The sequence below is a fragment of the Bos taurus genome, chromosome 14 (genome assembly GCF_002263795.3).
Source record: "Bos taurus isolate L1 Dominette 01449 registration number 42190680 breed Hereford chromosome 14, ARS-UCD2.0, whole genome shotgun sequence".
NCBI classification, from domain to species: Eukaryota; Metazoa; Chordata; class Mammalia; order Artiodactyla; family Bovidae; genus Bos; species Bos taurus.
Window position 1 is genome coordinate 26717602 of NC_037341.1, and position 559803 is coordinate 27277404.

At 41.6% G+C, this 559803-nt stretch overlaps 2 protein-coding genes and 1 non-coding gene across 27 annotated transcripts; 1 reads left to right on the forward strand and 2 right to left on the reverse strand.

Annotated features, from left to right (window-relative positions):
• Window positions 1-34079: 34079 nt before the first annotated feature.
• Window positions 34080-34186, reverse strand: LOC112449637 (U6 spliceosomal RNA). Its single transcript, XR_003038235.1, has one exon. It is a non-coding gene; the product is annotated as a U6 spliceosomal RNA (small nuclear RNA).
• An 87274-nt stretch (window positions 34187-121460) lies between these two features.
• CLVS1 (clavesin 1) lies at window positions 121461-297067 on the forward strand. Of its 2 annotated transcripts, XM_025001621.2 has the most exons (6): window positions 121461-121705; window positions 137266-137893; window positions 187990-188164; window positions 259761-259871; window positions 264234-264469; window positions 294902-297067. In XM_025001621.2, exons 2-6 carry the CDS (start codon window positions 137439-137441, stop codon window positions 294987-294989), a joined length of 1065 nt encoding a protein of 354 aa, XP_024857389.1. In that variant the 5' UTR covers window positions 121461-121705; window positions 137266-137438; the 3' UTR covers window positions 294990-297067. The 2 variants fall into 2 exon arrangements, with proteins under 2 accessions (XP_024857389.1, NP_001192938.1); NM_001206009.1 differs by lacking the exon at window positions 121461-121705 and having other exon boundaries at window positions 294902-294989.
• Window positions 296000-485838, reverse strand: ASPH (aspartate beta-hydroxylase). Of its 24 annotated transcripts, XR_003038026.2 has the most exons (28): window positions 464628-464975; window positions 453530-453679; window positions 452744-452788; window positions 451241-451309; window positions 422847-422939; window positions 421201-421272; window positions 416572-416661; window positions 416348-416470; window positions 413481-413513; window positions 412180-412236; window positions 411636-411689; window positions 411152-411184; window positions 407708-407746; window positions 407142-407177; window positions 405830-405874; window positions 391757-391798; window positions 361072-361157; window positions 350066-350152; window positions 344873-345023; window positions 341138-341274; window positions 338202-338300; window positions 334189-334278; window positions 329205-329342; window positions 314523-314658; window positions 308380-308471; window positions 307875-308008; window positions 298503-298896; window positions 296000-297136 (listed from the first exon to the last, which is right to left on the reverse strand). XR_003038026.2 is itself a non-coding variant. In XM_025001419.2 (27 exons), the coding sequence occupies exons 1-27, from the start codon at window positions 485643-485645 to the stop codon at window positions 298746-298748; spliced, it is 2394 nt and encodes a 797-aa protein (XP_024857187.1). In that variant the 5' UTR covers window positions 485646-485838; the 3' UTR covers window positions 296000-298745.
• Between the last annotated feature and the right edge of the window lie 73965 nt (window positions 485839-559803).

Below are 559803 nucleotides of genomic sequence, written 5' to 3' on the forward strand. Positions count from 1 at the left end.
TTTCAGGAAGGGGTGAACTTTAGGCAAGGGCTGGCTTAAAAGAATGCAAATGTTAGGATTCTATTCCCTCCTGGATGGGTGGGGATTTATAAGTGGAGAATAGATCCTATTATATCATCCCTCCACTGGACCCCTCCTCTAGAAGCATAACAAAACACCACTACAAAGTCTTTTCCCTTTTGGTATTCAGGGGCGCAATACAGTAGATAACCAACATAGATCATCAAACCTGGGGTATTTTTTTTTTTTTTTTGGGTGTTTCATGTATTCAGAAAGCGATTAACAATCTACTGGACACTGGGATTTCAGCAGGCATGAAAATAAGCAAATTTAAGCCCACTGCTCTTTCTTTGAAGAACAAATCAACCTTGCGAAATTTCTGCTTTTCTAAAAACTTCTTAATATGGGTAATGAAAACTTGAGCTACAGGCAGCAGAAGGAAGAAACTTGGTCCATGTAAGCCAGTAGTCAGACTGGATTCATCATTTGGTCAACTTCAAAGCTCTTGAGCTGAATGGGAGGTAAAACAGTGGTTTCAACAGATTAAAATTAATGCGCTTGAAAGATATAAAGATGGTGTGGTTGTCCCTTGTCGTGGTCGGCAATGACGGATATATAGATGGTGTGGATGTCCCTTGTTGTGGTCGGCAGTGACGGAAAATCCAAGATAAAGCCATGCAGTCCTGGATGCCAGTGATTTTGATGGAGCAGAAAAAGACTCACCCAGGGTACAAGAGAGATCTATTGTTATGTCTTAATGTTATTGGCTGTAAGGATCTTTAAGAATCCTGAAACACATTTGAGTCATCATTTGGAAACTTGGCTTATTCTATGCAGTACAGTTTTTTTTTTGGTCAAATCAAATGCATACGAGTCTTTTTTTTTTTTTTTTTTTGGAAGAAAACCTAAGATTGGATCAGAGTTTGAAAGTTTATTTTAAGAGATATTTTTAAAATACAAATTTTCTTAAGATAGATTTCATCAATATTTATAGGAAGAAGAAAAAGAACAAAAGGAATTAGAAAACTTGAATCAATGAGATGTACATTCAGAGTTTTTGTGCATAGTTTAGACACACACACACACAGAGTTTTGCATAAAGCTTCTGTCATTGAAATCTAATAGCTTCTTGACTGATTTCTCTGACCCCAGGTTCTTCCTCACTTGGTGCATTTCTCATACCTACCAGAGAGAACTTCTTAGAACAGAGAATGTGTCTGATGCCTGCCTGACCTCAAACTCCAGTGAGTGGAATAGACACAGCTCCCCACTCCCAAGACCCGGGCACCTATCTGCAGGCATGTGAGTGGAGGATAGGTACAGGGTGGCAGGGCATGGCCTGGGACACCGGAGCCCAGTTCTCACACCAAGCACCATCCATGCTCTGAATAAGGCCTCACAGATGCTTGGAGATTGTAATTTGTAAAATAAGTAAGTTAATTTCAAGGTATGTGTTACTGTATTTTTTACATGTGTTTTCTTAGTCATAGGTTATTAAAAATATAGCCATTTTCATGCAGGAGATCCCTGAATTGTGTGTGTGTGTGTGTGTGTGTGTGTGTGCTTTAAAAAGGGAACTTCGTACTCAGAAAGGCTTTCTAGGTGGCGCTAGTGGTAAAGAACCTACCAGTCGATGCAGATGTAAGAGACTTGGGTTTGATCCCTGGGTTGGGAAGATCCCCTGGAGGAGGAAATTGCAACCTTCTCCAGTATAAAATTCCATGGATGGAGTCTGGCGGGCTACATACAATTCACAGGATCACAAAGAGTCAGACATGACTGAAGCAATTTAGCACGCATACTCCAAATACGTAGGAGTCAGCAGCTAAAGGACAAAGTAAGAATGTGTTGCCACCGATACACGTGACACGTCTCACCAACTTGAACCACAGACTTGAGGAGCCTCTTTCTACTTCTCAGCCCCACCTTGATATTCTCTGTTTACCCCCAGGACTGTTCCGGAGGCTGGTTATAATTCCCCCAGCGGAGTTTTTGGTCACTGCACGTGACATGCTGAATCTTAGATCCCCCACCAGGAATCGAACACACATCCCCTGCAGTGGACACTCGGAGTCTTAACCCACTGGGCCACCAGGGAAGTCCTCTCACTGCGGGGTTTTTGCCTTCCTTTGCTGCTCCATTCCAGCACTTACTTATCCCTGGATGCTGGGGTGTTTTTCATATCCTACCACCATTTTGCCTATCTACCGCTGCCCATCCACTCTGTCACACCTGCCTTGATGAATCCCTCCTTCACCCCTTCCCCAGCAGAGCAGGGCTCTTTTGTAGGCTCTTGGTTAAGGTTTGTTTAATTGAACGAAATTAAATCCGAAGTCACTGTGCAGATTCAAACATGGCAGGAATGCTGTCAATGGAACTCTCCAAAAACAAACAAAAAGCAAAATGGGGCACAGACACATACCCGCTATAGACAGGTGGCCAGCTGTCAGTTTAACAGCCAGATAGAAGATCTTCCCAAGGGTTGAAGAGATGGCACACAGGAAAGCAAGCTTGACATTCAAAAAGGATTTAGAGTGAAGGCTAAAGAGGTTTTGGGAGCCAAACAGCAAAACAATCCTGGAAACAGGTTCTGAGAGCCAGGCTTGGCACGGGGGAGGCACATAGTGATGGTGAGGATTAGAGATTTGGAAAAGGAGTGCCCAGGCTGCTCCAGACCCCGAGATCAAGGCGCTCCTGGCTTCTCTCAGCGCACGGTGGAGGGTGCAGGGGCGCCACAGACCCGGGCAAGTTGACAAGCAGCCCAGGTGCAGGCTGCCAGCCCGGGTAGGCTGCACTGAGGCATTTGGCAATATGGAGACCCCTGATTTTGCTCCCTTCACACAGAGGAGACACGGCTATAGAAATCTTCCTGGGTAAACTCCCAGGTCCTATGAAGTTTATAGGTAAGAATCAGCCTGACTCAGCTTTAAGGGACTTACCAGTGAAGTAGAGAAGAAAAATCCAGGCTCCTTATCTCAGGATGCCTAGAGGCAAGCAGAGGGCCAGATACTCAGTGTTGATGGAATGAATGAATGCGTGAGAAAATGAGTACAGTGGCCTGGTTTCATGTGATGGCACGCCTGGCGGGGGCCCGAGGCAGTGACGGTCCTGAATCGTTGAGAAAGCCATCTCAGGGGGTGCATGGAAACTGGCTGAATACTACTCCCTCTCTCCTCCCATATGATTGTCCGAAGGAATTTTAGACACTTTGATCAGCTAATCCCTGTTAGCCAGACTGAGGAAGCAGAACAGATACAAGCTAGGAGACAATCTGAAACCATAAGGGTTGGTCTGCAGGCCTCCAGGTGGCTCAGTGGTAAAGAATCCGCCGGCCAATGCAGGAGACATGCGTTCGACCCCTGGGTTGGGAAGATCCCCTGGAGGTGGAAATGGCAACCCACTCCAGTTTTCTTGCCTGGAAAATTCCATGGACACAGAAGCCTCATGGGCTACAGTTCTCTGGGTTGCAAAGAGTCCACCACAAGTGAGTGCACGCACACACACATGTGCACACACACACATGTGCACGTGTGCACACACACACATACACACCCCCAAGGGTTGGTCTTCACATCGAAGAGAGTGAGAAATTGTCTAAAAATCAGGCAGAATTCAGGACAAAAGCCCTCCTCTGCGCTGCGGAACCCAATGTACTGAGATTCTGGGTCTGTGCTGACTAACCTGGATCCGCGGAGAGTCCCCTGTGAAGACAAGCATGAGCACTGCAGCACCTTCTGCATCTCCAGTGGCACAGTGTGGCATCAGTTAGCACAAACACGTGTTTGCGGGATTGAACTGAAATGTCATAGGAGCTGCTTTGGAAATGGTTCCTCCACTCTTTGAAGTTTCCAGAACTCAAGTGACTGCTTTTTCCTTCAAGTCGGGGTGGAATTGTGAACCAATGTATCTTTATGATCCCTGGTTGATTGTAAGTTGAAAAGTGATTCATTCAATAAATGTTTACTGAGTGCTTGCTCCACACTTGGGATTCATTAGGGGACAAAGAAGACAGGAATTTCTGTTCTTTTGGGTCTTCCATTCCGGGTAATGACAGTCTACACTATTAGCTGCAAATGTACACTAATGGCTACATTTCTCCTTTGTATCAAAAAGAGTGACTCTTGCTTGGTACTTCTGTGTGCCATTCATTTCATTGTTGACTACTTAGTGAACCTTTAATTCTGGCATTCAAAGCTCTAACTGGCTCCATGGATCTTTGCTTCAGTCTATTCCAATTTGTCACTCTTTCTGTCTCTGTCTCTGTGTATGTGTGTGTGTGTGTGTGTGCACGTGTATCTTTCTCTGTATATACTCACACTCAGATGATACATGTATCTCTAACAACATTTGGAAGAAACGATGAAAGGGACATCTATTATTATACTTAACGTGTGTGAACCTAGCTAAGATCATTAGAACGTCCAAGAAATTTTCTGAGACCCAGCCAAACTAAATACGAGTCCTAATCTAGGGGGTGTATTTTCTTCTGACTTTGTTGTTCCTTTCTACTTACAACCCTCTTGGGTGGCTGTGTCCTATCTCTCTGTTGTTACAAAGCTCAGCTCAGAGTCTGGGGCTCGCTATTTAGAAGGCTCTTCTTTCTTCAAGGGGTCAGGCAGCTCTGCTGAGTCAGGGGCCCGTGGGCTTTCCTGTTCAGCCCTGTATTCCAGCTTGCTCATTTCTCTTGGTTCTGAGCCACGTTGCCTGGAGCAGGAAAACAGCCTTTCCTGCAAGATCAGGGAGAATTTTCCTCAGCAAGATGCCTGATCGGAGGGAAAAGGGTGAGCAGGCATTCTCTCATCTCTTTGGGGACTTTAAGCAGTTTTCTCTTTGGGGATTTCTCACCTGCCCTGGCAAAGCCCTGGCCGGTCCTGGTGTGATGGGGGAGAGTGACCAGAGGGGTCCCACTGAGTCAATGGTGATGCTGTTTGTCCTCAGGCTAGTGGGGGGGTTGTACTGGGTCCACTTTCTGCTTCCAGTGAGTTTTGCAATTTTCCTCATTCGTAATTTAAAGAAAATACTATTACCTTTAACATCTAAAGGCTTCCCAGGTAGCACAGTGGTAAAGAATCCGTCTGCAAATACAAGAGACACAAAAGACACGGATTTGATCCCTGAGTTGGGAAGATCCCCTGGAGAAGGGCATGCCAACCCACTGCAGTGTTCTTGCCTGGAGAATCCCGTGGACAGAGGAACCTGGTGGGCTACCGTCCATAGTGTTGCAAAGAGTCGAACACGACTGGGCACACACACAGCTAAGTTTAAAGGAAGTAATTTCCATAAAAGAGCCTGGTTCCTGTAGGCTACTGGGGAGGGGGGGGTGTGTGTGTTGTAGTGACCCCACCTGCTGCTGCTGCTGCTGCTAAGTCTCTTCAGTCATGTTCGACTCTGTGCGACCCCATAGACAGCAGGCTACCAGGCTCCCTTGTCCCTGGGATTTTCCAGGCAAGAGTACTGGAGTGGGGTGCCATTGCCTTCTCCAGTGACCCCACCTAGGGTTGCCAAATTAAGCAACTACAAGCAGGAAGCCCAGTCTGGGTGGAATTTCAGATGGTAGCTGAAGGACCCTAGTTGCCCCTGAACACAGCCTCCTTACCTGGGAAATTAAGGTTCCTCTGCTCTGTTCCCTCTCTCCCAAACAGAGGCAGTCTGCAGCTCTGACTGACTGGCGGGGCGGGGGGTGAGGGGGTGCGGTGCACAAGAGACAGCCCCGCTTTCTCAGGGAGGGACCCTCAGTGCAGGCCCTGCAGGAGTGTTGCTCCAACGGGCCAGGCAGCAGCCAGGCTCCAGGGGGAGACCCGTCCTGAAAATCTGCTCCCTCCAACATCCCTCCCTCCCCTTCAGAGGCCGGTTTCTCAATGTCACAAGAATCCCTGTCTTAGATGGGAGACACATCTAAGACAGCAATCCATGAATATGATCTTATTTTCTCCTTCCCGTAATTAAAAAAAATTGTGAAGATTTGTAAAAATAAGCAGGATTCTTTTCCTGAAGAAAATGCAATGATGTTTAAGAGAACATTGTCAGATATGAATATTCAGCTTTTGCTGTGTGAAAAACTAGAAAATTTGTGAACATAAAGATCATAATATTTGTTAGATTATTAAAATTCTCTATGTAATGACGGCTCATCACAGAAGCCAGATGCTCCTCTCCTTCCAAAAGGCATTGTCACTTTCCCCAAGAGAAAATGACTCAGCATTTTTTTTTGTTGTCTTGGAATTTACTTTTGGTAAAGATAGATGTGTCAGGTATGTGTTAGCCTATGAATTTAGCATGAAAAGATTGGGAGTGGGAAAGAAATACAGGTAGGGTCCATTTGTGGCTTTATCTTTCACATTTTAACTTTAATTCAATTAATTTTTAGTTATCAAATTCTAGCTGTATTTGTTGATTATTTCTATGTTGATTTGAATGCTGCTATTATAATCTATTTGTTTATATATGGTTCCATTTCTGGTCTTCTACTTTCTTCTGCAAACCTTTCTGCCTTGTTCTTTGCTGTTATTAGACTTTTTACTTTTTAATTACTGTGGCTTTAGAACATGTTGTAGCATATGGAAAAATGAGTCTTTCTTCTTTTCTGTTGTCTTTTTAAAAACTATTGGCTGTTCAATATTCATTCTACCAAAGAAGTCTATAAATGATTCTTATAAGCTTCAGACAGTTCCACAGAGTAGCAAGAAGAGACAAGAAGGCTTTCTTCATGATTAGTGCAAAGAAATAGAGGAAAACAACAGAAGGGGAAAGACTAGAGATCTCTTCAAGAGAGTTGGAGATATCAAAAGAATATTTCATCCAAAGATGGACATAATAAAGAAGAGAAATGGTAAAGACCTAATAGAAGCAGAAGAGACGAAGAACAGATGGAAAGAATACACAGAACTGTATAAAAAAAGACCTTAATGAGCTGGATAATCATGATGGTATGGTCTCTACCCAGAGCTAGCATTTGGAACTCTTATCCAAAGAGAAAGCTAAACCATCCCAAACTCTACATTTCAAAAACTGCCAAGTAAGGAAAAATAAAGAGAAAACAACTGAAACACTAAAGGGCTCTAGTGTCTAAAAGAAGCTTCAACGACTGCATTTATCTTATGCTAACTTTTCTATAAGAGGCCAGTTAGTAAGTATTTTGGGCTTTAGGGGCCTGCAGCCACTACTCAACTCTGTCCTTGGGTTTTGTTTTTATTTGAACTTTTTATTTTGTAGTGGGGTACAGGATTAACAATGTAGTGACAGTTTCAGGTGAACAGCAAGGGGATTCAGCCATACATACACATGTGTCCATTCTTCCCCGGAGTAATTGTGTGTTGAAAGCAGTCATAGGTAACAAATAAATGAATGACCATGACGTGCTCCAGTAAAACTTTATTTATGGATAATAAAATTTGGATTTCATAGAATTTTCACATGTCATGAAATTTTCTTCTTATGTTTCTTTTCAATTGTTTGAAAATAACAAAGCATTTTTAGGTTGCAAGCCCTAGATAGCAGGTGGCAGACCCTGCCTTTACCCACAGGAAAGACTCACTTGCCTTATGAACCAGGGTACAGTCCTTTGATAGGGCCAACACCACCCAGAGAAACAAAATTAAATAGCAGGAAGAGCTTGATGTGCATTCAGTGAAGTATCATCCGTAGCAAATTGCCCAGAAAACTCTCTGAATTTTGAATCAACTGGGCCTTCTTCACACTCTGAGGGAATGTCTTTCACAGAAATGATATTTAAAAACAAACAAAAAAAAAGAGACCAAATTCTTAAATAAAACCACTCTGGCACTTAATGGATCAAAAGAAAAAAAAATGCAATGACCAAGTTATTTTTTTGCCCTGATAAACTTAGTATTTATCCTCAAGCTACAGCACAACAAATTTCTTCCACTTTGAGCAAGATGTTGAAACTAACACCTAATACATTATTCTGAGGTTTTAAAAAAATGGTTTCACATGAGGCATGTATTCACCAGAGTTCTAGACCGGCCAAAATAATTTTGGCTATAGGAAATATCTTGCACATTTTAAAAGACAGTGAATGAAATTATCTCTATTCCAGCCTTCTCAAAGCTCTACATTCATCTTTTGTTTCTCGCTTTCTAAGTGACATTCTCAAGTCACTCTATTGAAAAGCAACAAATAAAAATAAAACCAGAAAGTTGCCAGTGCTTTCATGTGAGTGTAAAAAATAGCCTCAGAAGGTACCAAAAATCTCTGTGCTCTTCAAAATTCCTTGCAGTTTTCTGGCTTGTCATTTTTAGCCATTGACGTTACTTGCAAGCTGGACTCTGTAACAACTGAAATGATTGTAAGATGTTTTCTGCAGACATTTTTGGAAGCAGCCTTTTGTAGAGAAGACATTAAAACACAGGGTTTCAAGGCACAGGCTTTGGCAGGATGGAGCCCTAGGCTCACAATGCATCTGATGCTTAACCGTGTGTGACTTGGGACAAATTACTCTGAACCGTTAGGAAAACGGGGCTGATAATAGTGATCTTTCACCATTATTGTGAAGCAAAATGAGATATTGTGCACAAAGCATTTAGTACAACGGTTGGCACATGGTAAGGGTTAGAAAAATGGCAGCTTGTGTTATTACAACTATGGGATTTACTGTGTGGTTGTGTGTGTGTGTGTGTGTGTGTGTGTTGGAATATATTTCAGGAAGAATCACTGACACGTGTGTCTTGTGGCCCTTACAGACTGATCAGACACGTTCTAGGAAATAAAACCATCGAATAGATTTTGAAAGGACGTCTCAGTCCATCGGGCCTTTGCAGAAGAATCAAACCTTGAGTGACTAGATCCTGTGAAATCACAGAGATGCTGAGCATTTCAAGTACATTTCTCAGCTGACTGTCGAAGCACAACTTCCTCAACAACAGCAGGGCCGCTCAGAACGGAAACATGCCCACCCACACGCAGGCGTTAGAGCAGTTGGATGTATGTTCTAAGGTTTACACTTGCTTAAAGCAGCACAAAACAGAAACTCTTGAAAGAGCCTAGAGGGGAAAAAAAAAAAGGATGCATGAATACGTGCAATCTGTCCATATGGAAGTGCTGCTTTCCCAAAGAAAAGCATGCCAGGGAAATAAAGACGCTGAGACACAATACAGCAAGTCTTCTACGTATGAACTTCTAAGTTGAGAGCTTTCAAAGATGTGAACAGGCGTGCCCGCCCCTGTATGTCAGCTGTTGTACCACTCTACTTTTCAAGGTACGCATGCTGCCATATCAGTCATGTCCGACTCTGTGCAACCCTATAGCCTGTGAGGTTCCTCTGTCCACGGGGTTCTCCATGCAAGAGTACTGCAGTGGGTTGCCATGACCTCCTCCAGGGGATCACTGTACTGTACTGTATTGTAAGATTAAAAATGTTTTTTTTTTGATTGTTTTTTGTGTGGTTATTATTTGTGTGAAAAGTATTGTAAACCTATCACAGTACAGTATCATATAGACACCTGTGTTAGTTGGATACCTAGGCTAACTTTGTTGGACTTAGGAACAATATTGGACTATGAATGCATTCTGGGAATAGAACTTATTTGTATACAGGGGACTTACTGTAGTAAGACTTGGCATGGTGGAAGGTAAGAATCAGAATGAATCGAGGCATTATAGTCTCATAAAAAAAAAAAAACACTAAATTTGATAAAAATCTCTTCTGAGTTTAAGTATAAAACTTCCTGAACTATCTAAAGCCACTGTCTTCAACAATACCTGTGTCTGTTTCAGTCTGTTGCTAGTAGGCCTAACTTAGAGAAAGAACTCAGGTAAAATGAGCTGATCTGTTTCCTCTAAAGTTCTTTCTGTTTTCAGTTCAGTTCAGTCACTTAGTCGCATCCGATTCTTTGCAACCCCATGGACTGCAGCACACCAGGCTTCCCTGTCTACTCTCCCAGAGCTTGCTCAAACTCATGTCCATCACCATCTGGTGATGCCATCCAACCATTTCATCTTCTGTTGTCCCCCTTTCCTCCTGCCTTTAATCTTTCCCAGCACCTGGGTCTGTTCCAATGAGTCAGTTCTTCGCATCAGGTGGCCAAAGTATTGGAGCTTCACAGCAAAGTAAAGTGTTAGTCACTCAGTCATGTCCCACTCTTTGCGACCCCATGGACTATAGCTTGCCTACAGTCCATGGGATTCTCCAGGCGAGAATACTGGAGTTGCCATTTCCTCCTCCAGGGGATCTTCCTGACTCAGGGATTGAACCCATTGAACCTGCATTGCAGGCAGATTCTTTACTGTCTGAGCCACCACGAAAGTCTACAGCAAAGTAAGGAGAAGACTAATGCTGCTAAAGATATGGGTAGGGTCTTGTTGAGAGCTTTCTCACTACAAACCTCTTGGACCATGCAGTGGATGACACCATCACCACCTCGTCATTGCACGGGAGCAGGGAAAGAACCACACACAAGATGCTTGCCACTGATGCAAAATCCAGAGTTTTCCCAGGTTCTCAGGCCATGAATATGATTGTTAAGGAGTTGTCAAACACATTTTTCTGGCAACCTAGTGGCTGGCCTTTGCAAACTTTGGCTTTTGGCTCTCTTTACTTCTTACAGAATCCTATTGATCCATTTCCTCCAACATGCAAAAGCCAATGGCCTATATTAAGAAAACCCAACAAACAATAAGCCAAGAAGTGAAAGGAGACATAAAAGTGTGAGGCTGGTCTCTTGAAGATTCAGAAGGCAGTGAAAGGGATAAAGACTGAAACACACTTCCCAAGACCAAAGATGCTTTGGACCAGCTTCAGTTCCTGGATCCTTTGCTGAAAAAGGATGCTTGACTCTGTAGTGGCTTTAAGCATGGAAAATGTCACTTTCTGGGACTTCCTTGGTAGTCCAGCGGCTAAGACTCTGCATTTCAATGCAGGGGGCTCAGTTTCCACCCCTGGTCAGGGAACTATAATAGATTCCACGTGTGGCGACTAAGATGCGGTGCAGCCAAAGAAATAAATAAATATTTTTAAAAACAGTCACTTTCTGTGTTCAACACTAGTGTTTCTGGTTTCCTTGGTTTTTGCTTGCTTTTCATAAACTGCTCAAAAGAGATACCCAGTGCTTTAAAGAGTTTCATAGTTTGTAACCACCCTTTCCTGAAAACATTAAAATCTTTGAAAATAAATTCAACTAGTACCTTTAGAATTACTAGGAGAAGGAGGTTTAGTTGCTCAGTTGTGTCCAACTTTTGCAACTCCATGGACTGTAGCCTGCCAGGCTCCTCTGTCTATAGGATTCTCCAGGCAAGAATACTAGAGGGGGTTGCCATTTCCTTCTCCAGGGGATCTTCCTGACCCAGGAATTGAACCCAGGTCTCCTGCATTGTAGGCAGATTGTTTACCAGCTGAGCTACAAGGAAAGCCCCTTAGAAGCTGCCTTCTTTCCTGATGCAGAGTAAAAATCATGAATTTTTTATGGCCAAAATGAAAAGTTACAACAAATGCCCCTTTGTGCTATTAACCTAAAAAGTATATGTAGTAAATAGATTACAAACTGTTCCCCCAAATTTCCATTTTTCACCAGGAATGTTTTAGAGAAAAAAACTAATATTAAATATTTTTAAATATTAACTTTTAAATATTAAACATTTCTAATGGTTTCAAAATCACTGGAAATATTTATTCTTTTCTTCATTAGTAGTTTAACAATAAACTTGGTTTTCCAAAATTGGGGAAGAGCAGGCTGTGCTGATTTGGGTCATTTGCTTGGAGTTTTATAAATTTCAGGCCCGCCAGTGTCCATGGACTAAACCCCATGAAGGCAGGACCTCAGCTGGGGGTGAGTGACCACAGCTGGTCCCCCGCAGACTTCGAGAGGCCCTTGATTTACATTTAAGTGGGCCTTGTTTACATTGCAGCTCTGGATTCACTCTGAAACAGACTAATCATCAACCTAGACAAAAAGAGAGCTAGCACAGGCATACCAGAGGAAGAGGTGACTGCTTCTCCTTTCTTTAGCTCCAAGCACATACAAAATAAGAAAAGAAACCCTAAAAAACCCCAAAAAACAAACAAACAAAAAAATGGACTTTGAGTCTCAAAGAGGGGTTTAAAAATGTTTTGTTTCTGCACAACCAAGGCTCAGAGACAAAACATGTCTTACTTTCAAAACACAAATTTCTCCTTGCTAAAAAAAAAAAAGAAATGGATGAGAATCAGTTGTTCAAAAAGTCAATTTAGTAAAATAACCATGTGTTTTGGAGGATCGCTGTTCATCGGTGGTTATCCTTTTCAGGTTCAAATCTTTGCACAGGAGCAGCCGTCCAAAATTCACCAGCACTGAGTGCGTTTTAAAACAATGTGAATGAGAGCAGCAAACGAAAACACCCAAATGACAAGATTTAGGAGGTCTTAAAACAAAACAAAACAGGCAAAGCACTTAATAGGAGATTCCACGGCTAGTAACTGATCCCTGGAAAGAGATGAATTGCTCCCAAAGTCATTGTTTGATGGGACCAGAGTGAGTCATTTTATTTTAAAGCTGGTGTGTGCGTGTCTGGACAAGGCCTTCCTTTCTTATAAAGGTGGTATGCTCTTGTATGTTTGATCCAAATTCGTTATTTGTAACAGCCCCTTTATCTCACTCCCTTTCTAGTCAAGCTTGTCTGTTTTTCTAGGACTTGAAACCGCAGCGTGTCACTGTGGTTCCTTGCAGACCCTTTCACGAAAACCCCAGCCTGGCACTCGCTGGCCTGCGATCGTGAGGCAGGCGCTTAGGGTGGCTGAGCCTCAAATTCTTCACGTTAGAATTCCTCCAGTCATTCCTTGAAAATGTAGAGAGTGGCCACTAGAAGCTGGGCGTGAGGACAATAAGACACAGCCTTGCTAGTATTAACCCTCGTGAGTTACGCTGCGGTGGAGAGCCACACATGTCCATGTCGTGTGTGCCCTAAGCTTTTTGGAAGTGTCTCCTACACCAGGAGAGAGTTGGAGGTGGATGACAGGTTCTCCCTGGGGACAAGAGGAGCAGAAGACGTCAGAGAACAGAGGAGAGGGACTGTTTGGAAAGTCCTTGGCTAATAGTAACAGCAAAGGATCACGTAGCACTTGCTGCGTGCTGGTCCTGGGCTGGGTGTTGGAGGTAGTTTTCATCTCTCTCCACACACCTCTGCAGCGGTTACTATTATTATCTGTAAAGAGGAAATGACGGACCACAGAGATTAGCAACCTGCCCAAGGTCATGCACGCAGAAGGACAAAGTGAAGATTCTCCCCAGCAATGAACCGGAGACTTCGCTTTTGCTAACCCTGGAGCTCTTTCCTACTCCACATGGGTGTGCCTCTGATCCCCCCGCCCCCCATGCTGGCAGCTATGCCCACGGGTTCGACAGTGCCCAGGGAAGGGGTAAGGGCTGGGTGGCAGACAGTTTACACCACAGCACAGCCAGCCTATACAAGTCAGGTTTTACCCATAAGGAGTTACTCAAAACTAAAACTAAAAAAAAAAAAAAAAAAGACGTATATTCAGTTCCTCATTTCGGTTTGTCTCTTCCAGATCATATTTCTTTTCTCACTTAGTTCAAACTGACTGAAAAAGACATGAGTGATTTTTTTTTTTTTTCCCCTTTAAAACACATGATTAAAAGAACACTGGGTCATCTGACCGAGGCACAAGGACTTATTCTTGGGAGAGTTAAAAACAGGCAACAAACTTTCAGCTGTTGTTTAAATTCTGTCCAAAGGGATTTTTGAATCTAAAGGGTTCATTTTTTTTAATTTTTTTCAGGGTCAGGACAATGTCCTACTTAGTACACAGGAAGGTTTTCTATGAGAGAATTTAAAACAGAGATATGCAAATACACTGGGGAGATTAATAGGAAGACACACCTCTGAGACACAGGCAGTGAAATACTATGACAGATAATATATTTTAGTTTGATTTTTCAAAGTTATATAAATGTTCTTAATTAATATTAAAACAACAATTAATGAGAAATAGCCTTGCTGGTTTGATAAATGGAGCAGAGTTTTTTTCAAGGACATTTTTTTTCCCCTGGTCTGATTCCAAAGTTAATATAGTTTATGGTGAATGGTTTGGAAATGAATGATAAGTGTACAAAGACACAGAGATCACTAAGTTCTGGAAGCTTCCTCAGAGCCCCACCGTGAACTTTGTGGAGGTCTGCCCTGCCAGGCTAGTGTCGTGTCTGTGTCATGACCAGCTCTGTGTCATGGTCTCGCGTCTCTCTTTCCCTTTATTTCAGGGGTCCCCAACCGCCAGGATCGGATGCCTGATGCTCTGAGGTGGAGCTGATGCAATAATAATAGAAATAAAGTGCACAAGAAATGTAGCTTGAATCATCCCTAAACCATCACCCCCACCCCTGACCCAGGGAAAAGTTGTCTTCCACAAAACCTGTCCCTGGTGCCCAAAAGGCTGGGTTTATACACACACACGTTTAAATACACACGGAAGATCTAGGACGCAACAAGAGTGGGAAAAAAATTAGTTATTTTGAAAGCTCATTAACCAGCTGCTCTGGGGTGTTGATTAATTTTATTCTATTTTTTTTTAAGAACATTTTTGGGATCAGTATAACCAAATATGGGGCTTCCTAGGTGGCTCAGTGGTAAAGAATCCACTTGCCAATGCAGGAGACGCAGAAGACATGGGTTCGACTCCTGGGTTGGAATGATCCCCTGAAGAAGGAAGTGGCAACCCACTCCAGTATTCATGCCTGGAAAATCCCAAGGACAGGGAAACCTGGTGGACTACAGTCCATGGGGCTGCAAAAGAGTTGGACATGACTCAGCGACTAAACAACAGCAACACAACCAAACATCTGATTGTTTTGAATTCGTGCTGAATATGATCACCCAGGTCCAAAGCTATTTCCTAGAAGTGATACTTGCATAGATACATGCAGTCCTGAAAGAATTACTGTGACTTAACTTCTTCTTGGATGTCATTTAGTCATTGAGGGGTAAGCCTGAGTTACTCCACAGGCGTGTGGGTTCAATGGAACTCTCTATGATCCTTTACATGCTTTTCCCCCTTTACTCACAGACCTTATTGTTTGAATATCTGCAGCTATTATTCTATACACAAATTTTACTTTCTTATGAAACTCTACATTCCATATTGCTAGATCACTTCACTTTCCATTTTATGCCACATTTCCATCAAGAAGTATTTCAGGGAATTCCTGCATAGTCCTGTATAGTCGGAACTAGCCACAGAGTTGGGTCTGTTTGATTGTCTTTACCATCTATGCCTTTTTTCTGGAATCTTTTCCTCCCTATGTAGGGCTCCTTTCTCCATATTCTTTTTCTCTAACAATTGCTGTATCTTCTTAACTATCGCAGGCTCCTGCAATACAAAGCTCTGATTTGGTGAGTTATGTAACACGGTATGAAATCCAGGATGTAGAGGAGAAAGAGGCAGAGGGTCCGTGCCAGGGCACCAAGCCACCAAGCGTGGTCTCCATCTGTGCTCTTCCGTCTATACCCTGGAGCTTCTCAACCTGTCCCAGTGTTTCCATCAGTCTTGACTTTCAACAGCTTCACTGATACATGAATAGAATTTGCTTTTTTTTTCTTTGCTGTCTGTACCTTCCTTCTCACTCTCCAGCCCAAACCCCTGCAGAGCATGTTGCTGAATGTTACCTGCCATATTAACCCGCTTAGGAAAACTGTTTTCTTACCATCAAGGGTTGACCTGGTCCAAATTTGCTGGAGGAATAGATAATAAGCTCAGCATCCTACAGTTTCTTTGATGATTTATTTAAAAAAAAATAAGCAAAAGGGATTCTGATGTTTTCACGTTGGCTAAACCTGTGGTTACTGCTTCTTCAACTCTGATTCCTTTTATTTTATTTTACTTTTTTTTTTTGTTTGGAAAATTATGCATCCTTGAAAGGACCCATTAAGGTTTCCTTTCAGATCTTTTTTTTTAAATATAAATTTATTTTAACTGGAGGCTAATTACTTTACAATATTATATTGGTTTTGCCATACATTGACATGAATCCACCACTGGTGTACAGGCGTTCTCCATCCTGAACCCCCCTCCCACCTCCCTCCCCATACTATCCCTCTGGGTCATCCCAGTGCACCAGCCCCGAGCACCCTGTATCGTGCATCGAACCTGGACTGGTGATTCATTTCACATATGATAATATACATGTTTCAATGCCATTCTCCCAAATCATCCTACCCTCGCCCTCTCCCACAGAGTCCAAAAGACTGTTCTATACATCTGTGTCTCTTTTGCTGTCTCGCATACAGGGTTATCGTTACCATCTTTCTAAATTCCATATATATGCGTTTGTATACTGTATTGGTGTTTTTCTTTCTGGCTTACTTCACTCTGTATACTAGGCTCTAGTTTCATCCACCTCATTAGAACTGATTCAAATGTATGCTTTTTAATTGTAAGCAAGTTGGAGTCTCTACTTATGAATGATCCTCCGAGAGTCAAGCATGATAGAGAAGCCCTATATTACTTAAGGGCACACAAAACATTAACTGTTCAGAGAAACAATTGGTCAAATGTAAGAGGAAAAAGGTGGTTTGTTACGTTGCAGTTAACAAATACCTTCTGGAGCATTTTTTTAAATTAAAAAATTCTATTCATTTATTTTGGCTGCCCTGGGTCTTTGTTGCACACAGGCTATCTCTTGGATCTCTTGGTTGCTACAAGTAGGGGCTGCTGTCTACTTGGGGTACACAGGCTTCTCATTGCAGTGGCTTCTCTTGTGGAGTAAGACTCCAATGCACAGGCTCAGTAGTTGTGGCAAACAGACTTAGTTGTTCTTCAGCATATGGAATCTTCCAGAACCAGGGATCAAACCCCTTGTCATCCTCCGCTTTGTCAACTAGATTCTTTACCACTGAGCCACCAGGGAAGTCGGCTGGACTATTCTTCATGAGAGCAGTAGAAATGAATATTGAAAATCTTGCATTTCCTTCCACATCACTGGTCTATTGCTGTGTAATAAGCCAGTCCCAAACTTAATGGTGTCTATTAACAATAATCATTTTATAATTAATCACTGTTTCTGAGGGTCAGGAAGACTTCTCAGGGTTGACATGCCATAGTGTCTACTGAATGGTTTTGTTAGCCAGTAACTGGAGCTGGAGCAGTGTGGGGCTGGAAGATGGGGCTTTGCAGGCATGTATGCACACCCTCCCTTTCTCTCTCTGTCCTTGTTGTCTCAGGGCCTCTCATGTGGTCTTCCCATGCAGGCTAACTTGGGCTTCCTCACAGAATGGCAGCCTCTCGGTGGTAGGACCTCTCTTCCTATGCAGAGACTACGCAGAGACTTGGAGCTTCACTTTGACTGTTTCATCTATTGTTGTTTAGTTGCTAAGTCGTGTCTGACTCTTGGGACCCCATGGGCTATAGCCCGCAAGGCTCCTCTGTCCACCGGATGTCCTAGGCAAGAATACTGGAGCGGGTTGTCATTCCCTTCTCCAGGGGATTTTCCCAACCCAGGGATGAATCCACGTCTCCTGCATTACAGGTGGTTTCTTTACCACTGAGCCACCTGGGGGGTCCTGACTGTTCCAGAGAACCAGGTAAAAACCACCCTGCTTTTTTGACACAATCTCAGAAGTCTTGTAGCACCATTTCTGCTGAATTCAGTGGGTCAGCTAGTCACTGAGGTTGGGCCAAGTTCAAAGGCAAGGTATACACACTGCTACCTCTCCATGGAAGGACTTAACAATTTGCAGACATATTTTCAAAGCACCACACCTCTCTAACACAATGTTAACATATCCTTTGGTTTGAATCTAAATACATGCTTTTTCCTTTTTAAATGATCCTTACTGAGCAGTTGATTTAAAGAGTTAAAAAGCACATATGTATTGCAAAGTTCCACTGTAGAACAGTATATTCCATAAAATATCAGGAACAACGTGGGGCCTTTGTGTGCATCAGATCGCCCCAATTCATGACGAGCATTCTGTGGACAGTGAATAAAGACTACCAGAGTGAATGGATGAATAGATAATGAATTAGTTCACATATCTGTCATCAATCAAAAAAGCTCTTAAGCCAAATAGATTAGAAGCCAACAGAATGAATAATAATTTAGCATCTTGGGCGAGGAAATAAGTTTCTAAAATATAATTAATATAGCACTGGTTCTGCTTTGTTTTGTCTGCACCTGTAATTTTGTTAAAAGACAGTTACGTATATTCACAGGACTGTCTGATGGGCTGAAGGAAGGCAAAGAAGAGAACAGTTTCTGAAAAACTGTTTTTCATATTTTATTTTATTTAAAATTGGCCTGCATCAGGTCTTAGTTGCAGCATGTGGGATCTAGTTCCCCCACCAGGGATTGAACCCAGGCCCGCTGCATTAGGAACATGGAGTCTTAGCCACTGGGCCACCAGGGAAGTCCCTGAAGAGCTTCAAGAGGCTCTAGGTCAAGTGTTTGAAATGTCCAGACCACAGGCTCCCCCACACTCATCACTGCTGTTGGAGGAATCATTGGAATTCCCTCAGAATTCTGGAAGGTGGTTACCATGGGGCTCCTTGGTGGTCACCCTTGGCCTCTTCCTTTGTCTGCAAATTGCTGCCAGGGCAGGGGTCTAAAGCATATCCAAAATTCCAGATGAATCAAATCATAATAATTGCACTATTCATCAGGTTAGAAGGAGTTTTGGCTCAGGGCCCATTTCAAGCCTGAATGTCCTAAGCAAACCCTTTTTACTTCCAGATTATCAGGTGAGCATTCCCAGGGATCATTCTACACAAGGGTCTGTGCTTGAATCCTGGGCCGGAGACCCCACAATAACCACCCTCAACCCCACATTCCCTCTCTGATGGGCCAGTGTTGTTCCCTGGGGAGGTCACTTCCGTCTGTGACCCTGGGCTGAGATATCGTCATAATCGTGCATACACCATTACACACCAGAGCTTTTTGACCTGAGCATGTTTGTATTTTAAGACATTGCCTCTGGTAGCAGAAGGGAGAGTGATGCCAGACAGGGAGGAGACGAGTGACAGCAACCCCCGCGAGGAGGTGGCTGCAATAATCCAGGTGTCAAGTGGGTCACGCATGGCTTAGGGCACTGGTTCATAATGCAGCTGAGACACAGCGATCAGAGATGAGTCTACAGACGCAGGGGTGATGCATGATCCTCCTGCTGCCCTTTACCCAGGGCTGAAAGGCAGCTTTTGTGGGGTGGGCCTCACTCAGGACAGGCTTCCCTTATGGAAAACCCTGAGCCGCATTGCTCTTTTCATGAAAATCTGTGAGATTCTGAATTGGAAGAGTAATAACTGCCAACATCTGAGTCCTGCAAGAACCAGCATCCTTCAGCTGCACTGTGAAGGCCTTGTGTCAGCTTAGTGGTTAGCGTTTTTATGCATATAAAGCATCTACCAGGGGCCAGAAGCTGTGCTTAGGACCTCCGCAGTGGTCCTGTGGTTAAGAATCCACCTGCCCCTGGTTTGGGAAGATTCCACATGCTGCAGAGCAGTTAAGCCCGTGCACCACAACCGCTGAAGCCCGCATGCCTAGAGCCGGGGCTCTGCAACAGGAGAAGCCACTACAATGAGAAACCCATGCACCGTGACACAAAGTGGCCCCTGCTCTCTGCAACTAGAGAAAGCCTGCATGCAGGAACGAGGACCTAGCACGGCCCAAAATAAATAAATTTAAGAAAAGAAGAAGATGTGCTTGGTCCCAGGGGCACCAAGAGAGGTCACCCTCAAGGACGTCGCTGCCTACAGGGAAGGCAGACAGGAAAGCAAACAATTTTGATGGAGTGAAATACATGCCAAGAGAGACAGATGTAGAAAGATGCAGAGGTGGAATAAAGGAGGACTCATCAGCTCTGCCCAGGAGGCGGCAGCAAGGAAGTCTCCCCCGTAGATGTGAGAGCTGAGTAGGGACTTACAGACTGAGTCTAGATCAGCCACGTGGGCCCAGGACAGGACACAGGGGCGCAGGTTTCAGGAAGAACCTGGTGCGTGCAAAGGTGTGACTGCACAGAACTGCATGATTTTTGACGTTGCAAGTAGTTTCTGGTGACAGGTAATGAGGACGAGGTGGGATCAGCACGTGGACAGGCAGGCAGGGGCCAGATCTTGGGGACCTTTCCTGCAATCTCAGGAGACTGGATGTCACCCCACCATGAAACGACTTCTTGTAGGGCTTTGGGTCCAGGAGTCATGGAGTGACCCTACCAAAGAGTTTGGAGGTTACTCTGCTGAAATATGTTGGAAGGATTGGAAGGGGCAAGATTGGAGTTTGCTAGGTCAGTTTTAGGGAACCTTTGCAACGGGGAGTCCTAGGGATGAAGGATAGTCCTATTGGCTAGGCGGATAGTTCAAGGGCACAGCTGTGGTGTACTCAAGTGGTGGACAACACAGGGTCTCACAGCCGGTTGCAGAAAATGAGGGAGAGAAGGGGAGAATCATGCTCTGGAGGTCTGAATTGGGTGACCAGGTGCATTGTGGTGCTAACAAGCAGGGAAAGCTGTCTAGAAGTTGTCTATTTCTGGTTGAGGTGGGTGAGTGTTGGGGGATGGGGAGAAAAAAGGGTCGAGATAACGAGTTCCGCGGAGCTTGTACGCATTCTCAGTGGCTTAGTCGAGTCCGATTCTTTGAGACCCCATGGACTGTAGCCCACCAGGCTCCTCTGTCCATGGGATTCTCCAGGCAAGAATGTTGGAGTGGGTTGTAATTTCCTTTTCCAGAGGATCTTCATGACCAAGGGATCCAACCCACCTCTCCTACACTGGCAGGCAGATTCTTTACCACTGAATCACCTGGGAAGCTCTCAGTGGATCCTGCTGCTACTGCTGCTAAGTTGCTTCAGTCGTGTCCGACTCTGTGCGACCCCATGGACTGCAGCCTACCAGGCTTCTCCATCCATGGGATTCTCCAGGCAAGAACACTGGAGTGGGTTGCCATTTCCTTCTCCACTGCATGAAAGTGGAAAGTGAAAGTGAAGTCGCTCAGTCGTGTCTGACTCTTAGCGACCCCATGGACTGCAGCCTACCAGGCTCCTCCATCCATGGGGTTTTCCGGGCAACAGTACTGGAGTGGGGTGCCATTGCCTTCTCCCAGTGGATCCTAGCTTGTGCTAAAAATGCGCTTAGCAACAGGAAAGTAACTCTAGTAGACATGCCTTGGTGACCACTGTGAGTTAAGGATGAAGCCACTGGGGATGCTCAAGGAGCACTCCAAGCCTGTGCTCCCTCTCCTGGGCTCTTCCCCTCACTCTGGCTACAACTGATCTGGGGCTGCAGTGCTCCAAGAATGAGCCCCAGACCAATAGCATCAGTATCACTGGGGAATCACTGTTATTGTTCAGTCACTAAGTTGTGTCTGACTCTGCAACCCCATGGACTGCAGCATGCCAGGCTTCCCTGTCCCTCATTATCTCCCAGAATTTGCTCAAACTCATGTCTGTTGAGTCGGTGATACCATCCAACCATCTCATCCCCTACCGCCCTCTTCTCCTTTTGCCTTCAATATTTCCCAGCATCAGGGTTTTTTCCAAAGGGTCGGCTGTTTGCCTCAGGTGGCCAAAGTATTGGAGCTTCAGCTTCAGCATCAGTCCTTAAAATGAATATTCAGGGTTGATTTCCTTTAGGACTGACAGGTTTGATTTCCTTGTTGTCCAAAGGACTCTCAAGAGACTTCTCTAGCACCACGTTCAAAAGCATCAATTCTTTGGCACTCAGCCTTCTTTATGGTCCAACTCTCGCATCTGTACATGACTATTGGAAAACCCATAGCTTTGACTATAAGGACCTTTGTCAGCAAAGTGATGTATCTTCTTTTTAATACACTGTCTAGGTTTGTTATAGCTTTTCTTCCAAGAAGCAAGCATCTTCTAGTTTCATGATTGCAGTTTTGGAGCCCAAGAAAATAAAATCTGCCACTGCTTCCACTTTAGGAAGTGGAATTTGGTTTGGTTTCCAATTTAGGAAACCAAAATTCTTGAATTTCCCCAGGCCCACTGAATCAGAAACTGTAGGAATTGTGAGGCGCTGTATTTTCATAACTCTCCCGGTGATGGCGATGGACACCAAAGAGCTGTTCTCAGGCTGCTGTTTCTGACTGTTGCCCAGAGGGTCATATGAACCTCACATGGAACTCAGTGGCTCTTGATGGTGAGGAGGACTTGCACTTGGAGGCCCCCAGTGACATGGCACACTCAGGTTCTTAGCTCTCACCTGGTTCATGGCAACACCATTTCATGATCTAAGTTCAGACACAAGTCTGGGTTTTCCTGAACACCAATCTGTAAGTTCAGATTTCTTCCCTGAAGATTGTAATAGTCGATTAGATCTCTTTAGTTACTGCCATTTAATTCTACTGATGCCTAATGAAGCATGAGTGAGGGACGGAAAGTGATGGATGAGGCAGCATTCCACATCTCCTCGTGAACGGGTATATGAAAGTGGATGTCATCTCTGTAAGATGGGAAATGAGACTCTTCAATTATCGATCCTCGTCGTACCTAGGACATGTGCAGGCTGGCAGCTAGGAAGGGGTCTGAATCACAGGAGACCCTTAGTATTCAATGGAGAAATGGAGAGATGGAGAAATCCAGCAGACTTCCACGATGCAGAGGATGATGGTCTTTAGAGGGGCTAGCCCACGTTACTCAGAGGCGGGAGGTTAGTTCCTGCTTGTGCTAAGTGATTTTTTACAGAGAGTTTGTATGGGGTCTGGCTGCTCGCCGCTCAAAAGCCAATAAACAGGCCAGTTGGTGGAAGGGAAACTTGGCTTTATTTCAGATGCTGGCAACTAGGAGGGGGCGAGCTTTATAGACAGAGTCGGGGTGCTACATGCAGGAACAGCATAGTCATCTCTAACAGTCATTTTCAAACTGTCATCAGTGGTCTGGCCAGTTTCATCTTGGTTGTTTTAGGTTCAGTTAATCTTCAGTTCCTGGGTCCATTTGTTTCCATTTCTTTGCAACCAATTATTAAAATTGTGGCAGTTCATGTCCTGAGTATAGTCTGGTCATCAGGCCATCTGGTCAACTTCTCCACCTGGTGCTTTTGTATCTACAAGACAGCTCACAGGCTATGGCTCAGAATATTATCCATAACCCTTGAGAAAGAACTAAAGGTCCTTGACTATGCTTAATGACTACATTATTATTATTTGGTTTCCTTTGACTGTTTTCCCTTTCTTTTTTGCATTTCTTACTTCTCTGATTCAACTTATTCTTTGACTAAAGGTGTCCACAGACAAAAGGCAGGCAGAGGACACGGTTGGGGGTGAGGGGCCAAGGACAGAGGCTCCTGCTCCATCTCACTTCTGCCTTTCTTCTCAGAGCAGAGCAAACGTTAATGTAATGGGAAAATATGGGCTTAGAAGTCAGGGAGCCTGGGTTTGAATCTTAGGGCTGTCCCTTAGCTGTGTGTGACCTCAGGTCTACAACCAAATCCATTTGAGCCTGAATTTCCTGTTGAAAAAATGAGGACCACAACCTTCCATGGTTGGTGTGAGGTTCAGAAGGAGTTTGAGGAGTATTTGGCACACACACGGGACTCAGCCCATTTTTCTCTCCTCTAAGTTCCCCTGCGAAGCTCCCACACTCTCTCCTTTCCTTGTGTGCCTGGTGTCTGAATAGCTCTCTCCTGGGTCTCAAAGTCTTGTGCTCCCACCAGACCGATTTCTGCCAAGTTCAAGTCTTCAGAACCTCTCTCTCCTCTCCTGCTCCAAAAATCACTTCCCTTTGCCAAGGCAGCTTGACATTGCCATCATCATCAAAGCAAAGGAGTTGAAGGTCCAGGTGAACTTGTCTGGACAAAGCCTTGTGGATGGTGATGCTCGGTCCTTTCTAGCCCTCACGGGAGCAGATTAAGTCACGAGACTGAGTTGGAAGTACAAGGAGATGACTGGGGCAGGTAGGTGCCTCTGGGACTCCTCTGGTGCATGCATTCTTTCCTGCCTTGACTCATTCACTCATGCAGTGAACATGTGTGATTCTGAAACTGTGCTAGGTAGGGGATAGAAAGATGACTCAGACAGTCCTGGAATTCAAGAAGCTCAGAAACAGAGACTAAGGAAACTAACAGACACTCAGGAAACTCTTGAAGGAGATGAGGCCTTCAGGAAGGCTTGAGTCTTGGATAAACAAACAGATGAAGAGTCTGGGAGAGGGCCTATCAGATGAAGGGATTAGTGTTACCACTGGCAGATATCAGACCCATGGTGTGCATAGGGAGCCCAGGGGATCCATGGCTGGTCTATAAAGCTTCAGAAAATGTTTGAAGAGGAAGTGGAGAGTCAGGCAGATGCCCATGGATTTTTATCTGAGGTGTAGGAGATACCCTCAGAGAAGGCAATGGCAACCCACTCCAGTACTCTTGCCTGGCAAATCCCATGGACAGAGGAGCCTGGTAGGCTGCAGCCCATGGGGTCACTAGGAGTCCGACACAACTAAGTGACTTCACTTTCACTTTTCACTTTCATGCACTGGAGAAGGAAATAGCAACCCACTCCAGTATTCTTGCCTGGAGAATCCCAGGAACGGGGGAGGCTGGTGGGCTGCCGTCTATGGGATTGCACAGAGTCGGACATGACTGAAGCGACTTAGCAGCAGCAGCAGCAGGAGATACCCTAAAAGCATTTACTGGGCAGGGTGTGGATGGTCAGATGTAACTACATTTCTAGCTAAAATTACCCCTGTACCAAGCATTGTATGAAGAGCTTTACATTAATTGCATCATGTGATGTAGTTTTCCTTGGGTGGAGTGAAGGATGGACTTGGGAAGGAGGGCTGGTGTGGAAAGACTGGTCAGAAGCCCAATAGATGGGTTGTGGAAGGGGAAAGGGACAAGTTGGGGTGACTGCTGGGACAGTAGTGCCTGAATCCCAGTCTGAGGTGGGGCATGGCTAGGCAGGTGGGGCTTGGTCCCTCTGGGAGTGCTCTGTGTGGGGATGGTGGTCCCCAACTGGAGTGAATATGTGGTTTATCCCTGGACCCCAAATCTGAATGTTTCACTCTTTCCTAGTAGGGACCTCCCTCCACCCCCACAACACTCGCATGCCTTTGTTCCACAAGCAGATCTCTTTCAGGGAGGAAAGTCCTGGCCACAATGGCTTTCTTCATCTGTGCAATGACAGGTAGCAGGGGCCGCGCTGCAAAGAGAGCAGCTGAGCGTCCATAGGGTGAGATAGGATGCCCTCGAAGGCGGTGAATTTCTGCTCTGCCCCTTTTACACAACCATATGCTCCTTGGCACCGTGTCCCCTCCTGCACAGGTGGTGGTGTTCAGTCGCCCAGTCCTGTCCCACTCTTTGCAACCCCACGGACTGCAGCACGCCAGGCTTCACCATCTCCCTGAGCTTGCTCAAACTCATGTCCCTCGAGTCAGTGATGCTACCCAACCATTTCTTCCTCTGTCGCCTCCTTCTTCTGCCTTCAATCTTCCCCAGCATCAGGGTCTTTTCCAATGAGTCGGCTCTACACATCAGGCGGCCAAAGTACTGGAGCTTCAGCTTCAGCTTCAGCATCAGTCCTTCCGGTGAATATTCAGGATTGATCTTCTTTAGGATGGGCTGGTTTGATCTCCAATGAGGGGTCATCTGTGATCTCCGCGTCCGGTTAACAGAGGTGAACACTCTGGGTTAATCGCGGGGCGACCGCGCCTCTCCGCTCGGGGCGTTGCCAGCGCCGCCACAGCCCAGCAGAGGGCAGCATTGAGACATCGACGACGGAGCGGGAGGCCCTGGGGCCCAGCCTGGATGCAGAGCTTCGGTACCCGTGCACTCTGTGGGCGCCGACCTTTCAAGCATTTCTCGGGGGAGCCCTTCCTGCCGTGTGGTGGTTGCCCCGAAAAGGAGCAGGTGATAGGAATGAAATATTTAACAATTTCTGTTGTGCAGAATGCAAATGAGTTGTCATTTAGCATTTTATCAGTTGATGACACCTTCTTCCCGCTTAAAGATGGTGCAGGAGCCGGTGAACGCGGGGGCCTGGTGTCCCCACCGTCCCCCTCCCTCCCCAGCACCGAGAACCTTCTGTGGGGATGCCGCCAGCAGCGGGAGCAGGCACGGGAGAGATGAAGGCTGAAGCCAGTAGGGACAAAGGGCTGCCGACCTGGGACCTGGGCAGGAGGGAGGGAAGGCAGGAGGAGGCATTGAGGATGCTAAGGATGCAGGCACGTTTTCAGCGAGGCTGTGATCTACAAGGCGGCAGAGCATCACAGCCTGATGAGGGAAGCTGAGACAGCAGACTGAGAGGAGGCAGGCGCCTTGCTCTTCCCGTTGGCGACAGGTGTCTCCTTCCATATTGATTCTGTTGATGAGCAGGGAGAAATGTTAAGCATTTTCTTTGTCCTTCATCATCTCCATTGACCTGCCATTCCTCACCTCGCATCCCCGTTGCACTGCAGCAGACTCCTGGGCACACCCTGGAGGCTGCAAGTGAACTTGAATCCTTCCCTGTTTGGTCAGAAGGGCGAGACTGTCTGCATTTTCTGTATTTCCATTCTGCAGATGCTGAGTCAGTGTTCCAGACCCTGAGCTAGTCCTCAGCACAGCTCTTGCAGACAGCGTGCTGAGATGTCTCCACCATGGTCCACAGGCTGTCCAAATTAAGTCAGGAAGAGAAAAATAAATATTGTATATTAATGCATATATGTGGAATCTAGGGAAAAAATGGTACAGATGAATCTATTTGCAAAGCAGAAACAGAGACACAGAAATAAAAAACAAATGTCTGGACACCCCCAGGGGAAAGGGAGGGATGGGATGAATTGAGACATGGAGGTTGGCATCTAACACTACTGTGTGTAGAATAGATAACTGATGAGAACCCACTGTAGAGCACAGGGAACTCTACTCAGTGCTCTGTGGTGACCTAAATGGGAAGGAAACCCAAAAGGGAGAGGATATATGTATAGGTGGCTTTCCCGATGGGTCAGCGGTAAAGAATCCACAGCCAATGGAGGAGACATGGTTTCGATTCCCCACTTGGGAGGATCCCCTGGAGGAGGAAATGGCAACCTACTCCAGTATTCTTGCCTGAAAAATCCCATGAACAGAGGAACCTAGTGGGCGACAGTCCAAAGGGTTGCAAAGAGCCAGACACAACTGAGCATCTATATAGCTGACTCACTTTGCTGTACTGCAGAGACTAACACAACATTGAAAAGCACCTAGAGGCTAATAAAATTTTTTAAAAGTTAAATCAACTTAAAAGGGCACATTTATAGAGACAAAGAGGAGAAGAGTAAGGGCAGTTGAACCAGTTAGAAACACAGAGAAGTCCTCTCTCCTATCCTGATTAAATTATCATTAAATAATAATGATTTCATTCGGTAAACTTTCCTTGCTGCCACAAAAAAATTGGAATCTTTGCTGTTCCTCGCATCTTTGTATTTCTTTATAGATAGTATTGATTCTTTCCTTCAGATGATTACTCTCAAATCCTGTGTTTTACCCACATTCCTGGCTTTGGCATAAATGAAAGCTCTCTAGTTTGATAATCATGAAGACCATAAAAACTCTACTGCTGAGTCATCTGGCTGTGGAGTGAAGTGTTTCTTCTACTCTTGTAGAAGTGATTGATATATTTGGCTGGTTGAATCAAATGCCTACCTGGAACAGGTAAGGGAAATGTTTGTAACTGGCCAAAGAAAACCCAAAGCATGGCTTGGAATATGCATGTCATTTTTTTTCTCTTTGAGTTAAATATCTTGAAGTCATTTGAAAGTGTGTTTAGTGATGAGTCATGAGAATAGTGCGATGTCCAGGAAGTCAGGCTCCTCTGTCCGTGTTCCTAAGAGAATGGGGGTGGCAGAAAGAGCGGAGATTTGGGATCAGAAGAAAATGGGTTAGGAACCTACCTCTGCCTTTTGCTAATTATTTCACTTTCTTGAGCTCCTCTGAGCTCCTGTTTTCTCAGATGTAAGTTGGGGTAATAATAACAGTTGTTTCATCGTGTATGCACAACTAGGCATATGAAACACCCGCAGCGTGGCAGATCCTTTGTGACGTCAGCCCTCCCCTTCCTCCTTCATTTCTTCTTTTCCCTCTCCTTCTTTTTTTCAGGTTACCTCATTCAAAAGAGCATAGATAAACATGGAGACAAGAGCAGCTTCACTCTATGACCTCAGTTGTATATCAACTCACTTAAGAACCACAGCATTCAGAAAATAGCATATATAGTATATATTTTTATATTTCTGTATTTATATGTTGAATATTGACACACTAAACCAGTATTTTGACCAGTATGTATATCATTAACATGACTGTGGAGCCTTTATAAAGCACTGGGTTAAAAGCATACTTTACGTATTGTTTTGGGAACATACCTAATTAGTTAGGTGCAACCCACATTTGAATTCTTTTCCTGTTGACCAGATTGATCAACAGGTCAGCAGAAACCCTTGCAAAAGGGTGACTGAAACAGGACTTTCTTCTTCTTCTTTTTTTTTTTTTTAATTTTATTTTATTTTTAAACTTTACATAATTGTATTAGTTTTGCCAAATATCAAAATGAATCCACCACAGGTATACATGTGTTCCCCATCCTGACCCCTCCTCCCTCCTCCCTCCCCATACCCTCCCTCTGGGTCGTCCCAGTGCACTAGCCCCAAGCATCCAGTATCGTGCATCGAACCTGGACTGGCAACTCGTTTCTTACATGATATTTTACATGTTACAATGTCATTCTCCCAAATCTTCCCACCCTCTCCCTCTCCCACAGAGTCCATAAGACTGTTCTATACATCAGTGTCTCTTTTGCTGTCTCGTACACAGGGTTATTGTTACCATCTTTCTAAATTCCATATATATGCGTTAGAATACTGTATTTATGTTTTTCCTTCTGGCTTACTTCACTCTGTATAATAGGCTCCAGTTTCATCCACCTCATTAGAACTGATTCAAATGTATTCTTTTTAATGGCTGAGTAATACTCCATTGTGTATATGTACCACAGCTTTCTTATCCATTCATCTGCTGATGGACATCTAGGTTGCTTCCATGTCTTGGCTATTATAAACAGTGCTGTGATGAACATTGGGGTACACGTGTCTCTTTCCCTTCTGGTTTCCTCAGTGTGTATGCCCAGCAGTGGGATTGCTGGGTCATAAGGCAGTTCTATTTCCAGTTTTTTAAGGAATCTCCACACTGTTCTCCATAGTGGCTGTACTAGTTTGCATTCCCACCAACAGTGTAAGAGGGTTCCCTTTTCTCCACACCCTCTCCAGCATTTATTATTTGTAGACTTTTGGATCGCAGCCATTCTGACTGGTGTGAAATGGTACCTCATAGTGGTTTTGATTTGCATTTCTCTGATAATGAGTGATGTTGAGCATCTTTTCATGTGTTTGTTAGCCATCTGTATGTCTTTTTTGGAGAAATGTCTATTTAGTTCTTTGGCCCATTTTTTGATTGGGTCGTTTATTTTTCTGGAGTTGAGCTGTAGGAGTTGCTTGTATATTTTTGAGATTAGTTGTTTGTCGGTTGCTTCATTTGCTATTATTTTCTCCCATTCTGAAGGCTGTCTTTTCACCTTGCTAATAGTTTCCTTTGATGTGCAGAAGCTTTTAAGGTTAATTAGGTCCCATTTGTTTATTTTTGCTTTTATTTCCAATATTCTGGGAGGTGGGTCATAGAGGATCCTGCTGTGATGTATGTCGGAGAGTGTTTTGCCTATGTTCTCCTCTAGGAGTTTTATAGTTTCTGGTCTTACGTTTAGATCTTTAATCCATTTTGAGTTTATTTTTGTGTATGGTGTTAGAAAGTGGTCCAGTTTCATTCTTTTACAAGTGGCTGACCAGATTTCCCAGCACCACTTGTTAAAGAGATTGTCTTTAATCCATTGTATATTCTTGCCTCCTTTGTCGAAGATAAGGTGTCCATATGTGCGTGGATTTATCTCTGGGCTTTCTATTTTATTCCATTGATCAATATTTCTGTCTTTGTGCCAGTACCATACTGTCTTGATAACTGTGGCTTTGTAGTAGAGCCTGAAGTCAGGTAGGTTGATTCCTCCAGTTCCATTCTTCTTTCTCAAGATCGCTTTGGCTATTCGAGGTTTTTTGTATTTCCATACAAATTGTGAAATTATTTGTTCTAGCTCTGTGAAGAATACTGTTGGTAGCTTGATAGGGATTGCGTTGAATCTATAAATTGCTTTGGGTAGTATACTCATTTTCACTATATTGATTCTTCCAATCCATGAACATGGTATATTTCTCCATCTATTAGTGTCCTCTTTGATTTCTTTCACCAGTGTTTTATAGTTTTCTATATATAGGTCTTTAGTTTCTTTAGGTAGATATATTCCTAAGTATTTTATTCTTTCTGTTGCAATGGTGAATGGAATTGTTTCCTTAATTTCTCTTTCTGTTTTCTCATTATTAGTGTATAGGAATGCAAGGGATTTCTGTGTGTTGATTTTATATCCTGCAACTTTACTGTAGTCATTGATTATTTCTAGTAATTTTCTGGTGGACTCTTTAGGGTTTTCTATGTAGAGGATCATGTCATCTGCAAATAGTGAGAGTTTTACTTCTTCTTTTCCAATTTGGATTCCTTTTATTTCTTTTTCTGCTCTGATTGCTGTGGCCAAAACTTCCAAAACTATGTTGAATAGTAATGGTGAAAGTGGGCACCCTTGTCTTGTTCCTGACTTTAGAGGAAATGCTTTCAATTTTTCACCATTGAGGATAATGTTTGCAGTGGGTTTGTCATATATAGCTTTTATTATGTTGAGGTATGTTCCTTCTATTCCTGCTTTCTGGAGAGTTTTTATCATAAATGGGTGTTGAATTTTGTCAAAGGCTTTCTCTGCATCTATTGAGATAATCATATGGTTTTTATTTTTCAATTTGTTAATGTGGTGTATTACATTGATTGATTTGCGGATATTGAAGAATCCTTGCATCCCTGGGATAAAGCCCACTTGATCATGGTGTATGATCTTTTTAATGTGTTGTTGGATTCTGATTGCTAGAATTTTGTTAAGGATTTTTGCATCTATGTTCATCAGTGATATTGGCCTGTAGTTTTCTTTTTTTGTGGGATCTTTGTCAGGTTTTGGTATTAGGGTGATGGTGGCCTCATAGAATGAGTTTGGAAGTTTACCTTCCTCTGCAATTTTCTGGAAGAGTTTGAGCAGGATAGGTGTTAGCTCTTCTCTAAATTTTTGGTAGAATTCAGCTGTGAAGCCGTCTGGACCGGGGCTTTTGTTTGCTGGAAGATTTTTGATTACAGTTTCAATTTCCATGCTTGTGATGGGTCTGTTAAGATTTTCTATTTCTTCCTGGTCCAGTTTTGGAAAGTTGTACTTTTCTAAGAATTTGTCCATTTCTTCCACGTTGTCCATTTTATTGGCATATAAGTGTTGATAGTAGTCTCTTATGATCCTTTGTATTTCTGTGTTGTCTGTTGTGATCTCTCCATTTTCGTTTCTAATTTTGTTGATTTGATTTTTCTCCCTTTGTTTCTTGATGAGTCTGGCTAATGGTTTGTCAATTTTATTTATCCTTTCAAAGAACCAGCTTTTGGTTTTGTTGATTTTTGCTATGGTCTCTTTTGTTTCTTTTGCATTTATTTCTGCTCTAATTTTTAAGATTTCTTTCCTTCTACTAACCCTGGGGTTCTTCATTTCTTCCTTTTCTAGTTGCTTTAGGTGTAGAGTTAGGTTATTTATTTGACTTTTTTCTTGTTTCTTGAGGTGTGCCTGTATTGCTATGAACTTTCCCCTTAGGACTGCTTTTACCGTGTCCCACAGGTTTTGGGTTGTTGTGTTTTCATTTTCATTCGTTTCTATGCAAATTTTGATTTCTTTTTTGATTTCTTCTGTGATTTGTTGGTTATTCAGCAGCGTGTTGTTCAGCCTCCATATGTTGGAATTTTTAATAGTTTTTCTCCTGTAATTGAGATCTAATCTTACTGCATTGTGGTCAGAAAAAATGCTTGGAATGATTTCTATCTTTTTGAATTTACCAAGGCTAGCTTTATGGCCCAGGATGTGATCTATCCTGGAGAAGGTTCCATGTGCGCTTGAGAAAAAGGTGAAATTCATTGTTTTGGGATGAAATGACCTATAGATATCAATTAGGTCTAACTGGTCTATTGTATCGTTTAAAGTTTGTGTTTCCTTGTTAATTTTCTGTTTAGTTGATCTATCCATAGGTGTGAGTGGGGTATTAAAGTCTCCCACTATTATTGTGTTATTGTTAATTTCTCCTTTCATACTTGTTAGCATTTGTCTTACGTACTGTGGTGCTCCCGTGTTGGGTGCATATATATTTATAATTGTTATATCTTCTTCTTGGATTGATCCTTTGATCATTATGTAGTGACCTTCTTTGTCTCTTTTCACAGCCTTTGTTTTAAAGTCTATTTTATCTGATATGAGTATTGCTACTCCTGCTTTCTTTTGGTCCCTATTTGCATGGAAAATCTTTTTCCAGCCCTTCACTTTCAGTCTGTATGTGTCTCCTGTTTTGAGGTGGGTCTCTTGTAGACAACATATGTAGGGGTCTTGTTTTTGTATCCATTCAGCCAGTCTTTGTCTTTTGGTTGGGGCATTCAACCCATTTACGTTTAAGGTAATTACTGATAAGTATGTTCCCGTTGCCATTTACTTTATTGTTTTGGGTTCGAGTTTATACACCGTTTTTGTGTTTCCTGTCTAGAGAATATCCTTTAGTATTTGTTGGAGAGCTGGTTTGGTGGTGCAGAATTCTCTCAGCTTTTGCTTGTCTGAAAAGCTTTTGATTTCTCCTTCATACTTGAATGAGATCCTTGCTGGGTACAATAATCTGGGCTGTAGGTTATTTTCTTTCATCATTTTAAGTATGTCTTGCCATTCCCTCCTGGCTTGAAGAGTTTCTATTGAAAGATCAGCTGTTATCCTTATGGGAATTCCCTTGTGTGTTATTTGTTGTTTTTCCCTTGCTGCTTTTAATATTTGTTCTTTGTGTTTGATCTTTGTTAATTTGATTAATATGTGTCTTGGGGTGTTTCTCCTTGGGTTTATCCTGTTTGGTACTCTCTGGGTTTCTTGGACTTGGGTGATTATTTCCTTCCCCATTTTAGGGAAGTTTTCCACTATTATCTCCTCAAGTATTTTCTCATGGTCTTTCTTTTTGTCTTCTTCTTCTGGAACCCCTATGATTCGAATGTTGTAGCGTTTAATATTGTCCTGGAGGTCTCTGAGATTGTCCTCATTTCTTTTAATTCGTTTTTCTTTTATCCTCTCTGATTCATTTATTTCTACCATTCTATCTTCTAATTCACTAATCCTGTCTTCTGCCTCTGTTATTCTACTATTTGTTGCCTCCAGAGTGTTTTTAATTTCACTTATTGCATTATTCATTATATATTGACTCTTTTTTATTTCTTCTAGGTCCTTGTTAAACCTTTCTTGCATCTTCTCAATCCTTGTCTCCAGGCTATTTATCTGTGATTCCATTTTAGTTTCAAGATTTTGGATCAATTTCACTATCATTATTCGGAATTCTTTATCAGGTAGATTCCCTATCTCTTCCTCTTTTGTTTGGTTTGGTGGGCATTTATCCTGTTCCTTTATCTGCTGAGTATTCCTCTGTCTCTTCATCTTGTTTAAATTGCTGAGTTTGGGGTGTCCTTTCTGTATTCTGGCAGTTTGTGGAGTTCTCTTTATTGTGGTGTTTCCTCGCTGTGTGTGGGTTTGTACAGGTGGCTTGTCAAGGTTTCCTGGTTAGGGAAGCTTGTGTCGGTGTTCTGGTGGGTGGAGCTGTATTTCTTCTCTCTGGAGTGCAATGAAATGTCCAGTAATGAGTTATGAGATGTCTATAGTTTTGGGGTGACTTTGGGCAGCCTGTATCTTGAAGCTCAGGGCTGTGTTCCTTTGTTGCTGGAGAATTTGCTTGGTATGTCTTGCCCTGGAACTTATTGGCCCTTGTGTGGTGCTTGGTTTCAGTGTCGGTATGGAGGCATTTGATGAGCTCCTGTGAATGAATGTTCCTGGAGTCAGGAGTTCCCTGGAGTCAGGGTTTGGACTTAAGTCTCCTGCTTCCGATTATCGGTCTTATTTTTACAGTAGTTTCAAAACTTCTCCTTCTATACAGCACCATTGATAAAACATCTACATTAAAGATGATAAGTTTCTCTACAGTGAGGGTCACTCAGAGAGGTTCAAAAAAAATATGGAACGCTTCACGAATTTGCGTGTCATCCTTGCGCAGGGGCCATGCTAATCTTCTCTGTATCGTTCCAATTTTAGTATATGTGCTGCCGAAGTGAGCACAGGACTTTCTTCTTTTGAGAATGCCTCCTTTACGACTGAAGCGACTTAGCAGCAGCAGCAGCCTTTACAAGATGGACAGTCTCTTGGTCAAGGTTATGAGAGAGAAACAGAGGGGTGTTGTCTATCCATGAGGAATTCCTTGGCCCCAGGGAGGGTGAGAGGCACATGTTTCCCACACAAACCCCAAGGCTGCCTTGAGGAGGGAGTGAGTCACAAGTGAGGGCAGGGAATACTGACACCTTGCTGGATGCCTCATTCAGTGAAAACAGAGTTGCAGAAAGGTTTTTTCCTCTTGTTTTCAGTGACAGTTCTATTTCTAGGAAGTTAAAAGAAGCAACAATGGTTATTGCTACTGTGGAATTATTCCAGATCAAAGAGGGAGTGCTTTGTGATTATAAAAACCTTGGGTGTGAAAGAGAATGTCATTTGAGGCTTAAAGAAATTCCTCAGCATAGTGGTTAGATAAAGCACATCTAAATTTAGAAATTTAATTTTCAAAATATCTTAAAAAGATCTGTGTAAAATCTCACTAAAATTTTTTTTAATTAAAGTAGCATTGGCTTATAACATGATATAAGTTTCACGTGTACAACATTATGTATCTGTTTCTGTGTACCCCAGAGCTTATCACCAAAAATTTCATTTCCATCCATCACCGTATCGCCCCCTTTACCCATCTCGCCCACCCCCGCCCCTCCCCTTTGGTCACCACTATTCTGCTCTTTGGGTCTGTGTGTGTGTGTGTTTGTTTGGTTTGGTTTGTCCACTTTTTTTTTATATTCCACATGTGAGTGACATTGTATTTGTCTTTCATTTATTTCTTATACAGGTTTCCTTTCTATCACTTACTGCTTTACCCTTGGGGAACTTCTCTACACCCTCAAATAAAAGGTATGGGCAACAAAAAGGATATACAAAAAGCAATAAATGGAGAAGTGCTCAATTCCTCTTTTCTACCTATTTTATTTTTTTTTTAAGGGATGAGAATTGTACTGCAAATGGCAGACTGATGACCATAAAAGGGACTCAACATTAAATCAGTGATCGTAAAAGTAAGGCTGTTATGGTTTATAACTTTCTAAACCTCTGGTCCCAAATGGATTGTGTCTTAGGCCACTGAGAAAAAACTTCCATTTTCAACTGCAGCAGTACTGTCAGCAACCTCTGGGGGATCCTGGAACATGATCCAGGGATTAAAGTTGGAATTTTTAAGGGGAAAATAAAAATATATGTTCCCTAAACGGGTGAGCCTATGTATAGAATAGGAAAAATTCTAGAACACATATTTAGAACAGAGTTTCAAAAGGGGAGCTTTTATTCAAATTCATGAGTCAGCACCCGTTTAATGCCACAAAGACCTTCTTTCTTTGTTCACTGGGTCTTTTTTGTATTAAATAGCCAGATGAATTTATTTATTTATTATAACCATGGCTTCACTTTTGCACAGATTTGTGCTGAGTTTTTTAAAATTTTTATTTATTCACTTATTTATTTTTTGAGCTGTACTGGGTCTTTGTTGCTACACAGGTTTTTCTCTAGCTGTGGTGAGCAGAGCGACACTTCTACAGAAGGTGTGTGGGCTCCTCATCGTGACAGCTTGTCTTGTTGCAGAGGATGGGCTCTAGGGTGAGTGGGCCTCAGTTGTTGTGGCTTGTGGGCTTAGTTGCTCAGCGGCACGTGGATCCTCCTGGACCAGGGATGGAACCCCTGTCTCCTGCATTGGCCGGTGGATTCTTCACCATTGAGCCACGAGGGAAGCCTGTTCATCGAGTCTTGAATGAATGTGTACATGTATGTGGATTTCAGCAAGTGTCTTGCATATTTCTCTTTTACGTGGACTGGCTCACTATATTTTAAATGGATTGATAACTGCCTGTCCATAGTCCTTTTCTGTCTCCTCTTGGGAGATATTTTTATCACGAGTCAGATCTGATTATTGGTGTCATGCTCATCAAATCTAAGAGTGAAATGTAGAAGGCCAGTTAAATCCTAAGGACAATTTCTGCACTAAGAAAGAAAGAAAGAAAGAGAATTTTAAGCAGGTGGCAAGATGGCTTTAACAGAAAAGAGGTGAAATCTACCTAGGTTTTCCACTTGCCTACCCCACTCAAAATGACAAAGTTACAGGACACTAGTGATCACACTTAGCAACAGCACACGTGACACACTTACTAAATACACTTAGTTGGCTGAGCGCTTCCTGGGAGAACTAATGAGATACAGGTTTTCAAGACTGATAGTGACTTTGGCACTCCCGTGTCTGGAAGCACAGAAATCTAGTTAGCAGAAGGGTGGAATCCAGAACTAGAGAGTGAGTACACGAACCTGTATCGGTCAGACTGAATTTAGACCTGCTCCAGTATTCTTGCCTGGGAAATCTCATGGAAAGAGGAGCCTGGCGGGCTACAGTCCATGGGGTCTCAAAGAGTCGGACAAGACTTAGTAACAACAACAACAATCCAGTTTTGAACACTATATTTTAAGATGAACACTATATTTTAAGATACACTGATGAAAAGATGTGTATATTTGAAATGATAGAGGAATAGAGATGTTTAACCAAGAGGATAGAAGCCAGCTGTGTCTACATGCCCACACAGGCCTACACAGGCACGCGTGAGCATCATGGTATCCGGCTTTGAATATGAGCGGAAGCTGAGGAAAGAGGGCTGGAAACATGCTGTGTGGTTACAGGAACATTCCTGTTGCAGCTTGAATACCACCTTCTCAGGGGCTCACAGGAGACTTTTGTAAGCCCCGTAGAAAGCAGCCCTTCCCCCGGCCCCCGCTAGCTCCTTTCTCTCTTGTTCAGTGCTTGGTTGCAGGGCCCAAGCCAATACACAGCACAGAGTAGGTTCCTAATCACTAATAGCCAGAAGAAAGCAAGCAAGGCAGAAAACATGAATGAATTCCAACAGGCAAAAGCAGAAGCAGTGCGTAGAGTTCGGCAGAGACTAATTCTAACTTAATGGGACATGGGATGATCTAGCAGTTGGCGGTGTCTGGGGTTGGAGCCAGTGTTTTCTGGGACGGCTCCCTGTGCCTCAATGTATTCAAAGAGAACCCTGCAGGCCAGGACTAGAGTGAGAAATGGATTCAATGACTTCTACAATTTATTCTGACCTTGAGATTAAGCAAAAAATACTTTTTCTATTTAAAATTTCTCTTCCTCTTTAGGAACCCAGCATTCTGTGACGCTGACCAGACTTATCAGCTTAAACCACGTGGATTTAAACCTCTGGCTGCCACAGGAGAAGCAAAGAGGTGAGACTGTGGCCGCGCTCAGAATCTGTGACCGTCACACTGCTCAAAATCCCCACCCCTAGGAGCCCGAGGAAAGTCACTCTTAACTTTTGTTTCAGTTGAGGAAGGTGAATAATGATACCTTCTTTACAGACATGTTGTGGTCTAATTAAATATTTCAAAAGTATTCCTGTGATCCCCAGATAAAAGACACTGAGTAAAGCCTAAACAACCTTCTTGTTCTCTCTGCAGACACTTCCCTGTGACCATCCTCACTGCAGCACCTGACCGTGTGTGTGTGTGTGTGTGTCCTTGGAACAGATGAGGGGAAGGCCAGAAGAGCTTTATCATTGTGATGGGATCCCCTGAAAGACTTGGCTTAGCTGCCACGCTCCAGTTTCACTCTTATTTATTTCTGGTCCAGCAAGACCTGAGTGGTATACAGGGTCAAGGTCATGGTGCTTCCTGCTGTTCCTTTCCACACTTTTCTAAGCTTGGTCTTCTGAGGCCAGATGCTGGGGAAACCTGCCTTTTCCTATTCTGTGATTCTCAAACTTCTCTGGGTTACTGGGAAGCCCAGTTAGGATTCTATTCCAGCCCCCAGGAAGAATCAGCCAGGGAGCCTGCCCTCCCTCCCATTACAGACCCCTGTTGAGGGGCTTCTTCTAATGCTGCAGTGATGAGGTCCTAGGTGGCTGGGCCAGGACCCCTGGCTGGAGGGGACATGTGCTGTGCTGGGTTATGCAGTTTCTGCCCTCTGGGATGTCATGATCACCCTTTCTTGCCCTGAGGTCCCACCAGAATCCCCAACCACTGTGATCTGCCTGTCCCCTCAGTCCTACAGAGATGTGGCTCTCCCAGGGCCAGCTGGGGCCAGACCCTGGAGCTGCCGTGTAGACGCCGAGAGTGATGCTTCCTCTTTTTATGGAGATCGATACTTTAGGAGCTTCCCAGGTGGTGCTAGTGGTAAAGAATTCGCCTGCCACTGCAGGACACATAGGAGAAGTAGATTCGATCCCTGGGTTAGAAAGACCTCTGGGTTAGGGCATGGCAATCCATTTCAGTATTCTTGCCTGGAGAATCCCATGGACAGAGGAGGTTGGCATGGGGTCACACAAGAGTCGGTTACTGAGGTTACTTAGCACAGCACACTGGGAGGGTGAAATTCTGGGGCAGCTGAAAGTCATCTTTCCCGGCCATGAGTGACAAGCCTCCTGCAGCTGGAGAAAGGGCTGACCCACCAAGGACAGCAGAATGTGAAGTGGAGCCAGAGAGAGAGCTGGATGATGTTACAGAGCCCTGGATACACCAGGAAGTAACTTCTGGGTGGTGGGAATCCATGCAATTCCAGACCATGTTTGAGCAAATCAGATTTCTGTTTCTTGCAATGAATAAAGTCCAGACTACTGCACTGGCTTCCAGGGTTAGAGGATCACAGACTGTTGTACTTATGTGCACGTAACGGGAAGTCAATGTCAAGGTGGAGAGAAGCAACTGCTGGTGTTCTGACTTGTTAGTGCTGCAATCCAGGTGAATGGGGAGGGCCAGTTCTCAAGTCTGGTGCTGGTCAGAGGATGCTGGAATAAACCAGAACAGGGAAAGAGGCCAGAATGATGAAACTAATATTTCTTGAACATTTACTGGCTTTGAACCCTAGCCTATATTCTTTACTATATTATCTTGTTAATCCTCAGGACAATCTTATGAAGTAGATGTGTATGTGTGAATGTGTGTTCACTCAGTTGTATGTGATTCTTTGCCACCCCTATGGACTGTAGCCTGCCAGGCCCCTCTATCCATGGGATTCTCCAGGCAAGAATACTGGAGTGAGTTGCCGTTTCCTTCTTCAGGGGATCTTCCCGACTCAGGGATCAAACCTGTGTCTCCAGCATTGACAGGTGGATTCTTTACCACTGAGCCACCAGGGAAGCCCTATGTAGATACGCTCCCCATTTTACTGATGAGAAAAGTGAGGTTTAGTGGAGTTGTGACTCTCTTAAGTATCCGCAGCTATGGAGGCAGAACTTTTACTGCAGTGGAGATCAGCCTGATTTTGAAGTTGTTGCCCTTTCAAGGACTCAGAGGGCTTCTTAAAGTGAGAGATTTCGACCTCAAGGAGAGCTGTGGTTCCTATGGAAAGTGTGAAGGGTGGGTGGCGGGGAGCAGCATAAGGGGGTCCTGTCACATGACCTGTCACAGGGCCGGGCATGTAGCAAGTGGTTCACAAGTATCTCCTGGAAGGAGGAGCTCCCAATTCTGGTGCTTTTCCCCTCAGGAAGGGGATCCACTTGACTCTTTCCTTGTACGTTTTCAGATCTGAAATCCTTAAAGTCCCGATTTATTCAGGTTGGAGGGATGAGGGCAGGTGCTTGCAGAGGAGGGGGAGGTTTCAGATGCCCACCTTCTGCCCCTCACTCTGCCTTGCGGGCCCATATGGTGGGGGGAGGAAAATACTGCCCCCTAAGCTGAAATTCCAGTACTTTGGCCACCTCATACGAAGAGTTGAGTCATTGGAAAAGACTCTGATGCTGGGAGGGATTAGGCGCAGGAGGAGAAGGGGACAACAGAGGATGAGATGGCTGGATGGCATCACTGACTCGATGGACATGAGTCTGAGTGAACTCCGGGAGTTGGTGATGGACAGAGAGGCCTGGCGTGCTGCGATTCATGGGGTCACAAAGGTTCGAACACAATTGAGCGACTGAACTGAACTGAACACTGTCTTTTGTTTTTTTTTTTTTCCTATTTTTTCTTCTTGGTTAGTACAGGGCTGAGATTCTCTGTAGATCTCTGGAAAAGGTGACTACTAAAGCAAAGAGTAACTAGTGCTACCCACCAGAGTGTTTTCCAAATCAGCAAAAGTGTAATCAGTACTCGGACCACCCCGAGGAAGCACTTGAAATGGGCAGATTTGCCTTTTAGAAATGCCATTTCAAATGCTCACATATGGATTTTTGAGGCCTAATCAAGGGGATGTAATTAAAATCCAAAATCGCAGTGTTGGCGGAAAGCAGTCGCAAGGCCGAGCCAAGTGGCTGCTTCCGAAGCTGTTGGAAACGTTTACATGTGGATGAAAGGCGGGTGCTCCCAGCTGGCAGCTGCAGGAGGGGGTTGCTCCAGCGGCAGAAGGTGAGGAGACCATTGGAAGTGCTGTTGTGGTTTGCTTTCGGCAGCTGTCAAGGCAGACAGAAAAATAGAGTCCTCCAGTAGTGAGAATAAAGAAACAGGAGAGTCGGCTGGTGCCTCTGATGGGGAGCCTGGGGGAGGGGGAGGAGCGGCAGGGACCCGAACTGGTCCCTGATTCAGGCTCCGAGTCTCCCCAGGAGGAAGGTGGTGGTCTCGGGGTTGAGGGAAGGGGCTAGGGCTGCCAGTGGGACCGCTGCCTCATGTCTGCATGCAGCTGTCCTGCATCACTGGGGGTCAGTGCTTGTCCTGGGTTTCCAGTTGTCTCCAGGATTCTGAGGGAAAGGATGAATTTCTGCTACCTGGTGGGCTTCTGAACCTAGAGTCCTGATGGAATTTCCAGGTAAAACTGCACAGATGGAGTTAGATGGAGTTCAAACGTACAGAAACAAAATACACACAAAAAGCAACTAGTCCTTTCAAGATGCTTTATAAGCCATTTTAAGCTAGATCCCAAGATTTTTAAGAATGACTATCTGGGGAACTGGAAAAAGCAATCTACAAATCAGAAATGAATATTTTCCTTCTCCACAAAGAAAAGAAAGCCAAAAGGGAAACCTCAAAGAGCAATAACAAGAGTCTCAGTACCATCCCTGCCTTTATTGCTTCTTTTTCAGTGTCTGGTCTTTCTTCCCCTTGAGTGTTTACCATTATTCACAATATTAACAAGGAACCTGAGATCTTTTTTTTTTTCCCCTGGTGGAGCATGTTACTTTATTTTTTAGGTAAGCAGAAATTGATTTCTGTTTACTCTGAATGAAGCTGAAAAGAAAGAGGCTGTATTCAATAGCACCATCAAATTCAATGCAAGAAGTATCTTTTTTCTGCCAAGCATTCCAACTCAAAAATCAGAAACAACTGTGTCATCATTCCAGCCTTAAAAACTAAAGCTGCCTAAGTGTATGAGGTGCTATATCCTTTGACAGGAGAGAGGGGATTGTTTTAACACATGGTTTGATCTTGCAAAAAAAAAAAAAAAAAAACCCAAACAAATAAACCCAAAGTAATACCGAGGAATCTAGGCTATATCATGGTTAGGAACAGGGCAAGAAGCCTGCAGATAGCCCTCTGTTCAAATTCAGGATTAGTTAGCTCTGTGTCCATGAGCATCTGGTTGAATCTATCTGGGTCTCTGCTTCTTTAATCTAGAAGATAATAAAGATGAAACCTCTCTCATACTGCGGTTGTGAACATTCAAAGGGATGCTGACCGTGAGGGTCTTAGCACAGAGTTAAGGCCCAGCAAATTCCCTCTCTGTGGTTTTCCAAGCACTCAATATATTCATAAGGCCCCTACATGATGATTTTGACAATGATAACTGCAAGGAAGATTTTCCACCAAGACTTCAAAGAGACCTATCTGCCACGGATTAAAAAAAAAAAAAATACTATTCTTAAAATGTCAGCTTCCCTATGATAAAAATCACTTTAGAATTTATGAAGGAGAAATAGGAAATTGAAAATCGGTCAGGCTACTTACTCCTTAATTCTGATTTAGAGCAGCCATAAAACTCAAAATATACCTGCTCAGTGCCCTAGCACTGAAAAGGCATCTATGCAGTCCTCTAGAAATGAGAATAAAGGCCTGTGTTCTGGATCAAGTGGCCTCAGGGTTTCAGGAAGAGCCCGGGACTATTTTTCTTTCAGTGGGGATGGACGACAACAGACTAGGACTATGTACTTCGAAAATGCCAGCAGCTTTTAAAACTTACTCACTTTAACTTCCTTTCTCTTACCAGAGAGCTTGAGAAACTAAAGTGAGAATTAGACCTGGTGAGAAACTAAAGTGAGAAACGCCCCCTGGTTTATGCCGCTCAGCTCCCAAGCTTGAATGCTCTTGGGCTTCTTTCGCTGTTGATTTCTTTCTTTCTTTTTTCCTTGCTCTGCCATGCAGCATGTGGGATCTTAGGTCCCCTATCAGGGATCGAACCTGTACCCCTTGCAATGGAAGCTCGGAGTTGCAACTGCTGGACCACCAAGGAGGTCCCTGGTTTCTTCTGCTTGAGGGCAGGTCAGTTGCTGCTTCTCTGGACACACAGCAGCCCCAGTGCAGTCCTCGTATGTATGAGAATTGATTTCTCTTTCCTTTCCTCCTGGTGGGAAGAGGCTCTTTTTCATGTAAACATATCAAATTCATGTTAAGTCCCCACATCAGCATTCAAAATTTTAGCCTGGGCACCAAAGTCATTTAATGGAGGAAAAAGAAATCTATTCAGCTGGCAGTGCTGGGATAATAGTATCTCTGTTTGGAAAAATAAAGAATCGTGTTCTATCTCACAACACACACACACACACACACACAAATCAGCTGAAGATGGATCACAGACCTAAGCAAGAAAGCAAAAATGATAAAACTTCTGGCATAAAACATAGAGATATCTTTACAACCATGAGGGGGGTATATATATCCTAGAGAGGGCATAAAAACCACAGACCATAAAAGAATAAACATTAATAAATTAGACTATCAAAATTAAAAACTCCTGTGTATTAAAGAAAACACCATCAAGAAAATTGATAGGGCATTTGCAGACTGGGAAAAATAATTCACAACACATACATATGACAAATGACTTGTATCTAGTATATCAAGAACTCCAGCAACTCAATAATAAAAGAGACAACCAAATAAAAAATGGACAAAAGACTTAAGCACTAAACAAAAGATAATAATGAAACGGCAGCGAGCACATGAAAAAGCACACAGCGTCCTTTAGGAAATGCAAATGAAAATTAAAATGAGCTACTGCTGCACACCCACTATAACAGAAAAAATGATCAATAATGTGGGGTGATTGGAACTCTCATACATTGCTAGCAGGAACGTAAAGTGGCACATCCTGTGTGGTAGTGTTTTTAAAATTAAACTTATACCTACCCTATGACTTAAGTATTTATCTAAGAGCAATGGAAACAACATGAGCAAGCATGTTTAGAGTAGCTTTCTGTATAATACCCCGCAACTGGAAGCATCCTGCATGCTCCTCAACAGAGGGGATCAGCAGACTGTGTGATACGTCTCTACAGTGAAATATTACTCAGCAATGCAAAAGGAACAAACTAATAATATATGCAGCAAGATAGGTGCATCTCAAAAACACTTTGCTAGTGAAAGAAGCCAGATCTCTCCATAAGCCAAAACCTGCCTTGCATGTTCCTACTTATATAACATTCTGGGTAAAGCAAACTGTTGTGGTGACAGAAATCTGATCAGTGATTACTCTTGGGGAGCAAGAATTGACTGGGGAGGGGAAGGCAGGTTTTTTTGGGGTATTATTATTGTTCTGTGGAGAAGGCAATGGCACCCCACTCCAGTACTCTTGCCTGGAAAATCCCATGGGCGGAGGAGCCTGGAAAGCTGCAGTCCATGGGGTCGCTAAGAGTCGGACACGACTGAGCGACTTCACTTTCACCTTTCACTTTCATGCATTGGAGAAGGAAATGGTAACCCTCTCCAGTGTTCTTGCCTGGAGAATCCCACGGATGGCAGAGCCTGGCGGGCTGCCATCTGTGGGGTTGCACAGAGTTGGACACGACTGAAGCGGCTTAGCAGCAGTAGCATTATTGTTTTGTGTTTTGATGCATGTTCATTAAGACCGAGTGACAATAAACTCAAAATCTGGCCATTTCACTGTGCATGGATTAACCCTCAGTTTAAAAACAGAAGTTATCAGGGCAAGGTGGTCCAAAGGCCCAAACATTCAGTAAGAAGATACATAAGCACGAGGGACGTACTGTACGACGTGATGGCTGTCAGTTAACTCTGCTGGGTGATAACATAGGAAAGTCGATAAAAGACTAGATCCTATGAGTTCTCATCACAATGAAGAAAGACTTTTTTTTCTTATTTTTCTTTTTCTTTTCATTGTATCTCTATGAGATGATAGAGGCAAACTAAATTTCTTGTGCTAAACGTTTTGCAATATATGTAAGTCAAACCGTTACACTGTATGCCTTAAATCTATACATGATGTCTGTCAACTTTATTTCAATAGAACTAAAAAAATTAAAGCCACAGCCAATGGATCATGGGTTGCAAAAGAGAGCTTTCTTTGTCTGGCAAGTGCTCCCTGCAGAGGACCGAACAGCATGTAATGAGGGGCTGGATGACTTGAGCTACAGGACAGAGTCCCCTTCACTAGATTAACCTAAAGGGGCAGCAGCAATGTGAGTTGAGATCAGAGGGTGGGCAAGGATAGGAAAGAAAGAAGATCAAGAGAAAGGCCTCATTTGCCTGTCTGAAATGGGTTCTGAAATGCTGGAAGATGAGGGTGGGAATTATAGAGAAGTATGTTGCTGTAGCATCTGGCTTTGACTGAAAAAGGCAAAGTTTTAGTTGCTCAGTCATGTCCGACTCTTTGCGACCCCATGGACTGTGTAGCCCGCCAGGGTCCTCTGTCCATGGGATTCTCCAGGCAAGAATGCTGGAGTGGGTTGCCATTGCCTTCTCCAGGGGATCTTCCTGACACAGGGATCTAACCTAGGTTTCCTGCTTTGCAGGCAGATTCTTTACCATTTGAGCTGCCTGGGAAGCCCATACAGGAGCTATTATTATTATTGTTTTAATAGCTTTATTGAGGTTTAATTTAACATTCAATAAACCACACACATATAAGTGTACAGTTTGTAAATGTTGACTTATGTATACACCTGTGAAGTCATTCCCACAATCAAGGTAATGAGAACACCATTCCCCCCAAAGGAGCTCTTATCATTCACCCCATTTTACAGATGAGACAATTGATTTCATTTGTATAAGGTTGCACAGCAGCTGGGTGGGGAGACAGAAGCCTTGTCTGCAGGATTTCAGAACCAGGACTCTTCCCACAACACTAGCACATGTCTCTCTTCCCTTCTCCCCAGCCCTCTGTTTCTCTCTCTTTCTGTCTCTGTCTTTCTGTCTGTCTGTCTCTCTCAGGTATTACTGATCACCCACTATTTGTTAATAGCTCTATATTTAGAGGCTCAACAGTGTCATGCTAAACCAACAGCAGTGGTAAGCAGCAATGACAATGACAACTAACACCGATGACAAGTCATTCCAACAAGCTCTTTAAATATGGTGCCATATTTCAGGCAATGTGACTCTTAAGCTCTCGGCTTTGCAATCAGGTTGACCTGGCTTTGGACTCCAGCCTCCACATTACTGAGCTGTCCTGGATGATTTTAGCAACCTTGTTGAGCCCCAGCCTACCAAAGGCAAAAGGAGAATCGTGATGCCCGTCTCAGAGGTGGTGTGAAAATCTCATGGCAGAATTGCATAGCACAGAGCTTAATAACAGCAAATTCTCCCCAGAGGTCACTGTGATGATGAAAAGCATCCTAACAAGTTGGTAAAAAGGCACATATCCTCAAATTTTAAGCAATGATTTTTCTCTTTTAAGACTACAATTGTTTTTAATGCATATATATGGAATCTAGAAAACTGGTACAAATGGGCCCGTTTGGAGGGCAGGAATAGATATGCAGACACAGAGAAGACTTGTGGACACAGTGGGGGAAAGAGAGGCTGGATGCATAGAGACAATAGCACTGACATATATGCACTGCCATGTAAAATAGATGGCTAGTGGGAAGCTGCTGCATAGCACAGGGAACTCAGCTCGGTGCTCTGTGATGTCCTAGAGGGGTGGGATGACGGGAGTGGTAGGAGGGAGGCTGAAGAGGAAGGGGGCGTACGCATACTTATGGCTGATTCACACTGGTGTACAGCAGAAGACAAGACAGCTTTGTAAAGCAATTATCCTCCAATTAAAAAAAAAAAAAACTACAGTTTATACACAGGGAGATAGATTACATAAAAGAGCACATGTCAATTTTCCAAAATTCACTGAGTACTTCATGGAACACCAGAAATACAATGTTGTCAAAAAAGGCTAGAAAAAATCAGAAATGGTCAACATCTGCTTAATTTCCTTCTTTATAAGTTTACTTTTACTAAAAGCCTCTTGAGCAAAAGATATGACTATCTTAGACAATAGTTTAAAAAAAATGAAAAAAGACATCTCCATCTAACTACCTGGCTGTCAGGCCAAGAGTGAGTTTCACAAGCTCCTATTAGCCCCCATTTCACTGGGTTTAAATGCCAGGGCTCCATTTCAGCACATAAAAACAATCATCGTTGAACACATCAGTAAGGAATTTGAAAAACATTTTCTGGGTCTTGTGGTCAATACAAAAATCAAGTTAATCAATTATTATTGAAATAAATAGTGAGTTTGAATGTTGAAGAGATCAGCAGGTCAAGACAGGAGAGAAATTAATCAGTATAAAATGTGGTGGAGGAGGGCCAATTTAAATGGATTTTTTTAATATTAGCAAATGAGAATAATCTAAGCCAGGGCCATTCATCTCTTTTTTGATGTTACTGAAACCTCATCTCGGAAATCTCAGTCTTCTAGATGTGCTTCAGGCAGAGGTCAGGGTGCAAGTTGCTTGCTTCTGAAAATTGGTCCTTTGCCTTCTGTTCAGTACGGAGATGGGATGGCTCACAGAGCTAAGCTTCATTCACCCCTTGCTCCTCATGTGGCTCGTTGACACTCAAGCCCAGGGTAACATGAGACTGAAATAAGTCAGCAGGCACTTGTTCATTATTCTTTTTAAAATAAGCATGTTAGGGGAGCAGGCAGCATACTAGAGTCTGAATGTACAAAGGAATAAAGCCACAGTCCTTATCCATCAAGATCTATGATTTTAATTTTAGCTGGAATAACTAAGTTTACCCACTCTAAAAAATAAATAATAGTGTATGGCCAAAAATAAGCACCATAAGAATGGAATGCCTTCCCAGGTGGCGCAGATGGTAAAGAATCCCCCTGGCAGTGCAGGAGATGCAGGAGACGCAGGTTTGATCCCTGGGTCAGAAAGATTCCCTGGAGGAAGAAATGGCAATCCACTCCAGTATTTCTTGCCTGGAAAATTCCATAGACAGAGGAGCCTGGCAGGCCACAGTCCATGGGGTCGCAAAGAGCCGGACACAACTGAACACACATATATTGCACTGGATAAATGGAATGGATATGAAACCTTCTGTAAGGAAGAAAGCACTCTGAGCTCGAGCCGGGTTATGACGGGGTGGGAGTCGAGAAAAGCTGTATGCAAGAGGTAGATTTCAAGCTGGACCGAGGGTCGTATTTCAACAGGAAAAATGGGATCCAAATAGTAAGAGGATGGAAAGCCCCCTTCACATTCAAAGTCACGCTGATCCATCGTTTTCTCTGCCCAGTCAACCTGTACCACAACGCCTCCCAACCCACAGCTGTCTCAGAATAGGATTAACACATTTCATCCATCACTCTAACATATCAGTCTGGTCTTAGGTTTCATCAGTCGTTGTGTCTTTTGTCTATATTAGCTGTATCTTGCAGGTGTCAGAAAGGGCATATAAAGAGGTGGGTGTTAAGAATGACTCTGGTTTTTGGCTCATGCATTTGGAGGTCTGGTGTTGCTCTTCAGTGAAGGAGGGAACATTGGAAGAAGACATTACTTGGGTGGAAGATCCTGAGTTCAGTGCTGAGTAAACTGAGTTTGAATTGGCTTTGAGACAGTGGGTAGAGTTAACTGGAGTTATCTTTAGGTGTTTTATTACAGAGGACAGCTATTATCTCTTTTTCATATTTCTCTCTATTGGCAAGAGCAGCAATTTTTACAAAATACATAATGAGCAGGCATTGCTTTAAAAGTGGAAAAAGCCATAAGATAATAAAACATGAAAAATTAAAGAGTTTTAAAAATTAGTAATATTCATTGTGAGATTATATTTTACCTTGATCTAATTAGTTTATAGAAATGTAAACAGCAAAGCACCACATTCTGAGACTTCATTACAGAAGATGTCTTCAACTCCTGCAACAAAAGTCTGCAAAAAGTGTAATGGTTCCAAAAGGGAGGAGAATACATGACTTTGAAATATGCTGCTTTGACATGTGGACTATTATGAGCTGAAGGCAAGCAAGACCCAGCAGATTGAAGAAAAACTCACTTTCTCTATCTAAAAGAATTTAGATAGGGGGCCTGGATCCAAGAGAGAGCTATTATCAGAAAGAACCTCTATCTGAATGACCTATCTGTATAGCAGGGCAAGCATCTCATTATTGCAACAAACATCTGCTCTTCTTATTGAATTACCCTCCTCCCCCTTGAAGTCCTGACCTCATCCCATTTCTTAGCCCAGGATGGCAGATAGGCCTCAACTTCCTGACTTGCCCTTGGGTCTCATTTTCTTAGGGGATGCCTGTACTTACATAATTAAATTTGTTTTTCTCCTGTTAACCTATCCCATGTTAATTTGATTATTAGACCAGCCAAAGAACCAAGAAGGATAAAAGTATTTCCTCTCCATCAGCTCAAACACAGTAAAAATTTGTTCCCTGCTCATATAAAGTACAGAACAGTGCTCCAAATTAGTGGGCATTTCCTCCATGGGTGATTCAGGGGCCCTGGCACCTTTCATCTTGTGCTTCCACCACCTTCAGTGTGTGTCTTCTAAGGAGTCCATGCTTGTCTACATCAGCTGACAGAAGAATAAAGAGCATGGAGAATTCTCCATGAGATATTTATCTGCAGCAGGCCTGAAAGAGACACGGACCACTTCTGTTCAGACGCCTCAGCTCTAGTCCTGTCTGACAAATATTAAAAACAAGATCTAAAACTATGGAATGGCTTTCAAGAACTTAATTCCATCTCAGAACAAAGTTCAGAAATGTTTAGTGGAAAACAAAAATTTCTAGCATGAAGCAAGACAAAATTCACAATGTCTAGCATCCAGTGAAAACAAAATTCCCAGGCATACACAAAAACAGGAAAATACAAGCTGTAATAAGGTCAAGTCATTAAAAAATGATCTAAACGTTAGAATGTTAGATGTTAGAATTAGCCTAAAACAGCTTTAACTATATTCTATATGTTGAAATTTATTTAGAGAGACATGAAAACCAAAAAAAGACCCAAACTCGATGTCTAGGATCAAACTGTAATGTGTGAAGTGAAAAATACACTGTATGATGAGCTGGGAGGACTGTAGCTGAGTGATTCATTCCATAACCAGGCTTCTTGCTGGGATTCAAAATGATTTCCTGACCATTATAATTACTGTGTAACATGGATTTTCAGGGTTGCTTGACAATAGTTGAAACCATGACTGTCAATTCTTCAGTGGTTTGGTTAGGTAAATACTGAGAATGTGGGTTCTGGAATCAGAAGCCCTGGATTGGGCTACTAGATTCAGTAACTGAGTGGCAGTGTAATCTTAGACTATTTACATTGTCTTTCCAGGGCTCAAGTTCTTTATTAGTAGAATGGGAATATTAATGTAAACATATAGCTTTGAGAAAGGCTGTGATGATTTAGTGGCTGATATGGAAGCTAATTGGGCTTTCCCAGGTGCTGCTATTGGTACAAGAACACGGCTTGCCAATGCAGGAGACATAAGAGATGTGGGTTTGATCCCTGGGTGGGGAAGATCCACTGGAGAAGGAAATGGCAACCCACTCCAGTATTCATGCCTGGAGAATCCCATGGACAGAGAAGCCTGGCGGGCTACACAGTGCATGGTGTTGCAAAGGGTCAGACATGACTGAAGCAACTTAGCACACACAGAAGCTAATATGGAAGCCCTTGGCAAGGTTTGGAAGCTGTACAGATGGTAGTTGTTAGTATGACAGCCGTGATTCCAAGTCTTATCTTCTCCCTGGTTGTCACCTGAAATATGATGGCCATGACCTGTTCCCGTGTGGGGTCAGCCCTACGGCTAGGGACTGTGTGAGTGAAGCTGTTGTGCAGAGCTGATGGAATGGGGGAAGAGTCGCTGTGCCTTTCGCTGAAATCTCCCTAATGGGCATATATGCCTCTCTGACATCTCACGCCAACACTGCACGGCCTGGGAGGAAAAGGGTCACAGAGAAGTGCAGGGCCAGGCTACCTCATCACCGTAAATGTGCTTGGACTTGGACAAGAGAACCAAGTAGGGGTGAATGGTAGGCGGGCAAGTCTGCAGCTGACATTGACCTTCTGTAAGACTAAAACATTCAGCTGCATGAATTGATATCCCATCTCTGTAGATCTGCAGGACACATAATGAAATGAAAATGAGATGCAAACACAAACTCCCCTAAGATGCAGTGTCTGTTCCTTCTCGGCATAGTTGAAGAGCTGTAAACACTGAGAGGAAGGCAATGAGGACCAGCATCTGAGGCTGCGCTGGGGGGACAGGCAGAGCTGGAGGGATCGGGAAGGGAAGGAGACAGATCGCCTTCATGAAGTTGGTCAGTCCAAGCAGTGTTAGTCAGATGTGCCGCCCTTGGGGCTTTGCTGGGTGGGGAGTATTCACCAGAGCACTGGAGGACGGGAACAACAACCGTGGAAAGAGAGAAAGACAGGCAGGGGGAAGGGAGGAAGAGAGGGAGGGAGGAAGAGGGAAAGGAGGAAGGGAGGGAGGAGAAGGAGGGAGTCACTGAAGGCGGTTACAACAGATGCCTTCAAAGAAGGTGAAGTGAAGTGAAGTGCAAGTTGCTCAGTCGTGTCCGACTCTTTGCTACCCCATGGATGATACAGTCCATGGAATTTTCCAGGCCAGAATACTGGAGTGGGGAGCCTTTTCCTTCTCCAGGGAATCTTCCCAACTCAGGGATCGAACCCAGGTCTCCCGCATTGCAGGTGGATTCTTTACCAGCTGAGCCACAAGGGAAGCCCAAGAATACTGGAGTGGGTAGCCTATCCCTTCTCCAGGGCATCTTCCTGACCCAGGAACTGAACCAGGGTCTCCTGTATTGCAGGCAGATTCCTTACCAACTGAGTTATCAGGGAAGCCCAAAAGAAGTGTGTGATGCTGGCAATTGGACTTTACAAAATGTAAAATCCCAAACATGTTTCAACTAGCTCTGTAGTTTCAGAAGGGATTTAACTGAGGTGTGAGGAAGGAGTTTGGACAGAAAGGGCTGTTGAGCTGAGAAAAATTGTAGCATCTTCTCTGAGATCTTTAAAGATAGAGTTCGCTAGAATGCTGAGAATGGATGTGTCAAGTTGAGCGTCATGGTGGGTTTATTCAGATCCCGCCATTCTGGGCTACACAGCTGAACCACTTTCCTATGTAATGGGCAGTTTGAAATGAAAGGCCTAGAGTATAAAACTGAGAATAACTGCATTGTGATGTTTCCTAACATTCCCCAAGGCATTAAAATTGTTTTCCCATGGAAATCTGACTGATAACCAGTTTCATTCATTCATTCATTAAAGAGTTTAACTCTGAGGTGACATTTGAAATGGGTCATAAAAGATAGAAATTAATTATACAGGCAGACAAAAGAGAGCAAAGTGACCATTTATATAAACAATTCATATAATGCCATCTTCATTCCAGCTCAGAGTAACAGAAGATCTGTTCTCAGAAATTTCATTTAAAAACATTACTAATTTTTAAGTATCTTTTTTCTATTTATTTATTTGGCTTCATGCCTCATGGTATCTTAGTTCCCTGACCAGGGATTAAACCCACACCCCCTGTATCCCTAAGTGGAAGCTCAGAGTCTTGATCACTGGACCACCAGCGAAGTCCCAGAAACCTCATTTTCTCACTGCTTTGTTTATTACATAGCCCCTACTTGAGACTACCTTTCTTCCCTCCAACATTTGCCATCACCCAACGTATGCTCGACTTCCCTTGTGAAAAAGCCTTCACATTGAATCATGTCATGTAATAATAGAAGAAGAAAGGCAACTCTTTTGTGCTAGGAATGGTAATGCATCAATATATGGTACCCAACTTATTCAATCTTCACAGCAAACTTATTTAGCCACTGAAGCTCAGACAGGTTTGATATTTTTACCAAAGAGCCAGGATTTTGAATCTGGCTCCTGCCTCTTCCTTTACACTTTTCTGGATATGTTCTATTTTCACTAACATCAGCCTAGGCTGGTTGGACCAACCATCTTATGGAAAACAGCTAAAATTAGTGCATGTAATATATATATTCTGTGCGTGTGTGTGTGTGCATGTACTCAATCGTGTCCAACTCTTTGCACTGTAGCCCACCAGGCTCCTCTGTCCATGGGATTTCCCAGGCAGGAGTACTGGAGTGGAGTGCCATTTTCTTCTCCAGAGGATCTTCCTGACCCAGGGAATGAATCTGAGTCTCCTGCATTGCAGGCAGATTCTTTACCCACTGAGCCATTGGGGAAGCTCTATAATTTTGGTGTTCTCTTTCAATATTGGTCTATTTTCTTAGCAATTCAATACTTTTTTGAAGAGAGATATATTTTTATGTAATATATATTATAATTGTAGTATATAGTTATATATATACTATATAGTTAATATAATAGTTATATATAATATATTACTATATAGGATAATATATAATACCATTATATAGTATAATATATAATATGCTTTTATATGTAGTATATATATTATGTATTAATAAAAATATATCTTTTAAAACATATTGGATTGCTAAGAAAATACAACAACATTGCAAGAGAACACCAAATAAAAGGAAAACAGCATAATCATGAGGGAAGTCATTTTGTCCTGAGATAATTTGCTGAGAGGGACAAATCTTGACTTGTGTTTTGATGGCTTTATGAGGCATGGGGACAGAGAGTTAAATCAAATCTGTGTAACTATGAAGTCTAATAGGAGACCCTTCCCAAACAGCTGGGACTTCACAGGACTGTACTCTTAGTGTAATGGTGAATCAGAAATGGACCACTCCTTTGAAGACATCGTAACCCGAGTGTGTATATTGTATACGATGTGTTGAGGTCTCTCCTGAACATCTGGAAAGGTACTCGTTGTATATCGTACTGGGGAGAATTGAGAAAGGCTGTAAGGATTGAGCAAAGTGACAACAATCTGAGTGCTTGGATCAGCTTGTGGATCAGAGAGCCTGTCTGTCTGGGATCTCCTGCCAGTTCTAGGCTTTGTCACCTGACTATAGCATGCTTGGGCTTCATCATTTCAGAGGCTTAGCTAATAAATGCTAAACTCTGGAACTAGGGCTGAGATGAGCTCTTGGTGAGAAACATTGACTGGGAGTGCAGCAGTCTGGTGCTCACAGATAAACTGGAGTGTGATGCTTCACAGGCAAAATAATACTTGCTACAAGCATTCACCAGGTTGCAGAGCTAAAAATGCTAGTTTTGCCAATTTCAAAATTCTATAATTGGAATAACAGTCATCATATTTTCCCTGAGCATTATCTTTACAGGTCAGGAGTCATGGAGCATATTAGATTCTTTTTTCAATTGATCATGAATTTTTCATTAAATATAAACATTCCTTTTTAGTCAATGAAGATAATATGATTGTGTAACCAGAGATCAAATTGCCAACATCCGCTGGATCATGGAAAAAGCAAGAGAGTTCCAGAAAAACATCTACCTCTGCTTTATTGACTATGCCAAAGCCTTTGACTGTGTGGATCACAATAAACTGTGGAAAATTCTGAAAGAGATGGGAATACCAGACCACCTGATCTGCCTCTTGAGAAATTTGTATGCAGGTCAGGAAGCAACAGTTAGAACTGGACATGGAACAACAGACTGGTTCCAAATAGGAAAAGGAGTACGTCAAGGCTGTATATTGTCACCCTGTTTGTTTAACTTATATGCAAAGTACATCATGAGAAATGCTGGACTGGAAGAAGCACAAGCTGGAATCAAGATTGCTGGGAGAAATATCAATAACCTCAGATATGCAGATGACACCACCCTTATGGCAGAAAGTGAAGAGGAACTCAAAAGCCTCTTGATGAAAGTGAAAGTGGAGAGTGAAAAAGTTGGCTTAAAGCTCAACATTCAGAAAACGAAGATCATGGCATCCGGTCCCATCACTTCATGGGAAATAGATGGGGAAACAGTGGAAACAGTGTCAGACTTTATTTTTCTGGGCTCCAAAATCACTGCCGATGGTGACTGCAGCCATGAAATTAAAAGACCCTTACTCCTTGGAAGGAAAGTTATGACCAACCTAGATAGCATATTCAAAAGCAGAGACATTACTTTGCCAACAAAGGTTCATCTAGTCAAGGCTATGGTTTTTCCTATGGTCATGTATGGATGTGAGAGTTGGACTGTGAGGAAGGCTGAGCACTGAAGAATTGATGCTTTTGAACTGTGGTGTTGGAGAAGACTCTTGAGAGTCCCTTGGACTGCAATGAGATCCAACCAGTCCATTCTAAATGAGATCAGCCGTGGGATTTCTTTGGAAGGAATGATACTAAAGCTGAAACTCCAGTACTTTGGCCACCTCATGCGAAGAGTTTACTCATTAGAAAAGACTCTGATGCTCGGAGGGATTGGGGGCAAGAGGAGAAGGGGACAACAGAGGATGAGATGGCTGGATGGCATCACTGACTCGATGCACATGAGTCTGAGTGAACTCCGGGAGTTGGTGATGGACAGGGAGGCCTGGCGTGCTGTGATTCATGGGGTTGCAAAGAGTCGGACACGACTGAGCGACTGATCTGATCTGATCTGATACATTTCAAATCCTAAAAGATGATGCTGTGAAAGTGCTGCACTCAATATGCCAGCAAATTTGGAAAACCCAGCAGTGGCCACAGAACTGGAAAAGGTCAGTTTTCATTCCAATCCCAAAGAAAGGCAATGCCAAAGAATGCTCAAACTACCACACAATTGCACTCATCTCACACGCTAGTAAAACAATGCTCAAAATTCTCCAAGCCAGGCTTCAACAGTACATGAACCGTGAACTTTCAGATGTTCAAGCTGGTTTTAGAAAAGGCAGAGGAACCAGAGATCAAATTGCCAACATCCGTTGGATTATCAAAAAAGCAAGAGAGTTCCAGAAAAACATCTATTTCTGCTTTATTGACTATGCCAAAGCCTTTGACTGTGTGGATGATAACAAACTTTGGAAAATTCTGAAAGAGATGGGAATGCCAGACCACCTGACCTGCCTCTTGAGAAACCTGTATGCAAATCAGGAAGCAACAGTTAGAACTGGACATGAAACAACAGACTTGTTCCAAATTGGGAAAGGAGTACGTCAAGGCTGTATATTGTCACCCTGCTTATTTAACTTATATGCAGATTACATCATAAGAAATGCTGGGCTGGATGAAGCACAAGTTGGAAGGAAGATTACTGGGAGAAATACCAATAACCTCAGATATGCAGATGACACCACCCTTATGGCAGAAAGTGAAGAGGAACTCAAAAGCCTCTTGATGAAAGTAAAAAAGTTGGCTTAAAGCTCAACATTCAGAAAATTAAGACCATGGCATCTGGTTCCATCACTTCATGGCAAATAGATGGGGGAAACAGTGGCAGACTATTTTTTTGGGCTCCAAAATCACTGCAGATGGTGAATGCAGCCATAAAATTAAAAGAGACTTACTTCTTGGAAGGAAAGTTATGACCAACCTAGACAGCATATTAAAAAGCAAAAACATTACTTTACCAACAAATGTTCGTCTAGTCAAAGCTATGGTTTTTCCGGTAGTCATATATGGATGTGAGAGTTGGACTATAAAGAAAGCTAAGCGCAGAAGAATTGATGTTTTTGAACTGTTGTGTTGGAGAATACTCTTGAGAGTCCTTTGGACTGCAAGGAGATACAAATAGTCCATCCTAAAGGAAATCAGTCCTGAATATTCTTTGGAAGGACTGGTGCTGAAGCTGAAACTCCAATACTTTGGCCACCTGATGCAAAGAACTGACTCATTTGAAAAGACCCTGATGCTGGGAAAGATAGAAGGTGGGAGGAAAGGGGGATGACAGAGGATGAGATGGCTGGAGAGCATCACTGACTCCATGGACAAGAGTTTGAGTAAACTTCGGGAATTGATGATGGACAGGGAGGTCTGGCGTGCTGAAGTCCATGAGGTTGCAGTTGGAGACGACTGAGCGACTGAACTGAACTGAACTGAACTGATACATTCCAGATGAACTCATGCAAAGATTGGAGAAGGAAATGGCAACCCACTCCAGTTTCTTGCCTGGAGAATACCAGGGATGGGGGAGCCTGGTGGGCTGCCATCTATGGGGTCGCACAGAGTCGGACATGACTGAAGCAACTTAGCAGCAGCAGCAGCAGCAGCATGCAAAGATATGAATTCTAATTTTCTTCATCTCCCCTTAGATGGCAGTTTGCATGTATAAAAATGAACTCATATATAGATAGATACATTATATATGTAATATTGCTAGTGGTAAAGAATCTGCCTGCAATGCAGGAGACAAATGTTCGATCCCTGGGAAGATTCTCTGGATAAGGAAATTGCAACCCACTCCAGTATTCTTGTCTGGAGAATCCCATGGCCAGAGGAGCCTGGCAGATTACAGTCCATGGGATCACATGACTGAGCACACACGCGCAACACAGCTGTAATATGACATTGTGTTTTTCTCAATTTTTTTCCTATAGTTTGAGTTAAAGATTCTGATGTGATTTTTGAGTGTCTTAGGTTTTCCTCTCCCTTAACTCTGATGTAAATTACTGTGTCTTGAATAGCTCTTCGCATGGTGAACAATACATTTGGTTCAGTGGTTTTCTTGCTGCGCCTCATTGATCTCATGCTCGAGTTCCGTGCTCCTCTGGAGACTCATGCTGGTGGCTCCAGCACCTGTGCTGTGGGAAGTCTGTAACTCAGTCTAGTTTTTATGCAGAAGGTGGAGTCTGCCCAGAGACACCAGACATGGAGCTGCCTTGAATTCCAAGTGCATGAGGGGAGCTGGCAGCCTCACACAAGAGAAGCAAACAATGGCTTGGGACACACATGTGGGCTAGGGGAAGCAAAAATTTTCTTTAAGCAACTGTTTTTAGGGAGAGATTGGAATAAAATCCAAGTACAGTATAGCACAGAGTGTTTGTGCCTGAGCTTCCAGGCTGAATTGTCTTTTATTTTCCTCTTCCTTTCTGTTTCATTAAAAAAGTGTTCATTATAGAAAAAAAGAGAAAACTTAAACAACAGAAAAAAAATGACCACTGTATAAAATTTTAACTTGATGGTCTTTTAGAAATGTACTTAATGCAAACACAAACAAAGGAATGTATAAAAATAATGTACTGTTTTGAACCTGCTTTCTGGACTCCCTCTCAAATAATATAACTGCTTCTCTGGTTGCTCAGATGGTAAAGAATCTGCCTGCAATGAAGGAGATCTGGGTTCAATCTCTGGGTTGGGAAGATCCCCTGGAAGAGGGCATGGCAACCCATTCCATTATTCTTGCCTGGAGAATCTCCATGGACAAAGGAGTCTGCAGCCCACCAGGCTCCACTCTCCATGACATTTTTCAAGCAAGATACTGGAGCAGGTTGTCATTTCCTTCTCCAGGGAATCTTCCCAGCATAGGCAGGGATCGAACCTGAGTCTCTTGTATGGCAGGCTGATTCTTTACCACTAGCACCACCTGGGAAGCCCTTAACTCTAAGGTGTTCTAGTATATTCAAGAGTTCCTTGCTGCCTGTTTAGAGGTGCCTCAACTTTGGCCACCTGACATGAGGAGCCAACTCTTTGGAAAAGACCCTGAAGCTGGAAAAGACTGAGGGCAAGAGGAGAAAGGGGCAACAGAGGATGAGATGGTTGGATGGCATCAATGACTCAATGGATATGGGTGTGAGCAAACTCAGAGAGTTAGTGAAGGACAGGGAAGCCTGGCGTGCTGCAGTTCATGGGATCACAAAGAATTGGACATGACTTAGTGACTGAATAACAACAAAGACGCAGAATCTTGAACCCCAAGTGCAGTCGCATCCTGTCCTTGTGTTTCTTGCAGATATTAAGGGAGCTCTAACACACAACCCACAGTTGTACTCTTGGAAGCTGATTCCTCTTTTCCTCAAGTTATTTTGGTTTATTTTCTTTGCACCCAGTGCTACTTAAGGCATCTTCCATGCCAGACACCTCCAGGTCTCTTCCATTCCCAGAACAATGCTCCCTACCTCTTTGCACCTTCTTATGTGGAGCAACTTGTTTTCTCAGTTCAGTCCAGCCTGCCCCTCATGCTCTGTCCCAGCAGTCTGGTCCCCTTGTCAATTTTCTGCTCTCCAGAGTCTGCATTAGCAAAGGTAAGGGACCTTCCTTGCTGAGAAAGTCTGCTGAAGGAGGGAGGAGCTGAGCCAGCAAGATCAACCTTTTCTTTAGTGAGTGGGGATGACAGATCATAAAGGAGAAAATGTGAGTGTTTGGGAGTTAATAAAATTATCACTGCAGCATTAATGTGGAAGTTTTCCAAGACAAATAATAAATGCACACTCATATAGTCACTTTAAAAATAATTTTATTTCTTTATTTAGGCTGTGCTTGGGGCTTCGTTGCTGTGCGGGCTCTTCTCTACTGCAGGGACTGGGGGTTACTCTCTAGTTGCAGTGCCTGGGCTTCTCATTTCGATGGCTTCTCTTGTTGCAGAGTGCGGGCTCTAGGGTGTGAAGGTTTCAGTAGCTGCGGTGTGTGGGCTCAGGAGTTGCAGTTCCTGGGCTCTAGAGCACAGGCTCAATAGTTACAGCGCACATGCTTAGCTGCTCCGAGACATGTGGGATCCACCAGGAATCAAACTCCTGTCTCCTGCATTGGCAGGCGGACTCTCCACCACTCTCCACCAGGGAAGCCCTCAGATTGTCATTTTAAATGGCGAGATGGTGCAACACTCCATGTATAGATGTTATCCATATATGTATTCTATTTCCTATTTTTGAATATTTAATTTGTTTCACCATTTTTCATTAATGGGAAAAGCTTTACTATAAACATCCCTGCACATATGTCTTTGATTACTTTTAAAATTATTTATTTAGAACAAGTTCCATGAAATAATACTGCTGAGTCCAAAGGTATACAATTAATGAAAATGTTGCCTTAATGCCCTTTAGGAAGGGTTTGATGATTGGTCTTTCATTAATAATGTATAAGATATTACTGACCCTGTAACTGTGTCTATACTAGTTACTGTCATTCTTTTTAAGTTTGTCAATTCAGTGGGCAAACTTATTGTTTCATTTATTTAATCATTAGTGAGGTTGATTTTTTTTTATCATTATTGACCACTGTAGGTCTGATTTTGGGAATTATATATTTATCTTTTATTGGGGCAGAATTGTAATTTAGTATTTGGCAGTGCACAATAAGGTTTTGGAATCTGGAAATGTTTTTGAGAAAGTATTAGCCACAACCAATCATGGTGAAATGTACTAGATTGCAATTTTTCCTTGACTTCGTTTTCAATTATTTGCCTCTGTACCTCACAAAGAAAAAAAAAATACACCAGCAGAATGAAATTTTGATAAATTAAATTTTGATTTTGATAAATCAAACCTCCTCCTTTGGGTTTGTAATGAGGCCATATTTTCTCAAAATATTGGCCCCAAAGATAAGGGGGCCTATTGTCATTAGGGAATGAGGTAGCTCGCCTGCAGAATGGGGGGCTCAGGAGCCCCAAACAGATCAGCCCCAAATAGTAGCTCCAGGACAACCTATTCCAGTATTCTTGCCTGGAGAATCCCATGGACAGAGGAGTCTGGTGGGCTCCAGTCCATGGGGTCACAGGGTCAGACAGGACTGAAGCGACTGGGCAGGCTCCCACCAGGACCTGTGCAGTGGCAAGTAAGGAAAGTTAGTGTGAGGAGGGTAGATATACTTCCCACAGCCCCAGAGGACCAGCAGTGTCGGGACTCAAATTCAGATCTGACTATAAATCCAGTGCCCTCACCATAAAAAACAAAGGCAAAAACAAAAGAAAAGAAAATCTAAAAAGCAAAGAGGAAGAGTGTGGGAATGACTATCTCTCTTGTAGGATGGCTATGCTTGATAGAGGTGGCAGGAAGTGCTTAAATCTTTCTTTCTAGCAAAAAATAAAAGGCTGGGAAATCCCCCGGCCCTACAGTGGTTAGGATTCTGCACTCCCACTGCAGGGACCCAGGTTCAATCCATGGTCAAGGAACTAAGGTCCCACAGGCCAGGTGGCGCTGCCAAAAAAGCAAACAAACCCCCAAGAAACCAGCAAAACCCCCAAACCAACCCTCCCACCCCCAAAGCAAAAGCATACAATATAAAAGGCTGACTTGGTCATAATGAGAAAAGTTATGTTTATGGCATTGCTGTGGTGGGACAAAGAGATTGTTTTTAAGGGTTCGGTGCTTTGGCTGCTACATTTAGTGCCCTATATTTCTTTCTCTAACAATCCAGATTCTTGTCATCCTGGAAGGCTGCTGCCACCTCTTTCTCCAAGAAGCCTCCCAGGCAGGCAAGAGCAGAGAAAACTGCTTCAGCCTTCAGAGCCTGTCCCACCCAACACAGCATTGATCACCTTGCATCTTCTCTTTCTTTCTTAGCATCTGTGGATATTATTCTTATTTACCTATTATAATAAGGTGTTAGCTTCACTAGATTAAAAGTTTAATCTCAGTACAAAACCATTCACATAATAGAGTTTATCATTTATGCAAATTGGTTGATCTAAGGGTTAAATGGGGCTTCCCCGGTGGCTCAATGATAAACAATCTGCCTGCAATATAGGAGTTGTGGGTTCGATCCCTGGGTCAGGGAGATTCCTTGGAGAAGGAGATGGCAACCCATTTCAGTATTCTTGCATGGGAAATTTTATGAACAGAGGAGCCTGGCAGGAAACAGACCATGGGGTCACAAAAGAGTCGGACAGGGTTTAGCCACCAAACAACAAGGATGCCTTAAGACAGCTTTACAGAAGCTTCAACTAATATTTATTAAGCAACTGCTACTATCTAGGTATTTCTACATAAGCTGTCTTATTTAATTCTTAAAATCATCTTGCCGGGTAGGAGATAGAGGTTTCTTTCTTTCTTTCCCCCCCCCTTTTTTTTGAGGAGAAAACTGAAGCCAAGAAGAGTTAAATAATTTCTCAGGATTCCTCTGTGAGTTGGGTTTGTATTTGAATTCCTGCTTCCCAGCTTCAAAGCTCATGCTTTTTACACAGACACACTCCTTCCAGGTTTGATCAACACAACCTGGGTGTGGGTGGAAGAGCTTCTCACAGAGAACTATCATCGCTGACAAGCTTATTGAGGGGCCCTGAGAAAAGAAAGGCATCATTATTTTGACAGGTCTTGCTAACCAAAACCCATGGTGCCTATGTTCTTGGGCAAGGACTGATTTTAAAAAGCAAACTATGAAAGTATAGAGATGTTGCCTTTCCACCGAAGCCAAAATTGATGGGTTTTCAGGAAGAAAACTAATGGATTTTTGATTATCTTTTGCTGGCAAAACATCCACGTGGAATTTTCAGGGGCTATCAGCACAAAAAATGTAGTTCTTAATGCATCGAGGACTTCTTAGCCTGTCTACAGAAGTGGATCGTTTCTACAGGAAAATATTAAATGTGGGAAGAATATAATGAGGCTCCCTAAACATTCTGTGGATGACATTAGGTGCATTATCGCTTCATTAAAAAAGGAAAGGATTAATTTTATATAACAAAACAAATGGGAAGTCCCGTGTATCACTTTGTTTAGCTGCTTGTCTATTAAAGCAATGTCCACTGTGCGTGGGACTCCAGCTTCGTTAAACTTCCTTGAGGCCAAGTTATTTCATGATTGGATGACCTACAGGACTTATTCTATTTTTTTTTTTTTTTGAATTCTTCACCATTAAAACACCCAAAACCAAACCAAACAAAAGCAAAAAGGGAGTGGCTTATGGATGTCAAGTTTGTAAGCTAAAATTTAAAGATGTATCTCTTTCAGAATCCGCCAAGCCAGAGGAAATCCATAAAGAATAACTAGTGAGGAAAGAAATTTTGGAGATGGGTAGACTTATTTGGCCGAAAAAAACTAGGAAATCTGCCACGTTTCATGAATTCGTACATCACAAGGAAACTGCTTAAGTTTAATGAGGATACTAGGGTTGCAAGAGTTGGACATGACTTAGCAACTAAACCACCAGTGAGGATACTGCTTTTTATGTTTTTAAATTTTTATTTTGATCAGAGAATAATTACAATATTGTTATGGTTTCTACCATTTATCAACATGAATCAGCCATAGGTATATGTACATCCTCCCCTCTCCTAAACTTCCGTCCCATCCCACACCTGTAGGTTGTCAAAGAGTGCCAGCTTTGGGTTCCCTGCCTCATAAAGCAAAATCCCACCAGCTAGAGGATAGTGCTTTAAAAATTTTTCAACCTTTAGAAATTGTGATTAAATATACATAACATAAAATTTGCCATTTTGAACTCTTTTTAAGTGTTCAGTTCTGTGGCATTAAGTACGTACACATTATTGTGCAACTGTCATCGCTACCCAAATTCATCATTCCCAACTGGAACTCTCTACTCATTAAGCCATAATTCTGCATTCTCCTCTCTCCCAGCCCCTGGTTATCAAAACGTTCATTTTTTAAAATAATTTTTACTGGAGTAGAGTTTATTTACAATTCTGTGCTAGCTTCTGCTGTACAGCAAAGTGAATCAGTCCCACAAACACATATATCCACTCTTTCTAAGATTCTATTCCCATGTAGGTCATCACAGAGTAATGAGTAGAGTTTCTTGCGTTATACAGTCAGTCTCAATTTCTCAATTAATCTCTCCTCCTTTTCCCCCTTGCTAACTATTTGTTTCTTACAACTATGACTCTTCTGTTTTGTGGGGGGAAAAAAAAAAGTGAAAGTGAGTCTTTACAACCCCATGGACTGGAGTGGGCAGCCTTTCCCTTCTCCAGGGGATCTTCCCAACCCAGGGATCAAACCTAGGTCTCCCGCATTGCAGGCAGATTCTTTACCAGCTGAGCCACAAGGGAAGCCCCCTTTGCTCTGTAAATAGGCCTACTTGTACCTTTCTTTAGATTCATATATAAATGATATCATATGATGGTTTTTTCTCTGACTGACTTCACTCAGTGTGACAATCTTTAGGTCCATCTATGTTGCTGCACATAACATAATTTCATTCCTTTTTATGGCTGAGTAATATTCCATTGTACATAATCATAACCTTTATTCTACTTTCTGCCTCTATGAATTTGGTTATTCTAGCTACCTCTCAGTTTTTTAATTGAAGTGTAGTTGACTTACAATGTTGTGTTAGTTTCAGGTGTACAGCAAAGTGCTTTGGTTATATGTATATATCTCATATATTACTTGTTGAGCAACTTGTAAGAGTTCTGAGACCCATGCTGTCTTAGGCTCAATCCCAAGAACCGCTGGCAGCGCAGGTGGAGGAGTCCAGCTTTGCTCTCCTGAATAATCTAGGGAGGTGGTGTGATGCAGAGCTGGCCTCCCCAAGCTGTGTGCACATCACAATTGCCAGGAGAGAGAATTAAAACATATCATGGGGCTGCCAGGGCTCTGGGACCAGGCTCCAAATATCCCTCAGGGATTCTCATGTACACTCAGCTTTGAAAGCTACTGACGGCAAATTTAGCCTTGGAATACGGAATGAAGCAGGGCAAAGACTAATAGAGTTTTGCCAAGAAAATGCACTGGTCATAACAGACACCCTCTTCCAACAACACAAGAGAAGACTCTATACATGGACATCACCAGATGGTCAACACTGAAATCAGATTGATTATATTCTTTGCAGCCAAAGATGGAGAAGCTCTATACAGTCAACAAAAACAAGACCAGGAGCTGACTGTGGCTCAGACCATGAACTCCTTATTGCCAAATTCAGACTTAAATTGAAGAAAGTAGGGAAAACCACTAGACCATTCAGGTATGACCTAAATCAAATCCCTTATGATTATACAGTAGAAGTGAGAAATAGATTTAAGGGCCTAGATCTGATAGATAGAATGCCTGATGAACTATGGACTGAGGTTCGTGATATTGTACAGGAGAGAGGGATCAAGACCATCCCAATGGAAAAGAAATGCAAAAAAGCAAAATGGCTGTCTGGGAAGGCCTTACAAATAGCTGTGAAAAGAAGAGAAGCGAAAAGCAAAGGAGAAAAGGAAAGATATATACATCTGAATGCAGAGTTCCAAAGAATAGCAAGAAGAGATAAGAAAGCCTTCCTCAGTGATCAATGCAAAGAAATAGAGGAAAACAACAGAATGGGAAAGACTAGGGATCTCTTCAAGAAAATCAGAGATACCAAAGGAACATTTCATGCAAAGATGAGCTCGATAAAGGACAGAAATGGTATGGACCTAACAGAAGCAGAAGATATTAAGAAGAGATGGCAAGAATACACAGAAGAACTATACAAAAAAGATGTTCATGACCCAGGTAACCACGATGGTGTGATCACTGACCTAGAGCCAGACATCCTGGAATGTGAAGTCAAGTGGGTCTTAGAAATCATCACTACGAACAAAGCTAGTGGAGGTGATGGAATTCCAGTTGAGCTATTCCAAATCCTGAAAGATGATGCTGTAAAAGTGCTGCACTCAATATGCCAGCAAATTTGGAAAACTCAGCAGTGGCCCCAGGACTGGAAAAGGTCAGTTTTCATTCCAATCCCAAAGAAAGGCAATGCCAAAGAATGCTCTAACTACCACGCACTTGCACTCGTCTCACACGCTAGTAAAGTAATGCTCAAAATTCTCCAAGCCAGGCTTCAGCAATATGTGAACCGTGAACTTCCTGATGTTCAAGCTGGTTTTAGAAAAGGTAGAGGAACCAGAGATCAAATTGCCAACATCTGCTGGATCATCGAAAAAGCAAGAGAGTTCCAGAAAAGCATCTATTTCTGCTTTATTGACTATGCCAAAGCCTTTGACTGTGTGGATCACAATAAACTGTGGAAAATTCTGAAAGAGATGGGAATACCAGACCATCTGATCTGCCTCTTGAGAAATTTGTATGCAGGTCAGGAAGCAACAGTTAGAACTGGACATGGAACAACACACTGGTTCTAAATAGGAAAAGGAGTTCGTCAAGGCTGTGTATTGTCACCCTGTTTATTTAACTTATATGCAAAGTACATCATGAGAAATGCTGGACTGGAAGAAACACAAGCTGGAATCAAGATTGCTGGGAGAAATATCAATAACCTCAGGTATGCAGACAACACCACCCTTATGGCAGAAAGTGAAGAGGAACTAAAAAGCCTCTTGATGAAAGTGAAAGTGGAGAGTGAAAAAGTTGGCTTAAAGCTCAACATTCAGAAAACTAAGATCATGGCATCTGGTCCCATCACTTCATGGGAAATAGATGGGGAAACAGTGGAAACAGTGTCAGACTTTATTTTTCTGGGCTCCAAAATCACTACAGATGGTGACTGCAGTCATGAAATTAAAAGACGCTTATTCCTTGGAAGGAAAGTTATGACCAACCTAGATAGCATATTCAAAAGCAGAGACATTACTTTGCCAACAAAGGTTCATCTAGTCAAGGCTATGGTTTTTCCTGTGGTCATGTACGGATGTGAGAGTTGGACTGTGAAGAAGGCTGAGCACCGAAGAATTGATGCTTTTGAACTGTGGTGTTGGAGAAGACTCTTGAGAGTCCCTTGGACTGCAAGGAGATCCAACCAGTCCATTCTGAAGGAGATCAGCCCTGGGATTTCTTTGGAAGGAATGATGCTAAAGCTGAAACTCCAGTACTTTGGCCACCTCATGCAAAGAGATGACTCATTGGAAACACTCTGATGCTGGGAGGGATTGGGGGCAAGAGGAGAAGGGGATGACAGAGGATGAGATGGCTGGATGGCATCACTGACTCAATAGACGTGAGTCTGGGTGAACTCTGGGAGTTGGTGATGGACAAGGAGGCCTGGCGTGCTGCGATTCATGGGGTTGCAAAGAGTCGGACACGACTGAGTGACTGATCTGATCTGATCTGACAAGGACAGAGAGACCTGAGTCACAGCCGGGCTCTGTCACTGGCCAGATGTGTGACTTCTGGTGATTCACCTGCTGGCTCTCAGCCTCAGCTTCCCATCTGTACATTGGATTTTGGTGAGGAGGACGAGTATTTGGCTCATAATTTGACACCATTTTTATCCATGTAGAATGTGTGACAGAAAAGGTGGCTTATGTTTCTCAGCTGTAACTCAGTTTGTTCACTGAGAAGGCAGGTAGTGCCCTAGACTGAGAAATCACTCAACCCCATGGCTGTCTAGGCAGCCTGTCACCCTGGTCTTGAAGTTCCAGCTTTCTGCCCCTGGGGGTCCTTGGAAAGATGCTGGCTGATAGATTGCTCAGGGAGCTAGGGGAGTACAGGTAGGCTGGGCAGATGCCCCCTGCTTATTGCAGGTAGAAGGAAGCCAGAGGAGAGCAGTGGGCTCAGGTCTTCAAGAAACTCAACTCCATCCCTGTTACCATTCACCTGGGTTCTTGATCCTTCAACAAACCTAAAAATGAGAAACCAGAAGTTAGCAATGCCTTAAAATATTTTCAGCTTCTCTGCTGGTTCAGATGGTAAAGAATCTGCCTGCAGTGCAGGAGACCCGGGTTCGATCCCTGGGTCAGGAAGATCCCTTGGAGGAGGAAATGGCAATCTATTCCAGTAATCTTGCCTGGAGAATCCCATGGACCGAGGAGCCTGGTGGGCTACAGTTCATGGGCTCGCAAAGAGTTGGACTTTCTTTATTGCATGTAGATAGATCAAGTAACTTCTCTCTGTGATCCATCACCAGGACATTTGCTAAGAAAGGATATTTACTAGCTTTATAAAATAATGGATTTTTTTCCAGATACACATGCTGATTTCATTTCAACTGTATGGCAGAATTCTGTAAAGAGCCTATCTTTCATATACTTTGGAGCAAGGTATCCAGATCATTAATTCTGAAGAAAGGGTTCTGACAAAATATGAGATAAATCAGAACAATATTACATTCTTACTCTTTCTTGGCAAGAGCTGCAGTAGTTTCAGAAATTAGCCCACGGAAATTGCAAAGCTGGGGTGAATTTTGCACTTCAATGACTGAAGTATTTTAGTAGTGCTTGAACAGGAAAATCAACAAAATGTAAAAGTCATCAGAACATATCTGCCAGATATGAAAACTAATTTAGTGAACTGACTGCACGCTCTTTTTCTAAAAGGATTGGAGAAATTTTCTCACAAATCCTCTTCCATTTCTAAGCAACAACTAAGGGCGGGCGTGTGGTCACTCCCATTGAAAACAGGGTGGACAAGGCAGAGTGATTCTTGCAAGATTACCCAGCTGGTATGGTTGTGCAAGAACTTAGGTTAATTCTTGTAAAGGTGGAGGTTAGTTTAATAAACTCCACTGCTAAAAAAATAGCATCCATTTCTACAGACACTGATATATTTTCAACCTAGTGATTTTAAGGGAGGTATGCAAATGAGTAGAATGAACGGCAGGTGTGTAGATCAGCCTGGAAGTCGCTAAGTTGCTTGCTTCAGTTGTGTCTGACTCTGTGCGACCCCATAGACAAGAATACTGGAGTGGGTTGCCATTGCCTTCTTCGAGATCAGCCTGGAAGGGCCAGTCCTTATCCAGGGCTGACCTCTGAGTCCATCATCCAGCTGTGAGGTTCAGCTTGTTCTCAGGGTGTGGAGGTTGCTCTCTTGACTGCCCAGCCTAACTCATCAATTTTAGAAAGTTTTACCCCATCTTCATAGAAAATGCTTACTATCACATTTCTATAGGTCTTCAAAAAAGCTGCAAGAGAGATTCAACTATGATAGAACATTGTGTGACTATGTGGGCAATCCTGTAAGTATGAGGACCTGCTTAAAGGTTTAGCTTCCCTGGTGGCTCACAGGCACCCGGGTGCCTGCAATGCGGGATACCGGGTTCTGTCCCTGGGTTGGGAAGATCCCCTGGAGAAGGAAATGGCAACCCACTACAGTACTCTTGCCTGGAGAATCCCATGGACAGAGGACCTTGGCGGGCTACAGTCCACAGGGTTGCAAAGAGTCGGACACGACTTAGTGACTTCACTTTCTTTCTTAAAGGTTTAAAGACTGGCTTCAAGCACAATAGGACAACTGCCTAAGGCAGGGGCAGTGGAGATGGAAGAAGGGGATTAATTCAATTTCTGTTGTCTGGGTGGGAGTGGTGAGAAAGAATGAGTGAAAGATGACTGCTATGCTTTTGGACTTGAATGACTGGGTAAACATTAAATGAACTTTGTCAAAGAGGAGGAAGGGCAGGAGTTGAGGCAGAGATGATCAATTTACTTTTGGACATAATTTGTGATGTTGCAGATACAGACATCTAGCAGACAACTGGATAGATAATTTGAAGGTGAGAGTGGTGGACAGAATTCCAAGAGGACTCTTGATGACTCACAACCTTGAATAACCTTCTTCTTTGGAATGTGTGTGTATGGGGTGACCTATAACTTGCTTCTGTGACCAAGGTAATAAATGGGCTATCACTTCCATGATTAGGTTACATCAAACTCTCTGGTGATTCCAAAACCTCTGAAGATTTTAAAGAGTAGTTTGTGGGTGGTAAATGGTCCTATTTAAATATCTCACCCTACCCTCCCTGCACATCTGGCCCCAAGGAGATGTCCACCATTGTTGATTGTCTCTTTGTGGGATTCATTTTTTTTTCTCTCATAACTTTGGAAGTTTTTATCGTTATTGGGGTGCTGGAGAAGACTCCTGAGAGTCTCTTGAATTGCAAGGAGATCAAACCAGTCAATCCTAAAGGAAATAAAACCTGAATATTCACTGGAAGGACTGATGCTGGAACTGAAGCTCCAATACTTTGGCCACCTAATGTGAAGAGCTGATTCATTGGAAAAGACCCTGATGCTGGGAAAGACTGAGGGCAGGAGGAGAAGGGGGCTACAGAGGATGAGATGGTTGGATGACATCAGCGACTCAATGAACATGAATCTGAGGAAACTCTGAGAGATAGTGAAGGATAAGGGAGTCTTCAGGGCACTTTGACCCAGAGTGTGTGATTTTAGTCTCATTTATAGCTGTGCCCATTTCTGGTCTATGTATTGTTCCTTTTGTTTTAAAGTGCACTGAAGTTATTCAAATTAGGTGTGCGTGCGTGTGTGTGTGTGTGTGTGTGTGTGTGTATGTGTGAGATCACTGATGTGTTTAAAACAGAAGGAAGCTTACAGTGTTAAATCAGCAACACCTTTATGAGAAGGGTTTATGGCTATATTCTATTTCCTGTTTCTTTAGTCAATGGTTTGCTGCTGCTAAGTCACTGCAGTCATATCCGACTCGGTGCGACCCCATAGATGGCAGCCCACCAGGCTCCCCCGTCCCTGGGATTCTCCAGGCAAGAACACTGGAGTGGGTTGCCATTTCCTTCTCCAATGCATGAAAGTGAAAAGTGAAAGTGAAGTCACTCAGTCGTGTCTGACTCTTTGCGACCCCATGGACTGCAGCCTACCAGGCTCCTCCATCCATGGGATTTTTGAGGCAAGAGTACTGGGTGGGGTGCCATTGCCTTCTCTGAATCAATGGTTTAGTGGCAACCAAAACACATAATGAAGAATTTTGAGGTGTGGTTGCCTTCTGTAAATATTGAAACCCACTGTGTAGATGGGCTTGGCCGTTTGTGGAAGAGAATAAGGGAGGGAGGAAATGTGGGACTCAGAAGTCAGGTGACACCCCAAATCCAAGGAAGATGCCAGCTGAGAGAGGCAAGGTTGAAATAAAAGTACAACCCAGGAAGCTTAGATCTAATCTCTTGAAGGATATGCTGAAGGAAAATTGCAACACTGGTGGGACTGTCATTACTGAACTTGAGTGGAGATTCCATGGACTAAGAACTGGTGTTTCCAGCGCTGTGGGGCAGACGGCCCTGAAGGGGCCACACAGCTGCACATCAGCTTGGTGGGCTCAGCTTGCAATGCGGATGGGCCACCAAGTTATAAAACTGTTGGTGAACTAGCTTTACAGTTCATCCATGTTAGGGGCTGAATTGTGTCTCTCCAGAATTCACATGGTGAAGCCCTCACTCCCAGGACCTCAGAATTAAACTGGGTTTGGAGACAGGGTCTTCTAAGAGCAGTTAAGGTACAGTGAGGTCATAGGGGTGGACCCTACTCCAGTCTAACTCGTGTCCTTGTAAAAAGAGGAGATTGGACACAGACATACAGAGGGAAGACCATGTGGGGACACAGGGAGAAGACGACCGTCCACAGCCTAAGGAGAGATACCTCAGGAGAAAACACTCAGCTGACAGCTTGATCTTGGACTTCTGGCTTCCAGAACCATGAGAAAATAAATTCCCGTTATTGAAGCCAGTTAGTCTCTGGCACTGTGTTTAGGAGAGTCAGAAAACCAATATGTCCATCCAGCTCTTTGCACCCCAATTTCCCATTCCTGGGGTAACTTTCTGGTTATAACCTGACCTCCCATGCAGCTATTACTATGTGGAAGGAATTCACTAGCCAGAGCTCATGAGGATTCTGGCCCACTTATTAGCTTTATTTCCCACTGTGAATTAGGTGACTGGCTTTCTGCATGCACTGGTTAATGTAGCAGTCTGACCAGCATGTTTATGATGGGTCAGTCTTGGAACTGACTTCTTTTACTTGTGAATGCTGTAGAATCAATGGGGCTTCCCTGGTGGCTCAGCAGTAAAGAATCTACCTGCAATGCAAGAGATGCAGGAAATGTGGGTTTGATCCCAGTGTCAGGAAGAGCCCCTAGAGGAGGGTATGGGAACCCACTCCAGTATTCTTGCCTGGAGAATCCCATGGACAGAGTAGCCTGGCAGTCTACAGCCCATGGGGTTTCAAAGAGTTAGACATGACTGAAGCAACTGAGCACATATGCATGTATGCTGTAAAATTGAGTTGCTAAGCTCACAGAGCCATTTTCACACTAGAAATGTTTGGGTCATGTTTCCTGCTGTGTGACCTTAAGTAAATATTACAAGCTTTTCCCCCTAAGATATGTGCATCACAGATGACCCTATTCTTTACCTCCTTTGTGGTCCAAGCTGAGATGAAGAAACTGGATAAGATTTGGGTACAGAAGGTCAGGTATTCAAAGGACATAGTTTAAAAATAATCTTTAGTGGTTTGTTTTTAGACTGCATTAAATATCCTCCTTATTGCCAAATTCAGACTTAAATTGAAGAAAGTAGGGAAAACCACTAGACCATTCAGGTATGACCTAAATCAAATCCCTTATGATTATACAGTGGAAGTGAGAAATAAATTTAAGGGACTAGATCTGATAGACAGAGTGCCTGATGAGCCATGGACAGAGGTTTGCGACACTGTACAGGAGACAGGGATCAAGACCATTCCAATGGAAAAGAAATGCAAAAAAGCAAAATGGCTATCTGAGGAGGCCTTACAAATAGCTGTGAAAAGACAAGCAAAAAGCAAAGGAGAAAAGGAAAGATATAAGCATCTGAATGCAGAGTTCCAAAGAATAGCAAGGAGAGATAAGAAAGCCTCCCTCAGCAATCAATGCAATGAAATAGAGGAAAACAACAGAATGGGAAAAACTAGAGATCTCTTCAAGAAAATTAGAGATACCAAGGGAACATTTCATGCAAAGATGGGCTCGATAAAGGACAGAAATGGTATGGACCTAACAGAAACAGAAGATATTAAGAAGAGGTGGCAAGAATACACAGAAGAACTGTACAAAAAAATTTTCATGATCCAGATAATAACAATGGTGTGATCACTGACCTAGAGCCAGACATCCTGGAATGTGAAGTCAAGTGGGTCTTAGAAAGCATCACTATGAACAAAGCTAGTGGAGGTGATGGAATTCCAGTTGAGCTATTTCAAATCCTGAAAGATGATGCTGTGAAAGTGCTGCACTCAATATGCCAGCAAATTTGGAAAACTCAGCAGTGGCCACAGGACTGGAAAAGATCAGTTTTCATTCCAATCCCAAAGAAAGGCAATGCCAAAGAATGCTCAAACTACCACACAATTGCACTCATCTCACACACTAGTAAAATAATCTCAAAATTCTCCAAGCCAGGCTTCAGCAATACATGAACTGTGAACTTCCAGATGTTCAAGCTGGTTTTAGAACAGGCAGAGGAACCAGAGATCAAATTGCCAACATCTGCTGGATCATCAAAAAAGCAAGAGAATTCCAGAAAAGCATCTATTTCTGCTTTATTGACTATGCCAAAGCCTTTGACTGTGTGGGTCACAATAAACTGTGGAAAATTCTGAAAGAGATGGGAATGCCAGACCACCTGACCTGCCTCTTGAGAAACCTATATGCAGGTCAGGAAGCAACAGTTAGAACTAGACATGGAACAACAGACTGGTTCCAAATAGGAAAAGGAGTACGTCAAGGCTGTGTATTGTCACCCTGCTTATTTAACTTATATGCAGAGTACATCATGAGAAATGCTGGGCTGGAAGAAGCACAAGCTGGAATCAAGATTGCCTGGAGAAATATCAATAACCTCAGATAAGCAGATGACACCACCCTTATGGCAGAAAGTGAAGAGGAACTAAAAAGCCTCTTGATGAAAGTGAAAGTGGAGAGTGAAAAAGTTGGCTTAAAGCTCAACATTCAGAAAACTAAGATCATGGCATCTGGTCCCATCACTTCATGGCAAATAGATGGGGAAACAGTGTCAGACTTTATTTTGGGGGGCTCTAAAATCACTGCAGATAGTGACTGCAGCCATGAAATTAAAAGACCCTTAGTCCTTGGAAGGAAAGTTATGACCAACCTAGATAGTATATTCAAAAGCAGAGACATTACTTTGCCAACAGAGGTCCATCTAGTCAAAACTGTGGTTTTTCCAGTGGTCATGTGTGGATGTGAGTGTTGGACTGTGAAGAAGGCTGAGCACCAAAGAATTGATGCTTTTGACTTGTGGTGTTGGAGAAGACTCTTGAGAGTCCCTTGGACTGCAAGGAGATCCAACCAGTCCATCCTAAAGATCAGTCCTGGGTGTTCATTGGAAGGACTGATGCTGAAGCTGAAACTTCAATACTTTGGCCACCTCATGGGAAGAGTTGACTCCTTGGAAAAGACTCTGATGCTGGGAGGGATTGGGGGCAGGAGGAGAAGGGGACGACAGAGGATGAGATGGCTGGATGGCATCACCGACTCAATGGACATGAGTTTGGGTAAACTCCAGGAGTTGGTGATGGACAGGGAGGCCTGGCGTGCTGCGATTCATGGGGCTGCAAAAAGTCAGAAACGACTGAGCTACTGAACTGAACTGAACTGAACTGAAATATCTTATCAGTCACTTTAAATCGACTGTATAAAAATAGTAGCATCAAAATTTTTGCCTTGGCAAGGCTATCTGGCACACAAATCAGTGAGAACAGACATTAAAAACAGCTGAAGAGGTGGATAATTGTACCAGAGTCACACTGTGTACCTGAAATTGACAGCCTATGAATTAAAACTCATTCTAAGGGGCCAGCCTCATGATCTAGCTTGTTTCCAATGATCAAAGGTAAAGTTTAGCCAAGGTCTTTATTTTTTTAATTATGAAGAAAAATCATCTGACTTTTCATTTACCTACAAACAGGATCCTCCTAGCCAGAAGAGGTATTAAAACACCATCTTTCTCCCCCTTCGTGTCAAGGATGTTGAACACACAGCCCTGAAATGGAAAGTGTAAGTGTGTATGTGTGTTTCTGAGTGCCTTCCTACTGACATACTCACATACTCTGAGTCACTGTTAAGAGAGAAGAAATTTAACTGACCATGGAGAGCTCAGGTGTCCTCCTAATTTTTAAAATCATGCATGCCTTTAGAATGACAGTTATGACTTTATCAAGGGAGAGCAAGGCTGACCTGGGGAAGGAACTGGCTTCTATGGCTGTGTCAATGGGGAGACGAACGTGGGTACCGATTCGTCTGACCTGGTGGTCAACAGATTCCTCTCTCCTCCTGCTCCTGAGCCACTCCATCCCTTGTTCACTCCACTTGAGTCCTTCCCCAGGTGTGCAGACACGGAAACTGGGCAGTGGATGCTCAGTTCTCATTTGTGAGTCAGTCCTCCAACACAGGAGGATTTGGGAGACACAAAAATCACCTCTTGGCCTTTGTCTTTTCTTCTGTAGGTCTGCCCTGGGACTTGACATGCCTTTACCATCAACTTGAATTTAGTCCTGCTAATGGGCAGCTTCCCTGGTGGCTCAGAAGGTAAAGAATTTGACCACAATGTGGGAGATCTGGCTTTGATTTCTGGGTCAAGAAGATCCCCTGGAGAAGAGGATGGCAACCTACTCCAATATTCTTACTTGGAGAATTCCATGGACAGAGGAGCTTGGTGGGTTACAGTCCATGGGATTGCAAACAGTTGGACACAACTGAGCAACTAATACTTTCTTTTTCTCAATATATACCGGAAGGTATACTGGCTTGTCTCACAGGTCAGTAGATTAAATGTTAGCACAGGCTCCCTACTCTTCAAACCCATTAGGATCTCACTGTCACATGGCAAAAACCGTGTGTTGAGGGAATATGACTGAGCTTCTGGAATCCTCAAGACTAGCTTGGGAGCTGCCCCCAAAGACCTTTTGTCTTGCTGGCCAAAACATGCTCTGGAAGCCATCATCTGTTCTCTAAACATATCTGCTTGGCCCCTTTACCCTCTGGTCCATTTGGAGGAAGGGGTTTAGCAGACTTAGTAGCATCCATCTTATAGCTTCTCCACAAAGACAGAGATGCTACCCTGGGAGGTGGACCACAGACATGCTAACATTAATGTACTTAAATACAGAAGAGAGTCTGATTTGTGGGGATGAACATGGGGAAAACCAGATTGATTTTATCATCCCTCAAAGCAAGATTATAAGATGGAGGTTTAGAAATAATATTTTTTCCCAAAGAACTTAGACAAATATTATAGACATAACAAGGATTTGAACACACAGCCCAAAACTAAGGAGGTGGTCCTTAGCTCCCATCTGCAGGACACTGCTTTCTAATCCTATGTAAACACACCATGAATTCTCAGCTATAACTTTGGGAACAATAGAAATGCATAACATGTTTATGTTTTACCAGAGTAATTTTATAGTTTTGAAAACAGAAGCTTTAAAAAAAAAGAACATAAAATCTTCATGCCTAGTGGTTATTAACTGTGATCGACAATGATTTATACTTATCAAATCCTGAGGAGCTAGTTTAAAAAGAAATCACCTATTGTTATTGTTAAGTGAAATCTTTGGCCATCTTGTCTCAATTCTCCAAACATGTTGGGATTTGAAAGAGATTTTTCCACTGGATTCTCAAATCCTGGTAAGGCAGTTTCAACTCTGAAGCGATACTTCTAAATTCATATCACAGTTCCCTTTTCGGTTTTACAGGGAATAAACCCTGGTGAAGCCTAAACCAGCAGCAAAAAAAAAAAAAATATCCTACTTCGGCTGGAGAGAATGTATTTTGTAAGTCAGTGTGTATATTTCAGGCTATTTGCACGAGCTACAATAGTTGGAGCCACTTAGCTGGGTAGCACATCCTAAGGCAAAATGATTGGTTGGAATTAATGGGATTCTGTCATCCACTCAGTGCCTTGGTAACCCCTGGGCTATCATTAATCCCAGGATGCATTCATCTGTCCTGGTGGTGCTTCCCACTGGATAGGAATCACTAAATGTGATGCACAGGAAAAAGTCATGTCCACTATCTCCAATTATACCCTGAGGGATGGTGTAACCATTGGGTTTCTAATATTAGCCCTAAAAATCCATCTTTACTTAGTTCTCAAGACATTTCCTGTAAGCTTTTGAATAAGGAGGAAAAAAGAGTCTGAATTTCCAATTTGAAATACATGGGTGATAACTACTAACTTTGTCTACGCGAACATAATCTCTAGGCTTTTGTTCTGGCTTTAGTAGTGTTGCAGTGGAGCAGAGATGCTTACTGAAGTAAGATACATCCCAGAAATGAAAAAGAAAAAGCTAGTCAAGTCACTTTTTAAAAAACCTACTGATTCTTTTGAAGATAGTTAAATCAATTATAAAGAATAGGTGTTACTTTTAAAAAGAAAATCATCCCACAGTTTATTGTTCAGTAGCATTTGTAGAAGTTGTGTTTCTGAGGAGTGACTGCATTCTTAGCTTGGAGCACCTGAGACACTCTAAATGATTTATTTTTAAAATTCAAGCAAAATATCCAGAACTTTAAGATCATTGAAGTTTTTCAAATTGAGCCTTGGCCCTTAAAACTGGAAGATATTTTTCACGTACAGCTCTGTATTTTTGTACATATTGGTGTTGCTTTAACCTGATCAGAGTAAATGGGTGAAGAAATATCAAATTCTCCACTTTCGCATCTTGATGTCTTCTTGAAAGAGGATTTGAGGCAGAACTCTATTTGTCCTTAAAAATCAATAAAGTTTAAGAGTGAAGCATAATCTTGGGTTATTCTAAAGGTGGACTTTCTGCATCAAAACCAGTACCTGTTCACTGGCAACCATGCAGACCATCCTGTGGTGTCAACATTTCATTTAAATACTGGGCCTGGGGACTTCCCTAGTGGTGCAGTAAATAAGAATCTGCTTGCCATTGCAGGGGACACGGGTTCCATCCCTGGTCTGGGAAGATCCAACCAGCTGAGGAGCAACTAAACCCAGGCACCTGCCACAACTACTGAGCAGGCATGCTGCAATTACTGAAGCCCTCATGCCTAGAGCCTGCGCACCACAAGAGGAGCCACCACAGTGAGAAGCCCATGCCCTGCAACTGGAGAGCAGCCCCTGCTCGCTGCAACTAGAGAAAATCCATGTGCAATAGCAAAGACCCAGTACAGCCAAAGATACATAAATACATAAATGCTGGGCCTGGGGAAGGAGGAGGCTCATCTTGGATGGGTGTGGGGCAGGTAACTGGTTCTATTTGCGACAGTTAGTCTGGTGTCAGCAAATGAGAATTCATGTTCATCCAGGGAGGACATCCAGGCAACGAGTTTCCCTTTGGAAAATAATTAGAATGAATGTGAATTACTTTCTTCTTTTTATTAATTTTTAGTGGAGTATGGTTGCTTTACAATGTTGAGTTAGTTTCTGCTGTACAGCATAAGTGAGTGAGTTATACATACATCCTCTCTCGTTTAGATTTCCTTCCCATTTTACTGGAGTATAGTTGATTTACAATGTTGATGCTTATACCTGCGACTCTATTTCTGTTCTGCAAATAAGTGCATCTGTAGCATTTTTCTAGATTTCACATATAAACCCTATTATATGATATGTGTTTTTCTCTTTCTGACTTACTTCACTCTCTATAACAGTCTCTAGGTCCACCCATGTGGAATAATGCAAATCACATTATTTCATTACCTTTTATGGCTGAGTAATATTCCATTGTGTATATATACCAGATCTTCTTTCACTATTTCTCTGTTAACAGACATTTAGATTGCTTCCATGTCCTGGCTATCGTAAATGGTGCTGCAGTGAACACTGAGGTGCCTGTGTCCTTTCAAACTATGGCTTTTCTCTAGGTATATGCTTAGGCTTGGGATTGCTGGGGAAAATGGTAGTTCTACTTTTAGTTTCTTAAGGAAACTTCACACTGTTCTCCATAGAAAGAGTCCTTCCTAATGATCTGGATTTTTAGAGTTACAGTAGTTCCCCCCTTATCTTCAGAAGACTCTTTAGAGTCTTCTCCAGCACCACAGTTCAAAGACATCAATTCTGTACATGCTAGAATATGAAACTGATTGAGCCAGACAATGTACCTCTAAAAGTATTCAGAGAATGATACTTTCAAAACAAAACTATGATCTGGAGTAAAAAATCCATGAGCCTTAGAGAAATGAAAAAACTGTGTGCCCCCCTCCCCGACCCCCACCCCCATTCACCTACAGAAGTAGTGGGATTAAAAATTGTACTCCCAAAAGAAGATGAAATTTATATTTCAAATGTAAAGGGTGCTTCATCTTGTTTGTAACCACTTGCTTATACCTGCCTTATATTCGAAATTGGCTAGATGTGAATTTAATTTGACTTCAAGCTTTTCCAGAGAGCAAATTGCCAACATCTGATGGAGTTCATCTTTCAGTGTCCTATCTTTTTGCCTTTTTGTATTGTTCATGGAGTTCTCAAGGCAAGAATACTGAAGTGGTTTGCCTTTCCCTTCTCCAGTGGACCACATTCTGTCAGACCTCTCCACCATGACCCGTCTGTCTTGGGTGACCCCACACAGCATGGCTTAGTTTCATTGAGTTAGACAAGGCTGTGGTCCATGTGATCAGATTGGCTAGTTGTTTGTGATTGTGGTTTCTCTTACCTTGGACTTGGGTTTCTCTTACCTTGGACTTTATTTTTCTGGGCTCTAAAATCACTGCAGATGGTGATTGCAGCCATGAAATTAAAAGGCGCATACTCCTTGGAAGGAAAGTTATGACCAACCTGGACAGCATATTGAAAAGCAGAGACATTACTTTGTCAACAAAGGTCTGTCTAGTCAAGGCTATGGTTTTTCCAGTGGTCATGTATGGATGTGAGAGTTGGACTGTAAAGAAAGCTGAGCACCGAAGAATTGATGCTTTTGAACTGTGGTGTTGGAGAAGACTCTTGAGAGTCCCTTGGACTGCAAGGAGATCCAACCAGTTCCATTCTAAAGGAGATCAGTCCTGGGGTTTCTTTGGAGGGAATGAAGCTGAAGCTGAAACTCCAGTACTTTGGCCACCTGATGTGAAGAGCTGACTCATTTGAAAAGACCCTAATGCTGGGAAAGGTTGAGGGCAGGAGGAGAAGGGGACCACAGAGGATGAGATGGTTGGATGACATCACCGACTCAATGGACATGAGTTTGAGTAAACTCTGGGAGTTGGTGATGGACAGGGAGGCCTGGTATGCTGCGGTTCATGGGGTCGCAAAGAGTTGGACATGACTGAGAGACTGAACTGAACTGATGGAACATTGAAAAAGCATGAGAGTTCCAGAAAAACATCTATTTCTGCTTTATTGACTATGCCAAAGCCTTTGACTGTGTGGATCACAACAAACTGAGGACAATTCTTAAAGAGATGGGAATACCAGACCACCTGACCTGCCTCCTGAGAAATCTGTGTGCAGGTCAAGAAGCAACAGTTAGGACTGGACACGGAACGACAGACTGGTTCCAAATCAGGAAAGGAGTACGTCAAGGCTGTATATTGTCACCCTGCTTATTTAACTTATATACAGAGTACATCATGAGAAACACTGGGCTGGATGAAGCACAAGCTGGAATCAAGATCGCTGGGAGAAATATCAGTAACCTCAGATATGCAGATGATACCACCCTTACAGCAGAAAATGAAGAAGAACTAAAGAGCTGCTTGATGAAAGTGAAAGAGGAGAGTGAAAAAGTTGGCTTAAAGTTCAACATTCAGAAAACTAAGATCATGGCATCTGTTCCCATCACTTCATGGGAAATAGATGGGGAAACAATGGAAACAGTGAGAGGCTTTATTTTCTTGGGCTCCAAAATCACTCAGATGGTGACTTCAGCCATGAAATTAAAAGACATTGCTCCTTGGAAGAAAAGCTATGACCAACTTAGACAGCATATTAAAAAGCAGAGACATTACTTTGCCGACAAAGGTTCATCTAATCAATGCTATGGTTTTTCCAGTAGTCATGTATGGATGTGAGAGTTGGACTATAAAGAAAGCTGAACGCCAAAGAATTTATGCTTTTGAACCGTGGTGTTGGAGAAGACTCTTGAGAATCTCTTGGACTGCAAAGAGATCCAATGAGTCAATCCTGAAAGAAATCAGCCCTGAATATTCATTGGAAGGACTGATGCTGAAGCTGAAACTCCAATAACTTTGGCCACCAGATGCAAAGAACTGACTCACTGGAAAAGACCCTGATGCTGGGAAAGATTGAGGGCAGGAGGAGAAGGGGACGACAGAGGATGAGATGGTTGGATGGCATCACCGACTTGATGAACATGAGTTTGAGCAAGCTCCAGCAGTTGGTGATGGACAGTGAAGCATGGTGTGCTGCAGTTCATGGGGTCTCAAAGAGTTGGACAGGACTGAGTGACTGAACTGAACTGAGTCCCCCTCCTTATCTGTGGTTTTGCTTTTCAGTTTCAGTCACTTTAGGTCCTCCATGGCCTAAAAATATTGCATGAAAAATTCCAGAAATAAATAATTTGTAAGTTTTAAATTGTGCACCGTTTTAGTAGTGTGATGAAATCTTACTCATTTCCACTCAGGACATGAATCATCCCTTTGTCCAGCGTATCCTGCCCCTTAGTCACTTAGTAGTCGGTAGAATCGAATGATACCACATGGTAGTGTTTATGTTCTTATAAACCTTATTTTACTTAATATTAGCCCTATAGTGCACAAGTAGTGATGCTGGCAATTCAGATATTCTATTACTTGGCCCAATTTTTAAACTAAACTGTATCATAGGTATTATCTATAGGGAAAAACATAGTATGTTCAGGGTTTGGTACCATACATTGTTTCAGGCATCCTTCTGAGGGTCTTGGAACATACTGCCTGTGGGTAACTGGGGACTACTGTATATGAAGAACACTTGTCATAATGGGAAAACCTGTTTTTCCTTGCTCAGCTTCCATGTTAAATTTAGCTTTTCAGAAGCAGTTCAGTATTCAATCAACACCTCGTTCAAACAGGTAAGTTGTGATAATAGTTGAAAGGACATTACAAAACGAAATGTTACCAATAGGTCCAGGGTGGCTCAGTGGTAATGAATCTGCCTGCAATATAGGAGATGTAGGACACAAGGGTTCTATCCCTGGGTCAGAAAGATTCCCTGGAGGAGGGCATGGCAACCCACTCCAGTATTCTTGTCTGGAGAATCCCATGGACAGAGGAGCCTGGAGGGATACAGTCCATAGGGCTGCAAAGGGTCAGAAACAGCTGAAGAGACTGAGCATGCACACGTGCATGCACCAATAGGCCCACAATGTCCATCTGTCCTGGACAGATGAGCACTAATGAACAGACACCGAGGCAGACTGCCTCACAAAACAAGACTCTATCATAGACAACCAGTGCCACGTTGAGTGAATTCTCATTAACAATGAAGTCCAGGACCTCCTTGGTGGTCCAGTGACTGCCCGACCTTCCACTGCAGGGAATCTGGGTTCTATCCCTGGTCTGGGAACTAAGATTCTATACGTCATGTGGCGCAGCTAAAAAACAAAACAAAAACCCCCAGTGAAGTCCACTTGGACGAGAGTAACTAGCCCTTCAAGGATTCAAAGAGAAATGCAATTCCCTTTTTATGTAAGTAATTTTATAATCTTTCTGATCAGGCCCACAGCTGTAATATCTGATTCTGGCAAACTCTGTAATCACATTTCCAGCAAACCTTTGATGTACTCTGAGCTGAAACCACACCATTACATTTTCATGAGAACTTGCTGCTCTTTGCTTCATTTATAAGCATTTTGTCACATTTCCTTCTGTTTAAATAATCCAACTTAAAGAAAAATATCTTGAGGGGATGTGAGTCATTCTTTTTATATTTGTTTTGGCTGTTACAAAAAAATTAGTATTTATTTTCCACAAATGTGATACATTCATTCCCATGTTTACCTTTTTGCCATTGTGTTTGTATCCAAAACAAGACGCTGAAAGAGAAGGTGTATGTTGTTCTTTGACAAAGGTCAGGTGCAAAGGAGTAAATTATTTTGAGATATTTTCTATTGCAGTGAATGGTACACAAATGTTAAGCTTTCACAGTTCACAAATGTCTGGGTGCCAAGGAGGGTAAGAGAAGTTTATCCTGAATGCAGGATTATCAGTCCTAAAATTGTGAACCACTGGGCCAACCAAGACTCTTGTCTAACCTGTGCTAAGACAGTGACTAGACGAAGGAGGCAGCAAGGATAAAGACAGGGAAATCCTCTTTGAAGAAGAGGTGTTTTCTGTTTGGAAAGAAAACACATAGACATACAATACCAGAAGTGGTGGGAAGATAAAAAAAAAACTGTGATCCTGACAAATCAAGGTCTGTGGAATTCTGTGTTTAGTTCCAAATGGAAGTGACTTTTCTGAGAAACATCTGTTTCCAGGTTCCCTCAATTTCAGTGAGTGAGATAAAGCCAACAGTTAGTGGTTTGTTTCATTTACTCACTCACTAATTTATTCAAAATTATTTATTATTTTTTTCCTAGGCAAGACATTGTCAATAGGAAAACAGTTGTCCCTTGGTATCTGCAGGGGATTGGTTCTAGGACCCACATGGACACCAAAATCTGTGGATGCTTAAGTCCCAGAGTCAGTCCCTGCAACCACCGATCTGCATCCTCAAAATCCACTGACCTAGGATGGTGTGAAGAGCCAGCACATTGGAAAAAATCCTGATGCTGGGAAAGATTGAAGGCAAAAGGAGAAGGGGGCGGCAGAGGATGAGATGGTTAGATAACATCACCGACTCAATGGACATGAGTTTGAGCTAACTCTGGGAGACAGTGAAGGACAGGGAAGCCTAGAGTGTTGCAGTCCATGGGATCACAAAGAGTCAGACATGAGTTAGCAACTGAACAACAGGATGGTATAGTATAGTATTTACTATTGAAAAAACCCTGCACATAAGATGACCTGCATGGTTCAAGCCTGTGTTGTTCAAGGTCAACTGTATATCAGAGAAGGAATGGCCTTCCTTCTCTGGTGAGGTTTACACTCAACTGCTGAGACTGGCCCTCTCCTCATGCTGAGCACCCATGTGTTCTCGTTTATTCCCTGTAATAACTCTCATTACTGTATCCCATTGTGAGTTCACTTTCTAGGTAGAGAAACAGAGGCTCAGAGACAAAGGAAAGAAAGAAAGGCAGAAATTTGGGATTTAAGCCGATGGAGTCTGAAATTAAAACCCCCGTGATGCCATGCTCTACCAGTGGGTGGCAGAATTCTGTTCCTTGAAGCAAAATCCTGGATTTAATGGACAGTTAAGTGATGAAGCATTCCAGTGGTGTCAGGCACATTTCTAACAGCCTTCACATAGGTCCTCCTACCTAATGTTGACATCAGCAAGGAGGAAGTGCTGAGCAATCTGAAAAGGGCATTCTTCTCTAAGATCTGGTTTGTTGTTGATGTTCAGTCGCTAAGGCATGTCTGACTATTTGTGACCCCATGCACCCCAGCACGTCAGGCTCCCCATCCTTAACTGTCTCCCAGAGTTTGCTCAGATTCATGTTCATTGAGTTGGTGATGCTGTCTAAGCATCTCATCCTCTGCTGCCCCCTTATCCTCCTGCCTTCAATCTTTCCCAGCATCAGGGTCTTTTCCAATGAGCTGGCTTATCTCATCAGGTGGCCAAAGTATTAGAACTTCAGTTGCAGCATCAGTCCTTCCAGTGAATATTCAGGGTTGATTTCCTTTAGGATTGACTGGTTTGATCTTGCAGTTCAAGAGACTCTCAAAGTCTTCTCCAGCACCTTGATTTGAAAGCATCAATCAATTATAAAATCAGTTAGTAGGAATAAACTAGGGGGTTGTGTCAGTTCTCAAAGACTTTTTACTAACCCCAGACAGAGACTACCACATAGCCTGCTTTGCTTTTTAGAGTGAAAATGTTAAGTATTCCAAATGTCAATATTAGCAGAAGGGCAGCATGGAGCACAGTGGCTGATCACAAAGCCAATTAGGTCTAGATCCCAAGTCTCCACCCCCTGCCTGTGTGGCCTTGGACCTGTGACTAACCTCTCTGAACTTCAATAATCTCATCTAGAAAATGATCACAAGGAAGACAGTGTCCTCCTTAGAGGTTATTAGGAGAAATTTTTGGGAAAAAAGCTATGACAAATCTAGACAGCATTTTAAAAAGCAGAGACATCACTTTGCCAACAAAGGTCCATATAATCAAAGCTATTGTTTTTCCAGTAGTCATGTACGGACCTAAAGAAGGCTGAGTGCTGAAGAATTGATGCTTTTGAACTGTGATGCTGGAGAAGACTCTTGAGAGTCTCTTGGACTCAAGAAGATCAAATCAGTCAATCCTAAAGGGAATCAACCCTAGATATTCATGGAAGGACTGATGCAGAAGCTGAAGTTCCAGTACTTTGGCCACCTGATGGGAAGACCCGACTCATTGGAAAAGACCCTGATGCTGGAAAAGATTGAGGGCAGGAGGAGAAGGGGATGACAGAGGATGAGATGGTTGGATGGCATCACTGACTCAACAGACATGAGTTTGAGCAAACTCCAGGAGATGGTGAAGGACAGGGAAGCCCAGTGGATTACAGTCTACAGGGTTGCAAAAAGTTGGACATGACTAAGTGACTGAGGACATATCCCCAGATCTAGAACCTTTCTTAGTGAGAACCTCCCCAAAGTCAATCAATCTTCAATTATCCTTAGCCCTGGACTTTCTGACCCAACATTAAAAACATAGCCGTTACTATGGCAACTATCTGGCAATATTTTTATATCCCCCCTATGATAAGTGGGGCCTCTTGAGCAAAGCATGACAGCATTAATTACATTATTCATAATAAACCACATTTGATCATCTCTTTAGCTCTTTGTTTAATGGTTGGGATTGTTTTTTTTCATTTTTGGTTTTCCTAGAATCTTTGTAAGGTAAAATAGCATAATAAAAATTATATAACCACATAAAACTTTAACAGAGGGTAAAATACCATGGTTATTTTCTAGCATGTCTGAAGAAGACAGTAATTATTCTAATATCTTCCCTCAAACCACCACTTATTAATCAAATAATATTAATGAATCAAGTAGCTCTTTAGCAGGCATTTGAACATTTAAATGTTTGAACCTTTGTAAGGGAATCACTTAAGGGGGAACTGTGCATATTCTCTCTTTGTACTAAGTGAAAAAAACCTAGGAAATAGGTGACATTAGTGTATCTACCAGATAAATTATGCTAGTTGGTCATTTTATATTTCTAAAGGCTAAACGAGAATTTACAGTGTCAACATATTCTGCATATTCTGAATTGATTTGGATCATGAAGTACTCAGGATGGTTTTGTTGTTTAGTGTCTCAATTGTGTCCGACTCTTTTTGACCCCATGAACCCTAGCACGCCAGGCTGCCCTGTCCTTCACTATCTCCCGGAGTTTGCTCAAACTCATGTCCATTGAGTCGGTAATGTTATCCAACCATCTCATCCTCTGTCACCCGCTTCTCCTCCTACCCTCAATCTTTCCTAGATCTCTGTCATTTATATGTATGAAATTTTGTGGGGCACAAACATGTAATGGACTTATTATTTTTATTCATTATTGCTGTTGGCCATTCTCCACCAACCATTTCTCATTCCTTCATGAAGTTTCAGGAAGTAACCACCCCCCCTCCCCCACTGCTTTTTTTCTATAACAACTTTCAGTTATTTTAAACATCTAGGTTGGTATAGTCTAGTCTAAAACTTCCCACTGGTTTCTGAGTTAATTCCGACCTCCTTCTCTTCCCCCAGAAACAGACCTAGTCCAAGCCTGCCTGCAGCACTCTGTCACCCACCTAAGGATCCCTAGTCTCTCAAAACTGGGGTCTCCTCACCTGGCAGCCCTTCGCCTTGGCTGAAAACGGGCCGACTTCATCCACAGCATCAATTCGACCTCAGGAACATAATATGCCCAACCCCCCTCCATCCTGGGCCGGCCCTCACTCTTGTGATTTGCCGGGGTGGGGGAGCTGCCCAGGGCTACACGTGGCAACATCCACCCCCAGAATGAGATGCCTGTCCCCGTTTCTGCATATCCAGCACATGGTTTGGTTTTCTTGGAGACTTTCTCATCCTTTCTTGCTGAGAAGATGCCCCTAAAGACAGCGGCTTCACGGTTAGCGCAGCGGTAGTGAATCCACGCCTGCCAAGGCAGGAGCGGCAGGTTTGATCCCTGGGTCGGGAAGATCCCCTGGAGGGGGGCATGGCGACCCACCCCAGTATTCTTGCCTGGAGAATTCCATGGACAGAGGAGCCTGGTGGGCTACAGTCCATGGGGTCACAAAGAGTCAGACACGACTTAACAACTAAACAACAAGGACCCCAGAGAGAAACGAATGATTGGAAGGGTGCGGTTTGCCCCTGGTGGGTAAGAGATATTCTTTTCTTCCCTCCATACCCAACTTGGGAAGCCTTGAGAAGAGGGGCTGGGGCAGCAGTTGGATGAAGAGCACAGCTGGTGGGTTGCTTCTTAAGTAAGCCAGAGAGGGATGCCTGGTGAGTAATTATGTATAACTTGCTTGAAATGGGGGGCCACACCACTTTGCTTTCAGACGTTCATCAGGGGCAACAAGGAAAAGCCCACTCAGCCCTAGTTGAGCCGCACTAGCTCCCCCTGGTGGCCGCAGTCCAGGATCTCACGTCTCTGGGCATCACCGACCCCGTGCCGAAGTCTTGCCCAATCCAGAGAGTGGGGAACGACGGTGGCTGGACCCTGTCTCTGGTTGGCAGGCCAGTGTGGGCATCCTGGCTGGAGGGACAGGGCCTCGTCTGTCGAGCGCCAGCATCCTTTGTCCTGTCCTTCCTGCTGGAGAGTCAGCTTGGCTCAGAATCCCTGCATCTGTGCAGAAGTAACTGCAGATAATTAGTCCAAAGGAAGAGGTGAATTATCCCTGCTGGGCCCATCTGCATCGATAGAGCGTGTTCTTTTATCCGCGTCCAGACAGGCAGGGGCCTGAGGCACATCCGAGGTCTGCTCTCATTCAGCTGCTCGGCAGGAGGGAAGGCCTGCCTCCCCAGCAGCACCACATCAGATCGGAGTTAGGGGGTGTGTGTGTGCACGCGTGTGTTCAGCCGCTCAGTCATGTCCAGCTGTTTTGTGACCCCATGAACTGTAGTGCACCAGGCTCCTCTGTCCATGGGATGTCCCAGGTAAGAATACTGGAGTGGGTTGTCATTTTTTTCTTCGGGGGATCTTCCTGACCCACAGATGTAACTAGTGTCTCTTTTGTCTCCTTCATTGGCAGGCAGGGTCTTTACCATTAGCGCCACCTGGGAGGCCCAGAGGTATATATAACTTGCCCCAAATTGCACAGGTAGACAAGGACAAGCTTGCTCTCTGACACTGAACATAAACCATTAACCCTTGTGACACTGGCAGAGCCTTTACCAGCTGGGCAGGCATGGGTCTCAGCAGGCAAATAGGGGTGCCTGGAGCTCCCAGACCTCAGCATAAATGGTGCAGTTTTTGCTAGTTTTTATAGTTAGATCTTTAAAAAAAAAAAAATCAGAGCTGGCTGAACAGCTGCTGTAGCTCACTTCCACCCTAGATCTCTAAGGAGCCGGCTGTCTTCTCTGCATGGGACGCACAATTCTAGGTCACTTCAGAATGATCACTGTCGCTCTAAATGGAGCAAAGTGAATGCTGTCTTTAAAACGACCAGGCTAATTGCAGCTCTTAGGTGGACCTGGTGACCAGTTAAATAGAAAGTCTAGGAAGCCGACTAGAGAGGGGTATGGAAAGAAATCGTGGAAAGAGCATTTCAGTGGCTTGGCTGTTCTCCAAGCAATTACTGTTTAGATTGTAGAGTAAAGGTTTCAAAGGTCGAAATGCAAGCATGTGAGCAGAACACAAAAATTGCTCTGGTTGCCAGTGGATCTGTGAGTGTCCCCGACATGAACAGGGAAATGACCCACTGCTGCAGACCAGCAGAAGATTCCAATGCAAGGCCGGGGTGCTGCATTGAAATGCCCTCTGCCCTTGTTTTTTAATGTTTTCAGGAGGCAAGAATTTCAGATTACAATTGCATTTACCTAGTTCTGGGTCATTATCAGTAACTATGATTAAAGCTCAAGAAAATGGAGCTTGAGTGGATACATGTTGTAGTTTTTGTTTTGTTTTACTCAAATTTAGCCCAACTTATCACTTTATTCTCTCAAAGCTTCTGAACATGTCTTTCAGTGAAAAGAAGCTATTATATATCTTGAGGGCAAGATTTTCTAGAGAGTAGAGAGGAGGCAGGTGGGGGAAAGGAGAGTTTTCTGTGTGTCTATGTGTGTGCTCAGTCTCTTAGTCGTGTGCGATTCTTTGAGACCCTATGGACTGTAGCCCACCAGGCTCCTCTGTCCATGGGATTCTCCAGGCAAGAATATTGGAGTGAGTTGCCATTTCCTTCTCCAGGGGATCTTCCCCACCCAGGGATCGAACCCAAGTCTCCTGTGTCTCCTGCCCTGGCAGTTGGATTCTTTACCACAGTTCCTCTACTGAGGCTGATATTCAGAGTGTTCAGAGACAGCCTGCATTTGTAAAGACATTGGAAACCACAAATATCAAATATCAGATGAACTGACTTGAAGGTTAATATATGGATGCCCTGTTTCCTGGCACATTCTGAGTCCTGAAGCTGAAACGGAATGTCCGAGCCACTTCTTGTTGCTGGGAATAAAGACTGTCAAGGCCAAGATCCTTGTGACTTTCCTTCTTTGTTTACAGTCCCACCTCCAAGCCAGCAGCCCCATCTACAAAGCAATGTGCTGGCACGTGGCCAGCTGGGCCGGCACCCCCAGCAGTCAGCTTTCTGAGGGATGAAGTCAGAGGCTGGGGTCCAATCTGCTGAGCTGTGCTGTCGATGTCAGGATCTTTTGTGAGGCTGCTGGACCGCTTTCCATGGTTGGTGAGGAAGCAAGAGCAGTGGGTAATGAGTTGGCTGTGCCATAAATCCCCCGGCACCTGAGCCAACCTCCCTTCCATTCATCTCAGCTCTGCTGACCCTGATGCTGACGTGAGGCCATGTGCTGCCCGGGCCAAGGGCAAGGAAAGAACAGCATGTCAGCCAAGGGCATGGGAAGGGGGCAGGACAGTCCTCAAATTGGAGAAACGGTGAGAGAACCAGGAGGGCTGTGTGGGGACTGTTTACACAGCAGCAGGCAGTGATGCGGTGACAGCAAGCAATTCGGCATGGATGTGTTCCGACCGAGCACTACGGGTCTGGATGGAGAGCAGGTAGGTTCGTTTCCAGCAGTAGTCCTTCTGAGATGCAGCTGGTGGAGGGCGAAACGTCCCCTCCTAGTCTGCCACTTGCTCAGACATCCCCCTGTCCCGGGGACCCAGAAATCTGACCCAGCACAGAGCTCTGGAGCCGAGAGTAAAATTTCACAAATGCAGCCCGGGCATTGGTCCTTGGCGGACGGCCTTTTCTTTTTGTGAAATCCCATCTCTCCTCCTGGGGCTCAGCACCTGCTCTGTTCTTTAATAGCTCCCTGGGGCCCGGATCCAGCTGGGCTGCACTTACAAAAACAAGAAGGATTACAGGTTTCTAAACAGCAACGACGGCAGAGATCATCCAGTTCACTGACCTCACTTTACAAATGAGGAAATGGTGGCCAAGAGAGGCTGAGTTACTTCCCCAAGGTTACACAGCTCGTGCTGGGGAATGGTTCAAATGGATGAGCCCTCACTCATCCTGGGAGAGGTCAGTGGAGCCACCGCTTGCGTCCTCCACACTCTGGCCTCTCCAGCGCTGCTGGGCGATGGCCTGGAAGACCATTAATTAATGAACACAATATAAGAAAGTGTTATTAAGGTGGCCAGAGGACCTAGAAACCCTTAAATCCTGCCTTCGATCAATGAATTCTTTATATGAAGTCCCTAAGAGAAATAAATCCATGGGACAATGATCAGTGAGGCAAAAGAGAATATTTTTTAATTAGCCTAGGCTCTGTGCCAAACCTAAGAGAATTCAATCAAATTAAAGTCAAATCAGAGAATGACGCCTGTTTGAAGCAGAGCTTACCTAGGCAGGAATCCCCAGGCCAGAGCGATAAAGTCCGTTCTTAGGAAGTTGTTTGGGAATGCCTGTACGGGGGAAATGAAAGATCAAGGTGGTCCATGGAAAAAGAAGTTCTCCTCTGTTCTAAAAATCTTGATGTCACAGAGCTGGACACAAAAATGGACTCGGGTCACTTTTTCAAACTTGTTCACTTAGTAATTTAAGAGCTGAGGGTGCTGAGGTCTAGAGAGATAAGGTAACTCATCTCTCCAGCTTTGACAAAACTCTAGGGCCTTCAGACAGACCACGTGGGGCAGCCCTTCCGGGGGAAGTGGTTTGATTGGACCCTGCAGAAAACTGAGAAGCTGCCAGAGGGCCCACAGGGGAGCAGGACCTGCAGTCACACCTAAGAGCTCAACACTTAGAGACGTCCCCACTTGGAACAAACGGCAGAACCACGTCCTTCCCTCTCCAAAGGCTGATGGACTCGGAGACTGGTGAGGTCCAGGGGATTCACAGCAGATCTTCTTTGGTTCTCAGGTTCTGTCATCCATCCTGATGCTCCTGTGGTAAGCATCTGACAGTGGTGAAATGATCGGTTAACTTTTATAGGACTGGTATTTTGATCAGACTTTTATCTTGAATTTTACACTACCTAATATATTTGTTGCTGTTCAATTGGTAAGTCCTGTCTGACTCTTTGTGACCCCATGGACTGCAACACGCCAGGCTTCCCTGTCCTTCACTATCTCCTGGAGTTTGCTCAAACTCATGTCCATCGGTGATGCCATCCAACTGTCTCATCCTCTGTTGTCCCCTTCTCCTCCTGCCTTCAACCTTTCCCAGCATCAGGGTCTTTTCCAGTGTCAATTCTTTGCATTAGGTGGCCAAAGTATTGGAGCTTCAGTTTCAGCAGCAGTCCTTCCAATGAATATTCAGGGTTGTTTTCTTTTGGGATTGACTAGTTTGATTTGCTTGCAGTCCAAGGGACTCTCAAGAGGCTTCTCCAGCACCACAGTTTGAAAGCATCAGTTCTTTGGCACTGAGTCTTCTTTATGGTCCAACTCTCACATCCATACATGACTACCGGAAAAACCATAGCTTTGACTATATGAGCCTTTGTTGGCAAAGTGATGTCTCTGCTTTTTAATACATTGTCTAGGTTTGTCATAGCTTTTCTTCCAAGGAACAAACATCCTTTAATTTCATAGCTGCAGCACTGTCTGCAGTGATTTGGGAGCCCAAATATTTGCTACTAGTTTTTGTGGGCGGTTTTTGTAGATTTTTTTTTTTTAAACGGCGGGATTGTACCATTCTGGGAATTCACTTCAATGATATAATGCTGGCCTTTCTAGGACCTTAGGGAATACAGGATGAGATCACAGAGTAATACAGCTGGAAGAAACTTGGATTTCCTTCCATAAGCAAAGATACAGACTCTAAGAGAGCTGGTGGACATGCCTGAGACTACTACGTGCCAAAGCAAATACTAGAAATCTGATCTTTTGACAGAATCCTGGTACCTTCGAATCACCAGACTTCTCATCAAGTTTCTCCATGTATTTATTCTTTCGGCAAATATTTATTAATCAGTTAATTTGTGCCAGGAACCACATAAGGTGCTGAGAGTAGGGAAGACTACAGAGAACGCCTCAGTACTTACTGAAGTCAAATTCTCTGTGTGTGTGTGCAGGAGTGAAGGTGATAGAAAACAAACACAGGCATTAATACAAATGGGCTTCCCTGGTGGCTCAGCTGGCAAAGAATCTGCCTGCAATGTGGGAGACCTGGGTTTGATCCCTGGGTTGGCAAGATCCCCTAGAGGAGGGCATGACAGCCTACTCCAGTATTCTTGCCTGGAGTATCCCCGTGGACAGAGGAGGCTGGCAGGTTAGAGTCCATAGCATGGCAAAGAGTTGGAGATGACTGAGGCGACTAAGCACATTAATATGGTATGATTTCAGGTTTTGATCAGTGTTATTCCAGCTCCCTTATAAGCTTCTCTTGATAACCATTTCCATCCTGCAGATAGATCTCCACTTGTCTCTCTCAGGCATGGGATGCTACGATGTTTGGTTTCAGACACACCTTTTCAAGCAAGTCAACAGAGCAGGAGTAGAGGTCAAATGCATCTCCAGGGAAGCACCTTGTGGACTGTCTGTCCAAAATAACAGAAAGACTTGCCACTGAAACAGTCATCATTTTTAAAAACTCTGGAAGTTGACCTTGCTATAAAAAACAGACCCTATTGACCAGAAGAGAAATACATACTTTGAAAATCTAAGTGTTAATAACATCTTTGACTTACAGAATACATCATCAATTTCCTCTCACACCAATTTTTTATTATTGCTTTGAGAATAAGGTAGCTCAAATGTTATATTTTTTAGTCTTATTTCTTACTGTGGTAAAACATACATAACAAAATTTATGATTTTAACCATTTTTAAGCTTACAGCTCTATAGTGTTAAATACATTCATGTGGCTATACAACTAGCTTCCGAGGTGGTGCAGTGGTAAAGAATCTGCCTGCCAATGTAGGAGATATAGGAGTCAGGGGTTTCATCTCTGGGTTGGGAAGACTCCCTGGAGGAGGAAGTGGCGACCCACTCCAGTATTCTTGCCCAGAGAAGCCCATGGTCAGAGGAGCCTGGCCGGCTCCAGTCCACAGGGTCACAAAGAGTTAGATACTGAGCACACATACAACTATCACCACCATCTATTTCCAGAACTGTTTACCATCCCCAAATGAAATGCTGCTGCTGCTGCTAAATCACTTCAGTCATGTCTGACTCTGTGTGACCCCATAGACGGCAGCCCACCAGGCTCTCCCGTCCCTGGGATTCTTCAGGCTAGCTATACTTATAAAGCAATACGTTTCCACTTACTCCCCAGCCCTCGGTAACCACCATCCTGCTTTCTGTCTCTACGAAATTGTTTACTACCTCATGTCAGTGGAATCATATACTATTTTAAATATTATTTTAAAAGCCCTGACCTACCCAACAGAGGAATCCAACAGTAAATTACCAGCACAAATAACTCTATTCTGACCATTGTTATTGATTGTGATTTTTAGGCATTTTTCTAGTTAAATCTGTGAGGTGGTGTTAGAGAAGGAGGCGATTTCAGATCATTTTGACCAAATAAATCACTAGCATTCTCATGATATACAGGGCTTCTAAGTGAATTTAAAAAGGCAAGTTTCATAACCAAGAGATACTTAATTACTTAAATGTCACTGTTTTTCTTAAGACAATTGTATTTATTTTTGGTTGTTCTGGGTCTTTACTGCTGTGTGGGCTTTTCTCTAGTTGTGGTGCAGAGGCTTCTCACTGCAGTGGCTTCTCTTGTGAAGCACAGGCTCTAGGGCGTGCAGGCTTCAGTAGCTGCAGCACAAGGGCTCGAGAGTTGTGGATGCCAGGCTCTAGAGCACAGACTCAATAGTTGTGGTGCATGGGCTCGGTTACTCTACGGCCTGTGGGATCTTCCTGGATCAGGGATTGAACCTGTGACTGCTGCATTGTCAGGCAGATTCTTTACCACTGAACCACCAGGGAAGCTGGTGGTTATGTTGTTATTTTTGATTTCCTAATTGGCAACAGAAGCTTTTTTTTTCTTTTGGTCTTATGACTTGCAAGATTCCCCAACCAGGTATTAAACCTGGGCCACAGCAGTGAAAGCCCAGAATCTTAACCACTAGGCCACAGAGAACTCCCAGAAGATGATACAAGTTTATAAGAGCTTTCAGTCTTACATTGTATGGGCTTGAGATGATGCTTCTAGTGCAAATAAAAAAAGCTTCTCTGATATTCAAAATTATTTTCTTTCGTGAAATAACACTAAAAATGGTTTTGATTGATCCTAATATATGCATTTTAAAACGGACTAAATCGATTCCAGCTGTACCATTTGATTTAAACAAAACCCAGATTGTGGGGATCACTCCAACAAATGCATTAACAGCATCACTTTCATTTTCTTTCTCTGTGCTAATTGAGTAGACAGATTTTCCCTTCACAGCAAACAGATATTGATAAAACATCTTTAGCTGTTTTGTCACCCATTAAATTGATGACAGGCAGGCCTTCCATGCCTATAAATTTGATCTGTGTTTAGCAAAGCCACACATTTTAAATCTTGACTTTTAAGATTGTGTGTCTTCAATATGTTTTAACTCCAGACCAGAAACGCTTAAATTATGTATGAGTCAAGCCAACTTGAAGAGGATGGGTAAATCGTTTTGGATGCTTTCAGTTCTCTGTCTTCTAATTAAATTAACTTTGGAAAGGCTCCCGTCTGCTCACAAAGTTGAAGCAAGTGGATTTGTATGCACCAGTGCAACTCACAGGCTACCAAGCTAGTAATGTTTGTACCCTTGTTCCAAGAGTGATTACTGAGTATTTTTCAGCAACATAAAGGGCTGGGAGACTGGAGTTTGGAAAATAAACATGCCTGTGTGCCACTTCTTGGCTCCTGCATATGCTCTAAATCGCTTCAGCCATGTCTGACTCTTTGCAACCCCTTGGACCATAGCCTTGTCAGGCTCCTCTGTCCATGGGATTCTCCAGGCAAGAATACTGGAGTGGGTTGCCATTTCCCCCTCCAGGGGATCTTCTCAACTGAAGGATCGAACCTGCATCTCTTGCGTCTCCTGCATTGGCAGGTGAGCTCTTTACCACTAGCATCACCTGGGAAGCCCTTATTGGCTCATACTAACCTGAATTACTGTGTAGATTTTGTTCAGGGGTCCTGTGTCTCTATTGGAGGAGACCCGCTTTGCATTGCTATTTTATTAAATGTACACTTATGGTTGTTAATGGTGATGATGATGGTGATGATGATGACTTTTACTGAGAAAGCCACGGACAGGAGACAAGGCAAAGGGAAAGTGTTAGTCACTCAGTCGTGTCCAACTCTCTGTGACCGCATGGACTGTGGCTTACCAGGCTCCTCTGCCCTTGGGATTTCCCAGGCAAGAATCCTGGAGTGGGTAGCCATTCCCTTCTCCAGGGGCTCCTTCCAATCCAGGGATCAAACTCAGGTCTCCTGCATTTCAGGCAGATTCTTTACTGTCTGAGCTACCAGGGATGGCAAGGGAAGATGGGAAGAAATAAAAGCACTAAGAAAAGCAGGGGGCAGAATCAGCTAAAGGGGGCCCAGCCAATCTTGCTCCTCTGCTCTGCTTCCACTGGCCGCATTTCAGTTTCGCATTTCAGTTTCGTAAACACTATGGACTTTTTTTTTTTTAATGGAAACAAAATGTCATTTCAATTGCAAAAGTCTTCATTTACAATGACTTTAACAATGAATGAGAAGTAGATATGCTGGTAAGGCTGTGGAGGAAAGGGAACCCTTAAATAGTGTTGGTAGGAACATAAACTGGTGTAGCCACTACGGAAAACAATATAGAGGTTCCTCAAAAAAATTAAAAACAGATCTACCATATGCTTCAGTGGTCCCACTTCTGGATATAGATCTGAAGGAAATGAAACCATCATCTTGAAGGGACAGCTGCACTCCCCTGCACATTGCAGAGTTATTCACAATAGCCAAGATGTAGAACAACCTGTGTCTGTCAACCGATTAATGGATCAAGCAAATGTTGTATATGTATACAATGGCAGATTATTCAGCCTTTTAAAAAGGAAGGAAATCCTGTCATTTGCAAAAACATAGATGAAAATGGAGGGCATTATGCTGAGTGAAATAAGCCAGGCAGAGAAAGACAAATACTGTGTGGTATATGTGAAATCGAAAAAAGAAAGAGTCAAACTTATAGAAACAAGGAGTCGAAAAGTGGATGCCAGGGGCTTAGGTTGGGGAAACAGGAAGAGGTATGAAAGGGTAAATCTTGCAGTTATAAGATGAATACAGTCTGAGGATGTAGGGTATGATGTAGTGACCACAGCTGATGACACTGTGATTGAAATGTGCCGAGAGAGCAGAACTTAGACGTTCTCCCCCCAAAAGGAGGGGGATGGTAAACGTATGAGGCGATGGCTGTGCACGTTAATGGGGGGAATCTTTTCACAACGTGTGTGCATATCAAATTATTGCTTTGGTACTCTTCAACAATTTTATACGTCAATTATACTCCAGTAAAGCTACGAAAAAGAAAAGTAAATTTGCTGACTTTTAATCAACCAAGTGCAAAAAATAAATTCTTGATATATAAGTAGTCAAGATAATAACATTAAGAAGAAAGCAGTCCAGCTCAGTTTCCCAAAGAATTGATTATTTTGTATTTTGTGTGTGTGTGCTCAGCCGCTCAGTAGTATTTGACTCTTTGTGACCCCATGGACTGTAACCCACCAGGCTCCTCTGTCCATGGGATTCTCCAGGCAAGAATACTGGACTGAGTTGCCATGCCCTCCTTCAGGGGATCTTCCCCACCCAGGGATCGAACCCACATCTCTTGTGTCTCTTGCATTGGCAGGCGGGTTCTTTACCACTAGTACCACCTAGGAAGCCCATTTTATATTTTGCAAGATTGTTTTCTCCTACATCCTGGAAAGTACAAAGCAGTGTCATGCACTTGGCAAGAAGAGGAGAAGAAAATGTTGTCTCCTATTACTGAGAAAGTGCCTACACACCAGGAGGGCCTCTTTGAATCAGGCTTGAGTCAAATACTTACTAAAGGCAGTCCAGGGGAGGACTGCGGACCAGAAGACTGAAGCACCCCTGAGGCACAAGGCCAGCAGAATCAATTCTCACCCCTGTGACCCAGACATTAAACCCAGGACACCACCGCAGATACAGCTGTTACTCACTGCTCTCCTTGCCCGAATAGGCTAATGGCTTCTGCCTAGACCACAGAGAACATCCTTGGTAAGTGCAGCTAAAATTCCCACTGAGTTTATGTCACAGTAAGGAGGTATAAGGGGAGACATTGCTTAGATTAGAACTTCTATTTACTTGCCTAGTGAAATTATTACATAATTAATATTCTTGTTCCCATAAGAGCTTATTCTGCACAACATGTTGCATTTTGAGGAAAAGCAATGCCTAACTTTTTTTTTTTTTTCATTTGACACGTGCCCAAGGTATAGCATAAACCCAGAGTAGGAGGGCGATGCAGAATTCCTAACTCTGGGGCCCAGTAGGTACAAAAACTTTAAACTTTTTATGTTTTTAAGTTTTTAAACATTTAAAAACTTTCAATGTCTGAAGAGGGCTTCCCAGGTGGCTCAATGGTAAAGAATCTGCCTGCCAATCAGGAGACACAAGTTTGAACCCTGGGTTGGGAAGATCCCCGGAGAAGGAAATGACAACCCATTCCAGTATTCTTGCCTGGAGAATCCCATGGACAGAGGAGCCTGGCAGGTTACAGTCCATAGGGTTGCAAAGAATCAGAAATGACTGAGCACAATACACACACACACACACACACACACAATGTCTGAAAAATTCCATAGTAAAGTATCCTGAGCCAGATGTAGGCAAGAATTCTACAGCCAAACTATTTACAGCACTTTAGTCAGAATCTTTGTTTAAAAAAATCACTGTTACAGTGATTTAATCCATCATCTCTGCTTGAAAACTGCAATATATTATTATCAAGTAACTTTGAAGTGCATTGAAGATGAAAACTTCATTTTCGATTTTAAAAATAAAATGCAATAACCATTGCTTAAATACCTGGAAAGTCGAACTGTCTTTCCTAGGTATGTTTTCCATTTGGGTGAGGGCTCACATGTGAGGGAGCATCATCCACAGAGGGATGGTTTTTTAAAACTATTTCGTTTTGGGGTAGAATCAATTAACAAGGTAGTGACAGTTTAAGGTGCAGAGCAGAGTAACTCAGCTACACGCATCCATTCTCCCCCAAGCCCCCTCCCATCCAGGCTGCCACATAACACTGAGCAGAGTTCCTTGTGCTGTACAGTAGGTCCTTGTTGGTTATCTTTTTTGAAGACTGCAGTGTGTAAGTGTTCATCCTCAACTCCTTAACTCTCCCTTTCCCCATCCTTCCCCCTTACCACCCACAACCGTAACACACAGTGATTATTTTATGGCAATCATATATTTGTGGATGCTAAGTAGCTTCATTTGTGTCCAACTCTTTGTGACCCTATGGACTGTAGCCCGTGAGGCTCCTCTGTTCATGGGGATTCTCCAGGCAAGAATACTGGAGTGGGTTGCCATGCCTTCCTCTAGGGGATCTTTCCTACCCAGGGATCAAACCTGAGTCTCTTATGTCTCTGGCGTTAGCAGGTAGATACTTTACCACTAACACCACCTGGGAAGCCCAAGTACATTTGCTGGTATACAAATCCCAACATCAGAGGAGCTCTTGACCTTGGCGTTTTGAAAGTCCCCCAAACACAGCAGATCAGTAAACCCTTCAATGCCATGATAATTTTCTACAGGTAGGAACTGCTCTCTTGCTAGCTTCCTTGCTGGGAAAATTGGTAGAAGGCAGTTATCATGTGCAGTCCTGGGTGGGGTTAAACCCGACGGTAACTGCTGCCAAGGTGTTGAGGGCAAAACCAGAGATGTGACAACAGAAGAGGAGGATGTTGCAGGCAGCCTGTGGTCCTATCCATCCCAGGGAGAGAGATGGCAATAGCCTGGCTCCCGAGGCATCACCTGTGCCTCCGAAGTCACCTTCTAGCTTATCATTTTTAAAAAATTAATTCTTATTGGAATATAGTTGCTTCACAACGCTGTGTTAGTTTCTACCATACAATACAAGGAATCAGCCCCACGTATGCATGCATCCCCTCCATCTCCTAGCTTAGACTTTGGGAACAGACACTTCACGGAGCTTCCAAGAGCACTGGGCAGGCTGGACAGCTGCCCAGATGTTGACTGTGAGCCACACACGCTGAGCAGGGTGGTGCTGGTATCCTGGGCATCCGGGCTGCAGCTGTTTGCACAGCACTGCGTGCATGGGCGCTTTGGTCCAGCTGCAGCACCATCCTGTGTTTCCGTCTTCGCTGGTGGCCAAGTCACAGCTGCTGCAGCAACTCTAGCCAGCCCCCTCCCCCCGCCTTTGAGGAATATGGTCTCCGAGAAGAACGCACGATCAAGCAGCACCCCTACACACGAGCGTTCTGATTTCTCCTCCTCCTCCTGCTCCCACTGTGAACGGTGCCTTTCCCCTGCCCCTTGCGCATCGAAACTAGGGTGGCAGATCCTTGTTTTCATAATTCTCTGTTCCAGTCCCTTCTTGGTTTCCACCATACCACTTGTGTGCTATGTTGTGTGTTTACTCGCTAAGTCATGTCTGCCTCTTTGCGACCCCATGGAAGTAGCCCACCAGGCTCCTCTGTCCGTGGAACTGTCCAGGCAAGAGTACTGGAGTGGGTTGCCATTCTCTTCTCCAGGGGATCTTCCTGACCCAGAGATCAAATCTGGGTCTCCGGCATTGGCAGGAGAATTCTTTACCACTGAGCCACCAGGAAAGCCCACATGCTAGATTTTACTTATTTGCGTGTCTAATCCTTCCTTTTTATAAATAAGGACATGAATGGCCAGAGAGTTAGGGAAGTGTTTGGGATTCCCCGTTAGGTTAACAGTGGCATCCTTGGCTGTGTCTATAACATCTAAAGGGCAGGGACATCTGGATGCCCATTTGCCTATAAACAATTCTATTAGGTGATAAAGCCAATGCACAGCCCAAAAGAAGGAACCCAGCCCTTTTAGCCTTTTCCTCTAGATGCCAGCAAACAGCTGTTCTCCTGTCCTCTTCCTCTTCCCGCACACCAGCTGAGTGGGAAGAAGTATTTTTATCCCTCCCTCTCCTTCCCAACTCCCTGTGCCAGGGATGTGTCATTTCTTTCTTTACTCCTCTGGTGAGGCTGTCGGTTAACAGGGGCTAGGGGAAGGGTGGAGGCGTCTGATCTTCAGGGCTCTTGGGTCTTGTGCATAAAGCGAGGAATGGTCCCTCCTTGTCCAGCTAAAATGTACCCACAGCCTCTGAGCATCCAAGTCCCATGTTTAAACCTGTTGAGTCTTTTTTCTTTCTTCTGTCTTCTACTATCCTAGTGCAGACACGACTTAGCGACTGAACCACAAATCTTCGTGCACTGATGCCAGCTCCCCTTTAGCTCCCCATCGAATAAAAGAGCCAAGTAAGGGATGCCCCTTTAGCTCCTCATCCAAATAAAAGAGCCAAGTAAGGGATGCCGGGGAAGGAGTAAGGATGATGAGAAGGAGACGCCAAACCCAGAGGTTTGCTTAGCATGCATGATGACGACACAAGGAATTTCTGTAAATTTTGGTCCCCAGGCCTCCCTAACTACTTGCCTGTGGATTCAGAAGCTCTGGGATGGAAGTGCTGGTCTCCAGAATCTACATTCTGGCATCCTGATAATATCGTAAAAGCTGGTCTAGCATGTTTTCCTGTCCTGAAAGAATCAAGTCACCATGGCTGGGGCTCCCTGGTCTAAGACAGCACTTCCACGTGACACATACTCAGAGGCTGTTTCCCAGGGGATGGCCTGTGGCTCTGTCCAGAGGGATGACACTTTAAAACATTTTTTTACTTTATTTATTTATTTTTGGCTGCATTGGGTCTTGATTGTTTTGTGGGGCTTCCTCTAGTTGTGGCAAGCGGGGGCTATTCTTCCTTGTGGTGCCAGGGCTCGGTGGCCCCTCCTGTTGCAGAGCGCAGGCTCCAGGTACACAGGCTTCAGTAGTTGCAGCACACAGGCTCACAAGTTGTGGCCCGCGGGCTCAGTTGCTCTTTGGCACGTGGTATCTTCCCAGCCCAGGGATGGAACCCGTGTCCCCTGCCTTGGCAGGCGGATTCCCATTCTTGTGCCATCAGGGAAATCCCAAGAAATGACGTTTGACCAGCCTCTTCCATTTCCCTTTCTGTCTTTCCAAATATTATCATTTGTCCTGAATGTGCTAATGAGAAAGAGGTTATGAAGCATGGGCTGAGCCATACTATTTCAGAACCCCACACAGGCTAGTTATCCCTTGAATAATAAACTTCATTTCAGAGGATTATAAAGAAAATAAAAGAAGAAAGGATATAGTCTGGGGCACCAGGATGGGTGCTGGGCACCCCTCCACACAACATCATCATCTATTGCACAGATCCAGAGACACAGAAAGCCGGGTGAGAGGGAAGGCCCCACAGCTCACTGTTTCAGGCAAAGAATGCTCTCCCCTGGTGCTGAATCGCTGCTTCCTCTCTTTCTTCCACCTTGTGGCAGCAGTTCTCACTGTCCTGTGTTTTTAAAGCATCTCAGAGGATGTGTGGCTTGACTGTCCGGAAAGATAGTACCCACCCATCAGATGTACAGTTCACAAGCCTATCTGGGGAGAATTCAGAGGGATTGTTCTGAGATCAGACAACAGCATCACTTTAATGAAAGCATATCTGCTGAACTTGACTTTGACATCAGCCTCTGGAGAGACAAAGATCAGGCCGCCTTCCTCTGCCCACCAGAGCCTGTGTTCAGGATGCTCTCGTCTTTCTGGTTCCTTGTCCTTGACTTGTCCCTTTTCCTGACTGGTGTCTGTCACAGGGTTCGGAGCCACAGTAGCAAAGAGCACTTGTTGCTCTGAGAGCCTATCACACGTCTGCTCCCGCTGGAGGCGATAAAAGGGATGGGGAGGGGTGGTGTGTGCCAGTAATTTAAAATGATCTTATTGACAATTTAGTTAAACCTGCCGTGCTGTACTGTCTCAAGGCAGGAAGATAAATGCACATTCTAGTGACTGAATCAGCTGGCATTTGAAAGAGGAGGAGCGAGAGAGACACACCTCCCTGGGAATCCTGACAGCTGAAAAAAGACCCAGAAGAGCCTTGTGTTAAGTAGTCAGCATCTCTGGCACAAGTTTAAAAACCAACTCGTATTTGCTATATTTCACTCAAGATTTCTGCTAAAACTTCCTGCCCACTTTTACCAGCACACAGAGGATAGGAGTTGAGTTTTACACATTGTTATTTTCACCTGCATGCTTTTTTTTTTTTTTGAATATCCACTCTCAATCATTCGTAATATTGCAAACACATGATTGTGGTAAAAAAAAATTTCACAGATTATTTTTAGTTGACTTTTACATGGAATTTTGTATTTACAGATGAATATGGGTGTGCTTCATGCTTGGAAAATTCATGCTTAATAAAGTAATGAAGCCCCGCTGGGCAGGTCTCCCTCTACAAATGTTGGAAGGCTGCCCAACTCCTGACTCCTTTGATGGGCTCTTATCTATAATCCATGATGTCCTTGGATTCAGTATTATCAGCCTTTAGACATTTCGGCTAGTAGGAGAGATAAAGTTAAGTGTTTGCATGTCTACCTTTGTCTTTTGACAAAATGAATGGGAGCTGCAAATGTTAGAGCACGCTGGGTGTGCTGAGCAGACTTCGTGCTTTTGAAAGGGAAAGGGCTGGTAGCACAAGGTGTGGGTTTGAGTCTCAGTTCTGCCCCTTAACAGTATGTGCGTGTGGGCTAAGTGACTTCAGTCATGTGTGACTCTTTGAGCCCACCAGGGTTTAAATCTCAGCTCTGCCACTTATTAGCTCTGTGACTTTGGGTAAATCACTTAATCTTTCTGCAATTCAGGTTCCTTATCCAAAATGGGAACAACACAGTGCCTACCTTTTGTATTTTCTGGTAAAGACAAAAAGACACATACGTAAAGTGCTCAGAACAGCACCTAGGTTCTATGTAAGGGTTTGCTTAGTTATCATTTCCTTATGCCTCAGCTAAGCTTCCAAAGCCTACCTTTGACAAATGGAATACTTCCTGCCATATCACTAAACAGGGTGTCTCAGTCATCAGCAGTTGCACCTACCACCAATGGTGAGCCCTGAGCCCTGAGGGAACTCAGGAAGGACAGAATATGTGCCATCTAACAGCCATCTGGCTGCAACCACTCCCCACGAAGAGCCCAGAGAATACTCAGGATGTGAAAACACAGAAAACTGGCCCCAGATAACTGAGGTGCATATCAAAGGAATGACTTCAGTGAGCCCAGACTCTCGCATCTTCCCACACGTAGAAAAGACCTAAATTCCTTAACTTGGGGTATCTGGTTTTCTTTAATTAGTAATCATCTTTTGACGTTCAGACTACCTGCCCTTCATTGCAAAAGTTCTACATAACCTGGATCCTCCCCTCACCTCCTCACAGCAGTTCTCTCAGGGTTACTTGAGATGCTGCCTCCTGGGCTTGAAGTCCTAAAATTTCCCAGCAAATAAAACATAACTCTCAACTTTTAGGTTGTGAATATTTTTTTGACACTTTGAATTTGATCATTTTTCACCATTCCAACACCACAGCCCCAGTCCAGTCCATCATTCTAGCTCTGCTGAACCCCTGGGCTCTTCCTACTTGCCTCCCTGTCCGAGCTTTGCCTCTGCTATTGTCCATCCTCTTCAGAGAAGCTGAAGTCCAGGCTCCTTACCTGTGAGTCCCACCTGCTCGGGTCCTGCTCTCCTTTCCAGTCTCATTGCCGCTCCTTACCTCACTGAGGATGGTCTACCTGCCACGCTGTCTCATTGGCATCATTTATTTCTCAGTCCAAAAGTTACCTCCTCTAGGAGCCCTTCTTGCTGTCTCCACCATCAGAAGCCTCCTCTACTGGTCACTGCGCACTGCTGTCATATCCTCCTGTCTCCTTCACAGACTTAACAAAATCTGAAGTGACCTTATTAATGGACAGGCCTAGAGGTCGCTGTTCACCTCTTCCTGTAGAATCTCAGCACCTTGACTGTGGGGACTCACTTTGTCTATTTTGTTGCCATGTCCTGACAATGTTGAACTTTATCTGATGCTTGTGATCCTGGAAAACACAAAAGGCTAAGATATCCACTCTCTCCCCATCCTTTGTATTTGATAAATGGTTTGCTTGCAGAGAACATCTTTCCCCAAAATGACTTAAATAAGGTTTATGGATGTCTCTTTTTTACCTAAAACAAAGCTAGACACAGACCTTCCAAATTTCTATTCTTTGCCTCATGTATGATTAACAGAACTGCTTGTGTCTACGAAGTAATTGGAACAAAATATTTGTTAAGCAAACTTTGGTTAATATTTTCTCCTTTCCCCAGGCCACTGAACTTTGGCCCAATCTCAGCCTGAGCCAGCAGATAGGTGAAAATATTAACACATTGGCCACAGGATAAACTATTCATTGATCTACTGCCTGATCAGACCACTCCTTCACCCCATGTTCCCACCCAGATTCTTTCCAGCCTTTTCACTCCTTCCTATGAAAGAAAAACCCCTGTTACTTAGCCCTTGAGCTCACAGGTCTCGTGGCCACAGCTGTATGCCTGTTGTGATATTCCTCTTCTCGACTGCAAATATTCCTTTTCTCCTTCGCAATAATCCATCTGAATAAAGTCCCTCTTTAATAGACCTGGATTTTTTTTTATTGGACAGCTCCCAGTGTCTAAAAGGTATCTGGCCCATGACAAGTGCCTAATGGATATTTATTATGGAATGAAAGAGAGTGTTACTTGGGATCTTAGTTAAAATACTGTAGCTTTTGTATGGCAGCTCTATGCATGGTAAATCTGTTAAGAAACTGTTGACCTAAACCACCCACCTTGGCCATGATGATGGCCACTTGTCTGAGTTATCACAAGAGGAGGTCCTGATAAGGAACACGGTGCTGCCACTAAAAACAGGGAGGATTTGGGAGGACTGCTGGAGAAGACTCTTGTGAGTCCTTTGGACTGCAAGGAGATCCAACCAGTCCATCCTAAAGGAGATCAGTCCTGGGTGTTCATTGGAAGGACTCATGCTGAGGCTGAAACTCCAATACTCTGGCCACCTCATGAGAAGAGTTGACTCATTGGAAAAGACCCTGATGCTGGGAGGGATTGGGGGCAGGAGGAGAAGGGGACAACAGAGGATGGCTGGATGGCATCACCGACTCGATGCACATGAGTTTAGGGGAACTCTGAGAGTTGGTAATGGACAGGGAGGTCTGGTGTGCTGCAATTCATGGGGTTGCAAAGAGTCGGACACGACTGAGCGACTGAACTGAACTGAAAGGAAGGAGGAGATGCCAACCCATAATATATCCTAGCAACCTCCCAGAATCCTTCACACTGAAACCCATCTTGGCTGAGGGATGCCCACACCACCAGGAAGGACCCTAAGTCAGACCAAATTTGGGCAACAAGCAAGTATTGGCCAGAGACAACCCAGAAACTAACCCTGTCTCCATAAAACCTGAGACTTCAAGCCACGTTGCAGAGCAGTTCTCCCGAGTTGCCATAGCCTATTGATCTGCGCCTGGGCTCCCCTTTCCAATAAAGTCTTTGCTTTGTCAGTATGTGTATCTCCTTGGACAATTAATTTCTGAATGTTAGACAAAAGCCCACTCTCGGGCCCTGGAAGGAGTCTCCCTTCCTGCAACAAATCCAGCGCTCATTGCTTAACCCCCTACTCACCACCGCTATGAAGCACACAGACAAGGCATGCAGGCCAAGTGTGGGTGGCTGATGGTAGAGATGGCATTGCCATTTACCCATCAACTCATTTCATTCTTATTCACTCACAGAAAAAACGTATGATCTGGTCCTCCGAAGAGTTCCGCTCCCTCGTTCCTCACCGTGACCTTCATTGTGGACAGCTGGGGTGGGATGCTGACTAAAGATAAGAGAACTGCGGGATTCATCTGCATCTGCAGGAGCCTAAATATCCATGTAATTCAGGGATAGTATTAAAAATAAAACTTCCTACTTTTCCTATTTATTATCTTATAAACTTTGTATCAAATTCATGTTGTGTTCTTGATTGCATTTAAAAATTAAAACCAGCAGAAACAAAACTGAAATAAAATAAAATAAAAATAAAATACTAAGTTGTAAATACTGCTCTCCCAATACACTCACATACACAATCTTCCATTATTTTTAAAGTTTTCTGTACTTCAGATCATCCATGCTTAGTCTCACTCTTTGGTACAAATAATATAGCTGACTATAATTTTACTGGAAAGATTATCTTCAGCCTTGGAAGACACAGATGGCTGTTTAGTTTCTAAATTGTGTCTGACTCTTTGCGACCGCATGGACTGTAGCCCACCAGGCTCCTCTGTCCATGGGATTTCCCAGACAAGAATACTGGAGTGGGTTGCTATTTCTTCCTCCAGGGAATCTTCCTGACTCAGGGATCGAACCTGGGTCTCTTGCATTGGCAGGCAGATTCTTTACCATTGAGCCACCTGGGAAGCCAGAGCAACTCCTATATTTCCCAAATACTGTTTAAACAGCTGTGATTAAAAAAACAAACTTTCCACAGCAGTTTAGTTTTTCCTCTTCTCATGACGAATCTAAGCATCCTTCTTAATTGCAAATATATTAAATGATAATCATGACTGAGGTACATAGCTAATTTGGGTTTATTGCCTTTTTACATGAACAACAAATATGAGCTTTCCAAGTCAGTATAATTATGTCTCAAGATCCATAAAATATGCTTTGCTTTAACATAACTGTATTGTCATTTTGAGTTAATATATTTAAGAAAATTCTGCCCAGTGCTATTAAGGAATCTTAATCTCAGGACTGGGTATGAAAAAGGCCATTAATTAACTCTTTAATGACGGATTGATCATGCAAAGAGAGTGCCATTGATGAGGTTTGCTGGTTACTCAGAACAATAAAAAAGTCCTGATGCCAGATGTTTGGTGATAGGACAGTCATTCTGAACTTATAAGAATTAGAAATGGCTAATTATAATGGATAAAAAAATTTAAAAACAACACTCAGTTTATTTTAAATGTTTCACATGGCAGGCAATCAGGTAGTTTATTGAGTAACTTCATTGTGCTTGGTGTTGCACAAAGAACCAATGGGTGATTTAAAAAATGGCAGAAGAGCTATTCTTTCAATGCTGTTTTAAAGAATCTATTTTATTTTGTTGCCATTTGCTTGGATTAAACATTCTCTGAAATTAATTTCCTTGTATTATGGATGTACTCCTTTACTCCAGCTGAAATTAGCTCTATTTCCCTGAGTTTAAATCTTTTTGACAGTTATTGATAATGCCATTTCTCTACCCCAATGAATCACTTAACCAAGGACATTCCTTTACATTTTCTCTTTCTGCTTTCTTTTCCTCCTTCATCTTAACCAAATTCTGATTAGTGAGCTCATTACAGTTTGTTCCTGGGTGTTTTTAACATGTAGCAAATCCGAAATGTTTTCATCAAAGCAGAGAAATTGCTACCTCCTTCTTTCAATGTGCTGTTATTGATTTTCAGGGTCCAAGAATTTATCTCCATTTTAAAGATACATCATGGCAAAGGAGAACACAATCATTGATTATTTTTAAGTTTGGGTGACTCAGAACTAGCCTGAAATACATCCTTTCTCTCCAGATAAAGTTGCTTAAAATTTGGTGCTACTTTCTTCGATTGATTAATGCTTGTAGTGGCTTGTATCTTCATAATTCATATTATAGACAGTTCATTTCTCCAAGTACAAATAAGGCTGTCAGACAGCTTTAAGACTGCGATCATTGAGTAATACATAAAGAATGCCACGGAATAAGCAATTTATGGAAGGGCTCTAGGGTGGTGCAAAGAATAAATGAAGTTCCCAAGTGCCCAGTGTGCAACCCAGGAGAGCTCAGATGCTGAGAGATCTTGACTTTAAGCCAAAGAAACAACAAAGACTATGGAATTATGAAAACTGGAGAGGAAAAGAATGATGATCTAACTCAGAGATTGCAAACAGGAGAACTCCTCCGACTTTGTCTAGCCATTTTTTTTTCCCCTTTAACTTTGGTTTTGAATGCTTTCAGGTGGTGATTTGTCCACCACGCTTTCCGCCATCAACAGTGACGACCTCTGAACCCATTCATGCATTTTGTTACCTGCCTTGCACCTCAAGGCATTTCAGTTTGTGATCCAGTTTTCACAGTAAAAACATGAGAGAACGATGGAGGTAAGTGATTTGTTCAAGGTAACTGATGAGCAATGTCTTTTATATGTCAGTGACCCCACCTACATCTGGACTGTCCTTCTAGAGTCCTTTGTGTTCATCCTTGGTTACATTTGTCTGAGACATTAAAGTCAGAACCAAATACAAATCTCTGAATGAAATCACAAAAGTATTTTAGAAGAAGCAGTATGAAAAGAAAGCTTAGTTCAGGATGTTGAGTAATTTAACCAAGTTGAAGGAAAAAGCTGGGTTTTGTGTCTTCTACTCAACGCTCTCCTCTACACACACACACACACGCACATACACACACAGAGTTTATTGCTTATTTTGCAAAATGAAGGGAACAACCTGTAAAAGGTGATTAAATTATGGCATTTCTTTCTGTAAGCATAAAGTCAAAATTTCCAAATTTGTAGAAGGTGCTTGCCTTTAAAATGCCATTGATTCTTCAAAAGAACAACCCACTAAGTTAACATGAAAAGTAAAATCTTATGGCATGCTCAGAAATTATTTTCTCTTAGTCATGCAAGATTTCCTTATGTCAAGATGACTCCATTTCAAAAAGATCATTGGGGCTGGCGAAAGAGGGAGCTGTGCTTCTTAAGTTGCTATTAACATGTTTAGCAAAAGCCACCCCCTTCTCCTCCTGTCCTCAATCTTTCCCAGCATCAGGGTCTTTTCCAGTGAGATGGTTCTTCACATCAGGTGGCCAAAGTATTGGAGCTTCAGCTTCAGCATTAGTTCTTCCAGTGAATATTCAGGATTGATTTCCTTTAAGATTGACTGGTTTGCTCCTTGCTGTCCAAGGGACTCTCAAGAGTCTTCTCCAGCACCGCAGCTCGAAAGCATAAATTCTTCAACACTTAGCCTTCTTTATGGTCCAGCTCTTCTGTGGGGTAACCTAAATAGTCCCAACAGGAGATCCATATGAGTTAGAAAGATTGCTTGAAAAGCTCTTGCATTTATGCGCCAGAAAAGTTGTCTTCCTGGCAATATTCTCTTTGGCTTTAGATTTTAATTAAACTAGACTCTGTTTCTAAACAACCCCTGTGCTCTGCAGCATTTTTTCACATTTGTATCCAATTCTTAATCAGATGCATTATAATTGTTTACTTTCACATTTAGCTCCCTCATTTGACTCTGTGCAGCTCAAGGACAAAGGATTATGTCTTAATCAGTTTTGTATTCCTGGCATTTAACATAGTAAATGTGATATTATTGGGAGAAAAGAAAGGAATGACTAAAACCACACAAGATAATAGCTATCTCTGAAGGGACCTGCTTTGTTAAAAATCCAGGTTTTTAGTTAATATATAAAAGCATAGTAAAGAGACAATGGTTGAGCTGGAAGAACTGGGGAGGACAATTTATGTAGGCAATGGTGCCATCAAGGAAAGGGATGCTGGCTTCAGTGCAATGACCCACACAGACCACAGGCAGAGTGGTTCCCACTGACTTCTGATTTTTTTTCTATCCCCATCACATTCTCTCCTTCCCCTGGTGTCTTGCTCCTTACCCTTGCCACCTCTCTGATGCTTGAGTGACCTGGAGCCATACTGAATCCTGTGTCTTGAAAGAGAAAAAGTGAAAGTGTTCGTTACTCAGTCATGTCCAACTCTTTTTGCGACCCCCATGGACAGTAGCCCTCCAGGCTCCTCTGTCCATGGGATCCTCCAGGCAAGAATACTGGAGTGGGTTGCCATTTCCTTCTCCAGGGGATCTTCCCTACCAGGATCAAACTTGGGTTTCCTGCATTGCAGGCAGATTCTTTACCATCTGAGCCAATCCTTTTTAAATCCCACGTTAACAGACTACAGTCCTCTTTACCCAGACTTTTTACTTTCTGTCAGTCTTTCCAATCTCATTGGAGTCTGATCTTGCTGGCTCATGAGTCTCTTTGTCTCTCTGCCTTTCTATTTCTCTTTCTCTTGTTAACTAGTTCCCTCCTTCTCCCCATTGATAGAGCATTTACTACATACCAAGTGTGTTCTAAGGAGCTTCCCAGGTGGTGCTAATGGTAAAGAACCTACCTGCCAATGCAGAAGATGTAAGAGACTCCGATTCCATCCCTGGGTTGGGAAGATCCCTTGGAGGAGGAAATGGCAACCCCCTCCAGTAATTTTGCCAGGAGAATCCCATGACAGAGGAGCCTGGCAAGCTACAGTCCATGGGGTTGCAGAGTCGGAAACATGACAGAAACGACTTAGCACGCAGGCAAGCGTGTTCTAAGCACCAGCTGAGGGCAGATGTAAAAGTGGGTGATCTATAGGTCGGGGAAGCCTCTCCTTGTATTGATTCCCACTTTCAGTTCCCATTATTGTTAGAGCCTGCTACACGCTTTACATATGTTGCTTCTTTGCGGCGGGAGTGGGGTGGGGGTGGTTTGGAGAGGGGGTGGTTTGGGGAAGGTTCAAATGCATTTATTGTGCACATTCTTTCTATTATTATTACATCAGCAAAGAGTTGGATACGACTGAGCAACTAATACCACCTCAGATCATCAGGCATTAGATCCCCAAGGCTGGGGACCCCTGACTTAGAGGGTCTCCTTCAGAAAAGGAAATTGTCTTGGAATCACTATGGGTGTCTTTCCCCTGGACTACAAGGGTGCATGTCTTCTGCCTAATCCCAAAATCCCTGGGCCTCTGGGCCTGGCTGGTGCTGGACACTGGGGCACTGATAGCGCTGCTTGGGACAGAGGCCCCTGTGATGGGTCAGGCATCCTCCCCGACAGGACTCGCACCCTTTGTGTAGGAACTGGTTCTGAGAAACACTGGCTTTGATGGGGTGGACCAATCAAAGTGCACCTTAGCTTGGGGTAGGGGTGGGGGCGAGGCCAGCGGAGTGGGCGGTCCTTAGAGAACGCAGGGGAAGTGGGGACTTCTGTTGATAAGGCTTGGGGAGAGATATTTAAGCAACATAGGAGACTGGCGACCTTATTACTTTTATTTTATTTTTAAAATTTATTATTTATTTCACTTTTGGGCTGTGTTGGGTCTTGGTTGGGTTCAGGCTTTCTCTAGTTGCTGCAAGCAGGGACTAGTCTCTTGTGGTGTGAGGGCTTCTCAATGTGATGGCTTCTTTTGCTGTGAAGCATGGGCTCTAGGGCAAGCAGGCTTCAGTGGCTGCAGCTCTCGGACTCTAGAGTGCACGCTCAGCAGTGGTGGTACGCGGGCTCAGCTGCCCGGCGGCATGTGGGCCTTTTCCGGACCAGGGATCGAACTGGCATCCTGCATTGCAAGGCAGATTCTTAGTCACTGGACCACCAGGGAAGTCCTCTATTACATTTAGAATTTAAGATGCAGGTCATAGAGGTTACATTTGGGATGAAAAAAAATTGGGGCTTAAAAAACCTGAATTGTGTTCGCTCACTTCAGTCTCCTTCCTTCTTACAGCACAGCTCTGCCCACAACACTTCTTGTTCCAAGTCAGCTTCTCTTTAGCATCCAGCTTCCGCGGGGTAGGGGAGAAAGGCCACGCTCGGCCCAGAGGTGCCTTACGTCATGCAATTCTCCCCAGATTTCATACAAAACCTCTCCTCCTCTCTACCTTTTCTCTACCTCTTTCCTGTTCTCAAGGACTAGTTCTCTTCTTTCTTAAGGTCTTCCCAAGGAATGACTTGCAAATTGCAGATTTAGAAGCCAAACCCTTGTGGTTGCTAAAAAGATCTGCAGAAATAATTCCACATGTATTCCAATTGTGCAGAAATGGGAACTCACAGTGGCTGGAATCCATTTAAAGTCGATTTGTAGCACTAATTCCCCAAACCATCATTCTCCTCTGATCTCCTATTAAGATATCCTTTAAAGCCTTGGGGGACTGGAAGGATATAAACTTTAAGTGTATCACAAGGATACAAATTTGAAATACCAGTTCAATAAGATAAATTGGACATATAAGTTGGATGTTTGGTTGGTTGATTATTTATTTATTTATGAATATTATGACTATATATGTAAAACATAATGAGTTTAGAATCCAGTAGACATTTAACCCAGGTTCACAGTCTCAGTAAAATTTGTGGTAAGATTACTGTATAGTTCAGAAATAATACTAGTAACTTTGAAGTTGGTTAGTTTTTATTAGAAGAAATGAGGCCTCATCGAGCATGATAGTATTTGGTATGAAGGCATAAAATTATATGAGCAGAATACAAAGTGAATTTTAAATATCTTATTTTAAATAGGATAAGAAGTCAGCTTACTTAAATATTTTCTGTACACATTATTAATCACAGTATTCAAAGCATAGGGGCATAAGGATTAATTTTTAAATTAAATGGATAGTTTAGATATGCTAAATAAATAACGAACCTAATTAAATACACACTGAAGTCTAGCCCTGTATTAGAATTTTTCTTTTGGAATTCAAAATGATGTACAATTTCTGCAGAATCCAATTTTAAAAATCATACTGTTGACATTAGATGTTGAAGAGTTATTTTATCATGTTTCATATTAAAATGTTGTTTTATATTGAAATAGAAACAAAACTAAATGGACATAGAAAGATCATTAACTATCTGCATTAACAAATATCACATTATTTTAAAGCAAAAATACTTTAAAAAGTATTTCTTAAGGACATTAGGGATGAAATTCTCTGGACCTTCATTGGTGGTAACACAGCTCCTTTTTTTGAAATATAACAGCTCAAAAAATAGAGGTTTTGAAGTAATTTCTATCATCTCCTGGAAGTAAAGTTTATATTAAAAGATAAATGGTGTAGTGTTGATCTAATAGTTGGCAATATGTGATTAGAGGGCTGATATCAAAAGTAAGAAAGATAATCCATGCATATTAGAATATGAAACATTTAGCAAAACTGCCACCTGCAATAACTTAGGAGTAAGATTCTATGCTCAAATAATTCAAATAAAATTTCTAGGGGAAAGTGAGTAAAAGACAAAGTGTTAGTGGTGGTGTGTCTTGGTTATTTGTTGCATTTTACAAGACAGTAAAGCTATGACAAACATAGACAGTGTATTAGCGTATTAAAAAGCAGAGGCATCACTTTGCCAACAAAGGTCCGTATAGTCAAAGCTATGGTTTTTCCAGTAGTCATGCATGGATGTGAGAGTTGGACTATAAAGAAGGCTGAGCACCGAAGAATTGATGCTTTCAAACTGTGGTGCTGGAGAAGACTCTTGAGAGTCCCTTGGACTGCAAGGAGACCAAACCAGTCAATCCTAAAGGAAATAACCTTGAATGTTCATTGGAAGGACTGCTGCTGAAGCTGAAGCTCCAATACGTTGGCCACCTGATGAGAAAAGCTGACCCACTGGAAAAGACCCTGATGCTTGGAAAGACTGAAGGCAGGAGGGAAAGGGGATGACAGAGGATGAGATGGTTGGATTGCACCACTGAATAAATAGACATGAGTTTGAGCAAGCTCTGGGAGATGGTAAAAGACAAGGAAGCCTGGCATGCTGCAGTCTGTTGGGTCACAGAGAGTTGAACATGACTTAGCAAATGAACAGCAACAAACTTTCATAAGGAAATGGGGGGCAGACAGTTATTTCAGTTCTCTAAGTCTCATGGATTTCTTTTTATTCCAGATCATAATGTTTTTTTTTTCCCTAAATATCTTCTCTAAATACTTTAAAGGTACGTAGTCTGTCTGGCTTAATCAGTTTCATATTCTAAAAGTTCTTTGGAGACATAGACCAGATCTGGTGTATTTATTTGTTCTTTTACCTCCTCGATATATATATATTTTACCTTTTATATTGTTTTTTACAAGAACAACATAAAATCAGTCTTTCCTGTCTTTAGCTATTTACTATCTTGTTGTTGTTCAGTCGCTCAGTCATATCTGACTCTCTGCGACCCCATGGACTGCAGCATGCCAGGCTTCCCTGTCCTTCACTATCTCCTGGAGTTTGCTCTAACTCATGTCCATTGAGTCAGTGTTATCATCCAACCATCTCATTCTCTGTCACCCTCTTCTCCTCCCACCCTCAATCTTTCCCAGCATCAGGGTCTTTTCCAATGAGTTGGCTATTCACATCAGGTGGCCAAAGTGTTGAAGCTTCAGCTTCAGCATCAGTCCTTCCAATGAATATTCAGGCTTGATTTCCTTTAGGATTGACTGATTTGATCTCTTTGCAGTCCAAGGGACTCTTCAGAGTCTTTTCAAGCACCACAGTTCAATAACATCAATTCTGTGCATGCTAGAATATGAAACTGATTGAGCCAGACAATGTACCTCTAAAGTATTCAGAGAATGATACTTTCAAAAAAACTATGATCTGGAGTAAAAAATCCACGAGCCTTCAGTTCAATTCAGTTCAGTTTAGTCACTCAGTCTTAGAGAACTGAAAAAACTGTGCCGCCCCACCCCCATTCAGTTGCAAAAGTAGTGGGATAAAAAATTGTACTTCTAAAAGAAGTTGAAGTTTATATCTTTCAGTTATTGTACTGGGTGCTTCATCTTGTTTGTAACCACTTGCTTATATCTGTCTTATATTCGAAATGTGAACTTAATTGGACTTAAAGCTTTTCCAGAGATCAAATTGCCAACATCCATTGGATCATCAAAAAATATGAGAGTTCCAGAAAAATGTCTACTTCTACTTTATTAACTATGCCAAAGCCTTTGACTGTGTGGATCACAACAAACTGAGGAAAATTCTTAAAGAGATGGGAATACCAGGCCACCTGACCTCCCTCCTGAAAAATCTGTATGCAGGTCAAGAAGCAACAGTTAGAACTGGACATGGAACAACAGGGTTCCAAATCAAGAAAGGAGTGCGTCAAGGCTGTATATTGTCACCCTGCTTATTTAACTTCTATGCAGAGTACATCATGAGAAAGGCTGGGCTGGATGAAGCACAAGCTGGAATCAAGATTGCTGGGAGAAATACCAATAACCTCAGATGTGCAGGTAACACCACCCTCATGGCAGAAAGTGAAGAGGAACTAAAAAGCCTTTTGATGAAAGTGAAAGAGGAGAGTGAAAAAGTTGGCTTAAAACTCAACATTCAGAAAACAAAGATCATGGCATCTGGTCCATCACTTTAGGGCAAATTGGGGGGAACCAATGGAAACAATCAGATCAGATCAGTCACTCAGTTGTGCCTGACTCTTTGCGACCCCATGAATCGTAGCACGCCAGGCCTCTCTGTCCATCACCAACTCCCGGAGTTCACTCAGACTCACGTCCATCGAGTCAGTGATGCCATCCAGCCATCTCATCCTCTGTTGTCCCCTTCTCCTCCTGCTCCCAATCCCTCCCAGCATCAGAGTCTTTTCCAATGAGTCAACTCTTCGCATGAGGTGGCCAAAGTACTGGAGTTTCAGCTTTAGCATCATTCCTTCCAAGAAATCCCAGGGCTGATCTCCTTCAGAATGGACTGGTTGGATCTCCTTGCAGTCCAAGGGACTCTCAAGAGTCTTCTCCAACACCACAGTTCAAAAGCATCAATTCTTCGGTGCTCAGCCTTCTTCACAGTCCAGCTCTCACATCCATACATGACCACAGGAAAAACCATAGCCTTGACTAGATGAACCTTTGCTGGCAAAGTGATGTCTCTGCTTTTGAATATGCTATCTAGGTTGGTCATAACTTTCCTTCCAAGGAGTTAGTGTCTTTTAATTTCATGGCTGCAGTCACCATCTGCAGTGATTTTGGAGCCCAGAAAAATAAAGTCTGACACTGTTTCCACTGTTTCCCCATCTATTTCCCATGAAGTGGTGGGACCAGATGCCATGATCTTCGTTTTCTGAATGTTGAGCTTTAAGCCAACTTTTCCACTCTCCACTTTAACTTTCATCAAGAGGCTTTTGAGTTCCTCTTCACTTTCTGCCATAAAGGTGGTGTCATCTGCATATCTGAGGTTATTGATATTTTTCTTGGCAATCTTGATTCCAGCTTGTGTTTCTTCCAGTCCAGCGTTTCTCATGATGTACTCTGCATATAAGTTAAATAAACAGGGTGACAATATACAGCCTTGACGAACTCCTTTTCCTATTTGGAACCAGTGTGTTGTTCCATGTCCAGTTCTAACTGTTGCTTCCTGACCTGCATACAAATTTCTCAAGGGGCTGAGAGACTTTATTTGCTGGGGGGGGGGGGGGGGGGGGGCTCAAAAATTACTGCAAATGGTAACTGCACCCATGAAATTAAAAGATGCTTGCTCCTTGGAAGGAAAGTTATGGCCAACCTAGGCAGCATATTAAAAAGCAGAGACATTATTTTGCCAACAAAAGTCTGTCTAGTCAAAACTGTGGTTTTTCCAGTAGTCATGTATGGATGTGAGAGTTGGACTATAAAGAAAGCTAAGCACTGAAGAGTTGATGCTTTTGAACTTTTTGGTGTTGGAGAAGACTCTTGAGAGTCCCTTGGACTGCAAGGAGATCCAACCAGTCCATCCTAAAGGAAATCAGTCCTGAATATTCATTGGAAGGACTGATGTTGAAGCTGAAACTCCAATACTTTGGCCACCTGATGCAAAGAGCTGACTTATTGAAAAACACCCCGATGCTGGGAAAGATTGAAGATGGGAGAAAAAAGGGATGACAGAGGATGAGATGGTTGGATGGCATCACCAAACCAGTGGACCTGAGTTTGGGTAAGCTCCAGGAGTTGATGGAGGACAGGGAAGCCTGGCATGCTGCAGTCCATGGAGTTGCAAAGAGTCAGGCATGACAGTGACTGAACTGAACTGAAGTTTTTCCATGTCACTTCAAAGGAAATGGGATCCCCTGATGGGCATGTGGTCACCTTGCCCAGGACAGATCTATAAACACTCCAGCTTAATGATGCAACTCTGAATGCTGTCACCTCGAATTAGTGGAATATGAGGTATATTGATATCGTCCAGGTCCTAAATGGGAGATACACCCAGTCAGCCACAGCAGTGATGCTGCAACCTGTGACCTTGGTTCCCTGACTCTCTCCAAGAATCCTCAAAATGACAACAAGAAGAGGAACACATCTGGTGGTGGTCAAGGCAGAGAAGGACTGATCAACTCAGAGATACAGTTTGTATACCATGTATACCTTTTTAGCTGGCTTACTCATTTAGACTTTTGAGGAAACTAATGCTGGAATTTATAAATGTTTAACTATGTGGTTGTGTGGTTTCTCAAGTGCATACTGTTCCTTAAAGAACTGGATGTTTGCTATGACCCAAGTGAAATAGAAATTGAAACTAAAGTTGGAAACTCAATTTCAACTAAGGGCGTATTCTGTAATTCCCATTTTGGCTGTGGCTGAGATGTATAATGGAAAAAACAGGGACCTTTCAGAGATGGTGCCAGGGGTCACAGAGAACAAAGGAATAAGAAGGTTTCCCCAGAGATCAGAGTAAGGCTCTAATAAAAACAAACAAACAAACAAAAAAAACAAACCCTCTAACTCCCAGTGGAGGAGGTCTTAGCCACATCTGCTTAGTGTGATTTCAGAATTACTGGGCTCAGTGACTGCCAGGATCCTTCCCTTTCTAACTGGGAGTATTTGTGTGGTTACCCTGTTCCTCTCCTACTGTTATATGCTGGGTATGTTGGCAGAAGGGGTTGCAAATAATTTGCATTTTTATTCATCTTTAAGACAAGAGGATCACCTCTGGATCAGAGAACTCCATAAAACCTGGAGATCTGAACTTGGACCTGGGTGTAGTGAATAAATGAATCTTTGGGGATGGGCTGAGTACATTCTGTGTGTAAGAAGGGAACTGAGATACTTTCAGGAACCACAAGGGTAGACTGTTGCATAAACATTGACTGCTCGCCAAATACCACTGTGCTCACACACATTATCCAGCTCCCTTTGACACAGGTGACTTGTTCTGGCCAGTGGGCTGTGAGCAGAAAAGAAGTGTGCTCCTTGTTCTTTCCAGCTGTGCCAATTCCTCACCTGGCCCTTAGGTGACTACACAGAACAGAGCTCCATTCTTCCCTGACCCCCAAACCCATGTTAACAAAGGAGACACTGTCATGGAAGCCACTGGCAGTGCGGAGTTAATTTGCATTACCTAGCCTATCCTGACTAAGACAAGCTCAAAAACTTCAAAACTGGCCTGCATATTAGATAGTAAAAATAACAATGACAATCTCTTATGATAATATATTAAGATGTACAGCACAAAGCATACATAAGGAGAGCACATAAGGAGAATAAATTATTCTCATGGCTAAGGAAAATATTTTTACTTTTGCAATTTGATCTTAATCTGTATACATTACCCAGTCCTTAAACATCTAATTGCCTAGAAATGTGCTATTTTACCATTGTAATATCATCTTAACATCACTCTTATACATACTGATGTTTCTCTGAGTATTATCCCACCTGCCTGGACTCTCAGACTTCAGTGCACTCTCACATGGATACAGCTTTCGTCTGTCACTAGCCAACCAACAGCAAGCCTCTTCCCCTTAACCAAACCTAGACCACAGCAAATCCAACATTAACAGGGTCCTTTAAGACAGTGCTGGTGGCTCAGATGGTAAAGAATCCGCCTGCAATGCCGGCTACCTGGGTTCAATCCCTGGTTGGGAAGAGCCCCTGGAGAAGGAAACGGCTACCCACTCCAGTATTCTGGCCTGGAGAATTCCATGGACAGAGAAGCCTGGCAGGCTACAGTTCATGGGGTCGCAAGAAGTCAGACATGACTGAGTAACTTTCACTTCACTTTAAGGCAGTGCATAAATGAGTAACTGATTTGGCAATGTCAGGTATGAGGTCAAGGACCATGAGGGATGCTTATGAGCAGATAAGCAAACTAGACTTGAACCCAAGGGGGCAGGGAGGTACCCTGCAAACAAATATTTAGGCAGCTGAGAAATCTGAGAAGCTGAAAGAGAGGATGAGCAGAACATGCAGTGTATCAGGACAATTTCAATAAGTGTGACTAAAGAAAACAAACCCATCACAGATGCCTCTGGTTAGCAGTTATCAAGAGAAAGCTCTGAGCAAAGATAATTTGGATCCTGGAAACAAAAAGATCCAACACAATGAAGACATATCTACTTAGGAAAGGGCAGTTGTTCTTATAAAGAAATTTTAAGTGTAGAATGGTATTATCATAAGCATATCATAAACACAAGGATAATACCCTTAAGTATAAAGTAAAATGGTACCCTTTCAGTGGCACTTTGGGAAGAAGTTAATCTAGTAATATAGTGAATTTATCTATTCTAATCATAAATAAGGGCTTCCCTGGTGGCTCATTAGTAAAGAATTTGTTTGCAAAGCAGGAGACCACCTCCCATGCAGGAAACGCAGGTTCAACCTCTGGGCAGGAAAGATCCTCTGGAGAAGGAAACGGCAACACTCCAGTGTTCTTGCCTGGGAAATCCCATGGACAGAGGAGCCTGGCGGGCTATAGTCCATGCGATCACAAAAGAGTCAGACATGACTTAGTGACTAAACAGCAACAATTACAAACAGTTAAAAAAACACACACACATTTTTTCCACTCTGATCAGTGCAAGGAAAATTTAAAACTGTTTAAAAAAATTTCAGAATAAAAGACTATAAGGTTTTGTGGTTACTTTGCCTCATCTCTGTGGGCCCTATTACTCGATCAAACAGGTGTACTCTGGGTTTATGATTCAGCCTCTTATAAGTGGGGAGAATTTTCTTCTAAAGATTTCTCAGGAAGGGAAGTACACACAAACTCACATATATGATTTTGTTTCTACAAATACAAATAAAACTTGGCGAGGTTATTACCAATATCATTCAAAAGTCACAATTGATAGTGGGAAAAAAATAAAAAACCTGAAAGAGAACACCATATGAGCAAAGGTAGACAAAATCATCTGGAACTTTGAAAAAGTCTTATGTCATAGGCTAACTAAATACTTAGGTCTTGGCTTATATTCCCATCACTGGTTATAAAACAGATGAGAAGAAGGATAGTTAACATTAGCATTACAGAAGAAAGGAAAGTCCAAAAAGCTTTTAAAGAGATCATGATCAAGAAGAAGTGAACAGTATTTGACTGCAAATTAATTAGAGAAAACCTTTTTCTCCTAAAAAGTTTCCATTTGGTGCTAGTTTGCATGTCATGTCCATGATTAACTATACCTTTGAAGATCTCCCTTTGATTGAGCTAATACGTGATCAAAACTCAGCAACAACCTCAGATCATTTTGCTGTACTATACCTTTCTAGATAACTTTCTACACGAAATTCATAGCTCTATAAACTTTAAAAGCATATCTGTATGTAGGGGTTATGTCATTCATTCATTCTTCTATTCCTCAAATATTTATTGAACTTATGTGACATTCTGGCATGCTTCTAGGTGGTTGGGAAGCATTGGTGAACAAGACAGACAAATTTTCTACCACATGGTGCTTATATTCTATTGGAAAGAGAGATATTAAACAGAGAAGTAAATAAATGCTATACCCAGAGTTGGAAGAATTATGACTATTTTAAATCTCTATGAAATATATGATTAAAAAGACTGCATTAAGATATTTAATGTTTCTTTTCTTTTTTTTTTAGTAAATATGAAAACTGTTTAATGGGGTAACTGTATTTGGTATTGCTTCTTTTTAACTTACCATTTTGCAAGCATGTTTCTTTGTCTATAATAGTGTTCAAAATACCTTTTTAATAGCTTCAAACATAATAGGCTATATACAAAAATGTGATGCTTTTATTATTTTTGACAATTTCTATGGTCATAAAATAAATGTATGTACATAAATCCTTATATGCATATCTGATTATATCCCCAGGATAAGGTGCATAAAGTAGAATCATTGGGTCTAAATGTATATATATTTTATGACACAAGGTATGTTTGGAAATAGATTTATAGAAAGGTGGCACTTCCTCATCATTATCTCAACAATATGAGATATTGAGTAGACTTAAACCCTCAATCAAAATTACACTATTTTAAATTACATATCTGTGTTTATAAGAGAGGTTGATGAAAAAAATAGGTTTACAATGCATTTACCTTTCTTTAGTGAATTCCTTGTTGTATGTTTGTTCTCCTTTTTAATCTTAGACTGATAGTATATTTCTTTTGATATGTGAGTTATTTTATGGATGAAACATATTTGTTGCAATTTTTTCCAAGTGGTCATTTATATTTACTTTGTTATGATATTTTTAACATTCAAAAGTATTCTTATGCACTCAAACTTATTGCCCTTTTTTCTTTATGATTCCTTCTGTTCCTCTGGTGCTTAGAAAGCCTTCCTTATCCTGAAATCAGTAAATATATTTCTCATGTTCTTCCAGCTTTTTTTTTATTATTATTAAATTTTACTTTATTTCGCTCTTTAATCCAGGTGGAATTAATTTGGTACGATGGGACTTTAATTTGAATCTTTTCCAAATCGTTCATTTTCTTACCACAATTTCTTAATGAAATAATCCATCCTTTTCCCCATAGGTTTGTGGTACTTTTTCATCTGTTACATTTATACACACACACACACACACACACACACACACACACACACAGATTCTCTTTCAGCGTTTGCGTTAATTTGTTTAAAAGGTTCTGTTTTTAAGGTTTTGTGTGTGGAAGCGGGAGGGGGTGATTAATGGTAAGTACTTTTTGTCCCACATGTTGTAAAATTGCAATAATTCTCCGTATTGTCTTGACGGAACCTCGGGGGAGAGCAAGGGTGTGGAGGCATTTAGGACCCAGGGGAAAGCCAAGCTCCGTATAGAAGGACAGAGTCTCGGGCGCACACGCCTCCTACCAAAAATCACAGCCCCTTGGAGCCGGGGCTCTCATTCACAGCTTTCTAGAGAAATCTGAGCCCGAACCTGCCAGAATAGGGGATCTCACCCACTCAGCTCAGCACCGAGGACACCTGCAGAAACACATTACCAAAGCAAGGCTGGGCGGCCGTGTGAAGGTATTTGTTGCCTTTTTTCTCCCTTCTGTATTTGCACCGCTTCCCCGCCTTTCCCCGCTCCTGCGATGCCATGGCTGCGGCGTTTCAGCACTTCGGTGCGTGGACAGCTCCCACCTGCAATCCCTCCGCACACCATCCCTCTCGCACCCCACTCTCACCGCCTCCGTGGTCCATCCTCCTCCCGGCGCCCGCTCAGCCTGCGCTCCTTACACCATCAGCACCCCCATCTCCACCATCACCGTCATGATCTCCATCATCACCAGCGCCGTAACTACCGTCAACACAACTGTGTCTTGTCACTTAGACAAAGCCGGAGGTCCGCAGGATAGAGGAAAAGAGCCCAAGTTTTCAGGCATGGAAAGCAAAGTTCAGGTAGACTACAGCCCTGAAAACAAAGAGAGACGCCTGCTTGAGAGAAAGGGAAAGTGAAGACAGGAGAGAGAGCCCCCAGGCAGGGGGACAGATGGGGTACTTGCCAGACACCAGCAGTTAGCCAGCTGCCTTTCAGCAGATTAGGGACTGTTTAGTTCAGGAAATTAACATGGCCTGGGGTATAGTATTATTCTGGTGAAATAGATGTATACACTCAATCCGAGTTTCTGGTTTTCCAATGGAGAATCACCAGGAAGCAGGGTGGGGGTGACTGATGACTCACATTCACCCACATGCCAGTTTTCTTCCTAAGCGTTTATGGCAGAAACTCCAGAATTAAGTTTTTTTTTTTTTTTTTTACTAAAATGTCTTGTAAAATGGAGACCCCAAAGGTTAACTCTGTGGCTAGAATGAAAATTAAAATGATGATGATGATGATGATAATAACCTAACAAATAGGGCTTTTGTTGGAAAGTGTTATTTGTCCAAATATCTCTTCCTGTCTACTTATTTAATTTCAATTTTCTGATCTTAAACCTCTTTTTGAAGCAGAGAAGATAGATCCTTTGCCCAAATGGCCAAAGTGGTAATGATATTCAGAGCAGATGGTCTGGCTTTGTTCATCCTAGTCAAGGACCGAGTCAGATTTGGAAGGCGAGATTTTTGTGTGCTTTCTCAGTAATTAGGTGATAACACAATTTTCGTATAATAGTAAAGGGTAATAAATAGACTGAAAAAAATTGAAAAGGCATTTTATGTTAACTGTGTTCTACCAGGTTCTGCTTTTAGAGTACTAAGATTTTCTCTCTCAGCTGAAAGGAAGCTGGGGTCTTCGGATATCTTGAAGGTCCAAACCCAAGTCCTAGCACCTCTTTGATTTAACCGGGTTCATCTGTTTTATAAGAGCCAACATATCTCAGAAAATAAGTGCCTGAGCCTGTCATAAATAAGAATCTTTTGGTGGGTACTCATTTAATTAGTTATTACTGAACAGTAAAATGTTGGGTTTTTAAAGCAAATTGTTTTTCATAAAATCAACATCTTTATTAAAAAAGAGATGGATCATATTTGCATATGGCAATAATGTCAGTCACAAGTAACAACCAAGTTTAAAGCAGAGCACAGTAAATGTTGATTAAAAATTGCCCCTATACATTTATTCTGTCTCTTTAAAGAGAAAAAGCAGCAAGTCGTGTCTAAATCAGCTTGCTCATCATCAGAGGCATTGTAAAACAAGCAAACAAACAAAAAAATCCTCAGAAACAAGTATCTATCTGCTGGAAGAAGTTTTGAGGAAAAAATCATACCAAATACTCTTCTTAAATGAGGAATAGTAGTATTTTGTCAAAAGCTGTCTACTGCTGTTAATTAATTCTATCTGCACCTAAAATTGGCTCACTTTTGAACTCAAATCAATAAAACTAGCAAAAATACCTGGTGAAATGGATTTTAGGGAAGAAGAAAATCTGGTCATCCATGTATTGTCCTTAGATTGGTAATATCCACTGTAAACTGGACCCCTCAGGGCCCCAAGCAACCAGATTCTTAAAACTCCTTCCCTTCCCTTATATTTCTGCAAAGAATGGTTCCACTCAGGCAATTTTAAAAAGTGTACATATAGCCAGTTTTAGCTGCTTTGAACCAGAAACTCAGGCCAGGAATCGACTGTCTTCAATGCTACTTCTTCCTGTACCTAATACAATTTCCTGGGGCTGGGGAAATTGCAGAACAATGCTGCTTCAGTGAGATTTACAGGCATCTGTCTCAGAAGTGATGCCTTTCTTTGACTAAATATTATACCGAGTTTACTAATTTTTATGGAGTGCCACTATCCTGGCTTCTCCCTTCTTTTCTATTAAGTGCTACCTTGCTTTTTTTCATAATTACAAATACAACTTTCTCATTTATATGATGGATTTAAAGGTGAACAGAAAACATATTTTCCAGCAAAGTGGCATCATACATTTGCAGACATGTTCACAGAGAGGTGTATCTATTAGAGTCATGGAATATAAAGCTGGAAGGGGCTTCAGTTCCAAAAGGGGGGATCTAGAACTCTTCAGAATGGGTGGTGTCTGCTCATTTCTGCAGGCTTTACAAAGGGACACCTTTGTAGCCTTGAGGAGTCTACTAATGATTTTACATGTTTCTCCAGCAGAGCCATCCTTAGTAAATGGATCCATGCTCACTTGGATATTCTCTGCTTTCCTGTTACACAATGACCCAAACGAGGTAACATAGATGAGTGTGTTTACAAAGTATGAAATCTGGTCACGTGCAGTCAGCTCAGAAATACCCCTCAAGCCAATAGAGATTTTCTCCCCCATTACATTTTCTTCCAATTTTGGATTCTTTCCATTATTATTCATTTTATCCAGGTTTTACAAGAATAAGCTTCAGAAGATCCACAGTATGAATGACTCTAAAACTGTAGCCTATAACGTCAGCCCCAAGTGTTACATTTCTCTAGAGAAAACTGCTTAATTTTCAATCCAAGTTTTTCTTAGCTTAATGGAAGTTTATCTTCTCTGGCTTGAAACTTCATGGATATGGGAATCAACTGGTCACTCTCCTCTCCACAAAAAGGCTTTCATTTGTTCAGCTAATAAGTTTATTATTTTTAACTACATCTGCTGACTTCCACAGCCCTTTTATTATGTTGTCTCTGGCCAGGTAACCCTATTCTCCCCCTTTATAGACCCATTATCATGTGAAAATATCTGTGTGGGAGGCTAGTTTTCTATGAGCTTTTCTTCTTCCTGACTTCTGAACCAGTAGGAATTTCCCCATATGTGTTTGAGATGATCCACATTTGTCTTCTGGACTCTTTTAACTAAATACCCACTTTGCAGATACTGTGCATACAACTTTCTCCATCTCTTCTCCCTAAGATTGTGCTGTGTGCTGTGCTCAGTTGCTCAGTCATGTCCGACTCTTTGCAACCCCATGGAACGCAGCCTGCCAGGCTCCTCTGTCCATGAGGATTCTCCAGGCAAGAACACTGGAGTGAGTTGCCATGCCCTCCTCCAGGGGATCTTCCAACCCAGGGATCAAACCCAGGTCTCCCACATTGCAGGTGGATTCTTTACAGTCTGAGCCACCAGGGAAGCCCCTCCCTAAAAATTATATCATGTCAATTCAGTCTGTGTTATTGCTCAAACATCTTATATAAAGTTCCATACCTGTGTATGTGTCAAGTCCATAGTGTATACAGTGTTCACTATTTTGTAGCTCTGGAGGAAATAAGAGAGAATTTGTGGCAGTTGGGAATGCCAATCCCAGGCTCTGTAATTAAAAGGCATTTTGTCTAATGTGTGGGCTTTCCAGGCAGCTCAGCAGTAAAGAATCTACCTGCAAAGCATGAGACGAGTTCAATCCCTGGGTCGGGAAGATCCCCTGGAGAAGGAAATGGCAACTCATTCCAGTGTTCTTGCCTGGGAAATCCCATGGATAGAGGCACCTGGTGGACTATAGTCCATGGGGTTGCAAACAGTTGGACATGACTGAGCACGTGCACACACCACAAACTGCCACTACTTCAGTTAAAAACTTTTCTATCTAACACAATAAAGAGGCTGAAAAACCTCATTCCTTCCTTACATATTGTCTTTCCCTTTAACTCCTTGTATTACTTGTTCCAAGGCAAACTAAAAGGATAACAATTTTATAGATTGTCCTAGAACAGGACACCATCTTTTGTCAAGCATGTTCACTTCATCTGAGTCCCAGTCTGTTCTATTTCTGCTCCGGCATCTATTGTGGGTAGAAGTTCGGGACGCAAAGAGTCGAACCCGACTGAGCAACTTTCACTTTCACTTTTCAGCATCTCTACTCTGATAGAACTCATTCCAATTGACTTTTATTCTTTCTTAAGAGCAAGACCAAATGGGACAGATGACTGTGTGCTTAGTTGCTATTCTAAAGGGAGCCAAGGGATTCTATATAAGGAATATTTATGTGGCAAGGGTAAGCCCTGGGGTAGGACTGAGCTAAAGGTGATAGAACGTTGACCATAAGCCAGAGGCTAAATTCTAGCCATACTACACTTTCAGATGATTAAAGGTCTCCCCTTTGTCCTTCCAGATGACTTGCCTGCCCCCGGTACAGATAGCTCTTTTCTGCAAGTTGGTGAATGTTAGATAGAGAGTCAATGGACTGGTGTCCAATTTATTACTCACAGGGCTTGTGTTCCTTTGCCATTACTTATGCAGACAAGTCCTACAAGCACTAATGTGTGTGTTAGTCTCTCAGTCATGTTCAACTCTTTGTGACCCTGCGGACTGTAGTCTGCCAGGCTCCTCTGTCCGTGGAATTCTCCAAGCAAGAATACTGGAGTGGGTTGCCATTCCCTTCTCCAGGGGATCTTCCCAATTCAGGGATAGAACCGAGGTCTCCTGCATTGCAGGCAGATTCTTTACCATCTGAGCCACCAGGGAAACCTAATGGTCAATCTGAAATTCATCATTTGGAAATCAGACTCCTTCTTGGTCAGCACCATCGAATGTTGTAATCAACCAACCTCTGAGATTTAAATATAGGCTCCATTGGCAGTAAGGAAGCATGTTATCTTTCAGGAAAGATTTCAAATAGAATTGTACTTGAAAAAAAGATTTTTGCTCATTGTGACTTTTGATTTTGGTTTTGATCTATCAGCCAGATCTATTTTTATGTTATTCAGTGTAAAAATTCCTTTCAGCATTTCTAGGGGGAAATGCATATTCCATGAAAAAAGTAGAAGTGAGAATTTAGAAAGGTGAAGATCCATAAGTGTTCACCTAATTCAATACACACTAAAAATTCTGAAACATATCTTTCACATTTATTGATGGCTGAGGTAGTTAATTAGACTCTCAAGTGAAAAGTTTTATCACTGAGGTTCATTCTTCATTTTTTTCTTAGAAGAGAAACTCACAAAACAAATATAGGTATAGTTTCTAATCTTACATTTGTATTAATATAAAGCTATGTGTACTTAAAATTGTTCTTTGTATTACCTAGAACATCCCGAAGCAATAGATATTTGATGTTTTGTTCATTGTTATTGATGTTCTCATATTTCAAATAATATTTAGAATTTATAGATTTCATCTTTCTGGTCATGACAACAACATACTGTTTCTTCCCAAATTTGGCCAATTGTGGTCAAATTCCCAAATTCTTCCCAATTTGGCCACACCCCTTAATCACTCTTCCTGAGGATTGATGGGGTGTAGGTCTGTGCCTATTGTGAGAATGAACCCGAGAGCATTAGTACCCAGGCTGGTATAGAAAAAGCACCTTTTCTGAGTCAGGGTTGGACAGTGAACAGAACATGATCTTCAAGTCAGGAAGACTTGGGTGAGTCTTTGTTCTTCCATCTATACTTACTCTACCTAAATCTCATATTTATCATTTTATCTGATGAGTAATAATCCAGGTTTAAAGGTTGTGTGGAGATTAGACCACATAATATCAAAGTCCAAGGTATGTAACAAATAGTCAACACATGTTTGTTTTTTCCCTCAGTTTTAACACTAGCTCATTATCTGACTTAATACCTGGTGTTAGGTGTTCTAAGCTCAGTATCTTTTTATTTTCTTGGACACACTAAAAGTGTGGTTTCAACAAGAATATTACAGTAAATGTAAACCAGAGCTTTTCATTTTCAAAGCACTTTTACCTACATCATTTCACATGGTTCTCAGAATCTCCTAAGGAATTATCTTTATTCCACCTATTGTGGGATCATTGTAATGATGAAAAAAGATAAGTGATGTAAAATGCTTTGAAATAATACTTATGCATATGTACATATTTGTAAATAAGACATGGTTATTATTATTCTGATTGTTTCCACTATATTTAATGTATGTTTCTAAAGATAATGAAATAAGTGAGAATAATAGATTATAAAGTAACTGAAATAGATTTTATTTGAATTATACTTTCTGAAATGATTTTCCACCTAGATTCCTTGGTGCATAAAGACTACGGTATGTGTTTATAAGTGTGTTTATGGGCAAATACACTTTCTTAAACTGAATTCTATATGAGGAAATATACAGATATATATTTTTTTCTAATGGAAATTTGAGATGCAGTATAAATCTGGAATCTGCGGATGCCATGATTTAAAATATCATCATATGAAGACTCTTCTTTTCTCCTCCTCATACAAAAATACCACTATCTGAATTTCTAGCTTGTTAGAAAAAGCATGGATTAGAGACGGAAGTAAACTCCTACCATGGGCTCCTCAGAGACTGTACTGAGCTACTCTTCGTGTATCTGGAACAATCTCTAAACAAAAGAATCATTTAGGACCCAATCGGAAGTGGAAGAGGAGTTTCTGAGGCTCATAGGAACCCACCAAAAGTGTCCCTTTGACGTTATCAAACACATTTCAATACCTGGGCCACGCTTGGGACTCTACTAGGAATGCCAAAGTATCAGTCCTTCAAACAGAGTGTCAAGGCTTCTGACTTGTCATTCCCAGTGTCAAGCCCTAGGAACATACATAAAGAAAGCAAAAATCAATGATGGCTTGAAAAGTCACAGATAGCTAGATTTTAAATAGTCCATCTGCCAATGAAAAATGAGGACAAGATGGTAACCGCACATTTGTACAGTCAGATGCTAGGCTACCTAAAACTGTCTATTAACCCCATAGGCATATTTAAGCTTATATAAGAGTAAGGCCGGAAGGGATTTCAGGAAAGGAGAGCAAGGTTCTGAGAGTGACGGTAACTAGCTGAAGGTGACAGAGGTCTTAAGTAGTAAATATTAGAACCTCTCTGCTATATATAAGGATAGAAGAGCACCATAGTAAGGAATATGGGACTTTAGAAATATAAGCTTAAACCCAGTTCTGCTTCTTGGTAACTGTGTAACTCTGGGAAAGTCATTTACCATCTTCTGTGCCTATCTCCTCATCTGAAAAATGGGGACAATAATATACTCATCTCATAAAATTGAGCTAGTAAATTCCCAGGTGGCACAAGTGGTAAAGAACATACCTGCCAATGCAGGAGACATGAGACGTGGGTTCCGTGGATCCTTGTGTTGGGATGATCCCCAAACAGGAGGAGGAAACACAACCCACCCCAGTATTCTTGCCTGGAGAATTGCATGGACAGAGGAGCCTGATGGGCTACAGTCCATGGGGTGGCAAAGAGTTGGACACAACAGAAACGACTTAGCACACAGCACAAGAATTAAATAATATACCATGTAAAAAATTAGAGTACGCAAGTGTCTGGGACATAACAAACACAGTGATAATAAATACCAAATTAAAGCAATTCTTATTATACCACCAGGACAAAAACCACTCTGACTTCTTCAGGTGATATCAAGTCCAATGTATTCTTTATAGTTGTTTGACCAATTCAGAAACATTGAATGAGAACCAAATCCTTTGTGTGAACAAAAAATATCACAATTAAAAATGCTATATCTGAAGAACATTCTTGTATAGCACAGTATTTTTAGTACCTTAAATATTATTGATGGAAGTTATTATTTAAGTAGAAGTCTATTCAGATTTCTGAACTGAAGGATTTGACTTTAATGGAAAATGTCTATTTCATCCTAAGCATGAAAACTGGTGACCCTGGCTTGGGCACTCTCTCCAGCAACTCTCACTGTATGCTGAGCACAGAATAAAGATATAGAGCGGAGCAAATTTATTTCAGAGATTATAGATTGGAGGCATAACTATGTGTAGATGTGGGCCATGAAAAATGCAGCTTCAACTCTCCCCCTGAACCCATTGTAATTTATCTTGGAAACGTTGTTGAGTTCTCTGAACTGTAAGGTAAGGAAGTTGCTCCCAGCAGCTTTAAATATTCTGTCAGGGACCAGCCTTTGCTGTGCTTTGTACTCTGAGCACATTGTGCCAAGGTTGGAACCCTGAACCTCACCCAGAATGCTTCAAAGAGGCAAAGATCTGAAGTACAATGTGCCTAGGCTAACTTCTTCTAGGAACAAATTACTTTGTATATAAGGAGGGAAATGAAGGCAGCTGCAACACCTTTTAGGAAAACATTCCTTGAGGTACAGAAACAGAAGGGGAAACCACTTACTCACTCAGTGAACCAACATTGTGACTACTTTATGCATTTGTTCTATATGGATGTATACATACGGCGCCTACTTAGTGCAGGCACTGTCCCAGACACTGAGGCTAGGCAGTAAACACAATGTAGAGTCTCTGCGCATGGCACAAACCCTCTGTGTGTCAGAGACTGTGCTGGGGAAACACAAATGATTAAGATCAGGTAATTAGGGAGATTCTGAGTGAGGAGTTTGGAGTAAGGAGGGAAAGGGAAACTGGTGATAAGTGTCATTTTGGTAAGGGTGAGGGGACTACACATGACCTCTGAAGGGGAGAGAGAGTTCCTGGGTGGTGACTCCTTCAGTGATGACGCCTTAAGGGTAAGAGGAGTCAGTCAGTGGTTGTTCTAGACAGAGGGAGCATCTTTGTCCAAGGCCCAAGGGCTAGGGAAGAGACCACAAGTGTCTTGGTGTGGCAGCACGGATGGATGGTGAGTCTGGGGACACAGATGGGGACCAGAGTTTCGGAAACCAGGTCCATGTCACAGGGTTTTATATTTCATCCTAGAACAACTGGAAGCTATTGACTGATGCTGATCAAGGAGTGACGTGGGGGGCTGGGATGAATTGGGAGATTGAGATTGACATATGTACACTATTGATGCTATGTATAAAATAGATAACTCATGAGAACCTACTATACAGCTCAGGGAACCCTACTCAGTGCTCTGGAGTGACCTAAATGAGAAGGAAATCCAAAAAAGGGGGGATATATGAATACATAGAACCGATGGACTTTGCTATACAGTAGAAAAGTAACACAACTTTGTAAAGCAGCTATACTTCAGTAAAAATTAGTTTTAAAAAAGGAGTCACATGAGAAGATTTCAATTTTAATACAAAGAATGGACAAGGGAAAGTCAAGGTTGGCAGCAAGGATACCATCGAGAGGATATTGCAGGACTAAACAGATGAGTGGTGACGTGGTCTAAACAAAGACCGTGAAAATGGATGGAAAGAATTGGGAAGATCTGAGAAATATTATGGAAGTGATTGCCTGAATGTGGGCAGTAAGGGAGGGGATGGAATAATAGTTGACGCCCAGGCTTCCAGCGTGGGAAATGACACAGATGATGTCAGTCAGTAAGAGGGGGAGGTGGAAAGCAGATTCAGGATAAGGAACTATGATGAATTCAGTTTTGAACATATTGAGTGTGTGGGGCCTAGGGGACATCTAGGTGGGGGTGTTCAGTAAGCAGCTGGATATATGAGTACACCTGAGCATCAGGAGAGAGCTATGGACTGAAGTCACCCACATGTAGGTGGTTAAATCATGGTTGGACCCTGGAAAACAATACATAGAAGTGATGAGCACATAAGAAGATGGAGCAGGAATGAACAGAGGTTGGGAGAAAAATAGGGTGCATGGAATTACAGAAAAGAGTGGGAAAATAGTTTTAAGAAGTCATCAACATCAAATGCTAATGGGGTCACCCATACATAAGTGGGTGCTGAAATCTGTCCACTGGCAGGAGCGACAGAAAGGCCATGCACTAGTAGAGGGATCATCTGGGTTTGCTCGGCACTGTCCCCAGTTCTGCTTGTTGTCCCAGTATTATTGTTATTAGTGCCTCTTGGTGTCTAAATTTGGAAATAAACTATATGATCATCTCAGCCACTGGTTGGTGAGAGTCAAGATAGATTGCCATGGGTATGCTGTGTGCTTAGTCTCTCGGTCATGTCCAACTCTGTGCAACTCCATGGACTGTAGCCTGCCAGGATCTCTGTCCATGGGGATTTTCCAGGAAAGAATACTGTAGTGGGTTGCCATTTCCTCCTCCAGGGGATCTTCCCAAACCAGGAATCAAACCCAGGTCTCCCGCATTGCAGGTGGATTCTTTACCGTCTGAGCCACCAAGGAAGCACACAGTGGGTATCGAGGTGATTTTGAAGAAGTGAAATTGCTCAGTTGTGTCCAACTCTTTGTGACCCCGTAGACTGTAGCCTACCATGCTCCTCCATCCATGGGATTTTCCAGGCAAGAATATTGGAGTGGGTTGCCATTTCCTTCTCCAGGAGATCTTCCTGACCCAGGGACTGAACCTGGGTCTCCCGCATTGTAGGCAGATATTTTACCGTCTAAGCCACCAGGGAAGTCCAGGGAAGAATTTGAAGAGGGAGACATCAGACAAGGGAACTTTTTGAAAGAGTGTGGTGAGGTTGTTAAAGAGGGAATTTTAACATCAGATGGACATTGAACTAGATGGATTTTAAACATTCTTCCAATCCTGGGACTAGTTCATAGAGCACTATATTCCTTTACTATCTTCAGTTTTGGAATCAGTGAGAATAAAGACGTTGTTACACTTATTTTCTCACTTTCATAGCTAAATGTTACTTTTAACAAATTACTTTCCAAAGCCAACGTTTTATAAATAAAACTTTTACTATTCTACATTCATTCTTGAAAATGAATACTAATTACCTGAACCCATTTTCATCTATCACAAAGGCAATATAAAGCAGAAATGTGTGAAGTGATTATCTCCCTATAGAAATTACAGCTAGTCCTAAATTAAGTTGAAAGAATCATTTTATCTTTAAAATTATTTTGTATGATAAAGTGTTAATAATTATGTTGTAAGTAAATGTTCTGCCTATTATTGCAAATACTGTTTGATCTAGGAAAGCTAGGGGAAAAAAATACACGCCTCCAAGTTTTTTTAAACCTAATGTCTTCTGATTTTTGGTACTTCTAGGTTAGACCAAACTGATGTCTGAGAGAGCTTAAACATTTAAAATGAGAAAGATGCAAATAATGTGAGCATTTGTCTGTATACCATTTAGATACAAAAGCCCGAGGGGCTTAAAACAATCATTAAGTATGCTAATCTCTAGTTGCATCCATGTTGCTACCAACAGCATTAATTTCATTCTTTCTTATCAGTTCAGTTCAGTTGCTCAGTCGTGTCTGACTCTTTGCGACCCCATGGATTGCAGCATGCCAGGCCTCCCTGTCCATCACCAACTCCCGGAGCCTAATCAAACTCATATCTATTGCATCGGTGATGCCATCCAACCATCTCATCCTCTGTCATCCCTTATCCTCCCACCTTCAATCTTTCCCAGCATCGGGGTCTTTTCAAATGAGTCAGTTCTTCGCATCAGGCGGCCAAAGTATTGGAGTTTCAGCTTTAGCATCAGTCCTTCCAATGAATATTCAGGACTGATTTCCTTTAGGATTGACTGGTTGGATCTTCTTGCTGTCCAAGGGACTCTCAAGAGTCTTCTCCAACACCACAGTTCAAAAGCATCAATTCTTTGGCACTCAGCTTTCTTTATAGTCCAACTCTCACATCTATATATGACTACTGGAAAAATCATAGCTTTGACTAGATGGACTTTTGTTGCCAAAGTAATGTCTCTGCTTTTTAATGTGGTATCTAGGTTGGTCATAGCTTTTCTTCCAAGGAGCAAGCTTCTTTTAATTTCACGGCTGCAGTCACCATCTGCAGTGATTTTGGAGCCCCCAAAATAAGGTCTCTTACTGTTTCCATTGTTTTCCCATCTATTTCTCATGAAGTAATGGGATTGGATGCCATGATCTTAGTTTTCTAAATGTTGAGTTTTAAGCCAACTTTTTCACTCTCCTCTTTCACTTTCATCAAGAGGCTCTTTAGTTCCTCTTCACTTTCTGCCATAAGGGTGGTGTCATCTGCATATCTGAGGTTATTGACATTTCTCCCAGCAATATTGATTCCAGCTTGTGCTTCATCCAACCTGGCATTTCACATGATGTACTCTGCATATAAATTAAATAAGCAGGGTGACAATATATAGCCTTGACGTACTCCTTTCCCAATTTGGAACCAGTTTGCTGTTCCATGTCCAGTTCTAACTCTTGCTTCTTGACCTGCATACAGATTTCTTAACAGGCAGGTCAGGTGGTCTGGTATCCCTTCTCTTTAAGAATTTTCCACAGTTAGTTGTGATCCACACAGTCAAATCAGGCGCCACTTGCCGGGGTCCAGCCCCGGTGGATCCAGGGAAATTCAAAGGAGAGACGGCATTGGCAAATACACTGGCTTTAATTAGATATTAATTAGAGATATAAAGAGTAATAGAATGAGGATAGCTCAGCAGGAAAATTCAGTGGAGAAAAGAGGCTGAGTAGCTTGGTTTACGTAGGAAACCAATAAAACTTCAAGACAAGAAGTTTGCACCACTTATGTAGGCTGCAGGCATCCTTCCGTTCTCCCGAAGGAGAGGAGACACTGAGGCCTCCCCAGTCGGATCTTAGAAACCCAGGCAAAATTAGTAAGCTTGGCGGGCTCCGCGCTCCAGATGGAAACTCAGCCAGAGTTTGAGAGACAGAACGACATGGGGAGACCAGTCTTTCGAGGAACTGATCCCCATTCTTTATTTTCCAGGGTTTGTTTTTATACACTGAGATGTTATACCAAAGTCACGCGGGGTCAGCAGTCCTGACTTTTATTAAAGTCAGGTGCTTCACACAAATGTATACAGAGGTCTTAGGGGTGTTACATCATCTTCTGGCCAGGGGGCCTGCTGACAATTTATGACCCTCTCCTTGTGACAGCGGTCAGTCAACCAGAACACTTATTTCTCCAGAGGTGATTATTCTTAAAACAGACGCCACCTTCCGAAGGTACCAGATAAAGTTACATTCCTATAGGGTGAGGGTGTAGTGGGTTTTAATTAAGGAAAGAATTTGCTTAGCCTAAGGTCTAATGTGATTAATATCAAAGGTTAATACTTATTTCTTCTATATATTCATTAATGTGTATAAGGGCAGGGGATGTGGAGACTTCGCAGGAAACATTGGCTTAACAAATGAAAAACCCTTCACCAATACAATTTCTAATCAGCCCACTATACTTATACTAATAGTTTTCTAACTTCTCTAAAGAACCTGTTTTTAGAAGGTTTAAAGCATCTTGTGCCTCTCATGGTTGGGAGGCCATGAGCAATCACATGTGGCCGGACAAGCCTGTCAGGCAGGCTAGAGAACCTTCAGAGGAGTTTGTAGGTTGAAACACTCCTATCACGCCCAGGAATTATTATTAACTGGAGCTCTAAGTTAACTCCTTCTCTGAAAGAGGTGGTGGGGGACAGCCCCCAGTAAAGTCAGAGGTGTAGGTGAGCACAAAGTAGTAAAGTAGGCAGGCTCTGGTTATGGGGGTAGATGCTCAAGAATTTCCAGGGGGACTCCTGAGGCTCAATCCCGCCTCCTTCCTCATGACCTTTGCCACGGGTGGAGGTCCTCACGCCGGCTCCCGGCAGTCAAAGGCTTTGGTGTAGTCAATAAAGCAAAAGTAGATGTTTTTCTGGAACTCTCTTGCTTTTTCAGTGATCCAGCAGATGTTGGCAAATTGATCTCTGGTTCTTCTGACTTTTTGAAATCCAGCTTGAACATCTGGAAGTTCACGATTCTTTTTTATGACTGAGTAGTACTCAGTTTTGTGTATGTACCACATCTTTTTTCCATTCATTTGTCAATGGTGTATAGGTACCACGTCTTCTTTATTCATTCATTTGTCAATGGGCATTTAGATTGTTTCCATGTCGTGGCTACTGTGAAAAGTGCTGCTGTGAACATGTATCGTTTTGAATTATAGTTTTGTCTGGTTATATGCCTAGGATTGGGATTGCAGGTCAGAAAGGGAAAGACAAATACCATATGATATCTCTTAGATGTGGAATCTAAAATATAACACAAATGAACCTATCTGTGAGACAGAAATAGAATCACATATAGAGAGCAGATTGGTGGTTGCCAAGGGAGAGGAGGGTGGGAGAGGGCTGGATTGGGAGTTTGGGATTAGCAGATGCAAACTGGCATATATAGAATGGAAAAAATAAAAAAAGCAATGTCCTACTGCATAGCACAGGAAACTATATTCAATATCCTATGATAAACCATAATGGAAAAGAATATGAAAAAGAATAACTGAGTCACTTTGCTGTATAACAGTAATTAACAAAGCATTGCAATTCAACTATTCTTCAATAAAAAATAAATTAAAAATAAAGACATTTCACCAAGGGAAAAATGAAACAAAGAATTTAATCATTATCATAAGTAAAGTAATATCTTAGGATAATAGAAAAGTTATACCAAAAAATGACCTTGAAGTCCATATGGATATTGGGCAAGGAAAGAAGACAACTAAGAGTTCCAAGACCTTTTGTCCTCAGCAGAAGAGTGAAACTGCTGGGAAATGTCCTCACATGAGCCTCTCTCTCATTGCTGTTGAATTGGATTATCGAAGGTCAAGCTTCCAGCCATAAGCCTGTCCTTCTCTCCCTGCTCCAGTTCATTTAGTTCAGTTTGAGTAATTAGGTACCATGGGGTTACAATAGGGTGACTTTTAAAAGCCGCTTTTCACTGTTAAGCTGCAAATGGCTGCCTTTAAAAAAGGGGGTATTTCTGTGAAAGAAACTGAGAAAAGAAGCTAATGGAGGCCCTAATGTCTCTGATTGAATGCCTGTGAACGGCCCCATAAAACAGGCTGCAACAGAGGAGGATTTTTCTCTTTTCTTGGGTAACTCATTAAAAAAGCAAGCTGTCTGACTTTAGACTGTTAATTAGTCAGTATCATTAAAAACTTCCTAAAAGTATTGCAAAGACTTGCATATTACACACTGAAAAGTGAAGGCGAAAGTCACTCAGTCGTGTCTGACTCTGCAACCCATGGTTTATACAGTCCATGGAATTCTCCAGGCCAGAATACTGGAGTGGTACCCTTTCCCTTCTCCCAACACAGGCATCAAACCCAGGTCTCCCACATTGCAGGAGGGTTCTTTACCAGCTAAGCCATAAGGGAAGCCCAAGAATACTTGGTGTGGGTAGCCTATTCCTTCTCCTGCAGATCTTCCTGACCCAGGAATCAAACCGGGATCTCTTGCACTGCAGGCAGATTCTTTACCAACTGAACTATCAGGGAAGCCCATTACGTACTGAAGGTGTGAATAACGAAATTATATCAAAGACCCTATTTTAAATAATATATACCCTTTATTCTTCTAATCAGCTCTACAGCATAATATACTGCTTTTCTGAGTTCCAGGTCATTTGCCCAGACCTTCTTTCTATCATCTATTTATCTCTCTTGTGTGTATTTGTTTTGCAGTAAGCAATGGCCTTGGTTTGGCTTCTCTTCTGTCTGGCCACCACCACATAGAATCTGAATGTCCAACCATTTTCCAGGAACAGAAAGAAGAGCCTCTGCTTGTCTATTTCAGTGGCAGCTTGGTGGTAAAAAGACTGTTGAATGGGCCACGATTTCAGCAGACCATCACGTGAATGGGACCAGTCTCTTTTCTTCCCAAACATCAGAAATTAAGCACTTTGAAAGGAGATTCGGCCAAGATGACCCATTTACAGGCTGGACTCAGCCCAGAGACTATAGAGAAAGCACGCCTGGAACTGAATGAAAACCCAGACGTTTTACACCAGGATATCCAGCAAGTCAGAGACATGATCATCACCAGGCCTGACATTGGATTCTTACGCACAGATGATGCCTTCATCCTGAGGTTTCTCCGAGCCAGGAAGTTTCACCAAGCAGATGCCTTCAGACTCCTGGCCCAGTACTTCCAGTACCGCCAGCTAAACCTGGACATGTTCAAAAACTTCAAGGCTGATGATCCTGGCATTAAGAGGGCTCTCATCGATGGGTTCCCTGGAGTGTTGGAAAACCGTGATCACTACGGCAGGAAGATTCTTTTGCTGTTCGCAGCCAATTGGGATCAGAGTAGGTAAATGTAGATAGTGTCTTTATTTGGTTCCTCTGTTTCATAAGCATCGTCACTGCATGTTTGGGGCTACAAGCCTTTATGGATAATGGGCTTTTATTTAAACATATATATTCTCTACATCCAGCTTCTTAGATGGTGCCAGTGGTAAAGAACCTGACTGCTGATACAGGAAACATTAACATATGTGGGTTCAATCCATGGGTCAGAAAGATCCCTTGGAAGAGGGCATGGCAACCCATTCCAGTATTCTTGCCTGGAGAATCCCACAGACAGCAGAGCCTGTCAGGCTACAGTCCATAGAGTAGCACAGAGTCAGGCATGACTGAAGCTACTTAGCACGCATGCATGCACTCTTTATCTTCATCCACAAAGAAAATTTCAAGGCCACGGGTCTTTCACTGACATCAGAAGGTGATTCCAGTTCCACAGCAATGTTTAGGAACACAAGTTAGAATTGTAGAGACCTCAGAAGTTATTCTATTCATCAAAGGGGGCCATATATTTTCATAAAACTGGAATCTGGTCTTTTAGAAGATCCATATAGTCTGTCTTTCATGTTCTCATCTGTAACAACAACAGAAGTGGATTCAGTAGATGGCTTTAAATCAAGTATTTTCAACACATGAAATAATTCCTTGGACCCTGTCTATGAGTTTAATATCTGACATTTTTTCTGCATGCCAGACCTTTCTACCCAAATGCCTCTGAGCATTTCTCCTGAAAGTCCCATAAAGAACTACAAACTCAACATGTCCCAAACTGAGTGCATCATCTTTCCCACTCTCCAATCCATCCATCCAGTCTCTTGAGCCAGAAATCTGAGTGTCTCCCTGGACGGCTCCCTGCCATTGCTCCTCACGTTTCATTAATTGCTGAGTCCTTCTCCTTTCTTTTTAAAACCGGCTCTTGTTTCTCTTGGCTCCCATGGCTACTGCCCTAGTGTAAGTTCTCGTTTCTCACGTGCATCATTCAGACAGCCTTCTGACAGGCTCCGTGCCTCTGGTCCAGTCTCTTCTGAGCCATTTTAGTCTTTATAATCATCAGATTAACCCTCCCAAAATTCTACTATGTCACTCCTCTCATTAAAATTCTTCAATGACCTGCAAGTCTTCAAGGTAAAATAAAGCCCTTTACAATTCATCTTCTTCACCTCCTGCTCTGCTTCACCCTCTGCTCTTTTTCATGGTCTCTGGTCCAGCTAGTTGGAAGTATAAGCTTTGCCTTATATACTAATAATTGTACTATTAGTATTAGTCACTGCCTCTGGACTCACTCCACCAGGGACTTAAAGGAGGGATCAACATTTCATATGCCAAGTCCAATCAACTTGGACATAACCTGCCCACTGTCTCATACCTATCTCTAGTGTTCTTCTGGAAGGTAGTCTTCATCAACGTCCATCCCAACCCTATTTCAGTGAGGTGTCTTCTTCTGCTCATGTATTTCCACTCAAGTATTTACAACAGCAGTTTAAGAACCACTGTTATTATAGCTGATATTTTTGAACACATATAATCTCATTTAATCCACCCAAGAACTTTTCATGATGGTATTCCTATGATCCCAATTTTACATTTGATGATGCAGGGTTTTGCAAAGTTAAGCAACTCATTCCGTGTCACACACTAGTGAGATACAGAATGGGGGTTGACTTGAGAGTGAGTTCTCTTATCTTGGCTTTATTATAATTGCAGGCCTACATGTGTGTTCTTTCTTACTCCTCAACTGCAGTTTCCTTGAGGGCAGCAGACTGCACCTTTTTCCTGTTTATCTCTTGGGTGCATAGTCCAATAGGCAATAAATGTTGAATTAGAAAGAATGTATGGATTAATCTCCAAAACTTCTCCTGTGACTTGAGCTCTCACAGGGGTATCATACTGAAATTATGGTACTTGGGGAAACACAGGTTTAACTTTCAAAATATACCAAAGAGTCCCTCATCCAAATGTAATTAAAAGAAATTTCTAGGGTGCTGTTTAGTGCCTCATATGACTAGGCCTCACCCTAAAGATAATGATTAGCGTAGGACACCTTAGCAAGCCCACTGACTGTTTTCTGGTTGAAAAATTGGAATAGGGCAAGCTAGATGGTGAAGGACAGGGAAACCTGGCATTCTGCAGTCCATGGGGTTGCAGAGTCAGACACGACTGAGTGACTAAACAACAACGAACCCTGAAAAGGTACTGGAATGTTTTGATACTATCAGTCTATATACAGACTGTTCAGATCTGCACCTCAGCCCAGGAGGCCCTGCTATGTCTCTGCTCTGTTATCCCGTAAGTGTTAAGGATGAGCCTCTCCTTATAGTGCTGTACCGATGAGAAAGATTTCCAGGTCTTTTTTTTTCCCATATGCTAACTTGCCATCTGTATATATTTTATTGTGAAGGATCTGTTAATGAATTTGGTCCATTTTCTTTTTTCTTTTAAATTGATGAACCTATTTGCAGGGCAGGAATAGAAATGAAGATGTAGAGAATGGACTTGGGGGCACAGCAGAGGAAGGAGAGGGTGGGACAGATTGGGAAGTTGGGATTGACCTGTATACACCACCATGTGGAATGATAGCTAGCAGGAAGCCGCTGTGGAGCACAGGGAGCCCAGCCGGATGTCCGCCACAACCCAGTGGGGCGGCAGGCAGGTGGGGGTGGGAGGGAGGCTTAAGAGGGAGCAGACATATGTACACTCATGGCTGATCCGTGTTGTCATGTGTCAGAAACCGACACAACGTTGTAAAGCAATTATCTTCCGGTTAAAGATTTCCAGGTCTTCACATTCACTCAGACATCATTCACTCGACAAACATTTGATGAGTGTAGACTTGGTGCCGGAGTGTGGGTTATGTCATGGAGGACATGACGAAAAGGCAAGGTCCCTCCCAGCAAACAGTCCTTTGGGCACCCACTGTCCGGTAATGATGCAAACATAGGGATGGCTGACCCCTACCACAGGAGAATTCCCTCTGAGACATAAGCCATCCACAGAGGACGGGAGCCCTAGTTTTACTAGCAGGAACAGCTGTCCTCTCGGAAAGGACACACGAACATTTTGGATTTTGAAACAGTAAAATCTGATGACTCTGGAGAATGATCGTGCTGACTTCATCGGTGCGTAGTTGTCATACGTGTTCGAGAACTTCCGTCTGCTAAGACACGTGACACACAGAACACCAGTAAGCGATGATTTACACATGAAGAGACCATCACCATAGAGTATCTTGTTTTCTGTTAGTCTTTGGTCCATACGTATCTCCAAATGTGGTGTTAAGAAGCAAGAAGAAACAAGTCTCCAAGGGAGTCATTCTCATCTTTATGATTTGATAACCTTGAACGAGGTACTTCATGTCTCTTCTCCTCAGTTTCCTCAGGTGTAAGATGAAGAGCGTAAACTAGGTAATCTCTGAAACACCTTCCATCTCTAATGGTTCATGAATGTGAAGCTCATTCAGCCTGATCCTATGGATGGAGAGGGATTTTAAAATTCACTTTATAGGTTTCTGATTCACGAGGTTCTTTGAAGTAATCTCTCTCTCTCTCACATACATGTACACACATACTCACTCTTACTTCCACCCCTCCTCTCTTCCTCCACCAAAGGCTGGGTCTACTTGAAGCAGCTTTATTTTTAACTTTTTATTTCATACTGGAGTATAGCTGATTAACAATGTTGTGATAGTTTCAGGCGTACAGCAAAGGGACTCAGCCATATATATGCATGTATCCATTATCACTCCCCTCCTATCCAGGCTAGAGGCAGTTTTTTTTTTTTTAATTTAATTGTAGAATACTGTTTGTTCCAAACCATTTTGGCTTTTACAAGAAGGTGAAAGGTTAAGGCTATCCCACTGACAGCCACAGATGATCAGAAGCAAACAAACCTCAGTCTGAACAAGGATACTGTCATGCGATTTACTGGTCATATGACCTGGGTGGGACAAGTAACCTCTCTGTTTTCTGACTCTGTTTTCTCACCTGGAAGGTGGGGATGATAAGCAAGGTTATTTAATAATGTAGCTGAGAAGACTGAATGAAATAATGCATTTAAGGTACATAGCTCATTGCATGGTACATGGTAAGCACTCAGTGATACTAAAAGTATTAACATGAATACTGTAATAGGTTTATAGTATTCAGTGGTAAAGAATCCACCTACCAATGCAAGAGACTCAAGTTCAATCCCTGGGTCAGCAAGATCCCCTGGAGGAGGAAATGGAAACCCACTCCAGTATGCTTGTCTGGGAAATCCCATGGACAGAGAAGCTGCAGTCCATAGGGTTGCAAAGAGTTGGACATGACTTGGCAACTAAACAACAGCATCAAATAAAAATAATATAGCACAGATGGTAAATAAATTGAAACCAGAGACAAGAGTATGATATTTGAAGATGGAAGTGGGCTGATGAATCTATCTGCCCCTTGCTGTCTTCAGCACTTGTCAGCTTTCTCCCCAGACATGTTCCCCATCACACAGACGTAGCCTAACAGAGCCCTGGAGGCCTGAAGAGTTGGTGTAGCTTTTCAAAATGATTGCTTGACTCTCTCGGGGAGCCTGAGACAACTGGAAAGCTATTTGAATGTCTCATATGAAAGGTTTACTGAGATTAAAACTGTTATTAATATTTATTAAAACTATGTAAATCTCATTCATCTAGACCCTGGACAGCCTGAGCGAGAACACAGACTGGTGAGTGACGGGGAGTGCTGTCCACCAGGGGCATGTGCAGAGCCGAGTATGCACACAGAGGCCCAGGAGTCTCTGGGCTCCCAGCGCATCCACCAGCCTCCTCCAGAAACAGGGTCTTGGCAGGAGCTTCTAGACTTCGGTCTTTTCTGAGGCAGCCAGGCTGAACGGAAATGAGCCATATTAAATCAGCACCCACCTATTCATTTGGGCTTCCCAGGTGGAGTAGTGGTAAAGATTTCGCCTGCCTATCCAAAAGACACAAGAGTTGTGGGTTCCATCCCTGGGTCAGAAAGATTCCCCTGGAGAAGGAAATGGCAACCCACTCCAGTATTCTTGCCTGGAGAATCCCATGGACAGAGGAGCCTGGCGGGCTACAGACCATGGGGTTACAAAGAGTTGGACACGACGCACTAGGTTGCACTGCCTACTAATTCATGGAAGGAACCCGGCACCTCTGCGGTCAGCAGAGTGTACATTTCAGCTCACTGGCCCAGTGTGTAACAGACGTCTCAGGGGCCACTCTTGCTCAATGAGCCTTTTGATCTTTCTCACCCAAACTCCCATCAGTATCAGCAAGAATTCACAGCTTTTCCCTTAAGGGCTGATAAAAAAGAAATCTCCATCTTGTTTCTCTTTGAGTTGCATACTTGCATGGGGGCCACACACTCTGATGTGCCCAGGAATGCCATTCCCATGGAGGGGAAGATGTGAGCACTGAGGAACCATGTCTGGTTTTTTTTTTTTTTTTTGGATTTTGCTCAGTTTAAAAAAAAAAAGAGTTAAATTTGGCTAAGCTATTTTGGGGCTTCCCTGGTGGTTCAGATGATAAAGAATCCACCTGCAATGCAAGAGACCTGGGTTCCATCCCTGGGTCAAGAAGATCCTCTGGAGAAGGAAATGGCTATCCACTCCAGTATTCTTGCCTGGAGAATCCCATGGCCAGAGGAGCCTGGTAGGCTACAGTCCATGGAGTCCCAAAGAGCAGAATTGGGTATACTATCTGGCATGAAGAGCTGTTGCAAGGATTAATCCCAATTGCTGCCGTTGATAGGGTCCAAGAGGCAGAATAAGATAATGATTAAATGCACAGACTTGGAAGCCAGATGGCCAGCTTCAAATCCCAGCCCCCTTCCAACCAGCCCTATGATCCTGAGCAAGTTGATTAAACTCTTATTAACCTCAGTTTCTCACCTGAGATGACCATGATCATAGACTAACATTAGTTGGTAGTCAATAAATAGGCTTCCCTGGTGTCTCTGATGGCAAAGAATCTGCCTGCAATGTGGGAGTCCCCAGGTCTGGTGCTAAAGAACCTGTCTGCCAATGCAGGAGACATAGGAGATGTGGATTTGATCTTTGGGTGGGGAAGATCCCCTGGAGGAGGGCATGGCAACCCACTCCAGTATTCTTCCCTAGAGAGTTCCAATGGATGGAGCCTGGTGGGCTACAGTTCATAGGGTCATACAGAGTTGGACATAACTGAAGTGACTTAGTACGCACACAAGCACAGTCAATAAATGGCATTTGTTTCTTAAGAAAGAACCCCAAATCAGGTAGAGATGTAGGATACTGCCCACAGGATGTTCTAAGGGTGGCAGAATTTGATGCCATGACTAACTTCCCTCCACCTGAAAAGTACAGACAATAGGCTGAGACTCCAAGACACCCTGCTCCAGAGTCCTACACAGTAGCTCAATTGTGGCTGGGAGGCTCTGAGAAGTCACCTGTCCTTTTATTATGCTTATTATAGTCCATTATGCTTTTTATGATTATTATAGTCTCAGGATATCAGAAAAGCACTGGGAATGGTCAGGTAATAAAAGCCTTGCCACAGACTACAGTTGGCTACACTGGTGGCTCAGATGGTAAAGAGTCTGCCTGCAATGTAGAAGACCCAGGGTTTGATCCCTGTGTGGGAAGATCCCCTGGAGAAGGGAATGGCAACCCACTCCAGTATTTTTGCCTAGAAAAATACATGGACAGAGGAGCCTAGCAGGCTACAGTCCATGGGGTTGCAAAGAATTGGACACAACTGAGTGACTAACACTTTCATTTTCATAGATTACGGTAGCACCCATTAGTGCTCTGTAGACAAGCTGGCCCCCAAGTACTTTAGTGGGGGGAGGAAAAACATCAGAAATGCATTGCAAGTCCAAACACATAAAATTACACTGGGCATTCTTTTGTCCTTGTATTATTTACAACTAAAAGCTCAAAAATCAGTGGCCAGGTTGAAAATGAGTTGAAAATTTGGTTCTTTAAGGAGGCTGACACATTGTAAGGAAGAGCCACGTTAGGGTAATTTAGTAGAGAGAAAAGGCAGCTCATGAACAGCTTGATTACTACTTTCAAGTATAGAGAGTTATTATAAGTAGGCAGTGAATCCTGTGGGCTCTCCTTCCCCAACATACAGAACCAGGGACAAAACATCTGCGATGAAGCACAACCATCTGGCTTGAAGACCTGGGAGCCTGAGCCAAGACCTCAGCCCCAGGGCTCGGATCAGGGTGAGGGGCTAGGGTATTTGCCTGAGCACAAAATTGAAGGGGCACCAAAGCACTCATTAACCAGAGTAAATAATATTTAAAAATATATATTTTAGGATCAAAATTCATGCAAACAAAAATTCTTCATGAACAATATGTCAAAACTTTAAAGTAGGCAGGATAGGAATTATTGATTTTTCCCATCCCTTGGGTTCTAGCCTGGCTCCGTATGGCTTTGCCCAGGTCAGTCTGACTTCTCACAGGAAGAGCCTTAAGTTGGCTCCTAGTCAATTACATTACAGTGCATAATACTATATCTCTAGCCCGCCAGGCTTCTGTGCCCATGGAGTTCTCCAGACAAGAATACTGGAATGGATTGCCATTCCCTGCTCCAGGGGATCTTCCGATCCCAGGGATCAAACACAGGTCTCCGGCATTGCAGGCCAATTCTTTACCATCTGAGCCACCAGGGAAGCCCCTTTAAGACTTCAGCTTTCTCAAATGGGAACTGGCAATAACCCTACCCGTCCCCCGTGGTTGCTGTGGGAATTAGTGATAATACAGGTAAAGCACTCGGCACAGTCCTTGACACATCATTAGCATCCAATATATGGAGACAGTTATTGGTACCACTTTCTACTGTAATTAGCTACTTAGTATGCATGTGTGCCTGCTCAGTTGCTTCAGTCACCTCTGACTCTTTGTGACCCCATGGACTGTAGCCCACCAGCCTCCTCTGTCCAAGGGATTCTCCAGGCAAGAATACTGGAGTGTGTTGTTGTTTCATTTTCCAGGGGTTCTTCCTGACCCAGATATTGAACCTGCATCTCCTGCATTGCAGGTGGATTCTTAACCCCTGAGCCACCTGGGAAGCCCATCTATTTACTGTATGACTTGCTATTGTTTAGTGGGATGGATCCAGGCTTCACTGGCTCTCCCATGCACTCCAGTGACATGCTGAATGGCTACAGTCGTCCGGCTCTGGGCAAATTCCCAAAGGTCCTAAGGAGCCACCGTTTCCAGAACGGCATCTCACACCAGCCAGTCCCTCCAGGCACGAAACGAAGGGAAGATAGATCTTACTAGGGGACTTGACCTTCCTACTGTCACGGTTCTGGAAACAAGGACACTAACATGTTGACTTTATAATGAAGCAGACAACCAGGAGTCCATCTGCTCTCAGGGCGCAGGCGCTTTTCCACTCACTGCTGTTTTCTGGAGGTGTTCAGCGGCTCCTTGTCCCCTCACACCAGGCAGTAATTGATCTGATGGATACGCTGGTGATTGGGCTCCTTCAAACGTCACGGGTTACTGCTGACCTGTGGTGACCTCAGAAGGGCTGGCATGGCACGTGTCCAGACAGCGCTGTGGTGGGAGATGAGCATTAAGGGGGTTTTCTCTTCTGAGTAAAACCCCGAGGCAGTAGGTGGGATACAAGTCTTCAGACTATAAATAAGCCACTTGATGGAGGTTCGCCTTTAGCTTTTGCAAGAGCATCTGAGAGCTTTTTGCAAGCAGCAGGTGGTCGGCACCCCATTGGGCTTCGCCATCCTGAGTATAAGAACTTGTGAACAAAAGGGGCCAGATTTCTAACATGTCAGTGCTGAATGCTGGGGATGGGAGGAGTGTAGCGGAGCCAGGCGCTTGTTATCAGGGCCATGAGAGAGCCCTCCTCTCCAATCTCAAGGCCTGTCGAGAGAGGTTCCAGAAAATGTCTCGCAGTCTCCTCTTCCTATGGAAACATTCCCAGCATCCCTCTGGGAGTGACAGGTTTCCCAGTTGTTGTGACCTTGGGAGTGAGCAAAAATGAACTGAAGAGAAGGAGAGTTATGACAACCACAAAAACAAACGTGTTGAGGCCCACCATGTGGCAGGCAGCGATGCTCTTGCTGCTGCTGCTGCTGCTAAGTCGCTTCAGTCGTGTCCGACTCTGTGCAATCCCATAGACAGCAGCCCAGCAGGTTCCCCCGTCCCTGGGATTCTCCAGGCAAGAACACTGGAGTGGGTTGCCATTTCCTTCTCCAATGCATGAAAGTGAAAAGTGAAAGTGAAGTCGCTCAGTCATGTCCAACTCTTAGCGACCCCATGGACTGCAGCCCACCAGGCTCCTCTGTCCATGGGACTCTCCAGGCAAGAGTACTGGAGTGGGATGCCATTGCCTTCTCCAAGTGATGCTCTTAGGTGGTCACTATTTACATCCTTAATTTGCAGGTGACGTGACTGAGACTCAGAGAGGCTAAGTAACCCATCCAAGACCACACAGCTGATAAATGGCTACAACAAGCTGGATCTCAGACCTAACACCATTCTGCACAGCTCACCACTAGGCCCCATTTGCCAAACGTGGGGGTCATTCAGTCATTCTGGGGGGCTCTCATTGAGGTACCAGTATGCAAGCCTCTGCCAGAGTCACTCAGGCCCCAAAGACTTGGAAAGGACCTCATCAATCAACAGGTTGTACTCCAGTCTCACCAAAATCTGGCCAATCAAATGTTGAAGATCCTGTCCAACCTCTAATGTAATTATTTAACCATAGTAACGGTGACAACAAAAACAACTTAAAAAAAAAATCAAAGCCCAACAGAGGAATCTGGATATTGCTTGGAACATGTCATAGAAAAGTGGTCCTAATATGAGTCTGATTTAAGAGAGTGATGAAGGTTCATCTTTGCTGCTTGTTCCTTCCACTAAGATGAGTGTTCATGTGTCAGTGTTCAGCTGGTGAGAAGAACCCCAGCTCTGCAGTTCCAGTGGTGTGACCCTGATGAGATACGTACCTCCTCCGACCCTTGGTTTCCTGTCTGGTAATAATTGTGTGTCTTTGATAGAGCTGTGTGAGTTAAAGGAGGTGCCAGGCAGGAAGGGGTCTGACACACAGAGAACCCTTTCTTTTTTTCCTTAATTCAGGGGGTTTTCCCACTTGTACCTGATGCAGAGTGTGAAATGCCCAAGATAACAATTTCTCATTCAGTTTAAGGTCTTTATAAAATGGACTACATCTCTCTTATGTGCTTTTAAGAAGCTTCTGATGGGTGTGGAAATGAAGTTAGAAGAGTTTACACGTCTTCCTCAACTTGTTGGATGCGTGTGTGGCTCACCACATGGGTGAGTCAAATAGTTCTTCAAATATTTCCTTTAAATCCTCTCCTTCCACAAGAACTCCTTATCAGACATGCTTTAGCACTCACTCTGTAATTCCTCTCAGTTCAGGGCTCAGCTGCCTTCTGCCCACTGTCAACATCCTCTTCGATCGCACTCAGGCCCTTGAAAGCGTGTGTGTTAGAAGCATCTCCTGTATGGATTGGATGGACAGCTGAGCAGTGGGGTCCCTGCTCTGAATTAACACGGCAGTGCGTGTCCCTGCCTAACTAGGTGGCGGCTCCTCCAGTAGATGTCAGATGTCACATGGCTCCTGCAACCTTGTGATGCAGGCCAGGCACATTTGCGGCAGGAAGGGACCATCAGAAGCAGGAGAGCAAGCTTTTATTGACAGTGTATCTTTCCAGGCCACCTGCTCCTCCCGAATTCTCACTTATAAGCCCAGGAGTTCAAAAGACATGACACTCATTACCTTGTAGATAAAAGAGTCTTCTCTAATGGCTAGAAATTCAAGGGTCTAAGAATAAATTCGTCCTTCCCGGAGCATGGCCTGGATGAAGCAGCCAGCCCAGAGAGAGATTCTCTCAATTATTTAACTTGAAATCTTGCTCCGGTGGCCATGTGTCCTGCTCTTCAGAAGGCCAGAGTCAGTACAAGAGGGGATGGGGAGAGGGCGTTTTTAATCACGGTGCTGCCTGCACTGTGAGATTTTCTCATGGGTGTAGCTGACTTTCTGAATGAGTGCCTAAGAACCTATGCGGCTTCTGTTATATGATGTCAAGCTCTTCTGGGCTGTTAGCTACTTTCCCCAGTTCCCAGTCAGCCACGAAGCATCTTTTGATCACTTTACAAAGAGTACACTGTAGAGCTTCGAAAGAAGCCCCCTCAGTCCCTGAGCCCTGAACCTCAACCAGAGGGTCAGCCCCCAGCTCTCCTGCCCTTTAAATATGGTTCCTGGGTAATCACTCCTGAAGGGTGATATTCAAACCTTAAGCAGCTGCTGGAGATGATTAAATGCCTGCACTTCGCTAAGGCTGTAAATCAAGCTCCCAAGCCATTTATTGTGAGTGTACCATAAGCAGTAGAAGTTATTGCTACTATACTGCAAAATATAGCATCAGACAGGAAAATAAAGAGAGGGTACATTTTGTTGTGAGGGTTTTAAAGTGATTTTTTTTTCTTTGCACATTCTCTGTTTCTCTTCTCTTTGCCTCTATTTCTTCCCTGGCTCTAACACTTCTGCAGGGTGTCTCTGAATCTAATTTCAAATATGGCACTCCTGCAAACAACAGCCAGTGTCTTCCTGGTTGAGAGTGTGTTGGTATTAGTGATGCTTCCAGGCATCGGGCATGTCCTGTGCCACTGTGAATTTAATCCTCACAACAGTTTATGGCAGAGAATTATTATCTTCACTTTAAATAGAGGGTTTTTAATCGAGGTGAAATCACAAGGCTGGTTGGTGAGTATCTCTCTTTCTCCTTCTTTACAATACCTGGCTATGTCTAGAGTCTGCTATTGGGGATTGTTGTCACCTAATCTCTGATCGCACACAAATTCCCTGCTCAGAAATCCTTAAGGGATCCTTAGAAAGCTGTGTCAGTCTCTCTTAAAAAAAAATTGTTTATTTATTTTTGGCTGTGCTGGGTCTTCGTCCCTGCATGGGCTTTCTCTAGTTGCAGAGAGCAGGGGCTGCTCTCTAGCTGTGGTGCACAGGCTTCTCACTGCTGTGGTTTCTCTTGTTGAAAAGCATGGGCTCTAGGGCAAGGGGCTCAGTAGTTGCAGCTCCTGGCCTCCAGAGCACAGGCTCAATAGTTGTGGCCCACGAGTTTAGTTGCTCTGAGGCGTTTGGGATCTTCCCAGATTACAGATTGAACCCATGTCTCCTTGCAAGGGCAGGTGGATTCTCTACCACTGAACCACCAGGGAAGCCCCTATGTCAGTCTCTTTGCCACACATTTTGCCACAGAAAACCTTAAGAATTTGGCATGACTTTCCTTACTCAAAGGACCTCTTCCATCAGAGCCAGACTTCTCTCTGTCTTTCCCTCTCCCCACTCATCAAACTTCTTTCCCACCTCTAGTTACCTGGTTTCTACTATTCAGTTTTCATTACCACAGTGAGGTGAGCATGGGCCCTTCATGAGTACTGACAAAAGGTATCTAAGCCAACTTGGAAGCTGGGGCCTCAGAAAAATTTTCCTGGAGGCATTACCTGACTTGAAGGAGAAGTAAGATTGAGCAGGTAGAGGGGAAGAATATGAGGGAGGCTGAGAAAAAAAGAAAGCACCTGGGCAGGGATCTGGGGAAGAGAGAGCTAGCCATGTTGGAAGAACCTCTGTCGGTTGCGGTAAGCACAGAATGTAAGAGCTCACACAGAGATAGAGGAGGCTGGGGAGGTAGACAGAGGCCAGGAGTGAAAGGCCTTGCTGCCACAAGGAATCGGGGCTTCATGCTTGAGAGCAGATCAAACCCTACACCCATTTCAAAGCTCCTCTCCATGCTAAGAACTGTGGTGCTAGAGAAGACTCTTGAGAGTCCCTTGGACAGCATGGAGATCACACCAGTCAATTCTAAAGTAAATCAAGCCTGCATATTCATTGGAAGGACTGATGCTTAAGCTGAAGCTCCAATAGTTTGGCCATCTGATGTGAGAAGCCCACTCACTGGAAAAGACCCTGATGCTAGGAAAGATTGAGGGCAGGAGAAGAAGGGGAAGACAGAGGATGAGATGGTTGGATGGCATCACTGAATCAATGGACCTGAGTGAGCAAATTCCGGGAGACGGTGAAGGACAGGGAAGTCTGGCATGCTGCAATCCATGGGGTCACAAAGAGTTGAATATGACTGAGCAGCTGAACAACAACAACTCCACACTAAGAAGCTTTGCCCCTAGCTGGGGCAGCTCTGATGTCTTCCTTTTCTTCCCTGGATGCCTGTCACACTAATCGTCTCTACCGAATGCTTTGTCATGTTCCAGGAAGCTCCTGCAGGCAGGACGCTGGGTGTTCGTCTCTTTGGTATCCATGGGTACAGAGTAGGGCTCAACAGCATCCTCTTGGCTAACTGGTGGGGAGAAGTTTCAAACAGTGGAAAGTCCAAAGGGGAGAAGCTCTTTGTAGACTCTCCTTAATGATAATATTCCTGTTAAGGGGGCCAGAGTTGTGTGCAGTTGAACTTGACAATGAAGGAGGAAGAGTCAAGGATGCTCTGTCTACAGTTTGTCTGGTAATTCTCAGTATTACCAGGTAATTCTCAGTAACAGTGGCAGAGAATGTCCTAGAAGCAGCAGGACAAACAGGGCACTTAATGGGAGTCACTTATGCTGGGGTCTGGGGGCTCCATCCACTGTGTGATGAGCTGAGGTGCCAGTTTCCTCATCTAACAATGATCAAACCAGTCAATTCTAAAGCAAATCAATCCTGAATATTCACTGGAAGGACTGATGCTTAAGCTGAAGCTCCAATACTTTGGCCACCTGAGGCAAACACACAGCCAACTTATTGGAAAAGACCACAGTGCTGGGAAAGATTGAGGGCAGGAGGAGAAGGGTTGACAGATGATTAGATGGCAACATCTACTCAATAGACATAAGTGTAAGCAAACTTTGGGAGATATTGAAGGATAGGGAAGTGGGGCATGCTGTAGTCCATGGGGTCACAAAGAGTCAGACATGACTGAGTGAATGACAACAGCAAATAATGATGTAGGAGAAGATGGTTCCCATTGTTTTCTCCCCATTCTAAATTCTGTATTCTATGTGTGTCATTGTGCCTAAAACCAAGTTGAGGAAAGGTTTCAAGTTACAGAAACCTTCACTGTTCAGGTTGCTTTCTGCCCTGCAGGGCTTATGGAACAGAAATCCAATTCTGGCCTTGTTCTTGGTAAATGGCTTCTTATTTCAACTCCAGGTCCTTTTCATCCTGACAGATTCCGTGGATTATGTTGATCACACATTTCCTCATGAGTTTCTGATGAGTTAATCCATCATGTAATTTTATAGCATGCATATTGATTATTCTATCACACCACCACAGCTAGAGTATTTCAGTGTGATATCTGATCTATGAACCACTCGCTGCCCCAGAGTATCAACGCAATGCCTCATTTACTTTAAAGGAAGAGGGTCCCATCCCAGAGAAGTTAAATCTTCAGATAGTTGAGGGTTGCTTTTTTAAAGCCAACTTTAAAATTTTATCTTATTCAGTTGTTAACAAAAAATAAAACAATCTTATAAGGCATTATGAACTCCCTGTGCGCGTTCGTGCTCAGTTGCTTCAATCGTGTCCAACTCTTTGCAACCCCATTGACTACAGCCCTCCAGGCTCCTCTTGTCCACAGGATTCTCCAGGCAAGAATACTGGAGTGGGTTGCCATACCCTGCTCCAGCATACATTCCCGACCCAGGGATCGAACCCGTGTCTCCTGTGGCTCCTGCACTGCAGGTGGATTCTTTACCACTGAGCCAGTGGGGAAGCCCTATGTACTCCTTACCCTTGTCAACTATAATGTATTAGTTTTTTAAATGACAAATATAGACTACAAAGAACATAAGCTATTGTGCCCTGGGCTGTGAAATAACTGTTATGTTGAGGATTTGTGGAGGATACGGTCTTTGTTCCCATGCTACATGGCCCATAGTGCCATGCTATGTGCACTTTCTAATCTTTTTTTGTTTGTTTTGCTTCTAGTACCTCTTTCTCCTCTTAGCTATTAATTGACTGCTGTTAGTGGGCTTGCTGCAAAACTCTTTCTCCTAATTTCCCGGGGATTAGGAAGCCAGAAAACGGAGCTGGTTGAATTATATGCTCTCGGTAGAAGATCTGTGGGGAATCCCGAGAAATAAAGTAAATGAGCTGTAGCAGTGCATGAATTTTATAGCATCTCATCTGTGTGCTCAGAAATACAGTTCTGCCTGATGCACCAGCAGGCAGGCATGAAGCACCTTCCACTGCAGATTCTGTTTAGAACTGTGCAAAATGGAAAAACCTGGGAAGTTTTCTTCCAAGGTTTCTCCAACCTTGGATTCATATACTTCATCTCCTCTGATTTATGTGTCCTTCTTCTCTATAATATTTGCCCCAGTCTAACAGAAAGGGACCTATGTTTTCATTTACACTTGGATGAAAACCTTTTTTTACCAAAGTGGTGACTATCCTTTATATTTTTATGTTTAGATTTTCCAAGCTATTAAATGCAAGATTTTGTTTCTCATCCAGAATATCCTGGGACAGTTAGAGCAGCTTAGCTTTCTATTTATCTTTTACTATATCCCAGGTCTTTCCTGAACACCTACTCTGAGGCAATAGGGATCCAAGGAACCATGTCACTGAATCTGTTTCCCAGTGGTCCCCTCACCTGAGCTCCACCCCCTTCTCTCATGTCATATGACCCTGGCTCCACCACAATGACCAAAATATAATTTTTATATTTATGGATTTAAGTTTCGATTTCTTTGGTCCCTTTGGTACCCAGACACCCAGGGATGGCAACAGGAGCACGAGCACTGGCAAGGATCATGAGATTGTAGACACCTGAGCCAGAAAGACACCTGGGAGATGCCTTTGTCCTTGTTTTCTTCAGTGGTCTAAGTAGGCATCCTAGGTTATAGAGTGGTAAAGAACCCCACTGCCAATGCAGGAGACACAAGAGATGAGGGTTCAGTTCCTGGGTCAGGAAGATCCCTTGGAGGAGGGTCTGGCAACCCACTCCAGCTTTCTTGCCTGGAGAATCCCATGGACAGAGGAGCCTGGTGGGTTACAGTCCTTGGGGTCACAAAGACTTGGACATGACTGAAGTGACTTAGCACGCACAGAAAGAGACTCTCATTTCTGGATAAAGGGTGCAGCCCAGTCACATTATGAATGGAGCTGTCTCCTGAGATGGGAGGACTTTGTGACCGCTGAATAATGTACCACAGAAGCCAGGTTCTGTTAACTTTTTATTCCTTGCAGCACCAAACTGATCATCTATCCTGAATAAGTGCTATGATAGACAGTTGTCCAAGTGGAGGAGGAAAAATAATTGAGGTTAGTAATTCCAAATCTGATGTTCTTTTTAAAATAGACTTGGCATTCAGATACTTTCAAAGGCATTTTTCCCTTATGATTTAGGTGGATTTCACACCCCATAATAAATGTGGCCAGAAAAAATGCTGATTTTATCTTTTAATACTTGAAACCCCTAAGACATGTTCAGTTCAGTTAAAGGATTTTCGATTTGACAACTCTCATGAATACAATATTCAGGCTATCATTAAAAAGTGAGCTGAAGGAGATCTTTCTGTACTGGAGGCAACAATTCACACACATGAATATATCCCACTATATACATCTGTGTGGATGAAAACATTAGATGTAGAGACCATGAGGAAATCCAAAGAAAACCTTTTAAGGAAGAAAGCCAATTTTTTTCTCTTTAGTTTAAAAAAAAAAAAAGCAGGGGACAGGGAGACGAAGAAGCATCGTTTCTATATATTGCAGTAAATTTCACCTTGAAATAATCAAAATGAGCTTAAATTCCAGCAATTTAAAATATGGTAAAAGTTGAGCATAAATATGTCCTAACAGCACAGTTAGTGTTTATGTTGTCATGATAATGCTTTACTGTTTAAAATCTGAGCCTCTATTTTACATTTCTGCCTATTGGAAGAACAGTGAATGGAAAATTTCCGATCACCTTTAGAATTATTTGTAATATAAATATTTTATCTCTTTAAAATTAAAACTATGTATTATCCACTTTCTCAGAGCACTGCATTTATTTGTTCCTCAATATTTAAGCTAAATTACATCACAATGAAATTGTAATTCCAATGCCAACAATGACTTAAAAGTTTCGACTTTTCTGTATGATTTTATTTCTATGTGCACACGGGAAAGAAATGTTTTTCAGATACTTCTGAAGATATTTTTCACTCCCTTATTTTTAAAAAAATGCTTAATATCGGAGCATAGTTGATTAACAATGTTGTGCTAGTTTCAGGTAAGCAAAGTGATTCAGTTATACATGTATCTACTCTTTTTCAAAGATTTTTTTTTCCTATTTGGGTTATCACCGAATACTGAGCAGAGTTCCCTGTGCTATACAGTAGGTCCTTGCTGGTTATCTGTTTTAGATACAGCGCTGTATGCATGTCAATCCCAAACTCCCAAGCTATCTCTACCCCTACCCTCCTACTCTTCCCTCCTGGTAACCATAGGTTTGTTCTTTAAGTCTGTGAAACTGTGTTTTGTAAATAAGTTCATTTGTATCATTTTTTAAGATCCCACATATAAGGGATACCATATATTTGTCTTTCTCTGTCTGACTTATTTCACTTAATGTGAGAATCTCTAGGTCCATCCATATTGCTGCAAACGGCTATTATTTCATTCTATTTTTAATGACTAATAGTCCACTGTATATATGTACCACATCTTCTTTATCCATTCATCTGTTGATGGACATTCAGGTTGCTTCCATGTCTTGGCCATTGTAAACAGCACTGCAAGGAACATTGGGGTGCATGTCTCCTTTCAAACCATGTTTTTCTCTGCATGTATGCCCAGGAGTGGGATTGCAGGATCGTGTGTGTGTGTGTGTGTGTGTGTGCGTGTGTGTGCGCGTGTGTATTAAGTTTCTCAGTCGTGTCTGACTCTCTGTGACCCCATGGTCTGTACCCCGCCAGGCTCCTTATTCATGGGATTGTCCAGACAAGAACACTGGAGGGGCTGAATCCTCTGAATCTGCCTTGGATGAATTGCTCAGTGTCTCTCACTTGTATTTTCATGTTTTCCCACTTCTGTTGGTTGTCTCTCAGCAGGAGATAAGTCTCCAGGAAACAAAGATTTGTCTTTGATTATCAACTCCCCTCTCTCCTCACCCTCACTCCCTGAACATTCACTAACTCAGAGGCATGTTATAAGGAATAAATTAAGGCAATAAAATAAATGAAAGATGATCCATGAAGGTTTTGCAAAATGGTGCAGTGTGTCTAAAATGGCATTTTCATTATTATGCCTGCAAGTCAAACCTGTGCATTCTTTTTCTTTATTCTAAGAAATGTTGAGTTTCTCTCCCTTTTGATGTTTCTAGATTTTCTCTCCATTTTTCTTCATTCATTTTCCCCCAGTATTTCCTTCTAATGATCTTTTTTATTTTATTTTATCAAAGTAATAATGTAAACAGTTTCAAATGCCAAATTTTAATTAGCCTTGAACAGTAGGCAGCATCTCCCTACTTCTTCTTATCTAATTCCCTTGTACAGAAGCAAAGGTTTTCAATCATTTTAACCTATCTTCCAGTATATACTTGCATATTTTTAACTGACATGCATACACTGCTATTTGTTTATTATTTTAGTGTAAGTTACTATTTTGTTATTCTACTGAGAAAGTTTAACCTAATCTGCACATTCTTTCTCTTGTTTCCCAATCTCTTAAAATAGTTAAAAAACACAATGAGGGACTAAATGAATACCTAGTGTTTATATTATTGTAACTGTATAAATGGGCTTCCCTGACAGCTTAGTGGGTAAAAAATCATCTACAGTGCAGGAGACACAGGAGACTTGGGTTCAACCCCAGGGTCAGGAAGATCTCCCAGGAGGAAATGGCAACCCATTCCTGTATCCCAGAGAGAGGGGCCTGGAGGTCTACAGTGAGTCCGACTCACAAAGAGTTGGACACGACTGAGCTAAGTAAGTAGCATTATAACTATATAAATAATAATCCTAGCTATTAATTTTCTCTAGGCCAGATTACTGGAGTGGGTAACCTTTCCCTTCTCTAGGGGAATCTTCCCAACCAGGCTCTCCTGCATTGCAGGTGGATTCTTTGCCAACAGAGCTATCAGGGAAGCCTCCAGTATTCATAACTATATAAATAATATTCCTAGCTATTAATATATAAATAGTATTATATAGTTATGTAAATAGATTCAAAACTATTTAAATAGTATTCATAGCTAAGCCACATTAAAAAATAATTATAATTAAAATGTTTTTTAACAGTAAAAAACTGTGATGACATTTCCTTCCTTATACAACATTCTGCTATTGGCTAAGGCGCTAATAACTTTTGTAAGAGATTACTTGATATTCTATGTATCTAACATGGCCCTTTGCCCCGGCAATGAGCCTTAGACCCTAGCTTTCCTCCATCCTTGCCCCTCTATGTCATGTGATCCCTTGGCCAAGGGAGCCAAGGGGACAGGGACATGCCCACCAGGATGCTGTGCTTCCCTGCCCTCCTAGACCTGGCTTCTGAACCCTGGACTCCAGAATTTCCTGCCCAGATGGTCCTAGGCACTTTCAGGTCCTGATGGTCTTACTGTGTGCACACTCCAAGGCCAAGGACAGATGAAGGAGCAGGTGTATAGCATCCACAGGCTTATGCAAGACCCCTTGTGGTAAAGGGTGGGGCTAGGGGTGGGCTGGGGACTGAAAGCAGGTAAAGAATCAGGCTGCAGTGCAGCAGGCCCGGCTTTGACTCCTGGGTTGGGAAGACTCCCTGGAGAAGGGAATGGCACACCAGGCCAGTATTCTTGCCTGGAGAATTTCATGGACAGAGGAGCCTGGCGGGCCATAGTCCATGGGATCACAAACAGTTGGACATGACTGAGTGACTCACACACACAGGCACATACACCCAAACACACCTAATGGTAGAGGGAGGGGTTGGGGTGGGCTGGGGACTGAAGGCGTCCATCCCTGGCCTCTGTGAGTGCCTGGCAGCAATGTAGCCCCAAGAGATGACTGGACTAAATCTCCTCTCCACTGCTTCAAGCACAGCTGCGGATGCTTCTGCTTTGCTTGGTGGGGGAGCCCTTCCTTTCACGGTCGTCCACCCTGCCAGCCCTGCCGTGCTGCGCCACCATCACCTCTCCTCTCCCACCGGTCAGAACCTCTTTCATTTCTCCCTTGTGTTTGTCTCTGCTCTCTTCTGGATCCCATGTTGTCTTCTTTCTCAGTTTATTTCATTGTTTTTTTGTTTGTTTGTTTTGAGAGGGTTTATGGGAGATACACTGGAAGTTGAAAAAGGTTTTATTTCATCCTCACAATGTTTGGTATCAAATCTGTTTTGATAGATTTGATACCAAATCTATTGAAACAGGTTGGAAACTGTTTACCTGTAGAATTTTGGAGATTTTGCTTTGTTGTCTTTAAGCTTCCAATATTGCTGTGAAATCCAGTGATACTTGAATCCTTAGTGCTGCACATGGAGTTTATTTCTTCTCTCAGGAGCCATTCTTGGTGTTCTGTCGTTTCACATTGATGGCCCTGGTCTGGGTCTTTTCATTTACTCAGCTGAACATTCCATGAGCCCATTCAATCTGTAAATTCAGATGCTTAAGTCCAGGGAAACGTTCTTACTTCATTATTACTGTTTCTTGTTAAATCGCCTCCTCCATTTTCTCTAATTATTGTTTATGTAACTCCTATCATTTGAATGTTTGAGTTACAAGATTTAATTTCTTTTTTACTCTTTTCTTCCACTCTCTAAATTTGTTTTTTGTGGTTTCTTTTTTGTTTTTGTTTTTAAGATTTTCTTGTTATGACCTTCTCAAACTTCTCTGCATCTTTCACCCATGATATCACATTTTTCCTTTCTAAGAGTGCTCTTGTGTTGTGTTAATAACAGCTTACTCTTTTTTCCCATCAGTTCAATCAGTTCAGTTCCATCGCTCAGTCGTGTCCGATTCTTTGCGACACCACGGACTACAGCATACCAGACCTCCCAGTCCATCACCAACTCCTGGAGTTTACTCAAACTCATGTCCATTGAGTCGGTAATGCCATCCAACCATCTCATACTCGGTCATCCCCTTTTCCTCCCACCTTCAATCTTTCCCAGCATCAGGGTCTTTTCAAATGAGTCAGTTCTTCACATCAGGTGAACAAAGTATTGGAGTTTCAGCTTCAGCATGAGTCCTTCCAATGAATATTCAAGACTGATTTCCTTTAGGGTGGACTGGTTTGATCTCCTTGCTGTCCAAGGGACTCTCAAGAGTCTTCTCCAACACCACAGTTCAAAAGCATCAATTCTTCGGTGCTCAGCCTTCTTCACAGTCCAACTCTCACATCCATACATGACTACTGGAAAAACCATAGCCTTGACTAAAAGGACCTCTGTTGGCAAAATAATGTCTCTGCTTTTTAATATGCTGTCTAGGTTGGTCATAGCTTTCCTTCCAAGGAGCAAGCATCTTTTCATGTCATGGCTGCAGTCACCATCTGCAGTGATTTTGGAGCCCCCCAAAATAAAGTCTGTCACTGTTTCCCCATCTATTTGCCCATGAAGTGATGGGACTGGATGCCATGATCTTAGTTTTATGAATGTTGAGCTTTAAGCCAACTCTTTCACTTTCATCAAGAGGCTCTTTAGTTCTTCTTCACTTTCTGCCATAAGGATGGTGTCATCTGCATATCTGAGGTTATTGATATTTCTCCCAGCAATCTTGATTCCAGCTTGTGTTTCATCCAGCCCAGCGTTTCTCACTATGTACTCTGCATATAAGTTAAATAAGCAGGGTGACAGTATTTTATCTCTCCAGTAATATTAGTTCTAATACTTCTCGCATTTTCTTCATCTTTTCTAAGCTAATTTTTTTCCTCACATGTCCTTGATTCTTGGCTAAGTCCTTCTTAAGTCCTCAACAGTTCCAAATGCCTATGTGAAAGTTCAGCCTGCATGGGAGGGACCTGTGAGCTCCATGGTGGTGTGACGAGGTGGCCAGCTGTCTTTTTCCATGAAGGACTCTCAACTGTCAGTATCTGCAGGTCTTTTTTCTTGCTCAGTGCAGCGTCCCCAAAGAGAAGTCTTCCCGATCTTCTGACCAGGGGTGAGGGTGGTGCCAGTCCTCTGGGAGCTGAGTATGGAGAAGGCGGGCAGCTGGTTTTACAGTTTCAGAAACAGCCTTTCACTGAATCCCTGCTTGACATGCGGCCCGGTCTCAGATGGGTGTACTGTCCTGGGGCCTCTCTGTTCCAACTTTCCAAGAACAAACTGTCCTTCTGAGTAGGAATTTAGTATCTAAATGCTTTAAACATATCCATGACTCCCCTGGTTTGAGTCACCTGCCCCAGCCTTCAGAGGAGACTATGTTCTGAGCATTTCAAGGAGTTCGTGGTACAAAATGGAGTTGCTTCTTTCTGGCTTCCTTTTTCTGGTCTGTTACTTCAGCAGTCACTGGTCCATCTGCTTTCCAACCTCCAAAATTTGATAATATCTCTCATCTGCCATCATCTCTCCATATGTCTTCCTTGTTCCCAAGGTTTATTCATTTTTAAAAAATTTCTTTACTCTTATGTAAATAAGGTCTTAAGTGAAGAAGAAGTAAAACATGCTCAATCAGCCACGTTTAACTGGAGGCTCTTGCAGATTTCTTTCATTTTGTTCATATATTTTGTTTGTACTTTCCCGTGAGGATATTATTGACAATGTAGGCACTTAAAATATCTATGAGTTTTCTTAGTCCATTCATTTTTATACACATTTACTGATTGTGTTTTTTACTATACTGCTTAGAAAGCAAAAAAGATTTGAAATATACTTTGAATTAGGGCAAGAATACAGATATGACAAAATCTGAACATTTAATAAGGTATATATCCAGTGACAAGTAGGTAAACATCATAGCAGGAGGTAATTATAATCAGAAAACATCTTTAGAAATTAAAGCCCAATCGTCTAGGTGTGACACTTGACAGAGTCCTGTAAAGATCTCAAAGGTAAGAGAAGGTACTGACTTAACAGTGTATGACTAACTGGAGCTTGCAAGAAAAATAAAATAGAAAGGAAACTTTGGGATTAATTATCAATCAAAAACCTTAAGTTTCAAAACTAGTAAAAGCAATGACAGTTTAAAATGTTTACCAAGTGCTTACTGTGTGAGAATAAATATATTGTCAAATAGAAAAACAATCTGGGGACTTCTCTGGTGGTCCGGTGGTTAAGAATCCGCAATGCACCTTGCAATGCAGGGTGCTTGGATTTGATCCCTTGCTGTTGTTCAGTTGCTAAGTCTGACTCTTTTCGACCCCATGGACTGCAGCACGCCAGGCTTCCCTGTCCTTCACTATCTCCTGGAGCTTGCTCAAATTCATATCCACTGAGTCAGTGGTGTCATCCAACCATCTCATCCTCTGTGGCCCCCTTCTCCTCTTGCCCTCAGTCTTTCCCAGCATCAGAGTGTTTTCCAGTGAGTAGGCTCTTCACATCAGGTGGCTAAAGTATTGGCGCTCAGCTTCAGCATCAGTCCTTCCAATGGATATTCAAGGTTGATGTCCTTTAAGATCTCATGCCTTGGAACAAATAAGCCTGAGAGCCATAGCTAAAGTCTGTATTTGGCAAAGAAAGATCCTGAGTGATGCAACTAAGACCTGATACAGCCAAATGAATAAATAAACAAAAAAGAAATGAAAAAACAAAAAACAAAACCAATTTGGACTTAATAAGGAAGGGCTTTATCCAAGAAGATTATTGTAAGAGGAGGAAATAAGAGGAAGAAGTATTTTTCTTTTTTTTACAATTCAGGATTTAAATATTTAAGTTATTTAAATCACTTATTTTAAGCTGCACAATGCTAAAGGTAAACCAAAAGGATTTAAATACAACCCACTGCAAGGGAACACAATGAGTGGCTTTTTATTTTTTCTAAAACACAAATTTGTTTAAACAAAAAAAAAAGAATCACAATCTACACAGCGCAGCCACCCTGTCTGGTATGCAGGAAGCCGTGGGAGACAGTGGTGAGAGGAGCTGGGATGGGGAACAGGAATCTGCAGAAGGAGCTTCAGCTCACAGATGACGTGCAGCCTGGAAACATCCCGAGGTCCCTTGGGTCCCCCTGGTACAGCAGGGGAAGGGGACGATTCCAATAAGGAGAGCATTCGGAACATAAGATCTGTGAGGGTCTCATGGCTTAAGCAGAAAGAGTTTTCATTCCTAGGGAGAAGCAAACAAGGCTAGAAAGATCTGGAGGTGGGAGGTGAGATGAAAGGATGGCCAGATAGAGAGTAGATCAGAGAATGTTTTACCCTAAGACCAAGTGAGACTGAACCAACCTTCAGGGCCCAGGGGAAGGAGAGAACCTTAACCTAATTCAGTTAACAAGCATTTTGTTCCTTTGATCAGTGGGGACCCGCAGGTCAGCTGATCATTTACGAGGCAAAGAATGGGGAGCTGAAGACTCTGTGTCACAGGTCAACCAGGGAGGGGGCAGCTGTGTGTCTGATCTACGTCATGTGGGCAGGGGGTTTTTTTTGCCACCAGCCTGCTTTACTGGAACACAAAGGAGGGGGAGATTGCTTAACCTTTGCTGTTTTCCAGGATCACAGAAACTGGATCAATTTCAACACTGTCCACATAAATAAGCAAGATGGCTACCCCTGAAAAATTAAGTGGCTAATGAGGGCGATAACAGAGTAAAGTAATTCCATAAAGTGTAGCAAGTGCTGTCTGTGAGAAATAAATATGCTGGTTGCCATGGCAATGCAGAGGCGAGGCACCTCACGTGGTGGGGGTTGGGGCAGGCAGCAATGGCTACACAGGGTCTTAATGGATGACCAGGACCTATCAGGTGGAGAGAAGGGTACCAGCTCTAAATCAGCAAGTATCAGCGAAGATCACAAAGGCAAATGTGCTGTGTGAACTTTATGCAGCAAAGCTTATATCCAAGTGGGCTAGGGAAAATAGTCTTTTCTGGCTGACGAGAGATTTTTTCCCTCCTTAGGAGATCAGATAATAACAAAACAGAACTTTATCACTCACAGAGGGATATGTGAGTCTCTAATTGGGATAAAGCCTGGAAATGCTCCAGGATAAAGGTATGATGAGACTTTATACTCCGAGGGGAAGCTTGAGTGATGTCATAGCAACTGCTGGGAGCAGCTCTGGGTCTGCCTGTGGGGCCTCAATCCAGGCTTCCCAGGTTTCTCAGTGGTAAAGAATCTGCCTGCCAATGCAAGGTTCGATCCCTGAGTTAGTAAGTTTTCTTCAGAGTAGGAGTCTATTCGTAAATGTGTAGTGAAAGCCTAGGTAACACATTTGTATTTATATAGAGTTTACTTTACAGCTTAAGGCTTTGTTTCCCAGTATCAAACTTCATATTCTAAAAAGTAACAAACTTCTGCTTTACTCCTTGTGAGAATCAGGCTGCAACAAGAGCAGATTTCTTCTCTTTTGCTTCAAACACAGAGCAGAGTTTTTAGGAGATCAGATATCCAAGCATCCTAGGGTGGCATGCCCTTCCCTGAAGGAAAATCTGTGTCAGAACTCAAGCAGCAGGCATACCAAGTGTGGTGGATAAAGGGACCCTTTGCGGGGGCGGTGCGGGGTGAGGGGTGCGGTGCGGGTAAGGGGTCAGAGGCCAGGGTCAGGGCACAGATGGACGCTGTCTGAGAGGAGAGGCACAGCCCCTTGGAGTAGGATCACTGAGGAAAACAATGCGGGGCAGGGCTTCTCCATGCTTGCTGGACCGTCTTTGCCACTCTGAGCTGTCAGCCTGGGGTGGGGACCCATAGGCAGACCCAGTAGTGCTCCCAGCAGTTGCTATGACATCACTCAAGCTTCCCTGCAAGAGTGTAAAGGCTCACCATCCACTCATCCTGGAGAAATTCCAGGCTTTAACCCAATTTGAGACTCATAATTCCCTCTGTGAGTAATAGGGCTCTGTTTTGTTATTATTTGATCTTTGTAGCTTTCACTGTAACTTCTAAAATGCTGTAGCATTTCCCACTTGTAATAAGAGGGAAACAAATATGCTTTTTCAAAATGTTGTTGTTTAGTTGCTAAGTCACGTCTGACTCTTTGTGACCCCATGGATTGTAGCCTGCCAAGTCTCCTTTGTTCATGGGATTTCCCAGGCAAGAATACTGGAGTGGGCTGCCATTTCCTTCTCCAGGGGATCTGCCCAGTCCAGGGATCGAACCCACATCTCCTGCATTGGCAGGAGGATTCTTTACCACTGAACCACCAGGGAATAAGAGGGTAGTAAAACATAGCATGTCCTAAATTTAGAGGCAGGAGCCAGTCTTAAAGCGTTTCCTTGTTTTTTTTTTTTTTTGTTTGTTTTTTTTTTTTGGCATCATGCCTTTTCTTGCAAGAGGAATCCTTACCACTCCTGACTGAGGAGTAGAAGTGAGCATAGCTCCCGCTGTCCTGTCACCCAGATCTCTGTGGGATAACATGTGTGAGGGGAGGAGGGGAAAAGGTGGAAAGAGGAGACTGGGGGAAGTTAAAAGTTAATAATGTAGTGATAACAATAACCTGACAGAATGATAAAGAACAGAAACCCAAGTCCTTAAAAATCAAGAGTAGCCTGGAACAGGGGTCTTCCAACTCTGGGATCAATGCCTGATGGTCTGAGGTGGAGCTGATGTAACAAAAAAAATAAGTGCACAATAAATGCAACGTACTTGAGTCATCCTGAAACCATCGCCTACCTCCCCAGTCAGTGGAAAAATTGTCTTCTAGGAAACCAATCACTGGTGCCAAAAAGACTGGGGACTGCTGGCCTAGAAAAAAAAAAACAGGTGGGAGATAACCAGGCAGGGGGAAAAAGCTCATGAATCTGGAGATTTGTCAAGCTGACAAAGGTGCTGCTGCTGCTAAGTCACTCCAGTCGTGTCCGGCTCTGTGCGACCCTGAGACGGCAGCCCACCAGGCTCCCCGTCCCTGGGACTCTCCAGGCAAGAACACTGGAGTGTGTTGCCATTTTCTTCTCCAATGCATGCAAGTGAAAAGTGAAAGTGGAGTCTCTCAGTCGTGTCCGGCTCTGTGCGACCCTGAGACGGCAGCCCACCAGGCTCCCCGTCCCTGGGACTCTCCAGGCAAGAACACTGGAGTGGGTTGCCATGTCCTTCTCCAATGCACAAAAGTGAAAAGTGGAAGTGAAGTCGCTCAGTCGAGTCCGGCTCTGTGCGACCCTCATACGGCAGCCCACCAAGCTCCCCGTCCCTGGGACTCTCCAGGCAAGAACACTGGAGTGGCAGGCTTCCCCGTCCCTGGGATTCTCCAGGCAAGAACACTGGAGTGGGTTGCCATTTCCTTCTCCAATGCATGCAAGTGAAAAGTGAAAGTGGAGTCTCTCAGTCGTGTCCGACTCCGAGCGACCCCATGGACTGCAGCCTACCAGGCTCTTTCGTCCATGGGATTTTCCAGGCAAGAGTACTGGAGTGGGGTGCCATTGTTGTTAGTGCCAAATACAAGCCATCTAAGGAACTCGGTGTTGGAGAAGACTCTTGAGAGTCCCTTGGACTGCAAGGAGATCAAACCAGTTAATCCTAAAGGAAATCAACCCTGAATATTCATTAGAAGGACTGATGCTGAAGCTGAAGCCTCAATACTCTGACCACCTGAGGCGAAGAGCCGACTCACTGGAGAAGATACTGATGCTGGGAAAGACTGAAGGCAGGAGGAGAAGGAAGTAACAGAGGACAAGATGGTTGGATGGCATCACCTGACTCAATGGACATGAGTTTGAGCAAACTCCAGGAGACAGTGAAGGACAGGGAAGCCTGGCGTGCTGCAGTCCATGGGGTCACAAACAGTCAGACACAACTGAACAACAACAACCAGGAATAGTAAAAGAATGAATATACTCTACAGTAGCAAAAAGGAAACAATAAATTAAAACCAAACAAATCTCCTGCATCCAAAAACACAGAGTTGAATAGAGTACAGCAAAAGAGTAATTTGGAAAATGTAAAATGAATTCCATATGAGCCTTTGTGGATAAATCAAGGTTCCAGAATAAGAATTACATATCTTTCTCAGCTTCTGTTTCTCAAATAGAAAGGTCAGTAATTCAGAATTGGATTTTTGACTATAGTAGCTAACAAAGGCCATCCCCTCACCCAGACATCTCATGTTGACTGCAAGATCAAGCTGACTACAAGATCAGGACTGGTGGCTCAATCCTTGTCTATCCCAACCTTTCCTGTCTCAAAGTCATGAACGCTTTGAAGCACTAGGTTGGGCCCTGCTTCTGTCCTGGAGCATTCCAGGCACGTTTGTTTCAGAATGCTGTGCCACAAGGAGTGAGCTAGGCAATAATTTCCTCTTGTGATGAGCTCCTGTCTGGTACCCACTGGGTTTGCCGTATCCTTCTGGTTCCTGTTCACCCTACGATCGCCTTCTGCATGTGGTGCCCATTTCCAGTTGGCGCTCTCCCATTCCCCTCCCTCTGACTCACACAGGCTGCTTCAAATGCCCTTCCCCCTCCACGCTCCCTGCACATCCAGACACCACAGCACCTGGCGTTCTTCAGAGACTTCTCCTGCTGTGTCCTGCCTTTCAGATCAGCCCCCATCTGACCCGATGGGGTCAGATTATCTGTGATGTGAGCTGGCTTAAGTGTCTTCACATATAGCCATTTAGTCTGCAAAAGAGATGTGCAGAGTGTGCCATTGTGGTCTTTATTTTCAACATGAGAGAACTAAAGGCCAGAATCATTAAATAACCCACCCCAGGTCATACAGGTAAGCAAGCAGCCAAGCTAGACTCTATATTCTGGTTTGTGTGACATTTAGAGCTTACTTGTTTTACCACCTCACACAGACTACTAGAGAATATTTACTCTAGGGTTTTTACTCTATTTACTCTATTTTAATATTTACCCTATTTTAAAAATGATGATAAAGAAAGAAAAGATTGCAAAAATGGATTTTCCTGAGCTCATATGAGTAGTCAGTGGTAGAACTGATTTTAAAAAGATCTCCCTCCCAGACAAGTAATCGGCTGCAGGAACCTTGAGATTTGACACTGTAAAATGGAGCAATTTCGTCCATTTTCAGCATCTCTGCATTTCCTCAGGAAGAAGTCCATGACCCATGAAGCCCAGTACAACCCATCTTTTCTCACCTCACTTTTTATCCTGATAATGCTGGGCACGGAGCCTCTATTTCTGCAAATATCTCAATGGATTGAATTGTTTTGGGTTAGGGAAAAATTTTAAGGCTCTATACTTCTTTATTTCTGAATGGGGAAATAGGGAGGAAAAAGACTATAATTTGCCAAGCATCTACCATCCCAGACACTGTAATAGGCACCTTTAAATTGACTAGTGGTTCTCAAACTTGAAGATACACCTGAATCTCCTGTAATGGGCTGTGAAAATCAAACCCTGATGGGCCTCCCTCCCAGAGGTTCAAGCTCAGTAGGCTTAGACTGGTGTCTGAAAACTTGCACTCTTTTTTTGGGGGGGGATATGGATAATTTTTAAACTCTTTGTTGAATGTGTTACACTATTGCTTCTGTATTATACTTTGGGTTTTTTTTTTGGCCATGAGACATGTAGGACCTTAGCTCTCCACCAGAGATCGAACCCACAACCCCTGCACTGAAAGGCGAAATCTTGACCAGCAGACAACCAGGGAAGTCCCAGAACTTGCATTTCTAGGAAATCCCCATACTTTGAGGACCTCTAATATTGGCTGATATTTATCTTAATCCTCTCAATGAACCCAGAAGATGCTATGATCCTCTTCACTTTATAGAAGAGGAACGTGTGATTCAGATATGTTGGGTCAGTTCCTAAGATTACCCAATTAAATAAGGACACAGGATCCTAGCACAGAACTTTCTGGTTCCCAACCTGTATCTTTGCTCTTTCAAATATCCTACTGTACCATAATCAGCAGGTTTTCCCAAGGAGCAGCCTTCCTTCCTGCTGAAGGAGCCACATGCTGTTCTCTTGAGCTGAGATCCAGAGTGGGAAACACTCAACACTTAGATCCAGTTAGGGTCTCATCACAGCCAGATTACCCTTCCTTGCTCTCCCTCCTGGGTCACAGGGTTTGGTGACAAAAGGAAATGCTCTGTGTGTGTGGCGGGGGGTGTTGTGTATGTGTGTGTGTGTGTGTGTGTGTGTGTGTATGTGTGCGTGTGTTTATTTTGAGGGGCTTAGTCTTTCACTTTTCACTTTCATGCATTGGAGAAGGAAATGGAAACCCACTCCAGTGTTCTTGCCTGGAGAATCCCAGGGACAGGGGAGCCTGGTGGGCTGCCATCTATGGGGTCGTATGGAGTCGGACACGACTGAAGCGACTTAGCAGCAGCAGCAGCAGGCTGCTTTAAGGGCTGACCCAGGTGGTGCTAGTGGTAAAGAACCCGCCTGCGAATGCAGGAGAACTAAGAGACGTGGGTTCAATCCCTGGGTTGGGAAGATCCCCTGGAGGAGGGCATAGCAACCCATTCCAGTATTCTTGCCTGGAGAGTCCCCATGGACAGAGGAGCCTGGAGGGCCACAGTCCATGGGGTCACAAAGAATCGGACATGACTGAGCAACTAAGCACATCATGCTGCTTTAGAGATGGGGGACGAGAGAATGGTGGAGAGTGGGGCACCCCTCGAGGGGTCAGCAGGAGTTGCTGTCACGGGGCGCCTCTACCCTCTCCTTACCCTCTATTAGTGGACACAAGGGGATGGTGGTGACCCAGGGAAAGGTGACACCTTTCACCCGACAGCAACCTGAGCCCTGTGAACAGTCAGTCAGGTGGACGGAGCAGAAAGGCAGAGGATCCAGGCATCAGCTCGAAGGTACTAGGACCTCTGTTAAGGATGCAAGAGGTCTTTACATTGGAGCAACTAGGAATAGGTGTGTGCCTGATCACCTGTGGGGTGTTATCAGTCCCCGGTGAGGCACTCAAGCAGTCCATCCAGAGCCAGACCTGTGACCTGTGACCTGTGACCTGTGACCTGTGTCTAAGGAAGGTCACTGGGTCACATGTCCCTCAGAGGACACTGACTGAAGGAGCCCAGAACTCAAATATTTAGCCTGGGTCTCATCAGCAACAGCAGTTCAGGAGCGCATACCACAGACAAGCTGATGAAGTATTAGAAGAAAGAAAAAGAAAGGGAGAAGGAAGAGAGATAAATAATGAAGGAGACAAGGAAGGAAGGGACAGGGAGAGGAAAAGAGGGAAGAAGAAAGAAAAGGAACTCGGCTACTTTTCTAGCAGGGATGTGTACATTTTCAATCTGGATGACTTTCAATATCCTATTGTTGAAAGTAAATGGAAATTTTGTTTCTGAATAATCTCTTTTTTAACTGTTTCAATACTTGTTAAACTCTGAGGCAGAATATTTTCAGGTTGGCAATTTGGGGGCTGGGAAGACACTTTGTATTTCCTGGGTTTTGCTTTGTTCTGTTTTAACCAGGTGTCCATTCTGTCAGCTCAGAGCAAACATCACAGGCAGGATGCAGGCACTGAAGACAATGGCCTTCTCTTAAAAGTATTGTTGGTACAAACACATGCCTTTAAAATGCACTTAGAAGAATAAGTTATGGCCAGAAGGTAAACAATAGAAAACATTTCCTCTTCGGCTTGTTGATGGTCTTGGCGTTTGTCATTCTAGCCCACATCACGATGATTTCTATTCCACTCGTTGCTAAGCCCATCTATCTGTTTAGAGGGAACCAGGTGTAAAGACTGCCAGGATTAAAACTGGACAGAGGCGCGAAGCTGTTAAAGATAATAGACCTGTGTTAAACCCGTGAGTGAGTGGAAGGTCCTCTGTCCGAGGCCCTGTGCTCATTGTCCTCCATGGGCCGTTTTCCACACATACAATGTGTTCACAGCTGGCTGGCAGTTCTCTTTTGGGGCCTTTGTGAATATACATGTGCCAAATCGCAGGCCTGGCTCCCAAGCTGGGAACCCACATCCGTGCTCATTTCCTCCAGCATCTCTCAGGAGGGTCCCTCATCAACTCTGCACCCGCCATCTGGTATTGTCGGGGTGGCCAGCTCCCCAAGCACCGCACGCCTCTGTGAATTACAATCCAGGCGGATTTAAGTGTCACTAAGACTGACTTTTCCCTAGGGTTTAGAATTTTGTTTCAGATAAAATAGTATACACAGGAGACAGTCTGGCAGTATTTTCCACCTTTTAAGGCTGGAGGCCAAAGCCAAGGTTGTACCAGCAGGTTTTGATAAAGCTACCAGAATCAAATTGATGGCTTTGAAGGGAATTTTAAGAAGACTTGAGTGTGAAGGCCCCTTAGTGAAAACAGCTGCTGTTTCCTCTCTTTGAATGGGGGCTGAGTTCAGTGCTGTATATCCCAGAGGGCTTTTAATACTGTGCATCTTAAGAAAGGCAGATTGAAAGAGTCATGAAAATGTGTTACTTGGCTTTCCAGTGGAAAGTGACAGAATTTCTAACTTTCAGTTGCACGCATGCTAAGTCACTTTAGTCATGTCAGACTCTTTGTGACCCCATGGACTGTAGCCCACCAGTCTCCTCTGTCCATAGAATTCTCCAGGCAAGGATACTGGAGTGGGTTGCCATGCCCATTTCCAGGGGATCGTCCCAACCCAGGGATCAAACTTGCATCTCCTATGGCTCCTATGTTGCAGCTGGATTCTTTACCTCTGAGCCACCAGGGAAGTCCCCAACCTTCAGTTACCCACCTCCCCAAACCCCAGATTCTTAAGGGGTATTTTTAATGAAAGTGTCAGGTGGTCATTAACTCTGTTAGCTTCAGTGGTGAACTGGACTGCACTTGTCTTTCCTCCTTGGCATGTCCAGTGGGCTCCACTTATTAGCACCCTCTTCCTCATGCCCAGGTCTCACCCTGACTCCATTCTGCCCCTTGTAGAGGGGAAAGAACTCTCCTCCCCAACCAGAAGGGAGCTCAGGGCTCTTCTGATAGCATCACTGGCCTGGTGGGAGGAGAGTGAAGAGAGCAGACCAGAGTCCTGCTAAGAGGAGAGGACTCTGCCTCAGACTCAACATGGGGAGGTCTTAGCTCCTCTGTGACTTGGCCATTGAAGTCTGGTGTCAGCATGTACTGCCAACACCTGCACTACACCAAGCTCCCTGGACTACCTGCCCGCCTTGCTTGGCATCCTGTTCACCACTGCACTTACTATGAGAGACCTACTGTTTGGTTTTCTTCTCGGTCCCCTGAATGGTCAACTTGCAAGCCAAAGATGTACTACCTTCAATTCTATTGTACCTGCATCAGGTATAATGCACAGCACACAGAATTCAGTTACCCTTTGCTGAAAAAATGGGTAATATTTAGTGCATCTTTTCAAAGCTAATTCTCTCACCTAAATCCTAGGAATTTGGCATTCTCCTTCTGATGATACAGATAAGGAACTCGAGTCACAGAGAAATGAAAAAACAACAAGCTTGGCCAAGTCAAGATGATAAATTCAGATACAACATTCAACCCTGCTGTCGGGCTCCAGAGCTTCCAACATAAACCGCTACGGCCACACGTCCCAAGGACCATCCAGGGCACAGCGAAAGATTAATCTCTTTAATTCAGTAGGACCAGGTGGAGCATAGAGCTCAGCATATGCTAGTGGGGTTAGACTCTGATTCCAGGAAACGGAGCAAACTAGCTCTGCTGGTAAACCTCTGCCTCCTCTTTGACCCCACAGCAATCTCCTCTCTTCCCCCCAATTCTGGCATCTTGCAGTACAGACCATAGAATGTGCAGCTGGCCTTCTATCTCAGCTGTTCTAGAGTCAAGCATCAGGTCATACACAGGGGTTCTCCATAAATGAATGAATAAATGAATATCCAATAGGATCTGAGATGCTTCTTCCTTTGTTGAACAACCAGCTTTAATATGTTCCTTGGTTCCAATATTTGCCTTGACTTTTTATCCACAAGACATATTTTCATAAGCACTCATCTTTTTTTCTCCTGCTTAAATTGAAGTTTTGCAAAAGGCATATCATTTGGGGTCTGAACTACTTAAGAAAAAGTGCTATCCTAGAAAGAATGAAAGAGTACCATATGAAATGGATAATATGGAAAATTACATCTGCATCTGTGTGACCCACTGTTATCAAAAGGCAGGTGTGTATTTTGTTGGCTTAGAATTGCTCATCTGCTCCTGTGCAGTGTCTCTTTAGTTGTAATTTTCTAACCGATCATATTGAAGGTTTTTGAATAAAAACAAATCCTTTTATTAACCTATATTAAAGAGTGCATTGCTGCACAAGAGCAATGCGCCTGACAGTCACATACCAGAGCCAGGATGAAGCAAGATCCACTTTGTTTTTCAAGACTATGTGCGCCACCGGCTTCCTAAGTGGTGCTAGTGGTAAAGACTGCCAATGCAGGAGACATGAGAGACACGGGCTCAATCCCTGGGTCAGGGAGATTCCTGTGAAGGAGGGCATGGCAACCCACTCCAGTATTCTTGCTTGGAGAATTCTCTGGAAAGAGGAGCCTGGCGGGCTACAGTCCATGGGGTCACAAAGAGTCAGACATGACTGAAGCAACTTAGAATGCATGCATGTGCCCCATACACTTATCAACCACATTTTTTATTATAATTCTTATAATTGTATTTTTTCCATTACTGACAATAACCCTTATGAAAATTATGATAAAATTGCACTTGCATTTTAATTTTTATTCTCAAAGCAAAGACTAGGCTGACATTGCACTGCTCAAGACACTTCACATGAGTGCCCCACACTAGATGCTCTGACAGACCGAAGTTCACTCAAAAAGATCACAGAGCATGTGGGGGACATGCACTTCTAAAAGCAAGAGCTAGGACTTCCCTGGCAATCCAGTGGTAACACTTTGCCTTCCAATGCTGGGGGTGCAGGTTCTATCCCTGGTGAGTGAGCTGAGATCCCACATGCCTCGAGGCCAAAAAACCAAAACATAAAACAGAAGCGATATTGTAACAAATTCAATAAAGACTTAAAAAAAATTCTTAAAAAAAAAACATAGGTGTAAAAATATTAAGATAGACTTCTGCTGCTGCTGCTAAGTCACTTCAGTAGTGTCCAACTCTGTGCGACCCCATAGATGGCAGCCCACCAGGCTCTGCCGTCCCTGGGATTCTCCAGGCAAGAAAACTGGAGTGGGTTGCCATTTCCTTCTCCAATGCATGAAAGTGAAAAGTGAAAGTGAAGATAGACCTCAGATATATGCAAAATGTTTTCCCCTAGAACACTAGTGAAAAATAGACAGGCTTTTCTATAATATTTCTTTAAAAAAAACAAAGAATTAGCCTCCATAAGTTAAACTTTCACAATGGATGAATCACCAGTTGGTGAGGTTAAATGAAACACTTCTGGCCTTTTAGCAAGTTCCAAACACAACACAGGTGTGTATGACACTGCCTGTGTCTTTTACGCCGCATGGAGATAATCTCCGAACTGCATCATTGAGGCACCTGGTCTTTTTGCCAGTCAAGAAATGTTTTAAGAAAGATTTAACTTTATCTGCTGTATAGACTAATATGTCTGTGGGGTAGTAAATGAACAAAAATCGCATTAAACTGTGGCTTCCCCTAATCCTTCTCCATAGGGTTTCTGACCATGGAAGAGAAATCAGGAGGCCATGCTTCATTTAGCATCCCTCACTTGATACGTTTTCTTTACTTCTTCTATTTCCCAAGTGAGCTATGTCTCCTGCAAGCCTGTGTATGTGGCAGTGTCTGATGTTGTATCGGAACACGCTTTTCTCCTTATGGTAAAGTACGATGCTAATGCATTGCGGGAGTGAATGACTTCAATAAGCCGTTAGTACACTTTTGGTTCCTGAATGGTAGTTTTTATTGCTCTGAAGATAAGCTAATGGTGTAATCAGCCGTCTTGTTAGAAGTACACACACATACAAACAATTGTCAGTCCTCAGACAGCTTAGAAAATGCATATTCTTCTTTACCCTCCTCTTATTGTTTTTATTTATATGCATTGATATCGAAGGTAAAGCAAAAGTGAACAAAGCCATCACCGTGCTGAGTAGGGGAAACGAAGCTGAGAGATTCCTGGTCCACGTGGCAGTGACGGTAGCAAAGCTACGGGGCATCTGTAATTTTTTGTGAAGGCTTTCTCCCGTCTGTCTGCCTGTGCAGCCAAATGGAAATGGAGCACTGCTTGCCTGGTGGGCTGCCACAGTGGGCAGATGGAAATTTCTAGAAAAGTTTAGGCTGCATGAAGGGGTTGGTAGGGAATGAATGCATGTCCTCATCTGTTCCAGAAAGAAGCGGTTTGGTCAAGGTGGGGGTTTCATCAATACAGTAAGTCCTCTAACTACAAACGAGTTCTGTTCTGAGAGTGCATTTAAGTCCAATTTGTTTGTAAGTCCAACAAAGTTAGCCTAAGTCCCGAACTAACACAACCAGCTATATAGTACTGTACTGCAATTGGTTTATAACACTTCTCACACAAATGATCTGCAAAAAACAAAGAAAAAGTAAAGAAAATGTTTTCAGTCTTACACATGGCAGTGCCTTGAGAAGAACAGTAGTACCAGCTACGTCACTGCTGCTTTTAGGCTTGCTTCTGGACATCCTGGGCTTGAAATAAAGACACTGGACTACTGTCCTCTATACACTACTGTAAAGTACGCTGTGACGTGCTAAGTCACTTCAGTCATGTCCGACTCTTTGTACCCCATGGATCTTTGCCCACCACCCTCCTCTGTCCATGGAATTTCCCAGGCAATAATATTGGAGTGGGTTGCCATACTCTTTCAGGGGATCTTCCCCACCCAGGGATCGAACCTGAGTCTCCTGCAGAAGCCACCAAGGAAGCCCTGGTGGGCAAATACCACCCCATACTGCTGCATGTGATTAAAGGAGATAGAAACTTCCAGCTCTTTCCTCTGGGAATGTTCTTATGAGCCAGAACTAGAAATATCCTCCTTGTGCCTTGACTAATAGAAGAGGAATGGGTAATAACTCATTAATTTGTAGCAGACAAGGATCAAAGCAAGAGGGAAATGTTGAGATAAAACTTTCCAGAGCCTGGGCATTTAAATGCTTTACTCTGGAAATTAAACTGCTGATATTTCTAAGCAGTCCCTTATAATCTCTGATATTTTGTTAAGATAAAGATAGTCAATGAAATCCTCCTACAGCAAAATCCCAAGTCCTAAAATGTACTTTCTCTTTGTGTGAGTATTTTAAATACATAAATTATGTGTCTACATACATATGCATTGCATTTTCCAAATTTTCTTCTGCTATTCAGAGCAGGATATTTTGGACTTACATTGAAGATAAATGTATGTTGATGTTTTACAGTATCTCCTGCAGTGTAGCTACCGTTAAGTGGCAGCAATAAATAATAACCACCGGCTCTAATTGCTTAGAGAATTGCCAAGTGATAATCTGTGATGTAATTAAGTAAAGGAAACCAATGTTGCCTTTAACCACCTCCATAAAATAATTCCCTAGAGAAGTGTCAGAGCTTCCATGAGTAAGGTTCCCTTACAGAGTAAAATTAACCCTCCAAGCACACTGTCCCTCAGCCAGGAAAAGTCAGCCAGGCCCTGTGTTGGTTTTAATGCTGTTCAATGAACTATTAATATGTGGAGCCTCTGAACATTTCAAAACTTACCTTTTGTTTTGCTTCTGATTCCCAGAAATCAGCAGGATGAAAATACGAGCCTGCGTCTTCACCAGGCTTAGTGAGGAGCCACTGGTCTGTGAAGAGAGTTCAGGGAGAGGGTTTGCCACTCTTTCGCCTCCAGTGTGTGTGTGTTTAGTCACCAAGTCATGTCTGACTCTTTGTGACCCCATGAACTGCAGCCTGCCAGCTCCTCTGTCCATTGGATTTCCCAGGCAAGAATACTGGAGTGGGTTGCCATTTCCTTCTCCAGACAATCTTCCCAACCCAGGGATCGAACCCCACATCTCCTGCATTACAGGCAGCTTCTTTGCCATTTGAGCAGCTTCTTTACCATTTGAACCAGGGAAACTCCTATGGTGGCTCCATGACCCACGTCAGTTGGACTGGGCTGGGGCCCAGGGAATGTGCAGGGGGGCCCTCTCTGGGAGAACTCTAGGAATCCCCACAACTCTATTCTGATATGTCTGGTCCTGTCAAGTAAATATCATAGGTAAATCACTCAGGTCCCATCTATCTTCTGAAACCTTTTCAAAATGGGATTTTTCTGCTGAAGTGAAGCACGTGTTCAGTTCTGGAAGACTAGCACGTGGGGTCTGCAAAAGGCTTGTCCCCTCTGGACACAAAATATGTTTATTCCAGCTTCAGAAGGATGACCAAACTGCTTATTGTTACTGCAGTTTGTGAGCCATCACATTATAGGAGTTGATCAAGATCAAAAATTCTTCCTAGGAAATTTACCTTATTGGAGCCAAAACTCAGAGATGGTGTTAATAGTGGTAAAGGGTCTTCCTGAGGCTGAGAGCTGTGATGGTCATGGGAACCTTATCTCTCTCTGAGAATCCAATGCCCTTGAGGTGTCTTGAGAAGGTTGAAAAGTGGAAGTGTGATAGCCAGATAGAGAGATATCTATCTGGAAATCAGCCAACAAGTGGTATTTCTGTCAGAGTTGATTATAAAGCTATCCCGAATATAACATCTATGAAAATAAGCCTTTCCTTTCCATTATATAATGATTTCCTGTAGCTCTATCCTTTTAATCTTTCATGCACTTGATTGCTTGTTGTTTCAAAAGCGTATGATTAAGAAGGCTAGAATTTTCAAAAGGGAAAAAACCAACTTTGAAAACTTCAATGCAATTGCAGCCTCTCTAAATTCAATCAGTCTCTAATAAAGCTTCTGATGTAAAGTACCCATGTTTTTCAGGGCTGAGACTCCCAGTTATAGACAACTAATTTTAGAGTCTTTGGACTTCTCTTGGTTTTAAGCCTTGGGACTTCTCTTGCTTTCCTGCCAGGATATATTGATCTCTTTATTAAGTACAGAGGTTTGGAGTTTTTGTTAGAGATGGGCAATTTTATGAATTAATTAAAATTATGAGATGCTGTATACTTTCAACTCAAGTCACAGGTGTACCTTCCATGAAACGTAACATCTATAGAGTTGTTTTGGTAATGCACTATTTAATTCGAACTGTCTTACACACTATTATCAGAGTTTATGATTTCAAAAAGGAATCTCTTGATTGCAAGAGTGATTGCAGCATATCACCCAGAAGGAAGGACCTCAGGAGGGCAAAATCATTCAAGGCCATGTAGTACCACGGGATGCATATTTTCCTAAAATGCCTCCTCACCTTATTGTCCAATGTCTTATCTTGAAAGTGATGTTATGGCTCTAAGAGCCAGACAGAGGAAAGAATATTCCATTTCAAGCAGTGGCTAGTATATTACCATGAACTCCATGGGAGATCTATAAATGTCAACTGAATTCCATTGTAAGTAAGAGAAATGTATCCATTCACAGCCATCCACCCACATCAGAGGAGACCTTGCATTTAAGCTGGTACAGACAAAGCTCCATGTCTAGTATTAAGTGCTCTTTTGCATTTTGGAGACTCTTCCTAGCTTTTACTTTTCTGAAGCTCCTCAGCCAAAGGAGTTACCAGAATAGACAAGCATGAAATTAATTTTTCATAGTCATTTAGTAATAGATGGAATGCTCATAGCTCACTTCCATCAGAGTGGTTTCTTCCTTCTGTGGCTGCTGCTCCCTATGGATGCCGGCCCAATCCCCATCTAGAGAGCTAATGAAATAAACCTCTTCCATGCTTGCATTTCAGGCTGTCTTAAAGTGGTATTTTGGGATCAATTCTTTCCCAATGGACTAAGAATCTTGTGGTATACCAGACTTCCTATCTGTAAGCATCCATCTAGCATTTATTATTAACTGTTCAAGACTGTAATTCACTTATTGCCCACACTAGGTGAATGCAGTCATGGCCCTCTCTTAAATCAAAATTAATCTTAAGGCTTAGTTTTCTTTTCCATTCTTTTTAAAAAATAATTTTAATTATTTCTTTTTGGCTGCGCTGGATCTTTGCTGCCACATGAGGGTTTTCTGTGGTTGCAGTGAGCAGAGGATACTCTCTAGTAGCGGTATGAGAGCTTCCCATTGCAGTGGTTTCTCTTGTTGTATAGTAGAGGCTCTAGGGCACACGGGCTTCAGCAGTTGTGGTGCTCAGGCTTAGCTGTCCCATGGCATGTGGAATCTTCCCAGACCAGGGACTGAACTGGTGTCCCCTGCACTGCGAGGTGGATTCTTAACCAATGGACCACCCGGGAAGCCCCTCCCATTCTTGTACCCCACAGTACTTAGTAGCATATTATTTTATAAAATATGAGCCATGATGGAAAAAGGACTTAAGGACATACATGTGACATCACTACTTCTAACAATGAGCATGAGAGGCATTGCAGAGGAAGAAAATTTACCCACTGGTGCTTCCAAAGCGGGTTTTGACTATTTTCAGCATGTTGCAGTTTCCAGTGGCTTGATTGAGGGCTTCCCCAATGGCTCAGCAGGTAAAGAATCCTCCTGCAATGCAGGAGACATAGGAAACCTGCATTCGATCCCTAGGTCAAGAAGATCCCCTAGAGAAGGAAATGACAACCCAATCCAGTATTCTTCTCTGGAAAATCCCATGGACAGAGGAGCCCAGCAGGCTACAGCCTGTGGGGTCTCAAAGAGTCGGATGTGACTGAGCAGAGACAGAGAAAGAGAATGGGTTGGTTTAACATTTGCCTTCATTCTTTTAGTAAGAATCATTACTGAACATCTACTATGTGTAGGTACCAGTGATTTACAGGGGTTCAAAAACAAATAATGCACACTTCCAGCCCTGCTGGAGCTCACAGGCTGTCCTCTTTTGAAGAGAAAAGGAAATGTTCTTTCTTGCAGACATGATTCTACTTCGGGTGATATTTCATCACTCATGTGGCAGGAATTCAGACCCCATACAACCATGCACTTCTAGGCACCCCCTTGACAGCCCCAAGGTCAAGTCATATTAATACTAATGATAATACTGTGTGTTGCTTTCTTGGGTGCTGGTTCTTACTATGTAAGAACTAGAAACAACTACAGCAGCTCTGACTCACTTCCTACCCAGTAGAGCTCCTTTTGCCTGTACTGGTATAACTGCCTTTCCTCTCTTTACCTCTATATCTAATCTGTAACTAAATTCTGGGTACTGTCCCTCATCAGTTCAGCTCAGTTCTGTTGCTCAGTTGCGTCTGACTCTTTGCAACCCCACTGACTGCAGCACACTAGGCCTCCCTGTCCATCACCAATTCCCGGAGCTTGCTCAAACTCATGTCCATCAAGTCAGTGATGCCATCCAACCATCTCATCCTCTGTCATCCCCCTCTCCTCCTGCCTTCAATCTTTCCCACCATCAGGGTCTTTTCCAATGGTCAGTTCTTTGCATCAGGTGGCCAAAGTGTTGGAGCTTCAGCTTCAGCATCAGTCCTTTCAATGAATATTCAGGACTGATTTCCTTTAGGATGGACTGGTTGGATCTCCTTGCTGTCCGTGGGACTCTCAAGAGTCTTCTCCAACACCAAAAGGTTTGAAAACATCATTTCTTCGGCACTCAGCTTTCTTTATGGTCCAACTCTCACATCCATGTATGTTGCTGCTAAGTCACTTCAGTCGTGTCCGGCTCTGTGCGACCCCATAGACGGCAGCCCACCAGGCTCCCCTGTCCCTGGGATTCTCCAGGCAAGAATTCTGGAGTGGGTTGCCATTTCCCTCTCCAATGTATGAAAGTGAAGAATGAAAGTGAAGTCGCTCAGTCATATCTGACTTGTAGCGACCCCATGGACTGCAGCCCACCAGGCTCCTCCGTCCATGGGATTTTCTAGGCAAGAGCACTGGAGTGGGGTGCCATTGCCTTCTCCCACATCCATATATAACTACTGGAAAAACCATAGCTTTGACTAGACAGACCTTTGTTGGCAAGTAATGTCTTGCTTTTTTAATACATTGTCTAGGTTGGTCATAGCTTTTTTTCCAAGGAGCAAGCATGTTTTAATTTCATGGCTCTTCTCATTTCTCTATCATTTCCATTCCACTCTCACTTACTATGCTGCACATGGCTCCCTTTAATTGGACTCTGTGTCTCTAGTCTCCTAGCTCCAAACCACATAATCCCTGTCACCAGTTCAAATCTTCCTAAAGTACAAACTTACAACCTCTGCATAAACAGCCAGTAGCTCTCCCAGCAAGCAGAATGAAGATGGATCACAACTCTAACCATATTTCTACATTCCTTTTCACTTGTCCCAAAGGCACAGGCAAACTTGCTGTTGCCCCCAAGACAATAGGCTCTATGCTCCCAGAACTTACTATTCACGTGGCCCCTTCTGCCCTTTCCCTTCTATGTCCAGAGTCCAAACTTTCCTTCCATTATAGCCCAATGGAAAATGTTCCCAAACGTCCCAGCCACAGGTGATCTCTTCTTATAAAGCTGAAGCACTCTGAAATTCCTATTACTTTCCACTTGATATCATATTCATTTACATAATAATGAATGCCAACATGACCATCATCAGCTCATTCTATGGACTAGAATGAGTCAGTTGCTCTGCCATGGCTTTGTGTACATTATCTCAAGTTATCATTACCAGGGAGGGAGGTGCTATCAAGCTCTTTTTAGAGATGAGAAAACTAAACTCAGAGAGACAAAATCACTTGTTAAGTTTATACAGAATAGCCAAGATTTGAATCAAAGTCTGCTAACTCCAAACCCTATGCTTCTAATGACTATGCTTCATTGCTTCCCATATATGTATTTTTTTAATGTCTTCTTTTAGTTTCCATTTCTATCTGAAATATAAAAATAATATCCTTTTATCTTTTACATCTGCCATAAAGTGAAATTTTGTCATACCTTTGAATAAATGCCTTCCTGGCTCCTTATCCAGTTCTAAGTACTTCAAAACTTTTAAAATAAAACACTGAGTGATACGAAATTTCATTAGCTGTTTAGGTGAGCAGATAGATGCATCTGATGTTAATTTCATTCTCTTCAGTTCTTGGGGAGGATTTAGAAGCACTTGGACCAAATGTAATAAAATACTGGTTTTATTTATTCAAACCATCTTTTCATTTAAAACAAAAATCTTCAATGGAGGCAACTCTAAAGATGAATTCATTGTGTGTACACCCAGACACACACACACACACACACACACACACATATGCATACACACACATAGAACATTTATACACTTGCTCACCACAGAAACACTAATAAGAAAGAACCCTGGCACATTGGAATTCAAGAACTTTAGATTCAGTTTCATTTTTAATAATGGATTTGAACATTTTGCATTCTTGTGTCTATATCCTGAGATGGATAAGCCTGTTAAGACTGGTCTAAAGAAACAATCTCTCATCTTCATGCTTAACTTGGGCTTTAGTGATGGTTCAGCAGGTACAGAATCCAACTGCAATGTAGGAGACACAGGAGACATGGGTTCAGTCCCAGGGTCAGGAAGATCCTTAGGATGAGGAAATGACAACCCACTCCAGTCTTCTTGCCTGAAAAATCCCATGGACAGAGCAGCCTGGCGGACTACAGTCCACAGGGTCACAAAGAGTCAGACATGACTGCCCAACTGAGCATGCACATTCTTCTTAATTAATCTGGGGCAGGGGAGTAAGATCACAGAGGTAGAATGTGGTTTTCATCACCATATCAAGGGTAATCAATATGATTTATCTCTGTTGTTGTTGATACCAGCCACCTGGCTTAGGAAGTGTGTGTTTGGGTTCTCCTGTAAAGTCACTCTTTCTCCCATTCCACACTGTACTCTTTGAAATAAAAGTCACTGTGCTCAGCCCACACTTCAGGAATGAGGCGCTATGTTCCACCCCCTTGGGGGTGGAGTAACTATATAAAGTACATTTGAAATTACAAAAAGCTGAGAGGATTTCACAACTCAAAGAGAATAAGATGAATAAGAAACAGGGAAAAGATGAGGAAATCCATATGAAGAAGCAAAGAAGTAAGGAATTCAAGCTAATAATCAATGAAGATATGGGGAGTCACACCCCTCAACGGGGATAAAGCCTCATGACCTGAGACACATTCTATTCAACTTTTTGCTGCCCACCCAGTTCCTCTAGAAAAATGAAGTATTCAAACATTTGGAAAGTACAGTGAATTCCAAAATTATTTTGCTTCTCTCCTGGGATCACCCTGTAAGTATAATAATTCTGCATTCATTATTATAAATGTTCTGGTCTTGAAAATGTATAAAATAGTTTTCAGATTTCCATGATTCAGTGTTTTCTTGGGAATGAATACAAGTGGATATGTAATGGAAGTGGTGCTAGCTCTCATTTACAGAGGAGTAAAATGAGAAAACTAAGATCATGGCATCTGGTCCCATCACTTCACGGCAAATAGATGATGAAACAGTGGAAACAGTGTCAGACTTTATTTTTCTGGGCTCCAAAATCACTGCAGACGGTGACTGCAGCCATGAAATTAAAAGATGTTTACTCCTTGGAAGGAAAGTTATGACCAACCTAGGTAGCATATTTAAAAGTAGAGACATTACTTTGCCAACAAAGGTCCGTCTAGTCAAGGCTATGGTTTTTCCAGTGGTCATGTATGGATGTGAGAGTTGGACTGTGAAGAAAGCTGACCACCAAAGAATTGATGCTTTTGAACTGTGGTGTTGGAGAAGACTCTTGAGAGTCCCTTGGACTGCAAGGAGATCCAACCAGTCAATCCTAAAGGAAATCAGTCTTGAATATTCATTGGAAGGACTGATGCTGAAGCTGAAACTCCAATACTTTGTCCACCTGGTATGAAGAACTGACTCATTTGAAAAGACCCCAATGCTAGGAAAAATTTAAGGGAGGAGGAGAAGGGGATGACATAGGATGAGATGATTGGATGGCATCACAAACTCAATGGACACGAGTATGAGTAAACTCATGGAGTTGGTGATTGACAGGGAGGCCTGGCATGCTGTAGTCCATGGGATCACAAAGAGTCAGACATGACTGAGTGACTGAACCGAACTGAACTGAAAATGAGATAGCACTTAAGTGATTGGCTAAAAATCTTCATAATCAATAATATTTATTTTCACTATTCAATGAGAAGGGCTGTCTTAAAAAACTCTCCAAAGATCTACTTCCTGTCAAATATAATAATTCTCCTTCATATTTCTGCTGCATTTGACTTGGTTAACTACCTACTGTCTGATATTGAGTAGCTGTTAATTTGTAACAAACCATTCTCAAACTTAGCGGCTTAAAAAAGCAATCGTTTATTGCTGCTCACACTTCTGTGGGGCAGCTAAAGTTTATCTAGGCTGAGGTCAGCTGGGTGGCTCTGCTTCTTTTGAAGATGTGCTAGGGGGCTAGGGAGTCATCCTTCTTGTCAGTCTAGGAATCTAGCTGTGGCATCTTTTTTTCCATGGCAATGGCAAAAAGTAAGAGAACAAATAACATCTGAGGTCTTTAAGAGCTAGGCCTGGAAGTGGTACACAGTCATTTCTGTCACATACAATCAGTTAAAGCAAGTCACATGGCCAAAGGGCAAGAAATACACTTTATTATCAATGAGGTCAACCACAAGCTAGTGGGTGGATGCTCAGGTAAGTGAAGAATTGGAATCAGTAATGCAACCTATTATATCCTTACTTCCTGAAACACTATCCTCTCCCCCTTTTAAAAAACACATTAGTATTGTGATCCACTCACATTTTTTTTCCCCTTAACCCTTTTTCTTCAACCTCAGTACTGCATGTAAGCTTCACAAAAAGGCTTAGCTTTCCTAAATTTCCTCATTCTCTCCATGCATGCACTCTTTCTAAAAAAGCTAATCCAGGATCAGACTCTCGAATTCCCTAATGGTCATCTGCAGTTTACCACTGGGCATCTCCACATTTTCCTGTGGAACTGCCTGTCACAACCTTTGGTCTATGCTCCACTTAAATCAATGTTTCTTTCCAATACAAGGCAGTATCTCTAAAGACTTGGGTCTTTAGATCATATATGATACGAATGCAAAAAAAAAAAAAAAAAATCAAAGCCAATGAAAACTTACCCTACATTAATAGGAATTTGACATCTCTAAAATTTAGAAGAGACTATATCTAAAAGAAGACGATAATGATGAGAACAGTATCAAACACCAATTCCTATGAGAAATGGTTAAAGTTATTAATTTTTTTCAATCCAGAGATTATATGGCACATTACAACCACCACGTTTAGATAATTTAGTGTGTGGTAGAGGAGGACCTGGGGCTTCCCAGGTAGCTCAGTGGTAAAGAATCTGCCTGCCAATGCAGGAGACTCGGGTTCAAGCCCTGGGTCTGGCAGATCCTCTAGAGGAGGAAATGGCAACCCACTCTGGTATTCTTGCCTGGGAAATCTCTTGGACAGAGGTGGGTTGGACATAGGTGGACTGGTGGGCTACAGTCCATGGGGTCACAAAGAGTTGGAAACGACTTAATGACTAAACAACAACAACAGAAGGACCTGAGGGGTTGTTTTTAGTAGCGGAACACTCAGTGGTCAGATTTGGGGGAGGAAAAGTTTTGCTTGATATAAGGAAGACATTTTTAGTAAGAACTGTACAGACACAAAATGGGCTGCTACCTGTATTTTTCACATGTCACTCTTATTTCCTGAAATGCTTGTTCCTTTTCCCTCTTATCCAAAATCCAATTTACCCTTCAGGGATTATCCCAAGCTTTCATTCCTCTATAAATTCCGGATTACTCAAATTTTATTGATCTCTTTCAACTCATGTTTCTAATCTCTTACCCGACCACAATTAAATTAAGGGATCTTTGAAAGTAGAAATATGACATACTATTTCTTAACTTCAAGTATTAAGCAGAGCTCTCAGCTTATAATAGCCATTCAGCAAATTTTTGCTGGTTTGCTAGTTTTTTGTTTGTTTTTGTTTTATTTACGTATAGATGATTTACAATATTATGTTAATTTCAGTTGTACAGCATAGTGACATGGTTTGGGGATTTTTTTGCAGATTATATTCCATTATAGATTATGACAAGATAATGGGTATAATTCTTTGTGCTATACAGTAAGATCCTTGATGTGAATCTATTTTATGTATAGTAGTCTGTATCTATTAATTCCATGGATCATCGAAAAAGCAAAAGAGTTCCAGAAAAATATCTATTTCTGCTTTATTGACTATGACAAAGCCTTTGACTGTGTGGATCACAATAAACTGTGGAAAATTCTGAAAGAGATGGGAATACCAGACCACCTGACCTGCCTCTTGAGAAATTTGTATGCAGGTCAGGAAGCAACAGTTAGAACTGGACATGGAACAACAGATTGGTTCCAAATAGGAAAAGGAGTACATCAAGGCTGTATATTGTCACCCTGTTTATTTAACTTCTATGCAGAGTACATCATGAGAAATGCTGGGATGGAAGAAGCACAAGCTGGAATCAAGATTGCTGGGAGAAATATCAATAACCTCAGATATGCAGATAACACAACCTTTATGGCAGAAAATGAAGAGGAACTAAAAAGCCTGTTGATGAAAGTGAAAGAGGAGAGTGAAAAAGTTGGCTTAAAGCTCAACATTCAGAAAACGAAGATCATGGCATCTGGTCCCATCGCTTCATGGGAAATAGATGGGGAAACAGTGGAAACAGTGTCAGACTTTATTTTTTGGGCTCCAAAATCACTGCAGATGGTGACTGCAGCCATGAAATTAAAAGATGTTTACTCCTTTGAAGGAAAGTTATGACCCACCTAGATAGCATATTCAAAAGCAGATATATTATTTTGCCAACAAAGGTCCATCTAGTCAAGGCTATGGTTTTTCCTGTGGTCATGTATGGATGTGAGAGTTGGACTGTGAAGAAGGCTGAGCACCGAAGAATTGATGCTTTTGAACTGTGGTGTTGGAGAAGACTCTTGAGAGTCCCTTGGACTGCAAGGAGATCCAACCAGTCCGTTCTGAAGGAGATCAGCCCTGGGATTTCTTGGAAGGAATGATGCTAAAGCTGAAACTCCAGTACTTTGGCCACCTCATGCGAAGAATTGACTCATTGGAAAAGACTCTGATGCTGGGAGGGATTGGGGGCAGGAGGAGAAGGGGACGACAGAGGATGAGATGGCTGGATGGCATCACTGACTCGATGGATGTGAGCTTGAGTGAACTCTGGGAGCTGGTGATGGACAGGGAGGCCTGGCGTGCTGCGATTCATGGGGTCACAAATAGTCGGACACGACTGAGCGACTGAACTGAACTGAACTGAACTCCATATTTGATTACATATTTTCTGATTTAATAATCTGCAATATAATAATTTAATAATCTGCAATCATTAGATTTGATTAGAATTTGAATCAGATTGAAATGTTCAGGAATCTGATCATTTCACTTGGTTTCACAGTGGATGTGCTCAGTCGCTCAGTTGAGTCAGACTCTTTGCAGCCCTGTGGACTGCAGCCACTAGGTGCCTCTGCCTGTGGAAATTTCCAAGCAAGAATCCTAGAGTGGGTGCTGTTTCCTATTCTAGAGGATCTTCTCAACCCAGGGACTGAATCCATGTCTCCTGTGTCTCCTGCATTGGCAGGTAGATTCTTTACCACTTTTGTGCAAAGCCCCACAGTTTCTGATTTTAATGATAGACTGAAGGAATAGATTTTGCCATCACTTAACATCCAGTCTTATATTTTTCAAAAAAATTAAAACCCACTGAATTTAGAGATCCTTTATGGTCTTGAATTTTTAGCACAAATAATTTGTTTGGAGAATTAGCAAAATCTGCCATCATTTCTTTGTATCTGGAAATTATTTAAAACAAAAATCAACTGGTGACTGAGAATATATGATGTGGAAGAACACACGCAGTGCTAGAGAACTGTAACTCCAGTCTGTAGTCAGGTCTCCCTGTTGTCATAGTTACCAATGTACTCCAAGCAGACTCCTTCCTGAATCACACTGCAAACCTTCAATGAAAATAAATGACTCTTCAAGCTTTATTTTTCTCTATCCATGAATTGAGCCTACAAAATAGCATGGATCACATGGGTTTTTTTTTTTTTTTTTACATTTTGAGCAAGATATTCAACGTACAAAAGGAATAAGAGGTTTAATCAAAACAAGTGCCTCTGACGAAGGTCTTACCTCATTTGCTCAGCAATATTCATTAAGTAAGTAGGTTTTGGGGACACAACTACAATCATGGCCCAGGATGGAGAGAAAAGTAAGAGACGCATTTCAATGAAATGCAATCAGCATTGCACTGGAAGCAGAAAACAGAGATTCGTGGAAACACAAAAGAGAGACACCTCATAAAGTTTGGACTACAGGTGCAGTCAGATCAAAGGGAGGTTCCATCCTGTGATTCTCAGTGTATTGTTCCTATGAAGTTTATTTATCTGGGGGGATGGTGGTGGTGAATAGACTTTATTCTTTCTTCTTTTTTAAATTTTATTATTGGAGAATAATTGCTTTACAATGTTGCATTAGTTTCTGCTGTACAACAAAGTGAATCAACTATATGCATACATATATCCCTGCCCTCTGGAGCCTCGCCCCTCTGAGTCATCACAGAGCACTGAGCTGAGCTCCTGTGCTGTACAGCAGCTTCCCACTAGCTATCCGTTTTACACACGGTAGTGTACATATGTTCTTGCCTGGAGAATCCTAGGGACAGGGGAGCCTCGTGGGCTGCCGTCTATGGGGTCACACAGAGTCGGACACGACTGAAGTGACTTAGCAGCAGCAGTGTACATATGTCAGTGCTACTCTCTCAGTTCATCCCACCCTCCCCTTCCTGAGCCGTGTCCACAGTCCATTCTCTGTGGCTGCGTCTATTCCTGCCCTGCAAATAGGTTCATCAGTTTCATGCACCATTTTCATGCGTTAATATACGGTATTTGTTTTTCTTTTTCTGACTTACTTCACTGTGTATGACAGGCTCTAGGTCCATCCACATCACGACAAATGACCCAATTTCCTTTTCACGGCCGAGTGTATTCCATTGTATGTATGTTTGGTCACTGTATTCCCAGTCACTTTGGGTAGAGGACACCGGTGTTGCCCTGCAGCCCGGGCTCAAGGAGCAGAGTGAGCTGGCCAGGGCTCCACAGGCCGAGTTCTATCATCTGCTGATATTCACGCTCTGCCTCTTTCTGCTTTGGCTGCAGGAACTCCTTCACAGACATCCTCCGGGCCATCCTGCTGTCACTGGAAGTCCTTATTGAAGATCCGGAGCTTCAGATAAATGGTTTCATTTTAATTATAGACTGGAGTAATTTCTCCTTCAAACAAGCCTCCAAGCTGACACCTTCAATCCTCAAACTAGCCATCGAAGGGTTGCAGGTAAGTTCACTGAATGTACTAATACCTTCCAAGACTGTATGTGACCATGTGCTCTTTTCTTATTGCAACTAAAGTGATATTTGTCTTTGAGAAAGGTAAAAGAAAACTTTGATAAAAATCCACCTGTGAGAACTCTATTTTTATCCCAGCCTCAGTTTAGATGTTGTTGTTGTTTTTAAATTAGACTCCATTTTCATTAACAGCTCTAAATTACGGTTTCCACGGGTACAAATTACCTACCGTAGCAATTATGAAGAAAGCTTGGGGATGTTTAGCCAAATTCATCTGAGAGTTCACAAAAATTAAAGCTAAAAAACATCTGCTTTATGAGAGTGCTCTTACAGTGCGGTGGCATGGAAGCTTTTCAGGGTTTCTGGGAGCATCTTTGCACAGGAAAATGTGCCTGGTGGGTCCTTACTTCCCCAAGTGCTATATGCCAAGGTGTGTATACTAAAGGCTATCACTCCTGGGCAGATAAAGGAAGCAGGCAGAACTCTACTTCTGTTTGTATGACCAGTCATTAGGACTTTGGGAAAGGGGCTTTTGTACTGGGTAGAGGTTAGGGGAGTCCATCCCTGGGGTCCCTTCTGCTTGAAGGACCAATGATTGTGTGAAAACTAAGTCAGAGGGGCAATGCTGCTTAACTTTGTGGTAACACATTACAATACAAAAGAAAAGGCATACAGGGAGATTCAGAACCAGCACAGAAGAAACTCATACCCATTCTTCATTCTGTAGGAAGATTGACTCAATGGAGTGACTCCCCTCCCAATAGACTGCAGTTACATGCAGCTATGTAGACAGCAAAAATACCTGTTAATTCTCAGATCAGGCAGCCAGTACTCGAGCTCTTCAAAATACAAGACTAGGAAATCCATTTCAATCCCCTATCCTACTCCAGTGTAATGAGTAATTGATGCACCTGCTTTTTAAACTGTGGCTGATTTACATTAGGCTTCTGGCAAATACGTAGCACTTGTTAGGCTTCTGATGAATTTATGTTTATTGAATTGATCTTATTTTGTTGAAAGGGTTTCCTGTTTCAGAACAGGGGCAAGTACACACTGTTCCAAGAATGCCAAGTGGTCCTGGGCAGCTACATCATGCAGTGTGTTGGCGGCACATTTTTAAAGTTGTTTTTGCATTTCTAGATTACAGTGTATCCTGCCTTGCCCTAAAAATCTCAATCACAGACTTTTCTGTCCTTTACTGCCAATCATTTTCTCCTAGCTCCCTTTTTCTCCACCGTCCTCTCTTCTAAGCCTCTGAACATCTGATCTCTCTCTCTCTCTAAAGCTTTTTATCAAAGGGAGTTTTAAAGTAAGCTGCAAGGTTTATTTCATACCCTATAATTACACTGGCCATATCTTCGGGATTTTCTGTGGTAGTACAAGCTTCATGCATTTTTATCTTTCTAAAAAGAGACAATTCATTACATGTGTAAATAGCTGTGATTCAAGTTCTATGTAATTATAATATTTTTTTCATAAATCAGGAAGAAAATGTACTTTTTCCAACCCTGTGTTCCAATTTTTCTTTCTGGAAATGGTGTGGATTATATAACATGTCCCCTGCCAACTTCTCTAGGCTGATGTGGGTCTTACTGAGTTAATGCATGTAAGTGTGTTTTAAAACATAGAGCTGTACCTACATTTGTAAGGTATTTTACAAGAAATACTAGATGACCTTTTGTGGGGCAAGGCAAGTCTACCTGGGCCTTCTCTTGTCATGTACCAGGGATGCATTCCACAATGTTCCATAGCTCTGGCTAAAGAAGAGCCTCTGCTGGGAGAAGGGGAGACGCACAAGGACAGGGTCAGAGTGGAGAACCGGTACTTCCTCCCATCATCTCTCAGAGCAAAGACCTGGACCCTTCTGTCACTGAGCAACGTAAACTCCCTTGACTGGGGGACAGCATCATGCCAATCAGGCTCTGGATTGGGATGCAGCTTTTTCTGCAAATTCTGCCTTCCCAGACCCTAAATACCTGAGATAGAAAGGTGCAATTTTTCCAAGAGAAGAAAGTCAGTGGTCCCTGAAGAAGCTGAGCTTGGGCGTGGCTCTGTCCAGGATATGGGCTTCCTGTCCTAACAGTGTTGGCTGGGTTCCTGCCCCACACTTGGTGGCCATCTCTGGCCAGCCACTGGCAACTTCTTACTCCAGGCCATCCTCTCTCAGGCTCTGTGGACATTCAGATGCCATGGTCACCTCTCTTCCAGCTCTCCCAGGGAACTTTTTTCTCTGCAGCAGTTGTTTCCATGCACACTGCAACCAATAATTCCTTTGGGCATTTCAAAATGTCCGAACTGGTAGGAAGCAGAATTCATGCCTTTGTGGTCATGCTATTGTACAAGGAAGAGCCCATACGGGCCTCCATATGCCAACCATGAAAATTCAAGATAAATTCCACACCACTTCTGGGATGGGTGAAGGCATCAACTTTACTGGAGAAAGAAAAAGTCAGTGAGAGATGAGAGGTTGCTGTTGTTCCTTTTACTGCTACACCTTCAGAAAGGCCCAAAGAGGTTTGTGTGTCTTGTAGACAGGCAGAGGAATTCTACCAAACATTTAAAGAAGAGTTAATACCTATCCTTCTCAAACTATTCCAAAAAACTGAAGAGAGAACACCTCCAAACTCATTCTACAAGGCCAGCATTACCAAAACCAAAGACATTATTAAAAGAAAAAGAGAGAAAGAAAATTAGAGGTCAATATCCCTGATAAATGTAGATGCAAAAATCCTCAAAAAAGTATTAGCAAATTGAATTCAACAATACATTAAATGATAATTCATCATGATCATTGGGATGTATTCCAGGGAAGCAAGGATAGTTCAATATCCACAAGTTAATCAATGTGATACACCACATTAACAAAATGAAGGATAAAATCACATGATTGTGGGCAGGGGTGGGGAGGGAAGAACAGGCACAACACAAGGATGTATGATACCATAATGATTGATACTTATGATTACACACTTGTCCAAATGTGCAGAGTGTCCACCAAAAGTGAGACACAATGTAAATGATGGGCTTTGCGTGATTATGATGTGTCAACGTAGGTTCATCAGTTGTAATGATGTACAACTCTGACGGGGACTGACGATAATGAGGGAGGCTACGCATATGTGGGAGCAGAGGATATGGGAAATCTCTGTCCCTTCCAGTCAATTTTGCTGTGAATGTAAAACTGCTCTAGAAAATAAAGTTTTAGTAAATAAAAGTGCAATTACACTCAATCATTCAAAGAAAAAGGCATGTGCATAGAACTTTGGTTATGCATTTTATAGGCCAAATTAATGAGTTATAATAATATTCATGTAGAAGACTACTCTTTAAGGGATCATCAGATTTTCTACATCAAATTAACCCTGGATCAGCCAGTCATGAAATTCTAATAATATATATTGTATATGTTCCTTCTTTTAGAACAATGGGATATGTCATTGTTTAGAATATTAAGTTGTCCCAGCTACATAGTCTGTGAATATTAGTTCAAAATAACTTTAGTTAAAATACTAATTTTGAGAATGCCTGGAAGTCATTTTCTCTTATTCTGCTGTTTCATCTCTTAAATGTGGTAAGTAATGTCTAAAAGAGCCATCGTATCTATTCATTACAACCTGTTTAAATTTTAACCAAACAAAGTAATATTTGTGCCACCATTTTAATATAGCAGAGCATTATTCTGCAGGGAAATTCTGGCAGAAAGAGCAACAAGCTGAAGTCCTGTTCTTGAGTTTTGCAATGTTTCCAAAATCAATTTTTGGAATCATTTCTTATAAATCACTGCTGCCCAACCATTACAATCAACAGACAGCATATATCAATGTTCAGCCAACCCAGATACTTAAAGAATTGACTGTGCCGAAGTGTTTTACTAAGCAAGAGTTATAGGCTATTTACAAAATATTTGGTTCCCTAAGGACCCAGATGTTGTTAAAGATTTACAGAAGCTTACTTCTGACTCACCAGAGATTTAGAAAGCAGTCTTTTTTTTTTTTTTTTCCTCTCATTTCTGTGCTTATGTTATTTTTGTCTGCCCAATCGAGCACTTTATCAACTCATTAACTCTTCATTCCAGTTCAAGGTTTGTGGTATGACTTTTGTTGTTGTTTTGTTAAAAATGGCTTTATAATATTTACATCAACTTTTATTTAAACTCTCCCATGTGAGAGTTGAACCATAAAGAAGGCTGAGGGCCAAAGAACTGATGCTTCACTTTCAAATTGTGGTGCTGGAGAAGACTCTTCAGAGTCCCTTGGACAGCAAGGAGATCAAGCCAGTCAATTCTAAAGGAAATCAGTTGTGAATATTCATTGGAAGGACTGATGCTGAAGCTGAAGCTCCAATACTTTGGCCACCTGGTGGGAAAAGCCAACTCAATGGAAAAGACCTTGATGCTAGGAAAGACTGAGGGCAAGAGGAGAAGGGGATGACAGAGGATGAGATGGTTGGGTGGCATCATCAACTCAATGGACATGAGTTTGAACAAACTCCGGGAAAGGAGTGGAAAAGGAAGTCCGTTGCTTTTCCAACTCTTAACCCAAAGGTGGGAAGGGATTGGGAGCAATGCTCAGAGGCTCAGCTGCGAACCATTCATCTCCTTGGAAGCCCTTTTCATGAAACTGTTTCCAACCTTCATCCATCCTCTCTTGCCTCCTTCCCACATCCTGCTCCTCTCATATCCTACTTTTCCATCCCTTTTCCAAAACACACAATGCATTCACTTGTCTTTGGGGAATCCAAAGTGCCCTATTCACTTGGAAGACTAGAACAGTAAAACATTCATAAAGTCACTGGAAAACATGACAGTTCCTGAGGGTAAATGAACGGCAGGAGGTGATCATATTTTTGGAAAGGCTGGTTGGGAAGATGCATTTCAAGTTAGTAGTAGATTCACACCCAATCAACCATCTATGACTCAGACATGCAGGCCCACTGATTCATGGTGTATTCGTTCAACAGAAAATGTGGGTCAGGTATTCTCCTAAACTGGTTGATAGTGGAGAACAAAGCAACCTGGCTTCCTGAAGCTTACATTCTATCATGCAAAGTTTGCAAACCACCAGTCTCAGCATCACCAGGAGCTAGTCAGAAATGTGGAGCCTCAGGCACTACCCCCACACTTACTAAATCAGTCTGCATTTCAAGTTCTGCATACAAATGAACTTTGGAGAAGCACTGCTCTACTAGCCGGTATGGCAGTGTAACGTGATGGATCTCACCCATAAATGCAGACTCCCCTGGAGGGTCTGTTACAACCCACATCCCTTGTTCCTATTCCCAGTCTCTGATTCCATAGGTCTGGAGCACAGTCCATAAGCTTACACTTCAAACACGTTCCCAGGTGCTGCTGCTGGTGGTACAACCAGACAACGCAGGTGAGAGTAGAGTCCAACTATTTGGACTTTAGTCCTGGCTCTGCTACCCAAAGACCTCAGGCCTTAGGGTTTATCTCTATCAGCTCTAGTTTTTGTTGTCTGTAAAGATGTGGTGGTAAAACAGAACTACCTCACTGGTTTATGGTAGAAATTAAATAGTGCATGAAAAGTGCCTGGGCCACAGATTGTAGCCCGCCAGGCTTCTCTGTCCATGGGATTTCCCAGGCAAGAATACTGGAGAGGGTTGCCATTTCCTTCTCCAGGGGATCTTCCTAACCCAGGGATTGAACCCAAATCTCCTGTGTCTCATGCATTGGCAGGCAAATTCTTTCTCTGTTGCCTCAACTTTTGAAAGTTTGAAATTAGATCTCACCAGCTGTTCACTGGCGGAGAAGGCAATGGAACTCCACTCCAGTACTCTTGCCTGGAAAATCCCATGGATGGAGGAGCTTGGAAGGCTGCAGTCCATGGGGTCGCTGAGGGTCGGACACGACTGAGCGACTTCACTTTCACTTTTCACTAAGGAAATGGCAACCCACTCCAGTGTTCTTGCCTGGAGAATCCCAGGGACAGGGAGCCTGGTGGGCTGCCGTGTATGGGGTTGCACAGAGTCGGACACGACTGAAGCGACTTAGCAGCAACAGCAGCAGCAACAGCAGCAACAGCAGCGGCAGCAGCAGCAGCTGTTCACTGGACCCAAACAAGGGTGCTCCCTTCTCACCTCAGTCAATGACTTGGGTCCAGTTTGGTGTCACCTGTTCAGACAGTGGCACATGAGGTGCCTTTTCTTTCTGTTTACATGTTGCGATCTCTTGAATCATTACCAGAGTCTGCTCCCAAAGCCTCTATAGTTGAGTGATTAATGAGGTTGAACTTCACGTCTTTTCATCAGGACTCTTTTATCAGTAACATTTACAGTCTTTGATCGATTCTTACACTTTCCACATATTAAAGAATATTAATAAATGGAAGAAGGAAGGTATTTTGTATATATTTTGCCAAGAAGGTTCTTAATTCATTCTGAACACTCCAGGGATGCCTGACGAACAATTTCCTCTAAACAAACTACCCTTTACCTTCCCAGGCCACAAAGCTACAATCCTGAGTTTGCAATAGTAGAATATGTTATTACAGAAATATTAGAGGAATAAAATGTCCCCTGTAATGTGCTACCTTGTTAAGTATCCATTAAACTCAGGAAGATGATTAGAGGTAATGACACTCCGGTGATGCTGATGGCAGATAGGATGGCCCATTTAAAACAGTTCCAATTAAACAGGTCTATCCCTGGCATGTTGTTGATAAATGGTTTTTCTGGACTCCCATGCATTATAGACCTGGCCAATGCCTGGATTCATCCATTCAAGAAACCGTTACTAAGACTTGACTTTGAGTCAGTCACAAATAAACAGATGCTGTCCCTACTCTCAGCAAGCCATCATTCAGAGGAGAGGCAGCTCTATAAACAAATGATGAAAACGATGTTGCATGTGCAAGAATGGAGATACACACACCAGGTTAATACAATCCCAGTTCAGGCAGGGGGAGTTAGGAATGGCCTCTTGGGTAAAGCTGCATCTTGACTGATTCTTAACAGGTGAGTGCGGAAGAGCCAAGTGAAAGCAGGCTGGGAGAAATTTCAGGCAAAGAAGGTATTATGGGCAAAAATACAGGGGCAAGTTGTTTTTGTTGTTTAGTCATTAAGTCATGTCCAACTCTTTACGACCCCATAGACTGTAGCCCTCCAGGCTCCTCTGTCCATGGGATTTCCCATGCAAGAATACTGGAGTGGGTTGCCATGCCCTCCTCCAGGGGGTCTTCCCAACTGAGGTATCAAACCTGTGTCTCCGGCATTGGCAGATGGATTCTTTACCACCGAGCCAACCAGAGGCAAGATCACAGAGGCAAGACCTCAGTCAATAAGAGAGAAAGAAACAGAATCAAGTTCCTAATCCTGGCATGCACCAGGACCAGGCAAGGAGCCTGTGTGCCCCTGTGCCATGCTAAGGAGCTTGGTCTCTTTCTGCAGGTGTTGAGGGCCATCTTGAAGCAGGATGACAATACAGACTGATGCTTCTCATGGGATCAATTTGGCAGGTATGAGCAGGGAAGAGTCAAAGGTGGGGAACCAAATAAAAGACAACTGCGATCATTCAAGTAAGAAGTAAGAGGTTAAAGTAGGAGTGACCAAAAGATTTTGACAACTACATAGGAAGTCAAGTAAGGCAGTGATTGGTTGTTGGATGCTTGAGAATGGAAAGTGAAGATGGAAGAGTCCATGATGAAGCTTGGGTGTGCAGCCTGGGTGAAGGGTAGGGATGGTGCCAACCAATAAGATGGTGAAGACAGAAGCAGGCAGGTGTGGGAGAGAATAAGCCCTTGACAACACTGGTCTACACCATTCTTACAACACTTTTTTTATCACCCAGTGCTGCAAATCTATAACTTTACCTTCATCGAAATAGCCTTAGTGCTTATGTCAGGGATGGATAAACAGGCTTTCCCTCATATACTAAATCTAAACAACTGAAATACAGCTCAGGAAAAAAAGAATGCTGGCACTGATTGATGATGGTTCCTTTCACTGTAGATTGTAAACAGCAAGTCTGCCACACATCCTGGGCTTCCCAAGTGGCTCAGTGGTAAAGAACATGCCTGCCAATGCAGGAGACACAGGAGACATGGTTTCAATCCCTGGATCAGGAAGATTCCCTGGAGGAGGAAATGGCAACCCACTCCAGCATTCTTGCCTGGGAAAGCCCATGGATAGGAAGCCTGGAGGGTTACAGTCCAGGGGGTATCAAAGAGTCAGACATGACTGAGTACACACACACACTCCCTGACCTGGGTATTCTAGCTAAATTGGGGGACAGTCTAGTGTTCATGGTACAAGAAATAAGGAGAATAACCATAGGGTGAGACAGCATCTTGAAGAAGCTCATTATCTCTGCTCTAGGTTAAACACAATCAAACCTGGTGATGATGATGGTGGTGGTGATGATGATACTTACTGTTAGTCTGGCACTTAAACCATCGTCACCCAGTGCCTAATTTGATCCTCTCAACAGCCCTTGGTTTTCCCAAGTGGCACTAGCGGTAAAGAACCCGCCGGCCAGAGCAGGAGATGTAAGAGATGAGGGTTCGAGCCCTGGGTCGAGAATATCCACTGGAGGACGGCATGGCAACCCACTCCAGTATTCTTGCCTGGAGAATCCCATGGACAGAGGAGCCTGAGGGGCTGCAGTCCGTGGGTCACAGAAAGTTGGACACAACTGAAAGCAACTTAGCATGTACAGCCCTTGGTAAGAAGCAGAGCAGGAGAATAACATATCATCACTTAAAAAAAACAACACAAAACCCCACAAAAGATTGACTGGATTAATCAGTGAAACATCAGTTCTGAATAAGATTTTAGTTGCCTTGGAGACCAACTAAAGACCCCAGACTTTTTGTTGCATCTCACAAGAGAAGGTGGAACTTGTGAGAATGAATAGCTGATAAAGTGCAGTCTCCATTTACATCAAAGGAAAGTATTTGTTGTTAAGAAACCAATAAGAATCATTAACTCATTTTAGCCCAAAGATAATTTTTCAAAGTGCAGTATTTTGTTTTTATACTTAGAAGGGCCTAATTTTTACACAATAAACTCTTTATTAATGTGTTAATATACATCCAGAGAACTACCCAAATTGTAAGCATGCAGCAAAGTGAATTTTAAGAAAATGAAAACATTTAAGTAATCAAAAACAGGTTAAGAAAAAGAATACTGCCAGTTACTCAGAGGTCCCTCCTTCCTCTGACTCAGTAGCTGACTCCCAAAGGTATCTAAGATCTCCACTAGCTTTGTTTGTAGTGATGCTTCCTAAGGCACACTTGACATTCCAGGATGTCTGGCTCTAGATGAGTGATCACACCATTGTGGTTATCTGGGTCATGAAGAACTTTTCTGTATAGTTCTGTGTATTCTTGCCACCTCTTCTTAATATCTTCTGCTTCTGATAGGTCCATAATATTTCTGTCCTTTATTGTGCTCATCTTTGCAAGAAATGTTCCCTTGGTATCTCCAATTTTCTTGAAGAGATCTCTAGTCTTTCCCATTCTATTGTTTTCCTCTATTTCTTTGCATTAATCACGTAGGAAGGCTTTCTTATCTCTCCTTGCTATTCTTTGGAACTCTGCACTCAAATGGGTGTATCTTTCCCTTTCTCCTTTGCCTTTAGCTTCTCTTCTTTTCTCAGATCTTTCTAAGGCCTCCTCAGACAACCATTTTGCCTTTTTGCATTTCTTTTTCTCGGGGATGGTCTTGAATACAAAATACGCAGCATCAAATAAGTGTTACAAAATACCTGCATTAAATGTATACATTTTACTCTTAAAAGAATCTCTCAAACTTTCCTTTGGACCCCATTTATTTTCTTAATTTGGTCATGTGGTTTCCAGACTCACCATGTGTTAGAAGTCTGTAACAAGAATTTGGTGGAGGGGCTAATTCATATTGACATATAGACTATATCAAGAAATAACAGCTGTCAGCCAGGGAAGAAACACAAAGAAGATTAAAAATTTTACTACCAAAACTAGAAAGCACCATGCTTGTGGCCATGCCACATAGAGCTAAGAGTATCGTATACTGTGGAGCCAGATCATGGTGCACAGTTGTGATCCTGAGCTATCAGAAGAGTTTCAATCACTTTCAACAAGTGATATTGAAGACACCATGGAAATGTGTAAATAGTAGAGAGAGATTTTCCTCTATAGTAGTTATAATGTGATATAGAAAATCTTACAGTTTAAGAGACACTTAGTCACTAGTATAACTTAGGAATCCTAGAAATTATTAATTTTTTGAGTTTTAAAGATTTTTTTTATAGTGAAAATAGCTTCTACATTACCAAGACAAAGCTCTTTAAAGGTTTATATTTCTTAAATAGGAGAACAACAGATGCTTTCAGCACTTTCAGCATTTGAAATCTGTTAAGGTTTCTCAACTTGATTTCCACTCCCAAACCCCACTACTGGGGGTTCATTATACATGTTCAGTATAAAAAAATATTTTAAAAATACTGGTGATACTGGAAAGTAATTCAGTTCAGTTCAGTCATTCAGTCACTTTGCAATCCCATGGACTGCAGCACACCAGGCTTCCCTGTCCTCCTCTATCTCCTGGAGTTTGCTCAAACTCATGTCCATTGAGTCAGTGATGCCATCCAACCATCTAATCCTCTGCCTCCCTGCTTCTTCTCCTGCCCTCAGTCTTTCGCAGCATTAGGGTCTTTTCCAATGAGTTGGCTCTTCACATTAAGTGGCCAAAGTATTCATTTAATACTATTTAAAATCTGAGATAATTTTTGATAAGTATGAGTAATATGAATTTGCAAAGGATGAGAAAGAAGTCTCACTTCAATGACTATTTATTCAACTTTTCATTCGCCAGGGTTCCAAGCAGGCATAGGTGAGGGGACAGCTGGTCATGTCCCCAGAACGGGACAAACATTAGCCTGGTGTTTCTTCAGTGCCATGTGGGAGAAAAGGAAAAGTGAAGTGCTAGCCAGGCTCAGGGCAATTCTTGTTGAGCACAAAAGTTGGATGGAATATTTTGGAAAATACCTCCCACTGCTAACGAATTCTAACAATACAGTCATAAAGATGATTTCTCCTGTTTTGATAACATTAGATTTAGGAATTTAAAGATATTTAATGGAGATTATTAACATCATGAAAAAACTTGAAAGATTAAGCTAATGCCAACTGAAATGTCATTAATTGGGAGGAGTAATCCTTGATGCCTTAATCCAGAGACTTATTAAGGATTTGGAAGAAATTATGAGTAACTTGTTCCATTAACTGAATGAGGTTTTAATTAAGATATTCTTAGGAAAGCAAAAGGACAGGGCAACTTTTAAGAGGATTTTCAGACTTTGGAAGGGGGAATTCAGTCCTGAAAGAGATGTAGAGAAGAGAGGACCTCATTCAGAAGCTACGAAAAAGACATCTTGAGAGATGTTAATATTTTCTGTTAAAAAAAAGAAAGCCTGAGCACATTCTGAAATATTTCTCTCTGGTCAGAGCATGGTATTGTTGAGTACTTTGGTAAAAAGTTCAATTTCTTGATTGTTCTTGTGTTTTCCTTTTCCTATAATATATTTCTGTAACTTTGCAAAAAACTGAGTGTCTTAATTACAACACCATCCAAAAGAAAGTTGGCCACATTTAATAATTTTGTTTTTATATATGTATATACAATTAATATGTACATACAATTGATACAGGCTTCCCTTGTGGCTCAGCTGGTAAAGAATCTGCCTGCAATGCAGGAGACCTGAGTTTGATCCTTGGGTTAGGAAGATCCCCTGGAGAAGGGAAAGGCTACCCACTCGAGTATTCTAGCCTGGAGATTCTGGCCTGCGTCACAAAGAGTTGACACGACTGAGCGACTTTCACTGATCACTGATACAATTGACATATACAGATACAGTGTATATCTGTATCTATATAATTGATTATTAATTCCAAATGATTTTATCTCTGTATTTTTCACATTTCCATTTTTTTCTCTGCATCCCCAGAGTTGCCACTTCAGTTTGGGACCTCATCAGTTCTTTTTCAAAAGACAGAACAGTTTTTTAAATTGTTCTTTCTGCCTTGTTCTAAATTCTTTTAAAGATTCCATACTATCTTCTTAAAAATAAAATTTATCTTGTAATATACACCATTTCCTTTTAAGTTCAATAAATATTTTTTCATGATAAACTGAAAAAATAAACTTGAGCTTATTGGAAAATTTCAAAAAATGAAAAAGAAAATAAAAATTAATCTTAATTCCTCAGTCCAGACAGGCCCATAATTCATATTTTGTTGTTTCTCCTTTTCACCTTTTATCAAAATATAACTCACATACCATATAATTCACTCATTTAAAGTGTACATTTAATGGTTTTTAGCGTATTTACAGAGCTATGTAATCATCACCACAGTCTAATTTTAGAACATTTTTATCACGCCTGCCCCCCAATCCCATACCCACTGCCAGTCACTCCTCATTCATCACTTCTCCACTCCTTTCAGAGCCACAAGAAACTGCTCATCTACATTCTGTTTGGATTAGATCAGATCAGATCAGTCACTCAGTCGTGTCCAGCTCTTTGCGACCCCGTGAATTGCAGCACGCCAGGCCTCCCTGTCCATCACCAACTCCCGGAGTTCACTCAGACTCACGTCCATCGAGTCAGTGATGCCATCCAGCCATCTCATCTTCTGTCGTCCCCTTCTCCTCTTGCCCCCAATCCCTTCCAGCATCAGAGTCATTTCCAATGAGTCAACTCTTCGCATAAGGTGGCCAAAGTACTGGAGTTTCAGCTTTAGTGTCATTCCCTCCAAAGAAATCCGAGGGCTGATCTCCTTCAGAATGGACTGGTTGGATCTCCTTGCAGTCCAAGGGACTCTCAAGAGTCTTCTCCAACACCACAGCTCAAAATAGATTTTCCAATTCTGGATGTTTTATATGAATGGAATTAAACAATATGTGATCCTTTGTTATTGGTTTCTTTCACTTAGCATAATGTTTTCAAGGCTTATCCATGCTGTCGTAGCTATCAGGACTTCATTCCTTTTTAATGGCTGAATAATATTCCATTGCATGACTACCCCAATTTTTTTTCATTTTTTAGTTGCTGGCCAATTGAGTTCTTCCTATTTTTGACAATTATGAAGAATCTTGCTATGAACATTTATGTACACATTTTTTTCCAAAGTGGCTGCACCATTTTATATTCCTCCCAGGAATGTATGAGGTCTCAATTTCTCCACATCCTTGTTAACCCTAGCTGTTGTCTCTCTCTCTCTTTTTTTTAGTTATATCCATATTTGTTGGTGTGATGTAGTATCTCATTGAGGTTTTGCTTTGCGTTTCCCTAATGACTACCGGATACTAAGGATCTTTTCCTGTGCTTAGTGGCCACTTACACCCCTTTTTGGAGAATTGTCTATTCAAATCCTTTTCTAATTTTGAGTTATTTGTCTTTTTATTATTGACCTGTAATACACATATATATTCTGAATACAATTCCCTTATCTGATATATCATTTGCAAATATTTCTCCTATTCAGTAAGCTGGGTTTTCAATTTATTGATAGAATCCTTTGAAGCATGAAAGTTTTTAATTTTGATGAAGTCTAATTTATCAACATTTCTCTTTTCTTGTGTGTACTTTGGTATCACACACACACACACACACACAAATGTGTAACCCAAGGTCGTGAAAGTTCACTTCTATAATTTTTTCTAAGAGTTTCACATTTAGGTCTACGATTCATTTTGAGTTAATTTTTGTGTATAGCATACAGTAGGGTTCCAACTTCAATCTTTTGCATAAGATATTCACTTGTTCAGGCATCATTTATTGAAAATACTACCCTTTCACCATTATATGGTATTGCTTCCCTTGTTTGAAATCAATTGATCATTAACGTATGAATTTCTTCCTGGGTCCTCAATTTTACTCCATTGATCCATATGTCTACATTATGTTAGTATAATATTGTCTTGACTATTGTAGCTTTGAAATAAGTTTTAAATTGTGAAATGTGAGTGGTCCAACTTTATTCTTCTTTTTCTAGATTGTTTTGGCTATCCTAGGTCCCATTCATTTTCACATGAATTTCAGGATCTGCTTGTCAATTTTTGAAAAAAAAAAAAGTGGACTTGGATTTTGATAAGGACTGCACTGAATCTCTAGACCTGTTTGGGGAGTTCTGCCATCATAATAATATTGTCTTCCAATACATTAACATGAGATGTCTTCCCATTGATTTAGACATTTATGTACTTGCAAAAATATTTTATACTTTTTGTTGTATAAGCCTTGTACTTCTTTTGTTAAACTTATCTCTAGGTGTTTTATTTTTTTGATAATATTTTAAATCAAACTAGTTTTCATTGCTAGTGTACTGAAATATAATTAATTTTGCATATTAATCTTATATCTTAACAACCTTGAAGAACTCATTTATTAGTTCTAAAAACTGGACTGCTTAGGATTTTACACACACTAGACCATGTCAACTGAAAACAGATAGTTTTACTGTTTTTGCCATCTGAATGCATTTTTTTCTTTGCTTAATAGCCTTGGCTAGAACCTCTAGTACAATACTGAATAGAGGTGGTAAGAATAGACATTCTTGTCTTGCTCCTGGTCTTAGGGCAAAGCATTCAGTCTTTCACCACTCGGTATGAGGCTAGTTGTACATTTTGTAAATGCCCTACATCAGGTTGGGGCTTCCCTGGTGGCTCAGACAGTAAAGAATCTGCCCGCAGTGTGGGAGACCCAGGTTCAATCCCTGGGTTGGGAAGATCCCCTGCAGAAGAGAATGGCTACCCACTCTAGTATTCTTTCCTGGAGGATTCCATGGATAGAGGAGTCTGGTGGGCTATAGTCCACAGGATTGTAAAGAGTCAGACATGACTGAACGACTAACACTTTTGCATTACATCAAGTTGAGGAAATTCCTATTCCTAGCTTGGTCAGTCACCATCTCCTTTAAAAATCCTTCAGTACATCCCTATTTCTTATCAGACCAAGTTCAGGCTCCATGGCCTAGGACTGAAGCCCCTCCTAGAACTTCCCTGCTTACTTCTCCAGCCTCATCTCTGGACACTCCCTCTGCACCTCCTTTTCCAACCTCATCTCCAAAATGTTGAGCTCTACCTATTGCAAACTGCATGCAGGTCCTAACATTCCATGTTCTTCATGTCTCTGTTTTGTTTTTTTTTTTTAATTTAATTTTATTTAACTTTACACCAACAGTGTATTGACTTTGCCATATATCAAAATGAATCTGCCACAGGTATACATGTGTTCGCCATCCTGAACCCTCCTCCCTCCTCCCTCCCTGTACCATCCCTCTGGGTCGTCCTAGTGCACCAGCCCCAAGCATCCAGTATTGTGCATCGAACCTGGACTGGTGACTCATTTCATATATGATATTATACATATTTCAATGCCATTCTCCCAAATCATCCCACCCTCTCCCTCTCCCACAGAGTCCAAAAGACTGTTCTGTACATCAGTGTCTCTTTTGCTGTTTTGATTATATTCTTTGCAGCCAAAGATGGAGAAGCTCTATACAGTCAGCAAAAACAAGACCAGGAGCTGACTGTGGCTCAGACCATGAACTCCTTATTGCCAAATTCAGACTTAAATTGAAGAAAGTAGGGAAAACCACTAGACCATTCAGGTATGACCTAAATCAAATCCCTTATGATTATACAGTGGAAGTGAGAAATAGATTTAAGGGCCTAGATTTGATAGATAGAGTGCCTGATGAACTATGGAATGAGGTTCGTGACATTGTACAGGAGACAGGAATCAAGACCATTCCCATGGAAAAGAAATGCAAAAAAGCAAAATGGCTGTCTGGGGAGGCCTTACAAATAGCTGTGAAAAGAAGAGAAGTGAAAAGCAAAGGAGAAAAGGAAAGATATAAACATCTGAATGCAGAGTTCCAAAGAATAGCAAGAAGAGATAAGAAAGCCTTTTCAGCGATCAGTGAAAGAAATAGAGGAAAACAACAGAATGGGAAAGACTAGGGATCTCTTCAAGAAAATCAGAGATACCAAAGGAACATTTCATGCAAAGATGAGCTTGATAAAGGACAGAAATGGTATGGACCTAACAGAAGCAGAAGATACTAAGAAGAGACAGCAAGAATACACAGAAGAACTGTACAACAAAGATCTTCACAACCCAGATAATCACGATGGTGTGATCACTGACCTAGAGCCAGACATCCTGGAATGGGAAGTCAAGTGGGCCTTAGAAAGCATCACTACGAACAAAGCTAGTGGAGGTGATGGAATTCCAGTTGAGCTATTCCAAATCCTGAAAGATGATGCTGTGAAAGTGCTGCACTCAATATGCCAGCAAATTTGGAAAACTCAGCAGTGGCCACAGGACTGGAAAAGGTCAGTTTTCATTCCAATCCCAAAGAAAGGCAATGCCAAAGAATGCTCAAACTACCACACAATTGCACTCATTTCACACGCTAGTAAAGTACTGCTCAAAATTCTCCAAGCTAGGCTTCAGCAATATGTGAACCATGAACTTCCTGATGTTCAAGCTGGTTTTAAAAAGGCAGAGGAACCAGAGATCAAATTGCCAACATCTGCTGGATCATGGAAAAAGCAAGAGAGTTCCAGAAAAACATCTATTTCTGCTTTATTGACTATGCCAAAGCCTTTGACTGTGTGGATCACAATAAACTGTGGAAAATTCTGAAAGAGATGGGAATACCAGACCACCTGATCTGCCTCTTGAGAAATTTGTATGCAGGTCAGGAAGCAACAGTTAGAACTGGACATGGAACAACAGACTGGTTCCAAATAGGAAAAGGAGTACGTCAAGGCTGTATATTGTCACCCTGTTTATTTAACTTATATGCAGAGTACATCATGAGAAATGCTGGACTGGAAGAAACACAAACTGGAATCAAGATTGCCGGGAGAAATATCAATAACCTCAGATACGCAGATGACACCACTCTTATGGCAGAAAGTGAAGAGGAACTCAAAAGCCTCTTGATGAAAGTGAAAGTGGAGAGTGAAAAAGTTGGCTTAAAACTCAACATTCAGAAAACGAAGATCATGGCATCCAGTCCTACCACTTCATGGGAAATAGATGGGGAAACAGTGTCAGACTTTATTTTTCTGGGCTCCAAAATCACTACAGATGGTGACTGCAGCCATGAAATTAAAAGATGCTTACTCCTTGGAAGGAAAGTTATGACCAACCTAGATAGCATATTCAAAAGCAGAGACACTACTTTGCCAACAAAGGTTCGTCTAGTCAAGGCTATGGTTTTTCCTGTGGCCATGTATGGATGTGAAAGGTGGACTGTGAAGAAGGCTGAGTGCCGAAGAATTGATGCTTTGGAACTGTGGTGTTGGAGAAGACTCTTGAGAGTCCCTTGGACTGCAAGGAGATCCAATCAGTCCATTCTGAAGGAGATCAGCCCTGGGATTTCTTTGGAAGGAATGATGCTAAAGCTGAAACTCCAGTCCTTTGGCCACCTCATGGGAAGAGTTGACTCATTGGAAAAGACTCTGATGCTGGGAGGGATTGAGGGCAGGACGAGAAGGGGACGACAGAGGATGAGATGGCTGGATGGCATCACTGACTCGATGGACGTGAGTCTGAGTGAACTCTGAGAGTTGGTGATGGACAGGGAGGCCTGGCATGCTGCGATTCATGGGGTCGCAGAGTTGGACACGACTGAGTGACTGATCTGATCTGATCTGATACAGGGTTATTGTTACCATCTTTCTAAATTCCATATATATGCGTTAGTATACTGTATTGGTGTTTTTCTTTCTGGCTTATTTCACTCTGTATAATAGGCTCCAGTTTCATCCACCTCATTAGAACTGATTCAAATGTATTCTTTTTAATGGCTGAGTAATACTCCATTGTGTATATGTACCACAGCTTGCTTATCCATTCATCTGCTGATGGACATCTAGGTTGCTTCCATGTCCTGGCTATTATAAACAGTGCTGCGATGAACATTGGGGTACACGTGTCTCTTTCAATTCTGGTTTCCTCAGTGTGTATGCCCAGCAGTGAGATTGCTGGATCATAAGGCAGTTCTATTTCCAGTTTTTTAAGGAATCTCCACACAGTTCTCCATAGTGGCTGTACTAGTTTGCATTCCCACCAACAGTGTAAGAGGGTTCCCTTTTCTCCACACCCTCTCCAGCATTTATTGCTTGTAGACTTTTGGATTGCAGCCGTTCTGACTGGCATGAAATGGTACCTCATAGTGGTTTTGATTTGCATTTCTCTGATAATGAGTGATGTTGAGCATCTTTTCATGTGTTTGTTAGCCATCTGTATGTCTTCTTTGGAGAAATGTCTATTTAGTTCTTTGACCCATTTTTGATTGGGTCATTTATTTTTCTGGAATTGAGCTGCAGGATTTGCTCGTATATTTTTGAGATTAGTTGTTTGTCAGTTGCTTCATTTACTATTATTTTCTCCCATTCTGAAGGCTGTCTTTTCACCTTGCTTATAGTTTCCTTTGTTATGCAGAAGCTTTTAAGTTTAATTAGGTCCCATTTGTTTATTTTTGCTTTTATTTCCAATATTCTGGGAGGTGGGTCATAGAGGATCCTGCTGTGATGTATGTCGGAGAGTGTTTTGCCTATGTTCTCCTCTAGGAGTTTTATAGTTTCTGGTCTTATGTTTAGATCTTTAATCCATTTTGAGTTTATTTTTGTGTATGGTGTGAGAAAATGCTCTAATTTCATTCTTTTACAAGTGGTTGACCAGTTTTCCCAGCACCGCTTGTTAAAGAGATTGTCTTTAATCCATTGTATATTCTTGCCTCCTTTGTCAAAGATAAGGTATCTATATGTGTGTGGATTTATCTCTGGGCTTTCTATTTTGTTCCATTGATCTATATTTCTGTCTTTGTGCCAGTACCATACTGTCTTGATGACTGGCTTTGTAGTAGAGCCTGAAGTCAGGCAGGTTGATTCCTCCAGTTCCATTCTTCTTTCTCAAGATAGCTTTGGCTATTCGAGGTTTTTTGTATTTCCATACAAATTGTGAGATTATTTGTTCTAGCTCTGTGAAGAATACCGTTGGTAGCTTGATAGGGATTGCATTGAATCTATAAATTGCTTTGGGTAGTATACTCGTTTTCACTATATTGATTCTTCCAATCCATGAACATGGTATATTTCTCCATCTATTAGTGTCCTCTTTGATTTCTTTCACCAGTATTTTATAGTTTTCTATATATAAGTCTTTAGTTTCTTTAGGTAGATATATTCCTAAGTATTTTATTCTTTTCGTTGCAATGGTGAATGGAATTGTTACCTTAATTTCTCTTTCTATTTTCTCATTATTAGTGTTTAGGGATGCAAGGGATTTCTGTGTGTTGATTTTATATCCTGCAACTTTACTATATTCATTGATTAGTTCTAGTATATTTCTGGTGGAGTCTTTAGGGTTTTATATGTAGAGGATCATGTCATCTGCAAACAGTGAGAGTTTTACTTCTTCTTTTCCAATTTGGATTCCTTTTATTTCTTTTTCTGCTCTGATTGCTGTGGCCCAAACTTCCAAAACTGTGTTGAATAGTAATGGTGAAAGCGGGCACTCTTGTCTTGTTCCTGACTTTAAAGGAAATGCTTTCAATTTTTCACCATTGAGGATAATGTTTGCTGTGGGTTTGTCATATATGGCTTTTATTATGTTGAGGTATGTTCCTTCTATTCCTGCTTTCTGGAGAGTTTTTTTTTTTTTAAATCATAAATGGATGTTGAATTTTGTCAAAGGCTTTCTCTGCATCTATTGAGATAATCATATGGTTTTTATTTTTCAACTTGTTAATGTGGTGTATTACATTGATTGATTTGCAGATATTGAAGAATCCTTGCATCCCTGGGATAAAGCCCACTTGGCCATGGTGTATGATCTTTTTAATGTGTTGTTGGATTCTGATTGCTAGAATTCTGTTAAGGATTTTTGCATCTATGTTCATCAGTGATATTGGCCTGTAGTTTTCTTTTTTTGTGGCATCTTTGTCAGGTTTTGGTATTAGGGTGATGGTGGCCTCATAGAATGAGTTTGGAAGTTAACCTTCCTCTGCAATTTTCTGGAAGAGTTTGAGTAGGGTAGGTGTTAGCTCTTCTCTAAATTTTTGGTAGTATTCAGCTGTGAAGCCATCTGGACCTGGGCTTTTGTTTGCTGGAAGATTTCTGATTACAGTTTCAATTTCCGTGCTTGTTATGGGTCTGTTAAGATTTTCTGTTTCTTCCTGGTCCAGTTTTGGAAAGTTGTACTTTTCTAAGAATTTGTGCATTTCTTCCACGTTTTCCATTTTATTGGCATATAATTGCTGATAGTAGTCTCTTATGATCCTTTGTATTTCTGTGTTGTCTGTTGTGATCTCTCCATTTTCATTTCTAATTTTATTGATTTGATTTTTCTCCCTTTGTTTCTTGATGAGTCTGGCTAATGGTTTGTCAATTTCATTTATCCTTTCAAAGAACCAGCTTTTGGCTTTGTTGATTTTTGCTATGGTCTCTTGTCTCTTTTGCATTTATTTCTGCCCTAATTTTTAAGATTTCTTTCCTTCTGCTAACCCTGGGGTTCTTCATTTCTTCCTTTTCTAGTTGCTTTAGGTGTAGAGTTAGGTTATTTATTTGACTTTTTTCTTGTTTCTTGAGGTATGCCTGTATTGCTATGAACTTTCCCCTTAGGACTGCTTTTACAGTGTCCCACAGGTTTGGGGTTGTTGTGTTTTCATTTTCATTCGTTTCTATGCAAATTTTGATTTCTTTTTTTATTTCTTCTGTGATTTGTTGGTTATTCAACAGCGTGTTGTTCAGCCTCCATATGTTGGAATTTTTAATAGCTTTTCTCCTGTAATTGAGATCTAATCTTACTGTATTGTGGTCAGAAAAGATGCTTGGAATGATTTCAATTTTTTTGAATTTACCAAGGCTAGATTTATGGCCCAGGATGTGATCTATCCTGGAGAAGGTTCCGTGTGCACTTGAGAAAAAGGTGAAATTCATTGTTTTGGGATGAAATGTCCTATAGATATCAATTAGGTCTAACTGGTCTATTGTATCATTTAAAGTTTGTGTTTCCTTGTTAATGTTCTGTTTAGTTGATCTATCCATAGGTGTGAGTCAGGTATTAAAGTCTCCCACTATTATTGTGTTATTGTTAATTTCTCCTTTCATACTTGTTAGCATTTGTCTTACATATTACAGTGTTCCTATGTTGGGTGCATATATATTTATAATTGTTATATCTTCTTCTTGGATTGATCCTTTGATCATTATGTAGTGACCTTCTTTGTCTGTTTTCACAGACTTTGTTTTAAAGTCTATTTTATCTGATATGAGTATTGCTACTCCTGCTTTCTTTTGGTCCCTATTTGCATGGAAAATCTTTTTCCAGCCCTTCACTTTCAGTCTGTATGTGTCCCCTGTTTTGAGGTGGGTCTCTTGTAGACAACATATGTAGGGGTCTTATTTTTCTATCCATTCAGCCAGTCTTTGTCTTTTGGTTGGGGCATTCAACCCATTTACATTTAAGGTAATTATTGATATGTATGATCCTGTTGCCATTTACTTTATTGTTTTGGGTTTGAATTTATACACCCTTTTTGTGTTTCCTGTCTAGAGAATATCCTTTAGTATTTGTTGGAGAGCTGGTTTGATGGTGCTGAATTCTCTCAGCTTTTGCTTGTCTGAAAAGCTTTTGATTTCTCCTTCATATTTGAATGAGATCCTTGCTGGGTACAATAATCTGGGCTGTAGGTTATTTTCTTTCATCACTTTAAGTATGTCTTGCCATTCCCTCCTGGCTTGAAGAGTTTCTATTGAAAGATCAGCTGTTATCCTTATGGGAATTCCCTTGTGTGTTATTTGTTGTTTTTCCCTTGCTGCTTTTAATATTTGTTCTTTGTGTTTGATCTTTGTTAATTTGATTAATATGTGTCTTGGGGTGTTTCACCTTGGGTTTATCCTGTTTGGTACTCTCTGAGTTTCTTGGACTTGAGTGATGATTTCCTTCCCCATTTTAGGGAAGTTTTCAACTGTTATCTCCTCAAGTATTTTCTCATAGTCTTTCTTTTTGTCTTCTTCTTCTGGGACTCCTATGATTTGAATGTTGTAGCATTTAATATTGTCCTGGAGGTCTCTGAGATTGTCCTCATTTCTTTTAATTCATTTTTCTTTTTTTCTCTCTGATTCATTTATTTCTACCATTCTATCTTCCAATTCACTAATCCTATCTTCTGCCTCTGTTATTCTACTATTTGTTGCCTCCAGAGTGTTTTTGATATCATTTATTGCATTATTCATTATATGTTGACTCTTTTTTATTTCTTCTAGGTCCTTGTTAAATCTTTCTTGCATCTTCTCAATCCTTGTCTCCAGGCTATTTATCTGTGATTCCATTTTGATTTCAAGATTTTGGATCAATTTCACTATCATTATTCAGAATTCTTTATCAGGTAGATTCCCTATCTCTTCCTCTTTTGTTTGGTTTGGTGGGCATTTATCCTGTTCCTTTACCTGCTGGGTATTCCTCTGTCTCTTCATCTTGTTTAAATTGCTGAGTTTGGGGTGTCCTTTCTGTATTCTGGCAGTTTGTGGAGTTCTCTTTATTGTGGCGTTTCCTCGCTGTGTGTGGGTTTGTACAGGTGGCTTGTCAAGGTTTCTTGGTTAGGGAAGCTTGTGTTGGTGTTCTGGTGGGTCGAGCTGGATTTTTTCTCTCTGGAGTGCAATGAAGTGTCCAGTAATGAGTTATGAGATATCTATGGTTTGGGGGTGACTTTGGGCAGCCTGTATATTGGAGCTCAGGGCTGTGTTCCTGTGTTGCTGGAGAATTTGCTTGGTATGTCTTGCCTTGGAACTTGTTGGCCCTTGTGTGGTGCTTAGTTTCAGTGTAGGTATGGAGGCATTTGATGAGCTCCTGTCAATTAATGTTCCCTGGAGTCAGGAGTTCCCTGGAGTCAGGGTTTGGACTTAATCCTTCTGCTTTCAGTTATCGGTCAAAACTTCTCCTTCTATACAGCACCATTGATAAAACATCTAGGTTAAAGATGAAAAGTTTGTCCACCGTGAGGGTCACCCAGAGAGGTTCACAGCGTTACATGGAGAAGAGAAGAGGGAGGAGGGAGTTAGAGATGACCTGAAAGAGATGAGGTGGAATCAATAGAGGAGAGAGCGGGCTAACCAGTAATCATTTCCCTATGTGTACTCCACAACTGGACTGCTCAGAGATGTTCACGGAGTTATACAGAGAAGAGAAGAGGGAGGAAGGAGACAGAGGTGGCCAGAAGGATAAAAGGGGGGAATGAAAAGGAGAGAGATAGATCCAGCCAGTAATCAGTTCCCTAAGTGTTCTCCACTGTCTGGAACACACAGATATTCACAGAGTTGGGTACAGTAGATAGGGGTTAGGGAGGAGACACAGGCGACCTGGTGGAGAAAAAGGAGAGTCCAAAGGAGGAGAGATCAGTCAAGCCAGTAATCTCACTCCCTAGTAAAAAATAGGTACTGAAGATTGGGTTCTTAAAGGTACAAAATTGGTAACAAATACCTAAAAGCAAAAATTAAAAATCTAGAGTAGAGTTTGGAATTTCAAAAATACAATGTTAAAGAAAAGAAGAAGGAAAAGAAAGAGAGAAAAAGAAGAAACAAAACAAAGTCACAAAAATTATAAAGAAAATATAGGTACAAAATTGATAACAAATACCAAAAGCTAAAATTAAAAATCTAGAGCAGAGTTTAGAATTTCAAAAATACAATGTTAAAGAAAAGAAGAAAAAAAAAAAAAAAAAAAAGGAAAGAGAAGAAAAAAAAAAAAGGAAAGAGAAAAAAAAAGGTCACAAAAATTATAAAAAATATATATATGAAGTTTGCTTTTTTTTAAAAAAAGGGTCCTTTTTTTTTTTTGCAAAGTAATCAGATCAGATCAGATCAGTCACTCAGTCGTGCCCGACTCTTTGCGACCCCATGAATCGCAGCACACCAGGCCTCCCTGTCCATCACCAACTCCCAGAGTTCACTCAGACTCACGTCCATCGAGTCAGTAATGCCATCCAGCCATCTCATCCTCTGTCGTCCCCTTCTTCTCCTGCTCCCAATCCCTCCCAGCATCAGAGTCTTTTCCAATGAGTCAACTCTTCCCATGAGGTGGCCAAAGGACTGGAGTTTCAGCTTTAGCATCATTCCTTTCAAAGAAATCCCAGGGCTGATCTCCTTCAGAATGGACTGGTTGGATCTCCTTGCAGTCCAAGGGACTCTCAAGAGTCTTCTCCAACACCACAGTTCAAAAGCATCAATTCTTCGGTGCTCAGCCTTCTTCACAGTCCAACTCTCACATCCATACATGACCACAGGAAAAACCATAGCCTTGACTAGACGAACCTTTGTTGGCAAAGTAATGTCTCTGCTTTTGAATATGCTATCTAGGTTGGTCATAACTTTCTTTCCAAGGAGTAAGCGTCTTTTAATTTCATGGCTGCAGTCACCATCTGTAGTGATTTTGGAGCCCAGAAAAATAAAGTCTGACACTGTTTCCACTGTTTCCCCATCTATTTCCCATGAAGTGGTGGGACCAGATGCCATGAGCTTCGTTTTCTGAATGTAGGTTACAAAAGTGAAAATTAAAGGAGTAATAGAGGACTTAAAATTTTTTTAAAAATTGAAAAAAAAAAAAAAGAAAGAGAGAATGATCATAAAAATAGTAAAAATATATCTAGGACTTTCTCTGGTGTTATTGTGGGGTCAGTTCATTTTCGGCTAGTTCCTTATTCCAGCTTATATTTCTCAAGATCTATAGGCCCCTTCCTATGTAGCCGGTACTAACCACGGGGTTTTAATCTATTGACTGTCGCTTCCAAGGCAGTTCCCTCTGTTATAGCCTCTTCTGTTGGCTGGTCTCTTCAGTGTCTGATTTCCGCCCTGATACAAAGGGGGCGGTGGTGGACACTTTTTTTTTTTTTAGGCTCACTTGTTCAGTCGAGCTGTGGGGAGGGAGGGAGGCTGCAAACAAATAACACTGGCTGTGCTCGCAGTGCCTCAGCCACACTGGGCCTGCCCCAGCTCACAGTGTGTGTAGCCTCTCTGCCCACACTGCTCAGGCTCTAGGTTGCTCCGCTGGGAACTATCCGTGGCCGGCCCTGGGCTGCTTGCACCTCCCAGGTCTAAGCCGCTCAGGTTCAGGCACTCAGGTAGTCCTCAGAGGTGCAGACTCTGTTGGGCCTGCGTTTTGTGCCCTTCCCAGGTCCGAGCAGCTCAGGTGATGAGGTGTTTGGTGAGCCCAGTTGCTGCGACTTATTGCCTCCCCGCCGCTCGGTTATCTGCGTGTACAACAGGGGCACCTTCTCAGGCGGATGTTGACTGTCCAGAACCCCAAGAAGTTTTAGTTAGCAAAGAAGCCTGCTTACAGTTTTGTAGATAATGTCTCTCTGCGGCTGCGATTGCCCCCTTCTGGCTCTGGCTGCCTGTCACCAGAGGGGGATGGTTTGCAGCCGGCTATCCCTGTTCAGTCCTTTGTTCCATGCATGGGCCTGGCGGTGTCTTAGGTTAGGGCTGGCTTTTCGCATGGTAGATATCCCACAGTCTGGTTTGCTAACCCAAATTATTTCGCTCAGATAGCGCTTGGGGTATTCAGGCCAGATCCTTACTCTAAGCGATGCAGCCCGTGCTGTGCCTCCCTGCCCAGCCCCCGCTTGCTAGTGGCGGATGCAGGCGTCTTCGCTGCTTCTCCGCTGGGGGAGTTACCGTAGGGCTAGTAATCTGTGGGTTTTAATTGTTTATTTATTTTTCCTCCCTGTTATGTTGCCCTCTGTGCTTCTAAGGCTCGGCACAGACTTGGCAGTGAGAATGTTTCCTGGTGTTTGGAAACTTTTCTCTTTTTAAGGCTCCCTTCCCGGGACGGAGCTCCGTCCCTCCCTCTTTTGTCTCTTTTTTTGTCTTTTATATTTTTTCCTACCTCCTTTCGAAGACAATGGGTTGCTTTTCTGGGTGCCTGATGTCCTCTGCCAGCATTCAGAAGTTGTTTTGTGGAATTTACTTGGCGTTTAAATGTTTTTTGATGACTTTGTGGGGGAGAAAGTGTTCTCCCCGTCCTATTCCTCTGCCATCTTAGCTCCTCCTCACCCATGTCTCTGTTTTTATCTCCTGCTTTATCCCTACTCTTTACGTCCTGACTATACTTCAAGACAGCTCAAGACTACTAATTTCAAAAAGATATCAATTACCTAGATCTGGTTTGAGTGCCCTCCATCTATATTCTTATAACACACCGCACATATCACTATGCTAGAGTTTAACACAGTGTTCTGCATTATCAATTTAGGTTTCTGCCTCTCCAAGCAGGATAAATTTCTTATAGGCAGGGGATATATCTTAACCATCTTTCATTCTCAGTGCCTGGAACTCACTCAGTAATTTGATGGACAGATGGATAGATGGATGTTGAGGCTTATGTAACTTTTTAATATGGAGCATACATAAATGAATACAAAGACTCACACAATCCTAAAGTTCTTAGCAGCCATAAAAAGTAAGAGACCCTCAAGGAAAATGGAGTTGTTCCAGGGTCAATGGAATATAAATGTAGGAAAGTATGGATGGCAAATAAAAAGACATGTCAAGCAAATATAAAAAGTGTTCATTTTACAGATTTTCTCTCAATTACTAGGAACAATGGTTTCTAGGAAACACTTTCCTGGGGACTTTTATCCTTTACTCTTCCTATACCTTCACCAACAATACCCACCACCAGTTATTATTACACATTCCATTCAACTGAAAAATATGGTAGAATATATATTATTAGGTAATCAAACATATTCATGTTCAAAAGAAGTAAGAGTTGCAGCCTTTAACTGCAGTAAAAGCCAGTTTCACCACATGGTTGAAATGCTCACACAAAAGATTCAGTGAGACATTAAAACAGTCAATACTAAATGTTAAAATGGGTAGGACAGACAACAGCCATTCAGTGGAGAGAGACTCATTCACAATTATCGATTGGTGTTAGCAATATGTTAGTTACTGGGTTGAATGTTGAATATATAACGTGGAATGATTCACAATTTGTGTTCAAGGAATTTATCTAGTGAGGGAGTAAAGCAAGTTAACATATAAGTTATAGCTATTCATTCAGCAAATACTATCACAGATACCATCCTAGGGATGCTCATAATATAGCAATGAATTAAAAGACCAAAATCTCTGTCCAGACAGAGCACACATTCTAGTTGAGAGAGGAAGACACTAAGCAGATAGATAAATTATGTAGTATGATTTTAAAAAAATACTATAGAAAAGAAAAAACAGGTTAGGGTAATTGAGACTGCTGGGGCATAGATGTGAAGGGGGTGGAATCTGAAGGAGAGTCACTGTGATTGGCCTCATTGAGATGGTGGCATTGAGGCTAAGACCTGAAAGGAGAGAAGGTTGTTAGCTGTACAGCCATAGAGGGAAGGATGCTTTAGGTGGAGGTGGCAGGTAAGCCAGAGCCCTGAGGTGAGAATACAAAAAACAAAAAAAAGCTCTAGTTCTGAGGTCAAGTGGTAGGAGATGCGGTCAGACAGGGTAGGGTGCCCTGTGGGCCTTGGAAGGACTCGTCTCAGAAAAATGGGGAACAATTGGGAGGTCTTTGAACAGAAGAGTGATGCAATCAAATTGACAGTTTAAACACACAACTCTGGCTGCCTGTGAAGAACAGACTGGAGGCACAAGAGCTTGTGCAGGGCAGCAGGCTGGGAGATGCCTGGCACAACTGAGGCTTGAGGTTATTCTAGTAACTGCAATGAGTGAAAACAGTGAGGGAGTAGGTACATTTTAAGTTAGAGCCACCAGAACTGGATGTATGACTCTCGAAACATATGTATGTTTCAAGATGTATGATTCAACATGTATGATTCAAAGATGAATTCAGGGTTTTGGTGAGGGCTAAAACCTAGGAGATGGGGAAGGATGGAGAGGCAGGCATAGACTGCAGGTGAATCTGACTGGGACAGGGTCAGGAGCTCAGGAGCTCAGTTGTGCACACTGGAAGCTTGAACTCTCCTAAGTGGAGATTCATGCCAGCAGCTGGACATGTAAGCAGCAAGGCAGAGCTGATCAGAGGATGCTATGGGAACATGTAGGAAGGGCACCCATACGAGACTTCCTGGGTAAATGACAAACACTGCCTCTCGAAAGGAGGCTGTTGTGATTAAGAAGGCTTCTGGAAGTGAAGTGGGCATTGAACAGGCAAAATTTGGCTAAAGAGAGAATAGAAAGACATAGGAAACATCTAAGCAAGATCCTTAGAATAGGAACAAGCATGGTGAGTTTGTGAGAGTAAGCTGAGTCCTACTGAGGTAAGGCATTCTTACTGGAAACACTGGAGCATAAAAATGATTAAGTGACTTGGGGCAAGAATTTAGGATACCTTGACGGCTAGATTCCTCATCTAGAAAATCAAGATGAGTCCACTGATCAAACCCTGGGTCCCTCCCCAGTCAGCATTCACGTTTCCATCCCAGCATTTTATCCTAAGAGTCTGTTTCCTTTTCTCTCCATCTTCCTAGATTGCAAATTTCTTGAAAGCAAAGACCTTATATATTGATTTTTATCTATCACAATGATTCACTGGTGGAATTTTTAAAAATGTTTTTTCATAGAGTAAATCGTATTTGACATCAGATCAGATCAGATCAGTCGCTTAGCCGTGTCCGACTCTGCGACCCCATGAATCGCAGCACGCCAGGCCTCCCTGTCCATCACCAACTCCCGGAGTTCACTCAGACTCACATCCATCGAGTCAGTGATGCCATCCAGCCATCTCATCCTCTGTCGTCCCCTTCTCCTCCTGCCCCCAATCCCTCCCAGCATCAGTCTTTTCCAATGAGTCAACTCTTCCCATGAGGTGGCCAAAGTACTGGAGTTTCAGCTTTAGCATCATTCCTTTCAAAGAAATCCCAGGGCTGATCTCCTTCAGAATGGACTGGTTAGACCTCCTTGCAGTCCAAGGGACTCTCAAGAGTCTTCTCCAACACCACAGTTCCAAAGCATCAATTCTTCGGCGCTCAGCCTTCTTCACAGTCCAACTCTCACATCCATACATGACCACAGGAAAAACCATAGCCTTGACTAGACGAACCTTTGTTGGCAAAGTAATGTCTCTGCTTTTGAATATGCTATCTAGGTTGGTCATAACTTTCCTTCCAAGGAGTAAGCATCTTTTAATTTCATGGCTGCAGTCACCATCTGTAGTGATTTTGGAGCCCAGAAAAATAAAGTCTGACACTGTTTCCACTGTTTCCCCATCTATATCCCATGAAGTGATGGGACCAGATGCCATGATCTTTGTTTTCTGAATGTTGAGCTTTAAGCCAACTTTTTCACTCTCCTCTTTCACTTTCATCAAGAGGCTTTTGAGTTCCTCTTCACTTTCTGCCATAAGAGTGGTGTCATCTGTATATCTGAGGTTATTGATATTTCTCCCGGCAATCTTGATTCCAGTTTGTGTTTCTTCCAGTCCAGCATTTCTCATGATGTACTCTGCATATAAGTTAAATAAACAGGGTGACAATATACAGCCTTGACGTACTCCTTTTCCTATTGGAACCAGTCTGTTGTTCCATGTCCAGTTCTAACTGTTGCTTCCTGACCTGCATACAAATTTCTCAAGAGGCAGGTCAGGTGGTCTGGTATCCCCATCTCTTTCAGAATTTTCCACAGTTTATTGTGATCCACACAGTCAAAGGCTTTGGCATAGTCAATAAAGCAGAAATAGATGTTTTTCTGGAACTCGCTTGCTTTTTCTATGATCCAGCGGATGTTGGCAATTTGATCTCTGGTTCCTCTGCCTTTTCTAAAACCAGCTTGAACATCAGGAAGTTCATGGTTCACATATTGCTGAAGCCTGGCTTGGAGAGTTTTGAGCATTACTTTACTAGCATGTGAGATGAGTGCAATTGTGCGGTAGTTTGAGCATTCTTTGGCATTGCCTTTCTTTGGGATTGGAATGAAAACTGACCTTTTCCCGTCCTGGGGCCACTGCTGAGTTTTCCAAATTTGCTGGCATATTGAGTGCAGCACTTTCACAGCATCATCTTTCAGGATTTGAAATAGCTCAACTGGAATTCCATCACCTCCACTAGCTTTGTTCGTAGTGATGCTTTCTAAGGCCCACTTGACTTCCCATTCCAGGATGTCTGGCTCTAGGTCAGTGATCACACCATTGTGGTTATCTGGATCGTGAAGATCTTTTTTGTACAGTTCTTCTGTGTATTCTTGCCATCTCTTCTTAATATCTTCTGCTTCTGTTAGGTCCATACCATTTCTGTCCTTTATCGAGCTCATCTTTGCATGAAATGTTCCTTTGATATCTCTGATTTTCTTGAAGAGATCCCTAGTCTTTCCCATTCTGTTGTTTTCCTCTATTTTTTTGCATTGATTGCTGAAGAAGGCTTTCTTATCTCTTCTTGCTATTCTTTGGAACTCTGAATTCAGATGTTTATATCTCCTTTTCTCCTTTGCTTTTCACTTCTCTTCTTTTCACAGCTATTTGTAAGGCCTCCCCAGACAGCCATTTTTCTTTTTTGCATTTCTTTTCTATGGGAATGGTTTTGATCATTTGACATACACACCTCCTTATCATATTTTCATTTCAATGCCTTTGGCGGATTTTAATTAAAAGAGAAATACTTGTCTTTACTGAATAGGTGAAAGATCCATTACAATTAGCCTACCTTGTAACAAGTAACCCACTAGAAAGATCGCAGAGAACAGGATTTTTCAAAACAGCAACTATCAAGTGACAAAAGAGCTCAGTGCCCCTCATGCTGTTGAGAAGGCAACTTTGGAAATGTGAAAGCAGAGAGCACAGGTCAGGTTGATATGAATTAATTAAAGGGAGGGAAATGGTGGATTTGCTAAGGGCATTTGTTTAGGTTGCTTGCATACCTTATTAGGATGAAACAACTAATGTGCTAACTATACCTTAGCTAATAAGAACTTAAGCATCTGATGCTTCTCTCTTCAGAGACCTGGTCAGAAGAGCCCTGGGCTCAGCCTGTCCACAAGAGACCTGAGATGTCAGCTGTCCTTTGTAGGGAAGATTCAGTGTCAAGTTGAAGCCTCAGCTTGACAAAATGAGTGGGATGGACTACCCCGGGTGGCTTCAACCAACCAGTTACCATGATGCAGGGGTGGCCACCAGGACCAAACGGCAGCTCTGGTCAGCATGTGCTGAGGGGAGATGGCTGCCACTTAAGCCACCGACTGAATATGCGGGAATGTCACAAAGGACTCTCCAGCGGCAGGGAGCATATGCACTAATTCATCTTAAAACACGTCTGTGTTAATTAGTGTCCTAGCCCTGCCTCTAGCCCTGCCTCTTCTGACTTAAAAATATTCTCATGCATCTTCCGTGAAATGACAGGATTGCTTTGTTCATTCTGGAGACAGCATCTGAGAAAGCCCCAAATCTGAATATCCACGGTTTGCCTTTCAGTTGTTCTTTCATAAAAAAAAGGAGGGTGTTGCATGTAAAAAGCAGCTAGTTCAGCTCCCTAGTCAAACAAGGAACCAGGGCATTTCTCAAAATGACCATCGTGTCTCAGTGCCCAGCACACATGCTTCACTTGTACCACCCATTTCTCACACAATATTAAAATGATGTGTGTTCAAGGGTCGAGACTTAATAGAGTTTCTGGTTTTTTCTACTTTACCCAGGACACCCTTATGTAGAACTGACATAGGTTTCTCTCCTGGGGCTGCCATTGTGGAAGACAAAGAGTACAGTCTGGTGCCACTGCCTTGATTCCTGTTGCACCATTGGTGCGAGCAGCAACACAGTGAAAGAGGCAAATAATCTAAAAAATAATTTTGACCTTGTGGCCTCAAAGATCCCTGCAGGATAACAGGTCACAGTTAAGAACTACTGCTGTCTACAAATTCTTTTGTGTGTCTTGACATTCTTGGGTCAAAGGTTCTAAATACTTTAAGGTACCTGATACATATTAGAAATTGCCCTTTAGATGTGATCCATCAATTTGCATTTTCCCCTGTAAGGTATGCACCTCCCTGGTGGCTCAGATGGTAAAGAATTTGCCTGCAGTGCAGAAGACCTGGGTTTGATTAAAAAGCACAGATATGAACTGGATGCTGCTGACTCCAAGTTGCTTGAAAAGAATCAGACATTTGTGGAATGCCAAACACCATTCTGGGTTCTCAGGACACAGAAGTGGGTTCATTTTAGATTGAAATTCTCCCACATTCCCAAGAGTGGAACTGCTGGTGTTGGTTCATAACCTCGGGACCTTCTGGAGTAAAATATGAAAGCCGTCTCACAGAAAGCAAGGAAAAATCCAAGAAAGATGTGGATGGGGCTGGATTGGGAGCTGAACTCATCGAACAGATGTCTAAAGAGATGTAGCATGGAGCAATGGGAGAAGTAGCTTTTTCATTGACTCAAATCAGACCCTTTGCAGTCAGGATGCAGGAATGTAGAACATATCAGATTGTCATTGAAGAGATTTTCAAAGAAGCTCTGAGCACAGGGAACAACTCTATTCTCCAATCCAGACAGCTCTTTGGATGTACAAATTCTCCTTGATGGCACATCGTGAGTTTCTTCCCATGATGGGCCTTAGGATACATCACTACGAACAAAGCTAGTGGAGATGATGGAATTCCAGTTGAGCTATTTCAAATCCTAAAAGATGATGCTGTGAAAGTGCTGTGCTCAATATGCCAGCGAATTTGGAAAACTCAGCAGTGGCCACAGGACTGGAAAAGATTAGTTTTCATTCCAATCCCAAAGAAAGGCAATGCAAAGGAACGCTCAAACTATTGCACAATTGTACTCATCTCACACACTAGCAAAGTAATGCTCAAAATTCTCCAAGCAAGGCTTCAACAGTACATGAACCATGAAATTCCAGATGTTCAAGCTGGATTTAGAAAAGGCATAAAAACCAAAGATCAAATTACCAACATCCATTGGATCATCAAAAAAAGCATAAGAGCTTCAGAAAAACATCTATTTCTGCTTTATTGACTATGCCAAAGCCTTTGACTGTATGGACCACAACAAACTGTGGCAAATTCTGAAAGAGATGGGAATACCAGACCACCTGACCTGCCTCTTGAGAAATCTGTATCCAGGTCAGAAAGCAACAATTAGAACTGGACATGGAACAACAGACTGGTTCCAAATCGGGAAAGGAGTATGTCAAGGCTGTATATTGTCACCCTGCTTATTTAACTTATATGCAGAGTAGCTCATGAGAAATGCTGGGCTGGATGAAGCACAAGCTGGAATCAAGATTTCTGGGAGAAATATCAATAACCTCAGATATGCAGATGACACCACCTTATGGCAGAAAGCGAAGAAGAACTAAAGAGCCTCTTGTTGAAAGAGGAGAGTGAAAAAATTGGCTTAAAGTTCAACAGTCAGAAAACTAAGATCATGGCATCTGTTCCCATCACTTCATGGTAAATAGATGGGGAAACAACGGAAACAGAGACTTTATTTTGGGGGGCTCCAAAATCACTGCAGATGGTGATTGCAGCCATGAAATTAAAAGACGCTTACTCCTTGGAAGAAAAGCTATGACCAACCCAGACAGCATATTCAAAAGCAGAGACATTACTTTGCCAACAAAAGTCCATCTAGTCAAAGCTATGGTTTTTCCAATAGTCATGTATGGATGTGAGAGTTGGACTATAAAGAAAGCCGAGCACCGAAGAATTGATGCTTTTGAACTGTGGTGTTGGAGAAGACTCTTGAGAGTCCCTTGGACTGCAAGGAGATCCAACCACTCCATCCTAAAGGAAATTAGTCCTGAATATTCATTGGAATATTCATTAGTCCTGAAAATTCATTGAATATTCATTCAATATTCATTGAAACTCCAATACTTTGGCCACCTGATGCAAAGAACTGTCTCATTTGAAAAGACTCTGGTGCTGGGAAAGATTGAAGGCGGGAGGAGAATGGGATGACAGAGGATGAGATGGTTGGATGGAATTGCCAACTCGATGGACACAAGTCTGAGTAGACTCTGGGAGTTGGTGATGCACAGGGAGGCCTGGTGTGCTACAGTCCATGGGGTTGCAAAGAGTCAGACACAACTGAGCAACTGAACTGAACTGATCCCATTGTTTATTGCAGCACAAGTTACAATAGCTAGAACATGGAAGCAACCTAGATGTCCATCAACAGATGAATGGATAAAGAAGTTGTGGTACATATACACAATACTCATCCATAAAAAGGAACACATTTGATGATGAGGTTCATCCACCTCATCATCAGTTCTCACAGTGAAGTGAGTCAGAAAGAGAAAGATAAAAATAGTATTCTAATGCAAATATATGAAATCTAGAAGAATGGTACTGAAGAACTTATTTACAGGGCAGCAATGGAGAAACAGACATAGAGAATAGACTTATGGACATGGGGAGAGGGGAGGAAAGGGTGATCCATATGAAAAGAGTAACATGGAAACTTACATTACCGTATGTAAAATAGACAGCCAACAGAAATTTGCTGAATGGCTCAGGAAACTCAAACAGGGGCTCTGTATCAACCTAGAGGGGTGGGATGGGGGCGGAGATAGGAGGGAAGTTCAAAAGGGAGGGGATATATGTATACCTATGGCTGATTCATGTTGAGATTTGACAGAAAACAACAAAATTCTAGAAAGCAATTATCCTTCAATAAAAAAAATTAAAAAGAAAAATAAAGCCCAGATATTATTTGTATTTTTTAAAGTAACTAGTTATTGTCTTTAGGACTATTAATATTGTCAATGTAGCTTTCTGGTTAGGATTTAGTAAACCAACACATCAATACTCTGGTTGTTTATACAATTTAGTATATGTGCTGCTGAAGCCAGCACAAGTTGTTTATACAATTTAAAAGTCTATTTTCACACTGATAAAAATGGCATTTGAAATTGGAATAAAGCATCTAAAGAAATACTGAACTGCTGATGACAAAGAATTCTATGCAATTGATTTTTAAATCAGTTATTGGAGGAAAAATAAATTTAGTTTAGCACAAGTTCCATTGATTCTCAAGAGAAAATTACATGTATAATAAATAACTCTTGTGATAGTCAAATAAGTCTTTTCAGTTAAATGAGCTTTTTAGTGTATTTTGGGCCTTCTTAACCAACAGTAGAATGGTGAAAGAAAGCTGTTTTTTAAATTCAAAATTTCTAATATATCAATAATAGGCCTAAGTATGAGGAAGATCTCCTGGAGGAGGAACTGGCAACCCATTCCAGTACTCTTGCCTGGAAAATCCCATGGACACAGGAGCCTGGTGGGTTATAGTCCATGGGGTCGCAAAAGAGTCAGACAGGACTTAGCAACTAAACAACAGCAAAATGATAGAAAGACTGATGACTGAACAAGTAAGGGTCAACCCAGAGGCTTTTCTTTGCCAAAGTGAGTGTTTTTAAAAGGCACTGCCCATGTCTAAGAAGAGTTACTTGAATTTATTCATTCACTGAATGAGTATTTGTTAAATGCTTCCCATTTACTAGGTTTTAGGTACACAAAACCCAATTAGACATGGACTCTAATCATTCATTTATTCATTCATCAAATATTTATTGAGTCTTATTACAGGTCAGACCCTGTTGCAGGCACTGAGAATACGTGGGAGGACAAGACAGACCAGGTCCCTGCTCTTCTGCTACCTACAGTCTATGGTGGTGGGGAGAAGAGGGATAATAAGTGATAAACAAGTAAACAGGGCAGCTTCCCAGGTGGTGCTAGTGTAAGGAACCCGCCTGCCAACGCAGGAGACATGAGACACGAGACACAGGTACAATCCCTGGATTAGGAAGATTCCCTGGAGGAGGGCACGACAACCCACTCCAGTATTCTTGCCTGGGAAATCCCATGGACAGAGGAGGCTGGCGGGCTACAGTCCATGGGGTTGCAAAGAGTCAGGACACGACTGAAGTGACTTAGCACACATACATGCAAACAAGGCCATTTCAGACAGTGATAAGTGCAGTAAAGAAGGTTAAACTAGAGGCCGTGATAGAATAATCAGGGGAGCGGGGAGAAACAGAAGTGCATCTCAAGAGATAAAAGTTGAGCTTACATCTAAATGACACTCAGAAGCTAGACATTCAAAGATCTGGAACAGGGAATTCTAGGCAGAGGAAACAGCAAGTGCAAAGGCCTTTAGGAGAGTTTTTAAAAATCAGCTTGGAAAGAGAAATGGAAGCTTCCTCCTTCCTCCCACCCTGCAACCCACCTCCTCTAGGTGTGCTCCATGAGAGGGTAGAATCTGACCCATGTCTCATCTCTAGACCTAGAAACTGACCCACCAGGCCAGGGCTCTGTCAGGGTTTCATCACCTGCAGTAGGCCACAGACTTGATGTCATTTCATATATACAGATGTACTGAGAAATTTTTATAGTTTGCATGGAATGATTCTAGAATCAAACCATATATAAACCACTGTTTATAACCACGGAAACTAAGCTTGAGCATACAAGTACAAATACCTGAGATCCTGGCGCTATTCATCTCAGTGAGAGACTGCCTTCAGCTTTGTTGATCTACTTGGGTGTCGCGAGCAGGTTGAAAACAGTGATCTATAGAGGAAAACATGCAGTGTGTTAAGAAAACCTGACGTCTTGGAGACAGATATCCAGAGTTAATGGGAAACGGTGGTCTCCGTACTGTTGACAGAACACCCCCAATCCTCAGGCCACTCATCAGCACAGTTATTAATCTTTTTCTCCAAGTCAAAGGAAGAAATACATCAAACTTAAAAGCCCTAATGGGAACAGAAAACAAAAAAGGAAACAGTAATCTGTAAGAAGCAGTTTTGAGTTTGGTTTTGGTTTTCATTAAGAGGACTTTCTCAATGATACTACTAAAATAAGACATATTTCAATATGACTGACATGTAATATATATGTTTTGAATAGGCAATCTCTTCACATTGCATGTAAATTAAACAATATAAAAGGGTATTTATCAAATGTTTTGGCCTTATTCCTATTCTTCACTTCCACAAGGGTAACTTCTTTTCTTAGTTTCCTGTGTATGTGTAACAGAAATAGGAATATATATTCATATTTTCCCCTTTTATTCAAATATTATATATTCTATACAGTATTTCCCATCTTGTTTTATTATTAAGACAATATGTCTTGAGGATTTCAGCATATAATTTCATAGAAAGCACATCTTTCTATAATAACATGAAGAAGATTTTCTCTCTCTCTCTCTTTTTTTACATGCACAGGGTATTCTATTTTGTGGATGTACCACAGTTTGCTAAACATATATAGTATATAGTGAAGTCGCTCAGTCGTGTCCGACTCTTTGCGACCCCATGGACTGTAGCCTACCAGTCTCCTCTGTCCTTGGGATTTTCCAGGCAATAGTCCTGGAGTGGATTGCCATTTCCTTCTCCAGGGGATCTTCCCAACCCAGGGATCAAACCCAGGTCCCCTGCATTGTAGACAGATGCTTTACCATCTGAGCCACCAGGGAAGTCCTGCTAAACATTGTCTTTTATAAATGAATACTTGGTCCGATTCCAATCTCTTGCTGTAATGACCACCAATGCAGCAGGGAACAAGTTTGTACATGCAATACTTTGCACATGTACAATTACATCTGCAAGATAAATTCTCAGGAGTAGGATTTTTGTATAAATTAAAAACTAGCCACTTGTAATTTGTAAATATGCAGAAATATCCCTCCACGGGGAATGCACGACAGTATCCACTACCATCAATCATTATGAGAACACCTCTTATCAAAGGCCTTGCTAGGGCCAGAATGCATTTTCAATCTTTTGGATTTCTGACAGACAAAATGAATTTCATTCATTTTTCATGGAATGAAAAATGTTGTCTCAGTGAAATATTAATTTGCATTTCTCTGTAACTGAGGTGGGGCATCTTTTCAAACGTTTAACCAGAATTTGTCTTTCCTTTTCTGTTAATTTTCTGCTCATATCCTTTCACTGTTTTCTCTATTATGTTGTTGGTTTTATCAGTTTACTTTAGGGAGGTAACCTCTTTGTCATTTCAATTGCAACAATTTCTCCTAGGTTTCTGTCAGTTCTCTTTTGATGTTACTTGCAGGATTTTTGTCTATGTTTTGTTTTTGCTAGATAAGAGGAATTTTAAAAATTGTAGTGTTTATCAATTTTGTATGATTTCTGGATTTTCTCCTAAAATTTTACAACGTCTTTTCATTTTGCATTTAGATTTTTATAGCTTATCCTATTGCACAGTGTGGGTTTCTGTTGTTCTCCTAGAAGGCTGCCTGGTTCCAACACAATTTATGAACACATTTATTTCTACTCTTCTAATTATATTTGCCATCTTCACTATATGCCATATTATTGGGGTCTCTTCATGCACAGATACCATATTGCTTTAACTATTGAGACTTAAAAATAAGTTTTAATATCTAGTGGACTTAGTTCCTTTGAGAAATTCTACTCAATATAAATGCATCACCTGTCAAAACAAATAAAGCTGGTTCTCCCAAGCCAACCATATCATTTCCTGGTTCAGAAGTCAGATGGCCTCCATTAGAACCAACTCTTTCACTCTGCTATACTCTCTGCACACCTGCCCCACCTCACCCCCATCAGATTTAAGTTAGAGTCACTATCTGCGGGCATGAAGGACTGTTTTCTCCTCCATTCTCTGAGCTTTTACTTGTAAGGTGGCAAATGTAGTGCTTTTTAAAGCTTTCAGGTGGGTTGGATTTAGAACTGGGCTCCAGTCTGTCGGATCCAGACCCTGAAAGTTTCTCTGAGGAGCAGATAATAGATAACTTTTTATAGATGGATTAAAGGTTGGCTCAGCCGGTAAAAGCCCACCTGCCAGTGCAGGAGACACAGGAGATGGCGGTTCGCTCCCTGGCTGGGGACGATGCTCTGAAAGATGGCATGGCAACACACCGCCGTATTCTTGCCTGGAGAATCCCATGGGCAGAGAAGCCTGGTGGGCTACAGTCCATGGGGTTGCAATGAGTCAACACATTGAGTGACTAAGCGCTGGAAAGAAACGCAGGCTTCCAAGAATATACTTAGGAGAAATAGACATGCATAAAAGGGGTCAGGCAGAAAGGAAAAGAGAGGAAGAGAGAGGGGATGGGAGGGTGAAAGAAAGAAAAGAAAAGAAAATTAATTAGGGGGGCAAAGTGATTCCGGGGCCCCAGAGCTTATTGAAGTCCTGGGAATCTCAAAGCAGCCCCGCCTGCCCCCTGAGCGCCATCCAGTGACCTTCAGGTCGGGCTCTGAGACTTGCAGAGCCTTTCTGCCCTTCCTGAACCCCAGAGATAGAGAGGTTCTCACTGGTGGTGCAGCTCCAGGGCCTCGGGTACAGCCCTTCTCTGGGAGCCACGAGGGAGCAGCCCCCACGTCCCCACGTCCCGGGGCTAAGCGGGCAGCCAAGAGGGCGGGCACAGGCGCAGTAGGGGTAGGAGGGCGGTGCCCCATGGTCCTCCCCAGGCTCTCCCTCCCTCCAGGCACTCTGCCCCACTGGGACCCCCCCTCGCACTATTAACCCGTGAACAGGCTGGCTCAGTCCAGGCTCCACATCTCAATACTTTTGAGTTCTGTTTGAAATTCCTGGTCAAAGATTTATTTATGAGGCAAATTATATGCTACAACAACATTCACAAAATGCAAAGGATTTGCAGTTAACCCTTGAACAGCACAGGTTTGAATTACAATTACCACTTATTCTCAGCTTTTTTCCCCTGGTGGTTCAGTAATAAGCAATCAGCCTGCCAATGCAGAAGACACGGTTCCATTCCTGGGTGGGGAAGATTCCCTGGAGAAGGAAATGGGAACCCATTCCAGTATTCTTGCCTGGTGAATGTCACGGACAGAGAAGCCTGGAAGGTTACAGTCCATGGAGTCATGAAAGAGTCGGACAGCCAGTTCAGTTCAGTCGCTCAGTTGTGTCCGACTCTTTGCAACCCTATGAATTGCAGCATGCCAGGCCTCCCTGTCCATCACCATCTCCTGGAGTTCACTCAAACTCATGTCCATCAAGTTGGTGATGCCATCCAGCCATCTCATCCTCTGTTGTCCCCTTCTCCTCCTGCCCCGAATCCCTCGCAGCATCTGAGTCTTTTCCAATGAGCCAACTCTTCTTGTGAGGTGGCCAAAGTATTGGAGTTTCAGCTTTAGCATCAGTCCTTCCAAAAGAACACCCAGGATTGATCTCCTTTAGAATGGACTGGTTGGATCTCCTTGCAGTCCAAGGGACTCTCAAGGGTCTTCTCCAACACCACAGTTCAAAAGCATCAATTTTTCAGTGCTCAGCTTTCTTCACAGTCCAACTCTCACATCCATACATGACCACTGGAAAAACCATAGCCTTGACTAGACGGACCTTTGTTGGCAAAGTAATGTCTCTGCTTTTGAATATGCTATCTAGGTTGGTCATAACTTTCCTTCCAAGGAGTAAGCATCTTTTAATTTCATGGCTGCAATCACCATCTGCAGTGATTTTGGAGCCCCCCCAAAATAAAGTCTGATACTGTTTCCACTGTTTCCCCATCTATTTCCCATGAAGCGATGGGTTACTTAGTGACTAAACAACAACAAAACAAACAGCACTGGAGGTGGGTTGAATTCCCAAATGTAGACCTGCCGTCTAGAGGAACCATGGATACAGAGGGCGAACTATACATTACACCAGATTTTCTACTGTGTGAAGACACCTCACCCTCGCGTTGTTCAAGGGTAAACTGTACTCCCATTAATATTGCAACAGAATTGCTTTTGGCTGCTCATAGCCAATACATGTCTCCTTGATCACAAATACTTACTTGGAAGGAATTATTGATGATTCCAGGAATATAACTGCCATTCTGAACATAGAACTTACCAGAAACTTCATTTCTATTTGAATAACTGATGAGTAACTTAACCTTTGGGGTGGAAGGGATCTAGTCAATCAACAAAACTGAGCATTCTGTGCCAGGCCTCTGGAAAACAATAATAATGCAGCATAACATAAAATTCGAGCGTGTGGGGAAGAAAAAGTAATAAATCTGTGTTCCCGTCCCAAAGTGGCTCACTGTCATGTAACAAAGATAGATATATAAACTAATACAGAGAAAAGTGAGAAGTATGAAAATGAATATGTGCCCAAGATGCTACAGAGCTCTTACAAAGAAAGGGAGTAACCTGGGAGTTCATGCAATTAGGCAAAAAAGACCCCATGACTGAAGTGGGATCTGCAGGGGACTTTAAACAAAAAATAGTTATAAAGGGACTTTCCTGGTGGCTCAGTGGTAAAGAATCTGCCTGCAATGGAGGAGACCTAAGAGACTTGGGTTCCAACCAAGTCAGAAAGATCCCCTGGGGAAGGAAATGGCAACCCCACTCCAGTATTCTTGCCTGGGAAATTCCATGGACAGAGGAGCCTGGAGGGCTACAGTTGATGGGGTTGAAAAGAGTCAGACATGACTAAGAACAGACACACAGAGTTGTTATAAAAGACGACGGAGAAAAACAGAGCACTCAAGCTTCATTTGGAATTGATTAAAAAACTTATTTTTCATATTTTCCATTATTTTTTTCTCTACTTATTTTGGGGCTGGGATATTTTTATGACACAATATGGAGAATAGAATGAGACCTTTTTTTTGAAGTATTATTGATTTATAGTGTTGTGTTAGATTCAAGAATGAAATATCTTTAACACACAAAGATGCTACTGTGAACCTCAGGGTCTCAGAATTGTTTTTCAAGACATACAGCAATGGCCTCCTCCTTGGGTGGAGGCAGTGAATGGGGTCAGAAGCTTCCAGACTGATGCAAGGAAGCAGTTCCTACCTTTACTGTCACTGTTACCAACCTGCAATCAACTGAGAAAAGTTGTGGGGAAAGGTACTGCAGAGGAAAAGAAAGAGAAACACCATCATTAAGATGCCGAGAGTTGATATGATCCAACTGAGCCTGTCTGTATAGGAAAAACCCCTGGCTGACCTTCTGAGGCACGCAGCTTCCCCCAGGCCAATCTGATGAGGTGTCAGCTATTGCTAGTCCTCTCAGAACCTGTCGGTACTTCAGGTCCCCCAGCCAGGGACGACCGCCTCCTTATCTGGCAGTTTATTAACATATTTTATAATTCATGAAGTTTAACTTATTCTCTACACCCCACAGAAGGTAGCAGAAGTTAGGTGTCATTTGGAGGTTGGGAAATAGAAATAGTTAACCAGGTTTCACCCCCAAGAAAACGGGAGGTTGAAATGCTTCCCTGGACTGAGGCACAAGGCTTTTGGCTTCATTATCCTCACTGGCTCTTGCCTCATCTATATTCTAAGGCCTTTTTCCTCAAACCACTTCCCTCTGCATTTCTCTGCTCTCCCAGGCTTTGTCATTTCACATCAGGCCCATTTGTGACATTATTCATTTTTGCCTTTGACATTTTCCTAAGGGAAGGAGCAAAAAAGGTGGCCTCTCCATCGGTGGCCAGGTGGTCACCAAGTGTGACCTCCTACCAGAAGCGGGGGCATCTGCCCTGGAAGCTCTAGGTATAGGACTACATGCTCTCAGTCTGACAATCTACTCCATAGTCACAAATTTGTGCTGAAACATTATCTAGTGAAAAAGGGTAAAATCTATAACAAGAAAAAAATCGATGCTAGGAGATACTTTTTTGGCTTTCACATGGTGATGGCTAAGCCCTTCCATGATGTAGACCTTTATTCAGAGTCATCAAAATAATCAGCTGTTCATCAAGAATGCCTGGACCCTTGTGCACAGAAAGGTAGAGCTACTGGATTACAAGCAGAACTATAGAATTCTAGGGACCAGAGGAGCATCAGCTCTCACTGCGCCTTCCATGGCTGCCAATATGTGGTCCATGCTGCTTGCTCTTCAGAAATGCAAAGCATTTCCAGCAAGTGGCCACCTATCTTCATTGTCAATGTGATGAGGGACACACGTTATCCTTAAGAAGGGGACAGATCCAGCCTTAGGATGGTGCATGAGATGAGCCATTGATGTATAGGAAGAAAAGTTTCTATTTTCTATTTTCACTGCTTTTATCCACACATTCGGTTTATGCATAAGTAAGGCTTCCCATGTGACTCAGCCGATAAAGAATCTGCCTGCAATGCAGGAGACTTTGGCCACCTGATGCGAAGAGCCAACTCATTAAAAAAGACCCTGATCCTGGGAAAGATTGAGGGCAGGAGGAGAAGGGGATGACAGAGGATGAGATGGTTGGATGGCATCACCGACCCAATGGATATAAGTTTGAGCAAACCCTGGGAGATGATACAGGACAGGGAAGCTTGGCGTGCAGCAGTCCATGGTGTTGCGAAGAGCTGGACACGACTTAGTGACTGAACAAAACCAACAACTAAATACAAGTGAAGTTGGTAACTTTGATGCATAGAATCCACCGTTATCCTATCTGTTCAGCCTCAGTGGGAACAAGATGAGGGCCCAGGGCTGGGAAGTGGAGCACAAGGGGCACCTTGAACATCCTTGTCCCCAGAATCAGGCACACTACAGGGTGACTGACCAATAGGACGAGAAGGTAGGAAGAACTAATGAATAGATCAGTGAATTTAAAAAGGAAGAAATGAAGGTACGAACAAGACTACAAATGAGGACCGTTTAAGAAGTGTTTTGGTGAAAATAATGAGGGAAAAGAAGGAATTTTCTCTAAGAGATTTGAGTATGCCTCTGAATAAGCAATGGGAAAAAGAAATTTGCTGACATGCTGAAGACTGCTGGGCTCCGGGGACCTGTAATTGTTTCAGCAGCCAAGGGAACTCCAAGGCTGAACTGAAAAGCAGGCTTCTTTTACCTTCTTATATTAATATAGTTCAACATAATTCTCTGGAACTTCCACAGGGAATTGTGTGCCTGGAGCAGCTGAGTCCCAGAGCTTGATGCTTTAGTTATCCTCTTTATCATTCTATGCATCTCTATAGGTTTTTTTCTGCATACCTTCCTGATTCTAGATGTTCTAGACTTGCCTGTTGATCTTAACTGCAGATCTGCAAACCACCAGTTAATGATGTAATGTCCAAGGAGCCCAAGACAGACTTCTAGAGTTTCTAAGAATAACTCCCTTAGTCCCTGATCTTTGCTGTTTACCGTGAGAAGTGAAAATGAAAGTGTTAGTTGCTCAGTCATGACCGACTCTTTTGCGACCCCATGGACTAGAGCCTGCTAGGCAAGAATACTCAAGTGGGGGTTCCCATTGGCTTCTCCAGAGGATCTTCCTGACCCAGAGATTGAACCCAGGTCTCCTGCGTTTTGCAGGAAGATTCTTTACTGTCTGAGCCGCCCTGGAAGCCACTGTTTACCTTGTGTGCTGTGTGCTTAATCACTCAGTTGTGTCCAACTCTTTGTGACCCCATGGGCTGTAACCCAGCAGACGCCTCTGTCCAATGGATTATCCAGGTAAGAATACTGGAGAGGGTTGCTGTTTCCTTTTTCAGGGGATCTTACTGATGCATGGCTCGAATCCTGATCTCCTGCTTTTCCTTCATTGGCCGGTGGGTTCCTTACCACTAGTACCACTTGGGAAGCCCCAAGAAAGTGGAGATATGTATATACACATACATATGGCTGAGTGAAGTTGTTGTATGGCAGAAATCAACACAACATTGTCAAGCAATTATCCTCCAATTACAAAAAGACATAAATATGAAAAAAAGGAAGGTCTGGCACATGGCAGACACAGGTTTAAAGAAACACACACAGGTTTAAAGAAAAGCTTAAAAAATTATTGGTATTATTTTAGAAATTATTTTTACTAATCATTAATTTATTTTAATTTCATACTTCAAAACATATGCAACTCAATATCTGTGAGTTGAGGAAAAGAGAAATTAAACCTAGCATCACATGAAAGGTTGTTGTTGCTTGTTGGTTTGAGGTGGCGGGTGTTTTGGTTGGGATACAGATTTATTCTCTACTTCTGTTTCTCTATTTCTGCTTTGTAAGTAAGATCATCTATACCAATTTTTTCAGATTCCACGTATGTGCATTATTATACTCATTTGTTTTTCTCCTTCTGACTTACTTCACTCTGTATAACACTCTAGGTCCATCCGTGTCTATAAAAATGACCCAATTTTGTTTCTTTTTCAGTTCAGTTCAGTCTCTCCATCATGTCCAACTCTTTGCAACCCCATGGACTACAGCACGCCAGGCCTTCCTGTCCATCACCAACTCCCAGAGTTTACCCAAACTCATGTCCATTGAGTCAGTAATGCCATCCAACCACCTCATCCTCTGTCATCCCCTTCTCCTCCCACCTTCAATAGTTCCCAGAATCAGGGTCTTTTCAAATGAGTCAGTTCTTTGCATCAGGTGGCCAAAGTACTGGAGTTTCAGCTTCAATATCAGTCCTTCCAATGAGCACCCAGGACTGATCTCCTTTAGGATGGACTGGTTGGATCTCCTTGCTGTCCAAGGGTCTCTCAAGAGTCTTCTCCAACACCACAGTTCAAAAGCAACAATTCTTCGGTGCTCAGCTTTCTTTATGGTCCAACTCTCACATCCATACATGACTACTGGAAAAACCATAGCCTTGACTAGACAGACCTTTGTTGGCAAAGTAATGTCTCTGCTTTTTAATCTCTGTCTCAGTAATGTCTCTGTCTAGGCTGGTCATAACTTTTCTTCCAAGGAGTAAGTGTCTTTTAATTTCCTGGCTGCAGTCACCATCTGCCGTGATTTTGGAGCCCAGAAAAATAAAGTCCACCACTGTTTCCATTGTTTATTGTTATGGCTGAGTAAAACTCATTTAACTTGTGCCACCCCAAAACACATATGAGTGTCATACCCCCCATAATTTCAGCACAGTTACAGAGCTCTAGTATGTAGTAATACTAAAAATTAAAACATTCTTGAAGTCAGGCCATTTAAACATTTGTCTAATTCACAGAACACATTAAACTATACTCATTAGCTTAGTCAAACTCATCATGACTTATACATCTTTTCTAGGGCAGGACAAGCACAGAAAATATTCTGTAGGGATTTCTCCTGCAAGGAACAGGGGCTTTCCAACCTTACATAATTATAAATATCTTCCAAAATTCGGTCTGTGTGCTGTTATATAATTCTGCTTGAAAACATTTTTCAATAAGGGGAATGTGCCCTAAACCTGACCATGTGCATGTGCTCAGTCGTGTCCGACTCTGCGACCCCATGGACTGCAGCCCACCAGGCCCCTCTGTCCATGGGATTTTCCAGGCAAGAATGCAGGAGTGGGCTGCCATTTCCTCCTGCAGTGGATCTTTCCTACCTAGGGATTGAATCCCGGTCTCCTGAATTGCAGGCAGATTCTCTACTGTCTGAGCCACCAGGAAAGCCCAAAATCTGACCAAAGATATGTCCAAAAATAAATGTACAATAATAAACCTGTATGAGCTTCCCAGGTGTCACTATTGGTAAAGAATCCTCCTGCCAATGCTGGAGACACTGGAGATGATGGGTTTGATTTCCCGATCCAGGGGTCGGGAAAACCCCTGGAGTAGGAAATGGCAACCCACTCCAGTATTCTTGCCTAAATTCTATGGACAGAGGAGCCTGGCTGGCTACACCCCATGGATGTAGCTCCCATGGTGTGATTCCACAAAGAGGTGGACACAACTGAGCACACGCACCACGCAAACCTGTGTGGGAAATACTGACAACATATCTGTGCTCCAAATCCAATAAGATGGGCATAGTGTATACTGTCCCCGTGGATTTTATAAAGATTTTTTAGTGTTCCATAATTCTGTTTATTTGCCACCAAACATATACACACAAGCAAAACCTAATATTAATGATACAATGGGTAATAACAGTCATTTTCTTTGCCTAATTCAGTTAATGGAATTTTTTTCTTTTTCTTTTTTTTTAAAGAGCGATTTGTCTTATCTGGGTTCCCTGAAAATGCTATTTGGGAAAATTTCATCTGTGCCCTCTTGTCTTCTTGCCTCTTGATAGAATTATTAGCTAACAACTAATAGAGGCATTCAGAAAACTAAGATCATGGCATCTGGTCCCATCACTTCATGGCAAATAGATGGGGAAACAATGGAAAGTGACTTTATTTTGGGGGGCTCCAAAATCATGGCAGATGGTGACTGCAGCCATGAAATTAAAAGATGCTTACTCCTTGGAAGAAAAGTTATGACCAACCTAGATAGCATATTCAAAAGCAGAGACATTACTTTGCTAACAAAGGTCCGTCTAGTCAAGGCTATGGTTTTTCCAGTGGTCATGTATGGATGTGAGAGTTGGACCATAAAGAAAGCTGAGCGCTGAAGAATTGATGCTTTTGAACTGTGGTGTTGGAGAAGACTCTTGAGAGACCCTTGGACTGCAAGGAGATCCAACCAGTCCATCCTAAAGTGGATCAGTTCTGAGTGTTCATTGGAATGATGGATGTTGAAGCTGAAACTCCAGTACTTTGGCCACCTGATGCGAAGAACTGACTCATTTGAAAAGACCCTGATTCTGGGAACTATTGAAGGTGGGAGGAGAAGGGGATGACAGAGGATGAGGTGGTTGGATGGCATTACTGACTCAATGGACATGAGTTTGAGTAAACTCCAGGAGCTGGTGATAGACAGGGAGGCCTGGCATGCTGCAGTCCATGGGGTTGCAAAGAGCCAGACACGACTGAGCAACTGAACTGAACTGAATAGAGGCATCCAAGCACATGTGCTAACTGTAGAGCTACGTGTTCCAAATATCACCAGGAGTGTCCCCTTTCCACCATCCAACAGCAAACCATGTTTGACCCAAGACTCTCTCAGGAGAGCAGATTGAACTAAGATGGAAATGTAATTTGAGCAATATCAAAGAATTAGAATAGTTAATTTCCAAACATGACAGCACTTATTTTCCATATGTAGCAAAGGAGTCTCATTTATAAATCAAGAGTAATCTGCAGAGACTTGGGAACATTCATCAACGATTTATAAGATTATTACATGAGACTCCAGATCACAGCCCATCTCTGTCTACACTTAGAAACATAGATACACACACACACACTCACCATATAAAATCATTCTGCATTATACAGAGACATACGGTTGAATTCTCTATTGCAATGGAGAGGACGAATTAGCAAATTCATTAATGAACTCCTGTGTTTCCCCCAAAGTCGTCAGCTGTAATAATTCATTTGTTTTCCCAAATCATCTGCCATTATTATCCACACCACTGCCTCTCAGTGAACACTGGGACCTCACAAAGGTTTTACTTTTACTGCAGAGCCAAGACTCCAGGGCACCAAGGGTTGTGGGCAAAGCGTAGAGAGTTCCCTGAGCAGTGACTGCTTTGGGCATAGTGAACCTCCTAAAAGACTCACTTCTCATTTGTCTGTTCTACATCACCAGCATCAAATAAGCAAGACACAAACACAAAGACACCAAAGTGGCTTGGACTAACTGCTAAAGTAACATCATTAGCACATAATTCATTTGTTCTCATGCAGCAGTAGAAACTTTCTACTTTTAATTTTTAAAAAACTTACTTATTTTGGGCTGTACTTGTTCTTCATTGCTGCCCATGGGCTTTCTCTAGTTGCAGTGAGTGGTGGCTACTCTAGTTGTGGTGCATAGGCTTCTTAATCAAGCAGTAAGTAGTATGAGTCTTGGCTTTACTTAAGAAAAGGCCCTTGTTCTCCTACATCTGCTAATGGTCAAATCTCACAATTATTCTACAATATGTATAAAATTGCTTTGTGCATGTGCGTGCTCAGTTGCTTCAGTCGTGTCCGACTCTTTGCAACTTTATGACTGTAGCCCACCAGGCCCCTCAGTCCATGAGATTCTTTAGGCAAGAAGACTGGAGTGGGTTGCCCATTTCCTTCTCCAGAAGATCTTCCTGACCCAGGGATCAAACCCAAATTTCCTGCATTTCAGGCTGATTGTTTACCAACTGAGCCACCAGGGAAAGCCCTAAAATTGCTTATTTGTTTTCTTGGATCTTTCTCCGATGGAACTGTGTCTTTCTCAAAGGAGGCTACTCAATCATTTCATCACTGTATCTCTAATTCCTCCACACATACACAGTGGGTCTTGTTAGACAATTGATGACAAAGAGCTGGAAGCACATATGAGTTACTCTGGAAGATTTGTGTGTGTGTATGTGTTTCAGTGGAACTGTTCATATAAAGGAAATGCACATGGGATGTATCCTAAAGATTATGTCCCTTCATTTTATGCAGTGCAAACACAGTTGCTATGAGTTCTTTATCTTCCTGGATATTAAGAATATAGTTTAAAACTGACTACTTATATCTGGGCAAAGGGCTCCAGTAGTTGCTGATCCTCCCTATGGAGCTGATTCAACTCCTCAAATATCCAATTGAGCCTGTACATAGTGGCAGCAGTTACATTAGCCTTGATCCATGAGTCAGAAAGATCCTCTGGAGAAGGAAATGGCAACCCACTCCAGTATTCTTGCCTGGAAAATCCCATGGATGGAGGAGCATGGTGTGCTACAGTCCATGGGGTTGCAAAGAGTTGGCTATGACTGAGCATGCACCTAAGATCCAGCTACACAGTCTGCCTGTGATCAGTGGGATTCCCCTTCCAGAAAGAAGTTCTTGGTTATAGAATGCTGTTAACATTTCAGAAGGACTGAAGAGTTAAATCAGGTTTAGATTAACATCTCAGACCTCGTTCTCATAATTTCCCCCAATTATGACAGCAGTTATAACAAGTTAGTAAGCAAAGGCTGGCCATGCCTTGCTCTTCACCTCTCTTCAATATATTCTTTGTTGCCTGACCTTTCTTTAACTGAGTTATTTGCTATTCATCCTCAGGGAAGAGATAGCTACATTGGTAGAGGATAATATATTTTTATTTCACCAAATATATCTAAGGGCTTTCCAGGTGGCTTTCCAGTAAATAATCTGGCCTGCCAATTCTGAGACATGAGAGAAGTGTGTTTGATCCCTGGGTCAGGAATTGACCCAGAGAGGGAAATCCCCTTGAGAGGGAAATTACAATGCACCCCAGTATTTCTTGCCTGGAGAATTCTATGGACAGAGGAGCCTGCTGGGCCACAGTCCATGTGGTTGTAAGGAGTCAGACATGACTGAACATGCACACACCACAATATATCTAAAGAGGTGTGATAAGTGAAAAAGTTGGCTTAAAGCTCAACATTCAGAAAACAAAGATCATGGCATCCGGTCCCATCACTTCATGGGAAATAGATGGGGAAACAGTGGAAACAGTGTCAGACTTTATTTTTTGGGGCTCCAAAATCACTGCAGATGGTGACTGCAGCCATGAAATTAAAAGATGCTTACTCCTTGGAAGGAAAGTTATGACCAACCTAGATAGCATATTCAAAAGCAGAGACATTACTTTGCCAACAAAGGTCCGTCTGGTCAAGGCTATGGTTTTTCCAGTGGTCATGTATAGATGTATGAGTTGGACTGTGAAGAAGGCTGAGCACTGAAGAATTGATGCTTTTGAACTGTGGTGTTGGAGAAGACTCTTGAGAGTCCCTTGGACTGCAAGGAGATCCAATCAGTCCATTCTGAAGGTGATCAGCCCTGGGATTTCTTTGGAAGGAATGATGCTAAAGCTGAAACTCCAGTACTTTGGCCACCTCATGCGAAGAGTTGACTCATTGGAAAAGACTCTGATGCTTGGAGGGATTGGGGGCAGGAGGAGAAGGGGATGACAGAGGATGAGATGGCTGGATGGCATCACTGACTCGATGGACGTGAGTCTGAGTGCACTCCGGGAGTTGGTGATGGACAGGGAGGCCTGGCGTGTTGCGATTGATGGGGTCGCAAAGAGTCAGACACGACTGAGTGACTGGACTGAACTGAATACATTTTTAAATATTAAAGGGATGGTTTTGATTTTACTAAGTCTAATCTGGTGGGTATTTTGTCCTGACAGCACATCCCAGTTTGGGTAAGACATATTTCAACTGTTCAATAACCATGTGTGCTTAAAGAACCCATACTAGATAGTTCAGGGTTCTAAGTATTGACTGCCCTTCAGCTATGGTTTGTTGAAGGCTACAGAGGATGGCAGGTAGATAGAGAACCGGTTGTAGCTCTGGACCACACATGTTAGAGGAAAGTCACTACATCTAGGAAAGAGCTTCCATTTCTGATGCTTGTGGAAGCATCAGAGTTTGTGGTCAAGATGAACTCAATTGTGTTAAGAGCCATGTAACTCCCGATTTTCATCTGAGAGAGCCCCAGAGTAGAAGATGGAATTATACAGCCTGTCATGTACTGATAGTATATTCATGTTGTCTTAGAGAATTTCAAGCCTCTTTAGTGCTCAATGATTCAGCCAGGGATGAGACAGCTCCTCAGGATTCTAGAAAAATACTGCTGCTCAGATTTCTTAATAAATGCTCATTGGATGAAAGACTGAATGAACCAATAACCCAGCTACCAAGTTTCTGATACACAAAATATTTGTAGCTCTCAGCTAATGAGCTCCTACTCATTTGCATGCTGGTCTTCTGTTTAAAGTGCTCTCATATTTCATCAGAATAATTTTTTCTCTATTGTAAGGTCATAATTTTCATTGGATTATAACATAAATTTCCTTATTTGCAGGGATAAAGCTAATTTATTACACTATGCACAATGAGCTGTATTTGGATTCTCGAGTTATAATGTATTTCATCAGACTGAATCTCAACTATGATTAAAAAGACCAACTTCATTGAAATATAATTCACATACCAAAAAATTAACCCCTGTTAAGTGCCCAATGGCAACCCACTCCAGTACTCTTGCCTGGAAAATCCCATGGATGGAGGACCCTGGTAGGCTGCAGTCCATGGGGTCATGAAGAGTCGGACACGACTGAGTGACTTCACTTTCACTTTTCACTTTCATGCCTTGGAGAAGGAAATGGCAACCCACTCCAGTGTTCTTGCCTGGAGAATCCTAGGGATGGGGGAGCCTGGTGGGCTGCCATCTATGGGGTAGCACAGAGTCAGACACGACTGAAATGACTTAGCAGCAGCAGCAGCAGCAGCAAGTGCCCAATTCAGTGTGTTGTAGCATATTCACAGAGCCGTCCAACCATCACCACTGTTGAATGTCAGAACATTTTCATCACCTGCATAGAAACTCTGTACCCAATAGCACTCACTCCTCTTAGACACTCTGTACCCAACAGAACTCACTCTTCAGCACCCTGCCCCTATATCTCATGTAGCTTCATTTCAATTGGAAAAGATCATCTTAAAGGCCGAATTGAATATTTTTGTGATTAGGAGGGACAGTGGACTTTTTCGGTGCAGTGGTTTCTACTCCCATGCTATTCTCTTACTCATTTGTTCTACAAATATTTACTCAGTACTCTCTGGGGTATAAAGATGGAAGAGAGCAGACAGTGCTGTGTGTTTTATGCTGTTCCTTTTTGAGATAAGCTCAGAGTACACAGACTAGCTCTCTTTTCTGTGCTTGACTGCTGAAAGATCTGATACAACTCTATTTTGCATGAAGTTGGAGTCTAAGCTGCTAAAATACCATCATTTGATATCTCTGGTCCTATCACATGTGAATACATTTTTTCACAAGTTTACTTAGACTTAGAATCTAACTTCAAACAGGAGACTGCACTATATAAGGCAAGAATTTTTGCTTTCTTCCATCTTACACTTTGCCTCAATTCTACTCTGTTTGAGTGGAAACCCAACCAGGGTATAGCCCATGAATACCAACCCATCATTTCCTAGACACACATCATCCAGACACACATTCCTTCCTCCTGGTGGTCCATATGTCACCTTTACATATTCAAAACATTTATTTATTTACTGGTTAAACTGGGTCTTTGTTGCTGCAGACAGGCTTTTTCTAGTTATGGTGAGTGGGGGTTACTCTCAAATTGTGGTTCATGGGCTTCTCATTACAGTAGCTTCTCTTGTTGCAGAGCATGGGCTCCAGGGAGCATGGGCCTCAGTAGTTTGGTGAACAGACCCAGTTGCCCTGTGGCATGTGGGGTCTTCCCAGACCAGGGATTGAACCTGTGTCCCTAGCATTGGCAGGCATATTCTTAACCACTGGACCACCAGTTGTTGTAGTTCAGTCCTAAGTCATATCTGACTCTTAGCAACCCCATGGACTGCAGCACACCTGGCTTCTCTGTCCTTCACCATCCCGCAGAGTTTGCTCCATTGAGTCAGTGATGTCATCCAATCATATCATCCTCTGTCACCACCTTCTTCTCCTGCCCTCAATCTTTCCCAGCATCAGTGTCTTTTCCAATGAGTCGGCTCTTTGCATCAAATGGTCAAAGTATTGGAGCTTCATCTTCAGCATCAGTCCTTCCAGTGAATATTCAGGGTTGATTTCCTTTAGGATTGACTGGTTTGATCTCCTTGCTGTCCAAGGGACTCTCAAGAGTCTTCTCCAGTACCATGGTTAGAACGCATCAATTCTTTGGCACTCAGCCTTCTTTATGGTCCAACTCTCACATTCATATGTGACTACTGGGAACACCATAGCTTTGACAATGCAGACCTCTGCCGGCTAAATGATATATCTCTGGAAGTCCTCAAAACACTCTTCTGGGTGTTAATTTTTGTTGCATGAATTCTTTGATGTAGCAAAGTCTTACCTGACAGTCAATTCCCACAATACAGAGCCACTGCTAGCTCATGATTTTAAGGCTCACCTCTATATTTGCTAATTATATTCTGTATTTGTCTTATCTCCCTCAAGAGAAGGAGGTTGCCTTTAGAGTAGAGATCAGTGTGTCCCTGCCCCACACCACCGCTGTGTCCTGGAGCCATTAACACTGGACAAATGATGGAACTGGTTTAGCTGTCAGGTAGAAAGCTGTGGGTTGAGCCACTTTTTCTACTGGCTCCCATTTTATAGTAAACAATAGCTTAATGGAGAGTTGGGCCCCTGACAGCTGGTTTGGCCGTGTCCCTGCCTTTGGCCTGCAGCCCGGCACCCTCTTTAATGGATGTGCCTCGTGTTTGAGCACCTGCTGTGCGCCTGGCTCTGTGTCAGGTGTTTAAAACACCACCTCTGTCTGTGTTCCCCTGTATCCTCCTTTCCGTCACTGCATTTACCCAAGAATGTAATATGTGCTTATGTTTTCTGTCTCCTTACCTGGACTGTGAGCTCTTCACAGGCAGAGTGGAGTTTTACCCAGAGCCTGGCACACAGCAGGCTCTCAAACAAATATTTGTTATGTGAATAAATAAATGAAAACACAGTTGTTAGCAGCTATCTGCCTAGCCGAAAATACAACATACCTCTGAAACAATGAGAGAGCAGGACAACATCACTGAAAGTGTTAATTATGCACAGTGGACAACGTGTGAACAAAATAAATTGTGGGTACCCATATAGTCTAAGTAAGACGTGTTTTCATCAGTGCTTTTATATCAGATTTTTATCTGCATCCTTTAAAGAGCTTGAAAAGAAATGTAACTTATGTTCAACAGCAGCACTTCACAAAATCACTTTTCTTTGCCTTCCCATCGTCTTGTACTCTTTACTCCTCTGCAGCCTGTCCCCTCAATGCCCAAGTCTCTCCCCGCACCCGATAGGCCCCTACTTTGTACGTATCTGCTCCTTGCCTTTTTTCAGTGGCAGACTCACTCAGCCTTTCTGACTCCCTTGACTTTCTCTCTTGGACTCATCACCCCAAGTCTGCACTGCAATAAAGAGGCTGGAGCCAACCCACTGAGCAAGAGCCTCCTTCCTTTCTAGAAGTGGGTGGGGTTAGAGGAAGCAGGAAAGAGGATTTATGTGGGTGAAGACTGTGAATACTCCAACAATAATTCTGTCCCTGTTATGATAAGATTATTAAATGGAGGGAATCTACCAGCACTGGTGAAGAACTGTTCTCTTTATTTGGGGACTAGCCACTTGATGTTATGATGTAAATTGCAGCAAGCACACAGAAGTTGTTTATGACCACTTAACCTAAACCTGATGGGACATTCTGTCCCCCTCACCCAGCATAGGCTGTAAATCATTCATTTTAGGAAAGGGTTCTCTGGTCATCGACATTCCCTCTGGTTCTTCCAACAGGAGTTTCGGCTTCCAATTTCCACTCAGTCTGTGGCCAAGGTAAGCAAAGGTCCTACCTGGACAGACCATACACACGTCTTCTGTGCTGATGGGTTGAGCTATTCTCCAGGCTGCTTAGGTTAACTTGGCCTCTTTTGGTTTTAAGCCCATTTACCTGAGGAATCCAAGGACCCACTGCTTTGAAATTATATAGTGTGAGTTTCCAACTCAGAGGCAAAAATTCAGTAAAACCATAACATAATATCCATGTATCAGTCAGGATCCAACCAGGAAAACAGAAACCACAATAAATATTTAGAACAGAGGTAACAATTTAACACAGGGAAATAGTGATACCATACAGGTGGTGGAAAATCTGAGCAGCCAAACATGGATGTTGGGGAAAGCTACAGATTAGCAAGAGGGGGAAGCAGAGACCTACCTGAGGCTAAGAGACAAAGGGATCCTGGGGCCCAGGGATGGAACCCACAGAGGCCTGTCCTAAGGGAACGGGAATGTGGAGGAGTGGTCACCAAGGTAGAACCATGGGAAGGGAAAGCCCTGATTTCTCTCCAGCGGCCCCTCCGCCCCACCTCCCACCTCAGAGCTCCTGTTGGCTGAAAACAAATCTCCCTGGTGCACTCTAGCTGGAGATGGGGGCGGGGTGATGGATCTACCCTGAGATAAACAGAGCAGGACACACACAATCCACACGTGAGGTATCACGGAATAAGCTGGGAAAAGCAGGATGTGAAGGAAAGACAGACCTGGCTACAGAAGCAGCCTGACTGCCTGGGCATGCCCCCACCTTCTGCCACCAGAGGGGAACTCAGAAGTGAAGACTCGAAAGAGGGGTGTGCGTGCGTGCTAGGTGGCTTCAGTCGTGTCCGCTCTTTGTGACACCATGGATTGTAGCCCGCCAGGACACTCAGGGCTTATTCTGGGTGCCAGACACAATGGATGAACTGCTCGAATCCAGTGAAGCCTCACAAGCCCTGCAGAATTTCACCAGCAGCCAACTGGGCCCAGAGAGGTTAAGTACCTTGCCCAAAATTACACCTTGTGTAGCTTTAGAACTAGAGCTCCCTGACCACCCCGTTTCCATCCACCATGCTGCGTTTGAAGTGTTGTGTTCTCAAAGGTGTACAGAAATATGTCCCTTTCGGCAACCCCATCAGAGGATTGGAGCTGGTGCTGATGCTGGGAAAGCTGATGCTCTTCACCTCCTGGGCAGACTGGCTTCTCAGCCCTACCGTTATCCTCTGTCAATGACACTCTCATTCCCTCCTCCTCAGCCCCACTCCCACCTCCACCTGTAGCCCCAGCAGAAATGTGCATCTCTAACAGCTCCAGATCTGCTCCAGGGAAATAACGGGAAAGAAAAAACTGGAGTGTTACCCTGATGGTGGCGTCTCCATTTCAGCAGGAGATCAGCGCTGTGGGAGAGGAATGATTCTTTAATGATGGATCTGCCGGTCGCAGAAGGTAGTGGGGATTAACTCTCACTGCTGAGTTAACACCCGCGTAAGTCACAGCAGACTCACTTGCTGAGAAGGCTGACTTCGGATTTTTTTTGGTGTGAATTTGAATTCATTTAATCCTAAATTTGGGAGGCCTCAATAATAAGCAAGAAAAAGAAAAGCTAAAAGATAGATGAGTATCAATTACGCACTGGGGTCTGTGGCCTGTGTGTGCGTGTGTAAGGGTTGAGAGAGAACAAAATAAGAACTTTAATCCCGATTTAATATTCAATTACAGAACTAGAATTAATGGATAAAATGTTAACATAAAATTAAGTACAAAGAAGGATATCATTATAACATACTGAATAAGATCCCTGGAGTCTTTTTCCTCAAATAGAGGATTCCCATTTCTTAAGTCAGAGCTCCAAGGAGGGCCTGTGATGAGGACAGCAAATTTGAATTGTGCTGATACAAAAAGACACATTCTAGGACTTCCCTGACAGTCCGTGGTTAAGACTCTGTGCTTCCAATACAGGGGGTGCAGGTCTGATCCCTGGTCAGGGGGCTAAAATCCCAGAGTGCCATGGAGCATGGTCAAAACAAACCAAAAAGCACAACTATTTAATCCCTTTGGGGCTGACTGAGAAGCTCCATAAAGGTCAGATGATCCCTGATGACATCATCCTGCAGCTGTGTATGTATGTATGTATGTGTGTATGATATCATTAAAAGAATTTTCTTGAAGATAATAGGAGCCTCTGGAAGCCTCTAATCTGAAATAGAATATCTTATTGGTGTAATTTTCAATAAATATAGTGGGTTTTGCTGGTATAAACTATAAAATCCTTGTAAGAATTTGTGTTACTAATAAAAAAACAGGAAAGCCATTTCCCCCAAGGTATTTTATAATGATGGAGGTAGGAAATATCTAATTTTATCAGTAATAATCCTCTCTCACTTGGCCCTTAAATTCCTGAAGATTCTCACAGTTGAGTTAAAAGCACGAGCTGTAGAATTTTAAATCTAACAAGTCCTATTAGTGAGATGTTATTTTCTCTGGGATCATTTTTTTTTTTAACTATCCCTGGGACTTCCCTGGTGGTCCAGTGGTTAAGACTTTGCCTTCCAATGCAGGAGATGAAGGTTCAATCCTTGATCACGGAATTAAGATCCCACATGCCTTGGGGTCAGGGCCAAAAAACCAAAACATAGAACAGATACAATGTTGTAACAAATTCAATTAAGACAAAAAAAAAAAAAAAAAAAACCTGTCTCTGTAAGCTGCTTCGTCCATGGTAAAAATCACTCAATTTTTTATAATGGTTACATTTACTAGAAAGCTGATTGTGATTTTTAAGTTGTGCTCTTAAAATGGCATTCAGGCTAATGCAACATATAAACAAGTGTATAAAACTCTTGTAAAGTCTGTATAACTGCCAAAACTCTTTTGTGGATGTCTTTATGAATCATAAAAATGTGAATACATGATCTCTAGAGATGCTTAAATCGAATGCTGAATTTCACGGCACCATTTGGGTAGTTGCAGCTGTGGTAGGATTTAGCAAGAATTTCCTTCAGATAGTGGAGTAAGTGGCTACAAGATGAAATAGGGCCCATTCTGCGTGGCAGACAGATGAGCTTAAAAAAGAAGTGTATGAGCTAGTTTTTCAAAGAAAAGAAAATTCCCCCAGATCAATGATTTACACTCCACGTTCAAGGTTTGTTTTTTGTTTGTTTACTGAGCAAAGTGGCCCTCATATACAGGCAGTAAAAAGCAGTCCTCTCTGAGTGTGTGAAATGAGACCTGGGCTTTGTTCAGGTGCCACCTGACTCATTCAGTCCACAGTGATCTACTAGTTATCTCCATGGGTTCTGACATCACTGGCGCCCTGCTCTTAAGACGACACCAAATCAGGGCTTAACATGGTCCCATTTAAAGAAAAGATTCTGCTCTCTCCTAACCTCAGACAAACATAGGTGCACTTGGTTTTACTAAGAGAATGAAAGTTTAGTTTTTACCTGCTGTTCCTGGTTAGGCAGCTTTCCTGAGCATGGATTCTCCTTGCACAAGGAGCTCATGGGTTGGGGCTTTGTGCATTCTGGGGCTCCCCAGTCTTCCAGGGTGTCAGAGTCCTTCATTTCCAGTCACATGCAAGAGAGAAAAAGAACATGGAAGAGTCACATATAATTTGAGTCTGAAAGTGGTGAATCTTACGTCCACCTACATTCCAGTCTCCAGAACGTAGTCATATGCTTCATCTTGTAACAGGTAGGGCTGGGAAATGTAGTTTAGCCAAGCTCCCAGGAGGAGATCAGGGTACTGATGAGCTCCACCAACTCCATCACAAGGAGGAAGGAGCATACCACAAACAAATGTTGTGGTTTTGTCTTAATAGAATCCTTCCTACTGTTTATTTCTGAGATGAGTTATTGGTAGTTTTTGATATGGAAAAGTGCTGTGTATTTAGTGATTAGAAAATAAAGTGTGTTCAAACACAAGAAAATTTCCAGCTGACTCACATCTCCTACAGAATGAGACTGTGTTAAAATTATAACTGTGCTAGTACAATGCTCCCTAATAAGGCAGAACCAGTCTGGTTTAGCTTTAAAACTTCCAGAGTGTTCATTAGAAATGCTTGTTCATTTTGTTCTAATGACAACTGTAACTCTTTACATGACAAAGCTTTCAGACCATGAGAACCGTCCTCATGTAAAGATCATGTGAAGTGCTCACAGCTAATGCAAGATTAAGGAATTTTAATTAGGATTTGAAGTTTATACTTTGAAATGTTTGTTTTATCTCAACTAGTAAGCTTATGCAGCTTTAAAACCCCTATGAAGATTAACGCCAGTCCAAATTTTGCTGACATATAGTTTATGTGAAAATACGGTAGGAGATACAAGCTTCAACTATAGGAACTGACAGTCCTGGATTCATATTCATTCAGTCTCTTACTTGATGTGTCAACTTGGGCAAGTTTTTAACTACTCTAATAAGACTATGCTTCCTCATCTGTAAAATTGGGATAATATAGATACATATATTAATATTATACTTACATAAGATTGTAAAGAATATAATATGAGATAACATGTATAAAATTTCCTGGCAGATACTAAGTGCTCAATTTTTAGCTATCATTATCTTTGTTGATTTTAATGTTTTCCCTTAAATTAGAATTTATCTACTAAGACTTTAATATCTTGTTACACATATTACAAGCTTGGTTACAGACCAAATTTATTTGTGTGGTTAAAAGTTGAAAATTTGCCAAAAGATTTGCTTTGAATGACCTCTGTGTTCCTTCCACCATGCTGCTTTATTTAAGAGACATCATAGTTTTGTGAGTCTCAGGACTAAAGGGTGAAGAAAATCATACCCTCTGGCATTGATTTCTTGGACAAATCAGTCATTCAAGCAATCTAGATTTCTTCATGAATTGGCTTTAAAATAATGAGTCAGTATCATCTATTTACCACATAAGGGCCCCAAGGGAAACATGAAGATGAAGTATTGGGTTCTTATCACAATGTATTTACTGTTTAATAGTCAAATATAAGCCCTTTTAAAGGTCACTGTGGTTAGAGGAGCAGTAGTGATTTTTATGGCAAATTAAGTTTCCTTTGGATGAGCTCTCTTCATTCTTTCTGGAGCTATTTCTCTACTCTTCTCCAGTAGCATACTGGGCAACTACTGACCTGGGGAGTTCATCTTTTCAGTATCATATCTTTTTCCCTTTTCCTACTGTCCATGGGGTTCTCAAGGCAAGAATACTGAAGTGGTTTGCCATTCCCCTCTCCAGGGGACCACGCTTTGTCAGAACTCTCCACCAAGACCTCTTTGTCTTGGGTGGCCCTACCCAACATGGCTCAGTTTCATTGAGTTGGACAAGGCTGTGATTCATGTGATCAGTTTGGTTAGTTTTCTGTGATTGTGGTTTTCATTCTGTCTGCCCTCTGATGGAGAAGGATGGAAGCTTCCTGATGGGAGAAATGACACCACCCTTATAGCAGAAAGGGAAGAAGAACTAAACAGCCTCTTGATGAAAGGAGAAAGTGAAAAAGTTGGCTTAAAACTCAGTATTCAAAAAACAAGATCATGGAATCTGGTCCCATCACTTCATGGGAAATAGATGGGGAAACAATGGAGTCAGTGACAGACTTTATTTTGGGGGGTTCCAAAATCACTGCAGATGGTAACTGCAGCCATGAAATTAAAAGATGCTTACTACTTGGAAGAAAAGCTATGGCCAGCCTAAACAGCATATTAAAGAGCAGAGACTTGACTTTACTGACAAAGGTCCATTCAGTCAAAGCTATAGTTTTTCCAGTAGTCATGTATGGATGTCAGAGTTGGATTATAAAGAAAGCTGAGCACCAAAGAATTGATGTTTTGAACTGTGTTGGAGAAGACTCTTGAGAGTCCCTTGGACTGCAAGAAGATCCAGTGAGTCAATCCTAAAGGAAATCAGTCCTGAATATTCACTGGAAACACTGATGCTGATGTTGAAGCTCCAATACTTTGGCCACCTGATGTGATGAACTGACTGATTGGAAAAGACCCTGATGCTGGGAAAGATTGAAGTCGGGAGGAGAAGGGGATGACAGAGGATGATACGGTTGGATGGCATCACCGACTCAATGGACATGAGTTTGAGTGAGTTCTGGGAGTTGGTGATGGACAGGCAAGCCTGGCATGCTGCAATCCATAGGGTCCCAAAGAGTCGGACACGACTGAGTGACTGAACTGACTGGCTAACTTGGTTGAGCTCAGCTCTGCTGATGCAGACTGGCCAGGCTGGATGGGTGTGCTGTCTGCCCCTTCTCTTCTCCCAACGGTCACCTCCTTGAGGACAGTCGCCTCCTTGGACACCTTGCCTGGCCAGCAATGAGATTGCCAGAACCCAGGAAGAATGCAGTCCTCTTATTTGGAGCTCTATTAAATACGAAGTAAAAAAATATATAGTTGATTTTCTAAAAACTTGTCTACCACCTGTGAGGTAGAAATTAGGGTAACCTTTTGGCAGATGTTCTACTTTTGATGACACAAATATCTTTGGTCTGTAACTACTCTTGTAATAAGTAAGTGCACTAAGATATTAAAGTCTTAATAGATATATTGTAATTTAAGAGAAAACATTAACATCAATAAAGGTACTTTCAGATCAGATCAGATCAGATCAGTCGCTCAGTCGTGTCCGACTCTTTGCAACCCCATGAATCGCAACACGCCAGGCCTCCCTGTCCATCACCAACTCCCGGAGTTCACTCAGACTTACGTCTATCGAGTCAGTGATGCCATCCAGCCATCTCATCTTCTGTCGTCCCCTTCTCCTCCTGCCCCCAATCCCTCCCAGCATCAGAGTCTTTTCCAATGAGTCAACTCTTCGCATGAGGTGGCCAAAGTACTGGAGTTTCAGCTTTAGCATCATTCCTTCCAAAGAAATCCCAGGGCTGATCTCCTTCAGAATGGACTGGTTGGATCTCCTTGCAGTCCAAGGGACTCTCAAGAGTCTTCTCCAACACCACAGTTCAAAAGCATCAATTCTTGGGCGCTCAGCTTTCTTCACAGTCCAACTCTCACATCCATACATGACCACAGGAAAAACCATAGCCTTGAGCTAAAAATTGAGCACTTAGTATCTATCAGGAAATTTTTATATATCTTATCTCATATCATACTCGTTATTTTTTTAATTTAGTTTTTAATTGGAAGAAGATTGCTTTACAATATTATGTTGGCTCTGCCATACAAGAACATGAATCAGCCACAATGACACATATATATCCCCTCCCTCTTGAACACTGTTTACATTTTAGTCACATTTTTGTTGTCTTGGAATACTCTTTAAATTTTAGTCACATTTTCTGTTGTCTTGGCAAAAATTTGATAGGCACATACCACAAGATAGATAATTTTTAATCTAATTTCCTTCCTTCCTTCCTCCCTCCTTTCCTTCCTTTAAATTATTATTATTTTTTTAATTCTTGAAATAGAGATTATCTATTCAAGCTCATTCATAGGAAACAGTGGGGCTAGGAAAAACGTAGGGATTCCTGGTGGCAGATAAACCCTTGAAGACTCTCAAACATAGTCACATACATTTATTAATCACCAAATCTTTGGTTAGCTCTTTATAGAAAGCTTTCTTATTTGGCATCTGCAGGATTTTCAGCCTTCCCTGATCTCCGCCTCTGGCTTTCTATGCTGTTTATTAGCTCTGTTCCAGGAAACTACAATAGGGCTTCCCAGGTGGCACTAGTGGTAAAGAATCTACCTGCCAATGCAGCAGACCCAGGTTCAATCCCTGGGTTAGGAAGATCCCCTGAGGCAGGAAACGGCAACCCACTCCAGTATTCTTGCCTGGCCAATCCCATGGACAGAGGAGCCTGGTGGGCACAGTCCATAAGGCCATGGAGAGCTGGACACAACTGAGTGATTGAGCACACAGACACGGGAAACTACCATAAACCACAGCAGCTAACCTCTGAGTTCTGTGTCTTTCTCTCACACGAAGTGTCTCTATTTCCCGGTCTCTCCCACTGGACGATAGATGAATTAGAGACAGGAGTAGGTCTGTACTCCTGTACCCTTGCATTTCACTCATAAGAGGAGCTCAGTATCTGCCGGTGAACTGTTGAGCAGGATCGAATTGAATTGAAAAGAACAGCAAGGAACATGGCATCGGTTGTAGCCAGGGAAGTTTCTGAGCTTGACCTGCTGCTCTGGGCTGGTGTGACAGAGGCCAATTTTGCCTAGTCTGTTTAGAATAATTGCCACAAGATTATAATGGTTCTAGGATCTGCAGAGAAAGAATTTCAATCTCTCACATGTCCTGCTCTGAACCTGCATAAAGAGCCCAAGCCCTTCCTACCGCCAAGAGAACACTGAGTTGGTACAGCTTCTCAGAAATCAATGACGCCTTCCAGGAACATTTTTGGTTTCTGTTGTCTAGTCGCTAAGTCATGTCCGACTCTTTTGCAATCCCCATGGACTGTCCATGGAATTTTCCAGGCAAGAATACTGGAGTGCATTGCCATTTCCATCTCCAGAAACATATATTCAAAGAAAATTCATTGTTCATAGTCAGTGGGAGCTATTGCTCAGTGGTTTCCTCAATAAGTATGCTCTGTTCTCTCTCCTACTTGCAACTGATGTAGGTAAAGCATTTGGTGTGTAGCTGCTATGGCATAAGTTCTCCATTTCCTTGCAAATAGGTGGATATGTGACTTTCACACTAATGAGTACCACGTGGTGTAATAGAAACCCATCGCCATGAAATATAGCATTTTTAGAAGGCTCTCTTGCATCAGTGAAGCCCATTTATGCTGCTCAAAATGTTTTTATCTGTCTGCTTTGATGTGGGAAATGGGCATCATTAGTAGGACATGCACGTACTGAAGAGATAAATCCTAACTACACGCTCGTTTCTTTGTGGTGCTCGCAGACCCACATACGTGCAGTTTTATGAATGAAAGGAGATGCTCAGAGCTACCAAAGGGGAAGAGGCAGACACTCTAAAAGACAGCTAACATGCTCATCATCTCTCTTTTCTTCTTTGCCTTTGGGTTTCAGAGGAATTTTAATAGATGTTGGGAAGGTATTTGTGAATTTGAGTGGTCCTATTCCAATTTCCACGTAAGAGCAGTAGAAGGAGGAGGATGGGAAAGAGGGCAGACAGAGTGAGCAGAGCTCCCCAAGCCTCTCAGGGCACCATGATGTTGAGGTCACACATGTCTTAAACCCTGTTGAAAGTATGTTAGCCTGCAGGCATTTCAAATTTTAGCCAGTCACAGGAGCAAGTACTTCATTATCCAGCAGGAAACTCGGCCAACTACCACCTGTAATATCTGTATCTGAACGTCAAAGAAATAGAGAGGAAACAGTTTGCCTCTACGATATTGCTCCTCAATCCTGATCAAACATGAGAAAAGGCATCTGAGTGATGCTTAAAGAGTGCCAGTGTGAAAATAAAGTGCCCATTTAAACATGAAGGGTATTTCTGATGGATTGCAAGAATCACTTAATGCTGTCCCAGACTCCCAAAGAAAATTAAGAAGAGCCTCTCAGAATGTGCTTCTGTATTGTTCTTTCTCAGTCGTTCAGTCGTGTCTGATTCTTTGCAACCCAATCAACTGCAGCATGCCAGGCTCCTCTGTCCTTCACTCTTTCCTAGAATTTGCTCACTCGTGTCCATTGAGTCAGTGATGCTATCTAACCATCTCATCCTCCTTCTCTTTTTCCCTTCAATCTTTCCCAGCATCAGGGTCTTTTCAAGACCTGATGAGTCTATTCTTCTCATCAGAGACCACAGTATTGGAGCTTCAGCTTCAGCATCAGTCCTTCCAATGAATAGTCAAGGTTGAGATTTCCTTTAGGACTGACTGGTCTGATCTCTTTACAATTCAAGGGACTCTCAAGAGCCTTCTCCAACACCACAATTCAAAAGCATCAGTTCTTCAGCACTCCTGCTTCTTTATGGTCCAACTCTCATATTTTTTGTTTAACATTTCACATAAAGCAGAAAAGGTCAGCCTTAGCAATGTTTCTACTATGCTAAGAAAATGGCGACTACTATTTGGGGGAGTTTGAAATATTCACAGTAATCACATTTAAAATTTTTGTTTTGAAGTAATTGTAGACCTACATGCAGTTCTAAGAGATAATACAGAGACATCCCATATAACTTTTATTTAGTTTTCCCCACTGGCAACATCTTGCAGAACGACAGAGCTATAGAGCAACCAGTATACTGACAAGGACACAGTGCAGTGATAGAACATTTTCATCACCACAAGGATCTCTCTTGTTACCCTTTAATCCATCAAACAGGGCATTATCAGTTATTGTCTCCCTGGGAATTCCTTCCAGGGAGTTGACCTTGATTCTTTAGTTAACCTCAGTCCTGAGTTCACTGGTCATTCCCCTGGCCCTCATTCTGGATCAGGAAGATCCCCTGGAGGAGGGCACAGCAACCCACTCCAGTAATCTTGCTTGGAGAATTCCATGGAGAGAGGAGCCTGGCAGGCTACAGTCAGTAGTGTCACAAAGAGTCAGACAGGACTCAGTGACTAACACTTACTTACCTTATCTTCCCTTGGCCCACATACCTGGCACTTCATTGAAAGAGTCATGCCTCGCCCATGTTGCTGTGACTCTGATTCACCCTCTTATTTTCCACAATAAAAACAAACCCATCTCTAATACTTAATCCACAATAGAATGTACAGTAGACCCTCCTCTGTCTCCTCTTTCCTAGTTGAATTTATCCCACTCGACTAACTTTCCCAAATTCTTAAAAACTTTTTTTCCTACATGTTCAAACCTATTTCTTATTACTCCATCACTTTTTTGGTCACTGGCACCTGCTTCCTTCAAGTCAGTGTTACTCTACTTTCTACTCTTTCTGGTATCAGATACTTATTTTAATAACACTCAGAGGTGATGCTATTTATCTGATAAAGGGAAATAAGGTAGATGGATGAGACTAGCCTTCTCTGAGTTTTCAAAAAGCCAAGAGGGAATCCTGACCCCAGATTTTCACGTCATTCATCGAATCAGTGTTCCATTTAAGAGGGATTTCGAGGTAGCACTCTTTGAATGTGAAGTTAGAATGCCTTGGCGACTGGTTTGAAAGAAATGCTTGCTACTTTGTCCAGGGTGAACATGTATTTGTGTGACTTAAAGGCTAGAGGAAGGACTGATTATAGTGATGTTAGCACGCCAAGCTACCTCTTGTGTCACTACAATTCTGAAGAAAAATGCTAGAGAGGCATGACTATAAATATTAAAAAAGGACATCAAGGAACACAAACCTGACCTCAGCAACTTAGGGTGTAACTAGAGCTTAGCCAGAGAAAGTGGGAAAAGGAGTCAAAATCCTAGAAAGCCACGACAATGACGATTTCCACCAAGTGCTTTAAGGAATACAATCCAGTGTTTGTCCTATAGGCATACAATCATATGTATGTGCTAAATTGAAGAGGTGCAAGGTCTAAACTGATTTTGAGTGAAAAATTAAAGACACTAAAGAAAGGCAATTTTATGTTTTCCCCTCTATTCTGTAAACTCTAATTTTTATTATTTGATACTGATTATCTGGTATTATTTCACAAGCATCAAGTAGGCCATCAATTAAGTCCAATGTAAAAAAATATTATCCCATTTAGAAAGAAAGAAGGGGACTTCCCTGGTGGCCCAGGGGCTAAGATTCCACACTCCCAATTCAGGGGGCCCGAGTTTGATCCCTGGTCAGGGAACTTGATGTCACTTATCACAACTAAAGATTCTGCATGTAGATGAAGATTGAAGATCCCACATGCTGCCACTGAGACCCAGTGCAGCCAAATAAGTAATAAATAAATAAATAATGAAGGAAGTGAAGGGAGGGAAAGGAGAGCTTGGGTAATCATTAGTGCTGTTCATCAATGCTTGTGGTCTTTACCAGCCAGAGGTAGAATTCTACTTATTGATTCCCTAGGACGCAGGCACGTTTTTGGCCTGTGACAGCTGAAGCATGTCACTTCTGGCCACCAGCCTTAAGAGCAAAGGTGTGATCCCCACGTGGTTTCCCGCAGTGTGGTGAGCAGTGCTACCGCACCCAGGGAGGCTGCGTCCTGGGCTGAGCAAATCAAGCCAGCTCCTGCCGACCCCGCAGGGACATTTCCTGTGAGGGACAAATACAGCTTCACAGTTTTCAGTGATAAAGAGCAGGGGATGTGTGTTACTAAAACATAACATAGGCTGTCCTGAATGTTAGAAAACAGTAACAGTATGACTTTTGCAGTGGGATGGTAGGTGTTTCTTCATTTCTTCTTTCTTTTTGTATTTTCTAATTTTTCCAATAATGCTTTTTAAATCTATTTCATACTTTTCTAGAATGGGTAAATTTTTTGTAATAAGGAAATGAATTAATTTAAAATAAACCGAGGGGAAGATAAGTTTTATGATTTGAATATATTTATAATTTGAAATATTATATTTTTACGATAAATGCACAAAAATTAATGCCATTTTGTTGTTGTTGTTGTTGTGCCAGTTGGGTTATCCTAACACATAATAGGCACAGATTGAGAAGTGTTTGAGACCAGAAATCTCATGGTGTTACAAGATACTTAAAATGCGTAACCAGAGATAGAGGAAATCATGCTATGTGGATGACGACAAGCACACCTGCAAAAGAAATTTTAAAATTCACAAATCATGAGTTCCCTAACAGCAAGGGGCCAAAACTGCTCCTTTTTCCCAAGAATCTAATGGTTGACACCATTTTCTTGAACCTGGAGTATGTTTTTGGAGCATAGAGTTTAGTTGCCAAGAACTCAAAAAACAAAATGTTATACGGTCATAGTATCAAAGTTTACTGTCTTGAGATAAATCTGCTCCAGCCCCTACGAAATGCACCTCTGTGAGGATGGTGGATCCCCTGGGGTCCTGGGAGACATTTGTGGGACAGACTATTTCTCCTTTATCTGTGGTTTGCTGGTGAGATTAGGCAAAATGAGTAACAATGATGGGCATTGCATAAAAGATGGTTGTGTTTGTTAATTTTTTTCTTCCCTCACCTTTCCCTGTGCATAATACACACACACACACACACACACACACACACACACACTCACTCACCCCATTATGAATAATGCAGTCAGGCTCACTCAAGGATACTAGGGACATTTGCACATTGACCTTATTACACAAATGGGCTTTCCAGGTGGCTCTAGTGGCAAAGAACCCACTCCAGGTAAAGAACTCCTGCCAATGCAGGAGACACAAGAGAAATAGGTTTGATCCCTGAGTCAGGAAGACTCCCCTGGAGGAGGAAATGGCAACCCACTCCAGTATTCTTGCCTGGACAATCCCACGAACAGAGGAGCCTGGTGGGTGACAGTCCATGGGGTCGCAAAGAGTCGGACACGACTGAGTGACTGAGCACACTTATTGTACAGAAGGGCCTTCATTTGAATTTTATAGAAGGGACCTGAAGAAAAATAAGCCTGTGTCAAAATCTCAAAATCAAAGCATAGGATTTTACATGCATTACTGAACATATTTCTTTGCCAATCTGAATGAGAAGCCAACCTCAATAAAATCCTACATCTTTAAGATAGTAGACTCAAAACCAGGATGAATCACAGACAGACAACTGGCAGGTCTCAGCTCTGTTTTATCTTTCAGTCTCTTCTGAAGACAGTGTTGCTGTCTTTGAGAACTGAGTTTCCATAGACTAAAATTAAGACTCTCTAGATTTTTTTTAAAGGTTAATATTTTCTTTGAGATTTTACCTAGTGCCTGTGCAGTATTATTTATAGGGGTTTTCTTCCATTTTACCAAACTAGAAATTTAATAAATAGATTCTCAAGAGAAATAAAAACCTTCTTACTGGCCGTATTCTTACCGAAGGAATGTGTGTAGTTTGGCTGCTCACTGCTCAAAAGCCAATAAACAGGCCAGGTTGGTAGAAAGGAAAGTTTGCTTTATTTCAGATGCTGACAACTGGAAGGGAGGGTAACGGACATTCGTCCAAAAGCCTACTCCTCCCACTCCCACCAGTGGCACCCAGTGGGGCAAGAGCTTTTATCGACAGGAAGAGGGGGGCTACATGCAGAAATAGCAGTCAGCTCTGACAGTCGTCTTCCAATTGGTCATGGGTGGTCTGACCAGCATCATCTTGGTTGTTTTAGGTAGAGTTAATCTTCAGTTCCAGGGTCTATTTGTTCCATTTCTTTGTGGCCAGTTCTCGGAATGGTGGCAGCTCATGTCCTGGGTACAGTCTGGTCATCATGTAGTTAACTTCTCCATCTGATGTTTGAGTATCTACAAGACAGCTCACAGGATGTGGCCCAGAATATTATCTACAGCCCTGGAGAAAGAACTAAAGGTCCTTGACTATGTTTCATGACCATATTATTGTTACTTAGTCTCCTTGCACTGTTTTCCTTTGTTTCCACATTTCTCACTTCTCTGATTAAACGTATTTTTTTACTGAAGTTTTCCACAAACAAAAGGCAGACAGAGGACCTGGTGGGTGGGGCAAGGACCATAGGATTCTGCTTCCTTTCACAACTGGAAAAGATTCTAAAACCCTGGCTTACAGATAAACCCTTTGCTTTCATTCTGCTTCTACAGCCCCAGAACCCACATGTAGCATGTAAGACAATGAATTACAGTTATTTTTAGTTCTGAATTAACAAGCTCAAGAGGCCCCAAAAGACTGAGGTTATTGCTTAGCACTCATTGCAAAGAAAAAACTTCTGGGAAAGGTCTTTCTTTTTAAGAAACCAGTGAATTTTTAGATCCCAAGCTGCACCTAAAAGAGAAAAGAAAATCTTATTAATAACTTTCACCTTTCTGAATTTGCACTTGAAATAGTGTGAACTCTTGACAAATGTAAAATGGGTATAAACATCTTTCCACCCTTACTTGGTGGTTTCATTAAGTTTTCAAAAGATAGAATAAATGAAACAAAAAATACACAAAGACCCGCAGAACGAAGACCTTTAATTGAAATTGTCTAGTTTAAGCTTCAAAATACTACTTTGTACTCTGTAAAATGTCTGAGTGTATGCTAAGTCCCTTCAGTCGTGTCAACTCTGGAGGCTTATGTGCGAGCTAAGTTGCTTCAGTCATGTCTAAATCTTTGCGCCCCAATGGACTGCAGCCTGCCAGGCTCCTCTGTCCTTGAGATTCTCCAGGCAAGAACACTGGAGTGTGTTGCCGTGCCCTCCTGCAGGGGATCTTCCTGACCCAGGGATCAAACCCTCGTCTCTTGTGTCTCCTGCACTGGCAGGCGGGTCCTTTACCACTTGTGCCACCTGGGAAGCCCGTAAAATGTCTAGAAATAGAGGCAAAATTATTGTTTGTCTAGATAGAGGCAAAATTATTGTTAAGTTTTTTTAAAGGTCAACCTTTAAGCACAGTTCCATGTAGTTACATTGGAAACTAGGTCTCAGTGTAGAAAATGCCCAGGGAGCCTATAGACTCAAAGGGTTCTGAAAAAAGTTAATAACTCTCTTCCCTTGTTACTAAAAAAGATCCACACAGGGCATTTCATACACTGCAAGGAGCAGCCAGTGGCCTGAACTGTTAGCTCAGAAAGGAGACTTCTGCTTTCACTCCATCTCGCTAACATTCTACAAAGATGTTTGTTGCTGTAAAATTGACAGCCATAATGTTTGGCAATTCAAATCACGTTAGATGTTTCTTCTTTTTAATTCCATTAACAACAGAGAATGCAATCTTCAGAAGCCCTCCCTCAGGAGCAGAGAACCTGGTGCTATGGGACTAGCTCAGGGTTCATGGTCAAGGTCCTTTGTTCTGTGGGTCTAATTAGCACCCAGAGCAACTTCTCAGTTTCTAAGCTTATGCCCTGAGCTGGATTCTAAAATTAGAAACATTTTAAAAAGTATTTATATTTCCTATATTAAAAAAACTAAATTTTATTTTATAAAAAGCAAATATTTATTATATACTTACATAGTATGTTATACTAATAATATACACCCTTCACGTGTTCATCTGCAAAAAAAGAGGACCTCAGTTAGAGGAGTCTGCTAGCCCATCAGTGAGCGTGTGTCTGTCCCTGGAACCTACTGGGGGAGGGTGAGTCCCGGGATGAAATAAGGAGCTAGTTCTGAAATCGGTGAAAAAGAAGCCACAAATATTGAACATTGTCAGACCATGAAGGACTTCAGGGAGCCCCAACTCTGAACAGCCTTTGAAATCCTTTTCCACCTGCTTCCTACACAGCCTCCATCACCCAGAAGGTTTAGTTATGGTCATGATCCCTCACCGGGGAGGGCTGGAGCTGGAAAGCAGAGATTGAGGGTAAACAGAGCCATCTTGTAGGGCTCGTGAGAACTGAAGCCTGGGTTCTCTGATGTCACGGAGAATCCCAGCCCCTTCACCATCCAGTGCAAATGTCCCAGTGCAGTGTCAGTGGTTACATGATTGTGACTCAGAAATGTCAGGCCTGATGCATGAGAGTTGTGGAGCTGCAGGGGAACAGAGACACGATGGAACAGAGGGAACCTTAACAAACGGGAGGTAGGTGTGTTTCCCCTCTTCCACCATTCGCTGATGTTTCAATTCCTGAGAAGCAGCAGGCCCTCTAGGAGGCGGTCCTGCTAGGCCCATCTAACCCGTGATGCGTGCTGATCACTGTGTGTTTCTCTCTTTCCACCCAGGACAGCTTTCCTGCCCGCTTTGGAGGAGTCCATTTTGTCAACCAGCCCTGGTACATTCATGCCCTGTACACGCTCATCAAGCCATTCCTTAAAGACAAGACCAGGAAACGGGTAATGAAAGCAAAACCCAACAAGGGGAGGTTCAGAGGGACAACTGCAGAGCCCCTCCACTCAGTCTCCCTCTGTCTTTATTTTTCACTATGGTTGTTTTTGTTTTTTGTTTTTTTTTTTGGCTTTTCTGCAGTCCCTGAGCTTTTGAGCCTCAGCTGGAGTTTTGCAAATGGCCTGGATTTAATCAATAATTTAGTGGCACTGGGTTAGTTTAGAGTCCCGGTGACAAACCAAAGGAAGCGTTGAAGGCATGCAAATGCCAGATGCCCCTTTTACAGTAAATGCTTGTCGGAGATGCCAGGTCAAACAGCTTCCTGTTCACCGAATATTTTAAGAACTTACATTTTGTCCTGCGAATGTGTTATCTCTATGAAGAATGTTGATGGTTTGCCTTTTCCCTCATGACTCTTGGGTCATAGCTGCCAGCTCCATCACCCTTGAGGCCGGGAATGCATTCTTCTTTAGAAATAATAATGCTCACAGGAAAAAGGCTTTTAAAATCTTGATTGCATCAGCTGATGACATTTGGGAAGCCAGCATCCTCCAGCAGATTTTTTCCCCCCTGGCATTCTGATTAGCTGAGAAACCCAGCATTCTTTAACCTCTATGAATCTCTGTTTCCTCATTTATAAAATGGAAAAACTAACACCCACATCACAGAGTGGCTGGGGTAATTTTATGGGACACACAGCATAAAGTCATTCTTGTAGGAGAGACTCCGGAACACTCATTTATCTTTCCTATTTAGCTCTCTTTTCTTATAAGAGTTCTGATTTCAGCTATCACCTAGCTCAGGGGCACCACCTCTTAAGGGAACAAGAGTCAGTCTTACAGCACCTTATATAGGCTGCTGGGCTTCCCAGGTGGTGCTAGTGATGAAGAATCTGTCTGCCAGTGCAGGCGACGCAAGAGACATGGGTTCAATCCCTGGGTTAGGATGATCCCCTGAGAGAGGGCATGGCAACTCACTCCAGTATTCTTGAGTGGAGAATCCCGTGGACAAAGGAACCTGGCAGGCTACGGTCCAAAGGGTCTCAAAGATTCAGACACAAGTAAAGCAGCTTAGCTCGGATATAAGCCTCTATGTCCCAGGAACTCTATGCTGGGAAGAGCTCAGAGTACTCAGAGGGGAATGATAACGTGGGGGATCCCTGCCACATATACACACTCTGCAGGGTTCCCAACTCCTAAAGCTCAGCTGTTTCCAGATCATTAGGAAACATTGCCATAGGGTATAGGATGCAGGGTAATTCTCCTGTCCGCAAATGAGTGTGGAACCCGGGACTAGAATTGGCCAGCCTCAGGAGGCAGAGGCATTCTAGGACATTCTGAGATCTGTCTGGGGCTCAGGATGGTGATAAGAGCCGAGAAGTGCCTTATATGGTTCCCAACATGGCATCGTGCTTCCCAGTGGCCTCATCTTCTACTCAGGAAGGAGCCACGGCATTTCCTCCCACAAGGCAACCAGCATGTGTGCTCTGCCACTGAAGGAAGGGGCTTCCTGGTTCTCTGGGTGCAGAACAGAATCTGACAAATGGGGATTCCGCTTCCTACCTGATGAGTTCGTCCACCTCACATGACCCCCAGAGAGAGGGCCAGTTTCAACAACGTGCCTTTTCCTCTGAGAACTGGAAGTTTTGGGTGGGTACGTGGCTACCAGGACCAGTGTTTAGCTACAGCTTTTCCACATTTCAAATACTATAATTCCTCTACTGAGACATTCTGCAAAAGCCAGAATATGTGAATCTCTTAAAAAAAAATTCTTTTTAAAATTCAGTCATACTCAACCATCCAGTGTCAGAAAATGTACATTGTTTCCTGAAGTGCTACAGTATTCTTGTGAAGAATTTTAGTGCTTAGCTTCTTGTCTCCTTCCTCTTTCAATTTGGTTCGGTTCGGTTCAGTCACTCAGTCGTGTCCAACTATTTGTGACCCCATGAATCGCAGCACGCCAGGCCTCCCTGTCCATCACCAACTCCCGCAGTTCACTCAGACTCACGTCCATCGAGTCAGTGATGCCATCCAGCCATCTCATCCTCTGTCGTCCCCTTCTCCTCCTGCTCCCAATCCCTCCCAGCATCAGAGTCTTTTCCAATGAGTCAACTCTTCACATGAGGTGGCCAAAGTACTGGAGTTTCAACTTTAGCATCATTCCTTCCAAAGAAATCCCAGGGCTGATCTCCTTCAGAATGGACTGGTTGGATCTCCTTGCAGTCCAAGGGACTCTCAAGAGTCTTCTCCAACACCACAATTCAAAAGCATCAATTCCTCGGCACTCAGCCTTCACAGTCCAACTCTCACATCCATACATGACCACAGGAAAAACCATAGTAAATGATGTCATTACATCACAAGTTAAAATTCAGTACAACAGGGCAAGGTAGGGAGTAAGGCTCTGCCTTCCAACGCAGGGGCCGCAGGTTTGATCCCTGATCATGGAACTAAGGTCTCATATGCTGCAGAGTGTAGCCTAAATTTTATTTTATAAAAAGCAAATATTTATTATATACTTATATAGTACATTATACTAATAATATACACCCTTAAGACATGTTGTGAGTTACGTTCCAGACCACAGGAAAAAAGCAAGCATCATGAAAAAGCAAATCACATGTATGTTTTTTTTTCTGTTTCCCAGTGTATAAAAAAGTTACATTTACACTATACTGTAGTCTATTAAGTGTGCAATAGTATGTCTAAAAAATGTTCATACTTTAATTAAAAGTACAAAACAACAACAAAAATTATCATAGTTATATCAAAGATCACTGATCACAGATCACCATGACTAATATAATAATAATGAATGAGTTTGAAATATTAAGAGAATTATCAAAATGTGACATAGAGACACGAGGTTTGCTAACACTTTAGAAAAAGGGCACCAATAGACTTGTTTGATATAAGGTTGCCACAAACTTTTGGCTTACAAAAAGTGTAATATCTGTTAAGTGCAGCAAAGCACAATAGGCAAGGGATGCCTGTAGTAACAGTGTAATGTAACACTTACATGATATATTATTATACTATATGTACATATTTTAAAAATCACATTTATTCATACATTTCTTCATGGTTAAGTGTGTGCATGTGTGTGTATAATTTATGACCCTGTACTCAGGAACAATTAATGTGCATTGAGCCTGCAACATGAAGAAGTGTGGGAATCGATGTCATTATACAGATGCACTTTGAATAAACTTTCAGGAGTCAATTCCTAAATTACAGGCAATGGTAATTATCAACTTGTGGCTTATCCACTTTATGGATTTGTTTCAAAATGTTATTTGGGGGTGTTTTCTCCCCTATGACTAATTATATTACCATCCATTATATGCTTCGAAGATGCAAACTTGTTTGTTGAGGGTATTGGCAAATCCAGACAGAAATAGAAAACTGTTGCAAAAACATCTCACAATAAATTCCCAGGTCAGTTTCCAAGTCCATTGCTTAAGAAGTGACTGAGATAAGTGACTGAGATTTTTCCTTGTGCCCACACTACCCTGGGAGCTAGGAGAGTATTAAAAGGGTTAAAAAAAAAAAAAAAAAAAGGTCCCTTTCCTGAGCATCCTGCTGTTCCTAAGGGGGTTGTTTCATTATTGAGTTGCTTAGTCATGTCCAGCTATTTTGCCATCCTATAGACTGTAGCCCACCAGGTTCCTCTATCCATGGGATCACCCCAGCAAGACTACTGGAGTGAGCTGCCATTTCCTTCTCCAGGGGATCTTCCAGACCCAGGAATGGAACCGGTGTTTCCTGCATTGGCAAGCAGATTCTTCATGATTGAGCCAACAGAGAAGCCCTCTCCTATGGGGGAGAAAGACATCAATGAACAAATCAGAAAAACTTAGAAGTCATCTCACAATGAACAGTTAATTTGGAGAATCAGGGAGAGTCAAGTGGGCAGGTGTCACTGGGGCAGATTGAGGAAGCCTTTGCCACTAGATGTAGGCCTGGGAAGGATGGAGAACATTGAGGAGGGTCTAGAGGAAGCTTAAGGAAAAGAACAGTGCAATGTGGTGTGCATGAAGCATGATTAGGGATTTGGAGGGTCTACATTCCTACTCTTTTCATCTGCAGGGATAATTAAGAGATGACTATATGTATAAATTTGGACCATGGCCAAAAAATACCCAATTTATTCACGAACTTCATTTTTAAGGACTATTAATTCAGCCCCTTTTCTGAGCAATAAATTAACATTTTATGAAGACTAAGCCACAGACACAAAATTGAATGCCTCTTTAAACTTCATGATCACCAACAACACATCTACTTTGTCACTGCTAGACTGTGTATTAGACTAAGTGCTCGATCATACGTTTTGGATATTTTTTCTCGCTTATTATTTTTTCTTTCCAGATTTTCCTGCACGGAAACAACTTAAACAGCCTCCACCAGCTAATACACCCTGAATTTTTGCCATCTGAATTTGGAGGCACTCTTCCTCCTTATGACATGGGGACGTGGGCCCGGACGTTGCTCGGTCCTGACTACAGCGACGAAAATGACTACACTCACACTTCCTATAATGCAATGCACGTGAAACACACATCCTCCAATCTGGAGAGAGAATGCTCACCCAAGCCAATGAAGAGGTAAGGTCTGGGTTAGCAGAGCCTTCCAGTTAGAGCTCAAGAGGCATTTTTGATATGGGGGCTATTTTGGGTAACCCTGGTAACTCAGATGGTAAAGAATCTGCCTGCAGTGCAGGAGACTCAGTTTCGATCCTTGGGTCAGGAAGAACCCCAGGAGAAGGGAATGTCAACCCACCCCAGTGTTTTGCCTGGAAAATCCCATGGACAGAGGAGCCTGGCGGGCTACAGTCCATGGGCTCGCAAAGAGTCAGACACGATTGAGCATGCATGCATTGTGAGTTAAGTAATTGAAGACCTTTATAGGCACAGAACTTGAATAAAATAAATTGTAATACATTCTCAGCTGATTTCACCAAAATTGAAAGTAAATGCGGCTTGGCTAGCTCAGAAATACTGTTATCCCCATTGTATGAAAGAAGCAGTAGAAGGCTTGGCCCTTGGTCATGTCATGATTACAGTTCTGGTCTTGAGGGAGTCTGTTAATTCACACAGAATGAATGTGGGACCTTTGAGACACATTGGAGGAAAAAGCAACCTGCTAGAAAATGTTGCTATCATCGATGCATTTGGAACCATTTATTGAGCATTTACTTGGCCACAGGCACTGATTGGGCACTGGGAGTATGAAAATAAATAAAGACATAAAAGGAAAAAGACAGAGAACAGGGCCTTGGGAAAATCTGCCAAGTAAGACTTCTAGCAACCTGTTTCTACTGTGAGTGACAGCTGAGCTGGGCTCCGAAGGATGAGAATCAGCAGCCCAGGCTTACAGAGGGGGAAAAACAAGACAGACAGAGGTGTGGAGGCTGTGGAGGGGTGGGATATTCTGGTGTGGCAAATTGGTGTGAAAGGTTCCGGGGTGAGAGTGGGAATGAAGTTCTACAGATGGCTGGTTGCAGGTGGGGAAGTACAGTGTATGCTGTCAATAGAAGACCACGAGTGAGGGCTTTTTAAATGGATATACAAATAATGTGCAAGTACTTTGTTATTATAATCAGTAAAGCCTTATTTTACCTTTTCAACCTCAAGTCCCCAATCTCAATCTCTATGCCTCCCTACAGGAGGGGTTGGACTGGGGTGGGCCTTTCTATTCTCTTTTCTGTACATTCAGTTCAGTTCAGTTCAGTTGCTCAGTCGTGTCCGACTCTTTGCGACCCCATGAATCGGAGCACACCAGGCCTCCCTGTCCATCACCAACTCCCGCAGTTCACTCAGACTCATGTCCATCGAGTCAGTGATGCCATCCAGCCATCTCATCCTGTCGTCCCCTTCTTGTCCTGCCCCCAATCCCTCCCAGCATCAGAGTCTTTTCCAATGAGTCAACTCTTCCCATGAGGTGGCCAAAGTACTGGAGTTTCAGCTTTAGCATCATTCCTTCCAAAGAAATCCCAGGGCTGATCTCCTTCAGAATGGACTGATTGGATCTCCTTGCAGTCCAAGGGACTCTCAAAAGTCTTCTCCAACACCACAGTTCAAGAGCATCAATTCTTCGACACTCAGCTTTCTTCACAGTCCAACTCTCACATCCATACCTGACCACTGGAAAAACCATAGCCTTGAATAGATGGACCTTTGTTGGCAAAGTGATGTCTCTGCTTTTCAACATGCTATCTAGGTTTGTCCTAACTTTTCTTCCAAGGAGTAAGTGTCTTTTAATTTCATGGCTGCAGTCACCATCTGCAGTGATTTTGGAGCCTCCCAAAATAAAGTCTGACACTGTTTCCCCATCTATTTTCCATGATGTGATGGGACCAGATGCCATGATCTTCGTTTTCTGAATGTTGAGCTTTAAGCCAACTTTTTCACTCTCCTCTTTCACTTTCATCAAGAGGCTTTCCATACATTACACATAGCTATATGCACCCAGAGACAATATCTAATATTGTGTATTGTGTGGTCTAGTTCGATAGGGCTGCTGTGACAAAGTACCGCAGTCTAGAATGGACCAGGTGCCTTAAATCAGGGGTCCCTGACCCAGTATTGGTCCAGTACTGGTCCAAGGCCAAAATACTGGTCCATGGCCTATTGGGAACCGGGCCACACAGCAGGAGGTGAGCACCAGGCAAGAGAGTGAAATTTCATCTGCATTTACAGCTTCTCCCTATTGCTCTTCCATCATCCCCGGATGGTAACATCTAACTGCAGGAAAACAAGCTCAGAGTTCCCTCTGGTTTTGTATTATGGTGAATTATATAATTATTTCATCATATATATTATAAGGTAGCGTGTTCACTTGCTCTGTTGTGTCCATCTCTCTGCGGCCTCATCGACTGTAGTCCACCAGGCTCTTTTGTCCATGGGATTCTCCAGGCAAGAATACTGGGGTGGGTTGCTGGACCCTCCTCCAGGGCATCTTCCTGACCCAGGGATTGAACCTGTGTCTCTTACATCTACTTGCACAGGCAGGTGGGTTCTTCACCACTAGTGACACCTGGGAAGACCCTATATATCACAATGTAATAATAGAAATAAAATGCAAAATAAATGTAATGTGCTGGAATCATTCTGAAACCATCTCCTCCTGCCACCCTGTTCCATAGAAAAACTGTCTTCCATGAAACCGGTCCCTGGTGCCAAAAAGGTTGGGGACCACTGCCTTAAACAATAGAAAGTTATTCTCTCACAGTATGGAGGCTACAAGTCCAAGGTTAAGGTGTCTGCAGGTTGGTGCCCTCTGAGGCCTCTCTCCTCGGCTTGTAGATGGCTATCCTCTCTCTGTGTCTTCACTGGGTTTCCCTTCATGCATCTTTATCTGTATCCTAATTTCCTCTTCTTATAAGGACACTAGTCATATTGGCTTAGGGCCCACCTTTTTCTGGGCTCCAAAATCACTGCAGATGGTGACTGCAGCCATGAAGGAAAGTTAGAACAAACCTAGATAGCATATTGAAAAGCAGAGACATTACTTTGCCAACAAAGATCCGTCTGGTCAAGGCTATGGTTTTTCCAGTGGTCATGTATGAATGTGAGAGTTGGACTGTGAAGAAGGCTGAGTGTCGAAGAATTGATGCTTTTGAACTGTGGTGTTGGAGAAGACTCTTGAGAGTCCCTTGGACTGCAAGGAGATCCAACCAGTCCATTCTGAAGGAGATCAGCCCTGGGATTTCTTTGGAAGGAATGATGCTAAAGCTGAAACTCCAGTACTTTGGCCACCTCATGCGAAGAGTTGACTCACTGGAAAAGACTCTGATGCTAGGAGGGATTGGGGGCAGGAGGAGAAGGGGACGACAGAGGATGAGATGGCTGGATGGCATCACTGACTCGATGGACGTGAGTCTGAGTGAACTGCGGGAGTTGGTGATGGACAGGGAGGCCTGGCGTGCTGCGATTCATGGGGTTGCAAAGAGTCGGACACGACTGAGCGACTGAACTTAACTGACTGACTGTTTGGTCAATATCTTAATAACCTCCTTAAAGATGCTATCTCCAAATATAGTCACAGTCTGAGATACTGGGGGTTAGGACGTCAACATATGAATTTGAAGGGGGACACACATAGTTAATCTGTCTTTATGTAAGCTCCTTTGATGTTGGTAATGTAGGTGTAGCTCATGTTTTCAGTGCTGTGTCATGTTCCAGAAAGTGGATATATCACAGTGCAGCCATTTATCTTCTGATGGACTGCTAGATTTTTTTCTGAGCTTTTTTTCTCTGTTTTAAGAAGGGCTCAATGAATCTTTTTGATGTGCCTCCTTCCTCTGGGTAGATGTGGGGCCCTGTAGCTGCTGGGTCAGAGGACTGTGCAACTTAAGTTTCAATCACTGCCTAGAGACCCTCCAAAATGACCTCACTCCCATTTTGGGTGTGTGAGAATATCCCTCTCAGACCCATTAAAAGTGCTTGATATTAGCAGACTTCACTTTTTTTCTCTTGAGTTATAATTGACATAATGCTTCTGAGGTGGCTCAGTGGGGAAAGAATCCTCCTGCAGTGCAGGAGGGGCAGGAGATGTGGGTTTGATCCTGGGGTTGGGAAGATCCCTTGAAGGAGGGCATGGCAACTCACTCCAGTATTCTTGCCTGGAGAGTTCCAGGCAAGAGGAGCCTAGCAGGCTACAGACCATGAGGTCACAAAGAATCGGACATGACTGAGCGACTGAGCACACACAAGGTGTACAATATAATGATTTGACTTACATAAGGATGAAATGATTATCACATACATTTAGTGAACATCCCTCATTTCATATAAATACAAAATTAAAGAAATAGAAAAACTTTGGTTCCGTGTAATGAGAACTCTGAAGACATACTCTCTTAACAACTTTCACATATAACATGAGCAGTTTTAATTCTATCAATCATTTTGTACATTATATCCCTAGAACTTAATTTATCTTTTTGAAAAAATATTTTATTTCTTCACCTGCGCCAGGTCTTAGCTGTGGCGTGAGAACTCTTGGTTGTGGCCTGTGCGATCTAGTTCCCTGACCAGGGATGGAACTCAGGCCCCCTGCATCTGGAGCATGGAGTCTCAGCCCCCAGGGCACCAGGGAAGTCCCCTTATTTATCTTGTAACTGAGAGTTTGTACCTCTTGACCACCTTCATCCAATTTTCCCTCCTCCTACCCCCTGCCTCTGGTGACCACAAATCTGATCTCCTTTACCATGAGTTGTCTGTCTTTGATGCGGTTTTAATCATAAGCCTGATGGTAGGACAGCCATATGCTATTTTTGTTTTCATTCGTATTTTCCCACCAGACATAGTTAAATACAGTTATGATCTGAGTTTTGTAAGGATCATGGAATTAGCAGAGAAGAGGGACTAAAAGCCATCAGCAGGCTGATATGGGGGCTCAGGTGAGAAGATGAGGCCAGAACTGACGCTGAATCTGCAGAAGGACAGCTAAATTCTGGAGAAGTTTGGGGAAGGAGTACTAACGCAAGTTCGTGCGCCTGATACAGTGAGGCCAAACAAACGGAAACCTTGGAGTTTGGAGCCGAGAAAGGGTTACTGCAGGGTCCTGCAAGGAGACCGGCGGCTGATGCCTAAAAGGCCCTGAGCTCCCCAGAGGCTTTCAGCAAAGCGTTTTTAAAAGGCAGGTGGGCATTGAAACATGTATATTACCATATGTAAAATAAATGACCTGTGCAAGTTTGATGCATGAAACAGGGCACCCCAAACCAGTGCTCTGGTACAACCCAGAGGGAAGGGATGGGGAGGGAGATGGAGGGGAGGTCAGGATGGGGGGACACATGTACACCTGTGGCTGATTCATGTTGATGTACGGCAAAAACCACCACAATATTTTAAAGTAATTGTCCTCCAATTAAAATTGATAAAATAATTAAAACAGAAAAAGTCAGGTGGGGAGAAGGGTGGTGTCGCAGGGTACTTGGGCAGCTCCTGCACAGTTCTCTGATTGACTGATGGTGAGGTCATAGGGTGGTGTCACAGGGGTTCACATTGTCAGTCCTTAGGTTCCAGGAGGTCTGGGGCTACATGCTCAGTAGTTAACATCTTCCGTCTGTTGAAGAGGGAAGGGTTTTTCACATCTGCAAAACAGCTCAGGAAATGTGCATCAAATACTGTTACCTAGGTGCTTCAGAGAAGAGCTAGAACAGAGGATATGGGGGAGGGCCTGTCCTGGGAAGGTCCTCTGGGGTCCTGCTGGGTTTGAGGAAGAGCATCTCTGTTGGAGGTCTTCTTTTGGTAAACAGTAAACAGTGGGTAACAGTAAACAAAGTCTGGGAGGAGGAGAAGCTGTGTATTTCCTGCTCGGTCATAATGATTACACTCAAATGTCTGGAACACCTCCCTGCTTGGATGGACGAGATCATTTACTCCCCAGGTTACTACCTTCACTGGGAAGTGGTGGTCATGGTGGCTGAGAGACTGTTGATTTTGTGGCCTCTACAGGGAAGGGACTAAGCTTAGCACCCGAGTCCTGACCACCCCTCAGTCCGGACTACAACACAGTGACAGCTGTAGTGACAACTCACACTTTGACACTGTTCCGAGCCCTTAGCTCATTAAATTCTTTAAGTCCTTACCACAACTGTAAGAAAAAGATGTTGTCTTTATCTCATTTTTACAAATGGGGAAACTGAAACATAGAGTGGTTAAGAATGCCCAAGATCACACTGTGAGTAAATGGCCAAGCTGGGTTTCAGACCTGGGCACGCTGGTTCCCTGTTCTGGGTTTGTGCCCTCTCTAAGATAGGACACACTGCCTGCTTTTCCTTATACATTCTGTCCTCAACTCTTGTGCTAGGCTTCTCTCTCCAATCTCTGCATGGACAGGAATCTCATGTGGCCTGTCCCTACCCGATCTACCCTAAGACCATCACACCCTAGATAGGTCTAAACTTCCAAGGTGAAGGGCATGAAATTGGAATTTGCCACTCTTTCCCCAGATGATCTGAGTTACATCTCTTGGTTGACCAGACATGTCCTGGCTCCAAGTCCCATTTCTGAGTTAATGTTGAGAGTCAGAGGGGATGACACCCTCCATTATTAGCCAGTGAATTCTGGAGGGTAAAGACTTTGTCTAACTAACTCTTAATTTATCTCACTGCCTCCCCAAGAATCCAACTCAACATCCAGCACACAGTAGGCACAGCAGTCACGCTCTACATGCCCACTGCACTCTGTTGCTCAGTTGCTAAGTCATGTCTGACTATGTGACTCCATGGACTGCAACATGCCAGGCTCCTCTGTCCTCCACTATCTCCTAGAGTTTGCTCAAATTCATGTCCACTGAGTCCATGATGCTATCCAACCATCTCATCCTCTCTCACCCTCTTCTCCTTTTGCCTTTTGTCTTCCGCAGCATCAGGGTCTTTTCCAGTGGGTCAACTCTTCACATCAGGTGGCCAAAGTATTGCTCAGTGCATATAGATGAATTAATGTTGAGTAAAATTTACCATCTCCCAAACCCATTCTTGGTGCATTTGCCCAGTCACTTTAACCAGTGTCAGCTCCCAGATGAAAAGAGGTAATTCTCCTGCTTTACCAAGACTGTCCTGGATCTTGCCTCCTGGGATCTTCTAGGGGAGACAAGATGTGCCCACAAATAACTATATTTCACTGCAGAGAGGTGCAATGAAGGAGGGGGAAGAATCTGCTGCAATGCTCTGAGGAAGCTGTCATTAATTTCAACCAGGAAGACTTGGGGGAAGTCTTTGGGGAGATAAGCAGAGCTGACCCGGGTTTTGGAGAATGGTAAAATACCAGGCTCTTCCATCCTTGGAATTCTCCAGGCAAGCATACTGGAGTGGGTTGCCATACCTTCCTCCAAGGGATCTTCCCGATGCAGGGATTAAACCCAGGTCTTCTGCATTGCGGGAAGATTCTTTACCGTTTGAGCCACCAAGGAAGCCTGAATATATCAGAGTTAAGATTCAAGACCATGCTGGAGAAGCTGGCAATTGCACACACATCTCATCACCCCTGCAGTCCTACTGTTCTTGGTGGACCCTTGAGGCTTTGCTTGGGGATTTCGGGCAGCAGCAGGATGGACAGAGAGGAGCCTGGTGCTAGTGATGCCAGCAAGAGGGGCTGCTCCTGCTGTCAGACTGTGCCTGCTGTCGGGTGCCTTGCAGACAGAGGTCTGTGATGGCTTAGAAGATTACAGGGGCAGAACATCCAGCATTCAGAGCATCTTTTGACCCCTAAGGACCAAGTGTTTGCGTGTGCATGCTCAGTCTCTCAGTCATGTTCAACTCTTTTATCACTGTAGCCCACCAGGCTCCTCTGTCCATGGGATTTTTCAGGCAAGAATATTGGAGTGGGTTGCCATTCCCTGCTCAAGGGGATCTTCCCCACCCAGGGATCAAACCCGAGTCTCCTGTGTCTCCTGCACTGACAGGCAGATTCTTTGCCACTGAGCCACCTGGGAAGCCCAGAGGAGACAGGAAAACTGGAAACAACTGGAGGAAACTTTACAGGTCCTCTCTTCCAGTTCCCCACTCCATATGGTGGTCTGTCCTCTAGCACAGTCTGTCAGGCAGCCCCAAGTTGCACTGTCCAGAGATGGGCAGGCAGCTTGTGGGGCAGCACGTGCCTGCTCCAGGGCTTAAGGAAATGTCTCTATATTCTGATGACCCGGTGACCTGGGTCTGACCTCAGGAACAGTGCTGTCACTTCCAGTGGGTAGACATCGTCCATGATCCTAACCCTGCCATGCGTTCCAACAGTCTTCTGGCCCCTTGGGAACCCAATGGGCTTTTGTGAGTGTTCTTGGGGCCTGATCACTTTTCATTATGTGCTTTAGGAGCACAAATGGCCACTGAGCTCCAATCATCTGGGAACAATGCATTCTGGCACATGTGTAAACTTAAGCTTGTATGAGGTTCTCAGTGAATAAGTGGTCCTAACACCTCTTCTTCCCCAGATAATTTTGGCTCAACACTTAAGCAGAAAAAACTTTAAAAAAATTATTAGTTTAAATGAAATTTTCTCTACATAAATTATTCCTAGAACAATCTGTTCTTTGATACAATAATGACTTTGTGGGCTGAGTTTTAACTTCTTGTTTTTCATTTTATTTTTTATAGTCTATTTCCTTGTTCTCAGGTCATTGGCTGTCACTTTCTGCTTTTGGGATGGTGTGGCTCTGAAGCACCTAATTTCCTCCTAATTTATTTATTACTGGAATATGTTTTACATACAGAAAGTAGGTAGCCAAACTTTTTTTTAGCCAAATTTTTAACTTCTGTCCAATTTTGTATTTTGAGAAGGAAATAACAACCCACTCCAGTATTCTTGTCTGGGAAATCCCACAGACAGAGAAGCCTGGGGGGCTGCAGTCCATGGGGTCGCAAAGAATCAGACACAACAGTGACTAAGCCCTGAGTAGGCTTTGTATTAAGCTCTAATAAGTATTGACAGAATGTGGTCCACTGGAGAAGGGAATGGCAAACCACTTCAGTATTCTTGCCTTGACAACCCCATGAACAGTATGAAAAGGCAAAATGATAGGATACTGAAAGAGAAACTCCACAGGTCAGTAGGTGCCCAATATGCTACTGGAGATCAGTGGAGAAATAACTTCAGAAAGAATGAAGGGATGGAGCCAAAGCAAAAACAATACCCAGCTCTGGATGTGACTGGTGATAGAAGCAAGGTCCAATGCTGTAAAGAGCAATATTGCATAGGAACCTGGAATGTCAGGTCCATGAATCAAGACAAATTGGAAGTGATCAAACAAGAGATGGCAAGAGTGAATGTCAACATTCTAGAAATCAACAAACTGAAATGGACTGGAATGGGTGAATTTAACTCAGATGACCATTATATCTACTACTGCGGGCAGGAATCCCTCAGAAGAAATGGAGTGGCCATCATGGTCAACAAAAGAGTCCGAAATGCAGTACTTGATGCAATCTCAAAAACGACAGAATGATTGTTCGTTTCCAAGGCAAACCATTCAATATCACAGTAATCCAAGTCTATGCCCCAACCAGTACGCTGAAGAACCTGAAGTTGAATGGTTCTATGAAGACCTACAAGACCTTTTAGAACTAACACCCAAAAAAGATATCCTTTTCATTATAGGGGACTGGAATGCAAAAGTAGGAAGTCAAGAAACACCTGGAGTAACAGGCAAATTTGGCCTTGGAATACGGAATGAAGCAGGGCAAAGACTAATAGAGTTTTGCCAAGAAAATGCACTGGTCATAACAAACACCCTCTTCCAACAACAAGAGAAGACTCTATACATGGACATCACCAGATGGTCAACACCGAAATCAGATTGATTATATTCTTTGCAGCCAAAGATGGAGAAGCCCTATACAGTCAACAAAAACAAGACCAGGAACTGACTGTGGCTCAGACCATGAACTCCTTATTGCCAAATTCAGACTTAAATTGAAGAAAGTAGGGAAAACCACTAGACCATTCAGGTATGACCTAAATCAAATCCCTTATGATTATACAGTGGAAGTGAGAAATAGATTTAAGGGCCTAGATCTGATAGATAGAGTGCCTGATGAGCTATGGAATGAGGTTCATGACATTGTACAGGAGACAGGAATCAAGACCATTCCCATGGAAAAGAAATGCAAAAAAGCAAAATGGCTGTCTGGGGAGGCCTTACAAATAGCTGTGAAAAGAAGAGAAGCGAAAAGCAAAGGAGAAAAGGAAAGATATAAACATCTGAATGCAGAGTTCCAAAGAATAGCAAGAAGAGATAAGAAAGCCTTCTTCAGCAATCAATGCAAAGAAATAGAGGAAAACAACAGAATTGGAAAGACTAGGGATCTCTTCAAGAAAATCAGAGATACCAAAGGAACATTTCATGCAAAGATGGGCTTGATAAAGGACAGAAATGGTATGGACCTAACAAAAGCAGAAGATGTTAAGAAGAGATGGCAAGAATACACAGAAGAACTGTACAAAAAAGATCTTCACGACCCAGATAATCACGATGGTGTGATCACTGACCTAGAGCCAGACATCCTGAAATGTGAAGTCAAGTGGGCCTTAGAAAGCATCACTACGAACAAAGCTAGTGGAGGTGATGGAATTCCAGTGGAGCTGTTTCAAATCCTGAAAGATGATGCTGTGAAAGTGCTGCACTCAACATGCCAGCAAATTTGGAAAACTCAGCAGTGGCCCCAGGACGAGAAAAGGTCAGTTTTCATTCCAATCCCAAAGAAAGGCAATGCCAAAGAATGCTCAAACTACCACACAATTGCACTCATCTCACACGCTAGTAAAGTAATGCTCAAAATTCTCCAAGCCAGGCTTCAGCAATATGTGAACCGTGAACTTCCTGATGTTCAAGCTGGTTTTAGAAAAGGCAGAGGAACCAGAGATCAAATTGCCAACATCTGCTGGATCATCGAAAAAGCCAGAGAGTTCCAGAAAAACATCTATTTCTGCTTTATTGACTATGCCAAAGCCTTTGACTGTGTGGATCACAATAAACTGTGGAAAATTCTGAAAGAGATGGGAATACCAGACCACCTGATCTGCCTCTTGAGAAATTTGTATGCAGGTCAGGAAGCAACAGTTAGAACTGGACATGGAACAATAGACTGGTTCCAAATAGGAAAAGGAGTTCGTCAAGGCTGTATATTGTCACCCTGTTTATTTAACTTATATGCAGAGTACATCATGAGAAACGCTGGACTGGAAGAAACACAAACTGGAATCAAGATTGCCGGGAGAAATATCAATAACCTCAGATATGCAGATGACATCACCCTTATGGCAGAAAGTGAAGAGGAACTCAAAAGCCTCTTGATGATAGTGAAAGTGGAGAGTGAAAAAGTTGGCTTAAGTTCAACATTCAGAAAATGAAGATCATGGCATCCGGTCCCACCACTTCATGGGAAATAGATGGGGAAACAGTGGAAACAGTGTCAGACTTTATTTTTCTGGGCTCCAAAATCACTGTAGATGGTGACTGCAGCCATGAAATTAAAAGATGCTTACTCCTTGGAAGGAAAGTTATGACCAACCTAGATAGCATATTCAAAAGCAGAGACATTACTTTGCCAGCAAAGGTTCGTCTAGTCAAGGCTATGGTTTTTCCTGTGGTCATGTATGGATGTGAGAGTTGGACTGTGAAGAAGGCTGAGTGCCAAAGAATTGATGCTTTTGAACTGTGGTGTTGGAGAAGACTCTTGAGAGTCCCTTGGACTACAAGGAGATCCAACCAGTCCATTCTGAAGGAGATCAGCCCTGGGATTTCTTTGGAAGGAATGATGCTAAAGCTGAAACTCCAGTACTTTGGCCACTTCTTGCGAAGAGTTGACTCGTTGGAAAAGACTCTGATGCTGGGAGGGATTGGGGGCAGGAGGAGAAGGGGACGACAGAGGATGAGATGGCTGGATGGCATCACTGACTCGATGGACATGAATCTGAGTGAACTGCGGGAGTTGGTGATGGACAGGGAGGCCTGGCGTGCTGCTATTCATGGTGTCGCAAGGAGTCGGACACGACTGAGTGACTGATCTGATCTGATCTACATAAGTATTTGGCTGCAAATATGTTGGTAAGCCGGTACGTCGTATCTAACTCTTTGCGACCCCATGGACTGCAGCATGCCAGGTATCCCCCTATCCTTCACCATCTCCTGGAGTTTGCTCAAACTCATGTGCATGGAGTTGGTGATGACATCCAACCATCTTATTCTCTGTAGCTCCGTCCTGCCCTCAATCTTTCCCGGCCTCTGACATCTTTTCCAGTGAATCGACTCTTCGCATCAGGTAGCCAAAGTATTGGAGCTTCAGCTTCAGCATCGGTTCTTCCAATGAATACTCGGGGTTGATTTGTGAATATGACAAAACTCCAGCCACATTGCTTTAAACAATAAGGAAAATGTATTATTTCACATAATAAAATAACAAAGTAAGGTGGCTACAGGAATGTTTATTCTAGTGGCCTAGTGGGAATGTTTATTCCAGTGGTCAGTAGTTGTCCCCGGAAGCCAGGTTCTGACCCCTGCATCCAGCAGAAGGGAAGAATTCTCAGGCAGGAATCCACCCTGATTCACACAGGGTGAATCCAAACCAAAGGAGATTTTTCTGCCTGGGAAAGAGGAGGGGATGGCTTGGACTGGAAACCAGCAACTCTGCTTCAGGCTTGGGAAGGCAGATCTGGAATTTCTGCTTCATGAAGCAAGTACATGGTCTTTAAATCAGTCCGTTGATTTTGTGACATCTTTCTCAGTTGTTGGGATTGGTTTATTAGTTACTTTCTTCTTCTAGCCTATATCTCTAGTAAAGTAATTAGAATGGCTATGTTGTTGGTTAGTCGCTAAGTTGTCTCCCACTCTTTTGTGACCCCATGGACTGTAGCCCACCAAACTCCTCTGTCCATGGAATTTCCCAGGCAAGGATACTGGAGTGGGTTGTCAGTTCCACCCTACAGGGGATCTTCCTGACCCAAGAATTAAACCCGTGTCTCCTGCTTTGACAGGTGGATTCTTTACCACTGAGTCACCAGGGAAGCCCCATAGGGGTATAGATATCATTAAAAAGGCTCTCCCATACAGACATACAGAGAAACACATTATCTTGCGCAAAGAACCTCAGTGCAAAAAGTGACAATATTGTACCACCCATGTAGAAGAGCCCATACATAGTATTTTGGTTATTGATTCTACACTGACTTTCTAACTTGGCATGACATGGCAATAATTCTGCTGCCTTAGGTGTGTACTTACATGTAAAAATGTTTGTTCCCAGGATTTTCCCTTTTTTTTAGATATAGATAGCACCATTCATAGGGTTTCCTGGGTAGCTCAGTGGTAAAGAATCTGCCTTCCAATGCAAGAGACGCAAGAGGCACAAGTTCGATCCCTGGGTCAGGAAGATCCAGGAGGATGTAGGAGGAGATGGCAACCCACTCCATTATTCTAGCCTGGAAAATCCCATGGACAGAGGAGCCTGGCAAGCTACAGTCCATGGGGCTGCAAAGAGTCAAGAATGACCGAACCACTGAGCACACACGTACACAGCACCATTCATAGTGTCAAACTGTCAATTTGTGTCATTTCCAGTAATTTGGGGGGGTTTGGTGCAGCCTGAGCATAAATAAAGTTTGGGTGAATATATGCAATAACTCCTGCATTTATTTATTAAACCTTTAAAACTTAAGAGAGAATTATTTTCAGAGAAAGAGGCTTTATTTTTTTTTATTTTATTTTATTTTTAAACTTTACATAATTGTATTAGTTTTGCCAAATATCAAAATGAATCCGCCACAGGTATACATGTGTTCCCCATCCTGAACCCTCCTCCCTCCTCCCTCCCCATACCATCCCTCTGGGTCGTCCCAGTGCACTAGCCCCAAGCATCCAGTATCGTGCATCAAACCTGGACTGGCAACTCGTTTCTTACATGATATTTTACATGTTTCAATGTCATTCTCCCAAATCTTCCCACCCTCTCCCTCTCCCACAGAGTCCATAAGACTGTTCTATACATCAGTGTCTCTTTTGCTGTCTCGTACACCAGGTTATTGTTACCATCTTTCTAAATTCCATATATATGCGTTAGTATACTGTATTTATGTTTTTCCTTCTGGCTTACTTCACTCTGTATAATAGGCTCCAGTTTCATCCACCTCATTAGAACTGATTCAAATGTATTCTTTTTAATGGCTGAGTAGTACTCCATTGTGTATATGTACCACGGCTTTCTTATCCATTCATCTTCTGATGGACATCTAGGTTGCTTCCATGTCCTGGCTATTATAAACAGTGCTGCGATGAACATTGGGGTACACGTGTCTCTTTCCCTTCTGGTTTCCTCGGTGTGTATGCCCAGCAGTGGGATTGCTGGATCATAAGGCAGTTCTATTTCCAGTTTTTTAAGGAATCTCCACACTGTTCTCCATAGTGGCTTTACTAGTTTGCATTCCCACCAACAGTGTAAGAGGGTTCCCTTTTCTCCACACCCTCTCCAGCATTTATTATTTGTAGACTTTTGGATCGCAGCCATGAGTGATATTGAGCATCTTTTCATGTGTTTGTTAGCCATCTGTATGTCTTCTTTGGAGAAATGTCTATTTAGTTCTTTGGCCCATTTTTTGATTGGGTCGTTTATTTTTCTGGAGTTGAGCTGTAGGAGTTGCTTGTATATTTTTGAGATTAGTTGTTTGTCAGTTTCTTCATTTGCTATTATTTTCTCCCATTCTGAAGGCTGTCTTTTCACCTTGCTAATAGTTTCCTTTGATGTGCAGAAGCTTTTAAGGTTAATTAGGTCCCATTTGTTTATTTTTGATTTTATTTCCAATATTCTGGGAGGTGAGTCATAGAGGATCCTGCTGTGATGTATGTCAGAGAGTGTTTTGCCTATGTTCTCCTCTAGGAGTTTTATAGTTTCTGGTGTTACGTTTAGATCTTTAATCCATTTTGAGTTTATTTTTGTGTATGGTGTTAGAAAGTGGTCTAGTTTCATTCTTTTACAAGTGGTTGACCAGATTTCCCAGCACCACTTGTTAAAGAGATTGTCTTTAATCCATTGTATATTCTTGCCTCCTTTGTCAAAGATAAGGTGTCCATATGTGCGTGGATTTATCTCTGGGCTTTCTATTTTATTCCATTGATCTATATTTCTGTCTTTGTGCCAGTACCATACTGTCTTGATAACTGTGGCTTTGTAGTAGAGCCTGAAGTCAGGTAGGTTGATTCCTCCAGTTCCATTCTTCTTTCTCAAGATCGCTTTGGCTATTCGAGGTTTTTTGTATTTCCATATAAATTGTGAAAGAGAAAGAGGCTTTAAAGACCCAAGCTGCACCTCCACTCAGGCCAGTAGAGTGGCCCCAACTTTCCAGGAAATGATCCACCTCATCTATCCCATATATTGGGCACTTGGAGGGGCCCAAGCACTTTGGAGTCTTGTCCAAATACATAGTGGAAGGATTGCTTTTGATTCCTTTGACCAGACGCCTCCATCTACATGTTCCCTAAACTTTCCTAGATCCCATGGGAAAGAAGTGGGACGCTATCAAAAGACACTGTGAGCCAGCCACTTTTATGGGAGGGAGTGGAGGAAGCTGAGGGAATGCCTGGATGGAGCTCAGATTTCTGAGCCAGAAGGAAATTTTTGGCCATGTTGTTCCCCTTTGGGTCCTGCCTGGGTGGTAAAAAGAAGAAAGTCAGTTTAACTGTTTTCAGCTGTCAGTAGAATTGCCCTTGACCTTGGTGGTCTTTCAGCATGTCGTCCTCATTTTATGGAGTGAATTACGCGTTTACTGGATAACTACTCATTTCCGGCAGAAGTAATATATCATTATGAAATACAATCTGCAGGAAAAGAATGAGGGGTGTCAGTGTGGGAACAGGAGGACCCTTGTCTTCTAAGCAGTTGGGGCAAAAAAAGAAAAGGCTCATTTTACTGTGTGGCCCCGGGAACAGATGTTCCATATGGAGGTCCCATTCAGTAAAACGACATGAGGCGTCATTTCTTCATGAATGCTTCACAGTCCCTGCTGCCTTCTAAGTTGCATTATGACTGATTTATCGCTCAAACACTTCTCACTTTTCTGGTGTCCCTCTATGCCAAGCAGCTAATGCCTGAGATGTCATCACTTCTAGAAGCAAAGACCTTGTGGGTACCCCATGCAAGCCCAGTGTTTTATGTCAGTTATTGGATACCGGAGGGTTGCATGGATGCTGACAGGAATTTGTTAACATTTTCTAAAGATTAAGATAAATAGCTGCCTATCCTCTTCAATACTCATGCATCCAACTGAAACTAATTCCCTGCTTTTATACAGCTTTCTTTATTGTGGCAGGAATGAGGGGAGGGCATCTCCTTACACAAACATCCTATAAAGCCATGTAACATTAAAAGTGAAAGTCGCCCAGTCGTGTCCAACTCTTTGTGACCCCATGGACTGTAACCTACCAGGCTCCTCTGTCCATGGCATTCTCCAGGCCAGAATACTGGACTGGGTAGCTGTTCCCCTTCGCCAAAGTAATATTAGAATGAAGAAAATCTACAATGAATTCAGCCCATAAGAACATGATCAAGGACAGATAAAATGTGTGTGGGGGTGGGAGGTGGGCACATGTTCTCCTCTGTTTTAAAGAGCAACATGACAAATTATGAGATAAAGAATTCTAAGTGCCTGGAAAAGCCAAGAAGTGGGGTTGAATTAGAAGCAAATGAACAGGTGTGGGTGTGACTGATTGCAGTTTCAAGTGCTAAGTGTTTGCTAACTCACAGTGTCTGTTCCGAAAGAGACTCCTGTTTGCTGAAGCCCCATGGTCAGGCACGGTTAATTGGAAAGAAAGATGTAGTCTAGGCAAGAAAAGCAAAGAAGGTTTATTTCTTGTGAATACATTGCTGTTGGTAAGCAAACATTTTGTCTGATGTGGATAAAGCTGATGGCATGTATACCCAACGTCTCGCCAGCAGTAGGGCTCTCATATAAGCTTTAGTGATTGTATGGATGAAAACAAATATTTGATGTGATACGTGATGAAAGTCTCATTGAAGTATCATTCATAAAAACTGTGCTGCTCACGTAGAGAATTTCAGGGCCTTTAAGCAAACTTTGCTATAGATCTTATGTGAGCTTAAAGTATCCAGACTACAGTGTTTGAGCTTTCATGTCAAGGCCATACACGAGCATTGTCGAGTTTTCAGCATCTCATGGGAAATGCCTTCACGTCTCCACTTCTTCCCATGTGCCAGACAGGATACAGATGTTCTTGGACTTATTCTGAAAGTTCTTGAAAAATCGAGCCTTTTAGGTTTTGAGAATTGAAAGAAAAATAGATATTTTTTAAGTGGATAATTTTTAAAAATAGATTTAAATGAATAAAAATAGATTATTATCCCCATGTTATAGATAGAGTTACTGGAGCACATGTGGGCATGCTTAGCTGTGTCTAAGTTGTGTCTGACTCTTTGTGTCCCCATGGACTATAGCCTGCCAGGTTCCTCTGTCCATGGGATTTTACAGGCAAGAATACTGGAGTGAGTAGCCATTTCCTTCCCCAGGAAGATCCTGGCCCAGGGATTGAACCTGGGTATCCTGCATTGCAGGTGGATTCTTTAACACTGAGCTACCAGGGAAGCCACCAGGGAAGCCCAATGCCCTGAGGTTAAATGATTTAGCCCAGATGGCAGGGCTGGTAGGCAGCAAAACATTGTAAGTTCAATTCTCTTCATTCTAAGTCCAATGCTCTGTCTCTTTTACCACAACTGTTCTCACACTTGTGTGCATTCATTCATTCATTTGTTCCTTCATTCCACAGGGACTTATAGAGCCCTTTTTTGGGGTATTTGCCTTTTCTCAAAGTCCTGCAGCAGTCTGCTCCCATTCCTACCAGCCCTGATTGTATCCTCTAAGACAAGATTGAAAAGCAACTTCCCCTGTTACACTTTGATGTACTGTGCTAAACCCCATTCTGTGGGGAGAAGCTACAGCTACTTGGGAAGAAAATTTATATCAGGCTAATATAGTAATATCAAAGGAGATGCATTAATATCTTGCCATTTTAAGTCATCTGACTCAAAAATAGACTTACAGGAGGTAGTTTTTATTGAGAACACTAGCCATCCTTTTCAAACTCAGATAGAATGAGTCACCCTCATTGTCTCAGCTGGTGGCAGCTTCTGGCATTTTCTCTACCTGCTTCAGAACATCACATTCCAGTTCTAGCAAAGGGACTTCACAGAGGGTGTGCACCATCCATTTCACAGGGAGGAGAATAATTAGGAAAAATTGGGGATGCTCTGAAAGTGACTAGCAGCTCTTTGTGCCACTCTAATTCTAATGAAAGATGAGCCCATTCAAAGCAGGTGGTGCAAGAACCTGCAGCCGTTTGCTGTGTTGCTATTTTTAGATACGATTGGTAGTAGAAAACATTGTCCAGAAGCATCTGTATGTTAAAACTGTACTATTTGAAAGATCATCTGACTGTCTCAGGACACCTGAATCCACCTTGACGTTCTTCAGTTCAGTTCACTCACTCAGTTGTGTCCGACTCTTTGCAATCCCATGCACTGCAGCACACCAGGCTTCCCTGTCCATCACCAACTCCCAGAGCTTACTCAAACTCATGTCCATTGAGTTGGTGATGCCACCCAACCATCTCATCCTTTGTCATCCCCTTCTCCTCCCGCCTTGAAGTGCATGCCATTCCTCAAAACTTTGTAAACCTATACGCACAGTGAACATGGGCTGATGGCAAGAACTGTTTTCTGGTTCACCTACAGACTGGGCCCTAAGATGTCTGCAGACCTCACTCTGATGCCCAGGGTACTACCAAGGAGTTTGGGTACAACACATGCTAACTATCTAGCTATGACTTTGACCACTCTCATCCCTCAGGTGCATTAAAGTGACTCTGCTTAAAAGAGTGCTTTGGTAAATAGCTTGGTAAAATTAAGAATGTTTTTATAACTAAATAATCTGATTCTCTATATCTATTTTCTAAGTTGGCAGTCTTTTCTTTGGTTTCTTCAAGTGGTCAGACAAGGGCTGCCTCTCTTATCAGAAAGGCCAAATGTCAGCTGTTCATATTCAGAAGACCATATTCAGGGAAATGTTGGTAAAATGATAAACAACATATATGGACCTAGAGAGTGGACTAAGTGAAGTAAGTCAGACAGAGAGAGATAAAATAATACGATATCGCTTATACGTGGAACCTAAAATATGATAAAAATGAATTTATTTTCAAAACAGAAACAGACTCACAGACCTAGAAAACAAATTTATGGCTACCAAAGGGGAAATAACGGGAGCTTAGGATAAATTAGAGTCCTGGGATTATCATATACACACTACCCGATTTAAAATAACCAAGGACCTACTATATAGCACAAAGAAATATGTTCAATACTTTTTAATAACCTATAAGGAGAAAGAATCTAAAAAAGAATATATATATATTTATATACTGAGAACTTCCCTGATGGTTCAGCAGTAAAGAATTCATCTTACAATGCAAGAAACCTGGGTTTGATCCCTGGATTGGGAAGATCCCCTGGAGAAGGAAATGGCAACCCACTCCAGTGTTCTTGCCTGGGTAATGCCATGGATAGAGGAGCCTGGCAGGTTACAGTCCATAGGTCACAAGAGTCAGACACAACTTAGCGACTAAACAACAGCAACAACAGCATATATACTGAATCACTGTGCCACACACTTAAAGCTGACAACGTCATGAATCAACTATACTTCAAAAAATACCAGTATCACTTCAGAAAATTACTGTGAGGTTTAAACAAAGATAATGCAGGCTAATGAATTAGCACAGAAGCTGGCATGAAATCAGTACTCAATAAATGGTGTGTCTTTTATTGTTGGTGGTGATGATGAAATGATGACAATAAATATAATAACCAGCCTTGGGGTTGGGTAACTCTCTCATAGGTGACAATTCTAAAAATATCCAATCAAAGTGTGTGTTGAAATCTTCTTTTCCAAAACATTCTGAAACTGATTTCGGATGTGACGAGCAAGCTTTGCTGAGGGCTAGCTGGAATTTTTCTGCACACTGGGACACCCTTGGTTGCTCGTGATGAGGTGGCAGCTACTCTCACCTCAGGGAGCTACTCTCAGGAGCTACTCTCACAGCAGGAAGCTGTGGCCTGAGGACAATCATATTGGCAATCAGTTACTTTAAATAAACCAGAATACTTCATGATGACACAGTTGAGTTCAGTTTAGTTGGTCGGTCATGTCCAACCCTTTACGATCCCATGGACTGCAGCACACCAGGCTTCCCTGTCCATCACCAACTCCTGGAGCTTTCTCAAACTCATGTCTATTGAGCTGGTGATGCCATCCAACCATCTCATCCTCTGTTGTCTCCTTCTCCTCCCACCTTCAATCTTTCCCAGCATCAGGGTCTTTTGCAGTCAGTCAGATCTTCACATCAGGTGGCCGAAGTATTGGAGTTTCAGCTTCAGCATCAGTCCTTCCAATGAATAGTCAGGACTGATTTCCTTTAGGAAATCACCTTGAAGTCCAAGGGACTCTCAAGAGTCTTCTCCAACACCACAGTTCAAAAGCATCAATTCTTCACCACTTCGGCACTCAGCTTTCTTTATTGGAGAAGGCAATGGCACCCCACTCCAGTACTCTTGCCTGGAAAATCCCACGGACAGAGGAGCCTGGTAGGCTGTAATCCATGGGGTTGCGAAGAGTCGGACATGACTGAGCGATTTCACTTTCACTTTTCACTTTTCACTTTCATGCATTGGAGAAGGAAATGGCAACCCACTCCAGTGTTCTTGCCTGGAGAATCCCAGGGATAGGGGAGCCTGGTGGGCTGCCACCTATGGGGTTGCACAGAGTCGGATGCAACTAAAGCAACTTAGCAGCAGCAGCAGCAGCTTTCTTTATAGTCCAAATCTCACATCCATACATGAATACTGGAAAAACCATAGTTTTGACTAGACAGATTTTTGTTGGCAAAGTAATGTCTCTGCTTTTTAATAAGCTTTCTAGGTTGGTCATAACTTTTCTTCCAAGGAGTAAGCATCTTTTAATTTCATGGCTGCAGTCACCATCTGCCGTGATTCTGGAGCCCCAAAAATAAAGTCTGTCACTGTTTCCACTGTTTCCCCATCTATTTGCCATGAAGCAATGGGACCAGATGCATGATTTTAGTTTTCTGAATGCTGAGTTTTAAGCCAACTTTTTCACTCTCCTCTTTCACTTTTATCAAGAGGCTCTTTAGTTCTTTGAAAATAGTTATTAAATAGCACCTGGCAGCTTTGAATTCAGTATTTAGAAACTTGTGGAAATAAAAATATCTTTTAAAATATCTATTTACTTCTTTGGCTGCATTGAGTCTTAGTCGTAGCACCTGTGATCTTTTGTTGTGACACATGGACCCTCTAAGTAGTGGCACTTGAACGTAGCTGCCCTGTGGCACGTGTGATTTTAGTTCCCCGACCAGGGATTGAACCCGAGTTCCCTACATTGTAAGGTGGATTCTTGACCACTGAACCATGAGGGAAGTCCCTAAAGTTTTTTTTAAAAGGTAAATCTTTTGGACTCATGAAATCTAAATGTTTGGGCTCATACAAATTTTCAAAGAGGCTTTTCAGGTCTGGTCAAAATTTGTTATTTGCTGTATTATGCATTTCTAGGAGGAGGTAAAAACAAATGCTGAGATAGAGAAGTACTTAGACTATTCAAGCAAATTAGCTTAAAGTCAGAATTGTGGAACTTTGAAAAATGAAGTCTAATTATTTTCAAGAACTAATGTTGATTTATCCCAGTCTGGTAGACTTCATGAACTCTTGGGGCTAAAATCAGCACTTTGTCCAGCAATCATCATTTTACAGTTGAAAAACGTGGGATCATAGAAGCCAAGTGAGATGTTCCATAGAGTCCCATAGCAAGTTAGTGACATGGTGACAATTCTCTTCCATCAGCTCATTTCTCCAAGGATCTTTATAATAAACAACAAAAACCATCTGTTAGTAATAATTTTGCTGTGTGTTCAGAAAGAACTTATTTCTTTCTTTTCAAGTAGTTTAAATTTCTTCCTGAAGTCTTTTGATATTATTTATCCATTTAGAGATAAAATAATGGGATATGTTCACCCTCATCTAAACAATTAATTAATGGAATCTAAACCAATGAAGTTTCTTTCTAGTTAGCATTCAAGCAACAACAGTGTTACTTAGAAAACAGCTCTCATGTCACCCGGGGCTTTGTGTGTATCATTGTGAGGATTAAATGAGTTAACATGTGAAAAATAACTCAGCACACTGAATACTGGCGGTGACAGATCATAATGTTGCTGCTGTGGTCGTTTGGGATGACTGTGAAGTTCTAAATGAGGACGAGTATATCACTCTGGTTCAGCCACAAGCCTGACGGAGGGAATGAAGCCTTAGACTAGAGTCGTCCGATAAAAACAACGTGAGCTACACATAGAATTTTAAGTTATCTTGTAGCCACATTACAAGTAAAGAGAGAAACAAGTGAAATTAATTCCAATAATAAGTTTTATTTAACTGAAATTGTTGTTGCTTGGTCCTGAAGCTGTGTCTGATTCTTTGACATACTGCCAGGCTCCTCTGTCGATGGGATTTCCCAGGCAAAAATACTGGAGTGGGTAGTCATTTCCTTCTCCAAGGGATCTTCTTGGACCAGAGATTGAACCCATGTCTCCTGCATTGGCAGGTAGATTATTTATCCCTGAGCCACCAAGGAAACCCAACCCCATGTATACAAAATATGATTTCAATATAATTTTAAAAGTATTAGATATTTTACATTCTTTTTTTTTCATGCTGTCTCTGAAATCCCATGCATACAGAGTCTTTACAGCCTATCTCAATATCTCAACTAGGACTGATCCAGTTTCAAGTCCTCAGTGGGCACATGTGCTGAGGGCTCTGTGTTGGATGGTGTTGCTTTAGACCTATTGACATGTGAGCCCAATTTCCATCCTTTCTGAAGGCGCATGTGTTTTCTCTTGGCTCTTTCTTCCTTGCTCTAAGATTGGTACCTATCATGGTTAAATACAAATACATTACACACTTGAATTCAAGTTACAATGCATTTAGGCAAAAGCTGAATTATTGGACTCACTCTAAAAATAGTTCACTTAAAAAGTAATAGAATATTTATTTTTCTTCCATTGATTTCTTTATATTTCAGTAAGTTATGGCAAATTGTATTGTCACAGTCAAGGGAGGCTTATTTCTTATTTCTTCACTTCGATAGAGAAAGGCTTTGCTGCTTTACATGAGAAATACTTAGGCTAACTGTTAAAAAATGATTTGTTGATTTATGATTTATTGATCTGGTTTCATGAATTTTAATTGTATCATATTGCCGACAAGTATCATTCTAACACTGAAGAGTTTGGTAGCTGAACAGAATATGAGTCTTATGATTATTCTTTAAGACTCTACATCAAGGATATTACTGAAGGCATTATAGCAGGAAGAAACTCCATATTGCTTCACATCATGGAAAACAACTACAAATAGATGCACTGAAAGCTACATAAATAATTGTTCATCAGGTGGAAACTTCTGGGTTACTTCTAAAAGTTATAAGGTAAAATAATAAAGTTAGCTTTCATGTGGAGCAGTCTCATCACTTATTTTGAATTTTTAAAATATTAGTCTTTATCCATTCTCAAATCTTAGTCTGCATTTAGTCTCAGGTCACATGATACATCAGGATACACAGTTCTCTCTTGTAAATTTAATAATGAGGCTTTTGGGAACTTGGAGTTGAATTCATGCTTTGTAACTCAAAGTGTAGGTGAACTAAATAGTCCAGACCTTAATTTTCTTATCTGCAAATGGGGAAGAATAGCAGTAGCTAAAAACGAAGGTACACATGTATCAGGCTGACACTGGGCTAGACACTTTCAATTTGTAATTCATCTAGTTCTCCTTACCTCCACCTCCCATGTTGTGGGCACTATCATACTTTCATTTTACACATGAGGGGGTCAAATTTGCCCAAGACCACAAAGCCAGTGGTGGAGCCATCATTCAAGTCCAGGCAGGAACTTACAGGGAGAAATAGAGGTTGAGTAGAATTACTGAGAGACATCTTTAAAAATATCTTTTAAAAAAACCTCACTCTTTCTGGCTAGAAGTGCTGATACAGGTGTACTAGAACATTCAGTTCAGTTCAGTTCAGTTCAGTCGCTCAGTCGTGTCTGACTCTTTGCAACCCCATGAATCGCAGCACACCAGGCCTCCCTGTCCATCACCAACACCCGGAGTTCACTCAGACTCATGTCCATCGAGTCAGTGATGCCATCCAGCCATCTCATCCTCTGTCGTCCCCTTCTCCTCCTGTCCCCAATCCCTCCCAGCATCAGGGTCTTTTCCAATGAGTTAACTCTTCGCATGAGGTGGCCAAAGTACTGGAGTTTCAGCTTTAGCATCATTCCTTCCAAAGAAATCCCAGGGCTCATCTCCTTCAGAATGGACTGGTTGTATCTCCTTGCAGTCCAAGGGACTCTCAAGAGTCTTCTCCAACACCACAGTTCAAAAGCATCAGTTCTTTGGTGTTCAGCTTTCTTCACAGTCCAACTCTCGCATCCATACATGACCACTGGAAAAACCATACCCTTGACTAGATGGACCTTTGTTGGCAAAGTAATGTCTCTGCTTTTTAATATGCTATCTAGTTTGGTCATAACTTTCCTTCCAAGGAGTAAGCATCTTTTAATTTCATGGCTGCAATCACCATCTGCTGTGATTTTGGAGCCCCTAAAAATAAAGTCTGACACTGTTTCCACTGTTTCCCCATCTATTTCCCATGTGAAAGGTAAATGCCTTTGGAAGCAGTAAAAATTAAAAGCGTGGCTATAGATATTTGATGACATGCAGTGGGGAAACTTCCAAATTTTGGAGAGGAAAAGGGGAAAGTAGAAAGAAGAAAGGTAGAGTGAATGGAGGTTGGGGGTGGGGGATATAATAGCAGGAAAACAAAATGTGGCAACTATCAAGGCAGGAACAAAGCCATTGTTAGGGTAGTGGCTACACCACTGAGATAACGACGGCTGTAAACTCCCCGGCTTGCCCTTGAGGTTAAGCTGGCTTTCAGTGTTGGAAAGAGGACCCATGAGAAAAGACTGAAATGTTTATTTTAGCAGAAGTGTTCATCTTCTTGGGTGAAGGCAAAGCCAACAAGTTGGGAGATTACCACTAACGTGATCTGGGCAAAAAAGTCACAAGGCAAGTGGTTCCTCCATGGTTAATGCACAGTTCCTGAACTCGCTTTTTATGAGTGGCAGAGATGTTTTTATCAGTGAACAGTTGAACATTCTTCCCAGAGAGTACTGTGACTCAGCTAAATGGACAGAGGGCAAGGTTTAAGACGGGTATCTCTCTTTGCTTTATTTATGCTAGATTTTGGAAAAGGCAACATATGCTTTCTGTTTTTCCAATGAATTTCAAATATTTCATGATAGAATGTGTTCCTTATATCAAAGGCTCATTTTGTAACCAGGTAAATGGAATTATGTCACACTGAAAGTAAAGATGCTCTGGTCCCCCTTCTCAATCAGAGAAAATGCAAACAAGAAAAAAAAAAAACAAACCTGTGTTTAGTTCCTCATGCCCAATGCCTCAGGGCTGTTCAATTGTTACCCACCACTTAGCCAAGACAGTTTATTGGCTGAGATAAGAAACCCAGCATCCTGAATCCCCACTGCCAGTATAAGTATTAAAAAGATTCCACATAGATCTGAGAAATGGAATGTTTTCTGCCATATCAGTAAACAAAGGATACCGTAGTCATCATCAGTGAGCTGGTGAGCCCTGAAGGAACTCAGGAAGGAATGAATACCTGCCATCTAGTAAACATCAGACTGCAGCCGCTTCCTATGATGAGTCCTGAGGAAACTCAGGATATGAAAACCCAGGAAACCACCCGAGATATCTGAAGTGCATATCAAAAGAATGACTTCAGTGAGTCCAGACTCTTGCATCTTCCCACACATAGACAAGCGTTAAATTCCTTGACTTGAGATACCTGGTTTTCTTTAGTTAACAATCATCTTTCAACATTCAGACTACCTGCCCTTTGTTGCAAAAATTCTATGTAACCTGGCTCCGTGCTGACCCCCCACCCCCACCACCTCCTCGAAGCACTTCTCTCAGAGTTACTTGAGATGCTGCCTCCCGGGCTGAATAAAACATAACTCTTAACTTCTAAGTTGTGAATATTTTTTAAGTCAACAGATCCAAATCTGACGCCAAGTGAAGGGAAGGGGCACCCGAATGAGGCCTGTGAGTGATGTCACTCTGTGAATGATAGCTTTTCCTCTCTTCTTTTTCTTTAGAGATGAAAAAGAGATGATGCCTGCTTCCCACCCCAATACCCTGTTCTCAGAGTGCTGATCACAGCGACCCCATACCTGTCTATGGGTCTATGTGAGAAATGCATTCACTTCCCAAAACCAAGGGATGGACTCAGAGACACAAAGCACAGTGAAAGGGATAGTTTAACGGACAGTCTTAAAGATCTGGTGTCTGGTGGGCAGGCACACTCGGGACAGTTACAGCAAGCACTTTTATTCCCTGGCAAGCAGATCCCTCCCTGGTCCCTCACTGGCTTAGTACTATGGGGCTACAATCTTCTAGGACATCACCTAAGTCTCATAGCATATTCTTTCTTCTCCCTTCCCATCCTAAGTCCATATTTCTCAAACGTACTTTAGTTTATCCCTTCCCAAATATCCTGTTAGCTTAGGGCTGGTCCATAGGTAAGCTGTTAGGCAAGACTAGCTTGCCAGTAATTTTCCAAGATGAAACTAGCTAGCTGTGAGTGGAAAACCATTTGTTAATAATTCTTCACCCAAGGCCAGCCACTTTGTCCTGAAAATGGACCACTTCAAGTTCCATTTCTTATCGTCTATGACTGGGGTAATTAAAGCATTATTTCCACTAAAGAATGAGTATTTCTGAACATGTTCTCACAGTCCTTGGCTATGGCAGGAGACATTCACAAACATGTATCATACTTGAACAATCCTTAGCCATTTAACTCTGTAACTTTATTTACTTCATGCTAATTATTTGGTCTAAAGGGCCTGAAAACTCTCATATCAAAGAGCACATAACCGCTCTGTGTCATTTATGCCTTGTTTCCTTTGCAGTGTTATTTTTGTTGTTCAGTCATTCAGTCATGTCTGACTCTTTATGACCCCATGGACTGTAGCCCGCCAGGCTTCTCTGTTCATGGGATTTTCCAGGCAAGAATACTTGACTGGGTTGCTGTTTCCTCCTTCAGGGGATCTTCCTGGACCAGGAATTGAACCCATGTCTCTGTGTCTCCTGCATTTGCAGGTGGATTCTTTACTGCTGAGCCACCAGGGAAGCCTTTATTACCATGAGTTAGTGGCAATAAGTGATTTTTGTTTGAAAGTTCAATATTTGAGAATTTGTTGATTTTTTTTCCCCCATGGTGGCTTCCAAAACAGGGGAAGGGAAAGTTTAAAAACAAATCCACTACTCATGAAAATCACAGACAATAATTTGGATGGGTAACACATTTCTAGATCCAAAAGGATAGAGATACAGTGGTAATATGAGCCAAATTAAAAAAGATGAAATATTCAACCATGTACTTTCAAGATGGGAGAGAAATGACTTAACAGCAGCATGTGTAAATATAGCTAAAATTTCCCTTGGCTTTATTGAGTTCCAGAAAGGCTAAGGCAATTTTAGGTGCATTTTCTATGCTTCAAGAGAAGCATACAAAAAAGAAAAAGAGGGAAGCAATAATTTCATTCTTTTTTGAAGTGACATGCTGTGGGCAAGCAGTTGATGAAGAGATGCAGGAGAGTAGTTAAGTTCTAGAAATCTTGAAGGCTCAAGAGGAATTTGGTCAGTTTTAGCGGGAGCAGAGAGAGGGCTGGAGGGCACTTGACAAATATTTTAAGGGCTGTTATGTGGATCGAATGGATTATACATATTCTGGTGATTCCAGCAGACAAAACCAGGGACGGTATATAAAAGTTGCAAAAAGACAGGTTTTAGTTCATTGTAAGAAAAAGCTTTCTAGCAGAGTTGCTCCTCCAAGAGTAGGGAGGAATAGATTTCTTAAATCATATATATTTAACAAGAAACTGCTTGGCATCTTACTTAATATTTCCTAGTGGATTCATCTAGTGGGTCTCTAAGGTCCTTTCTAATTCTGTGGCTGTGATTCTCTTGCCATGTTGTAAAACAAAGCCAAGTGGCATGAATGAGAAATGCAGTTTAGCGTCTTTCAAGTGGACTGGCCATTAACATCCTCCACTTTCACCAGGGCCTGTAGGGCAAAGCGGTTAGGCAGCTGTCCAAGGTGCTGGATGGAGGTGGCCTGTATGGGCAGTTGTATTCCTGTTTTTCAGTTTTAGGTTTTTATTTACTTTTATTTATTTAATTGGAGGCTTTTTACAATTTACAACATCGTGGTGGTTTTTGCCATATGTTCACATGAATCAGCCATGGGTGTACATGTGTTCCCCATCCTGAACTTCCCTCCCACTCCCCCGCCCCATCCCATCCCTCAGAGAACCTTCTGGGTTTTCAGCTTTTCTGCTTTTTATATAAATCTATATAAATCTATTACCTCCACTGCCCACCCCGCTACACTTGTGGGGGAGTGTGTGTGCATGCACACACTGCATACACAGCCTTTAACTAAAGCAAAGAGAGAAATATGTAGGCAGTGTATAAAACAGCTGAAATATACTACTACCTGGGGCTTCTCTGCCCTGTGCCAGGAGCAATCAAATCCACTTCCTTTTGAAAGGTTAGGCTTGGCACCTAAAGTTGGACTAGATTGACATTTAGAGCGGCTAAATATCGCTGCAGTGTTAGGTAGACCAAGGAATACTGTGATGGTGATAAACCTGTCTTGTCCTCCATTCTCTATTTGTGTTGCCTTTCCTATGTTACTTTCTTTTTTTAATCCCTTAGTTATTTCCCACCCCAGAATGGAAGCAATAATAGCAGCATTCCTTATGGGTATGAAAATGAAGCAACTTCATACATGTAAAGAGGTTATGACTATAAGAGGTGCACAGACGACAAACATTAATGTCATTATATATCATGCTTGAGGTCATCAAGACCACCCCCAGATGTGATCATCTGCTTGAGGGACTCACAGAAATGTGGTTATACTCACAATTATGGTTTACTACAGCAAAAGAATACAGATCAAAGTCAGCAAAGGGAAAAGGTGCATTGGGTGGAGTCTAGGTACTCTGGAGCAGTTGCAAGCTTCCAGTTTTCCTCCCACTGGAGTCACAGACAGAGCTTAATTTTCTCAGCAACATGTGACAGACAACACAGGCAACGTGTCGTCAACCAGAGAAACTCACCCATGTCTTGGTATCCTGGTTTGTCTGTCACACAGGCAAGCAGAGCATGTGTGACTGACCTTAGCTACTTGGTCTTCAGCTCTCTACCTCCCCCAACAGGAGGTCAAATTGAAAGGATGTCTCCCCAAGTCCAGGCATACAAAAATAGACATTCATCATTAATCACATTGTTAAAATAAACCATGTAGCATGGCCCAAAGCCTCAAGTATACAAAGACACTTTATCAGGCAGGATACTCTAGGGGTTAGTTAGTCAAGGGACGGTCCTGAAGACTCAGAAGGTGGAGAGTTTGGGAAACTCAGGTGTACTGAGTTACCCATTTACTGCACTTACATGTAAACCTTGCTTATTTGAATAACCCACTTCAATCATTTTCTTAATGTTTTGAGTGGCTTTTTCTTTTTAGTATATGAATGTTGATTGAATGTTTACTGTGTGCATAGCTCTTATAATCTTCTCTATAAAGTTGGAAAATAATTTCAATCTGGGTTATAAACACAAGAAATTATTACTCCAGTATCAGAAACTAAAGATCACTGACATTATTGCAATATTGGTAATAATAGAGTGCTCCATAAATTTTGACTACAATTACATGCTGAATGCTTTATGTATAATATTAGTTTTAGTCCTTCTTAACAACTCTGGGAGGTAGGTAATAGCTACCTATAGGTAACAGGTAATAGCTCTGTTTTACAGATGAGAAAACCAAGGTCCAGAGTTCTAAGAACTTCCCCAAGACTCCTCAGTTATTAAGGAGTCAAGGATACATTTACAGCCTGATTCTACATCTTGTGCTGTTAACATCATATATGATAGTTTCCTATGACCTTGAGAAATAAAGGCTCTCAAAAGTATTTTGAAACATTAAAAATCCAACCAAATTTATGAGACTTTATACATCTCAAGATCCATAGAATGCTTAGACAAAGGGGCAGAATTGTGGCTAGAACATGTGTTTGTTTTATCAAGAGGAGATCCCTACAAAGAAAATTCCAAGATGCCTGGTTCCCTAAAAACGTGATGTAGAAGACACAAAAGCAAGGAAAACAGAGATACACAAGGGGGAGAAGTTGTATAGTTGAGTGTCTTGCTTAATCAGGGATCCATGAAGTCTGAAGGCCCTCCAAGATTCCAAAATGGCTCACACCATGAATTGTCTGTAATCACATCTTTTTCCTTCCCCTATTATTAGATCTCAGTCTGTGGTAGAAGCTGGGACCCTGAAACATGAAGACAAGGGAGAGAATGAGAATACCCAGCCACTCCTGGCTCTGGACTGAAACCCGAGCCACCCCGTGCTCCCGAAGTCACCAACTCTCAGTGGTATCAGCCACCAGGAAGCACATGTGAAACTGACCACACGACACATGCGTTCGGCTCGACACAGGGCCTCCTCTCCTGCCACCCAGTAATGACTGTCACCAGCCATTGGTCTGAGCAGCCAAAGTTGAACAAAGACTTGAGAGATGCATTTTTGTTTTTAAATGAGGGAATTGGAGGATGAAGCAAGGTAGTCATGGAAACAAGACTCCCCCCACCCCATATTTATGGTATTAAATGAGTTGAAAAGAGAAAAACTAAATTTGAGGCACACACCTCATTAGGACAAAGATTTCTCTAAGTCTTTGAAGAGATGCTCTCCAGTTTTTGCAGTTTAAAATTAAGTGCATTTCCAAGTAGATCCATAAGAATTTAAACTGTGCAGACACAATTTTCAAGTTTAATGTAGTGCAAAGCCCCAAGACAATAGTATCTCTGGTAATCTTCATTCCTACATTGAGTTATTTTCTTTAACCTCATCACGAGCATCCAATCTCAAATTGTTCAGCCTAAGAGCATACTCTTGTAGGTCTGGCTATTTGCAGAGTCTGTTTATTTTGATATCCTGCAAAAATGATTTTGATGTCACATTTTTGATGAGGCCATCGGCTGATTATCATGAGCTAATTTGAAACAAAGACACACAAATTGAAATATGACTATTTCATCTTAGTAATGTGGCTTCCCACAAGGAATGTATGTCTCTAGAGGGTAGGGGGTTATGTTGAAAATACATGTCAGTGGTTAATGAATCTTTTCAAGTTGTCCCACTTAGGTCACTACGGCAAGAAAAGTGCTACACAAGCATTACACACGCACTACGTCCCCCCACCTCCCTCCTGCAATCAGTTAAAGGTGCGAAGGATGGACCTGGCTGTTGTTAAGGGGGTAGGTATCAAACTTGGAGGAAGATCTTTAAGGACGGCTAATACACAAGAACTGCAAATAAGAGAAGGCTTGGAACGCAGGATGAAATGCCAAAGATCATTTTATTTCTTTATTTTCCTTAGAAATGGAGTCCCCAGCTATCCATTCAAAGGAAACTAGATAAAAATAAACAGATATCATAGCATATGATATCCTTACTTGTGCCATGTCTCCCCAAACCAGTTGTATGTTTTTAGCTATATCTCTTATTCTCCCAGCCATTTGCATGACATGGGCCTTCATTACTATGACCAGTTGGTGCTCAATGTCAAAGAAAAAATAATTAATAGTTGATAATGAGCAGTAAAACATGATTTTACACTTTAAGTATTTGGGAGGGTCAATTTGTTGGCTAAAAAAATTCAAAGGCAAACTGGCCATAATCATCCTCAGTAGATATTATTACTAATTTTAATAATTTATCATGTCTCTTTCTCAATAGATCTAGTGTTTTAATTTTTTTCTACTGGTAGAAAATGATAACAGAAGAGATTTTTGTATTCCACTCTTGAAATAAAATTGAAATAGAATTTAAAATATTTCCCAATCAATTGCATCACAGTATAAATAAAACCAATTCATTTTGTGTAGACACTTCAAATAACAAGATAGTAATACTGAAATAATTCTACCAATGCAATGACTTTTCTTATATACCACAACATAGGGAGGAAAGATGAAGAATTAAAGCAAATTAGAAAACCCATTTTATTACTTGAGTTTATGAAACAGTTGTGGGATCCAAGTGTTTAAAATGCTACTGGAGTCAATTATTGCCAAACATTTTGCAACAGTAATAATAATTCTGGCTTTCCAATTGGCAATATTTAGAACCCTACTGTAGTGACCTGATTTTAAATACCATATTATAATTATTAAGTTAAGAGTTTGTTTTTAACTCTCTTCCATGATTTCATTAAATGAATGTAAGATGATGGCTCAACAGTGACAATGCTACTTTGAATTTCCTTATGTGTATGCAATATACATACAGAACCAAATTCAGTAAGTGACATGAACGTTGCCACGCGAGCACTAGGTTGCATTGTCCTCTGTCAGTCCTTTCTTCCGTTCAATAAATACTGAAGGACACACATGCCTTTTCATTTTTCAAGCGTTTGCTTTTCCTTCCGGACTTCGGTAGTTCACTCTGATGTTTTTTCCTCAAATGCTTCTTCATCTGTTTTAGAGAGATTTTTCAGCATTGGCAAAACAGAAGGAAACAAGACAAATATTTTACAGACTCTTCAAAGGGAAGCTAATATCCTTAAAGACAAGCAAAAGCGGTCCAATAGCATTTTAAAGAACTGTTTTTTTTTCCTTTTGATGATATAAAGAAAGCAACCTTCTTCGTCCTTCAATGGAAAACACAAGTGATTTTTCTCCCTGTGCGTGGTAACCTGTGTGTCATTTCTTTAGCGTTTTTGTTCATATTGGCTTAAAATTCAGTGCATGAATATCATTACATTCTTATAGCTAACATTTCTAGTTAGCTTTGGTTTAAAACACACAAAATTTAATGCATTAATATTCCACTAAACTAATGATGTGGTCATCTTTGGAACAAGTAGGCAACTGTTCTTTCTAAGCAATGGCAAATTTTAAAACCAAACTATCAATAATAATTAACACCTCAAAGTGAAGTTTAGATGGCAGAAGTTTCTCAAGCCAGGGAGATGTCAGAGTCTTTCGAACAACTGTGAAGAGGAAACAGTTTTGACATCCTATACCCAGAACAGACATCCGGGCATTTTTGGCCTTCCACTCTGTCATCCTTCTTAATTTTGCAAAGTTGTGATAGGAATCCTTTCAAGGACCTTCTCATTCACAAGGATCCACAGTGGAAGACCCTCTGGATTCCAGCCCTGTTTCATAAATGCAAAGGGGCCAGAAGTCAGAGATCCTAGCAGCCCCGCATTGAGCTGATCCCAAGAGAAAATTCTCACTTGGAGAAATTTTTGTTTTCTTCCCTACAATGCCTGATATTTGTCATTAAAAAAATTTACATGCATCGTTGTTATAACTAAATATAAAATGACTCCAGATCCTTTTTCAGTGTAAAAAGTTCCTCTTAGAAAGAAATACCATTTTTGACAGTATTTCTGCCATTCACAGAGTGAGAAGAAAAATTAAGACATCAGCTCTTAATGAAGACAAAAAAGCAAAGAGACTCAATAAGTGGGGAGCAGTATGGTTCATAAGACATTGGCATAATTATGTCTTTCGGCTTTGTATTAGGAAAATATAATTTTTTTTTCATGAGTGCCTTTACTAAAAATAATTAAAATAGGGACGTCTGAGTTCACCAGGAAAGTTACCATTAAACAGAAGTATTTATGCAGCTTGTCATTAAACTCAACAAAAAAGTAGTGGTGTATGATGATAAACCATCTAGCTACCTTAGGAAAATAGAGTTGCATAGAAAAATTACAGACTAAAGCAATCCATTCACAGTTTCTACACGTATTCTCATTAATACTGATTCCCCCTATTCTAAGAGAAAAAAATATCTTTGGCCAGCAAGGTAGAAGCTATCATGGGTTCACCTGGAATCCAGGCATCAGATGGGGGCTGTCATGGATGAAATACGGCAGGCATTTTCTATAAGAATTGCAGTGAGGCAGATATTCCCTTTAGTGTTTTCCATCCCTGGGAGGAGGTTTAGAATTTTTCAGGCTGCAAATCAAGAGAATTAAGGGCTGTGGTGTTTGAAGGTCTATGCCCACATCCAAGGAGACTGCACCAAAAAGGTGGTCTCTCTCCAGCGTGTCCTGAGCCCGCACAGAATGCTAAATTGCAGGAAGGCTGCGTCTCTGATGGGGTGTCAGCTCAGGGTGCCACACATCCACAATGAAGATGAGCCGGAAAGACGCGGCATCCTGCCACACCTCGTGTTCAAAGGAGTCGTCAAAGATGAGCACCTTGCCTTCTTCCCACGTCCTGGAACAGAAAAGCACGTCAGTGTGTGACTCAGTTGCCTGAGGATCAACCCATGGCTGTGTTTAGGAAGGGCCTCTCATGATAACCTCTGCCATAGGACCAGGTAAGTGGAACACACGGGCTGTGAGGAGATCAAACCAGTCAGTCCTAAAGGAAATCAAGGACTGATGCTGAAGCTCCAATACTTTAGCCACCTGATGCGAACAGTCAACTCACTGGAAAGATGCCTGATGCTGGGAAAGATTGAGGGCAGGAGGAGAAGGGGGTGACAGAGGAAGAGATGGTTAGATAGCATCACCAACTCAACGGACATGGATTTGAGCAAACTCCAGAGGATAGTGGGTGTGCTGCAGTCCATGGGGTCACAAAGAGTTGGACACGACTTAGCGACTGAACAGCAACAACAAAAAGTAGAACACAGGATGTGTTCTTTCACTGGTGATTAAGAAAGAACTTCAGGATTCTTCCCGTGAACATCGAGTTTCAGTGCTCAGCGCTGAAGGTGTACACAGGGCAAGGGACTGGAGCTAAAAGTAAACTTATTCTTGGTACAAGCCTAGGCAAGGCTTCTTTATTTCGGCAAGCACTCAAACATGTGCCCCACCAGCTCACTACTGAGGTGACCTCTTGGTCAATGCCTCCATGCAAGAATCCACCTTGCTTGGGGCTGGTGCACTGGGATGACCCAGAGGGATGGTACAGGGAGGGAGGTGGGAGGGGGGGTTCAGGATGGGGAGCACGTGTATACCCATGGTGGATTCATGTTGATGCATGACAAAACCAATACAATATTATAAAGTAATTAACCTCCAATTAAAATAAATAAATTTATATTAAAAAAAAAAGAATCCACCTTGCAATGCAAGGGACCTGGGTTCAACCCCTGGTCTAGGAAGATTCCATGTGCCTCAGAGCAACTAAATCCGAGTGCCATGACTACTGAGCCCTCGCGACACAACTAGAGAGTCTGTGTATCGCAACAGAAAGATCCCACATGACTCAACTACTGAGCATGTAGTTCTAAAGCCCCGGAGCCCATGTGCCTGAGTGCCCTAGAACCCACACTCTGAAACAAGAGAAGCCATGGCAATGAACAGCCCATGCAGCGTAACGAGAGAGTAGCCCCTACTCGCCATAACTAGAGAAAAGCTTGCAAAGCAATGAAGATCCAGCATAACCGAAAATAAATACATAAATAAAATTATAAATATAAAATAAAGTAATAATTATTTGCAAGATAAAAGTCCCTTTAGGTTGGATAACAATGGTATCCTCTTGTGCAGAACACCTCGTGTGCTGTCTCACACACCTACCCTAAAATCTTGCACTCACCAAATGAGTTGCTTAGCTCTTTGATTCAATTCCTCTAAAGGTTCAAAGAGTTTCACTGGAGTCCCATCCAAGTATAACAAAAGACACAGGGGAAGGGTGTGCAAAAAAACAAAAACAGTACCTTCATGTTCACAGAGGTGCTGCTCACAGTAGCCAAAAGGCGGGAACAACCCCCATGACCACTGGCAGATGAATGGATAAATAAACATTTATCTATATACAATGGGATATTCCTCAGCCTTAAGAGAGAAGGGAAATCTGACAATGCTACAACATGGATGAACCTCTAGGCTGTTATGCTAAGTGAAATAAGCCACTCACACAAGGACAAATATTGTATAATTCCACTTACAGGTGGCACCTAGAGTAGTCAAATTCATATAAATTCAGAATTATGTTGGCTTCACTCCCTATGAGTAATTTAACTGTATTTGAGAAAACTGAAAACTTAAGAGGGGGTGTGATAATAAAAAGCTCTAAGAGAATCTGCGAGATACAATTCCTGTGGGGATGACAATTCTCAACATTTATTGAGTGGTAAGGCAATGGCACCCCACTCCAGTACTCTTGCCTGGAAAATCCCATGGACTGAGGAGCCTGGTCGGCTGCAGTCCATGCGGTTGCTAAGAGTCGGACAAGACTGAGCAGCTTCACTTTCACTTTTCACTTTCATGAACTGGAGAAGGAAATGGCAACCCACTCCAGTGTTCTTGCCTGGAGAATCCCAGGGACAGGAGCCTGGTGGGCTGCCGTCTATGGGGTCGCACAGAGTCAGACACGACTGAAACGACTTAGCAGCAGCAGCAGCAGAGAGTTTAAATAGGTTCAGAGTTCCACTGGAGTCCCATCCAAGTATAACAAAAGACACGGGGAAGGGCGTGCAAAAACCAAAAACAGTACATTCATGTTCACAGAGGTGCTGCTCACAGTAACCATAGTAGTACTTTAAGTACTACTTTGGTAAGTACTACTTAAAGTACTGCATGTAATTAAATCAACTAAACAGAACATTCTAAGTTTGCACAAAATGACACTTTCTCTAGATTATGATAGGTATAAGAAAGTCAAAGACTTAGGCATGCTCAATGTGAGAAAAATCTTCAAGCATTCCATTCATTAACTTAAATTGCTTGTAAACTGGGAAAAGCTTTTTAGTGTTGGAATGTGCTGGCTGGTTCATTCATGGAACCAGTACCTATAAATGTGGAACATAAGTTAGCACTGGTTTGTGGTTTTGCAGATATTTTAGGCTAAATATGGATGAGAGTAAACCATTGATTAAACAATTTTTTAAACAAGAAATCTGGGAGGTATTCCAAGAGGTTTGGAGTTGGTTAAGGTCATAAAATTCTATTAGATTTATTATATTTGCCTTGCCATTTTCTTTCAGATATTTTCCCAGAAAACAACAAAGATACTCAGTTACTTAGTGTAGATTCTTAAATGTAGATTCCTTCTGAATATGTTTAAAAAAAATTCAATCACTTATGAGAGCTAGAACGACTAAAAGTGCAGCCCTAATTGGAAAGGACAATAAAATCCCATTCAAGTGACTGCAGACTGAAGTGACTTAGGTTCATCAAAAGGTATGTCACCTATCTGGGAACAGATGAGGGTTTTCCAGAACAAAAAGAAACAGAACACCAAGATGTCAAAAGGTCTTTAGATCTCTTCTGAATGGAAAACAAAGACTCTCATTGTAATGAAAAGAAAAGAGTTTTTCCAGGCCACTTGCTTTGAGAGCAAATCTCCACCACATACAATTTATGTTAGTCACGCAGTCGTGTCTCTTTGCCACCCTACGGATTGTAGCCTGCCAGGCTCCTCTGTCCAGGGAATTCTCCAGGTGAGAATACTGAGTGCATAGCCATGCCCTTCTCCAGGGGATTTTCCTGACCCAGGGATTGAACCTGCATCTCCTGCATTGCAGGCAGATTCTTTATCATTTGAGCCACCACATACAATTTATGCTCAATTTGTGACATGGGAAGAGGCCTTTAGGGAAAAGATTTTCCAAGCAGCCTTGGGAAGAAGGCTTCTTGGAGGCACTCATCTAGCCTTCCTCTGAGGTTTTAGGAAGGCAGGAGGGAGGTGGGGCGACTGCACCCACTCTTCAGACACCTGCCTCGGCTTACTTTTAGAATTACTCATCATTACGAGGAGACTGTCTCTCCCTGGTTTGTCAAAAGATAGAAAAATATCTGGTCACAAGATAAACCAACATTATGTAATTCCTCAGTTTCTTAAATTATTGTAATTAATGATAATGGTATAATCATGGCAGCACACGCCTAATAACTATAATTTTGTCATAGAATTACCATCAACATTAATAATGCTAAATAATGATATGAGGAGCTTACAGTCTTCCATCTAAAAAGTGTATAGATCACATCTCAGTGATCTTTCCAAAAGGTTCTGAGATACACACATGACACGGTTCTAATTTTCCAGCAGAGTGTTTATTGACACGAAAGCCAGTTCAGATGCCTGCAGTGACACTGTGCTGTTGTGGAGGCAGCAGAAAGGCACTAGGTTGGCTTCATTACAGCCAGACCTCTAGCCCCAGATCATGGTTCTAGGGAACATCCCAGTGCCTACAGCTGTTACGCTAATGTTCCCTGCAAGGTATTTCAATAAGCTGAGTGGAATACAGAAAAGGGTCCAAGAGCTCAGGAATAAGGCTGCTGTAACACAGCTCATATTAAAAAGCAGAGACATTACTTTGCCAACAAAGGTCCGTCTAGTCAAGGCTATGGTTTTTCCAGTGGTCACGTATGGATGTGAGAGGACTGTGAAGAAAGCTGAGCGCCGAAGAATTGATGCTTTTGAACTGTGGTGTTGGAGAAGACTCTTGAGAGTCCCTTGGACTTCAAGGAGATCCAAACAGTCCATCCTAAAGGAGATCAGTCCTGGGTGTTCATTGGAAGGAATGATGCTGAAGCTGAAACTCCAATACTTTGGCCACCTCATGCGAAGAGTTGACTCATTGGAAAAGACCCTGATGCTGGGAGGGACTGGGGGCAGGAGGAGAAGGGGACAACAGAGCATGAGATGGCTGGATGGCATCACTGACTCGAAGGACATGAGTCTGAGTGAACTCTGGGAGTTGGTGATGGACAAGGAGGCCTGGCGTGCTGCGATTCATGGGGTCACAAAGAGTTAGACACAACTGAGCGACTGAACTGAACACAGCTCTTATTAATCTTGATTCACGGAAATCCCACAGGTTCTGACTGCATTGGAAATCTTGGCACATATGGAATTGAAATGTAAAACTGCATTATGGCTGCTTCTCTCCTCCTGATACATGTAGACAGAATATATACACACATACCTTCTTTGTTTGCCTATCTGTCATCTATCTACCTACCTATCTTTCCATCAATCCTCCCATCCACCCATCCATCCATCAATCTATCGATCATCTCTATCTAACAGGAGACAGCACTTTTCTGAAAGCTAGGACATCTGTGTCCTTGTTTTGGCCCTGCCAACTAGCCATGTCGCTGTGACAAGCACGTCATCCATGGGCCTCAGTTTCCCCATCTGTGCAATGATGTGGGTGGACCAGATGGCCTTCAAGTCTCCTTTCAGCATGGAAATTCTTTTAATTCTCTGAGTCAAGCTGTTGACTAGGACTTTAGTCTTCACATTACACTTTATAGTATATATTTCACAACACTGATGGGTATGGTGTTTGCTGTTTTGTTTAAAGTCAAAACATTAATTTCAATAAAAGATGGTGAACTTGACAAGTTCTTTTCCCAATAGGTTCTATATATACGCACCCCCAGGGTATCTCTCTACCTCCTCCTGGGGAGCCCAGTTTTGGCCAGGCTGCCACAGGGGCCCCTCCAGGTGGCCAGGGGCTTCTGCACTGCTGATCAGCCCCTGTGCAGCGTCTCTATATAGCCTCTGACTTCCTCCTCTTGGTCCTGGGTCACCAGGTAGCAGAGGGCTAAGAAAGCCAAGAAGGGAGGAGAAAGAAAGGAAAGATGGAGAGAAACTTCATGAGGCCACAGAGCTGGGATGCCTCTCTGCCCTTTCTTCCACATCGGAGGTGAGGGGGCAGGGAAGCAAAAGGAGAAAAAGAGGGAGTGGCTACCTGCGGTGTCCGGCTGCACCCCCCACCCCAGCATCCCTCCCAGCCCCAGGCCTATCAAACCGCAGACCCTGTCTGTTTCTTACCATCCCTTCACCAGCCCTGGCCCCCATATCCTCCATTGACTTTCATCTCCCTCCCCACCTTCGAGCTCCTCAGGGCCCCCACCCCCACCCCATCAGAGTGCATGCTGCAGGTTATAAGGACAACCTCCGATGATTCCAGGAGACTTGGTGTCACTCCTGGGAATGTGAGGGGCAGAAGTCCCCATTTCTGCAGCAATTGGAGATGAGCACAATAGAAGCTCAAAAATACATTGAGTGCATTTTACCACATCACACTCTGTAAATAGAGCTCTGAATGCATTTATATGGATTACTGTAATACTCAAAACCACACCAAGACATACTTTTGTTCTCCCCATTTTACAGGAAGAAAGTGAGGCTTAGTGAGGTCATGCGAGTTGTCTAAAGTTACACTTCATAAGACGGAACGCCAGGATTTGAACCCCGGTCATGTGACTTTGGGCTTTCCTGGTGGCTCAGTCAGTAACGAGACTGCCTGCAATGTAGGAGATGTGGGTTCGATCCCTGGGTGGGGAAGATCCCCTGGAAAAGGAAATGGCTACCCACTCCAGTATTCTTGCCTGAGCAGAGGAGCCTGGTGTGCTACAGTCCATGGGGCCGCAGAGTTCAACACGACCAAGCAACTAACACCGTCACTTTCACTTTCTCCTCAGCTGAAAAATAGAGTTGTTAATCATCCCAGGTACGCAGGATTGTTGTGAAGGTTAATGAGTGAGTGTATGCAGAGTGCCTGGCACGTAGAAAGCACAATGTCTATAATCGCTATGCACTTCCTCCTTATGTATATATGCATACGTATACATAGACATGGAGAGGCATCTGGGCAATATCTCTGAGTACTGAGATCAAAAATAATTTCTTTTCTTTTTTGTGTTTCTTTGTGTTTTCCAAATTACATAGCATGCACCAGTTTTGCCATTGGAAAGCATTATTCATTTTAAATGATAATTTTATTTGTCATGATAGAAGGTTGCATACTTGCAAGCTTATGTCCAGATAAAAAGTGCTATGTTCTGCAGTGAGGGAACCTTTAAACACAGATGCACACTAGAAGGAACTGCAAAACACTGAGGAAACAGCAGTGCGATTATTAATACCTGAGAACTGCGACGCACAAATTGCCACTCTTTCAAAAGTTGAGAAGCTCTGAAAAATTGCTTCCTGTTGCTGAGCACAAGGAAGCCTGATTTCTCAGTATGTGTGCTTCTGTTTCCATGCCAATGTTACCACCACAATAACAGCATGAAACTTCCAGATTTCATATTACAGTCTTTCTGTCCTCAGAGTTCATAAACTGACCCTGCTATTCAGCTCTCTAGCTGTTTTCACTAGCAGCCTTGCACAGTGTTTTAATGTCAATTGATCCATTTTGGTTATAAAAAACACTCTTTTTGTAATGAAATATTTAGCCTGACCCGATGAGAATGTAACGCAACGTACAACAAGTACAGTAAGGACACAGAGAAGGACGCTGACCCACGGCGATGAGAGGGAGGAAGGACACTGATGCTTCAAAACTCCTCAGGGACAAGACAGACGAAACAGTCCGTCCTCCAAAAATTCGCCTCCAGATCCAACCAGAGTTTGCTGGGAGGAGCGGGTAGCAAACACTTTTTAATATCACTATAAATTTGTAAAATATACCACCTGCTTAGGCAATCCCATGGACACAGGAGCCTGGTGGGCTATAGTCTACGGGGTCGAAGAGTTGACACGACTCAGTGACTAACACTTTCACTTTTCTCTGTCAAAGTTCCCAAGTCTCAGTGGCAAATGAGCTAGCTGCCTGTCCACTGACCACCTGCAGCATTCTTATCTATGCCTCTCTTATGACTCCTGACTTTTGAGCTGTGTTAGCTCCCTGATTGGGCACCCTGGTAGGGTAAGACCCCAACTTGAGTCATCTTGGAATGCCCCTCAGCACTGGGTGCTCCTGCACCAGGTCTGGGCTGGTGGGTGTGTGCCAACAACCAAAGGAATGACCTGCACACTCCTGAACACCTCTCCATCAGACTTCCACTAAGGGTCCTGAGAAAGGGGTAAGAAGAAAATAACTTGGTTTCTGCCCTCTAGGCACTTACAGCTCAGTCCCAGAGATTAGACTAATAATATGTACTAATTAATAAAAGCAATTATTATTATAATAAATAAATAATTAACAATCAATCAATAATTAATAAATAAAAGCAATTCCCTGGTGGCTCAGATGGTAAAGAATCTGCCTGGAATGCAGGAGACCTGGGTTCGATCCCTGGGTTGGGAAGATTCCCTGGAGGAAGGCATGGCAATCCACTCCAGTATTCTTGCCTGGAGAATCCCCATGGACAGAGGAGCCAGACGGGCTACAGTCCACGGGGTCGCAAAGACTGGGACATGACTGAGCGACTAAGCACAGCACAGCAATGGGAGACAAAGAACAGGATCACTGACGACATACCCTGTACCTACTCTAAGAAGTCAAAGAAGAGGTTCCTTTTCTGGAATGAAATCGGATCTTAGTAGTATGTTTATTTTGGACGGGTGAAAAGATGGGCATTCCAGGAGATCAGAGTAATAGGATCAAAGGAAGGTGCCTGAACAGTCACCCTTTCCCTACTCAGGACAGTCCCCAGGCTAAGTGTCTTGTATGCATGATTTAGTCTAATCTGGACAACAGTCCTGCAGAGTAGATAGCATCACTGCCGATTTGATAAGTAAGGAGCCTGAGGCTGCAGGGGATTAAGTAACTGGCCAAGGTTACACAGGATTAGCTGGCAGAGCTGGGATTTGAAAAGGCAGCCATTGTGCCATGCTGTGTCCTCTACAGCAAGACACAAATATCACCAGGTGTTTGCTTCAGGAAGGAGACTCTTTGTATTGATGAACAGTTTAAACTCTATAGCATGAACACAATGTGTCATGTGACAAGCTGACAAGTTAGCTGACTCTGAATGTAGGTTTGTCCACCTAGAAAAAGAAGCAAGATGGCTCATCAACCAGACGAGAGTGATCTGGGGAGAAATGATGAAGGAGGGCCGCCCTAGAACTGGGGAGTATCTCTGATCAATAAGGGGCTTCCTTGGGGCTCACATGGTAAAGAATCTGCCTGTAATACGGGAGACCCGGGTTGGATTCCTGGGTTGGGAAGATCCCCTGAAGGAGGGCATGGCAACCCACTCCAGAATTCTTGCCTGGAGAATCCCATGGACAGAGGAGCCTGGTGGGCTACGATCCACAGGGTCTCAAAGAGTCAAACACGACTGAGCGACAAACATTTTCACTTTTTTCTTTCACTTTCTGATCAACAGAAAGCACAGAGATGCGACACAGTCTAATGAAGTTGGATTAATACCTCCCACCTTAGGCTATTTCAGTCACAAAAGAAGGGAAATAATCCAGCTGAACGTAGCTTTGCTGTAATGAGCATCCATTGTCAGGGGTGATGAAATAGACAGAAAATGATGGGGGGAGCATACCTGGTCTCGTTGGCGCATCGGATCTTGCAGCCTTCCTTGGGAATCACCAAGCCCAGGTGCATTCGGAGCCTACAGTTCGTGGGTCCCGTGTGCGGCCACACGTGGGTTCCCGGGTGCATGATGGAATATTTGATCTGCACAGAAAGCGTAACCCCTGTTCATCCCTTTATCAAGGTGTGGGAGAACCACTAAATTAAAGCAACAGTACAAAATTACTGTCAATTTTGATTAGAGCCATCGCAGCACTCAGAATTTATGTTCTCATCTTTCTTTGTAAAGGAACTAAAAATAAGACTCCCATTTCCCACACAGCTATAAACACTGAACATTTTCTACTCTCAATGCTGCCGTCAAGGCCATGAAATTGTTTCATTAAAATGCGAGTGAAAAAAGAGACATTCAGTGGGTCAAAGAAAATGACCATTTCTTTGTAAACATCAGCATTTCCATTTATTCTCCTGATAACTGACTGTGTCCTCCCCAGAACTGAAAACATTCTTGGTACCTGTCCTCTTCGGCATCCTGTTGTCTCAGGGAATTTATCTAGTAAAGAACAGGTCTTAGGAGCTCCTTTACAGGCATTTTCATTTTTTCTTCCTAGAACAATAAATGATAAAGCCACTGTCAGGAACAAATCACAGTAAAGCTTTAACTCATCCCATTTTGACCATACACAACCTATATTATCCTCCTCACTGTGAGAATGAGAAGGCTAGGACTTCCCTGGTGGTCCAGTGGCAAGACTTTGAGCTCCCAGTACAGGAGGCCCCAGGTTCAACCCCTGGTCAGGGAACTAGATTCCACACGCCGCAACTAAGAGTTCATGTGCTGCAACTAAGACTCAGCACAGCCAAAAAAAAATAAATTGATATTAAAGAAAAGCCAAAGGAATCAATTTTTAAAAATGAGAGGCTGAATAAACACAAGAAGACACAATGTTCTGTTGCAATAGACAGTGACTGGCAGAGTAAGGAGCAGAATACTCTACTCATTGGCCTAATGGACAGGGCACGTGTTACATGCCTATTTCCCCTCTGTGGCAGGCAGGATAACGGCCCCTCCCAAAAAGGATCACAACCTAAGCCCAGTAACTCGTAAATATATTCGGTAACATGGCAAAGGGAAATTAAGGTTGCATATGACGATGAGATTACGAACCAGCTGACCTTTAAAAAAAGGAGATTACTGTGGATGAACTGGATGGGCCCAGTGTAATCACAGGGTCTCAATACACAAGGAGCAGAGAGTCAAGGCCAGAGTGACACAGAATGAGAAAGACGTGACCGCCTATTGCTGGTTCTGAAGACGGAAGGGGACCACAAGCTAAAGAATGTGGGCAACTTCCAGAAGCCAGAGCCACCAGAAGCAATGCCAGAGCCACCAGAAGCAATGCCAGAGCCACCAGAAGCAATGCCAGAGCCACCAGAAGCCACCCTGATGACACTTTGATTTTAGCTCAGTGAGACCCACTTCTGACCTCTACATTGTAAGATAATACATCTGGGTTATCTTAAGCCACTAAATTTATGGTAATCTGTTAAGGTGGCCACAGGAAATCAATCCACCCACCCTAAGGAAGCAAAATAGATTAGTGCATTTTCCAGGATTATATGCTAATAAGCTAAACATTTTTCATTGAAATTTAATGTATTTTTCAAAGTACATCTCATTTTTTATGTGCTGATGAAGAGGGAAGGACGTTTCTAGGAGACAGGGGTTTCTCTGAGTGACTGTCAAGAACACAGATGTAGGTAGAGTCTGAAGCACCTTGGACTATGTAACTTTCTTCACCATCTACAAAATCATTTCTTAGGAATGACGTACTCAGGAATGTACAGTGCCATTTGCTCTCATGGAGGGGTATAAACGATATGTTTTTTTGAAAGAGACATTTTAACTCCCAGAGTCCATGTTCTTAACTGTGACCTAAGACTGCCCCTATTATTGTTATATAATGTATAATTATTATGTAATAAAAAACTAGTATCGCGATCATTTATCTGTCAGACCTTTGAACACTCACTGATCCTAGTAACAACCCCATACTTAAGGCGCTATTTTCATCATCATTTTTCAGCTGAGGAATCTGAGGCCCAGAGATTCAGGAACAGGCCCACATTACACAGTAACAAGTGGTACAGCCAGGACCCCAGCTCAGGATCCTCCGGTTCCAGAGGCTATGCTTTAAAGCATGATTTACCATTTCATTGCATCTTGGATGTGAACATAGCTGTGCAGAACAAACCATTCAGCTGAGGAGAAAATGCCCAGCAGCCAAACACAGTGTGGTTTTGTTATTTTATTATTTCCCACACAGTTTAAGGAGAAGGAAATGGCAACCCACTCCAGTATTCTTGCCTGGAGAATCCCATGGACGGAGGAGCCTGGTAGGCTACAGTCCACAGGGTTGCAAAGGGTCGGACACGACTGAGTGACTTCACTTTCAACTTTCAACACAGTTTAAAGTAACTTTTAAGAAGTGATAAACTCTGCTTCTTTGGGGAAAAATAGCCTTAGAAAGAGATCTAAATGCCAATGCAAATCTGAGAAAACCAATTCAATTGAATATTTCATTTACATGTGAAGAATACATTTTAAGAGGGATATTCATGGAGCCACCTTGGAAGGAAAGCTATGATCAACCAATCAGAGACTTTACTTTGCCAACAAAGGTCCACATAGTCAAAGCTATGGTTTTTCCAGTAGTCATGTACATGTGAGAGTTGGACCATAAAGAAGGCTGAGCACTGAAGAACTGATGCTTTTCAACTGTGGTGTTGGAGAAGACTCTTGAGATTCCCTTGGACAGCAAGATCAAACCAGTGAATCCTAAAGGAAATCAATCCTGAATATTCATTGGAAGGACTGATGATGAAGTTGAAACTCCAATACTTTGGACATCTGATGCAAAGAGCTGACTCAGTAGAAAAGAACCTGATGCTGGGAAAGATTGAAGGCAGGAGGAGAAGGGGATAACAGAGGACTAGATGGTTGGATGGCATCAATGATTCAATGGACATGAGTTTGAGCAAGCTCGGGGAGATGGTGAAGGACAGGGAAGCCTGGCGTGCTACAGTTCATGGATCTGCAAAGAGTCAGACATGACTGAGAGACTGAACAACAATTCATGCAGCCGAGGTTTTTAAAGGTCTTGGGTTGTAGCTCTCTGAAGTTTCAAGGCTCTACTGCTGGGATGACAATAGGTTCGTCTTGCATGACAACTCTGATCAGTTGACAGTGGCTACCTAGAATTGTCCAGGTAGCCACTGTCAGCTGATCACTGTGTTGAGAAGAATTCAGAGGTTCACCTTGAGTTCACCCAGAAAGGCTCTTGGGATCAGGTAGCACTGTCTTCCATGGGCTCTGGAAAACAAAATGACTGCGCATGCGTGGCATATTTGCTAACTGTATGTTTACCGTTCATCGTCATAGCAATAAATGAACAAAACAGATGTTCTGTGACACCCACATAGCAATTGGAAAGCATCCGTGGGGGAAAATTCATATGTATATTTGTTGATTCTGTCTTTTTTTCTCTAACTCAAAAAAGCTGATCATTTAAAAGGGAATACTGAAACTAGCCACCTGATGTGAACGAAGAGCTGACTCACTGGAAAAACCCCTTGTGCTGCTAAAGACTGAAGGCAAAACGAGAAGGAGGCGGCAGAGGATGAGATGGTTGGATGGCATCATCAACTCAATGGGCATGAATTTGAGCAAACTTCAGGAGATAGTGGAGGGCAGAGGAGCCTAGTGTGCTGCAGTCCACGGGGTCGCAAAAAGTAGGACACAACTTAGTGAGTGAAAAACAACAACATACTTCAGAACTGACTGGGCTGCTTAGAGACCTTTTGTGATTCTCACTTACATATGGATGGAAACCAAGCTTGAAGCCACAGCTTCAAGGCCTTCAAATATCCAGTAGCATCCTTTCCTAACTAGACTAGACAACCTCAAAATCTCTACTAAGTCAGATCCTATGGGCCTCTTGTCCAGACCTGAGCTCTCAGTGTTGCTAAGCAACAGCCCTACCGCCTCCCTCCCCACATTTTCTTGACCCCTCTGTCTCCAGGCCGACAGGGGATCTTCCTTCATGGACACCATCCTGCTTCTATGCAAGCTATGTTACTGGATGCCATCAAAAGTCCTTAAACTGTGCATTTATTTCCAGAAAATACTGGATTCCTCACAGAAGACTGGAACCACAAATGAAAGACTACACAGAACCTTAATAAAACTTCCTAAAAGAGAAACTATTTTATGATCAAAAAATAAAACTAGAATTAATTTCTAATTAATTGACTGCAACTGATTGAAAAATGGATATGTATAGAACACACATACACTTCTAAATTATTTTGGATCAAAATGGAAATCAAGATAAAATGAAGTCTTTTGGGGGGAATAATACAAGTGAAAATACACATTATAGCTTAAGGAAAATAGTCAAAACTTTGAATCAGCTTTGAATCAAAGCCAGAGATCAGTCCATAGTCTTTTTTTTTTTTTTCAGTCCATAGTCTTAAATGATTTTATTAATGAAGAAGAACGAAAATAAATTTTCTAAGAAGTTCCAATTGAAAAGTTACCAAAAAACCAATAAAATAAATAACAAAAGAACAAGAGGAGGAATAAAAATATAAAATCAGAAATTAGAAAATAATTAAAATAAGGTGAGATGTAATTTGAATTTTTTTAAAAGAAATAATAGATTACTCTGTCAAACTTAAGAAAAAAGAAGGAATATGCAAATTCCATTCAGTGGGAAGAAGGATTTAACAAAGATAACAAGGAAGTAAAGAGTACTTTAAGAAATTACTCTAATTCATGGAAAATTAGGTATAATAAAAATATATGAAAATGTGTAAGTTAATAGATATTGTATGGTTCCACTTATATGAATTTTTTTGTGTAAAGTAGTCAAATTCATAGACACAGAAAGTGCACAGGTGGTTGCCAAGGGCTGAGTTTTGCAAGGTAAAATAGTTCCAGAGATTGGTTGCCCAAAAACATGAATATACTTGACTGTACTGAATGTACACTTAAAAACAGATGAGGTGCTAAATTTTTAAGTTATGTGTATTTTGCTACAGTTGAAAATTTTAAAAAAATACACCCAAACATTAAAAGTCAAACCAAATAATTTGGTTGCCACCAACCAAACTGTCTCCATTATTTATTTCCTTTTGTTTAATGTTCTTATATGCCCTACAATGCTTTGCGTATTTCAATTTATTAAAGCACATGGCTTTAGCAGAGAGTATGGTTCCCAAAAATTACCTCCAGGATGCACACGATTCTGAAGCCTTATTCTAGGAAACTCTGTAGGTACTATGAAGCATGAGATGTGAATGGAATGGAGGCATCGGATGAACTGGTGAACGCTTACAGCCAACAGAATTGATTCATTTAGTGAGATGCCGATAGACAAAAATTAGCATGCTGTTCACATATTGACCTTACTATGGCTCTGCTTAAAAAAGTCTTGTTGGAAAAAAGCTGACAGAGTCACTTGAAATCCTGTGATCTCTCTTCTTATGGACTTTTCCCTGAAAATATTATTGAAGTTGTTCTTCTTTCTCTGACATGTAAACCTTCATTATGCTGAAAGCATACTAACACAAAGGATGGTGCTTATTTGTCCCACAGTATAAACCATTCTCTACTTTATTTTCTGCAGCTAAAGGTGTGAGACACGTGCTGGGTAGTCTTCAGAATGGATTTACTTTTGTACAGCTATTGTTAACCCAGGTTAATTTGAATTTTCAAGAGAGTTGGAGAGTGCTTTAAAGATAAAATTCAATGCTTCTCATTTTGAGGACAGATTGATATTAACTCATTGGACACACACAGAGTGGGGTGTGTACCTGGGCCTGGGTTCAGCTCAGGGAATGGTACATTGACTGTGAACCCCTTCCTGTTCTTTTTGTTTTAATTTCCTTTTGGCTGCACTGTGTCTTCACTGCTCTGCTTGGCTTTTCTCTAGCTGTGGTGAGTGAGGGCTACTCTCCAGTTGCGGTGCGCGTGCTTCTCGTTGCGGTGGCTTGTCTTGCTGCGGAGCCCAAGCTTGAGAGCGGGCTTCAGTAGTTGCAGCAAAGGGACTTAGTTGCTCTGCAACATGTGAGATCTTCTTGGACCAGAGATCATCGAACCCATCTCCCCTGCATTGGCAGGTGGATTCTCAACCACTGGGCGACCAGGGAAGTCCCTTGTTCCTATTCTTGAGGAGCTCAGACACTAGCTTTTACTGAGTTGTCCCTCTGGTGTTCATCACCCCTAACAGCTCTCATGTTGGGATGCGTTTCCATGGGACAGGTGCAAAGGAGGCCCAGGGAAGCTCTTTTGTAAGGTACCCATGGTGGGCTTTTCAGTTACATCTATACAGTAGGACTACTCTTTGTAACATATCATTAAACAGGAAAGACCAGGAAAACCCAAACACATTATATATCCAAATACAACATATGCATATATAAAACTATGAATTTGCATGCACACACACATAAATGAGTGTTCATACATTTTAAGACGCAATGAACAGATTTTGATAATCTGGGTTTCCCAGGCTCTGTGAAGTATTCCTGGAAGGGCCCCGCCCCACCCTTTCCCATCAGGTCACAGAGAATCATCAGGAAGTCAGGCACTCACCTTGCTGCCACAGCGTAAACTGACTCCAGTCACCCTTTTCCCTCAGGTTCTCATCTTCAGGCAGGAAGAGGCCATGGGTTCTATCCATTGCTGCAAGGCCTTCATCTCTGATTAACTTCCAGTTTCTTTCTAAGGACTAGAGAGAAAATTCTGGACTGAAAATATGCCTGATAATACACCTTAGAGTGACATTCAGCTTTTTGTTCGTTTGTCTGATTAATAAGTAATGAAAATTTCCCTCTCGTCTAGATTTGTTGTTTAGTGGCTAAGTTGTGTCTGACTCTTTGTGACTCCATGGACTGTAGCCCGCCAGGCTCCTCTGTCCGTGGGATTCTCCAGGTAAGAATACTGGAGTGAGTCGCCATGCCCTCCTCCAGGGGTATCTTCCCAACTCAGGGGTTGAACCCATGTCTCTTAAGTCTACCTGCATTCGCAGGCAGGTTCGTTACCAGTAGCATCACCTGGGAAGCCCATCCAAGACACTCATCCCATCCTGAATGCACCTAAATCGCCAACACTCCCTGCAGCTATTGTAACTTGTTCAAGCTATGAGATGAATCTGTCGATTCTTGTTAAACTGCCACACTGACGGGAGAATTGCTGCTCTAACACATGGAATTACTTTTCAAATGAGGCCATTGGTTGGTGCTTCATACGTCAGGCTCTTCCTCTCTGCCCTCTTGGAATTTTAGAATCTTCTTTCATTTCTTTTGAAAGCTGATTTTAGGGGCATCTTTGGAAAGAGCTGATCTTTTGTTCCTAAAATAGGGCATGAAGCCCTAGGGAAAATGTTAAAGTGATTACATCACTAAATACAAATTTTTAAAATTTCCTTAAGAGCACGCTGTCTTTTACATGTGAAGTGTCATTCCACCCCCTCCTGCCTCCTCTCCCCAGGGTCCCCCTAGGCTGAGAGACTTTTCCATGAGCAGTAGTGACTTAAATTTTTTTTTTTCTTGTTTGCACAGAGGCGCTGGATGACAGACTCAAGGCTGAAAGGAGCAAAAGGGTGCATGGTCTCCCAGCTGGTCCCCAACTGGAAACACTCCAGTGGCGGCACCACTGACTCCTCAATCTGCTGAGCAAATGCTGCACGGACGTTGACTTTTTCCCTTTATTTATTTATCATGAAACAGCCACTGGCATGTTCTCTCTAGAGCTCAGTACTTGGAGGCAGAATCTGACAACTGGAAGGATGTGCACTGTGGGTGTTGTGGAGACTGCTGTCCTGAGGGATGACAGGGGACTTGGACGGTGACTGAGTCCAGGGACTCACAGTCTAGCGCCAGAAACTGGCACTGTGGTCCCCCCGCCCATCACCTCTGGGGCATCTGTGGAAGGAGGTGGTCAGACTGCAGAGGGCTCGGGGCCCTGCCCCGCTCTGGGGCAGCAGGGTGGCCATGGGTCCCCACTGTGATGTTGAGGACAGACACTGGGCAAGGTACTGGTGGAACAAGGTGTTCCCTGACTGGGTACTGGGCACACCTCAACAGGAGCGCACATCTGATGGCTGGGGAAAACTGGGCTAACCAGAGACTACACAGTTCTACACGGTGACTTGATGAAACACACAGAGAACAGAACCATCACGACCCCCTCCGTGTTCAACAGAGCCACTTTTTCTAGCAAAGTAATTATTGTGCTTGAAGGTGGCTCAGTGGTAAAGAATCCACCTGCCAAAGCAGGAGACACAAGAGATGTGGGTTTGATCCCTGGTTCAGGAAGATCCCCTGGAGTAGGAAATGGCAAGCCACTCCAGTGTTCTTGCCTGGCGAATCCCATGGACAAGAGGAGCCTGGAGGGCTACAGTCCATGGGGTTGCACAGAGTTGGACACAACTGAGCAATTAAGCAAGCATGCTTAATGAATGCACTTGGGAATGTTTTTTGGTTTTGGAAAGACACCAAAAAGAGTCTCTTTTTTGGGCATGGGGGGAGGGAACCTGGAATGGGTCCTGGGAATGGCATTTTCAAGCACAAACCAAGGTACCACACTGTAAAAATTTAATGGTTACAGGAATTAAAGGCCAAATAAAATTTTTTCTTGTGTGCATGCACGAGCGACATAGAGAGAGAGAGAACAAAGGAAGAGGCGGGGAGTGAGGCAGGGGAGGGAGGAAGGACAAGGAAAAGGAGAAGGAAGGGGGAGAAAAGAGGAGAACTGTATCTTTTCTGTAATAGTATCATTAGTCTTCTGACTTGGCATATAACTCAATTTTTTAGGAAATTCCAACAGGAACCTGAAGGCTTGCACAGAGCAGGCCATGCCTACATTCTCCTCTGAAATATTACTTTCTTGACCCTACATTCATTCATTTTGTAAAACTGAAAAGAGAGATTCATAGCGTTGGTATTTGGGTTGGTTGCCCAGAAGACAGCAGCTTCTGATTCACATTTTTTTCCTCTGACTACACAGACTTTAGCAAACAGAGATCTGTTTGTTTTCACAATGCTTCGTGGCCTCATAAACCCGTCATCAGCACTTGCCTTTCAGTTAAACCTCAGCTATATTGGGCACTCCACTCAACTATAAATGGACTTCCCAGTTTCAAGCCTCATTAATCCCACCCTGTGCAGCCAGCTCTCCTTAATCCTCCCCCTCCTTCCAGTGCATGCTGGTTGTGCATGCTGGTTTCCTCTTTCTGCAGTTATTCTGCTCACTCCACTTAGATGGCATACTTTTTTCTTCAACATCAAATTAGACGAAGTCCTATTTTTAAAGGCTTCTCCTAACACTGATTTCTTGCAGAAAGCCTTTAGCGGTGCAAACTAAAGCCAAACTAATTCCTTTTTTTTTTTTTTCTTTTCATTCCAATATATTTTTTTAAATTTTATTTTATTTTTAAACTTTACAATATTGTATTAGTTTTGCCAAATATCGAAATGAATCCGCCACAGGTATACATGTGTTCCCCCTATCCTGAACCCTCGTCCCTCCTCCCTCGTCCCTCCCCGTACCCTCCCTTTGGGTCGTCCCAGTGCACCAGCCCCAAGCATCCAGTATCGTGCATCGAACCTGGACTGGCGACTCGTTTCATACATGATATTATACATGTTTCAATGCCATTCTCCCAAATCTCCCCACCCTCTCCCTCTCCCACAGAGTCCATAAGACTGATCTATACATCAGTGTCTCTTTTGCTGTCTCGTACACAGGGTTATTGTTACCATCTTTCTAAATTCCATATATATGCGTTATTATACTGTATCGGTGTTTTTCTTTCTGGCTTACTTCACTCTGTATAATAGGTTCCAGTTTCATCCATCTCATTAGAACTGATTCAAATGTATTCTTTTTAATGGCTGAGTAATACTCCATTGTGTATATGTACCACGGCTTTCTTATCCATTCATCTGCTGATGGGCATCTAGGTTGCTTCCATGTCCTGGCTATTATAAACAGTGCTGTGATGAACATTGGGGTACACGTGTCTCTTTCCCTTCTGGTTTCCTCGGTGTGTATGCCCAGCAGTGGGATTGCTGGATCATAAGGCAGTTCTATTTCCAGTTTTTTAAGGAATCTCCACACAGTTCTCCATAGTGGCTGTACTAGTTTGCATTCCCACCAACAGTGTAAGAGAGTTCCCTTTTCTCCACACCCTCTCCAGCATTTATTGCCTGTAGACTTGTGGATCGCAGCCATTCTGACTGGCGTGAAATGGTACCTCATAGTGGTTTTGATTTGCATTTCTCTGATAATGAGTGATGTTGAGCATCTTTTCATGTGTTTGTTAGCCATCTGTACGTCTTCTTTGGAGAAATGTCTATTTAGTTCTTTGGCCCATTTTTTGATTGGGTCATTTATTTTTCTGGAGTTGAGCTGTAGGAGTTGCTTGTATATTTTTGAGATTAGTTGTTTGTCAGTTGCTTCATTTGCTATTTCACTTGCTATGTTCATTCTATCAAGAAATACACATTTTTAAACAGTGAAATATTACTACAAGTTTTATCATGAAAGCAGCAGTCTCTTACTCAAGTTTTCTCCACTCTTCGAGTCCAGTCCCCAGCTAAGTGCTTTAAATATTTTTTCTCAGTTTTACCTGCTTCCATGTAAATAATGTATTTATACTACTATCTCTTGATTTATTAATTCTAGACTTTATCACTCATTTTCTACCAGGGAAGGGAACAAATCTGATGTCTTCTTTTTCTTCTTCTCCATCTAGCAATTCAGGTCATTTCACAAACCTTTCACACATTTGAGTAAACTCCCATTTGAGTTTTATTGAGTTGTAACAAATATACTTCGTTTCACATGCAGCATATATAAATTCTGCCTCCTTTCCTTTGGCTTGATTTTCTAACGCCCTTAACACTGCTTCTTCTTTATGGCCCTGAAAGTGTGCTGTAAAATCTCTTGATACTATGCTACCTTTTGCCAAAACATCATATAAGCTCTTTCTCTGAAGATACCCTACAGCAGCCATCTGCTTTGCTCTGCTCTGAACTGGGTGGTGTCTGGGCTTGCTGGACCACTGTCATCAAGAACTTCTCTTGACTTCTGCCCAGTATGAGGCTCCCTAATTACTCAATTCTAATCTGAATAAAGGATTATGTGTGTTCCTGAGAAAGGACACACACTGCAGGTAAAACTGAATTTCTATAAATATCTGGTTATTCTTTTTTTTTTAATTTCATTGAAAGTACAGTTGATTTATAATGTTGCATTAATTTCTTCTGTATAGCAAAGTGATTCAGTTTACATATATATATGTTCTTTTCCATTATGGTTTATCACAAGATATTGAATGTTGTTGTCCGTGTTATACAGTAGGATCTTGCTGTTCGTCCATCCTATATATAATAGTTTTCATCTGCTAATCCCAACAACCCAATCTTCCCCTCCCCTAAACCCCCTCCCCATGAACAACCACAAATTTGTTCTCTATGTCCGTGTCTGTTTCTGTTTCATAGATATATTTGTGTCATTTTTTTAGATTCCACAGATAAGTGATATCATATGGTATTGGTCATTCTCTTTTTAACTAATCGGAAGAAGCACAAGCTGGAATCAAGACTGCCGGGAGAAATATCAATAACCTCAGATATGCAGATGACACCACCCTTATGGCAGAAAGTGAAGAGGAACTAAAAAGCCTCTTGATGAAAGTGAAAGTGGAGAGTGAAAAAGTTGGTTAAAGCTCAACATTCAGAAAATGAAGATCATGGCATCCGGTCCCACCACTTCATGGGAAATAGATGGGGAAACAGTGGAAACAGTGTCAGACTTTATTTTGGGGGGCTCCAAAATCACTGCAGATGGTGATTGCAGCCATGAAATTAAAAGACGCTTAATCCTTGGAAGGAAAGTTATGACCAACCTAGATAGCATATTCAAAAGCAGAGACATTACTTTGCTAACAAAGGTCTGTCTAGTCAAGGCTATGGTTTTTCCAGTAGTCATGTATGGATGTGAGAGTTGGACTGTGAAGAAAGCTGAGTGCCGAAGAACTGATGCTTTTGAACTGTGGTGTTGGAGAAGACTCTTGAGAGTCCCTTGGACTGCAAGGAGATCCAACCAGTCCATTCTGAAGGAGATCAGCCCTGGGATTTCTTTGGAAGGAGTGATGCTAAAGCTGAAACTCCAGTACTTTGGCCACCTCATGCGAAGAGTTGACTCACTGGAAAAGATTCTGATGCTGGGAGGGATTGGGGGCAGGAGGAGAAGGGGACGACAGAGGATGAGATGACTGGATGGCATCACTGACTCGATGGATGTGAGTCTGAGTGAACTCCAGGTATTGGTGATAGACAGGGAGGCCTGGCGTGCTGCGATTCATGGGGTCGCAGAGTCGGACACGACTGAGTGACTGAACTGAACTGAACTGAAGTTGTTCTTACCCTTGATTGAAGGCTTGACTATGTACAGGATTCTAGCCAGTGAATAATTTCTAGGTAAGCTTTTGGACAGCAAAGAGTTCAAACCAGTCAATCCTAAAGGAAATAAGCTTTTGAACATTCATTGGAAGGACTGATGCTGAAGCTGAAGCTCCAATACTTTGGCCACCTGATGTGAAAAGCTGACTTGTTGGAAAATATCCTGATGCTGGAAAAGATTGAGGGCAGGAGAAGGGGGTGACAAAGGATGAGATGATTGGATGGCATCACAGACTCAATGGACATGAATCTGAGCAAACTCCAGGAGATAGTGAAGGACAGGGAAGCCTGGCCTACTGCAGTCCATAGGCTCACAAGGAGTCGGCTACAACTTAGCGACTGAACAACAACAGGTTTGGTTTCTTTTGAATCCTCTCTCCCCAGCTTGTGGACGGCTACTTTCTGTGTTCTTATATGGTCTTTCTTCTGTGTGCTCAGACATTCCTGTGTGTCCAAATTTCCTTTTCTAATAAAGATACTAGTCATATCAGATTAGGGCTCACCCTAATGGCCTCATTTTAACTTTATCTCCTTAAAGGTCCTATTTCCTAGTACAGTCATATTTGTGGGAATAGGAATTCAATATATAAGTTTGAGGGGACACAGTTCAACGTGTAACATTAATGCAGATTCAGGTTAAAACTGGACCCAGCTGAGAAAGCCAACAGCAGATGGGAGGGGATCAGTACGCCAGTAAATCTATTGCAGCAAAACAAAACATAGTCATGGAAAAAATCAGAAAGAGATACATGTTTAACATGTGGACAAAACACAATACAAGATAAGCCTAAGCAAGGTTAGATAAGTAACTACGGGCAAACGCAGACACTGGCAGAAGTCCCAGAGTTGTTTGTACCTTGAAAAGTCCTGACTCCAAACTGAGAGAAGGCAAGTGATCCAAGACTATTCCAGGCCAAGTTTCCACATTAAACCAGAGTTAGAATGAATTGATAACAGTGGTTCATTAGTAAAATGTATACCCTTTTTACCTAATTGTCTAAGACATGTTTGTTAGTTAACTATTTTAGGAATTCCAGATCTGATTTTTTAGAGATAAAGTCAGCTTACTTAAATCTTGGCTAAAACATGCCTATACTTTATACCGTGATGAAAGGACATGGGTAGCAGTGTCCTCTGCCTTTGAGAGAATATAGAAGGGTAGAGGGGCAGCCCCCTGAGTGCTGAGCTGAAGTTATGAAATCCAAGCAAACACCATAGGAAGTGCAATGCTCCCACAGCAAAGTGATTTTAATAAAATCTTGGGAAATTAGTAGCATCGATGAAGCAATCTCGTGCTGGTTCCTAATGCATTTTAATCAGATCTCCAGTTTTTCAAGTTCGAATATAAAAATAAAGGAAAACATCTGACATTTCCTATTGGGAAATAAACAAACACCAATCAAATGGGAAAAGCAAAGTCTGTGTATTCAGAGCTTGCTGGAGCAAGGGAGTCTGCCACCATCACCTGTGTCTGGGCATGGGAAAACTTTCTAGTGAAAAAGGGAAGGTTTCATGGAGGGAAGCCCTGATCGGAGGCTGTTGGCCTGGGGAAGCTGTAGGCAGGCTTAACAGAAGTTAAGTCACTCAGTCGTGTCCGACTCTTTGCGACCCCATAGACTGTAGCCTACCAGGCTCTTCCATCCATGGGATTTTCCAGGCAATAGTACTGGAATGGGTTGCCATTTCCTTCTCCAGGGGATCTTCCTGACCCAAGGATCAAACCCGGGTCTCCCGCATTGTAGACAGAGGCTTTACCATCTGAGCCTGTTCTAGTGATTGGTTGTTGTTCATTCTCTAAGTCGTGTCTGATTCTTTGCTCGCTAGGCTCCTCTGTCCATAGAATTTCTCAGGCAAGAACACTGGAGTGGGTTGCCATTTCCTTCTTCAGGGAATCTTCCCAACCCAGGATCAAACCTGGCAGGTGGATTCCTAACCACTGAGCCACCAGGGAAGCCCTAGTGATTGGTGTGTGTCTTAGTCACTCAGTTGTGTCCGACTCTTTGCAACCCCACAGCTCCTCTGTCCATAGAATTTCTCAGGCAAGAACACTGGGTGGGTTGCCATTCCCTTCTCCAGGGGATCTTCCCAACCCAAGGATCAAACCTGGGTCTCCTGCATTGCAGGTAGATTCTTTACCGTCTGAGACACAAGTGATTGGTTAGGGGAGCATATTTGACTTTCTCTGGTTGGTGCCAGGTTGGAAATGGGGACAAAAATTAGGAGAGCTGCCAGTTATTAATCAAGTCCTGGATATTTGGGCAGAATGATAACAGAAGTTACTGTTCGGCTTCCAGGATTGTCACTGGAGATAATAATCTGGCTTGCTGCCATCTGGTTCACAGTAGGCTGGCCTCCTGGGCTATTTATTATAGAAAAGGGATTGGTTTCCCTGGCAGTTTGCTGCAGATGGGGGGGTTGATTCCATTTCTATAAATGGCTTGGCCATCGCCCTTCTGTATATTCAGTCTCTCATTATCTTTACCAAAGGAAAAGGATGACATAAAGTATCGGGTACAGGGTAAGAGAAGAGTCTTGGAGGACTGAACTTCACTCTTTCTGAAGAGTGGGAGGAAAAGAGTTTCTTCTCCTCGAAGCAAGGAGAAAAGGTCGTCCAGGTTGCCAGGAGAGACAGCCAGCCTGAGGTCTTCAAGGACTCAGAGAGCCCTCTGCTCTAGTCCAGGCTGGCAGGGACACCAGCCAACGTCCGCAGTCAGGAGAAGGTAAGAGGGGAAATAACGTTCTGTTGTCCCATCTCTGCTCTACCTACAAGGAACAGTGCACCCCGCTGTGTCCTGAGGGAGTAAAAACCCCAAAGTCCCTAATCTCAAGGGGCTGCAAATCAGACAGAAAGATGCTCTGTTTATATAAAACAAACCACTGATAAATGGATAAGCACATAATCTATTATGTATACATGCACATGTATCTTTAACACATCAATCAGTATGTATGTATGTTAAGATATGGATCATGACGTACTTGATCAAAAATTTTGAAACTGCAAATGTTGTACTAACCTCCAGATGTGGCTTGCAATGGAGTGTCCTGGACTGTAAGTCAAACACTGTACTGGAAGGAGGATCAGAGACAAAGCCAATTTTTAGGCATTTGTAAAAAACTGAAAAGGGGGCTTCCCCGGTGGCTTAGTGGTAAAGAATCCACCTGCAATGTAGGAGACGTGGGTGTGATCCCTGGGTTGGGAAGATCTCCTGGAGGAGGACACAGCAACCCACTCCAGTATTCTTGCCTGGAGAATCCCATGGACAGAGGAGCCTGCATCTGGAGGGTGAAATCTTAACCACTGGACAGCCAGAAAGGTCCTTCAAAGAATTTCAAACATGTCATCTTTTTGGTATGTTGCCATAACTGGCATCACATGCCCTTCTCTAACCTTAGCAGAGTGTCGGCTCTCAGTAAGGGCTCACGTTTAAACCCACATGGAAACATCCTTGATGGTGGGGTTTTGTTGTGTTTTGCTTTTGCACCTTGTAGGAGAGGAGGAACTGAGGCAATTATTTCACATTTGGAGAGAAAGAAACTGAGTCTCACCTGGGCAAAATAACTTTTCCAAGGAGTCAGAGCAGAGAGCAAAGCTAATCTGTTTCTGAAGTCTCCCTTTAAATCACACAGCCATCAAATTCTGTAAATTCTCTGCACTCCCTGGTCATTTTGTCGTCATTTTCAGTGAAAATACCTTCGGATTTCAAAAGTGTAAAGTCTGATTTAGAAAAACAGGATTAAACTATTATATTAATCTTTAGGGACTGCTTTCAGAACTTCTTACTACTATGATACTTACTCTCCTATAAAATTGATAATCCTCTTACTTTACAGCTTAATTTCACTGTAAATCTGACACTTTTGCTTCTGTCTCAATCCAATTTATTTCAAAAGCAGTTCAGTGAAAATATTTCAAATATTGAATCACACAGATACAAATGTTGAACCACTAATGTACTCCCGTATTAGTTTTTAATTTTGTCCAGGTGGCATTATTCATACACAATGGACTTCTTAATTAATAAAAGCCATAGTCTGAGGGAATGCCAGGAAGAGTACCATTTTAATCAGTCGTTCTTAGGCAGTGTCACAGCACTGGCAGGTTTTATGGGCGCGTCTCCAACTGTAAGAAAACCACAGTGTGAAGAAGGGAAACTTGTCTGTGACGCTATGGATTTACATCAGAGCAGGCGCTTTGAAAATCTCAGAAAAAGGATGTAAGAATCTCCCCTTTTCCAGTGATGAACGCACAGTTAGGTAGCAGGGAATAAAATAGAAAAGGGTTATTCTGAACTATGGTTTTCAGTCGCTATTGGCTCTCATTGCTTTCTCCATGTTATGACAGTGATTTCAATGCATGTATGTTTCCATTAAATAAATCGGATCAAAAAGTTAATCTTAAAAAAAAAAAGGAGCAAAAGTCTTAAGTAGGGTGGCTTTTGTCTTACTGGAAGAGATTTCTTTTCCCTTTTCTATTTATAATCTAGAAACACATTCATCCATTTTTGTTTCAATTTCTATGTTAAATACCTCCAAGCCACTTAGGGTTTTTGTATTTGTTATTTGCGCAAAAAATTACTAAGTTTTAATGAACATATACCTAAAAGAAAAAACTCTACTGGGCTCTTTTTCTCTCAATTTTTTTCATGGAGCTACACAGCCTCTTAACACCCCTGGTGCACAGAATTGCCAAATTGCCAGCTACACAATAAAGCGAACAATGACAATTCAACACAATGGAAAAACACAGATGATACATTTTGCTGAACATTGTCCTGTGCCTTCAACAAAATTGCACTCTACAGCTCACTGGAACATACAATGAGAATAATTTAAATGAAAATGTGCACTGCGTGGCAGTTAACTGTTACCTAAGAGTGAGAATTTGGGTAATTATTCCAAAAGGATCTTGGCCAAACACGGCAGCTATCCCATCTAAAAGGTTTCCAGCTTACAGTATGAATGCCTGGGTGATGATTCATGATCCATAATAGTCACGTCTGTGATTTGAAAATGGAAGAAAATCTTGATGAGCAAGTGTTTGTCAACTAAGTGGTCTTGGCCCCTGGGTTCCCTCACATAGAAGGTTCTGCCTTGTCATAGTCATCACTGGCAAATGGTCACTTGAAACTATTTCTTTTTTTTAAAGTCGCAACATGTACAATATCAACATTTCTGCAAATAAATGTAGTTTGCAAAGTCAAGCTAACTTTACAATCACAAAGCACAGGCTGACTGAGATTCTATGCTGCTGCGGACCCTGTGATTAATGCCCAGGACTGGCTTTTCTTTTCCTCTTAGTGAAGCAGAGCTTGAAACAGGCAGGGCTGAAATCAAACCCAGAGAAATGGAATTTTGAAATAAAGACTTAATTGGCTAAAAGAAGAACATGAGACACAAGAGCAGACCTCAGTGACTTAGAGGGTATAGTGGCAGGGACCCGAGGAAAAAGAGACCTCAGTCCCAGTCCCAGCTCTGATTTATTTTTTTGGCTGCGCCGTGTGCCATGCAAGCTCTTAGTTGTAGCATGTGGGATCTACTTCCCTGACCAGGGATCAAACTTATGCCCCCTGCACTGGGAGCATAGAGTCTTAGCCACTGGACCTCCAACGAAGTCCCCTAGCCCTGACTTATTAAATATAAGACCTTGGGCAAATTTCTTAACTTCTCTAGTCCTTATTTACTCAAATATAAGTGGGTACAATAATACCCATCTTAAAGAGTAAAGGTTAGAAATATTATATACAAAAGTGCTCAGCACATGGATTACAGGTAAGATTTCACATAGGTTAGCTGTTATGTTGTTATTTCAATAGTATATAAAATTTCAAAATTGGCTCTCTGATATTTCTTAGAAACTAGAAAATATTTCCCTACGAAAACAAGTTAATACATAAATTAAAATTATAAATCATCACAATAACTGATGTTTATAGAGCACTTCCTACTTGTTAAATAAACAGCCATGCAACAAGCACTATTTCCACAGGCACTTTGCACAATGAAAGTGAAGCATGAAGAAGTGTTGTTCACTGTCACAGAGCTAGTAGGGAATGAGATCAAAAATTCAAAAGCAGGGAGTGTGGCTATGGAGGAGATGCTCTAAACCGCTTCACTGTATTGCCATCCACACAGGACTAGATATATATAATATTCTATTGTATGTAAAAATGGAATACTACTCAGCCACAGAAAAGAATAAAAATTCTGACATTTGCAGCGACACGTATGGACCTAGAAACTATCATATACATAGTGAAATAAATCAGACAGAGAAAGAGAAACACTGTGTTATCATGTATGTGTGGAACATAAAGAAATGAATATAACAGAAACAGACTCACAGATGCAGAAAACAAACTAATGGGGAGAGGGGAGCACGAGGGGCAAGATAGGAATATGGCACCAAGAGATACAAACCACTATGTATAAAATAGGCAACAAGGATGTACTGTATAGCATAAGGAATTATAGCCGTTATCTGGTAATATCTTAATGGAGTACAGCAAACATATTGAATCACTATATTGTATACGTGAAGCTAACATAATATTGTAAATATACTTCAATGGAAAACAAAACAAACAAAACCAGGCAGTATGCCTATGGAGCGGATGCTCTAACCTCACTGTTTGACCTTAATGTAGGTTAATTAAGTTATTAGGTATTCATCAACCCCCGGAAACCTATTTACTTTTTTAACATATTTGAACTACAATGTATATATCACAGCTTCTCATTTCTTAACATATTTATTGAGACATAACTCACATACCAGAAAATTCGCTCAACTAACTTTTTACAACCCAGTATATTCTCAGAGTCATGAGCCATAAACAAGGTCTAATTTTAGACCATTTCCATAACTCCTTACGCATGAGCAATCACTCACCCTCAGGCCCTCTTCCTGGCTATCACCAATCTACTTCCTTTATTGATTTGTCTGTCTGGACAGTTCACATGGGGGTTTCCCTGATGGCTCAGCAGGTAAAAATATGCCTGCAATGCAGGAGACACAGGAAACATGGGTTCAATGACTGGGTTGGGAAGATCCCCTGGAGAAGGAAATGGCAACCCACTCCAGTATTCTTGCCTGAAAAATCCCATGGACAGAGGAGCCTGGTGGGCTATAATCTGTATGGTTGCAAACAGTCAGACATGACTGAGTCACACATACACACACACAGTTCAAATAGGTAGCATCATGTCATACACAGTTCATTTATGTTGTACCACGAATCTTGGTACTTCTTCCTTTTTTATTGCCATGGTGTAATATATCATACTTTGTTTATTCTTTCATTCATCCTTTAGATGGACCTTTGGGTTATTTCTACTTTTTATACTCTAAATAATGCTCCTCTGAACACTTAGGTGCATGTTTCCATATGAATATATGTTTGCATTTCTCTTGGGCATACACCTAGGAGTAGAATTGCTGGGCTGTAACTCTGTGTTTAATGTTTTGAGGATCTGCCAACCATTGTCAAAATGGCTGCACCCCTTTGCATTCCCATCAGCAAGGGCATGGGGGCAAGATATTATCTCAGCTCAGTTACATCAGATGTCTGAAAGGGTGAAGCCATTTGTTGCTCAGATCACTCCTACATTTGGAACCTGCGAGATCTCATGGGGTTGGCCAACCTTTGTGGTTGGTCTCACCCTGGGAGGCACTTTCATATGATGTGATAATGGACTGGACTCTTTATTATTAGTGACAATGAGGTCTAGTGAATTGCTGTGTCTGTTAAATGTTAAGACCCTTTTGTTAGAAGGGATCAGTCTGTGGTCAAAATTCAGGGGGTGGCTTCAGATAATATTATAAGAACTTTATCTAGTCTTTGTTTCCAGTTCTTGGCAAAACCTTCCAAAATCCATGAAATTTCTTGAATAAGTGGAATGACTTTTGTCATTCCCTGGTGGCTCAGATGGTAAAGAATCTGCCTGCAATGAGGAGACCTGAGTTTGATCCCTGGGTCGGGAAGATCCCCTAGAGAAGGAAATGACAACCCACTCCAGTATTTTTGCCTGGAGCATTCCATGGACAGAGGAGGCTGGTGGGCTTCAGTCCATGGAGTTGCAAAGAGTTGGACATGACTGAGAGACTAACACTCTCTCACTGTCATTCATAAAGAGTCTCAAAAGAGCACACTTGAATTTATGCTAATGAGGCGACTTAGTATGGGGCACCAGATGGCCACAGGAAGGGGCTGGTCACCAGAAAGATGACGTGACTAGGTTGGAACTTTCAGCTCTACCCATCACTGGGAGGGACATGGGTGCTGCTGATTAAGCTCCATAAACACTGGTGAACCACAAGATCTGATGTACTTGTGGGTGGGTGTGCCTGTCCACAGGCCAGGAGGGGGCGTACCCCAGTTCCACGAGGACAGAAGTTCCTGCACTTGGATCCTTCCCCGTCCACACCTCACCTTGTGTATCTCTTCATCTGCTGTTCATCTGTTTCCTTGATAATATCCTTTATCATAAACTTTCAAGCACAAGTAAATGTCCTGAGTTCTGTGAGCCACCCAACACAAAACTCTTTGGGGTGCTCCGTAAGTTTTAAGAGCGTAAAGGGTCCTAAATTGAAAATTCTGAAAACTGTTCTTCCACAAATGTCTCTCTTCACCATCTAACCTGAACTCTTGTCTGCTGGGATGAAAAGATTTGCTTTGCGCTGTTTTCTGCATATGCCCCTGGAAAGAAAATCTATCTCCACCTGGACGGACATTCCTTTGCTTGAGATTCCATCTCTGAATTTTGAGGAGGAAACAGACAAGGACTTGGCAAAGTTAGCACTCACCTTCACTAACTCGGTGTAGCCGGTCTCTTTGGGGGTCCACCACGGCTGGGCTTTCAATCCCTGCACGTTGTACAGTGAGCGCTGCCACACGGAGGCAAAGTGGCCCCTCTGGTGCCCCAGCTCGTACCACCGATATGCCTGGAAAATCGGAAAGATTGAACTCTAAATGAGGCTGCTGCTGCTGCTAAGTCGCTTCAGTCGTGTCCGACTCTGTGCGACCCCATAGACAGCAGCCCACCAGGCTGCACCTTCCCGGGGATTCTCCAGGCAAGAACACTGGAGAGGGTTGCCATTTCCTTCTCCAACGCATGAAAGTGAAAAGTGAAAGTGAAGTCACTCAGTTGTGTCCTACTCTTAGTGACCCCATGGACTGCGGTCTACCAGGCTCCTCCGTCCATGGGATTCTTCAGGCAAGAGCACTGGAGTGGGGCAGTCTTACTATAAATAACCTAAAGTCACTAAAAACACGGTATGACTTTGTGATAATACATAAAGAGCTTGCTAGTCAAGTGCCCCAATCTGCTAAACACTGGCAAAAATAGTGTTATTTGATTGGGTTTTTGATTAGGACCGATTATTTTAAATAAATGTGTGTATTTTATTTTCACTCCTAGGCCATAAGCTCTCTGAACACAGGACTCATACTGCACTCAGTCTGATCTCCTCAGAGTGTCCAGCAGAGTCTAGGACTTTGTTCAGTGGATAAATCATTGAAGATACAAAAGGGGACTGTGTTTATATTTTAGTTTTCATTTCTTAAATTCTATTTCTATGTTTCCTTTGAAAGGAAAGGAGTATATTTTCACCATTTTTTTTTTTTTTTACAGATACCTGCTTTTACTGATTTGGGATGCTAAAAAGGACAGCATTTTTTCCCCCTACCACGCCTGGTGGCATGCAGGATCTTAGTTCCAAGACCAGGGACTGAGGCTTTGTGTCCCCTGCAGTGGAAGCATGGTGTCCTAACTGCTGGACTGCTAGGCAAGCCCCGGACAGCATCTTCTTTCACATGAAGTGTTCTCTGTTTACATGAAGAAGAAGACTGCCCCAAGGAAACGGAGTATAAACCCTCCATTAAAGAAGCAGACGAAAGAAAATAATATTCTGAGTTGGCAATAAATAGAGTGATAGTCCACATTAGATTTTTTAAGAAGGGGAATTTTGTTCCGAGTAATTTTTATCCCTGCCATAAGGGATAACATTTGTGGCTGTAGGCTATAACACAATACAACTTGACTCCAAGAAGACGAACTAGTCTTTACAGGGATGGCTGGCTGCAGTCTGCTGTTCCATGCATCCCCTTCAAATGATGCCTGAACCATATGCTGTCCTGGGGCCTCCCCACACAGCCCTGCGCCCAGCACACCCCACTCTCTTTAGACTGGAAGACAGTTCTAGGATTGTACTTAATGGTCGCCCCCCCTCTATTATCTGAATTCTGATCTAATGATTGCTTTCGAAGAGTGATTTCAAATATACATCTTGATCAATGAAAACAGGCAGTTAATATCAAGCAGATTAAGAAGACAAGAATATTTTCATCAAACTCCATCTTACTTTAGATGTAAGAAATAATAACTCTTAAAAAAGTAAAAATTCATAGGCCAAAATTTCATTGGTTAGAAAAATCAAGAACCATCTCTATTTTCAGTAACACTTTTCAGCTCATGACTAGCTTTTGCACAAGTACTTTCATTTGATCTTTTCTGTAACTCCAAATAGTTCCATTTTACAAATGCTCAAACTGAGATTGAAGAAGACTAAACATGAAGAACAATCGCCTAGGGCATCTGGCAACTTATTCCACTCTGTCTCTCTGTCATCTAAAAAGAAACTGTCACAAGTGATCTTCTTGTGTAATTATCTTTCTCAATATTATCTCAAACTAAGAATATATGTACTAATCACTCATATGTTTTCCTTGAAAGACATGTAAGTGGTAACCATAAAGTAATTTCTTTAAACATGGCTCACAGTAGTCTGATTTTAAAAATATAGCATTTTACCTTTGAAATTAAATTGACTATTTTAGTTATTTTTGTCCAATTTAAATTTAGTTAATTTTTCAGTGTTAAAGTGAACAACCATATTAATTACGACAGATGATTTTTGGAAATTCGTATTAATTTTTTTAATCATCAGAAATTCATTTTAAGGACATAGTGTTAGAATAGTGAGAAAGAAATTAGTGGAGTTAGAAGTCTTAGATTTCAGTCCTGACTAAACACTCAGCATGCTGGGTGCCTGGGCAAGACATTGTATTTATAGGGCATGTTCAAGTATCTGTAAGAGCTTTTCTGACACTCAAAGTTGGTACTAGTGCATCAAACATGGCCCTTGACCTTATATCCCTCTGCCATTTAATTTTTTTTTAGCTGCTCAGCTTGGAGGATCTTAGTTCCCCAACCAGGGATTGAACCAATGCCCCCTGAAGTGGAAGTGTGGAGTCTTAACCACTGGACCACCAAGGAAGCCCTCTCTCTCACCCCCCACCATTTAACTCTTAGAGAAACAAAACTAGGAAATGATATATTAGTCATTAAAAAAAATTATCTCCAATTATAGAGGGGACATAGTGAATTTAGCTAGATTTTAAATTTTTTCATTTTTAATTGGAGTGTAGTTGCTTTACAATGTGGTGTTGGTTTCTGCTATACAACAATGTGAATCAGCTATACGTATACAGACATCCCCTTCTTGAGCCTCCCTCCCAGCGCTCACCCCAATTCACCCATCTAGGTCATCACAGAGCACCGAGCTGGGCTCCCCCTCAGCTGCTTCCCACTAGCCAACTATTTTATACATGGTGGTGTATATATATCAACGGTACTCTTTCAGTTCATCCCGCCTTCTCCTTTCCCCCGCTGTATTCACAAGTCAGTTCTCTGTGTCTCTATTCCTGTCCTGCAAATAGGTTCATCAGTACCATTTTTCTAGATTCCATATTTATATATGCATTAATGAGGGTTCCCTGGTAGCTCAGTGGTAAAGAATCCGCCTGCCAATGAAGAGACTCAGGTTCAGTCCCTGGGTTGGGAAGATCCCCTGGAGGAGGGCATGGCAACCCAGTCCAGTATTCTTACCTGGAGAATTCCATGGACAGAGGAGCCTGGTGGGCCACAGTCTATGTGGTCAAAAAGAGTCAGACACGACTGAGCAAGGAACACTTTCGCCTTACTTTCATACGCTATTTGCTTCTCTGTGGGCTTTTTAAATTCAAGAACTGTGCTACTCCTTGCATTTTAACGATAATTAAGCTGAAAGCACAATCCCATAGGTTCAAATTGCAAGCTCCTAACAATGTGTAGTAGTGAATTGTTTGCCCTTGAAGTGAAGGCTCTAAGATGTGAGACTAAATCACAGACTTGTTTTATCTATCTTTGCCTTGGACCATAAGATGTTCAAAGGTAAATTAATTAGTGATGATTACATTTATAGTAATCAGATATGAACATTTATCCTGTGTTAGATACTGTTGCAAAGTCTTTTGTATCCTTCTCATTCAAAGGAAGTACCAGGAATTTACATCTTAAGAGAATGAAGGAACACAAAAGTGACGACTAATCAGCAATTTCTTCCCCCTTCTTTCTCTTCTTCTTTCATTTCTCACTTTATTCCAGTTGATTGATTGGTAGGTCAGAGGGAAAAGGTACAGATACACAGAAATAGATAAAGAAAACAGTGTTAGTCATCCAAATTTCTGTTACCCCAAATTGGGTCATCTCTTTAGCTGGCAATTACCCCATTACAAAACCCTTTGCTCCAACGAACCCTCAATTGTCCAAATAGTACCAAGTTCTTATTAGCTTTAGAAACCAGAAGTTACGTTACCCTCAGATGTCACCTTATTATTGATATATATATTAAATGCATGGTTACAAAAATCCAGGGTCCCTGACTCTAATGAGAGCCCAGCATAGGGCCATGGCATGGTGCAGGATAGCCTAGCAATGTTGTGTGAACCACAGCAGATGGTGAGAGTTTGGGGATTTACATCGTATGATGCCATCATTAATGACCAAATGTTATACTAAAGAAGCCAACACTGAACTCAGAAAAAAGGAATTATGATAAAAGAAAACATGTGATTTATTTTAGGTGCTATATTTTCTGTGTCAGTACTGGTCATTATTATAGCTATAGATGTTCATCTTAAACTTGGTATTAAATATTTCAGAAAGTAATTACACAATTAACCACCAGGTTCAGTCTGCTTAAGAATCAGTTGGATAAAGACTTCATTCTAAAAATAACTACTTTTAAAATTCCAAAATAACATGAATCTAGGCTTCCTTGGTAGCTCAGCTGGTAAAGAATCATCCTGCAATACAGGAGATACTGGTTTGATTCCTGGGTTGGGAAGATACCCTGGAGAAGGGATAAGCTACTCATTCCAGTATTTTCCCCTGGTGGCTCAGATGGTAAAAATTTCACCTGCATTCTGGGAGACCTGGGTTCAATCCCCAGGTTAGGAAGATCCCCTGGAGAAGGAAATGGCAACTCACTACAGTATTCTTGCCTGGAGATTCCCATGGACAAAGGAGCCTAGCAGTCCATGGGGTCACAGAGTAGGACACGATTGAGCAGCTAAGCACAGCACAGGCAAAAAAATATCTTAAAAGATACTTAAACAATTTCAAGGACATCTCTTCATTTCATAAATTTAAAAATATTTTTTCAAGGCAATATCCATCTCTATAGATACACACACAGATGTACAAACAGGCACACATATACATGCAGACACACACACACGCACACTAATTTAGAGATTATTCAGATACCTTATTGAAAGAAATTATAAAAGTCAAACCCCAAAATTTCTTCATAGTAGGAAATGTTAGGCTGTTGCAAAAAGTTTAAACCATGTTCAAAAGTTTATGCTCAAAACATTTTTTCAGTTGTAACTGTCTCACAGAAATCATTGCCCTCCTCTCCTTATCTTCTGTTAAAGAGAACAAAAAGCTCATGAATGCACTATTACCTCTTTGTTTCCAACTCTCTGCATGGCGTCCCCCAGGTGAAAATAAAATCTCCCATCATCAGTACCAGGATCCCCAGATTCTATTCCTTCCTGTAGAAAGGACAGTGTTAGTATTTGTGAAAGGATTAGATATTAGACTTATTAATCCATTGACCTACTAAATCTTTTCTAAGATCCAGAAAATCATCTCAATATTGTTGTTGTTCAGTCTCCCGGTTGTGTCTGACTCTTTGCAACCCCATGGACTGCAGCACCTCAGGCCTCCCTGTCCCTCATCATCTCCCAGAGTTTGCCTAAGTTCATGTCCTTTGCATTGGTGATGCCATCCAGCCATCTCATCCTCTGACACCCTCTTCTTCTGCTGCTCTCATTCTTTCCCAGCATTAGGGACTTTTTCCAATGAGTCGTCTGTTTGCATTAGGTGGTCAAAGTATTAGAGCCTCAGCTTCAGCATCAGTCCTTCCAGTGAATATTCAAGGTTGACCTCCCTTAAAATTGACTGGTTTGACCTCCTTGCTGTCCAAGACACTTTCAGGAGTCTTCTCCAGCAACACAGTTCGAAGGCATCAATTTGGCAGTTAGGTTACTGGTCAGTATTTACAATGCAGAAGCAAAAGGAGGTGATAAAGTTCAATGTAACAATGCATTCATCATCAATTAACAGTGGAATAGCGCATTAAGTTACCAGGATGCTTTGTGAAGTGTCTCTGCGGGAACAATTGTATTTCAATATCCCAAAGAATTTCTCTGACTGAGTTTCTATCACATTTATTTTGTTCTCCAGATCTGACCACATGTCATCTAGAGACTTTTTTTCCCCTGAACCAAAATGTTTAGTTGCTCATAGATGTTTGAAATGATAGGGACCCAAATGCAAACAATATTTTTTTCCACTCAAGGCAAACATGTCCTCACTTTTCAATGAAATCATTTACAGAACACGATAGGATTAAAGCCAGTTGGAATCTTTGAAAATATAATTTTATTAAACAATTCTCATCCTAAAACACTCAGCTGATTTCTATCCCCACTGTCCACAAAAGAACTGAAATTTAAATTTATGTAAAAACAAAAAAGAATATTAAAGCAAGAGAATGAATTTAGAAAAGTAAAAGAAGCTCAAAGATAAAACGTATTTCAATGTCTAAAAGTCTGCATCTTTGAGGCTTCTTCATAAGAAGCCCATTATCTTTTACTCGGGTGAAGTTGTATGCACATAAGGGTGGAGAATAGCAGCACAGAACAGAAGCATCACTCAGGTGGGGAGAGTTGTGATCCGGGGTTCTTGACTGACGGATGTTCAGGTAAACATCATTGTTCGTTAACTAACCAACCCTGACCTCTACTTCCTCCTCTCTGTGCCAGGAGAGTACTGTTAGGTCGCTATGATGTCAAAGGAAATTTAAGAGGAATATTTTATATCAGAGAAGACTACGTGCCCACAGGATCATGGCAGGGAATGGGCAGCTTGCTGAAGTCCCATGACAGTCAAGACAGGCTGGGGGGTGGGGTGTATGCCCACCTCAAGGGGGCACCACTGCTCAGCTCCTGTGCTGAGATGTGGGTCACATGTGACCTTTCCAGAGAAATCAGAAATTTGCTTGATTATATAAAATCCTTCAGATTTTCAACTAAGGCAAGCAGTTAAAAATTTTTTTAAGAGAATTATATTGGCCAAATAGAACATGCAAGCTACTTGTAATCAGTGGGTCACTATTTGGGATCTCTGACCAAAGTCACATGAAGGAAATAGATCACAAAAGTGGATCATAAAGGTGTTACTTTAAGTTTATAGGTATATAACCTGCCAACATCCACTGGATCATGGAAAAAGCAAGAGAGTTCCAGAAAAACATCTATTTCTGCTTTATTGACTATGCCAAAGCCTTTGACTGTGTGGATCACAATCAACTGTGGAAAATTCTGAAAGAGATGGGAATACCAGACCACATGACCTGCCTCTTGAGAAATCTGTATGCAGGTCAGGAAGTAACAATTAGAATTGGACATGGAACAACAGACTGGTTCCAAATAGGAAAAGGAGTACGTCAAGGCTGTATATTGTCACCCTGCTTATTTAACTTATATGCAGAGTACATCATGAGAAACACTGGACTGGAAGAAACACAAGCTGGAATCAAGATTGCCGGGAGAAATATCAATAACTTCAGATATGCAGATGACACCACCCTTATGGCAGAAAGTGAAGTGGAACTAAAAAGCCTCTTGATGGAAGTGAAAGTGGAGAGTGAAAAAGTTGGTTAAAGCTCAACATTCAGAAAATGAAGATCATGGCATCTGGTCCCATCACTTCATGGGAAATAGATGGGGAAACAGTGGAAACAGTGTCAGACTTCATTTTTTTGGGCTCCAAAATCACTGCAGATGGTGATTGCAGCCATGAAATTAAAAGACGCTTACTCCTTGGAAGGAAAGTTATGACCAACCTAGATAGCATATTCAAAAGCAGAGACATTACTTTGCCAACAAAGGTCTGTCTAGTCAAGGCTATGGGTTTTCCAGTAGTCATGTATGGATGTGAGAGTTGGACTGTGAAGAAAGCTGAGCGCCGAAGAATTGATGCTTTTGAACTGTGGTGTTGGAGAAGACTCTTGAGAGTCCCTTGGACTGCAAGGAGATCCAACCAGTCCATTCTGAAGGAGATCAGCCCTGGGATTTCTTTGGAGGGAATGATGCTGAAGCTGAAACTCCAGTACTTTGGCCACTGTCATGCGAAGAGTTGACTCATTGGAAAAGACTCTGATGCTGGGAGGGACTGGAGGCAGGAGGAGAAGGGGACGACAGAGGATGAGATGGCTGGATGGCATCACTGACTCGATGGACGTGAGTCTGAGTGAACTCCGGGAGTTGGTGATGGACAGGGAGGCCTGGCGTGCTGCGATTCATGGGGTCACAAAGAGTCGGACATGACTGAGCGACTGAACTGAACTGAATTGAATCAGCTACCTGGCTGATATGGTAGCACTAGCTAGTGTTACAGGCTTCCCCGGTGGTTCAGATGGTGAAGAATCTGCCTGCAATGTGGGAGACCCAGGTTCAATCCCGGTGTCAGGAAGATCTCCGGGAGAAGCAAATGGCTATTCACTCCAGTATTCTTTCCTGGTCTCCAGGACAGAAGAGCCTGGCAGGCTATAGTCCATGGGGTGGCAAAGAGTTGGACACAACTGAGCGACTAACACCTTCACTTTTTCAGCTGGTGTTACTATTTAAATTACAAATAAAAAATTCAGTTCCTCAGTGATATTAGCCACATTTTAGATGCTCAACAGTCACAAGTGGTTAGTGGCTACCACATGAGAAAATACAAATAAAGACCTTTATGGCAGAAAGTTCTGTTGGTCAGCCCTGAGCCAGACCACATGTGATCCTGGTGAACTGACAAGGATTCTGTTTTTATGTGAACAAAAAATGACAACACATTTTATTCTGAATCTTTCAGGCTATCAGGCTTTTGGGGATTGGATTTACTCAGTCTGCATTTGTTACCTCATTTTGTATAGGTTTCCATGAAACCTGTTCAAAGTAGTTTCAATGTACAATTAAATTGCAAAAGGAACAGTTAATTCATTATTGACTGGGGATTTTTTGCTGAAACTAATGCCTTTGGCTGGCAATTTGCTATATAAGTGAAAACTGAAACATCTCCAGTCAATAATGTTTGGGTAACAAAAGATGTATTCATATGTTTCTGGTTGATAATGTGTTAATGCATTGTCCATATTTTAAAATATTTTATCAATTAATAACTACTGCAGTTTTAGGAAGTTCTTCAAAATCTTTTCCAAATAATTTCTGCTCATAACACTTCAAATCTGACACCCTCGATTAAGCTGAAGGTCCACGCTGCCTGTGAATGTCATCGACTGAAGGTGTATATTTTGGTGTTGAAAAGGGTCAGTAGTGCATGCCAGTCAATCTACAATACATAATCAAGGGTGTCCAAATGACTCAAAGGGATCAGAAGAGGGAAAGAGAGGAAGGGAGGGAGTTACCTTCAGATAGGGGATGCTCTCAGCAATCTTGTTCTGTGCCTTCAGGATAAAGCCATAATGCACTTTAGCAAAACCATCATTGGGTGTCACGCTCAGAACCTAAACTCAAAAAAAAAAAAAAAAAAAAAAACCTATTGCGATGGACTGTGAATTCTACAAATGTTTTAATTAACTTTGCTGTGCTTGGACTGGATTATGATGCTATAGCTTAAAATGCAATAGTGTTTTTTTCTCATTGCAATACATTAGGCTTAAATGGCCCCATTTCCCCTCAACTCAAAATGTTCAATGCAAAATGTTCTCCAAGAATGAAGAAATGAATGAAAAGGCAATGACCATTAAAGCATTGCTCTAACAATACCAGTAAAATCTCTATCAATTTTATGACTTCAATATTTTTTTAATGATCAGGGAAAGACTGCTTTAAATTAGTTCTATTTAAAGTCAACTCTGAATGGTTATCATATATTTCTTTACATATATGTTTTATGGGCTTCTTTGGTGGGTCAGATGGTAAAGAATCCGCTTGCAATGCAGGAGACCTGGGTACGATCCCTGGGTTGGGAAAATCCCCTGGAGGAGGGCACAGCAACCCACTCTAGTAATCTTGCCTGGAGAATTACATGGACAGAGGAACCTACCTATTGGACTACCATCCATGGGGGTCACAAAAAGAGTCAGACACGAAAGTGAGTAAGTGAAAGTGACAAACACTTTCACTTTTGCATACAGCTGCTCCAGGACTCTCCTCTCATCTTCATGAGGTCCACATCCCACTCACATACCTGCTACTATGACAGGGGTGGGGTGGGTGACCAGGACGCAGAGGAACCCACAGGGCTGCCCGCCCAGCTCGATTCTTTATGATCACCTACTGCACTTACTGCAGTTTACATGCAGTGCATAACAGATGCACAAGTTGTATTATCCTGTTGTAATTAGCAAACTCTCAGAAAATGACAAATGGCTTTATAAGATTTCTAAAAAAGTCAAATTGAGATTAATACTAAAAATGTTACCGAGATTCTCTCTCTCTTTACATACACATACACACACACATAAAGCATAGACAACAACAAACTGGTTGACATTTCTAGTTCTGCACAAATTCGGCAGGATACACTAACAGGACTAAAAATATCCTTATAAATAATGTTTCACGTGGACATTATTAAAATATCAATTTTTCAGTGAGAGTGAAAATTTTATTGACACTTAAATGAAATTTTGAAAATATCTGAAATATTTCATCTTAAAACCTATTTTAGAATGTGGACCTTCTAGAATGTCTACCATAGGTTAGTACAGGTATACATAAAACAATTCACAGGTTTTTGCTTGAACACTTTTTACTGAAAGAGGATACACTCAAACATGTCTGAAGACTACTGCTATGGGCAGTGGGAACCACTGAAGAGCTAAAGCCAAGGATGAGGGTCAGATTGGCATTTTGTATTGATGAAGATCATAAGAAAACAAGGTTGGGCGGGGTGGATCTATCCTATTTTACACTAGAGACAGTGGGGCCTGAGATAAATAAGAGGATTTGAAAGATACTGGAGATGATAAAGGGAGAAGGAAATGGCAACCCACTCCAGTACTCTTGCCTGGAAAATCCCATGGACGGAGGAGCCTAGTAGGCTACAGTCCATGGAGTCGCAAAGAGTCAGACATGACTGAGTGACTTCACTTTCACTTTTCACTTTCATGCATTGAAGAAGGAAATGGCAACCCACTCCAGTATTCTTGCCTGAAGAATCCCAGGGACGGAGGAGCCTGGTGGGCTGTTGATTATGGGGTTGCACAGTCAGACACGACTGAAGTGACTTAGCAGCAGCAGAGGATGTTAAAAGTAACAGAGATTAGTTACTTGGTACCATATTGTAACCCCTTGATGGCATAATCTGTGTTGTTTCCTTAACCACCATTTCCTGAGCCAGTGCCTGTGGGTTTCAATAAATAAGTGCTAAATGAATGGATAAGCATGAGGAGTGAAGGGAGGCCAGGGGCAGGAAGATGCTGAACCAAGGGTGCCTCAGGTAATTGCTGGTGTTACTAACAAGGAGGAAAGTGAGGTAAAGTCTCCAAAGCCAAGGATGTAGCAAGGTCTCTGCAACCACCTTAAAGTCAGTCTTTGCTGGGACCTCCTTGGTGGTTCAGTGGTTAAGAATCTGTGCTTCCATTGCAGGGAGCAAGTGTTCAATATCTGATCCAGGAACTAAAATCCCACGTGCCACTCTACACAGCCAAAAAAACCCCCCAAGGATCAGACAGCCAGTGCCTCTGAAAGGAGAGTAATTTATGCCATATACCCGAAAAGCTTGTATTCTCTAGTTTCTCTCCAGTTTGGACTTTAACTGAAAAAAGTACAAGATAATGTGTTTTTAAGTTCTTGAGTTTTTGAGTTCCTCTTCCTGTCATAAAGAACACTTTAGAAAGGTTGTTTGTGGACTGAAATATATATATGAGTTAAGAAAGTATCACAATTATAGGTTGAAGGCTTTGATGTACCAAATGTTGCTGCTACTGCTAAGTCGCTTCAGTCGTGTCCGACTCTGTGCGACCCCATAGACGGCAGCCCACCAGGCTCCCCCGTCCCTGGGATTCTCCAGGCAAGAACACTGGAGTGGGTTGCCATTTCCTTCTCCAGTGCATAAAAGTGAAAGTGAAGTTGCTCAGTCGTGTCCAACTCCTAGTGACCCCATGGACTGCACCTACCAAATGCTAGCTAATATTTAAAATCTTCTGATGAAGCAGAAAAAGGGTGATGAAACAAAATTTAGGATACGTTAACTATAATAAGACTTGAATTTGACTTAATTTAAAATAAAGAGAGTGAATGATCAGGAGTATTAAAGGCAATTTAGAAATAACATTAGAACTCCACGTTCAGAAGACTTTGATTAATTGTTGATAGCAAATTGCTGCCTACTCACCTCTTCATAGACCTTCTTGGCACTGTCATTGTCACCTATCAAGAGGTATCCAACTCCAAGGTCATTCTTTAAGGCAGTATCATCAGGAAATAGTTGAACTAATTTCTGAAGAGTAAGCAAGGATCCTCTCATGTGACCTGATTTGGTGGAAAGAAAACAACAGAAATAAAAATAGCTTCTGTCCACCCTTTTCTTGGCACTACAGATCATAAGAGACTATTCAACAAAGCCTGAGACCAGCTTAACTCTGACTCTGTATAATGATGGCTAAGTCCCTCTTAGGATTTTATCCTGCAGCTCTAAGGGCATCAGTAACTCCCATAAGTGGGTTTTTCAGGTGGCGCTAGTGGTAAAGAATTCGCCTGCCAATGCAGGGGACACAAGGGATGCCGGTTCAATCCCTGGGTTGAGAAGACCCCCTGGAGAAGGAAATGGCAACCCACTCTAGTACTCTTGCCTGGAAAATCCCATGGACAGAGGGGTTCGCAAAAAGAGTCAGACATGACTGAACACACACACACACACACATACACACACACATGGTTCCCATAAGTAGGTACTGAATTTAGTACTGACTACAAATATGTTAAAGACATTCTTATTTTCTAAATTCATCAACATTTACCCTTAATGTCAAATTGTCTCTTATGAAAGTTTTAGTTACCCAATCCTCATTCAAAAAATGTTTTACTGGGGTATTTTTGACATTATCATTAACTTTAAAATTATGAATACAGAACAGGCAAATAAGAAGTCTAATAGATTTCAGGGTCTAGCACCCTGGATGAGACATGAAGAGGCACTGAGGTACTCTGCTTGTCTTCGTCTCTCTAGGTCTTCGTAATGACCTAGTCCTGGAGCCAAGGAGACATCATCTGGTATTAGGGGACCCTCTGGTGGACAATAGGGTGCTCTGACTACACGAACCATGAAAACCCAGCTTCAACTCATTTTAAAGGCTGTCCAATGGATGTTTAAGATTTAGAGGGGTCAACTGTCATCACTCTTCACCCCAGTTGGAAAGACAAATTGTAGGGGTTTCCTCTGCTGGTCCAGTGCTTACAAATCCACCTTGCAATGCAGGGGACACCAGTTCCTTCCCTGGTCCAGGAAGATCCCACATGTCGTAGAGCAATTAGAGCAACTAAGCCCATGTGCCACAACTACTGAGTCCACGTGCTGCAATTACAGAAGCCCATGCACCTAGAGCCCATGCTCGGCAACAAGAGAAGCCCCCGCAGTGAGAAGCCCCCACTTGCCGCAACTAGAGAAAGCCCGTGTGCAGCAACAAAGACCCAGAGCAGCCAAAATAAATAATGAATCTTAAGAAGAAAAAAAAGACAAACTGTATAAGGGAAAATGTGCAAAATGAGAGTCCACATGACAAAATTAATTACCTAAACAGCTTTGTTGACCAGAAACTGAAAATCAGCCAAGATACGCCAGGACTATCCAAAAGCTAATGTAGCTGGATGCTCTACTAAATGTTAGGCATAGACCACCACTCACTGACTCCACCAGCCTCTCCCCATTCACTACTTGCCAGTCTGGGGTGGTTTGCTCAACTATCCATTCCTTCACTGATAAATCTGACTCCACCTTTCTGTACTCTTTCTCTGCCACCTGCCCCGCTTGGGATTACAGTTTTATTTTGATTCTACACTTGCCCTACGGAGCCACACCAAAGGCCCAGGTGAGAGTCCATCCTATGTCCTTCTTGCCCCTCCTACACTGCATCTCCAGGGACCTATGAATCCCTCAGCGCCTCCCCTAGTGAACTCACCTCATTCTCATCTGGAGGAGAAAGAAAGTGGAAGTGTTAGTTGCTCAGTTGTGTCTCCCTCTTTGCGACCCCATGAACTGTAGCCCAGTGGGCTCCTCTGTCCACAGGATTCTCCAGGCAAGAATACTAGAGTAGGTTGACCCAGGGGAACTTTCTGACCCAGGGGAACTTTCTGACCCAGGGGATTGAACCTGGGTTTCCGGTACTGCAGGCAGATTCTTTACCGTTGGAGCCACCAGGGAATTTGGAAGAGAGACTATATTCAAACACTGAAGGCTTACTTCGGAAGAAAGTTAGATCTACCTGGGTCGTCCTTCCCCTGGGGCTGGGAAGAGGGTGAAGTAAGCGAGGTGCTCGGTGCAAAGTTTAAGAGGGTGCCAAAAATTCAGTCCCACCCAGACACATGATATCTGATGCATCTTTTTAAAAATAAAAATTAATATTAAAAATCCACCGGCTAAGTGAGTCCACTTCAGAGCCAGAGGAGAGACAACTCAGTGATACTGGTTTTCGCTTGCATGAAGTTCCAGCCTTGCCTTTCCCACCCTGTTTGTGCTGCTGTAAATTTTCCCTCTCTGGGACTGGCCCTTATGAATAGACGTCTAAGGGACCATTTCTTCTAGTTCCCAGTCATTGCTTGGCTTCTACTCCTGTCACAGATTTTGGTCATCTACCAAAGCGACACAACCACCCTTAATTCTAACCCTTGGAAAACTGATACAAGGTTCACTTTTGAATGTTTAGGAGCCTCCTCTAATGACAACAAGATAATACATCTATGTAACTTATCTAGCCAGTAGAGAACCCACCTTGGCAGCTACACATGGCTTAGATTTTTTGCTCCTGGCTTATCAATGACATTTTAACTTATTTTTTTAAAATGTTATTTTTATTTATTTATTTGGCTGTGACAGGGCTTAGTTGTCCCATTGCAAATGGGATCTTAGTTTCTCCACCAGAGACTGAACCACACTCCCTGCATAGAAAGGCAGGGTCTTAACCACTGGACCACCAGGGAAGTCCCCTGATGGCATTTTAGGTGAGAGAGAACCCATTACTGGCCTGATTACAATGAAGTTAGGGTACAGCAAGTGACACACTTGGTTCAAAGTTTAAGAGGCCACCAAAAATTCAGTCATCAAGATGCATGATATTTTATGCACTCTTTTTAAAAGTCAAACAAATGTAAAAAATCCACAGTGCTTTTTCAAAGCAGTTTAAAATTTACTCAGTGATTAAAAAAATTGTTTTTCTATAAGTTTCTTTAAAAAAGACAAAATGTGCAGGTGAAATTTTTAGAGTGCTTATAATTCCTGACATTTCTTATATCTATAAAACTGTTCCACTGATGATTTCAGCTATTATGGATCAGATAGTTACAGTTAAGAGAGAAAAGAAGAATTTGGCATAACAAGAAGTTTTTGACTCTAGACCTATTTGTTTATCGGGCTTCCCTGGTGGCTCAGAAGGTAAAGAATCTGCCTGCAATATAGGAGAGCTGGGTTCAATCCCTGGGTTGGGAAGATCCCTTGGAGAAGGAAACGGCAACCCATTCCAGCATTCTTGCCTGGGAAATCCCATGGACAGAGGAGCCTGACGGGCTCCAGTCCATTGGGTCACAAAGAGTCATACGCTACTGAAGTGACTAACACTTAACTATTCATTTATTAGTTATGATTCCTTAGGCAATTCACCCAACCTCTCAGAATTCCATTTGTCTCATCTTTAAAATGAGTAGGGAGCAGGTAGGCAGCAAAAATACTGTCTGTATCTTTGTAATTATGAAGGATTCCTCTTTCAGGCTGACCCAATCAGAGAAATTGCCTGAAATTAGGTAGAAAACTCAGGTTTCCTTCCTGTAATTAAACTCTTCTAAGAGTACATACAAACTTCAGGCTTTTTCAGATAAAAGCACACCGCTTGCTACTGAACTGACTCTTCTTCCATCTCACCTAGAAACTGCTGTCTGTCTGACCTCCGCTTCAGGCTCAGCTTCACCAAGTCTGTGGGGGCATCAGGCAGACTGGCCGCCTCCTGGTAGGTCTCGATGGCCCTGCGCAGGATCTCATTGCTCCTTCTCTTCTCAGCCAAATCATCTTCACACTGGAGGAAGAGAGAAACGTCCCAGGACAAGCTGCATGTGTACTTGCCCAAAATATTTATGAAAAGTTGATGTTGGGACTTGCTTTAAAAGTAATTCAAGACAAATTAAAATTTTCTCTTCATCAAGGATAAAAAAATAAAGGAAGGCAACACAACATGTTATTTTAATAATATGAAGAAAAGTTAACTACTAAGCTACACATGAGAAAGACTATCGTAAAAGCAGGACGAATATATGTTTGGCTGGTGGAACGTGTACCCTGCTATATATCAACATTAATAGTCAGAATTCCAGTCCACAGTTCCTGTACTTCCACTAGCTTATTCCTGTGCTCATTCATTCATTCAACAACTGTACTCTGTCTATGCTATGCTATGTAAGTCACTTCAGTCATGTCTGACTCTGTGCGACCCCATAGACGGCAGCCAAGACAGATGCAAACAAACAAAACATATTAACCCTTTAGAAAAGGGCAATTCACCTTGGCTTGACAGGAAAAAAAGCTTCAAAATATAGAATGATCTGTTCATAACTGCAAATGGCCTTTAGAACAGACCTATCTACCACAAAAGAAAGTCCAATGTCAATGACTCATATCAGTCATCCTGCCTGAGTAACCTTCTGGATATTCATATGCTGGCTTTTCTGTTTAGGCCTAAGTTTCTTGTGGGTTTGGCCCTAGTGAGTTAATGCCTCAAAACATGATCCTTCCTAAGTGACGTCACAGAATGCCAGAGTCCTAGAGCTGAGAGAGTCCTACTGAGAACATCTTGTTCACCTTCTTCATTTGCCAACCTCTTCAAGCTACCAAACAGATCCCAGAACTGGAGGGTTTCTTCACGGTTAGTTCAAGGACAAATGCCTATCAAGACATTGTTCTCTATCTAGAGAGGGATAAATATCTTCACTAACCTCAATCTGAAATGAGAGAAAGATGATACAACTACACGCCTTGTTCCTTTCTCTCCTCCATCCTTCAAAGTCCTTCATTTTAATGAAGTATCAACATTTCAGAACTTACAGCATTGGAATTTTAATGTCAGAATTAAAATGTGATGTAATTCTTTAAAGTCTCTTAAATAAAACTGATAGGCTTTGCTTTGAGTATCAACATTGATTGATATTGATCAGTTTAACATCTGTAGACGAAGGATTTGCCCTGAAACTGAACATTTGCTACAGGACATTAACATCACAAAGCGTTTTGTTGATTCAAACTAACCACCCAATCCAACCTCCTAGGACATATGGCATTTTCTGCCTGAGAGGCACTAAAGGTTTGCGGAAGACAATAAAGTGAAACGAGCTCATAATTTTGTGTCAGATGTTCAAGGAACTTGGTCAGAATTGATTTTCACAGAGATCCAAAAAATAAGACATTAAATGGCAATCCACTCCAGTATTCTTGCCTGGAGAATCCCATGGACGGAGGAGCCTAGTAGGCCACAGTCCATGGGGTCGCAAAGAGTCTGACACGACAGAGCAACTTGACTTCACTGTAGAAATGATAGATACTGTAGCTTCCATGTTACTTAATGTCACTGAATTTATAAAATTGGTTGGGATATTCCAAAGGAATTGTTTAATCTGCTAACAAAGCATGAAAAGTCATGAGGTATTCCTCCTTACAAAATCTATCTTCTGTTGAATTTTTTTTTTTTAACTCCTATGGGACTTCCCTCACAGTCCAGTGGTTAAGACTTCATCTTCCAACACAGGAGGTGTGGGTTTGATCCTTGGTCAGGGATCTAAGACTCCACATGCCTCATGGCCAAAAAACCACAACATAAAACAGAAGTAATATTGTAACAAATTCATGAAGACTTTAAAAATGATCCACATCAAAAAACCCCACAAAAACAAAAAACAAACAACTAATTCCTATGTATTTAATTAATTTACCATGCTTAAATTTCACATTAATGTTAATATTGGCAACACATTGTAGTATAATAGTTTATAGATAAAATATATTGCTGAGGCATAAATCTCAAATTCCTACTGTTAAATAAGGATATATATATATATATATATATATATATATAGTGAGTGTCATGTGCAAAACTACTGCATTTGGTACTTGCAATTAATATCACATATAAAGAAAAATCTAAAGCATGAAACATTTTTGCCATAATTAGCACTTGACCCATTATTCTCTCGAGTTAACGGGCTTTCCTTAATCAAACAAGTGCCAGAACTAGTGGCAAAGCACATCACTTATTTAAATAGGCACCATCTTCAGGTAACAAACACATTCTCTCTTGCTTAACGACAATACAATTTAGCAATTTTGGAGAATTGCTGATCCAATTAATTTATAGAAATGATATAGTTGCTATTGCGTACTGCATCATGGATAAGAGGAACTTCTCTGCATTAAATTTTCACAAATTTAATTTATTAAAACTGAATTAATACAAATTTAATAAGTTTTTAAGGAGGAGATAAGGAGAATTTGAGACTTCCCAGTTGGCTCAGTGGTAAAGAATCCGCCTACCAATGCAGGAGATGTAAGTTTGATACCTGGGTCAGAAAGATTCCCTGGAGGAGGAAATGGCAACCCACTCCAGTATTCTCGCCTGGGAAATCCCATGGACAGAGGAACCTGATGGGCTACAGTCCAAAGGGTCAAAAAAAAGTCAAGCATGACTGAAATAATTGAGCATGTACACACTCCCAGGAAGGATTTAAGCATCTAGATTTCAAGTGGTTGCCACCTTTAGTTAAGAGCCAGATGTACTTGTTTTATCTCTAGATGTGTTAGTTTTCATGAGAGTGTCACCCACAAGTGACGGCACTGCCCCCTCTGAACAAGTGTTGTCAGATTCTCCTGAATCTGGAAAATTTCTGCAGCTCAGAATCTGCCATTTCCCAGCAGGGCTGACAGTCTCATCCTCCCCAGGCAGGAGGAGGTTTACTGCCTGACATCTGTACACCAGCCCTGGATTTTACCCAGGGTTCCAAACTGAATAACGCCTATGGTCTACTTGACATGTGCATTTGAATGTATTACAGGCATCACAAACTTCACAGGAACCGGAAGTGGATCTTTGATTTTGCACCTCTCCAAACCTGTTCCAGTCTTCCTGGTCAGTACCTGGCACCATCCTCTCCTTAGACTGCCAAACCAAAACCACCAAATTCATCTCTAAAACTGAAAGTTGCTCAGCTGTGTCTGACTCTTTGCAGCCCCATGGAGTGTAGCTTGCTAGGCTCCTCTGTCCATGGGGTTTCCCAGGTGAGAATACTGGAGCGGGTAGCCTACCCCTGCTCCAGGGGATCTTCCCGACCCAGGGATTGAACCTGGGACTTCTGCACTGCAGGCAGATTCTTTACTGTCTGATTCAGTCCTGCCCTTGTCCACTGCCCCACCTCTGCGGCCGGGACCAGTCCAAGCCAGCGCATCTTGAGGACACCGGCAATGTCTCCTGTTTTCCTGGCTCCAACCTGTGCTACCATAATCCTTCTGTACCCAGCAACCAAAGTCATCTTTATTTAAAAAAAGAAAACAAAAACAACCAGAGGGGCACATCCATGCACAAACCCTCCAAGTGCTTCCAGTGCACAAAGAATACAGCCCATGAGCCCCTGGCTTCACCTACCCCACGTTACCTCCCCCAGTACGCCCCTCCTCCAGTCCACCAGGGATAAAGTCAAGGCTGATTCCCTGTTCCCTCTGCCTGGACAGCTCCTTCCTAAACCTTGTCACATTTCAGCCACTTGTCACCACCTAGGAAGGCCTTTTCTGATCACCTGATTATCTTAAGTATCGCTGTGCCACTTTCCTCCTACCACCTACGAACAAAACATCATAATAACATGTTCTTTACTCTATGACCTTCTTTTCTTTATGGTATATAGTATCAGGTAAGATGTCCTAATATATTTATTTTTAACACTTCTAATATTCTTTAAATATAGATTTATCTATAAAGACCTTTAGGGTTTTGCTCAAATGTCACCGCCTTGATGAGCTATCTTCCGGCCACCCTATCCAACATTTTAACCCCCCTCACATGTCCTATAGCTGTGCTCTGCTTTATTTTTGTCTCCTGACAGTGTATCCAGTAGCAAGCAAGAAATTCTCTTCTCTGTGTCTTGCATTGTCTTCTCCATTACAGTGAAAAGGCCCTGTGTTTTGTTGATGGCTGCATCTGCAGTGCCTAGAACAGGGCCTGCCATAGAGTGGGCTTTCACTACAAAAATTCTGAGTAAGAAACTTAAAATATCTTCCATTGGAATATAAGCTCCACAGGACAGAGACCTCTAGAGTGTTCTTTGAGATAATCCCAGGGCCTAAAACAGTATGTGGCCCATGGAGGGTTTCTGCAGCTACAGCAAGACATGGAAAAGCTTCATGAATTGAGGAGTTGAAAGATGGAGAAAGTCTGATGAGAAAGGGAGGTGAGGGTGGAGCTGGGAAGGAAGAAATGAGTCACTGACAGACACTACAGAGAGAACCAAGTCCATTCCACTTTCTATTTAACTAGGTGGTGGGTCAAATGGAATGAATGTGAAGGGGATGGGAAATCAGGGATGAAAGTGTTACTGTTTATTTTCTTTTCAAAATCAGAGAGAAACTAGATGGAGGGGGAACAAAAATACGTTACGAAATTCACCAGTACAAAATAGGAATAATTAATTGCCTTATTTAAAACAGTGTTTCTTGCTTGAATGTATGCATATGCATGAGAAGCTGATTCTGTATACAAGTCAGAAGGGAAAATGAAATGCAAATAGCGTAGTGTTGGTCGCTCAGTTGTGTCCGACTCTTTGCAGCCCCATGGACTGTAGCCTGCCAGACCCCTCTGTCCACTGAGCTCTCCAGGCAAGAATACTAGAGTGGGTTGCCATTTCCTTCTCCAGGGGATCCTCCCGACCCAGGGATGGAAACTGTGTCTCCTGCATTAGTAGGCAGACTCTTTACCACTGAGCCATCAAGGAAGCCCCAAATGCAAATACCAGGTGGTAAAAAATCCAATGATACAGAACATAAGTACATCAAAGCAGTGTCCTAAGTATCAGGGCTTCAGCATACCTGTGCTTTCCCATACCGAGCTCCTGGACTCTGAGGGTACTTGCGAACCAGTTCTTCAAATGCATTCACTGCTTCCTCAATTTTTCCCTGTTAGGAAGAGGCAATTACATACATAGAATAAATTCAAATGAATAATATAGTTATTTAATAGTCACCAAGTAAATTTTGTTAAAATTTTCCAGACTCCCTTCTGAGTTTACAGTTAACAATCTTCTGTCTTAAGATTTTAAATAAATTAACTGCATGATGGAAAACATAAAACTAAAAATGAACATAAATAGACTTTATTTTTTAAAAGGCAGAACCTAGATAGCATATTCAAAAGCAGAGACATTACTTTGCCAACAAAAGTCCGTTTAGTCAAGGCTATGGTTTTTCCTGTGGTCATGTATGGATGTGAGAGTTGGACTGTGAAGAAGGCTGAGCGCCGAAGACTTGATGCTTTTGAACTGTGGTGTTGGAGAAGACTCTTGAGAGTCTCTTGGATGCAAGGAGATCCAACCAGTCCATTCTGAAGGAGATCAGCCCTGGGATTTCTTTGGAGGGAATGATGCTAAAGCTGAAACTCCAGTACTTTGGCCACCTCATGCGAAGAGTTGACTCACTGGAAAAGACTGATGCTGGGAGGGATTGGGGGCAGGAGGAGAAGGGGACGACAGAGGATGAGATGGCTGGATGGCATCACTGACTCGATGGACGTGAGTCTGAGTGAACTCCGGGAGTTGGTGATGGACAGGGAGGCCTGACATGCTGCGATTCATGGGGTTTCGAAGAGTCGGACACGACTGAGCGACTGAACTGAACTGAACTGAACTGACCTGACTGATGATGTACTATGAGTCTTTGTTAAAGAAATGGCATTTTCTCTTTGCATGTATAGTTCCTACATGCAATCTTTAAAAGATATTTAGGACTTAAGCTGGGGGAGGAATATTCCTGGCAGTTAGAATGTCTGCAATGAGAAGGGCAGTCTCAGTGGGGAATAAGCGTATGAGATGAGAGGGGCCACCTGGCCTTGGAAACTGTCACCCACTGAGCATCAGGGCTGACTATGCTCAGCTGGTGCTGTAAGTGCCTCACTGCCCCCAGGTCATATGACCCCTCCCAAAGCCCACGTGCGTCCTTAAGAAGCCAGTTGGAGCACCTGTGTTAGGTCTCTGACCACCACTGTGGAAACAGACACGAAGGATGTGCAACAGGTAAGCTTGCCGAGGGTCTCAGCTGCCTCAGTCCATCCACAGTGAGAAATACACATCTCCTGATGTTCTACTGGAAGGCAGCACATCAGGATGTTGGAACCATGAGATGGAGACAGAGTTTCTGAGTTGAAGTTTACCAGACCCTTCAGCCATCTATCCATAAATCCATCCTTTCCTTGTATAAATGGGAGCTCACTGTGCTTTGTATGTCATTACCTTCACTGAGCGAGTTTTCATAACAACAATAAATGTGGTTGGGCTCAGCAAACCATACAGTACTGCTAGATTGTTACTGATACCTACTTCTCAATAACTTGGCTGAATAGAACCAGGCAACATCTATATTAAAGTCCCTTAAAACTGTGGAAGAAGGAGGGTTTTTTTTTTTTTTAATTTCCTGTCACATGCCCATCAGTGATGCTGAGGGTCTAGCTAGAATCTGGGCTCCACCACTTAGGAGACGTGGGACTTCTGGCAAATTACTTATGACTTTGCCTTAATACACCTCATCTGTGAAATGGGTACAATGAACGTACTTGACTATCTTGGGGGTTGCTGCGAAGGTCAAATCTGACAACATCCACAAAGTACTTAGAGCTGCTGCAGAGACCATGGAAACTATTGAAAATTTGTTAGCTATTATTACTACTACTATTGTGGTATGGGAGGATATGAGAGCCAGCATAGAATAAAATGTGTCCCAGGTAAGTCTCTCACCTGACGGACAGGTTAATGCAAAGACAATGAGGATTTGAAGGCTGAGATGAATCAAGCCAGTAACTTATTCTCTAAGTTAATTGTCAGAAACAATTGTATGGCTATCTAAAATATGCCACACATCTCACAATATTGACTTTTTAAAAAGCTTTATTTTTTAGAACAGTTTTAGGTTTGCAGCAAAATTGAGAGGAAAGTATAGAGATCTCCCATGTACTCGCTACACCTACTCATGCCCTGACTCCCCCATAATCCACATCCTGATTCAGCACAGAGGGACATTTGTTGCAATTGATGAGCCTTCAATGACACATGAAAATCACCCAAAGTCCATAATTTACATTTGGGTTCACTCTTAGTGTTGTACATTCTACGGGTTTGGACAAATGTATAACGACAGGTATCCAGCATTTTTACTATCTCCATAGTTTTGCATTTTCAGAAGGTCTATAGTTTGAATCAAATAGTATGTAGCCTATTCAGATTAGCTTCTTTCACTTAGTAATATGTGTTTAAGCTTCCTTCTTATCTTTTCATCCCTATCTTTTCAAGGAGATCAAATCAGTCAATCCTAAAGGAAATCAGTCCTGAATATTCATTGGAAGGACTCATGCTCAAGCTGAAGCTCCAATACTTCGGCCATCTGATGCGAAGAGCCGAATCATTGGAAAAGACCCTGATGCTGGAAAAGATTGAAGGCAGGATGAGAAGGGGATGACAGAGGATGAGATGGTTGGATGGCATCACTGACTTGATGGACATGAGTTTGAGGAAGCTCTGGGAGATGGTGATGGAGAGCGAAGCCTGGCATGCTGCAGTCCATGGGGTCGCAAAGAGTCAGACCCAACTGAGCAACTGAACAACAACAATTATCTTTCCGTGGCTTGAGAGATATTTCTTTTTAGTGCTGAATCAGATTTCATTGTCTAGGTGTATCACAGTTATCTATCTGATCACTTACCGAAGGACATCTCGGTTGCTTTAAAGTTTTGGCAATTATTGAAGGTTGCTATAAACATCCACATGCAGGTTTTTCAGTTCAGTTCAGTTCAGTTGCTCAGTCGTGTCCAACTCTTTGCGACCCCATGAATCGCAGCACGCCAGGCCTCCCTGTCCATCACCAACTCCCGGAGTTCACTCAGACTCACGTCCATCGAGTCAGTGATGCCATCCAGCCATCTCATCCTCTGTGGTCCCCTTCTCCTCTTGCCCCCAATCCCTCCCAGCATCAGAGTCTTTTCCAATGAGTCAACTCTTCGCATGAGGTGGCCAAAGTACTGGAGTTTCAGCTTTAGCATCAGTCCTTCCAAAGAAATCCCAGGACTAATCTCCTTTAGAATGGACTGGTTGGATCTCCTTGCAGTCCAAGGGACTCTCAAGAGTCTTCTCCAACAACACAGTTCAAAAGCATCAATTCTTCGGCACTCAGCTTTCTTCACAGTCCAACTCTCACATCCATACACGACCACTGGAAAAACCATAGCCTTGACTAGACGAACCTTTGTTGGCCAAGTAATGTCTCTGCTTTTCAATATGCTATCTAGGTTGGTCATAACTTTCCTTCCAAAGAGTAAGCGTCTTTTAATTTCATGGCTGCAATCACCATCTGCAGTGATTTTGGAGCCCCCAAAAATAAAGTCTGACACTGTTTCCCCATCTATTTCCCATGAAGTGATGGGACCAGATGCCATGATCTTCGTTTTCTGAACGTTTAGCTTTAAGCCAACTTTTTCACTCTCCTCTTTCACTTTCATTAAGAGGCTTTTTAGTTCCTCTTCACTTTCTGCCATAAGGGTGGTGTCATCTGCACATCTGAGGTTATTGATATTTCTCCTGGCAATCTTGATTCCAGCTTATGCTTCTTCCCCAGTGTTTCTCATGATGTACTCTGCATATAAGTTAAATAAGCAGGGTGACAATATACAGCCTTGATGTACTCCTTTTCCTATTGGAACCAGTCTGTTGTTCCATGTCCAGTTCTGACTGTTGCTTCCTGACCTGCATAGAGGCTTCTCATGAGGCAGGTCAGGTGGTCTGGTATTCCCATCTCTTTCAGAATGTTTTTAGGAGAACATAAATTTTCAACTCCTTTGGATAAATACCAAGGAATGAGATTTCTAGATTGTATGCCAAGAGTATGCTTACTTTTGTACAAAACCATCAAACTGTCTTCCGAGGTGGCTGTACTATTTCACATTCCCACCAGCAACGAACGAGGGTTTCCAGGGCTCCACAGGGTCAGCACGTGGTGTTGTCAGTGATCCAGTGAAAGTGGCCTTTCTAAAGGTGTACTAGTAGTATGGTCTTGTTTTAGATTGCATTGCATAACATGTGAGGTGAAGCATCTTCTCATATGCTCATCTGCCATCTGAATATCTTCTTGGGTGAACTGTCTTGGAAGGTCTTTGTCCCGTTTTAAAAATCGTGTTGTTTAGTGTTTATCATTGAATTTTAAGAATGCTCTGTGTGTTTTGGATAACAACTTCTAAAACCACTACTTTATTTCTTCCATGAATGATTTTAAGGGATGCAGAATTCAAAATAAATATCTTTTTCTGAGTAACTGTCTTCTAACTACCTTGTATGAGTTTTCTGTGGCCGCTGTAACAAATGGCCACAAACTCGGTAGCTTAAAACAACAGAAATTCATTCTTTCACCATCTGGAGAATGGACTGGCATCCAGATGTGGGCAGGGCCATTCTTCGTCCAGAGTCTGTAGGGGGGGATCTGTTCCTGCCTCCTGACAGCATTTCTTTTCTTTCTTTTAAAATACGTATTTCTCTATTTAGCTGTGCACGTGGTTTCTTTGATCTTCACTGTGGCATGCGGGATTTTTAGCTGCAGCGTGTGGGACCTGACCAGAGACGGAACTCGGGCCCCCTGCATTGCAAGTGTGGAGTCTTTGGTTGCTGGGCCATCAGGGACAGCATTTCTTCACTGGTGGACACACCACTCCCATCTCCACTTTGTCTTCTCTCTGTCTTCCCTTCTGTCTATATCAGGTTTCCCTCTGCCTCTCTCTTAATGGAAACATGGGAGTGAATTTAGGGTCCAACTAAATAACCCAGGATAGTCCCCTGTCTTAGCTTTCTCCAAACACAGTACCATTTACAGGTTCAAGGGATTAGGACATGGATATCTTTGGGTGGGGCGACAATTTTCAGCCTATCACATGCCCTACACAATTTAAATTGCAAATTTGGGAGCTATTTTTGTGAAAATCATGCTAAATGCACCATCTCCAAATTTAAAGCATAGGATTAACAATATTCATAACAAGTTTGCTTAAGTATTTTTCCAGCTAACACTCTCTTAGCTGGCTATCAGATAAGATCAGATCAGTCACTCAGTCGTGTCCGACTCTTTGTGACCCCATGAATCGCAGCACGCCAAGCCTCCCTGTCCATCACCAACTCCCGGAGTTCATTCAGACTCACGTCCATCGAGTCAGTGATGCCATCCAGCCATCTCATCCTCTGTCGTCCCCTTCTCCTCCTGTCCCCTATCCCTCCCAGCATCAGAGTCTTTTCCAATGAGTCAACTCTTCGCATGAAGTGGCCAAAGTACTGGAGTTTCAGCTTCAGCATCATTCCTTCCAAAGAAATCCCAGGGCTGATCTCCTTCAGAATGGACTGGTTGGATCTCCTTGCAGTCCAAGGGACTCTCAAGAGTCTTCTCCAACACCACAGTTCAAAAGCATCAATTCTTCAGCGCTCAGCCTTCTTCACAGTCCAACTCTCACATCCATACATGACCACTGGAAAAACCATAGCCTTGACTAGATGGACCTTTGCTGGCAAAGTAATGTCTCTGCTTTTGAATATGCTATCTAGGTTGGTCATAACTTTCCTTCCAAGGAGTAAGCGTCTTTTAATTTCATGACTGCAGTCACCATCTGTAGTGATTTTGGAGCCCAGAAAAATAAAGTCTGACACTGTTTCCACTGTTTCCCCATCTATTTCCCGTGAAGTGGTGGGACCGGATGCCATGATGTTCGTTTTCTGAATGTTGAGCTTTAAGCCAATTTTTCCACTCTCCTCTTTCACTTTCATCAAGAGGCTTTTGAGTTCCTCTTCACTTTTTGCCATAAAGGTGGTGTCATCTGCATATCTGAGGTTATTGATATTTCTCCCGGCAATCTTGATTCCAGTTTGTGTTTCTTCCAGTCCAGCATTTCTCATGATGTACTCTGCATATAAGTTAAATAAACAGGGTGACAATATACAGCCTTGATGTACTCCTTTTCCTATTTGGAACCAGTCTGTTGTTCCATGTCCAGTTCTAACTGTTGCTTCCTGACCTGCATACAAATTTCTCAAGAGGCAGATCAGGTGGTCTGGTATTCCCATCTCTTTCAGAATTTTCCACAGTTTATTGTGATCCACACAGTCAAAGGCTTTGGCATAGTCAATAAAGAAGAAATAGATGTTTTTCTGGAACTCTCTTGCTTTTTCTATGATCCAGTGGATGTTGGCAATTTGATTTCTGGTTCCTCTGCCTTTTCTAAAACCAGCTTGAACATCAGCTGGCTATCAAGGTTATATAAATAATGGAACACACTGGCTCTGTTCTAGGCATCTCTGGATCCCTTCACACAGATGCTCCTTGCCTTTCCTAAGGGACCATCAGCCCTGCCTTCCCCTCAGCTCTTGGGAAAAGTAAATATGTTTGTTGTTAGTCTGAAAAAAATTTCCCTTCCCCAGGTTCTTACTGGGGAATAAAGCTCCTGACACCATTACACAATTCTTAATAAACTCAACTACATGACAGAATGCTCATGAAGACTTGCTTAAAAATCACCTGTTCTTCAACACAGCTTATATATGATCCTAGGACTAAGACCATTCACTGGAGAGACAGGTACTTGCCCCTGTCACCCCACCCCCAGCCTCTGTTTTGGCATAAGGCCGGTGGGCTGCCTTGCAGGATATTAAGACATAGCCCATAGAGGTCACTTAGGAACCATGGGTGTACTATAAATTTACTAGTTTTTGTTTTGTAATTAATGACTATTTTGGAAGATACATGTTGAAGATATACAAAAATCCTGTTTCTCCCTAAATTCTGTTCATTAAGTTTAGAATTCATCCCTGGGGTGGATTCATTGAGATTTTCTATTTCTCTTATTTACTTCTCCATTGACTCACTGGCATCTTCTAAAAGAAAAGAGTTGATGAGGCCCTACTGTACAGCACAGGGAACTATGCTCAATATTTTACAATAATTATAAGGGAAAAGAATCTGAAAAAATAGATATGTAAGTATTTACAACTGAAACGGGCTTCCCAAATGGCACAGTGGTAAAGAATACGCCTGCTAATGCAGGAGGCGCAGGAGACACAGCTTTGATACCTGGGTTGGGAAGATCCCCTGGAGGAGGAAATGGCAACCCACCCCAGTATTCTTGTCTGGAGAATCCCATGGACAGAGGAGCCTAGCGGGCTGCAGTCCATGGGGCTGCAGAGAGTGGGACATGACTGAGCACACATGCGTAACTAAAACACTTTGCTGTATACACAAAACCAAAACTATTATAAATCAACTATACTTCAATCAAAATAAATAAATTAAATACCAAAAAACATCCGTGGGTGCAACATTAGGTAGGAGGCTGAGCTATCCATCACTGGGTCCTTGATGCATATCTACAGCAGGACATTCTCTCTGGACTTGACACAGAGCAGCTCTTCTGAGGACCACTATTCCTCTGACGGTGTGATCCATGCCCCTGCCTTACTCAGCCCATAGGCGACATCATTCCTAGCCCCGTTTAGAGCCTGCAGTGTGAACTTTTCATGTGTTGAACTTTTAGCTTTATTAAGCTTTCCCTTCTTTTAATTTTTATGATTCCAGCAAATGAATATTTCAGTCTATCATTTCCAATCCTTTTTCTGGGGCATAAGGAGGAGTTTTAAACAATACATGTTATTTTTAAAAATCAATGATTGAAATATGATTCATGCATTTTTGGAGGAAATAGAAAGTGACCTCACATGTTCATGTCACATAGTATCTGAAACAAGGGTGTGACCTGAGACTGGGCCTCCTCTGACCAGAGTATGCCTCAGGGCCACAGTGATCCCAGGGGAGTCTCTTGCATTATTTGAAAACACCAGCTATAAAAACAACCCTACAAAACTTAATCCCACTGATGATTCAGTTCATAATATGGCTCCCTATTGTCTCAGAAGCAAGAATTGCCTCTGTAGCCACTTCTTCCTCTTTTATTTACCCTGTTACAGATCCATGGTGCTTCTTGAGGATAGCAGCATAATTTCTGCAAATAAGCAAGGGCCAGAGGAGAACATCCCATGAATTGTTCCAGCACTTTTATGTTTCACTGACTTACCTGCCCCTTGATAACTGAGCCCTTCTCTACCATTCATTATCATTACAAAAAAATCCTTCTCTAAAGCTGTTAGTTTATTCTTTACCCCTAAAATCACCCCTGAAATAGGTAGCCCCCCCTCGTTTTTCACTAAGGACATACAGCACAGAGAAAGTGGAGAATGCCGAACGGGGTGATAGGAAAAGAAGATTCCCGCCTCATTCCTAGTAAGAAATGCAAAATTTCAATAAAGAATAGCGGGCCTCATTTTACAAAGCTAAATGAGATAGACACAGAAATCATCCAACGTTAATTTAGTGAACAAAGACTTGGGCTGTAATATTCTCTGGAATTACTGCATTTGTATCGGCTGCTGATGAGGGTAAGCCAGGCTTCGGTTTGGGGACCTTGCCATTTGCTAGTTACAGACATCTTCATGCTTGTTTGGGACTTTTCCAAAAGATGTGTGGGAAGCACATTTTTGTCCCACTTCAATGCCTAATGTGGATGTTTTTATTGTTGTTTTTTAACTATGACAATCCCCTATTACTTTTTTTATTTTTTGCAGTCAATGTCTCAATGTCTACTGATTAGAAACCACATTACAGGAAAACCAATGGTATTACACAAGGTATAAATTTAAGTACAGAACCAAGACAGAAATTTTCACAAGAGACAAGTAGAGGCAAACCTTGGAGATCTTGCGGGTTTGGTCCCAGATAACCACAATAAAGCAAATACTGCAACAAAGCCAAGTCCCCAAGAATATCTTGCTTTCCATTACATTTAAAGGTTATGTTTATATCACACCAGGCTTCCCTAGTGGCTCAGATGGTAAAGAATCTGCCTGCAATATGAGAGACCTGGGTTCAATTCCTGGGTTGGGAAGATCTCCTGGAGAAGGGAATGGCTACCTACTTCAGTATTCTGGCCTGCAGAATTCCATGGACAGAGGAGCCTGGCAGGCTATAGTCCATGGGGTCACAAAGAGCTGGACATGACTGAGTGACTTGTACTTTACATCATACCATGGTCTATTAAGTATGCAATAGTATTAATGTCTAAAAAACAATGCACATACCTTAATTAAAAATACTTTATTCCTAAAAAATGTTGATCATCATCTGAGCCTTCAGTGAGTCATAATCTTTTGGCTGGTGCAGAGTTTGAAATTATTTTGAGAATTACCAAAATGTGACAGAGAGACACGAAGTGAGCAAATGAGGTTGGAAAAATGGCACTGATAGGCCTGTTTGGCACAGGGTTGCCAAAAACCTTTAATTTGAAAAAAAGAATGCAATATCCACGAAGAACAATAAAGTGAAGCACAATAAAACAAGGTATGTCTATAGATGATTAAGTGAAGATGCCATTAAATACAGTATAATAGATATTGGGCATGGCAATTAGATGAATATGACTGAGTTAGGAGAACAGATAACTTCAGTCTTGTGTTAATTCCCTGTTTTCAAAAACATAATATCCAGGAACAAATGCAAATAAGGTTTTGAATTAACTGATGACAAAGCAAAACATAAAACAGTCACCCTGGGAACTAGAGCTATGTGAGTTTAACCCAAAATGAGAAGAATCTTAAATCTAAAATCATTTCACCTAATAGTAACTACCCTAAGTATTAGACTAACTTATTTTTTCTTTTTGCATCAGGGTGCTTTAAAATGAAAACCCTTACTTGTATGCTGCTTGGCAGTACTGATGCTTTTTAAAAAAATCTCTTATCTCATTGTTCATTGTATCGAAGTTGTATCTAAGTTGTATCTAAGTCACTAAGTTGTGTCCAATTTTTTTGTGACCCCTATGGACTATAGCACACCAGGTTTCACTGTCCATCACCATCTCCCAGAGCTTCCTCAAACTCATGTGCATTGAATCAACCATCTCATCCATTGTCACCCCCTTCTCCTGCCCTCAGTCTTTCTCAGCTTTGGGATCTTTCCCAATGAGTCAGTTCTTCCCATCAGGTGGCCAAAGTATTGGAGCTAAAGCATCAGTCCTTCCAATGAATAGTCATGGTTAATTTCCTTTAGGATTGACTGGTTTGATCTTGCAGTCCAAGGAACTCTCAAGAGTCTTCTCCAGCACCACAATTCAAAAGCATCAATTCTTTGGCCCTCAGCCTTCTTATGGTCCAACTCTCACATCTATATACGACTACTGGAAAAACCACAGGTTTGACTAGATGGACCTTTGTCAGCAAAGTGATGTCTCTGCATTGTAATATGCTGTCTAGGTTTGTCATAGCTTTTCTTCCAAAGAGAAAGTGTCTTTTAATTTTGTGGCTATAGGCATCATCCACAATGATTTTGGAGCCCAAGAAAATAAAATGTCACTGCTTCCACTTTTTTTCTCATCTATTTGCTTATCTCATTGGATCTTTATAAAAAAATCAAGGAAGAAGTAAGTACATATTATTGTCATTTTTTAACACAAGGAAACGGAGACTCAGAATGACTGAGTGATTTCCCCAAAGCCACACAACTAAATGGTGATGGAAGGGGCTGACTCCCCAACTGGCTGGCCTGAAGATGAAGTTCTATTTCTATCTGGCCATTACAGCTACAGTTTTTCTTTTCATTTGATTCACTCCTCATGAAACGCTGATGTGCCTGGGGAAAAATCCACTCTATTCAAAGGTTGTTTCTCTTACAGTGTTTTTCAAAAACAAACCAAGGGTAATGCCTGTGTTTATTTAACAACGAAACCATCGCACGCTTCTATGAAAAATAGACCATCGACCTACCCTTTTACGGAGTTTTTCTGCAGCATCAAGCTCAGCTTTAATAGTCTTATCAAATTTATTTAATAGTTTAGGCTTCTTTTTCTTCACTGAAAGAAAAAAGAGGTTTATAATTTTTATATTTTTTGTCTAGAAATAGTTACAGCAAATAGTGATTTATAAAAGTAGTAAGAAATCCAGCATTGGTCACAAGCCAATTGGAACTGGAGGAGCGGTTCCTAATTCAACTTCCCACAAGGCTCTCCCCACCCCCGGGTTGACCAGCCAGTAAATGCCATGCTCAGGAACACAGCCTGGGCCCTTTAACCCAGCGCTCCAAGGTGTTCTTGGGATTCTGGGTGAATACTGATATTCTGAAACTCTCAGGAGAGTGTTTCCGGAATGAAATGGTAGGCATGATTTCTGAACTCTTAATCAACTCCTTGGGTAAGTCCCAAAGACCACTTACAAGATCTTTGAACATCTATAGTGTTTTGAATCAGGTGAAAGTAGGAAACGCCTCTCAAAAGGACTCAAGTGAGCAGGATTTCTTAGTTGAGGACTCAAGACCCTTCTGTTGCATCCAGGACCTAAATTCCAGCATATTCCATACTTTAGCCAGAAGGGACCACCCCACGGATGAGGCTAATTTCTCCATGTAAAACGACTTATTCTTTTTCCTTTGAAAAGGAAGGGGAGGGTGGGACAAATTGGGAGAACAGCATTGACATATAGACACTACCATGTAAAACAGACAGCTAGTGGGAAGCGGCTATAAAGTTCAGGGAGCTTAGCTTGGTGCTCTGTGATGGCCTAGAGGGGTGGGATGGGGTGAGGGAGGGAGGCTGTACAGGGACAGGATATATGTATATATGTATAGCTGGTTCACTTTGTTGTATGGTAGAAACTAACACTGTAAAGTAATTATATGCCAATAATAAAAAAATTTTTAATAAAGAAAAAGAAAAATACACCCTTCCTTTAATTATCAGCTCAAAACCACATTCATTCCACATATCACCCATGCAAGCACTCTGTTCTTTTTTCTCTCTCTCTTTCTATTACACGACTGAAGTCCTCAGCACAATGCATACATCTGTTTTTGTGGTTCTTCCCCATATTATATGGGGCTTTTATTATAATAACATCTTGGTCTCTTTCTAAACCATAAAACTGTAGCTTGCCAGGATGCTCTGTCCAAGAGATTTTCCAGGCAAGAATACTGCAGTGGGCTGCTATTTCCTCCTCCAGGGGATCTTCTCAACCCAGGGATCAAACCCACATCTCTTGCATTGGCAGGTGGATTCTTTACCACTGCACCACCTGGGAAGCTATTTAGTTCAGTTCAGTCGCTCAGTCGTGTCTGACTCTTTGCAACCCCATGAATCGCAGCACGCCAGGCCTCCCTGTCCATCACCAACTCCCGGAGTTCACTCAGACTCACGTCCATCGAGTCAGTGATGCCATCCAGCCATCTCATCCTCTGTCGTCCCCTTCTCCTCCTGCCCCCAATCCCTCCCAGCATCAGAGTCTTTTCCAATGAGTCAACTCTTCGCATGAGGTGGCCAAAGTATTGGAGTTTCAACTTTAGCATCAGTCCCTCCAATGAACACTCAGGACTCATATCCTTTAGAACGGACTGGTTGGATCTTCTTGCAGTCCAAGGGACTCTTAAGAGTCTTCTCCAACACCACAGTTCAAAAGCATCAGTTCTTTGGTGCTCAGCTTTCTTCACAGTCCAACTCTCACATCCATACATGACCACTGGAAAAACCATAGGCTTGACTAGACGGACCTTTGTTGGCAAAGTAATGTCTCTGCTTTTCAATATGTTATCTAGGTTGGTCATAACTTTCCTTCCAAGGAGTAAGCATCTTTTAATTTCATGGCTGCAGTCACCATCTGCAGTGATTTTGGAGCCCCCAAAAATGAAGTCTGACACTGTTTCCACTGTTTCCCCATCTATTTCCCATGAAGTGATGGGACCAGATGCCATGATCTTTGTTTTCTAAATGTTGAGCTTTAAGCCAACTTTTTCACTCTTCTCTTTCACTTTCATCAAGAGGCTTTTTAGTTCCTCTTCACTTTCTGCCATAAAGGTGGTGTCATCTGTATATCTGAGGTTATTGATATTTCTCTTGGCAATCTTGATTCCAGCTTGTGCTTCTTCCAGCCCAGCATTTCTCATGATGTACTCTGCATATGTTAAATAAGCAGGGTGACAATATACAGCCTTGACGTACTCCTTTTCCTATTGGAACCAGTCTGTTGTTCCATGTCAAGTTCTAACTGTTGCTTCCTGACCTGCATAGAGGTTTCTCAAGAGGCAGGTCAAGTGGTCTGGTATTCCCATCTCTTTCAGAATTTTCCAGTTTATTGTGATCCACACAGTCAAAGGCTTTGGAATAGTCAATAAGGCAGAAATAGATGTTTTTCTGGAACTCTCTTGCTTTTTCCATGATCCAGTGGATGTTGGGAATTTGATGTCTGGTTCCTCTGCCTTTTCTAAAACCAGCTTGAACATCTGGAAGCTATTGCTGCTGCTGCTGCTGCTGCCGCTAAGTTGCTTCAGTTGTGTCCGACTCTGTGTGACCCCATAGGTGGCAGCCCACCAGGCTTCGCCATCCCTGGGATTCTCCAGGCAAGTACACTGGAGTGGGTTGCCATTTCCCTCTCCAATGCATGAAAGTGGAAAGTTAAAGTGAAGTTGCTCAGTCGTGTCCGACTCTTCGAGACCCCATGGACTGCAGCCTACAAAGGCTCCTCCGTCCATGGGATTTTCCAGGCAAGAGTACTGGAGTGGGGTGCCATTGCCTTCTCCCTGGAAGCTATTACTCACTCATAAATCTTGACTTGGGAATATGGGCTGTATTTCCAAGCACCCCACACTCCAGGTTAACCATCAAATTGTCCCAGTGGCCATAGCCACTGCGAATGCTTCCAGATCATTTTCTTCCATGTCCCACCCTGTGAGTAAGTTACCCTGTAATAAATGGATCCATTGATTACACAGAGACTCCTGCATCATTTTTTGGTCTCGAAATGCCTTCTCAGTTCAGTGGGCACTTTTTGTTCCATCTATTCTCCAACATCTCCCCTCTCTCATCTATGTGTCCCAGTCGAATGATTTCCAAAAGGAGGGAAGTTTCCTAAAAACCTTAGCCTCCTGCCTCTCCCCACAGGGAAAGTGGTGTGACTTATCTGATTACTGAGCTTGGGGGGAAGCGATAAACTTGTGTAGCTCAGCCCCACCCCTTCCCTTCCTCTAGCACATGTACCTCTATTGTGCTGGGCTGGTAGCATGTGATCCAGGGAGGGGACACACGTGGCAGAACTAGGGCTGCTGCACGATGCCTGGAGTGAGTGGATATATCCAGTTCTGGGGTTCAAGATTACACCTGTTATTCCTGCTCATTTAAGTCCATTCTTCAATTTGGCTTTCGTCAGTAAAGGGCTGACACTTTGATCACTTATTCCTTCGTTCCTTGTAATATATATTTTAAATTTCTATTGGAGTATAGTTGACTTACAATGTTGTATTAGTTTCAGGTGTACCGCAAAGTGAATCAGTTACACGCATACATATATCCACTATTTTTAAGATGCTTTTCCCATACAAGCCATTGCAGAGTACTGAGTAGAGTTCCCTGTGCTACACAGTAGGCTCTCACTAGTTATTTATTTTATCTATATACAACTAATAAGAAATAATTGACCTAGTGTGCACATGTCAATCCCAGTATCCCAGTTTATCCCTCCCCTTTTCCTCTTGGTAACCATAAGTTTGTTTTCTACATCTGTGACTCTGCTTCTATTTTGTAAATAAGTTCACCTGTACCTATTTTTTTAGATTCCATATATAAGCAATATCAGATATTTGTCTTTCTGTGTCTGTCTGACTTGCTTCATTTAGTATGACAATCTCTAGGTCTATCTATGTTTCAAATGGCATTATTTTGTTCTTTTTCATGACTTTAATATTCCATTATATATAACTCCTAGGCATATACCCAAAGAAAACCAGAGTTCAAAAAGATACAGGCACCCTGATGTTCATTCCAGCACAATTTACAATAGTCAAAATATGGAAGCAACCCTAATGTCTATCAACAGAGGAATGGATAAAGAAGATTTGGTACATGTATCATTCCTTCTATATTTTTTAAAGTTGCTATCCTTTTTAATTTGTTTATTCTACCTTTCTCTTCTCCTCTCCCCAAACCCCAAGGTCCCCTGTTGTGGAAAAATATGTCTAAGGCCGAGACTGTAAAATAGTGGCCAATGGGAACTTTCAATGGCATATCATTTTCTATGTGAGCATTCATGTTGAGGACATGGGAAATGAGCTGACACTTGACTGAGACGGGGATTTATAAGTGGTGGGAGTATTGTCATATCACCCACCAGTGATCCATGTCTCTCAATTGCTCACTTTGGTTTTGTAGAAGTGTTGGCAGCAGTATGACAGCAGGACCAGGAAAGCCTGGTGTGCAGAGGGTTTAACTGCAGGCATCAGCACTTTTTCCACGTACGTCGCCCGTGTTGTACAGTTAAAGTTAACACGAAGCTTACTCATTATGGGGGGGAAAAACTATTGGCAGCTTAGGACAGCCAAAATAGTTAACAGTAAAATATGCATACATGCTACCGTATATAAAATAGATAGCCAATGGAAATTTGCTGTGTGACTCGGTGAACTCAAACTGGGGCTCTGTAACAACCTAAAGGGGTAGAAAAGGGTGGGAGGTGGGAGGGAGGTTCAAGGGGGAGAGGACATATGTACACCTATGTCTAATTCATGTTGATGTATGTCAGAAAGCAAACCAAATTATAAAGCAATTTTCCTTCAATTAAAAATAAATAAATTTAAAAATTAATTTAAAATGTTTGTTAAATAACCATACTATACTGTGTCAAAATATTTCAATATATCACAAAAAAATAGAACATTAAAAATCTCAAAGCACTTGTTACCAAAAGAAATCACTTTGACCCATCTTTTCCTATATCTTCCTCTTGAGTAGCTGCTAATATTGCTCCTCCCTCTGAAATTCGAGTTTATTTCTATCATGAATATGTGTAAGCATAAAAAAACCTAAAAAGCGCACAATCTTCCCAATTGTAAAACAAAACAACCACAGACAGATCTGTTCCTTCTTGTTCTGGGAAGCACGTTGGTCTCACTACAGAAACAGCAGTGGATTCTCAGGGTTTGTGATGGGACAGGGCAGACTCTCCCAGGCTTTTTGGGTCTTGGTGTTCTTGTTGACAAGTGAGTGGCTTGGGCTGGGTCCTTAAGGTCTCTTTGAACAAATCTTGCACTTCTAATTTCCAGTTGATTTTAAACCATGTCAATTATCTTTCAAAGCAGGCCTAGAAGTATTGAGCCGGGTTGTTCATTTTGCTAAATTTGGATTTTTAAATGGTTTGTGACTTTCCTGGTAGCTCAGATGGTATAGAGTCTGTCTGCAATGCGGGAGACCTGGGTTTGATCCCTGGGTTGGGAAGATCCCCTGGAGGAGGAAATGGCAACCCACTCCAGTATTCTTGCCTGGAGAATCCCATGGATAGAGGAGCCTGGTGGGCACCAGTCCATGGGTTGCAAAGAGTTGGAGATGACTGAGCGACTAAGCACAGCACAAAATGATTTAGGAAGCAGCTGTCTATAGTTTTATTAAACTTCATACTTTTTCTTGGGATAAGGGGCAGGGGAGGTCACTGCCATTACAAGTCTTTTATCCTTTTCTAAAACCATAAAGAAGAAAAAACAAATGACCAGTTGCATTTCAAATCTTGACTTCCCTTACTGTGGTTGAAACATTAAGAGCAAATGAAATGAAAAAGAAGAAACATTGAAAATATAATTAAAGGCACAAAAAAAGACTAACAGTACACATGTAGATTAAAATTAAATGCAGACTCCCTTTCCATTCCACTTGGTGTTTGCCTACTATGGTATGTGAGGAGACCACAGTCTTACTGGGGAGAAAGATGTAAACAGATAATGAATGCTTAGAGGAATGAGGATATTTGTAAGGGTGAGCTAGGAGTGGTGCTAACTTTTCCGTGAGCCAGCACAGAAAGCTTCCTGGAGAAATGGAGAATTAAAGTACATATGCAAGTAGACATAGCATTCAGGGCAGAGGACAGAGTATTTATTTTGTAAACCAATCACAAGTTTGGGAAGTTGTATTTTCACCATTAGTTCTTTTTCTTGTAAGTCAAAGGCTACAAATCTCCTCCTTGCATGCTAGGGTTTGGTGCAATATCCATGTTGTTGTTCCGTTGCTAAGTTAAGTCTGACTCTTTGAACAAAACGTGGTCCACTGGAGAAGGGAATGGCAAACCACTTCAGTATTTCTTGCCTTGAGAATCCCATGAACAGTATGAAAAGGCAAAAAGATATGACACTGAAAGATGAACCCCTGGATCAGTAGGTGCCCAATATTCTACTGGGGTAGAGTAGAGACACAGCAATATACATGAATGTTCTTATAATGGGAACCTGGGCTTTTCCAGAATTTCCTGACAGTAGAGATCATCCTCAGGGACCCCAGACATGGACTTGCCTTCCCCCCAAATCCAGAAATGTAGCCTTAGTGACACAGAGCCTGCTTTCAGAGCAAGAAGAGCCCTGAAATGCATGTTTGGGGTGTTTCAGTTTTGAAGAGAGAAAATTCCATCCCATCTCTAAGAGGTGCACAGCTAGAATGAGCCTTTGGAAACCAGGTGAGGCAAAACGCGGACAGCTGTAGCCCCACTCCACCCAGATTGGGGATGTGGGTTGGTTCCCACGCTGATGGCCAAAGTGTCTGCTCGGCCGGGAGCTGCCATCTGCTTTTGATACAGTATTGTCCTGCTGATTAAGGCCCTTGATTTAATGTCACTCTGAAAAAGAGAGAGGGTAAGAGCTTCTCCCACCAACTCAAGACCCATCTGAAATGCTGCATTTGGTCAAGAAAAACACATCCATCCTGAAATAACTCTATAATCGTTGTTTCCTAGAACCTTTACTGCCTTTCACAAATTGACTCCTGGTGGTGGTTTAGTTGCTAAGTCTTGTTCAACTCAATGGACTGTAGCCCTCAAGGCTCCTTTGTCCATGGGATTCTCCAGGCAAGAATACTGGAGTGAACTGCCATTCCCTTCTCCAGGGGATCTTCCCAACCCAGGGATCAAACTTGAGTCTCCTGCATTGGCAGGCAGATTCTTTACCACTGAGCCAGCAGGGAAGCCACACATTGACTCCTAGTCACTCTGTTTTCACCTCCTCTTTCTCTACCTGGAAAGCAGATTATATTCCTTTTACACAGACTATCAAATTTCACATAAACTTCTGATACTTCCAAGATTTTTCTCATGGTTTTTTGATGGTTTGAGCTGGAAAACCCTTCCTTCTACTCCGAAAGAATACTCTGCTTCAACTTTGGGGACCCGGTTTAAATGCTATTTCCTCTATCAAGTCATCTAAAAATATCTTCATAAAACACACACACATACACACCCTTTCTCTTCTGTGCTCATATAACACTTTGTTTCTGTAAATAGTAAAGTTTCAGGCTGTGTTTAAGTTGGCCATATGGTTATGTATAATGTACACTCACTTCCCCACACCACCCCCACCCAGCTGGATTGTTTATTTCTGTAAGGAAAGAACTGTGTCTTCCTCATAATTTATTTCCAGCACAGCACATGGCCAGTCCCACAAAAAGTCTTCAACAAACGTTTCTGAACAGATATAAATACACACACGTATGAATAAATCAAGATAGTCCATGAAATCTTGCCATTGGTGACAATATAGATGGACCTACAGGATATAACCTTAAGTGAAATAAGTCAGACACAGAAGGATAAATACTGTATGATTTCCCTTATAGGTGGAATCTAAAAAATGAAACAAATGAACAAACAAAATAAGACAGAAACAGAGTCATAGATACAGAGAACAAACTGGTGGTTGACAGAGGGGCAAAGGTTGGGAAGATGGGTGAAAAAGGGAGAGAAGAGTAAGACACCAAACTTCCATCTCTGAAATAAATTAGTAACACGGATGGCATGTCACATAGGGTATTCATCAATAGTATTGTAACAACTTGGTATGGCATATTACATAGGGAATACAATCAATAATATTATAACAACTTGGTACGATGACAGGTGGTAACTAGACTTGGTGATCATTTCATCATGTATAAAAAATACCAAATTACTATGGTGCACACCTGAATGCAATTTATATGTTAACTATATAGCTCAATAAAAAAGGATATTCCAGAAGTGGATAGGATAATGTCAATTTGTAACTTGGGCATATTGGCTATTTCCTGCATTGCAGGTGGATACTTTACCACTGAGCCACTGGGGAAGCCTCATATTGGCTTTTTAAAAGCCAATCAGAAAATTCCAAGCACCCGACATGGAGAATGGGCTTCCCTGGTGGCTCAGTGGTAAAGAATCTGCCTGCAATGCAGGAGCTGCAGGTTAGATCCCTGGGTTGGGAAGATGCCCTGGAGGAGGGCATGGCAACCCACTCCAGTATTCTTGCCTGAAGAATCCCATGGACAGAGGAGCCTGGCAGGCTCCAGTCCATAGCGTCACAAAGAGTCGGATACAACTGAAGCAACTTAGAACACACAAGATGGAGAATAAATTCAGAATAAAAGTACCTGGCTTTATAAAGAGTTCAAAAAGTGTCAAAAAACAGCTAAAGAGGGGACGCAGAAGGAAGGTATGAGACAGACACAATGTATGTGCAAGACAAACCCCACTGCAGATTTTATAGAGAATACCAATATTTATTTTAGTTTTTCCATATATTTAGAATTTAGAAAATAATGGCAGAGTACTAGACACAACTAACTAGTAAGCTCTTGGACTGAAAAGTTCAGCTGATTTTAGTAGAACATACAAACTTCACTAAGCAGCCTGCTTTTATGTTCTGAGTCACTGCTTAATGCCTTGTCAAATTACTTGCTAATAATGGTAGTTGAGATTCATGGATCACTTACTCTGCTAGACACGGGCAACTAACCCAGGCTGTACAAACTGTCAACAGTAGGAGCCAAGACTGGAGTCTGGGGTTGTCTTGATTCCACTTGTCTATGCTTTTGACTCTTTTGTTGTCAACCTGGCATCTAACCCCAAAGTTAAGAAACCAGGGTGTTCAGCATGCTTGGAGAGTGATGACAGAGTGGAATCAAGTACTAGTGTAAGTTATTATGTTGTGTAAGGAAGTAGCTGAATTTTGTACTATTTGTCTCAGAGGATAAAGGCCGTGAAATAATCACAGTGATTTTCCTTCATCTTGTGTCTCAAAGACCGAGCATGTTCACATTACTCAGAGAACACCTGGCCAAGCAGGAAGGGCATGGGGAATGGAGTCTGGAGGCCAGGGTGTGAGCCTCAGTTCTGCCTTTTTTAGACAGCTTGCTTGGTCTCAATTTCCTGAAATGGGAATAACATCTGACTCCCCTACCTACCAACCATCAGTTCAGTTCAGTTCAGTTCAGTCGCTCAGTCATGTCCGACTCTTTGTGACCCCATGAATCGCAGCACACCAGGCCTCCCTGTCCATCACCAACTCCCAGAGTTCACTCAGACTCACGTCCATCGAGTCAGTGATGCCATCCAGCCATCTTATCCTCTGTTGTCCCCTTCTCCTCCTGCCCCCAATCCCTCCCAGCATCAGAGTCTTTTCCAATGAGTCAACTCTTCGCATGAGGTGGCCAAAGTACCAACCATAAAGGAACATAAAATATCATAAATGTTCCTCATGGCTCCCATCTACAATACCCTTTTTCATTTCCTCTAAAATACTGCTCTTTAATTAAATGGGAGATTTGTAGGACCTACCTTATTAGAAACATGTTTGAGGAATTAATTTTTTTAAGATACAAGATTTGCTCTACAGTCAAACATTTCCTTGTCAGAGATTTTGGGCAAGTAATAATTTTGCCTGAAAAAATTAAGTGTGTATTTCCTGGGTCAACAAAGGACAAAGTAATTACAGCTCAACTATACTTTCTTTGGCTTCCCAGGTGGCCCTGTGGTAAAGAATCCACCTGCCAATGCAGGAGATGCAGCTTCAATCCCTGGGTTGGGAAGATTCCCTGGGGGAGGAAATGGCAACCCACTCCAGTATTCTTGCCTGGGAAAATCAATGGACAGAGGTGCCTGGCGGGCTACAGTCCACAAAGAGTTGGACATGACTCAGCGACTAAACAACAACAAATACTTGCCTTGCTTCCTAAAGTCTACGATGTGTTTTCAAGTAGGACTACATAAAATATATAGGTATCCAAAGGTAGAATTGAATGAAAAATAATCTAAAATGCAAAATGATTTACGGGAAGGAGAACTAAACTCAAAATAAGACATTGAAGAAGAATGTGTTCTTTATCTGAGATGCAGCTCGAAGCTGAAATAATCATGTAATGCTTTATTGCAGTATTATTCATGTTAATTAGTTAAACCAAGACAGACTCCATAGCACATTTTAATCTTCTTATGTTATAATTGGGAGTTAATTTTGCTTTTCTCTCAAAAGTCAATGATGGATTTCCATATAAAAAGAGAAACCTCTAGTCTAAATTTGTCTGGCAGTGAGGAAATCTATAAATTAAGGCACATGACACAAAAGAAGATAATAGAGCAAAGCATTCAAGAACTCAAGAATTCAGCAAAGCATCAAGAATTCAAAAATCGAGGAATTTTGATGAAATTCCTCCTGCTGGGTACAGGGAACGCAAGCCCATATCTACCAGTGTCCCTCCCAGACACCTGCAGGGGATGAAGGTGGGACCCTCAGTTTTTTTCTCTTTCACTTAAAAATGGGAATTGTGCGAGGTATTCTATTGCTAGGCTTCACACTGGGGTCTGAAATAAATCTGCTTTCATATCAAGAGGGGGTCATGTTACTTGCTGTTGAGAAACTCAATCAGCAGACAGCCGTGGAAGTGTTTCTGAAGGGAGTCTTTGTATCATCACTCTGAAAAAGGAAAATTACTGTGTTTGATCCAAAAAGAACCTTATCTGAGCGCACTTCCTCTAATGTGCTCTATCTACCTTGTAGGTGCATAGTACAGGCAGAAGATGTAAATCTTGGCAGCTCAGGGCAGAGGGTCTTACCTGCTAGCCTAGAAGGAAGGTGGACCCTTCCTTTGCCTCCTATGTGCTGTGCTTCGTCGTTCAGTCATGTCCCGACTCTGCTATCCCATGGACTATAGCCCACCAGGCTCCTCTATCCATGGGATTTCCCAGGCAAGAATACTGGAGTGAGTTGTCATGCCCTCCTCCAGAGGATCTTCCCAATCCAGGGATCAAACCCAGGTCTCCCGGATTGCAGGCAGATCCTTTACTGTCTGAACCACCAGGGAAGCCCAAGATTAAGAAATAATAGGCTTCTGTTCTCCTAAGAATTAAACATCAACTACATGCCAGCAGGAGTTCAATATTCAAAGCTCAAACCAAACAGTTAACATAAATGTTTTTCAGCTGACAGACACTAATACAACACATAAACACATAAAGGGCAGTTGTTTTCAGTCTGCCTCTTGTATTGAAATAATGTGGGATTCAGCTGGGAGCAGTCAATGGCTCCAGAAAGTATTCTGGCTTATTAAATAGAGTCTGTTGTCTCCCCATAGGGTTATTTTAATAAGTTATACATCCCTCCCCTTCTAGAGTAATCATCCTTTAACAGATGTGACCCCATATGTTAGAGATTTCAGAGATGCTAAATGATGTGTGTTCTATACTTATCAGAGATTCTTTCGGTGTCAAGGTGGTCCATGGGCTTACCAACAGCTGCTTCAGACATTAAGATGGGAGGGGAGCTTGTGGAAAATGGATACATGTATAGTATGGCTGGGTACCTTTGTGTCCACCTGAAATGATCACAACGTTGTTAATCAGCTATACTACAATAAAATATAAAATAAAAAGTTAGGACTTTCTCAGTGGTATAGTGGATAAAAATCTGCCTGCCAATGCAAGGACGTGGGTTCGATCCCTGGTCTAGGAAGATTCCACGTGCCACGGAGTAACTATGCCTGTGAGCCACAACTACTGAGCCTGTGCTCTGGAGCCCCTGTTCTGCAACAAGAGAAGCCACCACAATGAGAAGCCTGTGCACCACACACACACACACACACACAAAAGCAGCCCCTGCTCAGAGCAACTAGAAAAAGTCCATGTGCTGCAAAAATAAATAAAGAAATAAAGAAATATAAAATAAAATAAAAAGTTAAAAAAACTGACAGAGCTATTAAAAAGAAAAGTCTCCAAATCCATCACAGATCTTGATACTGCTCATTCAACAATTAACTAAAAAAGTAGAGAGAACATCAGCAAGAATAAAGAAGATCTGAAAAACAGTATAAACCAAGTTGACCTAACTGATATTTCTACAACATTTTCCCCAACAACAGCAAAATACATATCTTTGCAAGTGCACACAGAATATTTTCCAAGCGTCTACCTTAAATTAAAAAATAGAACAAATTAAACCTAAAGCAGTAGAAGAAAGGAAACAATAAACAATAAAATCAACAGCTCAGAAGGCAAAAAATAAAAATAATAAGATCAATAAAATTAAAGTTGGTTTTGACAGAAGATAAGTAAACTGATAAAAAACCCCAGCCAGATTGATCAGGAAAGAGAGAAGAAATAACCAAAATCAGGAATCAGTCTGGTGGTATCACTACAGATTCTACAGTTATTAAAAGGATAATAAGAGAGTATTACAAATAATGTTACACCAATGAATTCAACAAATTAGGTGAAATAAAACCAACTCCTTAAAACAATTATCCTTCAACTAAAAATAATTAAAAGAAACAAGTCTTGAAAGACACAAGCTACTAAGGGTAACTCAAGAAATAAATAACTTGAATAACTTACATCAGTTAAAGAGATTGGATTTGTAACTAAAAACCTTGCCACAAAGAAAACTCTAGGCCCAGTTATTTCACAGGTGAATTCCACCAAACATTTAAGGAAGAATTAATACATCATAATACCTTAATTCTCAGAGAAGAGGGATTGTTACCCAACTCATTCTGCAAGGTCAACCTTACTATGAAACCCAAACCAGGAAAGACATCACAGGAGGAAAAAACTATGAACTAATTTGCTTCTTTACATAGATGTAAAATATTTCTAAAACTTTTAGCAAAGTAAATCCAATAACATAGACAAAGGATAGTGCACTATGAGATTTATCTTGGAAGTGTACACAGTTGGTTTAATATTTGAAAATCAATCAATGTAATTTATAATATTAATACACTAAAAATTAAAAACCATATGATTGTCTTTTTAGGCACAGAAACAGTCTTTGAATCTAAAACCCAGTCCAAATCAAAGCTCTCAGTAATGTAGAAACAGAGGGAACTCTCTCAAGCTGATAAAGAGCATCAGTGGAAAATTTCCAGCTAACATCATAGTTAATGGTGAAAGGCTGATTTTTTTCCCCCCCTAAGATCAAGAACAAGACAAAGATGTCTACTCTCATAACTTCAGTTTGAAATTCTGCTAGAGGTTCTAGTCACTGAATCAGGCAAGATAAAGAAAGAAAAGGTATCCTGATTGAAAACAAAGTAAAACCATCCTTATTTAGAGGTACATAAAGATCTTTCTAGAAATCTGACAAGTACTAGGGAAAAAAAAAAAAAAAAACTACTGGAATATAGAGGTCAGTCTAACAAGGTTCCCGGATACAAGTTCATTATTAAAAAAAAAAAAAATCAATTTTCTTCCTTTATACCAGTAACAAACAAGAGAAAACAAATTATAAATTAATACTACTTACAACTGCATTCAAAAATATAATATTCTTAGGAATAAATCTGACAAGAGTTGTCAAAGATCTATACAAGAAAACTTATAAAAACAATGCTGAGAGAAATGTTAAAAGATCTTAAATAGAAAGAGATACCAAATGCAGAGGCCAGAAGACTCAACACAGTAAAGATGTCAAAGTGAAAGTGTTAGTCGCTCAGTCTTGTCTGATTCTTTTCGACCCCATGGACTATAGCCCACCAGGTTCCTGTGTCCATGGAATTCTCCAGGCAAGAGCACTGGAGTGGGTAACCATTTCCTTCTCCAGGGGATCTTCCCAACCCAGGGATCAAACCAGGTCTCCTGCATTGCAGGCAGATTCTTTACTGTCTGAGGCATCAGAGATGTCAACTCCAGCAGGCTTTTTTATTTGGTAGAGACTGACAAACTAATTTTAAAATTCATATGAAAATACAAACAACTTCTGCTATAATCAAAACAATTGTGAAAAAGAAGTTTGAAATTCTATGATTTCAAGACTTCCTATAAAGCTAGATTAATCAAGACAGTGGTATAGAGACAGATAAACAGATCAATGAGACTAAGAGTTCAGATACAGAACAATAAATATCAGGACATTTTCAGTGGAAGTGCAAAGGCAATTCAGTTGAAACAAAATCTTTTCAGCAAATTCTAATGGAGAAATTGAACCTGAAAATCTGCTCTGATCTAAATTTCTCCTCTGTATTTTAAGCATTCTTAACTCCAGTACTTTGGCCACCTCATGCGAAGAGTTGACTCATTGGAAAAGACTGATGCTGGGAGGGATTCAGGGCAGGAGGAGAAGGGGACGACAGAGGATGAGATGGCTGGATGGCATCACTGACTCGATGGACGTTGAGTCTGAGTGAACTCTGGGAGTTGGTGATGGACAGGGAGGGCTGGCATGCTGCGATTCATGGGGTCACCAAGAGTCGGACACGACTGAGCGACTGAACTATGAACTATTTCAATTTTGATTTTATTATTTTTTTAAGTCTTTGTTAAATTTGTTACAATATTGCTTCTCTATTTTAGGTTTTGGCTTTTTGGTTGCATAAATATGTAGGATCTTAGTTCTGTGACCAAGGATTGAATCTGCACCCCTTACATTGAAAGGCAAAGTCTTAACCATTGTATCACCAGGGACTGCATTTATTTGATCATTTTGGTTTCTTTAGAGGAATGGGTACATCAATTTTCAAACCATTTGACAAACATTTATGAAGTACCTCACAAGGTATTATGCTGGCTAATGTAGGGGACACAAAAATGAACTGGGTATAATCCTGCTATAGATTGAAAGTTTTTGTCCCCCTAAAACTCATATGTTGGAATCCTAATTGCCCAGGTAATCGTGTTAGGAGGTGGGGCCTCCTAACTGGGTTGTGAAAGCTCCATTCACGAGTAGGGTTAGAGCTTCATAAAAGACTCCAGGGTTTTTTCCCTATCTAGTAAGGACACAGCAAGAAGGTGCCATCTACAAACCAGACTTCTTACCAGATACTAAATCTGTAGCTGCTTTGATTTTAGACTCCCCAGCCTCCATGAGAAATAAGTTTCTGTTAAACTACCCGGTTTTAGCTCACTGGTAAAGAATCTGCCTGCAATGCAGGAGACCCTGGTTAGATTTCTAGGTTGGGAAGATCCACTGGAGAAGGGAGAGGCTACCCACTCTAGTATTCTGGCCTGTACAGAATTCCATGTACTGTATAGCCCATGGGGTCACAAAGAGTCAGACACTTTCACCTGGTTTACGGTATTTTTGTTACAGCGGCTTGAAAAGACTAAGACAAATATCTATCCTCAAATAATGGACATCAGAAAATAAAAACAAAGGATAGTAAATTAATGACTAGAACAGAATGCTGAAAATTATTAGGCAATGGAGAAGGCAATGGCACCCCACTCCAGTACTCTTGCCTGGAAAATCCCATGGACAGAGGAGCCTGGTAGACTGCAGTCCATGGGGTCGCTAAAAGTCAGACACGACTGAGCGACTTCACTTTCACTTTTCACTTTCATGCGTTGGAGAAGGAAATGGCAATCCACTCCAGTGTTCTTGCCTGGAGAATCCCAGGGACGGGAGAGCCTGGTGGGCTGCCGCTTATGGGGTCGCACAGAGTTGGACATGACTGAAGCGACTTAGCAGCAGCAGCAGCAAGGATTATAAAATACTTTGGGAACAAAAAGTAGCATGGCTTTACTTCTAATAGGAGTATCTTGAAACTAAAACAGCACTGTAAATCAACTATACTTCGATTTAAAAAAGAGAGAAATGAAAGTGATAGTAAAAGTCAGAGTAGAAGCTGTCATAGGACTAAGGGAGAAAGTTAAATTCTTGGCTAAATGAAGTGGTTACATTTCAGGAGGAAAGAAGATTTGAAAATAAAACTCTTAGAAATAATTACATTTGCAAATATCAAAGAAAAAGCTGCAACTTCTCACCAGTAAAACTTACATTCAGATAAATTTATCTTCACTTGAATAAAAATGCATCTATTAATTTCACTGTTTCTAGATGGTTGTGCTTTTTAACAGAATGCACTACTCAGCACGCTGTCACTTAGGAGGCTGGTGACATTCTAAAATATCACAGATCACTGTCAGTATGAAAAACAGGATCTATGTTGTGATTCTTTTTATGAATAACGTGAAGTTTATTTTCATGCAATGGCACAGCCCCCTGTTTTGGGCTTTAACAGATGGCACTCTTTTTACCAGGGTTTTAAACTTGCACACTGGGAATGCAAGCTATTTATACAGTACACACTTTAGCTGATCCTATCTTTGGACATGTTTAATTAAAGAATGAGCTACCAATAGCACAATCAAGCGGACACATGGGAGAAGCAGGAACTTGCTGCCTTGCTGAATACATTATTTTACCCCAGCAATTTCAAGCACACATGGAAATTAATGGCACAATGGAGGTTTATAATAAATCCCCTAAGCATTTAGCTTTTTTAGTTAGCTGTTTTCCAAAGCAGTGTTAATAAAGCTTTAAGGCCCGAGGCAGAAGGAAAGCATAGCTTATTTTTTAATGAGATGCCACTGTAGCAATCTTCAACTAGCTCTTCAATATTCTCACACCTGAATCAGTGTGGAGACGTTCATTTTCTACATATAAATGCTTTTTAGAGGAACATCCCAGAAGAATCAGTATTCTCCTATTGCACTTAAGACATTAAATACACTGGGAGGTGGAGAGGATTAAGTTTATCCGATTGATCAAGAGCCTCTTAGAAAAGGAACATATACAAATAAACAGTATTAAATAGCATTTGGGGCTTCCCAGGTGGCTCAGTGGCAAAGAATCCACCTGCCAATGAAGGAGATGTGGGTTTGATCCCTGGGTCAGGAAGATTCCCCCTGGAGCAGGAAATGGAAACCCACTCTAGTATTCTTGTCTGGGAAAACCCATGGACAGAGGAGCCTGGTAGGCTACAGTCCGTGGGGTCACAAATGAGAAGGATGTGACTTAGCAATTCCGTGTGTGCATGCTAAGTTGCTTCAGTCATGTCCGATTCTTTGCAACTCTAGGGATTGTAGCCCGCCAGGCTCCTCGGTCCATGGGATTCTCCAGGCAAGAATACTGGAGTGGATTGCCGGACCCTCCTCCAGGGGATCTTCCTGACCCAGGGATTGAACCTGTGTCTCTTAACATCTACTTGCACAGGCAGGTGGGTTCTTTATCACTAGCGCCATCTGGGAAGCCAGACTTAGCAACTAAACAACACCAAATAGCATCTGGATTTGCAGGTCCCAAATTATTTATTTATTTATTTATATTTAAAAGATATTTTATTATACAGACCATTTTTATTTATTTTTTTTTACTTCAACATGTGTAAATTTATTGAATTTGAAAATATAAATGCCTATGCAAAGAAGGGTAGCATTTTTACTTTCATGAACAATTATTGCAAAGCTAATTGGAGTATAGTTGCTTTACAATATTGTGTTAATTTCTGCTATACGATAGTTAATCAACAATGCATACACACATATCCACTCTTTCTAAAATTCTATTTCCACATAGGTTATTACAGAGCATTAAGTAGAGATCCCTGTTCTATACAGTAGCTTCTTATTAGTTATTTGTTTATATATTATAGTGTGTATACATCAATTCCAATCTCCCAATTTATCAGTCCCCTATCTCCAATCCACCTTGGTAACCGTAAGTTTGTTTTCTACATCTGTAACTCTGTTTTATAAATAGGTTTATGTGTACCATTTTTTAAAAGATCTTTGCTGAATTGGTTACAATATTGTTTTTATTTTTATGTTTTGGCTTTTTGACTGCCAGGCATGTGGGATCTTAGCTCACTGCCCAGGGATCAAACCCACACCTCCTGCATTGGAAGGTGAAGTCTTGACCACTGAACTGCCAGGGAAGTCCCTAGCATACCTTTAAAAAAAAAATAGTGAAAGTGTTAGTCACTCAGTCCTGTCTGACTCTTTGTGACCCCATGGATTCCAGCCCACCAGGCCCTCTGTCCGTGGGATGCTCCAGGCAAGAATACTGGATTGGGTTGCCACACCCTCCTCCAGGAATCTTCCCAACCCAGGGATTGAACCCAGGTCTCCTGCATTGCAGGCACATTTTTTTACCACCTGAGCCACTAAGGAAGCCAAAACAGTAATAGGAGGGAAAGTAACGACAGTGCTTGCTCCTGTCTCTGCAGCAAGACCAGAGACAAAGCAATATGGTCACCTGACCTATCCCAAACTGCAGGAGGGCAGGCAGGATTATCTCTGTATTTTATATGCGGAGGAAGAAAAGCTCCAAGCAGCTAGGAGACTTGTTCAAGATCAAAGAACAAATAAGAAGCTCATGATCTAACGCCAATAAGAATGGATAGAGCTGAGACTAAAACTTCTGGAAAAGGACCCCTTTCGCTGAAGTGCAACAATTTTCTAGTTCTGATGAAGTGACTTCACACTAGTAAGAGAAATTTAAATACACAGAAGGGAAATGTTCATGGTAAGAAAGAAACAAAATGGTAACTCCTTTAAAGGCAGATGCAGACTGAACTGGGCTTCCCAGGTAAAGAATCCGCCTGCTAATGCAGGAGATGCAGGCTCGACCCCTGAGTCAGAAAGACCCCCTGGAGAAGGAAATGGCAGCCCACTCCATTATTCTTGCCTGGAAAAGCCCATGGATAGAGAAGCCTGGAGGGCTACAGTATATGCGGTTGCAAAAGAGCTGGACATGACTTAGTGACTGGACAACAAAGCAGGCTGAAAAATACTCATAGCTGCCAATTTCCTGTAATGTCGCGATGGGCTTCAACCTCCAAAAACCACATTCAGACACTTACTTGAATCTAAAAACAAAACAGTTGTCATTCGGTTGCTAAGTCGTGTGAGACTCTTTGAGACCCTATGGACTGTAGGCCGCCAGGCTCCTCTGTTCATGGGATTTCCCAGGCAAGAACAGTGGAGTGGGTTGCCATTTCCTCCTCCAAAGATACATTTGCCTGTTGCCTACTATCTGGCCTCCTAGTCACAACTTGCTGCTTGTGCCTAATTTTCCTGAGTGTCTGCCTGACCTTAGACTCCAGCCACTCCCATGCTGCTCTAAGCCACTGCTGTGCAGCCTCAATAACGGCAAAAGACTGTAGGATCTAAGTAGACAGAGGGAAAGTAGAAACAACATTCTAGAAAAACATGACTGACATTGTGTTAGGGATAAACAGACTGGCTTCCCAAGCAGAATGTAATCAAATCACCCAAACTGAAACAAGATTTATTTTCACTATTACTAATATTCTCTATTGTCAACACATATTCAATTTTTTAATGAAAAACATAAACATATGGCAGAATTACTGCTGTAAATGTCAGGACAATCTACCATTCTATCAGGAGAATGAAAAATGCTATAGGGAAGAGCTCTGTAATCAGACTGAGATAATTTTCAGTAATGCATTTTTCAAATGAATGTACCCTGCCAATTTGAAGTGTTGTTTAAATAAATGAATGTATTCACCTACAATAGCACTACCTTTTCACAGCACATTTTTTGAAAGCTAGCTTTGGCATATGTGGCTTATATGTCACTCTTTAATTTGCTTTGGTATACAAATAGACAATGTGTTAATACAAAAAAAAGTGGATTATTCTGATTTGAAGACTGACTCTCATTTCCCATCAATGACAACAAAATTTAGATCCTAATGATTTTAAAATACACCAATATCTGAGTTATTTCCTTAAGAAACTTATTTTCCTCCCCTGATCATGTTGTCATAATCATTACAGAAATGAGTATTGTAAAACATTGAGTGCTCAATGGGAAACATTAGAATGGAATTTCAATGATAACATAGAATTGGCTATTATTGTCCTGTGGTGTATCTGACTGAAGAGCCAGTCTGATGGAAGCAGGTGCCTCAATTATCACCCCGACTACAATAGTTAAAAATCATGAAATGAAAAATAAAAACAAAGCAAATGTGTATTTCAACACAGCTAAAAACCTTTACTCCATTTGCTGAGACTGGTAATATATGCTGAGCTTATTGAAATCACTGAAATTGCTGTAATTAAACTTCTCCCTAAATCAGACTTGTATAAGAGTCAGAAATCTCCCATAATTAACTTATCTGGAGAAGTAATCAGACAATAACTGCTGGTGTATTTTAGGAACCACTAAAACTACTGTAGCTGTTGAATGTAATAACTATAATAAATCTTTAACAGCAGTTATCTCATAACCTCTTTTCCCAGCAACAAGGGTGGGAGGGAGATTGCTTTTTCAAAGCTCTGCTCTGAGTTGGTTTAAGATTGCTACTCTGCTCTTCTCCATTAAGGGAAAGTTACGAAGCCATAGAGATGCGGCCTGAACCGAACCCCAGTCTATGCTATCTCTGAGTATGCTGTTGATTTGTTGTTGCTGTTGTTCAGTCGCTAAGTTGTGTCTGACTCTTTGTGACCCCACGGACTGCAGAATGCCAGGTTTCCCCGTCCTTCACTGTCGCCTGGAGTTGGCTCAGACTCATGTCCATTGGGTTTGTGATGCTCTCTAACCACCTCATGCTGTTGATATTAATAATGAAAAATAGACAGGGCTTTAGGAACTGAACCAAAGCATCTCTAATAGCTAAAGGCAGAAGACCTACATACAATGACTGCAGAAATCAATCTTCAGAAAAAAGGAACTGCTTCTGGTGAAATCTATAAGTTTGTCGTGTTTTGCCTGAATGCATTTCTCAATACACACACAGTTTGAGTAGCAGAAAATAGATGCCCTACTGGCTTGAGGTATAACTTGAGAAAATGGAGCTACCAAAGCAACCAGAGACGTCAATGGGGAATCCCAGATGCAAAGTGAAATCCCAGAAGCAAGCCCCAAAATTTGAGTATGAATTCTGTCCAAATTTTCAGCAGATCAGTAAATTATGCACACACAGGGTACCTCTATCCCCACCCAACAGAGAGCTAGACTGAAAAACAGCAGTTAGAAACCAAAAAGCCTGAGCAGAGGCACTAATGGCTTCTCGCTGCAAGGGAGGCAGATTTTTTTTCAGGTTGAGCCCAGGAAAATTAACTGTGTACTCAGTTCAGTTCAGTCACTCAGTCATGTCTGATTCTTTTCGACCCCATGAATCGCAGCACTCCAGGCCTCCCTGTCCATCACCAATTCCCGGAGTTCACCCAAACTCATGCCCATCAAGTCGGTGATGCCATCCAGCCATCTCATCCTCTGTTGTCCCCTTCTCCTTCGGCCCCCAATCCCTCCCAGTATTAGAGTCTTTTCCAATGAGTCAACTGTTCGCATGAGGTGGCCAAAGTACTGGGGTTTCAGCTTTAGCATCAGTCCTTCCAATGAATACCCAGGACTGATCTCCTTTAGAATGGACTGGTTGGATCTCCTTGCAGTCCAAGGGACTCTCAAGAGTCTTCTCCAACACCACAGTTCAAAAGCTTCAATTCTTCGGTGCTCAGCTTTCTTCACAGTTCAACTCTCACATCCATACATGACCACTGGAAAAACCATAGCCTTGACTAGATGGACCTTTGTTGGCAAAGTAATGTCTCTGCTTTTCAATATGCTATCTAGGTTGGTCATAACATTCCTTTCCGGGAGTAAGTGTCTTTTAATTTCATGGCTGCAGTCAACATCTGCAGTGATTTTGGAGCCCCGAAAAATAAAGTCTGACACTGTTTCCACTGTTTCCCCATATATTTCCCATGAAGTGATGGGACCAGATGCCATGATCTTAATTTTCTGGATGTTGAGCTTTAAGCCAGCTTTTTCACTCTTCTCTTTCACTTTCATCAAGAGGCTTTTTACTAGTACTGTGTATTAGACACCAACAATTTCAGAAAAAGCAAAACAATTCCAGAATTGCTATAATATATACACAGTCTAAGCCAATTTGTATAGATTCCCACATGTAATCAAAAGGGTTCTGGAAAATACTTACAAGTAAAACCAAATGTGTTCCTAATATTCTGAGGAAGAATGACAAATGCCTTTTCCAGAGAAACACAGTTACAATGAGACTTGCAAAACTGGAAACTAGGAATTGAATAGGTTTTTATGGACTGGCGTACAAAACCTCTGAAGACCATAAAATTTCTTCTATGGAAAAATGTGTTCTGAGTACAAAGCAAACTTATAAGTAAGTTTTTCATGATTAGACTGGGTATGAAATTTCTCAGTTATACCATATACTTAATGGACATGAGTTTGGGTAAACTCCGGGAGTTGGTGATGGACAGTGAGGCCTGGCGTGCTGCGATTCATGGGGTCGCAAAGAGTCAGACACGACTGAGCGACTGAACTGACTGACTGATACACAGTCTGCCTGATGCTTTTGAATTGTGGTGTTGGAGAAGACTCTTAAAAGTCCCTTGAACTGCAAGGAGATCCAATCAGTCAATCCTAAAGGAAATCAATCTTGAATATTCATTGGAAGAACTGATGCTGAAGCTGAAGCTCCAATACTTTGGCCATCTGATGCAAAAAGCTGACTCACTGGAAAAACCTTGATGCTGGGAAAGAGAGAAGGCAGGAGAAGTGGGTGACAGAGGCTGAGATGGTTGGATGGCATCACCGACTCAATGGACATGAGTTTTAGCAAACTCTGGCAAATAGTGAAGGACAGGGAAGCCTAGCAGGCTGCAGTCCATGGGGTCAAAAAGTCAAACACAACTTAGCGACTGAACAACAGCAACATACACAATCCAGCTTTTGACCAAAAATTACTAGACAAGCAAAGAATAAGGACTCTCCTGACTTGTAATCAGGATTTAAAAAAAAGTAGTCAATAGCAACTGTCTTGGTGTGTGCCCAGATCATCAGGTTTATCAGAAAACATTTCAAACCAGTGGTTATAAATGACAAAAAATTACAGAAAAACAAGGTGTTAATGACTGAACAGATATGAAACCTTGACAGTGAAATGGAAACTTAAAAAAAAAAAAAAGAAGCAATTGGAAATTTAAAACTGAAAAAAATAGTAGCTGGAATGAAATTTTTACTAGGTGGACTCAACAGTAGATTTGAAATGGCAAAAGAATCACTGAACTTGAAAGTAGAGCAACAGAAATTACACAATCCAAATGAAAAAAAAAAATGACCCAAAACCTGTAAAAAAAAAAAAGACCCAAAAAACTTTCAAAACCTGTAAGAATGTATCATGCAGTCCAACATGCAATTAATTGGAATACCAGAAGTAGTGGAGAGAGAAAGAAGAAAAAAATATTTGAAATAATGGCTATAAAACACTTAATTCACAAGATTTTTTTTAATAAGGATTAAAATGAGAACCTGTGTGAAAGTAACTTGAAATGTAGTACACTGTAGACATTTAAAGTTCACTCATACTTGGATTTTCCATTTATAACCCCCCTGCCCACCATTTAGGCTATCTGCATCTCATATTATCACTATCAGATGAAGAGGCACTTAAAGTAAATGGAATTAACCACATTTTTTCATACTACAATTATTTTTTCAGTTCCTACTTTGTAATGGCTAACTGCCACTGGAGGGATGTGATAGTTAATTTTAGGTATAAAATATACCAGGCTATGATACCTAGAGAGTTTCCCAGGTGGTGCCAGTGGTAAAGAACCCGCCTGCCAATGCAGGACTTAAGAGAGATGGGTTCAATCCCAGGGTTGGGAAGATCTCCTGGAGGAGGAAATGGCATCCCACTCTAGTGTTCTTGCTTGGAGAATCCCATGGACAGAGCAGCCTGGTGGGCTACAGTCCATAGGGTTGCACAGAGTTGGACACAATTGAAGCGACTTAGCATGAATACATGCATGGTACCCTGATATTTGGTCAAATATGTCTGGATCTTGCTGTGAAGGTATTTTTTCAGGTGAGAAGGTATTTTTTTCAGATGAGACTAACATTTCAATAAGTAGACTTTGAGTAAAGAAGATTATTCTCCATAATGTAGGTGGATCTCATCCAATCAGTTGAAGGCCTAAAGAAAAAGACCCCAGCCCCTCCAACAAGAACTTTGCCTCTAGAATGTCTTTGATGTTAAGTTGCAACAGCATCTCTCTTCTGAGTCTCTAGCTTGCCTGCCTTCCCTGCAGATTTCAGATCTGGTGCCTCTATAATGTCATGAGCCAATTCCTTAAAATACATCTCTGTGGCTGTTTCTCCCTCTACACACACACACACACACACACACACACACACACACACACTATTGGTTCTCTTTCTCTGAAGAACTGGACTAACACTAGGGTGGGGGAGGTCATGGTTCCCACTCTTAAGTTGTTTTGTCTAAAAATTCAGAGGGAAACTCAAAATATGTGCTAAAAATCTGAAACACAGGTTTTCTTGGGAAAAGAGAGGAGAAGTACATCTTCTGGTCCGGGGTAGGTGATGTGGGTGTAATCAGGGAAGGCTCTGGCAGAGCTCATCTCTAAGCTCAGTTCTGAGGAACATGAGTTTGTAGTTGTGAAGCAGGGAGGCAAGGAAGAGCATTTGGAACAGAGGAAAGCCATGAACAGGAGCTGGATCTCGAGATGCTTTATGTGCTGTCCTGAGGACTCTAGTGTTTAATCCCTGGGTGATACTCTCCATTTTTGCTCAAATATGTTACATACAGTTGTAAGAACCCCAGGAAAAACTTTGTAGAGATAAATGTATTTTAAAACAAGAAAATGTCTTAATTAGACTTGTTTATTGCCCTTGTCGGTTCTCTACTTTCTTTATGATCATAGAAAACTCAGAAGTATAGATATGAAGTACTGGTTGCATCAAGTTGATTTATCAGCAATAATATAGCCATCCCAGGCTTTTCTCTAAGTTACATAAAAAAAATGTCATTTGTTAGTGTAAATGTGACTTGTTTTCTACTGCCATCTAGTGTTTTGCTGGGGCACTGACTATTATTCTTTAAAACAATACAAATAGTACCCAGGAAATCCTTAAATGCATTCTTAAAGATGTTCACAAAATACAGGTTAAGCACATCCTTGATTGTAATGAATAATATAATTGGGTATTAAATGTTGGTTTAAACCAAAGGAGAATTTCAGGAAAAGACCCTGATCCAAATGCAGTTTTACCTAACACACACACACACACACACATACATACATACACAAGCAAACAAACATTCCCCTTTTGCAGGCATGAGTGTTCTGTTGTTCCTCAAATTTCTTTAAAGGCACACAAATCCTCAACTAGTAACTGACACTTGATATGTATTAAATCAGTAACATGATGCAGACTTTTTCATTCAATGAATTTGTTAACACAGTTTTTTAAGAAGCTTTGAATTATTTTTGACTCCTCTCTTTCTCTCATGCCTTGTATCCTAACCATCAGCATATCCTACAGACCTTACATAAAATATAGGCAGAATCTAAGCACTACTCACCATGTCTACCCACATCCTAATCACACCTCCCTGAGGAACTATGAATATACTTTTCCACCCCTGGAACTCACTTCTCCCATATGGCTGCATAGCTCATGCCCTTGCATCTTACATCTCCAAGCGTCACTGTCCAAGAGGCCCATCAACAGAGCAACACTCCCGACCACTGTCATTCTCTATATCTTTTTCCTGTTTTATATTCTTTTTCATATTTATTTTATTTTTTTGAAAATGACAAATCTCTCCCCACAACACACATACACTAAAATATGCTGTAAGTACTATGAGAACTGGGACTTTGTTTTTATTGAATGTTTTAGCCCCAGTGCCTAAAACAGGGCCTAGCACATAGTAGGTACTCAATATGTACTGAATAAATGAATGAATAAAAATAATTGTTGAATTGGACATTTCATCAGGCATTTTTGCACTGCATTACATTTCAGCTCACAGTTCTATTCTGTGGGTGTGGAATATAGAATGTGTGGGAAAAGATGACATCCAGTGGGGAAAAACTGATACAGCAATTTTAGGTTAAACAGATATAAATAATATTCAATATAAGAAGCTGGTATCTCCAAAGAGGGCCTGTTTTAGAATTAGCCCTAGTCCAAACTTATGACTCTATCAAAATAAACTAAACATGCTTCTCTAAAAGAAAAGAATTATGTGACTATTAATTGTAAGGAAAAATAACATCTTCCCCCTCTCATCTGTAGATCTCTGATAAAGAATTTGAGAGTGATAACTCAATAGAAACTTAGCCTAATAATTCATCCTGAGACAAATTTACAATTACTGTTTTTTAAAAATCTCCATTTCTATTATTGTGAAATTAAAAGCTGGCTATTAAAACATTCCATTTTTTCACTGTGTATCCCAGAAATGGAATATTTCCCTCTCCCTCTGCCATACCAGTTAACAGCATCCTATGGGTTTCCCTGGTGGGTCAGATGGTAAAGAATTTGCCTGTAATACAGGAGACACAGGAGACCAAGGTTCGATCCCTGAGTTGGGAAGATCCCCTGGAGAAGGGAATGGCAACCCACTCCAGTATTCTTGCCTGGAGAATTTCACAGAGGGTAGCCTGGTGGGCTATAGTCCGTGGCATCACAAATAGTTGGGCACAACTGAGCGGCTAATACTTCTGCTTTTTCTCATGAATGTGGGTTAAAAAAAAAAAAAAAAAGATGGAATTTCCAAACCTGACAATTTGCTCAAACAGGATTTTTAGTGAATTTGGGGTAACACTGACTCATTACATCTCTTAATCCTAAGATTCTCCCTGTATGTCACAATCAATAAAAGACTTCAATTGCCAACCTCCTTCAGTTGGTGTGGATATAAGGCCAGCTCTACATGATGGAGAGTAGAAGAGCCAATCAGGTGAAGTTGTTGCAGATTCTCTCCACAAGTTCTATGAAGAAATAGCCAGGGAGCCCACCTCCCACGCCACTGGAAAGCTGCCTAAGGGCTCAGAATCCCGGGAGGAGAAAGCGGTGCAGAGGGTACTAGAGGGAAGTACAGTGCAGAAGGAAGGAAATGCAGCCCTGGAGAGTGAGAAATGCTAAGCATAGCATCTGGAGCAGGGCTTGCACCTGTTTATATCTGCAGTAAGCCACACCCAGCACTCACCCTCCCATCTCTACCTTTGTCAGAAAGTGCCAGGGTGTACTTCCTGGAAGCAAACCAGTCGGTGTGTGAACTGGAAAGTCTCTGACCTGCACAGACACCTGCATGGGCTGGGTGTGGAGGCCCACTGCATGAACAAAGGCAGCTTGACTCCACCATGGTCTGGCCCCTGACTTCCCCTCCAACTGCACAGCACACGCTCTGGCTTTGTTCGTGGGCTCTGGTTTCTCAGGTCCTTCCCTGCTGCCTCAGGACCTTTGCAGACTGTTTGCTATTCAGAGTGCACTTAGCCACAGTTGCCTTGAGCACGTCACTAACCCCAGAGACCTTCTGAGAGTGAGACCCCGATATGCGAGGCCTGTAAACCATCACAGATGACTTTGTTTTTACTCTGAGCAAGATGTGAAGATGGTGGAGGCATCTGAGCAACAGGGTACCACTTAGGTTTTAAAAGGGTCACCGTGGACTTCCTTCGTGTCCAATGGTTAAGAATCCACCTGCCAATGCAGGCACAGGGGTTCAATCCCTGCTCTGGGAAGATTCCACATGCCTCAGAGCAACTAAGCCTACACGCCGCAACTACTGAACCCAGCCCCAGAGCCTATGTTCTGAACAAGAAAAGCCACTGCAGTGAGAAGCCCACATACCACAACTGGAGAGTAGCCCCTGCTCATTGCAACTAGAGAAAGCCCAAGACAGCAACAAAGACCCAGTGCATGCAAAAATAAATAAACAAAAAATAAATAAAATTCTGAAAGAAAGTTTAAGGGCTTCCCAGGTGGCGCTAGTGGTAAAGAACCCTCTAGCCAATGCAGGAGACTTAAGAGATGTGGCTTCCATGCCTGGGTTGGGAAGATCCCCGGGAGAAGGGAATGGCAACTCACTCCAGTATTCTTGACTGAAGAATCCCATGGACAGGGGAACCTGGTGGGCTACAGTCTATAAGGTCGCAAAGAGTTGGACACGACTGAAGCGACTTAGCATGCAAAGAATGTTTAAAAGGGTCACCGTGGCTACTGAATTGAGAAAGAGGATAGAGACAAAGGAAGATCAGTTAGGAGGTAAGTGGAGTCATCAGGCAAGAGATGGTAGAGAGAGAAGGTGGCAGGAAGAAGCTCGGAAGACAGAATGGATAGGGTTTGCTGATGGAATGACAGGGAGGCAGGAAAGAGAGATTTGTAGGAGCAGTGTGTTTTCAGGGGAAGGTCAGGAGTTCCATTTTACACTTACTAAGTTTGATGCGATTATTAGATATCCACCAACGGCATCAGGTAGCCATCAGGTCTCCATCAGGTAGACAGGTGGACATACTTGTTGAGAGTTCAGGTAGGGACCTGGGCTACAGTTAAAGCAGTTGCCTTTGGCATAAAGACATTTAAAGCCGCGAGATCAGGTGGAATCATCAAGGGAGTGTGTGTAGATGGAGAAATGCTCTGAGGACTGATTTTAGGACCTTCAATGCAGGATGGTCAGGGAAACAGGGGCAACTACCTAAGGAGGCTGGGCAATAGCAAACAGTAGACAGAGTAAGTAAGTCATGGACATAGTACAAGATTGGGAGGTAAGGCAGTGTGGAGAGCTTGTGTGAATAGAAGCCCAGTCATCTACATAGAAAAGGCAGCCAACAGTTTCCAACATAGAGGAGAAAACTGCAGAATTCAGACATTATTTAGAAACGCGTAGGGGGAAATGTCCATTGACAGATAAATGGATAAAGAAGATGTGGTGCATGTATACAATTGAGTACTATCCAGCCTTTTTCACAGGACTCTGGATTGTTAGAAAGAAAGACATGCAAATATTTACATCTGTAAAGAAATGTAAAAGTGAAAAAAGAACATGTTTGAATAATCTTTGTACTCCCCACTCTACGTTTAGCAACCTTTGTGAACGCTGAATTAAAATGCTACTGGCTTCTTAAATTTATTGTTGAAAATGTTGTTATCAAATAACATTTGATATCACTCATATGTGGAATTTAAAATATGACACAAACGAAACTATCTATGGAACAGAAACAGACTCACGGCCACAGAGAACAGACTTGCGGTTGCCAAGGGGACGTGGGGTGGGGAAGGGATGGAGTGAGACGCTGTGGTTAGTAGATGTAAGTTTTTATAAATAGAATGGATAAACAATAAGGTACTAACTGTGTAGCACAAAGAACTATATTCAATAACCTATGATACACCATAATGGAAAAAAATATTTTTTAAAAAAGCAATGTATATGTATGTATAATTGAATTACTTTGCTGTGCAGCAGAAATGAACACATAGTAAATAAACTATATTTTAATTTAAAACTTAGATCTGTATATTACTTTAATAAAAAATTAAAAACAGTCAGAAAAAAATGCACGAGCTAAATAAATGCCTGCTGCTGCTGCTAAGTCGCTTCAGTCATGTCCGACTCTGTGCGATTCCACAGACAGCAGTCCACCAGGCTCCCCCATCCCTGGGATTATCCAGGCAAAATAAATGCCTAAGGGCTATGAAATAATGGCCAAAAGCCAGCAACTTCATACAGTCAAGTACTGTTTACCTACTGAGTAAGTAAGATCTTGGCTCTTACGTGAACTGTATCTTTTAAATGTAAACACTGCTTTTATCACTAAGAGTTAAAGCCATTTCTGAAACTCCAATAATGTTTAATCATTGATGATTTTACCATTCAAATGATACTAAAAATATAACTGCTACTCTGTGACCATCCATATAATATTTATAAATTTAACTTTAAAAAATAGCTCCTCACTCTATGTTTAGCAACCTTTGTGAACTTTGAATTAAAATTCTACTGGTTCCTTAAATTTATTAGAGTGCCTCTATAATAAGCTCTTGGAAGGCAGAGATGATATTTTCTTTACAGATGTAAACATTTGCATGACTTTCTTTCAAACAGTTCAAAGTCCCGTGAAAAAAGAATATATTCGAATAATCTTTGTACTTAGAACAGCTGTCAACAAAGGTGACAGTAATAATTAACATTTCCTTTGTGCTTTCCCTGTGCTAGACTCTGCTTTAAGCACTTTACATATATTTTCACTTAATTACTATTGTGGGAACAACAGTCTCATGGTTTCTGGAAGTTGGTACTGTTCTTATGATTCCTATATTACAGAAGAAGAAACTGAAGCACAGAGGTTGGGTAATTCTCAAGATGTATATAGAATGAACAGCAAAACTAGCATTAGATGCTAATGTCTTTCCAGAGCTTTAGCTCTTAATGTTTATGTAGAACGTTAATGTCTGTTGATAAAACCACTGAAATAATAAACACACTGGCAATTTATTTTGACTAGTGTAGAAAATAAGATCACATTATTCACGGATAGTATAACTTCTCCTTATGTGTATTTGAAAGGCTGTTGATTTTAACAATCTCACCTTTTCCTTTTTTTCCTGGCTCATCTGCTTTCTTATTTGTTTCTGAAAGGTAAAGACAAAACAAAATAAATATTGTGAGAGTCACAATTCAAAGTCTCAAATTATAGGACTATCTTCAAATGAGTTCAATTCATAATATTTCTGGGATTAAGAGATACACACTATTATATATAAAATAGACAAACAATAAGGACCTACTGTATAGCACAGGGAACTATATTCAGTATCTTGTAATAATGTACAATAGAAAAGAATTATATATATATATGACTGAGTATATACATATGACTCTATCACTTTGTGATAAGTGATAGAGTCACTGATAAGAGATACATCACTGAAACTAACGCAATATTATAAATTAATTATACTTCAATTTAAAAAATTCTGGGCTAACAATTCAATTTTCCTAAATCTTAAATTCTTTACGTATGTAATTTATTATAAAATATTAAGAATTTGAATTACTTATAAAAATCACCAAGCAGTAAGCAGGTTTTGGGTGCCAGGCTGTGTTCCTGGTCTACATAAGGGGTGATGGGGGCCATCTCCACCAATAATAAGTGCCTCTGTGGGTACAAACTGAGTACAGAGAAGACTCACTCAAAGCTGATTCAATAGCTTTATTGTCTCTTAAAGCCTACACTGCTTTATAACAGGGACTGTGTGCTTTAAAGAACTGTAGCATGCCATCCTACTGAGAACACTAACCTGACTCCTCAAGGACTTCCTATATCCACAGGTGACCCACAGGGGTGCCCACACTGAGCCCAGGTGTGACACAGCACAGTTAGAGGTAGACCAGTCAATTTCAGTCCCCGTAGGTATTTACCTAGTCTTTGAGAATTTCTAGGTACACATGTGTACGGTTGAGTTGCAGTGGGGATGGGGCAGAGTTTAGTAGTCTGATGAAAAAAATTAGATTCCATTCTTTCCCCAAAGTAGACGTGAGAGAGTGTGGGTACTGTGCAGGTTGGGTTCAGGGGTGCAGGCAACATCATTCAATTTCTTGATCCCTAGTTTCCCATATTCATTCATAGAAAACATTTCAATTTTTGGAGGCAAGAGGTAAATCCAAGGCTCCTGATGCAAGGAGAGGACTTTGTATCAATCACGTGTTTCTCCTTTGAGACCCCCAGAGGAGAGGAAGCAAACCGACCCAAAGTGTGCCAGGCTTGGTGCCAAGCACAAGACATATCTTTTGCCTCCTAACATCCTCTGCAGATGGGCAAAGAAATGGCAACCCACTCCAGTATTCTTGCCCAGGAAATCCCATGGACAGAGGAGCCTGGCGGGCTACAGTCTGTGGGGTCACAAAAGTGTCAGATAGGACTGAGCAACTAAACAACCCTCTGCAGTAGTTCTGAGCTCCTTCTTCATGCAGAGGAGGAGGCTGAAGCTTGACAAGGTAGGGGTCTAAGTAATCAAGGTCAGTGGTGTATTTGACTCCAAAATAGACATTCTTTTCCCCATGCCAGTCTCTAATTTTGTTGAAAGGGAAAAAGAAGTACAGGTCTTGACTTTGCAAAGGGAGGGTTTTAAAAAGTTGGCTAGTGATCCAGTGGTCAAGGCTTCACCTACCAGTGTAGGAAGTGCGGGTTTGATCCTTGGTGGGCAGGCTAAGATCCCACATGCCTCACAGCCAAAAAACCATAAAATACACTAAACAGAATCAATACTGCAACAAATTCAATAAAGGCTTTTAAAAAATGGTCCACATCAAAAATATCTTAAAAAAAAATGTTGGCTGCCACACATTTCCTGGTCAGTGCTAATCTCTGTTGAACATTCTAGAATTTCTGACCTTATTAACTGTACCCTTGTCATAAAGGGCTTCCCTGGTGGCTCAGTAAAGAATCTGCCTTCAATGCAGGAGACCGGGGTTTGATCCCTGGGTCTGGAAGATCCCCTGGGGAAGGAAAGGGCAACCCACTCCAGTATTCTTGCCCAGATCCCCTGGTCTGGAAGATCAGGGGTCTGGAAGAACCAGGGTCTGGAAGATCCCCTGGGGAAGGAAATGGCAACCCACTCCAGTATTCTTGCCCAGGAAATCCCATGGACAGAGGAGCCTGGTGGGCTACAGCCCATAGGGTTGAAAGAGTCAGACACGACTTAGTGACAAAATCACCACCATCATAAGGTTAGGCAGTGCATCATTTAGTAGGATGTACTCTTGAGTTTGAGTAAACTCCGGGAGATAGTGAAGGACAGGGAAGCTTGACAGGCTACAGTCCATGGGGTTGCAGAGTCAGATGTGACTGAACAACTCTTGTAGGTATCAGGGATACAAGATAGAAGAGAAGTATCAAAAAATCTCAATTTCCAAGGATATCTCTTTCTGTGGCACCAGCAATGTGTGCAGGAAGGCTGGGAGTGTCCACCCCTCCGATAATCTGTTACCTGGCATATGGCTAGTGTAATTTAGACAAATCAAGCATAAAATGCAAGTTTCTCAGTTGACTATAGAAAACTAGTGGGTGCTGGTCATGAAGATTTTAGAGCTGTCCACAAATCTTCCCGCCCCCAGGGAAACCAAGGAAGGAAGAGTGGATTGAATTGGTCATCTTTTTTTAGGTTTGTTTGTTTGTTTTTTGACATGGACCATTTTTAAAGTCTTTATTGAAATTGTTACAATATTGCTTTTGTTTTATTTGGCTTTTTGGCTAAGAAGCATGTGGGACCTCAGCGCCCTGACCAGATATTGAACAAATACCCCTTCATTGGAAGGCAAAGTCTTAACCACTGGACCACTGGGGAAGTTCAGAACTGATCACCATTTAAAAAGGTGTGGGAGGCCCCTGGCCAGGTGTGCGCCCTGGAACCAGGGTCATCATCTTTTTTCCTCCTGTCTGCAGTTACCTAGGATGACAAGAGGTGAACTAAGAAGGCCTAGCCCAGATGTTCCAATCCCAGGGCAAAAGCCCTAGGTTCTGTCCCCTTCTAATACCACTGCTTCAGCAAGTTGAGATCTGAGCCAGGAGCTTGGGTGTGGAAAATACACAGAGTAGGGGATTTTCACCTCTGGGGTTTTCAGTGCTTAAATTTAACTTAGGTAAAGTTCTCAAAGAGCTTCAGCTTACCTCACTAGCATTCTGCACAATAAAATACAGTATGACTTTGCTATTCTTTAGTCTTTGTACCGGAGAAGGCAATGGCACCCCACTCCAGTACTCTTGCCTGGAAAATCCCATGGATGGAGGAGCCTGGTGGGCTGCAGTCCATGGGGTCGCTGAGGGTCGGACACGACCGAGCGACTTCACTTTCACTTTTCACTTTCATGCATTGGAGAAGGCAATGGCAACCCACTCCAGTACTCTTGCCTGGAAAATCCCATGGATGGAGGAGCCTGGTGGGCTGCAGTCCATGGGGTCGCTGAGGGTTGGACACGACCGAGCGACTTCACTTTCACTTTTCACTTTCATGCATTGGAGAAGGAAATGGCAACCCACTCCAGTGTTCTTGCCTGGAGAATCCCAGGGACGGGGGAGCCTGGTGGGCTGCTGTCTATGGGGTCACAGAGTCGGACACGACTGAAGTGACTTAGCAGTAGCAGCAGCAACATTCTGTACCTGGGGCTTCCCAGGAAAAATTCGAATGGCCCTCAGCGTGCCAAAAAGGAAAATGATTGATAACACTTAACTAGATGCCAGGCGTTGCTCTCAACACTTAATGAAGATTATCCCATTTAACTCTGAAAAGTAGTTTTAATTCCATAGATAAGAAAAATGGCTTAGAGAGGCTACGGAATATTGCCAAGAGTTGCAGAACAGTTAAGAACTATTCAGAAGGCCACACTCTACAATAGCACACTTTGCATATTCCAATAGTGGGTGGTCCATACTCTACGCTTAGTCCAACCCAGAAAATGACAGAAGTACAAGCTTACCAGTAACTCAGATTTAAGTCTTAATACACAGCCCCAAAGAAACATAAACTACACGTTTTCTAATGGTGCTAACTCTTTCAACATTATTTTATTAAAGAAAACCTTACTAAAGAGAACAGGATCTTCATCTTTTAAAAACTGTCATACAACCATTAAGAAAAAATCATTTTTGTATATTCAGTTATTTTGAACCCTATCATTCCAGCTACTGTGCTAATTTGCCTACCGGCCAATTCTTGTGGGCACAGCTAGTCTCCACCCAGGTCTGTGTGTCCTGAGCTCCTAGTCACACTGGCATCTATTCTCCCTGCTCCAAGACCCAGCCATGGGGCTCTGCCTCTCCCTGACCAGGTCCTAAGTCACAAGGCCCCTGTCCTCTCTCCACTAGCACTTCCCCAGTCAGATCCTATCACGACATCACCTGGATTCTTACTCCTCCGTTACCTGACTGCCCTCTCTCTGCTTGCTCTTGGTCGCCTCCTAATTGTTTCCACCTTCCACTAGGTGCCCACCTGTAGACTCTGGACTCTAGGCTGTGAATGACCTTGACTGGCAGGCCTTGCAGCCTCTCTGACCCTCAGTCTCTTCATCTGTAAGCACAGTAATAACACCCAGGTGCCTGGAGCCCCGACTCCCTAACTCAGCACTTAGCATCGCCAGTGCAGCAAAACGGGCTTGCTTAACCATAAAGGATTTTTTCTGTTTCTTCTGAGGGCCTTGGAGGAAAAAACAACACTTTCTAGAATCCCAGAAGCTTCGTCCCTTTGTGTCTCATTCTCCTTGACTGCCCAGAGAATGAAGATCAGAAGAGAATCTTCGGTACCTTTTGCTACCCTTCCAGTCACTCAGACTCCTAGGTTCTCTCAAACAGGCTGAAGGCTAATCCTCACCAAGTGATAGTCACAGAGGACCAGAGTGTGCAGGTGAATGAGTGACCTCGCCAGGGACTTATCAGAACTTCTAGGTGCAGGACAAAAACCAACACAGCATGATGCAAGGACTATTTCATCCGAATTCTGCCCCTCAGATTGTAGCATCGTAGTGAATATTAAACGAAATAAACACTACCTACTAGAAATAAGTAAAGAAAGAGGTTGAATGTACTCCTTCGTGATTTTAGTCACCAAAAGTGCTAGAATACCCTGAAATATTAGAAAGTATAAAATGAACTGATGTTGTTATGGAACAAAACAAAAAAATATATACTCTAAAATAATGACAATACAGAGAAGAATTCTTCTGTATTTTATTGCACTCAAATAACATTAAACAGAAGATGTTTACATTATTTCTAGAAAATCCATTGATGTTTCCCAGCTTGGCATATATTTGTAAAGACAAGGCTCATCCATCAAGATATTTGGAATTAGAAAGTATCTGAATATGACCACAGCATAATGAATTCTCAGTGTTCAGAGTTCTAGAGATGATTATATACAAAAATCCAGCGAAATTTATCTTATGCATTTATCAATTCTATGTCACTCCTGTTTCTCTAAAAAAATATGGCTTTATTAAAAAGTAGTGTTCTATAATTTACAATACGAAGTAAGAGCTTTATTAGATTTTTGAGTAGCAACTCTGTATTACCCAGATCACAGCTTCAGAAAATTATTGCTCTTTTACTATGTATTACTTTGGGCTTCACTAACACTACGGTTCAGCATACCTTACTACACTATAGTGACCTCTAATGATAAAAATATAAAATTTCTTTGATTTTAACCCTAAAAGCAGGAAAAAAAAAATCGCTTTATCTTAAAACAATGTGAACATGATCAAGAGCTCCCCTGACATGTAAATAAAACCACATCTTAGGTTTTTTTTTTAAATAGCTCATGGTCCTTTCAAAATGAGAATGTAGCTACCTCTTTTTCCTAACAAATGAGCATTTTCATCACAGCAGCCATTTCTGAGCCACACAGTAGCCACATTAAAAACAGAAGAAAGTCTCCAGTGTGAAAAGGAAAAGCCTCAAAAGCTGTGAAAGCACAGGGAACTTCTGGTTTCTGAGCACTTTTCACAAACCCTGCTTCATTCAGCCAGAGGCAATGTCTCCTTGATACACAGAGCAGGAATCAGTGTTGTACATGTTACTTTACCAGCCAAAGGAAGAACAACTTTTACATGAGGCACCACTAACTGTTATTTTCTAAGATTTAAACAAATACCAAGAGGATTATAGCTATTCTACAATCACCCCAATGTGCTGAAAAGCGTTTTTGCATGATATAACAGGCTGTTCCTTTCCTCTACATTCTAACAAGTATTTTAATGTCCCTCCTTTTTTTCTGAAAAATAAATTACCCACGATAATTTAAACTTTTTTTGAAATATTAAATTTTTTCTAATTAACAAGCTAAAAGCTGCAGGAATCTCAAATGCTGAGTTTTACCCTGAATACTCGAATATAGCAATTTTTTTAATAAAGGTATCAGTGCAGATATATACAACTCAAATCTTCACAGCTAATGATGATCCCATCAGTGTTTTTCAGAGCCCTAAGACAAGGCACTCTTAGTGGCTTTAATTCATGTTTCATGCAGTGTACACAAGTCAGCTGACATAGTGTTAATTACTGATAAGATATATTAAAATCCCGCCATGACAAGTGCTGCTATCTCATCAATGGTTATTAATTACTGTCTGAAAAACACATATATGCAGGTAAGACTAAAAGCTGCATCACAAAAGGGAAAAGAAAAATCCAGTGGACCCACTAAGGCTATCAGAAAAGGACATGCAGGAATGTAACAATACGTGTGATTTTTGTTTCTTAAAAAAAAAAAAAGAAAAACACTAAAATGCCAGTGGACTATGGTTCATTCAAAACATCTTTAGTGTTCATTCCCAAAGATCTTGGTCTGCTCAGAAATTACTTCACAAGATCTATCCCAGCCATCTTTTGGAGCGTATGGTTAAGCTGGTCCTCTTGTGGTAGGTAGTAGGGGCAGTCTTTCTGAAGCTTTAAGTATCTGCAAAAATAAGGGGAAATCTAAATTAAAGGACCAACTAGACACAGATTGCGAAACTGCTTCATTTTTACTCTACTTATAAAAAACCACCAATGGAAAGTAAATGTTCTATTTTCGTTTGTATTGTTGTTTTTAATGGCAACTGGGTAAGAATGACTCACTACTTAGAGTAGTTCTTGGGAGGGTTACTTGCAAAGCTGATAAAAACCTGAGGTTCTTTCAAGCATCTGAGAATTACAGTTGAATTTAAGAATGTCAGTCTTTTGAGAAATACATTCAATTTCTTTCTCCCATTAATGTTTTCACTGTATTAAAAAGAAATGCAACAGAGGGGGGAAAATCTAGTATTGTATTTGAAACACGAATATAGGGAGGATTTTTCAAGGAGCAACAAGATACTGTAAGCTGTAGTTAAAATGCATTACTTATAATCTTATATCAATTTTTCATGTTATGGATGATATAAATGGTTGATAAAAATGTATATACTATTTTAAAAGAAGTAAAATTCATTCCTACTTTCAACAAACATTTTCTTATTCCAAACTTTAGTATCAAATTTATTTTACTATTATAGCTATGTTATGTTATGATCTATGTTACAATTAAAGTTAGAAAGGAGATTGTGCACATGAAGACCCAACCAAATTTTGATGTGATTTCTAAAACTGTATTATAGGCCTTCCTTCTCTCCCTCCTTCCTTCCCTATCTATTTATCTACATATGTGCATGTATGTATAACCAGAAAATTTTACATAAGCAGAATTATTTGGTGCTAATGAGAAGCAACCGGAAATTATAGGTATACTTTTATATATCCAAAAGAAATGAATCTTTCCACCAAAAGACATGTATAATGTGTAAGAATGTTCATGGCAAATTTCTTCATAATAGACCAAAACTAGAAACATTCACTACAGCCATCAATGTAGGATAGAATTTTTAAATGGAATACATTTACAGTCAATAATAATAATAAGACCAATGACTCTTCATAGCAATGTGGATGAAACAGCCATGATGGTGAGCAATGGAAAGCAGTCACCAAAAGAGTGTATATATATTTGTATGTGTTGACTTGTGGTTCTGTTTAATCAAATTCAAAGGCAGACAAATCCATCTATGATGACAAAATCAGAACAGTAGTCATCTTTGGTGGGGTCATTACTGAGGGCAGAAGAGGGAAAGATTTTCCAGGGGCTGGAAGAACTCTGTGTTATGGGTGTAAGAATATATGACATGTACAAGTTCATCAAACTATATCATCAACAGGTGAGTACTTCCCTGTGTATAAATTACACCGCACCAGAAAGAGTTTAAAAAAGAGTTCTCTTAGAGTTTAAACATTAGCTGGACTGTGAGGAATATGCATTTCTATAACCTGTGCAATCAAAAATCCTGGAGACTATGGGAACTTGTTTAAAGTACATGAGCACTGATAAAAAGGCAAATAAACTAAAAGCTTAATCACGATTTTGAAAGACTCAAATCTATGCCCCAAAGTATCTGAATCAGGTTTCCCCCCAGAAGTAGTAGTTGCCCAAGTTGCAAACCCAGCACCTCCAGAGGCCAGTCGTCTCTGCACCTCTCCATTTCTCCCACCTTCCTTATCTCCACTAAAGTTCCATCATTCATCCATTCAAGCCAGAAGCAAAGGAATCAAGCTAGACTTTTCCCATTAACCAGCCCGTCTCCCACCAATCACCTGCACCCCCAAGGTCCTTGAATCCATCCTGCTCTGCACCTCTGCCACGATTCCCAGATCCCACCACTTGTGCTTAGATGAACATATCTGTCCCCTGACTGGTCTCCACCTGCCTGTGGGACTGCTCTGTTCAAATATGGATTGGATCATGCAACGCCTAAGCTTGAAGTTTTTCAGCAACTTTCTTGCATTTTTAGTGAAAGTTGCTCAGTCATGTCCGACTCTTTGCAACCCCACGGACTGTAGCCCGCCAGGCTCCTCTATCCATGGACTTCTCCAGGCAAGAATACTGGAGTGGGTAGTCATTCCCTTCTCCAGGGGATCTTCCCCACCCAGGGATTGAACTCGGGCCTCCTGTATTGCAGGCAGATTCTTTACTGTCTGAGCCACCAGGGAAGCCCTAAGCCCACATTCAAATTCTTAAACATCATTTATGGGACACTCTGAGAAATGCTGCCTGCCTGTCCACTGTGTCTTCTTAGCCGGTACATGGCACACCGACTTGGTCCTTGTGTCTCAAGCACTTGTGCCCTCTCCCCTCCACATGCTGGCTCCTTCACTTTGAGCAGCTCCTCCAGGCTCAGCTCCAGCATGACCTCCTGCTCTGCTCCCCTGGCCCCCACAGTTGGGTTGGTTCCCCCTCCTCTGGGTGCTGGCCTGGGTATCACTCTGAGAGGTTAATGCTATATTGGCTGCTGTCCTTAGCGGCACATCCACAGGTCTGTGAATCGATACCAGACAGAGATTGCATTCTTCACTGTGTGTCTGGGGCAGAGCTGTAGCATGCATGCAGGTGTGTGTGCTTCAGTCATGTCCGACTCTTTTGTGACCCTATGGACTGTAGCCTGCCAGACTCCGCTGTCCATGGGGATTCTCCAGGCAAGAATACTGGAGTGGGTTGCTGTGCCCTCCTCCAGGGGATCTTCCCAACCAGGAGATTGAACCTAAGTCTTCTGTGTCTCAGGCAGATGGATTCTTTACCCACTGAGTCACCTGGAAGGCCTGAGCCTGTACCATAGGAGCTATTTAATATATATTTCTTGAATAAATGAAAGATCAAATCACTAACAATAATATGCATATTAGGTTCTTATTACCATAAGCTAAGACCTTTAGAGCTGCCAGCCTAAAGCTGGTTGTGGGTCTTATTGATCCAATTAGAAAATGCTTGATGACAAGGTGGGCATGAGTGACAGCTCTGGACAGAGGCAACAGTGAAATCAGCCCCCCTGAGAGAATATTCAAATGTGGATGAGTTACAAATGTCATCTCCATCTTCAGAGAGAAAAGAGCAGCAGATTCAGCCAGAAACATTGATGTTCACACATCTTCATTTCAGATAGCACAATTATCATCACAAAACGTAAGATAAACATTTTTCCCGGCATTGTTGTTCAGTTATGCAGCTGTGTCTGACTCATTGTGGCCCCATGGACTGCAGCACGCCAGGCTTCCCTGTCCTTCACCATCTCCCAGAATTTGCTCAAACTCATGTCCATTTAGTCAGTGATGCCAACCAACCATCTCATCCTGTTGCCCCCTTCACCTTCTGCCCTCCAGCTTTTCCAGCATCATGGTCTTTTCCATGGCATGACAGAAAAATTGTTAAAGGAACAAATTAGTCAAATGGTCTTAAAGTAGTGTAAGGCAGGGAGTATTATGCTGGTGAACTTCCTAACTGATTTGTTCTTAAGTCATTCAATTTGTGCTATGTATAGTTTTTTTTTTTATTTTTTTCTTTATGTGGATCATTTTAAAAGTCTTTATTGAATTCTGTTACAATATTGTTTTTGTTTTATATTCTTGTTTTTTGGCTCTGATGTATGTGAGATCTTAGCTCCCCAACCAGGTAACAAACCCACACCCTCTGCATTGGAAGGTGAAATCTTAAGCACTGGACCACCATGGAAGTCCCCACGCTATGTATAGTTATGCTATCAGATTGCTAGAAATAGGCTGTGTGACATCAAGTAAAAATATGACTTTGAGGACAAGGTGAAAACCCACTAAGGGAGCACAGGTTCCAAAATCAATTTTTTTAAATGTGATATTAAAAATGACTGACTTCTAACATGAGCATGATCAATTTTTCAGATTGACTTTTTACTTCCTTTCCAAAAGGATGCCAGCAAAGCACTTATGGATTTATCAATATAAACAAAAGATGGAAAAATTTAAGCTATTGGACAGCTTACTTTTCCACAATGAATCATAATTAATCTTCAACATTTCTGAGTCTTAAGTGAAAGGCTAATGCATACTAAGACAAACATGCCTACTGCTAAGTCGCGTCAGTCGTGTCCGACTCTGTGTAACCCCACAGATGGCAGCCCACCAGGCTCCCCCATCCCTGGGATTGGATTTTCCAGGCAAGAACACTGGAGTGGGTTGCCATTTCTTTCTCCAATGCATGAAAGTGAAAAGTGAAAGTGAAGCCGCTCAGTCGTGTCTGACTCTTTGCAACCCCATGGACTGCAGCCTACCAGGCTCCTCCATCCATGGGATTTTCCAGGCAAGAGTACTGGAGTGGGGTGCCAGTGCCTTCTCTGAAAGATGCCTAAGGATACACTATCTCTATCACATCAAACCAGCTCTCATAACTCATCTGTTCTTGGGTCTTCATTTCTATGAAATCCTCTAGAGCACAGAAGCTGAGAGTGTGAACTCTTGGAGCCAGAACACAAGAATCAAACTCAGTTCTAGCATTTATCAACTCTGTGATTTCAGGCAGGTTCCTCTGCCTTGCTATGCCTCAGTTTTCTCATCTGTAAAATGCAGATATGAGCATTTCACCTCTGGGGCCACTGACAATACTAAGGGAGTTAATTCATGTGTGTGTCAAGAAGTGCATGACACACATGATGCTTAACCAAAGTCAGCACTCTCTATCCCCTGGGGGGAAGCCGGATACAATAGTAAATCAAGACAATTCCTGCCCCATGGGATTATTATGTCCCATCAATATTGTTTTGAAATTTAATTTGCTATTCTAGGACTGCGTAACCTAGTCTTAGAAAGATCAGAGAAAGCATAGTAATCATCAATTGGATTCTGAGGGCCAGGAAAAAGTGAACTGATATCCAGCATTGTGCAGAGAGCCTCAATCTGAGTTTTCCACGGATTAAAGAATTTTAAAGATTAAAAGGTAGTAAGGTAACAGGCCCCACAACAATTGTTGCCACAGTTTCTGCATCACATATGTCATTCAACACTACTGCAAAAGCAGTCACCTTACTGTACAAAACAGCAACTAATTCATGAATATTATTCCTTCATAAGATTGAATAATTAAATGATGCAACATAAAGTAAGACTAAGAAAATATCAGGAAATAAGCAAACCCAGTACAATCATTACAAGTAACTACTGCTAACTCTCCGCCTCACATCCTCCTTGGTAAAGGACAAACTTATAGCGTGCAGTGCATCACTCAAATTTTTATGACACCAAATGACAAGTGACAACTTCTGGAGCAGGTCTGTCAGAATTCAGCTTCTCTTGATGCACCTCAAATATCAACCTAAAGTGAAAGAAAGTGAAAGTGAAAGTCGCTCAGTTGTGTTCGACTCTTTGCGACCCCATGGGCTATTCAGTCCATGGAATTCTCCAGGCTAGAATACTGGAGTGGGTAGCCTTTCCCTTTCTCAAGGGGACCTTTCCAACCCAGGGATTGAACCCAGGTCTCCTGCATTGCAGGCAGATTTTTTTACCGGCTAAGCCACCAGGGAAGCCCCAATATCAACCTAATTAATTAGTAAATAGTAACAGCCACAGCCACCATTCACTGGGATCTCATTCTATCCTCAGAAAGGATGCATATGAATCAAATCTTCATTTTCATTTGCTTCAGCTGTTAAATATCTCATCAAAAAAAACAGCACCTTATTCCAGCCCCCAGTCCCTTCACCCCTACAACCACTCCTTAGTATTTTATAATTATGTTCCAAGGAAATTTGGGGGCTCATTTATAAAACACCAAAACAGAAGCACAGAGCTTTTAGGTCAGAAAATAATATTATATTTCATACCTTCATTAAAGTCAGGTCGATATTAAAAAAATATCAACCATAACTAGGAAGAAGTGCTGTAGACACTCGTTATTTTTAGGAAAACTTATAAAACAACTTTCTTTAAAGGAATGCAGAGTAAGCAAAATGCAAATTCAGTAACCTGCTCTGCATTCTCAGGTGAGAAACAAGGCACACTGATGTACTGCTCAGCAATACAGAGGAAGCTACTGCTCAGCAATACAGAGGAAGCTACTGCTCGGCAATACAAAGGAAGCTACAAACGCAGGACAGAGACACCAACTGTCCTGACTCCGCATCTTTCCTAAACACAAAATATACGCATATGCCCAGAAGTTATCATGTCAAAAGTCAGTTTCTCCATGGATTTTGTTTCTCATTCACGTTATGATGCCAACAACGCAGTTCCTTCAGGAGTCATACATACTATAAATGTACAACGTACAACAACTATCAAAACTTAGAACTACCCAACCATTAAATAAGTAAATATGAGCGGTGGTATAACTAAAAATAGTCCTTGATTAGAAAAGGCTTTTTCCCCTTGAAATTGAGTATTTTGACCAATTTTGGCAGGCACAATTATTTCTACCAAAATCAATACTCCTAGTGCACATCATCGCTACAAAATTCACATGAAGCATAAAATGAAAAATATGAGTAAAAATTGAACCAATACATAAAACGGAAACAAAAAAAAAGGAAATAAAACACAGAAACAAGAGGAAATACATTTGAGAAAGAGATGTTGACGAATCCTCACTTAATAAAATATTTTTTCCCACTTAGAGAATAAGAGGTTTATATGTTAATTTCTGATTACAGGAATAGTTAATGTCTTCTCTAAAAGGCATTTGAAAGCATAGGCTTTGATTGAAATGCTGTCCCTATTCTTTAAACTCGATGATGATGAGAGGGATGTGTTGGGGAAGGGAGGGAAAAGCAGAGTGATGGATGTAACACAGTGGGCTGGTAGGAAGGACTCCAGGGCACTCACTCACAAGTCCCAGATAGCCTGGACCATGTGGGGTGCAAGGATGCTTTTAGGGAAGATGGGCAGTGCAGGTCAGTGGGGAGGACCAATGTCACTAATATATGTACTGTTCAATTTTCATCTGAAGGCAAGTCTGACTCCACATCCTCCATCAGATAGCCTGTCAATCAAAACAAGGGAAAAACCCCACAACCTAACTTCTACTACTATCACCATCTATGATAGCAAAAATCATACAGTGTTTTGATCATGAACACTCCTCAAATTCTAGCTCAACCAATAAGTACTAGACTCTGTCTGATGCGTATTCCCCGTTACTTTGGCTCAACTGACCTAAACACACAAAATTTTCCTTTTAAATTTAGGATAGGTATAATTAATCCTCTTCTCTCACGAATTCTACTCTCCATAGAATTTTCTTCATACAGCATCTTTTACATTAAACAAAAAAGAAAAAGGAAATACTTGTAACGAAATGCCATACCTGGTGGTACTTCTTGCTGTTCCTCTGCAGGGGGCATGTGCGGTTCTGAAATTATAAATAAATAATAAAATAAATAAAAAAACACTCCATTACAGATTGCTGTCCAGCGTTTCAAGACTACAGATCTTTCAGTTGGCATGATTATTTTTACAGACTGTTTGGGGGTTTGATTGCAATTTATCATAAAGCATTAGGTTTTTGCACCAACACAATAAAGAAAAATGAGCTACAACTTTGTAAAAGTTTGTATATTTCTCAACTTTCCTGAACCACAGGCTTTAGAACATTATCTGCCTAACTGACTAACCTCAAAACTTACTGTCTGGCAAAGGAGATATGAACCAAAGCCCAAGTTTTCACCACAATTTTGCACCAGACTTGATAGGAAAGCTGTTGAAAGATATTTAAAGCATCTTGTTTCTTGTTAACAATACAAAAAATTAAATTCAAATAGAATCTTTAAAATGTATCACTATCCTTAATAAGCTTGTTTTTGAAAAATAATACTCAAGGTAACTTATTCTAAAACTAGCCAAGAATATGGATATGAATTATAACATCCAGCCTTTTTTTGTAGACATCAACCCACTTACAACTAAAGAAACTGTAAGCCTCACGACCCAATGGTATAATGATATATTTATCTGATTGGCTCTATAAAATTACATCACATGTTAGTATCTTCATCCCTAACAACACAGTGGGTGGGCAGGAAGTACCTTAACTGAGACACTATCAAGAAATAAAATTGTTATCTTTCCTTTTGTTCAAGATTTTGTGTAACAGGCTTTGGTCGAAAAGAGAATATTTTATTAGCGTTTTCTAAAACTCAAAATATTTACGCAGCTATTTTAATCATTTTTCTTCTTGCATTAATTTGCTTCTACTTGTGAGAATGCTCAAAACAGTTGGAAATATTTTAGATAAAAGGAAAAAGAAGCCTCATACATATTTTCTCCAACTGAAAGGACATAACTTTCAATCCACTTCAGCCCATGGATAACTCGTTCTCATGACACCACCTCCTCCTACTTAGAGCAGCCCTCCTCACCCTAATATGATACTTTGTACTATACAATCCTGATTTCATCTCCATCACTGCCTTTCTCATAATCTTTACTTTATCATCTCATTGGTCACTAGAGTGCCAGCCCCCAGTGAAAACAGAATTCTAACTCTCTTATTCACTCTCATCCTCCGAGCCCCTGAGCAATGTCAAGACAGCAAATAGTAAGTGTGTGATAAATGCTTGTTGAAGAAATGAATATAACTTTTTATAAAAAGTAAACAGATTTCTATTAAATTAACTTACCTTCTAAAATTGTGTTTGAATTATCTACAGCATGATCTTAAAAAAAAAAAAAATTAAAGCACATCTTACATTAAGCACATCTTACATACTTTCACAAGTTCTTTAATATATTCGTTTGGAGACCTAAATTTGACTCTTTTTAGATTGGGGTTTCTTATAGAGAGATTCATTAGAATATCAACTTTAATTTCTAAATTATAGTCAAAGAATACATCAATAGGCTGGGATGTCTTTAGTGGTCCAGTGTCTAAGGCTCTGCGCTCCCAACACAGGGGGGCCCAGGGTTCAATCCCTGGTCAGGGAACTAGATCCCACACGCTGCAACTAAGACCTGGTGCAGTCAAAACATAAATAAATATGTAAAAGTCAATTGATTTTAAAAATAGGTTGGCATTATCTCTGCGGACATAAACCTTGCACCATAAACAGGATAAATATATCAACATGATCCAATTCCTTAGTGACTTAAGAATGTCTTGTATTTCTGACTACATCTTTGTTCCACAAGTTATACTCGTTTTCACAAATTCAAGGGGAGCTGACTTGCAGGAAGCTCAATACCTTACCTGAACTTTCTGTCCCTTCATTTTGCAATGGCTCGTACACTACAAAATACACAGAAAAAATACTCCTGTAGCCCAGTATCTCATTAGAACACAAGAGCAGCCATACAGTTCAAAGTCTAGTTTATTCTTGAACCCCTGTGACTTCATTACTAGTAAATGGCAGTTTACAGAGTACAGTGGGGAAGAGTTTGGTTCTGGGGCGAAACAGGCCTAGATTCAAATTGCAGAGTAGCCTCTTCTAGCCAGAGGAACAATTATATATGCTTCCTTCTTGCCAAATGGGGAAAATTAAAGTTCCTCCCCAATCACTTGTTAACAGGGTCCCATACTTTGTTTACCCCTGGGTGGTGCTGAATTTCTCTTTTATCCTTTGTGACTGTAATGGAGGTTCTGAGTTACCCACAGCTCTGTCTGCTCTACACTCTGGATCCCAGACCTGGCAGATTCTCTACTTCGCAGAGTAAGTGATGCTCAGATGTTCCACCTGGGGCAAACGGCCCTGCCTCCAACCCGAGATGAGGGTTCAGCGGGCAGGTCTTAATCCACTACCTTAACCACAGCCCAGGGCTCACCTCTCTCTGCTCCACTGCTTAGGCTCTTGTCTCTGCCACCATCTCCCCTCGTGTCCGGCTAGTCCATAGCTTCCCTAGTCAGCCTGATTCCTGCTTTTCCCATCTTCCAAAATGCCTCAAATGTCCTCGTACCCTAAGAGCAAACTGTGTTATAGTCCTAGCACAGTTACAAATGTATTCCCCTTGATCATTTAATAAAGAAAAATATCAAGCATTTACTATCTTTTAGATATTATTCCCAGTGCCTGGGTAGAGTGAGGGACAGTTTTTAATAAATGCTTTTCTATCCTGCTGGTGGAAGACAAAGACACAGTGAATACTTGCTCCCTCTGTCACCCTGAACTGTGTCCCATTTTAATATGCTCTTCTATCAACTGAAAAACAAACAAGCCTTTTCTTTTTGTTGCTGGTGTCATTTTTATTTTATTAGTTTGTTCATTTTGTATGTTTTTCTTTTTTATTGAAGTATAGTTGATTTACAATAGCTCAGTTGGATAGCAAAGTCATTCAGTTATACATATATATGTGTGTTTGTGAGTGTATATATATTTTACATATATATATATATTTTTTTTATTCTCTTCCATTAAGATTGTCCTTGTCCTCTCTCTCCTCCATTTCACAATCTAATGTCTTCAGAGTCATTTGCACATGCTGTCTTCTCACTTCCTCTCCTCAACCCACTCCAGTCTGTCTTCCAGTGCTGACCACATCCCTGAAAAGACTCCTCTAAGACTACCCACGAGCCCTCATACCCAGTGGACACTTCCTGCCTTTATTGAATCAGATCTCCTGGCAGCTCCTTCCCTAACAAATGCTCTCATCCTTGGACTCCAGGGCAACCATCCTCTCCTTTGATTCTCTCCTTTCTCATCGATCTTCATCATTTCACCTTTTTCTTAGCAGGCATTAAAGGTTGCCTTTCATCAGAGTGCAGACACAGCGACTCCTCTCATCTAGCTCTCTCCCCTCTCTTAAACTACTTCAGTCTTTGGATTCAATCATGATGCATATTCCGAAGATTCTCAGACTCAGTCAGGAATAGACTTCTCGTCTATGATCCAAATACCATCCATCGGCTAATCTGATGTCTCCCCTTGGATGGCTCGGTAGGCACTACCCGCATGGGCAGACTGCTCATGACCTTTTGGCCCCAAGCCCGTTTTCCAGTCCATCTGTCTTACAAAAAAGCACTCCATCCACCAGGCACATGAGCACAAAAGTGGTCATATTTATACCTTGTTAACATTTTAAATTATATTTATTACAATATTCTGCCTATGAATATATCTTTACTTTCACAACATCTAACTTAGCATTTATCTAATTTTACACTTCTTTTAAATTTGATTTTAGAATTCTCTATATCTAGTCTGCAACTTGCATTTGGAACATGTTCTTACGAGCATATTTGGAAAAACACAATAATGACTGGCAGAAATTAGAACACTATCTCAAATCCTACCTCTGCGTGCAATTTTTAAATTCCAAATTCCTCTTTTCTCCTTTAAATTCAAAATCAAAAAGAAAACCTAAATGCATTCATAGTGGCCAAGTTATTTAATTTATTAAAAAAAAATATTAGTCCCTAGTAGGATTCTTCTGATGGCATCCTTCACATCCCATTAGGACCTGTGGATGGTGATCTTGGTAGGCTCAAATCTTAAAATCACATGTTTAATAAATTAGCATACTAGATCTACACATAGCTCTTCCAATTTTCTTCACTTGAAATTCACCAGCTAACATAAGACCACAAGTTTTTTTTGAAACTAGAGACTTCATATTATTCATATTTGAGTGTCAAGCCCTAAAATCATCCAGCACACGGGAAGTCCTCCACGTCCGACTCAAGACCTACACATCTCTTCATCCTTCTTGTTTCACAGAAAGTTATTCTCAAATGGCTTCTTTCCTTCTATGGAGTCATCTTTGAGGATATTGAAATAAGAAGGATCCACTGTTGGCTCTATCATTTCTTAGTCAAATGAACATATGCAAAATTACTTACATTCTCTGAACCTTACTTCTTTCATCTGGGGAGTAGTGAAAACATAACCTACTTCAGGAAGTTTAATGAAAACAGCATGGGAAGTGCTGGGGCAACAAGAGCAGCTGCAATTGCCTAAATCAGAATCTGATGCCAGAACTATTTTCTCTATGTCGCTTTAAGTCCAGAATGGAGTTCTTCCATACCTTTCTCCATGGACAGCAGTCATCTTTATTTAATGAAATTAATTTGCAGAAGCAACTAGAGTAGTTAAACTCTGACTAAAGTAGTCTTCACTTCTCTGAGAGCTCAGTTAGTAAACAATCCTCCTGCAATGCAGGAGACTCTGGTTCAATTCCTGGGTCAGAAAGATCCTCTGGAGAAGGGATAGGCTACCCACTCCAGTATTCTTGGGCTCAGCTGGTAAAGAACCATCTGCAATGCAGGAGACTTGGGTTCGATCCCTGGGCTGGGAAGATCCCCTGGAGAAGGGAAAGGCTACCCACTCCAGTATTCTTATGTAAAGAATTCATGGGTACAGTCCATGTGGTTGCAAAGAGTTGGACGCGACTGAGCAACTTTCACTTCACTTCAAAGTAGTCTTCAAGCACAGGACTTATATTTAATTTAAAAACAGCCACAACTATAAAGCAATGAGATTAAATTTTCCTGAAAAATTTGTAACTGCTTCCTAAAGCAATGGCAGAATCACTGGAATGGATAAACCATCTCCCGAAGTAAACTCTGAAAACTACCCATTGATTGGCTCCTTTAAGTTATGGTATTTGTAGCTAAAAGTATCACTCTCCATACTTTACAGTCTAACTCTGAGTAGATTTTAAAAACAAGTAGGTAGCTTAATGTTAAAAAGCATTTTCAAACCTTGTTCATCATAGTCTCGGTAGGTGACATCATCTGCAAAAAAGAGAATAAAACCAAAATAAGTATTACTTGAGTCATTACTTTTTAGTCATTTTAGTGAAAAAGCACAACTAAATCTCCAATACAGATTTCTGTTCCTTTAAACATTTAATGACCGTACAATCAGTGAGAAAGGCCTCTGCCCAAAAACAATGATAGGAAAGGACAGATAAATTATTTTCATAAAAATTTCTCAAATTGGCATAAAGCAAGACATGCAGAAGAAACATTAGGAATTAATATCTTGTTTTATTATGAGGTGGGGGTAGATGAGATGAAATATGAAAGCCTGAAAGTCTTTTTGAACAATCTATGCAAAAAATCCTGTATTAGGCGTTAAAATTATCTTTGACCCATGAAAAGAAAAATCATCATGTTAACAGAGCATTGCAACCATAGAGCCGGAAGTAAGGTTTAAAATCTAATGAAAACATTCATCAGGTACCTGTTTCTTGGTATGTTCTTTCAGCATCATCTACTACTACTGGTTCACTGGAATCTAGAAAGAAAAAACATACACCTTTGCCAAACATGAAAAAACATGCACATTGCTAGACACTACTCTAAACTATTTACAAATTAACTCTAATTCTAACAATTGTGTAAGATAGATATTATTATCATTATTTAATAAAATTTAAGCTGAATAATAGGCCATAATTTCCTCTCAAGTCACAAGGATAGGAAGGAGCAGAATAGAATTTTCACCAAATCTGGCTCCACTATATCACATTGCCTCATTCATTCCCAAACATTCTTGCCAGTATTCTATTAATATTTACAAAATCCCAACAGTGATCTGAAAAAATCTCCTTTTTCCCCATTTCTCCATGTAATATTAAACTATATTCAGATATTTGTATAATACCTGGGCAGCCAAAAATGACTCAAGTATTATAAAGAGATCTCTATTTGAATCAGAGTGAATCATTAACCCTGGGTGGAAACAACCTTGGTCACTGCCTGAAACAGAAACATACATTACAGACCTGGATTTTCCTGCTCATACATCATGTCTTCCATATCTTGACTGTAGGCTGGCGAAGCTATAAATCAGGAAACAATTAGGAAATGACAAATATGTCTCAGAAAAGGATTATGCTTGATATTTAAAACAGGAAAAGCACAATTTCTAGTGGAGACAGAAATCAAATCGAAATGATGCTCAAACTTACATTCATTCATGAAACAAACAGGTACTAACTTGTGCTAAATGCCAAATACAAAGATGAATAAGAAAGTTTCCATCATCAATGTAACTGAACCACAAAATCATGGAGCTATATTCTCATTTAATGAAAATTCAATGACATTCACAGAACAAAAAATGAGGCAGAGACACAGAGGAGTGCAGGTGAACCCTCCTCCCAGGCACACAGCAGGCACCCGCACAAGAGAGCCTGAGTGAGGACCCACATTCCTAGCCCCTCACTTGGACTCAGCACCTGAGCACCCCCCGACTACACCACAATTCTCATGTTTATAGACACCTATTGTTGAAACGACATACGTCCTAAATGCCAGCCAACAATATGACATAGTCCCACAGAAAGAGGGGTCTATTCCAACCCTGGGAGAAAAACTGGCCGACACAGGCTTACTGGAAGACGGTACGTTCATCTCCAGTGTGGCCATACTTTCTGGGGACACATGATATGAGACAAGACAAAACTCTGACTGTTCTGACTCAGGAATTTAGGACTACAAAACATGTAATTCTACAGCATCTTTTTTTCCAATTATCTTCTTAAAAATTTTTTTTCTATTTATTTTTATTGAGGTATAGTAGGTTTATAATGTTGTGTTAATTTCTGCTATACAGCAAAGTGATTCAGTATGCATATATATATAAATATATATTCTTGTTTATATATTTCCCACTATGGTTTATCACAGGGTATTAAATATAGTCCCCTGAGCTATACAGCAGGACCTGTTGTTCATCCATTCTATACACAGCAGCTCATATCTGCTAATCCCAAACTCCCACAGTACCTTTTGACTTAATAATTCCACTCCTGGGAATTTATCTTCAGGAAGTAGACTTCAAAAGCACAAAATTATATTCATATATACATGTATCTATATGTAGATATATACATATATCTATATATATGTGTACATACAAATATATATAATTGTGGTATAACGTATTATATAATAATAATTTATTATGTATTATGTGATATTTGATATAAAGTATGATAGTTAATACATAATAATCATTTTATCTCTTTCTTTTATAGGAAAACATTAATTAAAACAGAATAGTACCAAATTAAAATCTTACCTGTCTCTTCTATATGGTAGCTATCTTCAGTTTCTGAAAATAATAACATTAAATAAAGATTACTACCTTAATAAATAGTACATTTATGTATTTTATATGTATATTCTGGATGAATGTTTATCATTGATTTTATTTTGAAAGCAAATAGGTACTAAAACAAACCATGAAAATATCAATAAACATCTGCTAAATATCTTTCACCAGAACTACATTTAGAAATGCCTCACATATTTTTCTTAGAGGATCCACTTAACAACCCCACAAAGATGACAAACACCGTAACTTGAGCTAAAAAGGGAGGGTGATTTAGTCAGAGTAAAGACGGGCTTCCCACGTGGTGACCATGGTAAAGAATCTGCCTGCCAATGCAGGAGATGCAAGAGATGGAGAGTTCAATCTCTGGATCAGGAAGATCCTCTGAAATAGGAAATGGCAATCCACTCCAGTATTCTTGCCTGGAAAATTCCATGGACAGAGGAGCCTGGTGGACTATAGTCCATGGGGCCATAAAGAGTTGGACACGACTGTTCTCACAACACAGTGACAAAGGCTGTGTCCACATCTCAAGCCCCTTGGCCAATCTATTTTCTAGACATGTCCTGCCATTTTCAGAAGCAAAAGTACAGTCTCTATATGGAAACACAAAGGCAGAACCAAGGGACTATAGATGTTTGGGGAGCTGAAAGGTCAATGTGTTGATACTTTCATCTACATACCTCTGATGGCCTAGTGCTGCCACTCACATGACCTCTGTTAATTTAACAGCTATATGGACATAAGTATTTTTAATTTCTGAAGACTCATAACAAGCAACTTTTACGTTCAAACTGAATCTATGTCCCAATTAAAAATTAGGTCAGAAAATAAAGTTTCTTCAATTTATAAATTTTTTACAAGTGTTTCTGCCCACTCTTGATCTATACCTCCTAACCTCAAAAATATCAAATTCCTTATGTTTCTGATTATTTGAGTGTCTTGATTCAAACTTGTTGTATAAGCATCATCTAGAATATCAACTGTCAATCTTACTTAGTTATTCTGGCCAAAGATGGGAAGGAGCAAGACATTCCTGGGAAATGATGAAATCATTTCATCAGCATTCCTACTCAGAAATGTTTTCCCATAGAAATCATGATATTTATGATATCAGAAGGTCTGAAGCTCAAAAGCTAGTCTGTAAATGTGTATTTTCAATGCACATCACAAGTGAGATCATACACATGTTGAAAAGCATTTTGAACTTAAATTTTCCTCCCAAATTATGCATCTGATACAATTCTGTAGGTTGGTATGGAAACCAAATCATCACTTACGGTGTTATTTCTGTGGAAAAGTGTATTATCTGCTCAACAACAGGCATGAACACAAGCTTTTGGAAATACATTTATTCATAAATTAGGAGCTGTTTGCTTCTCAAGTAAGTTCCCCAATATGTTAAACATTGTGAGAAGTAGATCTATTTAATTCCTCGTAAGGTTTATGCTTTAAAATAGTCCCTGCAACCATTTACCAACAGCATTGTCTGGAGGCTACCTATTCACTCAGTTCTTGTATGGCCTGGACAAGTCCCATGAGCTCTACTCTCTAGCTGTGCCGCACGGGCTTCCCATTGCGGTGGCTTCTCCGGTTGCAGAGCACAGGCTCTAGGGCACATGGGCTTCTGCAGTTGCAGCTCTCGGGCTCCAGAGCGCAGGCTTCGGTAATTGTGGCCCATGAGCTTAGTTGCTCTGGAGCATGTGGGATCTTCCCAATCCAGGGATTGAACCTGTGTCTCCAGCATTGGCAGGTGGATTCTTAACCACTGAACCACCAGGAAGTCCCTCTTGCATCACTCTTTAGAGATGAAACATCTCTCTTAAAAAACAATGTTTCCTTCATACTCATTTTAAGTATAATATGATATACAATTTGAATATTTTCAAATAACAAAAACCAGAGTACAAACATGTGGCTTAAAATCATTTAAGAATTCATTAATGTCTCAAAGGACTACTTTAAGAAGAGTACAGAGAACAGACTCCAAAAGAACAAAGCATGTGGACTTAATTTAGCAGGGTTCTAAATGACCATGGCAGCCTCATATTAAAACAGAACAGAGCAATAAGTATATGAATGAAAAGTTTTCCATACGTCAGTAGTGAATAGCTACCATTCTAACTGGCCTAATGCAAACAGTACAAAGTAAATGACTCAAATGACACTTAAATAGCTAGCATTTAATTTAAAATATTGATACATGCAAACCAATCAACACGAAGTTTGGTCCATATGTAGACTACATGGGGCCTGCCTCCTGATTTTCCAAATAAAATTTTACTGGAACACAGACACACTTACTCAACTGGGCATTGTCCAGGGCTGCTTCTGCCCCATGGCAACAGAACTGAGAAGTTGCGATAGAGGTTTTACGGTCTGCAAAGCCTAAAATAATGACCAGCTGGCCATTTACGAAAAAGAAAGGTTTGCCAATGCCTAGGTTACAAATTGTATTCTACCCACTGTAGTCACAGAGTTCATTTTAGATCAAGACCTTTGGTAGATTATTAAGGTCAGTATTTCATCAGTTGCTTGAGTATCTTATAACAAAGGGTATTCCAGGATGGAGAGTCCAGTAATTGTACTGAAGGATTTCATTTATATCCTATAAAAAATGCATAAATTCTCAGAATTCCTACTGTGCTTTGAATTTAAAAACTGGGACATCTATTTATTTTAGGGAAAAGACTCATTTTATTGGTTTTTAGCTTCAAGTGAAAGAAAAAAAACTTTAGATAAAAGTTAAATATTGGTTTTAAAAAACTTCAACAATCCTAATTACCAATGACTCATTGTGCTTTATTCAGAAACCAAAAACAAAAGTGTTCTACCTTCATGAACGGCTCCAGTTCCCATGGGTTCGTATCTGTCATCTGCATCACTTCCTACAAAGACATGGTCGTCGGGCTGCAGCTCTTCTGCTGGTCCTTCTGGTTCTTGGGGCAGGTTCTCTCCTTGAACAACAGTAATGAACAAAGTGACACAGGTCTACGCCAAGGGCCCCTGGCAGCAGCCAGCACAAACACCAACGGCCCGTCTGCAAGGCTGCACGTACCCGCTGCAGCTGCTGGGCACACCCTGCCCCTCCTCCGGGCCACTGCACACGCCAAAGCTCTGTCCTCTCTCTGGCCAAAGACTAGTTCACCTGAGGGGGCAACAGGTCTTCTTTCACTACAACACCAAGGATGGGACCTCACTTATTTTAGTGGCTCTGTCTGCCCAGCACCTGGGGCTATGATTAGCCATGAGAAGTTCTCAATCCATATTTCATAAGTGAATAAATACATTCAGAATTCTTACTACATTTGCCTCTTCAATGATCAGTAGATCAAAGATCACCTTGTGATCTTCCACTGAGAACTGACATAAAATTCCACGTAACAGTTTTAGACAACTCTATGTAAATGTTCTACTGCAAAGAACAGCCGACCGCCAGCTAAACCACATGTGAGGTCATCAGCATTAGGTCAGATGCATTACTCTTTGCTTCCAAAGGTTTCTGTGTTTAGCCTTTAAGTTATGTCAAGATGCTCATTTTCTGTTGTGAGACTGGCATGATATACGTAACCATTTCTCTTGCCTTGTGTAGATGTTGGACATGCTGTGTGACTCCACTGCAGCGTGGGTTCGCTGGTCACTGTGGTCTGAGACATCCTCCCAGTAGTAACTTGACATGGCCTCATGCAGAGGATTTCCCACATATATCATTCTAACCAGAGAACTTAAGTGAGCCCGACGACGGTGTGCAGTGCAGTACCACTCTAGGAATCAGACCATCTAGGTCCACCTGTACCGGCTGTGCGTGACCCTGGGCCAGTTACTTAACTGCTTTGGGCCTAAGATTTCTCTTCTGAAAAAAAGGAATAAGAGTACCTACTCATAGCATTGTTATGAGGACTGAAGGGCTTAGAAAAATGCCTGCTGCTACTGCTAAGTCGCTTCAGTCATGTCCGACTCTGTGCGACCCCATAGACGGCAGCCCATCAGGCTTCCCCGCCCCTGGGATTCTCTAGGCAAGAACACTGGAGTGGGTTGCCATTTCCTTCTCCAATGCATGAAAGTGAAAAGTGAAAGTGAAGTTGCTCAGTCGTGTCCGACTCTTCGCAACCCCATGGACTGCAGCCTACCAGGCTCCTCCGTCCATGGGATTTTCTAGGCAAAAGTACTGGAGTGGGGTGCCGTTGCCTTCTCTGAGAAAAATGCCTGGCCCATAATAAATAAGGGCTTCCCTGGTAGCTCAGTTGGTAAAGAATCTGCCTACAAACCAAGAGACCCCAGTTCAATTCCTGGGTTGGGAAGATCCACTGGAGAAGGGATAGGCTACCCACTCCAGTATTCTTGGGCTTCCTTGGTGGCTTGGCTGGTAAAGACCTGCCTGCAATGCAGGAGACCTGGGTTCAATCCCTGGGTTGGGAAGATCCCCTGGAGAAGGGAAAGGCTACTCTCTCCAGTATTCTGGCCTGGAGAATTCCATGGACTACATAAAAAGAGTCTGACACGACTGAACAACTTTCACTTTCACTATAATAAGTACATTTTATTGTTGCTGTGCGGCTGCTGTTAATATTTACCATCATCGTCACCACAGTGGTAACAATGATACAATTCCACTGCTACTGAACTTTCCTCCCGAAGTGCAGCACGGTGTTCTTGGTCACTTTACTCGATGAGTTCCTAGTCACTTTAGGCACCTGGTGCGGCCCAGTGCTGCGAGAGAGCCATTAGTCCCTTTTACGTTGACGCTGCTTGTTTTCGGTCTTCTCATCACAGCCTCCCATCTTGTTTCTCACTTCAGATCTTCTGCTTCTCAGCACACCGATCAATTTTTCCTGTCACTAACTGTACGACTCTTTTTTTCTTCTAGTCATGTTCCTTATTTATTTATTCAGTGTAATTTCACAGGGTTTACGTGGGCAGAGCTGAGCTCTCTCACCCATCTATTCAACAGAAGCGCCTGTTTTCAGCAGAAGCACCACACACCGTCTGAGTGTCTCCATGACCCAGGGACAGCCCGCCATGAGGAAAACTGTCTCCTGAGAGCTCACGAGACCTCATCAGAGGCATGGCCAGTGCCCTCTGCAACTGCCGCCCCAACACTATGAGGGAGCAATTATCCAACTTTGAAGGGTGAAGGGCTTGAGGAACTGTGTTAAAGCCACACAGCTAATAAAAGTAACTGCAGGACCAGAATGCGACGGTGAAACACAGAAGGATGGGGACAGAGAGTCTACGTTAGAGACAGCGTCAAGGAGGCAAGCGTGACCTGATAAGATGTGAAGACTGGAACACACACACAAACATACTAACAGAAGACAGAACAAGTCAAAGGTCTTAGGGCAGAGACAGGCCTGGCGATTACAGAGAAAAGAGAGGCCAACTAGGCTCGAGAAAAGTGATCAAGGGGAGAGAGATCAGCCCACAGTAGGCCTGGCCACATCAAACATTGGGTGCAGAGGAGCAAAGATTGAAGCAAAGACCCAAGGGGATGGAAGAGGGGATGGTGGTACTGACACTGCAGAAGTCAGAATACATTTTGGAGGCAAAGCTGAAGGGATTTGCTGATGGATGATGCATGTGAGGGGAAGAGGAGAAAGAAATCAAGGAAAACCCCCAGAATTTTAGCTTCGGCAACTGAATGGATAAAGAGACCACTAACTAGAATGTAAAACATTTATGTAAAATATAAAACTGGAATAAAACATTTTTTTTTCGGTGGAGCTGTGAGATGGAGAGGAATCAAGAATTCAGTTTTAGGAACACTTTGAGTCTAAGATATCCATAAAACATGCATATAGAGATAAGAATAGTTATCTCTAGTTAGTCAGTTATTCAATTAGGTAAGTCCAGGAGCTTAGATGAGAGATCAGGGCTGCAGATATATATTCAGTAGTATTTAAAGCCACGGTCTGTGGTTTCCTGAGGAGAAAGTCTTGACAAAGAACAGATTCAGGGAATCCAGGTGCTAGCCTGGCTTCCTTCCTCCAGTGTCTGGCTTCCTGTATGTCCAGAGGTCCACCATGCCCACGACTTCCTTCTCCTCCAACCTTGGCTGAAACTTACTTTGATCAACCATCTCGACTCACTCAGATCCCCAGTACAATCTCCGTGTCCCATCTTCCTACTGACAATTCCTCCACCTCATTTTCCACTGCAGACAGAATACACAACACTCCTTCACACCCTCCAATGTTTTCAACTTCTCTTAGGATCAAGTAAAAACATTCCTTCCCCTATCTCTCCACCTGCGTTCAGACCTTTTTGGTCCCTGGACTTTCAGACATGCCATGCCCTCTACTTAAAACTTTGCTGACAACCTTTGACTGGCAAAGCATTGTACCATCCTCCAGCTCCTAAATCAAAATGTCATTTCCTCCAGGAAGCCCCTGGTGACCCCAAAGTCTGAGTAAGTCCCACACAGCATCATGTATTTCACCATCACAGCACTTACCTCATCATATTGAAATCAACCATGTGCTGAGATTGTATCATCCTTGGCTTAGGTTAAAGTTGAAATTAAAAAAAAAAAGATGTAGGAAAGGAAAGCCTGTGTTTGATCACATGGGCAGGTGAAGTAGCTTCTCTGGCTGAGAAGAAATGGTACTAAAAGGACACAGGCTCCTAGACCCCTACTAGCCAAGGGCAAAACCCTCAAACTCAGACAGAGCTGGTCTCCCCAGTGGAGCACAGATGGAGCCTGATGGATGCTTTTATACTTAACCTCAAAATACCCAAGATGGACTAAGATACTTTAGCCGGCCTTCAAAAGCCCAATTTAAATGATGGGAAATTGTTTGTTTTTAAGAAACATAATTTTTTTACTGTAGGGCCACCTTCAGCTCATGCCAACACACTAAAAGTAACAGGACACCACGTGTTCTGCTCTCTTCAAAACCCTCCTGTTACATTTTGGTGTGGTGCGTGTGTGCAAAGTCGCTTCAGTCATGTCTGACTCTTTGAGACCCCAAGGACTGTAGCCCCCAGGCTCCTCTGTCTGTGGGATTCTCCAGGCAAGAATACTGGAGTGGGTTGCCATGCACTCCTCCAGGGGTCTTCCCTACCCAGGGATGAAACCTGCAGCTCTTAAGTCTCCTGCATTGGCAGGTGGGTTCTTTACCATTAGAGCCACCTGGGAAACCCTTTGGGGGGTTCTGTGTTTTTATCAATGAATGAGTCAAGAAACAGTCTTAGCAAATCTGAAAACATTGGTTTCTAGAGTACCATTTAATATTCTCCATACAGAACTTAAACTTTTTAGATGTAAGAGCTAGGGAAATGCTTTACATTCTCTAAGTAAACTGCATGTTTGAGTCTGCTCTACGTAATTAAAAGTTTCTTTTTGCTCTGGTGGCCACACAAGCAGTCAGTATAACTTGAGGGTTGAAAACAGTTCCCAGAGAGCTTGTTATAGTTTACCTGGTTCTCTTCTATTTCCCTCCTCCTGTTGCTAATGTTATTTGTTCTTGATGTATCATTGGTCACGCTATCATTGGTCTCCATTTGTTTATTCTCTTAACAATAAAATGGGGCAAAATAAAACTAGTGCTGTGTTATTTTAAAAACACTTGTCCTCTAATAACTTTTAAAAGCCCGCTCAATTAATACTTAAATTTAAAAATAATATCCAAGTCGTTTTATGCAGTTAACCATCATTTTAGTAATACATGAAACATATTTTAATTCATACCAGGTTCTGAGTATACTGTTTCATCAAGTGACTGAACTTGTTCATATACTTCATCTTCAATATTCTGACGTCCTAAAATAATTAAAACATAACTAAGTTAAGTGTTGGTCACTCAGTTGTGTCCAACCCTTTGCGACCCCATGAACTGCAGCCCACCAGGTTCCTCGATTGATGAGTAGGGGTCAAGGAGGGCAGCTATTTTATTGTGTTTTTAATGAGAGGTATGTACCTCTGTTATAGACTAGGTAGTTAGAGAAGACAGAAGGTAGAGACTCAAATAAGAGGAAAGTTGGGAAGGTAACATTTAAACCAAATCAAATATCACCAAGAAGTTGAAAAGGATATGAGCTGATAACAAACTGAAGGGTTTGGAAGTTTGGGACAGGTTATCAGTAATATGCAAAGAGTAATATTAACAAAGAATAAAAAAAGGAAGAGGGAAAGCAAATGGTACATTTCAAAGTAAGTACCAGCTTTGAAAAACAAGGTTTTTAAAATTAAATTAGTACAAAGTAAAATTTAAGGTGCTAAATTCAAATACGCATTTAAATTCTGAAAAAAAAAAAAAAAAGGAAAAAAATAATCACTCTTGCTGCGAAGTCAAGGCATGATTACGGCAATTGTACAGGAATGTGAGAGACAGGAACTTCTCCTGGGATTATTTGAACAACAAAAACTGACAGCAACATTTTGATCTTTACTAAAAGGAAGAAAGGTAAACCAAACCAAACTACCAATATATAGTGATAAAATCCACACAACTACCATCTGGATTCAGTGGCTAAATCGCTGGTAAAAATGCAGTGTTATACCTAACATTTCCAATAGGTGGCAAAATGAAACCAAATCTTTTTGAGAACTAGAGTAAAAGAAAATGTGCAGAAATAGTACTTCGTAATAAAAACCAAAGCATCAATAGGAAATGAGAGTAATGGAATCAGACTTCATTTACCAATTTATTAAGAGATTTCAGGAGTTTTTATCATATGGGTCACTGGTCCTTGAGTGACTGAGGAAATACTTGAATTCATGTGTGAATTTATGTAGATATAAACAGGCTTCACAGATGATCCCAAGGAGTCCTGGGAAGAATTTCATTGTAGACAGGAGACTCATGTTAAAAAGACTGGGAGCCCAATAGACCTACTTCATTAAATAATATGACAGAAGAGGGCAAAACTAAATGTCCAAGACCTGTCTAATTTTACTTTCAATATAATATGGCACAGATATCCTGGACTTGGAATCAAGAAACACAGCACTTAGTTCATGATGTTTCAAATATGGTCTCAGACAAGGAGAAGCCTTCTGTGTCTGGACTCTTAATCTCAAAAATTAAAATGATCCCGTGTGGATTTTTTCTAGGAGAAAAAAAAAGAAAGAGAGAAAGAGAGTTTACTATAAAATTTCAGAAGACAAGAAGAAAAAGGTTTGGGTTGGCCCACCAAACCCCTGAAAGTCTGTTCAGGTTTTTCTGTAACATCTAATGGGAAAATGGAACAAGTTTTTTGGCTAACCCAGTTATTTCATTATTCTGTGATCACTGCAAAACAAAATCATGGATAAGACAGGACTCTGGAAGCTGCTACCTTTGGGTACCTGGGATGCAACTAGGTATGTTTGGTCAGAATCAGAGGAAAGCTTACCTGGGCTCTCCAGAACCTGATCTTCCAGCCAAGGGTACATGTCTGCCTCTTCTGGTGGCACTGTTGGCTTTGGAGCAGGTTTTTCTTTAAGGCCTGCATTTTTATTCACAAAATTAACTTAAAGTTTTTTTTTTTTTTTCTTTTTAAAAATTTTTTGACACATTAAACCAAGTAAAATAATATTTCCCAACACTTTATCAATATTGTCAGTTATTCAAAGATTTCCAGTTTCTATTACATGAGAATATTGATATACTTATAAAAAAATAAAGTTGGAAAATAGTTCCTTCTTTGAATTCACCGGGCCTTTAACAACTCTTTACCTAAATTAACCTTTCATTTAAAAAATAATAAATCATTATTTGAATATTCACAAATCTCTAAAAGATCAAGTCACAAAAAAATAAGTAAAATAAAATATAACAAGTCATGCCTGAACTTGGCAAAAGAAGTTCAGTATGGGTTCAATCTCCTCTTGTGTTCATAAGTGAATAAGGAACTTCTAAGTTTTGAACTCCAAATTCAGCAATAAGACAACTAAGATGGTACTGGAACTTTCTACTCTTATTGCCTGCATGCCTTTCTTTGATTTATATATAATTAATTACTCTTCTTGAAAACTATAGTTAAATATAAGGAAAAAAAACATAACTCACTATGTACACCCTTCTAAAGTTAACACATGCAATTCCATTAAAAATTCCATAAAAAATATGGAAAAAAAAGTTCTTTTGCTTTTCTTATCTTAAGGAAAATAAGACATCAGGATATATTAACACAAAAGATGATTTTAAAGTCAATGCTGCTCTAAAATCTTATATATTGCTAATTCTTTGAGATTTTGTATGTAGCACATTAAAATGCATCCTAAATACAACAATTTTGAAAACTAAATTAGACTGTCATGAGCCTGACAATTCCATTTACCAAACCCTGGGCTCTCTGTTACCCCACTGAGAGTCTTGTACCAGGAGCAGATATTAAAGGGCATGTGCCTGCATGTCAACAGCTGGAGTGAAAAGGTCAGGACAGAGCAGAGAGGCCTTTTCTAATTTTAACCACCTTTAACTCAATGTAGGTATACTGCTGTAATCTGGGAGATCCTCATTTACTCTCCTGCTCTGGTTCTTTGTGTTTTTCCTGACTATTCCCTCTTTTATAGCACTTTATTTTTCTTTCATTAACAAAAACATACTCCTACCCCATCTCCCAAATCCTAAAAAAGACTGAAACAGAGTTCACAGGACCCCACCTCATCACTGATATTTCCTCTAGGAACTCATTTCTGACACTACTTACGCAAAAATCTAACATTAGAAAACAAACACCAACACATACAATCGTGTCCTGCTCCTAACTATAGATTCCAGAGAGGGCACACACAAATAGGCACAGATCCTAATTATAGTTCACTTTCAGGGGGTGGGGGTAAGAGATGAAAGCCTTTAGTAAAACACATCACATTTCAAGATCCAAATTCAAGGCTGAAAACTCCCCCATGCACTTTTCCGCTTAAATAACCTATGCTTACGAGCTCTCAACTGTTACTGGGACAGGTATGGACCTCTCCATGGCCAAGTTTTGCTGAATTAATAGGGTAAACTTTTCATCTTCTGAATCAAGAGATTCATCTTTGCACTTTCAGCACTGCAGAAAGCACCTGGTACATAGCAGGTGCCCAAGGACGGGGTGCACCCAGCGAAGGGCTGCTTTGCTTTTTAAATGGCTGCAGACTTTACAGGGTCCCAGCTCTAGCTGTACCAGAGTGGCTTAGGGCTGTAGAGGAGGGAACGGGGGCTCATCAATTTCCCTGCTACTATTTACCAAAGAGATGCCCATCTGAGTTCTAGCATCATCCACCATTTCAGTACCACAAGCCTAATTTGCCCAAACACTTCCAGTTTGTCTGTTGTCCTGGTATAATTATTTCACTCTCAAAAGTATCTCAGGTTGGATGAAAAATTACAAGGTCATTCTACTAAGCCTGTCTGTAGCAGGCTTTCAAACTGTGCTCCATGGGTTCAATAAGCAGTAAAATATGTCCCCATCAAACAAGAAAGATTTAAGCTGCCTGAAAATCCCATTCATATTGGATTTAGAGAAAACTTTCATTTGAAAAAAAATCTGAGGCAAAAGTGCCTGAAAACTACTACTACACATCAATATCCAGACCCACACTGACTCTAATAACCAGCTGGGAGTTGTCTCTAAAGTTGAAATTGTAAAACATGAAACACAACAGGAGGAAGCCCATAACGAGAGAAAATACTGAGCCGTTTTCTTTTCTGTCCAAAGTGGCAGGTGAATTGTAAATTTACTGACACCTAGTCATGGTGATTTTCCAGAGGTGAAATCAGCGCAAAAATAAACTATTTTGTAAACTTCAAAGAAGCTGAAGTTCTTATTAACATCTTTCCTTCCCTAGACTCTGATAAAGGTGCTAACATTTAATGAAAACGCATTCTAGAATAATTCTTATTGATTTGATAACCCATATGAAAGCTTTTACTCTGGCGTTTCCAATTTTTTTTTTTCTTACCCAAGTCCATTTTAGCCCATGAATCCATGAATAAGTGTTCCCCAGAAAACAGTGGTAAATCCATGTCTTGTACAAGAGTTTAGGCAAAAAGTAATCAAAAACTAAACAAGAAAAATAAACACGTGTAAGGCAAAGGAAAGGTTTTCAAACTGGATTTATTGTGAGGTACACATGGCAAGGATGTAGCATTGAAATAAATATTCAGTCAGGTTATGAAATGAATGTATTGGTTTTGACGTTGCTGGGGCTGCAAATAACAAGACACCAACTCACACTGGCTTGAACAAGAAGGAAATTTATTATTTAACAGCAGGTTGGCTGGCTCTCAGCACTGGCTTCATCCTCAGGGTGGTAATCAGGTCTCCCGGGCAGCAAGGTCCTCTTTGAGACAAGACTTCGTCCAGAAGCAAAGAACCACCTCTTCTTCCACTTCTTTCTTAGGCTTGAAGAAATTTTTCCTGCAAGTTCTTACCATTCTTCCCATTTTAATAGTCAAAACCAGAACCCACTTCCATTCCTCCACTGGCAACAGCAGCAGAGTGACCACAACTGCCTGATGGTGATTACCTAGGGTTGAATGATCGTTGCAAGCCAACCACAACAGCTCCTGTAGGATTTGGAAGATCATCGAATTCTCTTAAAAACATACCTTGTGTTTAGGTCTTTGTGTGCATAAGATAAATCAGGAAAAAAAAAAACTGAAGGCGAGGCTGGGACAATATGAGAGAAGAGCACTGAAACATGTATATTACCATGTGTAAAATAGATGACCAGGGCAAGTTCGATGCATGAGGTAGGGCACCTAAAGCTGGTGCTCCGGGACAACCCCGAGGGATGGGATGAGGACGGAGGTGGGAGGGGGGATTCAGGATGCGGGGGAACACGTGTACACCCACGGCTGAGTCATGTCGCTGTATGGCAAAAACCACCACAATACTGTAAAGGAATTAGCCTCCAATTAAAATAAATAAACAAATTTTTAAAAAGTTTATATTTAATAACTGTGTAATTTTGCCTCCAATTTAATTCAAAATGGAAGAAGTTATAAAAAGTAATGAAATGAGTACTTTAAATCAACTGTTCACAGCAAGTTTAATTACCTGACACAATTATCCTAGTCCAGTATCAACTTAATTTATTCAATACTACCCAACTATACCAGACTACCATGGGAAAGAATAAATGGATTTTCCTTCCAGAAATACAGAACATTTTAAAAGTTACTAAATTGCATATTGCATTCATTCATACAACAAATATTCAGCACCAACTCAAGGTGGGCTTTTCTAGTGGTTCAGAAGTAAAGAATCCACCTGTCAATAAAGGAGATACAGGTTCGATCCCTGGGTTGGGAAGATCTCCTGGAGATGGAAATGGCAACCCACCCCAGTATTTTTGTCTGGAAAATCAAGTGCACAGAGGAGCCTGGTGGTCTACAGTCCATGGCGTCACAAAAAGAGTCAGACACAACTTAGCAACTAAACAAGACAAGCTCAACTCAAAGTGCTGTTCTATAGAAAACCAACACACAAAACCCCTATGACCCACAGGAAGGGAACAGTAAAAAGATAAGAAACATGAACTCTTTAGAGTATACGAGACCCTTTCGGAAAGAGGGTGGGACTATTCACAACAAACAGATGAGGAAAGGACTTACTGATTAAGACTGAAACAGATTACAGGAGGACATCAGGGACCTGGCCTTATGAGTTATACTAGACAAGAGTCTCCAGGTAAAGCTTTGGAGCAGCAAGTACAAAATTCTTCAGCAGGGAAGGTGCTGGGAGTGAGGAAGGACCAGGTGGCAACACAGGCGAACAGCACAGGCCTAGCCCTGAGCATCAGAAAGCTCCCTAAAACCCGGCTCTTACTCTAAGAGTGAAGGATCGACTTTTTACAAGAATTACACACAAACTGCTTCCTCACCAAAATCTGGGAAAATAAGGATTATACATAATATGATGCTTCATAGGATATCACACACTTAGCACATAAAAGCAAAGATATTTTAAAAATGTAGTTCCTCAATCTTTTATATGAATCTTCACTAATTCAATGGTGTACAGATTAAAAAAAACTGATCTTATCCATCCAGGTTACTCCGGCTGCTGTGGTTCATGTGGGAAGTACTCAGGACTGCTACTGCTTCACATGTGAGCAGTCTAACAGCGTAAATCAATACAGCCCAAGAACAATTCTAACAGGTACACGAAATTTGAGAAACATTCTGGGAAATCGATACAGCAGAAAGGCACTCATACTAATTGGCCATGCTAATCCTCGCTGTTGTTCCTGGCTTATATACTCAGCAGATACAATCTTGGCAGGCACCCCAAAAGCGGTCCTACTGCCTCGAACTCTAAGAGCTTCCCTTGACATACAGTAAGAGCCATTCCAGATTCAAATCAACTTCACACAACCCAAGATGGACAGACAGATTCCAGGAAGAGGATGACAAGTCAGAAGAATTAAACACTGCTCCAAAGATCACTTAAGAGCCTGGTTTCAGGACCAATGAAAGGATTCCACAAAGACTGGAATGGAGTAGACTCAGTTTAACATCTCACAACATGAGGTCATGTGTAGGCGCTCAGGAATATGAACCAAGAATTCCATCTGAATTCCATTTGAATCCCATCTTGGACACATAACCACTGCTACAACTTTGGTCTCCACAAATACAGAAAGCAGGTAAAATAGTACCTCCTTACAAGGCTTTTAAGAATTACATGAAATAATTTAAATCCAGCAAATATACACTTTTTCCCATCAGTTACTGTTTTCATTTCTTCTAAAGAAACAAACTTAACCCCTGACCCTCCTCCTTTTGACAAGGTGGTAAAAAACAATTATTGAAGCTTCTGGGTTTTTCTTTAATTTTTTTTCAGCTTTCTAATATTATTAACAGTGTATACAGACCTAAAATATATTTTAATTATCTATTTTGTATGTTTACCTTTCAATGGGCTTCACCAGTGGCTCAGATGGTAGAGTCTGCCTGCAATGCAGGAGACCCGGGTTCTCCTTTCAATACACATACACTGCATCCCTGTTACTGTCAGTTACTACGATATGTAACTTTACTTAGGCATGGGACTTAAATCATAGTCTAATAACAAAGTTCAGGAATGAAGCAAAATGATGAGCACGATAATTGAAAGGTACACAGTCCGACCACCCGGGAGGATCAGAGAAAGGGAGTACAGACATGACTCAGCTGGATCCTGCAAGTGGATTTAAGTGTGGGAGCACACTGGAGGTAGGGGGAGGTGGGCACTGCAAGCAGCAGTCCAGTTTACTTTTCTCTCCATCCCGTTTATATCAGAGCATTTCATGGCAGGGACTATTCTCACCAGGGCCTAGAACAGCTCCTAGTACATTGCAGAGACTGACTATATCTCCCGTGAATCAATACATGGGAAAGAGAGATGACACAGCATGTGGGGTTTTAATTCATTATCAAAAGCAACACAGAAAACTTTAAGTAGATACCTTCTGCTAACCTCTTAGGATACAAGAGAAGTAATGACTGAGGCAAGGAAGAAGTGACAGACAGCCTTCTATGATGTATAGATGGTAACAAAGAGTAATAAACACATATACAAAGTGAAATCAAATGAAAACAAAGAAAAATAGATGATTTTCTGCTCTGCAGGGCTTACAAATGGAAGTTTTTACAGGAATTGATTTCTACGTAAAAATGACAACCAAAATTGGTAATAAACATCTAATTTATGTGTTTTTATACTCAAGCAAGTAGAGGAGGCAGGGTATGACATGGAAGATTGTTACTAAGGATTTTTTCCAAGTACTCCAAATAATATTTTCATGAGAATAAGCTGTCTTGGTCTGCTACATAATACTCACCCTAAGAACAAAAACTTTCTCTCTAGATAGAACCAGGGTAAAATGTAAAGAGCTTAACAACAAAATAAACCCAATTCACCAGTATTTATCAAATAACAAAGTTCTCTTACATTCCTCTAATCACCTAAAGGTACTGCTCACCAACAACTGGGATAAGTTCTCTCTATTCCTACCATTCTAACTCTGAGATACCCATTCGGGCTCATCCCATTCAACCCTTCCTATTTGGGCAAAAGCAGCAGGAGGCACGGAGAGGGCGATGGCACCCCACTCCAGTACTCTTGCCTGGAAAATCCCATGGATGGAGGAGCCTGGTAGGCTGCAGTCCACGGGGTCACAAAGAGTCGGACACGACTGAGCGACTTCACTTTCACTTTTCACTTTCATGCATTGGAGAAGAAAATGGCAACCCACTCCAGCGTTCCTGCCTGGAGAATCCCAGGGACGGGGGAGCCTGGTGGGCTGCCGTCTATGGGGTCGCAGAGAGTCAGACACGACTGACGTGACTCAGCAGCAGCAGCAGGAGGCACAGAGAGAAGAGGAAAGAGGGGGAAACAGTTCCATGAACTGCTGCCTTTGGTTCAGATGAAGTACAGGGTACAAATATTCACGGTGTGGCCTACCCTGCACTGAGTTCTAATTCTTCTGGTAAAAGCACACTAATTTGCATTGAGGGACTGGTCTTCCCATCACCCCACAGTTTTAAGGGTGGTACTCACAGGCCCATGGTCTTGTAGTCATAGTTTTGCGATCCCATCCCCCACTCTGTATGGATAAGGAGTAAAAATGAGCCACAGGGGACTCCAGGTTACCTGAGAAGGAAGACCACCTCCTGAGAGAGTCCAAAGACGGAGAGAGAGATCCAGACCACTCTCCAAGCCCCCAGACCTAGCATAACCATAGGCCAAAACCTAAAAATACCCTTGGACTTTACAGTTAAGTGAGTGCATCAATGCTTTTTTGTCCACATAAGCCAATTTGAATAGATTCCCACATGCAATCAAAAGAATTCTGGAATATACTTAGAAGTAAAACCAAATGTGTTCCTAATATTCTGAGGAAGAATGACAAATGCCTTTTCCATAGAAACACAGTTACAATGAGACTTGCAAAACTGGAAACTAAGAATTGAATAGGTTTTTGTGGACTGGCGTACAAAATCTCTGAAGACCATAAAATTGCTTCTATGGAAAAATGTGTTCTGAATACAAAGCAAACTTATAAGTAAGTTTTTCATGATTAGATTAGGTATGAAATTTCTCAATTATACCATATACTTAAGACTACATTTTATTTCTTCATTACTTTTTTCTAGGCTTGACATTTCACATCTTCTGTTTAAGCAGTATCTTTTAACTAGGCATTCTTGTGGATTTATACACATGTAACAATATAAAAGAATTACTTTTATATGTCCCCCTCAAAGATCTCAGTAAAGTAGGACCCAGTACACCCATTTCACAAAAATACATTAGTTGCAAAGGATAAAGGACTTAAGCATGTGTCCTACCATCTGTTGATAAAAAGGGGGAGAGGGAATCGTAGCCCCAGTGCTTCCAAATTTTTAATGACTAACTGAAACAACTTGGTAGAATAATTACCACTATTCTGCCCAAAAAAAGGGAAACGTGAGTGTTGACAACATACCAGCCACTCACACACAGGTAATGCCAGCTGTTCCCACAACCACCTTGAGGGAAAGGAGAGGAAAAACCAGCATTTCCAAGATACATTTTATAGTGAATTAACTGAGTAATCAATTTGGAGAACTGTTATCAATGGACATTAACAGAAGAAACAGTGGTGGATACACGAGAAAGGAATTAAAGTCAGAGGACACAGTTTAAATCATCAGACTCATTTCATGGAAAATGACATTTACCATTAACTTAGAACATTAACATTTAAAATCATACTTGTTTATTACCTTTCTTTGTTTTATAATAGAAGTATACACAGGAAGTCCTTATCACCCAACTAATCATTATGAGACCTCTGAAGTTACAAAGTTGTATGGCCATAACACTACAAAATACTCTATAAGCCAACTGTTTGTAGAATTAATTCCCTGGGATTCACTCAAACTTTCACGCTGATGGATATACGTCAATTTCTTTACTAGCTTCTCCCTCATTTTGAAATGTTGCAGGACTCTGTACACAATGCAAATCCATAAAGTGAAACCAAAAATTTTGTTAAAAAAATAAGATTTTAAATGATTACAAGCAATGGTAGAAATAACACATCAAGCTATTAACCAATGAAACACAGAAGTTACACATCACAACTGAAGGGGGAAAAAATCAATGATGATAAAGTGCTTCCAAAGAAAGTATTTTGAACACTAAAAGATAAAAGATTCCTGGAAACACTGATAGGCTCTCAAATATTTTTGAAAATCTGACCATCTATACTATGACTACTTCTCACATGGAAAGTATTGTCATACAAAGTTTAAGGAAAATTATGCCAACAATATCACTTTTTAGAATTCTATGCATCATCTCTTAGTGCAACTTGAGAAGTCTGTTAGTGATACAAGATATATATACTTATACTTTATACTCTTAGTACTTAACTTTCACTTTTCAGGACTTATTCTAACTCCCAACTACTGTAAATTATGAAATTTTGTCCCTATTTTTAGTTGACGTTTCCAAAGGGTAACCTTTTGGTTTTTAGTTAGTCTAAACTAACCAGTATGAAGCAGCAGAATACAGAAATAATTATGTATGTAGTAAAAAAGCAAGTAAAACTAAGGAAGCAAGCATAATCTTAACCCATTTATCATGACCAAAAGCGTATCTTGCCCTAAGTTTTTCAGGTGAATAGTGTCATGCAGCTGGGTAAAGTGTTATGTCAACTTCAATAAAATTCAGTTGACAGCTTTATTTACTGAAGAAAATAGAAGGAAAGAATATAAGCCAATTCCCAGTTCATAAGAGCTCTTGAAATGTTTCTGATGTTTAATAGAGAAGTTTGAATTCAATTTGATTCTTGAGCTATGATTCAAAGGAAAATTCAATGATAGAACAAAAATATTTTCAAGTGCTTTGCTAAATAGCAACTCTCCAGTATTCTTGCCTGGGAAATCCCATGGAGAGAGGAGCCTGGTGGGCTAGTTCGTGAGGTCCTAGAGTCAGATATGACTAGGTGACTAAACAACAGAACAATAACAACAACAAAACATGTTTATTTGCTTACACTGATTAATTTTTCTAAATTTTTATCACCAATTCCTTAAAGTTTAGCATTTATGTACATTATGCCCTATAGGATTAACCGTCCTTCAAAAACCAGGGTAAAAATTACCAGAATGCCCTCACTAAAGGTAATTATAATTCTCTGCCCTCCTCTGCAAGGGAGGGGAAAAAAAATCATCTGTACAGAAATTAACACGAAAATTTGGTACATAAATTTAAAAACTCAATCCATTTATCTTGGCAAGATCAAACGTCAGGATATGTTTTTTAAAGGTTATAATTTTATATGGTTGCTGGATATAGTTCTGCTTTTCATTCTGTTCAGTTATCAGAGCCTCCCTCTTCTTTTCCCAGAAACTCTGTTCTGCAGGAAATGTCACATGGTTTGAAAGGGACACCACCCTCCACCCCCAAAGATTTATGTATAGGAGCCTGCCTGGGAAGACGGACCCAACCCCAACTATAGAATTGGCCACAGATGCTTCCAGACCCAACCAGGACAGCTGGACTCCTACGACTTCTTTCCCAGAGCCAGCCCAGAAAACTGCATCTTTGCACAAGGATGGCTAAACTAGAAAGATTGTTTCCAGGACCTGTGGAAGCCAGCCCAGAAAACTGCATCTTTGCACAAGGATGGCTAAACTAGAAAGATTGTTTCCAGGACCTGGATTGTTTCCAGGACCTACCACCCTCATCAAGTGGTAGAACCTCCATGGAGAATAAAGTAAAATATAGATCAATAGAACTAAGATTTGAGGACAGAGCAAGGAAGAATCAGCTCTGATTACAGGTGTGTACTTGAAATCTATTGATACTCACTTCAAGCCCTACATTTACCAATCAAATGAGCCATAAAATTCTCTGTGGTTTACTGTGCTCCTAGAATTGATCTATAAGAACAACATAATTCAGACTGATCAGCACATAAAACCCCAAATTAACACATGTGACAATTTCTTTGGGCCTCAGTTTTTAAACAATAAAGTCATAGGACTGGGTTACAGATATTAGACCGGATATTCTCTAGGCCCCCATGCTGTGTAATTTTATTATATCAGTTGGAATTCCTGTCAACTAAATGAACGCATGTGCTTGGTTTTAAGCAGGAAAAGCTGCCACAATATTATAAAACATGCACAAGACTTCTAGAAAATTTTACACTTAATGCTTTCTCATTTCTGACTTGAAATATCTTTAATTGGGCCAAAATCTCTGCTTTTAAAAGCTCTTCATAGAAAAAGCTGAAGAATTATTTTTTTAAAAAAATAAAATTTTTGTGGTAGCACTTACAATTTTGTTACAACAAACCAGGGTGCTCCCCTCAAATTCAGTAACTGAATTTTGCCAGCAGTCACCATTAAAGACTTAAGACTTCATGCAGAACAGCACAGACTATTTGTCAGAAAGTACTTCTTACTGAAATTTCATTTTATTAAATGTTTTCTGAATTCAATTTTGATCTCTAGTTAGATCTCAGATTGGCAACTCCTTAGAAATGGTAAACAACTATGATACAATCAAATATGAAAAATACGTACCATTCCAACAACAGAACTGAAAAATCGTGATACAAAATGAAAGTACACTATAATTTGAAATAATTAAAACCTTCTATAATGATTCTGAGTCTGTAAAGATATCATAAACAAGTGTTCTAACATTGTTCTTCTACATAAAATTCTCTTTTATCCAAGGCTGGTTCTAGAATTCTCAAAACACAGTGAATACCCAGTGTTTACTGGGGGACAGGAGAAGGTGGGAGACAGATGGTTGGAAAGGGAGAGATACTGAGGAGGGGTGAGGAGTGAGGCGGCAAGGAGGGGTGAAAAGGGAGGCAAAGCAGACTGTACAAGGCCAGGCAGGAGAGAATGAAAGGAGATGTAGAAGGTGGAGCTGAGTGGGGAAGAGCCTCAGGAAGGGGCAGTCCCAGAGAATTGGGGGAGCTGGCTGGGCCATGGGAGTGAGACATGCAGGTGACATCCTGAGGAGATGCCCTCAGAAGAGCTTGGGGGTGGGGGGGCGGTGCAGGAAGAGAAAGACAGGAAGGAAAAGGGGAACGAGAAAGGGAGTGGAGAAAGAAAAGAGTAGGTGAAGAAGAAAGGGAACGCAGGAAAGAGGAGGAGGGAAGAAAAACAGCCAACAGAAAAAGAAGGTAACTTCCTAACTCCCTATTTCTCATTCCTAAAACTTACAAATCACTCTGCGTATAAATACTATTTAAAAAGTTTAAAATTCTTACTTCACTCCAATGAAGATATTCTATTTTAATAAATTCATTACAATTCAGATTACATATACATTTATCTGGATATATGATCAATAAATTAATAAAAACAGACCTTATTACATCACATTTGTATTACGTATTTTTTAAAAACTTCATCTTTTAAACGTAGGAGCATGAGACAGGTACCTCAATTTCAAAGAATTTATTTGCTGAGCACCAATAAATATATTCATTGGCTACATGACACATCTTCCCCAACTAGAGCAATACTAAGCTTTCTATGCCCTTTAGCAGCAAATCACGATGAAGATTATTACCATTTCCTGAGATGCTGCTGCTCCAGCTTTAGCTCTTTCTTTTCTGGTTATTTCCCTTGGCTAAGTGTGCGTGTTTGGCAGAGCTTCTCTCTTCCCTTCGCTCATCTTTGTCTCTGGGTGCCACTTTACCAGGAACATCCTTGATATTCGTGGATTTCCTCCTGTTTTCCTTGGCTTTAGTACCTTTCTCCAGTCCCACTTTCTCCTTTTCTCTGTCTTTTTTACCCCTAGGAGCCTCTTTCTTGGAAGCATCTGAATCTGCAATCTTCTTATCCTTCCGGTCATCCTCTTTTTCTCTCTTCCCCCTTTTTCTCTCTTCATGCTTGCTTTCTTTCTTTGACTCCAGCTTGTCTTTTTCCTTCTTGAGCTCTTCTTTAGTGAGTTCTTTAACTTCCAGGTTTTCCAATTAAAGGAAAGAATGTTTATTGAAGGCATCTCAATTCATAGACAGCAACTTAGTGCAAAAGAATTACCTTTTTTTCTATCTCCCCATACACGAGATGATCATTCAAAAAGTGACTTTCATCCACTAGTTTTAAATTGGCTAACAACAACAGATGCAAACCTCTATGAGGTATCAGCTATAAAAGAAATGCTAGACTCATATTTTTCTAGCTTGCAATATTGTGTGTTTGTCTCAAAACAAGGTTAACATGCAAGATTAATAAAATGAGCCCATCCACAAAGGCAGCACTTTACTCAAAGTGTTAACAACTCACATTTCACAGCTATTAACAACATAATTAAAGGAACACTGGCAATGTAAGAACAAATTTTCCATAACTTGCAAGTATCTGCACAAAGATAATTTTAAAATCTTTAGCTCTAACAAAAAATTATGTCCTTAAAGTATTTGCATTTGCATTCCTTGGAAACAAATATATTGCACCAATGAAAAGTTAAATACCATTTAATTTTCTGAGTTTAGAAAAATACAATTTCCATGAATGTGAAATTTTAAGGTTGTTATCTATAGTATCTAAAATGACAAAGAGAACTTCTTTTCTATTCTTATTCAACATCATGGAATCAGTATTCCTTTAAGTATATTTTCTGCTATTTTATGTAGCGCCACTCCAAGCTAACACCTGTGCTGTCCATGCTCACAGGAGAGACAACAATTGAATGGAATCTACTGGTGATTCCAAATCTCGCAACAGGTGCTGCTTTCAACTTGCTTTAAATAAAGTTTAACAGTCCTGACTGCAAAACCTTTGAATTTTCAGCTTCTTGCTTCTCTCATTAAGAAATCATAAGAGAAGCCAGGTGTTCACTGTATAGTGTAGCATGTAAGCAGAAACAAAAAAGAGATTTCTTTAATAAAATATGGAGGATGTTTCTGCACATCAGAATCATGTAAAACTTATGCAGTACAAAATGTTACTCAATTCTTCCTCCCAATTTTATTAAAACCTCCTAAAGATACACAATAGAATTCATAAATCACCAACCATCCTCAGAGTCCTCATTTTCCTTCAGCACCATCCAGAGTAACACAGAAAAGGTCGCTGGCAAAGGCAGAATGCAAGTACAAAGCTGGCAGGTCTTACTCTGCACACAGTTTTAAAATATTAAATCTTTAATGTTGAATTTGCCTCTCTAGATCAAGGGGCAAAATTATACTTTATTGGCCATTTATTTCATAGTTATTTACATAAGAATAAAATGGTAAAAATTCTGTTTTCTTCCCAGGAATTATTCAGGTGGGATACTAAAGTTAAAACATTAAAAGTTCTTCATCTTAAAATTAAAGCACAAATCACAAACCCTATAAACCACACAGTAAAAGTCTGACCTGTTAATGTTTCACCAAAATCAAACTACAATGTGCCAAGCACTGAACACAAAAAAATACTATAAGTTTATATATATGTATAAAAAGCATGCACTTTCCCCATGCCCCTCTCCCTAAAGGACAGAAATATTTACAAGTGTTTCAAGTGAACAAGAAAAACCATGGGGATATAAAATAAGCCTGCAATAATAAGTGTTAGACCATATAGAATGCTTAACAAGTGTAATGATTTTCAGTGAATTAAAATATCAAATACAGCAAATTATATGCTGGCATAATGCAGTGCTCCAGATTGTAAGTTTTCACTTTACTGAAAATTACAAGTTTGATCACACTAGCTTTAATTGTGCTCTAAGGCAGCATCAACAGCTTTTGGAGAAAGGAAATCAATCACTGATGAATTCATCTCTATTTCCAACTTAACTAAAAAATTTAGACTAAGAAATGTTTTAGAAGAAAAGTAGGACGTGTATACTGCAAACTTAGTCTGTGTAATTTAAAGACTATTACAAGGTTTTGATAATTTGAAAAGGAAATTACTTAAAAGCCTGAGGCAGAAATTTCTTTAATGAAATCTTGAGAAAACTACTTATGACCAAAGGTGCACCCAAAACCAAAAAGCGGTAACATTTAGCATTAGTAGCTGCGTCTACAAAACACATCTATAAACTTTCATGCATATTCAAGCATTAAACTTGATTCACTCAAGGCTAATTTGAAAAACAGAAAATACCTTTAGCCTTGGTTTTTCTCTTGGCTAACCCACCAGGTCCTTCTGTTGGTGTTTACAAGATGAAAATAGGTTATAAACAGAAAATAGATAATTAAAAAACTGTCTATAAAATAGTTAAACAGATGCATTGACTAACAGATTTAATTCACCATTTAAAAAATACACTCCTCCAACATACAAAAATATCTATCATTTGTATGTCATTTTAGAACCTTACTCTATCTATAACCAAAAACTACGTTTTTTGTTTTTTTTTTTCAAAAAAAATTATTTTTGATTTAATTAACTTCACAACCTGCTTTAGATCTGAAAGAACTGTTGGCTTTAGAAATGTCTAATTACTACTGGGAATGACATTTCCCTCTCACTGGTTCCCGGACGCCAGTGGACTTCTGCTTAGACACGGATGATTAATTACAGGCACCAGAGTTGAAAGGACCTGGGGACCCCACTCAGTCATCACTGCCTCTCAAAAACAGGACAGCACATTTATATAGAATTTTACTTTTTATTGTCTAAATTATCACGGCTTTACCCCCAGAGCTTCAAATTTTTTCTATAAAAAACTACATAAGTAAGAATTATATAGTTATAGAGGGATATACTGACTCACCTAAAAACTTTGCAAAGGCTTTCTATTTCCTCTCTAGGCAAATGAAAGTTCTGATAATGCATTTATTTTTTAACCTTCTAACAAATGTCAGTGAGTTGGACCATAATGAAAGCTGAGTGCCAAAGAGCTGATGCTTTTGAGTTGTGGTGCTGCTACTAATGCTAAAGACTCTTAAGGGTCCCGTAGACTGCAAGGAAATCAAACCAGTCAATCCTAAAGGAAATCAACCCTGAATATTCATTGGAAGGACTGATGCTGAAACTGAAGCTCCAACACTTTGGCCACCTGATGCAAAGAGCCAACTCATTGGAAAGGACCCTGATGCTGGGAAAGATTGAGGGCAAAAGGAAAAGGGGGCAGCAGAAGATCTGAAATGGTTAGACAGCATCCCCAGCTCAGTGGACATGAATCTGAGCAAACTCCGGGAGACAGTGGAGGATGAGGAGCCTGGCGGGTTATAGTCGATGGAGTCACGAAGAGTTCGAACAAGACTTAGCGACCAAACAATAAAAACAACAAACGTCAACACCACCTCCCTACAATTTCATTCCCAGCCAGCTGATGCTCCCAGTTCTATCTTCTGTTCACATAAATGTTTTCTTACACTCATGCATCAGCAAACTTTCCAAAGTGGCATTCCAGGTTGCCAATCCATTTCCTGGGTACACCAGGATGGGAAATCTAGTGACTCCTGCTCATCCCTTGTGGACGCAGCACCATGTACAACCTGTCCTCTATAGTGAAGGTCTCGAGTGTTGTCCCAAGAAAACCCCTACACCCTTTTACACATACAGTAAGTCCTCTACATATGAACAAGTTCCGTTCTGAGAGAGCATTCGTAAGTCTAATTTGTTCATTAGTCCAACAAAGTTAGCCTAGGTACCAAACTAACACAATCAGGTATATAGTACTGCACTGTAATAGGTTTATAATAGTTTTCACACAAATAACACATAAAAAGACAAACACACAAAGATAAAACATTTTTAACCTTACAGTACCTTGAAAATTACAGTAGTACAGTACAACAGCTGGTATATACAAGGGCTGGCATTAAGTGAACAGGCAAGAAGGACTGGAAGAGGGAGAGGAGGTGGGAGATTGTAGAGCTGAATGACAGTCAGCAATAGGAGATGGAAGCTGCAATGTCACTCACGCCTGACACTGATGGAGCACATGTTTACATCTTTGAAAGTTCTCAACTTGAACGTCTGTATGTAGAAGACTTACTGCACTCCTGCTGGAAACCATGGAACCCCCCTCTACGTTTCTCAAAACTATGACCACACTCCCACTTCAAATATGAGATATTTTTACTCCTGTTATACTCTGAGTCCTCCTCCATTCCTAAATCCCTTCCCCTTTCTCTTCATGGAAATTTGTTTCCATCAAATGCGATAGTTCATATGAGAATGGTCATTTATTTTGGTTGAGATATCACCACTGTCATTCTGGAGAAAATAAAGTAATACTATATCTTACCACTGACTACATTAAAAACAGAAATGTGAATTAACTGTTCCATGTGGCTATCTCTATCTGTCTGGTTATTTGATATACATACATAACCAAAACCAGTGTGTATGTCTGACTACTATCTTTCACAGACAAAGCCCAACTGTTTCCTAAATTCTATCAAGAACAGCACACCACCTGGTAATACTGAATGCTATCTTGGACCACTCCCCAATAAAGTTTGTTTAGATAAAATATAAAACTCATTATTTTAATGACAACTTTAAAATTCATGAGTACTACCCAATGTGCCAAAAAAATTAATATAAAGCATGAAAAAACACTTTTAACGATGCTACTGGCCCCCACCCCTGCATTCATTTCTACACATTCTTGACTGGCAGGCCTAGATACTCCCTTACAAAGCAGAGTGGTGGGAATCCGACTATCCCCTTCAATATTATGATGTACTCAAAACTGGTGAAAAGGCTAGAGTTAATTTTTGTCATAAATAAGCCAATATATTAAATCGACATCAGATTAGTTGATTAGAAAAGAAAATATGTGATTTAAAACTTTGCTTTTATATATTCCTAATTAGACAGAATTAAATTATCATTCATATCAATGGCTAGTGTGGACTCTCCCTGTAATACTGTGCAAAATCAACAACGTACCCTCTTTTTCTTCTTTTCTCTCTTTATGACTATAGCCAATGTGCAGGAGGGCAAAAAAAAAAAAAAATAACAATTCCATCAAACAATATAATTCATGATAATACAATAATTCCTTAAAAATAATTTCTAAATACTATGGAGAAAGATGTATCAATTGGAGTTTAAAACAGAAGCATCTTGGTACTCTTTTATTTGGATGACAGTTGTTTTTATTGATAGAATATGTTCTAATTGAAGGCAATGACCAGACAAGCATTACCTTGTGGCTATGGGCAAAAAGAATGGAAAAAAAAAAAAAAAAAAGGAAAAAAAAGCATCATCATGTTTGTTTCTTTTTTGCCCTGTAAGTTTACTTTGATGGTTTTAAAATGATTATTATTAATAGCTCAGTTGATGCTTTGGGAATTCTTATACTGAAAATTAGGGGAAAAAATTTTTTTTAAAGCAGGTCTTATATTTTTCTCTTAGAACCTGAGACAGTTGCCTAAAAGTAATTAATGTTACTGTGGCAACTGCCTCAGAGACACTACATCAGATACATTTTCCAAGTGAAATGCTACGGATGAAATTAAAATGCTGAATCATGAAGCCAATGGTCGGACCTGCGGTTCCACCACAATTTTAGAAGACTGGCTCCATTACAGAAACCCAAGTAGGCTTTCAGGGAGTTGGTCACAGAATCGGTTGGCTGGGTATCATGTCATATTTAGGTCATCCCAGTCACTCCCACTGTCCCTGGTGAGACCAGTGAGTCACCCCGAGCCTGTTTTGTATCTTCCTCCTGCCTATCAAAGCATCATGATATATTTCAACGCCGATTACCGATGAGCTCCAGATGCCTAAGAGAAGATCCTGTGAGTTAGCCTGTCACTCTAGAACGTGAGTCTAGTCTTTGTAAAATACAAGCGAGGACTTTATACACCAAAACAGAAACCTGATGAGAGCCTACAGTACCGGGAACTCACTCAGTGCTCTGCGGTGACCTCAATGGGAGGCTGACTCACATCGCTGAACGGCAGAAACTAACACAATATTGTAAAGCAACCATACGCCAATTAAAAAAAAGAAAAGATCTAGTTGCAAAACACACAAAAAATGAGGCACAACTAAAGAAATACATTTTTAAATGTATAAGTAATACTATGGCAGTAAAGTTTAAAACAAACCAAAAAACACTACACCAATTCTCTTTTTATTTTTAAATAGATGGCATAACAATATTATCATGGACATTTTCGAAAAAAGGAAGCTACAAACCTTACACCCCTCAAGGATAAGGGAAGATCAGAACATCGGAGAATTGAAAGACTAAAAATCTACGAAGGAATTACATCCAGAGAGTGAGAGCATGAACAAAGATAAAATGCAGACTCAAATACAAATGAGATAGCAGAAAAATCACCTGAAGACCTTTACTAGCATAGGTCAGGTCACTGTATTTAAACTTCAAAGTGTCAATCACTTCTCTTGAAAAAAAAATGTTTTCACTAATTTAAGCTTTTTTTTTTTTAAATCAGTGTTTTATTATACAATGAGTAATTCCTAAAGTTCTCATCACCAGGACCAACCCCAGCAAATATTTAATAAATACCGTGTTGGGCTCAGCTTTGAAGAGGAGTCAAAACCAGGCTAACCTCGCTCCCAACTTTAAGGAGTTCAAAATTTAGTTCATATCTACTCCTGTGTGTCACATGGTCATCTCAACAAATAACCAAGGCAGAGAACTCAGTATACTGTTTCATCAATCAATCAGCTTGTGATAATAAAGTCTGCATCACTGAATTTTATAAAAAGTGTGCACATTCATGGTGATCAGAGAAATTTCCAAAGCCCCAAAATGCAGAAAATGACTTGTTTCATAGAGCAGGATCTGATTTAAGATGGGTCTATGGTTTTTCCAGTGGTCATGTATGGATGTGAGAGTTGGACTGTGAAGAAAGCTGAGCGCCGAAGAATTGATGCTTTTGAACGGTGGTGTTGGAGAAGACTCTTGAGAGTCCCTTGGACTGCAAGGAGATCCAACCAGTCCATTCTGAAGGAGATCAGCCCTGGGTGTTCTTTGGAAGGAATGATGCTAAAGCTGAAACTCCAGTACTTTGGCCACCTCATGTGAAGAGTTGACTCAAAGGAAAAGACTCTGATGCTGGGAGGGATTGGGGGCAGGAGGAGAAGGGGACGACAGAGGATGAGATGGCTGGATGGCATCACCGACTGGATGGATGTGAGTCTGAGTGAACTCCGAGAGATGGTGATGGACAGGGAGGCCTGGCGTGCTGCGATTCATGGTGTAGCAAAGAGTCGGACACGACTAAGAGACCGAACTGAACTGAACTGTCAGTCCCCAAAAGGTGTAACTGTGGGTGTTCAAATTCATATCTGTCTCTACTTCTATCTGCTTTTGCTAATTCTCCAAAATTACAAACATCAGGACAGACAAGGAAACATTTTGTTCCATCTGCTGCTAAATGAGAATAACCAGAATTCAAGCAGAGAAAACAATTTTTCTTACATGTTTGCATTCAGCTCTATACAACAGGGAGGTAATTTCTAGAATAAAGAATCAAGTGCAAGATGAAAAAGCAGGATTGTTGATGTTCAGTTGCTTAGTTGTATCTGACTCTTTTGCAATCCCATGGACTGTAGCCCAGCAGGATTTCCCAGGCAAGAATACTAGAGTGGATTGCCATTTCCTTCTCCAGGGGATCTTCCCAACCCAGGGATCAAACCCATGTCTCCGGCAATGGCCTGAGGCACCTGGGAAGCCCGAAACAGCAGGAATCACCCAGCATTCCATCATGTCCAAGTCATCTGCAACATACAGCAATCTGGCAGCTGGACATCAAGCATCAGTACCCAGGAGATGCCTCTCCAACTGACTTACATCGCACCCCTCACATCCCAGGGGAAATAAGGGCCGAAAGAAACTGAAGTGCAAAAATGAAGTCCTCTGAGTGCCACCTCCTTGCTTTTGCACCAAATTCCAGAGAACTCAGTGCCTTTTCAATTGGACAAACAGCAGTTCCATCTGAGGAAGGGCAGCTCAGAACAGACAAGGCCATGTGAACTCAGAAGTGCTTTCGGTTGTTCCAAACTGGAAACACAGAGTTAAGTACGTGAGTGCTAGGTTGCTTCAGTTGCAAATGACTCTTTGCAACCCTATGGACCTTAGCCTGCCAGGATCCTCTGTCCATGGGATTCCCCAGGTAATAATACTGGAATGGGTTGCCATTCCCTTCTCTAGCGGATCTTCCCAACCCAGGGATCGAACCAGCATCTCTTATGTCACCTGCATAGGCAGGCAGGTTCTTTACCAAAAATATAGAACAATGTAAAATTCCTTAAGAACTATAAACACTCAAACTAACAATTACATTTTTTTTTTGTTCCTAAGCTTAAAAGACACAAGCTAGTAAAGTATTTCTATGGTCAAACAGAAAATGACACAATAAATCCTTAGAAGATTAAGAACTATAACATATATAGTAAATAAAATGTAAACGAGACTACTTTGATCAGCTTCAAAGTACTTTATACCAGTTTGGCAAATACCTTTATTTTCTCACCAAAGCAAGCTGTGGGAACAAGTTGAAGGCTGTCACAGAAGTCAGGGGTTCACCAGTTACCTGGATTTTATCATCATCAGAGGCTTTTCAAAGGGCTGATCAGCAGGGGTACCAAAAAAATGGCAAAGGATCCTACATCCTTATTTTTCATTTACAAAAATACAGCATAATTAATTTCTGTACATAAAGTGTACATTAGTATTGTGACAAAAAAGCAGTCTGATGAAAAATTAATGATTCTGAACATTTTTAACACACAAATTTCATTATTTCTCATAAACTGATCAAACATCTTCTAGAGTTAGTAGCAATGAAGCATTAAGAAACAAGACTGCCTTAAAAAATACATCTCAGACACTGGACTAAAGGAACTTCTCTGAGGCTTAAGACTCCCTTTGAACTTAAACCTAACAAACTCTGATCTGTCACAGAACTCAAATTCAAAGTGAAAAAACATTATAAATATGGACAAAGACAGAATAAACTTTCAGAAAGAACATTATTAAATCCTACTCATTTGCTTCAAAATATTAACATTCCAAAATTAGAAGCTTTTGATTGTCAGAAACATTAACAGAATGAAGCATATTCCTTGAATAATTAGGAAAAGACAAACTAGGGTTATAATAATCATTTAAGCGTTAGGAGATCATTGTCCAATGTATAATGTACGTGTGTGGTAAGTCTCACAGTCCTGTCTGACTCTCTTCAACCCCACAGACTGTAGCCTACCAGGTTCCTCTGTCCATGGGATTCTCCAGGCAAGAATATTGGAGAGGGTTGCCATTTCCTTCTCCAGAGGATCTTTCCAACTCAGGGATCAAACAAACATCTCTTATGTCTCCTGAATTGGCAGGTGGGTTACTTACTACTAGCGCCACCTGGGAAGGCCCCAATGTATAACACATGTATCTGTTTCCAAAAGGAGTTATGAATAATGCTTTTAAAAGTAAGATTAGCAAACTAGACAGTTTTCCCCAACACATGTAAATATTAAGTCAAGGGGAAGTTGATAGGTTCTAGGGTTCTGATTTGAAACTTTTACTTGAAGGCTCTTGTTTTGACAGCCTGCAAGAGAGACTTCTAAAAAAGAAACTAAATTGGTCATATTCCCTTCTGAAAAAAATGGTGAATAATCCACTTTCTGAAAGCAACTTGATTAAAAGGGAAAAAATAAGAATAAATATTTGAAAAGTAGAAGTTATAGTTAAATAAAATGTTAAAAAACACAAATATTTTCCAATGCTAAGCTCTATAAAGAACCAAAGCTAAGCTAAGTTTCACAGAGGCTCAAAAAGATGTAAAAACATGAACTACCACTCTCAAAAAGGGAAAAAGAAATAGGAGTCTTGGGTCTTATTGCTCTTAAGCTGTAAGAGCTTTATTTGAGGTGGGGAATGAATGAAATCTAATTTTAAGAAATGCATGTTACCTATGTCTAATAATACCATTGCTCTTGCTATCACTGAAGCAAACTCATTTTAAATGAATTAATTCAAAGGTGTTTTTAAGGTTTTCTAATCACAAAAATAGATTTTCAAAAAAAGAATTACCACTTCAATGAATTTAATTTTAAAAACCATATTATACCTAAGCCAAAGTTGATGGCCAATTAATAAGGTAGTATAGGAAAAAATGGAAAAAGACCGTAATTTAGGATGAATAATTTTAATATGTACAACATTATTTAAGATACATATTCACATTTTCCTTCCTGTGTAATAAGCCTCCTTTAAGAAAAATACAAATTACTTTCTCTGGATGTATATTTGGAAATGAAATTAAAAATAAATTTTGCTTTCATAGAGAGAAAGATTCAGACACACTACTATCTGAATACAGCAATTGAACTACCCTAAGGCAACAACATGGGGTTATTTTCAAAGCACCATGAATACAGAATGTGACACTGAAATCTGTTATTAATCCATCTGACAAATCAACCTAAACAAATTACAATAAAAAATAGCTTTTTAAAGAGCCATCATTTTACACATCAATCATGTTAAGGATCAACAGAGAAGCATTGAAAGCATGAATCATGCTAGCAGTATTTTTATAATCAATCCCACTGTAATCATCTTAATGAACAGCATGTTAGAAGGACAGGCAGCAAGGGTTAATCACAAAACAATCTATTAAGTTTCTGAATTTAGTTCAGTGAGCACATGAGTTGAAACAAAATGATACAGAAACCAATTATACTACCAAGAACATCATTCTCAATGCACTTTGTGAACCACTAGGAGGAGAATGCTGCTTTCCTCAAGTGGGAAAGTCAAGCAAGGGACTAGTTAGGCGCTGTACTGGGGGAAGACCACATGGTTGCCTTGTATTGTCCCATCACGCTGCCCCACTGCATGTTAAGCCCTGGGTGAGCGAAGGAAAGAAAGAAAAAGGAGACTGCTTCGGGGGTTCATAAGCCAGTGACTTCAGCCCCTGCATCAAAGTTATTGGTTATGTAAATCCAAGATGACGCAAGTCTTGCCCTGAACCCCTTCATTCTGTGACGTCCCATCAACGCCATCTGCGGTCTCACTTTCTTCTTCTTCTTCTTCTAGCATTTCAAAAGGAGTCATTATATCATAGAGAAATGAGAGGAAACCATAAAACCAATCTGAACTTTCCTCTGCTAAAATATTAAGGACTTCCTCAAGAGAATCAATATTTTCATTACTGCCATCTTTGGTCAGGCCTACATAAGGATAAAGGAAGAGAGAAAGAGAAAATGAGAGCAGTTAAGTGGAAAAAAGAAGCGTTGGAAGAGTGATCTCAACAAAGGATGTGCATCATGGTCAAAGACATTTACAGAAAAGACATTTTGGAAAATAAAGAAATGGGTTAAGATGCACATCTTACAATCAACTCTCAATCATACGGACTAAAGGAAAGGCGGTGGGATCAATCTTCAGCCTTCCTACCAGTCCCTCACCGGGTTTCTCATCAGAGAATCGAGAACCCGAAAATCACAAAATTGCATCAGCCAAAACTGACTCACCCACTTCAACGGGAAAAGTGAGTAAAAATAATATGAGGATAAAAAGACACTTCTGACAAGCCCCACCTCGCCTCATTTAGCACCCAGATAATATCGAGAGTTGATTATACAAATATTTACATACACCAATAAATATTCACTGAAAATAGAAACATTTGTTTCATCAATTTTTTTCCCTTTAGGAGCTGGAGTTAATTTAGGAAACTCTGGAATTAACATGATTAGCAGGCTTACTGTTCAGCTTCAATAAATGGGTATCAGTGCGCTCCAATTCTACCAGATAATCAACTTAAATTTTAACACTGTAAGATGTCAGCTTTATTATGCTGTGATTACTTGACTCATGGTCCTATAATTCTGACAAATAATAAGAGTCAGCCAGAATTAATAATGATTCGTTCAGCCTACCAATATGAAACGTGATCAGTCACCTGCACCGGGAACATTCCAGAGTTCTCCACTTATCAGCTCCTGAAGTTAGCTTCTACTGCAAAGACCCCTGATGCCTGCTATTTTTAAGTCTTGGCCCCCATCCGACCCCCATGATGGAAAGAAAGCAACGTATATATTGTTTTTATCATTTGCTGTCTTCCTGTGAAGAATTGGCTTTGAGTATGACTAGTCTCTTGCCTCCAGCAGGTCTCAAAGTCCACAAACACTGTCAATCTCTATAATTTTGACAGGGTGGAAAAAAAAAAATCAGGCTGGAGGGTTTTGGCTGTAAGAAATGTGAACATCCATGACTGTAGAGCTTTCCAGGTTAGAACCACCTAATTCGGTATTCCTGGCTTTGGCAATACAAAATCTGTCCACAAAGCATAACTACTGGCAATCGAGATTGGCAGGTAAGGGATAATAATAAGACAACTAGTCTAATATTAAAGGTTATAGTTTCTCTGTATTAGTCCACAGAAGAACTACACTGTGCCATTCTTCATGTATTTGGGGTGGGGTGGGGGGCACAAACTATAGCTGGTATTTAAATAACTTTTTGATCAACCCAGAATGTCTCTTCACTGAATTGAAGAGTTAACAAAAGCTCTGAACAGAGATCTGTCTTTCCAGTCAAGACTCTATGGAAATAACATTGTTTCTTCTTGTTCAAAAAGAAGCTACACATAGAAGCCGTGTATTTAGAATAAATGCGCATCCCCTGTGGCTCAAGTGGAAAGAGTCTGCCTGCAATGCGGGAGACCTGGGTTCAATCCCTGGGCAAGGAAATGGCAACCCACTCTAATATTCTTGTCTGGAAAATCCCATGGACGGAGGAGCCTGGCAGGTTACAGTCCATGGGGTCGCAAAGAGTCAGACACAACTGAGTGACTATCACATATTTAGAATAAATATATTTCTTGTTCTCCATTTTCCAGTATAAGTAATTTCAAGTATTGAATATAAAATATAAAACTTTACTACCCCTCAATATGACAGGCTGAAGTATGTGACAAATGGGCAAAAACATTTGAAAAAAACTAATTACTCAACTATGCCACCTTTCTGTGGTTCTTAAGACAAAAGAACTAGTCTAAAAAGAAAATATGTTCTGGGTACACAATTCTTTCTCTCTAAGAGAAGGCCTGAACCAAGGAGCAGGGTGTGAGTGCCTCTGACTGGGCAACAGCCAGCCTTCCCTTCTGCACACTCATGCACCTGTCAATCTACAAATATTTGTCAAGGCTCTAAGAGTTACCTTCCCTTTTGTTCTCTAGCCATACCTGATGCCAGCTGAGTACCAGTCGCAGGACAAAAGGATAACCATGTGTCATGTTACTCTAAGAAAATGTTACTCCTGAAGCAATGTTACTCTAAGAAAATGTTACTCAGTATTTATTCCTCTTTCCTATTGACTTCATTTGGGAAACATATTTTCAAAGAATACATTTTGGGACAGTATAACTTTCAATCATCCAAACCTAAATCAAAGACATTTATTTTAGAAAATGTGGCCACAAAACTAGGAAGCCATATAAACAAGACCAGGTTTAGAACATTTTCAAAGTATACCATAAGGGCCATGGCCAGAAATAAATAATAAAATGAATGACAGCTATTGATCTTGATATACTCACGTATTTCATTTTCTCTTTATATTTTAAAAGAAAAGCCAAACTTTGAAATGTGAAAGAAATCTAAATATGAATGTATACATTTCCTGAAATGGGTCAAATTTAAATACATGCAAATTTAAGACTCCAGGAAGAAATACTAATGAAATAAATGCCAAACCTATGGAAGTTCAGCATAACTAGGAATATTATCACACCTGCCCTGCCAAGCTCTCACCTAAGCTCTGACTTCCTCCTTTCATCCCTCTTGGGCATTCCCTTTGCCTTAATCCAAAGCTTTTACACTAGAGCTTCAGCTTCTCCAAGCAGAGCATATCCCAAGGTCTAGCTCTTTTTGGGGTACACAATCTGCTCCCCCATAATCTCTCCCTGAGCATACAGAGCCCAGCAGCGCCTGAGCCCCCCAAAATTCACCTGGTTCTTGCAATCACCCTCCAGTAACAGAGGCACAACTCAGCGACAACAACCTCACAACGTAGAAAAGAACTTTAGTCATAAAATTCAATTCCCATCAAGGTCGTATTTCACGCAGAGAATTCAAATGCTATAGAATAAGGTTAGAGGACAAACAGTTCACATTCGTGTCCTTCATCTTTACCAAAGCCACAATCCAACTGTGAATTAGTACACATAATACAGTAAAATAGTGTGTCATAGCCTTTTTGCATGTAATCGTCAAATTACCAAGTGAACCTTCATGTTAACCAACTGGGTTCTACTCCCAGTATATGGTTCTTATAAAAAGATCAGGTTACCATTTGCCCATTCCACATACGTGGCTACCCACAAATGAGAATGTTCTAAATTACAGTTAAACTCTTAATGGCTGCTTAAAAATACTAAGGGGAAAAAATTTTTGAAATCTAAAATTCTAAAAATCAACTTATTAATGTGAATTTGCAGTAGAAATAATATGTGCTATAGAAGATATATCATTTTAATTTTTAATAGTTGGTGTTTCCTAATAGACGATAGCTGATTTTAAGCACCTTAAAAAAAATAAAAACAAAAAAACAACCAAATGTAGTAGGTAATATTATTTCTAAAACAAGGAAACTTGGCCCATATGAAGCTATTTTTAAAATAAAAAGCCCTGCTATTCAGAATTTGTCATTTACAGAAAAGTAATAAAATAGAGTAATTAACCACTTAAAGGCAAGCAAATCAGCACTGTTCTAAGTTTTATATGATTTTCTTTCTTTCACATGCCAAGATTATAGTCTTCTGAGGACTTACTGTATTTATAGAAACCCAAATTTAGATATGTAATGACAAAATTATATAGAAAATTCTATTATGGTTAAGACAGGAAAAGAAATTCCATGGGTATTGAACGCTTTCACTGTTAAGTAGCAAATATAATTCTCACTGAGCAGTAACAAGATGATATACAGTAAGTCAAAATTAAAAACTTTTATTATATTTCATTAGTTACAGATGCAGTATCTCCCATTTTTTCATATCCATAAAATATATACAAAATTGTGCAAGAATTTCTTTGTGCTATTATTCTATTAAGCTTAGTATGTAATACCTTACCATATTTGCTATTTTTCTAAAGACTTCAGTGTAAAGTATTTTGATACACACTATGCTATATACTAAACAAAGGAAAAGATGCTGTTTAACAAGCAGAAATACATATCTCATCAGGCCAGATTATATAAAATTTGTATATTAAAATCAGCACCATCTTTTATAGCATAACAGCATGTTAAAATAAATGAAAAAAAATCACCTCTTTATCACAAAAAAACATCTCAATGATTAAGACAGGCATTTCTGGTGATAAAAAAGAAAGGGTCAAGACTTAAAAAAAAAAATCAAGAAATCTGGCCAAAGATTACTAGTTTATATTTTAATGTTACCTTCCAAACATCATAGGACATTTTGAGATGTTTACTACCACTACTTTATTTCAAAATGAATTTATGTAAGCTTTTAGAAATTCATGCTTTCAAATGGACATGAAATATGTCAAATGATGCTAAAGAATGGCTGTAATTACCATATCTGAAAACAGACTAGGACATTAAATTTCCAAACGCTACGTTCAAAATATAAAGTGCTTTAAATCTAAAAACACACATGAAATGATATTACCAATTAGGAACATCTGTGCAGGAGCTGTATACTTATTTATTTGCAAAAGTAACTTGAAATGTGAGAGTTTATGGAAAAATAATTATGCTATTCATTTCATCCTAACAAGAATACATAGTATGGGAAAACATCTTCCATAAAATGTTAATGATTAACACAGACATTATTAAAACTTAAATATTATTTTGCTTCCAATATTTCAGCACCACTAACTTTAAAAAAAAAAATGTGTACTTGCCTAATAAAACTTTGGCATCATCCACATCAAAATCTCCATCACCATCAGCATCATAGATTCCAAGTTTTCCTACAAGAGGAGAAGCAGAGAAGGATATGGGAACAAAAGGGAAGCCAAATTTAATAAGGTGTTACTACTCCTTACAGTCCTGCATATTAGTTATTAATGCTACCAAGCAAGGCAACTCTTTGCTCCTTTCATTAAGAAAAGTTGTGCTAAATGATAATCTCACTTAAAAATGAAGACAGTTCACTTAGAGATTAAGGAAACATTCACCTAACAAATATAAGAAATAACTGAGATAATATTTTCTTTCAGGGCTTAACAATACCCTGATATTTAATCATTTCAGAATAATATTTTTAAATTTTATTGCTAAAAATATTTTAGATAAAATTTTCAACATATATAAGGAACAATATGGATCCACTTCTAATAGTTACATGAAATTTAATGTTTCTATAATATAGAAGGTCCTCATATTATCAATATTCAAAACTAAATACCCACAGAGTCTCAAAGACTATATGTAATTCACATCAAGTACAAGTACTAAAAATAAAAGGATAGATTATCTTTAATAATAAGGACTATGACAAGCATCATGAATCAACCTTTAAAAAAAGACTGTTCTGGAAATAAAGTATGTAAAACTGGCCTTTTGAAATTACAAAGAACACTTACAGTTATCTTACTTAAAAACATAATTAGCACCAGTCACCTACTACTAAGGAAAAACAAAAAGACTTAAAACAGACAAGCTGAAAAGCCAATACAAGCAGAGAGTTCCTCCTTCAAAAACAGTAAGTATGAATTTTAAGGCATAATAAAGTTTTATCATCTCAGCACTGTTACGTTCAGCATTTCAAATGTGAGTCAAATACATTCAATTTCCTAAAAACATCCAAAAATCGACATGATTTATAATTCATCACTGGACAACGGATGTGAAGAGGTTTATTAATTTCACATTTTTAAACAATATTTTAAACCACATTCACAAATACAGTATCAGTACTAAAACACTAGTTGGCAACACTGCTGCCATTTCTTATTAAAAAGTAAATTAACACATTGCATAACAGCATGAAGAACTTTGGGAGTAGAATAGGTATGACCAACCTGGACCCTCCCAGGGCCCTTAAGAAAACATTTAACTTGCTATGTCCTACTTAGGAAAATATTTAACTTGCTATGTAGAAGTCTGGTTTACAAAGCACACATATATTGAAAATGATAATAGTGAGAGAGATAAGGAAGTTATCATTTCTATATCTAAGAAAATATAAATGAAAAGCACTGGTCTGCAGTTTAGGCTACATATAGTACAGTTCAAATAACATTAAAAAGAACCCAGAAACTATACTTTCTGAGAAATTTAAAAAGGAAAATTGGTCCTATCACTTACATTCTTTAATGCAAGTGATAACTAAAATAGTAGCCTAAGGGTGCAGTTTTAGAGACTAACACAAGTAGACTTAAAATTCAACTCCAAGAGCCTACCTTGAAGTACCTCTGACAAGTTATAACGGAAGTCCTTTGCTTTGGCTGCATGCATGTAAAAACACAAAATTGTTACTTGCGTTTAAATATTCTGAAATTAATAATGATGACAGCACAAAAAGTTAAAAAACAGTGACCTCTATGTTTTTACATATTTACAATGCTGAATTTTATGTCAGGTGAATTTTACCTCAATTACAAAAAAAAAAAGACTTGATCAAGTGAAACCAAAGAATCATCAAAGTAAAAAAAATCATGAAAAACTGCAGTGATTATGGGGAGAGAAAGGGGAAAAGAGAAGGAAGGAAGACAACTCTCAGAAGTCACACGACAACCTCCTCCAAACAGCGTACAGGGCACACCTACACATGAACTCACACACAGACGTGTCCTCCCACAATTTCAATGAGGACACAGAAGGTATGCTTTGAAATGCTTTCTTTAAGTCAGGGTCTTGCCAGTTGTGTTTATGATCCATTCACAGGTCCTTGAATAAATTCAGTGGCTTATGACCTATTTTAAAAATTCATAATATAACAAAATGGAATAGAAATGATAGACTATTCCATGTCATGGGAGTGTATACTGTTTGATACAATTTTTCTGTGCAAACAGTGTAAGTCTATTTTTACTTCAACAGATCATGTTCAAAGAAGTTGAAAGAAGTTGAAGCCATCACTCCAAGCTAACCCTGCTAACGTCCCCTTTTCTTCCTTCCCTTCTGAGAACCACTGGAAGGCTACAGAAATTAACAGTACTAAAAAGAAACAACATGAAGACCCTTACCTAACACTTCTTCATAATCAACAAGATCAAACCAGACCACAGCTACTGATGTCCAGACTCCGAGCAGTGCAATGACCATAAACCATGTGAAAAATGAACTTCCAGAAAGTCCTCCTTTCCTCCCATTCTTGAGTCCTCCCTGTTTCGTCTCTGTTAAAAAATAAAAGAGGGAAAATGTCATTATATAAGAAGAAAAAGTTTTATTGAACCTCTTTTCACTGAAATATTTCTCCAGGAATTTGATAGTGCTTACAATGCTAAATCACTTCAAAGTTAGTTGTCGTTTAAATTCTTAAATCATGTTACAAAGATTCTGAAAATGAAAAAGACTTATGGTTCGACACAAAACCACATACCTAAGACCCTAATGTTGAAGTAATGAAAGAAATAAACTACTAATGACTATTTTTAAAATAAAAATTGCTATGTGTGTTCCAAGTTCTGTATCCAAACAACCTAAATAGAACCTCCTTCAAAGTTCAGAGTCTATCAACAGCTTAATAAGACCACAGAGGTAGCCAAACCCTTTTTTCCTGCTCCATTTAGTTTCTGTAGAATCTGGAATACTCTAACTGCCATAGAAAAAAGCTTTCCTCAAAATGCTCCATATTCTTAGGCAGAGAGCACAGAAGGAAGGAAACTATTTATAGGAAATAGAGGTCAGGGAAGAAGAGAAGCCAAGCAGTGCAGTTCAGTGCTCCTTCTACAGAGGATCCACTGGGACCCACAGACACAGGGGAAGGTTTTCAAATCAGTCTCGATGCAGAAACACCTTTGTAAGGTCCTGTTCACCAGAACTGTCAGGTATCACATTTGATACATTTAATATATTTTATGTTGTTGTTCAGTCCCTAAGTTCCATCCAACTCTTTGCAACCCCATGAACTCTAGCCCACCAGGCCCCTCTGTCCATGGCACTTCCCTGGCAAGAATACTGGAGTTGGTTGCCATTTCCTTCGCCAATATTCATTTTAGAGGATTCTAACAACTTCAATCAAGTTTCCTAACTTACAGGGTTGGAGGGCGGGGGATAAAACAGGAGCTTGAGATGAACACACACATACTACTATATATAAGATAGACAACCAATAAGGACCTACTGTATAGCACAGGGGACTCTACTCAATATTCTGTGATAAACTGTACGAGAAAAGAACCTAAAAAAGAATGAATATATGTATATGCATAATTGCACTATGCTGTATACCTGAAACCAACACAACATTGCAAATCAACTAGACTCCAATAAAATTAAAAAAAAAAAAAGTTTCCTAACTCATTGAACAAAATTAAATAGACATTAAAGACAGCCTAACCCAAAGGAGTTAAAGCAGTAACATGCTGATGGAAGAAAGTGCCTAGAAAATATTTGAATCTAGCAAAAGTAGACACAAGAACTTGAAAAGAATGGCAGGAAGCCATTTATGATTGATGCTTATTGGTGACCAGACCTTAACTATAAAACTTATAGTCCTTAACTATTAAAATAATCTTTTAGTACAAAGTAATAATGACATTCAAGTTAATTCTGCCATTAAACCATTGTTTCAAACTGTTTAACAGTGCAAAAAATGTATAAAAAATTTTGGAAAGATTTTTATTCAAATTTTTTTTTATTAAATGGATTTATTGCTTAAAAGGTAAATGTCAAAGAAAGGGTAAATGTTACTTAGCTAGAACATGAAATGATTAGCATTATTTTATCCATCCCTTCATAATGTCAAATAAATTAGGTATTACTCCAGTAGCATCAATCTTTTTACTGTTATTATTTACTAATTCATGAAGGAACAAAACAGTAAATTACAGAAAGGTGTCTTTTCTGAACCATCTTTTTAGTGGAACTTTTAAACCGACACCAAATAACACATTCTTCATACGTCACTTTGTAAATATGGTGTGCTTAGTCCCAAAGGGCAGATCGGTTTCTGTCCAACCAAACTAAACAGACCATAGTAAGATAAACCCTTCTAGAGAGTTTAAAACTTCCCAAGCATATGTGAAACTAGTACTCTGCTCCAAACATATTCTGGAAAAACATCTAGTAGTTTGTCCTTCTTTTCTAAGATAAGATGAAGATGGGGCTAGGGACAAGCAGAATTTTATGTGATGAAGGAAAGGCAAAATAGAAGATGTACTCCAGCATCTGATCAATTACATAACTCGAACTATAAGTGAATTACAAATCAACCATTTAATGAGCTTTGGTAAGCATTATTTTAGGGATGTCATATTTATACTCCAAGACTGTATATACATTTAAAGTTTTAAAAAACCATAAAAGCAATTCATCAAACTGATTACTTTTTTGCATTACAGAATATCACACCCTTGGAGCCAAGAACTGTTATAAAAGTGGGTCAGAAGTAACAGCTGACTTTGCTTCACTCTGTAGATTAAGCAATCCATGGAGAAGGGGAGAAGTGCCTTAAAAAAGAACTAAAAATCAGAAACAGATCTCATATTCTTCTTTATCAGGATGGTCAAGTGATCCATTTTCACCATTTATTTAAAACAGTGTTCAAAGCAGAGAGACTCATATTCTCCACACTAATAATAGAATCCTTCCAGTGACTGCTTAGGTAGCTGAGAACTGGAAGCAGTTCCAACATGTCTATTTTATGTTTCTTAAACACATTTTTGACATAATGAGCCAATACAACTTGCCTTCCATTAAAAAGACTATCTTAATTCACAAAGAAAAGCAAAAACAAACACATACAAAAATGTAAATCAACACACCATTAAAGAACAGTTGAAGGTTAATGATTCAATTTGAAAAAACAAAATAAAATCCCTAAGTCCTTTCTTTGCATTTGTCGTCTGCTTCACAAAAATTAGGTCCATTTCCACATATAAGGCTCTGCTTCAGCCAACTAAGTATGTTCATTAATACCAGACAGGAATCATAAAGCCCTTAAATTTCCTAAAATTTTATATGAAATCTAAATGCACACAATTCTTTAAAATCACTGTAATTAAATTCTAAGACCAAGACAAACCACTTGTTCATTTATCTGAAGTTTGTAAAATGTTGTCCCTGATATTACAATATAATAAAAGATATTCTAGGTTAAGACTCTAAAACTTAACATTAATATTAAAGACAGATTGGTCCATGAAAAATTAAACTACTTGAAACACTGAGATCTCCAGGAGTTTGAAATGGAAAACATAGAAGATGCAGTCAAAGCACTTAGCCAAAAATATCTGAACAGCGCACAACTGAAAATCAAGGTAAAAACTGCCGTCTTGTTTCCAAACCACTTTTAACCCAAAGAACAAAAATATAACTTTACCTTCTGCCATTTTGATTTCTTCAATCCATGAATAATATATATGGAAGGAAAAAAAAACCAAAGCCCTGTGAGCAGGTATCAGGCACGACACAGGCCCTTTGCTACCTACTGGCGCTGTGGACAGGCCAGCAGTTCCTTGGGCAAGGCCTCTAGAGCTGAAATTGGACCTGATTGCAAACTCTGCTCACCAGTTATTTTTAGAGGCCTCTTCCTCAGGGCCAAATACTGCTAATCACTTGGGCTGAAATGCTCTGCTAAGAGTATGACAGCCTTTCTCCCACTTCTGGGATCCCTTTCTGAGTTGATCCTATTCCCCAACTCCAAAATCTAAAAAAAAAAAAAAAATCAAGCATGCTTAAAAAATAAAAAAGAGGAAAAAACGTGCTGCCAGTTTGGGTTTTCTGAAATCAGTCTTCAGTGCTTTTAGCCAAATACCAAATCATTCAAAACTGAAATAAGTCTTGCTATAAAATGTAGCCCCATGCCCAGCAACAGCTTGAATTGACCCTTGGGAATCTAATCCAATGCCTATGTGAAAAGTCCATTATTTAGTTTGTCCTAATGAAACAGAGCCCTAAAAAGTAAGAAATGAATCAATGCTCTAGAATTCTGAATCACAGACAATACCTTCCCAAGACTAATTCCCTCAACAGCAAAAGTAAAGTGACAATAAAAAATTGTTTCCTAGAGAAGGAGGGAGAGAGAGCTGGGGAGGAAGACATGGTGGGCACGGGAGTAGACAGGGAAAGAAGGAACTCTTCACCAGTAAGAAAATCATCTAGGAAACACTAGATAAATCATCTCAGGAAACTGGAAAGAGATTGCATAACTGTATTCTGATTTTTTTTCATCTTCTCCCTACCCCCCCCTCCAAATATTCTCTTCTGGGAAATAAAACCAGCCCAGTTTATTCACTGATTTAAGATTTGTTGTTGTTTTTCAGTTGCTAAGTCATGTCTGACTCTGTGACCCCATGGACTGCAGCACACCAGCCTTCTCTGTTCTCCACTGTCTCCTGGAGTTTGCTCAAATCCATGCGCTAGTGGTAAAGAACCCATCTGCCAGTGCAGGAGATGTAAGAGACGCAGGTTTGATTCCTGGGTCAGGAAGATCCCCAGGAGGAGGGCATGGCAATCCACTCCAGTATTCTTGCCTGGAGAACCCCATGGACAGAGGAGCCAGGTGGACTATGGTCCACAGGGTCTCAGAGTTGGACACGACTGAAGCAACTTAGCACGCACATGTCCACTGAGTCTGTGATGCTATCTAACCACCTCATCCTCTGCCACCCCCTTGTCATACTGCTTTCAATCTTTCCCAGTTTAGCAGCTCACAGACTTCATCAGAGCTCTGATCAATACACTAAATTAATTTAGCACACACTGTATCTAGAGCGAGGCAGCAACCTTTAAAAGTTGTTTATGAGTCTTGAATTTTTTCAGTCAAACTGAATACTTCACACACAAATGAAACAGATAAATGTCCTGAAAAGGAGTCAGCACCTATGATGCCAATATTCAATGGCCCAGAGCCTGGACAGAGTGAACAGAGCAGCAGGGACACCTAAGCAAAACTGACCAGGGTCTTAGGTACCCTGACCAAGAGTCATTCCTCCCTTCAAGGATCTGTCCTGCTGAAGTCAGTACTGACTAAAATGTTGAATGATAAAGAATCATCTGTTGATAGGGGTTTAAGATAGATCACCAACCATCATACAGATTTCCTAGACAAATATTTCAGAAGCTTCTTTTGTTGTTTTCAGAGAGGAAGTGAGAGTGACTGGAGGCCCTTCTTGGGAACACTGGAAACCAAGCCATCATACTTACAAGTGCGTAGCCCATTTCAGACTCAAGAGACCTCAATTCAAGTTTCAAAACCTTTGATTTGAGGGTAGTCATCAAACATCTGGGCCTCCGTTTCCTTGCCCATAAAAAGTGTCTTGGAGAATTTCTGTTTTGTAAGTTCACTAGTATCATCTTTTTCTAGATTCCACATATAACAGATGTCATATGATATTTCTCCTCCTCAGTCTGATTTACTTCACTCAGTATGACACTCTCTAGGTCCATCTATGAAGATGCAAATAAATGAACTTAATGAGGCCGGGAGAAGGGATAGTTATAGACTTTGGAATGGACATGTACACACTGCTGTATTTAAAATGGATAACCAACAAGGACCTACTGTATAGCACAGGGAACTCTGCTTAATGTCATGTGGCAGCCTGGATGGGAGCAGGGTTTGGGGGAGAATGGATACATGCATATGCATTGCTGAGTCCCTGAGTTGTTCACCTGAAACTACCACAACATTGTTAACTGGTGATCCCCCAATACAGAATAAAAAGTTTAAAGTTTAGGGGGAAGAAAAGTGTCTTGGCACGAAGGAGGCCTGCAAATATTTGCTGAAGTCATGCATACGGCACATTGTGATTGGAGCCATCTGGACTCATGCACAGGTCTGCTCAGCCCCAATTTACAGCTCTTTTCATGGCCCTGGCCTGCCAACAAGCCTGCAGAGGCCACGAGGGCTTCCTCTCTCCCTTTATGGGCCTGAGCAAGGCCCTAATTCCAGGTGTGGGGCCAAACGTCAAACCGAGACAAGAATCACAGCTACTGAGTATGGGTACACCTCACCCCGAGGATCCTTCCATACAGCTCCAAATAATTCTTCTCCACAAATCTTTATCACATATATTTACACACCCTAGAGTTAACCTTCTCCTTGTTTCTTGCAACAATTTTACAGGTATTGCAGTAAAATATCTTACCTCCTCAGTTTCACAATAATGGCAGACCTGTTACTCTAGATAGGGCCATTAGGATGAAATCTCTCTAAAATAACATTGCTTAAGGAAAAAGAAAACCTGAATTTCAAGTAACTATCTCTTATAATTGTTGCTTGATTGCTAAGTTGTGGCCAACTCTGCAAACCCATAGACTGTAGCACACCAGGCTCCTCTGTCCTTCACTATCTCCTAGAGTACGCTCAAATTCATGTCCGTTGAGTCAATGGTACTATCTAACCATTTCATCCTCTACTGCCCTTCTCCTTTTGTCTTCAATCTTTCCCAGCATCAGGGTCTTTTCCAATGAGTCGGCTCTTTGCATCAGGTGGCCAAAGTATTGGAGCTTTGGCATCAGTTCTTCCAGTGAATATTTGGAGTTGGTTTTCTTTAGGATGACTGGTTTGACCTCTTACAATAATAATTCAATTTATAAAGTCTTTTAAATCAATAAAATTTGCATATAGCAAATCATATCTTTATGACCCTAGCAAAGAGAAATGAAGTAATATTAACTATTCCTTGTAACAGCTGCTGGAACTAATAGCAAACTCCTAGGTTCAAGCAAAGATTAAACTTCTACAGTGTGCTCTGAGATTATTACTGTCAGCCTGACATCACTGGAGACCACAAGAGCCAAGACCTATGTCCATGGAGTCCAGTGCTCTTCCTCTTCTAAAACTGACCAGGTGAAAACCCATCAGGATTCTCACAGGGCAAGAGTGATGACTTCCTCCAAGCCATCCTCCTGATGGCTTACCCAATCAGCTATCACTTACAGTGGTGCTGCTCAAACCAGAGTCACCTGGAGGACCCATCAACACAGATTGCTGGGCCCACCTCACAGTTTCGGTTCTGTAGGTCTGGAGTGGAGCCCAAGATTATGCATTTCTATTGATAACAAGGTGATCTGATGGTGGTCCAGGGACCACAGAAAAAGAGAATCACTGCATCCCTAGTGCTTGGGTCTGGAACAAGGAACTGAATCTGTCTTGTTCATTAATGTACATCTGCCTTGCACCTATTTGTTAAATAAGTAGGTAAATTCTTTCTCGAATCCTTGCTGTTACAGAGTAATCAAACTTCTTCCTGCTAACACTTCAGAAATAAGGGAGAAAAGGGACCCAATAAATATTCCGATAAATGTCAGGTCACTTCAAGCTTCCTCATCTCCAGGAATTTAATGATCCTAAAATTCATTCATAAGTGGAAAAGATCTATAAATTATTAAGAAAGAGAGAAATCAGGGAAAAAGTCCAGTAGTTCCCAAACAATGGTGAGGAACCCCAAATGGTCTAGGACCACGAGCTCATTGCTCTATGTCAGACAAAGTCCTCACTGATCAATCCTGGCTTCGTGACACCCAGCTTGAGCACAAGAAGACCTGAGCATGAAGGACCTGTGCAGTCCATTCGTCAGCCCACTGGCCAGACGCCTGAAGCACCTAACACCTAAGGCACCCCCGACACCTCTCCCCACTGACCCTGGGAAAAGGCATAAAAGACTGGAGGAGTGACAAGGGGCTGCCATGGGTTTTAGAATTCAGTAAAACAAAATGAAGAAAGCCATTTCCATTTGCATCAGGATAAATGAGGAAAAGAGAAACAATTAGCAATAACTATCTAAATCAGCTCCCAAACAATTTTTGGAAACTTTATTAATCTTTGGACCCCAAGTTGGGAACCACTGCCCCAACGTATACTTCTGTCTGGATTACTGCTGATTCACTGCAGAGAGAACAACTGTATCAGAGCACAGGCCCATCAACCCCACCTAATGACTCTGTGGTAGACCAGAACTCCACTAGTAAGAAGCTAAAAATACAACACAAATGGGAGCTAAGCCCCAAATGCTCATGCCAGGCCTAATGAGCAAGTTCCTAAAGTGTCATTAGTTCTTTCTACAGAGAATTTAATAAAGAGAGAAGACTTAGAAACAAAAAACACCCCCAGCTTGTCAATCATTTATCTTGTGTAGGTAACAGCTATTAGTATGGTACTGAAATTCGGTCTCCTGCTGAATCTAGAGTGGTAAAAGGTACTTTTAAAAAAGTGGTGGTGTCCATTCAGAAACTCTGAGATGATGGAAGTTGTTTCAAAAAAATAACAAAAAAAAGTTGTTGTTGTTGTTGTTTTTCAAAACTAAAAACGACAGAAAAGCGTAACCCTACTTACTTATGTAGCTCTAAATCCGAGGCAATGAGACTAGGTCACAAAGCCATCATGCGTGACCACCACCGATTTACAGCTGTGTCCCTGAGGACTTTTTGACCTTAATCCATTTAGACAGCAAAAGATCTGCAGCCATCCTTCCCAAGAGCCCACACTTTCTAGGGTGAAAGAATTCAGCATTTACAATAAAGTGCCCAAGAGATGCAAGAAGGAAGTAAAGAAAAGCATTAGCAAAAACTATAAGGAAAGCTCAGGCTTCCCTGGTGGCTGAGAAGGTCAAGAATCTGCCCGTGATACAGGAGATCTGGGTTCGATCACCTGGGTCAGGAAGATCCCCTGGAGGAGGGAATGGTGACCCACGCCAGTATTCTTACTTGGAGAATTCCATGGACAGAGGAGCCTGGCAGGCTACAGTCCATGAGGTTGCAAAGAGCTGGACATGACTGAGCGACTAACACCTTCACATATAGAAAACTCACGTGATAAATTACAAAACATATGCATTTTAAAAATTACAAGAAAAAAAGCAGTTGATGCAATTATGTATCACAATATATTCTGGGGACAAGCTTCAACCTTTTACTAAATAAGTTAATAATAATGAAGCTGATAAAACATAATAAACTAAGGCAAGAATGCCTGTAATTGTAAATTGCATAGTAAAGAGTTAACTTTACCCAAACAGAGGTCTGGCTTTTGCCCTTGTCTATTTGGAGGTCCCTGACATGTCCTACCCAATAGGACTGATTGGTTTCCTTGGGTGCTCTGGCCAGTGGACAGTCTAACAGTGTGATTTGCAGACTGTATGACTATATATATCAGTTAAGGGCAGCCATGTCCAACACTTTTGCAATCCTATAAACTGTAGCCTGCCAGGCTCTTCCGTCCATGGGATCTTCCAGGCAAGAATACTGGAATGGGTTGCCATTTCCTTCTCCAGGGGATCTTGCTGACCCAGGGATCGAACCCACGTCTCCTATGTTGGCAGGCAGATTCTTTACCCCTGAGTACCAGGGAAGCCCAGTAAGTGATGAAGGCCCAGTAAAAACTCTGGGTACCAAAGGCTCGGATGAGCTCCTCTCATTGGCAATACTCTACATATACTGGAAACTGATGTCCTTGAGGAAAATGGGAGCTTTGTGTTCAGAACCTTTCCCACTTTGCCTTGAGTCTCGTCCTTTGGCTAGTTCTAATCTGCAGCCTTCCACTGCCATTCAATTGCAATGGTGAACAGAGCACAAAAGAGGAAAGTTACCCAGTTCTGAGTTATTCCCACAAACTATCAAGCCTGAGAGTGGCTGTGGGGACCTCCTAGGCTGGCCTTCTAGTGGCCAGCTGGTCTGAAGTAACAGCAGTCCTGGGGACTGGCCCACCCTCAGCCAACCTGAGCAGAAACACAGAAAAGCAGGAAGGGCAGCTACAGAGAAAAGGCAGCAATTACCAAGCAGTGTGCACTCCCCTACCCCACACACCACCCCCGCCTCCTTCCGCTTCCTGCAAGGTGTCCTAGCTTCCTTCGCCTGAGGAGGGCAGGAAGAGAGAACCAGGGTATATACCATCATGCCAGCATCTCACTCAAAAAGGCTGACTGCCAAGCAAGGGATTCGAAGGAGCAAGAGAGGGTAGGGGGCTCTGCCAGGAGTGGATGTCCCAGAGGGCTGGAAGGTCCCACCAGACCTTCCAAAGAACTCACAGGGGAAGTGTTTGGCTGCCTGTCACTGTATAGTCCATGGGGTCTCAACGAGTCAAAACAGGACTGAGCCACTTTCACCTCCACCTACTGTCAACCATGGACAGTTGGTCTTATCAACCAGCAAGAGACTGACAGGGACCAATGAGACGATAGAAGACGGCTTTCCCTCTCTTCCCCTCTCTCCGTCTCCCATCCCCAGCACTCCTTTCACTCCCAACAAACTAGAGCCTGGAAGAGACAAGGACACTGCCCCAAAGCAGACCACACGGAGAGAATGCAAACATCACTTCTCCCACTGCAGGCCCTTCTGCCTTCCTGCCAACAGGAGAGGAGAAATTCTGCACTGAAAATGAGGTCATACTTAAAGCAGACAGACTTCCAGAAATGCAGAGTGACTGGGGTGCTAAGGAATCCACCCCAGAGATGGTCAAGAGCCTCTGCTACCCAGAGATTAATCTAGTCCAACTAACCACAGTGACTGGAGGAAAATGAAGCTTCATGGTAACACCCGGCCAGACAAAGCCTACTAAAGAGAGCAGCTATAAACGTGGCTGCATGTTAGGCCGACACACAAAAAGCTGCCAGGATTTGACTATTTGGGGCCCACAAAAATGGCTATTTCATAGGATTCGAACAAACAATACATGAATATTTGAAAAGTATTTTATTACAAAAATTTCCCAACACACAACGAAGCTGAAAGAATTTTACGTAGAATATTCATATGCATATCACTCAGTTGCGATGATTAACATTTTATTATCTTGCTTACGTTATGTCTATTCATTCCTCAATATTCATTCATGAATCCATTTTACATGTCTAACACATTTCAAATTAAACCTGTAGACACGAGCACACTGCCCCAAGTATTTCAGCTTCTACATCATAAACCACAGTCCAATATTTATCATTTCACATACAATTTACATAAAATGAAATGCCCTAATTTAAAGCGTACACTCCCTGAGTTTTCACAAAAATATACACCATGTAACCCAAATCTCTTATCAAGACACAGAACACGGACACCCTTACCAGCCAAATTCCACAGCAACCCCAAGCCCAGGGACAGCCCCATTGTTTCGCTTTTTTTTTCCACTGGAGGTTAGTGTTGCCTGTTCTTGAAATGTCATTAAAAATGGCGTACCTGGTATATGCTTGCTGCTGTGAGGCCTGTCTCCCTGAGCTTTACATTCTGAGGGGCCATGTCTGTTATAGGCAGGGGTACTGCATGGCTCCCTGTTGCTGGGAAGTATTCCGCTGGACAAATTCACCTGAGTATACCAGAGTATTCTCCTACTGGTAGAAGTCTGAACTGTTGGCAGGCCTTGAGTGTTACAAATAGAGCTGCTGGGAATATTCTTGTGCAAGAACATTGCCTCCATATTAGAAATAAAAGCTTGCGCTTCTCCTGGGAAATAAATACCTAGGAGTGGAACTGCTGGGTCACAGGGCTCAGGCACACTCACTACGGCAAGAAACTGCCAGATCTTTTACTCCAGTGGTTCCACCATGTTATATACACACGAAAAATGTGTAACAGTTCTTTTGTTCTAAGATGTTGTCAACATTTGCTGTGGTCAGTCTTTTTAATTTTAGCCACTCTGATGAGTATGCAGTGGTATCTGTTGGTTTAATTTGCATTCCCCCGAGGGCCAATGTTCCAGCACTTTTCTCCTGGGCTCACTAGCTATTTATTTCTTTTCTGTGAACTGTCTACTCAAATCTTCTGAACATTTGCCTATTTTTTAAAATGTTTTCCTAAGTTGAACTGTAGGACATCTTTGTATTGCCTGGATAATGGCCCTTTAACAGACAACATGTGTTACAAAATTTTCTCCCAGGCTGTGATTGACCTATTCCTTATCTTAAAGCATCTTTTAATGGGTAAAAGTTTCCCATTCTGATGTCTTAACTCGTTAATACATTAATAAAGTTAATGAATTAATTTTCTATGTATTTTAAATATATTACGAAATCGGAAAATGTTACTTAAACCTTGACAGGGTTTCCATGCCTTACGTTCTGAAATGTGACTGATTTCAGCACTTTTACACAAGCACTGTGTGTGTAACACAAACATTCACAGAAGCCACGTTACCGGCTCAAAGTCCGTGCCCGTGAGAAGGACAGTCCAGAAATCAAAGTCCGGGAATGTCAATTAAATGTCTGCTAGCCACCGACATCACAGAGGTAAAGCAAGAGCACTTTGATCATTTTAAGGAATATTTTCATTAGCTCCAATGAGTCACAGAAAGTTTCCAAGCTAGTTGTTTTTCCCTTAAATTTGACGGGATGGATTAAATCTAATTCCTCTACCACCCAACAGCCCTGCCAAGACTGACCTCTTCTTTCAAAAACTAGTGTACTTGTGTTTTTATCTACGTGTTTTCCCCAAACTGCTCATGACTCCACATTTAAATTACCCATCTGTTGTGAAGGAAGAAATCAGCTTCTCTTTACTGTGATTTTTCACCTTATCCACCTCCTAAGTGCTACAGAATATCACAAAAAGCAACATATTTTAGGGGAAAGGCATGTAGTTTACCCATGAGACTTCGTGGAATAAAATCTATCTTAATCTTTTAAATAAAAAAGACATCAACAATTCAAAGGTGGAGTGGGCTGTTTGAAGGATACTTATTGCAATAAACTAGGAAGGTTTGAATATAGACTTAAATCAGTTAACAGTGCTGTAAGTAGTGTTAAACTTTCTGAGTGTGATAATTATATTGTGATTACGTAGGCACATATCCTTGTTTTTAGAGGAAACGTGCTGAAAAATTCAGGAATAACGTATCATGATTTAATTAAACAGTTCAAAGGCAAAAATGGTGTGTATGTATCTAGAGTGACCTATAGAAAATGCAAAGCCATCAAAACAACTAGTGAACCTAAACAAACTTTTCTTATTAACTATCTTGAAGGTCTGAATTTTTTCACACTAAAAAGTTGGGAAAATCCAGATTTCCAGGCCCATTTCTACTCCTGAAGAATCAGATATTCCAGATAAGGTATTCCAGATAAGGGTTAAGAATGTGAAAAGTCTCCTCCCAGGCTAATTCATGATTGGGTTCTGGATAAGTAAAAAAAATTGAAAAATTTTAAAACTTCAAGTTTTAAGGATGCTTCTGGAGACCCTCAAAGAAATCTGATTAGAAAGTGCATTTAGGTAATACTGCATCAGTGCTGCCTTTCTGATGACTCAGACGGTAAAGAACCTGCCAATCTGCCTGTAATGCAGGAGACACAGGTTTGATCCCTGGGTCAGGAAGATCTCCTGGAGAAGGGAATGGCTACCCACTCCAGTATTCTTGCCTGGAGAATCCCATGGACAGAGGAGTCTGTGGGCTACCGTCCATGGGGTCACTCCGCTGAGTCACTAACACTTTCACTTTCACCATGTCCTTAGGAGGGCTCAGGGTAGGAAGCAGTTAAGCCAATTAAACTGTCATGATGTTACCTTCAAAGAGGTCCCAGAGACAGACAGACAGACAGACAGAGAGATGAGAAGGGAAGGAAGATCAATACACAAAGAGAGCAAACGTGGCCAACCGCCAACAGTTGGCAAGTCCAGGTGAAGAGCATACAAGCCTTTCAATGGTCTGAACTTTTTGCTGTCAAATAGGTTTGAAAGTTTCAAAACAAAAGGTTAGATAAATATAAAAATAAAAACAAAATTGAATTGATTTAAAAATAAACGGAAGGAAGGAATGAATGAAAGAATAAGTGAAGTCAAGGATCAAGTCCTAAACCCAACAGTAATGGAAAGAACACCAATTCCATGTCTGGCCTCCGATTTAGGAGAAACCAAAGGGAGAATGCTCCCCACTCCACGTCTCCTTCATGCAGGTTCTACCAACAGATCTCCACCTGCTCACTGTCCATTTCCACTGGATGCCCTGGGTTTCACCTCTGATTCATCTGGGATTATAAGCCTAACTACTCTGCCACCTCCTGGATGGGGAGTGGGGGGGGGGGGGGCGGCTCCATCTGAGCCAGCATCCCCTGGGTTCTTGCTCCTACCCCACACTCACCCCAAGATCTCACCCGAAAGGCACTTCCTCCCACCAGTCATCTCCACCACTCCCCCACTGAATAGGTACTCCCTCAAATTCTGGATGCAACCCAACCTATGCAGAGTGGGACGGTCCCCTCCCTCACTCTGGTCCCCAATTACACTAACACACAAGGAGATTCCTAATCAGACCCATCAAGCAGGCAGCACCCTCTGAGACCACAAGCAATTAAAAAAACCCAACCCAAACAAAACAAAACATTAGGCCTTCTCGAAAATACACCTACTGCTTCAAGCCTGTCCCAGCTTATCCTCAACAATGAGCCGACTCTGCAAAAGTGTGCAACTCTGTCCACCCTCCAAGCCAGGCTGTCCCTATAATGTCCCTTTCCCTTCCAGGACTAACTGCCCTCCCCTCTGTGCTCTTGAAATTGACATCGACCCATGAAATCGGTAATGTGCAAACAAACGCAGTGCAGTCGCCAGTTGTGACCCACACTCTATCACAGGAGCGATGCTTTGCCATCTGAGACACACGGTGATTCTCAGAGATGGTGTTAAACCCTTGGTGGAGTCAGGAAAAATAACGAGATTGTATCCTGACCACTTGTCTACAAAACTCATCAAAATGCACAATGAGACGTTGAACCTGTATACCTGCAGTGTCTCCCACTGTCCACGGCTTTCTTCTCTATCCACTGAAAAATGATTTTTAATTCTAGAATTTGCCTGGGATTGTCATGAGACATCAGTTTAGAGCTGGCCTGAATCTACTTTTCTTTCCTTTAATAAAAACAGGCCATTGGTCCCTTGAGTTTCCCTGTCACCTCTTCTAATTTGCAGGACTCCCCAGAGTATAACTGCCCAGAAAATGTTAGCTGGGACTGCGGTTTTGAGAGTCCTGAAAAGCCTCAGCTAGTTCGTATTTTAGTCTTCCTTTCCCTACTCTCTGACCACACGCACACTTCATCCATCCAACAAGTATTTACTGCTCTGTGGCCCAAAGGACAGTGACCTTGCCAGGGGCTGATGTTAAATCTGTTCTGACTGCTATATCTGCTCCTTGCAGAGCACAGCACCTGGACAGAGTAAACCCCATGAACTTCACTGGATGATTCACACACACACACACAACAATGTAAATATAAATGTTTTCATGCCATCTAGATGGTAAAAATTGAACTGATGCTTTCAAACTGTGGTGCTGGAACAGACTCTTAAAGAGTCCCTTGGACAGCAAGGAGATCAAACCAGTCAATCCTTAAAGAAATCAACCCTGAATATTTACTGTAAGGACTGATGCTGAAGCTCCAATACTTTGGCCACCTGATATGAAGAGCCGACTCATTGGAAAAGACCCTGAGCTGGGAAAGATTAAGGGCAGGAGGAGAAGGGGATGATAGAGGATGAGAAGGCAGGTTGGATGGCATCACTGACTCAATGGACACAAGTTTAGGCAAGCTCCAGGAGACGGTGAAGGACAGGGGAGCATAGTGTGCTGTAATCCATGGGACCACAGAGTCAGACATGACTGAGCGAGTGAACAACAACAGATGGTAAAACAAATCTAACACACTCCCAGGTGGCACTAGTGGAAAGAACCTGTCTGCCAATGCAGGAGACATGAAATGCAGGTTCAATCCCTGGGTCAGGAAGATTCCCCGAAGGAGGGCATGCAACCCACTCCAGTATTCTTGCCTGGAGAATCCCATGGACAGAGAGGTCTGGCAGGTTGGAGTCTACTGGGTAGCAAAGAGTCCGGCATGACTGAAGCGACTTAGCAGCAGTAGCAGTGGCATTCTGAAAACAAAACCAGACCACAGGCTGCTTCTGGGTGAGGGACAGGAATGACCAGGACAGGTCCAGCCAGGACCCCACGGGCTTCATCCACTCAGCTGCCTCAACCTCATACTCCAAGTCTGTCCCTTTCCTCCCTATCCTGCCCCAGTTCAAAAACCAAAGTGACAGTCAATGTCACCACATGCTCAGGTGTCCCCTAACTCAATTCTCACTGACTCATTTTGCCCTAACTTCCATATCCAACACCTCCCTCAGCTCCACCTTCACCAAACAGACTGGCCCCCACGCACCCGGCTGAGGTCACCTGGAATAAAATTCACCAGGCACCCGGCTCACCAGCCTGCACTCAGGTTCCACTGCATAAACTGTCGCAAGCACTGGTCTCTTGGCTGTGTTCCAGAAAAAGCCAGCTAGTCTGCTGCCAAAGGTTCCTAGGAGTATGACCCAACAAAATCTGACCAGCTGAAAAGGCTGAAGTTGCAAAGCTTTATGCCAGTTACTGAGAAGCTAATGTTTGGGCAGAAAGCACAGGTATATTTAACAGGTGCTGTCCTGACAGGGTACAGTATCTTCCCAGGACTGGCTAAATGTCTGTAATACCATCTTGGATAAAAGTCTTGCCCTAAATAGAACATTTCAAATAAATAACTCAGATTAAACAAATTCAGCTCAACAAATAATTCAGATCAGCAGAACAAGGTGCTTTCAGTTCTATAATCTAATAAAGATTTTAAGACACAAAGTTATCAAAATCACAGGATGGTAACTTTTTAAAAGGTTTTCACCATTTTCTCCATGCACCTGAATATTCATTCCTTTGACTAATAACTCTTGAAATCCCTGCTGTACAATGAACAGAGAAGCCACTTTGCTTACAGTCCAGTGGAGGAGTAAAACAGAAATAAAATAAAAGTTCATTTTGGTGAGTACTAATATTAGGGTATTTAGGATGGATGATCAATGCAGGAGATGCAGGTTCAAACCTAGGGTCGAGAAGATCCCCTAGAGGAGGAAATGGCTACCCACTCCAGTATTCTTGCCTGGGAAATTCTATGGACAGAGAAGACGGGTGGGCTCTAGTCCATTGGGAACACAAAGAGTCGGATATAACTCAGTGACTAAACAACAACATTAGGCTAAAGGAGTATACGGGACAATGTGGATATAAGACAATCACTTGGGAAGAACCATTCTCTTGAATTTTAAAGATACAGCACTTTGAAGTACAATCCTCTTTATAAATGTTATTAATAGCATTGGGATTCCCTTGTGGCTCAGCTAGTAAAGAATCCGCCTACAATGTGGGAGACCTAGGTTCAATCCCTAGGTTGGGAAGATTTCCTGGAGAAGGAAAAGGCTATCCACTCCTGTATTCTGGCCTGGAGAATTCCATGGACTGTATAGTCCATGGGGTCGCCAAGAGCCAGACTCGACTGAGCAACTTTCACTTTCACTTATAGGTTTCTATATTTTTTAATCAGGATTGTCAAACTTTAGTCTTAAGAAGGAAATCTCCATAACTCTTACAAATGAATTTTAAAAGCCAAAACCAAAAACTAAAGGGAACAAAAATTTAGCAGTATTTCAGTATTCACATAATTTTAGCCTATCAATGAGTCACATTTAAGGCTAAAGTGAGGGAAAATCAAAATGCTGCAGAACAAATAAATGCCTGCTTCTGCCCAAACGTTTCCTCCTAATCAGAATGAATGAAATACGAATGCTTCCTACTGGCCTAAGTACTTGTATGTCGAAACTACCAGAAAGGACTTGCTCATTTTAAATAATTCTCCACATCTTAATAATTTTTATTTCTTTAACTCCAACATTTATAAACATCAAGAGGATTTTTCAGTCTGTCTTCTGGCCCATAACATAAATGTTAAAAAAAAAAAAATCCATGCATGTAACACATAATTCTGGAGCACCTTTTACATTCAAGGCAGTGCGGAAGAAACACAAAAAACACAGCTTACACCATCAGCGCCCTTTTGATCCGTGAGAGGGAAGTAAGACTTTTCCCTGTAAATTTGTTCACACCATATTTACTGAGTGCCTACTATGCACAGACCATCATTTAAGTACTGGAGATGAAAAGAAAATGGAACATGGTGTTTACCTACACCAAACCCTAGGAGTAATTCTCCCAGCTCTAGCAAGTACTCTTGACCAGGGTGAATGAGCTTCGACCCACCTCCCATTTTTGTATGAACCAGGGCCTAAGAATGGTTTTGGCTTTTTAAATCAGTTGAAAAGAAATCAAGAGAAAAATGTAGTAACATAAAAAAAAATGTTAGCAACTGACTCACACTGTTGTACAGCAGAAACCAACATGACACTATAAAGTAGTTATCCTCCAATTTAAAAAATTAGGGAAAAAAAAAGAAAATGATAGTTGTTTCCAGGGAGATCATGTGATCACCATGCTGACCTCTGATCAGAACAATCCGGGTAACCCATTACCAACCACCGGTGGTGAGACAGGCAGTGTGGAGCCAAGGAGCCCTGTTCTATGCAAAAGAGAAAAAGCCTCCTTCTCCAGCCGAGTGTGAACAGGGAAGCAAGAAACCCCAAGGCTGCCAGCTGCCATCTTGAGTCCCAGAGGAGCCAACCTCAGGATGACAGACACCGACACCGAGAAGTCACGTGCTCTGAGGACTTCCTGAACCACTGATCCTACCACAGCTGGTACGAGCACACCACATCTTTCTTAATGAAATCAATTCCTAACTGTTTACGGGGGTCTGCGTCTGGTGTCTGTTCCTAACACAGATCATAAAGTTTTTGCCTTTATGATCAAGCAAGAACGAAAGACAGCAGATGATCACAGTACAAAACTAAACATCTGTTCTGTTCAAGGGGGTATCACCATCACCATGTACCACAACTGCAGTTGTTAAGAAACGCTTACTATGCATCAGTTTGCATAAGTGTGAGTTATCTCCATTTGAGAGATGAAGAAATATTTCAAGATGCTGAGAGAGGTTTGTTGACTTACTAAAAGGTCAAAAACGAGTGGCAGAGCTAGTCCTCGGGTCCAGTGCAGTCTAATACTGTGTTGTCACACTTTTCTCATCTGCTAGAAGGCAATGGCACCCCACTCCAGGACTCTTGCTTGGAAAATCCCATGGATGGAGGAGCCTGTTAAGCTGCAATCCATGGGGTCGCTAAGAGTCGGACACAACTGAGCGACTTCACTTTCACTTTTCACTTTCATGCATTGGAGAAGGAAATGGCAACCCGATCCAGTGTTCTTGCCTGGAGAATCCCAGGGACGGGGGAGCCTGGTGGGCTGCCCTCTATGGGGTCGCACAGAGTCAGACACAACTGAAGTGACTTAGCATTGCACAGCATAGAGGAACCCGTGGATCAATGAGGATGCTAAGACAGTACCTGCAGAGGGCGCTACAGACGCTCATGCTGGGGGTGGGGGGAGGAGGGTTGCAAAACCCACCGGAAAGATGATCAACAGGAAGGTAGAACTGATGGGGTACCTGCATCTTAACAGACACACAGGAGCCACACAGGGAAAGAGCAAGTATGGGGCTGTCACAGAAGAAACAGCAAGGACAAATGCAGAGACCTCAGAGAGTGACCTGACGTGGGTGAATTAATATAAAGAGAGCAGTTTAAGATTGGCCAGAGAGGGTAAGCGGAGAAGGCAATGGCACCCCACTCCTGTACTCTTGCCTGGAAAATCCCATGGATGGAGGAGCCTGGTGGGCTGCAGTCCATGCGGTCTTGAAGAGTCGGACATGATGGAGCAACTTCACTTTCACTTTTCCCTTTCCTGCATTTGAAAAGGAAATGGCAACCCACTCCAGTGTTCTTGGCTGGAGAATCCCAGGGATGGTGGGGCTTGGTGGGCTGCCGTCTATGGGGTCGCACAGAGTCGGACATGACTGAAGTGACTTAGCAGCAGCAGTAGAGATCGTAAGAGGGGCAAGATCATGAGGAACCTGCTAGATGGTGCTAAGGAATCTAAACTACACCTTGAGGACCAGGAAGACTAGGCAAGGTTTTCAAATAAGCGACATGATCGAACTTACACTTTATGAAGATGACAATGCCTGAAGGATGAAATAGGACCAGTTATGAGTCATCTAACTCATTACTCCTTGGAAGGAAAGTTATGACCAACCTAGACAGCATATTCAAAAGCAGAGACATTACTTTGCCAACAAAGGTCCATCTAGTCAAGGCTATGGTTTTTCCAGTGGTCATGTATGGATGTGAGAGTTGGACTGTGAAGAAAGCTGAGCGCCGAAGAATTGATGCTTTTGAACTGTGGTGTTGGAGAAGACTCTTGAGAGTCCCTTGGACTGCAAGGAGATCCAACCAGTCCGTTCTGAAGGAGATCAGCCCTGGGATTTCTTTGGAAGGAATGATGTTAAAGCTGAAACTCCAGTACTTTGGCCACCTCATGCGAAGAGTTGACTCATTGGAAAAGACTCTGATGCTGTGAGGGATTGGGAGCAGGAGAAGGGGACGACAGAGGATGAGATGGCTGGATGGCATCACTGACTGGATGGACGTGAGTTTGAGTGAACTCCGAGAGTTGGTGATGGACAGGGAAGCCTGGCGTGCTGCAATTCATGGGGTCGCAAAGAGTAGGACACGACTGAGCGACTGAACTGAACTGAACTGACTGATGAGTCATCTAAGGGCTCCCCTAGTGGCTCAGAAGTATAGATATGCCTGTGATGCAAGAGATCACCTGCAGTGCAGGAGACACAGGTTTGATCCCTGGGTTAGGAAGATCCCCTGGAGGAGGACATGGCAAACAAGTCCAGTATTCTTGCCTGGAAAATCCCATAAGCAGAGGAGCCTGGCGGGCTACAGGCTATGGAGTCACAAAGAGTTGGGTGTGACTGAGCAACTGAACAACAACGACAGTAAAGCACTTAGGCTAAATCTAATCAAAGAGGCATACCACTTTGGGATAAAATTATAAAAAGTCACTGTAAGACAAATATATAGGAAGTTGCACCATGTTTATGTACAGAAATACTCATTATTATATGTGTGCTCTTGTCCCATTTTGTGCAAACTCCAGGAGATAGTGAAAGACAGAGAAGCCTGGCATGCAGCAGTCCATGGGGTTGCAAAGAGTCAGACATGACTTAGTGACTAAACACACACACACATATTTGTCCCAAACTGTTCTATAAATTAAATACAATCCCAGTCAAAATCCTGAAATATTCTTCATGAAACTTAACTTGATGTGCAGATTCTAAAAAGACACAGGCAAAGAAAGGTCCCCAAACAGTGAGGACAATGATGAAAAAGACAGGATAGAAGGACCTGCCTAATTCCACATACCAGGAATAAAACAGTCACAGGTATCTAGACACAATAGGTGATACAGCAGATTAGTGTAGAAAGAAGACACTTCAACTAATGGTGCAGGACATTTTCATTATTCATCTTTAAAAATATCAGATCCCTACCCAACAATATATACAATAAAAAGCACACCCCATCGTTTAGACATCTAAATGTAAAAGGCAAAATTCAGTAGTTTATAGAAAAAAAGAAAATGTTTTATGATCTCTGTTAGAAAAGATGTCCTAAATAAAGCACAAACCATAAAGAAGAAAATAGAAAAATGCTATTATCAATGGATCAAAAATCTAAAAATTCTATTCAACAAATTATACTACAGAAAATGACAACATGAATAATCATAGACTGGGAGAAGCCCTTTATCACACAATCAAAAGGTTCAAGATAAAGAAATTCAACAAATCAAAAATGTAAATTATATAGAATTTAAAAACCTAGACAAATAGGTTATATATATATATGTATATATATTAAAAAAAATTCACAGGAAAGGAAACTCGAATAGCTATTCTCACTAGTAACCTCATTGGTGATGAGAAAAATGCAAGTTTAAAACACAAACACTACTTCACATGCACTAAACTTACTAAACTTGCAATATTAAAGGTTACCAAGTGTTGGTAATGTGGTTGCTGCACACAGGTAGCTGTTTTCATGGTGGGTGGGAGTGTAAAGTGATACAAGCACTTCGAGGTTGGGGAAAAAAAGGTGATACTTGATGAAGTTTAATATGTGTATTTGCTATGACCCAACAATTCCAATCCTAAATTATGCTCTAGGAAAGGACTTAGACATTTATACAAGGTAATAGACAACTCCAAGAGGGTTCAGGGAGCAGTGTTTGAAAGAAAGCAATGAAAACAAACAAAGTCGTCCTGGACTCCAGGATGGCTAAAGAAAAAGCACATTCATATAATGAAGAGCTATATATATGAAAACATAGAGCCAGTTTGGTAGAGTCTTAAGCAAATAGTGTCCAATAGTTGACAAGTATGAGCCTATTTATAAAACTTTTGACATGCACTAAACAAACGTATGGGCTTCCCTGGTGGCTCAGTGGTAAAAGAATCCACCTGCAATGCAGAAGATGTGGGGTCGATCCCTGGGTTGGGAAGATCCCCTGGAGGAGCAAATTGCAACCCACTTCCATATTCTAACACAAGCTGGAATCAAGATTGCCGGGAGAAATATCAATAACCTCAGTTATGCAGATGACACTACCCTTATGGCAGAAAGTGAAGAGGAACTCAAAAGCCTCTTGATGAAAGTGAAAGTGGAGAGTGAAAAAGTTGGCTTAAAGCTCAACATTCAGAAAACAAAGATCATGGCATCCTGTCCCATCACTTCATGGGAAATAGATGGGGAAACAGTGGAAACAGTGCCAGACTTTATTTTTCTGGGCTCCAAAATCACTACAGATGGTGACTGCAGCCATGAAATTAAAAGACGCTTACTCCTTGGAAGGAAAGTTATGACCAACCTAGATAGCATATTCAAAAGCAGAGACGTTACTTTGCCAACAAAGGTTCGTCTAGTCAAGGCTATGGTTTTTCCTGTGGCCATGTACGGATGTGAGAGTTGGACTGTGAAGAAGACTGAGCGCCGAAGAATTGATGCTTTTGAACTGTGGTGTTGGAGAAGACTCTTGAGAGTCCCTTGGACTGCAAGGAGATCCAACCAGTCCGTTCTGAAGGAGATCAGCCCTGGGATTTCTTTGGAAGGAATGATGCTAAAGCTGAAACTCCAGTCCTTTGGCCACCTCATGCGAAGAGTTGACTCATTGGAAAAGACTGATGCTGGGAGGGATTGGGGGCAGGAGGAGAAGGGGACGACAGAGGATGAGATGGCTGGATGGCAACATTGACTCGATGGACGTTGAGTCTGAGTGAACTCCGGGAGTTGGTGATGGACAGGGAGGCCTGGCGTGCTGCGGTTCATGGGGTCTCAAAGAGTCGGACACGACTGAGCGACTGATCTGATCTGATCTGATCCATATTCTTGTCTGGAAAATCCCATGGACAGAGAAGCCTGGTGGGCTATAGTCCATGGGGTCACAAAACAGTTGGAAACGATTTAGTAACTAAATCGTTAGTTTTTAGTAAATTTAGTAAATCGTAAATTTAGTAACTAAATTTAGTAACTAAACAACACCAACAACAAACAAATGTATATGTATCTATACATACACACATATTTCTATACATAGGGATATAGATATATTTCCTGAGCAATTTTCATAAATAGAAAATTTAATAATATATTTTATACAAATGGATATATAGTATACAATATGCAACAGAATATTATATTAAGTTATATATGACTATTACACTATATATATCATATTTGCAGCATAACATTATGTTATCTAATATATTACTATCTATATTATATGGTAGTCACTCAGTCTTGCCTGACTCTGCAACCCCAAGGACTGTAACCCACCAGGCTCCTCTGTCCATGGGATTTTCCAGGCAAGGATACTGGAGTGGGTTGCCATTTCCTTCTCCAGGGAATCTTTCCAACCCAGGGACTGAACCTGGGTCTCCTGCATTGCAGGCAGATTCTTCACTGACTGAGCCACGAGGGAAGCTATATATTATATAATATATATTATAAAGCGATGTATGACAATGATTATCACAAAATGTTTAAAATTGTAAAGGGATAACACAGGAGAGGAGAAACCAAGAATTTGGTAATATTTTACTTTCTCATCTGTATGGTGGCTACATGTAAGTCACTGCATTATTTATATCTATGTAAACATCTTAATATATAATATTACAAATAGATAGTTTTAAAGAGAAACACATAGAAATATTTACATTCTAAAAGAGAGATGGCTCTCCATCAAAAGGCAAAATGCGTGAAATAATTTGTAAATATAAAATTCAGTAACTGACAAGCATCTTATTCAAATTGATTTAACTCAAAAAATGGAAAAGTTAAATGCAGGTATTCTTTCAATAAACACAACACAGATTTTTATTTTCATGTAAGGGGAAAAAAATTAACTTCTAAATAAAATTTACCTGTGAATCTAGACCAAACAGACTTTCCAGTAGACCAATTCAGGAAAACTGAATTAAAAACAGTGTGAAAGACCATGAGAAACTGTACAATAGCAATATAATAAACAAGAACCAAAGTGAGAGACAGGAGAGAACAAAACAGCCCTGAGTCTGCACTAGGTCATGACAGCAAAGGCTGTCAAACCTAGACAAGCTATGAGAAATAACAGTTATATAGTACTGGTGACGGAACAACATTATTTTCTCCAGTCATATTTTCTCACTCAAAATTAAGACTGATGCTTGCTGGCTCCCATGCAGAATGAGTCACGGGGTTAAATCTGTAGGAACACATGCAGGAAAGAAAGGCTGGCGTCTTTCCAAGCACAGCAACAGTCGTTTCCACTCTGCACCAACTAAACACCCCCCACCACCACCCCCAGGCCCAGTCCGCGTTAAGAGCATGGAGAGCATCCATGGCAGATGAGGAACGCCACGCTACAGCCAGATCGACCAGGCGAGACACCTGGATTTCCAAGGGGGCCAGAGACCAGCCCCAAGCCTTCAGAAGATCTTGTGTAAGTATATTTTCTAAAGACTTACTCACCAAGTAGCCTCAACATTTCCTCTGAGTCTAAAGGAACTTATGGTTCCCAGGGGAAAGGATGGGGGGAAGGGATAGTTAGGGAGTTTGGGATGGACATGTGCACACTGCTGTATTTAAAATGGATAACCAACAAGGACCTCCTGTATAGCACAGGGAACTCTGCCCAGTGTTATGTGGTGGCCTGGAGGGAAGGGGAGCATGAGGGAGAAAAGATAGCTGCGTATGCAGGGCTGAATCCTTTCCTGTTCACCTGAAAACTACCACAATATTGTTTGTTAATCAGCTATGTGTGCGTGCTAAGTCACTTCAGTTGTGTCCAACTCTATGCAACTCTATGAACTGCGGCCCACCAGGCTCCAGTGTCTGTGGGGTTCTCCAGGCAAGAATACTGGAGTGGGTCACCACGCCCTCCTCCAGGGGATCTTCCTGACCCAGGGATCAAACTCGCATCTCTTACGTCTACCTGCATTGCCAGGCAGGTTCTTAACCACTATCGCCACCTGGGAAGCCCCAATTGACTATACCCCAACACAAAATTTTAAAAAATTATTTTTTAAAACAAATTTCATTTGATTCTAATAGGTTATCTACAGCAAATTTGTCCTCAGGCGTCATCAACCTGATCAGAACTAAGTTAGACTCAGTGATCTGCCCTTAAAAGATATCCACATCAGCCAAAGGTAACCAAGACACACCCTTGAAAAGCAAATGTTAAATGCAGAGCAAATGCCTGAAGCACTCTCATTAAAAAACAATAATGACTAATGAGGAAATACTACCTTGGCTCCTAGCGCTAGCAGAAGAAACCGCTAAAGCAATGGACTTCAGAACAAGGCCCCTACAGTGGCACGTAGAGATGAAGAGAAGGAAGAAATGAACATCCTAATCTCTGGTCCTCTAGTAGAAATGGCCAGATCTGCAGGACTAAACACCAGACACGTATCCACCAAGATTTATATTCAGAGCTGCACAGATGCTTGAGCAGTGGATACTGGAGCACAGGAGGAGCCTGAGCACCCCCACCTCTCCCAACAGATGGCTGAGGCTTTCCCAGGGATCTGGGTAAACCGTAGATGGGTTCTCTGTACATACAGAATTTATTAAAGGGAAGCTAATTTTAAAATGTTCTGTTTATCTTAGGACAGAATGAAATGAAACCACACAGGAGATGCAGAAATACCCCCAGACACGAACTAACTTGTGTATTTTCAGAATATTAAAGCAGTATGCTGGAGTAACATCAAAAGACTGAAATAGATCTGAGCTCTAGTAAGAGAAAACAGTGCAGCTCCAGAAGGGATCTGAGGGTAAATCCTAAACTTGAAGGCTGACGTGCACCCCAGAGGCAGCCAGAAATGTGTCAAAGGGTACTCAGAACCCGCTATGAACATGACTTCTAGGACATCCACTTGACTCAAACAGATGCTACCCTGTATGACAAAAATTCATTTCCTAAATCATAAAAAATGTTTCAAGCATGCAATAGCCTGCTTAGTTCTACAGCCTTATATATTCTCCAAAGTTTCATAGGCACCTTTACCATTACGGGTACTTTGATGAAAAACCTGAGCAACAGAAAGGCATATAGAATTGATTTTAGGGCTGTCACAACCCTGAATAATTCTTTCCATTTGAGACCAGGTTTAAAAATTTTGAGTGACTTGCTACACAGTTCTTAAATGGCTATGAATCCAGGTCATCAGATTTTCCCAAACTACAATGTCCTTCTGGAGAATAAAAAAAAAATGGGCGGGGGGTGAGGGATGGGGTGGGGGGCGGGGCAGATATTCTACTGGGACCAAAGAACTCAGAGGTTAAATTTTCAATAGTAACTAAAAATAGAGTGGAAAGCTCACATGATTCTTAATCCAAGCTACTCTGTTGCCAATCAGCTGAAAATGAGAATCTCTCATTGTCTAGTAATCTCTCTGAGACACATGATTTTAAAGTAAAGCTAAAGTATAGATCTCTCCTTTTACTTCCGAACCCAGGTTAATGTTTGGTCATTTTAAAATTGTGTGCAAAGGACTTCCCTAGTGGTCCAGTGGTTAAGACTTCACGTTCCAGTAGAGGGGTTGCAGGTTTGATCCCTTGTCGGGGAGATAACATCCCACGTGCCTTGTGGCCAAAAAACTAAAACATTTTTTAAAAAGACAAGAAAGAAAAGAAACAATACTATAACAAATTCAATAAAGACTTTTTAAAAAAGGTAACTATGTTAAAAAATAATAATTATGTGTTCAAGAATTCCCTCCCAATACTTTTTAGCACTTGGTTCCATACAATCTGAGCTGCCCTGTGGCTTAGACAGTAAAGAATCCACCTGCCAACATAGGAGCCGAGAGTTCGATCCCTGGGTTGGGAAGATCCCCTGGACAAGGGAATGACTACCCACGCCAGTGTTCTTGCCTGGAGAATTCCAGGGACAGAGGAGACCCACCATGGGGCCTCAGAGTCGGACACAACTGAGCGACTAACACTCATTTTTCATACAATCTGGCCAGTTGAAACTGCTGTTCAAATGAACACAAAACAGCACACAGTTCCTCTGGTGGAAGAATTATGGCCTTCCTATCTTTTCATTCTAGACTGACTCACAAACGATTAACTGGCACAAAATGATTAAAGGAAAGGAATTTCACCAAGGCCTCCTCGTTCAATGGAGTCAGAGGGCAAACAGAAATGTATTGTGTCTGTTAATTACTAAGCAGTCTAAGATATATTGAAAGCAATAAGGAAGAAAAAAATTCTAAATGATTAACATGCATCAAAATCAAACATCTTCAAATGTATAATTTTACAGATAGTTCATCAATGCATTTAATTCTAAATACAATCAGCCTAAATAAATAAGACTGCTGCCGCTGCTGCTAAGTCACTCCAGTCATGTCTGACTCTGTGTGACCCCATAGACGGAAACCCACCAGACTCCCCCGTCCCTGGGATTCTCCAGGCAAGAACACTGGAGTGGGCTGCCATTTCCTTCTCCAATGCGTGAAAGTGAAAAGTGAAAGGGAAGTCGCTCAGTTGTGTCCGACTCTTAGAGACCCCATGGACTGCAGCCTACCAGGCTCTGCTGTCCATGGGATTTTCCAGGCAAGAGTACTGGAGTGGGGTGCCATTGCCTTCTCTGAAATAAGACTGCTAGGGCCTGACTATTACTACTAAATTTCAAAACCTGCTGTTAGAGACTGTGACAGAATTAAATAGCAGTGGCTGAGCATTTTAAATTAGTTGTCCATCAATGGTTCATTTCCTTTTCCAGGGGATCTTCCCGACCCAGGGATCGAACCCCTGTCTCCCGCATTGCAGGCAGACGCTTTACCCTCTGAACCACCAGGGAAGCCCTCTGAGTATGTACAGGGCTCTTAAATTTAAAAAACAAGTAGATGATACATCTGAAACTTGAAAGTGGAAAAAGTGTTCTACAGTGACACCTACTGGTGAAGTGTGATGTGGTGGCACAACACTATTAGACAAAGGAAATAGATGTTTACATCCCCTAGCAAGTTAGAAGCTACAGGGAAAGACTGAATGACATTGCAAAGGGAAACTCTAAACAAAAGCATTATATATACCAGGGTCTGTAACTACAAAATAAGTATAAAAGCACATCATGATCCCTGTTGATCAAAGATCTTCAAATCAATAAATCTAAAAGAGGTTTCCCTTGCCCTCAGTTGGTCAAGCAAGTCAGTTTTTCTTATGTGTGAGTTAAAGGTAAATGGAGAAGGCAATGGCACCCCACTCCAGTACTCTTGCCTGGAAGATCCCATGGACGGAGGAGCCTGGTAGGCTGCAGTCCATGGGGTCGCTGAGAGTCGGACACAACTGAGCGACTTCACTTTCACTTTTCACTTTCATGCACTGGAGAAGGAAATGGCAACCCACTCCAGTGTTCTTGCCTGGAGAATTCCAGGGACGGGGGAGCCTGGTGGGCTGCCATCTATGGGGTCGCACAGAGTCGGACACGACTGAAGCGACTTAGCAGTAAAGGTAAATACTTCCCAGGAGGTGCAGTGGTAAATAATCTGCCTGCAATGCAGGAGGCTCAGGGGAATCATGGGTTTGATCCCTTGTTCGGGAAGATCCCTGGAGTAGGAAATGGCAACCCACTCCAGTATTCTTGCCTGGAAAATTCCATGGACAGAGGAACCTGCCAGGCCACCATCTACAGGGCCGCAAAGAGTCAGACATGACTGAGCACAAACACACACAAAGGTAATATGTTCAATTTACTCGTTTCTTTCATATTTTAAAGAATAAAACTGGAAAAGGCAAACTTGAGCTCTGCAAAAAGCTAAGCATTTTATCAGTTTTCAATTTAAGCTGAAGGCTTAAATAAAAAGCAGACACCTGCTTTAAAAATCTAACTTTTACATAAACCTCCAAGTTTCAGTTTCAAAACACCACGTTTGAAAAAAATGACCACCAAGATCAACAAAAGTCCAGATAATCACATTTTCCCTAAAATGAATGTTTCAAAGGACTGGGTCCTCTTCCACTCTACTTTCACATACAAATGTTAGAAATAATAACGTTTAATGTGACTAGTGTCATCATGTCCTTCAGAATCTCAATGTAAAACAACTCAAAAAACATTAGCTGAGCCCATGTAATTCTTCTCAAACTAAGATTTTCAAACATGCTGTTTCAAATACAACTGTAGTCAAAAGTTAACTGGTGATACCATAGGAAGCATATTTTTCTTTAAAAAAAAACAAACAGGTGTAATATGCCATAGAGAGCTAGAAAGAAAAGATAATCAACTTTGACTCCAAGATTCCCATAAAATCTTACAAATTAGAGAACCTAAAATCCAGGAGATGGTGAGGGGCAGCAAGGCCTGGTGTGCTGCAGTCCATGGGGTCGCAAAGAGTCAGACACAACTTAGCCACAGCACAACAAAAATCCAGTACAATGGTCAAATGAATAAGAGAAAACCTGGTTTTAGTCTTGGATCATCCAATAATCAGTTGGGTTTCTAAGAAGTATATAACCTTTAAGGATTCAGACAATCTTTCCAGGCCTCGTGGTAAGGCCGCAGCCAAGATTCCAGTTTCTGTGATTTCCCCAGCATGTGGTATTGACTTGGGCATCAATGTGTACACATCAATGACAGACAGATACAGCAAACAAATAGAAGTGGCTCCATCTTTCCGGTATCGGATCACACGTTCCACTGCAATGCAACTGCTTACAACAGAAAGAAACCTCCTTTCATCTCCTGTGCCTTCCACGTGGCACACAGTCAGAACTCATCACTGACTGAAAAAAAAAAAAAAAATAGCTGCGGAAAAAGAATGCTCGTTATGTAACAAGCGAGACTCCGATGTCAACTGTCTGTGGATATTTTGCTGGTAATACAGGTACCTCTCTCATTTCCACATTCTCTTTTATATACTATGTCTGTTTCACAACAATTATAGGATCAATGTGTAAAATGCTTAAAAGGCTGTAGATCCTCAAATAGGATAGAACTTGCTCTAAAATGCTGGAATATCAAAGTTCAAATGTGTTCATTTTGGTCCTAACATTTCCTAAATGTATCACCTACCTGTTAAAACTGATTCAGATCTTGAACCACTGGGGATGGGGATACAATCAATACACACTGTCGATGCTAATTCTCACCAACAACAGGGCATTTAATAAAACAACTGCTTCAGATATAGTCAAACCTCTCTACCCAGAATTGCAAAAGGCAAAGTCGATGCTAATTCTCACCAACAACAGGGCATTTAATAAAACAACTGCTTCAGATATAGTCAAACCTCTCTACCCAGAATTGCAAAAGGCAAAGTGGAACAAAGATGATGTGCTTTGCTTGTAAATGGCTACAAAAACTTTTGAAAACAACATTAAAGTGTCATTCATCAGCTTTCTCTACTTGGAGCTGAAGTTGCATGAGTTCTTCTCATTTAGATATTTTAAAAAGTGTAGCCAGAGCCCGCCCTTCATCTACCCTTCTGCCTGTTTAAGTCAACTGACTGGCATTAAGGTCAAGTGACAAAGGAATACAAAGTTTACTTATGTCAAAGGTGAATTAATATGTTTTCTGTGGAATTCAAACTATCTTTTTTCTCTACAATACAAAATATTAGTTCTCAGAGTGTAAATTTATTCAATGATCTCAACTGCACTATTTTCATCATTTAAATTTAACTATTTAAATTCATTCACTCATCAAATAATTTTTTATTGAGCATCTATTAATGGCCAGATTCATTCACTCATCAAATAATTTTTTATTGAGCATCTATTAATGGCCAGACTCAAAGAGTTGGGAAAAGGAATCAACCAGAGGGAATGTGTGAGACATGAAGGCAATACACATGAAAACAAATAATCTCAGAGAGTGGTAAGTGCTATTTAAACAACAGCTCTTTAAAGGATGACTATAGTGTTCTGATTTACTTTTTTGATACAAGTAAATAACATTCCTTGCAGACCTCAGGAAACAAAGAATCTAGAATCATTTTAAAAGGGAAAGTTTATAGCTCAGATTCAATACACATGTGGATTGCAGTTTTAATATTCTAAATATGAGTCAAAGGAGGTATAAAAGAAACGAGAACCACTGAAATATGAGATGAAACAGATTTACAACATCTGTTCTCTCTCTCTTTGCTGGATAAGCACAGAAGGAGAAAGGTGAATATCTTTTTTTTTTTAGAGAGAAGACAAAGGGAAAAAAATAGAGAAGCTTGCCCAGTACTTATGGTATTCTGTTATATTTAAAGGCAACTACAACGCAAGATAAGAAAGCTACATAAAGGCAAAAATATTTAAAATAATCTTCAAGAATATTCAAATCACTCCCCTCTCCCCCGCCCCACACACACATCCCAGCAGCCTTATTCTCCTTTGGGCTGCACTTAAAAGCTGCTGGTTTGGCAAGAACTTATTTTCTGACTTTGGCTCATTTCCAAACTCTCCAAAATACGCACGGCCAAGGTAAACTGTTTCTCTTACGCCTATCATCAATTCCACAGCGAGCCAAGAAGGAGTGGATCGACACCACCTCCATCTCGGCTGCGCACTGCAGGTGAGGGAGCGGCCGGGAAGGGGCTCCCTGCTCTGCCCGGCCCCTCCAGCCCACCCGCCAGGCCCACCGAGCACGGCCTCCGCCCCGTGCCCGGAGGAGGATGGAGGAGGCGCTCGGCGGCATCTGGGGAGGTGGACTCGCAGCGCCCACGCCCCCCACCCCCAACGAAGCCCCATCCTCCGGGCCACCCGGACCCCGGCTCTGGAGCGCGTCTGACCTCTCCGGGCCCCGGGGCTGCTGCTGCCGCCGCTGGTGCAGCCGGTCGGACTGCCAGAGCTGCTGCTGCTGCTGTTGCCGCCGCCGCCCTTGGCATTCTTGCGCGGGGCCATCGCGCGCACCGCTGGAGCAGGCAAGGGTCGGGGGCTCCCTCCGGGCGTGGGGTGCGCGGGCGCTGCAGCGGGTGAGGGCCGCAGCTCCTGAAGCTGCACGGGTGTCTCGGCACCGCCCGCAGCGCCTCCGAGGACTTGTCGCCCGCGTGCCTCCGGCGCGCGCTCGATCCTCGCCTGCTCGGGGCTGGTGACTGCCCTCCCGGCGCGAGAGCGCGCCGCTCACCCGCCCTGAGGCCACGCCCCCGTCCGGCGAGCCCCACCCCTCCCCGCCCACAGAAGGCTGAGTGACGGGATATACAGCCAGTCACAAGGGCCTCTATGAGGGGGCGGATTCGTGCCGCGTTTCCCCGCCCCGCTGCAGGCTTAGGGCTGCTCTGGCGCGACGCTGCGGCCTGTGAGAGCCAGCAGCTTTCGACTTTCCAGTCTGTCCTGGTCCTTTGGAACGTGGCAGACGTGGAAGGCAAGAGAACTCTCGCGAGCTTTGGCGGACCCTGTACAATGGGGATGGGGCGGGGCGGGCGACACGTGTGCAGCGTCTGGATTAGAGCTCACCCTCTCCTGGCTTTTCACCGGGAATTTTGTTCGTGTCCCACTTCCCTGTGCACACAGAAAGCCAAGTGAGGCAACGTCCCTTCTTGCGAAAAAACTGTATTTGTCAGTATTAATATTACGACATTTCTGAAATGGTAATGTTAGAACTAACTAAATGCTTAAGCCATACGCAGTTGGTTTTAAAGCAGGACGTTACTTCTTTTGTGCCATCAGCGTTTTCAGATCTTAGTTAAGAGGTGCAAATGTAAAGCAAAAAGTTCGTTTCCTTGCCCTGCTCCGCAGCCTCTATCTGCAATCTCTCTCTGCAGCGCTGACGTCTTCATTCCTCTCCCTTGATGTCCCCACCGTGGGTCCCCCCACCCACCCACCCACCCCGTGCAGGGGCAAGTAGCCTAGGCCTTCAGCTGCTTCTGACCACACGTGGTCTTAATAATATCTGGATCCCTAGACGAGCCAGATAGGAGCTTGAGATCAGTCACATCGTCTGTCATCATCTTTGTGTCGCCAGTCGCCAACACAATGCCTGATGCAACAGACAAGCCAGACCTGTTCAGTGATTTGATACATTTCTGATAACTTAACACTCTCCCCCAATTCTTGACCGTGTTTCAGAGCACCGCCTGGGAGTGTCTTAAGAGCGCCAAGGAACCAGAGCCAAGGTTGCAGAGTGGCACCTGCTTTTATCCTTCTTCTCCAGTTCTGCCACTGTGCACTGTCAGGTCCTTGGCCTCACCGGCCTCTTCTGGATTCACAGAAGCCCAGGGGAGGGTCGCACTGCATAATGAGATGGCTTCTCTCTCCTTTTTGTGAAATTATGTTAGATAGTTATCAAGACAGAGCAGGGCAGCAGAGCTCACAGGGTTTGTACTGAAGCAGCTTGTTCAGTTTTTATCTCATGGCATCTCCTTCTGCCTTCACCCTCCCTTTTTCTCATCCAAATCTGTTAACCAAATCCCTTAATCCCTTTCTCATCCAAATCCCTTAATCGTTATTTCATTGGGTGGAGGAGGGTGGAGAGCTGGACTAAGAGACAAATCTAAGTGAAAGAGCTTAATATAAAATTATTATGAGAAATGAGCTGAGCAGACAATGCTGAAGATACTTGAACTCTTAAATTCTGACAAAAATCCTTGTGGTGTCTGTTTCTTGAGTGTGAGTTAAATCAGGCCCAGAGAGGTTAAATTAAGTAGGTAACAGAGCTAGTAAGTGATGGAGCAGGGATGCGATATGGTTCCATCTGGCTCCAGAGTCTATGGTCAGAATTCTCCTTCCAAGGACAAGGTTCAGTTTTGAGCAGAGAATGTCTCACTGGCTCCTTCTTCTCTTAGCAGATGTCTCCTGAAAGCCTCCTTGGCCCAACTGCAAAGATAGGTCTGAAAAAACTTGATGGTGGTTACTTAGCAAGGTCCACTTCTTTGAAGAAATCAACGTTCTCTGATAACAGACTCCAAGATGTCATGGAATGATGTTTTCCAGAAACCATCATTATATTTCAGAATACAGTGAAACCATTTTCCTGTATTTCCAGAAACCTGGTACCACTGATAAGATACATAGCTGGTTATCTTAGCCAGTACCAGACCAAAATAGAGGCTTTGTAAACAGAGATCAGGGGAAGTTAGAGATTTCCTGACTTCCTTCATGTAATGTAAGAAGCAGCTACAATGATATTTATATGCTCACTATTATAAAATAAAACTTATAATAATATTCATGGCATTCCCTGATGGTGCAGTAGGTGAAGAATTCACCTGCAATGCAGGAGACCCAGGAGATGTGGGTTTGATCCCTGGGTTGGGAAAATCCCCTGGGGAAAGAAACGGCAACCCACTCCAATATTCTTGCCTGGGAGATCCCATGGACAGAAAAGTCTGGCAGGCTACAAAAAATTGGACATGACTGAGCAACAACACACACAAACACATACAAATAATGTCAGTTATATATATTTACAGCTGTATATACTTACCTATTATGAGTATTAAAAAACACAAAGCTTACCTTGGACCCATGAATTTCTTTACAGAAATCCTTTTCTCAGCATCGAGGTGAAGAAGGTTAGGAAGTCAAGGTACCTTTGAAACTAAGGGTTGCAGCTCTCCTTAACAGGAGCCTATTCTCCTTTCTGTGATTTCTGAGTCAGCTATGAATGAACCCTGGATGAAGCAATGTTAAAAGGACCATAAAGACAAGACTTAACTAGGACAATGTATTAAAATACTAACTTAATAGAGCTTTTGAACTAGGCCAAATGTGCCTTTCAGGTATTTTCATAAACTTCCCATTGGTTTCACCACTGGGATTTGCAAGTGAGAACTTGAGGGCAAGATTTGTCCTAGTTGTTTTTCCCTCATGTTGACCCTTCACAGTCTCTAGTTAAATGCTTTCCAAATTAAATATTTCTGGACTTATGAAAACCTAGTGTTTTAAAGTTGCATTTTACCTGCTTACTAGAAAGTGGCTCTGATTTACATGCAGTCTTGCTAATATAAAATTCTATTATTGCAAACTAAAAATAAGTATTTCTCTATCATTATTTATCATAGTAAATTCTGCTCAAGTGAAAAAAAATGAATGTCAACGTATCATGATGATTCAGTTGTGTGTTTTCATTTTGCATTAGTAGAATGTGTTGCAATGAAGGACATGTCTGTAAATACAAGAACACTTTTAAGGCATTCTGTACTCAAAGTGTTCTCAAAGCAATTATTCCCATATGAGTTATATCTCAAAAAGTAAATGTACTGTCATTTTCATCAAACAACTTGTCTTTTTATTACTATAGAAAAATGAACCTGGCTAGTGTCTATCTTATAAATACATGGAATGTATTTCTATAAGAAGGCATTTTAAATCTAGTCAAAAATAGATCAGAATTGGAAATACTGCGTTGTGATATGGAAAAATAATCTGAAAACATACTAGCTAAGAAACCTATAGTTTATTTTTCATTTCAATTCTTTACATTTTCCTTCAGAATTTGTGGTATTTCGTGCCAAATTCTCTTCCTAAAAAATAAAAAAAATAGCATCTATTCTCTATAAGTAATCTATCATCTATAAGTAATCTATCATCTAGGTCTTAAGTCTCCTAGTCTAAGGAAGTAATAGAATTAATTGATTCTACTTACATCTAAAAATTAAGACCAGAAAGGAACTTAAACATGGAGAGAAGTCAAATAATTAGAGAATACCTACTGATTATAGGCCTGGTGATTGTATGGTATATAAAAAGAAATATTTGTGTGATTTAGGAGTCTTTAGAAAGTATTAGAGAAATCAAGAAAAAGAAAAAGGGAGTGGAAGGGTTCCAAAGATTCAGTTTATTTTCAAGATAATTTTACTTAAACTATAGTGGCCATAAGGACGTAGAAATGGGTTCCTTATCCAAAGAAAAGTATCCTGAAGCTAGTTTCTGGGATCCTCCAATTTCATCAAGTCTGGATACATAAAGCAGATGTATTTGCCTTACAATAAATAGTGTTATTACGACATGCAACTGGAATCAATTAGCCAACTTAAATTCTTGATGCTGTTGTTTAGTCACTGAGTCGTGTATGACTTTGCGACCCTATGGACTGTAGCCTGCCAGGCTGTTCTGTCCATGGGATTTCCAAGGCAAGAATACTGGAGTAGGTAGCCCTTTCTTTCTGGGGATCCTCTCAACCCAGAGGTCGAACCTGCATCTCCTGAGTTGACAGGGAGAGTCTTTACCACTGAGCCACCAGGGAAGCCCTGAATTCTTGACACCTGATGGAAAATCATGCATATTTTACATAAAATTGTTATTGGCCCAGCCCTCTTTATACTGTCATCATTCTGACTTGAACCTATCCTGCAATTTCATAAGCACATGATAAACATTACTGAGCCTGTACCAAAAATTAAACCCTAAGAGACTTTGCCAAAAACGTGCTAGCATGGAAAACAGGGAGTGTCTCTTTGTACCAATGCAACAAGATTTTATTCACCTAAAGGCCACTGTAATATATTTGAAATTCTACAGTATTTCTTTATTTTAAGAAGTATGATATCCATTGCTTTTAAAAGTGATTGTTTATCATTATATGATGACTGTACACTAGTAGAGCTGAGGATTCTCTTAATTCTTCATGGAACAGCTTCAGCGCTGACTTCATCACTTGATGAATTCATTTCTCTTGGCAAATCCCTTTGAGTTAGAGACAGAGACACCAATATTCTAGATGTTCACTACAGCTACTCCTCCCAGTACCAGAAAGCACATATATCTAGTAAAACAGTGAAATCCTTTCCAAGAAGCTGTGTCAAATTACGGGATTCTATTTTCTTTGCTTGTTGATGGCATCCTTGTGTGTGTGTAAGCCGCTCAGCTGTGTCTGACGCTTTGCGGCCCCATGGACTGTAGTTAATTCTCCAGGCTCCTCTGTCTATCGTATTCTCCAGGCGAGAGTACTAGTAGGAGTATGTTGTCATTCCCATCTCCAGGGGATCTTCCCAACCCAGGGATCGAAACTGGGTCTCCCACATTGCAGGCAGATTCTTTACTGTCTGAGCCACCAGGGAAGCCCCCGATGGTATCCTCTTTGCATGTAATTTTTTAGCTCCAGTGCAAAAGAATCTAGGAGTGAAGCTATCAAAAGTTATCCTAGAAGCAATTGTGTAAAAGACTAAGTGTAGATATTTTGACCAAAAGAGTGTTTTTTTATTTTCTTAAACTTGAGAAAACTGAAATCAAATGTCAAAAGCTTGATAGTATACACGTGTGTATGAGTGCTAAGTTGCTTTAGTCGTGTCCGACTTTTTGCGACCCCATGGACTGTAGCCCGCCAGGCTCCTCTGTCCATGGGATTCTCCAGGCAAGAATACTGGAGTTGGTTGCCATGCCCTCGTCCAGGGGATCTTCCCCACCCAGGGATCAAACTTGTGTCTCTTATGTCTCCCTCATTGGCAGGTGGTTTCTTTAACACTTGTGTCACCTGGGAAGCCCATATACTATTGAAACTATGAATAAAATAGATGACTAATTAGAACCTAATGTTAGAGCACAGGGAACCCTACCCTCAGTGCTCTGTGGTGACCTAAATGGGAAGGAAATCTAAAAAAGAAGGGATATGTGGTAAACATACAGCTGAGTCACTTAGCTGTACAGCAGAAACTAATACAACTTCATAAAGTAACTGTACTCCAAAAAAATTAATTAAAAAAAAAAAAAGAAAAGAAAGTCAAGTTTCAAGTGAGAAGGAGCAACTTCCAGTATTAAAGATCTATCACAGGACTCATTAGACTCAAATTCAGATTCTCAGAAGCAGCAGATCCGTATAAGCAGCAACTCAGACTGAATTATGCTTTTTCCAGTCTAATTTCTGCTGTGCATGCAGGCAGTTGTAGAGGGGGGTGACCATCACCAAGCACTGTCATAGGCTCCCCAGTCTCTTACCAGCCTTTGCCTCAAGGCATCGAAGAAAGATGCCCCACTCCTTCTGTTAATCTCCAGTGACCTTCCCCCTTCAAAGCTGTCCATGATGGTGTGATAGTAACCCTGTTCCATCTAGGTGCCCCTGTTGGCACACAGGAAAAGGCGAGTGTGCAGAGTGTGGGTGCCTACTGGTCCCTTATCCCTTGGCCTTTTCTCCCCGGCCCATTAATACAACCAGCTGAGAGATTTTCAACCTGTGAGATGCTGTGAACTCAGAGATAAAATGCCTTCCATGGAACACAGAGATAAAATGCCTTCCATGGCTGAGGCTTAGAAAGGAGGTGAAAAGGCCTGGAGTTATTAGGAAGAATCTCCATGGAGTAATAGAAAGCCCCGCTTCATCCTAGCCCCACACTTGGGGACTCACAGTAAAAATACAAGGTGGAAGGGTGGAAGAAAGGCAGATTCAGCATGACTGGCAAAAAAAAATCCTGGCCTGCCTCTGGCTCAGATCTTGCAGAATAACAACTCTGCAAATAAATAAGGCCCCTTGCCAGAGAGACTGGCCAAAAATGTTCTATTGGGAGTTGGGGGAGGGAAGGTCCTACCAACCCTCCACAGAGCCAGGGAAGCATGACTGATGCTATCCACCTCTGGGGCCCACTACTCTCCTCATTCAGAAAGCCCTCCCTCCAGTTGGTGTGCCCCTCTTCTCAGTTATTCTAGCAGGATAACTGCTAGAGGGGGTTTCTTTCAGTCCTAACTATAAGCAGGTTGTAATTAGATCTGTTTCCATCTCAACACAACCACAGCCTACACAAGGTAGGCTGGCCGGGCGGGGCAGGTCAATGGTGGCCAATAGAACATTTTGTGATACCTTCTCTAAGATTCCAAGATCCAAAAGGCTCCCCGGTACCCAAGGCCGTAATTCTGCAGTTGTTTTGCTTCAGTTGTGTCCTAGACGGCCAAGAGCTGGAGTCAGAACCTAGAGCAGGAAGTGGTGTCTCCCCCACTTTTGCAGAATTGATCCAGGGATGATGACTAAGGGATGATTTCCCCATGTGGTGTCTGACCTTTCCTCCCCCCATCTACTTACTTCCTCATCTCCAATTCGTCCCACTCACAGTGTCCCAGTAGAGTTAAAAGAGCTGTAAGGAAGGCTTCCTTCCAGAGCCTTCCCTGGTGGTCCAGTGGTTAACACTTCACACTTTAAATGCAGGGGGTACGGGTTCAGTCCCTCTTCAGGGAACTAAGATTCCCACATGCCTCTGGCGTGGCCAAAAAGTTTTTTCAAAAAAGGTTTCCAGAGGTCCATGTCTTCCCATCTGTGGATTTCCGGCCACAGCCATGATCAGGCCTTTTCTTTTCTTCTAGGGAGCAAGCCACCGGAGTCCAAGGGCCAGTGCTCATGCTCAACCTCAGCATCTGCCAGTGCCCTCTCTAAGATGGGCAATCTTGTCATCCAAGGCCTTCCTCTCTGTGTGGTCCCCGCCAGGGTGACCAGGAAGGCTTTGGAAGATTGGGGAGCAGGGCCTCCTACAACACGTGGAGAAACTTAGCTGCCTGGTAACCAGAAAATGCACTCATTGTGTCCTCCGTTTTGAAGCTGGTGCTTCCTTTTCTTTGAATCCACATCCTACTTGTTTTGGACATTGGCTAATAGGGTAACCTGTGCTTTGGGCCTTCCCAGGTGGCTCAGAGGTAAAGAATCTCCCCACCACGCAGGAGACATAGGTTCGATCCCTGGGTCAGGAAGATCCCCTGGAGAAGGAAATGGAAATCCATTCCAGTATTTTTGCCTGGAGAATCCCATGGACAAAGGAGCCTGGAGGGCTACAGTCCATGGGGTTGCAAAGAGTCAGGCATGACTTAGTGATTAAACAACAACCTATGTTTTAGGGGTTTTATTTCCCTGTAATCTTTGAGATTTTAGCAGTTTGCCATAAAAACATGACAAAATTGTCAAGGCTTTGTCTTTTAGTATTGTGACCTTTTTCTTGAAAGCTAATTTTGATGTGAGAAAAAGATATGGCATCTGAAGATTTGTGTGAGGAAGGAACCAAGATGAAGGGTTAAAAACAGATAAGGTGTAAAATGCAATTTTTTTAAACCAGTTTCCCTAGTCTTATGTAAGTTAGACAATCAATTAATTGCTTGTGTTTTGATAAGATAACTATGTCTTTTATAACTATATTTTTAGGTACTAATTAAGTACTTTTAAAGATATTGATAACTATATATTATTTTAAAAGTACTTTTCAGATCATTTGAGCAAATTCCCACATACAAAAACTAAGGGGAATCTTATTTCCCAAATTCTACTAACATTTCCTATTTCTTACTTGTAACTCTGGGATTCTGGCCTTTTAAAATTTTGTCCTTGACATTTACCTGAATAAGCTTTTCCAGCATCTTCATTGCTGCTTTCTGTATGCATTAAGGCTCTTCAGGTTACAAATGAGGTTTGTTCCCGGTTTCTTAATTCTTCAATAATGGCATCTGCCCTAACCATTTCCTAGGAAACCGAATGTACATACTAATCTGTAATCATGGAGCATTAACAATTCTTTTCAAAATTTTAATGTGCACCCACCAGATTTTCTCCTGCTGAAATGACTCATTTTCTGTGCACTTCACTGCTGAGATTGTATAATTAAGATAATGCTAACTCATTGCAATGAAACACTAGAACCTTAGGATATATGAGACAGGCATATGCAAGAGTCTTTCATATTCTAATTCAGAAACACACAGATATGACTATTCCCTGATTGAAGTTAAAAAATGTATGGCTCCTGAAGGCTTTTTTAAAAAATACATGTATTTATTTATTTAGCTGCACCAAGTCCTGGTCGTGGCATGCAGGATTTTCCTGGAAGCAGGCAAATTCAGTTCTGTCACATGTGATCTAGTTCCCTGACCAGGGATAGAACCCGGGCCTCCTGCATTGGGAGTGCCTAGCCACCAGAGAAGTCCCTCCTGAAGACATTTGAGTGACAAGGGAAAAGAATATTTAACTAGAAGTGCCACAAGTCCAATTCTGCCTTTACTAGTACTGTGGAACCCCAAGACGTTCCCTTGGCCTCTCCAGACTCCATTATCTATATGTAAATGGTGGGCTATAATCATGAAGCCTGTCTGCCTTCATCATCTGATGAAAGCTACGGAATGGCATGAGAAACATTATCATAGCCATAGTTTTTTAGTCAATTTTAGGTGTTCGCATACCTACGGTTAAGAACGTCTGCACAGGGAGATCCAGTTCCCTCTACTTCTTGCATTAAGCCTTGGACATTGCTAGTGGCACCGGTTTCTTACATTTTCTTAGTCTATTCACAGGGTTAGTGGCTGAAGATGAGAAATGACAAATGGGTTCTATGGCTATCTTATATCCATGGCAACTTTGAATACTCTCAACTAGTCTGTGAGGATAAAACTTAAGATATCTACACAAGATAAAAATGTGGTTGACAATGGAATGATGCTATTACTGCTTCAGTTGATTTAGTTTGACTGCCTTTGACACTAGATGAAAATTTGCTGGAGCCTGCAATGGAATACTCAAGGAGAAAGTCCCTTGGAAATTAGGAAGTGCTCTTCAAATGTGAGCAACTGTTTCCTTTTTATTTGTTAATGACAGATTTATACTATAAAGAGCATAAGATTTTTCAATGGCAATATTCCTATATGCCCAATCTGAGCCAAGCTCATTAACTAACTTGCTGGATTTAGGGGAGATCAATCTACTCTAAGCTCTGTTGAAGAAATATAAAACTGGTAACAGAATGACATCTTTATTTCCCCCTCTCTTATTGTCAACTTTTCTTCGTTCTTTATATGTTACTTGATCTCTTGAAATGCCGGATACTAGCCCATGAGCTGCAGTACAAGGCAGGTGTCATTTAATTCCATAGTGCCTGAGTTAGCCTGTATTTTGATGTCAAAAAGGGCTAATGTCGGCAACTTCATCTGCTTCCACCTGTACATGCACTGTGTAGTCCATTCTACAGAATCAACCAAGTGCCCTTTCCTGGCAGCTACTCTACCAAATGCAGTGAACTTGGTCTTCCAGGAGCTCATGTCATTTTGGAGGGAGACTGACACCCATACTAACAATGGTAACAGAGTGTGTTGCCTTCTTCTTCAGCCTGCAAAGGTGGGTGGATGAGAAAGTGGGGAGGTCAGGATGAGTCAGTCTCTGGGGGTTCTTGTGAACCACAGACAAGTCAGGAATCCAGAACTGCTGATGTCTTCTAGAGTGTGTTGTTCAACCTCTTCATTTTATAAATGAGAAATCTCAGAGAGCGAGAGTGACTTGCAAAGGTTGATTAATCAGTTAACCCAGTACTAGAACTCAAGGTGCCTTACCAGATGCCTTCTCAGCAAGGGCAAGGTTGCCTCCAATGAAAGGAAATTGGTTTTGGGGGGTAAAAAAATTTAGATCTTACAATTTGTTGTTACTGTTCAGTCACTAAGTCCTGTCTAACTCTTTGTGACTGTGGACTACAGCATGCAAAGCTTCCCTGTCCTTCACTGTCTCCCAGAGTTTGCTCAAACTCAAGTCCATTAAATTGATGATCCATCCAACCATCTCATCCTCTGCCACACTCTTCTTTTGCTTTCAGTCTTTCCCAGCATCAGAGTCTTTTCCAATGAGTCAGCTCTTCACATCAAATGGCTACACAACAGTCATCTCCAAATGGCCAAACTGCTTAAATACATATCTGTTGTATTACATTTTCATGGGATGGGCGGATGAGTACAGAAAAAGAAATATCTAAAAAGGCTTCTCACAGAGTAGGGGACCATCATTGTTTTAACAAGTTGACTTCACTGTGGTGGTTTCATGAATATGAATCCAAACTCATGAAATTGTATATATTAAATAAATACAGGTTTTAACATGTCAGTTATACTTCAATAAACCTGTTTTAAAAATGTTGAGAAGCACTTCCTTATAGCCAGATTACTGTTTTTTTTCTGCTATATTACATAACAAATTCAGTAATAAACATCCTTCTATATTAACACCTTATCTTTATCCTTGTCCTGAATATTATTTTGTCTAATTTTCTTTCTTCCCATTTCTTCTCTATTTTTTCTTTAACTCTTTATTTTTTTTCCATCTAACTGTTATGAGTTGGTTAATATGTTGCTACTGAATTACTTATATTCAGACAGTATACCCTCTGATATGGCTTTACTAATACTGTGAAACTTATGTAAATGAACAGATGTAGGAAACACACTCCCTTAACTTTATTCTCTAAAACCACATCCATATTTAAAAACAAAAATTCATAAAAGCATCCTAGTTTATTGGAAAAATATTTTATGGTTATACTTATCATAGTAAACATTAATGAGCAATGAACACCAAGTGTCTGTTGTCTTATTTTTACAAAACAAAGGAATTGAGGTACCAGCGACTCCAAGTCACACTCTCATAGTCAAGACCACATGTCTCATAAGTGGCAGGTTCACGGTCTGAACCTGGCAGTCTGAGTCTAGAGTACAAGCGTTTCCCTCCACACTATGCTGGTGATTGTGACACAAACTTGGAGGCAGTCCGGGCAGTTGCACAGCTGAGTTCTTGTTTCCTTGGTAGTGCTAGTGTAGGGAGATTATAGTTCCTGAGGTCATCTGTACATGTATTTCCAGGAGCCTGGAAAGTTTCGGGAGCTGAAATAGTGATGGGGTGGGGTGTGGTAGGGTCATAAAGAACCTGACACAAGTGTGGAGTGAAGAATGTTGACGAGGACAGACAAAACCATGCTGGGCAGTTTGTATATGTGCTTTGGAGGTCAAAAGCTAAGAGCAGCTATGGACCAGAAATTTTCAAGCATGGCTTATGTTGAACCAGCTACTCACAAGTAAAGTTAGGGAGAAGCTGCCATGTGGTCTATGTCCTAGTGACAAGAAATACTAGGCCACTCAGGACTCTTGTATAAGGTCCTATTTGTCTTCATTAAAGGCAGCATGTCAGAGTCCTGTGAGAGGCAGATGTGAAGCCACAGTCAGACATGTGGGAGGTATATTGAGGGAAACATGTGTGCAGGATGAAGGGTTAGATAGCTGAGGAGAAGGGAGCCCCTTCAGGCTGTGATGAGGTCTGACTGCTGTGCATAGAGAGAGAAAAGGAAAGATGATTGGGTAGAAATAGTCACAGGTTGTTTAAAGCAGCTCTGAGAAAAATCTCAGCCAGGCCAATGAAAATCCAGCAGAGTTTGACCTTTAGACATCAAACGGCCCAGCTCTAACACCCCTGCCTTGTTCTGTCTTGGGCTGGAAGGAATGACCTTCATGTAAATGCCACAGCAAAGCCAAATATGTGGCCATCAGAGTGGTTGGTACACTGAGCTCCTCCTAGCAGCATCTCTTGAAGGGCAGTCTGTGTGGGGCATCTCCATGACCATCTCCACAGGCACTTACTCTGGGTCATTTTCAAACATCTCACAAAGGAAGTGCCCTCATCCCCACTGAAAGGGGGATACATGCTCAGAGAAGCTAAGCAACTTTCCAGAAGTCACACAGCTTGTAAATGGCCAAGACTTGAACCCAGTTCTTTCTGTTTTTATTCAAACATGTCCTCTTTGAGACATCTAAAACTTTACTGAGGTCCTACAAATTCTTTTTTTTTTTTTTTATCTACAAATTCTTAAAAGTAGGCAGGGGGCCTTTCCCGGTGGTACCAGTGGTTAAGAATCCACCTTGCAATGCAGGGGACATGACATGACATGGAGCAAATAAGCCTGTGCACCGCAACTACTGAGCCTGAGTGCTGCAACGAAGAACCAGTGCAGCCAAATTAATACATAAATAAATGAATACTTTAAAAACAAAAGTAGGTAGGGGAAGCTTTGTATTACCCTAGGGCATAAGGGGAGGAGTCTTAGATCATACAACTTCATGGAGAGCATAAAGGATGTAAATCAAATTAGCAGAAATTGGATATGATCAATGTATACATTCTTGGATTTAAAATTCATGGTTTTAACCATTCATAAGGCTCCCTGAGACTTTATTTTCTTGGACTCCAAAATCACTGCAGATGGTGACTGCAGCCATGAAATTAAAAGACGCTTTCTCCTTGGAAAAAAAGTGGTGACCAACCTAGACAGCATATTTAAAAGCAGAGACATTACTTTGCCAACAAAGGTCCATCTAGTCAAAGCTATGGTTTTTCCAGTAGTCATGTATGGGTGTGAGAGTTGGACTATGAAGAAAGCTGAGCACCAAAGAATTGATGCTTTTGAACTGTGGTGTTGGAGAAGACTCTTGAGAGTCCCCTGGTCAGCAAGGAGATCAAACCAGTGAATCCTGAAGGAAATAAGTCCTGAATATTCATTGGAGGAACTGATGCTGAAGCTGAAACTCCAATACTCTGGCCACCTGATGCGAAGAACTGACTCATTTGAAAAGACCTGATGCTGGGAATGATTGAAGGCGGGAGGAAAAGGGGATGGCAGGGGATGAGATGGTTGGATGGCATCACCAAGTCAATGGACACGAGTTTGAGTAAACTCTGGGAGTTGGTGATGGACAGGGAAGCCTGGCCTACTGCCGTCCATGGGGTTGCAAAGAGTTGGACATGACTGAGACTGAACTGAACTGAACTGAAGGCTCCCTGGTCTATAACTTGAAAGAATTTCAGATTTGACTGACGCATACAGTTGAATATTTTAGGTACAGGCAGGCTGATATTCCTGAATGAGCTACTCAGCTCCTGAACGATGCTCCTAGCTCATTTAGCAATCTTGTCATGACTTAGCTTCTTACGCTGAGTCATTGTCCCATATTCAGAAACACTCGTGAGGCAAAATCAATTCTATTTCATTTTGAAAAGTAGCCAAGAAAGAAAATTACTGCTAATGCTGATGATGGAAGTGAAATGCCTAAAAAGAAAAAAAAAAAAAAAACCCTTAGCTAAAAATGGAAAGTTCTGTAAAAACTAGAGTGCAAGGTGAAATTTTTGTGTAGAACATTCACATCCTGGATGGGAACATTCTGTCGTCTAATGGAGCAACAAGAAAAGGACATTTATGATGTCATTTCAAGAGATTTCTCTGACCTCAGCCATAACTGTTTTCAATCTGTTTTTGATGATTATGTAACAAATGATTTCATTTAAACTTTGACTAATTTATCTTAGGCAGTGGACAAATAGCTACAATTAACATAAGAATTGTTTTAATATCTAACTATCAACTTTATTATTTTCAAAATTTGGAAAGGTAATTTTACTGGGGTGCATCTCACAAATTTCCATTAAAAATACAGTCTTAGAAATATTTATTTTCTTCGAAATTTTTCTTAGGACTTTAGAGAGATCTTCAAGGGAGAAAAAGGAAAAGGCCACTATACTGTGTTTTAAGGGAAAAACCATAGGTTAGGGTGGTATTTAAAAATTTGGGGGATTCTTGAAGTTCCTCTACTTGCCTCACATAGTAGGTACTCAAATGTTTATGGAATAAATAAATGATCCTCTAGGGAATGTGTTTTCTGTCTTTCTTGGTTATTTAGAATAAGCAGGCACTGGAAAGGAGGAAGCATCAGTGGAAGACCCTGGTGAGCTCGGCTAGAGATGCCAGTCCCATTTCTTGTACTGGGTCAACCGGAGGCTGTCCTGCCCCTTGGAAGTACAAGACATGACATGCAGGGCATTAGCCTCTAGGACATGGGGTTAATCCTGATGGGGCAGTTCATGTGAATGGCTGAGAAGGGGAAGGTGTGGGGAGAATTGAAATGGGGTACGAAGCAGGTTCCCTGGTGGCTCAGACTGTAAAGAATCCACCTGCAATGCAGGAGACCCGGATTTGATTCCTGGGTCAGGAGATTCCCCTGGAGAAGGGAATGGCAACCACTGCAGTATTCTTGCCTGGAGAATTCCATGGACAGAGGAGCCTAGTGGGCTACCATCCATGGGCTCGAAATGACTCACACAAGACTGAGAAAACTAACACGTTGACTTCACTTTCACAAAGCAGATTCAGAGCAGACTTCAAATGCTATTAATAACGTAAAAGGTTGGGATTGTTGAGACTGATGGGTGAAATTTGCATATTTCCCCGAATGACTTTTGCATTGTGTTATATTAATACAAGTCAGCACTTTTTAGTATTCCTGAAGACTTTCCTTTCTATTAAAGTTTAGATCACTTTCATGATGAATCTACAATATTTATATTGCCATTGTTTACTCTAAGCAATGAAAAACATATTTTACTTTCAGTTGTACAAAATACGCCGAAAATGGCACAGACTTAAATTATGCAAGAGGTAACAAAGTCACCTTTTCCTGAGATAAAGCTAGTATAAACATTAACAACTTAGAAACCAATGAATATACTCTGTCTTCATATTTGGAATTTCTATTGCCTATCTGTAATTTAACAAACTGACTACTGACAGCTAAAGAAAAATACTAACCTTAGGCCAAACTGCTTATATCAAATGCAAGAGTTTAAAATAGAGTTACACTTTAAAAATCTAATCAGAACTAATAATTTGCTATATTTATGTTACTTATTGAAATTTGATCTCATTTGAAAGCTATTTTTCAGCTGTGTGTCTATGTGCTCAGTCACTATGGACTGCAGCCACCAGGTATCTCTGTCTACGGAATTTTGCCATTTCCTCCTTCAGGGGATCTTCCTGACTCAGAAATCTAACCTGCATCTCTTGCATCTCCTGCATTGGCAGGCAGATTCTTTACCACTGTGCCACCTGGGAAGCCCATTTTTCTGTTAATTTCATTTAATTTTCTCAATTTTCTTTTACAGTTATACAGTTTATGATTCTTTAAGAGAGTCGAGTTATACTTTAAAAAGTCTCTTCATTCCTATCACCAAAATATGAGGGCAGTTATGTGGCAATGTGATGGAGAAATGTGTGTTGAGTGATAGGATCTACTTACTTGTTTTAAATCTCTTGTACAGAGATTATCTTTAGCTTTAAAACTAAATTTAGTTTATCACTCTTGATCCTATAATAGTTCAGTTAATGTTAGATGACTGATAATATGAAAAAGATACTCTGTCTTTCCAGGCTAACCCCATCTTCATTGCTTGGCTAAAGAAAACACAGTTGATGCATTCATATGATAATTAAAAGAAATTAAGTGTTAGTCACTCAGTCATGTCCGACTCTTTGCCATCCTATGGACTGTAACCTGCCAGGATCCTCCGTCCGTGAGATTCTCCAGGCAAGAATACTGGAGTGGGTTGCCATTTCCTTCTCCAGGGGATCCTCCCAACCCAGGGATCGAATCTCCCGCATTGCAGGCAGATTCTTTACCAACTGAGCTACCAGGGAAGCCCACTTTAGTAGCTTGAAAGAAATTATGATCATGGTAAAAAAAAAAAAAATCAGTAGCTACAGATTAGCAATACATTGACTTCCTCCTCTCAGATAGGGCTGACCAGCAGATTTCTCCTTCCTGGAGGATGGACTAGATGTAATTTTCCTTGGTATTAACCTAAATGAGTTGAAAACATATGTATACATGAAAAACTACATATAAACATGTATAGAAGTTTTGTTCATAATTACCAAAACTTGGAAGCAACCAAGATGTCCTTTAACATGAATGAATAAACAAACTGTGATACATCCATATGATGGAATTGTAACTCTTCAATGTTTAAAATAACAAACTACCAAAGCCATAAAAAGTCACATAGGAATAGTAAATGCATATTGTTAATTAGAGACAGCCAATCTGAAAAGGCTACATACTGTATGATTCCAACTACAGGACATCCTGAAAAAGACACAGCTATAGAGACAATAAAATGATCAGTGATCAATGAGCATGGGGTGGGGTAGGAATGAGAAGTGGAGCAAAGGATATTTTTCAGGCAGTGAAACTATTTTTCATGACACTGGAATGGCAGGGACATAACATGATGCATTTGTCAAAACCATAGAATGTATAACACATAAGAGAACCTTCATGTAAGGGATGAAATTTTGTTAATAATAATGTATCAGTATTGGTTTATCAATTGTAACAAGTGTTCCAAACTAGAGCAAAATGTTAATAATAGGAGAATTGGGGCAGGGGAGGGGGAGAATGCGAAGAGAGAGGGTATATGGGAATTCTCTACTCACTGCAAGATTTTCCTATTAAAATAAAACCTCTAAAAATATAAATCTATTAATTTTTCTTTGTTTCAAAAGATGGGAGAATTATATCCTGTCTATAATACATTTAGTTCAACCATAACAAGTAAAAGAGTAGAAAAAGATATAGCATGCAAACATTAGTCCAAAAAAATCAATAAAGCTTACTTGAGAGCAAAGAGAATTACCAGGTACAGAGAGGACCATAAGGATAGAAAGGTCAATCCATCAGGAACACCTAGCAATCATACTCCTGGGCATTTATCCCAGAGAAATGAAAACGATGGGGTATTTCTACACCTCAGTTGCAGTGATGGTACATGAGTCTACACAGGTGACAAAAAAACAGCATAGAACTGGACGCCCACACTGTACCAGTGGGTTTACTGGGTTTGATATTAGACTGAAGTTAGACAAGATGCAATCACCCATGGCAACCGAATAAAAGATATGTGGGCCCTCTCTATTATCTCTGCAGTTTCCTTTAAGTCCATAATTATTTCAAAAACAAAACTTGACAAAAAATGATGCTGGTTGAGAAAGTGATTTTTTGTGTAAAGTTTATGTCATCTGGGTTTATTTCACCTGTAGCCCTGCTACCTGCTGCTTCATAATCCCTGAGGAACAATCCCACAGCAGCCCTGCATGAACTCGGCCAGCTGCAGCTCCTGGGTTTCTGGTCAGCCTCATTATGGTGCTCTTGCCAACTGCACCCCTGGACTCACCATTCAATATTTTCAAGCAGCCCTTGACAAATTCTTACAGGTGTAACTTTTCCACCAAAGGTATTTTCCTTAATTTTCCCTTTTTGAAGTACCTAAGAGAGGTGATTTGACCTTTATTATTTTTCAAAGGACCATAGGCACCTATTTTTTTCATTTTCACTTGGCTGCTGCTGCTGCTGCTAAGTCACTTCAGTCGTGTCTGACTCTGTGTGACCCCATAGACAGCAGCCTACCAGGCTCCGCCGTCCCTGGGATTCTCCAGGCAAGAACACTGGAGTGGGTTGCCATTCCCTTCTCCAATGCATGAAAGTAAAAAGGGAAAGTGAAGCCGCTCAGTTGTGTCCAACTCTTAGCGACCCCATGGACTGCAGCCTACCAGGCTCCTCTGTCCATGGGATTTTCCGGACAAGAGTTCTGGAGTGGGGTGCCATTGCCTTCTCCATTTCACTTGGCTAGTACAGTTAAATTTCCCCAAAGGGACACAAAAAGGCAGACGCTGAAAACAGACGTGTCAGGAAATTAAACAATCAGGTATTCAGGATGGCTGGGGCCAGCAGTGGCAGGAATGTCAACAGCCAGAGAATGTCTTAATATTCATGGAACGAGGGGCAAGGCTCCCAAAATTCCATTTGGGCTTAACTGAGTTGATGATGTGGAATCCTGGCTGTTGGTAAGAGTCATTTTGGGAGCTTCAAAAAATAGCAACACCCACATCCTACCACAGACCAGGTAAATCAGAATTTCTGAATTAATCTATACCAAAGACACATGAATACCTGTGTATATGTGTGTGTATCGGGTTTCACACATTCCAGTGGTACAGATACTATGTCGACAAGTGCTATAGAGGGAAATAAGGTGGAAGGGGAGACAGAAAATGTGTGTGTGTGGAGACGTTGTAAGTTAAACCTGGGTAGTCAGAGAAGCTCTTCTTGCTTGCTTTCTTATTGCTCTTTTGCATGAAGCTCTTTCAATATGATACCTAACCCTTTCAAAAAGGAAGTCTTGTAATATATCAATGTCAACTTGCATTTACTGAGTCAACATTATCAACATAAGGAACTTGTCTTGAGAGTAAATATTTATAAATTCACATAATTAGGCCTGATAGCTATCTCACAGTTTAAAACAAGCCAGAAAGAAAGTGACTCATTGGAGTTGCTGTTTGCATTATGTGCCTTGTACTGATACATGGCCAATATGTTCTGTAGTTCAGAATATTACTTCCCTTCTAGACTAATCCATCTTGAAGGCGCAAAGTTCATTTAGAGGAAACTATTTTCTTTTAAATTGGAGAAGGAAATGGCAACCCACTCCAGTGTTCTTGCCTGGACAATCCCATGGACGGAACAGCCTGGCGGGCTACAGTCCATGGGGTCGAAAAGAGTCGGACACGACTGAGCAACTTCACTTTCACTTTTACTTTCACTGCCTTTTATAATTACAGAAATATTTGACTTTTTGATAAAATAAAAGGAAAAAATGAACCACCGTCTCACTGTTAACATTTTTATTTATTTTCATTTAGTCCTTTTAAACTGTACATACATTTTCCCCCTTTTTTCCTCCCTTTTATGTTTTCAAATGTATGTTGTACAAGCAAGCTATAGTTATAGTACATAAGTATATTTATATATTATATAAGGGTGTACTGTGCTGTGCTCAGTCTCTACAGTTGTGTCCAACTCTTTGCGACCCTGTGGACTATAGCCTGCCAGGATCCTTCTGTCTATGGAATTCTCCAGGCAAGAATACTGGAGTGGGTTGCCATTTCCTTCTCTAAGGAATCTTCCCATACCAGGGAAAGAACCTGTGTCTCTTGTGTCTCCTTTGCAGGCCCATTCTTTACCCACCGAGTAGGTACTACTACTACTACTAAGTCACTTCAGTCGTGTCCAACTCTGTGAGACCCCAGGGACTGCAGCCCACCAGGCTTCTCCGTCCACGGCATTCTCCAGGCAAGAACACTGGAGTGGGTTGCCATTTCCTTCTCCATTGCATGAAAGTGGAAAGTGAAAGTGAAGTTGCTTAGTCGTGTCTGACTCTTAGTGACCCCATGGACTGCAGCCTACCAGGCTCCTCCATTCATAGGATTTTCCGGGCAACAGTACTGGAGTGGGGTGCCATTGCCTTCTCCCACTGAGTAGGTAACCAGGGATTAAACCTGGGCCCTCAAAGTTAAAGCACCAAGTTCTAACCACTGGACCGACAGGGGATTCTATCTTTTTTCTCTCATATTTTCTCTCTTTCCTTCTCACCTGGGTCCTTCCCTCAGACCAGGAACTCCAAATCAGGCTGCATTAGACTTGCCTAAGGGAGCTTTCAAAAATGTACTAACACCTGAGCCACCATATCTGTGAGCATGTCCTGTTCACAGGTCTGTTTTAAAGCTTCCCAGGTGGCTATGTTTGAGATCTGCTGCCTGAGTCATTTGAACAATCTCAGTTCTTTAATGTACAAAACCCCTTCATTTCCTTTCTATCTCCTCCACTTTACAGCCAAATATCTTGGAACGGTTGTTCATACTTGCTGTCTCCTTTACTGTCAGGTTACCCCTAGTTGAAATTTGCCGGGGTCCAGCCCCGGCTGATCCAGGGTATTCAAAGGAGAGACGGCTTCGGCGATTATTTATTTATTTATTTATCAAAGATATAAAGAGTAATAGAATGAGGATAGCTCAGTAGGAAAATTCAGTGGAGAAAAGAAGCTGAGTAGCTTGGTTTACGCGGAAAATCAATATAACCCATGACACCAGGTTAGCTCTGACCACGGAGGCCGCAGGCGCCCTCTCGAATAGCGGAAGGTGCCCCACCTTGGACACCTTCTTGAGTGGGTCTTAGAAGCCCAGGTAAATAAATGGTCGCAGAGGATATCCGCGCTCCAGATGGAGACTCGGCTGGAAGTTAAGGGGAAGAATGACATGGGGAGACCAAGCGTTGGTGAGCAAGGCCCGTAGCTTTATTTTCAACAGGGGTTTTTATACCCTAAGTTACACATAGAGGATAATAGGGGATGTAAAGTCAGCAGTTTTTGATCCTTATCAAAAACCAGGGTTTCTTTCCTGCAAATTTATCGTATACAAATGGTTTAGGTGATCTACATCATCTTCTGGCCAGAAGGCTTATTAACATTTTATGACTCTTGACAAAGACTTATCAACCGTAAGACTTATTTTCTCTAAGAGTAATTATCTTAAGGTTTGGCGCCATCTTCTGAAGATAAAATTGCATTCCTATAGGGCGGATGTGTAATGGGTTTACAACAAAGGAAAGAATTTATTACCTTAAGGGTCTAAAGTTACTAACACCAAGGCCACTACTTATTTTTTCTACATACCAACTATATTAATTAATACACATTCAAGGATACAATTCAGGGGATGTGAAAACTTGGCAACAAGCATTGGCTCATCAATGAAATCTTTTACTAGTTTTATTCTGACAGTTTCTAACTCTCTGAGAGGCTCTAAACTTTTAGTCTCTGGGAGACAGTAAACAATCGTATGCATAGCTGTAGGAGTCCGGGTAAACTTGTCAGGCGAGTTAGAGAGCCATCTGAGGGGTTTGGATTTAAACACTCCTAGTTGCCCAAGAACTTTATTAATTGGAGCTGTAAGTTAACTCTTTGACAGAGAGAGCGAGATGGTGGTGGGGGACAGCCCCCAGTAAAGTCAGAGGTGAGAGCACAAAGCAGTAAAGTAGGCAGACTCTGGTTTTTTGGGGGTAGATGCTCGAGAATATCCGGGGGAACTCCTGAGGCTTGATCCCGCCTTTGCGTATGCCGAGCCTCCTTCCTCATGACCTTTGTCACGAGTGGAATGCCTCACCGGCTCCCGGCAGAAATTTGCTTTCTGCTTCTAACATTTTGAATTCCATAACCTCCTTGTTCATAAAAATCAAGGACACTTCATCCCTGGTTGTACTTGACCTGACCAGGGTATTAGATGCTTGTGGCTGTTCTTTGTAAACCCCTTCATTTCCCTGGCTCCACAAAGCCCCTGGCTCATGGTTTCCTGTTCCCTCTTGCTGCTCTCCAATTATGTGGGTTCGATCTCTGGGTCGGGAAGATCCCCCAGAGAAGGAAATGGCAACCCACTCAGTATTCTTGCCTTGTCCAGAAACCCATGGACAGAGGAGCCTGGAGGGCTAGAGTCCATGGGACCACAAAGAGTTGGGCACGACTGAGTGACTTAGCATGTAGCATGTACCTCCCCATCTGCTTTTTGATGGTGGGCCCCTCCACTCTTCTAGCCTCCATCTTCTCTTCCTCTTACTCTGGTGTCTTCTCTCAAGAATTCCATCTGTTGCCATGGCTCCCACTGTCCTTGGTAAACTGAAGTGTGGCCCAAACACCCCCAAAGCTGCAGATCCATGGAACCAAATGCCTTCTGAACACCAGGTGCTACTGCTGTGTGCGCTCAAGTCATGTTCCGACTCTTTGGGTTCCCATGGACTGTCATCCACCAGGCTCCTCTGTTCATGGGATTCTCCAGGCAAGAATACTGCAGTGGCTTGGCATTTCCTAATCCAGGGGATCTTCCCAACCCAGGGATCGAACCTGTGTATCTTATATGTCCTGCATTTGGCAAGCAGATTCTTTACTACTAGCGCCACCTGGGAAGCCTTCTGAACACCTGAATCACTTAAAAAGAAAAAAATCTGCTTTGTTTTTTTCTATATCCTCCTAAAATAAGGAAGTGCACCCAGTAAATCTCAACAAAATGCCAGGTGCCTAAAATGTTGCTGGGCAAACATTATTTTCAAATGCATGTTCTCAGCACTCCACCTCAAACAGCTCCTTGAAGTTCATAATCTCATAACGAAAGAGTATCATTGCCCTCCCATGCTGAATCCTGGGCTGAGAATGACTGGGGGGTGGGGATGGGGGTGGGGGGTGTTCTCTCCCCAATCTGTCCTGCCTTCTTCTGCTGGCCCTAGACAACTCAGGGGAGGATGTTACACTGTGCTTGTGTACAAAAGTATGTGTACACATTCATTTGAATGTATTAAGTAACTAGAGTGAATAGTTTCCAGTTTCTACAAAGTTCTAATTTACTGTAACTCCCAGAAGAGGTCCACCCTGAGGGAATGGTGGAAAAAAAAACACCACCAAGAAAACCTAAGAAACCACAGGGTGGGGGGTGGGTGGGGAGGGCCTGGGGAGTGGTGGGAGGCAGTGGTGGTGCTGATGTGGCAGGAGGAGGAAGTAGAAAGGATGCTAATAGAGTTCTCTGTTCTGCTTGCTTTCCCTTGGGTGACAGTGCCTGCCCGGCCACCTGTAGAAACTTAGAGCTCTGGTTCCAGGATTTTGGGGAGGAAAATCAGGGCAGCCTGGATGTCTTGGGCTAAAGAACTGAGAAAAATAGGGCTTCCCTGGTGGCTCAGTGGTAAAGAATCGACCTCCAGTGCAGGAGACATGGGTGCGATTCGGGAAGATCCCATACGCAGGGCGGCAACTGAGCCCATGCGCCACAACTACTGAGCTTGTGCTCTAGGATCAGGGAGTTGGCAACTACGGAAGCATGCCCTAGAGCCCATACACTGCAATGAGAGAAGCCACCACAGTGAGAAGCTCCTGTTCACTGCAACTAGAGAAACTTGGAGAGGCAACCAAGACCCAGCACAGCCAAAAATAAATGAATAAATAAATGAATTTTTTAAAAAAAGAATTGAGAAAAACAAGTAGGGACTGACTATGGTCAGTGCTCTCTTTCCCTGCCTCTGTCCCTCCAAACCACCTGGTGGAGAAGGATCTTTTAGAGACCTTCCTTCCCAGGCCCCACCGCTGGGAGTGGGCAGAGTGGGTGGGATGGCTGGGGTGGGGTGGATGGAGTGGGCGGGGCTGTGAGAATGAAGAAGCTGAGCTGAGGGGCTGTTTTGAGGCAGGAGGGCTGGTTGACGGATGTGGGTTAGTGGTTGGGGTGCTCCACCCAGGGCCCTTCCACTCCTCTGAGCTCACCGAGGTCACTGTTCTCTGGGGTCTTGTCTGACACACTGCCCTATAGGGTCAAGGCCAACAGGAGCTCAGCCAACAATGTAATAAGACTATGGAGGAATATTTCAAAGAAAAACTGTTACAGTTTCTATAAGAGGCAGAACTCCCAGAATGGATGGACCAATAATTTAAACATAGCCTCATAAGCATGAAAAATAAGCTCAGGAAACTTATTAGCAATAAGAAAAGGACAATGAGAAACAAGCTATCTCCCTAAATGTACTTTTAATAAAGCATACATTAGTGTGAAGAGTAATGGAATGGACATGGCCAAGGAATGAATTAGTCAATTGGAACACTAGACTTGGAAAAATCTCCCAAAAGGGAAGAAAGGGCAAAGAAATAAAAATTATTTTTAAAAATTCTTATGGAGGATAGAAGAATATCTCATTAAAATGTTGTCCCAGAAAGAGATAGAAATTAAAAATGGAGAGGAGGAAATATTTAAAGAAGAAATACAAGTAAATACATTTTCATTTCTCATTTTGTCCCTATATTTATAAATTATAAAAAAATAAAATTTGCAGAATTAATTTTTTAAAGAAACCAAATAAGCCTTAGATTGTAAAGACACATAGAGTACCAAAGGGAAGAGATAAGAAAACACATCCACATCTTATAGTCACTACAAGACAAAGGAAATTCTAAAACCTACACATAGAGAGAGACGGATACAGAAGAACAAAAACCAGATTTTTATGGAGAGTGGAGAAGTGTCTCAAAAGCACTGAAGAAAAAAAATCTTAGAAAACATATGAATTTTATATTGAAGCAACTGTAATTTAAATCTCAAGACATGAAATAAATATTCTCAGGCATGTAAGGCTTTGATCTTTTTTTGCCATGCAAAACTCCTCACTGAGAAGAATTTTGCATGGAGCATTTAAAAATAAACCCAGGAGACAGTGTTGCAAGAGATACACTAAAGAAAAGATGATCAAATGATTTGATGCTGTTGGTCATCTTTACAGATTGCTATGACCCTAAAATTCTTGTTTGGAAGCTGATTAAGATGAAACACCAAAAAAGTAAGGGACAAACTGCAGAAATAGATACAGGTAGTAGAAAGAAATATGTGTCAGTAATTACATAAAGCAAATAAACTAAACATGCCAATTAAAAACAAATATTGACAGGTGCTGTTTTACAGAAGACACGCCTAAGCATATTGGATACAAAGGTTGAAGGTAAAGGATGTTAAAAATATGTCAGGAAGATCCTGTTCTCAAATAACCTTCAACACATTCTTAGGCTGTGTCTAGATCCCCATGACCCCATTGAAAGCCATTTTAAATGGAGTAAAATGCCATCACTTTTCCAGTTGGGCACTTGCCGTGTCATCTTGAGGGAAATAACAATATATCAGTTACTTTTTTGCATTTTCCTATTTATTTCACGTTTCTTAGCCATTTGGACTTGGTTAACTTGGTTTCATAACACTTTTCAGGTTTTCTAATACCTAATATTATTATGTCTCTAATACATAATTATTATTATGTATTATTACAAGAAAATACTGGTATTTTCTTGTAAAATTTTAAGCACTTCATGTTCATTATAGATAGGTGCCTGTATTAAAATGAGTTTCTTTGGTTCTATTTGGGTATCTTTTATCTGCAGAATTAGGATCCAGTACCTCTGTGCCTGCCTTATTGAAAAATCTCTTAATGTCAATGAATCTGACACCAGCCCCTGCCCAGCCTAGGTTTAAGTGATCATTACGATTCTTAGTTTTTTGTTTCATTTAAAATTTTTTTTCTAACTTAGGCTTACATATAAAATATAGGACACTTGATTAAATTTGAACTGCAGAATACAGGAGTTCTGTGTTTTTATTTGCTAAGTCTGGCAACCCTACTCGAATTATTCTTCAAATAATAATAATAATAATAAAAGAATAACTGGCTTTTAGAAATTTTCGGGTAAGTTGCTCAGCTTCTGCACACACAAAACATCAGTGATGCTTAACTCCAGACTGAATTCAGAGTTACAGTGGAAATGCTAGATTCATCCATGAATTTAACACCAAAGAGGCAACTCTTAGAGCAAATCAGGAGATACTGAACATTCATCGTTTGATCTCACTGTCTTTACTATTCTGAATTTTGAAAAAAATAAGAAATCTTTTTGTTAAGTCCCCAAAGGATTTTTTACAAACATTATTATTAGATGAGAGCAGGTCCTCTCCCCACTACTGCCTATCATATACAATTTGCCCAAGACAATGTAATTTCCAAAAAGTTTATCCAAGACTGAATTGAAAGTAACTCCTCGCCATGATGAGCTCAGAAGCCGCCTGACACTGAAAAAAATCAGATATGTCTTAGGGGTCCACTCACCCCAACCAAATCTGGAGTCATCTTCAGCTGTCCCTTTGCCTGAGAGGTGTACCCCATTCGACACTGTGTGGTGGGCCTAACAGCTGATTCTCAGAGGCAGGAATCTGAGGTAGCTTTCTGTTTTCTTTTTTAAACAAGTAGTGTTCAACGTTTTGAAAGGAACCTGGAAGTTTGACACTTCTCACTTAGCAGATCTTGGAGGAAAATCGAAGAGACCGAAGCATTGTGAGCTGGGGAGTAAATTTCCATCATTGCCTAGAGGGACCATCTGAGAACTGGGGTCAGGGGAAGGCCAGGAGGCGTGGTGTGTTCCTTGGAACTGGCACAGAAGGCAGAAATGGCTGCTTATGCTCCGTCGGTTTGTATTACATTTCAGAGAGGAAAATAAAGGCTGCTTTGATCTCTTTTTGGTCATGCATGATAATAGGGCTCAAAACCCTCGTCCTAGTTCATGGACACACCAGCTTCCAGATTAACTGAGTCATATACACAAACAAGAGAGACTGTTTCATGTGAAATAGTTTAGAACAAACTAACTATGTTGTATACTTATACACACAGCTATGGAATTGATCTTTGGAAAAGCTTTGGTACTTTCCAAAGTTCAAAGTGTTTGGAAGTGACAGTTTAAAGTAAAAAGCGTTTGACTTAAAATTATTGGTTAGTGTTTCATAAGACCAGCCTCTGAGGTAAGTATTTCAAGGTAATTAATTTCATTTAATCTTCACAATAGCTATAAGGAAACCCATTATTATCCTCATTTTATAGCTAGGATAACTGACACTCAGAGACGTTAAGTGATTTGCTCAATGGTAAAGAGCTAATGGTGGCAGGTCAGGCTTCAAACCTGAACTTTTGACAGTTCTATATTGTATATAATGTCTGTATTTTATTTTACTTTTTTTTAAAGTTAAAGACTATTAGCTGCCCAGGAGGCGCAGTGGTGAAGAATCCACCTGCCAAAATAGGACACTCAGGAGATGTGGGTTCAGGAAGATCCTCTGAAGGAGGGAATGGCAACCTGCTCCAGTATTCTTTCCTGGAGAATCCACGGACAGAGGAGCCTGGAGGGCTACAGTCCATGGGGTCGCAAAGAGTTGGACACGACTGAGCACGCATGCATTAGCTGCTACAGAATTGGTAATATTGCTTTCGTTCATTCCTGGAAATGCCGAATTGGTGTTGGTTTTGAGAACTAATCACACTTGGCTGTTTTGAATATCTGCAAGTAAATTTAATCTTAAAATGAGACTGTTTTCTTAGCAAAGCAATGAGTATAGGAATAAAAGCAGAATGAGGTTTTGAGGAGGAAGAAAACATTTTTGTTCCTTTGAAGGCTATTGATCCAGCGCAGATGATTCAGAATAAAAAGCCATTTCAGCTAAGTTTGGTTTGACTTTGACAAGGGTGGGGAAGTAAGGAGGAGGAAAGGGAAGTGACCATAAGTGAGTGGAGAGGGAAAGAAAAAAGAATTATGACTCACTGCAATGGGACCCCACTCCAGTACTCTTGCCTGGAAAATCCCATGGACGGAGGAGCCTGGTGAGCTGCAGTCTATGGGGTCATAAAGATTGGGACACGATTTAGCGACTAAAATCAAAACCATTTTTTGCCCAGATAACACAGACTCTTTTTACTCAAAGTATTCAAATACTCTGAACTTGTTGCCACACTCTTGATCATTAAAAAAAAAAAAACTCCTCAGGTTTGAAAAATGTTAGCTTTCTAAGAATCATCAACTGCTACTTTTTACTGTGTGTTCTCAAATGATGGCTTATGGCCTTTTCTTGCCTTTGAATACTATGACTTACATTTATAGTTTGTCTCCTCTAAAGGCAGCTTCAGTGTAGACGATCACGGGGATGCATTAGCGATGGAAAGATACACAAATATTAATTTCCAGACAAATAAAGTGAATGGAACAGTTTGACAACTGTGCATTCTAAAACACACAGAAAAGACTTATATGCGCAGGTGACTGAAGCAGAAGTGTTGATGGTTTGTGTAGTTTTTAACCACATCCATGAATCTCTCCTGTGAGAATTCAATCCAGTTCTACAGAGCTAGTGTTTTGTATAATAATCTAGTGAGAGATAGGAAGATGAGAGCTAATGGCAAGATGCTTGCCTTGGCTAATGAATTAAATACTAACAATCAAAAATTAATTTTTTTCCTCTGAAAGAAGCAGATGTATCAAAATTCATATATCTGTTGCTCTTCTTCAAGTTCTGTAACTTTAAATATGTTATTAAATTCTTCTGAGCCTCAATTTTCTAATCTGTTAAATGGGATTTCCTATTTTCTCCCATGATTGTTCAGAAAATATATTTAAGAGTGCTTTGTAAATGGTCATATACTTTTAAAATAGCATTTATATAAAAGTAGCTCAGATTATTTAGGAAAGTTTTCACCAAGCTAGTTTCAGTATAATCAACATAGGAACATTCTTATCTTCCTAAAGTAGATATGGTAAATATGAAATTTAACCCACCTTTTGCTCTCTGTAAGGAAAATTTTAGTATTTTAAATATCTTCATAACTGAGATAGTCTGCTCATGGTAAAGTGGAAAAATAAATGAGATCCTTGGCCAGATGCTTAAAAAATGTGAAGTGTCTGACCTTACAGTTTTGAAAATGATTTTGGGGAAGCTGCCCTACAAAGGGGCTTCCCAGGTGGCACTAGTGGAAAAGAACTTGCATGCCAATGCAGGAGACATAAGAGACACAGGGTTGATCTCTGGGTCGGGAAGATCCCCTGGAGGAGGTCATGGCAACCCACTTCAGGATTCTTGCCTGGAGAATTCCATGGACAAAGGAGCCTGGAGGGCTAAAGTCCATGGGGTCGCAAAGAGTTGGGCACGACTGAGCGACTGAGCATATACACACACACATTTCAGTGGATACAATATGGTGACTACAAAGATTCAGAGACTCAATCAGAATGAGTCAAAAATGTTTTTTATCTCCTTTCTGTATATGGTTCAAAGAGCTGATTTATCAGGCAATTCTCCCAATTGTTAGAGTGGGGTCTTCTCTAATGATCCAAGTGTCCTTACTGGATACTTACAACTCTCCTACCACTGGACAGGCTAAGTTCATAAAAGCTTTTATAGACTCCTCAGTACAATTATTTTTTGTTCTTAATATTTATAGGAAAGTAAAGTAACCCAAATTGCATATCAAATCAACAATCTGAAGTCTTTGAAAGCTTAATTAATATAATGCTTATAATTATATTCCTCCATTAAAAACTGACATTTGAATATTTGAGTGTATGGATTAAAAATGCTGCATTTTAATAAGGTACTTTAGCCCTGTAAATTCAGTGCATGAATGTTTTATGTTTCCCTCTATACAATTATAATTGTAGGTTTGTATGCTTCTGAGATCAGAAATCCATTTTCCCTCTAGTATGTTTTAAATGTGCCTAGAGAATGAATTGGAAGGGTGTGGATTTCTGAGATGGGAGTGGACCCCTAGGGGAGCCTTTGACTCTGTATGAATAAGCAAAGGGAAAGTCTGGTGGTGGGGGGGGCTGCCTGGTAAGCATTTTGGTGTTATTTTCTTTGTGGAATGGGACGAAAGTAAGAAACATTGCTTACTCTTAATGTTTCAATTGCTGGGTTTACAATTTTTATTTTTTTACTTTTTTGTGTGCTAATGATTCTTAAGTCTGTCCCTCTTCATTCTTAAAAAAGTAGCTGGTCTTTCCTTCACGTTCCTTCTATCACTAGCTATCAACCAACGCCAGACTCCCTGTGGCTTCACCCCTGAACTCTCCACAGATGCCTTCCAAGCCTGCTTCTTTTGCCCACTCTTTCTCCTGAGACACCTCCCCTCACTGAACCTTTACACTGAAACTTTTTTTTAAGGTTAGGTCCAAGAAGCCCACTTTTTGTTTTTTTGGCTACACAGGTCTTAGTTGCAGCATGTGGGATCTAGTTCCCTGACCAAGGATTGAACCCCAGCCCCCCTGCATTGGGAGCCTGGAGTGTTAACCACTGAACCACCAGGGAAATCCCTATACTGAACCTTCTATCTAGATAACTAATGGTTACCTTGAATGCAACACATCTATGCTTATAAATCCTTGTGTCAGAACTTAGTTTACCTCCACACTTATTGTTATTATTTTGCTTATAGCATCACCATCTTTTGATTCACTTGGATTTGAATCAGCAGTATCTTTCAGGTTGTATCACCTCTGGATTGCTCTGGTCAGATAATCCAAAGTCAAGTAATGCTGGACCAATTCTGTCCCTTTTCCCATCAAACTCATTCTGTATTTCAGGTCTTCACTTGCTTTCCATTTTGAGCATTCTCTGTTCTCCGCCTCCCTCATTCTGCCCAATCTGACCTCCATACTACAGCTCACGAGTCATCCTCTGCTGGTGGTTTGAGCTTTTTGACCACTACTCCCCTTCTGGCTGCCAGCACAGAAACTGTCCAATGACTCCCCATTCTACTGAACTTCTAACTTTCTAATCTGACATTCACATTTTCTAGGATACAACCTTAGCTATCATGTCATCCATTCTTTTCTTTCTCCTTATCCTTCATGAGTGATGAAGTGCTATGGATATGTGATGTGTGGGACAAACTCCACACCTGCTTTTCTAGAGCATGCAGCTAAAAGACAGATAGATAAGCAATCCTGTCAAATGTGATCAGTCCTCTGATAGGGAAGTGTGGGGGTGGAAAGTGAATGCACAAGGATCTCTTACTGAGTAGGGTGAAGAAACAACACTGAAGTTGAAATGTTTAAAAATTAATCAGCACAAGAAAGAGCTTCAATATCCACAAATCAATCAATGTAATACACCACGTTAACAAAGTGAAAAATAAAAGCCATATGATTATCTCAATAGATGCAGAGAAAGCCTTTGACAAAATTCAACATCCATTTATGATAAAAAAAAAAAAAAAAACTCTCCAGAAAGCAGGAATAGAAGGAACATACCTCAACATAATAAAAGCTATATATGATAAACCCATAGCAAACATTATCCTCAATGGTGAAAAATTGAAAGCATTTCCCCTAAAGTCAGGAACAAGACAAGGGTGCCCACTTTCACCACTACTATTCAACATAGTTTTGGAAGTTTTGGCCACAGCAATCACAGCAGAAAAAGAAATAAAAGGAATCCAAATTGGAAAAGAAGAAGTAAAACTCTCACTTTTTGAAGATGACATGATCCTCTACATAGAAAACCCTAAAGACTCCACCAGAAAATTACTAGAGTTAATCAATGAATATAGTAAAGTTTCAGGATATAAAATCAACACACAGAAATCCCTTGCATTCCTATACACTAATAATGAGAGAATAGAAAGAGAAATTAAGGAAACAATTCCATTCACCATTGCAACAAAAAGAATAAAATACTTAGGAATATATCTACCTAAAGAAACTAAAGACCTATATATAGAAAACTATAAAACACTGGTGAAAGAAATCAAAGAGGACACTAATAGATGGAGAAATATACCATGTTCATGGATCGGAAGAATCAATATAGTGAAAATAAGTATACTACCCAAAGCAATCTATAGATTCAATGCAATCCCTATCAAGCTACCAATGGTATTTTTCACAAAGCTAGAACAAATAATTTCACAATTTGTATGGAAATACAAAAAACCTCAAATAGCCAAAGCAATCTTGAGAAAGAAGAATGGAACTGGAGGAATCAAGCTGACTGACTTCAGGCTCTACTACAAAGCCACAGTCATCAAGACAGTATGGTACTGGCACAAAGACAGACATATAGATCAATGGAACAAAATAGAAAGCCCAGAGATAAATCCACACACCTATGGACACCTTATCTTTGACAAAGGAGGCAAGAATATACAATGGAGAAAAGACAATCTCTTTAACAAGTGGTGCTGGGAAAACTGGTCAACCACATGTAAAAGAATGAAACTAGAACACTTTCTAACACCATACACAAAAATAAACTCAAAATGGATTAAAGATCTAAACATAAGGCCAGAAACTATAGAACTCCTAGAGGAAAACATAGGCAAAACACTCTTCGACATAAACCACAGCAGGATCCTCTATGACCCACCTCCCAGAATATTGGAAATAAAAGCAAAAATAAACAAATGGAACCTAATTAAAATTAAAAGCTTCTGCACAACAAAGGAAACTATAAGCAAGGTGAAAAGACAGCCTTCAGAATGGGAGAAAATAATAGCAAATGAAGCAACTGACAAACAACTAATCTCAAAAATATACAAGCAACTCCTGCAGCTCAATTCCAGAAAAATAAATGACCCAATCAAAAAATGGGCCAAAGAACTAAATAGACATTTCTCCAAAGAAGACATACAGATGGCTAACAAACACATGAAAAGATGCTCAACATCACTCATTATCAGAAAATTGCAATTCAAAACCACAATGAGGTACCATCTCACGCCAGTCAGAATGGCTGCAATCCAAAACTCTACAAGCAATAAATGCTGGAGAGGGTGTGGAGAAAAGGGAACCCTCTTACACTGTTGGTGGGAATGCAAACTAGTACAGCCACTATGGAGAACAGTGTGGAGATTCCTCAGAAAACTGGACATAGAACTACCTTATGACCCAGCAATCCCACTGCTGGGCATACACACTGAGGAAACCAGAATTGAAAGAGACACGTGTAGCCCAATGTTCATTGCAGCACTGTTTATAATAGCCAAGACATGGAAGCAACCTAGATGTCCATCATCAGATGAATGGATGAGAAAGCTGTGGTACATATACACAATGGAGTATTACTCAGCCATTAAAAAGAATACATTTGAATCAGTTCTAATGAGGTGGATGAAATTGGAGCCTATTATACAGAGTGAAGTAAGCCAGAAAGAAAAACACCAATACAGTATACTATGCATATATATGGAATTTAGAAAGATAGTAATGATAACCCTGTATGCGAGACAGCAAAAGAGACACAGATGTATAGAACAGTCTTTTGGACTCTGTGGGAGAGGGAGAGGGTGGGAGGGAGGGAGAGGGAGAATGGCACTGAAACATGTATAATATCATATAAGAAATGAATCGCCAGTCCAGGTTTGATGCAGGATACAGGATGCTTGGAGCTGGTGCACTGGGATGACCCAGAGGGATGGTACGGGGAGGGAGGTGGGAGGGGGTTCAGGATGGGGAACACGTGTATACCCATGGCAGATTCATGTGGATGTATGGCAAAACCAATACAATATTGTAAAGTAATTAGCCTCCAATTAAAATAAATAAATTTAAATAAAAAATTAAAAAAAAAGAAAAGAGCTTGATCTAATTTGCAGTTGGAAGGTGTGCCCAGGTTGCAGTGAAGAAAGATGACTTGAGAGAGTGGTCCTCAAGGTTTAGTGTGTACTAACATCTTTTGGAGAGCTTGTTAGAACACCCTTTGCTGAATCACACCTCCAAGTAGATCTGAGAAGAGCCTAAGAATCTACATTTTTGACAAGCTCCCAGGAGATGTTTAAGCTCCACATTTGAGAACCATTGCTCAGAGGGAACAAGACTGGAGGCTGGAGGCTATCTATAAGGTAAGCTGTGATGAGTGACCTGGACTATAGGAGAGTGCAGTGATGGAGAGAAGTGCAAGGTCTTGAGAGCTGTGCAGAGCTGGACAAGCCCAGATTAAGCCGTTGATGGGATGTGGAAATAATGGGAGGAAGGAGCCAAGATAGTGCCTAATTTCTGGTGTCAACCCCTCTTTGGATTGTTGTTGTTGAGTCACTCAGTCATGTTCAACTCTTTGCAACCCCACAGACTATAGCCTGCCAGGCTCCTCTGTCCATGGGATTCTCCGGGCAAGAATACTGAAGTGGGTTTCCATTTCCTTCTCCAGGGGATCTTTCTGACCCAGGGATGGAACCCAACTCTTCTGCATTGGCAGGCAGGTTCTTTACCACTATGTCACCAGAAAAGAGCCTGGGTGGATGGATGCAGCTTAAAAAACTGAGATGTGAAGAAGGAGAAGCACACCTTAAGGCAGAAGGTGCTGAGTTCAGCTTGAGGTAAAATATGATGCTGCTACCAAGCATATAGGTGCTGAATTGTACTTCCTGTGTTTGAATGTCAGCTTTATACCCTCCCACCTGGAGAACCTCAAATTTATTATTTTTTTTAAATCAAGCTGTGCAACACCTTCATTAATAATAAACATTTTAAGTGAAAATAAGGAATGAATTGATCAAAAAACATCTCACTGCAAGTACTTAAATTGCTGATTAATCACTGAACAACTCCAATACTGTAAGTTAGTAGGGTCTACACTCACTCTGCATACATGTTTAACTACAAACAGATGGTCAAACAAAATCTTTAATCCCCTGTGCTCTAATTTCCTCATTTCAGTATCATGATAAAATAGTAACCACTTCAGACGATTGTGGTGAGGATTAAATGACATACTATATATAAAATGAAACAGTTTCAGCCATATTTTACCTGCTATGAGTAATTTCCTTCACATAACACTGGCTTTTTCCAAACTGGTACCTTTTTCCCAAAGGCTGCACATTCCATGTTTTTCTCTCTTTGTCGCTTTGTATATTCTGCTTCCTCTGTCTAGAATTTCTTTCTCTCATTCCTGAGCTGTACTTAGTTGCTCAGTCATATCCAACTCTTTGCGACCCCGTGAATTGTAGCTCACCAAGCTCCTTTGTCCACAGGAATTCTCCAGGTGAGAATACTGGAGTGGGTTGCCATGCCCTCCTCTAGGGGATCTACCCAACCCATGGATCCCACCCAGATCTCCGACATTGCAGGCAGATTCTTTGCAGTCTGAGCCACCAGGGAAACCCTCTTTCATTCCTACTTATCTCTAAATATTTACTTCTCAGGGTCAGCATCAACTGCCACTCCATGAAGCCTTCTCAATGGCCCTTTGGCCCAGTGATCTTTGTCTTCTCACCTCCTAGCCCCCTTCATTTATGATCCCATTTTAGAAGCAACAATGTTTAACCCTGTGGTCTGATGTCTTCTTTACATGCCTTGTACTGGCAATGATGTCCAATCATGTTGCATGACTTTCATTTATGCTTGCGCTCAATTCTTGAATGAATTCTGAAGTTAGACTAAACATTACGGATAGCTGTTGCTTTTAGTTTTCACCAGCATTTGGATTTGAAGTTGGGGACACTGTTAGGATATCTTTATGTTTAATAAATCACACTTGGGACTTCCCTGGTGGTCCAGTGGCTAAGACTCGGTGCTCCCAATGCAGTCTATCCCTGGTTGGGGAACTAGATCCCACATGCCACAACTAAGAGTCCACAACTTAGTCCACAACTAAGATCGCTCATGCTGCAACTAAGACCTGGCACAGACAAATACACAAATAAATAAAAATAAATATTTATCTCACTTGTATCCATAGCGACATGAGTTTATAAGTAGTTTATTAATTCAAGAGTGATTAATATCAACAAATCTTCTATTGCATTGTTTCCTGCTCCTTGGGGAAAACAATTCCGGGGTAAATAAAAATGTGTGTGGGTGCTCAGTCGCTTCGGTTGTGTCTGACTCTTCGTGACCCTATGGACTATAGACCACCAGGCTCCTCTGTCCATGGGATTCTCCAGGCAAGAATACTGGAGTGGGTTGTCATGCCCTCCTCTAGGGAATCTTCCCAACCCAGGGATCGAACAAATCAATACTGCTTTCCAGTTCCAAAAGAAAATGTACATTAAAAAAAATTGAGTAAGGATAGCTCTCTTTTTCTACACATACACACGTACACACACAGTGTTCTTAATAATTCTTAACACTCAGTTCTGTTTTGATTTCCTGTCTCAGTAGCATTTCAATATGGTCTACTTGTGGAATTGGGTCTCGTTAAAAAAGCTTGTTTCTACCATCTCTGCTTCATTTCTACCAACGAATATGTTCCAGAATGCCTTTTTTTTTTTTTTTTTTTTACAAAACAAACCTGGAATAAATTCAGAGCATTTGCCAAGAAATATCTCTTGATCACCTTTTTCCCTGAGGAGGGTGTAAGTGGATTACAAGACTAAAAACAGGAAATACTTTGAAAATTGCTGAAACTCAGTGTGGGAAAATAATAATAGAAAATATTACTCTTTTAAAATTTTTTCTGAAACACATACTTTAGGGAAGAAAATGACAAAGATATTATTCTTCCTTTATTTTTTAAATTAATTAATTTATTTTAATTGAAGGATAATTGCTTTACAATATTGTGGTGGTTTTTGCCATACATTGACATGAATCAGCCATGGATGTACATGTGTCCCCCCAGCCTGAACCACACTTCCCTCCCCACCCTATCCCTCTGGGTTGTCCCAGAGCATGGACTCTGAGTGCCCTGCTTCATGCATTGAACTTGCACTGGTTATCTACTTTACATATGGTATTATTCTTCCTTTAGAAGGATAAACTTACTCTATCAAAAGCAAACTCTTTTTTTCTTGTCGTAAAAGGAAAGCCCGGGCCTAAAATGATACAATCTATGATTAAAGAAAGTTTTGTATTAGACCTGTGCCACGCTAGGTATTCATAATATACAGAAGCCTGATACTTCTACTACATAATCCTATGGACTCTTCTTTCCTCTTGCATCTGGGGAGCTCTAGCCTGTGCTTGTCTGGGCATGAAATGTTAACCTTTCTCCCTTCACATTTTTTGAAGAAACTGCTCTTCTATCTGGAGGCTTCCCAGGTGGTACAGTGGTAAAGAATCCACTTGCCAATGTAGGAGATACAGGAGATGCCAGTTTGATCCCTAAGTCAGGAAGATCCTGGAGGAGGAAATGGCAACCCACTCCAGTCCTCTTGCCTCGGAAATTCCATAGACAGAAGAGCCTGGTGGGCTACAGTCCACGGAATCTCAAAGAGTCGGACATGATTGAGCACGCATGCATGCTCTCCTCGCTAGATGTACCAGCAGACAAGTTCCTTGCCCCCAAAGTTAGGTTTTGTAATGTTGTAAGAATTTGTATCACAAGGTCCTGCAAAGTTTGAGAAAAGCCAAGGCCAATTTCTTGCAGAACCATCATAAACAGTATTTCTCTAATCTCCAACATTCACCTAAAGTCTTCACCAGCTCACACAGATCCATGTAGTAGCTCCAGGGCATGCCTATGGTCCATGCAGTGTGAGTCTGGTGGTAACAATGTAGCTTATTCTGTCCTCCTTCTTGTGGCAACAAAGTTGTGATACTGAGTGTTTGACACTATGTATATATTTAGAACACAAGGAAATGCAAATGCAAGAAATCTATACAGTCATTACAGTGAAAAAGACATTCTTTCAGGACTAGCTAAACTCCCTCCAGTGCGTACAGTGGTCTTTTTTGATCATACCTGGGGAACACAGATTATGGTGACAACATGGCCAGATTCATCCGCCTTCCCTCCTGAAAGGGGCTGTGATGTCCTTTCTCTTTCAACCACGGCAGTCTCAGCCCAGGTGCTGCCTCCCCCTTGGGTCAGCTCTTCCTCCTCAAACCATCCCTGGTGTGGCTATTGAAGCCAAACACACACACACACACACAGCTTTACTTTTTTTACTAATTCCTTCCTGTCCTTTCCTGGTGGCTCAGATGGTAAAGAGTCCACCTGCAATTGCAGGAGATACAGATTCAATCCCTGGGTGTGGAAGATACCCTGGAGAAGGAAATGGCAACCATTTCCAGTATTCTTGCCTGGGAAATCCCATGGACAGAGGAGCCTGCTGGGCTACAGTCCATAGCATCACAAAAGAGTCAGACATGACTGAGGGACTAACACTTGCTGTCCTAGTCGTCCCCCTCCATAGCGGGGTCTCTGCAACTTCCTGTCTCTTATACCATCTCTCTTTTTTTTCCAAGGACACAGGACCTTTGAAACATTTAGACATTTAGGGACTCCTTTATCTTATTCTTTTAATTAATTAATTAATTTGGCTGTAATTTGGCTTAGATGCGGCGTGTGGACTTTCTCTAGTTGTTGCACATGGGCTTCTCTCAAGTTTGTGGTACGTGGGCTTCGTTGCCCGACTAGGGATTGAACCTGTGTCCCCTGCATTGGAGGGCTTCCCAGGTGGCATTAGTGGTAAAGAACCCTTCTACCACTCCTGGTTAGATGTAATAGACATGGGTTTGATTCCTGGGTCTGGAAGATCCCCTGGAGGAGGGCATGGCAACCCACTGCAATATTCTTGCCTGGAGAATCCCATGGACAGAGGAGCCCAGTGAACTACAGTCTATAGGGTTGCAAAGAGTCTGACAAGACTGAAGTGACTTAGCACACACTAAAATTTATCATTTTAACATGTATAGTTCAGTGGCATCAAGTACCTTCTCAGTGTTGTACAACCATCACCACTGTCCAGCTTCAGAGTTTTTTGTCACCTCAAACAGAAATCACTTACCCATTTATTAGTCACTCTCCATCCTGACTCCCTCAAGCCCCTGACAACCCCTGAGCTTCTTTCTATTTTCTTGGATTTGCTTATTCTGAGTATTTCGAAGACATGTAATTATGTGCAGTCATATGTGGCATTTTGTGTCCAGCTTCTTTCACTTAGCATGTTTTCAAGTTTCATCCATTCACCTTGTAACATGTATCAATATTTCACTCCATTTTATGACTCAACAGTATTCTATTTTAAGGATATATTTTTTTTTATCCATTCATCCATTAATGAACATTTTGATTTCTTCAATCTTCTGGCTATTGTGAATAGTGCTGCTGTGAATAATATGCAAGTTTTGTTTGAACAACTATTTTCAGTTTTTCTGGCTTTATATGTAGGAGTAGAATTGCTAAGTCATTGGGTAATTCTGTATTTAACTTGTTGAAGAATCATCAATCTGCTTTTCACAGAGGCTGCATCATTTTACATTCTCTTCAGCAAAGCATGAGGGTTACAATTTCTCCACATTATTGGTGATACTTATTATTTTCCATTTCTTCAAACAACCATTGATATTCCCATTGACTTCTCTGATAGTCCAGTGGTTAGGACTCCTCCCTGCCAATGCAGGGAATGTGGCTTTGATTCCTGGTTGGGGAACTTAGATTCCATATGCCACAAGCCCTGGCCAAAAAATGGGAAAACAGAAGTCCTGGTAGTAGGTGTGAAATGGTCTTCTTGTGGATTTGATTTGTGTTTCCCTATAGCTAATGATAATGAAATCAGTCATGAACATTCACTGGAAGGACTGATGCTGAAGCTGAAGCTCCAATACTTTGGCCACCTGATGCAAAGAACTGACTCATTGGAAAAGACACTGAGGCTGGGAAAGATTGAAGGCGGGAGGAGAAGGGGGCGATAGAGGATGAGATGGTTGGATGTCATCACCAACTCGATGGATATGAGTGTGAGCAAGCTCTGGGAGTTGGTGATGGACAGGGAAGCCTGGCGTGCTGCAGTCCATGGGTTGAAAAGGGTAGGACACGACTGAGCGACTGAACAGAACTGAACTGAATGATGAGGAGCATCTTTTCATAAGCTTGTTGGTCAGTTGCATATCTTACATGGAGACATGTCTAGTCAAACTTTTGACCCACTATTAAATTGTTTTTTTTTTTTTTCTTTTTTGCTACAAAACAGCTTTTATTCATTTGATCATCAGAGAGGAAAGGTATACTAACATTCCAGTAGAAAGCCTTACAAAATATGAAAGGATAGCAGTGATTGCTACAAAGAGATGCCTTGTTGATCTTGGCATCAAGTTAAAAAATTATGGGAGATTCTTCAGGCTTTGGTTAAAAAAAAAACACTATTTGAACTAAGTCTATTTTTAAAATCTAATTTTGAGAAAATAGAAATTTTTTTTACCATACATGCTCTTCATACACCTTAGCAAGTAAGGAAGTGGTTATAATAAGGCCAGCTGGTCTTCCACTAACAGGACCAGAGCCAAAGTTCATGCCTGAGTTCCTCCACTGCAGACTAGGTTGGGCTGTTTGTTTTTGAGTTCTTTTGGTTTTTAAGAGGGCAATTTATAACCAATTGCTTCTGGATACTGTGGGAAGTGAAATCGTCTCCCAAAGTTGTTCATGCCCTAACCCTCCAAACCTACGAGTATGATACCTTATACAAAGGAAGGCACTTTGCAGATGTGAGTAAGTAAAGGATGTCGAGATAGGATGAATATCCTGCGTCATCTGGAGGGTCCCAGAGTAATCACAGAGATAGGAGCAGGAGAAGGACATGTTATGATGGAAGTGAAGGTTGGACTGATGACTTTTTTTTTTTTTGCTACACTGTGACTTGCAGGGTCTTACTTCCCCAACTAGGGATTGAACCCAGGCCCTCAGTAGTATAAGTGCAGAGTCCTAAACACTGGACCATCAGGGAATTCCTTAGAGTAATACTCTTTGAATATGCAAGAAGGGGCCACAAGCCAGGGGGACTCTAGAAACCAGAGAAGGCAAAAATCCAGATTCTGCCCTAGAGCTGCCATGAATAAATATGGCCCTGCTAACATGTGGACTTTAACACAGCAAAATTCCTTTCTGACCTCTGACCTCCAGGACTGTAAAGTTATAAATTTGTCTTGTGTTGACCCATTGACTTTGTGGTAACTTGCTAAAACCATACTTGGAAACTAATACAGATCTAGTGTTTTTGAAGACAGGAAATATATTTTAAAAATATAATAAAAAAGTAAAGCTCTTTGGGAAGAGATGAGAATGATTTGGATAGACTCCACCCCAAGGCAAATAAGTTTGAAATCCACTAGGTACTTCCAGTGGACACATGGTTACCCTGACCTTGCAAGTTGCTCTACTAGAGATTCTAATAGAACCATATTAGTTAGATAAAATAGTTTTAATAAGCACATATATTTGTGAAGAAATAGTAATGAGTAGGGGCTTCCCTGATTACTCAGACAAGTAAAGAATCTGCCTGCAATGCAGGAGACCTGGGTTTGATCCCTGGGTAGAGAAGATCACCAGGAAAGGGAATGGCTAACTAGTAGGAAGGAAATCTATTAAGAAAAGACTTCTAAATTTTTTTGTAAAATCTACTTAATGCTCAGTAGAGGTCAGTAATGGAGCATGGCAGAAAAGAGAAATAAAAATAATAAATATGGAGAATTTGGGGAGATATTAAAGATTTCATGTATGATTCTCAAAATTAAGTCAGAGATATATCTTGGTTTAATATTGTGTATATCTTTGTTTTGTTCTTTGGAGGGAGGGTTATTTTTATGAAGCCTAATTCAGATTTAATAAAATGTACCCCTTCTAATATTCAGTGGATTTTGACAAATGTATGCACTTATGGAACCGTCACTGCAGTGAAGATACAGAACACTTCTTTTTATCACCCCCAACAGTTCACTTGGGCCCCTCCCCATTATTTCTTACAGTTCAGTTCAGTTCAGTTTAGTTGCTCAGTTGTGTCTGATTCTTTGTGACCCCATGGACTGCAGCATGCCAGGTTTCCTTGTCCATCACCAACTCCCAGAGCTTATTCAAGCTCATGTACATTGAGTTGGTGATGCCATCCAACCATCTCATCCTCTGTTGTCCCCTTCTCCTCCTGCCCTCAATCTTTCCCAGCATCAAGATCTTTTCCAATGAGTTAGTTCTTCACATCAGGTGGCCAAAGTACTGGAGCTTCAGCTTCAGCATCAGTCCTTCCAATGAATATTCAGGACTGATTTTCTTTAGGATGGACTGGTTGAATCTCCTTGCAGGCCAAGGGACTCTCAAGAGTCTTCTTCAACACCACAGTTCAAAAGCATCAATTCTTCGATGCTCAGCTTTCTTAATAATCCAGCTCTCACATCCATACATGACTACTGGAAAAACCAAAGCTTTGTCTAGATGGAAATTTGTTAGCAAAGTAATGCCTCTGCTTTTAAATATGCTCTGTCTAGGTTGGTCATAACTTTTCTTCCAAGGAGTAAGCGTCTTTTAATTTCATGGCTGCAGTCATCATCTGCAGTGATTTTGGAGCCCTAAAAAATAAAGTCTCTCACTGTTTCCCCATCTATTTGCCACAAAGCAATGGAACAAGATGCCATGATCTTCGTTTTCTGAATGTTAAGTTTTAAGCCAACTTCTTCACTCTCCTCTTTCACTTTCATCAAGAGGCTTTAGTTCCTCTTTGCTTTCTGCCATAAGGGTGGTGTCATTTGCATATCTGAGGTTATTGATATTTCTCCTAACAAAATTGATCACAGCATGTTCTTCATCCAGTCCAGTATTTCTTATGATGTACTCTGCATATAAGTTAAATAAGCAGGGTGACAATATACATAGTCCCTTTCCAATTTGGAATCAGTCTGTTGTTCCATGTCCAGTTCTAACTGTTGCTTCTTGTCCTACATGCAGATTTCTCAGGAGGCAAGTCAAGTGGTCTGGTATTCCCATCTCTTTAAGAATTTTCCACAGTTTGCTGTGATCCATATAGTCAAAAGCTTTGGCATAGTCAATAAAGCAGAAGTAGACAGAGTTGGACATGACTGAAGTGACTTAGCAGGAGCAGCAGATGTTTTTCTGAAACTCTCTTGTTTTTTCGATGATACAGTGCATGTTGGCAATTTGATCTCTGGTTCCTCTGCCTTTTCTAAATCCAGCTTGAACATCTGGAAGTTCACGGTTAGTGTACTGTTGAGTCTGGCTTGGAGAATTTTGAGCCTTATTTTGCTAGCGTGTGAGATGAGTGCAATTGTGCGGTAGTTTGAGCAATCTTTAGCATTGCCGTTCCTAGGGATTGGAATGAAAACTGAGCTTTTCCAGTCCCATGGCCACGGCTGAGTTTTCCAAATTTGCTGGCATATTGAGTGCAGCACTTTCACAGCATCATCTTTTAGGATTTGAAATAGCTCAACTGGAATCCCATCACCTCCACTAGCTTTGTTCATAGTGATTCTTCCTAAGGCCCACTTGACTTCACATTCCAGGATGTCTGGCTCTAGGTCAGTGATCACACCATCGTGATTATCTGGGTCATGAAGATCTTTTCTGTACAGTTCTTCTGTGTATTCTTGCCACCTCTTCTTAATATCTTCTGCTTCTGTTAGGTCCATACCATTTCTGTCCTTTATTGAGCCTATCTTTGCATGAAATGTTCTCTTGGTATCTCTAATTTTCTTGAAGAGATCTCTAGTCTTTCCTATTCTATTGTTTTCCTCTATTTCTTTGCACTGATCACTGAGGAAGGCTTTCTTATATCTTCTTGCTATTCTTTGGAACTGTGCATTCAGATGCTTATATCTTTCCTTTTCTCCTTTGCTTTTCACTTCTCTTCTTTTCACAGGTATTTGTAAGGCCTCCTCAGATAGCCATTTTTCTTTTTTGCACTTCTTTTTCTTGGGAAATGTCTTGCTCCCTTCTCCTGTGCAGTGTCGCAAACCTCCATCCATAGTTCATCAGGCACTCTGTCTATCAGATCTAGTCCCTTAAATATATTTCTCACTTCCACTGTATAGTTGTTAGGGATTTGATTTAAGTCATACCTGAATCACCGGTCTAGTGGTTTTCCCTACTTTCTTCAATTTAAGTCTGAATTTGGCAATAAGGCATTCATGATCTGAGCCACAGTCAGCTCCCAGTCTTGTTTTTGCTGACTATATAGAGCTTCTCCATCTTTGGCTGCAAAGAATATAATCAATCTGATTTCAGTATTGACATCTGGTGCTGTCCATGTGTAGAGTCTTCTTCTGTGTTGTTGGAAGAGGGTGTTTGCTATGACCAGTTGCATTCTCTTGGCAGAACTCTATTAGCCTTTGTCCTGCTTCATTCTGTACTCCAAGGCCAAATTTGCCTGTTACTCAGGTATTTCTTGACTTCCTACTGTTGCATTCCAGTCCCCTATAATGAAACAGACATCTTTTTTGGGTGTTAGTTCTAGAAGGTCTTCATAGAACCGTTCAACTTCAGCTTCATCATTAGTGGTCGGGGCATAGACTTGGATTACTGTGATATTGAATGGCTTGCCTTGGAGATGAACAGAGATCATTCTGTTTTTGAGACTGCATCCAAGTACTGCATTTTGGACTCTTTTGTTGACTATGATGGCTACTCCATTTCTTCTAAGGGATTCTTGCCCACAGTAGTAGATATAATGGTCATCTGAGTTAAATTCACCCATTTTAGTGCATTTTAGTTCACTGATTCCTAAAATGTCAATGTTCACTCTTGCCATCTCCTGTTTGATCACTTCCAATTTCCCTTGACTCACGGACCTAACATTCCAGGTTCCTATGCAATATTGCTCTTTACAGCATCAGACCTTACTTCCATCACCAGTCACATCCACAACTGGGTGTTGTTTTTGCTTTGGCTCCATCTCTTAATTCTTTCTGGAGTTATTTCTCCTCTGATCTCCAGTAGAATATTAGGCACCTACCAACCTGGGGAGTTCTTCTTTAAGTGTCTTATCTTTTTGCCTTTTCATACTGTTTATGGGGTTCTCAAGGCAGGATTACCGAAGTGGTTTGCCATTCTCTTCTCCAGTGGACCACATTTTGTTAGAACTCTCCACCATGACCTGTCCGTCTTGGGTGGCCCTATGCAGCACGTCATATAGTTTCTTTGAGTTAGACAAGGCTGTGGTCCATGTGATCAGATTGGTTAGTTTTCTGTGATTGTGGTTTTCAGTCTGTCTGCCCTCTGATGGAGAAGGATAAGAGGCTTATGAAAGCTTCCTGATGGGATAGACTGACTGAAAGGGATACTGGGTCTTGTTCTGATGGGCAGGGCCATGCTCTGTAAATCTTTAAATCAATTTTCTGTTGATGGGTTGGGATGTGTTCCCTCCCTGCTATTTACCTGGGGCCAAACTATGGTGGAGTAATGAAGATAATGGTGACCTCCCTCAAAAGAGCCCAGGCATGAATCAAGATCCATGAATGAAGGCAAATTGGATGTGAACAGACAGGAGATGTCAAGAATGAACATTGACATTTTAGGAATCAGCAAACTAAAATGCACTAAAATGGGTGAATTTAACTCAGATGACCATTATATCTACTACTGTGGGCAAGAATCCCTTAGAAGAAATGGAGTAGCCATCATAGTCAACAAAAGAGTCCAAAATGCAGTACTTGGATGCAATCTCAAAAGCAACAGAATGATCTCTGTTCATCTCCAAGGCAAACCATTCAATATCACAGTAATCCAAGTCTATGCCCCGACCACTAATGCTGAAGAAGCTGAAGCTGAATGGTTCTATGAAGACCTTCTAGAACTAACACCCAAAAAAGATGTCTGTTTCATTATAGGGGACTGGAATGCAACAGTAGGAAGTCAAGAAATACCTGAGTAACAGGCAAATTTGGCCTTGGAGTACAGAATGAAGCAGGACAAAGGCTAATAGAGTTCTGCCAAGAGAATGCAACTGGTCATAGCAAACACCCTCTTCCAACAACACAGAAGAAGACTCTACACATGGACATCACCAGATGGTCAATACTGAAATCAGATTGATTATATTCTTTGCAGCCAAAGATGGAGACACTCTATTTAGTCAGCAAAATCAAGACTGGGAGCTGACTGTGGCTCAGCTTATGAATGCCTTATTCAGACTTAAATTGAAGAAAGTAGGGAAAGCCATTAGACCATTCAGGTATGACCTAAGTCAAATCCCTTATGATTATACAGTGGAAGTGGCAAATAGATTCAAGCAATTATTCCCTATACATCTATTCTCAAAGCCAGACAACCACTGATGTGCTTGACAGTGCTTCACCATAGATCAGATTTATTCATATTTATTCTTTCTAGAGTTCATGTAGATGGAATTCTATCTTATCTTCAGTTTTATATCTTAAGTAATATTTTAAGTTTGATAGGAGCTGCACCTATTAAATTATGGCAAAAATCTTCAGTGAACTGCACAGTGATTTTTTGATAGGAATAATTAACTCTGAATTCTTACTTTAGGATTCTATTAAAAAGTCTTAAACTAAATTTATTTGCCACTAAAAGAAATTTTTTAATCTAAGGCAGTGTTTTTCTCTTCCATAAGTAAAATAACTTTGTATAAGTTCTATTACTATTGTAATAGGTTTGATATTTTCCCTTTCTGATGAAGAAATCACCTGAGGTCACTTTAGAATTCAAGTTGATGCTTATGTTCCAAGCAAACTGTCATAGTTGTTTACAGAACAGGTGTGGATTATAGGTGAGCAGAGCAGTTTGGAAGGATTCCCAGCTAAGGTACATGAAAAATATTTTTAAAGAAGCTGTGACATTTCCCAAGAGATGTTGCTTCAAAGTGAAGTAAAGCACTTTAGTAATGGATCAAATATATGTTATATGGCCTATTTTAGAAGTGTATACATTGATGAAGAAGTAGAATTTAAAAATTTGTGCACTTCATGTATGCACATGTTTCCCCTCTACATCTCCCAGCTTTAATAAATCTGGAATATTGACTGTTACTGGTTTCAGGAATGTTTGGAAACTGAATCTCAAAAAGGAAGTTACAATGCATATCTCATATTATGAACTCATTTTACATTTCTTTCTCAACAAAATTGTATATCTTTACCTCTGATTTGTGGGGCTTACCTTAGTAAATGATTACAGAAAAAAATATAAAAATTGTGCATATGGACTACTGGGTCTTGCACTGTATGTGCTCAGTCTCTCAGTCATGTCTGACTCTTTGTGACCCCCTGGACTGTAGCCTGCCAGGCTGCTCTGTCTATGGGATTTTCTAGGCAAGAATACTGGTGTGGGTTGCCACCCACTTCTACAGGGCATCTCCCTGACCCAGGGATTGAACCCGCATCTCCTGCATTGGCAGGTGGATTCTTAACCACTGAGCCACCTGAGAAGCACTACTTGCCAAACTCTGTCATTCAGAGTACAGGATGGAGGGTCAACAGCTTCCCTTCCTGAGAACTATGAGCACCAACACCGATCTAGAAAGTAATCACCAAAAACATCTAATTACCAGGCCAAAGGGATGACCATTTTCATACGTGCATCAAAGAAACCCAGCTAAATTCTCTGAGCCCTCATTGAGCGGCAAAGCCTCTTTCAGTAAAATGACAGCTCTCAAATGTAATCTGAAAATTCCAGTTTCCAAGAAAATGACCATTTCCATCATTGAACATCAGAATGGCTGAAGTTGAGAAAGGCAATGAAAATGGAAACAGAGGTTGACATAGACCACTGAGACCCAAAGATAATAGCAATGTCAAGTAAAAAGTTTGCAACACCCAAGTAGGATGCCCTGAATAAAGGCAGTGTAAGGTTATCTTCCAAAACAACAGAATGATCTCTGTTCATTTCCAGGGAAAACCATTCAATATCATGGTAATCCAAGTCTATACCCTGACCAGTAACACTGAAGAAGCTGAAGTCAAACAGTTCTATGAAGACTTACAAGATCTTTTAGAACTAACACCCAAAAAAGGTGTCTTTTTCATTATAGTGGACTGGAATGCAAAAGTAGGAAGTCAAGAAACACCTGGAGTAACAGGCAAATTTGGCCTTGGAATACTGAATGAGGCAGGGCAAAGGCCAATAGAGTTTTGCCAAGAGAACACACTGGTCATAGCAAACACCCTCTTCCAACAAGAGATCTTCCAACAAGAGTCTTCAGGATGGCCTGATGGCCAACACCGAAGTACGATTGATTATATTCTTTGCAGCTGAAGATGGAGAAGCTCTATACAATCAGCAAAAACAAGACCGGGAGCTGACTATGGCTCAGATCATGAACTCCTTATTGCTAAATTCAGACTTAAATTTAAGAAAGTGGGGAAAACCACTAGACCATTCAAGTATGACCTAAATCAAATCTCTTATGATTATACAGTGGAAGTGAGAAATACATTTAAGGGACTAGATCTGATAGACAGAGTGCCTAATGAACTATGGACAGAGGTTTGTGACACTGTACAGGAGAAGGGAGCAAGACCATCCCCAAGAAAAAGAAATGCAAAAAATAAAAATGTTTGTCTGAGGAGGCCTTACAAATACCTGTGAAAAGAAGAGAAGTGAAAAGCAAAGGAGAAAAGGAAAGTTATACCTATTTGAATGCAGAGTTCCAAAGAATAGCAAGGAGATATAAGAAAGCCTTCCTCAGTGATCAGTGCAAAGAAATAGAGGAAAACAATAGAATGGGAAAGACTAGAGATCTCTTCAAGAGAATTAGAGATACCAAGGGAACATTTCACGCAAAGATAGGCTCAATAAAGGACAGAAGTGGTATGGACCTAACAGAAGCAGAAGATATTAAGAAGAGGTGGCAAGGACATTAAGAAGATATTAAAAGAACTGTACAAAAAGATCTTCAGAACTCAGATAATCACATGGTGTGATCACTCACCTAGAGCCAGACATCCTGGAATGTGAAGTCAAGTGGGCCTTAGGAAGAATCACTATGAACAAAGCTAGTGGAGGTGATGGGATTCCAGTTGAGCTATTTCAAATCCTAAAAGATGATGCTGTGAAAGTGCTGCACTCAATATGCCAGCAAATTTGGAAAACTCAGCCGTGGCCATAGGACTGGAAAAGCTCAGTTTTCATTCTAATCCCTAGGAACGGCAATGCCAAAGAATGCTCAAACTACCGCACAATTGCACTCACCTCACACGCTAGCAAAATAAGGCTCAAAATTCTCCAAGCCAGACTCAACAGTACGCTAACCATGAACTTCCAGATGTTCAAGCTGGATTTAGAAAAGGCAGAGGAACCAGAGATCAAATTGCCAACATGTATTGGATCATCGAAAAAGCAAGAGAGTTTCAGAAAAACATCTACTTCTGCTTTGTTGACTATGCCAAAGCATTTGACTATATGGATCACAATAAACTGTGGAAAATTCTGAAAGAGATGGGAATACCAAACTATCTGACCTGCCTCTTGAGAAACTTGTATGCAGGTCAGGAAGCAACAGTTGGACATTGAACAATAGACTGTTTCCAAGTAGGAGAAGGAGTACTTCAAGGTTGTATATTGTCACCCTGCTTAATTAACTTATATGCAGAGTACATCAAGAGAAACGCTGGGCTGGAAGAAGCACAAGCTGGAATCAAGATTGCCGGGAGAAATATCAATAACCTCAGATATGCAGATGACACCACCCTTATGGCAGAAAGTGAGGAAGAACTAAAAGGCTTCTTGATGAATGTGGAAGAGGAGAGTGAAAAAGTTGGCTTATTACTCAACATTCAGAAAACCAAGACCATAGCATCCAGTCCCATCACTTCATGGCAAATAGATGGAGAATCAATGGAAACAGTGAGAGACTTAATATTTTAGGGCTCCAAAATCACTGCAGGTGGTGTTTGCAGCTATGAAATTAAAAGATGCTTACTCCTTGGAAGAAAAGTTATGACCAACCTAGACAGCATATTAAAAAGCAGAGACATTACCTTGTCAAAAAAGGTCCCTCTAGTCAAGGCTATGGTTTTTCCAGCAGTCATGTATGGATGTGAGAGCTGGACTATAAAGAAAGCTGAGTGCCAAAAATTGATGCTTTTGAACTGTGGTGTTGGAGAAGACTCTTAAGAGTCCCTTGGACTGCAAGGAGATCCAACCAGTCCATCCTAAAGGAGATCAGTCCTGGGCGTTCATTGTTAGGACTGATGTTGAAGCTGAAACTCCAATACTTTGGCCACCTATGCGGAGAGCTGACTCATTTGAAAAGACCCTGATGCTGGGAAAGATTGAGGGCAGGAGGAGAAGGGGACGACAGAGGAGGAGATGATTTGATGGCATCACCGACTCAATGGACATGAGTTTGGGCAAACTCCGGGAGTTGGTGACGGACAGGGAGGCTGCTGTGCTGCGGTTCATGGGGTTGCAAAGAGTCAGACACAACTAAGCAACTAAACTGAACTGAAGGTTAGTGCTGCTGGAAGAAAAGCTATGACAAACCTAAGCAGCACATTAAAAAGCAGAGACATTACTTTGCTGAGAAAGGTCTGTCTAATCAAAGCTATGGGTGTTCCAGTAGTCATGTATGAATGTGAGAGTTGGACTATAAAGAAAGCTGAAAGCCGAAGAATTGATGCTTTTGAACTGTGGTGTTGGGGAAGACTCTTGGAGAGTCCCTTGGACAGCAAGGAGATCCAACCAGTCAATCCTAAAGGAAATCAACCCTGAATATTCACTGGAAGGACTGATGCTGAAGCTCCAATACTTTGGCTACCTGATGTGAAGAGCCAACTCATTGGAAAAAGGCTTGATGCTGGGAAAGATTGAAGGCAAAAGGAGAAGAAGGTTGCAGAGGATAAGGTGGTTAGATGGTAACACCGACTCAATGGACATGAACTTTAACAAGTTCCGGTAGATAGTGGAGGACAGGGAAGCCTGGTGTTCTGCTTTCCATGGGGTTGCAGAGTAGGACACGACTGAGCAACTGAACAACAAACCAGGTAGTGCTACACCTTCAGACCTTCAGTCATCCAGGTGAGGGGCTGGGTACACAGCCTCATTCCCCGAGGTGGTGGTGCTATCGGATCAAACCCCTGGAGGAGTCCTCTGTGTGTGTGTGTGTGTGTGTGTGTGTGTGTGTGTGTGTGTCTATGTATATACACAGTCTATTTCAAAACATCTCTTTGGGGCAATTTCTTGCTGCTGATCCTCTTTTCACATGTCTTCTCTAGTAGCCAACCTGGCTGGAGAGTGGATGACCAACACTTTCTTTTGTCTTAGGAAGCTGGGGGAAGGGGCCTTCTGCTCGCATTATAAATGGTTCAGTGGAAGTGGGAGGAGCTTGCTTTGGATGAACTGACAATGAAAAACCTTCTAGGGGCTCCCAGCTGTGCAGCTCTTCCATTTCAGTCACTTATGTTTTTCCTAAGAGCTCTGTGCCCTTGATACTGCTGAGTCATTCCATGCACACCACGTAGGATATCTTAGTGAGTGAGTAATCTTTGCTTAGTCCCCAGATCCCAGGGCTCTGTGGGGGTTTCTCAGCATCCACACACCAGTCAAATCACAGTAGTTGGGTTTGTCAATTTAATGTATTAGGGATCTGGGTATTGTTTCTATAAAAGGCATTCATTGCTGAAAAAAAATTTGAAAAACATGAATAAAATGTGTTAATTGCTTGGATTTGAATCCTGATTCTACCAATGTCTAGCTGTGTGGCATTCAGTAGTTCAACTCATCTTAGCTTCAAATTGTCTGTGGAATAAGGGTGGCTCAGATGGTAAAGAATCTGTCTGCAATGCAGGTAGACCTGTGTTTGATCCCTGGGTTGAGAAGATCCCTTGGAGAAGGAAATGGCAGCCCACTTCAGGATTCTTGCCTGGAGAATCCCATGGACAGAGGAGCCTGGCAGGCCACAGTCCATGGGGTTGCAAGAGTCGGACACGACTTAGTGACTAAACCAACACCATCAGGAAGCTATACTTAGCTTTTTCAGAATGCACTGGCTTCAGGTTTTCAAGAGAGAAAGAGCTGAATCTGCAGAATCTTTTAAGGACGAGGCTTTGTAATGGAGAGGATGTACCTTAGCTTATGTTCAATGGGCCAAAGACACCTACAGAGTCAGTCCAGATTCCAGGCGGATCAAGAGATAGGCTCTACCTTTTGATGGAAACAGCAGCAACACATTGAAGAGGAGTGTAGACATTTAATATCTGGAGCTCTTGTATTTTTTTGTTGTTGTATTTTTTCTTAATTATTTATTTTTAATTGAAGGATAATTACAATATTGTGTTGGTTTCTGCCATGTACCAACATGGCTCAGTCATAGGTATACATATGTCCCCTCCCTCTTGAGTCTCCTTCCCACCTCCCACCCCATCCCACCCCTCTAGGTTGTCACAGAGCCCCAGTTTGAGTTCCCCGAGGCATACAGCAAATTTCCACTGGCTATCTATTTTACATATGGTAGTGTATGTTTCCATGCTACTCTCTCCATTCATCCCATCCTCTCCTTCCTACTCCCCAACCCCCCGTGTCTGTAATTCTGTTCTCTATGTCTGCATCTCTGTTGCTGCCTTTGGGAATATACACTATGTTACACATACAGTCCTGATTCTTTCTCCTTATTTTCTCGATCTCATATAGCCCTTTCAAAACTTATTCAATAAGCATTTATTACATTCCTATTATATTCTGGCATAGTGCTAGAGGCTGGGAACAGATCAGCCACGGTCTTCAAGGAATTTTCTCTTTCATATCTATAAAATCAGAGGAACAAGCTCTGAATGGGGTAGGAAGGGGGATAATGACAAGAGCATGGCAGGAAGGTTAGCAGTAGGAAGCCAGCAACATGGGAAGGTAGGCTGGAAGGGAAGTGGAATCACATCATTGGATTTTTCCCAAAATTGCCTATAAGGGAGAATTTTATTCTCCCAGCCGTAAACATAATTTGTCTTTTTTCAGGAGTAATCTGACTTCAAAGAAAGGGAAGGTCCGTGCTGGGAGTCTAAGAACTACTTAGTACTGCTGGGAAGTAGTTTTAATGTCCTGGAATACCTCCTAGAGAGAGGAAATATCCGATGTTAACCCAGAGCTACAGTAAGTCAAGCAAGGCCATCTGCCAGATTCAGGGTTAGTGCCAAGGTCGGCCATTCAGGCAAGCCTTCCTGGAGCAGTGTTGGGAGGATGTGGAGCCAGGGCAGCTCCGGAGCATGAGGGGTGGGAAGAGCCTCCTGACTGGCAATTCTCATTGGAGTAAACATACCATCTGTCACTTGTCTGGCCCGTAGTTTACCACCCTGCCCCCCAAGTACCCCAGTGTGGGAGGAAAAACAGAAAACAGAGCCGGCTCTGTTCACTCCTTTGTTCTGTAGACATGGTTGGCAGGGTGCCACCCACTCAACTCCAAACCACCAGGGCTTAAAACAAGCACAGTCTCATAGTCTCTCAAATCTCATGCCTTATGATGTATGAAGAAGGCCTGGGAAATGTACTGTCAGTTGGCACAATGGAGATTCAAGTGGGTTCATTCCTTTTTAAAAATGAGATTTAAAAACTCTGATGATGATAATTTACATAACCTTCTGTTTCCATAACATTCAATTGTGGAAGTTTTCAAGTTTACTGGACTTCCTTCATGAACCTTTACAATATTTTCCTGAGGCAGATGAATGACAAATAGCTTCATCACAGGTGCTCAGATGATCCACTCTACTGAATTATATTAAAAAAGACCTGGTGAGTTTTTTGATCTACATGTGCACTCGTGTCCCCCGCTCTGATATCAAGGTGCCCATCTCTTACTAAACAGCAGTTGCATTTTTCCACAGCCTTTCATAACATCTGCCAGTGCTACCCAAACAAATCCTGGAGTAATTAGGCAGCTCTAATGTAAATGTTTAATAGAGGCATGGGACTCTCCTCTGATTACTTCACTGCTGCAGAGAAACAGGACCTAATTTAACATTAAACCTGTAATTAGTGAATAGTGCTCTTCTGCTAGGGCAAACTCAGTCCTGTGCATTTTGATAATGACCTGTATTCAGAACTGAAATTAAACTAAGCTAGAAAAATCACACAATGCTACCTTAGGGTAGCACATGAAGTCCATCTCCTTGAGACAGTTCACAAAAAGTAAATCTGAATTGCTATGGACCAGAGTTGACTCTATTGGGGGAGCTGCAATTTTTTGTTTGTTTACCCTGGGACCTCCCACTCCTTTGGCTTATTTATATTTGTTGGTTGGTTGGTTTATTTACAAGACATTGTGGGGAATGTGAGTGGGTACCATATAGTCAATGCATTTCGTTTATTAAGAGAGCAAGGGTCTAAATAATACAAGTAGGCACTGATGCTCATCTTCAGTGGGCCTCTCCATTATAGAACAAAAAGACCTTTCATCTTTCATTTTTCAAGTAGAAGCAGCAGCTTTGGTCAGATGAATGTCTCCAAGTCTCTGGCTGTTTATTTCCAGGCATTACAGTCAGGGCTTTTGTTGATGATCGTGGCTGCAGGCTGAGCACTGAGCAGAGAGAAAATGGTGGCCCAAAAGAATGCATGCACCCCAGTGTTCATTACAGTGCTGTTTGCAATAACGACAACACACATGCCTGGGTGCTCAGTCGCTTCAGTTGTGTCTGACTCTTTGCGACCCTATGGACTGTAGCCTGCCAGGCTCCTTTGTCCACGGGATTCTCCAGGCAAGAATGCTGGAGTGGGTTGCCATGCCCTCCTCCAGGGGATCTTCTCAACCCAGGGATCGAACCCTGGTCTCCTGCATTGCAGGCAGATTCTTTACGCCACTGGGGAAGCCCAGGGACAACATGGAAGCAACCTAAATGTCTGTCAACGGAGGAATGGATCAAGAAGATGTGGTACATATATGCAATGGAATGTTATTCAGCCTTAAAAAGAAGGAAATAATGCCATTTGCTGCAACATTAATAGACCTGCTGCTGCTGCTGCTGCTGCTGCTAAGTCGCTTCAGTCGTGTCCGACTCTGTGCAACCCCATAGACAGCAGCCCACCAGGCTCCCCAGTCCCTGGGATTCTCCAGGCAAGAACACTGGAGTGGGTTGCCATTTCCTTCTCCAAGGCATGAACGTGAAAAGTGAAAGTGAAGTCACTCAGTCATGTCCAACTCTTTGCGGCCCCATGGACTGCTGCCATACTGAGTGAAGTAAGTCAGACAGAGAAGAAGAAATCTTATAAGACATCCCTTATATGTGGAATCTGAAAAGAAATGATACAAATTAACTTAGAAAACAGAAACAGCTTTAAAGAACAAACTTATGGTTGCCATGGGGGAAGAATGAGGGTATGGGATAATTAGGGAGTTTGGGATGGACATGTACACTCTGCTATATTTAAAATGGATAACCAACAAAGCCCTACTGTATAGCACAGGGAGCTCAGCTCATTGTTATGTGGCAGTCTGGATGGGAGGGGGGTTTGGGGGAGAATGGATACATGTACATGTATGGCTGAGTCCCTTTGCTGTCCATCTGAAACTATCAGAACATTGGTAATAGGCTATACTCCAATACAAAATAAAGTTTTGTTTGTTTGTTTGTTTTTTTGTTTTAAGAAGGAAATCTCAATCCTATGGGAGAATATTGATCCATGAGCTAAAGTCATTGAGAAATGTAGGATGATGATCTGGGATCCACAGAGGACAGAAAAAATGAGGATTTACAAGCAGTATCATTTTTATCACATGGTCTTCAAAGCCAGAAAATTTTGGAGAAAAGAGAGGGAGAGCAAGAGTGGGCTTCCAGTCATGACTGGCAAGGAGGAAAAACAGGCATAATGGCTTTAGTTCCTTGATGGTGCTGGGGGATAGAAAAGTATACACTTCAGGATTTCAAAAACTTCCTCTTCATCCCCAAGGCATTAACATAGATATATTGTTGAAATTCACTACACATTGTATTTTCTGGAAATTATACCCCTGCTTTACCATCAGTTTTTGTTGTTGGTCTTTGTTTAATGACTTAATTAGCTAATTCTGTAAAATACATAACCTTTGTTATGTGCAACCACTGACATCTCTGCTCGGTTAACTTCATTTCAATCGCTTAGTTGTGTCTGACTCTTTGTGACCCCATGGACTGCAGCATGCCAGGCTTTCCTGTCTATCACCAACTCCCAGAGCTTGCTCAAATGCATGTCCATTGAGTTGGTGATGCCATCCAACCATCTCATGCTGTCATCCCCTTCTCCTCCTGCCTTCAATCTTTCCCAGCATCAGGGTCTTTTCCAATGAGTCAGTTCTTTGCATCAGATGGCCAAAGTATTGGAGTTTCAGCTTCAGCATCAGTCCTTCCAATGAATATTCAGGACTGATTTTCTTTAGGATTGACTGGTTTGATCTCCTTGCAGTCCAAGGGACTCTCAAGAGTCTTCACCAACACCATAGTTTAAAAGTATCAATTCTTCGGCGTTCAGCTTTCTTTATGGTTCAAGTCTCACATCCATGCATGACCATTGGAAAAACCATAGCTTTGACTAGATGGATTGCTTAACTTAGTGGTCAGCTAATGACTGATCAAAAACTTCCTTAAATTCTTTGAACCAATACATTTCCTGTCCTTTGCTAAGGGGCTTTGCATGTATGTTAGGGCATGATTTCATGCTTTAAATGGCAGTTTCCAACTGTGCCTTAGCTTTTGCTCTGGCTTTCAAACAATTTCAAAGCCCATACTAGAGCTTTCTCATGTCTTTCCTTGACGGGCTCACAGACTTACACATGCACATGGCTTTCTTGGGCTTCCCTTGCAGTTCAGTCAGTAAAGAATTTGCCTGCAACGCAAGAGGCCTGGGTTTGATTCCTAAGTTGAGAAGATCACCCTGGAGAAGGAAATGGCTACCCAATCCAATATTCTTGCCTGGAGAATCCTGTGGACAGAGGAGCCTGGTAGGTTCCTAGTCCATAGGGTTGCAAGAGTTGGACATGACTTAGCAACTAAACCATGGCTTTCTAGATTTCCATGTCAGAAATTTTCAAAGAATCTGCAGACATTTCATTCTCAAAACAGTACGAGACAGCAAAAGAGACACTGATGTATAGAACAGTCTTATGGACTCTGTGGGAGAGGGAGAGGGTGGGAAGATTTGGGAGAATGACATTGTAACATGTAAAATATCATGTAAGAAACGAGTTGCCAGTCCAGGTTCGATCCACGATACTGGATGCTTGGGGCTAGTGCACTGGGACGACCCAGAGGGATGGTATGGGGAGGGAGGAGGGAGGAGGGTTCAGGATGGGGAACACATGTATACCTGGGGTGGATTCATTTTGATATTTGTCAAAACTAATACAATTATGTAAAGTTTAAAAATAAAATAAAATTTAAAAAAAAAAAAAAAAAAAAAAACATTTTTTAGTGTTTTTTGGCTCACTTCTTTTCAATCTTACCTTTTTAAGCCATGATTTTAAAATAATTTCTCTGTAATAAAAAATGTAAAATAACATTTTTTGGATTTTTTTCCCCAGACATAAGTCATTCCAATAATGTGTGGTTGTTTTATAGACACATTTAATCATACTTTGCATGTATATATGACTAAGCTAAGTTGCTTCAGTCGTGTCCGACTCTGTGTGACCCCATAGACTGCAGCCCTCCAGGCTCCCCCGTCCCTGGCAAGAACACTGAAGTGGGTTGCCATTTCCTTCTCCAGTGCATGAAAGTGAAAAGCAAAAGTGAAGTCGCTCAGTCGTGTCTGACCCTCAGCGACCCCATGGACTGCAGCCTACCAGGCTCTGCTGTCCATGGGATTTTCCAGGCAAGAGTACTGGAGTGGGGTGCCATTGCCTTCGACTACATCCTATAAATAATAGCTTTTGTCTGTAAGGTCAGGTACCATATCTTATTTACCATTCTGTCTATAATCAGCTAGCACAGTGGCTGACAAATAGCTGTTCACTCAACAAATACACAGGGGCAAATTTGAGGACAGAAAATTTCTTTAAGGAGATCAGATGAATGATTGCTTCTTTAAGAAATGCCTAGACATTTTCATCTTTTCATGATTGGTGGTAACTGCAATGAGGGAAAAACAGCTTTTGTCAGTCCTATATTTGAAAAATCAAAGCTAAAATATACAATAGTGTATGTGATGCTCCTAACTGCTACTGACATATTCCATGTCAGTTCTTACATTTTACCATCCATCGTTTTCACAAGGTATTTCTGTGTATTTTGGAAGAAATTGTTTTCTGGTCAGCTCTGAGTATCTCAGCTCTAAACTGGGACTCTTCAACTGTCAGAGAATTAACATGTTTATGGAACTAATCTGTCACTAATCTAGTGTACAAAATTTCTCTTGTTCCTCTGCCAAGCCTATGCATCATGCTTTTAGTTGAAAGTGTTTTGAAATTTGTACTTTATGCTTTGTCATTATTCAAACAGAAAAAACCCTTGTGTGGAAAATAGTAATATATATTTATTATGTGCTGTGCTGTGCTCAGTCGTGTCTGACTCTTTGCGACTCTATGGACTGTAGCCCACCAGACTCCTCTGTCCATGGAATTTTGCAGGCAAGGATACTGTTTGGTTGCCATTTTCTACTTCAGGGATCCCCCAACCCAGGGATCAAAGTAGCATCTCTTGCATTGGCAGATGGATTCTTTAGCACTGAGCCACCTGGGAAGCCATTTAATGATGCTCTTCCAATGAAATGAATGGATTTTTCAGATAATCTTTTTTTAATCCCTGTATTTACTTTCTAATTCAAAACTTGCATTTCTATTATATTCATGAAGGACATAAAAGAACTTACACATTAGCCTGTGAATCAACCTCAGAAAAGTGGTAAGTAAGGTTTTATACTTTTTTTAAACAAATGACTAATTTAACTTCAGGGAGAATCTAGCTTTATATTTGCATGAGAGATTTTCGTCATTATGGAAAACTATGAGAAAATGTACTTTCTTTGGTGCTGATATATTTGAATGTTAATTTTGAGTCCAGTTGTTGAATTGATGGAAAATGAACACACAAATATATATAATGCCAAGAAACTAAACATTTCATTTAAATCAGTGGCAGAAATATTCAACCCTGTTTTAGTGGAAATATCATGAAAATAAATCTGAATTCTGTAAATATTCTCCACTCATTTAAAGTCTTCCAGAATTAAAATTTCACAGAACTTCTATATCACGCAGTGTGTTCCTGCTAAGTTGCTTCAGTTGTGTCCGACTCTGTGTGACCCTATGTAGGCTGCCAGGCTCCTCTGTCCACGGGATTCTCCAGGCAAGAATACTGGATTGCCATTTCCTTCTTCAAGGGATCTTCCCAACCCAAGGATGGAACCAGCATCTCTTGCATTCAGGCAGATTCTTTACCATCTGAGCTACCAGGGAAGGCCCAATGGACAGTGTGGTTTATTGAAATCTATAGAGGCTGTACAGTGCTTGGATCCAGAGAGATCTAAAACAAGAGAAGTTCAGTCATAGGACTGGCACCTTGCTTCCTCAGAAATAAAGCATGAAACCAACAGTCACATATTAGCATTTGTTTTTGGATCAGGCTTTATGCCATTATCAAAGTAGACCACAACTTAATAACACTCAAACTAGATGGTTATTTAAGCAGGAAAAAAAAAATAGTTGCTTAAATTTATTTAAAAAACCAAGTGGTTTGTGGTTTATTTTTCTTTAGTTTTTCAGTTGATTATGATGACATTAATAATCCCAGCATGATTAGCAAATACCACTGAGAAATTTTTCTAGCCAAGAAAAAGAAGTTAGTTAATTTCTCCAATCCCATAACTTATTAAATGACGTGACAAATTTGTAGGAAAATGCCTTAGAGTGAATACTGATGTACTTCCCTTTTTCCAGTCCCCTTATTCAATGTATTTTTTTGGTGAAAGCTTTTGTTGTTTAGTCTCTCAGTCATATCTGAGACTCCATGAGACCCCATGGATTGTAGCCCACCAGGCTCCTCTGTCCATGCAATTCTCCAGGCAAGAACACTGTAGTGGGTTACTGATTCTTTCTCCAGGGGATCTTAACGGCCCAGGGATCAAACCCCCATCTCCTGCTTGGCAGGAAAATTCTTTACCTCTGAGCCGCCTGAAAAGCCTGTGGTGAAGATTACATTTCTCAATAGCAGAGAGACTGTGAACACAGAGGTTAGGTGCACAGACTTGGAAGCCATACTACCTGGGTTTAAAACCTAGCTTGGCTATGAAGTACCTGTGTGACATTGCAAGTCACTCAACTTCTTTTTTTAAAAATTATATTTATTTATTTTTAATTGATTATTATTTTATAATGTTGGTTTGATTTCTGTCAACTTCTTCATTTTAGTTTCTTCATCTGTAAAATGTAAAATACTAGTGATGACCTCATAGAGTTGTTAGAAGGCTAAGCAAAATAATGTATGTTAAGCACTTTGAGCAGTGCCTGGCATAAAATGTGCTATATGTGTCTGCCAATATTATTAGGTATGATTACTTACAGCATCTATTTGGCTTCCCAGGTGGCACCAGTGTTAAAGAATCTGCCTGCCAATGCAGGAGACTCGGATTGGATCCCTGGGTCTGGAAGATCCCCTGGAGAAGGAAATGGCAACCCACTCCAGTATTCTCACCTGGGAAATCCCATGCACAGAGGAGCCTGGTGGGCTACAGTCCATGGGCCTCAAAAGAGTTGGACATGACTGAGCATGCACATATACACTAGCATCTATTTACTGCTTTTGATTCTGACAGACTTCAAAACACAGCAAACAATTTTAAATGCATATATATCCTGCAAAGTATTTGAAGAATTTTAATAAAAATACTTCCCATTATTTCTAAAAAGTCTTTCTATTCCAAATATTCAATTTTGTAGATAGAGACACAAGAGAACAGACATTAATAATTATTCTACTTTCACACATGACCTTCTTTGAGCCACTTTGCAGTATTCCCAGTGAAAGAACTGAGTGTAATTGGGCCACCAGCTCTGTAGACTTCTGCTAAACTAGCTATCTGAAAGGTCATGTCTTGTTGAAAGTATCTTAGAACACCTGAGAGGCGATTTCCTGGTTTAGAATTAGAGAAATTAATTAGGACAAATGTTCTTATTAATTTGGAAATGAAATTGAGTTATTTGGAGATCTAAAACTAGACACACACCTTTGGGAAAACATCTATGAACTGGCTGAGTTCAGCCTTGTGTGAAGCATATTTGAATAAAGTGTTTTAAGAAAGCAGATGTGAAAAATTAAATTGGGCATAGTGTGAAGAATGAAGGGTCAAAGAGACCAAAAGTAATGGATGCTGCATGTCATATGGGAAAGAAATCCAGTGAACCACAAACCAGCAAAAGCAGTGAAATGTTTGTTCCCTTTAGTTTTTGAAGACAATGGAGAAAAATATAAGCCACTGGTTGATAATTTCACAGTGTAACATTCCATGCAAATCATTAGAAAACTTCTTACTACAAGAAGAGATTATCCCCAAGCAGAGATAATGGCAAAGAAAACATAACTTTTTGAATTGTAAGATGCTCTGGTGGCTCAGTGGTAAAGAATTTGCCTGTCAGTGCAGGAGATGGAGGTTTGATCCCTGGGATGGGAAGATTCCCTGGAGAAGGAAATGGGAACCCCCTCCAGTATTCTCATCTGGAAAATCCCATGGACAGAGGAGTCTGGTAGACTAGAGTCCATGGGATCTCAAACAACAACAACCACTACTTCAGAAAGGAGGGCCGTATAAATTGTGGTTGGGATGGACAATGACCAAGCAGCAACTTCAGTTTGACATAAGGAAAGCAAAAAATTGTGCACTGGGGTTGGACTAAAACAGGATTCTAAGCCTCTCTCTGTCTTTCACTTTGCTTCAGTAGCTTCTGTCCTCAAGGCTTCAGGGAAGAGACAGCACCTGTTTCTCAACAAGGGACGTGGTCCTGGTGGATGCTATTGCTTGTCCTGGTGATGACGGTGATGTTCTTCGGGGTGCTGACTGGGTAATGGTGGGCGGATCTGAAAATCCAGATTATCTTCCTGCTTCTGTAGAACAAACTAGAGACCACTGGAGTGAGGGAAAAAGAAGTGGACCCTGCAGATTCTTTCTTAAATTTCCCTTCCATCAGATTCAAAGGCTGAATTTGAAAATATCTAAGGTTCCTTGTATGTTTGTGTGCTTAATATATCGTTTAGTGAAGGCAAATTATTATTCTTGAACATGTTTTTTGTTTTTGTTTTGAATGAAACAAAACACCATTTTGAAAAAGAAACTGCCGAGTTTTTTCTTTTGTCTTTTTCAATGCTTACACTTACTTGTGGCAAACAGTAGGGGTCAGACAAAGAATAGCTGTATTTTTCCATCTGAGTTCAAACTTCAGTTGTCATTGACCTTCCTGGTGTAAAGATTCTAAACTCAGCCAAATCATGTGTGCTGTGGATATTTAGACATGATTTTTTTTTAAAGATGAAGTCACTTGACTTCATTTAACTAAAATCGATGAGAATATCACAGTTTTGAAAAATACAGTGACCTGATCATTGTGAGAAAGCTCCACTAGACCAGAGCAAAAGTTATTCTTGCTTAGTTGTAAATGTAGCATTAAGTGGGAAATGTAACAGCAGAAATACTGGCTTAGGGAGCTGGGAACACATGGCAGATGGGTCCCACAGGGTTCTTTTTTATCATTTAGCACAAACAAGCTATGCTTGTTTCAGCAGTGGGATGAAGTATTCTAAAGGGCGGTGTCTCGGAGCAGAGAGTGGAAAGCACAAAGTGAACCACTGAGGCCAACTCAAAGACTGGAAGAATATTTAAAATTTTTTTTTCCTGGAGTATAGCCGATTATGGGCTTCCCTGGTGGGTCAGTAGGTAAAAAATATGTCTGCAATGTGGGAGACCCAGGTTCAATCTCTGCATCTGAAAAGCCCCTCAAGAAGGGAATGGCAACCCATTACCAGTATTCTTGCCTGGAAAATCCTATGGACAAAGGAACCTGGTGGGTTACAGTCCATAGGGTTGCAAAGAGTTGGACCTAACTGAGCACATACCCACATGGCCCATTAGCAGTGTTGTGATAGATTCAGGTGAGCAGCAAAAGGACTCAGTCATATATATACATGTTCCTATTTTCCCTCAAACTCCCCTCCCATCCAGGCTGCCACATAACACTGGGTGGAGTTCCCTGTGTTATACAATATGTCCTTGTTTGTTATCCATTTAAAATATAGTGACGTGTACATGTCAATCCCAAACTCCCTAACTATCCGTTCTCCCCATCCTTCCCTCCAGCAACCATAAGTTCGTTCTTGAAGTCTGGGAATGAGTGGAGAATTAAAAAAAATAATGCTCTTGATGTCAATGGCAACACAGTAAAGATATTTACCTTTTAAACTCTTATAATAGGTAAATTCCACATGATTTCAGACACAGGACAAAACTTACTCAATGAGCATTTTATTAAAAAAGCAACGTTTTCAAGATGGACAGAGTTGCATCATCAATAGAAATTCTTTAAAAGATTTAAAAGACGATGGGTGAATATGAGAAGTCTTTTCTTTGTCAGTGTGCCCAAAAGTAGGCAAGGAAGGCTAACTGTACACTCAGGAATTGTTGTTAAGTCACTAAGTTGTGTCTGACTCTTTGTGACCCTGTGGACTGTAGCACGCAAGGATTCCCTGTCTTTCACCATCTCCCAGAGCTTGCTCAAATTCATGTCCATTGAGTCTGTGATGTCATCCAACCATCTCATCCTCTGTCTCCCCCTTCTCCTTCTGCCCTCAATCTTTCCCAGCATCAGGGTCTTTTCCAATGAGTCAGCCCTTCGTATCAGGTGGCCAAAGTACTGGAGCTTCAGCTTCAGCATTGGTCCTTCCAATGAATATTTCAGGGTTGTTTTCCTTTAGGACTGGTTTGATTTCCTTGCTGTCCAAGGGACTCTGAAGAGTCTTCCCTAGCACCACAATTTGAAAGCATTAATTCTTCAGTGCTCAGCTATACTTCATCATAGTTTTTTTTTTTTTTTTTGCTCTAACCCTTTGAATGATTTTTTTAAACTATAATTTTGCAGTTAAACAAGGATTTAATTATAATTACACTTCGAATTTGCAATGATTTCCTTTAAGGAAAGACTTTCCCCATCTTTGCCACGTTTAATGTACTAAATGCTCCATGTACTTAAACTTTTTTTTCAAGTGTGCTGCATTTTTGCAATCTTTATAATCAAAGAACCTGGGTCTTTGCTAAGGAAGCACATTTGCTCAGTGCATGATAAATGCTGATCTAGAACACTGTAGACTTTTCTTCACAACTGATATGATGTCATTTTCCTCAACTTAGCATATTGATTTATGGTTCCTATCTTAAAATCACAGGCCTGGGAAGCACCTTGAGAAGCAACTATATTCAGTTCCCCTGACTCCACAGAGAACCAAAGAACTTGGCATGGAGAGATCCTACGATTGTCTTCAGAAGCCCTGTGTTTAATAATCCATAAGATTCTCAGAAAAGTTTTGTTATATCATGTTAAATTACCAGTGGTGCATAGATTTTGAGTTTCAATCCTAAGTAACTGGAATAAATTACTTTTTCTAACAAAACAGACATCCACATAGGATCTGAAGAAGTGCTGTCTATGTGAAACAAACTGAAAATATTACTTTTCTGGGCCGGAGCAAGAGATTTTCAGTCAAGTGCCCCCAACTCCATAAAGTGTCTATGCGGCAGTAAGCTGGACAATTTACATCACATGATCTGAGATGCAACCCTCTTGGACTTGCATAAGTAATATTAGCAATAGGACTGAAACTGACAATACAATATAAACTATGACCTGGAGTCAGACACACTGGCAGGGTGATGGGTCAGGCAAACAGACAGCAATTTTAAGCTCATCTTAGCAAGTACTCTGAGTCCCAGCAGACATACCCAGGCTCAGCCAAGCTCCCCCACCCACGTACTCCTGTAAGTCATTTCCAGAGCAAGACCTTCTTTTGTCTGCTTATTCTCTAGATGCTAGTTTGCCTGATATTTGACCTTGACACATCTGATGATTTCTGATAGTGGATAGTCAAATGTTTACAGAACAGGCAGAAACTAGACTGAATTGCCTGGTGGTTCAGGGAACGATGTCATTCATTTCTACTCCATCAAAGGTGGAGAATAAGATGGGATAAAGGATGGTGGTCTATACTTTGCCAACAAAGGTTCGTTTAGTCAAGGCTATGGTTTTTCCTGTGGTCATGTATGGATATGAGAGTTGGACTGTGAAGAAGGCTGAGCGCTGAAGAATTGATGCTTTTGAACTGTGGTGTTGGAGAAGACTCTTGAGAGTCCCTTGGACTGTAAGGAGATCCAACCAGTCCATTCTGAAGGAGATCAGCCCTGGGATTTCTTTGGAAGGAATGATGCTAAAGTTGAAACTCCAGTACTTTGGCCATCTCATGTGAAGAGTTGACTCATTGGAAAAGATTCTGATGCTGGGAGGGACTGGGGGCAAGAGGAGAAGGTGACGACAGAGGATGAGATGGCTGGATGGCATCACTGACTCGATGGATGTGAGTCTCAGTGAACTGCGGGAGTTGGTGATGGACAGGGAGGCCTGGCGTGCTGCGATTCATGGGGTCACAAAGAGTCGGACACGACTGAGCGACTGATCTGATCTGATCTGATGGTCTTCTGGTACTCACGTATGGATGTGAGAGGTGGACCATAGAGAAGGCTGACCACCGAAAAATTGCTTTCAAATTGTGCTAGAAAAGACTCTTGAGAATCCTTGGACAGCAAGGAGATCAAACCAATCAATCCTAAAGTAAGTCAACTCTGAATATTCAATGGAAGGACTGATGCTGAAGCTCCAGTATATTGTCCACCTGTTTGGAAGAACTGACTCATTGGAAAAGACCCTGATGCTGGGAAAGATTGAGGGCGGAAGGACAAGAGGGCAGCAGAGGATGAGATGAGTGGAAAACATCATTGACTCAATGGCCATGAACCTGGTCAAACTCTGGAAGATAGTGAGGGACAGGGAGGCCTGGCATGCTGCAGTCCATAGGGTCACAAAGAGTTGGACATGGCTTAGAGACTGAACAACAAAAAGGATCATGGACAGCCCATGGGGCAGTGGCCACAGAACATGCAATAGACCAGTTGTGAAGAGTAACAAACTTTTATTGTCCTAAACCATTGAGATGTTAGGTTGTTGCTGCCCACTATATGATAACCCCTTCTGACCAACGCAATATTGACTCCCAATATGGAAGTGTTGCATTCTGCTTTTCTAACTTCCCATGATGTCATTAGTATTCTCTGCATTTTACAATATTTAAAAATAATCATCTTTTTAAAAGTGAAGTTATAGAAGACAATAATCCTTCAGGGAGATGCATCATTATTTATTTAATTAATTTCTTATGGTCAATTGGGGCTTCTCAGGTGGCTCAAATGGTAAAGAATCTGCCTGAAATGTGGGAGACCTGGATTTGGACCCTGGGTCAGGAAGATCCCCTGGAGAAAGAAATGGCAACCCACTCCAATATTCTTGCCTGGAGAATCCCATGGACAGGAGTCTTGAGGGCTACAGTCCATAGGGTTACAAAGAGTTGGACACAACTGAGCAACTAACACTTTCACTTATGGTCTATTGTTTACACCTTTACATATCTCCCCTGCTTTTATTTAAATAATATTGAAAATATGTAGATCCATTGAATTTCTTCAGATTGATTTCCATGAGGGGAGGTTTACTAATTTCTTTATTAAATGACAAATTAATATATATTTCTTCATGGTCAAACCTTTTCGTGGACTGAATCAACTTAGAGCATGATAAAAATAATTTAAAATTGGGATTATAAGAAATATAGTTCATAATGCATGGTATAAGAGTACTTGCCCTTTGGACCAGTTCTTCTGAATATCAGCTATGGAGATTAGAGTAGTTGCCATATAATGTCCCTTCAACTCAAGTGTTTTATTTATTTGGAGCTGAAAGTCCTTCAAGACACAGGCAAGCATCGTGTTGGTTACCCCAGAAGCCACCCTACGGGAGCTTTTCCTCCAGGCTCCCTGCTGAACATCAATGTGAATAAACTCTGTACAATCTGCTTCTTGAGAATTCAAAGCCAACTTTATGTCAAGATAAAATACCCTTTCCAGTTTTCTTTGATATTCTACCTGCTGAAATAATTTCTTAGTATTAATTATCAAAATAAAAATGAAGCAACATTTGGTTTTGAACTATTCGAACATGCTGACATTCATCTCTAAGGAACTGAGGACCTGGTCTCTTTACTCCAGAGATTTCTCATCCACTGTCAAAATGCCACTTCCTCAAAAACAAGACCTTAAATGTGGATTTATGGGGAAATGTTTCAGTGTGGCAACTGAACATTAAAAGTAGTTTCATCATATATATCAGAAAATGATATTTTGGCTAGAAAATCATTGGCACCCTAGTAAAATAAGGTAGCTGATGAGAAAATGTAGAATATAGACATCATTTGAGTAGTAATTTTATCTTTTTCTCTGCTATGTCCCACTGCCTAGCACTTCCTAAGTGCTCAAACAAAATACGTTAAGTGAGTCAATAATTGAGTGAATGAAAGAAATCCTAAACCTGTATTTTCAGGACATAATGGCTAGTGCCTTCCTACACTAAAACAACTTTGTCTGATGTTTACTAATAACTTTGATAAATGAGAGTCCCAAATTATCTGTGAGCTGGTCTGCTTAGAAGTTCCTAAATAATTATATGGGGTGCTTGGTCGTGTCTGACTCTTTGCGGCTCCATGTATGGTAGCCCACCAGACTCCTCTGCCTATGGAATTTTCCAGGCAAGAATACTGGGATGGTATGCCATTTTCTCCTCCAGGGGATCTTCCTGATCCAGGGATTGAACCTGTAGTCCTTAAGTCTCCTGCATTGGCAGGTGGATTTTTTTACCACTCACGCCACCGGGAAGCCCAATTATGTGGGGGATATTATGCAAATTCAAAGTCACTAATTCTTCAAATATAAATATCAAATTTCTGTAAAAAGAGATAGCATTCTTCAAGATTAATAATTATAAAATAAGGGCATTTTAAAAGGCTTTGTACTGATGCTTAAGCTCAGGAGATTAAAGAACTTGATAATTATCTACTAATGCTTCCTAGTGCCTGATAAATTCTAACAGAGTAATTAACAATATGCTCTAATATACTTAAGGATAAGACATGATGGACAAGAAATTTCCAGGCAATTAGTCTTCTCTGGTTTGGTTAGAAGGTACTAGGCAGATAAAGGAACCATTTAATCATGCAAGAAAAGTACCCATTTACTGAAAAAGGGCTGCTAGAGACTTTTATCAAGACTCTCAAAATATAAAAAGACACTTTAAATAGAGAAAGGCAAACAACTGACATCCCGTACAATTGACATGTCTTTAGAGATGACAAAGTAAAGAGATTTCTGGCCACTTATTATATAAAAGTGTGGAAATACAGAAGTTCCTACTTAAAAATTTCCCTTTATTGCATGCTTATTTTCTTCAACTTGCTAAATTCACATTTATATCATATCCATTCGTTCTCAGCTTAAACTACAACCATACTTTTAACCTCACCTGTTTCCAAGTTATAGAGATGACTCCACATCCCTTTCGATGCCTCTTTTTATGTTCATATTTGATCAAGAGTTTGGTCTGTGCCGAGCCGGAATGGCTTGAAGGACGCACTTGACAGTTACAGTCCACTGGTAGCTGGAAGTGGTGGAGTTTCAGACTCTAATGCCAGCCAGGCCTGGGCTGGAATCCTGGCCCAGACAGCCCTGAGTGCACTGGAACAACATCTGCCAACTCTGGTCTACAAATGTAGGCAACCGTAGCACCAATATTGAAGAGCTGTGATGGGGAAGAAATGAGATCATGGTGGAGGTACCAGCAACTCATGCCTCACAGGACAGTAAGCGTTTTCAATGTATTATCCCACTTCATCCTCACAACAGCCTAGAAATTCAGAACTACTGTCACCCCTACTCTCAGAAGCAGAAACCGAGGCAAGATGACTGACTGAGACATAATGAGAACCTCATACGCATTATTATTTTTGTTGGTATGCATGGAGGACTTTTATGTATTACTTGACTAAAAACATACTAAGGATCAACCAGCGTTACATTGAATCTGAAACTAGGTTGAAGACTTTATGTGAGTTTCTAAATTAATTCTCACATCATTCTTTGGCAGTACCACAGTCACCTGCATTTTGCAAATGAGCAAACTGAAGTTTAAAGAGGTTAAGTTACACATCTGAGGTATGAGAGGTAGAAAGCAAAAGAAGGGCCAAGATGAAAACCCAAGATGCAGAGGTAACCTGTGCTAGGGACGTCCCTGGTGGTCCAGTGGTTAAGAATCTGCCTGGCAGTGCAGGGGTCATGGGTTCTATCCCTGGTCAGGGAACTAAGATCCCACATGCCATGGAGCAACTAAGTCTGAACTCGGAAACTGTTGAGCCGGAGCCCCGCAACTAGAGGGTCTGTGCCCCAGTGAAAAATCCTGCAAGATGCAACAAAGATCCCATGTGCAGCAACTAAGACCTGAGGCTGCCAAATAAATAAATAAATAAACTTTAAAAAAAGGAAAGCAACCTGTGCTAGTCTACACTAACTCAAGCTTATTACCTAAAATCCAGATAGTAAGCAAAGGGAAGTGTTAAATAAACAAAAGGAAGTGGATTTGACAGAGGTAGATTGTGGAATAAAAAGAAAAAGAGCATTCAGTGACTGTAATTCAATTCAGCATGTACACATTAATCTAATAATACTATGTCAAGCACTTGGGGCATAGAAAGTAATATGATATTTAATTGACTCTAACATGCCACCATTTGTGATGTGTATTAGTTTATTTTCAATTAAGGAAAAGAGTGCTGAGAGTAGTGGGAGACCCTGCTTAAAGTTGAGATGAATGTTATAAACTTGGTATAAGAGTAAAGAAGAAATAAGCCTGACAGAAAAGCACAAGGGAAGTTACATGTCTCAATCTTACCACTGGGCAAGGGAAGAAAATAAATCTCACTTGAAAAGGTAAGCTTGGTCTTCACTCATCTATGTGGTTTGAATATACACTGTAGGTTTAATCTAAAGTATTTTGGGGCTTCCCTGGTGACTCAGATTGTAAAGAATCTGCCTGAAATGCAGGAGACCTGGGTTCAATCCCTGGGTCAGGAAGTTCCCCTCGAGGAGGAAATTGCTACCCACTCCAGCATTCTTGCCTGGGAAATCCCATGGACAGAAGAGCCTGGAGGGCTCCAGTCCATGCGGTCGTAAAGAGTTAGACAAGACTAACACACAAACACACACAAAGTAGTTCCAGATTGGTAATATCTGACAGAAGCAGACTCAAACACTCTCTACAAGAACACACTGCCACTCAATCCTAAGATGATTGAACCTCCATTTATTGTAAAATGCATTCTGATTGCAGAGTTGTTGAAATGCGGGGAAAAACTCAGAAAAGATGAAAGAGGATATGACATGTACTTTCTGCCTTTAAAGAGCTTAGAAACATCTGATCTCATTATGATTAACAAGATAAAACACAAACAACAGCAGAAGTTATTAAATCAGAGTGCAGAATAAGTGTTACAGATGTGCAGCAAAATGAGAATTCAAAATTGACAAACATCTGGCAGAGGAATGAGGTGGGAAGTCTCCACGGGCGGGTGGGACTCAACCTGGCTCTTGATTTCTGGGCTGGATTTGGATGGGGAGGGAAGGCATAAAACGAGGTGTGGGGTGAGATTAAATTATAGTATTCAGTATTTTTAGATTGGAGGAAATAAGGAGATCAGTCTAGTTGAAATGGGGACCTTGTACTGGGCAGGTAAGTTTTGAGAGTCCTGTTGAGAAGATATCATAGAAGATTTGTAAGAGGAGACTTATGGTCTTCCCTAATGGCTCAGTGGTAAAGAATCTGCCTGCCATTGCAGGAGACATAGGTTTGATCCCTGTTCAGGGAAGAGTCCACATCCTTGGAGCAGGTAAGCTCATGCACTGTAACTGCTAAGCCTGTGCTTAGCAGAGCCTGCGAGCTGCAACTACCGAAGCCCGTGCGCCTAGAGCCCTTGCTCTGCAACAAGGGAAGTCACTGCAAAGAGAGTACCCCAACTAGAGAGTACTCCAACCACACACAGTAACTGGAGAGTAGCCGTCACTCACCTCAAATAGAGAAAAGCTCGAGTAGCGACGAAGACCCAGCATAACCAAAAATAAATAAATAAATAAAATTATATATATATATATATAAAAGAGGCAACTTCAGTAAGGAATTAAGAATGGAAATGACATCATTCATTCATGTATTCAGAGCCACTTGATCAACCAACTACCCAATCAACAAACCTTAAACAGACTCTTTCATGCCAGGTACTGTTCTGAGAGCTAAATATGAAATGATGGATGAGACAGTGTGAAAAAAAATGAAAGTGTTAGTTGCTCAGTCGAATACAACTCTTTGCAACTCCATGGACTGTAGCCCACCAGGCTGCTCTGTCCATAGGATTCTCCAAGCAAGAATACCGGAGTGGGTTGGCCTTCCCTCCTCCAGAGGATCTTCCTGCTCCAGGGATTGAACCCGGGTCTCCTGAACTGCAGGCAGATTGTTTTTTGTTTTTTTTTTTTTTAACAATTTGAGCCACCAAGGAAGCCCATGAGACAGTATCCTGTTCTTAATTTACAGTCATTTAGCAGAAGAGCCAAGTGAACAATTGGGATTATACCACAGTATGTCTTATAATAGCTGTAATTTATCCAACAACAATTATTTCCGAGGTCCCAGGTAGATAACTTATATCTTACATATTATATTTTAAAAGCAAGAATATATTTATTTTAAAGGCAGTTTGTCATGGCAGCAATAAAAATCCAACACATTCTGTCTGATCAATTTTGCTTCCTTCATCCCTCAGGCATGTTGATTCTGAAAACATTTCCCAATCAACTTCAGGCAGCAAATCTCTACCTCAGTGTCTTGTTTCTATGGGACGTGACCTATGACACTAACAAATATTTGACTCTTTCATATTTTTTTCTACTTGAAATATCAATCTCACGTTCACGGAATCACTAGTGGTATTGAGATGGAGCAGGACCCCATGGTCTTTCCCCCTCTAATACCTTCAGCTTGCCTTTTGCCTGTGAAAAAAAATTCAGCCAAAGAGTAAGTTAAATAAGAAAAGTGAGAAAATGCAAAAGCAAAGCAGAACAGTCCAACAAGACTAGTAGTTTAGTCATGAAGCAAACTGAGGACTTCAGTTTCTCCTCAAGGGCTGTAGATAATCTGAGCTGTCTCAAAGACACTGAAACCCCCATCCGGTGGAAGAAGTAATTATATGATGACCAGACTGTAATCATGACTTAACCTGCCACAATTCTGATAATCAGCCTCGAGGAAATGGGAACAAACCAACTCTGGAACTGAAGACTGACTGTACCTAAAACAGTCAAGCTGATGTTGGTCAGACCACCAATCAGCAATTTGAAGATGACTGTCAGAGCTGACTGTGCTGTTTCTGCATGTAGCCCCCTCACTGTCTGTAAGAGCTCTTGCCCCCTGATCATCACAGGGGGTGGGGTGGGGGTGGCAGTTGGACTTTGGACAAGTGATCACCTTCCCCCCAGCATCCAAAATAAAGCAAACTTTCCTTTCCATCAACCTTACCTTCTTATTGGCTTTTGAGAGGAGAGCAACCAGACTCCACTTTTGGTTGCAGTCTTGCAGATAAAAGTCAGCTTAAGGGCATGAGATTGTGCAGCTTTATTTGCAAATGTGTAGCTTGGCTAGATCAGGTTAGCTTTTGAGGGACGGTGGCCAAGAATGTGATGGGACAGGTGGAGACTGGCATATAGAGAGTCAGGGAAATGGAAGACCCAGTGCAGCTTTCAGGGAGACTCAGGCAAGCACTGTGGGCCATTCAGTTGGGGAGAATCTGTTCAGCAGGTTTTAGGACCCCAGTCCAGAAGACTGGTAGGCAGAAGATTAAGAACGAAAGGACCAGGGCCATAAGTACACTAAGTCCCCTACATACGAATGCCTTGCATTCTGAGAGTGTGTTCCTAAGTCCAATTTGTTCATAAGTGCAAGTTAGACTGGCTATCCAATTAACACAACCAGCTATATGCTGCTGCTGCTGCTAAGTCGCTTCAGTCGTGTCCAACTCTGTGCGACTCCGTAGATGGCAGCCCACCAGGCTCCGCCGTCCCTGGGATTCTCTAGGCAAGATCACTGGAGTGGGTTGCCATTTCCTTCTCCAATAACCAGCTATATAGTACTGTACTATAGTGGTTTATACTTTTTGCACAAGTAATATCTAAAAATTAAATGCAAAAAATAAAGAAAGCATTTTAAATCTTACAGTTCAGTACCTTGTGAAGTACAGTAGTACAATACAACAGCTGGCACACAGGAGCAGGCACTGAGTGAGCAGGCAAGAAGGACTGGAGGAGGGAGGGAAGGTGGAGAAGACAGAGCTGAAGAATCGCCAGCAGTAGGAGATGGAAGGCAAGCTGCAGTGTCACTCACGCCTGACCTTGAAGGAACACACGTGCGCATCTTTGAAAGTTCTAAACTTGAAGGTTCATATGTAGAGGACTCAATGAATTGATGCTTTTGAACTGTGGTACTGGAGAAGACTCTTGAGAGTTCCTTGGACAGCAAGGAGATCAAACCAGTCAAGCCTAAAGGAAATCAGTCCTGAATATTCACTGGAAGGACTGATGCTGAAGGTGAAGCTCCAATACTTTGGCCACCTGATGCAAAGACTGAAAAGACCCTGATGCTGGGAAAGATTGAGGGCAAGAGGAGAAGGGGGCAACAGAGAAGGAGCGAGATGGTTGGATGGCATTACCGACTCAATGGACATGAGTTTGAGCAAACTTTGGAAGGTGGTGAAGGGCAAGAAAGCCTGGTGCGCTGCACTCCATGGGATCACAAAGAGTTGGATATAGCGACTGAACAACAGTGTAGAGGACTTACTGTACTGAGGCTGGCATGAAAGAGGCAATTAATAAACGTGCACTCCTGCTTCTGTCCCCATGTGGATACCTGAGAAACTCCTCGGTTTCCTGGGACTCTTTCTCAGAGTATAATTTCCACTGAGCAGCAGGAAAAAGTACTTTTTTTCTGTGTGGGTGCTTTAAAGCAACTAAAGCTATTATTGAAAGCAAGAGGAAAAAATTCAAACAAATTGTCTCCTCTCTAATTTAAAAACAAATCCAAAATAACAAGGCCCAGATGTACATCTGAATGTAACTACAGGGAAAACAAAATGTGGTCGTCGTTACCACCTGTCAAGGAAATGCGTGTATGTGGAAAAGGGGATAAAAGCTACCATTAGCATCACCGAGGCTGCACTGGGGACCTGGGAGACACGGGAAATGCATTACCACAAAATGGGCTCATTTGAGCACTTTTCTTCAGATGGCAGGAGGCTTTTTCACATTAGTGCGTGTTGAGGCTCACAGCCCTCGGAGGCATCGCGAACAGAGTCATCCAATACCAAATGGACTACAGTGAGAGCCTAATTACCTGCATCCATGTTGTGAACTCGTCTCAACACTCGAATTTTCCCAGCCCCTGGGAGAAGGACGGTGGCTGTGACATTTACTCAAAAAGGCCCAGAGAAGAGATGAACACCAGGCTTTCTTCTCCACGCCATCTGTTTACAGCATGGCTCACTCCCTGTTGTGTATCCTACTTGTAGTGTTGTAAGTGACCACCA

What these genes read in the sequence shown, in the direction of transcription:
- ASPH (XM_015474444.3), bottom strand. Translation starts at nt 464,865, where the DNA reads ATGGAGGCAATGTTCTTGCACAAGAATATTCCCAGCAGCTCTATTTGT. An exon ending in CTACCATATAGAAGAGACAG is followed by an intron (nt 412,237 to 413,480) that starts GTAAGATTTTAA and finishes CCTGATTTATAG; the next exon opens with CTTCGCCAGCCTACAGTCAA. An exon ending in GCTACACCGAGTTAGTGAAG is followed by an intron (nt 314,659 to 329,204) that starts GTGAGTGCTAAC and finishes TTTTCTCTCTAG; the next exon opens with TCCTTAGAAAGAAACTGGAA.
- CLVS1 (XM_025001621.2), top strand. Translation starts at nt 137,439, where the DNA reads ATGGGACCAGTCTCTTTTCTTCCCAAACATCAGAAATTAAGCACTTTG. An exon ending in TAGCCATCGAAGGGTTGCAG is followed by an intron (nt 188,165 to 259,760) that starts GTAAGTTCACTG and finishes CTTTCCACCCAG; the next exon opens with GACAGCTTTCCTGCCCGCTT. An exon ending in AAGACAAGACCAGGAAACGG is followed by an intron (nt 259,872 to 264,233) that starts GTAATGAAAGCA and finishes TTTTCTTTCCAG; the next exon opens with ATTTTCCTGCACGGAAACAA.